Consider the following 552,918-nt stretch of genomic DNA (forward strand, 5'->3'; position numbering starts at 1 on the left):
GGGTGGGAAACATGGTGATTGCCAGTGATAGCCCACCCAGAGGATTGTGGAAGGGAAGCATGGAAGATGGTGGCCTAAACCACCATCTGACTGCCCCTGTAGGAGAGCTGGTCTTGCCCTGCTCCCAGGAGGCTGAGGACTGGTGGTGTTCTTCTGTGTTTTATACACACAGAAGGCATTTCATGGCGGGGTGGGGGTGGGGTGCTTTTGGTCTCATTTGGACTCCTGAATCCCCTTAGCTTTGACCTTTCTAGAGGAGGCACGGTGGAGTGGAAAGAGTTGAGTCAGATGAGTCAGACCTGAATCCTGACTGCAATTTACTATGAAACCATGGTCAACTTCCTGTGCCTCAGTTTCTCATTCGGTAAAATGAGAAGGTGGGATCTGCTGCTCTCTGAACTCTCTTCTGGCTCTAAATTCTACAAATTCTGAGGGTGGGAATTGATCTTGTAGCCTTTGGAGGTGGGACAGGAGCTAGCCGAACAAGGCTTATATAACCATTTATGTAACGGGCAACAGATGTCGGCCCATAAGGCTCCCAAGGACTTTGGAACTGTTCTGGGGGGGGGGGGGGTCTTGTCAGACCAGAGGAAATATTTGGGAGATAGTCTCCTCCCTCCCCTGTACTAAGGGGGAGAGAATAGATCTGACTAAGCTGTCCTTGTCCAGTGGGATTCAGAAAATGCATTTCAAATATGTTCAAGAGAAATGAAAGTACGTTTGAAAAGGAAGCTATTTCTGACAACTTTCTGCCGTGGGGGTGGGGAGGTGGTCCTATGTTGTTCCATTCTACTTGGCTGCCTCCGAAGTCGCAGGGAGGAAGTTTGGGGAAGTTGCTTCCCAGAGGACGTTCCAGTAACAAGGACAAAAGGTCACCCTTGATGGCTGGATGGAGTGAGGTGTTTTCTCTTTGCCCCTTCAGCATTTCCTTTGTCAGAAGTGCCCTTTGGGAGTCAGAGGCTTGAGTTCAGATCTCACCTCTGGTCCTTGTCAGTCATATGACTCTGAACAGTCACTTCCTCTTTGTGCCTCAGTTTCCTCATATGTAAAATGAGAAGAAGCTTGAACTAGATGATCTCTGAGTCCCTTTTAACTTGAAATGCCATGGTTCTAATTTGAACTGTACTAGGAGAAAGCAATGGTGGCGATTTGTCTTGGGGAGATAATGAGTTCCCTGTCACTGGATATCCTCAAGTGAAAATTGGACAACCAGTAGTGATACTTGCACATCTTTCTTTAGTGGTTTCCCATTTACAAAGCTCACGCTTCACAATAGCCTTATGAAATTAGGAGGGCAAGTATTGGCCCCATTTTACAGAGATAGAAACCAGGCCCTAGAAAGGGGTAATGACCTGTCCAGAATCCAGTGATTAGTATGTGTAGGAGCTGAAACTCAGAAATAGATTTTTGGATCTAAAAGGAAACTCAGCGGTCCTCTCTTCAAGCCTGGGTCCAGTGACCTTCCACCAGCCCAGCTCAGTACAGAGAGATGACCTGTCCCCTCTGCTTATCTGGGAGGTGTCAGAGGGGATTCCTGCTGTGCACAGAAGACATAAAAGTACGTAATGATCTCCCTGGCCAGAGCGCTGTAAGGCCCAGGCAGTCTCCTGGCAGATGGGACCCAGTAACCTACCTGGTTTATAGGTGAGCAGACTGAAGCTCAGAGAAGTCCTAACTTCCTTCATCAGTAAGTGTCAGATCAGTATTCAGTCGCCATTACAGTTCTTCTGACTCCAGGACCACTAGGCTGCTGTGTTTGGCCCCTCAGTTCTATGGTCTCAGAGGTTTTTACCACCCACTAGACTGGGGCAGGCTGGCATGGTGGTGAGGTGGGGCTGGGGCTGTCCTAGGGGCGGGCAGGTGGTGGATGCCCCTGCCGACTCTGCAGCAGGAGCAGATAAATTGGTTGGTTCTTGGGGACATCGTGTGGAATGCTGGCCAGCACAGTCTGAACTGATTTCTTCTTCCTTTCTCTGTCTGTTTCAGACGAGCCAAACTGCGGTTGTATTTGGAACAGCTCAAGCAGCTTGTGCCCCTGGGGCCCGACAGCACCCGCCACACGACCCTCAGCCTTTTGAAAAGAGCCAGGATGCACATCAAGGTATGGAAGCACCTTCCCCAGGTGGAGGCGCTGGCCTCTGGCTCTCTCAGGCTGCTGGGTATGTTTGTCTCTCTTGGGGCCGGGCCTTTGTGGCAGCTATCCGGAAACTTCATAGCTCTGTTAAGTGGACCTGTCTGAGCCTTGTGGCCTTCAAAGCTCAGCTGAACCTCCACCTGCAGGCATCCTTCCCTGACCTCCCTAGCTGAGCTTTCCTTTCCCAGAACTCTTATTGTACTTAGTTCCAGTTCATTCAAAACAAAACAAAACAAAAAAACCATTCAGGGCCTATTATTTACAAGTATGGGTCTGGTGACGGACTGTGTGTTGTGGCATAATGTATCATGAATAGAGTATTCACTTTGACCTGAGTTTGAATCTTAGTTCTCTGCTACTTCCTACTTCGTGACCGCAGGCAATTACTTAACCTCTCTGGGCCTCTCATGACTGTCTCTTCTAACTCTGTCTTATGCTTATTTAAGACCCAGCCTAGCTGAAAGGTTCATCATCACAAGGCTGACTACCAAGGGATGAATTGGATACTCATTGAACAGCAGGAGAGAAGTTTTTGTCTAGGCGGGTTCCTAAGAGGCTCCCTCACAGATGATTCCTTGTCATTTGAAATGGGCCATTTCCCTTCCAGAAAGACTTAACTCAGCCACATGAACCTACCTGGTGTGTCCTTGAGAGCCCAGCTCTGATCCTTCCTTTGACCTGCAGGAAGCATCTGCCCCCCACCCTAGACAGGGTCTCCTTTTCCAAAATTCCTATTGCATCCACGGCCATTTCTAATACAGCTCCAAGTATTTTTCCTCTTTTAATTTCCCTTGAGGCCTCCCATTCCCCCAGCAATGCTTCCCTTTGGTGTGGCAGTGATTCTTGGTTCCCAAAGGCTTTGGTGGGCCCTGCCAAGCTGGAGGGGCTTTGCATATGGGCCCAGCAGTGGACTGGATGTCTGCCATCCAAGTAAGAACTAGCCTAATGAAGTATGGAGAGTCTTGGCACCAAAAGGGGGCCCAGGAATCCATGACCTATTTTTTTCCTCTTAATAAATCATAGAGACATAGGCATGAAGTCTGCATTGGTAAAGGTAGCACCCTTTAACATATCCTTGAAGTATGTTCAGGGCCTTATGCTCAGCCTTCTGCCTTCAAGTGCATAGGGAGAAGCCAACAAAATAGCCTAAGAGGTTTGATGAGGGAGGGCTCCCACTGGGGACATCAGGAAAGGCTGCATGGTGGGCATGGCACCCAGTCTGCACCTTGAGGGAAGGAAGGGAGGAATTTTGGCCAACAGAGATAGAGGAGATCCCTTTCAGATGTTGGGGGAAGCCTGGGCAAAGGCAGAAGAGGCCAGGAGGAGGTCAGATGATCTCAAGGAGCCAATACAATTGGACTAAAACATAGGTTTGCCCTAAGGAGATACTGTGATCTAAGACTGGTCTGGTAAATTGGAACTAGGTCACGAGAGACCTCAAATGCCAGGCCAAGCATCTTATTTGAGAGGCACAATGGAGGAGGGAGGTTTTTGAGTAGAGAAGTGACATGATCAGAGCCATACATTAGGAAGATAATTCTGTCTAAAGTGTGAAAGATGAATTAGGGAGGCTAGAGACCAGTGTCAAGGAGACCTGGTGGGAGGGTATTCCTGTGGTCCTGACAGATGGGAGTGAGCCCTGAACCACAGTGGTGGCAGCAACAGCAGTAGAGAAGAGGAGGAATACATCGGAGAGATATTAGAATGACAGAAGAGACAGGTTTGGGCAACTGAGGGAATTGAGAGGTGAGTCAAGGGGAGGAATTGAAAGATGACTTTGTGCCTAGGAGACAGAAAGAATTGTGATGTCATTAGCAGAAATGGGAACCTTGAGAAGCAGAGCAGGTCTGGGCAGAGGGTGGGCAGGGTTGGGTTGAGGGAAAATGATGAGGTAGGATTTTTACGTGTTGACTTGTTAGTTGTACATCTAGGTGGGGATGGCTACCAGGCAGCTGGGGTCAGGGTAAATGGAAGGTCTGACCCTTGGGCTCAAGGCATATTGAGCTGGCACAAGTAGAAGCATGACCCAAGAACAGTTCATGTGAAAGAGATCTTGGAGCACTGGCCTTGGATTCAGGAGGACCTGAGTTCAAATCTGGCCTCAGACACTTGACACTAGTTGTGTGACCCTGGGCAAGTCACTTAACCCTCATTGCCCTGCAGAAAAAACAAATAAACAAAAAAAAGAACTTGGGATCTTAGTGGACTGGGAGCTCTGTATGACTGAGTGATTCCATATGGAAGCCATAGATGCTAATGTGACCCGTGGCTGCATGGAGAGAATAAGGTTGTGGCCAAAGAAGGAGAGGGGCACCTTTTGTGTGGTCCCTGTCAGCCTGAATCTACACTATCAGGCGCCATATTTCAGTAAAGATACTGACAATTTGGAGAGTGCCCCAAGAAAAGAACTAGCTAGCATGGCAGAGGGACTGGAGACCATGGAGCCAGGTGAAGATTCACAATAACTGATAACTGAAGTTTGCAAAATCCTTTGCCTAGATTCATGCTCATATGACCCTCCCAGCAGCCTCGTGGGCCAGGCCCTGCCAATATTATTTATCCCTGATTTATAGATGAGGAAACAAGCTCTGAGAAGGCCAGTGACTTGTTCAGGGCCTCCCTACTAGTGAGAGTCTTTGTGTTTCCGTGTTTGGCACTGTAGCTGCTGCACCACATGGCCCAAAGCAAGCTGAAGGTCATTTTTGGATGTGGATAAATGAAAACTCAGAGGAGAGACATGGCAGCTAGTCTGCCAGTATTTGAAAGGCTGAGTTGTGTGTGGGGAAGGGAAAGATGAGACTTGTTCTGCTTAGCCCCAGGGGAACACTGAGTGGAATTTGCTTCAAAGTAAAAACTTCCTAAAAGGTAGAACTATCCAAACCTGGGGATGTGCTGCTTTGGGAGGGAGCAGGTACCCCTTCCCGGGGTTGGTGTGGGCTCAGGATGCCCATTCAATTGGCTTTCCATCCCTGTCCACATGGAGGCGCTGGGATACAGCCACACCTGACAGTTTAGCAATTGGTTGATAGCTTGTTGTTGTTTTTTTAAAGTGTGAGTGTGAATCTTGTCTCCCCAAAGGGACTAAAAACTTCATTAGGGCAGAGCCCAGCTCTCCTCCTTTTCTCTCTCCCAGACAGCAAACAGAGCTGAGCCCTGGGGGACAGATAGGTTGATTCATATGCTTAGCTCAGGTCTGGTCAGGTTTTTGAAGCCTGTATCCTGGACCTGATCTTGAGACAAGCTGTGTGATGTGACCACAAGCAGATCCTGTCCCTTCTCTCCAACATGGTTACTTTTATGAAAAACTGGTATAAAAATACAGCAGCTGCTTCTCGGGGTCCTTGGGAACTGTGGAGGTGCAGCGATGAGGGGTATATCTGACACACACAGAGAGTGGTTTGTGGTTTGCAAAGGGCTTTACAGAGAGTATCTCATTTGAGTCATACAGGGCCGGGATGTTATTGTCAACATCAGCAGCATCACTCCTCCTCCCTGCAGCTGCTGCAGTTCAGGCTCACCTGGCAGCCGTGGGGTCCGGGAACCCCAGGACTTAAGCTTTGCCTTTCCTGGGCCAATACTGACGGGACAGGAACTCTTGGGCCTTGGTGCTCTCCAGTGTCTTAATTGCTGGATGGCTGGGCGTGGAGGGGAAGGGAGGAGGTCAAGGAAGGGAGTAGAAAAGCTGACAGGCATCTCTTTGCTTCCCAGAGTGGCGGGCTCCACCCCAAGAGTTTGTTTGTCTCTTCAGAGCCTTTGATGCCCTGGCCTGAGCCAGCCAAGGGGCCCCCAAGCTGGGGGTGGAAAGAGGAGACTGTCTCTAGGGGGCAGAGGGTTAGGGGCAGGTCACTGCCTCCCTGCCAATGGGCAGGGCCAGGGAGCTTCAGTCAGAACATGCAGAATAGCTGTCCCTGTGCCCCTGCCCCAGGGAGCCCAGGGGGAGAAGTGCTGCAGCTCAGATGTCATGGATCTGAGGCGGCCTCTCCCTGACCCTGATCCCCTGTCCCAAGGAAAGAAGGCGCTCTTTGTGCCTGGCAGGTGGGGAGAGAGGCAGAGGAAAGAGAAAGAGGAAAGAAGTGCTGACTCGGATGGCCAAAGAGGCCATTGGGCTGTCCTCTCCTCTTCTGATTGCCTGAGAAAGAGCTAACACCAAGGCAAGCCCTCTTTTCCCCAGCCTTCAATCCCAACAGGGGGTCGTCCTGCCTTCACTTGAAGACCTCTAGTGAGGGGGAGCTTACTACCTACTGAAGTAGCTCATCTCTCTTTTGGATGGCTTTAATCATTGGGAAGTTTTCTGAGAATCCTTTGGCAGTCATGAAAGCAAAGGCTGGCTACCTAACTGCTTGGCCGGTATGTTAGTTATGGTAGAATCCTCACTACGTGGGCTAGACTAAAGCCTGGCCAAAGTGCATCCCAACTCTCAAATCCTGGGATTCTGTGGTGGGAGGGATAGAGGGAGGCAGAGAAGAGAAAGGATGCTAGGTCCAGGAATGGCCTTCTCAGGGATTCAAGTCCAGTTCTCTCTTTTTATAGAAATGAGACATGGGGAGAAATGACTTTTCCAAGGCCACAGAGTATGTAATAGAGCCAGAGATGGACATCAGTCATGCTTTGGTCCAGCTCATGTAGTGAGGATTCTGTAGAGTGTTTTCTATATTGGACCAACATTGCCTCATTCCAGGGGCAGCTAGGTGGTGCAGTGGATAAAGTACTGGCCCTGGATTCAGGAGGACCTGAGTTCAAATCCGACCTTAGACACTTGACATGTGTGATCCTGGGCAAGTCACTTAACCCTCATTGCCCACCCCCAAAAAACCTATGTTATTCCAGGTAGAAAAAAGAAAAAGAAAGGAGAAGAGTGAAGGCGAGTCTGTGTGGGCTTCTGATAATATCTGTCCTCCACCCATCCCATCCCTGGTGGAACTTTTGCCCAGGTGTTGGGGGAGGAGTGCGGAGGCCTGACTACCTTTTACCCTCCAGAGCTAGCCCTGAATGCTTGGAGACGTTGGAGAATGCCATCTTAAAATGAGCATGGGGTGCGGCCTGATCCAAAATGTGACTTGGGCATTGGAAGCATCCCCATGAGATTGTGGGGCAGCTTTAGGAGAAAGTCCTTATGGGATGTTGCATGGAAGACTGCCCACCCTGACTGGCCTTGATCAGACTCTGTCTGGGGGCGGGGGTCAGGGCCCGAGGCTGGCTGGGGATAGGGATGGGGATGGGGATGGGAAGGCTGTTTGCCCTTCGAGATCTTCTTCCTAGTATTTCAGGCCAAATGGGGCCACTATGCAGTGACTCCCTAAAGGACTTGGCCCCAGTCCATCTTCAGCCAAGAGATACACCCCCGAGCTGAGGATAGTCTGTGAGTGGGCCTGCACTTTGAGATTATCTGTGCCTTCTCCCTTAGAACCACAGACTGTCTAAGTTTATAGGGAATGTGGAGGTCACCTCAAACCAACCTCTCATTTCGAAGATGAGGATGCTGAGAGGATTAGTGTCTCATGTAATGTCACACAGCAAGTTAAAGTCCAGGTCAGGACTATAATCCAGGTCTCTTGAGTTTGAGCCCCCAACTCCTGTGCTGTCCCTTGTTGTCAATTGAGATGGTCAAGCCTGTGAACAAGTGCATGCATTTACAAAAAGGCATTTATCAGTGGGTGAACACCGTGTCTGGCATATAGTGGGTGCCTAAGAAATGTTCATTGACTGACTGCTAGGCACTGGGATGCAGATACAAAAGTGAAACAGCCCTTGCCTTCAAGGAGTTTACATTCTAATGCGAGAAGTGATGGCAGGCAGAGACTGCTCTTTCCCATAGCAGAGAGAATAGTGATGTGATTATTGTTCTCAGAGCAAGAGATGAAAAGAGCAGGAGTCTGGGGAGACCCAGGAGATTCCAAGTGGCAGAGCAGGAAGCCAGTTGATTGGCCAGAACCTGGTCTCCTGTGACCTTAGATTGTTAGAGCTAGAAGGAACCTCAGGAAAGATCAACTGGTCCAACCCCTTCGTTTATCAATTGTGAAACTGAAAGATCTGGGATTAAATGCCTACTCTGGTCCTGAAAACCTTGGCCTGGGTAACTAGCTCAGGAAAGGTCATTCAGTCAGGTCATCTCCTTTATAGCTAAGCCCCAGAGAGATTCCAGTGACTTGCACAAGATCACACAGAGTGATTAGTTGAGCTAAGATTTGAACCCAAGTCCTTTGACACCAAATCTAAGGCATTTTCCATTCCCCAAGGCAGCCTTAGTCTTTATGGAAGCTCTACTGGTCTTCACTCTTTTACAGTCACATAGAGACCCTCTCAGAAACCTTGATCCTGAGGTATGATAATGGACCCTCTACCCTCGGGGAACAGGGCTTGGGTTCCTTTTTGTTCAAAACTAGGCCCCTTGCCAGTGGCTCCTGGGCACAGACATTCAAATGACCTTCTTTAATATGTACTAAAAAATCAACTCCTGAGCAGTTCTATTGAACAGCTTAGTGGGTAGAAAAGCCCCTCAATTGGATGATCTGCCTAGGATTGACAGGCCCCTTCACCTTGGCTTGACCACAACCCTCTGGGCCTCAGCCTTCTCCTCCATAAGAGGGACTCTCAGGTCCCTTTCATCACCGAAATTCTGAGATCAATATTAACTGATTCAGTGTCTAAATTATAAAATATTTTAAAAGAAATGTAGCAGCTGTAGCAAGTTTGTACAACTAAGTTAGGCTAAAATCGTTGTCTGGTAGAACTTCTTAGGAATCATCCGGTAATGAGTAGGTTGGGAAAGTTTGTGATTAATATATATCATCTGTGCTTGACTTGGGTAGAATGGTAAGAACCCTGAATATTACTGAGAAAGTACCTTGGTCCAAATCCCAGTTTCTTTTACCTTTTAGCTATATAACTTTGAACAAGCTACTTAAGCATTCTGGGCCTCAGTTTCCTGGTCTGTAAAATGAGACCATTAGCTCTCTAATGACATTTCTGGTTATAAATCCTAGGACCCTAGGCCCTGAATTATTTTCTTAAGTAGACATTTCCTTTGCAGTCTTATTTTCACTATTAATGTCTTCAGTGGAACTTAACTTTATAATAATAATAATAATAACAAATCAGATCATTTCTATTTTTCAAAACAACCTTGTGAATCAAAGCTCAAGCATATTTTCTTTTTAAAAACTTACTCATACCTTTTGTTTTTCTATCACTTTAAATTTTTTGATTAAAAAATAAATACATTTTTAAAAGAATTGATATTTTTACATTTACTTATTTTTAAAAATTAAAGCAAGGTGATGGAAAAACAAAAAATAAGCAAATTTTTACAAAGAAAGACATACTTTATTTTTTTATCAGTTCAGATGAATTTATTTTTATTTTATTTATTTTTATTTTTTTAAATTAATAAAGTATTTTATTTTTTTCCGTTACATGTAAAGATAGTTCTCAACTTTTGTTTATACAAGCTTTACAATTTGAGATTTTTCTCCCTCCCTCCCCCCTCCCCTAGACAGCAGGTAATCTGATATAGGTTTTATATATATATATATATATATATATATATATACACACACACACACACACACATAATAACATTAAACATATTTCTGTGTTAGTCATGTTATAAGAGAAAAAATCAGAGCAATGATGAAAAACCTCAAAATAGAAAAAACAACAGCATCAAAAACAAAAGAAATAGTATGGTTCATTCAGCATCTATACTCTGCAGTTCTTTTTTTTTTTTTTCCCCTTGGATTTGGAGATCCTCTTCCATCACAAGTTCCCTGGAACTCTTCTGTGCCATTGCATTGGTGAGAAGAATATAGTCCATCACAGTAGATCAACACTCAATGTTGATGATACTGTGTACAAACATACTTTATTTTTATATGCATTTACAATCTATGACTTCCTCCTCCCCTTCCTTGAATAATGGAAGGAAGAAGAAAGGAAGGAAAGATCATCATAAATATGCATAACCCAGCAAAACAACGTCCCAATTGATTATGCATGGAAATGTATTTTTTTTTAAATTTTTCCTTTTAAGTTTATCACCTCTCTGGCAGGAGGTGAATGGCATGTTTCTTGTTCCATATTCTGAGTTCATTTATTATTGCATTGATTGGAATCCTATGGTCTTTCAAAGCAGTTTTTCTTTATGATGTTTTTGTCCTTGTAGAAAGCGTTCTCCTGGTTCTGCTCCCTTTTCTCTGCATCAGTTCATAGAGTTCTTCTCAGTTTCCCTAGGAAACTGGCCATTTTGTCATTTCTTATAGCATAGTAACATTCCATTCCATTCATATACCTTTATCTGTCTGAGCTCCTGGACACCAAAGAGCTGAGCTGCAATTAATGTCCATCCCCATGATCTCCATGCCCTTTGACGGTGCCCTCACGGCCATCCTCTATTCTCTTGGCTGTGCCTGTGTCAGATGGCATGGGGCCCTATGATCTAGCAATTGCAGGATGATTACAGTGGTATCACATTAGACATCCATGGGAACTGGGGTTTGAAGTCAGGCCTCCAGACTTGGAGAGGACTGTTCAAAACAAAGCAAGGCCACAGGCTAAGAGGAACCAAGGTATGAGGCAAGGCACTGAGGCAGGAACTTGGGCCCAGAGCAATGAGACCAGGGCCTCATAGGTCTGGGGCCCTACTAAGGCTGTGACACAAGAAACTTCATGAAGTAAGAGCCTGGTTATTCAGAAGACAGAACCAGGCTGGCTGCCCCAGGCACCACCCCCTCCACTCAACATTTTTCAGTGACTAGGAAAAGGTTTGCAGACTAAATTTGCAAATGACACGAAGCAGAGAGGAAAAGGTGAGAGAGCATTCCCCATGTGACCTTTGGCAAGTCACTTCCTCTATATCTGGGCTCTCATTTCCCTATTTGTAAGGGTATTGGCCAGGTAAGGGGTATTATGTAAAATAGTCTCTAAAAGGTTCAATATTCAATCACAACAGTATCACGATTGAAGAGATCTTGACAACATGGAGTGGTGTTCTGAAGCAACTTTTCATTAGGAATATAGGATTGAGGGGGCAGCTAGGTGTTGTTTTGCTGAATTATGCATGTTTATGATTTTTTGGGGGTGGGGCAATGAGGGTTAAGTGACTTGCTCAGGGTCACACAGCTAGTAAGTGTTTATGATGATCTTTCCTTCCTTTCTTCTTCCTTCCATTATTCAAGGAAGGGGAGGAGGAATATAGGATTGAGAGCTGATGTAGGGGCTTCTTCTGGTGCCATCATTTGTCCCAAGGGCCACTCCCTGATATGTCTGTTACCCTCAATTAAACCTCAGTTCCTGGTGTTGCTGACTGCAAACTGCTATGGCCCACTGTGTGAGAGTGTTTCATTTAATTTATTTTCTATTTTTAATAGTTTCAAAAAGATTTTTCTCAATTATGTGTAAAGATATTTTTTTAGTTCCAAATTTTTCTCTCCCCCTCCCTTCCCTCTCGCTCCCAAAGCCAGCAAGCAATTTGATATAGTTTATACATTACTATCATATTAAACATATTTCCACACTAATCAGAAGAAAAGGAAAAAAATTCAAGAAAGAGTAAACAAGGACAATAACAAAAAAGCAACAACAAAAGTGAAAATAGTATGCTTCCATCTGCATTCAGACACCATAGTTCTTTTTCTGAATGTGGAGAGCATTTTCCATCATGAGTCCTTTGGAATTATCTTGGATCATTGCATTGCTGAGAAGAGCTAAGTCTATCACAGTTGATTATCACACAATGTTGTTGATACTGTGTACAGTATTCTCCTGGTCCTGCTCATCTCACTTGGCATCAATTCATGTTTCATTTAGTTGAACACACACTTATTAAGTACTTACCATGTGCCAAGGCACTGGGCTAATACACCAGAAGTCCCTGCCTTTGAGGAGTTTATGGTTCTACAGTCTTCTCTGGGAACTCACAAATGGGGCTTTATTTGAGCCCAGGATTTCTGCCTTTTCTTCATTATTTCTTCATTATTGGACCTCCTTGCTCCAATGTATTTGTTCTGTACTTAGAAGATTCTTGTCAACACCCTAACACAAATGAGAGCTGTCAGTTCTTTGTACTCAGCTTTCGTCTGGGAAATGGTCTGACTTCCATCCATCTGATCTTTGTTTCTTTGGCTGGGAATGGAGAAGGGACATAGCTAGAGGTCATTCTATAAATTCTTTTTTTTTTTTTTTTTGGGTCAGGCACTGAGGGTTAAGTGACTTCCCCAGGGTCACGCAGCTAGTAAGTATCAAGTGTCTGAGGTCAGATTTGAACTCAGGTCCTCCTGAATCCAGGGCCAGTGCTCTAGCCACTGTACCACCTAGCTGCCCTTCATTGTAAATTCTTAATGTCCAGGCTTATGGATTGCACATGGAGAAAGTGAAGGAGAATGGACTGTGTTAGGGTGGGAGATGAGGAAGAGATTGTGCCAGGCATGAATTGTCCATGTTTTTGCCCATGGGTGGGGAATAGAGAAGGTGGAGGAGACAAGTTCTTGGTGCCAGATACCAAGGGTATTAAACCAAAATCTGGTGCTGCTGCTGCTGCTGCTGATGTGTTGCAGGGTGTTCTTAGGTAGGTTTCATCTGGGAAAACCATCATTTCTTTGTGGACCTTGCCCTTTCCCCTTTTGTTTCTGACTCTGAATTGCAAGTTGGCTCTCTCTTGTCTTCATAGAAGTCATGCTTCACTGCTTGACTTGCTCTTCCTGGGCCCAGGTGAGGGCCCTGAGCCTAGATCTTGGGCTGGTCCTGGGCTTGGGAGGTGGGCTTTGAGTTTGAGGCAGAGGGAGGTGTCACAGTCCAGCCCTGTGCCCCAGCTGACCTTTATCCTTTCATTTCTTCCCTCTGCTGGTGCTCACCTCAGAAATTGGAAGAACAGGACCGGAAAGCCCTGAACGTGAAGGAACAGCTGCAGCGTGAGCACCGCTACCTCAAACGCCGCCTGGAGCAGCTCTCGGTGCAGGGAATGGAACGTGTGCGCACTGACAGCACTGGCTCGACCATCTCCACGGACTCGGAGCAAGGTCAGTGTGTGTGCATGTGCACGTACATGTGCTTAGACTGGGCATAGACTGGGACCTCACCTGGCCTGGAGGCCTGTGCTAGAATTGCAGGAGCAATTGCTGGGCCAGGCAGGAGGGTCATCTGTACACATCCCCTTCCATGTGATCATAGTCATTCCCTCCCCCCGCCCAGATCTGTGATTTCATGAGTGTAGTCAGCTAGTTTTCTCTGCAGAGACTTCCTATGCTGCAGGAGAGAGCTGCCAGAGACACCTGCCCAGAGTCACAGTTTTCAACTTGGCTCTTCCTGACTTACTCCCATTTGCCTGATACCCTGTGTACTGATAATTCTCACAGGCATTCCTGCATCTCTTCTCCCTAGTGCCTTGTCAGGAATCACATGAAGGATGACAGTCATTGGCAGGAACCAAGATGAATAATAATGATTTGTAACTTGAAGGTTTCTAAAAAACTTAGGTCCACAATGGTCCAGGGAGGGACATAGTACAGGTGTTATCCTTATTGGACAGATGCAGGAACCAAGTCTTGGGAATAAAGGATTTTGACAAAGGTTGTGCAGCTAATAAGTGGTGGGGCCTTAGATTGAACCCTTGTTTTCTAGTGCATCTTCCCCACTCCCCCTTTGGCCCAGCATGCTTCCTGTTAAGCCAGTGGTTCTCAAGCTTTTTGGTCTCAGAACCCCTTTATCCTCTTAAAGGGTTCAACCAGACAGCCTGTGAGGCCATCCACAACATAAATTCAGAGGCTACTGCCTGCCTGGTGCAGTGGTTCTCAAAGTGTGGTCAGATCCTTTCAAGGACTCCACGAGGTCAAAACTATTTTCAGAATAATCCTAAGACTTCTCGGTATCTAGGATAGTAAATATCAATCGACATAACCTACATAAACAGAGGCATTTCCAGGAGGGGAACGATCCTCTGAATTTATGTTGTGGATGGCCTCACAGGCTGTCCGGTTCTCTCAGATGACTCCCTCACCAAAGTTCCTGGTATTGTTCTCAGTCAGCTGGGATGGAGGAACTGTTCTGGGTGTGACCTAGAGTGATTCTAGGCTCCACGTTTATCAGGCCTGGCCTGGCCTCCACCGAGCAAGTAGCACCCTGGGCAGTTGTCTGGAGGATGAGTCAGGAAAGGCTGGGGCAGGCTTCTCAGCTGGGAATGCCCCTTCTTCAGACAGTGGCCTGAAAGGGGCAATAGACAAGAGTCCTGGTTTTGGAGCCAGGGGATCTGAGGCCTGTCCAGTGTGGCTACTTACTACCTGTTTGACATGTCACCTTGACCCCAGAGACCCTCCTCATCTGTAAAATGGGACTCTTAGATGACGGGGATCTCTAAAGTCACTTCTGGTTAATTCTAAATACTGTGACTTTAGGCCGGTCACTTAACTTTTATGGACCTCATTTTCTTCATCTGCAAAATGAGAAATGTAGTCTAGATGATCTCGGAAGTTTCTGCTCTAAAGCCTGCGACTATAACTTCTAAGGCCTCTTGTGCTTTCGAGACTATGAATGTGACTCTCTCTTCCCACCCCTGTCCTTCTCTGTTATTTCCTCCCCACATAGAAGTGGACATTGAAGGAATGGAGTTCACCCCCGGGGAAATGGACAGTGTTGGGAGTGCCAGTGATGCCGATGACCACTACAGTTTGGGCAGCGGCTCCAGTGACAGCAGCTACTCCCATTCCCGCAGACTGTCGGGCCGGCTCTCGTAGGGCCCAAGCGAGCACCCCCGACCCCGTCCACCTCCGGAGCATCCAACTGAAGCACTTAGACCGATGGCTGATTCCACCCGTGTCCACTGCGGCTCTCCCAGGAAACTCCAACCACTGGCCTCTGCTGAAGAAGCGGGGGCTTTGAACCCCTGGTTCCCTGCCCTGGGACCACACCAAGTAGCTCTTGTCAACCCCGGTTTTTACTGCAGAGATCCGTGGTTAGGTACAGTTGTGACTTAAAGTTAGCTTGATGTAGCTGTAACTATAATTTTTTTTAAAAAGTCATAATCATTCCATTGAAGAAGTATTAAATGTAATTGCTGGAAACATGCATGACGGTGTAAGAAGTTTAATAAGAAACAAAAGCAAACCAAAAATCAGGAGAATGAAAGAAACCAAGAGAGACCCCTTGGAAATCTTGAAAAGTGACTGGACTTGTTGATGCTGGGATTGTGGGCCAGCTCCTCCCTGGGGGAGGGGAAGATGCCCCAACAGCACCTACTAGCCTATTAGTGTTCTGGAAGCTTTGTTTGCCCTTGAGAAATGATGAACAGTGGGTCATGGCCAACTTAAGCCAATGTAGTAGAGAGAGGTAGAACCCCCTCCTCTCAATCCCACCCTACTTTGATTCACTCTCTAAAATGAGGTTTGCTCTGAGGTCTCTCCCTATTCACTAGTGACCACTGTGCTTCAGACTGGGTGGATGGAAAGCCAGGTTGAAGAATGACTTCAGGTGGGATGTTGAGTCACCTTTGGCTTTGCGCATTCAGCATCCTATTGGCAGCAAAGCTCTCTTTTTGTCTGGTTGGCGGGGGCTGGGTGGCCTCGTGTGTGAGCTCCCAAAGAGACCCCTGGGGAGCAGCCCCACTTCCTTCCTGATATGGCTCTCGGCTAATCCTCCAGAGCTCGGAGACTCCGAGTTAGTGCCAGCTCTTGGAGACAGAGGCCTGGGGAAGGTGGGTAGGTCCCTTCTCTTTTCCTCTTTTTTTTTTTTTTTTTTTTTGCGGCCACTATCTTTGGTGGGAAAGGCCCAGCTCCTATTTCCAGTATTCTGTTAGAGGATGAGTAAAATCAGTTTTCTCCTTTTGCACACCATGTAACAGCATTTTTCTCCTCTTAAAAAATGCAAAAAAAAAAAAAGTTATGCTTAAAACAACCCAACTTATATAGCATTTGTCCAGCTTTTCCAAACATATTTACTTATGTTGTAGCAATACTATGAAGATGTATTTTTAATACAAATTCTGCTTAGTGAAGTCAGTAGGGCTTGGCTTGCTGGGTAAGAAAAAAATGGACCAGTCTTTGCATTAGTATTAGCAAAGGTCTTTTCAAAAAAACAAAAACAAAAACAAAAAAACAAAAAAAGAAAGAAAATGGCTCTAAACACTTTTAGATAAGTGGTTTTAGCAAGTGTAGTCTATATTTCCTGTAAGAGATTTTGTATTATATTTTCCTAAATGTTCTCATTTCCTTGCATTGGGAGGGAGTGGTGCAGACCCAGAGTCCCAGGGACTCTTCACCGTTGTCATATCGTGCCTTGGTGACTGTGTGTGTGTGTGTCCCTCTCTTGGCATTGTTCAAAAGACAGTGAAGCCTGGCCAGGTGAGTAAGTGGTTTCCTCTGTGGGCCTCCATGTGAGCGATCAGGTCTCCCTCAATCTCCCCTCCCAGGAATTAGCCAGGGCTGGGGACCTCTTCCTCTCCTCCTGCTGCATCCCTCTGCAGTGGGGATGGCGGGATGGGAGGGAGTGGAGGGATCCCTTTCTAGCTCCTTTTCTTAAGCGCACACACAGCCCTGTTATTGGAGTGGCTTATAAAGCTGGGATCTCTGTGAGACAGAAACTCATTGGCTTCTGAAACAAGAGCACATTACTGTACTGTATCACATCCTAGAACTTGTCACGGTGCTGCCATCTTGGATTTATTTTTTTGTAGTGTTTGAGCAGTCCTTAGAATATTGACCCTTAGTCCTCAAACAAAGACCCAGCTGTTCATTCAGCACCCAACGTACGTGTCCTCCCATTGCTCTTACAGTACAGGATGTAGAAACCTGAAGACATTTTATGGCAGCTTTTTTTTTTTTTTTGGAGGGGTGGTGCCTCGTTGCACTCTTACCACAGGGGAATCTTGATAACAAGGGAAAGGTCCCCTTTGAGTTATGTAACCTGACTCATAGGCACCCCTTCCATCAGTTCGGGAGGAAGGGCTCTGGGTCATCAACTTTGGCAGCTGATTCTGAAAACCATTAACCTTTTCTGTGATGCAGGTTTTGGTATTATGTTCAATATACCTTGCAGATGACTAAAATTCTCTTTTGTCAGGGGAAAAAATACACAGCAATAGACTTATATTGTGGGTAGCTGAGAAACAGCAAAACTTTACTAGCTCCTTTGGTGCCTCTATAACTAATTTCCTAATCATGGAAACAAAATCATGAGTTTACTTCAAGTAACATGCATGACTGTTAGGCAGGTCATCCACAGTGAGGTTTGGATCAACTGTTGCTGTTCATTCGTTCTATAATGAGCATGCTCCTGAATTGTAAAGTGTTTCCTTTCCTGAGACCCTCTTGCACAGAACCTGCTAATAAATGAAAATTTTAAATTAACAGAAGGATGGGTGAGATTTTAAAAAAATGAATGTGATTGTTATTGAATGAGAATTTGAAATATTTCCTTCTCTGTGTCCCTTCCACACACATCCCCTCTGCCCCCAACAAGAATGTGTAGACACTGATGCAGAGAGATCTCGCAAACCCAATTGTCCTGGCTTTATCAATACTTCACAAATACTGCCAAGCCAGGAAGACAGAGTTGCGAGAGTGTCTCTCTCCCCTCCTACTCATTTCTCTCTTAATGCCCAGCTGGTTCCCAAAGAGAGAGAGAGAGAGAATTCCAAAGCTTCTCAATCCAAGCCCATCCTGTAGTCACCAGGTCATAGCAGGGCACAGCAAATGTGGAGCAGAAATTGTTTTTCCCCCTTTGGAAGCTGGTTATTAATTTGGGCAACCCCTTGCCCTGCCATGATTTGGCAACTGGGGTTCCCCCAACTTTTTTGTTGTTTGGATTTCTAACATTTTTGCTTAGCAATGGTATGGAGGTGGTGGGTCCAATAGACAGACAATTCAGGAGTGATTCTGTCTTGTTGGGCTTAGAATTTTCTAGAAATAATTTTAATTATAAAAGAATACATTAGTCTGGCATTTGAAAATTGAATGTAACTGATTACATACCCTCTCTCTCCCCTTTGCCCATATTTTCAAGTGTTGTTTACCACTCACTATTTGTGTGACTTTGGGAAACTCATTCCACTTCTAGGGTTTAGCTGTCTCATCTGTAAAACTGAGGACTCCATGCCCTCAAAGGTTCCTTCCAGTTTGACAACCCTCTGACCCCTTGTCTCTTTCTGCCATCTGGTCCCCAGAAGCAGGGATGGCCTGCGGGAAGTGTAGCTTGGCCTCAAATACAGCAGTTGAATTATACCAGGACACTTTCCTCCAAAGGTCTGTCAATACCTGGGTTAACCAGCACAGGAGAGGAAGCCCTGTTGGCTGTAAGGGTCTTGGGGTTCCATAGCCCAAACCATCCCTTACATAACACTCTGGAAATGAGTGGGCTCAAAAAAAATTGGTTGCCATTTGCACAAATGCTAGGAAAAGGCATGATTGCCAAGACAGTGATTGTCAGTGTAACCCCAACTTCTCTGAATAGTTTTGTGACATGGCTGCAAACTCACTTTAGTAAAATATACAGGTGCTCAGGATACAGAATTTTCAGATTTGATCATGAATCATGACTGCATTAATTTTTTTTTCTTTCTGGTCAGTTTTTACCAAATCCATTTATCTTAATCAATGAACCAAATTATAAAGCCATGTGTAAGAACACAGAGGGATTAAGATCCTCCCATGCTCACCTCTCTTACCCACATGAAAGGATGCCTGGGCACACAGTGAACAAGGAGGCTGAGCAGACAGTGCCGTAGGGCAGGTCTCACTGCCCTCAGCATAGTCTGTGCTTACTCAGAGTGTTCCATTTTTCTGGTTTCCTTAATCACCACCTACTATCGTCTTCTTCCAATATATTTTCTCTGGGTAAAATAGAAATTCCCCCAGTCACCCAAGCTGCAATCCAGAGAGAGAGAGCACTTGCCATTGCACAGACATCTAGATCTCAAACATCAGTGAAGGAAGTGCCTCAGATGTGGTCTTCTTTAGGGAACCTCTTCCCAAGGTGGATTTTGGAGTGCGTTAGTGTGATAATATAGGACTCATCCTTTCCCATCTTTTCAGAGCAGACTAGGAGAGAGGAAACAACATCTCACTTTTATGTTTTTAAAGTGGTCCCTTTTAAAAGGAGGTTCATGGTCAGTATAAAATCTAGTTTGCTCCATTATCCAATCTGGGTACCCTTTTTCTGGCTACTCTTCTTACAAAGGGGACCAGGGTCCAGGGACAAAGAAAGTTCATGGCTAGTGTGTCTCCATTAGGTTGAACTAGATTAACTCTTAGGGCCCTGTCAGCTCCAAAGTCTTGGGTTTCTATGTGAGAGATACAGAAAATCACCTCCCAGTAGAGACAAGAAGCTTGGGAATGGAAACTCTCAAGAGACCATCATTGGCTAGCTTGGTTAGCTAAAGGATATCCTTGCAGACCCCTACCCCACAGCTATGTGAAGGGTCCTGGACCAGCAGTCCTTCATCCTCCAAAACTGTACAGTCTCATATATATATATATATAAAGGAGGCCAAAAGAAATCATCACTGAGGCTTCTCAATGGAGAGAGGGGCCGTGTTGATGAAGGAGCCACACCAGAGGTGCTGTGTGGAGTGGGGGGGAAAAGGGGAATCACTTGACTGGGCATTTCTTGAGGTGCCCTGGGCAGGTTCTGTGCCAGAGATATTTTGAATATGTAACTGAGAAGGAACGCTTTGTAGGTGGCAAGATGTATTATATTGTAAAGATTCATTTGTACACACGTTCCTGGTGCTTGCTGCTGCTGGTGGCTCCACCAAAGGTATTGTGTTGTATCTGTCTTTCATTGTAATATAAATACAAATTTTTATACCTCATGTACCTGTGCTGGTTTCCAGTATTTATTTCTTTCTCCTTTGTTTTCTTTCATCTGATCTCCTCCCCTTGTTTCCCCAGTCATCTCATACCCAGGCCTGCAGGAGATATTTTCATGCCCAAGAGGTCTTAACTATTTTTATGTGTCATGGATGCCACTGGCAGTTTGGCAAAGCCTATGGACCTCTTCTCCCAGTAATGTTTTCGAATGCATAAAACAGGGTTTTAGAAAAAAATCATTAATACCAAAATAATCATCAGATTATTTTAAAAAACGAATCCACACAGCTCCAGATGAAGAGTCCCCTTGCTAAGGGCACTTAGAAAGTTCCAGGGCCTCAAAGATTGGTCCTCATTGTTCAGTAAAACCACGTGGAGGAAAATTAATTCATCTTCCAGCTTAAATCAAGTTCTCTAAGGAACCTGTCTCTGTTGGACAGTGTCATAACCAAATTCTAATTATTCCATTCCGTTCAGCCAGACAAACATTAAGCACCCACTGTCTACAAGGTGGCATCGAGGATACAAAACCAAGAATGAAAGAATCCCTGTTTTGTTTTCTTTTTTTTGTTTGTTTTGAGTGGGGCAGTGAGGGTTAAGTGACTTGCCAGGGTCACACAGCTAGTAAATGTCAATCCCTGTTTTTAAAAAACTTACATTCTATATCTGGAAATACTGAGATACTATTGGGTATAAAGTACACTAAAACTCTGACTTCTATACTTGAGAGTGGCTCACCCCACAATATGTTTGAATGCATATTGGAGATAAAGATAACACTGTCAATAAGAACAACACTTGGGGCAGCTAGATGGCGCAGTGGATAAAGCACTGGCCCTGGATTCAGGAGTACCTGAGTTCAAATCTGGCCTCAGACACTTAACACTTACTAGCTGTGTGACCCTGGGTAAGTCACTTAACCTCAATTGCCCCACCAAAAAAAAATTAATTAAAAAAAAGAACAACACTTAACATGCTGTCCTCCACATCTCTGGGATGGTGCTTTTAAGAACATACACACAAGCTCAGTTCATTCTCACAGAGCAGATACTATTGTGGCACAGTGGGATTTAGAGTCAGAGTGTAAGATACATGAACCTTCATGAAGTTGAGAGTCTAGAACAAAGATAAATATAATGCAGTTGATTTGAATGTTAGCTTGAACCCTGGACCAGATGGTTTGTTTCTAAGGGTCCTTCCTGCTTCCATCCAGTTTTGCAGAGGAAATACTTCTGCGCAGAGAGCCTGTCCTGATGACATCTGGCTGTGACTTGCCTATTACTCAAATGATGAATTAATGAGAATAAGGACTTAGATCGAATGTACTGCCTTCCGGGGGCGGGGGGGGGCCCTCCCCCTTCTTTCCACCATACTACCACTGCCTCTGCTATTCCTTCTGCTGTTTGCTATTCAAAGTGAAAACTGACATTTTCTACCCTTTGAATGAAGCAGTAATGGGTGTGTGTTGCAAGGGAAGAGGATAGAGTTTGCAAACTTTAGTTCCATGACCTTGGATTCCCAGCAAATTCTACAACATGTTATTAAAGGGCTGATGAGTGAACATTTAGAAATGGAAACAGTGATTGCAGAGAGCCAGTATACCTCTCTGGAGAGCAGGTCATGCCTTGCTTTATTTCTTTGTTTTTTGTCAGGGATACTAGACCATGTACTGAGATTTTGGTGAAGCATTTGTTAAAAGCTCTCACACTGATCTTGTGGAAAATTCTGAGAGATGTGGGCTGCAAAGGTCAAATGGTTAAAAAGATTTGAAACAGCTTGAATGGATGGACTAAAAGAGTAGCAATTACTGGCTCTATGTATAGTGCCCCAGGGATCTGTGCTACTTCACAATCTTACCAATGACTTGGAGGAAGGCATAGATGGCATGCTTGCCAGTTTTACATATGATGCACACTGGGGTAAGACAGCCAGCACACTGAAGGAGCAGTCTAAAAAAGTCCAGACTGGCTGGAACAGTGGGCCAAATCAAAGAGCATGGGAATTAATAGGGACAAATGTCAAGTCTCATACTTGAGTTCAAAGCATTATCTTCCCAGCTACAAGATGGAGGCCAACAATTCATCTGAAGAAAATCTTAAAAGTTAGAGTGGACTTCATTGTGATGCAGCAGCCAAATAGTGAATGTGATTCTTAGGCTGCTTTAAGAAGATAGAGCCCAGGACCAGCATAGCTGGAAGCAAACACCAGGTAGAGGGAGTTTTCCTCCAGATCTGGACATTCCATGAGGCCTACTTGTTCCCCCAGGGGGACATTTCCTTCCCTCAGTATTCTGCTGATGGATTAACTAAATAATTAATTTATCAACTTTATTTAATGAATTATAAACTAAATTTACTTATTATTTAACTTATTAAAAATAAATAGTATTAATTTATTTGATAATGAATATTATTTAATTTGTTAAATACAATTGTCAAATACAATTTATTATATAATAAATGATATGGATTTACTAAATGGCAATAAAAACATGCATTAAATATCTAAACAAATTCAAATTAGATATTAAGTAAAGTATTAAATAGCAGCTCTCTTACTGCCACCAGAGGATGTAAGGCAGGACTAGGAGAAGGTAACTTGGGCCTTACGGTGTAAAATTTAGAGCCAGAACTTTGTTTGTTTGTTGTAGACCTGTAAGGAAGAAGGTGTGTGGGGGCGGGGGTGGAGGTCAGTGCTAGTGGATCAGAGCTGGGTGGGGAAGGCAGAGCTGTGTCTAGTCTGAGCTGGTACCAGGATGGCCAGGAACCAGCTCCTATGAGGAAGTAACTCAAATGTAGCTCTGGCTCTGACATTGATTTCCCAGGAGAGAGGGGAGAGAGGACACAGGCCACGGTAAAATGACTTTTGGCTTAGTCTAGGACTGAGGAGGGTACTTCAGCCCTGGTCCATTCAGTGCAGGCAGCAGCAGCCCGGGATGGTAGGGGGAGGGAAGAGTGTGACCATCCCCACCTGGCTAGCCCAGGCAGTAACTCTTCCCAAAAGAGGCTGCTGGGCTGCTCTCTTTGGAGTGGGCAAAATTGGAGCCAGAGTGCACCTGGGAAGGATTGGGGGGGGGGGGCTTTCCTTCTCACCCAGCTGACCCTCCTGAATCATGAGACCAGGGGCCAGTGCTCTGAAAGGGCCTATGTCCCCTAGTAATGTACCTTTTAGCAATCTGGCTGAAAGAATGCTGCACTGGGAGCTGGGAGACCTGGGTTCTAAGTCCCTGCTTGAGCACTGACCAGAGACTTCTGTTTCCTTCCCTGTAAAATGATGGGGTCGGACAAGGTGGTCTCTAAGGTCCGTTCCAACTCTAGCAATCTGTGAGTCTTTGAGATTTGGGCTCCAGCTTGATTCCACCTCAGCTCAGCCTCAGTCAGAAACCAACGAACCTTCCTTGGTGCAATTGGGTAAATCATTTCCCATTTCTGGGTCCTTAGGTGTTTTCCTCTGTCAAAGGAAGGAGTCCAGCTGGATGGTTCTGAAGGTTCCTTTCCACTCTAGCCATTGTACTTTAATGGTGTTTTTTGTTGGGCTTGGGGGGTTATCTCTAAGCCTTTTATCAGTCCCTTCCCCCAAAACATTTTGTTTGTTATATCATTTTTCATTCTATTTCCCTATAACCTAAGCAGGCCTCTTAGATGCTGAGTGTGAAAACCTGACTGACCTTAGCACCTACTAATAATAATTAGTAAAACCCGGCCTACTTCTCTCCTTGAGGTAGCCTCTCTAGCAGTAGCCTTTTGCTGTCTCAGGATCTCTGGCCACAGGAACCACTGCCACAAGGTCTCTACCTCCCCTCCTAGGGTGGTGTCTTCCTTCTTCCCTTCCCTTTCCTCCACCCCCATGAGGGCACTTTTTATGTCAATTGCCCCAGAATGGTTTTAATACCTGCCCCAGGCACAAATATTCCAAGGTTTGTCCACATATTGCAACGGAGGGACTTGTACAGCCATGCTTCTGTTGGCAGAGCATACTCAAAAATATAATCACAAACACAGATACCCTAACAGCCATCATATGCACACATGGATAGCTACCATATACCTATGCCTACATATGCAGGTATGTGCACACACATACACACAAATGCCCAAGCAAACATATAAAGTTGGTCAAAAAAAATTATTAAGCACCTACTATGTGTCAGACACTGTGCTAAGAGCTGGGAATACAAAAAGAGGCAAAAGACAGTGCCTGTCCTTGAGGAGGTAATAGGGAAAACTGACATGTAAAAAGGTGAGAAGGAAAGGGGGTGTGATGAAGCCCAGAGGATGCAAGTCGATGGCACACAAGCACATACACAGTCTGGGTTACTGATCAGTAGCTGAGAACTTAGAACTTTCTCCCTCTTAATTAGTCACCTACAAATATGTCAAGAGCCTGTTTCCCCCCTCCTCTCTGGTGCTTTGCACTGAGCTGGGAGACAGGAAGAGGAAGTCTCCTTTGGTAGCTCAAAATCTGGTGGAATCAGAGGAGAAGCAAAGCCGGTTTCTCATCTTCAGGACATTCTCTGACCCGCCAGGGAGACCTGATTCTCCTACAGAGAACACTTAGAGTACAAGACCTGGTGGGAGGGTCAAATACAGTAATTGTCTTGTACAGGTAAATTGGGGGGCGGGGGCCTGTGGTAACTCAGAACAGGTGTGACCTGTGAGTCTGCTGCCAGAGAGGAGAAATCCTCATGGGGTGAAAGGTGGACTTGTAACCCTGCTGACAACTTTCTCTATCCAGTTTTGTGATGCCCTATGTCTGCTCTTAACATTCCTTATTAACAAACAGTGTAATAGCACTAGATTTGCATAATGTCACCTTATTTTGGGTATAAACCAAGTGATGTGCCAACAGTGATTGGGTTTATCATTATTAGCACTAACAGCACAATGCGTTTCTAAGATGCCCTTCCTACAAAGGGCTCCATGGAGAAAGCTTCATGGAGCCACTTTAATTTGAATCTTCCTCTTATTCCTCCCTATCAGTCCCTTCCCAGTCATTTCCAGACCACGTCACATATTCTCCATCCATCCATCCTATTCTGCTACTGGAACTTGGACTGGGTGTGCCCCCGGGACTAGATGGGTAAGATATTGCCTTGTCTGGCATACTTCGTTTTTGTGTTTTATCCCCATTACCTGGCACAGCGCTTGGCCTCTATTAGGCACTTAATAAATGTTTATGGAATTGCACTGAATCCATCTGGTACAAGATACTAGAGTAATAACCTTTCTGATTCTCTTTTAGCACCCTAACATGGCCCCCAGTTGGCTACTCCCAGGTCCACAAAACTCCAGGGGTAATGAGCCATCTCAATCCACTGCTTATACCTGATATGTCCTCTGGCCGTACCTGACTAAGCTGGGATTAATCATGGGACCTGAGAGTAAAGGCTCCCTCCCTTACTTTCCTATATTCAAAGGGGTATCATTTTGGTATTATATCTATGTATTAAATAGTGGATCTGCTTATGCCAGGCTGGACCCTTGACCATCCCCTCCATACACTTTGCTTATTCTCACTCCTGGTGCTTTTTTACTCATAACATTCCCCCCACCTGATATGTTTTCCCCTTTCCCTTCTAAGCACTAACCTTCTAGAACCCGATCCATTCCCCACTTCCCTGCCATGCTTTCTTTGACTTCTTTAGTCCATAATACTCTACTCATTCTCTACTATCCCACAGCATTTAGCATAATCTGCACCCAAGCTGGCACATGATTCTGCATTATCTCATAGATCCTTTGGTATTTTCCCATAGATCACAGGATTTAGATACATTCTGTTGGGAGGGACAGCATGTATACTCAAAATTGGTAGGAAATTAACATAAAATAATGCAGGGGACAGGGAACTGTCATCTGGGGAAACCCAGAAAAGCCTCATTTAGAAGGTGGTTATCTTTATGATGTCACGAGAACAAAGGAAGGCCCCAGCACATTGTGTGGCCTCGTGAAAAATTTATGGTTGGTCATAGATAAGAATTGCAAAGTTTGGGCAGGCTGCAGTCTGCATCATTGGAGCAAATAGGCACATTGAATGAGATCACTGAGCCCTTTGAGAATCCTTAGTGCCTAGCACAAAGCGGGCCCTTCATAAATTTTGTTTGTTGAATTGAATTTGGATCATACAAATATGGTACATAGTGAATTGTATGCAATAACATTTTCAGCCTTGTTATGACCACATGATTCCAGGAGATGGTGCAAAGACATCTTGTATTTTAAGTGAAAATTAGAGGAAATAATGGTATTTCAGAGCTCTGTTGAATGAAAGCCATTTATTTCGCTAAAAGGTCCTATTTCCAATCCAGTCCAATTGTACCTGTTGAACATCTGCTGTATATATGTAAATCTGTGTTAGGCACTATGGGGGAATACAGAAAAAGCTGACAACATTCATGCCCTCCATTCTATTCTATCTCATTCTCTTACATATACATTCACTGGGATTCTAAAGTATATCTACTCCTATGATAGGCACTAAGGGGGGACAAAAGAAATAGAAGACATAAATCCCTGCCCTTTGGGGGACTCACAGATTGTGTAAAAGAATTAAGGTGTAACACAACTCTAGGTAAACTCGTTAGTGGCTAGAGGTAGAGGGTTTGGATTCAGAAAGTCAGTCAATAGTCAACAAGCATTTCTTTTCTTTTTTTTTTTGGCAGGGCAATGAGGGTTAAAGTGACTTGCCCAGGGTCACATGGCTAGTAAGTGTCAAGTGTCTGAGGCAGAATTTGAACTCAGGTTTTCCTGAATCCAGGCCGATGCTTTATCCCACTAAGCCACCTAGCTGCCCCCAATAAGCATCTCTTAACCCCCTTTTAAGTGCCAGGCACTGTGCTAAGCACTGGGGATACAAAAAGAGGTAAAAGACAGTCCCTGTTCTCAATGAGCTTACAGTCTAATTCAGAAGACATTAAAAGAGTTAAGTACAAACAAGGTATCTACAGAATAAATTGGAGATAATTAAAAGAAGGATCAAATGCTGCCTGAAAACACAGGATGACAGATTAGAGCTGGAAGGGATCTTAGGGGTGTTCTAGTCCAGACCTAGGAAGGAAACTAGAAGGGAAAATACTTTCCCAGCATTACAGAGGTAGTAGCCAGGATCTGAACCCTGGTCTTCTGGCCCCAAATCCAGCCCTCTTTGCACTCACCGGGCTTCCTCACTTTCATAAAAGAAACAGCTTTTGAGACAGGCTTTGAAAGAGTGAAAGCTTTCTAAGGGAAGATTATTGTTTGTCTTCATTCTCAAAGAGGATCATGACATCAGGAAGGTGATGTCATGACTTTGAATGATTGGATTAAACTGAAGCAGGGCTGTGAGGAGGGGCTCAAGGAAGGCTAGAGTAGGGTGGCCTGAATTTGAAGGAAAGGTGTAGGGCAGAGGTCAAAGGGGAGTCTGCCTTTGTGAGTAAAGCCACGAGATGGCAGAGAGCAGGATTAAGTGTAAGGCAGAGAGTAATCCATTTTATCTGAAATGCAGACTATGTGAAGGGAAATTGTAAGAGGTAGGACTGGAACCAGTAGAGGCTGGAGTCACATTGTGTGAGGACAAACAAAAAGAGGAAATGGGGGACCACTGAAGGTTTTTGGGGTAGAGGAGAAACCTGATCAGAGTGATGTTAGGTTTATTCCAATACAAACCTCAAATTCACACATAAATGATAATTCACTCTTTCTCTTCCCCTCCCCCCCCAGATATAAAAGTTATATCTAGATTCATTTGGGAAGGAGAGGTTAAGTCAAGTTCTCAAATATCCATTGTAACTCATTATCTGACAACGAGTGTGAACTTGTCACGCTTTGGAAAGCATTCTAGAATTGGGATCAGAAAACCTAGGTCATAATTTCAGCTGGGGATTTGCGGGGATAGGTTGGGTGAGGAAGAACTAAGTGACCCCTTTTTCAAACACTTAGCTGTGTAATCCTGGTGCTGGAAGGTGACAGCTGAATCTCCTCCGACTCAGTGCGCTCCTCTAAAACGTGGCCGATAACAGGACAGAAAGCAGAGCTGCGGGAGAGAGATGGCGTTGGGAGGTACAATTCCAGGCCCCGTGAGTTTGGTGTGATTCACACACACACACACACACACACACACACACACACAAACACACACACAAACACACACACACACACACCATAGTGCTCTCATGATGGCTGGATTGGGAGGGTCTTCACTGAAGACCTCGTAGGTCTGAAGGGCCTTGCTCATCTTAAATGACCCTAATGAGGGGAAATTCTGTTCCACCCTCAGTTTTAGGAAGAGAATGAGTCAAAGTCCGAATTCATCACGGCTGGGAAGGTCGATCTTAGGTAAATATGTTGGAAACAGGACGAGGGGAGGAGAGGGTAAAAAAACCAAAAACAAACCCACGACCCTCCCTCCTTCCCGTGCACGAAATCTCTTCCAGTCTCAACCTCAACAGCACATCAGTTATTAGTCTTGAGAACACTGAGGACCTGCGCAGAAATCAGACTCTTGAATGGATTTAGTTGGGGGGGGGTGTCTATTCGTCCTCCCTATTTTCCTTAGTACGGCTGCGCGTTCAGACCCGCCCCCTTCCCGCCTATTGGTTCTTTCCCTTCTCCCCAGCTTACTTTCCTCAATATGGCTGCGCGCGGAGGTCCGACCTCTCCCTCCTACCTCCTCTTCCCTCCGGAGGCGAGGCGTGTGTGCGCGTCAGCGTGTTTCCGAGACTGCGCTTGCGCCCGCGCCTGCGCCCGTCGGCCGGTGTCGCCGCGTTCCCGTGAGGCAGTGCGGGCCAGAGGAACGACGGTTGGAGAGCCGCGGGATCTGTGAGAGGGTGAGTGACTCTTGTTGCTGAAGTGTCCCGCGCGGGACTGAGGTATATCCTCTCTGCTCCTGGGGAGCGACAAGCGCTTTCCCCTGAGGCAGGGTTGCGGTTGGAAGGGTCGGTTGAGCGGCGGGGCCTTGTTACTAGAAACCTGAATGCGTAATCACCGACGGCCCGACAGCTCGAAGAGGCTCGTAAGGTGCTTGGAGATCTGCCTTCCTGTCAGTGAACATGCATTAAGCGCCCCGCTATGCGTCAGGCTCTGTGCTAAGTGCTTCCTGCATCTGAGCTCCTTCTGTGCGCTGGAATTGAAGATTAAAAAGACAAAAACAGACAATTCTGCCCCCCAAGTAGCTTCCATTCCCCCTAATGTCCTTTGGCTCTGTGCTGTTGGATAAAGGCACAGATGACGCGCTTATTAGATAGATTGAAACGGCGCTGGCAGTGACAGTCGACGTGCTGGCTGACACGCGGCAGAGTCCCTGGGACGCGCTGGAACGGTGGAGTCGAATGTTTGGAGCCTTTCTCCGCCTGGCTCCCACCTCCCCTTCCCTGCTTGTCACCCCATCCTGTAGTCTCTGTCCCTTACAGCTAGCGGGCCCGTTGGCTGCTGGCAGCAGCATACGTGGAAAGGATGTGATTCGAAGATGTTGTGGCACCTGGAAGGCTTAGCCCAGAAAAGAGGAAGACTTAGGGATCAGGCGGTTGTCTTCAGATGGAAGGGAGGTCAAGAGGCAAAAGTATTAGACTTGCTCTGCTTGGCCCCAGATGGCTAAACAAGGAGCAGTGGGTTTAAGTTTTATAAGAGCTAGATTTATGCTTGAGATAAGGGAAAAGTTCTTTTAAAAAATATTTTATCCTTTCCCCCAGTTACACGTAAAAACAATTTTTAACATCTATTTAAAAAAAAATTTGGGGTTGCAAATTTTCTCCCTCGATCCCTCAAGGAAAAATTTCCTAAAGAGTTCTTTTTGTTTTTTGTGGGGCAATGAGGGTTAAGTAACTTGCCCAGGGTCACACAGCTAGTAAGTGTCAAGTGTCTGAGGTCGGATTTGAACTCAGGTTCTCCTGAATCCAGGGCCGGTGCTTTATCCACTGTGCCACCCTAGCTGCCCCCCCTAAAGAGTTCTTAAGTGGATCCACCCCCTTAGGAGATAATGAGCTTTTTGTTCCTAGGATTCTTTAATGAAAGATGGATGATTCTTTATGAGGATCATTGTTGAGGGAATTCCTGTCCAGATATAGGTTGGACTAGATACCACCTCCGAGGTCCTTGACAGTTTTGAGATGCTGTGATTGTTGCCAAGATAGGGCTTTGTACACCTTAAAGGTACTATCGAAAGGGGAGATATTATTGTTTGGCTAGTAAGGGTTTGGGGTGCTTTGGAGAAGCTGGCATCAACAATGAGAACTCACATTCATTCATCTAAGTTGTAAAGTAGTCTTTATAACCTCTGGGTGTCCAATGCATATTTGGTTATCAGCCCTACCCTCTTTGGGATTCTGGTGGAGGCAGGGGTTAGTAATAAGTGGGGTTTAGGCTCTGTAGGAAGAAAGGGAAGAGGGTTTTTGCTTTTCGTCTTGAGCATGTTACTTCTCAGAAATGACTGGCTAATGACAGGAAGAATAAGCCCATTGTAGGGGGAGGCTATGTCATTTTCTGTACTACACAGTTTTGCAGTTGATTACATGCCAAATTGTTTGATTCAATCAAATATTTATACTATGCCAACCAGCAGGTCAGATGTAAAGGCCCTTGGTCCTTAGGGTGCAGTGACAATGCTTCTTTATTGTAATTTCTACTGATAACTGCATCTTATTGTTGAACTATTTGATAGTGCCAAAAACTTTGTTGGCAAGAATTTCCACTCAGGTTAAGTACATGTGGTACTTAAGGAGCAATTGTCAGACTGCATCTCCACTAGGGTTGCTTTGTAGGATGATGGCTTAGGATACTGAACTAGAAGCAGTGCTACTTCCTAGGCTCTTGGATTGAGAATTCTGGGCTATCTCCATCAGGTCTGAAGGGAGATGGAGGTCAAGGTGGTACTGATATTTTAATTTGCCTGGTGCATGCTTTTTCTTGTCTCTCCTTGCTGTTTCTGCTAAGCTGGCTTGCCAGTCCTGTGAGTGGCAATTAGTTGACATTTGGTGGTGATGGCTAGTTCCTTTTCCACAGGAGCTGCTATAATATAAAACTATTCCTAATAGTTCATAACTGTTCATAAAATAGAGCATAAGTTCACAGTAATGGCTTTTAATATTTTTTATTGATTATTAAGAGATACAAAATACTGTGTAAGCCAGAGAAAAAGAACATAACTCCATGGATTCAAACCCTTCCTCTGATGTTTACTACTTGTCAGACTGGGAAAGTCACTTCACTTCCCTGGGTCCAGTTTCTTTTATCTTTAAAGTAATGGGTTTTGAACTAGATAGCCTATGAAGACCCTTCTAGCTCTTGATCTTTGAGCATCTCATGATTGGTGTTTAGGTCTTAGCTCTCCAGCCTTATCATTACTATATAATAGATACCCAGGTAAATACTTTTGTTTATTTTTTTTTTTGGTAAGGAAACAGAGTAATCGCTTTTGTGTGTGTGTGTGTGTGGGGCAATTGAGGTTAAGTGACTTGCCCAGGGTCACACAGCTAGTAAGTGTTAAGTGTCTGAGGCTGGATTTGAACTCAGGTCCTCCTGAATCCAGGACCAGTGCTCTATCCACTGTGCCACCTAGCTGTCCCTGAGAGTAATCTCTTAAAGTTGGGGTAAGGAAGATAGTTGGAAATATATCCTTAAAATACCCTCTAATTTCATATATCACTGATTTTTTTTTTTTTTGGCGGGGCAATGGGGGTTAAGTGACTTGCCTAGGGTCACACAGCTAGTAAGTGTCAAGTGTCTGAGGCCGGATTTGAACTCAGGTACTCCTGAATCCAGGGCCAGTGCTCTATCCACTGTGCCACCTAGCTGCCCCTTATTCCTGTACTAATTCTTAAGATAACCTTGTGAAGTAGGAAGGGCTGGTACCAGAGATGAGGAAACTGAGTCTCAAAGTGGCTAAGATCACAAAGTGGTAGAGCTGAACATTGATAAGACTCCTGGTTCATAATTCACTTAATTTCTTTGAGACAGTGTTCTTATCTATAAAATTGGGTGTACCAGGTGATATCTAAATTCCCTTCTAATTCTAAATCCTATGATCCTCTGAATTCTTAAAGGAACACAAATGTTCCTCCTACTGTTTGTGTGACATGGGCTGGAAAGGAATTATTATCCATTTTATAGATAAAGAAGCTGAGGCTCAGAAAGATTACCTGACTAGCTCAAGGTCATACAACTAATAAGTAACAGAAATCAGGACTTGAATTACAGGTCTGATTGAAGTTCATTATAAATTCTTTTTGTTACTTTATACTCTGTTTTACCCCCTCTCTCCAAAGAGCTTACAATCTAGTGGGAGGGACAGAATGGATATTTATTAAGCAATTAAGTTCTAAATTATGTGATATTGACTACAATTATAGTAAGAATTCTCAGATGAGAGAATGTTGTTGAGAAATACTGTAAGGTTGGGAGTTGTGTTGACACAGATTGGTGACTATTTGGAAATGGGTGGCAAAAGAAAAGTTATTCCAAGGTTTTGAGCCAGCGTTGTAAAAAGAATGAATTGTTTAGCAATAGGGACTCCTGCAGTGGGAGTTTTTTAAAAATTGAAGTGGTGGTAGGGGAAATCACAAGGACATTTTTGCAGTGGGTAGCTAGAAATAAGCTATTGGAGCTCAAAGGAAAGGTGAGTAGATTTGGGAATCATCTTTGGGTGATGATAAAGGAAATGAATTCGTAGTACAGTACATTGAACATCATAGGCCCTCAAGTATTTTGCTCAGTGATTGAACAAATTGTAGAGTACCTAGTTACTGTCTGAAATCTATTTCCAATTCTGCCATTAATTGTGTGATGTGGACAAACCAGTTTAGTCTGCTAGCCTTCAATTTCCACATCTATAGGAACAGTTAAAAGGTACAAAAAAGAAAACTACATATTGCTTAAAGGTACCGTAGATAATGAAACTATTTTTGACAATAAATATTACACCCAACAGCTAAGTATCCAAATATCTAAAGAAAAAGCTAATTGACAGGTAGAAAGAGACATAGTAGTAAGTAGCAGTTTGGTCCTTTTAATGTCAAATCTAGTGCTCTTTCTATTATACCATGATAGGAAATTTAATTACTAAAATACTAAAAGGAGTTACCTCTAAAGTATTTTCACCTATTGGTTGAAAAGCATTAGTATATTAATATTTATAATGGCTTTTAAAAATGTACACAAATGGATATGTAGGACCATCTCTCTCTCTGTATATGTATGTATGTATATATGTGTGTGTGTATAAACAGTTCTATAAAACTAGTTTCAAACAAATACAATTTGGGGGGGAGGGAAATGTTTACTGCAAAAGATTACTTTCCACAGTGACTGGAAATTTTGGCCAAAAATTGCTCCTGACAATATGTTCCATTTTATCTATGGCTTTGAGTTGCTGATCTTAATAATGATGCATCCATATAATTTGCCAAGTATTTTGGGTGCACGAAGGGCAAAATGGACGATAAAATTTTAAAATAGTAATTACAATTGTTTCAGCCCTGACATCTGTTTAGAAGTGTCTAAAATTCATGTCCTACTAAGGTTTTGGGCTCCCCAGCAGACTGAGACCGAAAATTTGCTTTTTCCTTTGAAAAACTGACTAAGATACATTTCTACATTCTAGGTTATATTTGGAAACAACGATTTTTTTTAAGTTTTGTGCCTTTTTTGGGTGGATTCATATTTTTAAGAACATTTTGGGCCCTGTAAGTTTAAGGAGTTTTAAGAAATAAGATTTGATTAGTTTCTCCTATTTCAATTCCTATATTTGATGGCTAGAGACTCTCCAAATGAGTTGATAATATGGTTACTCATTATACACTAGGAAAGGGAAATGGAGAAAGTTCATGCACTAGACTTGTTTCCAAGTGAGATTTATTGAAGAATATTCTTTACATATGGTTGGAGATGGAGGTGGGGAATGCTGCTGTCCTTCCTATCTACATCCAGATATAGGTTGTGGTGGTGGTGCTGTGACAGCTCCCAAGACAGCTTCCCATCCTTACTTTTTTGTATAGGAAAGGACCCATCTTTTTTTATTTTTTATTTTATTATATTTTTTTGGTGAGGCAATCAGGGTTAAGTGACTTGCCTAGGGTCATACAGCTAGTAAGTGTCAAGTGTCTGAGGCTGGATTTGATTTCAGGTCTTCCTGAATCAAGGGCCAGTGCTTTATCCACTGCACCACCTAGCTGCCCCAAGGACCCATCTTTTTATATATTTTTTGTTTTTGAATTAAAAAAAAATTTATTTATAGTTTTGAGTTCCAAATTTTATCCCTCCTTCCCTGAGGTGACAAGCAATCAAATATGGGTTATACCTGTGCAATTGTGTAAAACATTACCATATTCGTTATTTTGTACCAAAAAAAAAACTTGAATAAAAGAAAAAATGAAAGGAGGTGAAAAATAGTATGCTTCAGTCTGTGTTCAATCAATATCAGTTCTTTCTTTGGAGGTGGATAGTACGTTTCATCAATAGTCCTTTGGGATTGTCCTGGATCATTGTATTACTAAGAATAGTCAAGTCATTCACAGTTCTTCATCAAACAATATTGCTGTCTCTGTGTACAGTGTTCTCTTGGTTCTACTCACTTCACTATACATCAGTTCATACAAGTCTTTCCAGGCCTTTTTGAAATCATCCTGCTTGTCATTTCTAATAGCACAATCTATCACCATCATATACCATTCTCCAATTGATGTGTATTCCTTTGATTTCCAGTTCTTAGCTACCATAAAAAGAACTGCTATAAATATTTTTGTACAAATAGGTGGTTTTTTCCCCTCTTTTTGAAGGACCCATCTTTTGACGTATGTTAAGGATGCTGTTTTGAAGGGTTCTAGAATGGTGATGATTGGTGGCAAGGGAACAGTGTGTTATATGCTATATTTACTTTCACATCTGTGCTTTTGGGATATTTGAGCATAATAAATTTTTGAAGGAAATCAGAATATGGAATTTAGAATTTTTCCCAATCTACTCAAGGTTGACCAACAATATGATATTAGATGCTGTGGGATGGTTTTGCCTCAGAATGACACCTCTCTATGAAGCTGTAATTGGAGAAACCTGATATTTCAGGGAGAGTAGCAAAAACGAAGTAAGAAGCAGTTAAACTTACATAGATATTATACAGGATAGTAATGGTTAATATGGGCATGTTTTCCCAGAGAATTCTGCCTTTACATTTCCTGACCAGTGTTAGGATGGCCCTGCATTCTCATTCTCTCTTGCTCTCGCTGTCATATAAATTTTTATTGATATCTTTTGATTTTTACATCACCATAGTTTCCCCCAGTATCCTTACCTTTCCCCCTCCTAGAAAACTATTTCAGATAACAAATAGTATTTTTTTAAGATGTGAAAAGAAAAAGAAGAGGAAAGTGGGAAAAATCAGCATAACTGTTCAATACATTAAAAAAGTCAGAAAATATGTGCAGTGTGCAACACTTGGCAACCTCCCACCTCTGCAAACAGATGCATTGGGAGTATTTTTTCATATATTTTCTTTCAAGCCATGCTTGTTCTTTATAATTTTGCAATATTAACTTTTGATTTGTGTGTATGTGTCTCTTTGCACATATATTTATTTTTGTAGTCATTGTGTATGCTTTTTTCTTGGCTCATTTAAAAAATTTCATTCTGCTTCAGTTCATGCAGAACTTCGAATTCATTCCCCCCTCCCCCGGGCTATGGGGGTTAAGTGACTTGCCCAGGGTCACACAGCTAGTAAGTGTCAAGTGTCTGAGGCCGGATTTGAACTCAGATACTCCTGAATCCAACTGCACCAGCTAGCTGCCCCACATTCATCATTTTTTATAGCCCAGTAATATTCCATTACATTCACGTACTACAGTTTCTGTAGCCATTCCCCAATCACTGGGCATCTACACAAAAAGTTCTGCTGTAAATATTTTGGTGTATATAAGGACTTCTTATGACTTCCTTAGGACATAAACCTTGTAATGGAATCTTGTGTTGTTTGAAAATATGTGGGGGTGCCTATCTCTGTTTTAGGTTTTAGGGAATTTAGCTGGGGTTTCTAATATATTGCTACTTATAAATTAGAGGCTATAGCACCAGTCTTTGGCATTAAGCATTTATTAAAGCATATTAAATGTTAGTAAAGAGAGAGAGCACATTGCTCAGAATTAGAATCCCTACATACCCAGGTAGAAAAGATGGGGGGGGGGGAGGCGCATGGCTGCCTCCTCCAGCATCCCAGGCCCAGCATAAAATCCCAGGATGGGGAGAGGCTCAGCAAGAAGAGCGGGGAAGAGAAGACAGCAACAGAGGCTCAGCAAGAAGAGCGGGGAAGAGAAGACAGCAACCCCCCTCACCCTAAGGATTTTTATCCTCTCTCAAGTAGAGGTGGGTCACTGCATATTGATCCAAGCTAATTGGCCAGTCCATTGATTGACATGACTTGGGGGAATTGCCCGGCTGAGTTAAGTTCCTTTAGGTGGTCAGGAAGGTGTTCCTGACTCCAGGGCCAGTGCTCTATCCACTGTGCCACCTAGCTGCCCCTAGGAAGGTCAATCTACACTTTTGCAATTCTACTTACTCTGGGCTGGCCTTAAAAGAAGTCAGGCAGGGCTCCCTCAAGTGGGGGGGCCTCCCAAAATCCCATTATTTTCTCACAATCTCTGGGTCAAAAGGTATGAATAGTTTAGCCATTTTATTTGCATAATTCTGAATTGTTTTTTAAAATGTTTGTACAACTCTACCAACAGGGCACCCATATACCTATCTTCCAACAACCCCTTCAGCATCACTTATCACCTATTTATTTATTTATTTTTGGTCATTGCCAATTTGCAGGATGTGAAGTGAAACCTTAGGGTTGTTTTGATTTGCATTTCTCATTATTAGCAATTTGGAACCTTCTTTCATGTGGTTGTTAAAACTTTTAAAAATTCTTTTGAGAAATGTTTGTCCATATCCTTTGACCACTTATCTATTGGGAAATTGATTATATCCATATCTGTTAATTGCTTATGTATCTTAGATAATAAACCCTGATCAGAAAAATTTGGTACAAATTTTTTATTGCAATAACTGCTTCCCTTTTTATCAACTAGGTGCATTAATTTTGCTTGTGTAGAAGCTTTTCAGTTTCATGTGATCAGAGCTATCTATTTTATCTTTTGTAATTTACTCTTTTCTATATTTGGTTTAAAATACATCTCCTACTCATTGATATGAGAGTTATGTGATCTGCTTCTCTTCTAATTTAAAAAAAAATCTTTATTCATTTGGAATATATTGTGGAATATGGGGTACAATGTTAGTCTAAGCCTAATTTCTGTCAGACTGCTTTCCAGTGTTCCCAAGTGTCCCCAGAAGTTTTTTTTACCAAATAGAGAGTTCTTTCCTAAGTAATTTATGTTTTCCATTTATCACCTGGATTGAGTTCCATTGTTTCTGATTTTCCCTAGTCTGTTTCATTGATCTATTTTTTAGTCAATACTAGATGGTTTTGATAACTGCTTCTTTATAATCTAATTTGGGTTCTGGAAGTACTATTCCCTTTTCTTTCCTACCTCTTTTCATCATTTTTCTTGATATTCTAGGTGTTTTGTTTTTTCTAAATGAATTTTATTAATTTTTATTAAATGTTCTTTTGGAACTTTGACTAGTGTGACATTAAAATATAAATTCAATTTGGTAGTATTATATTGCCTCAGTCCACCTGTGAGCTCTAAATATTCTTCCAGGTATTTAGGTTTCAGGGAGTAAATTGTCTGATTAAGATACTTAACACTTTTTTCTCTAGGGCTTCTGCATCTGAATGTAATCCAGATTTGCTAGGCAAAGGAGAATAAACTTCTAAAATAATAAACTTGTAATATATCATAATCATAATGGGAAAAAGACTTTTAAGTATGCACATAGCTATACATATGTAAATGGATATATGCATGCATATTGTTGTTTGTCCTTTGTTTTCAAAAAGGACCATGACCTCTTAGGAGGTGATGTCATGACTTTCAGTGAATTGGCTTTAAGTGAGGCAGGGCTGTGCAAAATCATTAACCTCACTCCTCCAGAGCTGGCTCGGCCCTGTGGTAAGATATAGATCAAGATGATTGGAGATGGTCCTGGATGATGTAGTGGGAGGCCCTGGCCTTTTTAAGCTAAGGTCTTTCCCAGGTCTCAGTTTGTCCAAGCAACATTCATTCAGTGATTAAAAGGCTTGGCAAGAAACTAGGCAAAGAAAGGCCTCTTTCACCTACCCATAAATAAATAAATGAATGAATGAATGAATGAATGAATGAATGAATGAATGAATAAATGAATGAATTTGTAAGGGGAGGACCCTCAGGGTTTCTGGCCAAAACAGAAACACTTGCTATTTACACTCTGAGCCATCAAGACCTCAAACATGTATGAATATATTTTGTAGCAAGCAATATCAATTAATTTACATTTCCGAGAGGAAGGAAGGATTACACTTGCTTTTTGTTTTTGTTTTTGTTTTTTTTAGTGAGGCAATTGGGGTTAAGTGACTTGCCCAGGGTCACACAGCTAGTAAGTGTTAAGTGTCTGAGGCCGGATTTGAACTCAGGTCCTCCTGACTCCAGGGCCGTGCTCTATCCACTTCGACACCTAGCTGCCCCTACACTTGCAATTATAGAACTCTGAGAAGCAAACATATCCTTTGAAACAACGTAAGAAAGGTCATAGACTAAAAATAATGAAATATGAAGTGAATTAACAGTAATAGTTTAAGGGTCACTGCAGTAGGTTCTCATAGGAAGAATATTTAATAGGTGGCCAAAAAACTTAAGTGAGAAAACCTTCAAGAATAAGTAGATTAAAATTCTTTGAGTATCTGGGGGGAAAAGACACTAAATAATTTTTTTTTCTTTCTACAGGGATTTTTTTTTTCTCCTGAAGATATCTACAGTTTGGAAAAACACACATGTAAAGTATAAATTAAAATTTAAAAGTGACACTTCAAGCTGAAAGGTAACTAATTTTGGGGTATAAGTTCTGAGCCATAGTATGCATAGATTTCACATTTTGTTTTAGTTTTAAGACTGATCCACCTGTCATACAAATTTACCTTTTTGTTATATGTATTTTGCTAAGGTCCCTATGGGTTTGAGTGAGTGAACAAACAGAACTACCCAAATTCTAGAAGGAGTGGGGCATGGGTTCATCAGTGGCCTTGAGGAAAGATATGATGGGACTGCTTGTGTTTTATCTCAGTAGGGGTTGGTGATGAAGGGGTAAAAACTGGGAAAATAGGATGTGTGGGTACCTCAGAAGAGTAGAAGATAATTAAGTGTGTTATTCAAACCCAAGTTCAGCATCCCATCTCTCCTTGTGACAGCATGGCTTCTTGTCCTTTCCTGAGAGACATTTAGCTATTTACCCCTGTCTCTTAGAAACCCTGCTATTTCTAAAAGACCCATCTAGGCAGTCACCTCTTAGAGTTCTTTTCCTGAGTCATCAAGTTGCTGGTTCCATACTCCTCGCTCCCCCTCCCACTGCCCCCCTGCCCCCGGTTACATTGTATTTATTTAATTGTATATACAGTTTTATCCTTCCAGTGGAATGTGGAGTCCTTGAGGGCAGGAAGTATTGATTTGTGTCTTTTTATTCCCAGTTTTAGGCACAGTACCTTGCACATAGCAGGAACCTAGTAAGTGTTTGTTGAATCTGCTTTAACTGTACTTTATACATGTGGATGAAGAAAATGCTTTCTTCTAAGGTATCTTAGGATACATAGGCCAGTTCTTTCAGAATATAGGCCTTATGTATTTTTTCTTAAAGTAACTAGAGCTACTTCTGATCATTTGTTGAAAGTAATATACTTTAAAAATCGTTTCAATTCCTGCATGTTTTCAATTTTGAGAACTTAAAAGTTGAGGGATTTTCAAACCATTAGCCTGCTTTCCCCTATAATACGAAGCACACAGATTTTAGGGATACTGATCCTGGTCATAATTGATTTATGGACAATATGTTTAATAGTAGTATCTAAGTTTTCCAATGCCTGTTGTAACATTTAATCCAAGGGTTTTTTTGTTTTGTTGTTTTTTAAGGAACGGGTGTGGAAATGACACTTTCTGTAGTTTGAAATGATATTGTAGAGGACTGTGGTCCATACTAAGAATTTAGGAGAACTTTCAGGGGTCAAATGAGAATTCAGGCCAAGTTCAAAACTGTAATCATGTTTGTACTATAAAATGCAGGAAATTTTTTAGTAATTTTCCCCCCTAATTAAAGTGATTTTTTGGGTTGTACTTTAATAAAAAAAAGACTCTCTTTGGTAGTAAATTCAACTCAAATGTTAAGCTCCTACCACTGTGCTAGGTGCTGAAGTTACAAAGACAGAAGAGAAGCCTCCTCTGTCCTCAAGGTACTTAGGTTTCTACTAGGGAGATAAAAAATATACACAGGTAAATAAATACAAGGTGTAATTTTTTTTTTTTTGGGTGAGGCAATTGGGGTTAAGTGACTTGCCCAGGATCACACAGCTAGTAAGTGTTAAGTGTCGGATTTGAACTCAGGTCCTCCTGACTTCAGGGCCGGTGCTCTATCCACTGCACCACCTAGCTGCCCCAAGGTGTAATTTGAGGAGGGAACAACCCTAACAATTGAAATCAAGAAGGGATTCGTAGAAGTGATAGGAAACTTTAAGTGAAAATTTGCTTTATGTTTCTACTATAGTAAACCATTCAAATTATCAGAAAAAAATAATATACCTTACACCAAGATCTTAAATTTTGACTGGAGAGTGATGTAGCTATTAGGAGCTGAAATGGGTTGTGTCATCTATCATGCCCTCTCAGATCATAACATAGATTAGCTTGATATTTATAATTGTTATGAATAATACTACTATTGATATTTGTATTGAATTCTGGTCCCTATTCACAATTCCTGGGAACTGTGTTTTTATATGCATTTAATTATTCATAAATTATATCCTACTCTTATATTTGAGGAAATTTAGCTATAGCAAGATTTGGGTTATTTGGTTAATTTTTAAAGATGAACTTAACTTGGGAGAGCCACATTTGTGAGTTAATTTCCATCAAATTATTATTATTATCCACTATGTAGGTAAGTAGTTAGTAGTGTAACAACAATGTGTTATTAATGCACAAATTCATTTCGGATATTTAGCCTACTCATTTGTGATCTAATACCTGTTTTTTTTTTTTTTTTCATAGCAAATATTGTAGTTTTAAAGAAAAACCTTTTTTTGTGTGTGTGTCCATGGATTTAAATTGAAATCAGTATCCTGTGTACTTGTTGCTTGGATTAAAAAATATATATGTACATATATATATATATATACACACACATGCACACATATAAATCAGAATAATAAAAACATTCATAACGAAGTTTTGGCAATTAAGACATGAGTTGTGGAAATGAGTTTGTGGAAACTTTAAAAAAAATTGGTTATCCAAAGAGTAATAATCTTAATGGAGAAGATTTTGAGTGGTTGTTTGAAACTGTTGAAAATAAACCTTTTTTGGAGTGGTTCTGTAGAAATGTGAATGAACAGCATGTATTGACTGAAAAAGAACTGCAAGCTTTTAGCACCCTTCAAAAATCTGGCAAGCCCATCCTAGAAGAACAAGCACTGGATGAAGTTCTTAAAACTTGTAAAACTTCTGATCTGAAAACATCTAGTTTGGAAGGAATTGAGCTAGAAAAATTAGAAACTGAACTCCAAGCTCTTCAGAAGTTAAAAAACCTAAAAATTCAGCGTCGTAATAAATTTCAGTTGATAGCTTCAGCAAATAGTCATAGATCACGCCAGTTAAATGCTAAAGAAGAAGAAGTCGCTAAAAATCTGAAGGAGAGTCAAGGATTTCTAAATGCTGTAAATACCAAGATAACTAATCAACTTCAAAATCTTATCGATGGAGTTGAGAAATTGACATCATTCTTTGGTTGTTCAGAGACAAAGCAAGGGACAACTCCACCAGTGTTTTTATCTCAACTTGCCTTGGAAAAATACTTAAGCCAAGAAGGACAGAGCACGGTAGCATTAACCTTATATACCAAAAAGCATTTCTTTCAAGGTATACAGGAGCTAGTTGAAAGTTCAAATGAAGAAAATTTTCAGCTTTTTGATATACAAACACCATCCATTTGTGATGATGATAACGAAGCCCGTGAGGAGAGACGGCTTGAGATGGCTAGGCTGCAGCTGGCTTATGTTTGTGTCCAACATCAGTTAATTCAGTTGAAAGCAAATGAATGTAGCCTTCAGTCACGTATAAAATGGGCAGAGGAGACTCTTGAAACCCTGGCTAACAAGGTAAGTTGAAAAATAATCCTGTCATTTAAGGAGAAGAGTGTTGTAAATACTATCAAATTACTTAAAAGGGGAGATAGTAGATAACTGTATTTCCTTATTGACAGTTTGTCTAATGAAGAGCCACTATATGCCAAGTATTTGAAAATTTAACAGTGATCATGAACTTAACTTTAAACATCAAAACCAAATAAATATCTATTCACAGTTTAAAATGAACTTCTACATAATGTGTGTTAATAAAGGCATGTTTATTACTCATATATCTCCTATTCCATTAACTAATTTTGATATTTTTATAGACATTTTGATTTTTATATGGTCATAGTATGTATAGTCTTCTTGTTATCTATGATTTACATTATGGAATAGATTTACAAATTTTGTTAGCCTCCTCAAATTTATCATTTTTAATGGCATTGTAGTGTATTCCACTATGTTTATATACTATGGCTTGTTTAGCCATTTGCAAACTATTAAACATTTAAGTAGTTTCCAGTTCTTTGTAATCAGAAATGACAATGGTATGTGTGTGCAAGCATGCTGCCCTTTTTCTTTATAAAGTGTATTCTCAATAGAGCTTATTGGACCAAAAGGGCATGAGTATTTCTGTGCCTCTTATGTATATCAGTTTGTTCCCCAAGGAGATTCTATTAATATGCAATTCTACCAGCGGTTTATGAGAATATTTACCTCTCTGTAATCCCTGGGGCATTGAGTTTTGTCACATTATTTTTGCAAAGTGATTAACAATTGACTACCCCTATATTAATTAAAACCAGAAACATTCATGATAACTCGTCTCAGTCAAGTTTCATCAGTTTGAACTCTGCTAACTTGGAATTTGTGAACATTCAGATATGGGCAGAACTGAAATTTACCTTTTAAAAAGAGTGGTGGTGATTTTAAAAAATTGTACATTGTGGCTCAGTTCTATAGTGACCTTTGTTACATAGTAGCTAAATGTATAGGCATATTTACTAGAAGTTTTAATGTGTCACTGTTTTTAAGATAGTAACTATATCCAACAACATCTAAAAAGATTCTAATAGTGTTTTTCAAAAAAGTATTATAATCAGTTAATTGATGTAGGAGACTAGCTTTCCTGGAAGAGTTCTTTCCTTTAGAGAACAAAGTATTTTAAAATGTTTAGCTGGTTTCCATTTTGTATATCATTAATGTACTGATTACAAAGGATCATGTCTCTTAATTGAAACAGATCCTGGCAGACCTTGTTAGTTATTAGTTTGTAGTATTATTGTATCTATTAACAAAACAATTTAAAAAGTAAATATTCAGTATCAAAGTAGCCTTTTCTCCAGTTCCATATTTTTTTCTAACTAGTTTGTTTTCAGAATGCCTGACTATATATGGCAGTATATTTGCCTCCATAATCATATTTTCTTTAGTTTAATATTAAAATTAGTTTTCATTTCCTGAGCACACACTGAATGACGGCAAAGGTTGAAAGTCAAAATGGAATATGAGAAGTTTTAAAAAATGTTTGTTTTTGAAGTTCCTAAAGGTTTATAAATATATTGCTTTTCTTTGTGTAGGCTATAGGCAAAGAAGACTTTGAGGCTAAAATTTCTAGCTTCAGCAGTGAGATACTAAAACTTGAAGAACAAATCAGCCAACTGAATAATAAAACATTGCCTGCTGTGGTAAAAGAAAATGCTCAATTACTGAATATGCCAGTTGTGAAGGGAGATTTTGATTTACAGCTTGCTAGACAAGACTATTATACATCAAGACAAGAATTAGTTCTTAATCAGCTGATAAAACAGAAGGCATCTTTTGAACTTCTACAGCTGGCATATGAAATTGAATTGAGAAAGCATCGGGATACTCACCGGCAACTTGAAAGCTTAACTCAAGAACTTAGTCAAAGTAATACTATACTGCATCAACGACTAGAAATGTTAGCTGATCCATCTATATCTCAGCAGACCCATCCAAGGAATACTATTGATGCCAAGGATTGTTCTACTCATAGGTACGTGTCATGATTATGCTGTTACATTGATGTTTTAAGGGACCTTTTATAGGCAACAAACAGTGGGATCTTATAATCTCTATACCTTTCAGTTGATTGTCAGGCTATAAAGATATCTGCTCTAGTATATTATTTGTGGAAAAACTTTTTTCTCATGAGAGGCAGCATAATATAGTGGGTAGAGAACTGGTCTTGAAACCAGTCTAACCTGATTTTTAAGTTTTATCTCTTGTGTGATGCTGGGCAAGTTACAAAACTCAGGGCCTACAGTCCAGTGCAGTTGGACAGATAAAAATGTCATTGGGAAATGCTTAACAAAATAAAATAAAACATAATATAGTTAATGTTAATTTGTGGTTTTCTAAGTCAGTATGCAGCAGAACTGATCCAGGGATCCATTTCTGTTTGAGTTTGACACCACCGATCTGGAGAACTCTCAGAGTGAACTTCATTAGTAGAAAGAGTTTACTTGGGTCAGCTAGGTGGCACAGTGGATAAAGCACCGGCCCTGGATTCAGGAGGACCTGAGTTCAAATCCAGCCTCAGACACTTGACACTTACCACTGTGTGACCCTGGGCAAGTCACATAACCCTCATTGCCCTGCAAAAAGGAAAAAAAAAAAGAATATTTTATAGAGATGGAAAAGTAGGCAAGGTCTCAGATTTTTTTTCTAAGGGTTTGACATCCTGTCCTCTCTTACGGACCTTAAGAATCAGTCCCTCAATACCCTCAAAATTGTCATTTCTAGCCTGAGAAGTATGGTGTTTTTGGTCTAGTCCCACTGCTTATCATTTCTTGGTTCTCTTTAGTTTCATATCTACTTCTTCATGTTGCAAACTGAGAACTGAGAAATTAGAGTCCAAATGTAATTCCACTGTAATTGGTAGTGAAGAGTTTGTTATAAAAATCTTGCTAGCTCTTTTGCTTCATGAAAACTGGAGACAAGTTGAATTATTTAGAGCAAAGAATTGTTAATTTCTACCCTAGTCCTGGCCCATCTGCTAACTAGTTCTGTGACCATGAACAAATTACCTCTGCTTTCTGTGCCTCATCTGCCTCCTTTGACATGTTCTCTACAGTTCCTACTAGCTCTTTAAAAACTCCCAGACTTATAACAAAGTCTGTTTCTTTGAAAGAGGACAGGACAATCCTTCATGGTTATGTATCTGGAAGGTGATTGCCTTTGTTTTCTTCATCTCCCATGTCAAAGGAAGTACACTACCTTTCTTAGAAGCTTGTTGAAACCTGGGAGTGGACTTTGTGTGTGCTTCATCAAGACAATATCTTTTGTAGAGGATTGTGTTGTCGTTGTTGAGCCATACCTGACTGTCTGTGACTTCCTTTGGGGTTTTCTTGGTAAAGATACTGGGGCACACCCCCCCCCCCCAAAAAAAAAGAAAAAAGAAAAAAAAGAGGGGCAGCTAGGTGGCCCAGTGGATAAAGCACCGGCCCTGGATTCAGGAGGACCTGAGTTCAAATCTAGCCTTAGACACTTGACACTTACTTAGCTGTGTGACCCCGGGCAAGTCACTTCACCTTCATCACCCCTCAAAAAAAAACAAACGATACTGAGGCAGTTTGCTTATTTTGCAGATGAGAAAATAGGGTCACATAGCTAGTAAATGTATGAGGCTGGACGCTCAGGTCTTCCTGTCTCCAAGGCTGGCACTCTATCCACTGCATCATCCAGGACTTAGCCAAATTTTACTTGTGAAAGGACAGCTCATTTTACTGTATTTTAAGTCAGTTTATCTGGGATGGAATTAATAATAATAACTCACATAAAATTCCAGAAAAAAGAATAATAACTCACATTTATATAGTACTTGAATTTTTGCAAGATACTTTCATCATGGTCCTATGAAGTAATTAATGCAGGTATTTTATCCCCATTTTATAAATGATGAAACCAAGGCTAAGGTTAAGTGATTAGCCTATTAGCTAGTAAGTGTTTGAAGAGGGGTATAATTATATCTAAGATTTGGTAGAAAATGGAATCTGGGTATTCATATATTGCAGTTATTTAGAATAGTGTAGCTGACTAGTGTAATATTCATATTGCCTTAGCTATCTTGATTTAGTCTGATTCAGTAACAGATGAATTGATTATTTAAAAAGCCATCCTCAGGGCAGCTAGGTGGCTCAGTGGATAAAGCACTGGCCCTGGATTCAGGAGGATCTGAGTTCAAATCTGGCCTCAGACACTTGACACTTACTAGCTGTATGACCCTGGGCAAGTCACTTAGCCCTCATTGCCCCCCCCCCCAAAAGCCATCCTCAAAATAGTCTCTAATATAATGTTCTACATTTAACAAAATGTTGACTTTACAATTATGTTCCTATTAATCTGATAATTCTTTTAAAATACTGGTTTAGGCTTTATCAGCTTTTAGAAGGGGAAAATAAGAAACAAGAGTTGTTCAAAACATATGAAGGCCTGGAAAAAGTGGCTCAGAAACTAAAGCAAGATGTTTCTTCTGTACGAGATCAGCTGGCGATAGCTGCTCAAGAGCATTCTCTCTTTCTGTCCAAACTGAATAACAGCAGGGATATGCTTTGTGATACTTTGTATCGTGGAGGAAATCAGCTTTATCTTAGTGATCAGGTAGGTATTGACTTTACACAGGGCTTCTGCATGTAGGAGGCCCTTAATATTTTTTTATTATAGTCATTACGATAGTGATTTTTTTTATAATTTGCTTAAGATTCTCAGACATATCAGAAGACACATTAAGTGAAATTCCAACTTAAATTTTATATTTTCTCTGTATTCAGGTTTGTTAAAGTTGTTCTTAACAGAGACTTTTTCATACAGATTGTATTAAAATTTTAGATTTGGTACTCCTCTATCGCCTTCATTTTGCATATAGGGAAGAAGTGAAGTGACTTCCCTAAGATCACACATATAAATCAGTAGCTAAGCAGAGATTCAAATTTAGATGCTCTTCAAATCCTGAGCTGTTTCCACTATAATGTCCTACCAGTTTGCATTTAAGAATGCTGTTCTATTGTTTTGTTTTCTCACACTGAAGGAAAATATGGCAGCTTCTAAGGGGTTATATAGACCTAACCTATAGACCTCCTGAGCAACTATTTGGCAGTGGTGAAGGGTTAAGTTGGGGTCAGGGGTGGTAGAATTACAGGATTATTAGCTTGAGAATCATTGTTTTTGAGGTTAGTCACTGCATCAGAAAACTAGTTTGTATTTTAAGTTGACAGGTAGTTATGGAGTTTCCTTCTTTGTGTTTCCTTAAGTTCTGTACTAATTAGTTGGACTATATGAAAGAAACCAACATCTTGGACTTTGCCCATAAAGTTTATATTACAGTAAAGAGGATGAAGCATATGTGCTCAAGAGTATGAGATCACAATTTGCTGACATTTGAATTACAATCAATATGGGGGGGCGTGTCTAAGAATATATTGCAAAATAATTGCAAAACATCATACCAAGTCCAAAATGATAGATTGAAGTACAAGTTTAATATATAAATAATGAAGAAATATTGGGTAAAAGAATAATCACAGCATGAAGGTGGTCAATAAACAAAAATTTTCTCCAAAAGGTAAATTGAACTGAGACTAAAAATTGTTGAATATGGATTGAAAAGGTAGCAAGGATATTCTGGAATATAAAATGGAATAAATTAGAGATGTGTAATGAGCAAGAACGAACAAGTTTAGTGATGGGGAGCTGGGTGAATGAGGTATAAAGGCAGGAGAAATAAGGACTAGTCAACAGGAGACTCTTCATGTTTAAACTGAGAGGAATTTTCATTTGATGCATATAAACAGCTCCTGTTAGACTAGAATTAACAGGAAATTAGAGATGTTCAAAAATGGAATGAGATACCTTGGGAGATACCTTGGTCATCTTCAGGCATATATTAGATTACCATTTGTAGGAATGCTGTAGAAAGGACTTAGGCTTTAAGGAGAATATAGACCGTTCCATGACCTCTAAGACCCTTTCCATTTTTAAGATGCTGTGATTCTGTGTAATCCTATTGATGACAGTAAAGAGCTTAATTTAGTGCAATAGGTTACAGTATGAAATACTCTTAATAAGTATTTGAAAAGATTTACCTCGGATAACTCATCAAGTAGACAAAGCTGTGCAGGGCAAAGACCATTGAACTAGTCAAGAGACTTTGTTCTAAGCCTGGCTTTCCCACTAACTAGGAGTGATTGTGAGCAAATCATTTAACATGTGTGAGCGTCAGTATCCTTATCTTTAAAATAAAAAGATTGACACCAGATGATTTCTATCATCCCTTCCAACTCTTTGTTTCTAGTCTTTGTGCCTCAAAAGTTGATTAATCCAAATCACAGCACATTATAATCAATGAATACTTTTGACTACAGAGTGCTTGTAGTTGAAAATAGTTTATGCTGAAGAATTGTGGGACTAACAGTTGTCTTTAAAATTGCCTCCCTTTAAATTAAGTTTTGTAATACTAAACATTATGTCTAGGTTCTATGTAACTGAAGTATATGTATATCTTTCTTTTAGGAATTAAAGGAGCAGTTTCATCAAGTTGATTCTCACTTGATAAAGCTAAATCATCTACTTATGGATATTCTTGCTAATGTAAAGGCAAAGAGAAGAATTTTGGCAACTGATAAACTATTTCAAATGGAGCGAGAATTATATGTGTATTTCTTCAGAGATAAAGAACATTTACAGAATATTGTGGAGAATTTAGAGCATCAGCAACAGATTACAACTATTGGTCTTAAAGATTGAATTATTTTATTGAAAATCAGATATTCAATATTATATTCATGTTATAAAATGTGTACTATTCTGACTTATATTGGGAGGGGCAGTTTTTTTGTTTCTACTTTTGTAATTTGCTGGTCCAGAGTACCAGCAGCTTTTAGGAGAGGAACTTTTGCCTTGTGAAAGGAATACCAGGTGTCCTTTCTCTGTTTTCCCCCAAGGGGGGAAAGAAGCATTCAGTTACATTGTAATGGGGATGTTCTACTGTTCAGTTATATTTCTTTAGTTTCTTGTTTTGTCTTTTTAAATGGAAAAGTTAAACATTTAAAATTATCAAAAGGTTTTTCACGTCAGCATTATAGAGATATCCTTTGGTGTATACAATAGAACTGTTTCTTCAGTTGGTTATGTAACATTTTTCATTTATTGAATCTACTATAAACACCCCCTATAAGTATAATAATTACAGTTCCTATTTATATAGCACTTCATGGTTTACAAAGTGATTTACCTGCATTATCTCATTTGATCCTCACATTAATACTGAAGTATGTAATGCACAGCATTAATATTATTATCCCTGTTTTATAGATGAAAAAAACAAGGCCTTGAGAAGTTGTGACTTGGCCAGGGGACATAATTAGTAAAGGACTAAGCTGGGCATTGAATCCAGGTGTTCTGACACAAGGTCCACTCCTTTTTATATTCCATCATAACTGCTTCTTCTTGTAGAGTTTTGGAAGGTTGAAGAAGAGGCTGCCATGCTAGTAATTTAGCACTGGTGGTAATAAAATAATCCTCTCATTGTGTTTATAGCCTTAGGGACTAGTGACTGTCATAGGGGAAAGAACTCTGGGGCTCACACATTTTGGTTTCTTAATGTTCAATAGGCATTTTGGAACTGGTGGAGCAGTACAGATGTTGACAATATTTTAGTGCCTTAAAACAAGGCTCCTGAATAAATCTCAGAAGTCTATATAAGCAGTTCTTCAGGGAATATGTATCGAATTGTTCTCTCCTTTTATCCATTCTATTGAAGTGAAATTCAATATACAGAGTTGCTGTATATTAAAGGATACCAGTATAGCATTTTAAGTAATTTAAATAATCTAATATTTACATGGGGTCCTTTAAAACAATGGAAAGAAAATTAATCTTTATTATCACAGACAGTGAATGCTCACTTTTTATATCTATTGGGTTCCTTGTGGTTTTATAGATTTTGGAGTAGGCACAGACACAGTCACAGTGTTCAAGAACATACCTTATCTGCTTTCATAGTCTTTAAGAATATGCCTTATCTGTTTTTAATCTGGAATAATATAGTTCTTTTAGCTTTTTCCTAGACTTTATGGAACTATTGATTTCTACGCTGTAATCATGAGAAAAGAGGGTAAAATTAGGTGTGAGGTAGACTTTGGTGATAACTGTAGCTCTTTTAACCTAAGTATTTTTTTTTGTTACTATACTTGCTCATTATTAAAAAGGAAAATTGTTAACATTTTAATCAGATAAATAAGTAGATTTGTGATCCTAATCTCTTTTGAATAATTTATAACAATAAATCAATAAATGCTATCCCCAAGCTTAAAATAACTGTCCTTCTATACATCTCCAGAGATTTCCTTCTATAGTTTTTTCTAACTTTATTTCCAATCTTCTTCCCCCAAGGAATCAAATACATACACATGCAACATTCCCTATTAACAATATGGAATAATAAGAGCTGACATTTATATAGGGCTTTAAAGTTTGCAAAGCAGTTTAGTATATTCTTTAATCCTGCTAGTAAACCTGTATGGTAAATACCACAGCTGTTATTCCCATTTTTCAAAGATGAGAAAATAGGTTTAGAGACATACACATGTGTGTTTTTTTGTTTTTTTAGTGAGGCAATTGGGGTCAAGTGACTTGCCCAGGGTCACACAGTTAGTAAGTGTCAAGTGTCCAAGACCAGATTTGAACTCAGGTACTCCCGACTCCAGGGCCGGTGCTCTATCCACTGTGCCATGTAGCTGCCCCTACACGTGTTCATGTCAAATGCAGCATTCTTTCTATTATACTATGATATGAACTTTTTAGCATGCTTACATTAGTACCATCTAGAAATGTATTTTGTATAGATGGCTGATTTTTCCATGGCAACTTTAGTATCTTTCTCTATCTTTAGTTATCCATCTGGGTCAGCAATATGAGCTCAAGCAAATGAGCAGTTGGTACCTGGCATGAGGGGTGTGGAGTAGAGGGGGAGGAGACAGAGACAGAAACACAAACCCAAATATAAATGCTTTTTGTATTATCTATATTTCTACAGCTCTTGGAAGATTAGCTGTTTTGTACTTCAACTAGTAAAATTTAATGAATATAACATTAGATTAAACATAAAATTACTGAAAATTCTATTCTTTGCTGTGCAACTGACTGATGCATCATATGTTGTAATTGGGTCACTTAACCTCTACGCTAGTGTCTCAGTGACTTTATGTAATGCGGCTAATTGACACGTATGCCATGGATAGTGATATTAATAAGTATTAGTATACAACTTTATTTAGTTCAGATAATTTAGCGGTTTTGTTTATAATCCTACTGTCTCATTAATTAATGCACAGATATTGTTTTATATTTAGGATTTATGTGAAAAATATGGAAAATTATGAGGGAAATGTAGGCTTTGACCTCTCTAAAATGCCGCTATCAAATGTTGCTCAGAGGATTATGGCAGCCATGCATTCATTTGATTTAGTGGAGATTAAGAATTTCAGAGAAAATGAAAAAAGTGAGTAATTTTTTATAGTTTTAAAGTTTCTTAGTTAATTTGAATTTTAAATACTTCTAAGAATAGCTCTTAAGATGAAAATGTACAGCAAATCTATAATTTAAGAACTTTAAATTGTATTGGAGAAGCACTAGATATAGTACATTAAATTCCTTTTTAACACATTATCTTACTTGTTCCAGCTTGATGTCTGAACTTCTCTGTTGAATCTCTTGCTGCTGTATTCCTTCTGCTCTTGGGCTTTTAAAATATCATTTTCCCTGTTGTAGGTAGTTTACTCTCTGCTTATAAACTGACGTAGGTGTTCATGAACCTTTCTGGGTACCTATGGGCTCTTTTATAGCTAGCTTTTAATCCTGCTTTTCAGTCATTGAGACCCACAGGCTAAGACCCAATCACATTTAACCTTCCTCAAAATCCTGACTTTTATTTGGAAGAGATAAAAATACTTTTGTCTTATCATTTAGCAATTAGAAGACCTTGGTTTGAATTTTAGCCCTGTTTTTGAATAGCTGTCTGATTTTTCTGTAAGTCATTAACTTCTCATGAGTGCCACATGTAAAATGAGAGAGTTGGACTATATGATCTCTAGGGCCCCTTCCAGCTCTAAAATCTGTGATCCTGTGAAATGGAGCCCTTAAAGGAGATAATTAGGGGCAGCCAGGTGTTGAAGTGGATAGAGTTCTGGACCCAGAGTCAGGAAGACTCATCTTCCTGAATTCAGATCAGACCTTGGACACTTACTAGCTGTATGACCATGGGCAAGTCACTTAACTCTTTGCTTCAATTTCCTCATCTGTAAAATGAGCTGGAGAAGGAAATGCCAAACTACTCCAGTATCTTTGCCAAGAAAACCCCCAAATGGGGTCACGAAGAATCAGACATGATGGAAAAATGACTCAACAACAGCCAGGAGATAATTACCAGCATGCGTATTCTCACCCATTAAGTACTATTCCATAAATATTTTTTTTTTAAGTTTATCTATTTTCCTCTCCCCAATTCCACCACTGAAAAAAAAAAGAAAAAAAAACTTGTAACAAATGAACATCATTAAGAAAAACTAATTCCTGCTTTGGTGTCTTAACTGTCTCAGTCTATACCCCAAGTCCATGACCTTTTTGTCAGAAAGGTTCTGTTCTATATTAAAATCACCAAATATTCACATAAAGTCATAGCTGTAATACATGGGTTATCAGAGATTTTTGTTAATAAAACAATATTTTTAATTTCAGTATCACTAAAGAATGAATATAATTGAAGTGTTCTGGCTACAATTATATTACAAAGGAAATAATCAAGAACTCATGACAGAACATAAGGGCAGAAGGATATTGCAGATGTCCTGGAGAGGCAGCACGTAAAGGACAGAATTTGGGGACAAATCTTGGGTTCAAAGCTTGCCTTTCTTATAATCTAGTAGCTTGAGCAAGTTACATAACTTTTATGGGTTTCAGCTTCCTCATGTACAAAAGGAAGAAAGATACTGGAATAGATATTCTTTGTTTTTCTAGCTTTAAATCCTGTAAGTTTTTTCACCTCTTTGTCAGATATCCTTGACTTCAATTTTTTTTTTCTTGAAGCTTACTATGAAATGATTTTATTTTTGGTTACATCTATATTAAGGTTAAATGGGGGATCTGGTCATACCTTTTGAAGTGCATACATCATTGTGAAATCAGTACACTAAACTATATCTCATCCTAGAAGTAGGTTGGATTTTTCTAGAGCAGTATTGATTAGGAGAGGGTTTGAAATTATGTACCCAGGCCAAAAAACCACCAGAGAAACTAATTAACTCTCTGAAGTGAAAGGATTATGGTATTTTTCCTCTAGTGAACTTGAAAACTTATTTATGCTTTAGATGGTAGTTGTGTTACTCTACTGTCAATGTCAATGATATGCATTGTCTACAATTGTATTTGTATAACCCCAGTATCAGGATTCTTAAAATTAGCCAGTGGAGCCCAAGTTTGGGCAAGTTCTGCCAAATGAGACAAGCTTTGATTGTGGACTGTATCTTGTCTGAAGACCATCTCAGGCATGTGCAGTAATGTACAAAGACCCTGGGCTTAGAGTCAGGAAAACCTGGTTTGAAGACATACTTCAGAAACTTGGGGCAAATTACTTAACCTACTCTCTGAGCCTGTTTCTTTATTTGTAAAATGGGGATATTTGCATCCCCCTCACAGGGTTGTGGTGAGGATCAAATAAGAATATTATAAGTGTGTTTGGCATATCTTCAAGTGCCTTTTATATGGGAACTGTTTTTCCAACATGGGGCTGCCCAGAGTAGGGGTGATACTTTTGTCCCATAGCTTTTGAATGTTGTCTTCTACTGAGGCAGAAGAGGGATTAGGCCCTTCATCAGTGAGGGAAACAGCTACATTTGATAAAAGCACAGGCTCTTGCTGTATTAAAGGGTTCTAGACTTATAGTTGTATGCCATACTTCGGCCGTTTTCTGTTATTACATAGTCACAGAAGCCTAGGATATAGATCTGGGAGAGACAGATCATCAACTCTAACCCCTTCTTGTTTTATACATGACAAAATGGGGGTTCAGATAGCCAGTTGCTTAGCCACAAGAAGTAATTGTTATTTTTGTTTGTTTGTTTTTGCGGGGCAATGGGGGTTAAGTGACTTGCCCAGGGTCACACAGCAAGTAAGTGTTAAGTGTCTGAGGCTGGATTTGAACTCAGGTACTCCTGACTCCAGGGCTGGTGCTCTATCCACTGCGCCACCTAGCTGCCCCTATTATAACCTTTAAAATACATTTAGAAAATTAAAGAACCTGTTCACTGCCCAAACATTTCAGTTTTCCTACACCTCTACCCTAAAAGGCAAGTATATATTGGTCTTTTTGAGGGATCTGCTTGGGCATGGTTCTAGTACATTTGGTTGGAGTTCTTTGCATTTGAGGCTTTCTTGAAGGTTAAGTCGCTTCTAGTATATGTTACATGCCTTCTCTGCTGTCAGACCCTCAAAACTTAGCTTTTCTTAAAGCTGTTTGTCTGGATTTCTCTCCTGTTACACTCTATTTTGTATTATACTTTGTCTACATGTGATAGCCTTCAAATAGAATATAAGTTCATTGAGGGCAAAGGAATGTTATTGTTTCATTTTCATATCCCTACTATCTAGTACATTGCTTTGCACATAGTAGGCATTTAATAGATTTATTTTCTTAGAGTTTCCTAAACAATTCTAAATTCCCAATAATATACAGAACCCACTGGCCTCACACAAGTCCACACAAGTTGTAGACCCTGCATCTAGAGATTTGGAAGCCCTTCAGAATGAACTTGAAACACATTAGATTTGGATTTCTATAAGGAACTGTCACAAGAATGGGGGAAACATTTAAAATCTGATAAAGGTGAATTGTATAGGGAGATGAATTGTATGTGTTTGAGAACACTTTACCGATAGTAGAACTGGGCAGTTTTTTTACATTGGGATATTCAGGAGAAAACATAGGAACATGATTATAAACAAAACCTTGCTCAGGAGCTGCTATCATGAGATTTACCATGAGATTTGGTCTTGAAAATCTACCAAGACTGATAGATGACTGAACTAATACAGAGGGTGAAGGAAATTATTCAGTGGTTTATAGGAAGTATTGTTTCTGACCTCTGTGTTCTTTACTACATTCCGTCTGCCATTTCTGTGTCTTTGCTTTGGCTGTTCCCTATGTCTGGAATGCATCTCCCTCCCTTACCTCCACCTTATAAAATAGCTTTCATTCTTCAAGATATAGCTAAGATACCATTAAGCCTTTCTTGATTCCCCTTGCTCCATAAATGTTAATTCCTTCCCATATTTATATTTAACTACTCTGTGTGTGTATATACTATGTATATAGAAGAAAATACATAAATATAAACAATATTTATACAGTATTTAGTTTTATGTGTACTTTTCTCCCCCATAGCAAGTAGAAATTATTTCATTAACTGTGCTGTCTCCCAAGCATATAACATAGTAGGTGCTTAACAAATATTTGTTGATTGATTGATAACAGTACCATGTAACACCTCTGAATGCAAAATTGTGGGTTGATCCGCTCTCTTCTAAAGACTGAAAAAGCTGAAGCTGCCCCAGGAACACAGCTTCTTAAACTCCAAAGAAAAATGATGTGATTGTACAAGGTGCCTTAGGAGTCATCCAGTAATGGTCAGAGGAAGAAAAGACTATGGTGGTTGCTGAAGGAGTAGTCCCAAGATGGTAGTTCTAAGGAGTACCAAGAAAACTATTTGTTAGCCTTATGTAAACAATAGTAGGGGACTTATTTAATAATGTTTATTAAACATCTACTATGTGCCAGACCCTGCTAGGACTTGAAGGAAACGAGGGAAGCTAGAATGTGGAGATGAGGAGGAAAATATTCCAGGCACAGCATTCTAGGGGACAGCTGGAAAAAATGCCTAGAAGTGAGAGATGTAATATCTTGTGAAATAGGCAGAAAGCCAGTGTCACTGGTGTGAAGGGTACATGGCAGAGGGAGTGAGGTGTAAAGACTGGAAAGGTAGCGAAGGGCTAGGATATAAAAGACTTTGAACACTGGAGGCTTTTATATTTGATCCCAGAGGTGATAGGGAGCCACTGCATTTTTAGGAAAAACACTTTGGCAGATGAATGGACAGTAGAAGTGGAAAGAAACTTTGTGGCAGGCTGACCAACCAGCAGGTCTTCTGGGAGTTGACGTTCTTCATGTTTGTCTAGAAGGAACCCAGAAAATACTTCTAAGGATTAAGAATTATTGAGCAAGAAATCTAAAAAAGTTGGAGCACCAGTGGTATTTCAGTCTCTTGAAGATTAAAGGAGAGGCTTTGGGAAAGAGGTAGATAAAAGAAATAACAATTAGTTAGGAAGATGGTGTTTGAGAATAGGATTGTATTTCTGTAATCACACTTTTAATGTACAAGAAGAATGGGCTCATTGGCCAGAATCAAGTAGACCTAATGAGAGTTGGTAAGATTTTTGCTTAAGATCTTTCAAAGTTGATGAAGGAGACTGTAAATTAAAAACAGAAGGAAAAAGAGAAGATGACCCATCTATTTGCTAAGCCAGAAACCAGAGAGTAAGCAGGTACCAGGCCCGGGTCAACTCCTGGGATCTTGCAGATAGGGCTGCCCAGTCACTGATTGATCTTTGAAAGAACTTGGGTAGTAGAAGTACAGGAGGATTTGAGATAAACAGAAGTTCCAGTTCTGAAAACCAGAATAGAATAGAGGTGACAGACTCTAGACCAGGGAGCTTAACCTCTCTTCCTGGCAAAATTCTAGGACATACTAATAAAGGTAGAGTTTGTGAGTAAAATAATGAGATCATTGGACTTGGTGTAGAGAGACCCAAGATTGGTTCCTGCCCCTGACCTGGCCTTGCTCTATGTCCATGGCAATTATTCAATCCCAGCCTTTTTCTGTATCTGTACGATAGGAAGAATAATAACTGGATTTATTCCAAGAGTGTCCTGATGATTGAATAAGAGCACTTTGCAAGCCATAAGATACAGCACAAACATGAGTCATTCTTAGATGATAGTGTGCTTAGATTCAGGACTGCCTGAAAGTGATAGGGAGTACCCCCAGCAATATATCCTTGTCTGTGTGCTGTTCAGCATTTTTTTTTTTTTTATCCCACTGATACTACCTATGTAACCCTCGAATAAATCACTTAATCTCTACAGGCCTCAGTTTGTTCTTTTGTAATGAAGGATTTGGCCTAGATAACCGCTAAGGGCCTTTCTTGCTATAGAACTATTTTCCTTTAATCCTGTGACTTGGATGAAGCCATAAAAACATGTGTATATGTAGTATTTCCAAATGACACAAAGCTGGGAGAGATAGTTAACATGTTGGATGACAGAATCCCAAAAAAGGTTTTTTTTAAAACGGGTTAGAACAATGTGCCATATTAATAAGATGGAATTTAAAAGGTTATATATGAATTAAATCAACTTTACAAGTATTTTAAGGTACACCTCATATGAAAAAGATTTGGGATAGTTAATGAACTTCAGACTCAGTATATGTCAACAGTATGTATGATATGTTAGCCAAAAAAGCTAGTATTATCTAAGTCTACTTGAAGAGAAGCTTAGTGCCTAAGGGATGTGCTAGATGTTTATACTCCTTCCTGGTCAGACCACTTCTGGAATACTGTTTGCAGTTCTTAATGCTATATTGTAGAATGGGCATAGACAAACTAGAGCATTTCCTGAAGAAGGTGGCAAGGCTGAAGTTCTGGAGACCATGTCACACAAGAACTAGATGAAAGAACTAGGGATATTATCCTGTAGAGAAGATGATTTAGGGGGATTTTATGGTTGCATTCACATCTTTGAAGGGGCATTCTGGGGAAGAGAAATTAGACTTGGTTTTCCTTGGCCCTAGAGGGCAAGATTAAGAGTAAGGCATTTGTAGGTTTGATGTAATGACCTCACTGAAAGTCTTTGGGCAAAGACTGGCAACCTCTTGTCAGAGAAGCTGTAATAGGATTGTTTCGAGGGACAAGTTGGACTAAATGGCCATCCCCACATCCCACCTAGCTTATGAAGACTCACCTCCACCTCCAGATGGCATCGTCTTTTTCTTGGCATGTTTGGTTACAGCTTGTTGGGCAGCCCCAGAGTTTACTTTACCAGGTAACCTCTGTTTTAAGCAGTGAAGGATCATACTGCCATTTGGGGGGCGGGGGCGGGGGCGGGGCAATGAGGGTTAAGTGACTTGCCCAAGGTCACACAAGCTAGTAAGTGTCAAGTGACTGAGGCCGGATTTGAACTCAGGTCTTTCTGAATCCAGGGCCGGTGCTCTCTCCACTGCGCCACCTAGCTGCCCCTGCACTGCCATTTTAAAGAGATATATTTTAGTATGGAGAGGTAGTCTGATATGGGCAGGAATTGAAGAGGGGATAGAAGTAGATAAACACAGAAGGCATTGCTCATTAAAATTAATATTTTCTTAGGTGTTAGATATAGTCTAATTTTCCTGATATTGTTACATGTTAATTTAGTTCAATTCAGCAAGTATTTAATAAGGAATTTATGCCTGAAAGTAAACAATCAGTGCAGACTATGGTATAATATGTTTTGATTAAGTTACAGTCTGAAATGTATGTGCTGTGGAGAAATCAGTGGGGAGTCCAACAGCTACAACACATTTGGAATAATTTTGTCTTTAATATGTTCATCAATGAATATCAATAAAATAGAAGTTATGAATCTCATAGTAAATAAAATTATTATCATAGATCCTATGCACACATACACATATCATTGGCTTATACTATCAATTATGGACAGGTATCTACATAAAATTTTAAATTTTTTGAAATATTAAATAATTTGGAATTAACTATTTTAAAATAAATTAGTTATATTGAAGTTCACTGTTTTCTGGTATTGAGAAAAGTAGTTTATAAAGGTATAGCAAACTAAGGTGAATTTGCAACCACTTATGATGGTATTTTCAAATTTCCTTCTTTAGAAACTAAATCTCATCACTACTTTCTGCCACCTAGTGGGGGTTTTTGAGGTTTCAGGAAAACATCTATATATCTATATCTAATTCTAGATGACGAAAGTGATTACTATTTATTCAATGAATATTGGAGATGTAGGAGACCTTGGAGAAAACTCATCTAGTACCCCCCTCACTTACAGGTGAAGAAGAAAAAGGAGAATAAGGGAAGGGAATAAGCATTTATATTAGCACTTACCATATATCAGGCACTGTACTAGGTGCTTTACAAATATTATCTAATTTGATGCTCACAACAACCTTGTGAAGTAGGTGGTGTTATTATCCCCATTTTACAGTTGAGGAAACAGACAAATAGAGATTAAATGACTTGTCTAGGGTCACACAACTAGTAAGTGTCTGAGGCTGGATCTGAACTCTTCCTGATTTCACTTCTGGTACCTCTAGCCACTTCACCACCTACCTGTCTAGATGGAAGTGACATAGCTCAAAAATGTTGTGACTTGCCCAAAACCATATAGCTAATAAATAGTAGAACTTGTACTTGAATTCTTAGGACTCAAGTATAGTGACCTCATTTTATAGTTGAGGAAACTAAGGCTAAGAAAGATCCAGTGTTGTCTGTGCTTTTATAATTAGAATTATAAATAATAATAATGATAATAGCTAGCATTTATACAGTACTTTAAAGTTTACAAAGTGTTTTATATATGTCTCTGTGTGTGTATAAATCTTATTTAGTTCTTAACCATTTTGTGAGGTGTATGCTATTATCCCCAATTCAAAGATGAAGAAACTGAGGTTCAGTTCTGTTTATGAGAAATTCACTGTTAAATATCTATGTCATGGTTTTTATTTTCCACTGTTCTCTCCCATCTCTTCACACCCATTATACTTACTATGGGTAATGTGCTTTGTTACTTAATTATGTCTTAATGTACATAAAGTCTTTAGTCTAATGAAATGGTTAGCTTCTTGAGAGTAAGAATCAATGCCCTGTGCTTTGTATCTTTCCTCTACAGGTTCCTCTTGACCCCCAAATAGTGCCAGACCTAGGGGGTCTATTGATTAGGGGTGGGACAAGAAATTTTTCATAGGATTTTGTTTGTTTTTGTTATTTTTTGTTTGTTTTTTGAGGGGCAATTGGGGTTAAGTGACTTGCCCAGGGTCACACAGCTAGTAAGTGTTAAGTGTCTGAGGCCGGATTTGAACTCAGGTACTCTTGAATCCAGGGCCGGTGCTCTATCCACTGCACCATCTAGCTGCCCCTTTCATAGGATTTTAAAGTGAAAGGCACCTCTAAGATAACTTGTTCATACTCCTCATTTTGTGGATGACAAATTAAAGTCCAGAGAGGCTGAGTGTTTTGCCCAAGGTTAGCCAGAGCTAGGGTTCAAATTCAAATCCTCTGAATCTAAAATCAGGGTTCTTTCTACTATGACCCATTGCCTTTCAAATACTATAACACTGGATTCTTCATAACATTAATTTTCAAAGGCTATCATCTCTCCCCTTTTTTCCTACCACTACACACACTTAAATGCTACAGATAAAATTTTAATTCATACTAGAAATCTCTTTAACTTAGCAAAAAACCAATGCTTAGATTATTCAAACATGAACTTTAGCACAGCTTTAGACAAGTTATAACAAAGTTTGTATAAGTTTGATTTGATTAAATTTTAAATATACAATTATTTTGTTGGGCTTAAACATTTTCTTAAACTATTTGCAAGACATTTCTAAAATATAGTACCATCTGTATATTTTTGTTGTTCAGTTCTTTTTCAGTTGTGTCTGACTCTTCATGACCCCATTTGATGTTTTCTTGGCAAAGATACTGTAGTGGTTTGCCATTTCCTTCTTCAACTCATTTGCCAGATGAGGAAACCGAGGCAAATAGGGTTAAGTGACTTGCTCAGGGTCACACAGCTAATAAGTGTCTGAGGCCAGATTTGAACTCTGGAAGATGAGTCTTTCTGACTGTGTACAGTACTTAGTACTATAGTACTTAGCTGCCCTACCACACATATATGTAGGATAAAGTATTTAAATACAGATGGCAAAATAGTGATTCATAGCAAACATTTCACAACATAATCTTGATTATACATTGTCCAAAAGCAATGATGTGTGTGATAAAAACTCATTTCTGCTTTCTTAGTCATTAAGGTAAAAATCACTTAAATGCTTTATAGAAATTTTTTTTTTTTATAAACAAATTTTCATACCCTAAACTTTTTTACTCAAGCTATCTGGTATAGTAGTCATAAACATTCTAGATATGTTTCTTGGTTTATTTTCTGGGTGTTGGTGAAAATTTGTTCTTACATACTTTCCTAGTGCTTAACTATGTGCTTTCTTGTTACAAATTATAGTTTGCAATATTGGGAAATAGTTTTGATATTGATTCCGAATTTTCCTAATTGCTGAGATAATACCTTTGTGCATTGCATGAATGCTAGATTAGTGAATTATAATAGGTACTTGGGTAAGATTTACATTTTACATTTTTTGAGTGTGGATTTATTCTATTTAAAAAGTTTATTTAGAATCTTTAAGCTGGAAGGAATCTCTAGTTTTTTCATTTTATTGATGAAGAAATTGCTCTAAAGATGTAAAATGACCAGAGTTATAGAGTGACTAGTGGAAAGGGTTGGACTAGAATCTAGTCTCCTGACTTCCTAGGAAAGGCTTTTTTCTACTATGTTGGATTGCCTCCCATTCCTCAAGCTGTCAATCATTGTGCCTCTTTTTCTGTCGTCCTATCTTTGGTCTCTTAGGAGTTAGGCCTAGAATGGGAATGGGAAGGGGTAAAGGGTTCTATTATCTCTTCCTGATCCTTGACTCAGCCTTTTGGAAATCCAAGTCAAAGTACAGTGAAGAAAGAAAGGGCTAAGGACATGTTCCACTCTGTTCAAATAATTTTCTAGCGTATTTATGGTAGGGTAGATGTTTCCAAAGAGCTGCTAATTTTTCCTATAGAACTTTCTTTGTTGGGCCTTGGAAGGCATCACCTATGTGTGAGATAAAATACTTACTTCTGACTTCTTGCCATATTGGCAGGAAGAATTATACTATATTCTCTTCAGTGATGAGGGCCCTAATGACCCTTTAAAGCAGTTACTTTTTCTGCACAGTGGCCAAGCACAAGGCTTTGTCACACTGCTTGAAAGCCATCTCAAAAAAAATCATCCCTCAAAGCAAAGAATCTGAAGCCACTGTGTTGACTGTTGAATTGATAGAGCAGTAAGAACATGGATTTTTGAGGCTTTTTATTTTGAGGGATGACTATTGGAAAAAGCAAAACATAGGAACTTAGTGGTCTCTAGCTAAAAAGTTTGAAAATTGCTGTTCTGCTTCAGCCGTGATTTTGCTTCTTCTGTCAGGGCTTTTGTGTTCTTTAAGTTGTTTTAAATTTACTGTGCAACAAAAGAGAAAAAATGTGGTATGACTAATGTTAGACTGGCTGTGTGACAAAATGGACCAGCACTTAGATATCCAAATGAGAGCTGTCCTCATATCAATTACTCAAGAAGCATTTATTAAGCTCTTATTGTGTTCTAGGCCCTAGGGATACAAACAAGAGTGAAAATACAAACATTTTCCTTGCACTCAGGCTTATGTACTAACGGGGGAGGCAAGATATAAAGAGATTGGTAAACTGGAGAACAGTGTCTATAACAACGATATTATGAAGCAACCACAATTCCAGAGAACCACTGATCAAGTATGCTAGCCCCCTACTGACAAGTAGTGGATTCAAGAAGTAGAGTAAGACATAGACTTTCAGACATGGCTAGTGTGGAAATTTGTTTTACTTCACCATGAACATATTAATTACAGGGGCATTGTTTTTCTTTTTTAAGTTTGAAGGGGAGGGAGGTGAGAAGGAATGGAAGGGTAGAGATATGGCTGCCATGAAAAGAAAGAAGAGAGGCTCACTGAAGCATTGCCAAAAAAAAAAGTGTATGGAAAAGAAAAGGAAGTGAAAGGGAAGAAGTATTAAAATAGCACCTGCTATGTGCCAGCCACTGGGATAAGTGATTTGCATTTAATTTATTTGATCCTCACAACAGTCCCACAACTGCTGTTATTATTCCTCTTTTAGAATCGAAGAAGCTGAGGCAAACAGTGTAACTGACTTGCCCATGGTCACCCAACTAGTAAATGTCTGAGGCTGAATTTGAACTCATCTTCTCAACTCTAGGCCCAGAGCTCAATCTACTGTACCACCAGTGTTGTAGAGAAGAAGAGAAGAGGGGAAAAAAGCCCAATTATCAGTTATATGTTGAATTTCTTATATATTTGAAAAGCAAGCTGTACATAGTAGAGACTTGTAGTTTTGTGTTCATCCTGTTTTACACACGAGATACATAACAGAGTAGCAATAGCAAGAAGGGAACATTAGAGGACAAGTCTTACATGGTTGGGAGATCTGGGAAGGCCTTCTGCAGAAAGTAATGTTTGCGATGAATTTTGAAAAAAGTTAGGCATGTCAGAAGTCAGAGGGAAGGAGGGAATGCTTTTCCAGGCCTGGAGCACAGACAGTACAAAGCCATGGAGATGGGAGCTGGAGTACTTTAATGGTGCTATCCTAGCTTAGAATGAGTAAGGAGGACCTCTTTTGGAATTCTCAGAGCCCATTTATAAGCAGCATAAAGAAATCAACATTTTAAAAACCTGAAAAGAACAATGTTATTCAGCTTGACCACTCATCCTATTTATCAGACTGAAGCCCAAATGACTTTCTGCTAATTCTATAAGCATAAACCACCAAAAGATCTGCCCTCCATTGAGGTAGTTATTTCAAAACAAGGAATGTGGTTTGAGCCCTGAGCATAATTTCTGAAGAGGAGTTGCAGAAAGCTTTTGGCATCTTTGAAGTAAGTGTACAGCTTCTCAAGGTGACTAGTTTGAAGGGGATGGCATCCATTTGGATGTATGAATGGTGGTCTTTTTGTTAAAAAATTCATTACATTATAGTCAGGGTTCATGTCCTTTATTCAAGTAAGACTGAGACTGATGATTCAGGAGCCTGGATATTTTACATAGAACAGATTGAAGGGTAATTATTGACAGTTCTCATTCTGCATTCATTGTAGCTTACTGACCTTTTAGCATTGCTTTATGTAATTTTTCCCACCTTGGAAATAGAGCCTTCTACAATTTTCTTACAGCAATAATTCTTTAATGACTGAATGTATTTCAGGTTCAGGTCTTCTTATTTTGCATTTGATAACTTGTTATTAAATAATAAGTAGATATTTACATTCGGTTGTCAATAGACTTTGTATTGAAAGGAAAGAAGAAACCAAGCATTTATTATGTGCCTACTAAGTGCTACACTGTGCTAGGTGCTTTACAAATATCTCATTTGATCCTCATAACAGATGCTATAATCCCCATTTTACAGTTGAGGAAACTGAGGTAAATAGAGGTTAAATGACTTGCCCAGGGTCACACCAGCTAGTAATTCTCTGACATAAAATTCAAACTCAGATCTTCCTTACTCCAGGCTCTCTTTTCTGCCTACCTACTTGACTAAAGTAGAAGCATCACATTATCCTTATCTTTGCCTTGTTTCTTTTGTTGCTTACCACAAAAGTTTTCAACTTGGCTTTTGTCTGGAATACTTTCCCTAAGTATGTACCCTAATGCATTGTTACAAGGCTGTTGCTAAATTGTATCAGTTTGAATATTTTATTTTATTTCAAATATGTGAGTAGATTATTGTAAGAAAAACCTGTTAGCTTGAGTTTATTAGTGCTTTGTTAGTAATGTGATTTTTTCATCTCTTTTTTGTCTTAATATCCCACATTTGTATGTGCTTTTCTTATTTTTAAAAGATGAGAAGATGGTACATTATTCCAGTGTAAAGGATACACTTCTAGAAGATAAGGCAAGTATATCACTGGTAGATAATATAATAGTTTAAATAATTTCATTTTCCACTGAACATATGAATTATTTTAAGCATATTTTAACATTTTTATTTAGAATGAGAACGTGATGAAAATCCTTTCATACTGAGAATTTAAAGAATTTTTTTTCTTAGTTATAGTACATAAGGATAAATTTGGTCCTGTAGCTTGAAAGGGAAAAGGTGATTCACAGTAAGGTTGAGCTGTTAGAAACAGTTGTTCATTCTAGGTACCTCCTGAGCTAAGGACATGCTAAACTTGCTGTATAGAAATTCAGATTTTTTTTCTCACAGACTATTCTCTGATTTACAAAAAGATTTAGCATAATCCTCTAATTAGGGAGTTTTCTTTGACACTTAGAAAATAGGATTTGATTTAAAAAATATGATTTACATATAATTTTTCAAGAATACATCTATTATACAGAGCAAGGTACTTCTATATTATGAAACTCCTGGAACATTTTATTTCCAGCTTATTGGAACATAAGTTTTGCTCAGCTTTAGGAACTTGTATGCTCCATTTATCCTTCTTAGTGAAATGTTCTCCTCGCTAAGTTAGCTTTTAGAAATCCTACATTTTTGGTATTATCTAATCAGCTTTTGGAAGTAAAAGTGAAAACGAGCTAAGACAAGAAGTAAGTTAATTGGTAAGACGGTAAATTTTTTTTACACAATTAATTGATATATTTTGTTTTAGCAAAGCAGATTGTTCCTAAGAAATACTCAAATTTCTCTACAGAATACTTTCCTTGAAAAGTTAGTCTATTGATTTTTGCATCTTGTTTGTTTTGTTTTTTGTTTTTGGTGAGGCAATTGGGGTTAATTGACTTGCCCAGGGTCACACAACTAGTAACCATCAAGGTCTGAGGTCAAATTTGAACTCAGGTCCTCCTGAATCCAGGGCCAGTGCTCTATCAGGGTTCAGAGGACAGCAGTGGGGGATAAAGCCCAAAGTTTTTTTGGGAAAGGATGTTAACTTTTTATCCTTGTAGTTCTCAAAAATCCTTAATGACCCCTCATTACTGAAAGTCCAAAGACCTTAGTGTATCCTTCAAGGCCCTTCAGTATCTAATTTCACACTGCTTTTTCAGATTTAGATGAACCCCTTTGCATTCCTTAAACCCTAGCCAAACTGAACTATTTACCTTTTCACAAATAACACCCTATTTTTCGACCTGTTTTTGCTCACATTGTTTCCTTTCTATCAGTCCAAATTCCATTCATTCTTCTTCTTTTTTTTTTTTTGGATGAGGCAATTGGGGTTAAGTGACTTGCCCAGGGTCACACAGCTAGTAAGTGTGTCAAGTGTCTGAAGCTGTATTTGAACTCAGGTCCTCCTGAATCCAGGGCTGGTGCTCTATCCACTGCGCCACCCAGCTGCCCCTGACCATTCATTTTTTAAAGCCTAATTCAAAGGCTGCCTTTTGTAGAAAGCTTTCCCTAATCCCCCTCAGACTATTTCCCCCCTTGAATTTCAAGTGCAAAACACTTAGCTAGCATCTATCTTCTGTATTTCATCTTCCTACTTTACCTAGGTTTGTAACCTGGGAGTCATTTTTGATTCTTCACTCCTTCTTACTCTACATATGCAGTCACCTACCAAGTCCTGTCATTTATACTTTCGCAATATTTCTCTCATTTAACCCCTCTCCATTCCCACTGTAACTATGAATGAAAACTCCCCAATTTTCCTACCTAGATTATGCCAATAGTTTCTTAATTGGTCTTCCTACTTCCTCTGTCCCTCTTCTAATTCATCTACTACATGACTGCCCAAGTAATCTTTTTAATATACTGCTATTAATATCCTTCCATTGGCTTTTTCGCTGAATAAAATATAAAACCCATGATCCTGATATTCAAAGCCCTCTATAAGGTAGCTCTAATCTATCTTGTCTCTTATACTCCTCCATCTCATCTTGACTTTTCATATTGATATGATTTTATTTATTTCCTTCCCTTTCCTCAGTAGATTCCTCCCTGACCCCATCACTATCTGCTACTGTGTCTTACCCATCAAGGCCTTCTGTGAACCTTCTTTTAGTTTTGAAATTAAAAGGAGTTTCTTTATCTTAAAAATTCCCAGAGCATTCTGCCTAGATCTCTTCTTTACCTTTATCTTCCTTTCTCTTATATCACTTAGTTGTATAGTTGTCCTTCCTCCAATTAGTTTGTAAAGTCCTTGAGAACATGGTCTGTGTCATATTTTAATTTTTGTATTCCTAACACCTAGTATGGTACCTTGCACATAGTAGACATTTAATAAATGTTTGTGTAAGAAGATCAAGGTATTTCACTCGACAAATACAACACCAAATAAATCAGGCTTTGCTGCTCACAGGTATAATAAAGACAGAAATATGGGGTAGGTGGGTAGAGAATAATGACCATGCTTTCTTAGTTTACTTTTTGTTCCTTATCAAATTCATTTATGTGCTCCACCAGAGAGGATTTGAGCACTAACTCTAATGTAGGGAAAAGGTTGTTAAAGGCTAAAATTCTAGCTAGATTGTCTAAAATCTAATGAGTGGTCGCCAATAAATTATAAGCTTTAGCAAGAGTTAGACTTTTAGGCATTTATTAAGGAGAATAAGAATTTGGTAAAGAGAGAAGGAAAGGCCTAGATTCCTATCTATTAAAAGGAGAGCACATTTCTAGCTCCGCTCTCCACCAGAGTCCAGAGGAAAGAGTGAGAGCGAGCGCCAGTCTCTTCCTTCCTCCTCCCACTAGCCCGTGTCACTTCCTGACGCCAAAGAAAAGACTCCTGGTCTTGCCCTCAAAGACGTTCACTTCATGGGCGGAACTCTTCTACAGTAAGTCTCCAGCAGGTGGCGTCATTCCAATCATTACAAGGTTTAGCCACTATACTCTTAGCTCATGGGAGCTGAGATGTTTTTGATGAATCTTAACTGGTGAAACCTAGAAGCTAACAGAAGGGAGCAGTGCCCAGCGATTACAAGAACAGTCAGCGGAGACTGCTGTCACCATGAGACTAACAGAAATCAGCAGAACAGTTCTCCCAGAGAGACTCCACAATTTGAGGGAACTAGCCCAATGAAAGCAGGGTGATTACTTCATCAGAAGACATAAGGTTCTGTACCTGTTGTGTTGGAGGTGTGAATTGAAGTGGTTACATGTATTCTTCAATTCTGTGCCCTTTATTATAATTACCTGAGAGAAAATGCTGACATGTAGCTCTTCTCAAAGATAAGGAAAACTAGAACAAGAGAGGGGACGAGGTCGGTAGCTAGCTAGAACCAATTGGAACTGGTCCAAACCAGTAAGGTGGGCAAGTCTGAACTTTTGGTGAACCCAGTTGCTAGCTTAAACACTATTAATAAGTTCATGAATATTATCTTCTTCACCTCTGGGTGGGATTTGACAGCCATTTTCTGAACATACGATGTATGGAAATGTATATAACAGGAGGGGTAACATACTAAGGGGTACCATAGGTAGATTTCCAGGAAGACTGAACCTCCCATCCAATTGGGGAAAAGTGGGGAGGGACCTTAAGGGATATAAGCTTGTCTGAGACTTTGTTTCATGCACTCCTCTGAGCATAAGCATGGGTGCTCATTTTTGTGAGGCTGCAATAAAAAGCCTTCATCCATACTCTGTTGCAAGTCTGATTATTTGTAAATACTTTACTTCCAACAATTTACCCTTTATATGTTCATCCTCTGAACTAATTATAAATATGTGAGAGAACATGCTCTTGGTTTATTGGAGAAATGACCTAATGCAAATTTTCTTAAACTATATCATTCAGTGTCTGACCAGAGAAAAGTAAATATGAGTGGAAATAGTTTTGAATGAATATGGACCCACAGAGTACATTGAACCATAGGTATTCTGAGGGTCCTACATGGAAGAGGAATGTTACCTTCATGTTACAATTTGTCAAATTTAAATAAATTTCTTGAATATTTTACTACTGTAATTTGTATATGTGTACTCTTTCTTTGGTCAGCGAAGTGGCACAGTGGATAGAATGCTGGGCCTGGAGTCAAGAAGACCTGAGTTCAAATTTGGCTTCAGACCCTGGCCAAACCCTTTTTGTCTCTGTTTTCTCATCTGTAAAATGAGCTGGAGAAGGAAATGGCAAGCTACTTCAGTGTCTTTACCAAGAAAACCCCAAATGTGGTCACAAAGACAGACATGACTGAAAATGACTAAACAACAACAACTTTTTCTTTACTAGTTGTGAGCTTGTTAAGGACAGAATCTGTGACTTTTCTAAATTTAGTCTTTCCCCAGGCATCTAGAAGAGTCCTTTAAACGCAGTAGCTGATTAATATTTGTTAATTAAATTCAATTGCCTTCTACAAGTGCTCAAATGGACCTGTTATCTTGTCAGTTTGAGTGTTCCCCCTAGCAATACAAATCACAATCCATCCATGCCTGCCCATCCTGTATATCTCTTGCCTATGTTCTCTCATTAATTTACTAAAGGATGAATTAATTATTCTGGGATCTTTCTCATTTTCTACTGACATTATAAGGATATTAGTGGATTTTTTTTTTTAGTGAGGCAATTGGGGTTAAGTGACTTGCCCAGGGTCACACAGCTAGTAAGTGTTAAGTGTCTGAGGCCAGATTTGAACTCAGGTACTCTTGAATCCAGGGCCGGTGCTCTATCCACTGGTGGATTTTTGTTTTAACCACATACATTTTCCATCTTTTTTGTCCCCCCCCCCCTCGTTGAAATCCCTCAATTTTTGTTTGGTAGTATGGTTCATCTTATAAATGAGACTTTTATCAGAGTAACCTGCAGCAAAGATTTTTCCCAGTTAACTGTTTCCCTTCTAATTTTATTTGTATTCAATCTGAACCCTCATTTTAAAAGCTTAATTTTTATTTAAAGAAAATCCACCCTTTTCCCTCCCATTTCTATCCCTACCCTCATTGAAAAAGAAAGAAAAAGAAAATCCTTGTAACATAGGCATAACCAAGCAAAAAATTTCCTCTTTGACTATATCTTTATCTAAATCCATCAATATGTTATCTGTCTGACTCATGTCTCAGTCTGTTCCCTGAGTCCCTCACCTCTGTTAGAAGGTCAGTAGGTAGAGTGTAAAGCCTACACCAGTTTCACGGTGAAGCTCATCTTAGTGACCACTTCAGAATAACGTATTCAGCCCTGATTTAGGTAAGCTGGCCTTTATTTGCCAGCCTTCTTTCACTTAGGGCTTCTATTTGAATGCAGTACCTGCTGAGTTCTCTTGCAACAAGAGTGTCATTCTGCATTCTATATCCATTATCTCTCTGTTAGGAGGTTGGTATCATAGATCATCATCAGTCCTCTGGAATCATGACTGGTCATCACAGTTCTAGATTTGATTTATCAGAGTTGTTTGTCTTTATAAGGTTGTTGTTACTGTACAAATTCTGCATCAGTTTGTTGGTTTCAAATGTTTTTCCAGAGTTCTCTGAACTCATCCCTTTTGTCATTTCTTATGGTACAATAGTATTCCATTATATTCACATTCATATATCATGATTTGTTTAACTAGTCCCCAATTTATGGGCACTTCCTTAGTTTCTACTTCTTTACCACTAAAAAGAAATTGATGCTAAAAAGATTTTTGTACATATGGGCCCCTTTTCTCTTTCTCTGATCCCTTTGGAATTTAGCTGGGTCAGAGGGTATGCACAGTTTAGTGACTTTTTAGATATGGTTCCAAATTGATAACTAGAATGACTATAGCATTTCATACATAACTTCATCAACAGTACATTAATGTGCTCATTTTCCTAAAGCCCCTCCATTATTTGTCATTTTTCTTTTTTTTTGGTCATCTTTACCAATATGATAGGTGTAAGGTAGAAACTCAGAGCTTCTTCTTCTTCTTTTTTTTTTTTTTGCAGGCAATGGGGGTTAAGTGACTTGCCCAGGGTCACACAGCTAGTAAGTGTCAGGTGTCTGAGGCCGGATTTGAACTCAGGTACTCCTGAATCCAGGGCCGGTGCTTTAACCACTGCGCCATCTAGCTGCCCCCTCAGAGCTTCTTTAATGTGTTTTTCTGTAATTATTAGTGACTTGGAGAATTTTTTCATATGTTGATAGCTTGGATCTCTTCCTTTAAAAATTGCCCATTCATATCCTTTGACCATTTATCAATTGGGGAATGGTTCTTATACTTATAGATGTGAATCAGTTTCTTATATATCTTGGAAATGAGGTCTTTTTCAGAGAAACTTGCTGGAAAGGTTTAACAATTGTTTTTGTCCTTCAAAAAACCCCCTGTTTTAGAGGGTTATCTGATATTTGGGACAATATAATATTCATAAAAGCCAATGCATCTAAATAAAAGTTTAACTAATAAAAATTAAATATGAATGGTGAAAAAGTAGTAGTGCAGACTAAACCCAGCATTTTAAAAATTTATGATTGAGGGGCAGCTAGGTGGTGCAGTGGATAGAACACCAGCCCTGGAGTCAGGAGGACCTGAGTTCAAATCCGGCCTTAGCCACTTAACACTTACTAGCTATGTGACCTTAGGTAAGTCACTTAACCCCAGTTGCCTCACTAAAAAAGAAAAGAAAAGAAAAGAAAAGAAAAGAAAAGAAAAGAAAAGAAAAAAATTGTGATTGGGGGAGCTAGGTGGCACAGTGGATAAAACACTGGCCCTGGATTCAGGAGGACCTGAATTCAAACCTGGCCTCAAACACTTGACACTTACTAGCTGTGTGACCCTGGGCAAGTCACTTAACCCTCATTGCTCTGCAAACAAACAACTAAAAAAAACCCCAAACAAACAAAAACAAACAAAAATTTTATGATTGCCATAGTGTGAGTAGTTTTCTAATTTGGTAGAAGTTTCCAGGGTTTCTGCTTTATTTGTATAAACTCTAAAAGGCCAAGGTGACACCCTTATGTGATGCTAAAGTATCAAAGGAAGATTTTAGTTAAGGATGTAGACCAGCATGTTCATAAAACATTTAGTTTTAATTTCATGTATTTTTATATAAATATAGTTTATCTAGCATAAAAGGTACCATAATTGCAAGTTAGATTTTTATACTCTTTAAGGTTTACAAAGAGATTTCCTTACCATAATCCTGTGAGATATGTAGTACAAGTCTTATTATCCCCATATAAGTTAGTATAGACAAACTCTATAGGAAATACATTTGGTTTACATTTGTGACTTAAATACATAGATCGTTTTCTAATGAAGCATTTACATTTTTTTTCAATAGAGTCCTCATTATGTAACTATAACAGACCAGTCACCAAAAGTTTCCAACACCATCTCTCTTCAGTCAACTGATATTAGGTATTCTAACCAAAAGTCTAATATCAAGGACTATAATTCATCAGGGTCAATGTCCCTTACCAGTTGTGTAATTCCTCCTTTAAATTTCAAGTCCTCACATTTACAGAAAAAGGAAATTAAGAAGGAGTATTTCTTAAAGGAAAACAACAATATTGAAAATAAGGATGCTAAGAACCTTAAAAGAAAGCATACTACAGACAATCATTCGTCAAAGCAAACAAAGAATTGTTTTACAATGGAAGGGTTGGGAAATGGAATTGAAACAAAATATCAAAATTCAGGAGAGACAAAAGCTTTTGAAAGCCCAGTCTGTGATGTTAGAGCCTTGGGACCTGTGGAAAAAAGCCAACTGATGGTAATACTAAAACAAGCGGCTGCTCTGGTAGTCACAATAATCTATCAGGATGGATCATCCCAGCTAAAACATGACAAGGTCAGTAAATAGTGATATTTTTTGCCAACTGAGAAGTAAGATACCCTTTTAAAAATAGAAAATATATTAATAGAATTTTAAGCTTAAATATTTTTATTGTAGTGTATGGTCTACAATAGGAGTAATAGCTCTTGATACACTGTACAGTTAGAAATCTTTGAGACAAGGGAGGAAAAGCACTGAATATGTGATTTATAAAATATCGTTGCTGTTTAAATATTATATATAGTTCACACATTGCAATTTAAATTTCAGAAGATTTTGTGTATTTCAGTGTCAAAATTTTATAGAAAATGCTATTTAAATTATTGAAAGACATAGATATTTACAAGAACATATATGAAAGAAAGTGGGGGATTGGCACTTGGATTTAGATTATGCTTTGCCTTTAAAAAGCACCTTCCTTTTCCAAAATAATTTTATAAAATTTGACTATGTTCCATGTAGTATATATTATAGTAGCTAATTTTAGAAAATGTTATAGACTAGGGAAATTTTGACCAAGAATATTTCAATGGACAGATCTTGATTTAGTGTCTATCTACAGTTTGATCATATGGGGCTTGCAACTTCTTGGGTAGAGGAGCTTAATGTACAGCACATCACATTCAAGTAGTAAGTTAGAAATAATAATAATAATAAGTAATAATAATACTATGATGATAATGACAATGGTAAGTTACATTTCAGTAGCATCTTAAGTTTTATAAAATACTTTACTCAATTGTGTATCTGGAATCAGAGGGTCTGGGTTGGATCCTAACCCCGATACTCATTACCTGTGTTACCTTGGGCTGTCTGCTTTCTCTTTATGAGCTTCTTTTTCTTCATCTGTGAATGATGGGGGTAGATAGTCTAAACTTCTCTAAGGTAATCACTAGCTTGTTAAATTGTTGTTTTGATTGCATTTTTACAGGATCTAAATTCATTGGTAAAAGGAATCATTATTTTAATAAAGAGCCCACTGGACAACAGTAGCCATCCTTTTACTGCATCAAACACAGACCCACCTATTATGGATGAATTTACTAAAGATGATAGGTATATATACATAAAAATAGAACATGATACTCTTTGGAGACAAGAGCAAGAGATGAGTAATCAATTTGCCAGGTAAGAAAATGAAAAATAATCAAATCTGTATCAGTCCATATACATACCGTCTATGTTCCAGTTATGGTATTATTTAAAATGTCAAATTATAATAGATTACCTTTATGTGGTTTATAATGTAATTGGGAAACATTTAACAAAATAAAAAAATACAATAAAATACAAATAGCAACATGTTTTAAAATGAAGTAAATAAATATGCAGCCCTTAGGGACCCCTCTGTTATAACCCCTGTTTCTATCTTCCTTTAACACCAGTGATCTAGATATGAGCACTGATTCACACTGGGTAGAAGGGTTTTCTGTAATCTTTCTAACTAATCTACAAGAGAACCTCAGGTGATTAGGCTTCTAATGCATCTTAAAGCTGTGGATAAGTTCTGGGCAATAATGATTTTAGGAAAAATAACTTTATAGGGGATAGTCAGTGACAATGTTTTTTTTAAGCCAAAAAGCAGAGATTTTTTTTTTTTATAGTTTGGTTATGGTTTACCAAAGATTTAATTATGAAATGATATTGATTGCAGCAGTAGTATGTAGGATATGACTAGATATACATGGTTTATGGTCCATTTATAAAACTTAAATAAAGGTTAAACATGCATATCACTTCATAGTACGTAGCAGGAAATTATAATCCCTATTTCCTAGAGTTTTAAGTTAAATTTCAATCTGTATACATATGTATATATGTGTATGTCTATTTATGTATGTATATATTTAGCAAGAATCCAATTTAAATTAAAGTCTGATTTTAAAAATGTTGATTTTGATCCAACTTTTATTTAAGTGGCCTCTTTGCAATTTAAACCATTTATTCTTTCTGGACCTTTCCATTAACCAAAATGAAAAGCATGTATAGGTACTTATAATTTTTCATATACAGGCATACCTCATTTTATTGTGCTTCACCTTATTGCATTTTGCAGATATTACATTTTTTACAAATTGAAGATTTGTAGTAACCTTGTATCAAGCAAGTCTATTAGTGCCATTTTTCCACCAGCATGTGCTCACATTGTGTCTCTGTGTCACATTTTGTTAATTCTAACAGTATTTAAAACTTTTTCATTATTATTATTTCTGTGATGGTGATCTGTGGTCAGTGATCTTCGATATTATTATTGTAATTGTTTTGGGGTATCATGAACCACATCCATGTAAGATGGCAAACTTCTGACTGCTTCTGGTCATTTCCCCATCTCCCTCTCCTTGGACCTCCTTGTTCCCAGAGATATTACAATATTGAAATTAGGCCAAATAACCCTAGAACAACTTCTAAATGTTCAGTTGAAAGGAAGAGTCAATCGATGTGACAAACTTCATTGTTGTCTTATTTCAAGAAACTGTCGGGGGGCGGCTAGGTGGCGCAGTGGATAAAGCACCGGCCTTGGATTCAGGAGTACCTGAGTTCAAATCCGGCCTCAGACACTTGACTTACTAGCTGTGTGACCCTGGGCAAGTCACTTAACCCTCATTGCCCTGCCCCCCCCCAAAAGGTGTTTTCTTTAAAAATTTTATTGATTTTCTTTTTTGGGGGGCATCATAATTTTCTCCCTTTCTCCTCCCAGAGAGTCATCCCATTTAACAAATATTATTTTTTCTTTTCTTTTTTTTTTTTGAGGCAATTGGGGTTATGTGACTTGCCCAGGGTCACACAGCCAGTAAGTGTTAAGTGTCTGAGGCTGGACCTGAACTGAGATCCTCCTGAATCCAGGGCCAGCGCTCTATCCACTGTGCCACCTAGCTGCCCCCAACAAATATTATTTTTTAAAGACAAAAAAACCCAAGAAAATGTAGAGGAAAAAAATCAGCATAACCTATTAACATATTGAAAAAGTCCAAATACATTTGTAATGTGCAGTATTTGTACACCTCTTTCCTCCACAAAGGGATAGGTTAGTGGCGTCCTCATGTTTTGAATCATCCTTGATCTTTGTCATTTTGCTACATTGAGTTTTGATTGTGTGTGTGTGTTTCTTTCCATTTACATTGTTATAGTTACTGTGTGATAAGGCAGTTAGGTGGTTCAGTGGATAGAGCTCTGAGACTCATCTTCCTCAGTTCAAATCTAGTCTCAAACACTAGCTGTGTCACTCTGGGCAAATCACTAATCTTGTTTGCCTTCCTTTGTTTATCTGTAAAATGACCTGGAGAAGGAAATGGCAAACTACTTCAGTATCTTTACCAAGAAAACCCTAAATGGAGTCAGGAAGAGTTGGACACGACTGAAAATGACTTAGCAACAACAACAAAGTTACTGTGCATATTGTTTTCTTGGCATTTGGTATCTAGGAGTCTAGGAATCCAGGCCAGGTGTTAGAGCTAATTTAGTGTCAATACCTTGAAGAAGACATGGTGATCTCTGGGAACAACCTTCAGGACTTCAGACTATTAGAAGGATTCATCCAACAATTGTGCCATATGTGGACATGAATTTGGTGGAAGCATTGATATGTAGGAACTGAGCTAAGGTTCAAAGCTACTCCTGTAGAGACTGAGAGGAGACTATATCCCAGAGATGTTTGGAAGAAATGTTTGTATGTATATTCTTGCTATATCATTGAAGTAAACATTCCTATGTAAAAGCTATATGATGTTAAGTGGTTAAATGGAACTAATCACACTGACCTCTAACACACAGGGGAACACAGGGAGTGGGGCCTTGAGCCAATGTCAGAGAAAAGAATTTTTTTTCAACCTCCTCAGGGTACCAAAGGACCCTGAGGGAGAGAAATATAATAGGCCTGATTCTTGAGAGAGTGGAGCCAGAGTCAACCATGTTACATATTTCTATATATTAGAAATCTGGCTGTGAGGACAAATATTCCAAAACAGCTACTAGCAATGACCTATTTAGATAACTATTGATTAGCAGCATTGACTATTTTTGAAAGTGCCTTACATAGTACCACATGCTCTACAAGAATATGAAAGAAATTCTAATTAAATTTTATTTTTAGTAATTGAGAGTCAGGGACTATGGGTTTTAGGCCAGAATACCACAGCTGGGTCACATCTCTCTCAATAAATTTCAGTTGTTTTCTATTCCCTCTAAGATAAAATGTAAACTCCTCTATTTGGTTTCTAAAGTCTTTTACCACCTGATTTTATCTTGTCTTTCCAGTCTCATTAGATGTTACTCTCCTTCTTGGACTCTAAGGTTCTGCCAAATTGATCTTTTCTCTGTTCTGCACACATGGCCTTCCATCTCCTGTCTCTGTGGGTTTGCACTGTCCCCCATGCCTGGAATGTACTCACTCAATAAACATTTATTAAGTGCCTACTATGTGCAGTGCCCTGTGCTTAAGTGCCAGAGATACAGAAAGTGGCAAAAGATAATCTCTTTTCTCAAGGAGCTTACAATCTAATGGGGGAGACACTATTCAAGCAAATATATACGAAGCAAGATATATACAAGATAAATAGGAATAATTAACAGAGGAAAGGCACTGAGATTCAATAGGAAATGGAGAATACTTCCTATAGAAGGTTTTAGTTTGGACTTACAGGAAGCCAAAAAGGTCAGTAGTCAGAGAAAAGAGAGAGAGAGCATTCTCGGCATGGGGGACAGTCAGAGAAATCTGGAGCCAAGAGCTGGAGTATCTTGTTTGTGGAATAGCCAGGAGACCATGTTACTAGTTCAGAGAGTATGTGTCAGGGGATGAAGGTATAAGAAGATTGGAAGAGGGTTAGCTTATGAAGGACTTTGAAGTCACTGGGGTCAATAGAGGAGGTGTGTGTGTGTGTGTGTGTGTGTGTGTGTGTGTGTGTGTGTGTGTGTGTGAGTGTGAGAGAGAGAGACAGAGAGACAGAGACAGAGACAGAGACATGATTGGGCTGACGTACTTTAGGAAAATCACTTTAGTGGTTCTCTATTGCCCCTCGCTTCTGCCTTATGGAGTCCTTCACTTTAAAAACTCAGCTTACATACCAGCTTCTATAGAAAGCCATTCCTGATCTTCCCTCACAACTATCTTGTTTTTAACTTCTTTGTATTTATTTTATATGTATTTTGTAACTATTTTAATATGTACTTGTTATGTCCCCTTGAGAGCACAGATTATTTCATTTTTTTGTCCTTGTATCCCCCCCACATAGTATCTCCCTATATGTGCCTAGCACATAGTAAAATGCTTATTGATTAATTGACTGGTGCTTAGTTTCTTTATTGCTAACAGATGAGAGTAAGACTAAATGATCCTCGAGGTCTCTTCCAGATTTAAAATGATGATGATGATGATGATGATGATGATGATAAGAATAATTAACATAGTGCTAAGCACTTAACAATTATGTCATTTTATCTCACAACAACCCTGGGAGGTCAGTGATATTGTTATCCCCATTTTATAAATAAGGAAAATGAAGTAAACAGAAGCTAAGTAAAATTATAATTCTAATTAAGGTAGAATTAATAGCTCCTGGATTTTTTTTTCCTTAGGGCAGCTAAGTGATACAGCAGATAGAGCTCTGGATTTGGAGTCAGGGAGACCTGAGATCAAATCTGGCCTCAGACACTTACTAGCTGTGTGACCCTGTTTGCCTCATTTTCCTCATGCATAAAATGAGCTTGAGAAGGAAATGGCAAACCACTCCAGCATCTTTGCCAAGAAAATCCCAAATGGGGTCATGAAGAATGGAGCACAGCTGAACAGCAACAAATAACAGTTTTGTGATACAATTATGACATTTTTTTCAAATGAATAAGTATTTAAACTAATGACATAATTTTTGTCCTTACAGAACTGTACTGTTTCAAATACTGAAATGTAAATATACTGTTGTTTGCTTTAATGCTAAAGAGTTTGTGAAAACAGTCCTCCAAGTTTATGGCAGTTGTGGTCATTGGAAACATGGTAAGTGCAACTTTATACTTAGATTTCATTCTCATGAGGATGGTCCGGGAATGGAATGTTTTGGTAAATGCAGAAGTCCAGTTAGTGGAGAATTGCTGTATACATTTGTTTCAAAAGACCCTATATGAGACTGTGTGATGGACTTGTAGTCATAAGACGAGGGTTCAAATACTGGGCATCTCCGGACAGGTCACTTGACTTCTCTAAGCCTCTGTTTCCTCATCTATAAAGTAAAAAGTTTGGACTCAGTAAGGTCTGCAGTCCCTTCCAGCTCTAACTCTGTGACCCTATGTTATATAATGAAGAACTATCTACTTTGGAATATCAGCTAATAACTCATGTCTGAGCTCCTTAGAAATCATCTAGTCTCAGGTACTAAGCACCTTGCCTATGGTAATGCAGCAGGAAAGTGGCAGAGCCAGTCTCTTGAGCTAGATCATGATCATTGTCTTATCACCTAAATATTGTACTCCAGGGCTCTGCCTTGTGCCCTTTGATCTTCTGTCTACTCTTTACTGGTATTGGCATTGGTATGAGTATGGGTTTGGTTATCTTTATGCAAAGAAATCCCCAAACTGCATAACCAGCATTCATCTCTCCTGGGCTCCATATGTGCATCTTTTTTTTTTTTTAAAGTGAGGCAATTGGGGTTAAGTGACTTGCCCAGGGTCACACAGCTAGTAAGTGTTAAGTGTCTCAGGCCGGATTTGAACTCAGGTACTCCTGACTCCAGGGCTGTTGCTCTATCCACTGCGCCACCTAGCTGCCCCCATATGTGCATCTTTAACTGCTTGCTGGTCACCTTTTCCTGGACATTTCAAACATAAAATGTCCAAACTGGAACTCATTAACTTATCTTTTAAACTGTTTTCCTAATTTTCCTATTTCTATCAAAGACACAACTATCTAATCATCCAGATGCACAACTTTGACTTTCCATCATAACCTATATCCAGTCAGTTGCCATATCTTATTGATTCTTTTGTGCTCATTGTCTTCCCTCCATTTGCATGGCCACTACACTTGTTTAGGCTCTATCTGGTCTCTTTGCCTGTAGTCTTTGCCCTTTTCAACCTGTTTTTTTCATGCGGCTGCCAAAGTGATATTCCTAAAGCACATATCTGGTCATGTTGCTCCCTTGCTCAAGAAGCTTTAGTGATTCCTTGATCTTTTTAGGATAAAATATAAACTCCTCTGTTTGGCATTTAACATTCTTCAAAATGTTTCCAGCCTATCTTTCTAGACTGATTGCATGTTATTTTCCTCCTTATGTATTCTGTGTTCCAGTTAAACTAGCCTATTTGCCATTTCTCATATACATCTTGCCGTCTCCTGACATATAAGTCATAAACACACAGAATACATATTTACTTTCCTATGTGAATACCCCTAATAAAATGTAAGTTCCTTGAAGACAGGGACTGTTTAATTATTTTGTCTTTATATCTCATGCCTAGCATAGGGTCTGGTATATAGCTGGCAGTCAATAAAAGTTTGGTCAATTGAATTGAAGTGCTGTGTCCAGAGTTATACAGGTAAGAAGTGGCAGAGCCAAACTCAAACACAATGACAGTAGGCTACCTTCTTCCATACCCTGCTGCCTTTCCACAAAAGGCTTTTCAATATGAAATAGCTCTTTTGTTTATTAATCATGTAAACTTTGTATCTTGTAAAGCCATTATAATCTTATCTGTGGGCAGCCTTTGTACCCTCTATGGCTCTTGCCTATTTCTCATTCCTGAAGCACATACCAACAGCCTTAAATCTTTTGTGATTTTTTGGGAACCAAACTGCTGACACAACATGAGACCTCCTATGGTTCCTCTGAGCTCTAAGCATACAACATCTAATTGTAAACTTTTTTATTAAAAATTATATTGGTGAGAAGTTATTCAGAGATCCTGTCCTAAAAAGTGGGGATTAAAGTAAAGCCACTAATGAAACTAGGGGAAAATTAGGGAACTGTGTTCTGGATCCAACTTCAAGGCATTATTTATTATCTTTAATGCACAATACATGCCTCCATAGGACATTAGTAAACTTTTGGACTGATATGGCTTAAAGATATCAGTCAAGGATAACATCAGTGTGATAAAAAGCTTAGTGTACAGGTAATAACAAAGGCTAAATTTGGTGTCAACAACTTGTTGCCTTTGAGGTTCCCATGAGCTAAATCTCTTTTTAAAAATTTTCTAGGATATGTATCTATAGTTATTTAGCATGGAAAGTGTTTTGTAGGAAATAGGTGACTGCAAGCAGTATGCCTTTTAGGGGCTATGGGAAAGCCTTTGCCTAAAAAGTCTTCTGCAACCTGCTGTTTAAACCAGCTGCTATTTCTACCAAAACATACTGCAACTGTAGAACTAGATTATTTTATCTTGCTTTGCTCACAACTCTTTGGGACAGGTGTACAACTAATATTATCCACATTTTGCAAATGAGGGAACTCAGATTTAGAGAGGTCAAACCACTTTCCCATGTATTTATAGAGTAAGTGTAAAAGCCATGACTTGAATCCAGATTTTGTAACTTTAAATCAAACTCTCTTTCTACTGCAACTCTGCTTCAACAAAATGTTCACGTCTTACTTGATCTTCATATAACATCTACTTGAAGTAGGTAGTTAAAAATTATTATTAATTTCATTTTACAGACTAGGATACTGAATCTTGGAGAAGTGACTTGCTTTACCCAAGGGTAGATAGCTATCAAGTGACAGAACCAGAATTCAATCCTAGTTTTTTGACTTCAAATCCAAGTTCCTTTCTCTTTATCTTAGTTCATAACTCAACTAATCTGTTTCCCTTTAACATGAAAGAACCTCTCTAATATTTTAAGCTGTTATCTTTAATTTATGACTTGATGTGTTTCTGATCACTCACCAAAAAAGGCCTTTGATAGAGAAGAGAAGAAGATGATTCTTGATAATTGAAGAAGTAAGGAGATATCTCAAACAAAGGGAGAGGTTGCATGCAGTTCAGAGTTAGTTTGCATCTATAAAATTAGGTTAATAAAAACAGTCAATCACTTTTGTGGTAATAGAGGAAGTATATACAAATACACATATATCAGTTTCTATAATATACTATATAGGTACCCATGTATATGTGTGTAATATACATGTGTATGTATACACACATACATATATACATATATAAATACACAAAATTATGTTCCTCACAAGACACCAGTATTTCAGAAATGTGGCATTTCTCCCTTGTTGTTAACAAAATTTAATATCCTTTTAGAAACTTAAAAGATAGATTGATTACTTCCATGGTTTTTTGCTTCTATATTCTTTTTAAAAATTTCTGTATAACTTTTCCCCTCTTCTTTTCCTTTAGTTGCTGATTTTGTGGTTTTAGATCCTAGAATTGCAGCATGGCTTCTTGATCCTAGTGATACTATTTCTTCCTTTGAAGATTTAGTAAGAAAATATTTTGAAGAATCAGTCACAATGAAAATGAATAACACAAGTGGTAGTTCTTCACACAGTATAGTGGTGAGTCATTTTTAAAATAGTTACAGGTTTAAGAACAACTTTGCAGAAAAATACATGATTATAAAAGAGGGATAAACCACTTTTTGGAATTCTTAGCCCCAAAAGGGGGCTTAAGTAATTACTTTATAGAATTACAAAATCTTTTTTAAATTAACCTTTTTATTTAAAGTTTTGAGTTTTTCCCCTCTCTGAGGCAGTAAACAATTAGATATGTTATACACGTAAACCGTGTGAAACATTTCTATATTTGTCATTTTGTATAAGAAGACTTGAGTAAAAGAAAAACATGAAAGAAAGTGAAAAACAGCATACTTCAGTCTGCTCAATCAATATCAGTTTTCTCTGGAAGCAGTATACTTCATTATTAGTCTTTTGGAATTGTCTTGGATCATTGTATTGCTGAGAAGAGCTAAGTCTATCACAGTTGATCATCACACAATGTTGCTGTTACTGTGTACAATGTTCTCTTGGTTCTGCTCACTTCACTCAGCATTTATTCATGTAAAGTCTTTACAGGTTTTTCTGGAATTATCCTGTTTGTCATTTCTTATAGCACAATAATATTCCATTACAATTATATACCACAGCTTGTTTAGCCATTACCCACTTGATGGGCATTCCCTTGATTTCCAGTTTTTAGCCACCACAAAAAGAGCTGCTATAAATATTTTTGTAAAAAAAGGTCCTTTTCTCTTCTTTGAATGTCTTTGGGACATAGACCTAGCAGTGGTATTGCTGGATCAAAGAGTATGCACAATTTTATAGCCCTTTGGGCATAGTTCCAGATTGCTCTCCAGTATGGTTGGATCAATTCACAGCTCTACCAATAGTGGATTAGCATCCCAGTTTTCCTACGTCCCCTCCAACCTCCAACATTTTCCGTTTTTGTCATATTAGCCCTTCTGATAGAAATTGTTTTAATTTGCATTTCTCTGATCACTAGTGATTTAGAGCATTTTTTCATATGACTATGGGTAGTTTTGACTTCTTTGTCTGAAATCTGTCCATATCCTTTGAGCATTTCTCAATTGGGGAATGACTTATAGTCTTATAAATTTGAATCAATTCTCTACAAATTTGAGAAATGAGGCCTTTATCAGAGATATCTTTTATAAAAATTCTTTCCCAGTTCTCTGCTTTCCTTATAATCTTGGTTGCATTGGTTTTGTTTGTGAAAAAGCTTTTTAATTCTACATAATCATAATTATCTATTTTACATTTTGTAATACTCTGCATATCTTCTTTGGTTCTAAATCCTTTCTCTGTCCATAAGTTTGACAGATAAATGATTCCATGCTCTCTTAATTTGCTTATGGCATCACCCTTTATGTGTAAACCATGAACCCTTATTTTGGTATGTGGTATGAAATTCTGTACCTAGTTTCTGCCACATTATCTTCCAGTTTTCTCAGCTGTTTTTGTCAAGTAATGAGTTTTTCTTCCAAAAGCTTGAATAACTTTGGGTTTTTAATGTACTTGATTACTATAGTCATTTATTATTGTGCAATTTATATTCTATATTTATATTCTATTCCATGGATCCACCTTTCTTTCTTAGCCAGTAAGTACTACATTGTTTTGATAATTACCATTTTATAATATAGTTTGAGATTTGGTATTGCAAGATCACCTTTTTTCATTTTTTTCATTGTTTCCCTTGATACCCTTGAGCTTTTGTTCTTCCAGATGAATTTTGTTATTATTTTTTAGATCTATAAAATATTTTTGATAATTTGGTTGGTATGGAATTAATAAGATTATGGTATTATGGTATTAATAAGATTAATTTAGGTAGGATTGTCATTTTATTATATTGGCTCAGCCTATCCATGAGCAATTAATATTTTTCCAATTGTTTAGCTCTGTCTTTTTTGTGTGAAAAGTGTTTTATAGTTGTGTTTATTTATTTCCTGGGTTTGTGTTAGCAGGTATTTTATATTGTCTACAGTTTTATTTTATTTATTATTTTTTGGAGGTAAAAAGCATGTTTTTTATCTTACCCCTAGGAACTTTTTAAGAAAAATAAAAGTATTTTAAAAATTATTTTCCAGTTACATGTAAGAATAGTTTTCAACACTTGTTTTCATAGAATTTTTAATTCCAAATTTTTCTCCCACTCTCCCTTCCCTCCCTCCTCCCCAAGACAGAAAGCAATCTGATATCGGTTATATATGTGCAATCACATTAAACATATTTCTGCATTAGTCATATTGTGAAAGAAGAATCAGAGCACAAGGGAAAAACCTCAAAAAAGAAGGAAAAAACAGCCTAGAAGTAGAAACAGTATGGTTCAATCTGCATTCATAATCCACAGTTCTTTTTTCTGGATGTGGAGAACATTTTCCATCATGAGTTCTTTGGAATTGTCTTGGGTCATTGTACTGCTGAGAAAAGCCAAGTCTATCACCATTGTCTACAGTTATTTTAAATGGAATTTTTCTTTCTGTCTGTTGCTCCTGGACTTTCTTGGTAATATATAGAAATGCTCTTGATTTATGTGAGTTTATTTTGTATACTGCCACTTTGCTAAAGTTGTTAATAATTTCAAGTAGCTCTTTAGTTGATTCTCTAGGATTTTCTAATTATAACATCATATCATCTGCAAAGAGTTAGTTTTGTTTCCTCATTGCCTAGTCTAATTCTTTTGATTTCCTTTTCTTATTGCTTTATCTAACATTTGTAGTACAATATTAAATAACAGAGGTGATAATTGGCATCCTTGCCTCATCCCTGATTGTATTGGGAAGGTTTCTAGCTTATCCCCATTACAGATAATACTTGCTGATGGTTTTTAGATAACTAGTGCTTATCATTTTAAAGTAAGCTCCATTTATTCCTATGCTCTCTAGTGTTTTTAATAGGAATGGGTGCTGCATTTTGTTAAAGTCTTTTTCTGCATCTATTGAGATAATCATATGATTTCTGTTGGTTTTGTTATTGATATAGTCAATTATGCTGATAGTTTTCCTAATATGGAACCAGCCCTGCATTCTTGGTATAAATCCCACCTGGTCATAGTATATGATCCTTTTGATATATTTCTGTAATCTCTTTGGTTGTATTTTATTTAGAATTTTTGTTTTGATATTCATTAGGGAAATTGGTTTATAATTTTCTCTGTTTTGGCTCTTCCTGCTTTGGGTATCAGCACCATATTTGTCTCATAAAAAGAATTTGGTAGGACTCCTTTTTTACTTGTTTTCCCAAATAGTTTATATAGTACTGTGAATCCATCTGGTCCTGGGGATTTTTTTCTTAGGAAGTTCATTGATTACTTGTTCAATTTCTTTTTTCTAAGATTGAATTAAGTATATTATTTCTTCTGTTAATCTGGGTAATTTACATTTTTGTAAGTATTCATCCATTTTATATAGATTGTCAAATTTATTAGCATATAATTGTGCAAAATAGTTCCTAATAATTGTCTTAATTTCCTTTTCATTGGTGGTGAGTTCACCCCTTTGCTTTTTGATACTAGTAATTTGTTTTTCTTCTTTCCTTTTAAAAATCAAATTAACCAATGATTTATCTATTTTATTGCTTTTTTCATAAAACCAGCTTCTAGTTTTATTTATTAATTCAATGGTTTTCTTACTTTCAATTTGACTAATCTCTCCTTTGATTTTCAGGATTTCCAATTTGGTGTTTAATTGGGCATTTTAAATTTGTTTATTTTCTAGTTTTTCTAGTTGCATACCTAGTTCATTGATTTCATTTTTCTCTTTTGTGTTGATGTAAACAATTAGAGGTATACATTTCCCCTAAGTACCACTTTGTACCCATAAATATTTTGTTGTTGTTGTTTTTGTGGGGCAATGAGGGTTAAGTGACTTCCCCAGGGTCACACAGATAGTAAGTGTCAAGTGTTTGAGGCCGAATTGGAACTCAGATCCTCCTGAATCCAGGGCTGGTGTTTTATCCACTGTGCCACCTAGCTGCCTCTATCCCGTAAATTTTTATTTGTTGTCTCATTGTTGTCATTAAAATTTTTTTTTTTTACCTTTTTGTATTCCTAGTGCTTGGTACTATGCCTGGCATATAGCAAGTGTTTAATATTTATTGACTAGCTGACCACTGGGAAAACTTTGATTCTCTCCTAATCCCACCTCCCCCAAATCACCTTCTGGCTTCAGCAGGTGCCCATTTGTAGGCTCTGCACTCTGGGGCAATGACTGGCAAGAGCCCTGCCTTTCCCCTTTTTGTTACTGAACTTTCATTGTCAGTTGCTATGATGCAGATATGATAGAGAAAATTCTTAGGCTAGTATTATTTTTTGGTGGGGTGGAGGGAAATGTTTTCTTTGATAAGCCTTCTAGGTTTGAATAGCCTTTTATAGTGGGATAAGTATCACCATCGTTTACCTATTAATTTTATATTATGATTTTTTTTATCAGAACCTATGTTCAGACTTGAGGATCCTTTACAGACTTACAGTGGATCTTTGTTCTAAATTAAAGGTAAGAATTTGAATATGTTTATATTTAATTAATTTAGTTGAAAGTGAGGAAGATGCTTTTCAACTAGCTTTTTAACACAAGAAGCAGCCATATTACCTGCAGTATCTGAAAGTGAAGGATAAGATAGGAAGATATAAGATAAAGTAACTTCCCTGTCCTTTTACAAAAGAGGAGGCCGGGATGATAAGATACTAAGTTAGAGGATAAGTGTTTCTATGGAAAGAAAATAATTCCAATAATGTCTAGTGCCCTAAAATCTATTAGGATCTATTCTTTTTTTTTTTTTTTTGGTGGGGCAATGAGGTTTAAGTGACTTGCCCAGGGTCACACAGCTAGTAAGTGTCAAGTATCTGAGATTAGATTTGAACTCAGGTCCTCCTGAATCCAGGGCCAGTGCTTTATCCACTGGACATTTTTTACTAGGTTGCTTCATTTCAGATACTGCCATTGATATAAAATGTGAGAATTAACATTTCCTAATTTTGCCTTTTGAAAATGTAGATAGGGGCAGCTAGCTGGCACAGTGAATAGAGCACCAGCCCTGGAGTCAGGAGGACCTGAGTTCAAATCCGGCCTCAGACGTTTAACACTTACTAGCTGTATGACCCTGGGCAAGTCACTTAACCCTCATTGCCCCACAAAAAAAAAAAAAAAAGAAAATGTAGATAAAATCTTGGGTTTTGTTGTTGTGTCTGACTCTTCATGACCCTATTTGGTATTTCTTGGCAAAGATACTGAAGTAGTTTGCCATTTCCTTCTCTGGCTTATTTTACGGATGAGGAAACTGAGGCAAGCATGGTTAAGTTATTTGCCCAGGGTCATACAACTAGTAAGTTTCTGAGGCTAATTTAAACTTATGTCTTCCTGATTCTAGGCTTGGAGCTCTATCCACTGTGCCATCTAGCTGCCTCAAAAAGGCTGCAGTGATCTAAATTTATATCCTGGAGCCCCCAAGGAAAAGTTTCAAAAAGAGCCTGGCTTTATCCTATGGATTGAAAAATAAATAGCTCTCCTTCTATAGACCCCTTGCCTGAAGGCTCTGCTCAGATGCAGTTTCTCCTGATATCTATTAGGAAACAATGGAATAAAATAGAATTGAAGTGAATAGTTAGAAATTTTATTTTGGGAGAACTCAAGACCACTGAAATTTGATTTCCATTTTAGCTGAAACTTCTTATGTAGTATTTAGACTGTTTGCTCCAGTTATTAAAATGTGAAATTCTCTTTAGTTTGTGATTTCTCTTCATAATGATATCTGTAGTGCTCTCTCACTATCATATTTGGTGTGCTTTACTATAAAGTATATTAATAGAAAATAGTAATGTCTTTGTGAATTTTTCCTACAACACAGGTTTGTGGTCTGTGGCAATTATTTTATACTTTGGAACTTCCTCTGATACCCATTTTGGCAGGTAAGAAGATAACATTGAAAGAGAAAAGTTTTACAGTCGAGACTTCAGAAATCTCCCTTATATTGTGATTATTGCTTAACCGATCCATATTTAGCTTCTTTCCTTTCTCGTTCATCATTGTGGCAACGTTGACATTCCTAAAACACAGATTTGATTAGGTCATTTGGCTGCTCAGCAGTTTCAGTGCCTGCAGGTTAAAATACAAACTTCTGTGTTTGATATTTCAAATCTGTCATAATCTGGCTCAGCCCCTCTTTCCAGGAATAATTAATTCTACCTTATCCTTCTTTATATACTCTGTGTTCTAGCCAAACCAGACTACTTGCTGTTCCTCATACATGATATGATCTCTCCCATCCTTATGTCTGGAATGCTCTCCTTCCTCACCTCCTCCTCTTGGAACCCGTAGATTCCTCCAATGCTCAGCTCTACTGCCACCACCTTCAAGAGTCCTTTTCTGTGTTGTCCCCTCTCCAAATGCTGTGTATATATTTTGTATTTATTTTTATATGTTGTATTTACTTCTCTTTATGTTTTCTCCCATTAGGATGTAAGCTCCTTGACAGTAGATTCTGTTTCATTTTTGTCATTATATCCCTAGTGCCTAGCCACAGTACCTGACATATAGTAAGGGCTTGTTGAAATGATTGGAATCTATTGGGTCTAATTCTCTCTTTCACTAGGAATGATGATTACAATAGATTATCTTAAGTGCTGATGAAACTGAAATCAGCCTTTCTGTGTTCCTCAGTTATCCTATCTGTCAAATAATAGAGACTAGATAGTCCTTAAGTTTTCTCCCTACTTTGACATTCTGTGTTCAAAAATTTCTTCAAGTTCTGATATTCTGTGATCTATAATTCTCTCCTATAGCCTTTGATTTGTTTGGACAGCTGACAGAAATGGAAAAAAATGTGTTGATCTTGGTCTACGACTGTCCTGCTGTATTGTGAACAAGGGAAGGGCCATCTTCCTATATTTGCAATAAAGATAGTTTAATTTCTATAGTATTTTCAAGTTTACAAAATGCTTTCTTCTCAACTACCTTGTAAGGCAGTATTATTTATTCTAATTTTACTGATGAGGAAACTGAGGCTCAGAGAGGCATAATGACTTGACCAGTATTTCATATGGTATGAGTCTCAAACAAATATGGTTAACTCCAGTAGTCCAGTATATCTTTCCTTATTCCCCATCTGGTTATGCCCCTCTTTTCCACTAGGGAGCACAATGGAGCTGTCTTTGTTTCTTATAGAATTATTGCAAGGCTTCATTTTCTCTCTCTGCTTCCTTGACCTTCATTTGCTTTACTCTTGTTCACACACTATATACATATTGTGGAAATTTATTTTGATTTGGGGACCCTACCTTTAGGCTGAGATTAGAAAGCCTTAGGCCCTCAGGGTCTCTCCCCCTCCTCCTCAGCTTCAGCTGAGCCAGAAAGCCTCGTGGGCTGTACAAGACGCCAGGTCAGACAGCTGGGGGGAAAAAAGCCCCCAGCTCCCTCTGACCTGAGCGGAGTTATCTGAGAGATTGTGACTAGCCATACAATTTGTATCTCAAATACTTGACCAAATGAAGGACTTTGAGTGATGTTATTGTAAGAAGATTTTGGCCAATTCAATGTTACATGGAATGGACCTGTATAGATCCATTCCTGCCTACAAGAAGTTAAACTGATTACTTCAAAAGTTATTTGTTGGGGCAGCTAGGTGGCGCAGTGGATAAAGCACTAGCCCTGGATTCAGGAGTACCTGAGTTCAAATCCAGCCTCAGACACTTGACACTTACTAGCTGTGTGACCCTGGGCAAGTCACTTAACCCTAATTGCCTCACCAAAAAAAAAAGGTTATTTGTTAATGTATATGAATAATATCTATTTTGTTCTATGAATTTCAGTAATGGAAACCCACAAAATTCAAGTGAACAAAGAAGAAATGAAGAGAACATCAAAGCTTCTTGGGGTAAGTTAGGATTTTTGACATTACTTTCTGTGTTAGGATCATTTTTCATTTAAAATGGGTTTATCCAACTACAGGTTGTGCTTCCTTAAGTTTGAAATAAGAAGAGAAGAACTTGTATGATTTTCTCCTCTCATTTCCCCACTAACTTCAGGGTAACTTTGAACACCTTCCATTCTGGACTCTTAGAAGGTCCATGCAACACAGTGAGACAAGAGCCAGAGTTCCATCTACTTACTTGGAACAAAGCCCTTCGAGTCTAATAGGAAGGACTAGAGTAGAGACCCTGCCCAAACCACTACTGGTGTTGTTGACAGGAGAGTGATGAGACCAATGTGATACAGAATTAGGATATACCCTGCATGCCTCAAAGAAAGGTAAGGAAGAAGGCAAGAAAGTGGTGAAACGAGGAAGAAGAAAGTGGAACAAAAAATGGAGTGTATTTGAGACTGGTTTCCATCAGCTTAGAAATGGGGTTTCATGAATTAAAATAAAAGAAATGGGGTTAAAGTCTTCCCAAAAAGCCCAAACTTTTCATTTTCTCCTTCCCTCTGTTTATCAAATTTCTTCCCATCTTTAAAGGCAAAGATAAATGCCATCTCCTAAATGAAATTTTCCCTTATTCCTGCTCCTCATTCCTCTCAATAATTACCTTTCTTTCTTCAGTCAACCAATCAATATATATATGCTAGGTACTATGCCAAGTGCTTGGGATAGCAAGAAAGATGAAAATATGAAGCTACATTAGTGAGAAAGACATGATACTAGAGGGATGGGTAGAACACTTCCATGGTGTTCTTAACAGACACTCATCAATCAGTGCTGAAACCATTGATCTCAGGTTGAAGTCAATCCCTTTCTAGCCAAACTTCCAACTGAAGAAGATGTTCTGAATGCTGTTAGGCTCCTCTCATGTGACAAAGCTTAAGTTTACAAAGCTGGGGGTCTACTGCTTATACAAAAACTGATTGAAAATTTCCAGGATATATGGAAAGAAGAGATTATTCATTGTCCATATCTATAAAGGTAAAAGAAATAGATTATCCTGTGACAATCACTGGGGTGTGTGGTGTCTCTCTCTTAGTTATTGCAGGCAAGAGTCTTGCCAGAGTCTTCCTTAATAGACTGATCCTTTACCTGGAAGATGGTCATCTACCTGAGAGCCAGTGTGGCTTCAGAAAGGGCCAAGGAATGGTTGATATGGTCTTTGCTGCTTGACAACTCCAGGAGAAATGCCAGGAGCACAACAGAGATCTGTACACAATGTTTGTTGAGCTGATCAAGGCCTTTAATACTGTCAGTCATGAAGGCCTGTAGAAATTTATGGCAAAATTTGGTTGCCCTGAGAAGTTTATCAGTATTGTACACCAGTTTCATGACAGTATGCTTGCTTATAATGGACAATACTCATACTTTCCCAGTCATCAATGGAGTGAAGCAGGGCCATGTGCTTGCTTCTATGCTTTTTAGCATGATGTTTTTTAGCGGTGTTGTCAATACCTTCAATGAGGATGAAAATGGCATCGGGGCAGCTACCACACTGATGGTAAATTAATTATTTAACTTAAAAAGAATGCAAGTCAAGAATAAAGTAGAGAGAGAGCTGGTGCATGGTTTTTTGCTTGCAGATTGTGGACTCAGTGCAGCTTCTGAGTCTGAGATGCAACAAAGTATGGATTGATTCTCTCTGCTGCTTATAATAATTTAGTCTTAAGAATTAACACCAGGGGGTGGCTAGGTGGCGCAGTAGATAAGCACCGGCCCTGGATTCAGGAGTACCTGAGTTCAAATCCGGCCTCAGACACTTGACACTTATTAGCTGTGTGACCCTGGGCAAGTCACTTAACCCCCACTGCCCCGCCAAAAAAAAAAAAAAAGAATTAACACCAGAATAGAGCAGTGACCCTGGATTCAGGAGGACCTGAGTTCAAATCTGGCCTCAGACATTTGACACTTACTAGCTGTGTGACCCTGGGCAAGTCACTTAACCTCAATTGCCTCACCAAAAAAAAAAAAAAAAAGAAAGAAAGAAAGAAAGAAAAAAGAAAAAAGAATTAACCCCAGAAAACACAGATTCTCCACCAGTTAGCACCACACCATCCATACGTGGAACCATTGGTTAGAGCAAATAGAGAAATTTAGAATGCTGTGGATAAATTTACTTACTTTGGCAGTATGCTTTCCAAGGTTGTACACATAGATGATGATGTTGATACATGCATTGCTATAGCTAGCTTAGTGTTTGGGAGGCTCTGAAGGAAAGTATGGAAGGAAAAAGGCATCAGACTGACTACCAAACTGAAGGTCTACAGAGCCATTGTGCTGAACTCACTGATGTATGCCTGTGAAACCTGGACCATACAAGATGTAAGGAAACTGAATTGATTCCATTTGAATTGTCTTAGTAAGATTCTGAAGATCACCTGGAAAGATAAGGTACTGAATGTTGAGGTTCTTTCTCAAGCTGAACTGCCAAGCATTCAACCTCTACTGCAGAGAGCACAACTCTGATGGGCTGGCCATGTTGTTCAAATGCCAAATAAGACTATTTTATGGAGAACTCACACAAAACAAGTGCACACATAGAGATCAGAAGAAGAAATACAAGGACATTCTTGAGGTATCTCTGGAGGACTTTGAAATTGATTTTGTCACATGAGAGATACTGACAAGTACCACCCAACATGTCATGCCTACATCAAAGATGGTGGTGTGCACTATGAGCAAAGCAGAGTTGCAGTAGCTCAAAAGAAGCAAGATACTCAAAGTTAGAGACATCTCCCCTACAAATGTTTTTGTGAACTATTTGTGACTGACCTATGGTAGATCCTTCTAAGCTCATATTGTTCTACATTCAGACACACCGTACCTTGACTCCAACATGGTTATGTCATTTTGGTCTTCTTCAAGAATGAAGGACAACAGTCATGAATTATTTTTTTCAGATTTTCAAACAGTTGTTTGAAATTGTGTTGATAACTTTACTTTCTAACTTTATTATAGTGAGAAGTTATTTTGTTAAATTAAATTTGTAGAATTTTATAGAATATCAGAATTAGAAAAGAAGCTTAAGGATAATCTGGACCAACCTCATTTGTTAGTGGGGAAAGTAGCTTGTTTAAGGTCTCATGGACTATAAGTAGGAGAGCTAGGATTTCAACCTGGGTCTTTTGAGCAGTATGCTGACAAGAGTTCTTCATAACAGCTAAAATTTATATTGGCTCTTTATCTGTGTATTAGGTAAATGCTTCATTACGGCATTGTGAGGAGCTCTAGGTTCTTCCCCCTCCCCTTTTTCTCCTTACTTTTGGGGGGTGTCTGGCAGTGGGGGTTAAGTGACTTGCCCAAGGTCACACAGCTGGTAAATGTCAAGTGTCTGAGACCGGATTTGAATTCAGGTCCTCCTGAATCCAGGGCCAGTGCTTTATCCACTGCACCACCTAGCTGCCCCCTGGAGCTCTAGGTTCTTGACAACTATGCCAGTGGAATTCTACCTCTGGTATATTCTACTAAGCTGAAAAGCTTTGAATACTTATCTCTCATTGGACTGTGTATCTCTTTTTCAAGATCCAGGGTAGGTAAGTTCTAGGAGACTAATTATCCATAAGGTTGGTCACAAGGTGACTATTTTTGTCCCTAATAACTTACCAAACAGTCTAATAAGGCAGGAAGAGGTTGTGGTTTACTTTGGCGATGGGGGTATTTGAACCAACAAAATAATTTTTCTCTAGCCTATGTTTCTGTTTAAGAGAGAAACCCAAATTAGTAAGGAATTTTTAAAATTAAAAGATTTAAAAAATATGAATTTTGATTGAGGATTATTTTATACTATTAAGATTCTTGTCGTATGAAATCCTTTAAAATTGAGAAAGTTTATTATTGAAATTAATTTGGCACATTATTTTTGCAGGTTCATTTAAAGGAATTGGAAAAAGAAGCCCATGTTGCTGCAGGAGAGCAGTTTCTTATTACTAGTAATAATCAACTTCGAGAGGTAAATCTATATCTTGGTGCTTTATACAAAATAGTGTCCATTGGGAACTACATTTCTTATTCAAAAATTAGATCAAAGATTTTTGTCATGTTATAAACATTATCTATTTGTCATGTTAAGTATATGAAAATTATAAATGCTATTAATTATATTGAAATTTATTTCAAAGATTTTTCTTAAAAATTCAGAATTTAATTATTTTTATAATTTCTTAACTGGCATTCTCTTTTTGGTAATTTCCTTTTTAATTATTTATACCTCTTGTAAGCAGTATAAATTAGCTACTGTTGTACTAAAGCTTAGTTTATTTAATTTTGAAAGATCTTTGTCATCTGAAATATCACTTTTATGCAGGTATTATTTGACAAGTTAAAGCTGCACTTGCTGTGCAAAAGTAAGACTCTCCCCAAAACTGAGCTACAGAAATATCCATCGACGTCGGAAGCCACGGTGAGAACTGAAAAGTGCTCTTTTGTTTTTTGGCATTTCACCTTTCAGATGTTCCAAATAGACTGAATTAGGTTCAAGAAATGAATTGCACAGCCATAAAGGTGGGATATACATACATGTGTATATGTATACATATACATAGCGTAAACTAATGGGGTTTCAAACTGCATTAGTAGAAATCTAGGATCCAGAATAAGGAAGTCATAGTCTCATTCTGTTTTCTGTTAGTTGGTCCCAATCTGTAGTGTTAGTTTTTAATTCTGGGTATATTTTAGAAAGAACATTTGACAAATTTGAGTACTTTCAAAGGAGGGTAACTAGAATCATAAGGGGATTTGAAGCCAGTGAACAGTTCAGGTCATCAAATACTTATTAAACAACTCAATAGCCAATAAACATTTATTAAGCCCCTACTATGTTCTAGGCAGTGTTCTAAGTGTGAGGGATACAAATAAAAAGAAACTTAGTCTCTGATCTCAAGGACCTTATAATTTGATAAAGGAAGATAACACAGAAGGAATCTGAAGGGGGTGGGGTTGAATGGAAAAGGTACCAGGGTTGGGGCATGGTGGAGACATTCAAAAGAAATGCAGCTGATGGGAAATGGGGACATAACACACCTGTCCTATAAGGGATATCGTGTTGTTGTTCAGTCCTTTCAGTCGTATTCAAGTCTTTGTGACTCCATTTTGGAGTTTTCTTGGCAAAGATACTGGAATGGTTTGCCATTTCCTTCTTCAGCCCATTTTACAGAAGAGGAACTGAGGCAAACAGGATTAAGTGACTTTCCCAGGGTCACACAGATGGTAAGTATCTGTGGCTGGATTTGAACTTAGGAAAATGAATCTTCCTGATTTCAAGCCCAATGCTCTATTCACTGTACCACCTAGTTGCCTAGTTGTCATGTAAGAGATATAAATACAAAAACAAACAGCACCTGCCTTCAAAGAGTTGGTGTTCTACTGAGGGGATACAACATGTAATATATATATATATATATATATAATATTTTGGATAAAGACATATCATATACATATGGAAGGATTAGGAAACGTGACATCTAAGATGAACCTGTAAGGACAAATTCTGAGAGGTAGAGGTAAGGAAGAAATACCTTCCAGTCATGGTGAGAAATCTCAAGCAGATGTATGGAGGAATACAGTTAGCCCAATTCAGCTGGAACATGGAGTGGTAAAAGGGTGACGTGAATAAAGTTGTAAAGGTAAATTGATTGTGAAGGTCCTCAAATGCCAGACTGGAGACTTTGTACTTTATCCTCAAGGGAAAAAGAAGCTATTGAAGGCATTCGATCAGAGGAATAACTGATTATTTAGTAGCTGTGTGGAGGATGGAAAGGAGAGAGGAGATTCTGGTAGTATGGAGACCAATTAGAATATTATTTCCATATGTGAGATGATAAAGTTGAGAAATAGAATATTGGCTATATGAGAAGGGAGTGGATTAAAGAAATGTGAGGACAGACTTGATGATACTTGGGAACTGATTGATTGTGAGTGGTGAGGAGAATAAACTAGAGAAAATTCAGAGATTTTCATCCTGGTCCACTTATGACAAATGAGAAGAGGCCAGTGGATTTAGTAATTAAGATCGATTTAGTAATTAAATGGATTTAGTAATTAAGGGATAATTGGCACTCAACACTTACTAGCTGTGTGACCCTGGGCAAGTCACTTAACTCTCATTGCCCTGCACCAAAAAAAAAAAAAAAAAAAAGAAAGAAAGAAAGAAAGAGAGAGAGAGAGAAATAATTGGGAGAGGATTATGAGAAGATGGAAGAATAAGGCAGGAAATTACCTAACTCTCTCAAATTTCCCTACAAATAGGAGGGGAAAGGGAGAAGATAAGGGAAATACTCTTAGAAGTTTGGGTAGATTAAGGAATAGGAGGGCAAAGAGAGAGGATAAGAGGGATTCTTAGAAGAGCTGTGGGAAGCAGTGATCAGAAGTAAATTAGATGTCTAAGAAGGCTTAGGACAAAAAAAGAGTGAGGAAAAGTGAGGATAGTACTTTCTCCATAGGTGAAAGGACAGGAGGGAATGGAAGGCTGGTTGTACTAGAACCTTATTTTTATCAGAACTGGCTAAAGAGGGAATAACATATACATCTATATGGCTATAAAAGTCTTCTTATCTTACAGAGAAATAGGGCAAGGGGAGAAAGAAGGAGGGACTATTAGGAACATGGGTAGATTAAGATATAGGAGGGGAAGGGGGGGTGAATAAGGGAGGGATTCTTAGAAGGGCTATGGATTAGGGAGGCAGTCAGAAGTAAAATAGATGTCTGAGGAGGGATATGGGAAAAAGAGAGGGAGAGAAGGATAAATAATGAGGAAAAATAAAATGGAGGGAAATACACAACTAGTCATTATAACTTTGTGAATTGGATGAACTTACCCAAGAAGATCAGAATTGAAACAAGGATGCCCATTATCATCAATATTATTCAATATTGTATTAAAAAGCTAGCAATAGGGGCAGCTAGGTGGTACAGTGGATAAAGCACCGGCCCTAGATTCAGGAGGACCTGAGTTCAATTCTGGCCTCAGACACTTGACATTTACTAGCTGTGTGAGTCTGGGCAAGTCACTTAACCCTCATTGCCCTTTCCCCACCCCCCAAAGGATTATATATAAAAAGCTAGCAATAACTAGCTTTATACAATTAAAGTCAGATTTAAACAATTGGAGAAATATTAATTTTTTTATGGGTGGGCAGAGCCAATATAATAAAAATGACAATTCTACCTAAATTAATCTACTTACTCAATGCCATCACAATTAAATTTCCAAAAAAATTATTTTATTGAGCTAGAAAAAAATTAAAATTCAGAAGAACAAAAGGTCAAGAATATCAAAGGAATTAATGAAAAAATGTAAAGGAAGGCGGTTTAGCAGTATTAGATTTTTTTTTTAATATTCTTTTTTTGTATGTGTGTGAGGCAATTGGGGTTAAGTGACTTGCCCAGGGTCACACAGCTAGTAAGTGTTAAGTGTCTGAGGCCAGATTTGAACTCAGGTACTCCTGACTCTAGGGCCCGTGCTCTATCCACTGTACCATCTAGCTGCCCCCAGCAGTATTAGATTTTAAACGATATTGTAAGACAGTCATTGTCAAAACTATCTGGTGCTGGCTAATAAAAAGGTGGAACAGGATATATACATATATATATATATATATATATACATACATATATAATACACAGTAGTAAATGATTAGAGTAACCTTGTGTTTGACAAATATAAAGATTTAAGATTGTGGGATAAGAATTCTCTATTTGGTAAAAAAAAATTGTTGGAAAAACTGGAAAGCAGTCTGGCAGAAATTGGGTATAGATCAATATTTTATACCATTTAATAAGATAAAGTCAAAATGGACACATGACCTAAATATAAAGGGAGATGTCATAAGGAAATTAGAAGAATATGGAACATATTATCAAATTTATTGATAGGAGAAAAATTTATGAATAAACAAGAGATAGAGAGCATTGTGAGATGTAAAATGGATAACTGATTACATTAAATTAAAAAGGATTTGTACAAATAACATCAATGTAGCCAAGATTAGAAGGAAAGCAGAAAACTGGGGAAAATTTTTATAGACAGTTTGTCAGATAAAGGCCTCATCTCAAATATATAGAGAGCTTAGCCAAATTTATAAGAGTATGAGTAATTCTCCAAATGATAAATGATCAAAGGATATGAACAGGCAGTTTTTCTAGAAAGAAATTAAAGCTACATATAGTCATATGAAAAAATACTCCTAAGTCATTATTGATTAGAGAAATTCAAATGAAAACAACTTTGATATATCATCTTATACTTTGTCAGGTTGGCTAAAAACATAGAAGGGAAAAATGGCATATGTTGGAGGAGATGTGGAAAAATTGAGACACTAATGCCCTGTTGGTGAAGTTGTGAACACTTCTAACCATTTTGGAGAGCAATCTGGAATTATGCCCAAAGAATTATAAAATTGGGTATACCCTTTGACCCAGAAATACTACTATTAGGTCTGTTTCCTGAGGTGGTCAAGGGAAGAAGGAAAAGAATCTATGTGTTCTGAAATATTTATAGCAGCTCTTTTTGTGGTGGCAAATAACTGGAAATTGAAGGGTTGCCTATTAAGTGGGAAATGACTAAACAAGTTTTGGCATATGATTATGATGGAATACTACTCTTCTATAAGAAATGGTGAGCAGGTTCATTTTAGAAAAATATGAAAAGATTGGCATGAAATAATTAAGAGTGAAATGAACAGAACCAGGAGAACATTATATACAGTAATAGCACTATTGTTAGAAGAATCACAGTGAACAACTAAGTTATTCTGAGTATTATTACTACTCAAATCAATTATAAAGGGGAAAGAAGGTGTTATCCACCTCCAGAGAAAGAACTGATAAATAGAAGTACACATAGTATGTTTTTTTGTTTTGTTTTGCATAACATAAGTATTTTTGTTTATTAAAAGCATATTATTTCCTCTAGAAAAATCCTCATTTTGCCAATATATTCTGTATGTATGTTTAAAAATATTTTTATTTTAATTAATTATGCATTTATTTTTATTTAAAGTTTTGAGTTGCAAATTCTATCCTTGCTCCCTCCCCTGTAAACAATCAGATATAGGTTATACATATGCAATTATGTAAAACATTTCCATATCAGTAATTTTGTACAAGAAGATTGAATAAAAAAAAATGAAAGTGAAAAATAGTATGCCGTGTGTGTGTGTGTGTGTGTGTGTGTGTGTGTGAAATGGTGTTCTTTAGTGCAGGTTGAAGTCACCACCATCTTTCTAGTCTCCCATGTTTGTAACCCCAGTGCTATCTATCCTCAACTATTTATCCTTCCTCGCCCCTAATAACCAGTCAATTGTCAGATATGGATTTTCTATCTCTGCAGTATCTTTTGCATCCTTTCCCTTCTTTCTACTTACACAACCGTTCCTCTGTGAACATTCAAATATAACTGATGGCACATCAACAAACACATCAATAAACACACCCATGAATGGATTCTTCTGGGCCAGGTGACTTGTATTCATTAAAGTGCTCTCTCTTATTAGGTGCTATCTTATTTATATTATCAGTTGCCCTTGATCCTCCTCCTTTCTTCAATATAGATGAAAAAACCCCATCCTTTTTTGTTGTCTTTAACTCTTCTTGCCCAGCCTCAGCTCATGTCACCACAATAGGAAGTCTCCAGTAGGGCACCTCAGGGATCTCTGGTGGACTCCTTCCTGTTGAACAATTTTATCAGTGATGTGGACAAAAGATAGCATAGGTGCTTTGATCATCAAACTTGCTAATAACAAAGCTGAGAGGGAATTCAGTGAAGACAGTTAGAATCCAAAAGGGTTGTGATAAGTTAGTGCACTGGGGTAAACCTAATAAGATGAAATTCAATAAGGAGATATATATATATATCTCCTTATTGAATTTCATCTTATTAGGTTTACACATATATATGTGTGTGTGTGTGTGTGTGTGTGTGTGTGTGTGTGTGTGTGTCTTATACTTGGGTACAAAAATAAACTACAGAGATGAGAGAGGCTATATATATGTGTGTGTGTGTGTGTGTGTGTGTGTGTGTGTGTGTGTATGTGTGTGTGTGTTCTGAAAAACATCTTAAGGTTTCAGTGGAATACCAACTCAACAATGTGATGCGACATTCAAAAATGCTAATGTGATCTTGGGGCTACATTAAAATGGACACAGCTTCCAGTGATATGAAGTTGATAGTCCCACCATACTAAGAAGCCTGTGTAATAGGGATGCTTCATCTTTCTTCGAGTCTTCTTGTTAGCAGCCCAATATTTTCTGTCTGTATTAAGTAGTTGCAATAAGCTTTATACTACTGGATCCCTTCCTTCACAACCAGAAAGCTTCTTTCATCTTTATTTAATTTCTTAATTTCACACTGGGGAAGATCAGATTCATGAACATTAGTAGACTGAAGGGTATGAGGAGGGTTTGGTCAGAACACCAAGGACGGGAAATTTCAAGAGATTTTTGTGCCTAGGTCTGTTCTCTACCTGAGCACCATCTTCCTTTGTAGCAATCATCTTTTCTCCAGCCAGAACCTCAGGGTTGGGCCAGTTCATGAGTCTCACTTCACCCAGAGGATGAGGATCCAGCTGGAATGTTGCCAAGGGGTCCACTTCGAAATTTGATGCCTAACTCCAACAGCTCTAAGGGAGGAGGAATTCTGGGCCCTGAGTCAGCCTGGAAATGGGCTGAAGGACAAGGAACTTTGTTTTTTTGTTTGTTTTTTGGTGGGGCAATGAAGGTTAAGTGACTTGCCCAGGGTCACACAGCTAGTAAGTGTCAAGTGTCTGAGGTCAGATTTGAACTCAGGTCCTCCTGAATCGAGGGCCAGTGCTTTATCCACTGTGCCACCTAGCTGCCCTTTACAAGGAGCTCTGGAACTGCCAAGAGCAGTCTGGTAAAGTGAACTTTTATTACTTTTTTCGGTAAGAATTACCTTGTGGCAACTTCATTTCCTCCATCTTGTTCTTGCTCTTCCTATTGCATTTATTTTTGGCTTGGGATGATAAAGGGAGAGCTGATTCCTAGACTGCATCTTACCCTGCCATTTTGATCACCTTCCTTCCTCTCCCCACCCCTATTTAAAGTAAGTGAAATGACTTGCCCAAACTCAGAGCTAGAAAATGACAGAGCCGGGATCCCTGCCTCCCAGTTGAGCACCTTTCCACTGGACCATGCAGCTTTACTTTCAAAAGCCTTTCTTTTGTCCTCTTTTGGCACAACAAGCTAACGATGGTATTTGTTGTGCCAAAAGAGCTTCAACTAGGATTTTTGAGGAAACAAAGCAATCTCTTTTTCTCCCTTCTAAAGCAGTAAAGAAAAGCCTTTTCCATCCTTAAATTGCCCTCTCAGTTATTAATTAAGGAAAATGTAGATAATAAAAGGTACTCCCACAGTCATTCATTCGTTGGTGGTCTTGCTGCTGTGGATAAGTTGTCTGAACACTGAGCTCCTTTTCTTCTACAACAGAACAGCAGGCTTCTTGCCAATTACATTTATTTCTTTGTGCTGTTGTCTTAGGAAGTGACTGGGAATGGGAGGAACTTTCTATTCACTGAGCCTTTTTCATTGCCATTTGGGGATGCTTTTCTTTCTAAGGAGAAAGAAAAAGACAGAGGCTTGTGAAATTTTATTTATTTCCATTTTTTCATGGGCATAGTAGAATACAAGTAGCTTGTCAGAGGTCAGTGAATATCTCTATATAAAACAGAGTTCAAAATAGAGTGTGGCTTAATGATTGGGGAAACTCATTTCATAATAAGAGTCACACATTGAAGGTCAGACTAGTGCTTTCCTTGTCTCTGCTAATTTTTCAACTTGGGAAGATGGTTTTCATGGTTTTTGGTGTTTTTTTTTTTTTAAACTTCTTGTCACTAGGCACTCTCTGAAAACATCACAACTTTATCTGTTCTACATGTTTCCTTTTAAAATAGAGTGCTCAGAATCTCAATGTAAATCACTTTCAGGATTGATTATAATTATATTGGTGTATGTTAAGAAATGATTATCTTTGTGAACTTTAGGATTGATTTGGTGGTGAACATTTAGGCAACATGCTATTTTACATATGATCTTTGATGTCTCCATATTGGAGGACAGATATATTATTGATAGAAATCATTTTATAATATATCATAAATCTTATTTTATCCATAGACTTTATTTTGACAAAGCATATACTTTCCAGTCAACTGAATAATATTTTGCCCCTGAAAATTACATTCCATGGAAAAAAGTTTCTGAAGGAAATGTGTAATTTAACATTAATATTTGGTATCAACATTGTCCAATGTATGTGATCCAGATTTTTTGCATTTTTTTGTTGCTGTTAAGTATATGCTTTTTGGGGGCGGCAGGGCAATGAGGGTTAAGTGACTTGCCCAGGGTTACACAGCTAGTGAGTGTCAAGTGTCTCAGGCCAGATTTGAACTCAGGTCCTCCTGAATCCAGGGCCAGTGCTTTATCCACTGTACCACCTAGCTGCCTCAAGTATATGCTTTCTTAATGCTTTTCCTTTTATATCGCTGTCACTTCCCATTGGCTCTTTTTCCCACTTCACTCTTAGAACGCTCCCCTTCAAGTAAAACAAACCCATACATTAACCATACCTGACAAAGTATGCCTCATGTCACATACCTAAGTCCTCTGACTTTAAGATTGGTTACCTCATCAGAGTTTTATGTTTTTAATTGTTGTTCCAGATTTTCAAATAGTGAGTTGGAATTCTTAGGTTTTTCAATCACTATGTTACTATGTTTAGCTATTTTTGAGTATTTAAATTATATTTGAATATGAGTGGGATTAGCAATCTAAATAAATAATATTTCAAGAGGTAATAGCAACAGATACAATTTTTAACACAAAATTTAAAGGGATTATTAAAATAATATTTACAAGACCAAACAATTCTTGAACTTTTATTAAAACCAAAAAGAAAGAACAATTATTTATGAATTTCATAAAGGACTGAATGTGAAACTGATACCTGCTATTGATGATCTCATAATATACAATTTGTCCAGTAGCTGATCAACTTTTCTGTTTTAACAGGTATCCAAAAGTTTTTATTCTAACTGCTTTGTAGTATACAACGAGATTTTGTATAGCTAGGACCACTTCTTTGCTATATTTTTCATGATTTCCTTTGAGATTCTTGAACTTCTTTTCTCTAGATAAATTTTGTAATTTTTTTCTAGTCATATAAGGGAATCTTCTGGAAGTTTGATCTGTATGCCATTGAGTCTATACATTAATTTAGGTAGTATTGTCATTTTTATTACATTGTGACAAGCCAGTCTTAATCAGCAAATATCTTTTCTGATATTTATGTCTCTTTTTTTCCTTTGGAGAGTGCTTTGTAGTCAAATTCTTAAAATTCCTGTATTTGTCTTTTGTATTTTATATATACCCTAGTAATTATGAATGGAATTTTTTTCTCTCTTCTTGACAGATCTTATTTTTAATATCCAGAAAGGCTCATGATCTGGATACTTTACTAATTATTATTTCAGTTAATTTTTAGTTGACTCATCATCTTTTAAAAATCGATCATTTTATTCCCTCTTTGCCTCTGCTTTCTCCATCAATTTTTTTCTTATGTTATTGATATAGCTAGCATTTTTAGTAATATATCAAATAATAATGACAGTACATATCTTTGCTTTTATAATTTCTCTATGATATAAACTCACACTTGATTTTAGATAAATACTATTTACCATTTTTAAGGAAAAGCTCATTTATTGTTACAGATTTTAATGGGTTTTTGTTATAATGACTTTTGTAATTATATGGTCATTATGTTTACTGTTTTCATAATGAACCAAATGTGCATTCCTGTAATAAATCCAACATGGTCATAGTGTATAATTCTCTTGCCATGAAATAATGACCTCTTTGCTAGCATTTTATTCAGTTAAAAAAAGAAAACAACTCCTGATTTTACCAACTCAGTTCTTTTTATTGTTTTCAAGTTTGTTGATCTCTTCTTTAATTTTCAGAATTTTTATTTTAGTTTTGGTTGGGTTTTTTGATTTATTGCTTTTCTAATTTTAAAGTTGTATATCTAATTTATTGATATGTTTATTCTTTTTTCATTGATGAAAATGTTTATCGATATACTTTTCTCCCATGTATCCCACACACTTTAATATCTTGCTTCATTGTTACTCTTTACTTCATTGAAATTATCTATTATTTCAATAATTTGTTATTTGACTCTCCAATTTATCAGGCTTAAATTATTTTAAATCCTTTCTTCAAAGCCCATATTTTAATATAATTTTATTGTGTTGTGATCAGTAAAGCATGTATTTAATATTTCTGCTTTTCCATATTTATGGTGTTTTATGCTTTAGCATTAATCACTTTTTGTAAACATGCTATATACAGCTGAAAAATATGTTCTTTTCTATTCTTCTAGATTCATCTGAAGGCCTACTAAATATAATTGTATTACTACATAATTCAGTTCTTTAATTTTTTTCTTATTTTTGTTTTATTTATATAGGCCTAAGAGGAGCACATTGAAATCTCCAACTATTATAGTTTAATATCTATTTCTTCCTATAATTTGATTAATTTTCTCTCAGTTCCATAGATGCTATACTACTTGGTACATATATATATGTATATATATATATATACATATACATGTATATATATATACATATATATGTATATGTATTTTGTATATTCACATTATTTCATTATCTATGGTGCCCATAAGTATAATGTAATTTCTGTGCTTATTTTTATTCATGTCTATTTTTACTGTTGCCTTGCTAACTTTGCTTTTTGTGTTCACTTGAAACATAATAAATTCTGCTCCAGGCCCTCAAGTGAACTCTTTGTAAATTCTTATTTCAAATGTGTTTCTTATAAGTAACATATTGTTGGATTTCGCTTTCCTAATCTATTCTACTGCATATGTCTTCATTTTATGGGTATTTGTATCCAATTCACATTACCATTTATAGTTAATTGTGAATTTCCTTCCTTCACAACTAGTCTCTTACATGTTTTCCTTTTTTTCAGTAGCCTTACTCATTGCAAAGAATATGGGGGCATGGAGAAAGAGCAGGAATTTTATTAATCCCACAAGTTGTATGGTTTGTTCCTACTCATTTGCCCCTTCTTTCTTCACCAAGACTAGATCCCAATCTCTAGTTCTTATTCCTTCTTTCTTTGTTTTTAAGTCATCCCCTGCTTTGTGATCAGCTCTCCAGGGTTGAAATTTGCTTCCTTTCTGACTATGCCCTATTTGATTCTACTCTCATTCCCCTTTGCTTTGGCTTGTCTCTCTCTTTACTTCTTCACTTCATTACTCTTGAGAGTAATGACAAAAACATTGTTTTTGTCTCTGTGTTAAATCTTTTTTCCCCACACTCCTCTTATCTCTTCCTTCATGTTTGTGTACTCTTCTCCCATACTCCATTTATATAAAATCGTAAATTGCTCTCTTCTTCCTCCTTTTTTTTCTTTATTGCTTTTTATTTCCTCTCTTAAAACAACAACAACAACATGGAACGAAATACACAGGCCCTGTGTTTATCTTACTTTTCTGTAAAATTTACAGACATTAGGCTTAAGAAGGAACATTCCATTATAAATTATGTTGCTCAAATTTATTTACTTTTCTAGGTGTCTCTTGACATCTTTGTTCACATTTTGGACACTATTTAGTTCTTCTGGTCTTTTCATTAAAAATGCCCTAGTTTTATGTTCTATTAAAAGTCCATTTTTCCTTTGTAGTTTTATGCTCAATTTTATATGGTAAGTTAGCCTCGTTTGCAAGTCTTCATCTTTTGCCTTTTGGAATACCATATTCTAAGATTTTCTCTCCCTTGTGGTAGTTGCTATTAAGTCTTATATGATATTGCCTGTGGTTCATTGGAACTTGAATGATTTTTTTCTTACTGCTTTCACTATTTTTTCTTTGGTTTGGAACTTTTATATTTTGTGTATAACTTTACAGGATGTTTTTATTTTGGGGGTTTCATTCATGATGGGAGGGGTTAATTTTTTCCCCCTATTTTTATTGGGCCTTCTGGCTCAAATAGAGTTTTCTTTTTTATGATTTCTTGAAATATGATATTTGTTTTAGTTTGGTCATCCTTTCTAGTAATTCCTAAATGATCTCTCCTTAACCTATTTTGTAGGTCATTGGTTATGGTACTTTATATTTTCTTCTATTTTTCAACATTTTAAATTTATTTTAATATTTGTCTTATGGAGCTATTGGTTTCTGTTTGTTTCCTTCTATTTTTCAGGAAATACACTACTCCCTGAAAGTAAATGTTTTAACTTTTTTCTATGCCACTTATTTTCCTTTACATTTTCCCTCCTGAACTCCAATTTCATTTTTAATATGTTTGATATCTTAATTTCTTCCATTTATTCTCAGTGTCCTTATGGTGAACTATCTTTTTCTCTGGGGGGTTGCTTGTAGTTGCTTTAGGGTTACTTCCTTTTTATGGGTTTATCTTTGGGTCTTCTCTTAATCCATAATATTTCTTCATTGTATTTGGTGTTTTCTATTGCTTACTCATATCTTCAGTTTTAGTTCTTGGAATACAATTTTATGTTCAGGCCAGTCTATCCTGGCAGTCTTGGATGCATGGGTAGACCTTATTTGGTCCTGTCCCATCCTATAGTCTTGATTCTGCAGCTAATCTGGATTGGATGGCTGGTATTAAGCCCTACCCTCTGCTTCAATCCCTGACTTCTGTTTCAGACAGCTCTAGTGGTCCATTTCTAAGTTTAGGCCTCCATTGGACTCTTTCTCCCCTTTTAATGATCCTCATTTAGGAGTTAGTTTCAGTCCCTGCTGTGGCCTTGTCATTCTTTCCTGGGATGTTGGAGAACATGCTGGTCTTAGTCCTTCTGCTTCACTGCTCTCTTACCCCCTAACCTTCTAGTGGCCAAACTCTGAGTTGGTCTTTTCTCCCTGTACATTGACTATTGAGGATTGGTTCTGTCCATTGCTTCCATTATGATATGTTAGAGGGTCCTTGATTACTGAGTGAGTTCATAACTTTTTTCTGCCCCCTTTTCCCCCACCTCAGAGAGCTGGATGGTTTCAGGTCTATTTCTGGGAGTTTGTACTGTCTTCTATGACATAGATTTTTTTTCCTGCCTCATTTGGCTTTGTGTTTACCTGAGCCTTAACTTTCTGGTATGACTTTTCTACCATACACTGCCATTTTATGCGTATGTGTGTGATTGTGGACTGATGGAGGAGCTCAATTCTGTATTTTTTTTTCATTATTGGTCTTTTTAGAATCTGTTTCTTATATTTTCTACTGTTTATGTGGAGAACTGGGCTTCTTTAATACATTTCATGTCATTTTCTTAATTGAAAGTTGAAAATTTGCATTTTTAAGTCTTCTAATTGAGAATTGAAAAGGGGATGCAGTGAAAGCAGTACATGTCTCTAAAAGTTTACATTAATAACATAGAGAAAGAACAGATAAATAAGCTGAGCATGCAACTAAAATTATTAGAAAAAGAATCCCCAATTAAATCCCAAATTGGAAATACCAAAAATCAAAGGAGAGATTAATAAAATTGAAAGTAAGAGAACCATTGATCTAATAAATAAAAATAGGAACTGGTTTTATGAAAAAAGCAATAAAATAGATAAACCATTGGTAAATTTGATTTTTTAAAAAAAGGAAACCAAATTATCAGTATAAAAAATTAAAAGGGTGTATTATTCACCACCAGTAGAGATAAAATTAAAGCAGTTTTTAAGAGCTATTTTGCCCAATTATATGTCAATGAGTCTGATAACATAAGTGAAATGTATGTAAATTTAAAAATATGAATTGTCCAGATTAACAGAAGAGGAAGTAGAATTCTTAAATAACTCCATCTTAGAAAAAGAAACCAAACAAGCCATCAGTGAACTCTCTAAGAAAAAATCCCTGGTATAGAATTCAAGTGAATTCTACCAGAGATTTAAAGAACAATGAATTCCAATATTCTATAAACTATTTGGAGAAATAGACAAAGAAAGAATCCTACCAAATTCCTTTTGCCACACAAATATGGCGCTGATACCTAAACCAGGAAGAGCTAAAACAGAGAAAGAAAAATATAAACCATTTTCCCTAATGAATATTGATGTGAAATTTTAAAATAAAAAACTGGCAAGGAGATTATGGAAACATATCACAAAAACCATATGCTATTTATCAGGTGGGATTTATGCCAGAAATGCAGGACTGGTTCAGTATTAGGAAAAGTATCAGTATAATTGACCATATCAATAACAAAACCAATAAAACCATATAATTATCTCAATAGATACAGAAAAAGCTTTTGACAAAATACAGTACTCATTCCTATTAAAAACACTAGAAAGCATAGGAATAGATGAAACTTCCCTTAAAATGATAAATGGTATCTATTTAAAACCATTAATAAACATTATCTGTAATGGAGATAAGCTAGATGCCTTCCCAATAAGATTAGGGGTGATATAAGGATGGTCATTATCACCACTATTATTCAGTATTGCACTAGAAATGTTAGCTATAGCAATAAGAGAAGAAAACCAGTTGAAGGAAATGGCAATGAGGAAACAAAACTATCACTCTTTGCAGATGGCATATTTAAAGAATCCTACAGAACCAACTTAAAAAACTAGTTGATATAATTAACTTGAGCAAAGTTTCAGGATATAAAATAAATCCTCATAATTCATTGGCATTTCTATATATTGCCACCAAAGTCCAGCAGCACGAGATAGAATGAGAAATTCCATTTAAAATAACTGCAAATACTTGGGAGTTTACCTGACAAGACAAAATCAGGAACTATATAAACACAATTACAAAACAAATTAGGAGAGCATGGAATACCTTACCTATCAGACCTATGGATAAGGGAAAAAATAATTTTATTTTAATTTTTTTGTGGTTCATGGACTAATTCTTTAATTAGACAATATACCCTTTATCAGCTAAAGTTGTTACATTCAACAATAAGGGAATGGTGAAGTTTCTTTTTTAATAACTTCTACTCTTTTTCTCATTAATTTAATATATTTCCCCTCCAATTACATGTTAAAATAATTTTTTGACATTTGGTTGTTTTTTTTTTAAAAGGTTGAGTTCCAAATTCCAACCCTCTCTCCACTCCTCCATCCCTCAGATGGTAAGCAATCAGATATAGGTTATACATGTACAATCATGTAAAATATTTCCATATTAGTTACTTTGTATAAGAAGTGTAGAATAAAAGAAAAAGAATGAAAGTTAACAATAGCATGCTTCAGTCTGTACTCAAACAATATCAGTTCTTTCTCTGGAGGTGGATGTTATGATTTATCATTAGTCTTTTGGGATTGTCTTGGATCATTGTGTTGGAGAGGACAGTTAAGTCATTCACAGTTATTCATTGTATAATATTGCTGTTAATGTCTTCAATGTTCTCCTGGTTCTGTTCACTTCATTTTGCGTCAGTTCATGTAAGTCTTTCCAGGTTTTTCTGAAACCATCCTGCTTACCAATTCTTTTTTTTTAATAAACATTTTTATTTTAAGTTTTGAATTCCAAATTCTATCTCTCCGTTCCTTCCTCCTCTTCCCTCCCCCCTTCCTGAGGTGGTAAGCTATCAAATATAGGTTATACATGTACAATTATGTAAAACATTTTCATATTAGTGATTTTGCATAAGAAGACTCAAATAAAAGAAGAAAATTAAAGAAAATGAAAAGTAGCATGCTTCAGTCTGTGTTTAGTCAATATCACTTCTTTCTCTGGAGGTTGATAGTATGAATCATCATTAGTCTGTTAGGACTGTCTTGGACTCTTCATCCAACAATATTACTGTCACTGTGTATAATGTTCTCCTGGTTCTACTCACTTCACTATACAACAGTTCATATAAATATTTCCAGGACTTTCTGAAATTATTCTGCTTGTCATTTCTTATAGCACAATTATTTCATTACAATCATATACCATAGCTTGTTTAAGCCACTCCTCAATTGATGGATATCCCTTTGATGCCTAATTTTTAGCCACTATAAAAAGAGTTGCTATAAATTTTTTTGTACTAATAGGTCCTTTTTCCTTTTTTTGGATGTCTTTGGGATATACATCTAGCAGTGGTATTGCTAGATCAAAGGGTATGTTTTATAGCCCTTTGGTCATAGTTCCAGATTGTTTTCCAGAATGGTTGGATCAGTTCACAGCTCCACCAACAGTGGATTAGCAACCCAGTTTTCCTATGTACCCTCCAACTTCCAACATTTTTCTTTCTTTTTTTTTTTGTCATATTAGCCCTTCTAATAGGTGTGAGGTGATACATCAGAGCTATTTTAATTTGCATTTCTCTGATCACTAGTTATTTAGAGCATTTTTTCATATGACTCTATATACTTTTGACAAATATTGGAGGGGATATGGCTAAACAAGTTGAGGTATATGATTGTGCTGGAATACTATTGTACTTTAAGAAACGACAAGCAGGATTCTTTAAAAAAAAATCTGGGAAGACTTATATTGCAAAGTGAAGTGAAAAGAGCCAGGAGACTGTACACAGTAACAGCAAGATTGTACTATGATCAACTATGAATTACTTAACTATTCTCAGCAATACAACAATCCATGAGAGTTCTGATGAATTTATGTTGAAAAATACTATCCACCTCCAGAGAAGGAACTGATGGAGTCTGAATGCAGATCAATGTATACTTTTAAAACTTTCTTTATTTTTCTTGTTCTTTTGGTCTGTGTTCTCTTTTGCAACATGGCTAATATGGAAATATATTTTGCATGACTGCACATGTAAAATCTATATTAAAGTGCTTGCCTTTTCAAGATGTGGGAAGATAGGGGAGGGAGGAAATTTGGAATTAAAAATCATAAAAAAGGAATGTTAAAAATGTTTTACATGTAATTATGAAAAATAAAGTAAAACATTCTAAAAAATCAAAAAGATAATTGAAAGGGAAATGAAAAGTAAATAAGAGAAAGCCACTACCCTCAAGGAAGAAGTAGTCTTGTGATAGTGATGAGAACAATATAAGACATGCACATAAATAACTATAAAATAAAATAGAAAATGAAAAGTACTTAATAGCCTTATCTGAGATCTGAGAAGCAGGATCAGAGAAGGCTTCCTGGAAAAAAGTTCCATTTCAACCACATCCTGAAGAATCTGTAGTATTTTAACAGTTTTAATTGGGGGTGGGGTGGGCATTTTTAGTGAGAGCAATAAGGACATTCTAACCATAAGTGTAAGCAGAAACACAAAGGTAGGAAAGTGGAATATGTGTTCTCAGAACAGGGAGTAGTCCAACTTGACTGCAACATTAAAATGCTTTTAGAAAGGAGTGATTAGAAACAAGACAGGCAGGTGACTTATTACAAAACTTCAATTTTGGAAAATACTGTAAATCACATGTCTATTTTTAGGTTTTGTTCAACTATAAATTAGTAGTTTAAATGTTGAACTCATTCTCTTGTGTCTGCAGTCCCACAGGTGGTCCCCCTGCCATGCCTGCAGGGTACTCTTCCTTCATCCCCATTATTGGAAATCCTCTTCTTTTATAGCTCACAGAGTAAGTCCTCTGTGAAGCCTTCTGTGATTCTCCCAATTAACAGTGATCTCTTCCTCTCATATTTTTCTTGTGCACTTTGTCCAGACTTATTTGATCTTGGAAGGGAGGAGATGATGCTATCTTTCATTTTTATTCCAAGTATTTAACACAGTGACTCACATGTAATAGATGCTTAACAGATGTTTATTGAATTGAATGAATTGTCAATATTTATTTTTATTTTCTAGTTAAATGCTTTGCAAGATCTTCATCCTTTGCCCAAGATCATTTTAGAATATAGGCAGGTAAGTTATTTTTTTCTTAATAAGGATAGAAAGGTCTACTTTTTGGTGGTAGTAGTTTACTGTATTGCAGCCAGGATACTGGCTCTGTTGCTTTCTTATACTGAACTGTAGTGCAAAGCAGGCTTTGTATATAAAGACAATCTCCCCATTCATGAAAAGGTAGGACCCATTCCCCACTTTTCTCCCCAGCCTATTAAAGGTTATGCCTCTTCACAAAAACCTGCTTGAAAGGCTAAGACAGGGAGAATGGGTTATAATATGAATACTGTGCTTGATTCTCTGCTTTTAGCAAATCCATAGATGGATACTTTCCATGTCTTTTCATGGGGAGTAAAGAATGTCTTTCCTTGCTTACTCTTGTATTCTCACACTGGGTAGAGGTCCCATTCATGAGCCAACATATTCTGAAAGCTGTTTGTAAAAACGACTGCAAAATTCTCTTGGGAAAATACATTAGAAGAAGGTTACTAGCCTTAGGTGAGCAAATTTCTGACCTAGTAAGGCAGATGCTAGGTGAAGCTTGAGAATTAAAGAAGTTGGAAGGGAAGGTTTTTTACCCTCTGTTGTTTTGGCATAATGTCCTAGTGGGAAGAATCAGGGTGATGAGCACTTAACTGATATAGAGTGTTATTTCTTTTAAAAGATTAAAACATTTCTTGAGCTGTACCTAAGAATATATCTGGCATTAAAACATTCTTTTAAATGAGAATTTTACTATATCTATGTTTAATATAATCTCAAAACTTCTAATATAGTATGATGGGCTTTGTAGTAGAGATTTTTTGGGACAGTTTAATGTCTCAAGACACTTAGATATTGTCAGCTTGGTCCCTTGCTAATACCATGTTTATAAAATTTGACATTTTCTTGTATGTTTCATATCTGTGATAAATCCTGTTTGATATCACATAACTTTTTTATAAATAGCCAGAAAATTATTAAAGAGAACTGGACTTAGAGTTAAAGGAGCTGAATTCAAAGAGGCCTCTGATACTTAATAAACTGTGTGATTTTGGCCAAGTCACTACCCCTCTCCCTTAAAATAATAGATAATGGAGCTAGATGTGACCTTATAAGGAACCCAAGAACCAGAGAGATGAAGTGAACCCAGGTATTCATGACTTTAAGTCTAGAACTCTCTCTACTGTGCCATGATAGTGGGCCTTAGTTGTCTCATCTGTAAGGTAAACTGAAGGCTTCTTGGTTCTTTGTAAAAAATGAATAAACAACGTTTTGAGGATTTGGACTATTTAACTGTGACCCCTGAGTCCCCCCTGGTAGACAGTAGTGGTTGGTTGGTGTTCTTCATGCTCAAAGAGGACTAAAATGCCATCATTATGTTAGAGTCAAATTACAAGTCTGACCATGTCTGATAAAACCAGTAAGAGCTTGGAATGCTCTACCACAGGTCAGACACAAATAATCCATGAGAACATTTGTCATGGATTCTCCAAATCTGTGCATCTCATTTTTCTTTTGAGCTACTTCAATTCTGTTTTGCTCATAGAGCACAGTGCCTTCTTTGATGTGGGTATGCCATGTTGGGTGGTCCTTTGCCAGCATTTCCTATGTCACGTAACCAATTCCAGAGTTCTTTAGAGAGACCTTTAGAGTATCCTTATATTTCTTCTTCTGACCACCATGTAAGCACTTGCCTTTTGTGAGTTCTCTATAAAATAGTCTTTTAAGCAAGTGTTTGGCATTCAAACAATGTGGCCAGCTCATTGCAGTTGCATTCTCTGCAGTAGAGCTTGAATGCTTGGCAGTTTAGTTCAAGAAAGGACCTCCTTGTCCAGTACCTTATCCTGCCAGGTGATCTTCAGAATCTTCCTAAGATAATTCAAATGAAAGATAATAAGCTCCTTTCAAGAGAGAAGCCCAAGTCTTTTTTTTTTGAGAAGCTCAAGTCTTATATAAACTTTGTATCTTCACAATACTTGCTTAAAACATTTGTTGTGTTTTCTTGTATCTGATATATTGTCATCATGTACTTCCACTTAAGTCCTGCTTCACCTCATGCTAGTATGTAGGTGACTCAGGATTTCTTGAAGGTGATGTCAGTGGAATGTTAGCTCTGTTGTCTACTAAGCAAGAAATACTTTGTGTTAATGCCTAGTGATGTACTATAAATCTCTTGTCTAAGGACCGGTTAAATTTGGAGATAATTATCATCAGATTCATTACAGGATTATGAATTTTTCAGCCACAATAACTCTCAAAACCCACCCCCCTAGTGCTGCTGCTGCTGCTACTGCTGGTAGATATACTAAATGTTACAATCCATGACCATATAATGAGTATCCATACTGGTAGTTTGCAGGTCCTTGAATTGTAAGCCTCTGTACACTTTGATCTTAAATTGGTATCAGAATATTGTCAGTATCCAGCCCATGAGACTTTAGGGAATTTACTGACCCAATTCCTTTCACTGGTTAAATGAGCTATCCTTGCCAACATAAAAGTATATTTTGGTGTCACTTATTAGTGATTTTTGAAAAGTCCATTTTTATTCCTTTTTATTGAAAATCTGAGTTTTCTTCTGAAACTTTTTCTTGTTTAAGTTAAAGAGAAAATCACTATTAATTTTTTAATCACTTAGATTCATAAGGTCAAATCAACCTTTGTGGATGGGCTGCTGTCATGCATGAGAAGAGTAAGTAGATTGCAAGTTTAATGATGAAGAAATGAGTATTGAGATTGACAGTGTGTTTTATATACAAACAGATAAGGTTTAGGTGCCTTAAACATAGTAGACAATTTAAGAAGTATTAAATTTATGAGTTTTTAAAGGGATATGTGAAGATAGCTTGGTATTTCTTTAAAACTTAAACCATAACATTGACAATATGCAAATCTGTTTTATACATATTACCAACAAGCATTCATTGTAATATGTTCAGTTAGCCATTACCTTCCTTCTGTGTTTTAGTTGATCCTACATGCTTATAATAAGGACTTATTTGGTGGTGGAACATTGTCCTCTCTCCCCATAGATGGACCTTGCTTTAGAGATTGAATAGTTCCCAAAGAAATTACAGTTGGGGACATTTAGGCCCAGAAATCTGGGTGCATAAAAGGTCACATCTAGTATTTTCTATTGAATCAAGTGGATAAAATGGTTAGACAAGTTTTTAACTATTTGTACTGATTTTAAAGTGATTCTTTTTATTGTTAAAGGGGTTTATTACATCAACATGGAATCAGACTGGAACTGTGAGTGGCAGACTTTCAGCCAAGAAACCTGTAAGTTAATTAAAAAAAATAAATATGATTATTCTACTCTCAGACATTGGAAACTTTGTTTAGAAATGCATTTGTTCATTTCCAGTAGCATGTCCTCAGTCAAGAAAAGTAAAATGTAAATACACAGTAAATCTTATTCTTTATTCTACCTTTATGTCTAGAAAGGTACTAGTAGGAAAAGCTATTGTTGTATAGGGCTAGTCTCACTCCTCACCACTCTTTAGTTTACAGTGTAGTTAGTCTCATATCTCCACTGAAGGAATGGCAAGAAGTCCACCTTGGCTATACTGTAGTGTAGAAAGTTAGTGATATATAATAAGGCTGGAAAGTTGGGTTGGGACCAGGTTGTAAGGGGTTTTAAAAGACTAACCAGAAAAACTTATATTTGATCCTATAAGCAGTAGGGGGCTGTTAGAATTTATTAACATTAATTATATTACTTAATTAAGTGAAAAAATTTTTTTTGCTTTTAAATTTTTTATTTATTTTAAAAATTCTTTTTAAAATTTTGAGTTGCAAATTCTCTCCTTCCCTCCCATCATCTCCCTACCTGCTGAGAAGGCAAGCAATATATCAATTATATATGTGAAATCATGCAAAAAATATTTCCATACTAGACATGGTAAAAAAGCAAGAAAAAATTTAAAATGAGAAAATTATACTTCAGTTTTCAGTCAGAGTATATCAGTTCTTTCTTTGGAAGTAGATAGAATTTTTCATCAGGAGTCCTTTGGAATTGTCTTGGATTATTGCATTGATCAGAGTAGCTAAGTATTTCATAGTTGATCATCATTATAATGTTGCTGTTACTATGTGCAATGATCTCCTGGTTCTACTTACTCCACTTTGCCATAGTTCATATAGGTCTTTCCATGTTTTTCTGAAACCATGATACTTGTCATTTCTTATAGCACAATTGTATTCTATCACAATTATATGCCACAACTTGTTCAGCCATTCTGATAGGCATCTCTTCAGTTTCCAATTCTTTGCCACCACAAAAAGAGCTGCTATAAATATTTTTGTACATATAGATCCTTTCTAGTACTATAACTGAAAAACCTCACTGTTGTGCTCCCCGCAATGATTGTTGGTTGATATTAATTAGTCTAATAGATTTAATTACCTTTCAGAGAGGCATATATAGTAATGTATTAAATCAAGAACAGTGGGTATAAAACATTCACCAAAAAGTCTGAGACTCAGTCATCCACAAGTACCTATAGAATCCAGGGGAAAGAGGGCTAAAACTTAGAGCATATGTGGTAACTAGAGTAACTCAAGCCCCATTCTCCTTACTGTGGTGTAGTTTACTTCACGCTGTCACTCCTCAAAAGTGTTTTGCTTCTGATTGCCCCTTCCCTCAATCTGTCCTCCTTTCTACCACTCCCCCTCCCCATCCCTTTCCTCTCCTACTTTCCCACAGGGTAAGATAGATTACTGTACCCAATTGAATATGTATGTTATTCCCTCTTTGAGCCGATTCTGATGAGTAAGGTTCACTCACTCCCCAGAACCTCCCCCATTTTCCCCTCCACTGTATAAACTTTTTCTTGCTTCTTTTATGTGAGATACTTTACCCCATTCCATCTCTCTCTTTCCCTTTCTCTTAGTGCATTCCTCTCACCCCTTAATTTTATTTTTTTAAAGATATAATCTCTTCATATTCAACTCACGCTTCTGCCCTCTGTCTAAATATACTCCAGCCAGCTACCCTAACAATGAGAAAGTTCTTATGAGTTACAAGTATCATTTTCCCATGTAGGAATGTAAGCAGTTTAACCTTTTTAATATCCCTTATGATTTATTTTTTCCTGTTTACCTTTTATATATCTCTAGGGTCTTGTATTTGAAAGTCAAATTTTCTATTCAGTTCAGGTCTTTTCATCACAAATGCCTGAAAGTTCTCTCTTTCATTGAATTCCCGTTTTTTTCCTCCTGAAGGATTATACTCAGTTTTGCTGGGTAGGTGATTCTTGGTTGTAATCCCTGTTCCTTTGTCCTCCAGAATATCATATTCCAAGCACTCCAATCATTTAATGTAGAAACTGCTAGTTCTTGTGTTATCCTGATTGTGGCTCTACAATACTTGAATTATTTCTTTCTGGCTGCTTGCAATATTTTCTCCTTGACCTGAATTTGGCTATAATATTCCTGGAAGTTTTCCTTCTGGGGTCTCTTTCTGGAGGTGATCAGTGGATTCTTTCAATTTCTATTTTACCTTCTGGTTCTAGAATATCAGGAATATTTTCCCTAACAATTTCTTGGAAGATGATGTCTAAGTTCTTTTTTTTATCATGGCTTTCAGTTAGTCTAATAATTTTAAAATTATCTCTCCTGGATCTATTCTCCAAGTCAGTTGTTTTTCCAATGAGATATTTCACATTGCCTTCTATTTTTTAATTCTTTTGGTTTTGCTTTATTGTTTCTTGATTTCTCATAAAGTCATTAGCTTCCATTTGCTCAATCCTAATTTTTAAGGAATTATTTTATTTGGAGAGCTTTTGTACTTCTTTTTCCATTTGGCCAATTCAGTTTTTCAAGGCATTCTTTTCCTCATTGGCTTTTTGTAATTCTTTTACCATTTGACCCAGTCTGATTTTTAAAGTGTTATTTTCTTCAGTATTTTTTGTGTCTCCTTTACCAAGCTATTGACTTTTTTTTATGATTTTCTTGCATCATTCTCATTTCTCTTTCCATTTTTTCCTCTACCTCTCTTACTTTTTTTTCTTTTTTTTTTAAATTTGGTTGTTTTAGTGAGGCAGTTGGGGTTAAGTGACTTGCCCAGGGTCACACAGCTAGTGTTAAGTGTCTGAGGCTGGATTTGAACTCAGTTACTCCTGACTACAGGGCTGGTGCTCTATCCACTGCGCCACCTAGCTGCCCCTCTTACTTTATTTTCAAAGTCCTTTTTGAGCACTTCTATGGCCTGAGACCAATTCATATTTTTCTTGGAAGCTTTGGATGTAGAACCTTTGAATTTGTTATCTTCTTCTGAGGGTGTGTTTTGCTCTTCCTTGTCATAAACTTTCTAGGGTCAGCATTTTTTTCTGTTTGCTCATTTTCCCAGCCTATTTCTTGCTTGACTTTTAATTCTTTGTTAAAGTGGAGCACTGCTTCCAGTGTGGAGGGCATTGTCCCAAGCTTCAGAGGGTTTGAGCAGCTGTTCTCAGAGATACTTCTAAGAATTTTTAAGTCCTTAGTTCTTCCAAGGTGTTATGATTTAAGGAAAGGCATATTTACTACTTTCCTGGTCTGTGCTCTGGTCTGCAAGGAACCACAGGCCTGCTTTTCTGCCCTGGAACTATGAACAGAGCCCTGCTCCACTGTGGCTGCAAGCTCTTGTGTGTTTGTGCTCCTCCCCAGCCTGGGACCACCACCCAAGACTGTGACCTGGATCCCAGTATGGGCAAAACAACAGAGTCTTGCCTCAGTGCTAACAAAAGGACCCCTGTAATCTCATTCTGGATAATGGTTCTACTCCCATACCATCTGTAGGCTGAGTTCTGCCACTGATTCAGAAGCTTCTGAGACCTGCTTCTGGTTTGCTGGGGCTGGGTCTGAGTCGGGGTTGGATCTGTGCTGGCATGGCCTGCATTGGACTGAGCTCCACTCTTACCCAGGTACAACAGACCTTTCTTCTCAACCTTCTAAGCTGTCTTTGACTGGAAAATGATTTAACCCTGTCCTTTTGTGGGTTCTGCTGCTCCAGGAATTGTCTAATGGCATTATTTGAAGGTATTTGGAGGGGTCTTGGGAAGAGTTCAGGCAAATCACTGCCTTTTCTCTGCCATCTTTGTTACTGTTATTCCTTAATCTGATCCCTATATTATAGCTATAAAGTTAATCATATTGAAAGGCTGTATAAGGATGTAGATCTATATCCCTACTTAAACATTTATAGGGAGCCTAGACCTTTCTTCTCTATTAATCAATCAGAGTTATAAACTTAGTGTAAACAAGGCCTAGACATCACCATTGACTCAATTAATCAAAAGCTTTTAAACAAGATACAACAGGAAATGTAATAGGATTGGCTGAAAACAGTCATGACCTGAGGTGCCTGAATAAAAATGGGCTAGTTTGGAACTCAAGCATTCGAGTATCTGGCCACACTAGAGGAAAGAAAATAGTTCCAGGAAAGCCCCTAAAAGGGAATGGCTTTGAAAGAAGTAGAACCTCAGTCTCTTTACCCCATTCTTGTGAAAGGTCTGAAAGATATTAATTTTTCATTAGGGTCCTATCAGTGTCCCCAGAACAGCAGTGATGGCAACAGTGTATCCACTTTGAACCAAGGACAAAGAAGTCATACAGAAAAGGCCAATGAAGGATTCTACAAGAACTACAGGGACTACAAGGCCAGATTGGGGGAAGGGGCAATCAGAAGCAAAACACTTTTGAGGAGGGACAGGGTGAAAGAAGATAGAAAATAGAGTAAATGTCATGGGAAGGGAGTAGGATGGAGGGAAATGCAGTTAGCAATAGTAACTGAAAAAAATTTGAAACAAGTTTGTCTGACAGGCCTCATTTCTCAAACATATAGAGAACTGAGTCAAATTTATTAAAATAAGAGCCATTCCCCAATGATAGATGATCAAAAGATAGGAAGTTTTCAGATGAAATAATCAAAGCTACCTATAACCATATTAAAAAAAATGCTCTAACTCACTATATATGTATATATATATATATATATATATATTTTTTTTTTTTGGTGAGGCAATTGGGGTTAAGTGACTTGCGCAGGGTCACACAGCTAGTAAGTGTTAAGTGTCTGAGGTTGGATTTGAACTCAGGTTCTCCTGAATCCAGGGGCGATGCTCTATCCACTGCGCCACCTAGCTGCCCCCTAACTCACTATTGATTGGAGAGATGCAAGTCAAATCAATTCAGGGGTTCTACCTCATACCTATTGGATTGGATAATAGGACTGCAGAGGAAAATGATAAATGTTGTAGGAGATATGGGGAAAATGAGAAATTAATGCACTCTTGGCACAGTTGTAAACTCTGTAGAGCAATTTGGAACTATGGCCAAAGGGCTATAAAACCATGCATACTCTTTGACCTATTAATACCACTACTAGATCAGTATCCAAAAAGATATTAAAAAACCAAAAATTGAATTTGAAATTGAGGAGATGCCCATCAGCTGGGGAATGGATGAACAAATTGTGGGATGAGATTATGATGGAATACTATTGTGCTATGAGATATGATGAGCATGCTCTCAGAAAAACCTGGAAAGACTTATATAAGCTGATGCAAAGTGAAATGTACTGTATACAAAGTAACAGCAATATTGAAAGATGATCAGCTGTGAATGACAGCTATTTTCAGCAATATAATGATCCATCTCCAGAGAAAGAACTGATGGTGTCTGAATACAGATTAAAGCATAATTTTTTTTGTTAGGTCCTTTTTCTTAAGTTTTTTTGTCTGTTTTCTTTCACAACCTGACTAATGTGGAATTTTTTTGCATGACTAAACATGTATAACTTATATTGAATTGCTTGCGTTCTTAAGGGGGGGGTAGGAAGGGATGGAGGGAGAGAATCTGGAATACAAAATTTTTAAAATCGACATTAAAATTGTTTTTACATGTAAAAGAAGAAAACCCGAAATAACAGTAGCACAGAGGTACGTACTCTCCCTGCTATTAATTGCTGTCTTTAGGCAGTCTCAGAATTGGATGGTCTGATCCTCTTGTTAGGGCTATTGGCAATAGCTGTTACCTTCCTACTATCCCACTTCAAAGGCATACCTATGTGATTATGGCAACTACCAAGTGCTCAGGGGACATTGTATAAAATAAGTGATTTGAATTGCATAAGATGAATCAAGAAAGCCTTCCTGGGGGGAAGAAATTTTAAGTTTGAATTTGAAGAATGACAGGATCATAGAGCAGTGAAGTTGATAGATGAGGATATTCTGAATAAAGGCAATGATAACTGAAAGCACAGTTAGGAATTAGTAAGCTTTAACGAGAAATTGGAGTTGTTTACTAGGTCAAAAGATCATAGAAAAATAGAATCTTTGGAACTTTAAAGATTATGTAGTCCAACCCCTCATCTAGTATATAAATATCCTCTATTAGTAGTGGTCTCAAAAGTGGAGGAGCCAAGCTCACTCCAAGTCACCTGTGACCAACCAGTTGGAAAGTAGGGAAATAGTTTGCTTCTTACCCACACTTATATCTAGTTATGAGGGTTATATTGAATTGGATTATATCCAACACAATGACCCCCCTCTTCGATGCTACCCTCCTCTGTTTCTTCTCAATACAAGCCTCCTATATGGCTGCTTCACTGTGGGCCCCTCAAGATGGTTATAACCTAACCCTACCCAGGCAACTGTGAAGGCACAGTTCCTCATACCCTAAGTGCCATACACACACGATTTTATATTTTAGTGGAAAAGAATAAGTAGTACAGAATGAGCAGGTATGAATAGGTTGTGATTATATAATTTTTCTCCAAAAATATATCTTTTTTAAACTTTCTTATTTCTGTTAAGGATAACACCATCCTTCTAACCACCCAGTTTTGCAACCTTGGCATTGTCCTTGATTCTTTGCTTTCTACCACATATCCATTCAGTTGTCAAATCTTGTTATTTCTACCTATACATCAAGTTTTGTACCTGCCCTCTTCTCTCTGCTCCCATAGCCCCCACCCAAGTTTAAGCCCTTGTCATCTTTCATCAGGACTATTGAAATGATCTCTCTCTCTCTCTTTTTTTTTTTTTACAACTCAGAGTTTATTGTTCTAATACACCCAAGAAGATGCAAGAACTTCTGTGACAAATATACAGAAAAAAGGGAGAGCAATACAGAACAGACATTTAGCTTAAATTCTTTGCAATTTTTGGTCGGTGACCCTACAAGCATGGGTATTGGTCTTTAGTTTTTTAAATTTTTTTTTTAAATTAATAAAGTATTTTTTTTCAGTTACATGTAAAGATAGTTCTCAACCTTTGTTTATACAAGCTTTACAATTTCAGATTTTTCTCCCTCCCTCCCCTCCCTCCCCCCTCCCCTAGACAGCAGGTAATCTGATATAGGTTTTATATATATATACACACACACACACACATAATAGCATTAATCCTATTTCCGCATTAGTCATGTTATAAGAGAAAAAAATCAGAGCAATGATGGAAAACCTCAAAATAGAAAAAAAAAACAATAGCATCAAAAACAAAAGAAATAGTATGGTTCATTTAGTATCTATACTCCGCAGTTCTTTTTTTTTTTTTTTTTCCTGGATTTGGAGATCCTCTTGCATCACAAGTTCCCTGGAACTCTTCTGTACCATAGCACTGGTGAGAAGAATATAGTCCATCATAGTAGATCAACACTCAATGTTGATGTTACTGTGTACAATGTTCTTCTGGTTCTGCTCATCTCACTCATCATCAGCCCATGCAAGACCCTCCAGGTTTCTCTGAACTCATCGTTTCTTATAGCACAATACTATTCCATTGTATTCATATACCACAACTTGTCCAGCCATTCCCCAAGTGATGGGCACCCCCTCAACTTCCAATTCTTTGCCACCACGTAAAGAACACCTATAAATATTTTTGTACATGTGGGTCCCTTTCCCCCTTCCATGATCTCTTTGGGAAAAAGACCCGAAAGTGGTATTGCTGGGTCAAAGGGTATGCACAGCTTTATCGCCCTTTGGGCATAATTCCAAATTGCTCTCCAGAATGGTTGAATCAGTTCACAGCTCCACCAACAATGGATTAGTGTTCCAATTTTCCCACAGCTTCTCCAACATTTAATATTTTCCTTTTTTGTCATTTTAGCCAATCTGATAGGTGTCAGGTGGTACCTCAGAGTTGTTTTTATTTGCATCTCTCTAATCATTAGAGATTTAGAGCATTTTTTCATATAGGAACAGATAGCTTTGGATTCTTCATCAGAAAACTGCCTGTTCATATCCTTTGACCATTTCTCAATTGGGGAATGACTTGGGTTCTTATAAATTTGATTTAGTTCCCTATATATTTTAGAGATGAGGCCTTTATCAGAAGTACTGGCCTCAAAAATTGTTTCCCAGCTTTCTGCCTCCCTTCTAATTTTGGATGCATTCCTTCTGTTTGTACAAAAATTTTTTAATTTAATGTAATCAAAATCATCCACTTTGCATTTTATAATATACTCTATCTCTTGTTTGGTCAAAAACTGTTTTCCTTTCCAAAGATCTGAGAGGTAGACTATTCCTTTCTCTCCTAATTTACCTATGGTATCACCTCTTATGTCTAAATCATGTATCCATTTTGACCTTATTTTAGTATAAGGTGTAAGATGTTGGTCTATGCCTAATTTCTGCCATACTATCTTCCAGTTTTCCCAGCAGTTTTTGTCAAATACTGAGTTCCTATCCCAGAAGCTGGAGTCTTTGGGTTTATCAAACACTGCATTACTAGTGTCATTTACTACTGCATTTCCTGAGCCTAGCCTATTCCATTGATCTACCACTCTATTTTTTAGCCAGTACCAGATAGTTTTGATGACTGCCGCTTTATAGTAAAGCTCCAGGTTTGGTACCGCTAACCCACCTTCCTGTGAATTTTTTTTCATTATTTCCCTGGATATTCTTGATTTTTTTGTTTTTCCAGATGAATTTTGTTATTATTTTTTCTAGCTCTATAAAATAATTTTTAGGTAGTCTGATTGGTATGGCACTGAATAAGTAAATTAATTTAGGCAGTATTGTCATTTTTACTATATTAGCTCTGCCTATCCATGAGCAATTGATATCTTTCCAATTATTTAGATCTGATTTGATTTGTGTGAAGAGTGTTTGGTAGTTGTGTTCATAGAGTTCCTGGGTTTGTCTTGGCAAGTAGACTCCCAAGTATTTTATATTATCTACTGTTACTTTAAATGGAATTTCTCTTTCTATCTCTTGCTGCTGGACTTTGTTGGTCATGTATAGAAATGCTGATGATTTATGTGGATTTATTTTATATCCTGCTACTTTGCTAAAGTTGTTAATTGTTTCAAGTAATTTTTGAGTTGATTCTTGAGGATTCCTTAAGTATACCATCATATCATCTGCAAAGAGTGATAGTTTTGTTTCCTCCTTGCCTATTCTAATTCCTTTAATTCCTTTCTCTTCTCTGATTGCTAAAGCTAACATTTCTAGGACAATATTAAATAATAGGGGTGATAATGGACATCCCTGTTTCACCCCTGATCTTATTGGGAAGGCCTATAATTTATCTCCATTGCATATAATACTTGCTGATGGCTTTAGGTAGATACTGTTTATTATTTTAAGGAAAGCTCCCCCTATTCCTAAACTCTCCAGTGTTTTTATTAGGAATGGGTGTTGTACTTTGTCAAAAGCTTTCTCTGCATCTATTGAGATAATTCTATGATTTTGGTTGGTTTTCTTGTTGATGTGGTTGATTATGTTAATAGTTCTCCTAATATTGGACCAGCCCTGCATTCCTGGTATAAATCCCACCTGGTCATAGTGTATTATCCTGGTGATCACTTGCTGTAATCTCCTTGCTAATATCTTATTTAAGATTTTAGCATCAATATTCATTAGGGAAATTGGTCTATAATTTTCTTTCTCTGTTTTTGCTTTGCCTGGTTTTGGTATCACCACCATATTTGTGTCATAAAATGAATTTGGTAGAACTCCTTCTTCACCTATTTTTCCAAATAATTTGTACAATATTGGAATTAGTTGTTCTTTAAATGTTTGGTAAAATTCACCCGTAAACCCATCTGGCCCTGGGGATTTTTTCTTAGGGAGTTCATTAATGGCTTGTTCAATTTCTTTTTCTAATATGGGTTTATTTAGGGATTTTATTTCTTCTTCAGTTAACCTGGGCAGTTTGTATTTTTGTAAATATTCATCCATTTCATTTAGATTGTCAAATTTGTTGGCATACAGTTGGGCAAAATAATTCCTAATTATTGATTTAATTTCCACTTCATTGGTGGTAACATCCCCTTTTTCGTTTTTGATACTGGTAATTTGGTTTTCTTCTTTCTTTTTTTTAATCAAATTAACCAATATTTTATCTATTTTATTGGTTTTTTCATAAAACCAGCTCTTAGTTTTATTGATTAATTCTATAGTGTTTTTGCTTTCAATCTTATTAATTTCTCCTTTGATTTTCAGGATCTCTAATTTAGTGTCTAATTGGGGATTTCTAATTTGTTCTTTTTCTAGCTTTTTAAGTTGCATGCCCAATTCATTAATCTCCTCTTTCTCTTTTTTATTCATGTAAGCATTTAGAGCTATAAATTTTCCCCTAAGCACTGCTTTGGCTGCATCCCATAGATTTTGGTATGTTGTCTCATTACTGTCATTTTCTTGGATATAGTTATTGATTGTTTCTATGGTTTCTTGTTTGGCCCATTCATTCTTTAGAATGAAATTATTCAGTTTCCAATTGATTTTCATTCTACTTTTCCCTGGCTCTTTCTTACATGTAATTTTTATTGCATCATGATCTGAAAAGGATGCATTTACTATTTCTGCCTTTCTACATTTAACTATGATGTTTTTGTGCCCTAATACATGGTCAATTTTTGAAAATGTGCCATGTACTGCTGAGAAAAAGGTATATTCCTTTCTATCTCCATTCAATTTTCTCCAGAAATCTATCATGTCTAACTTTTCTAGTAATCTATTCACCTCTTTCACTTCTTTCTTATTTATTTTTTGGCTAAATTTATCTAATTCTGAGAGGGGGAGATTCAGATCCCCCACTAGTATAGTATTACTGTCTAATTCCTCTTGTAACTCATTTAACTTCTCCTCTAAGAACTTGGATGCTATACCACTTGGTGCATACATATTTAATATTGATATTACTTCATTATCTATAGTACCTTTAAGTAAGATGTAATTTCCTTCCTTATCTCTTTTAATGAGATCTATTTTTGCCTGCACTTTGTCTGAGATAAGGATTGCTACCCCTGCCTTTTTTACTTTAGCTGAGGCATAATATATTCTGCTCCAGCCTTTTACCTTTACTCTGTGTGTATCTCTCTGCTTGAAATGTGTTTCTTGTAAACAGCATATTGTAGGGTTCTGGTTTTTAATCCACTCTGCAATTCGCTTCCGTTTTATAGCAGAGTTCATCCCATTCACATTCACAGTTATTATTACTGACTGTCTATTCCCCTCCATTCTATTTACCCCCTTTGTACTTTTCCCCCCTTCTTTCACCCTATTCCTCCTCACCGACGTTTTACTTCTTACCCCTGCCTCCCCCAATCTGCCCTCCCTTTTTATCACCCCCCTCTCTTTTCTTTACCCTTTTCTCCCTTGCTTTTGTCCTCCCTTCTATCAGTCCCCCCTTTCCCTTCCCCTTTTGTTTCCCTAAAGAATGAGTTAAGTTTCTTTATCCCAATGAATGTATATGTTATTCCCTCTTTGAGTCAAATCTAATGAGAATAGGGTTGAAACAATGTTCCCCCCTCCTTTCTTTCCCTCTATTGTAATAGGGGTTTTTTTTCCACCTCTTCATATGATATAATTCATCCCATTCCTCCTCCCCTTTCCTCTCCTCCCCATAGACTCCCTTTTTAACCCCTTAATTCTTTTCTATCATCACATCAAAGAAAATTTATATTTATACCCTCTACGTAAAGTCCTTCTCTCTGTCCAAATACATTTACAGTTCTTAAGAGTTATGAGTATTATCTTCCTGTGTAGGGATATAAACAGTTTAACCTAATAGGGTAACATTCCCCCCCCCCTTTACCTTTTTAAACTTCTCTTGAGTCTTGTATGTTGAAATCGAATTTTCTATTCAGTTCTGGTCTTTTCACCAGGAAAGATTGAAAGTCCCCAATGTCATTAAATGTCCATCTTTTCCCCTGAAAGAAAATGCACATTTTTGCTGGGTAATAGATTCTCGGCTGCAATCCAAGCTCTTTTGCCTTCCGGAATATCATATTCCAAGCCTTGCGGTCCTTTAATGTTGAAGCTGCCAGGTCCTGAGCAATCCTGACTGTGGCTCCATGATATTTAAATTGCTTCTTTCTGGCTGCTTGGAGTATTTTCTCCTTCACCTGATAATTCTGGAATTTGGCTACAATATTCCTTGGAGTTTTCCTTTTGGGGTCTCTTTCAGGTGATCGGTGGATTCTTTCAATGATGATTTTATCCTCTGATTCTATGATATCAGGGCAGTTCTCCTTAATAATTTCCTGGAATATGGTGTCTAGATTCTTTTTCTGGTCATGGCTTTCAGGCAGTCCAATGATTCTCAAATTGTCTCTCCTCGATCTGTTTTCCAGATCAGTTGTCTTTCCAATGAGGTATTTCACATTTTCTTCTATTTTTTCATTCTTTTAATTCTGCTTGACTGATTCCTGGTGTCTCATGGATTCCTTATCTTCCAACTGTCCAATTTTAATTTTTAAAGCATTGTTTTCTTCAGTAAGATTATGCACCTTTTTTTCCATTTGGCCAAGTGAATTTTTTAAGGCACTGTTTTCTTCAATGAGATTATGCACCTTTTTTTCCATTTGGCCAGATGAATTTTTTAAGGCATTGTTTTCTTCAATGAGATTATGCACCTTTTTTTCCATTTGGCCAATTGAATTTTTTAAGGCATTGTTTTCTTCAGTGAAATTATGCACTTTTTTTTCCATTTGGCCAGTCAATCTTTGTGCTTCCTTTTCCAAGCTGCTGATTCTTTTTTCATAGTTTTCTTGTTTTGCTTTCATTTCTCTCCCCATTTTTTCTTCTACCTCTCTCAATTGATTTTTAAAATCCTTTTTGAGCTCTTCCAGGAAGGCTTTTTGTTCCTGAGACCAATTCACCTTCCCTCGTGAGGCTTCACATGTAGGCAATTTGAGGGTATTATCCTCATCTGAGTTTGCGTTGGCTTCTTCCCTATTGATACAGAAGTTCTCAATGGAGAGGGCTCTTTTTTGCTTCTTACTCATTATTGCAGCTTACTTATTTATTTTTTAAGTTGAGGTCTGCTCTCGGGGCACCAGAGTCCCTGTTTTGGGCTTCTTGTGCAGGGGTATAGGTGCTGTGTGACTGGGTTTTTACTCTGAGGCCTTTATGGTGTGTGGAGATCCCCCGCCCTGCACTTCCTGTCTGGGTGCGCTCGGCCAGCCAGGCGCCCGCTCCTGGCGCTGACCCGTTCGTCGCCCTCCCGGCCAGTGCAGGTAGGTTTTTCCACTGTCCTTCTTGGCCACCAGATTTTTGAACCAGGTTCCAGGGGCCTCAGTTGTTTGGCTGTGGCCCGCAGCTCCTGCTGACTTTCCCTGACCTCCTCGGCGCTGGGTTGCTGCCCTGCGCTGGGCCTCCCTTTTGCCCAAGTCAGACCGACCTTTTCTTGAAGTCTTCTAAATTATTTCTGGTTGGAGGACTGTGTCTCTCTGTCCCTTTGCAGGTTCTGTAGTTTCAGAATCCGTCCAGAGGCTTGATTTAATATTCTTTTTGAGGGAACAGAAGGAGAGCTCAGGCAGTTTGCTGCTTCCTCTCCACCATTTTGGCTCCGCCCCCTAAAATTTGTTTTAATAAGCTGTAAGCGGCCTGTTTCTGGGTGCTCTTAAGTTGCTCCAGGTTTAAAGGAGGAAAATATATAAAATCAGTTGGTCATGTGAGTCTAATAAAATAGGATGTTGAAACTTGCTATGCAGCTCAGAACCTATTCCTTAGATATTAAGCAATGATTTCTTAATAGGTCTCTTTGCCTCACATCTTTCCTTTCTCCAGCTTATCCTCCACCCAGCTTTCTAAGTGTTTTTTCCAAAGTTCGGGTCTAATCATGACAGTTCCTGAATTAGTAAACTCTAATGGCTCCCTATTGACTTTACGATTAAATAGCTTTTCATCTTTATCCTGTACTTTTTCATTTTCTATTTCTGTGTGTAATAATGTACATAATTATTGTTATAGTCGTGCATTGAATTTTTTATAAAGAAATAAATATAATGTATTTGGAGTCCTTCGTATAAATATTTTTACTTATAGCGTACATGATTAAAATTTTAGAGACCACTAATTTATAGCATCCAAGACAGTCATTTAATAGCACTCTTGAAGAGGCATGAGGCATGTCTTGTCCAGACAAAACTGGGGCTCATAGATGAAAGATACAGGGAGACAATTTTGTTTTTTAGTATCAGGAAGAATGTTCTATCAACTGGAGAAGTCCAAACAAAAGAATGGGCATGCCTTATGAGGTAGTGAATACTAAGAGTGTTCAAGGAGAAGCTGAATGACCATCTGTAATGTAGGCTATCAAAGAAGGAATTTATTCACTAATCAGGGAAAGAGTAGGTGATATCTAAGGTCCCTTCTCATTCTTATATTCTTTTGTTCTAGGTTTTTGGTATGTCACAATTTTGGATTGGAGCTATTACAAGCTATTTTATATAGTTGAATTCATTTTAGGAGCTCCCATGATTGTGTAAGGTTGTAGTGACAAAGGGGTGGTCAGATTTCATTTGTTACATCATGTCATATTTGATTAATCTTTTTCTTCTTCAGTTTTTACCTAAAACTTTCCTTTGGTTTATCTATTTGGACATCAAAAATCAAATTAAATATCACCAAAGTAGATTATTTCATAATGTGATAATGAGCACCTTTCATTAAATCCTCTTATTAATTCTGACTCAAATGCTGGCAGTGCTTAAGAATTGAGTGTGCCAGAAACAGAAATAACAAATTAGAACTTGGCAAACATATTTATCTCTCTATTACTGAGAATGTTACATTTGATAATTTCATTTTGAAATTCATCTAACCCAAACCTAACAACACATAGCTAACAGATTTATATAGTTTCTTCTAAATGCTTAAACAAGCTTTTATTTTTGGAGAGAATGTGGACAGTTTGGGACATTTAAAAACATATTTTCAAAATTATCACTGTTTTATATGACAGCAGTAAATATATCTGCAAAGTTAATAAATATGCAGAATATCTTACAAAAGATTAAACTACATATAATCTTGCCCCTGAACTATGATGTGTATTTAATTGAACTGCAGCATGAAATAGTTATGTCTTGGGCCACATGATGGTGCTATATACTGGCCATATAACAAAATGTAGGCTTGAGTTACATATTTTAGTTTATAAGGTTGTACAAAAAGCTGATAGCTTCATATCTTTTAAAATCAGGTTTGAACTGCCTCTTAACACTCTAGAGGCTAATTTTCACTTCAGAGAGGATGTTATGGTACCAATTAACTCTAATGAAACCTAGTGCCACTCTGTTCTGTATATTATGGGCTTCATAATTACATCTGATAAAAGGAAAATGTAGAAAATGGTGTTTATTTTTAATAGAACTCTGTGGATTTTTTTTTGGCCTTCTCCTACATATAACTTTTGAGGTAAATTTGTTCACTTTTGGTTCATTGTTTTATTATATATCCTGTTCCTTTAGTGCAGTAATTGTGTCTATGACACTTATAATTTCTTATTCTGCCTTTATTGGAGTCATTATAAATTACAAGTTAAGAAATGTGAAAATAAACCTGATATATTTTTATTTATATAACTACACAGATGTATATATTTGGAGTCAGTCTTATACATATTTACCTCTTTCATAAAGTTTTATCATGACCTAAAATTAAAACTTTTATTTTACATTTTATACTTTTCATGAATAGAAAGTAAAAAATGAAAGTTTTGATGTATTTTTCCTTATACAGTCTTTAAAAAAAAAGATTTCTGTCCTGAACCCTAGGAGAATTATTGGTAAAACTGTTTCACATTCCTCTTCCACAGGGCTATCTTGGTTGCATACTGGTAGGTCATGATAAGGTTGTTTACCCCAAAGGGATTTTCCAATACTGGTGCCACCAAGATTTTCTAACCTGATCTCATTTTACATATCTCTACATATTCTCTGTTCTTTTAAATTCCTCCCCATTTTATAAAGTCCAATTCAAACACTATCCCCTCCATGAAGCCTGATTCTAATTTGTCCTCACACTTGTGGATCCTTTACCACCCAAGGCCTTACTTTTTTTTTTCATTTCACTAATGCACTTATAATAGGTTTACAGGATCATAGATTTAGACATGGAAGGGACGGTAGATTCTTTCTAGTCCAGTCTTGTAATTTCACAAATGATGGAAGCTAAGTGAGTTTTCTAATGTTAACATAGGTAGTGTTAGAAGCTGTTGCAGTGAGGGTTAAGTGACTTCCCTAGGGTTATACAGCTTGTAAGTGTCAAGTGTCTGAGGCTGAATTTGAACTCAGGTCCTCCTGAATCCAAGGCTGGTGTTTTATCCACTGCACCACCTAGTTGCCAAGGAATAATTTCTTAGGTTGGTCCAATTAACACAGTTCTATTTTAAGATCTCACTTGATCACTATGATTACTAATTTTGTGGTTTAAAAAAAAGTAAATCCTTGATTTTAAACATTTCCATTCCTTGAGAGTCTCTTATTTCCTCCTATTTTGAGCTAATTTTGGGGGGTATATTTTATATTTTAGGGGCTCATAATTTATCCTACACACTATATGGTTTTTACTCAGGACTTTCTGGAATAGAGCTGCTCTTTCAACTTTATTGCATCTGTGAATGGGCTAATCATTGTCTTTACAGTCTCTCCCTCATTATTTGAGGGATTCTGATTCTTGTTATCAAGAAATACTCAGCTACTTGAGACAATGATTTTCTGGCCATAGAGGATCTACTTAATGGTGAGGGCAGACCATCATTTTTAGCTATTTTGAGCATGTATCTAGGGATCAAATAGTTATCAAAGGAATTCAGTACCAACAGGAATGGCAAATTGAAATGAATGAAAAAAGCCTAGAAACAGGCATTTCATTGAAGGATTTTTGGGGGATGATATTTAGCATTTTTTTTTTTTTTTAGTGAGGCAATTGGGGTTAAGTGACTTGCCCAGAGTCACACAGCTAGTAAATGTTAAGTGTCTGAGGCCGGATCTGAACTCAGGTACTCCTGACTCCAGGGCTGGTGCTCTATCTACTGCGCCACCTAGCTGCCCCGATATTTAGCATTTTTAAATAAATGTATGCTCTTTGCAAGTAGGGATGCTTCAATTATATTTATGTCCCTGAATCCCAGTGCTGTTGTGTGTAGTAAGAACTTAACTTGTTGGTTGGTTGTTGACAATGCCCTTCAGCAGTGCAGATCCCAAGTGTGCTTCAGGCTCTCCATGCTTACTCTGGACTTCATGAAGATGCCAGTGAAACAGTCTGCCAGGCTACCTGTCATCATTTGTCTATACCACTTGTGTAATTTAAAATTCTAAATGTGCGTTCTAATCTATTCCCCCAGTTTTGGGGGAAACTGACTAAAATCACTGTTAAAACGAGTTTAGATTTTTAAGGATTTATTGAAATATAGAAAGAGAAAGATTGAGAACAGAATTCCTACAACCTCGCAATCCTATCTTTCCTCAGCTCCTCTCCATCATTCTCTGCTATCACCACCAAGTCAGGAACCAAAAAGACAGTGCTCTTTGTGCAGGCTCCCCTTTCCTCCTTCCTGTTCCCTCCCAGAATGGGGAGGTTCTTCAAGCTGGTTGGTTGATTGGGCCGGAAGTTCAAAGTTTTTTTAGATTCTGAGAACCATGCTTTCTTAAGTACTCTCAAGTACCAGCCAGATGTGCTCAGAGTCTAGTCAACTACAAATCCAGTCAAGTCAGCCAGTAATCCACTCAGGTGGGCTCCTGAGTATCTGCCAAATCTCACCTATCATATTCCATTATCTTGACACACTTCACTGACCCATCCTCTTTTTCTGTAACCTTTACTTCTGCTCTTTGGTGGTTCTCCTTTCTTGTATGTTATGATCTGCTCACACCCATCAGGAACCCTTCCATTGCCTTCTGTGCAATATTAATTTTCAGTTGTTCAGAGACTGCTGTGTTCCATGTTATACAGCCACTATCCTTCTAGAATACTGGCTCTAAAAAGATGGGCCTTTGTGTTCTGGGAGATGATTAGGATTAATAAAAGAGCTTTACTGTTTCTTTTTCTTTTCTTTGCAGGGCAGTGAGGGTTAAGTGACTTGCCCAAGGTTACACAGCTAATAAGTGTCAAGTTTCTGAGGCCAGATTTGAACTCAGATCCTCCTTAATCCAGGACTGGTGCTTTATACACTGCACTATCTAACTGCCCCCCAAGAGCTTTATTATTTCTTGAAGACAATTCACCCCACTGCTCTCATCCTATTCATTCATTCATTTGTTTGTTTGTTTATTTATTTATTTAGTGGGACAATGAGGGTTAAGTGACTTGCCCGAGGTCACACAGCTAGTAAGTGTCAAATGTCTGAAGTCGTATTTGAACTCAGGTCCTCCTGAATCCAGAGCTAGTGCTTTATCCATTACACTACCTAGCTGGCCCCCTCTCATCCTATTTAGATATGGAACTAACTCATTGTTGATTTGTACTATCTGTTCCAGTTACAGATGTTGATAGATGAGCTCTGTACATTGTTCATCCAATGTCATGCCATAATCTGGGTAAAAGATATTATTCATCCACTTAGAATTTCCTGTTCATATGATCAGGTCAAACTCTTTGAGTGGTTAGAGATCTCTTCCTGAGGCTCTGCAGTGTTCCAGGGCTTCATTCAATCAGCATTATATTATTACTATTACTACTACTAGTATTATTATTATTATAATTATTAGTGAGGCAATTGGGGTTAAGTGACTTGACCAGGGTCACACAGCTAGTGTCAAATATCTGAGGCTGGATATGAACTCAGGTCCTTCTGAATCCAGGGCTGGTGCTCTATCCACTGTGCCACCTAGCTGCCCCAGCATTATATTATTCATAAATAGTAACATCTGGAAAATTTCACAGGGAATCCCTTTTCAACTTGGATTCTGTGCTAGATCTCCTTCATGACAGCAGCCTATACCTTTGTTGAGAATCCATCTCCCTGTTTTCTTACTTGACCAAATATCTACAATAAGAGGATTACTGAACAACGTTCTCTCTTTTGTACCCTATGTCAAGGACTATTGAAAAATTTTGATGTATGGATATGTAACACCTTTTGGAAGAGAGTCTTTAAGGTGGCATTTTGCGCTTCTGCATCCAATGTTTTTGCATAATAAACAATTACAGTGGAATCTTGTATTCTATATCTTTTAGTCATTTGTGTGATGGTAAAATTAAGGTCTGCTGTGGAATATTGCTTACAGAAGCTCATCTATTTACTGCTAATATCCTCTGTATATTAGCATATGGGGATGCTTCTCATAAAATTTTGTATAGATGGGAAAGTAGACATACAGGTTGATATTCAATCAGTCACTCTTTCCCAGCATTAATAAGGTTTGAGATTTTCCCCCCACAACTTTGATATTTTTCCCTGCTTCAGTCTCCTTAAGAATGTGCTCATAATTGCATTTCCTTCTGTGTGGATTTTCTCTATTTACATTTGGTACAATCTTAATGCTTTAACCATCTCTGGTTTCTTTTCTACCTATTCTATAAGTATATCTGACGCTGCTATTAAAGTCCAACTTTGGTCTTAATGATAAAAACAGTCTCTGATAAAAATCTTTTTAGACCTTTTCCATTTTCTTCATTTTTATTCTCCCTGCATTTTTATATTTATTTTAAAATTTTATTACTTATTTATTTTTAACATTCTTTTTCCTTTTTTTGAGGTAATTGGGGTTAAGTGACTTTGCCCAGGGTCACACAACTATTAACATTAGTTTAAAATTTTTAAAGTTCCAAACTCTCTCCTTCTCATATCCTTCACTACCCACAGAAAAGACAAGCAATATGATATCATGTGGAATCATGCAAACACATTTCCATTTTAGCCATATTCAAAAAAAGTAAACAAGAGTGAGAAAATTATACTTCATTTTGCACTCATTTCACCAGTTCTCTCTCTGGAGGTTGATGACGTTTTTCCATCACGAGTCCTTTGGAATTGTCTTGGATCACTGTATTGATCAGAGTAGCAAAATCTTTCACAGTTGATCATCTTTATAACATTGATGTTACTGGCACAATGATCTCCTGCTTCTTCTCACTTCACTTGACTTCAGTTCATATAGATCTTGCCTTTTTTTGTGAAACCACTCTGCCTCATCATTTCTTAGAACACAATAATACTCCATCACAATAATATGCTACAACTTGTTCAGCCATTCCCTAAATGATGGGCATCCTTTCAATTTCTACTTCTTTGTCACCACAAAAAGAGCTGCCATAAATATTTTCAATAGTATTTAATTTTCTTCCAATTATATGTAAAGACAATTTTTAGTATGCATTTTTACAAGATTTCGAGTTCCAAATTTTTCTCCTTCCCTCCCTACCCTCCCCCTTCCTAAAATGGTAAGTGATCTGATGTTATTTTTTCATAGTGTTTTGTTTTATTTTTTTCCAATTACATGTAAAGATAGTTTTCAGCATTCATTTTTCTAAGATTTTGAGTTCCAAATTTTTCTCCTTCCCTTCCATCCCTCTCCCTTCCTAAAATGGTAAGCAATTTGATATAAGTCATATATGTGCAATCATGTGACATATTTCCATATTAGGCACCATTATGAAAGAAGAAACAGACCAAAAGGAAAAAGCCAGAAAAAATAAATAGAAAAAAGTATGCATCGATCTGTGTTCAGAGTCCATCAGTTCTTTATCTGGATGTGGATAGCACTTTCCACCATGAGTCCTTTGGAATTGTCTTGGATTAGCGTATTGATCAGAGTAGCAGAGTCTTTCACAGTTGATCATCTTTATAACATTGATGTTACTGAGCACAATGATCTCCTGCTTCTTCTCACTTCACTTTGCCTCAGTTCATATAGATCTTGCCATGTTTTTTGTGAAACTTATCTGCCTCATCATTTCTTAGAACACAATAATATTCCAACACAATAATATGGCACAACTTATTCAGCCATTCTCCAATTGATGGGTGTCCCCTCAATTTCCAATCTTTTGCTACCACAAAAAGAGCTGCTATTAATATTTTTGCACATATAGGTCCTTTTCCTTTTTTATGTATCTTTGGGATACAGACTTAGTAGTGGTTAAAGGGTATGCACAATTTAGTAGCCCTTTGGACATTGTTCCATATTGCTCTCCAGAATGGTTCAACTAGTTCACAACTCCACCAACAGTGCATTAGCATCCCAATTTTCCCGCATCCTCTTCAACATTAATCATTTCCCTTTTTTTGTCATATTATCCGATCTGATAGGTGTGAGGTGGTATTTCAGAATTGTTTTAATTTGCATTTTCTAATCAAAAGCAATTTAGAACACTTATTAATATTATAGCTTTGATTTCTTCATTTGAAAACTGCCTTTTCATATCCTTAGACCATTTGTCAATCTGGGAATGGTTTGTATTCTTATAAATTTGACTCAGTTCTCTATATATTTGAGAAATGAAACCTTTATCAGAGACACTTGTTTTAAAGATTATTTCACAGCTTTCTGCTTTCCTTCTGATCTTGGTTGTATTGGTTTTGTTTGTGTAAAAGCTTTTTAATTGAATATAATCAAAATTATCTATTTTATATTTCATAAGGTTATAAATTTATTAATTGTTTGGTCATGAGTTCATAAATCTGAGAGATAGACTATTTCTTACTCTTCTAATATGTGTGTGGTTTCACTCTTTATGTCTAAAATCATGTACCCATTTTGACATTCTCTTGGTATACAGTGTGAGATGTTTGTTTATACCTAGTTTGTGTCCTATTGTTTTCGTTTCTTTTTTTTTTTTCTTTTTCCATTTTTTCCCGCAGAGCAATGAGGGTTAAGTGACTTGCCCAGGGTCCCACAGATACTAAGTGTCAGTGTTTGAGGCAAGATTTGAACTCAGGTCCTCCTGAATACAGGGCTCGTGCTTTATCCACTGTGCCACCTAGCTGCCCCTGTTTTCCAGTTTTCTTAGCAGTTTTTGTTAAATAGTGAGTTCTTATGCCAGAGGCTGGCATCTTTGGGTTTATCAAGTACTAGCTTACTATGGTCATGGACCACTGTATCTTGTGTAGCCAATCTTTTCACTGAGTTATTACTCTATTTTTTATCTAGTACCAGATAATTTTGATAATTGCTGCTTTATAATATTGTCTGAGATCTGTTATTGCTAGACTGTTTTCCCCTATGTATTTTTTCCCACTAATTCCCTTGATATTCTTGACCATTTGCTCTTTCACACAAATTTTTTGTTACTTTTTCTAGCTCCATCAACTATTTTTTGGGGGTAATTTGATAGATATAACACTGAATAACTAAATTAGTTTAGACAGAATTGTCATTTTTATTATATTGGCTCAGCCTATCTATCTATGAGCAATTGATATTTTCCCAGTTGTTTAAGTCTAACTTTATTTGCTTGAAAAGTGTTTTGTAATTGTATTCATATAATTCCTAGGTTTGTGATGGCAGGTATACTCCCAAGTATTTTGTATTGTTAATAGTTATTTTAAGTGGAATCTCTCTTTTTGTCCCTTGTTGCTGGACTTTGGTGGTCATATAAAGAAATGCTGATGATTTATATGGGTTTATTCTTATATCCTGCAACTTTGCTAAATTTGTTAATTATTTCAGGTAGTTTTTCAGTTGATTCTCTAGAATTCTCTAAGTATACCATTGTATCATCTGCAAGAGTGGTAGTTTTATTTGTTCATTGCCTCTTTAATTCCTTCAATTTCTTTTTCTTCTTTTATTGCTATAGATAATGTTTCTAATCCAATACTGAATAACAATGATGATAATAGGCATCCTTACTTCACCCCGATCTTATTGGGAAGACTTCTAGCTTATCCCCATTATAGATAATGCTTGCTGATGGTTTTAGATAGATACTGCTTATCATTTTAAAGAACACTCCCTTTATTCCTATGCTCTATATTAGGTTTTTTTAAAGATAGGAATGGGTGCTATATTTTGTCAAAAAGTTTTTTCAGCATCTATTGAAATAATATGATTTCTGTTGGTTTTGTTATTGACATAGTCAATTGTATTAATAGTTTTCCTAATATTGAAGCCACCCTGCATTCATGGTAAAAATCCTATGCGGTCATAATGTATGATCCTTGTGATACATCGCTGTAATCATTTTGCTTGCATCATATTCTAAATTTTTGCCTCAATATTCATTAGGGAAATTGGTCTATAATTTTCTTTCTCTGTTTTAGGTCTTCCTTGTTTAGGTATCAGCACCATATTTGTGTCATAAAAGGAATTTGGTAGTATTTCTTCTTTGACTGTTTTTCCAAATAGTTTATATGGTATTGGAATTAGTCTTTCTTTAAATGTTTGGTAGAAATCACTTGTGAACCCATCAAGCCCTTGGAATTCTTTCTTTTTTTTTTTTCAGCAACAAACATTTATTTTATTTTCCAGTTACATGTAAGGGTACTTTTCAACATTCATTTTCATAAGATTTAGAGTTCCAAATTTTTCTCCCTCCCTCCCTTTCCTCCCCCCTCCACAAGATTGCAATTAGGTTATATATATATATACAATCCACAAGTGTTCTTTTTATCAGTTCTTTCTATAGGGGTGCATAGTAAGCTTCCTCATTAGTTCCTTGGGATTGTCTTGGATCATTGCATTGCTGAGAGTACTTAAGTCATTCATAATTGCTCGATGAACAATACTGCTGTCAATATGCACAATGTCCTCCCAGTTCTGCTCACTTCATTATACATCGATGTTCATTAGTCTTTCCAGGTTTTTCGGGGATCATCCTGTTTGTCATTTCCTGTAGCACAAGACCATTCCACTACAATCATATAGCACAGCTTTTTTCATAATTCCTCAATTGATGGACATTCCCTTGATTCTCAATTCTTAGCCTCCACCAAGAGTTGCTATAAATATTTTTTGTACAATTTTCCTCCCTTTTCTCTTTTTCATGATTACTATTGTTAACTGTTTCCCTTCCATCCTATTCTCTTCTCCATGATATTTATAATATTATCCATCTTCTTTCATCCTATCACTCTTCAAAAGGGATTTGCTTCTGTCTGTCCCCTCCCCCACTCTGCCCTTCCTTCTTTTGCCCCTCTCTCTTTATCCCCTTCCCCTCCTATTTTCCTGCAGGGTTATAGAGATTACTCCACCCAATTGAGTGTGTACATTAGTCCCTCCTTGAGCCAATTCTAATGAGATTGAGATCTTTGAGCCAATTCTGATGAGTGTTAGGCTCATTTACTGCCCAGATTAAATAGATTACTCCACCCAGTTGGGCGTGTGTGTATGAGTCCCTCCTTGAGGCAGCTCTGATGAGTTTAAGGTCTTTGAGCCTTTTCTGATGAGTGTAAAATTGATTTACTGCCCTGCTCCTCTCCCATCTCTTCACCCACTCCATAAGCCTTTTCTTATTTCTTTCATGTAGGATTTCACCTCTGCCCTTCCCCTCCCCCAATGAATTCCCTTCACCCCTCAATTTAACCCTAAAGATGTCATCACCTAGCTAAGTGGACAAAGCATCACCCCTGGACCCAGGGGGATCCCAGCCAAAACCCGGCCTCAGACACAAGACAATCACCCACTGTATGACCCCAGGTATGTCCCCCAGCTCCATTTTTTTTTATGGTTCTCTAGGGTCTTATAATTGGAAGTTAAATTTGCCATTCAGTTCAGGTCTTTTCATCACAAATATCTGAAAGTCTTCTTTTTCATTAAAGTCCCATTTTTTCCACTGAAAGATTATGCTGAGTTTTGCTGGGTAGGTGATTCTTGGTTGTAATCCCATTTCCTTTGCCCTTTGGAATATCATATTCCGTGCCCTCCAGTCCTTTAATGTAGAAGCTGCTAGATCTTATGCTATCCTGACTGGGGCTCCACAGTACTTGAATTCTTTCTTTTTGGCAGCTTGCAATATTTTCTCCTTGACCTGAGAGCTCTGGAATTTGTCTATAATATTCCTAGGAGTTTTCCTTTTGGGATTTCTTTCTGGTGGTGATCGGTGGATTCTTTCAATTTCTATTTTAGCTTCTGCTTCAAGAATTTCAGGGCAGTTTTCCCTGAGAATATCTTGGAAGATGGTGTCTAAGCTCTTTCCTTGATCATGGTTTTCAGGTAGATTAATAATTTTCAGATTATCTCTCCTGGACATATTTTCCAGGTCAGCAGTTTTTCCCAGAAGATATTTCACATTGCCGTCTATTTTTTTTTATTCATTTGGATTTGCTTTACTGTGTCTTTGTTTCTCATAAAGTCACTGGCTTCCATTTGTTCAATCCTAATTCTTAGGTAATTATTTTCATCAGAGAGCTTTTGTACCTCCTTTTCCATTTGACTTTTCAAGCTGTTGACTTTTTTCTCATGTCTTTCCTGCATCACCCTCATTTCTCTTTCCATTTTTTCCTCTACCTCTCTAATTTTATCTTCAAAGTCCTTTTTGAGCACCTCTATGGCCTGAGACCAATTCATATTTTTCTTGGAAGCTTTAGATATAGGGGCCCTGATGTTGACATCTTCCTCTGAGGGTGCCCCTTGGTCTTCCTTGTTACTGAAGAAGCTTTCTATGGTCCTTACCTTTCTCTGTCTGCTCATCTTGCCTTTCTTTTATTTGACTTTTAGCTCCTTAAAGTGGGGCACTATTTCCAGGCTGCAGTATCCCAAGCTTAAGAAGTCCCAGGTGGTAAGATTTAAGGAGAATCAGGTTCTTCACTTGCCCAGCCTGTTCCCTGGTCCTTAGATGACCCCAGACCAACTTGATAATCAACCAGTTTTGTGTGTTGTGGTTGTTAGCTCCAACGAACCTGTGCCCCTCCCCAACCTGGGCCACTGCTACTCGAGCCTACCTCCTGGTTCTCAGCAGGGGTATAAAATCCAAATTCTGCCTTAGCACCAGCATAGACCCCTGTAGTCTCCCCCCTGCCCAGGGCTCAGCCCTCTCACCAGACTGTGAGCTTAGTTCCAGATAACACTGGTGCTTCAGCTGATTCAGAGGCTCTGGGGGTCTGCTTCTCTGGTGAGGCCTTCCTGGGACTGGATCTGTGTCAGGGTGATGGTGGGGTTGGGTGGCTGGACTCCTGTATTAGCATAGCAGCTCCTTCCTTCTGACCTTCTAAGCCGTTCTTGGTTAGATGATTTCAGCACATTCTTCTGTGAGTTTTGCTGCTCCGGGCATTTTCCTATGGTGTTATTTGGATGTTTTTTGGAGCGATCGTGTCATGAGCTCACTGCCTTTCTTCTGCCATCTTGGCTCTGCCCCGGAATTTTTTCTTAAAGAGTTCATTAAATGGCTTCTTCAATTTCTTTTTCCAATATGGCATTAATTAGGTATTCTATTTTCTCATCTATTAATCTGGGTAATTTATGTTTTTGTAAATATTCATTGATTTAATTCAGATTATCAGATTTATTGGGATATAATTGGGCAAAATATTTCCTAATGATTACTTTAATTTCCTCACTGGTAATTTCATCCTTTTCATTTGCTGGATGTTTGGTTTTCTTTTTTCTTTTTTTTAATCAAATTGACCAATGATTCATCTATCTTTTTTTCATAAAACCAGCTCCTAGTTTTATTTATTAGTTCAATGGCTTTATTACTTTCAATTTTATTTTTCTCACCTTTGCTTTTCAGGATTTCTAATTTGATACTCAATTGGGAATTTTTAATTTGTTATTTTTCTAGGGTTTTTTTCAGTTACATTTCTAATTCATCGATCTTCTCTTTCTCTATTTTGTTGATATATGAATTTGGAGAAATAAAATTTCCCCTAAGTACTTCTTTTGCTGTATCCCATAAATGTTGGTATATCACTCATTGTTGTCATTTTCTTTAATGAAATATTTTGTTTCTATGATTTGTTCTTTGACCCACTTATTCTTTAGGATTAGATTATTTGGTTTCCAAATACTTTCAGTCTATCTTTCTCTTTCCCTTTCAAATTGCCCTTTGTTGAATATAATTTTTATTGCATTATGATCGAAAAAGAATACATTTAATATTTCTGCTTTTCTGCATTTGATTCTGAGGTTTTTATGCCCTGATACTTGGTCAGTTTCATGTGCTGCTGAGAAAAAGATGTATTCCTCTATGTTCCCATTTCTCCAAAGCTCTGTCATATCTAACTCTTCTAATATTCAATTCAACCCCTTAATTTCTTTCTTGTTTGGTTTTTGTTTGGTTTTATCATAGTCTGCTGGGTACAGTTAAGGTCCCCCACTAGTATAGTTTTTTTTTTACTAGTATAGTTTTGATGACTATTTCTTCCTGTAACTCATTTAACTTCTCCTGTAAGAATTTGGATGCTGTACCACTTGGTGCAGACATGTTTAGTATCGGTAGTATTTTATTGTCTGTGGTACCTTTTAGCAAGATGTAGTTTCCTTCCATATCTCTTTAATTAGGTCAATTTTTGCTTTTGCTTTGTCTGAGATAAGGATTGCTACCCCTGCTTTTTTACTTCAGTAGAAGTGTAATTTATTCTGCTCCAGATTTTTACCTTTATTCTATGTATTTCTTTCTCTTTCAAGTCTGTTTCTTGTAATCGATATTTTGTAGGATTTTGGTTTGATCCACTCTGCTATCCAGTTCCATTTTATTGGAGAGTTCATCCCATTCACATTCACAATTATGATTACTAACTGAGTATTTCCCTCCATCCTATATTTTCCTCCTTTTTGGCCTCTCTCTGTTTTCACCTTTTCCTTCTTCATCAGTGTTGTGCTTCTGACTACCACTTCTCCCAGCCTGTCCTCCATTATAAATATTTTTGTATCTATAGGTTCTTTTCCTTTTTCTTTGTTTTCCTTTGGATATAGACCCAGGAGTGGCATCACTAGGTCAAAAACTTGGATTTCTCTAATTAGTAGTTTTTTAGAACATATTTTTTATATGACAGTAGAGAGCCTTGATTTCTCCTTCTGAAAACTGCCTGTTCACATCCTTGGACCATTTATAAATTGGGGAATAGCTCTTATTTTTATAGATTTGACCCAGTTCTCTATATTTTTGAGAAATGAGACTTTTATCAGAAATTTGCTTTAATAATTTTTCATTTTTCAATTTTTTCATTTTCTATGGTAACTTTAACAAAATATAGTTTCCCTCACTGTTACTTTTATTTATATCTATTATTGTTTCTGCTTTGTCTGCGATCATGATTGCTACTCCTGTCTTTTTTCCTTCATCTAAAGCATATTAGGTTCTGCTCTAGCCCTTTATTTTAACTCTATGTGTTTCTTTCTCTTCAAGTATGTCTTTTGCAAACAAAGTATTATTGTATTGTGGTTTCTAATCCATTCTGCTATCCAATTCCATTTTATGGGTTAGTTCATCCCATTCCCATTCACAGTTATTATCACTAACTGTATATTTTCCTTTATCCGATTTTCTTTTGTTTATTCTTCTCACTTTCTTTTTATCCTGACCCTCCTCAAGAATCTATTTTAGGGGGCGGCTAGGTGGCGCAGTGGATAAAGCACCGGCCCTGGATTCAGGAGTTCTTGAGTTCAAATCCGGCCTCAGACACTTGGCACTTACTGGCTGTGTGACCCTGGGCAAGTCACTTAACCCCCATTGCCCTGCAAAAAAAAAAATAATAATAAATAAACATATTTAAAAAAAAAAGAGTCTATTTTACTTCTAACCACTGCTTCCCTTCCTTTTATCATCTTCTCTCTCCCATCCCCTTTCCCTCCTATTTCCTATTGGGTAAGATATATTTCTGTGGACAACGAGAATGTATGTGTGTGTATACACACACACACACACACTCACACACACACATATATATATATATATATTCTTCCCTCTTTGAACCAATTCCAATGAGAATGAGGTTCAATCATTGCTCTCCCCTGACCCATTCCCCACTCTGTCATAAAAGCACTTCCTTATGTGCCTCTTTTATGTGAGAACTGTTTTCTCATTGTACCTCTCCCTTCCTCCTTTTCCCAGACCATTTCTCTTTCTCTTCCTTTCATTTTGGAAGGGAGATCATTCCAACATGATCAACTCATACTCATACTCCCTGTCTATATAAACTTCTTTTTTTTGTTTGTTTTTGGAGGTTTTTTTGGTTGTTGTTTTTTGGTGGGGCAGTGAGGGTTAAGTGACTTGCCCAAGGTCACACAGCTAGTAAGTGTCAAGTGTCTGAGGCCAGATTTGATCTAATGAGCTAATATTTACAAAGTATGTAGTATTGTGCCTGGTACATATTAGGTGCTTTAAAATGCTTGTTCCTTTCCTCTTCCCTTCTTCCTTTCCTTAAACAGTTGTCCCACCCTCAGTTTATTTCTCTTCTCCCTCCCTTTCCCTTTTTCTTTTAAGATCATTACAATATATGGGGCAACTAGGTGGCACAGTGGATAAAGCACCAGCCCTGGATTTAGGAGGACCTGAGTTCAAATTCGGCCTCAGACATTTGATGTTTAAAATCTAAATTGTGTGGTCGCCTTTAAAATCTAAATGTGTGGTCACCTTAAATTAGAAGCTTTATGTTTTGTTTCTTCGAGGAACATGGGGTATTTCCTTGACAAAACAGTGAAAAAAAAACATGATATAATACCCTATGCTAACAAACAGTATGTTAATAACAATATAGAAGAGGGAGAAAGGGAAAGTTTGTCTAGAGGGGCGGTCCCTCACAAACTGGCGCTTTGACACTGCCTGCAGAGGGAGGGCGTCTGCAGAGAATACATGTTACAAATGGTGTATATGATAACAGAAGGGAAAAAGAAAAACAACAAAATGAAACTGTTCATTTAAAGTCTTTGATATCTTGTCTTCTTGGAGTTTATACTGTTAGAGTTTGGGGTATACCACATTGTTTTAACTGGTTCCCCAATTCTCTGCGTTCCAAAGTGGCCGGTGTTTCCAAATATATGAAGTTCTCCTCTTTGCTAGCTGTGTGACCCTGGGCAAGTCACTTAACCCTCATTGCCCTGCCCCCCCATCATTATAATATAACAGAATCATTCCTAAGCCCTCTGTTTAATTAAATTCCTCCTATGACTCCTGATGATGATAGATTTCAGAGCAGATATATGTATCATCTCCTCATATTTGAATGTAAGCAGTTTATCCTAGTTGAGTCCCGTATCATTGTTCATTCACTTTTGTCTTTTTATGTTTCTCTGAACTCTGGTGTTAAGAACTTCAAAGTTTCTGCACAGCTCTAGTCTTTTTTTTTTTTTTAAATCAGGAATGCTTGGAAATCCTCTTTCATTAAAGATTTACTTTTTCTGTGTAGGATTATATTTAGCTTTTCTGGTTAAGTTATCCTTGGGTTGTAAGGCTAGATCTTTTGCCTTCTGGAATATCATATTCCAAGCTCTCCATGTCTTTATAGTGGCGGCTGTTAAAGTGTGTGTGATCCTGACTATGTCTCCTTGGCATTTAAATTCTTTCTCTTTGGCTACTTGCAGAATTTTTTGACATGAAAACTCTGGTTATAATGTTTCCAAGAATTTTCATTTGGGGTTTTCTTTTAGGAGGCGATCAATGGATAGTTTCAACTTCCACTTCTCTCTCTGGTTCTAAGAAATCTAAGCAGTTTTCTTTTATATTTTCTTGAAATATGATTTCCAAGTTCTATTTTTTCATGGATTTCTATTCTATTTGAGGTCATTTTTTCCCTGCTAGGATTATTTTCAGTTTTGCAAGTTAAATTGTTCTTGATTATAAGCATTTATCTTTTGACTTTTGAAATACTGTATTGCAAAATTTTCTCTCCTTTATAGTAGTACCTGTCAGATTTTGTTTAATCTTTACTGTGGTATTTTGGTACCTAATAATATTTATAAAGTACTTAAAATGGTTCCTGGCACTAATAAGCCTAAGTTAAATGCTTATTTCCTTCCCACTTCTTTCTAGCTGTTTTCAGTATATTTTTTCCCCTTTGATCTGGAAGCTGTGGATTTTGGCTATATCATTCCACAAAGGTTTTATTTTGGAGTTTATTTCAGTAAATTACCAGTGGATTCTTTCTACTTTCAATTTGTCCTCTGGTTGTAATAAATAAAGGAAGTTTTTGTTTATGATTTCTTGAAATATGGTATAGCAATTTTGTTGTTGTTCGTGGTTTTCTTGTAGTCTATTTATTTGTACATCATTATTTGACCTTTTCTAGGTTACTTGTTTTTCATAGTTGATGCCTATATTTTTTCTGTCTTTTGATTCTATTCTAATATTTCTTCTTATCTCAGTCAGCGTGTTCAATCTGATCTGGTCTCATTTTCAGGGAGAGTTGTTCTTGGGTAGTTTTTGACCCCCTCTTCTAAGCTATTCTCTTTTCAGATCTTTATTCCAGAGCTCTTTTTTCACTTATAATTCTATTATTTTTATCACTGCCTTAATTTCTTCCAAATATTCTTATAGTCCTTGTGGCCAAGTGATTTTACTTTTCTTAGAGATTCTACTTGTAGTTATTGTAGAATTACAGTATGTTTTTCTTCTGGGTTTATCTCTTAAGTATCTCTTAATCTATAATATTTCCACAAAGTGTCTTCTTCTGTTTACCTATATCTCGAGCCTCTGTTCCTGGCACAATTGCAGACTTCTGACCCATTTACCTGCAGTTGTTTAGGTTTTTCTTCTAGTACCATCACCTTCTTGCTCTATCTATTTTCCATTCCTGGACTGGATTAGGGATTGATATTTTTCTCTGACTTTCTTGATCATTTTTTACTCTCTGGTGCTATTTTTAGACCATTGCTAATTTGATCATTTTTTTTTTTAATTTTAGTGAGGCAATTGAGGTTAAGTGACTTGCCCAGGGTCACACAGCTAGTAAGTGTTAAGTGTCTGAGGCCAGATTTGAACTCAGGTACTCCTGACTCCAGGGCCGGTGCTCTATCCACTGCGCCACCTAGCTGCCCCGATCATATTTAAAATAAGAATAAATACAGTTAGAGCAAAGCCACAAATGATCTTATGACATCTATAATGGGAAAAAGAGGTCTTTTTTCTTTTTCTCTGGATATTAGCTGTGTGAAAAGTTTCCAGATAACTGAGTTCAAGACTGGCAAGATATTCCTGCATATAGAAACATAAACATAAAAAAACCCAACCAAACAAAAAGCAACCTAGGATATTTTTACAGTTAGATGCAGGTTTCTCTTAAATAGTGTTAAAGACAGAAAACTTTACTAAAACATTAAAACAATTTAATATATAATTTTACATGTAATGTTATGGAATTGTCTGTTGAATAAAACCATTTCACTTTTTTTCATTTAGTTTGTTCTTCCACATTTCTGTTCATGTGTTATAAGTAATTACTTTTAAAATTTTAAGCATTTTTTAATTTAAAAAAAAAATCACCATATTTGAAATTTGAGAGGTTAATTTATGACTGCTTGTGTGACTTTTGAAAAGTTGCTTTCCCCGGGGGCAGCTAGGTGGTGCACTGGGTAAAGCACTGGCCCTGGATTCAGGAAGACCTGAGTTCAAATATGACCTCAGACACTTGAGACTTACTAGCTGTGTGACCTTGGGCAAATCATTTAACCCTCATTGCCTTCCTCCCCCCAAAAAAAGAAAGAAAAGAAAAGTTACTTTCCCTCTCTGAGTCTCAGTTTCCTTCCCTATTAAATGGCACAGTTAAACTTATATGGTTGCAAAGGCACTCTCCATCCTAAGGTCCAGTGACATTTGGCCTGTATTAGTGGAAGTGGGAACTAGGGAAGAGAGGCTCTGTTATAGTAAGGTGGGTTTCATGGTGTTTTACTATTTTCACACAGCTAAGTGTTTGAATTAAGATGTTATTGCTATCAATTATCCCACAAAATTTTAGATGATCTCCACTCTAGAAATTTGTGGTGGTCTTTTTAGCTTGGTTTTTAACTTCTGCAGTGTTCTAGCGATAGCAGACCAAAGATGATGGATGTTGAGTTGTTTTTAGGTAAGAGGAACCTAGGATTAGTTGTTGAACCTAGGTTCTATTGTTAGTTTAGGTCAAAGGCTATTTTGATACTTTTATGGATGCATATGGATCACACTACTGAACATTGTTTTATTTTTTAAAATATCAGCAGTACTAGAATTGGTATATTATATTCACATTCCTTGAATTAATTCTTTGTTGAAATCATTAGTGATTCATTTAACAGAAATGAAAAAGGTAACATTGGTGATATAAATTATCTAAAAAGAAATTTAAAACTCTCTTTTTTTTTTGGTGGGGCAATAAGGGTTAAGTGACTTGCCCAGGGTCACACAGCTAGTAAGTGTCAAGTGCCTGAGGTCAGATTTGAACTCAGGTCCTCCTGAATCCAGGGCCGGTGCTTTATCCACTGCACCACCTAGCTGTCCCTAAAACTCTCTTTCTAAGGGGACAAATATCTCAGCTACTGGGGAAAAAACAAACTAAGATTTTAGGGATGGATATGAGTACCCTGCTTCCAAACTATGTTCCTAGAAGATGGTATAGCAGTGTCATCTTTTGGAAAAGGTATACATATTTTCTGCATCAATACCAAATTATACTACCATAATGCTGATCAACTGCCTTGAAATGCATGTCATTTTTCAAGGAAAATGGTTTAACAGATAGGATAGCTTAACCACATCAGTTAGAGAAAAGCAACTTAAATTCACATTTTTGAGAAGTAAAAGACATCCTTCAAATCCTATGAAACTAGATGACTAAAGCTAAAGTGCCCACATTTAATAAAATTCAGTGCCAGTCACAGGAAAAAGCCTGCGAATCAATCTATTGTTTATAATTAATAAAAAAATAAACATTATGTATCAGACACTTATTAGCTGTGTGACCCTGGACAAGTCACTTAATGCTGTTTGCTTCAGTTTCTTCATCTGTAAAATGAGCTGGAGAAGGAAATGGCAAACCACTCTAGTATCTTTGCCAAGAAAACTCCAAATGGGGGTCATGAAGAGTTAAACTGAAAAATGACTGAACAGCAAATTTACTATGTACCATGTCTTCCACCAAGGGGTTTACATTCTACTAAGGAGATACATTTCCATAAATAAGTAAACACAGGATATTTATATGTATTGAGTGTAAATGGGGGAACTTGCTCTGATCAGTTCTAGCTAGATGCCATGGGAGATTCCTGGAGCTGTGCCCTTTCCAATGACATTTTTGCTCTGGTCCTTACCAGTAGGCCCCTTTATAAAAGACCTGCAAAACCAGAGGTTTCTAGTTGGGTTTCATGTGTTCCCCACACCTGAAGAAGTAACTGTCTCAGAATTTGTCACTTATACGGGAAGAGATAACTGCTTATTTTTTGTTTGTTTTGTGGGGCAATGAGGGTTAAGTGACTTGCTCAGGGTTACACAGCTAATAAGTGTCAAGTGTCTGAGACTGGATTTGAACTCAGGTACTCCTAAATCCAGGGCCAGTGCTTTATCCACTGCACCACCTAGCTGCTCCAGAGATATCTGCTTGTTAAACTATAAAAGGAATGCCTCCACCCTCTGGAGCTCTCTCTCTTCTTCCTGTGAACTTGCAACCAATCAGGAGATGAGAGTAGAGTTAGCCATGACCTTTCTTTGAAAGATGAAAATGAAAATTTTCATTCTAGAACTGTTTTAACAATAGATCAACAAGAATAACAATAACAATAAGAAAAACTAGAGTGGGGATGGAGAGAACATGCATCCATTCTTTAGCTATAACTTTATAAATCTCCTGTACTTCCTGCTGTGAGGCAATACTGCATGTTGTGAGCAAAAAGAGCTACAACAATAGGGCCCTGAAATGAGAAAAAGGGGAAGACTAGAAAAAGGAAGAAGCAGAAGAAGATTGTAGTGGTCAATCCATAAATCTCTGTATTTGTAGGATAGTTAGGGAAAATAAAATGGAAGATAGGACAGAAAGTTCCTTCAAAATCCAGGTTGCCTCCTACTTTTGTGAACTCCCTTGACCATCCCCACCACCTTGCTCCCCTCCTCCAACCACCTCAGGTAGAAGAGAACATTTCTTCCTAAAAATTTCTGTGTAACTTCTTTTCTATACCACTCAATTGGAATTTATTTACTGCCTGGTTTTGTTCATTGTGTTGTAGTATCTCTCCAAATAGAATGTATGTTAGACTGTGCGGGTACCAACATTGGAAAACTTTTCACTTTTGTGAAACATACAAATAGAGTTTAAAAGGATGTAATTGCTAAAGTGTGGAGTGATGAATGGGGGAAGGAGGGAAAGGCATTTATATAGTACCTACTATGTGCTAGGCACTGGGCACTTTGCAAATATTATCTCTTTTGATCTTCATAATAACTACCTCTATGAGTTGGTGGTATGATTTGAGAAATGAAACTTTTATCAAAGATCTTAGGGGAAAACAACATGAAAACAACTAAGTACAAACAAAATACGTACAAGTTATGTTGTGTATAAATCAACAGAGGAAAACATTAGGGGAGAGCAGAAAGGGTTTCTTATAAAAAGTGAGATTTTAAAGCTGGGACTTGAAGGAAACCAAGGTGGCCAGGAAATTGAAGTGAGGAGGGAGAGAATTCCTGACATGGGGAACAGCCAGTGAAAATGAAGAGATGGGAGGTGGAATGTCTTGTGATGATCAGTAAGGAGGCCAGTGTCATTGTATCACAAGTTACATGGAGGGGAGTAAGATCTAAGAACACTGGAAAGGAGGGAGGAGACCAGGTCATAAAGGGTTTTAAATGCCAAATTTTATATTTTATATATGATCTTGGAGGTGATAGGCAGCCACTGGAATTTATTGAATAAGAGGGTGACATGGTTAGACCTATGTTTTAGGAAGATAACTTTGACAGCTGAATGAAGGATAGACTTTAGTGAGGAGCCTTGGGGCAGAAAGACCAATCATTGGCTCTACTGTGAGGTGATGAGGGCCTGAATCAGGTTAGTGATAGAGTCACAATAAATAAGGGGATATAATAGAAATGTTATGAAAGTGAAATCTACAGGACTTGGGAATAGATTGGATAGGGATGGTGAGAGAATAGGGAGTTGCAACCTAGTTTGCAAGTCTGGTGCTAGAAGGATGTTGGTACCCTCATCAGTGTTAGAAATGTTTGGAAGGGAGAAGGAAGGTTTGAAGGAAAGATAATGAGTTCTGTTTTGAACATGTTGAGTTTAAAATGTCTATGGGACATCCAGTTTGAGACATACAATAAACGGTTGAAAATGTGAGCTGGGAGGTCAGGAGAGAGATTAGAGCTAGATAAGAAGATTTAACAATCATCTGCTTAAAGGTGGGAGTTCACCAAGTGAAATGGTATAGAGGGAAAAAACAAGCCCAGCACAGAGCCCTGGGTAACACCTATCAGTAGTGTGATTGACTTGGACGAAGATCAAGCAAAGGAGACTAAGAAGACCTGGTCTGAAACGTGGAAGTAGAATCAGATAGAGTAGTGAGTATCACAGAAAACTAGTGAGAAGAGATTATCAAGGGAGAAGAGGGCATAACTGACAGTGTAGTCACCTACAGTTATACTTAGATCTCCATCAGTACAAATCACAACCCTTTCATATCTTTTTTGCCTCATGAGCTTCTCTGCCATGTCTTTCTTTAAGTTCTCTATAAGGGGTCCAATCGATTCTTTGGAAGGCTTTCTTTAGTTCTTTTAATATGTTGGAAGTACCAATATAGCTTTCGGTCTGCCCAGCTATTGTTTCTCATTCTCATTACATGATCATCCCACATGTTTTTCTGATCATATGTGTTTTCAGTGATGCATTTATGCTACTTTTTGTACACAAGTTAAATTTGGTAATTTGCTACAGTCCACTTAAGCCCATCATGTTTATTTTCATTGCCATTTTTGTCACTTCCAATTTTGATTCTTCCAAGAAAATTTCTTCTTCCCTCCCTGCTCCTTCCCTTCCTCCTTCCCTCCATCGTTTTCTCTCTCTCTCTCTCTCTCTCTCTCACACACACACACACACACACACACACACACAACCATGCACACACATACACATACACACACACTTCCTCCAAAGGTCATAGACTTTTCACATTTTTTACTAAATCCTATTAACAAAGTATATACAATTAATGATTTTAAGCAATGTTTCTTTTTAATAGTGAAAAAGATTCTGTAAGCTATAAGACAATGTTTTTATTATGATGCTTCTACAGATTGCAGTTAACAGAGATAAAAATATGGGTTTTGTTTTATGTTCTTACATTTTCACAGGCGTTTTAAAAACTGTGCGTAATATGTTTTCACTTCTAAGATGCTGAAGTGACATAGCAGTTTTTAAAAGCTTCAAGTGCCTGAAACCTAATTGGCTCTCTATCAGCTGAAGCATGGTTGGCCCAGGAGAGAGAAGATGTAAGGTACACAGAACAGTGCTTGCATCCAGTGAGTAGGAGGAGAATCTGTCTCATTTCACACACACAGAAAACCACAGATTCCACAAAAAGGAAAATAGCGACGGCACAAGAACAAAGTAATTATCTCAGCAACAAAAGCAGTTTTAAAAAATTAGCCTTACCTGAAAGCTTTGCAAGCAGAACACTGTATTGGTAAGTGTTCTTCATTGGTCTGAACAACCCATAGCCACTCCTAAATTACTCTCTTTTAGCTGTGTCATCCCCTCTACCTCCCACGCATGGAGTTCCTACCTGGCAGCAACATTCCTGTAATTCATGCTGTGTGGATAACTTTAAAATAAGCCAAGAACTAAGAGAAAAGAGTTTTACATGAATGCATGTGCACGTACATGCATGAAATACCCCTGTGTGAATGTATATGTGTGTGGGGGGGGGCGGGGGTTGTGTAGTGTGTTGGTGTTGGGTCCTCATATTCTATTAAAATGTAGAATGAGGCATGTTTTTGGTTGTGACTGATATGGGAATTTGCTTTGCTAGACTATGCAAATTTATTGTGAGAGTTTTTGTTTTTTATGGATAGTAAGAGGAAGAAATAATAATTGTTTGTAATAAATCAGTATTTTAAAAAATAAGTGAGACTAATGCATTGTTGGTGGAATTGTGAACTGATCCAACTATTCTGGAAAGCAATTTGGAACTATGCCCAAAGTCCTATGGGACTGTGCATACCCTCTGACCCAGTAATACCACTACTAGATCTGTATCACAAAGAGATCATAAAAAGGGGGAAAGGGCCCACATCTACAAAAATATTTATAGCAGATCTCTTTGTGGTGTCAAAGAATTGGAAATCGAGGGAACACCCATCAATTGGGGAATGGCTGAACAAGTTGTGGTATATGAATGTAATGGAATATTATTGTGCTGTAAGAAATGATGAGAAGGCAGATTTCAGAAAAACCTGGAAAGACTTAAGTGGACTGATACTGAGTGAAGTGAGCAGAACCAGGAGAAGATTGTACACAGTAACAGCAACATTGTGTGATGATCAACTGTGATAGACTTGGCTCTTCTCAGCAGTGCAATGACCCAAGACAGTTCCAAAGAACTCATGATGGAAAATGTTCTCCACATCCAGAAAAAAAGAATCGTGGATTCTGAATACAGATTTAACCATACTGTTTCTACTTTTTTTGGAGGTTTTTCCCTTTTGTTCGGATTCTTCTTTCACAACATGCAGAAATATGTTTAATGTGATTGTACATATATAACCTTTATCAGATTGCTTTCTATTTTGGGGAAGGGGGAAGGAAGGGAGAGAGGGAGAAAAATTTGGAACTAAAAATCTCATCAAAACAAATGTTGAAAACTGTCTTTACATGTAACTGGAAAATAATAGAATACTTTTATGATTAAAAAAAATAAGAGAGAAGTATCAGCTCATATCTCTTTGGTCAAGCTGAGTCATACGTTCACTGCATTTAGTTTCTTTTGTTTTTTTGTTCTTTCCATTTATATTGTTGTAGTCATTGTGTATATTGTTTTCATGGTTCTGCTTATTTCATTCTGTATTAATTCATCTGAGTCTTTCCATGCTTCTTTGTGTTCATAAGGCTCATTGTTTCTTGCAACACAGTAATCCATTATATTCACAATTTGTTTATCCATTCTCTAATCAATGAGCATATGATTTTTTTTCTTTTTTTTTCTTCCACAAAAAAGCCATGCTGGGAATATTTTGGTACATATGGGTGGGGCCTTTCTTTTTATCACTAACCTCCTTGGGGTATGTAACTAGTAGTGGGATCTTTGGGCCAAACAGTATGAACATTTCAGCCAATTGCTTGGCATAATTTCAAATTGTTTTCCAGAATAGTTGAACTAATTCCTGTTCTATAAACAATGCATTATTGTCCCTATCTTTCCACAGCCCCTCCAATGTTGAGTATTCCCATCTTTTGTAGTAACCAGTGTTCTGCTTACAAAGTGAAAACTCAAGGTGGTTTTGATGTGTGTCTCTCTTATTATTAGTGATTTGGGAAATTATTTTATATGGATGTTAATAGTTCACAATTCTTTTTTTTTTTTTTTTGATGAGGCAATTGGGGTTAAGTGACTTGCCCAGGATCACACAGCTAGTAAGTGTCAAGTGACTGAGGCCAGATTTGAACTCAGGTCCTCCTGACTCCAGGGCCAGTGCTCTATCCACTGTGCCACCTAGCTGCCCCAATAGTTTACACTTCTTTTGAGAATTATTTGTTCATATCCTGCTGCTACTTAACTATTACAGAATAGCTTTTAGTAATATATTTTTGTTAGTTACTTATATAAATGTCTTGGTTATATGCCAAATATGGTTAGGTAGGTGTCTAATACACATATAGTTGCCCTTTGTGTGGCACAGTAGATGATCCAGAATCTGGCCCACCTTATCTCTGGGGGAGGCTGTGATTTGCACCTTTGGGGAGAATATGAATATTGATACAATTCAATTGCTCCAGAAATATGTCTAATAAATTGGTCATAGGACAAAAATCTCACCTTTAAGTACTAACAGTTAATTTATTTTTATAGACAGTCCCAAAACTCATTGAGTCTTTTTTTTTTTTGGCGGGGCAATGAGGGTTAAATGACTTGCCCAGAGTCACACAGCTAGTAAGTGTTAAGTGTCTGAGGCCGAATTTGAACTCAGGTTCTCCTGAATCCAGGGCCGGTGCTTTATCCACTGCACCACCTAGCTGCCCCCTCATTGAGTCTTTTTTTTTTTTTTTTAGGGAGGCAATTGGGGTTAAGTGACTTGCCCAGGGTCACACAGCTAGTAAATGTTAAGTGTCTGAGGCCGGATTTGAACTTAGGTACTCCTGACTCCAGGGCCGGTGCTCTATACACTGCGCCAGCTAGCTGCCCCCCTCATTGAGTCTTAATATTCTCTACACTCTTTCAGCTCTGCTACTATCACAGTAAAAAGGTTGGAGGGTAGGGGACCAAGTATATAGGGCACTTTGTATTTTAATTTGTTCCATCAAATAATTTATTAGCAAATGGCTAAAGTACTGGTGATGAGCCTTTCTGTATTTATTGTCCTCGGCAAGCTTATGTTAACATACTAGAAAATGAGAGGATTAATGAGTTGAGACAGCAAGTTTAAAAACGAAACCACTAGAAAATAGTAACTACAAAAAACCCCACAAAAAAACCTCTTAAAAATCAAAGGAGAAATAAATAAAATTTAAAATGAAAATTTCATAGAACTGATAAAAACAAAAGCTTTTAACAAAATTTGACAAATTCAATAAACTATTTGCTAATTTTATTTTAAAAAGGAAAATCTAATTCCCAAAAAAACCCAAAATAACAAACAAGAGGAGTTCACAATGAATATAAGGAAAAAGATATTTATCAGATACAAATATACACAATTATATTGCAGCAAAACTGATAATATAGAAGAAATGGATGCTTTCCATCTCTTTCGGATTTGAACTCAGGTCCTCCCGAATCCAGGGCCGGTGCTTTATGCACTGTACCACCTAGATGTCCCCAGTATTCTGTTTTTGGAAAGAACTTCTGGAAAAACTGGAAAGCATTTTGGTAGAGAACAGGTTTAAGGGGGCAGCTAGGTAGTACAGTGGATAAAGCACTGGCCCTGGATTCAGGAAGGCCTGAGTTCAAATCCGGCCTCAGACACTTGACATTTACCAGCTGTGTGACCTTGGGCAAGTCACTTAACCCCCATTGCCCCACCAAAAAAACAAACAAACAAAAATAGAAAACAGGTTTAGATCAGTATCTTGCATCATGTATTACAATGAGCTCCAAATGAATAAGGGTCTTAAACACAGAAGATCACATTATAAAACTAAAGATGAATGAAAAAAAGTCCCTTCAACAGTCTCTTCACGAATTTGCGTGTCATCCTTGTGCAGGGGCCATGCTAATCTTCTCTGTATCATTCCAATTTTAGTATATGTGCTGCCTAAGCGAGCACCCTCCAACAGTCTCAAGACACACCTCCAACAGTCTCAAGTCATATTTTTCTCACATATGCTGTCTGCAGTTCTCTCACATATGCTATCTGAGGTTTCCTCATTCAATCAGGAGTTTCATCTTCCTCTGAAGTATCACAGGTCTGTCCCTCAGGAAAATTGTCCTAGGCTCTAGAAGAAGAAGGGCCTGCTATGGCGCTCACTTTCATAGCATTGATGTTCTCATCAAAATATACTGTGATAGTGGAGGAGAGATATTGTCTTCATTACAAAAAGAGGAAATGAGGAATAGAAAACTTAAGTCTTGAATCTTTACCATGAATTAGTGGCAAATTAGGAAACCCAATACAGAAAGCTTCTTCTTCATCTGTGATTTGTTTTTGTTTGTTTGTTTGTTTTTTGTTTTTTACAGAGTTCATATTTGGGCTTGTGAAATGAATGAATCTTGGCATGACCTATACATTTCATTCATCTTAATGATTGATATGATTGGTTGGCTATTGATGATTTAGTATCAGTCATGAAGCTGGCCAAAGTGAATACTGTGGCTGTAGTTCAATTTGTTTCCTACTAATAAATTCAGTCTTAGAGCTGTGTGGTATTTATTTCTTGTTTGAATAATTGCATAAAAGCATAAAGTACTAGGTGATCAGATGAAATAAATACTACTTTCTCTGAGGACTCCTTTAGCTGAATCCTAAAAATCTTGTTATATTGTTTCTTTATCATTTTCTTTCACATAATTATCAGTTTTTTCCATGATTTGTTCTTTGACTTACTCAGTATTTAGGATTTCATTGTTAAAACCTCATTTGAATTGGTATCTTTTGTTTGTGATCCTTGAACCAATTATTTTTATTGTGATATTATTTGTAAAGGATATATTTAATATTTCCATCTTTTTACATTTTTTGCAATATTTCTGTGCCTTAATACATGTTTAGTTTTCATTAAAGGTCCATATAGTGCTGAGAAATAGATATATATTTTTATGGTTACATTTAAAAGATGCCATAAGTCTTTCAACTCTTGTTTCTCCAGAATTTTCTCTGTTCTATATTTTCTTTTAAAAAAATATTTCTGTAAACTTATCCAAAACTAAGAGAGGAATGTTGAGATCTCTTATCACTATTGTGTATCACTATTACTGTCTTTGTATGCGTTTAGCTCAGTTAATATTTCCTTTATGAATTTGGATATTATATATATATATTTATATGGTTGATGTTAATATATGTTTAATACTGATATTGGATTATTGTCTACTGTTTCTTTCATCATGATGTACTTTCCTTGTTTGGTTTTTTTTATTTTTTGAATCTTTGTTTTTGCTTTGTCAGATAGCATGATTGCAAATCCTGCTTTTTGATGCAAAGTAAATTTTTTCCAGCCCCAATAAAACAAAAAATGGTGACAGATTGTGGTGTTTTGTTTTCTTATACAATCTGTCACCATTTTTTGTTTTATTGGATCATTTAATCCATTTATATTTCTTTTTTCTTTTCTTTTTGCAGGGCAATGAGGGTTAAGTGATTTGCCCAAGGTCACACAGCTAGTAAGTGTCAAGTGTCTGAGGCCGGATTTGAACTTGGGTCCTCTTGAATCCAGGGCCAGTGCTCTATCCATTGTGCTACCTAGCCACAAACAAAAGCTGCCCTTAATCCATTTATATTTAACGTTATAAGAGTTTGGTTTATGTTTTCTTCCATTTTTCTTTGAAGGTTTTCAAGTCATGATTTTCCCATCTTCCTCTGTAAACACAGTACAGTGCCTCTTCAGTTACTTTAGCTTACTCTTTTTCAACTGGACCTATTCGAGGGCAGCTAGGTGGTGCAGTGAATAAAGCACTGGCCCTGGATTCAGGAGGACCTGAGTTCAAATACAGCTTCAGACACTTGACACTAGCTGTGTGACCCTGGGCAAGTCACTTAACTCTCCCTTGCCTCTCCCCACCCCACAAATTCTGCTCTCACATTTCTCATTTCTCTTTTAAACCACTCAGTGTATTGTCATTTCATGATCTCCTTAATATCCATAGTATCCTCTATCTCATCAGATGTTCAATCATTTTCCTTTGTTTTAAATTGTTTATTCATAGGTGCCTGAATTGGTTTACTAGATCTGCAAGGTCATATTTCCTTCTGCTGGTAGTGTTTTCCCTGTTCATTTATCTGCTCCAGTGTCTTTGAGTTTTCTTCCTCTTAAGATCCTTGGTAATTTCATTCTTTCCCCCCTTAAATTCCTTTTTGCTAACTTTTGGACTCTCTCCCCTCCGGTGTTGTTTTCTCTGGGACATGGATGTCAGCACTAGAAAATTCCAAGTTCCCTAGACTCAATCTCTTCCCTAAGTGACTTTTTGGAAAATAAAACTGATTCCATTTGGATGCTGAGCTCTTTCTCTGAGGCTTAGTGTAGTGTCACACAGCACCCAGACTCCTCCCCCCCACACACACACTTGGTGTCCTTAACTGTTCTTTGGTTTGTCAGTTATTTGGCCCACAGAACACTGCCACACTGCTGCTAATTGCATCCTGGGCAAATTTCTACCATTTGGCATTTGTATCTTCATGACACTAGAAGGAAATAGGGGTCAGGGTGTGGAGTTGAGTTCTATACAAGCTCAGAAGTATCTTGCCCCCTTTTCTCTGTTCCTCTGCTCTCCTCTAGAGCTCTGTTTTAGTATGGAATAATGCTGTGATGTTGGCTATTATGGTTTCAACAAATTTCTGTATTTTGGGAGTTTTGAATCTCCTTAGCACTGGAGAGGAGGTGAAGATCAGTGTCTGATATTGCATTGTATTGCAAGTCCATGGGTTAGGTCAGCTAGTTCAGCATTACTGTCAGGAGCATGGCAGGAAGTGGAAGAAGGGTACTTAGTAAGCTTGAATTAATTATTAGTTCATGGACTTTTTACCTTCTTTGAGTTCTTGGTGTCCTAGATCATAAAAAAATGTGAAATTGTTTTATCTCTGGAATGTAATTTCTATTTTGGAGAGTTTGAGAGGTCATTGAGGATGAGAGAAAATATCTAGTCCACAATCTTATTTGTTATTTTACCCCAGAAATACTGCTTTCTAGCAGAGGTTTGGAGAAGGAGAAAGAAGAGGGCATGACTGCCACAGAAAACTCTAGAGAATATGAGGTATCTGAGCTTGGCCTTGAGGGATGGGTAAGATGTAGACATCATGGGAATTTTGAGATGGAAGAGGCCATATATATCATCTACTCCAAGCCCTTTATTTTATAGATAAAAAACCTAAAGTATACCAAAGGGAAGTGACTTCTTCAGGGTCATTCACTTGACACCACTTTTCAGTTAATAACCAGAAGCTCAGTGATTATAATCCAGGTTCTCTGTCTGGATACCCACTGTTCTTTCAGTAAACCATGATATGAGGGAGAGTCAGGAAGGGCATTTTAGACATAGATCCCAGTGCTAGCAAAGTCACACAGAGAGCCATTACTATATGGTTTTTGTCTTGATTTTAAGACAAAGTTTTCTTGGAAGAAATGAGTAAAAATATTAGAGATACTGCATAGAAATGAAATATCTCTTAGAACACAAACTACCAAAAGAAATATGGTGTCAATTTTTATAGAAGAGGCAAAAAGATATGGGAGGTGAGTCTCATCAGTTCATTTTAACTTGATGTTAAAAATTTCAATCAGATTCTGTAACATCATCTGTATGCTTTAGAGCATTTATAGGAATTCCAATGACTATTATTGACATATCTTAAAATACTTCACACAGTATGAGTGAGAGAGCCTGAAATAAAAAAGTAAACTAGTTCTTGATTTTTTCTGAGGATTGGCCCTCTTCCTGATTTATCTGAAAGTTGCAGTGGAAGGAGAACTAGACTTAAAGTAAAAAGATTTGCATTCAAATCCCAACTGTACCACTTACTATCATTATAACTTTGGGCAGATGACACTTAACCTCAGACTTAACCTGGCTGAGCTGCAGTTTCTTTCTGTGCACAATGATATAAGTATAATGATACCAACTACCTCACAAAATTCACAGGATCATATTGTAACCATATTGTAACCAGCAATAGCGTGATTAGAGTTGGAGTTCAGTGGGTCAGAATAAAATCTCTGAGATTGCTCTCTCACGCTCCCCTCTGAAAGCATGAGTCTTGAAGAGTTCTGAGTCAACTAGGGCTGGGAACCATTAATAGTTGGGTATAGTTACGCCGAACTAGGATTCAGAACGAGAATCAAAAGTCTCAGGGGCAGAGTTTTGAACTCAACCCTGTGGTAGCTGCGTCTGACCGAAATGGTGATGGCAATGATGGCAAATGTGGTGGGAGATACTGAGAGTAGAAGAGATGGGTGGTGAGCAAGTTTCGGGTAGGTCAAGATGGTTGTCTTCTTTTCTACTAAGGCAGATGGGACAGCTATGACCATAATATGGGGAATATCTCACTGCTGATTAACCTTTCTCCTTGACTAAGAATTCAGGCAGCTAGTAAAGCTCCCTTTTCCTCTTTTCTGTCTTGCCTTTTGTTCTTCAACATTGTGTGCTTTTACTGTCTTAATTCATGTTAGAGGAGACCCATTTTATTTTATTTTATTTTATTGTTTTTTATATCTTATTTCTTTTTTGCGGGGCAATGAGGGTTAAGTGACTTGCCCAGGATCACACAGCTAATAAGTATCAAGTGTCTGAGGCCAGATTTGAATTTAGATGCTCATAAATCCAGGGCTGATGCTTTATCCACTGTATCACCTAGCTGCCCTCCAAGGAGACCTATTTTATAAGAAGGATCAGTTTTAATTGCCTTTGAGCCAGTTGCTTCCTTATTTGTAAACAGAGAGAAAGTTTTTGGTATTAGTATCAGAGATACAGAAAAAAACTTAGGTTCAGGCCACAGTCTACAAGTGCAAAGTTTTCTCTTTTTTGGAGAATGATCTAAATCTAGAGAAATTAGATACTTTGTTTTTTCTTTAACTTTGGATAAAAATGAGTCAGAGTAACACTTTGCTGTCTGAGTCAAGGCTGTGCTATCATGTATTTTTTACTTAGTTACCATTTCCTTCCTTTCCACATGCCAGATAAAGCTCTTTAATAGGGGTAGAATTGAAGGCAGTGTTGTTGGGGAGTAGAAACTGCCTAATGGGAGAAGGTGTGCCTCGGCCTGGCCGGTAATTTCCATATGCTGAAGGTGGAGGCCATGAGGAGGAAGTCTTCACATTCTGATTCTAAACCTATACCAGATAGAGACAGGAGGCAACCATAGCATAACAGAGCTTGAAGACTGGAAAATACCTTTAGTTGATCATCAAGCCTGTAGCCTTCATGTTCTAGTTGAGGAAACTGAAGTCCAGAGAGGTTAAGTGACTTGCCTAAGGTCATCCAGGTAGTAAGGCAAACTTTACAACCAGCCCCTCTAACTCTAGACCTAGGATTCTTGCCATTCTACTATTTTTGTGAGGAAAGCACTTTTTAAGCAGAAAAGTACCATAGAATTGTGGTTTATTATTTTAATTTCTACTATATATTTCTAGTTGTCTTTTTATGGGTATCCATCTTGTTTCCCCCCTATGTTGTTAGCTCCTTGAAGTAAGGAAATATAGTCTAAGATATTTATATATCTTATTTCAGCTTCTAATACAGTGTATGTCTATGCACATATATGTGATTATGTGCATATATAATATCCAGTAAACACTTAATAAATATTTGTTCATTGATATATTGGTTCTTCAGCATTGTCACCTGTAGTATGAATTATACTGATCACATATTAGAATATTCAATTATTAAACAATTATTATACATTAAGTGACATGTATGTATAGAACACAGATGTTATGTAGAATATTATAGATATTGTAGTCTATATAAATGAAAATACAAAGCCTTCATGGAACTTAGAGCCTCAGAAAATATAAGATATAGATACAGATAATTTTAATACACAATATTCCATTATAAATCCTTGAGTGAACTAGAACTAGAGTGCAACATGAGGTCTAAAGGATAAGAAGATTGTTATTAGTTGGGAGAAGAGAGGAATTGAACAGGTGAAGAAGAGGAGGGTGAACACTATGAGCATTTTGAATAGCTTGAACAAAGGCACAAAAGTGGGAAGATGTAGGGTGCTGTCGGGAATAGAGTTGACTGGTTTACCTTGAGAGGTAAGGGAGGATTATGACATAATAGTAGTATGAGATTATTCCTAATAGTGTCTTTGAGATCCTTGACTCAGTTCAGAGAACAGTTTGTTTATTTTGGAGGCTAGACTTAGGTGTCCTGATACAGTATATCTCCTCTGGGAAAGGAGAAACTTAAGTGAACTCACGTGACCTAATAATATATTAGATGCTATTGCCAACAATTACTGGATCTTCCTATCCTATTATGAAGTATTCTAGACAAAAATGACATACAGTCTTAAGGGAATTTAAAGATAATAGCACAAAAGCATTTGCTTAGTAGTACTTTGTGGTTTTATAATATCCTTCTTCCCAACGATAACTGAATAGTATCACAATGTAATGGACAATTGTCCTTAGACTGCTTTCATATGACATGTTGATGTCATTACTGCTCTATTCTAGAAAGACTAAAAGCAGAGAATTATGTCTTTCAAACATACCTGTCCAGTTGTTGACCCTTTTGTTCCATGAACATGAAATGCAACTTGTGCCATTTAGGAAGGAAGATTGTTTATTCCACTTTGAATTTCTCTAAAGAAAAATTGAATTTTGTAATAGAAAAGACAGAGGCAACAGCATATTATTTGAATTCAGAAATGACACTAGCTAAAAAGATATTATATGGACAAGATGTGATACAAAGAGATGTAAAGAAGTAAGACCTAAACATACAGACAAGAAATAACAAATTGGAATTCAATCTAAACAAATACAAGATAATAATTCATCCCATGGTGGTGACAGGGACCCTGCTGAAAGACAATCAAGTTTGACAGTTTATCCAGAGGGGGCAATTAAGATGTAAAAGTCCTGGAAACCCTGCCATAGACCTACTGCTTTAACTTCCTCACCACCCATTCACTTTTTACTCCCTTGTAATATAGCATTCAACCCCATCAATTGACTGAAACTGTTCTTTCCAAGGTTCCTGGGAATCACTTTAACTAATATTCAATATATTGAACTAATGTTGAATATAAGTTAAGACTATAATTTGGGGGCAGCTAGGTGATGCAGTAGATAAAGCACCGGCCCTGGATTCAGGAGGACCTGAGTTAAAATCCAGCCTCAGACACTTGACACTTACTAGCTGTGTGACCCCGGGCAAGTCATTTAACTATCATTGCCCTGCAAAAATAATTTTAAAAAAGACCGAGGAACATTTTGTACTTCTCTTTATATTTTGTGGGTTGCCATGGCCAAAAAGTTCATTACCAAGGGCCAGCCTTCTGATGATATGCCTCTCCATGCTTAGCTAGGTTTGTTCTCAGAGGAGAAGCATACCTTCCAAGAATAAGGAATTGATAGTCTCTTTTTATTCTTCAGTTATCATTCCTCATCTGAATATTTTTCATTTCTGGGCACCACAGTTTAAGAAAAACACTGATGAGCTGAAGAGCATTCAGAGGAAGGAAAATAGAATTGAGAAGTGGGTTTGAATCTATGCCACATCATAATAAGTGAAAAGAATAAGGAATATTTAGCCTGAAAAAGACTCAGTGGGGAAAGGAGAGATTTCTTGAGATATTTGAAGGGTTGTCTTATAAGAGAAGAATTAGACTTCTTCAGTTAGTCTTATAGGAAAACTTCCTCCAAAATTACAGTTATCCAAAAGTGGAACAGGATACCTTCAAAAGTATTAGGTTCGAGCAGCTAGGTGGCACAGTGGATAAAGCACTGACCCTGGATTCAAGAGGACCTGAGTTCAAATCCGGCCTCAGACACTTGACACTTACTAGCTGTGTGACCCTGGGCAAGTCACTTAACCCTCATTGCCCTGAAAAAAAACCAAACGAACAAAAGTATTAGTTTCCCCTTCCTTGTAAAGGCTGAAGGACCACTAGTTGGAAATATGGTGGGCTTCCTTTTGGTTATGTATTAGATAATATGACTGCTGAGGTCTGTCTACTCCAACTCTCAAATTCTCTAATTCTCTTAAAACACTGGCAGCTTCTAAGGGAAAGGCCGGTACTATCAATATCACAAATCTGTTGAAATATTGAAGTTGAAAATGTCAAAATTCTTTGAAAGAAGTTATTGTGGTTGCAGGAAAACTTAATCAAAATTATATGAATTCAAATAGGTGACTACATCTTTATTTGCTTTTAAAGGACATGTAAGTTTAGGTGTGTGTTATGTGAAAAAAAAGGAATAAACCTGATTAAAGGAGTGATGAGACTATGTTTGCAATAATTTTCCAGTGTGCCTTTCTATAATATTTAAATTATGTGCTATTAAAAATATGAGTTTCTTATCTACTTTTCAGAAGTTTAAATTATTTAAGAAGGAAAGCTGAAAATTAGTAACTAATTTTATCATATGTATGCACTGGGAAAAGTAAGGATTAATAGCTTTTGTATACTAGCAGACACAAGAACAAAGAAAGCATGGTAAGAAAGCATGTTTATGTCTGGACAAGAAAAGTATTGTAGTGAAAGTGGTAGAAATCCTTGTGTTTAAATTATTTCCAAGTGACATTGGGCAAAATATTGAAATATATTCTTCATTTCCCATCTTTACCTGTTGAAATCCTACCTTCAAAAGCAGACTGAAATCACACTTCTTCTATAAAGTCTTCCTTGATTTCCCTTATATTCTCTCTTTCCTCTGAGCTCATAGCACTTTATCCAGACATCTTTTTTTTTTTTGGTGAGGCAATTAGGGTTAAGTGACTTGCCTAGGGTCACACAGCTAGTAAGTGTTAAGTGTCTAAGGCTGGATTTGAACTCAGGTACTACTGACTCCAGGGCCAGTGCTCTATCCACTGTGCCACCTAGCTGCCCTCAGACATCTTCTAAATACTTCTCTTATAATAATTTTTATATTAATTGTATCAGTGTTCTTTTTTTTCCTTCTACATACTAGAAGAATGTTGAGGGCAGAAACTGTGTATCTCCCCAGGCACTTAGAATAGTGAATTCAATATAGTAGGAATTTATTAGAAGAAATAAGTATACTTCTAAAACACTTTATTTATTGAATGAATGAACAGCTATTGAAGAAAGCAAGCTTATATTCGACCTAATGTTTTGTTTATAGTTTTTTACTTCCAATTCTTTTTTTATGATAGTTTAAATAAATCTAATATTTGGACCTCTTGAGTCACTAATGTATAACCCTGTCAGTCATTCACACTAACTTCCTGTTTATTACTGTTTGTGATCACTCCAGACAGAGCTGACACTTTAAACATAGCTTTCTGAACTGGAAAAGACTGCTACAAATGAAGACTTTCCTATAAATAGAAACTGATTGCATTTCCCACAGATGGATTCTCCTGAGTTCTGGCAAGGTTATTGTCTGGGTTTTCAGGGAAAGATAGTCTTGTTTAGATATGTAGTATAACCATTTATCTTTTGATTTTCCTTCTTTCAGCTGAGCATGCTGAGACTATATGTGTGTGTATGTATATATTATGTGTGTATACGTATGTATGTATATATGCATATATACATGTGTTCATATGTATTTATTTGTACGTATATATGTATAAGTGTGTATATGTGTGTATACACGTGTTCATATGTATTTATATGTGTGTGTGTGTATATATATATATATATATATATATATATATATATATGTAAAAAGGAGTCTATGGTTAGGCATTCCTTATTTGGGAAGCATCTTCATAGATGATGATGATGAAGAAGAAAAATTATGAGAGACAACATTATTGGCTTTCTGCTAAAACCCAGTTGACCTTCCATAGTCATCATCGAAACTGTTGAGAATTAATATATCTTGATGATTCATCCCTACAATGGGGTGAATAGCTTTGGAGAGAGTGGGAAGCCAAGAAACACGTAAGGAACAAGAACATCTTTGGGTCTTTTTCTATCACTCCAAGGCAGTGGGCTAGTGGGCAAAATGGAGGAGCAGCTTCGGTGTTCCATATTTTCCAACCAGGTAGCTATACATACTTAACAATTTTAGTCATTCAGTCATTAAGCATTTATTAAGTGCATATAATGTGCCAGGAATCATGCTAAGCTATGGAGACACAAAGAAAGGCAAAAGACAATCCCTGCCTTCCAGGAGCTTACAATCTAATGGGGGAGATAACAAGCAAACAAATACATACAAATGAGCTATATACAGATAAATAATTAATGGGAGGAAGGTGTAGTACCTTAAGAAGGATTCATGAAGAAGAAGGTGAAGTTTTACTTAGAACATGAAGGAAAACAGGAGTCAGAGATGAGGAGAGACTATTCCAGGCATGGAAGACAGAGACACCAAGAGATGGATCAAAGATTACATGAGAGGGTATAAAGTATAAGTAGACTGGAAAAGTGGGCTAGGTTATGAAAGACTTTAAATGCCAAACAGAATTTTGTATTTGATCCTGGAGATGATAGGGAACCACTGGAAGTTATTAGGTATGAAGACGACATGGTCAGATATGTGCTTTAGGAAAATCACTTTGGTGGCTGAATGGATGTTGGACTGGAGTGGGAAGAGACTTGTGGCAGATAGACCCACCAGCAGGCTATTACAGTACTTTAGGTGTGAGGTGATGAGGGCCTACACCAGAGTGGTGGCTGTGTCAGAGGAAAAAGTGGGCATATTAGAGGGATGTTGCAAAGGTCAATTGACAAGCCTTCACCATAGACTGGATATTGGGGGGTGAAAAGAGGAGTTGAGGATGACACCTAGATGGTGAGCTTGAGGAATTGGGAGGATGGTGATGTCATCTACAGTAATAGGGAAGTTTGGAAGAGGGGAAGGTTTTGGAGAAAGATAACAAATTCAGTTTTGAACATGTAGCATTTAAAATATTTACTGGACTTCTGATTTGAGATGTCTGAATGGCAGTTGGAGATACAAGACTGAAAGTAAGCAAAGAGGTTAGGACAGGTAGGTAGATTTGAGAATCATTAGCCTAGAGATGATAATTAAATCCATGATAGCTGTTAATCTCACTAAGTATAGTATAGAGGCAGAATAGGACCCAGGACACAATACTGTGGGACACATAAGATTAGGGGGTGAAACACGAATGAGGTTCCAGCAAAGGAGTCTAAGAAAGAATGGTCAGATCAATAGAAGAAGAACTGAGAGGGTCTTGGAAACATAGATGAGAGTATCAAGGAGAGGGCAATCAGCAGTGTCAAAGGCTGCAGAGAGATCAAGGAGACTGGGGATTGAGAAAAGGCAATTGGATCTGTCAATTAGGAGATCATTGGTAACTTTGGCAAGAGCAGTTTTGTTGGAATTTAAGGTCAGACGTCAGATGGTAGGGGGTTAATCTGGTGGGGGTGGATATTTCAAATGCTGTGGCTACCTACCAGCACAGAAACAGGGAGGTAGGTATAGTATGTGAATCTCTTTTTTTTTTAGATCTGTCATAACAATATAAAAGACTGAAGCTGTGCATCAACTTGAACCAGACCAGCAAGTGTAGGTAGTGGCTAGAAGGCTCCTTGATCATGGATGATCACATTTTACACATTCTGCCATTCAAATTGGGTACCTTTACTGAAAGTTCCTATGTATGAGTCCCTGTGATAGGTAGTAAAAGGAATACAGAGATAAACAAGACAGGGTCTCTGCACTCAGTAAGCTAACAGTCTAGTAAGAGGAACAAAACATAGACACAAATAACTGTAGTATGTGATGTGAACAAGATGCCAAAAGAATTGTTTGAATAAATAAGAAAAAATGAAAGCCAATTTTCGTGGGGTATTTTTCTTTTTCTTTTTTTGTGGGGCAATGAGGGTTAAGTGACTTACCCAGGGTGTGGGGTATTTTTCTGACCAGTGGTGGGGATAATGCTCTTCCCCAGGTAAGATCTCTCTAGTATCAGACTTTTGTGGCTCATTTTCCATAGTCTACTACCACATTTTAAAGCCTTCCCTGATGCTTCCATTCAGTAAACTTCTCCCTCACATAACATTTTATTTTGTACTCTTTTAATACACTTAGCATACAATATTATTAATCAAATTTATCTTTGTCTTTTCTCCTCTTCCCAATACGACAGCAGGAATCAACCATGTTTTACCTAAACTTTATATTTTCTCCAGAAGTTAACATAGCACTTTGTATACTGTAGAAATTTAATAAATGTTGAGTTAGTGTTCTTGATTTGATTTTTTGTCTTTATATCCTTCACACTTTTAAGATATTGAATGAAAATGAGGTGATAAAAATTAAGGCCCATTTAACTTAGTTTCTGGATATGAGCTTTTTTGGGGGGGGGCTGATGCAATTGGGGTTAAGTGACTTGCCCAGGGTCACACGGCTAGTAAGTGTCAAATGTCTGAGGCAGGATTTGAACTCAGGTCCTCCTGAGGCCAGGGCTGGTGCTCTATCCACTGTGCTACCTAGCTACCCCTGGATATGAGTTTTTGCAATAGGCAGTGGTGTATTTTTATATATTGGAATAGATTCCAGGTATTTGAAAGTCCATGAAACCAGAAAAAAGAGACTAATTCTTACTCAAGCTTTCATGATGACCTTAGCTTTGTGTTTTATTTCTTATGACTGATTATATAACATGCATAAACCCTGAGGTATAATTTGGTGAGACTAGCATATAAGCCAATACATTTTAAAGGATTTTGTATCATTCTCTGTATAACACAGCACTATTACAATGTAAACTTGCTTGTTTCATAATGGCTATAGTAAGAAGTCCTTAGAGAGGCCAACTTTGTTTGGAAACAGAGGGTTCTATTCAAACCATTTTTGATATTAAATCAAGAACATTGCTCCTTGTGTTACTGTTATGTGCCTACAGTGCTTAGATGTGGAAGAATCTGGGTTCTCAAAGCTTTGGGAGCCCTTTCCTCCTTAGCTAATGCAAGTCACTGGAATGTTGCTGCCGATTTGATGGAACAGGCAGGCTGTTGTTTCTCAAACCAGCAGTGATCTGCTTTGTGGTGACTGCAGCACAGATCAGCAATGAGGAGATCTTTTATGCAGCAAAAAATAGGGCATCAGGGAGCCAATCCAAACACACACCAAGCTGCCTTGGCATCTGTATCTTCTATCATCTTGTGAGAATTCTCATTGGAAAACAAAGCATCCTTAAGAAACCCTTGTTATCTTGCAACATTGAAAATATGACTAAAGTGCAGTATTAATATCATAGTTCTTTGGAGATGCTCACTCTTCAGTAAATATAAATCTGCCCTTCTGTATATTCTAGTTTAGTTCTCCCAATGATTTTGCCAGTAGTCATGTTTCAATACCTGTATCTTCAGCTCTGACCTTAAGGAAGCTTCTCGATTATGGGCGATAATGAATATTCTGTAATATTAGTGTCTGGTTAATGATGATACTATTTCACATTTCTCCCTCTCTTGACTGTGTTCTCTTTTTATAGCTGAAGTCTCTATTCACTGCAACTAGGGAGGTTCAGCATTAGCAAAAGATTGTTCATATTTTTTTTTTGGCAGGGAAATGAGGGTTAAGTGACTTGCCCAGGGTCACATAGCTAGTGTCAAGTGTCCGAGGCCGGATTTGAACTCAGGTCCTCCTGAATCCAGGGCCAGTGCTTTATCCACTCTGCCACCTAGCTGCCCCTCATATATTTTTAAACTGCAGAAACAAGGGGCGGCTAGGTGGCAGAGTGGATAGAGCACCGGCCCTGGATTCAGGAGTACCTGAGTTCAAATACGGTCTCAGACACTTAACACTTACTAGCTGTGTGACCCTGGGCAAGTCACTTAACCTGAATTGCCTCACTAAAAAAATAAATAAATTTAAACTGCAGAAACGAATGAATGAATGAAAAGGTATTTATTAATTTGCTTGCTACGTGCAAAGTACTGTGCTAAATGTGTAGGAAACAAATAGAAAAGCAAGACAGTGTTGATTCTCAAAGAACTCACAGTCTAATAGAGGGAGATAATACCTGGTGGAGGTTTTAGCCACAAGTCAGATCTAGAGGCCCTGAAGCAGATGGTAATGCATTTTCTTTAATATTATTTCCACCGACAAGATGATATCCATTGCTGATGCTGAACCATTTGACAACCTTAAGGTCTTTGGTAGTGAGAAATTTCTTTTCCTAATCTTCAGTGGCTTCAGCTGATGAGGAGACAGGAGCTGCAGTATTTGGAGAAGGAGTTTCCAGGTCTCTCCTCCCCAAGGAGAAGATGCTGGCTTTAGCCTAGAAGGAAGGTTGGTGTTTTGAAGGCAGTGCTTCTATTTCCAGGGCTCTTGGGCACAAGTCCTGAGTTTTCTTCACTGAAGTCTGAGGGGAGGTAGTATTCAAAGTGGTGGCAGTGGTTGAACTGGCCTCACACATGCCACTTCCTGTCCTTCCATTGGGGTGCCTTGCTGCTTCAGCTAGATTTGCTTGCTTGCCCTGTGGGTAGCAGTTGGTCAGTAGTTGGTAGGAATGGCTAACTCTTACTCCACAGGAATTACTTCCCTGGATAACAGCTTTGGGAGCTGAGCTAGAAGCATGGCCAGTGCTCTGGGAAGGTGGGAAGCATTACAATTCCAAGGAATTACAATTGGTCAATGGTTGTTGTTAGTGGTGGCAAGAATGTAAGGTAGATTCTCCAAAGAGGTTGCTCCTTTAAATTATAGTCATGAGGGGGCCAGGCTAGAAACAGGGCCATTGGTCTGGGAAACATTTATACTCCCAGAACTCTTGGCCTTGGTATCTTGAGATATTGCCCTTGAAATTTGTGGGGACATGAGTGTCGAATACTTCCTTAAAAAAGGGCAGAGTTGGAAGGGACTTTAGATATCCTCCATATTAACCCTTATTTATCTAGGCCAGAATATTCAGATATCAACAGTAATAAGCTGATTGCTCTTTAATAATCTTGTTCTTATAAAGTATTTTGGGAACAGCGTCTATTTGGAAATACTGTTTCTTGGGATCCTAGCCTAGGCTCATGAAATCATAAAATCTCAGAGTAGGGATGGACCTTAGAGTTGTCTCTAGGACCATTTCTTTCCCAGTGAGGAGTTCTGCTACAATATGTCTAGCAAATGGTCATCTAGCCTCTTGTGTGACTATTTTTAGTGATAGAGAATTTCCTCCTCCTTCAGACAACCCATTTCATTTTTGAAGTGTGTTAGAAAGTTATTCTTCATGTTACTTCAAATTCCAGTCTTTTAACTTGAATATCCAAAAGGATTCTCCTGTTTCCTTGAATGGAAAAAGCACAAACAGAATGGCCATATATGGGTGGCTTTCATGTGAAATTTGTATTGGAAAGCAAACATTCTCAGACTTTTAGGTCCATGGAGCACTTTGACATCTCTAAAATGAAGGAAGTTGGGTGCCTGAATATCTGACATATTGTGAAAAGACAGATAGGTGGTGCAGTGGATAGAGCTCTGCCCCTGAAGTTGGGAGGAACTGAGTTCAAATCTCACCTCATACTTTTGCTAGCTGTGTGACCCTTGGCAAATAACCTCAATTGCCTTAAATAGTTGGGGCCATCTCCAGTCGTCCTGATGAATATATTCCTATTGGATCCAGATGGCTCTGGAGGAAAGAGTGAGGTTGGTGACCTTGCACAACCCTCCCTCACTTAAATCCAATTCACTGCAAGCCATGACATCACCCCATCGTTCCTTCTTTGGGAATGAAGGACAAACAACAACAACAACATTGTGAAAAGGCTCTTTTTATGTTGAATGAATATCCTTATCCTTCTAAAGATGGTGCAGATCACTTTTCACAACAGCACAAAATGAGTTACTACTACTTTGTCCTCTATGGTGACAGTCCTTCTAGCCTTCCGTTGTTTTCTACTGCCTACAGAATTGAGATCAGGTGTCCTAGACTGACAGCTATCCAATACCTCCTTAGGCCCGGCCTTCTTTTCCAGCATTACCTCTTCCTATGCTCTTTCATGTATTCTCTGTTCTAGCCAAACTGGGTTACTCACTCACCATCCCCCAAACATATACCCTCATTTCATGTCTCTGGGTTTTATACATGCTTCCCAGCTCTAATACCACTTTTACTGTAAAATTTTTGCTGCTTCTCCCATTCAGAAATAATTTTTCTCTCAGCTGATCAAATAGGAGTTTGTACTTCTCTTAAGTACTTATCATATAACATCTTATAATCTAATATATCATGTCACTTCTGATTTTCATGATGTTATCTTATGTATTTCTTCTTTCATCAAGGGCAACAACAATGCCTTATTTATGTTTATATTTTGCTCAGTACCTTGCCCACCCAGAATATGTCCTTAATAAGTACTGAATAAACAAATGAATGATTTTAAGAAAGCTCTCATGCCCTGTCTAGGTCTCATCATTTCTAGGCTAAATAGCCACAGTTTCTTTAACTAACTCTCATATGGCATGGTTTGTTGACCCATTACCTTATTTGCCCTCTACTAGAATAACTCTAGTTTGTCAGCTTCCCTCTTAAAGTATGGTATCTAGAAATGAAGATGTTGTTCCAGATTTAGTCTGACTATTCTAGAGAACAGAAAGACTATTATTTCAATTATCTCTATACTCTATTTCAATTAATGTAGCATTAGCTTTTCAAGTAATTGTATAACATTGTTGGCTCGTATTGAATTTATGATTACCTAAAAATTCTTCAGATCTTTTTCACATGAAATGCTGCCTTGACAGATCAATAGGAATTGATACTTATCATTTCTTATCGTCAGTGAATGAATGCTGGCTTCTAGTGATTACTATATTATTTTCCAAATGCTCACCAACTATTTGTTTAGTAGTTTGTTCTAAAAATTTGCCAGGGTTTAACTCCAAACTTTCAATATGCTTTTGTTCCCAGAAATCAACCTTTTTACTTTTTGGAAATTTGAGGTAATATTTCATTATTTTACCACAATGACAAAAATGTTACAGATGCATTTAGTAATAATTTTTAAATGCTTGGTTTGCAAGGCAATCAATGAACATATTGAGTCTTGCTGATTGAGGTTTTATTTCTTTTTGATAAATTGATGATTACCTCAAATATCTGTTATTGTCATACTAGATAGAGAATTCATGTACAAGATGATGTGGTTTACTTGCTAAAAGAAGATTATGTAATAATGTCTAATATTATCAGCCATTTACATTCATTTATTATTTATATGTCATTGTGACTGTGTATACTCTGGGTATGGTTTGGAATTATTGTATATATTACAAGTATATCCTCAGTTATGCAGCACAACATGCATTTTTACCATCATATTGTCTTTAGTGAAATTAATATGAGATTTATGAATTATGGAAACTTACCATTTCAGAGACTAATTTCTCTTACAATGAGCTTGAAAGGCCCTGGAGAGAATATATGTACAACAGGAGGAGAGATAGGTACATGTAAGATGCCCTGACGAAGGCTGAGAGAACAGCCAAACACATTCAGGAAGTCCATAGTTTGCTTATGGGGGCGACTATGTGGACCACAATTGCTGGACATAGTCCAGTTTCTTCCTCTCTCCCTCCTAAAATGGCCTGGTGTCATGGAAGCTCCAACACATGCACCTGGTTTAATTTAACTTGGGTATTTTTTTTTCACTCAATCTGACGGCATGGTCAGAATCCATCCACCTAGAGCCTAGCACAATTACTGGATGTCTCAGAACCATGAGATGTGGTATGGTAACCTTTCCATAACCTTTTCAGGTGTCATAACAGACACATTACTCAATTTAGCCTTGATCCAGACACATGGTGGTAAAAAGTGTTATAGATTGCATAACTGCCTCAACTCTGTATTATATGGGTATAAATCCTCCAAAAAAGGGGAGGGGGAATGTAATATACTATATATATCAAGTTTCAATATAAATTATGTTTTAAAGAATTCTCACTGTTTAATTTGATCATTGACAATGCTATACTAAAGATTAGTGAAAATCCAGCAGTTCAACAGTTAAAGAAATAAGAGAGTCCAGAGACAACCAGAATCTGGACCAGAATCCATTTTCCCTGATGACATCCCAACACTCAAAGAAGAAAAGATTTCAAAGACTTTAAATGAACATTTTTGGTTTTTTCCCTTCTGTTATTATATATACCATCTGTAATATGTATTCTCTGCAGAGACCCTTCCTCTATAGACAGTGTCAAAGTGCCAGTTCATGAGGGACTGCCCCTCTGGACAAAATTTCCCCTTTCTCCTTTTCCTATATTGCTATTTAAATATTGTTTGTTAGCATAGGGTATTATATTCTGTTATTTTTTACTGTTTCATCATGGAGACACTCTATATGTTCCTCGAAGAAACAAAGGGGGAAATGTGGTAAAATAATGGAATTTGGCAGACACCTAGGAGTCCAACTTGATTGACTTAGTAGTGTTTTAATTGGGCGAGAATGAGGAACTACTAAACACCCACTTAGAGGTGATTAGATTTTAGCCACACCTGGCCTGCCCTGTTAGCCACCTAGTTTAAATTTAACCAACCCTGAGAAGAGTGTGTTCTCAGAGGCTATGGACTACGACATCAACAAGAGACCGCTCTCAGCCAATCAACTTGAAGAACCTCCCATTTCTGGGAAGAGGACAGGAAGTAGGAAGCTGAAGCTGGCAGATGGGATCTTCCTCTTTTGGTTCGAGACATTGGCTTGGTGGCAGGACTTCACGTGGGCTATTAGGAAGGCTAGGATTTCCATGCTATAAGGAATCTGTTCTCAATCTTTCTCTCTCTTTACTATCGTATATCTTTTAATAAACCCTTAAACGCCTAAACTCTTGGTGAATTTATCAGTGATTTTAGCCAGTTTTCCCCCAAAACTGGGGCAAGGGGATAGATTAGAAGCCACATTTAGATTTTTAAATAACACATCATCTACATTTCCTTAATAAGCTGATACTACTACTACTATTACAGTAGTACCAATATTACTACTACCACTACTACTACTACTACTGCTGCTGCTACTACAACTACTACTACTCTTGGGGGGGGTCTGAAAATTTTCTTGAAAATTTAAAAGGGGTTCTTATTTTTGAAAAGACTGGAAAACATTTACCTCCATTATATCAGGTATATTCATGAAAAAGATATGGATAAGAATTGTACAGGAAAAGAAAGTATGGATTAGTTCTGAGCTATGTTTCTGGAGACAATACCTGCCCCCTCAATGAGATCATATATTTCTTAAACTTTTAAAATGTAAACTTTAGGATTATATCTGTAAATTCTTTGAACACTCTGGGAAGTAAACTGTTGAACTGATTTAAAAGCACCTAATTTCTCTCTTAATTGCTGATTTTAATCATTTAAAATCCACTCATTTAGCTAGGTGGTGCAGTGGATAGAGCACTGGCTCTGGAGTCAGGAGTACCTGAGTTCAAATCCAGCCTCAGACACATAACACTTACTAGCTGTGTGACCCTGGGCAAGTCACTTAACCCCAATTGCCTCACTAAAAAACCCAAAAAACCAAAAAAAAAGTATAATCAATGCCTTTTATTTTAACTTCATATTCCTTTCCTGATATTATCCCTTCCCCTACCATTTTAGAAAAGTATAGAAAAAGCAGTTAAGCAAAACCAAGAGGGAGGAAGTATGATTCATCCTTTTTCCAGGGCTAAGATTGGTCATTACAGAGTTTGGTTGTCTTTCAGTGTGGTTTTCATTTACATTACTGTGGTCATTTACATATTGTTCTCTTGATTCTATTTTATTCTTCATCAACTCATACAAGTTTTCTCATACTTTTCTGAATTCCACATATTTATCATTTTCTACCATCCCCCTAATCAATTGTTTCCATTTCTTTGTTACCATAAGCTGAAATTCACTCTATGTTGTTTGTGTTGCCATTGAAGACAATTCTTATTGTTGTAGAAGACAGAAGCAAAATAGGAATTGAGTGGGTCTTCCCTTACTCAGTCATTTATTAATATTATATCATCATCCCATGCAGAGAGTCCATCCTTCTTCATTCTTCTTACTCAGAACATAGCTTAAAAAATCCTTCTTTGTCTTTATCAACATTTGTCAGCTACAACTCACTCTGAAATTTGACCTTCCTGACACTATTCTTAAAATTTCTCTCAAAGATTACAGTTTACTTGATGAGATAAGACAGAGAACACAGAATAGAATCAAATGTGTAGTACAAACAAAGATACTTATGGTCGGTTAGAAAAGCAAGGTTAGTATGGGCTAAAGTTGTTAGAGATGGCTTTGTGGAGAAAGGACTTGAAATTATTCTTGAAGGATTGGTAGAACTTGGAAAGAAAAAGAGTTAGGAGGACATTTTAAGAAAGAAGAACAACATGTTTTGTTGCTAACATTTTAATACTTTCTCAACTGCATCAGCCTTCTCTCCCCTCTAACTGTAGAACTGGAGGGTAGAACACTAAATTCTACCTAGAGCTCTCATTTATATAGAGTAGGACTTCGACTTTCTAGGTCACTCCATTTTCCATCTTGCAGCTCTTCTTGGTCTGCACTCCATGGAACAAGCTGCCCCCCCCCTACACTGGGCACCCCCTGGTGTCCTTCCCTTGCCCCTTCCTGTTTCCTTTTGTGTATTATATTCCTCTATTAGGCTGTAAGCTCCTTGAGGACAGGAAGTGTCTTTCTTTTTCTTACTTGTATCCCCAGCACTTAGCACAGTCCCTGGCACATATTAAGCCCTTAATAAATGTTTATTAAATTGAATTGAAGTCATCCTTGACTCCTGATCTTGCCCATTCTTAATCTGACCTGTCCTGCCACTAGTTATCTTAGAAAAGTACCTTGTACATGGTAGGGCCTAGATGAACATTTAATGAGTAAATGTTTGATTTCACTGGGAGGCCATTATAAATACTTATTCTGTCATTAATGGCATTCACTTATTAGGTGTCAAAAGTTAAATATCTTCATTTGAGGACTGGTAATAGATTTAGAGCTTTGAGGGAAATCCAAGGTAATCAAGTCTAACCTCCTCATTTTTCAGCTGAGGAATTGAGGTGCAGTGAGTTGAAATGACTTGCATGATGTCACATAAGTAGTGGATTCAGTACTTAAATTCCTCTGATTCCAAACCAGCAGTTTTCCCATTATATCACATGGTACCTTTCCTATTTACTTGTATTTTAGTAATTAATAAGTTCAGTGATGTCTGTGAATTGAATTAATGAAGCAAATTACTTCAGTCTTAATTTTTAGTCATCTTATTTTTGATATCTTATTTAGAATATCCTCACAGTAAATTGGATTTTGACTTTTCTTTCTTGTGGTGCATTATATGTGGAAAGGGTCAGATATCTTCCAGGATATAAACGGCTTCTAATAATAAATTGATTTTCATCATGTTGACTTTTAGGGATGTTGTTGAGATTTGAAGGAAGATTGATAGACGTGTTGATGAAAACAATGAAATGTAATTAATCAACTCTAATCATTATATGTTTACCATGCGTTTGTTCAGAAACACAGCATTTCTATGGGCTCAAAGTCCTATTTAGAGTTAAGGACAAATATTTTTCCTTGTATCATATTAATCAGTCAATAGGCATTTATTAAGCACTTGCAATATGACAGGAACTGGGGACTAAAAGAAATATTAAAAATAATCCCTGTCCACAAAGAGTTCATGTTGTAATGGAGAAGACAACAGGCAAACTATGCACATATGAGAGATATAATGGGTACATGATTTACACATAAAGGACGATAACATAAGCAAATTAAAGAGAGTATGGAATCATTTATCTGTCAGATTTATGTGCAGAGGAAGAATTTAGAATCAAAGAAGATATAGAGAGTAAAAAAATGTAAAATAGATAATTTTGATTATATAAAATTAAAAAGTTTTTGCACAAACAAAATTAATGTAACCAGGATTACAAGGGAAGCAGAAAACTGGGAAAGAAATTTAAAAACAAATATCTTTGATAAAGGCCTCATTTCAAAATTATATAGGGAAGTGAGTCAAATTTATAAAAATATACATCATTCCCCAATTGACAAATGGTCAAACGATATGAACAGGCAGTTTTCAGACAAAGAAATTAAAGCTATCTATAATCATATGAAAAAAGTCTCTAGATCACTGTTGATCAGAGAAATGCAAATTAAAACAACTGTGAGGTATCACCTCATACCTTTCAGAGTGGCAAACATACAAGAGATATACAGTATAAATGAAGGTAGTCTCAAGGGAAGGCTCTAGTAGTGAGCATTAGAAAATGATGGTGTAGATAGTGGGGAGGAGGAAGAAGATTGGGAAAGGCCTTTTGTTGTAGGTAGGATTTGATCTGAATCTTAAAGAAATTGAAGGAAGCCTGGAGGTGGAAATTAGGAGGAAGGGCTTTTCAGATATGGGGAAAAGCCAGAGAAAAGGCATGAAGGAGATGGAGTGGCAGGTGTGAGGAACAGCAAGAAGAAAGGAAGGAAGTAAACATTCATTAAGTTCCTATTATGCGCCAGGTGCTGTTCTAAGTGCTTTATAACTATTATTTCATTTTCTCTTTACAACCACCCTGGGAGATAGGTGTTAGTATTTTCATCCCCATTTTACAGTTGAGGAAATTAAGGCATATAGAGGTTGTGACTTACCAGAATCACACAGCTAGTAAATATCTGAGGCTAGATTTGAACTCAGGTCTCTTTCTGACTAGTCCCAGCACTCTATCCCAGCACCACCTTGCTGTCACATCTACACTAGTATAATAACATTGTAGAGTGTGTGGAAAGAAATAAAGAATACTGGAAATGTTAGAAAGGGCAAAATTCTTTAAATGCCAAACAAAGGATTTTATATTTGATCCTAGAGATAATAGCGAGCCAGTGGAATTTTTTGAGTAGGGGACCTACCCTTTAGGGAAAGCACTTTGTGAAATGAATCGAAGATGTATTATAGTGGAAAGACCCTTGAGGCAAATAGACTTATTGCAGTAATTCAAAGGTGGTGACTGTGAATAGAAAGAAGGAAGTATGTGAGAGATGGTTTGAAGGTAAAAATGACTTCATTTTACAACAGATTGGATATGTTGTGTAAGAGTGAGTGAGGAGTCAAGGATGGCACTGAGTCTATTAGTTGGGTTCCCAGGGGGATGGTGATGTACTTGACAATAATAGGAAAGTTCAGAAGAAGAAAGGGTTGGGGCAGAGGGGAAAGATGATTTTTTTCTGTTTTGGATGTTTTAAATTCTTCCAGGACTATAGTGTTCCATGACCCACAACCATACAACACTAGTCAAATATTGGTATTAAAAATGGATCTTTGTTTCTGGGATGAATTTGTGGTCATTAAGGGAATTTTCACCTGTCTATTGGATATCTCTATATCAAACTGGTTGTCCCAAAGATATCTTTTAACTCAACATGTCTAAAACTGAACTCATTATCTTTCTCCTCAAACCTTCTCAAAGTATATTATTATTTAATTTGAAGATTCTTTATTGACATTTGCTAGAATTTTATGTCATTCTCTTCAGTAGATGTTGATACATAATCTGAAGTGAATTTCATAATGGTATTTTTGTAATCCTTTTCAGTAAACGACCAAATGTTTCATGAATTGATGTTTCATTCTTGCCTTGCAGTGTACAATAAAACCAAATCTGCCAACTCCTTTATTGTATTAAAATAAAACCTATTTTACCACTTAATTATATCTATATCTATTACTTACACACACACACACATACACACACACACACACACACACACACACACACACAAACACACTCCTCACTGAGATGTGGAAATTAAGGTCCAGAAAGTTATCCTAGGTCATACAAGTATTAAACTTTAGAGGTAGCATTTGAACTGACTCCAAAGACAATATTCTTTCCATTGTATCATAAAGAAACTTGGGCTCACATCAGTTGAAGAATGCATGAATATATTATGGCACAAGAATATAATGGAATATTATTACTCTATAAGAAATTACAAATGGATTCAGAGAAACTTGGGAAGACATTAACTAATGCACAATAAAGTGAGCAGAACCAGGAGAACAATTTGAACAGGGACTACAACATTGTAAATAAAAACAACTTTGAAAAACCTAATAACTGATCAATACAATGGTCACGATAATTCAAGAAGAACAATGATAAAGCATGCTATCAGTCTCCTGATGAAGATTTGTTAAACTAGAGAAGCAGAATGATACATCCAACTTGTGACAAAGCTACTCTGTGGGTTTGTTTTACTTGGTCATGATTATTTGTTACAAGAAAGGGTTTTAAAAATATTTTCAAGAGGGAATTGAATGGGAGTGGGGAGGTGGTGTTGATGATATAAAAAGAATAAAAGAAATGAGTGTCATCAGAGTAGGACAGCTTTGGAACTGTTGAATTTATATATATATATATATACACGTTTATATATATACACATGCATATATTTTAAATACAAGCCATTTTAGTCCCCTTTTTTGTTCTTTTTGTATAGAAATGTTTGTATTTCTTAGTGTTGTAAAGCTCAGAATAACAAAACATAATAATTAAATGTCAGCTAGAATTGAATCCCAAGTCTTCTGACTCCAAATACAATGATCTTTCTAGTATGCCACCCTGACTTTCTGTATGATAACAAGTAATTACTAAATTTGAAATTGATATATAAAAATAACAACAGTTTACAGCAGGGTTTCTCAGTAATTTTCAACTTAAATTTTTTTAACCTTTTTGCCTTATTCTGTATTAATGAGAAACCTTTAATATAACCTCTCATGATCCTAGAGTGACTAAAGCCACATTTCTCCATCTGCCACATTGTTTTGTGTTAGGGAGGCAGTTGCCTTCTTTGTGGGTGTATTCTGATAAACGGAAAGATGAGAGTTATATATACATAGACTTTCTTGATTAGGAGAACATATTCTTCTCCCTAACTGCATTTGTTCAACTCCCTCCTTGCCTTAGGGATACAGAGAGAACGAGGAATCAACATGAGCATACATTTGGCTAAGTATATTTATTTAGCACTTCTCTAATAACTTCTGAAGGCCTCAAAAGTTTTCTAAACTGAGTTCCATTTTTCAAAGGGTATATTGTTATTCTTTCCCAAGGAAATAAAAGTTACACAGAACACATGTTTTTTAAAACTGAGATGGTCATTTTCCCACAAATGCCAATAGCAAGTTTGACCCTAAAGGAGTAACTTAAAGATTGATGGACATCTTTGAAAATAATGCTAGTGGGGAGCTAAGATGATGGAATAAAGTCAGGGACTCAGCTGAGCTCTCCCAAATTCCTCTTCAAACAATGTTAAAATAATACCTCTGGGGGCAGCTAGATGGCGCAGGGCACCAGCCCTGGATTCAGGAGTACCTGAGTTCGGATCTGACCTCAGACACTTAACACTTACTAGCTGTGTGACCCTGGGCAAGTCACTTAACCCCAATTGCCCCTCAAAATACCAAAAAACAAAAACAAACAAAAATAAAATAAAATAATACCTCCAAATGAATTCTGAAACAGCAGAACAACAAAAGGACAGAATGAAACAATTTTCCAGCCCAAGACAACTAAGAAGTTAGGCAGGAAAGGTCTGTCTCACTGGGGTGAGAGTAGAATGCAGTCCAGCACAGGCTGCACCCAGCAAGCCAGTAGCAGGCCTTGGGAGCATGTACATCAGTGGCTCAGGCTTCTAGAGCTCTCACCCCACAGATAGTAAGGAGGTCAGATATCTGGTCAGAAGGAGATTACAGGGGACCCTTTGCTGGCACTGGGAGAACTCTTTTATTTCCCATGTATGGTCTGAGTCACAGTCCCAGTGGGAAGAGGAGTACTAGCAGGAGCAGAGACCTTGGATACTGTTCCAGGGCAGAAAAGAATTGATGGACAAGGAGTTATGTTAGTTAACCTGGGAAGGATGACTGGGGGCCCTTGACAAAAAAGAGAAAACTTTGGAAGAGAGATGGGTTTAGGGGGAAGTTTGAGTTCTATTTGGATATATTGGGGTTTGAAATGCCAATGGGACATTCATCTTGAAATGTCCAACAGGCCATCAGTAAGTCAAATAGGCTTTATTACTATGACTTATACATGACATTCCATTTAATTTCTCCTAGCCTTTGCATGGACTGATTCTATTTGTAGAAAGTAATTGTCCAATAAATAAGCATTTATTAAGTATCTACTATGCTCCAGGCCCTGTGCTAAGCACTAGGAATACAAAAAGAGGCCTGTCCTCTAGGAGATTTCAATCTAATGGAGGAGAGAACAAATATATACAAACAAGCTATATATAGGAAAAATAGGAAATAGCAGAGGGAAAACACTAGAATTAAGAGGGTCTTGCAAGGGCTTCCTATAGAAGGTAGGATATTAGTTGTGATTTAAACCAGTGAAATCAATAGGAGATTAGGAGGGAGAGTATTCCAAGCTTGGGGAACAGCCAGTAAAAATGCCAGATGGAGTTTCTTGTTTGTGGAATAGCAAGGAGATGACTGTCAATCCAGTGTCACTGGATTGAAGAGCATGTGGAGGGGCAAGAAGACTGGAAAGGCAGGAGGGGGCTAGGTTATGAAGGCTTTTAAATTCCAAGTAGAGTGTTTTACATTTGATCCTGGAGGCAATAGTGAGCTACTAGAATTTATTGAATAAGATGGTGATATGGTTGGACCCTAACTTTAGAAAAATCACTTTGGTGGCTGAATGGAAGGTGAATTGGAGTGGGGAGAGACTTGAGAGAGGTAAATCCACCAGCAAGCTATTGCAATAGTAATAGTAATGAAGGCCTATACCAGAGGGGTAGCAGTGTCAGAGGAGAGAAGGGGGCATGATGCAAAGATGAAATTGACAGGCCTTAGAAACACATTGGATATAGGAGGATGAGAAATAGTGAAGAGTTGAGGATGTGAACCTAGATTGTGAACCTAAGGATCTGAGAGGATGGTGTTGCCTTCTACATTAAGAGGAAATATAGGAGGGGGAAAGAGTTTAGGGGTAAGACAATTCTCTTTTGGATAGGTTGAATTTAAGATGACTGCTGGTCATCTGAAAGTAGGTCATGCTGAGAGGTTTGGTGAGGATAAGTGGGAATGATGGATAAGTGATGATGAGAATCATGATCATAAAGATGGCAATTAAATCCATGGGAGCTAATACCTTGTATCTGTTATGTGTGTTTTACACATATGATCTCTTCCATCTAGATTATTATTTCCTTGAGGACAATTCCTTTGCCTTTGTCCTTGTCTCCTCAGAGCCCAGCATAGTGCCTGGCCTATAGTATATACTATATAGTATAACAACAACAATGGTTGTTGATTGATAGGTTAGAGGTTACTCTGGGAACTTGAAGACCTTGCCAGTAGATTCCAAGCTCTGAAAAGTCTTACCAAGCTGTAAAAGCTTTGAATATAGGTCTAGTCATGGACTAGATATTTGTGACTAGGAATTCTATGTACCTAACATATTGTTTTTTCAAGGGCTAGTCTTTTGGTGATAAGATGTTAATTGCCATGACATTTTTTTCAACAATAGCAATTCAAGGTATGGAAGGAGTAACTTTATTGGGTCAAAATCTTCTCCTTGAAATATATATTCACATCATTTTAATTTTGTAATTTTACTAGGTTACTTGACTTCTAGTAGATTTTAAGTTTTTCAAAGATTAATACTGTTTTTCATTTTTTTGTTTCCGAAGTACTAATTCCTTGAATAGACTACTACTTTGCTTCACAACTTAACAAAATATCCTATTTCATTGTTGGGCAGCTTTAGTTGTTAGAAAATTCTTTTTCCCCTTCTTCCATTTTATTAATTTCTAATTCCTTCCCATATTTCTGTGCCAGCATGGAATAGAACATATCTTTTTCCTTAGCGGAACACTTTATTAGATTTCAGAGCTGCAGAGCAATAGTATACTATGCTTCCCCCTCTGGTGCTGGAAACAATGGGGCCACAGGCAAAAGCATAGGGCCTAGAGCCAGAAAGACACTTCAAATACTAAACCGAACACTCAAAGGGCCAGTACCTCTAGACAAAAAACCCAAACCAGAGCCAAGTGCATGTCCAATTTCTGAGATATCTTTCAGGAATGCCTTAATCACAGCTATCTTGAGATATAGCTATGGAGCAGGTGCCACATATGAGTTCTCTATTTTGAAAAAAGTTTAATCTGATTATTAATATGAAAAATTCAGTTTTATTTTTAGCTCTAATTCTCTCTCCCTCCCCACTGAAAAGACAAAAAACCCCACCATTCCAATTCTATATTTATCCTTCTCTTCTTTGTTGTCTCCTCTTTAAGAGTCTGTTTTGCTTCTGACCACTGTTTCCTTAATCTATCCTCCCTCTTATTTTATCTCCCACCACCTTTCTTTTAATTCTTTTCCCTCCTATTACCCTGTAAGGTAAAATAATTGATGGTCAGTCATTTCTCTCAGTAACCAAAGACCCCAAGGGAGACCTTGAAATGTCTTAAATACCTTCTGAAAGGGAATTCCCCTGCCAAGTGAAAATTAACCTTGATTGGTGCACATTTAATGAGGCGGGCTAAAAGGCTTCAGCTCCTTCTGCTGAGAACATGGCTTCATAATGAAACTCAGCCACCTCCAGCAATCTGGGCAGGGGGATTCCATCTCCATCTGAATTTCTCTGCCTAATTTTCTCCTTCATAAACTGGGTCATCCTAATCTATCTAATGGATGGGATCAAGGACAGGGGTTCCTTCGCTCAGGATAAAGGCTAACCCAGACTGGATTCTGTTTCTACTTTAAACTCCTAGTTGAGTGGGGTCCTTCCCAAAGTTTGGTGGGGTCCTGCTCAAAACTGACCTGTGCCTTGAGGGCTAAGAGCATCAGTCAGCCATGCCCTTGAGAGACCAACTGACCTTCACGGAAGTTAGGCATTTACAGAAAATGAAGGAAAAGGGGTGGATTACAATGAACAATTATTAAAATAATAGTATAATGTTAATTTCTTTTAACATTAAGAAAGAACTCTTAAAAAGAAAGAAAATGGAATTAACTGTTTCAGTTGTGATGGGGAGATGTTTCTTTTATTTAACAAATGAAAGACATTATTGGGGATAAGATAGTTGTGCTTTTCTACAATAAAATAAACTTTGATACATATAATTAAAATACAAAACCAAGCAGGAAATAAGCATTGGCTTTATGTGCTAGGTACTATGCTAAGTGGTTGGGATAGAAATATAAGCAAAAAGTCCCTGCTCTCTAGGAGCTTACATTCTACTGGGAGGGAAGATAGCACACAAAAGGGAATGAAATGTGATGAAGCAGAGAAGCTACCTTTTAGGTATGCAAATAAAGTCTAGAGATTCAAAAGCATATAGGGGTAGGGGCTGTGAGCGGGAAGGGAACAAGCATGTATTAAATGCCTACTATGCTAGGTGCTTTCCAAATATTATCTCATTTGATCCTAAAAACAACCATGGAATATAGGTACTCTTAAGTTGAGGAAACCGAGAGACAACTAAATAGTTTGTCCAGGGTTATACGGCTATTAAATGTCTTTTATTTTACTTTATTACAATTTCTTTTTAAGCTTTGAGCTACTTTTTAAACTTTTAAACTTTTATTTTTTTCTTTGAGCTTAAACACCCAAAAAGAGCATTTTATATACAAAGTAGACCATAAAAAGGATCATGTATAAAACCATACATTTCTATTTCACACAGCTTTTTTTTTTTTTTTTGGTGAGGCAATGAGGGTTAAATGACTTGCCCAAGGTCACACAAGCTAGTAAGTGTCAAGTGACTGAGGCCGGATTTGAATTCAGGTCCTCCTGAATCCAGGGCTAGTGCTTTATCCACTGCGCCACCTAGCTGCCCCCCCACAGCTTATTTTTAAATAAGTATAAAATAAATTCTATACATTATTTTCAAAACTCCTTGTCTTTGCTTCCTTATGAATTTCCTTCTGCTTTCTTATCTGAATTTTTTCCCATTTCCTCTCTGATCCATTCTTTTTTAAATTAACATTTTTATTTATAGTTTTCTGAGCTTCAAATTCTATCCCTTCTTCCTTTCTTCCCTCCCTTCTCCTCTCCCTTAGGCAGTAAGCAGATATAGGTTATATATGTACAATTATGTATAACATTTCCATATTAGTCATTTTGTGTAAGAAGACTTGAATAAAAGGAAAAATGAAAGAGTGAAAAATAATGTTCAATCAATATCAGTTCTTTCTTTGGAGGCAGATAGTATTGCTTCATCATTAGTCCTTTGGGATTGTCTTGGATCATTGTATTGCTGAGAATCTAAGACATTCACAGTTCTTCATCAAACAATATTGCTGTCACTGTGTACAATGCTCTTCTGGTTTTGTTCACTTCATTATATATCAGTTCATGTAAGTTTTTTGTTTGTTTTTCTTTTCACAGGATTTTTAGTTCCAAATTTTTTTCTATAGGATGTATATGTTCGTGTAAGTCTTTCCAGGTTTTTCTGAAATCATCCTGCTTGTCATTTCTTATGGCACAGTAATATTCCATCAGAATCATATACCACAGCTTGGTGTGTGTGTGTGTGTGTGTTTTTGCAGGGCAATGAGAGTTAAGTGACTTGCTCAGGGTCACACAGCTAGTAAATGACAAGTGTCTGAGGCTGGATTTGAACTCAGGTCTTCCTGAATCCAGGGCTGGTGCTTTATCCACTGCATCACCTAGCTGCCCTACCACAGCTTATTTAGTCATTTTCCAGTTGATGGGCATCCCTTTGATTTCTAATTCTTAGCCACCACAAAAAGAGCTGCTATAAATATTTTTATACAAATAGGTCCTTTTCTCTTTTGGGGGGATGACTTTGGGATATAAACCTAGCAGTGGTATTGCTGGATCAAAGTTTATAAACAGTTTTATAGCCCTTTGGGCATATTTCCAAATTACCCTTGTAAAAAAATTAATTATTAATAACTATATCTAACCTGGAAAAATTATATAATTGGACTTATGAAAAGTTATAAACTTAGAGAAATTATAATTGGGCTGTAAGTCCTATCTGGGTCGCCATTCAAATGTGAAAATATTTTGACTGACTAGTTTAATTTGGTGGGGCTAAAGCTGAGGAGGACTAATCTGGGGACTTTTGACTGTTTGGCTATCTGACTGCGTTTAATTTAATCTGGGCCGTTCATAAAGTTCCACCACACTGCTCCACTCCCAAATTGATAAGCAAAATATTAAGAAGCCTCTTAACTAAATAATCAAAGCAGAGTTTATTTATGAGATACTATTGAAAATTAAGAATACAGGGAGGGCAGCTAGGTGGCGCAGTGGATAAAACACCGGCCCTGGATTCAGGAGTTCCTGAGTTCAAATCCGGCCTCAGACACTTGACACTTACTAGCTGTGTGACCCTGGGCAAGTCACTTAACCCCCATTGCCCTGCAAAAAAAAAAAAAAAAGAATACAGGGAAATAAAATGTACAACCTGACTGCATTGTGGTACATCTCTTTCCACTGCCTCTCTTTCTCTTTTTTTAATACAATAAGGGCCTTAGTCGCGCCTCGCCTCAGGGCACTCAGGTACTTTAATCTAAATCCCCTTTCACTTTGTAAATCCCCCTGCTTCTAACTTTCCTCTCCTTACTGCCACTGCTGAATCCCTGTGTTTCTCTCTCACTGACCTTCTGTCTGTCTGCTCCATCAGTCTGCCCTTTGGCCTCTCTTTTCCCTGCTCCTAGTCCTTCTTGTCTTCTCCTGCGTCCTTGTAGCCCCATCTCTAGTCCAAACTGCTCCGTCCTTGTCTGACCGAACCCCCCTGAGTCTAACCCCCAGGTCTATATATACCTTTTCTTCTCTCCATTCAAATCTTGGGGCTTCCTGCGCCCCCACAGACCAAGCTAATCCACTAGCCAGGGCTGCGGCTGGTTGGGGGGGGGGGGGTGCTCGAGCAGCTCGTGCCTCAGCACAGGCTAGCCGGGATCTTTCGGATAGCTCCTCTCTGGTTGGAGGGAGCTGGAGGCTTTTTTTTTTCCCCCAGCTGCCTGACCTAGCATCTTGTATAGCCCACGGGGCTTTTTGACTCAGCTGAAGCAGAGGGGGAGGGTAAGAGACCCTGAGGGCCTAAGGCTTTCTAATCTCAGCCTAAAGGTAGGGTCTCCAAATCAAAATAAATTTCCACACCCTCCAGAATGGTTGGATCAGTTCACAATTCCACCAACAGTGGATTAGTGTCCCAGTTTTCCTACGTCCCCTACAACATCTAACATTTTCCGTTTTTGTCATATTAGCCACTCTGAGAGGTATGAGATGGTACCTCAGAGTTGTTTTAATTTGCATTTCTCTTATCAATAGTGATTTGGAGCATTTTTTCATATGACTATTGAGAGCTTTGATTTCTTTGTCTATTCATATCCTTTGACCATTTCTCAATTTGGGAATGACTTGCATTCTTATAAATTTGACTCAGTTCTCTATATCTCAGAAATGAAGCCTTTATCAGAGATACTTGTTACAAAAAATTCTTTCCCAATTCTCTGCTTTGCTTCTTTTTTTTTTTTTTTAGTGAGGCAATTGGGGTTAAGTGACTTGCCCAGGGTCACACAGCTAGTAAGTGTTAAGTGTCTGAGGCCAGATTTGAACTCAGGTACTCCTGACTCCAGGGCCGGTGCTCTATCCACTGTTCCATCTAGCTGCCCTCTGCTTTGCTTCTAATTTTGGTTGCAATGGTTTTGTTTGCACAAAAGCTTTTTAGTTTTATATAATAATAATTATCTATTTTATATTTTACAATGTTCTCTGTATCTTCTTTGGTCCTAAATTCTTCCCCTATCCATAAATCTCACAGATAAACTATTGCATTCTCTCTTAATTTGCTTATTGTATCATACTTTATGTGAAAATCATGAACCTATTTTGACCTTATTTTGGTATATGGTGTGAAATGTTGTTCTATACCTAGTTTCTGCCATACTATCTTCCAGTTTTCCCAGCAGTTTTTGTCAAATAATGAGTTTTTCTTCCAAAAGCTTGCATCTTTGGGTTTATCATATATTGGATTACTATACTCATTGACTATAGTATAACCCATACCTATTCTATTCCACTGATATACCTCTCTGTTTCTTAGCCAGTACTAGATTATTTTTGATAATTACTGCTTTATAATACAGTTTGAGATCTAGTACTGCTAGACCACCTGCTTTCATATTTTTTTCATTGATTCCCTTGATATTCTTGAGTTTTTGTTCTTCCAGATGAATTTTGTTGTTATTTTTTCTAGATATATAAAATATTTTTGATAGTTTGATTGGTACAGCACCAAATAAATATATTAATTTAGGTAGAATTGTCATTTTTATTATATTGGCTCAGCCTATCCATGAACAATTAATATTTTTCCAGTTGTTCAGATCTGATTTTATTTGTATAAAAAGTATTTCATAGTTGTGTTCATATAATTTCTGGGTTTATGTTGGCAGATAGACTTCCAAGTATTTTATATTGTCTATAGTTATTTTATTTATTTTTTAAATTAATAAACATTTTTATTTGAAGTTTTGAGTTCCAAATTCTATCTGTCCTTCCCACTTTCCTGTCTCTCTCCCTGAGGCAGTAAGCAGATATAGGTTATGCATGTACAATTATGTAAAATTAATTATTTTGTATAAGAAAATTTGAATAAAAGAAAAAAATGAAAGAAAGTGAAAAATACCATACTTCTGTCTGTGTTCAATCAATATAAATTTTTTCTTTGGAGGTGGATAGTATGCTTCATCATTAGTCCTTTGGGATTGTTGTGGATCATTGTATTGCTGAGATTAGTTAAGCCATTCACTGTTCTTCACTGAACAATATTGCTGTCACTTCTACAGTTATTTTAAATGGAATTTCTCTTACTATCTGTTGTTGCTAGACTTTGTTGGTAATATTTTAAAATGCTGATAATTTGTATGGGTTTATTTTGTATACAACCACTTTGCTAAAATTGTTAATAATTTCAAGTAGTTTTTTAACCAAAGGAAAGGAAAAAAGAAAACCTTGCAATAAATACACACAATCAAGCAAAACATATACCCAATAGCCATGTCAAAAATCCATGTCTTTTTCTATACTTTAATGCACATTACCTCTCTGTCAAGAGGTAGGTAATATGCAGCAGTGTACTGGAGCCTGCTTGGCATCTCAACAACCCATTATTAAATTTTATGTGTGATCAGTGTCAGGTTGGATATTCAGAAATGTTCGCAAACATGACAAATCAGAGCTTGATTTGTTGTTTTGTTGATTGTCTAAGAATATTATGGAGAAAATGTTCAATAATGAAAATTAAATTTTAAAGTGTATCATTGGGGGCAGCTAGGTGACGCAGTGGGTAGAGCTCCGGCCCTGGATTCAGGAGGACCTGAGTTCAAATCTGGCCTCAGACACTTGACACTTACTAGCTGTATGACCCTGGGCAAGTCACTTAGCACTCACTGCCCTGAAAAAGAATCTGTATCATGCATATATTCTTTATTCTATAGTGCCAGTTGTTAAACATTTATCAGAACACTGTTGAAATATGTCTTATCATGCTCATTTCTTTGATCAGACTTTTTAAGTCCTTTTTTATGAACAAAAATCCATTTTATATGCCCTTATGTTAAGCTGTGACCAGTCTTCAACAAGTTGGGTATTTTTTTCATATTAGCAAATTTTAAAAATATTTCTGTTACTTCACATCTTTGATTCAAATCACAGCAATGACATTACTGGGTAGCTATGTGACACAGTGGATAGGGTGCTGGGTGTGGAGGCAAGAAGATCTGAGTTCAAATTTGGCCTTAGACACTTACTTTTTAAAAAACTTATATTTCAATCTGTATCATCAGTTCTTTCTCTGTTTATGGTTTGCATTTTTCATATGTCCTTCTGATAGCATCCTGCTCATCATTTCTTTCACAATTACTAATGCTAACTGTATTACCCTCTATCCTATTCCGTCCCCTTGATATTTACTCTATTTTTGATCTTTTTTCACCCTATCCCTCCTCAAAAGTGTTTTGCTTTTTACTGCCCCCTCCCCAAATCTGCCCTCCCTTCCTTCACTTCTCCCCCCTTATCCCCTTCCCCTCCCACTTTCCCTCAGGGCAAACTATATTACTGTACGCACTTGAGGGTACATGTTATTCCCTCTTTGAGCCAATTTTGATGAGAATAAGGTTCTCTCACTCCCCTGCTCCTTCCCCGTCTTCCCCTCCACTCCATAAGCTTTTTCTTGTTTCTTTTATGTGAGCTACTTTACCACATTCCATGTCTCCCTTTCCCTTTCTTCCAGTGCATTTCTCCTACCCCTTAATTTTATTTTAAAGATGTCATCATGGGTCAGCTAGGTGATGCAGTGGACAAAGCACCAGCCCTGGACCCAGGAGGCCCCAAGCCCAAATCTGTCCCCAGACATAAGCCACCCCACCCTTCCTGCCCCACAAAAACAAGGATAAACAAAAAACAAATGCTTTACAGATATCATCCCTTCATATTCAATTCACACCTGTGCCCTCTGTCTAAGTATATTCCTTTCAGCTGCCCTAAAACTGAGAAAGTTCTTATGAGTTAGAAGTATTATCTTCCCATGTAGGAATGTAAACAGTTTAACTTTTTAACATCCCTCTTGATTTCTTTTTCCTGTTTAATTACCTTTTTATGCTTCTCTAGGGTCTTGTATTTGAAAGTCAAATTTTCTATTCAGTACAGGTCTTTTCATCATGAATGCCTGAAAGTCCTCTTTTTCATTGAGGTCCCATTTTTTCCCCTGAAAGATTATACTCAGTTTTGCTGGGTAGGTGATTTTTGGTTGTAATCCCAGTTCCTTTGCCCTCTGGAATACAATATTCCATGCCCTCCAATCCTTTAATGTAAAAGCTACTAGATCTTGTATTATCCTAACTGTAGCTCCACGGTATTTTAATTCCTTTTTTCTAGCTGCTTGCAATATTTTCTTCTTGACCTGGGATCTCTGGAATTTGGCTATAATATTCCTGGAAGTTTTCCTTTTGGGATCTCTTTCTGGAGGTGATTGGTGGTTTCTTTCAATTTCTATTTTACCTTCTGCTTCTAGAATATCAGGGCAATTTTCCCTGACAATTTCTTGAAATATGATGTCTAAGCTCTTTTTTTTTGGTCATAGTTTTCAGGTAGTCCAGTGATTTTCAAATTATCTCCTCTGGATCTATTTTCCAGGTCAGTTGTTTTTCCAAGGAGATATTTTATATTACCCTCTATTTTTTTATTCATTTGGATTTGCTTTATTGTGTCTTGATTTCTCATAAAGTCATTAGCTTTAATTTGCTCTATTCTAATTCTATGATTCCTTTTTTTCTTTTCTTTTCTTTTTTTTTTTTTTTTGCAGGGCAATGGGGGTTAAGTGACTTGCCCAGGGTCACACAGCTAGTAAGTGTCAAGTGTCTGAGGCCGGATTTGAACTCAGGTACTCCTGAATCCAGGGCCGGTGCTTTATCCACTGCGCCACCTAGCCGCCCCTGCTCTATTCTAATTCTTAAGCAATGATTTTCTTCTTTTGGACCTCCTTTTCGATTTGGCCAATTTGGCTTTTCAAGCTGTTGACTTTTTTAATGACCCTCCTTCATCACTCTCATTTCCCTTTCCATTTTTTCTCTACCTCTCTTACTTTTCCCTCTACCTCTGACTTTAACTTCAAAGTCCTTTTTGAGTGCTTCCATGGCCTGAGACCAATTAATATTTTTCTTGGAAGCTTTGGGTGTAGGGGCTGTGACTTTGTCATCTTCTTCTGAGGGTGTATTTTGATCTACCTTGCCACTAAAGAAACTTTTGATGGTCTGCTGCTTTCTCTGCCTGCTCATCTTGCCCGCCTATTTCTTGACTTTAACTCCTTCTTAACGTGGAACACTACTTCCAGGATGCACTGTCCCAAGCTACAGGGGGTCCCATGTGATACAATTTAGGCTCATTCTCAGCCCATCTGGCCTGTAAGTTTTAAGTCTTTCAAAATTGATTTTGTTTACAGTGTTGCTTCCCTAGTATAAATCAGTCTACTGGTCTTATTCATTTCACTCTGTGTCTATTCTTACTATCCAGGATTCTCTGAAATAATGTCTTTCATAATTTGTTATAGCATGATAATATTCATCAACATTTTTATACCATAATTTGTTCAATGTACCCCGCCCCCATGGTCTAAGAAGCAATCTAAGGCACCCCCTTAGATTCCCATTCTTTTCTAGCCCTCTTTCATTTTAATCCCCTTTTCCATATCAAGATGTTTATTGTGGGGCAGCTAGGTGGCACAATGGATAAAGCACTGGCCCTGGATTCAGGAGTACCTGAGTTCAAATCCGGCCTCAGACACTTGACACTTACTAGCTGTGTGACCTTGGGCAAGTCACTTAACCCCCATAGCCCTACCCACCCAAAAAAAGATATTTGTTGTGCTTATAACTATTCCCTCTTAGTGTTTTTCTTCTTCTTAAGCTACTCCCATTTCCACCTTTTTCCCCATTGAATTAAATGTATTTTTAAACATTTTATTTCCCCCAAATTACATACAAAACTAATTTTAAAATTTATTTAAAAAAATTTTTGAGTTCTCCATTTTCTCCCTGTCACCACTGATAAGGCAAGCAATTTGATATAGATTATACATATATAGTCATGGAAAACATTCCCATTGTTGTCATATTATAAAAGAACACAGACTAAAAAAACAAGAAAAATTAAAAAGTAAAGTATGAAAGTAAAGAAAAATATGCTTGGATCTACATTCAGACTCCATCAGTTCTTTCTCTGGAGATGGGTAGCATTTTTCATCATGAGTCCTTCAGAATTGTCTTGGATCATTAAATTACTGAGAATAGATAAGTCATTCACAGTTGATCAAGAATTTGATGTATTTCTTAACCATACTTTAAGTGTGTTCAACCCTTATTTACCCATTTCAAATAAGAGCTCATGAGGCTCACCCAATGCCCACTCCCTCCACCTCTTCTTCCATGTTTGTACGTTCTTTTCATGTTCCCTAAGTATGAAAAATAGAAGTTTCCACCTCCTTCTTCCTCCTTTCCTAATGCATTCCTTCTTGTACTCTCCCTTCTCTTTCCTCTCTTAAAACCCTCAAAACAGAATCAATCCACCCCCAGTACATCTGTTTTACTTATTTAACTCCCTCAAAACTATTGAAGATATTAAGATGCTGAAGCAATACTTGCTCCTTCTCCCCCTATTAGAATGTTAGCACTGTATCATCATTCAGCATCTTTCAGTTCTTCAAATAAATTAACTTTCTAGATTTCTCTGGACTCTTGTATTTTTATTTAAGAGTTACTACTAAGCTCTATTTTCCATGTCTGTAATACATTCCCTCCTTACCTCTGCCTCTTAGGATCCTTTTTTCCCCTTTTAGGCTAAATTCAAGTGCTGCTTCCTCTATGAGGTTTTCCTTGATTTTTCTTTCCCTGTCCCACAATTGTTAGAGTTCTCTCTCACCTCATTTATCATTGTTTTGTACATACTTGTATACATGTTGCATTTCCCCTGTAGAATATAAGTTCCTTAAGGGCTGACTTGTTTTGGCATTTGTATCCATAGTACCTTATACATAGTAAGATCCTAATAAATCTTTGTTTAATTATTTGTTGAATTGTTTAGATCAAAATGCCTATTTTGTAGGAGAAGAAGGACCATATGATTTAGAACAAGAAGGTTTATTAGAGATCATATTAGAGGAAATCAAAGAACTAAAGTTATTTGTCTAAGGTTATATAATCATTAAGTTACAAAGCCAGAATTCAGATTTCGATTACAGCTCTGGTATCCTTTCCACTATATCATCTCTGCCTGAAGAGTTTTTATTTGGGGATACAAGGATTATATCTCTTTAAATTATTTCTTATGAGTGTTTTAGCATGATATGAATAGTTGCTACTAAGAAGATAACACTTTTGTCTTAAATATCATTAATACAACATCAATTAAGACAGTTCTAAGTACTAGATGAAATATAGTAGCTCTTGTTAGTTATCTCTAGTGAAGATTACATTGCCTCTTTGCAACAACATATCAGGATCACATATAAAATAAACACAGGAGTGTTCTGTCCTGAGTCCTAAACTTGGTCCTGGGGTATATTTGAAGGTTTCACAAGTTAGGTCATTTGATAGATAGATAGATAGATAGATAGATAGATAGATAGATAGATAGATAGATAGATAGATAGACAGACAGACATCTACATCAAAATATACATATGTATATATGAAGATATGTCACTGATGGTAGAGAATATTGCAGAAACTGGGAATTTTTAGAGGATGCACTCACCCTACCCCAGCCATAGTTGAAAGTAATGGAATTTCTAGAACAGAAACTTAATTATCAAAACTCATTTTATTTTCTTCAGGCCTAATTATTCCTCATCATTTTGAGCCACGAATTGAGCTTTCTATAAAAGTTCACTGTGTTGCTCAGATATTAAGCTGGGAGACTTCTATTAACCTCTTGAGATTCATGGCAAATCAATTCTTTTGCATCTGTTTCCTAATATGCCCTTTAGAACAAACCAGTATGCCCCAGCATTTCATTTTAGATTGGACAACTGGTCACTTTGGAACTTAATAGGAATATGATTTAAAAGGAAATAAAGATAAAATTAAGAGTTCTATATTAGTTGGATGTAAAAATACTATTAAAAGGGTATTGTTGTGCAGTTGTTCAGTCATGTCTGACTCTTATTAACACCATGAAACATAGCACAACAGGTCCTTCTATCCTCCACTATCTCTTGAAGTCTGTCCAAGTTTGTATTTGTTGTTTCCATGATACTATCTATCCACCTCATCTTCTCCTCTCCCCTTTTCCTTTTGCCTTCTATCTTTCCCAACATCAGCATCTTTTCCAATGAGTCCCATCTTCTCATCATATGGCCAAAGTATTTAAGTTTCAGCTTTAGTATTTGACCTTCCAGTAAATAACCTGAATTAATTTATGTAAGTATTAACTGATTTGATCTCCTTGGCATCCAAGGGACTCTCAAAAATCTTCTCTAGCACCACAATTTGAAAGCATCACTTCTGTGGTGCTTAGCTTTTTTTATACTCCAACCCTCACAGCCATCCATTGCTACTAGAAAAACCATAGCTTTGATTAAAACAGACCTTTTTTGGCAGGAGGAATCTCTGTTTTTTAGTATTCTGTCCAGATTTGCCATAGCTTTCCTAACAAGGAGCTAGCATCTTTTAATTTCATGGCTGCAGTAGCCATCTGCATGATCTTTAAGCCCAAGAATATATAATCTGACCAATTGCCAAGATTTTAGTTTTTTCATGTTAAGCTTCAAGTCAACTTTTACATTCTCCTCTTTCACCCTTAGCAACAGGCTCCTTAATTCTCTTCACTTTTTTACTTCAGAGTAATATCATCTGCATATCTGAGATTGTTGCTATTTTTCCCTGCAACCTTAATTCTAGCTTTTAATTTATCCAGCCTGATGTGCTCTGCATATAAGTTCAATAAATAAGTTGATAATATGTAGACTTGTTGTGCTCTATTTCCAATATTAAACCAATCAGTTGTTCCAAGTTCAGTTCTAACTTTTGCTGAAATAGATTCCTCGGTAGACAAGTAAGATGATCTGGTACTCCCATGTCTTTAAAGACTTGACACATTTTGTTGTTATCCACACAGTCAAAAGTTTTAGTATAGTCAATGAAGTAGAAGTAGATGTTTTTCTGGAACTCCCTTGCTTTCCCAATAATTCAGCAAATGTTGGCAATTTGGTCTCTAATTCCTCTGCCTCTTAGAAAACCAGCCAACACTTCTGGTAATTCTCCATTTGCATGTTGCTGATGCCTTACTTGCAGAATATTAAGCATAATGTTGCTGGCATGTGAAATGAACACAATTGTTCAATAATTTGAACATTTCTTGACATTACCCTTCTTTAGGATTTGGACTTAAACAGGTATTTTCCAAAGATCAGACTTTGAGTAGCCACTGTTGTGTTTTCCAAATTTGCTGACATATTGAGTACAGCACTTTAACAGCATTATCTTTTTTTTAGGGTTGTAAATAGTTCAGCTGGAATTCCATCACCTCCTTATTGTTAGCATTGCTTCCTAAGGCCCACTTGACTTCATTCTCCAGGAAGTCTGGCTCTAGAACAGTAACCACTCCATTGTATTTATTGGTGATGCTAAGATCATTCTTGTATAGTTCTTTTATGTATTCTTGCCACCTCTTCTTAATCTCTTCTGCTAATCCCTACAATTTTTGTCTTTTATCATGCATGAAACTTTTCCTTGACAACTCTAATTTTCTTGAAGAGACCTCTTGTCTTTTCCCACTTTATTGTTTTCATCTATTTCTTTGCACTGCTCATTTAAGAAAACCTTATCTCTTGTTGCTATTCTCTAGAATTCTTCAGAGTTGTATATATCTTTCCCCCTTTCCTTTACCTTTCACCTTCCTTCTTTGCTCGACTATTTGTAACCTCATCAGACAGCTATTTTTTCTTTCTTGATCTTTTTTTCCTTTGGAATATTTTTTTTGTTGCTGCCTCTTGTACAATGTGCGAACCTCTGCCCATAGTTCTTTAGGCACTCTATCTGCCAAATCTAATCCCTTAAATCTATTTATCACCTCCACTTCATATTCAAAAAGGATGTTGTTTAGGTCATACTTATGTGGTCTTGTGGTTTTTCCTCCTTTCTTTAAGTCTGAGTTTTGCAATAAGAAGTTCATAATCTGAGTTCTAGATCTTGTTTTAACTGACTGTATAGAATTTCTATACCATTGACTATAAAGTATAGAATCAGTCTGATTTCTACATTCACCATCTGGTGATGCCCATGTGTAGAGTTGCCTTTTGGATTGTTGAAAAAAAGTGTTTGCCATGACCAGCAAGCTATTTTTTTATTAATTTTATTAATTTTTATTTTTTATTTTTTTCAACATTTGTTTTTATACAATTTCTAATTTCAAATTTTTCTCCCTTCCTCCCTTCCCTCCCCCCTCCCCAAGACAGCAGGTAATCTGATATAGGTTATATATGTACAATAACCTTAAACATATTTCTGCATTAGTTATATTATAAGAGAAGAATCAGAGCAAAAAGGAAAAACCTCAAAAAAGAAAAACAACAGCACCAAAAGCAAAATCCGTATCCATATTCCACAGTTCTTTTTTTTTTCTGGATTTGGAGAGCCTTTTCCATCATGAGTCCTTTGGAACTTTCTTGTACCATTGTATCGGTGAGAAGAATCAAGTTTATCACAGTTGATCAACACATAATGTTGATGATACTGTGTATAATGTTCTTCTGGTTCTGCTCATCTTACTCATCATCAGTTCATGCAAGTCCTTCCAGGTTTCTCTGAACTCCCCCTGATCATCGTTTCTTATAGCACAATAGAATTCTATTACATTCATATACCACAACTTGTTCAGCCATTCCCCAGTTGATGAGAAGCCCCTCAGTTTCCAATTCCTTGCCAGCACAAAAAGAGCAATTATAAATATTTTCCTCCATGTGGGTCCTTTTCCCTTTTTTATGATCTCTTTGGGAAAAAGACCCAAAAGTTGTATTACCAGCAAGCTATCTGGACAAAACTTTATTAGTCTCTGGCCTACTTCATTTTGTACTCCAAGGTCAAATTTACCTGTTATTCCATTTTTCTTTTGATTTTCTACTTTAGCATTCCAATCCCTATGATGAATGTGACATCTTTTTTTAGTGTTATTTCCAGAGGATATAGAGATATAGATCTTCATAGAACCGATCAAGCGTACCGACTGTTGCAGAATTTAGTGTTAATTAGAATTGTGAGTTTCTAACTGAAGTGGAAATTAGGATAGTTTGTACAAAAATGAATAAGTTAATGGATAAAGCATTTATTAAGTGCTTACTTTCCACTGCAAAAAAAAAGAAGAAATATGGTCGGTTGTCAAAACTATTCCCTTTTCTATCACAGATCAGTGTGCTGCCATAGTTTTTCTTTCCTCCTCATGTTACATTACAGTTGTGCTGATACTTACACCCAAATGTAAAGAAAGTAGATTTTCTCCAGAAGCAACATCTTAGGAGCCATCTCTGGTACCCTGAGACCTTTCATTGCTGTATTTTCTACATTTCTAAAGAGGAGGAAACTTAATTCAGAGTTACAAAGCTGGGTTTGATTCTAGAATGTTCCAAATGGTAACTTAGACATGTGATTTAACCTTTCAGACCCTCAATTTCCTTACTATAAAGGACAGGTAATAATACCTTTAGTATGCTTGTCACTTGCACTCTTTTGATGAAACAACATAATATGGTGAAGTGCTTTGCAAACTTTAAAACACTGCTGAAATTATCAATGATTATTATCACTTGACCTCTCAGAGTAAGCCCATATAAAAAAACAAAGAGAATCTACTTTTCCTACTTTATAGGATTTGCTAGTATCAAATGAGGTAGTGGGTGTGCTATAGCTTTGTAAACTATTCAGCACCATATAAGGTAGCATTATTACTTATTATAATCTCAGTTACTCAGAAGGTATTTATTAAATTCCTACTCTATTATCATCTCTCTTTATGATATAAGAACATTCTCATAACAGAATGAAGACAATGTATGGACATATCTAATGGAAAGAACTTGACTTGGAGTCAGAAGACTTGAGTTACTTTTCTGGTTTTACCTCTCAGCAGTCATATGATCTTAGACAAGTCTTTTTACTTCTCTGAGACTCAGTTTCCCAATACTTGTCCTCTATACTCAGAGATTTATGAGAAAAGTAATTCATGAATTTAAACATTCTATGAAAATGTGAATTATTATTATTTAGCTATTACAAGAAAGTAAGGTTTTGTTGACAATGGAGACAATTATTGTTTCACTATAATCTTACTTATCTTTGTTGAAATGGTGTTATAATAGTATCTCACAATTACATAATACTTTAAGGTTTACAAAATTATCTTCATAACAACTCTGTGGAGTCAGTAGTACAGGTATTTGGAGTGACTTCTCGAGCTCTCCCCCAAATCCTTTCAAATAACGCCATAATACAATACCTGGAGTAGCAGAACCCACAGAAGGACAGGATGAAATTATTTTCCAGCCAAAGAAGTCTTAGAAGGTTGTCAGGTGGGGTCTGCTGTGCTGGGGCAGGAGTGTAACCCAAACTCAAGGTCAAGCCAACACAGACTCAGCCCCAGACAGGCTGTGCCAGAGAAAGAGACCTCCAGAGCCTCTGAATTGGCTACAGCGCCGGCATCTTCTGGAACTAAGCTCATGGTCTGGTGAAAGGGCTGAGTGGTTGGCTAGGGAGAGATTACAGGGGTCTCTGCTGGCACTGAGGTAGAACTTGGTTGTTTTACCCCTGCTAGGAACCAGGAATCAGCCTTGAGTGGTGGCAGCCCAGGTGAGAGAGGGGTGCTGGCTTGCTGGAGTTATCAACCCAGCAAAACAAAAATTTTGTTTTCTGGTTGAAGAGCAAGCAGGCCTGGAGTTATTTTCAGACCAGAGCACAGTCCAAGTGAGTACAGAACATGCCTCTCCTTAAAATGTACTACCTGGGACCCCCTGAAGCTTGGTATGGTACAGTCTGGAAGTAGTGCCCCACTTCAAGGAGTTAAAAGTCAAGTAAAAAGTGGGCAAGATGAGCAGACAGAGAAAGCTGTGGATCATAGAAAGTTTCTTTAGTGACAAGGAAGATCAAGGTGCACCCTCAGAAGAGGATAGTAATGTCAAGGCTCCTACATCCAAAGCTTCCAAGAAAAATATGAAGTGGTCTCAGGCCATAGAGGTGCTCAAAAAGGACTTTGAAGATAAAGTAAGAGAGGTAGAGGAAAAAATGAGAGTGATGCAGAAAAGTCATGAGAAAAAAGTTAACAACTTGAAAAGCCAAATGGAAAAGCTCTCTGAAGAAAATAATTGCCTAATAATTAAGATTGAACAAATGGAAGCTAATAACTTTATGAGAAACCAAGACACAATAAAGCAAATCCAAATGAATAAAAAAATAAAGGGTAATGTGAAATATCTTCTTGGAAAAACAGCTGACCTGGAAAATAGATCCACAGAAGATAATTTGAAAATTATTGGACTACCTGAAAACCACGACCAAATCAAGAGCTTAGATATCACCTTCCAAGAAATTGTCAGGGAAAATTGCCCTGATATTCTAGAAACAGAAGGTAAAATAAAAATTGAAAGAATAAACTGATCACCTCCAAAAAGAGATCCCAAAAGGAAAACTTCCAGGAATATTATAGCCAAATTCCAGGGCTCCCAGGTCTAGGAGTAAATTATAAGCAGCCAGAAAGAAACAACTCAAGTACTGCAGAGTCACAGTCAGGATGGCACAAGATCTAGCAGCTTCTACATTAAAGGATTGGAGGGCATGGAATATATTCCAGAGTGAGAAGGGATTGGGATTACAACCAAGAATCACCTACCCAGCAAAACTGAGTGTAACCTTTCAGGGCAAAAATGGGACTTCAGTGAAAAAGAGGACTTTCGGGCATTTATGATGAAAAGACCTGAACTGAATAGAAAATTTGACTTTCAAATACAAGACCCTAGAGAAACATAAAAAGGTAAACAGGACAAAGAAATCAAGAGGGATGTTAAAAGGTTAACATTCCTGCATGGGAAGATGATACATCTCACTCATAAGAATTTTCTCAGTATTAGGGCAGATGATAGAAATAAATTTAGACGAAGGGCACAGGTGCGAATTGATTATGAAGGGATGATATCTGCAAAGCATTTATTTTTTGTTTATCTTTTTTTTGTGGGGTAGTCAGGGTTGGATGGCATGCACGGGGTCAAGCAGTGAGTAAGTGTTTTGTGTCTGAGGCCGGATTTGGGCTCAGGTCCTCCTGGATCCAGGGTGGGTGCTTTGTCCACTGTGTCACCTAGCTACCCCATGATGACATCTTTAGAGTAAAATTGAGTGGTGAGAAGATTGCACTGGTGGAAGGGGAAGGGGAGAGCTAGAATGGGGTGAAATCCCACATGAAAGAAGCAGGAAAGGGCTTATGCAGTGGGGGGAGAGATGGGGGAGGAGCAGGGCAGTGAATGAGCCTTATATGATCAGAATTGGCTCAAAGACCTTAATCTCATCAGAGTTGGCTCAAGGAGGGAATAACATATACACTTAATTGGGTGTATCTAACCCTTCAGGAAGGTAGGAGGGGAAGGGGATAAAGAGGGAGGGGTGAAAGAAGGGAGAGCAGATTGGGGGAGGGGACAGTCAGAATCAAAACACTTTTGAGGAGGGATAGGGTGAAAGAAGATAGAAAATAGAGTAAATATCATGGGAGAGGGAATAAGATAGAAGGAAATAATTAACAATAGTAACTGAAAAAATTTGAAGCAGAGGCAAGAGTAATGTAAGATGATGTGGTGGTGGTGGTGGATGGATTGATGATTGGATGAAGATGAGCATTGATGATGAGGACTGCTTGGTAATTATGAGGATTAATTGATGATGATAAAACTTTGTTGGGCTACTGTGAAGAAAATTCTTTGTCAGGTATGAGATACTATATAAATGTTATCTATTACTGTTGTTGCAAGAATCAACCTCATGGGTTTATTGTAAAGAAATTTCTCTCTAACATACTATATAAATGTAGTTTAATATAAAAAAAATTATGAGCAGGATGCTATCAGAAAAACCCAGAAAGACCTACATGAGCTGATACAACATGAAATGTACTATATACAAAATAACAGCAATACTGCAAGATGATCTGATATGAATGATTTGGTTATTTTCAGTAATGCAATGATCCAAGACAATTCTGAAGGTCTTAGGAAAAATGCAGTCCATCTACAGAGAGAGAACTGATGGTGTCTGAATACAGATTGAAGGATAATTTTTTTGTTAGTTCCTTTACCTGAAGTTTTGTTTTTGTCTATTTTCTTTTACAACCTGGCTAATTTGGAAATGTTTTGCATGATTGTGCATGTATAGCTTATATTGAATTTCTTGAGTTCTTGGGGGGAGAGAGGGAGGGAGGAAGAAAATTTGGAACACAAAGCTTTAAAAAAATTGATGTCAAAATTTGTAATTACATGTAATTTAGGAAAAAGAAAATTCTAAATAAATAAAAAATATTTTTAAAAAGTAGTACAGGTATTTGGGGGCAAATCTCTTAACTTCTTTGGGTCTTATTTTTTAAATATATAAAATAAGATTGTAATAGGTGATCTCTGTGGTCCCTTCTAGCCTAAATCTTATAATCCTAAGAAAGTGGAGAAACAAAAGCACTAAAAGTCTATATAAGTTGCTCAAAGTATATATGCAAAATTGTTTAAATCATGATTTGAAAAGTGTGGCCTCCAATGTTTAATGAAGAGTGAGTTGCAAAATTTCACTGTTACCAAGGTTGTAATGATCCCTGCATATCTCACGCACATTTGTAATTAGTGAACTTAATAAAAATGTGCATGCAGTCTGCCCTCTTGCTAAAACTCTGTTAAGAAAACCATTTTCTCTATCATCTATAAATGAATAGAGTTTCACATCATTAGGTCATCTGATCTAGAGTGTTGCCCTAAGCTACCAGTTTGGGGAATGTATTTTGGTAAAGCTACAGTCAAAGTTCCCCACCCTACCACTTGGGAAAAACAAGCAAATGGGTATGAAAACTATCCTTTTTAAAATACTGTTTTCAACTTAATGCTACTTTTTTTGGTGGGGCAATGAGGGTAAAGTGATTTACCCAGGGTCACACAGCTAGTAAGTGTCAAGTATATGAGGCTGGATTTGAACTCAGGTCCCCCTGAATCCAGGGCTGGTGCTATATCCACTGTACCACTTAGCTGCCCCCTATTTTTTTTTTTTGGTGAGGCAATTGGGGTTAAGTGACTTGCCCAGGGTCACATAGTCAGTAAGTGTTAAGTGTCTGAGGCCGGATTTGAACTCAGGTACTCCTGAATCCAGGGCCAGTGCTCTATTCACTGTGCCACTTAGCTGCCCCACTGCCCCCTATTTTTTTTTTTAATTTTGGTGAGGCAATTGGGGTTAAGTGACTTGCCCAGGGTCACACAGCTAGTAAGTGTGTAAAGTGTCTGAGGCCGGATTTGAACTCAGGTCCTCCTGAATCCAGGGCTGGTGCTCTATCCACTGCGCCACCTAGCTGCCCCTGCCCCCTATTTTTAAAGGGAAATTTTTTTGGGGGAAAAAAAAACACCTCTCAATAGCTTTAGATCCTCTCATATCTGGCGAGCCCTCTTTAGCCCCAGGAATATAACTGGTGTTCTTGTCTTATAAAAGGAATAAGTATATCAACATACCTATTTGCATTTCTAGATAAGGAGGTTGATACTTTTTGACTAATAAATTTCTTAGGGAGGGGGGAGGGGAAGGAAAGAGGGAGAGAATTTGGGACTCAAAGTTTAACAAATGTTAAAAATTGTTTTTACATATAATTAGAAAAAATAAAATATTAAAAGCAAAAAAGAAAAAAGCTAGTTCAGTTTGGCTGGAATTTAGTGTGTGAAAGTGATTAGCATGAAAATGTCATGAATGATAAAAAAAGAGAGAAAGAGAATGATAGGTAAAGTCAGTTTGTGAACCACTGAAGTTTTTTGAGCTGGAAAATGACATGACCAAACTTGTGTCAGAGATCATTTTGGCAACCTTACAAACTAGTTTTTCATTGTTCGGGTTTAGAACTCTCATGCATATGTAAATACATGTATATATATGTATACGTGTCTCATAGACACATATATCTATATATGTGCATATATATTATATGCTATAAAGTATTGGCAATGAATCTTGACTCTGCCATTGAATGACTGGGCGAGTCATTTAGCTTCAGTTTCCTAAAATAAGATGGGTGAACTGGATGATCTCCAAATCAAAATCTGTATTTTACATATGAAGAAACTGAGTCCCAGAAAGGTGAAAGGGCTTGTCCAGGGTCACGAAGCTGATGTCAGAAGCAGGACTCAAACCCAGGTTCCATGACTACAAATCAAGTGCCATTTTTCTACTACAAGAAACTACCTTTGCTGATCCTTAGGTTAATACCCTGAATTTTCCCTTTTCCTCTCTCATGACTTTTCTTGATACCAAGGCAGTAGCAAAGTCTTAGGCTCAGGATATCAGATGCTCTAGTACAGCTCCTACCTGAAGCATGAATCCCCAACAAGTCAGCAAAATAAAAGAATTGGCTTATCAGGGGTCAATAACTTGGGAGTCTACAGAGCCCTCAGGGGGCTATGGATAGATTTTAGCAGTTCAGTGAACTTTTCAACATTTTTTATAACTATTTCAATATAACTGGTTTATTTTATAATTCTATGTATTTTATTTTGTGCATTTAAAAACATTATTCTGGAAAGGGCTACATATACTTTGCTGCTAAATGGGTTCAGGATGCAAAACAGATTAAACCCCCTCGCTTATATGACCTTTAAGACCCCCTTGCAACACTACACTCCTATGATTATATATTTATCAAATCAATAGAAAGTAGTGAGGTACATGTTGGGGTAATTCAAACAGAAGTTAAATGACCATCTTCCCAAAATGCACACGTAAATATAGAACAGATTAGAATGTGATAAATGTATAAGTAAAGTATAAGTCATAATGAGATCAGGTGGGGGGAAATTATTTCCCACTGAGGGGATCAAAGAGGAGGTTTCATTTGAACAGGGGGCTTGAAGGATGAGTAGGATGTCAATAGGAAGAGTAAAAGGAAGAAGGCATTCCAGGTGTAGGAAAGATGGTGAGCAAAATCACGTAAGGGAGAAAATGGGATATGTTTAGAGAACAGTATATAGTTCAATTTAACTGAAACTAAATGTGGTAGCGTGAAAAAAGGCTAGAAAGATAGGTCAGAGATAAATTTTGGAGGGGCATAAAATGCCAGGCTGAGGAGCTATGACTTTATTTGGCTAGTCAGTCAGTAAGGATATATTAAATGGCCACTATGTTCCAGGCACTGTAGTAAGTGCTAGGGATACAAAGGAAAGAGACAATCCCCATCCTCAAGGATCTCACAGTCTAATAGGTGAGATAACATGAAAATAACTCTACAAATAAGAGATAAGGAGGCTAAATTCAAGGTAAGCAAGAGAGGGAAGGCATTAATATTAAGGGGGATCAGGAAAGGCTTCCTATAGGAGATAGGATTTTAGTTGAGACTTGAAAGGGCTCCAGGAAGCTAAGAGGCAGAGACCAATTAATTAATAATTAGCCAATAAACACTTATTAAGCACCTACCATGTACCAGGCAATTTGCTAAGCACTGGGATGAGGATAGAGATCATTTTAGGCATTAGAAACAGCCTGTGAAAATGCCCAGAGTCTGGAGATGAATTGTCTTGTTCCAGGAATGGCAAGGCCAGTGTCACTGGATCACAGAGTATGTGGGAGACTATAAGATGTAAGATGGCCTGAAGGGAAAAGGAAGCGAAGTTATAAAGGGCTTTGAAATACAAACAGAGGATTTTATTTCTGATCCTGAAGGTAATAGAGAGCCACTTAAGTTTATTTGGTGGTTGGTGAGGAGGTGACAAGGCTTCTCAGCAGGGCTCTGATGTGATCAGAGATATACATTAGCAAGATGTGATGAAATGATGGCATGATGAAAAGAACACTGGAATTGGAATTAAAAGTCTCAGAAGACCTGGGTGATGTTTTGTCTCTGCCACTTACTAGCTATGTGACAAGTCATTTTACTTCTCTGGGTTATCATTTTCCTCATCTGTAAAATGACAAATTAGGTCAAAGTAGTCTCCAAAGTTCTGTCTAGCCTTAACATTCTCTCATTTAATAATAATTACTTTAGCATCAGAAGGCAGGATAGATTGAAACAATGAGGAATTGGATGCAGGGTAACTAATCCACCTGATATTCCTGTATTCCAAGCAAGATATAATGGGAACATTGTAAAGATCTGGCTGGCTAGCCACCTTACTGTCCTTTTTATCTACATGTATTTTTCCTTCTATAGAAAGCAACAGGACATTGTAATTCATAAGATGAATTTCCTTTACCCATGACTAATACTATTCTTTGCTTGACATTTTTACTTAGAACTACTGACATTTTAACTAATGCCAAAATTATTTAATCAGACACCATTTTACCTTGCCTTTTGCTCAACCAGAAATAAAGTGTGTTAATACTGAACTTTTCCAGATTAGTTTCTCCAACTTTTAAAATATGTATAAATTCATCTTTGATGCAATTTATGTGAAAAGATATTATAAATATATGCAAATTGCCTCAGTATTCTAGTTCACATACCAATACCCCACATGACACCCTATGCCTGACCATTCTTCACAATAAATGAGACCAGAGGAATGAAACACAAAACTGAACCCATTTTATTCATTTTTAAGAAGAATTTTCTAAGAATTATTTGTACCAAGATGGCATTTTGTGATGTTATTACTTTGTTATGCTGAAATTCTACCAAGGTCTATCTCCTATGTCTCTTGGTGTGATGGTGCTTCTAAGTTCTTGAAGTCTTTGTCAGTAGAGCATAACATGTTAGATCTCACTGAGTTGGGAAAGCTTCAAATACAAACTTAATGATGAACTAGACATCTGTCATCAGAAAACTGTCTTAGCTAATATGGTAAGGTTTATCACTAACTCGCAATGGCCATCTACCAAAAGGTGGTAAGATTGTGATAGAAATCGGTATAGGTAACACTGATCTCCTTGGTGTTATTCAAAGAAGACACTCCATTTCTCAGCCTTGGGCATTTTCACTTGCTTTCTGCCATTTCTGGAACTGCCTCACTCCTCATCTTCACCTTATTGCATAATCCCTCCAACATTGACAGTTTCTGGTTTTTTAATCATCTTTACCAGTTTGTTTTAATAAATGTTTGTTCCTTCCATAAATTTTCCATAAGAGATTCATCCAATGTGCTAGAGGTTTGTTTTTTTAATAGATCTTTTAATATTTTATAGCTACAGCATTTGGGACATTCATTTGTTATCCCTCACTCTTGATATAGGACAAGTCAATTTCCTTCTCTGATCACAAATAGCCTTGATGAAGTCTTACGCCATTTCTTATGTACTAATTACTGGTAGGAGAAAAATTACCTGGAAATTTTCAAAATTTGAGCTGTATTTTCCCCAATTTTTACAGTACTTTGCTTTTTATATCTCTGAAATATTTATATTTCATGATTACATGTTCCATGCCCAGTATTAGTTATTTTATTGATTTATATAATTCTTTATTTCCCTTCTCCTTATTACTATTCATCACAACAAAGCATCATGATGTTCCTTTGTAACAGTTTTAGGTTAAAGCTATTGAAGATTCATAGTTTAACAAAAGGATACAAGCATACTCAGTTTAATGTCTTGACCAAGATAATTTCAGAGTCTAGCACTCTAGGGGTACCCTAACTAAGAGGTTGGGTCCCTTGGAGCATGGTTACCTTAAGTTCAAGGTACTATGTGGGCCTGTACTACTAAAACTATGGTTTATAAGCCTCCCACCAGTGTGTTTACTCTTAATTATCAGCCAAAGGATACATTTAGCCCAAATCAAAGATCAAAGATATTTACTGAAATGCAATAGTTTTATGGTCAGCTAGGTGGTGCAGTGGATAAACCACCTGCCCTGGATTCAGGAGGACCTGAGTTCAAATCAGGTCTCAGACACTTGACACTTACTAGCTATGTGACCCTGGGCAAGTCACTTAACCCTCATTTCCCTGCAAAACAAAAGACAAAACAAAAAAACCCCAAAACAAACTGAAATGCCATAGTTTTTAAAAAGGAAAGAAAAGAAAAGGAAAGAAAAGAAAAGAAAAGAAAAGAAAAGAAGAAAGGAGCAACAAACATCTCAGTAACACCAGGGAGAGTAAATACACTTAGTTGTCATGCCTACAATGGCTTGCACTTTGGGAACATATCAGCAGGGTAGCCAAGTGGTACAGGGGATAGAGTGCTGGCCTTGGAGTCAAGAAGACCTAAATTCAAATCTGGCCTCAGGTATTTACTAGCTTCATGATCCTAGGCAAGTCACTTAACATGGTTTGCCTCAGTTTTGGAGAAGGAAATGACAAACAATTCCAGTGTCTTTGCAAAGAAAACATCAAATGGGGTTATGAAAAGTCAGACATAACTGCAACAACTGTACAACATGTGACCAGGATATACCAAAGGAAGGTACAGATGTGGAAGCATTACCAGTGTGTGTAGGAGGGATAGCTCAAGCCTCCTGTTCTTCAAGACCACAAATATCTCCATACTGTTCCTGCTGACTTTAGTCTCTAGTCCCCACTTGTCTCTAGTTTCAACTCTAGTTGCTGCCAAGCTGACTCTAGCTTCTGAAACAGCTAAAAAAAGAATCCTTGCTTGATTTTGTGCTCCAAAGAAAATACCATGCAAGAACCAAGAAACTGGATGCATGAGAAAATCACCCCTCTCTGGTGAACAATGGTCAACATTCTATAATCTCATCAGGTTGATTGAGGATAACTTCTGAAATCTGATCAGCCACTAAAAATGGCTCACTCCCTATTATGTTATTAGACTATTTGTTTTGCACAGTGCCTGGCACATTGTGTTTAATAAAGTCTAGGAAATGACTTAATTTGATCAGGGAATATATTTTTTTTGACCAGGGAATATCTTGATCAATTTCCTTTACATATATTGTAACCAAATCTCATTGTCCCACAGCAATACTACAAAGTCCCACTGTAAAGTTATTGTTCAATCTTCTAAGACACAAATAATTATTTAATGGGTACCTATTGACCTATTAAATATTTTATTTAAATTTCAAATTACTTTATTTCACATGTAATTGATTAATCACCTTAACCAACAATTTTTAGAAACATCCTCCCATTTTTCCCCTTTGATTTGATAAATATATAGTTATAGGAGTATAGGGTTGCAAGGGAGTCTTAAAGGTCATATAAGCCAGGGGGTTTAATCTGTTTTGCATCCTGAACCCATTTAGCAGCAAAGTATATGTAGCCCTTTCCAGAATAATGTTTTTAAATGCACAAAATAAAATACATAGAATTATAAAATAAACCAGTTATATTGAAATAGTTATAAAAAATGTTGAAAAGTTCACTGACCTGCTAAAATCTATCCATAGGCCCCCCGAGGGCTCTGTAGATTCCCAAGTTGTTGACCCCTGATAAGCCAATCCTTTTATTTTGCAGACAAGGAAACTGTCTCAGAGAAAAGAAGAAACTAGCAACACACTACTAGGATAACTTAAGGAGCAACTCTTATTTTTTAAGCTGATAAAATGTCATATATTACAGAAAATAATTTTAGAATATGTACATTGATTCCTTTCTATGTCATGGAACTTTAATGTCATATTTTCCATTTACAAAGTACTTGACAATCATTTTCATCAGCTAAAATGTGATTTAATTCTGATCAAATATTCTATTGGATAGGAAAAGTGGGCCCACTTCAGTCAACCCAACAAGCTCAAATTTCTCCAAGTCAGAAACATTACTTTGCATTAACAGTAAATTGTAAAATCAATAAATGTCATTTAGATTCCAGTGCCAAAGGTGACTGGCAAGCTTCTAACTGGTATCACTTAAGCCAGCATCTACCTCAGTGAGGAAAGGATGCAAGCATCATGCCTTCTTCTCTCTTTACAAACCCATACCACCAGGAGGAATAAGTAAGCACCTTCTGTAATCCTTTCACCCTTCCAGCTCATTTGTTCAAGCCAGTCAGATGTTCATTAAGTCATTTATAGCATCATAAGAATTACAGCTAGAAGGAACCAAAGAGGTCAGGGAGCCCAAGGTTTGAGGGGAGAGAAGGAACATATATACAGGGGAGAAGACAGTGAAGGAGAAGCTGGAAGATTGAGAAAACAGAAGGGACACCAGAGGATAGAGAAAGGGAGAAAGAGAGGTTGGAGAAGGGCTACGATACAGAGATGCTAGAGATGCCAGGGGGTTGGCAACAGAAGTGAGGGCGCTAAGGGGCCTTTCAGGAGGGTCGACAAAATGAAAGCGAAAGGGGCTTGGAGTTAGAAGGAGCTGAGCAGTAAAAGTGAAGCAGGGGAGCTAAAGTGAAGGAGAAAATGAGTGAAAGTTGGAGAAAGCTGGCGCATACCCTAAGGCAAGAGGCGGCAATAGCCCTTATTATATTAAAAGCAGACAGGTTGTATAATTTGCATTTCTTAACCCTTATCATTTATATTGATTTTTATAAATAAATTCTGCTTTGATTATTTAATTAAGAGGCTTCTTAATCTTTTGCTTATTAATTTGGGAGCAGAGCAGTGTGGAGAGATTTTTAAAACAGCCCATATTAAATTAATAGGAGTCAGATAGCCAGCCAGTCAAAAGTCCCCAGATTAGGCACCCCCCCATTCAAATTAGGGCCCAACTAGTTAGCTAAAATATTCTTACATTTGAATGTTGACCCAGATGGGACTTATGGCCCAATTATAATTTTTCATATAATTATAATTTTTCATATAAGTTGTTATAATTTTTTCAGGTTAGATAAGCTGTTATTATTTTTTTTTACAATAGATAGTATAATTTTGAGAATGTGGCTTTCTAGCCAGGGAAGGGAGATTTCTTCAGCAGTAGTATCCTTGGGGATTGCCAAAATCAAGGGAATGCCCATCAATTGGGGAATGGCTAAATAAACTGTGCTATATCATGGTGATGGAATGTTATTGTGCTATAAGAAATGACAAGCAAGGTGACTTCAGAAAGGCTTAGAAATACATGTGTGAACTGATGTATAGTGAAGTGAGCAGAACCAAGAGAATGTTGTGCACAGAGACAGCAATAGAAAGAGAAGAATTATGTTTACATGATGGCTCTGCCAATTATAATGTGATCTTAGGGAAATCAAACCCTCTTTCTGAGACTCCATTTGATTTTTATGAAGATCAAGTAAAGTAATGGTTGTGGAAGTGGTTTGTAAACTTATCATATTAATTCATTAAACACTATACTAGGGTCTGGGAAACCTATTAAATAAATTAGATAAATCTATTAGAATTAGATAGGACTCAGTGCCTGCCTTCATGGAGTTTGCAATCTTTTTGGGAGATTAGACACATACACAGATAATTATAAAATTAAACATAGTCAATTCATTAAAGAGATTTAATGTTATGTCCAAAGGAGAAGGTTGTTAGTTCCAGAGGAAATCAAAGAAAGTTTTGTGGAAGATTATCACATCATAGGATTTAGAGCTGAAGTTCTTCCCTTTTATTTTACAGAAGAAGAAACTGAGACCCAAGGAGGTTAAATGATTTGGCCAAGATCATAAAGATAATAATTAGCAGAGTGGGGATTCAAACTTAAGTTTTCTGAAGCCAAATTCTGTACTCTTTATACTACACTATGGTATTTGAATTTATTCCCTTGTTATCTCTCTAGGCTCTATTATAAACTCCTCCAAGCTGGAACTGTTTCACTTTTGTCTTTATATACCCAGCACTTGGCACATAGTGGGTACCTGTTGTTGTTTTTCCCTTGTTTTTGAAAAGGACCATGACATTGGGGTGATGTCATGATTTTCACTGAATTGGATTTAAGTGAGGACTGTGCAAGGTCACCAACTTTACTCTCCTCCTGAGCCATCTGGGTCCAGTGGCAAGATATATATCAGGACGACTGGATGTGGCTCTGGATGTTTTAAGGCAATTAGGGTTAAGTGACTTGCCCAGGGTCACACAGCTAGTAAGTGTCTGAGTTAAGATTTGAACTCAAGTCCTCCTCACTTCAGGGCTAGTGCTCTATCCACTTCGCCACCTAGCTGCCCCATAAGTGGGTGCTTAATAATTAATTAATTAATGATTGATTCCCAGGTAAGAATTCAACAGGAAAAGAGGTGTGAGTGAGACTCGCCCCACCCCTTAGATACAAGTGATTTAGTAGTAGTACTAAGCAGTTTATAGACTACAAACTATGATATTCTTTACTAACTTGAGTAAGTACGATAGATATTGAAAGGAACTAAGGCAAATGTTAACTTGTCTACTCTACAATCTTAAGCAAAGATTCAGCTATTTGACTTCCAGTGGTGGTTAGGTATAGCCACCAGTCAGCTTAAAGGTCAGATACCTAAAATAGTAACTTCTGAACTATAAGGGACCAATCAGAGTGGGAGAGAAGTTGGAGAGCTAAGCTTAACCAATATGGTGGAAAGTCTTGATATCTGAGAAAGAACTCAGAGAAAGACAGTACAGAGAGGCTACATCTGAGATGGCAAAGATGCAATCCAGTAAATGACATCTTATTTTATGAGCCTGTTACTTAGTAACAGGGTTGTTTTAAGTAAGATATATAGAATGGCAAGTGATTGCACTAGTGTATGACTGATGGCTTCTTTCTTCCTATTCCATACTTACTGTATTTGTACTTCTGAGATTATGTTAATTTGTGGGAGGAGTCATGTTGTATAAATATCCATGGATCCTGAGGCTCCGGGTCTTTGGTCCTAGACCTGAGACCTGCTTTATTGTGAGACAGGATCCTGTTCTCAATAAACTTTTTTTTTTTGGCTTGAAGACTTTGGTTTGTTTTTTTCCTTTGTCTAACCCTGCAACTTAGAAATTTTTGCAACAGAGGTAAGGAAAAATATTCCAAAAACAGAGTAGAAAAGCACAGGTTATACAATGAAGGAAAATAAGTAGTCCTCTTTAGTTAGGTAGAGTGCATGAGAAGGAATGCTGAACTCATTAAATCCAATTATGAGTCTTAGGAAACAAATGATGAAACACACTTCATTATTTTTAGATAGAAAGGGAGGGAACCGCATGTATAGAGTGCTGTATTTACGGTATCTACATTATCATCCAGTTTTGCTTAAATTTGTTGTTGTTGTTGTTATATCAGGAAACAACTGTGATGTTTTAAAAAAATAAATCAATAATATTTAAAAACAAGTGATATGCCTGGGGCTCAATGTGTGAAGTCACACTTTGTGTGAAGTCTGTGTTCTGAGGACCAGCTCTAGCTCAGGAAACTCAGATACAAAGACAAGGTAGCTGAAGGATAGACATTTCAAGGGATCCTTAGGGTAGCCTGGTATAGTGGAAAAAGCACTGGGTGCCAGAAGGAATCATATTTAAGACACTCTTTCACCACTTCCTAGCTTTTGAAGCCAGGACTGAGAGGAAGAAAGGGTCTTGGGGATTATAAAATCCAAAGCAGGATGTAGCAAGCCAAAAAGACCAAGAAAAGGCAGGGACTTGCTTGAGCTCTCCCCCAAACACCTTTAAATAATGCCCTAAAGGGGCAGCTAGGTGGCACAGTGGATAGAGCACCGGCCCTGGATTCAGGAGGACCTGAGTTCAAATCCGGCCTCAGACACTTAACACTTACTAGCTGTGTGACCCTAGGCAAGTCACTTAATCCCAATTGCCTCACAAAATAAATAAATAAATAAATAAATAAATAAATAAATAAATAAATAAATAAATAAATAAATAAATAAATAAATAAATAAATAAATAAATAAATAATACCCTAAAATAAATTCTGGAGAGGCAGAACCCAGAAAAGGATGGGGTGAAACAAGTTTCCAGCCCAAGACAACTTAGAAGATCTGTAGGAAAAGTGAGACTCACCAGGGTAAGAGTGGAGAGCAGTCCAGTGCAGGCTGTGCCAGCACAGGCCAAGTTGCCCCAGCAAACCAGGAGCAGGCCTTGGGAGCCATTGAATCTGCAGGGGTAGCAGCTGCTTCTAGAGCTCTCAGTCCACAGATGGTAAAGGGGTCAGACAACTGGTCAGAAGGAGATTACAGGGGGCTCTTTGGGGGCAGAACTCTGTTGTTTTGCTCATGCTTGGATCTGGGTCAGTCTTGGATGGCAGTCCCAGGATAAGGAAAAGCCCCAGCTTGCGGCTACAGGGGAATGGGGACCCTTGTCATAGTTTCAGGGCAGAAAAGAGTGTTTGTGGTTGCTCACAGACCACAGCACAGGCCTGGAGAGGAGTAGATAGCCCTTTCCTTAGATCATTCCACCTAGGAAGAACTGAAAACTAGAAGTCACTATAAGTATCTCTGAAAACAGCTGCACAAAACCCCTGAAGCTTGGGATAGCTCCCCCTCCACCCTGGAAGCAGAGCCCCACTTTAGTAAAAACCAAGCCCCCTATTTATAGATTGACACAGGTGAAACTGAGCCTTTTTGGTCCTGATCACAGAAAGTACCAGCTTGTTAAGCATTATTACCTTAAGTCCTTGGAGGACCTGAGAGATCAAAAGAAGGTTGAAGAGGTTCTTAGGTTCAGACAGGTTTTCAAAGCCCTTTCCCATTGAAGAAGGAAATTTGCCAACATGATGATAATAGGAGGGGAAAAGTGCTGGCCAGATTCTTCGTGACTGAGTTCTGAAAATCCTGAAGAGAAAGCCATTGAATGTAACCATATCCCATCTTCCACAAGGCACTGTAGAACTGTGTGACTCTCCTTGGTCTGGTGAGAATCTTTAAAGATGTCTGCTTCTATCAGGACCTTTCCAGTAACTGATTCTAGTGCTTCTTGACCACAAAATGGACAATTCAGGAGAACCAGGAGAAGCTTTGATGTATGGTTATATCAGAAAAACTGCCCCATAAATTGCTAGAAACCCTCCACAACCCAGACCCTGTGATGAACAGAAAGTATGATGATATGTCCCAAATGGCTGAGGCCACTTGAACCTTTACCTACTGCTACTGATAGGGAGAGAGAAGCCACTAGGTTGTCCTCCAGCCATCAACCCAGAACTCATTAAGCTACAGCAGTAACATCTGGAACAGGTAGCTGAGCTTATCCTGGATCAGGAAACCATCATGCAGCAAACCAAACAGTTCATCCATCCACTTCCCATTTACTTTCTCTGAATGCTCTCTATTTCAAGGCAGTTGTAACACTAAGCAGTCCACTTAGAGAAGTGCCTTAATTACCCTCCCTTCACTCTGCCTATTACTAGTTCAGTCTCTGGAATCCTATTTTCTCCAGTCTCCTTCATATCCAGAAGTCATTGCTCTTCCTCTTCCTGTGAATATGGATCTTTTTAGTTATAAGAGCCTCAAAAATGCCCGGATCTCATATGTAGTTACTCAGCTCTCCCTTGCCCATTTCCTCTGTTTGCTTTCTGTCCTGGGTTTATTCTTTTCTGCATCTGACTGTAAGATTTTTATGTCCTAATACATGGCCAGTTTTGCGTAGGTCCTGCTGAGAAAAAGGTATATTCCTTTCTATTCCCATTCAATTTTCTCCAGAGAACTATCATATCTAACTTTTCAAGAATTTTATTCATTTCCTTAACTTCTTTCTTGTTTATTTTTTGGTTAGATTTATCCAGTTGTGAGAGGGGAAGGTTAAGGTCCCCCACTAGGATAGTTTTATTATCTATTTCCTCCTATAACTCATTCAACTTCTTCAAAAATTTAGATGCTATACCATTTGCACAGATATGTTAAGTATTGGTATGACTTCATTATCCATGGTACCTTTCAGCAAGATATAGTTTCCTTCTTTATCTCTTTTAACTAGATCTATTTTTGCTTTTGTTTTAGCTGAAATCATGATTGCTAACTGGATTTATTCTGACCCTGGCAGCTAAGCTTTCCCTAAGTCTCTTGCACTAGAAAGTAATTCTCTCCTTCAACACCCTTGTCAACAAAGCTTTAGCATCTTAAGATGAACCAAATGTTTTCTTTCCTCTCCTAATAGGATTGGCATCTAATTCCTTTCCTCCTTACTTGGTCCGGGGGGGGGGGGGGAAGTACCCACCTTGTACATGCCTCAGGCTATGCCAGTTGAAAAAGACAGAGTTGACCAGTGCCATCATAGTCATGTTGTTCACTTGATATAGATGCTGTTCACTCTTCAAGACCAAAGCATTAAGATTAGTGGGGACAAAGTGGGAGCAATCTCACTGAACCCAAAGTGCATGGACTTGGCATAAGGTAGACTGGCTAGTCTTGGCCCAGGTGGGCAGTGGCTCATGAAACCCAAAGAAACCTTGTGTTATAGGCCCAGGATTGCTGTGCTATAACTTTTTTTAATCATAAAAGTATTTTATTATTTTGCTGTTACATATAAAGATAGTTTTCAACATTTGTTTTTATAAGATTTTTAGTTCCAATGTTTTCTTCCTCCCTCCCTCCCTTCCCTCCCCCTCCCCAAGAAAACAAGCAATATGTTATAGATTATATATGTACAATCACATTAAACATATTTCTGCATTAGTCATTTTGTGAAAGAAGAATCAGAACACAAGGGAAAAACCTCAAAAAAGAAGGGGGAAAAACAGCCCAGAAGTAGAAACAGTAAGGTTCAATCTGCATACAGAATCCACAATTCTTTTTTCTGAATGTGGAGAACATTTTCCATCATGAGTTCTTTGGAATTGTCTTGGGTCATTGCAATGCTGAGAAGAGCCAAGTCTATCACAGTTGATCATCACACAATGTTGCTGTTACTGTGTACAATCTTCTCCTGGTTCTGCTCACTTCACTCAGCATCAGTCCACTTAAGTCTTTCCAGGTTTTTCTGAAATCTGCCTGCTCATCATTTCTTACAGCACAATAATATTCCATTATATTCATATACCACAACTTGTTCAACCATTCCCCAATTGATGGGTGTTCCCTCAATTTCCAATTCTTTGACACCACAAAGAGATCTGCTATAAATATTTTTGTACATGTGGGCCCTTTTCCCCTTTTTATGATCTCTTTGGGATACAGATCTCGTAATGGTATTACTGGGTCAGAGGGTATGCACAGTTCCATAGGACTTTGGGCATAGTTCCAAATTGCTCTCCAGAATGGTTGGATCAGTTCACAACTCCACCAACAATGCATTAGTGTTCCAATTTTTCCATAGCTTCTCCAACATTTATTATTTTCCTTTTTTGCCATATTAGCCAATCTGATAGGTGTGAGGTGGTACCTCGGAGTTGTTTTAATTTGCATTTCTCTAATCAATAATGATTTAGAGCATTTTTTTCATATGGCAATAGATTGTACTATAACTTCTGAGAGTTATTCAGCCCATACCCCCTGGGTTGAAGAAGTAACAATAGTCAGAACCTATGGAAACTGAGCTCTGTGATTTGGATTTCTGGGATATGTTCGGTTAACTTTAGAAAGTTCTCACCATGGTCTGAACTGGGTAGTTCTTGCTGGTCTCAGTCACTCTCAGGTAGTCAAAGATGTTGCAGATGAAGGTGTAACATCAGACCCAGCCTTGTAGTGATCAGGATCAGAGTTGCTGCAACCATTTGAGGAGGCCATGTCCAAAAATGCACTGGTTGGCTTGCCTCTTCTCTGACAACCTAGGGAAAGTGGTGAGTTCAGAGATGCCTTACATGATCTAGAGGGATCTGACTGTTAGCCAGGGCTTTTGTGGAACCTTTCTCCAGGTATAAACTGTCCTCATTCCCCTTCCCAGCCCATACCTGAATGATGGTGTGGAACAGTTATTCCTAACTCTTTTTGTTTCATAAATCCCTTTCAAAAACAACAAAAATGTATTATGAACCTCCAGGGTAACTTAATATGCTATTTATAATATTCTCAGATTTATTCATTAAGTACTTACAGTTCCAACAATGATAATTTTTACCCCTACAAACTACAAATTAAAATGTATATTATATAATTATAATTATGAAGTGTAAAATTTTGTTCTACCTATAATTATGAAAATAATTATAAAATATAAAATTAATTATAAAATAATTATGAATATTTCATGTGGAATTCTCTAATAATTAAAAGCAGTTATGCAAAAAGACTTCATATACTCATATTTGTCTGTAAGACTTCATATTAATTTTTTGTTTTACAAATTTTGTTGAATATAAATAACATTTTAATTTCAGTTTAATATTTTTACTTGAATAGAACTTTGCAATATTTGACTCAACACTGATCTTAAATCTACAGAAAATTTTATTTCTGTATTTTGCCTTAAAATAACAATAAAGTGAAACTGCTTGCTCACACAAATATTTGGTGGAAAATGGCAGAATTTTACAAGCTCTCTTGCTTTGAGATGGAAATATTGTTTTTATTTTTAACCCCCCAACCAATTGGCTAAAATTAATAGCTAGTTTTAAAAAATGTAAAATATTTTTCTACTGGCTGACAAGCAGTGTATTAAATTATATTGTTCTTATTAAAGTTCTGTTGTGTTTATTGTTTTATTTTTAACATCTACATATAAACTAAACTTTGTAAGGAAAGAATCTCTTCTGACTTAACTTTCTTCCCTTCTATCATTGGCACACTAACTATACTCCCACAAAAAGTATAATGAATCACTGACCAGAACTGCCAACCACTTCATTTGAAAATCTATCAGATAGCATACTAGTTTTAAAAAATGGAAACTAAAATTCAATTGGAAAAGAGCCTTAATACTGCTATGAGAGGAAACATAAGCTTTGTTTCTACAGAATGTTCATAATGGTCCAGATAGTTTCAAGATGGCTTCAAGATGGGTCAAATGAGATAATTTTTTTTTTTTTAAGTGAGGCAATTGGGGTTAAGTGACTTGCCCAGGGTCACACAGCTAGTTAAGTGTTAAGTGTCTGAGGCCGGATTTGAACTCAGGTACTCCTGATTCCAGGGCCAGTGCTCTATCCACTGCGCCATCTAGCTGCCCCAAATGAGATAATTTTTTAAAAGCTAAGTGTCTGGTTCATAGTAAGTGCTATACAAATGTGTATTCTCTTCACCTTCCCTTCCTCTCTTGTAATGTACATGGTCAGAAATCATTGTGTATTGGGTTTTGTTGTTGTTGTTTTAGTTTTTAGTTTGGGGGGGGGCAGGGCTATGAGGGTTAAGTAACTTGCCCAGGGTCACATAGCTAGTAAGTGCCAAGTGACTGGGGTCAGATTTGAACTCAGGTCCTCCTGAATCCAGGGCCAGTGCTTTATCTACTGCACTACCTAGCTGCCCCTCAGAAATCATGGTTTTCAAAGAACATGACATTTGTACTGCAAAAATGTATTCTTTAGGGGCAGCTAGGTGGCGCAGTGGACAGAGCACTGGCCCTGGAGTAAGGAGTACCTGAGTTCAAATCTGGCCTCAGACACTTAACACATACTAGCTGTGTGACCTTGGGCAAGTCACTTAATCCCAATTGCCTCACTTAAAAAAAAATGTATTCTTTGTATCTTAATCACATCATTACACAATGATGAAGTAGGATTACAAGGTAACAGGAGAACAAGGGAGCAACTCTGGTGCAGAATACATAATGCAAATGAGGGTGTGTGCATGCATCTGACCATCCACTGGGAATTTGTTTAAACTTATACATTGAAACCTTTGTCTTTTTGGAAACAATTCAGTGACACATCACTCTCAGTCCCAAAGCTCTCCTCAGCATATTTACTTTATATTATAAGAGCAGGACCAACCAGAAATATAGTCACATATATATGTGACTTCTTTCCCTCCCTTTCCTATCCCCTCCCCAAGGCAGCAAGCAATCAGATATAGGTTATTATACATGTGCAACTATGCAAAACATTACCACATTAGTAATGTTACACAAGAAAACTTGAACAAAAGAAAACAATAAAAGAAAGTGAAAAATAGCATTCTTCAGTCTGTGTTCAATCAATATCAGTTCTTTTTTCAGAAGTAGGTAGTATGCATCATCATTAGTCCTTAGGGATTGTCTTGGATCTTTGTATTGCTGACAATAGTTGTCATTCACAGTTCTTCATCAAACAATATTTCTGTCACTGTGTACAATGTTCTCCTGGTTCTGCTCACTTCATTATACATTAGTTCACATAAGTCTTTTCAGACCTTTCTGAAATCATCCTGCTTGTTGTTTCTCATAGCACAATAATATTCCATCATAATTTATATCACAGCTTATTTATCCATTCCCCAATTGATGGGCATTCCTTTGATTTCCAATTCTTAACTACCACAAAAAGAGCTGCTATAAATATTTTTGTACAAATAGGTCTTTTTTTTCTATCTTTTTTTTGGGATGACTTTGGGATATAAACCTAGAAGTGGTATTGCTGGAGCAAAGTGTATGCACAGTTTTATAGCTCTTTGGGCATAGTTCCAAGTTGCTTTCCAGAATGGTTGGATATGTTCACAACTCCACCAACAGTGAATTAGTGTCTAGTTTTCCCACATTTCCTTCAACATCCAATATTTTCCTTTTTTGAAACATTTAAAAATACATAGAAAAGAACAGAGAGAAGCAGACAGGAAGGAATTTTTTGTACACTTAAAAAAAAGTAGATAGTATATAGGATCATCATTTTTTCTGCAAAGTGCATAAACATGATTTTTAAAATGTTTTAAGTTCAAAGTTTTTTTTTAATGTAAAATAAAGACAACAGTGGGATAGAAGGAAAGATATTTACATAAGCCACAGCTGCTGTGTTGCTTTGTTCAGTTCTAGGAGCTATGTTTTAGGAAGGACACTTATCTGATTCTGTCTAGAGGACGGTAACCAGGATGTGAAGGGAACTAAACAAAACAGGATATCTGAAAATCAGTTGTATGAACTGGAAATGTTTGTTTAGTCTGGAGTGAAGACAGGAGAGGGGGCTGGTTGGCAGTGGATATGATTTGTTCTTTAGGTCTTTGAAAGACTATCGTATTTATGGTGGGAGAAAGATGAAATGACTAAGGAAACAAAAGTTTGATCTGAGCATATCAATTTATCAAGCAATGTATGCCAGTTGTCAAACAAATCAGGTTCCAGAGGACCCCAAATACAGGGAGAGACAGACTTTTATACATTAAAAACAATTAATCGGGGCAGCTAGGTGGTGCAGTGGATAAAGCACCGGCCCTGGATTCAGGAGTACCTGAGTTCAAATTCGGCCTCAGACACTTACTAGCTGTGTGACCCTGGGCAAGTCACTTAACCCCCATTGCCCCACAAAAAAAAAAACATTTAACTAAAAAAACAAAAAAAAACCAATTAATCAGGGGGCAGCTAGGTGGCGCAGTGGATAAAGCACTGGCCTTGGATTCAGGAGGATCTGAGATCAAATCCAGCCTCAGACATTTGACAATTACTAGCTGTGTGACCCTGGGCAAGTCACTTAATCCTCATTGCCCTGCAAAAAAGCCAAAAAAAGCCCAAAACAATTAATCAAATAAGGCCAATTAGCTAAAAGGAAACAACCAGGATACATTAGATAATCTGATTTCTAATTGGAGGAAAAATTAGGGACTTTCCAAGTTGGGAGGAAGATAGTGAACAGTGCAATTTCCAAGATTCAGAAAAAGAGGTGTCACACCCCACAAATATCTGTTGACAAAGGAACATGGAAACACTGACTGATTAGTATGAGACCACTTTTTAGATAAGACATATGGATTGCTTGAGATGTATGTACAATTGTGAGAAAACTCCTTGCATTAATCTTTGGATCTGATTAGATTTCTGGCTAGCATAACCTAGGCCCTTAGTTAAGGGTCTCTAAGCAGCTGGTAGAGGTGGTCCTGCTTCCCAGCCACACAGGGCTGGGTTCAAGTAATACAATAATGTTTTCTCCCAATTCCCACAATTGAATAAAGTTTTCTCTCAAGACAGTATTTGGACTAGACCTATAATTGAAGAGAAAAGGAACCGAGCTAGCTCCCGAATTGAATCACAAGATGGGGTCGACATGGTTTAATCAATTCCCACAATTAACACTTGCTGTCCTAATCCCCACAATTCCTTCATATACACCTCTTGTACTTGGTCCCAGAGGACAAAACCTGGAATAGCTGAAGGAAGTTTCAGGGAGACTGGTTTTGGCTCAAAGTATAGGAAAAAATTCCCCACTGAGCTCTCACAGAGTAGAAAAGATTGTCTCAGGAGGCGGTAAGCTCCCCCATACATTGTAGGGCCTTGAGCAAAGTCTGAATGATTAGGCATGGCCACTTGTCAGGTATATTTTAGAGGGGACTCCTCTTCAGATATGAATTAGACTACATGACATTTAAGGTCCTTTCAATGATGTTGTGGTGAAAGATACAAATGTATTATTTAGGTTAGCCAACAATCAATAAATTAATGGTCACTGGTTTCTCTTGGTAACCAAAGACCCCAAAAGATAACCTGAAATGCCTTCAATCTCTTCTGAAAGGTAACTCCCCTGACAAGTGGAGCATAATCCTGATTGGTGGGTACTTAATGAGAAAGTAGGCTAAAATTCTTCAACTCCTCCTGCTGAGAACTTGACTTGATCATGAGACTCAACCTCAAAGCATCTGGGCAGGGGAAGCCATTTCCATCCAGAATTCTCCAGCTACTTTTCTCCTTCATGAACTGGGTTGCCCTAAACTCTAATGGAAAGGATCAAGCACAGGGGGTTCTTCCCCCAGGCAAAGGCTTACCCAAACTGGATTTTGTTTATACTCTAAATCATCTCCCAATAGGGTGGGGTCATGCCCACCTAGTTAACAAGCATGTGCCTTGGGGTCTAGAAGCAAATCTCATCACTCAGCCATACCTTTGGGAGACTAACTAATCTTTTCAGGAGTAGAGTTTTAACAGAAATGAAAGGAAAATGGAGGATCACAAATTAATAATTAGTTATTAATATAATAGCATAATATTAATTTCTCTCACTGTGATTCCATAAAACCGTTGTGATTTTTTTAAAACCTGGAGTGACATACAAAGAAGATATGAGAAATATATTATCAGGTATTTGAGGAGAGGGAGGTTATTTTTAACTGGGAAGAGAGTAAAATCAGGGGAGGCTTCATGGAGGAGGTAAGCTGGACCTTGAAGGAAGGGTATGTATTCAATGGAAATACAAATGGAGAAGTGGAGTCCTTTCCATGCATGTCAGATAGTGTAAGCAAAGTATTGAGATGGGAAATCAAGGTGAGAATATGGAATGGCAATTAATCTAAGTTGGTTACAAAGTAGCATGAGTGATGGTGGGAACTATGAGCTAGATTGTGGAGAGCCTTGAATGCAGCATCACAAATAGATAACCACTTTTGTTGGAATAGAGAAGGAATTCCTATTCAGGTATGAGGTGGGCTGATGTCCCTTCCAGTTCTGAGATCCTGTTATTCTATGATTCTATGAGTTGAAATGAACGTTGGAAAGTGGAGAAGTCTCAGGTACATGATAAGTTAAATAACAATACTATTCAGTGTTGCCAAAGCAACAAAATCTAATCTGGACAATTTGAGGTAGTGCAGTATAATGGAAAGAGCACTGCGTTAGGAGTCAGTGGACCTGAGTTCCAGTTCTGCTTCTCCAACTGCCTGCTTGATATCTCCATATCTCAAACGCCTTGTCCAAAACAAACCCATTCTCTTTTCCCCTAAATTTACCACTCTGGATTTCCCTATTTCTCTCTCTCTCTCTCTCTCTTTTTTTTTTTAGTGAGGCAATTGGGGTTAAGTGACTTGCCCAAGGTCACACAGCTAGTAAGTGTTAAGTGTCTGAGGCCAGATTTGAACTCAGGTAGTCCTAAATCCAGGGCCGGTGCTCTATCCACTGCGCCACCTAGCTGCCCCTCCCTATTTCTCTAGAAAGCACCACCATTCTTCTAATCACTCAGGTTCACAATCTCTGACTTATCCTTGACCTTTCACTCACCCCCATATCCAATCAGTTGTCAACTCTTATTGACTCTACTCCTTCAACATCTCTTATATCCATCAACTTCTCTCTGCTCCCCTCACACATACCCTAGTCCAGGCCTACTCCCTCCTGAACTGTTACCGTAGCCTCCTTAATTGGTTTTTCTTTTCTCAGGTCTCTCTGTTCTTCAATCCATTTCCCACACAGTTACCAAATATAAATTCATTCCTAAAATGATCTGACCATATGACTCTGACTCAAAAAGTTGCAGGAGGGCACCTCCTTTCCTTTAAGATAAAATGCATACATTTAAAACTCTTCACAATTTGGCCTGATATTTTCTTTCCAGAATTATCATACATTATATCCCTTCACACACTATCCAGCTGTTTCAGTCACATCTAACTCTGTGACCCCATTTGAGGTTTTCTTTACAAAGGTACTGGAGTGCTTTTACCATTTCCTTCTCCACCTCATTTTTATAAATGAAGAACTGAGGCAAAAAGGATTAAGTGGCCCTTTCCCCTGGCTGGCCGCGCGGAGCCCGCACGATGCCCGGAGTCACGGTGAAGGACGTGAACCAGCAGGAGTTCGTCCGGGCCCTGGCCGCCTTCCTGAAAAAGTCCGGGAAGCTGAAAGTCCCCGAATGGGTGGACACGGTCAAGCTGGCCAAGCACAAGGAGCTGGCGCCCTATGACAAGAACTGGTTCTACACGCGCGCTGCCTCCACCGCCCGCCACTTGTACCTCCGAGGCGGGGCGGGGGTGGGATCCATGACCAAGATCTACGGCGGCCGCCAGCGCAACGGGGTCATGCCCAGTCACTTCAGCAGAGGCTCCAAGAGCGTGGCCCGGAGGGTCCTGCAGGCCCTGGAAGGCCTCAAGATGGTGGAGAAGGACCAGGATGGGGGCCGGAAGCTGACACCTCAGGGACAGAGAGACCTGGACAGAATCGCCGGACAGGTGGCTGCTGCCAACAAGAAACATTAGGACAGACCACACCAGATTCACTAATAAATTGCCTTGTTCATAAAAAAAAAAAAAAAAAAAGGATTAAGTGACTTGCCCAGGCTCACACAGTTAAGTATCTAAGGCCATATTTGAATTAAGGTCTTTCTGACTCCAGGCCAGGCACTCTATCCACTGTGGCATCCAGCTGCCCTTTCACACACTGTATTCTTCATCAAACTGGAGTGGAAGGTACAAAACATCCCATCTCCTTGCTCCAGACTCTCTTACTTCTTATTTGCTTCAGGGTGGAAGGGAATAAGTAAATAAGCATTTATTAAATGTCTCCTATGTGCCAGGCACTGTGCTAAGCACTCTACAAATATTATCTCACCACCCTTAGGTGCTATTATTGTCCTCACCTTATAGTTGAGGAAACAGAGGCAGAGTTTAAGTGACTTGCCCAGGGTCACACAGTTAGTTTCTTAGACTGGATTTGAACTCAGGTCTTTCTCAATTCAGACTCAGCTCTATCCACTGCCCCAACTTGCTGCTTCTTGGAACCCCTCACTTCTTTCAAGGCTCTGTTCTGTGTCATCTTCAACAGGTCTTTTTTTTTTCACTTCCCTTCTATTGTCCCTCAAAAGTTCCTCACTCCTACCCCATAACCACCATATGCATATTTTGTATTTGTCCTGTGTGTACTTATCCAATAATTTGTTTCATTCCCCTACTAGAATGGAAATTCCTTAAGGGCAGAGACTGTTTTATTTCTCTAAATGTAGTGAAGCAGGATGCCTGACAGATGCTGATTGACCAATTGATTGAAATGAATTATTGCATTTACACTATTTACCTCACAAGGAAAGCTTTTTGTAAAATAGCATGTACTCAGGGGGCAGCTAGGTGGCACAGTGGATAAAGCACTGGCCCTGGATTCAGGAGGACCCGAGTTCAAATCCGGCTTCAGACACTTGACACTTACTAGCTGTGTGACCTTGGGCAAGTCACTTAACTCTCGTTGCCCCACCAAAAAAAATTATTAAGATAGCATGTACTGTACCCTTTGACCCAGTGGTACCACTGCTAGTTCTGTATCCCAAAGAGATCATAGAAGAGGGAAAAGGACCCACATGTACAAAAATATTTTTTTTTGTAGGGCAATGAGGGTTAAATGACTTGCCCAGGGTCACACAGCTAGTAAGTATCTAGTGTCCTGAGGCCGGATTTGAACTCAGGTCCTCCTGAATCCAGGGCAGGTGCTCTATCCACTGCACCACCTAACAGCCCACTACAAAAATATTTATATAAGCTCTCTTTGTGGTGGCAAAGAATTGGAAATTGAGGTAATGCCCATCAATTGGGGAATGGCTAAACAAATCGTGGCATATGAATGTAATGGAATACTATTATGTTGTAAGAAACGAGGGGCAGGAAGAATTCAGAGAAACTTGGAAGGACTTACATGAACTGATGCTGACTGAGAGGAGCAGAACTAGGAGAGCATTGTACACATTAACATCAACATTGTGTAATGAACAATGGTGATAGACTTTGCTCTTCTCAGCCAAACAATTTCAAAGAACTCATGATAGAAAATGTTCTCAAAATCCAGAAAAAAGAACTGTGGATTATGAATGCAGATTGAACCATACTGTTTTTACTTTGGGGCTGTTTTTTCCCCTTTTTAAAAAATATTGAATAGAATTTTATTTTCCAAAATATATGTAAAAACAAAATTTAACATCAATTTTTTAAAACTTTGTGTTCCAACCTCTCCTCCTCTTCCATTCCCACCCCCCATCCACTAGAACTCAAGCAATTCAAAATAAGTTATACGTGAGTAGTCATGGATAACATTCCCACATTACCTATGTTGTGAGAGAAAACAGTTAAGAAAACCCAAAACTTCAGATTAAGGAATAGTCAAAGAGGAAAAAAAATTTTTTTAAATGTGTTTCCATCTGTTTTCAGATACTATCAGTTCTTTCTCTGTAGATGGGTTGCAATTTTCATAAGTCCTTCAGGGTTATAGTGGATCATTGCCTTGCTGAAAATCTAGGTGGCGCCATGGATAAAGCACCAGCCCTGGATTCAAGAGGACCTGAGTTCAAATCCCCTTCTTTTTTTAACTTTTTCCCTTGTGCTCTGATTCTTCTTTCCCAAGATGACTAATGCAGAAATATGTTTAATATGATTGCACATATATAGCCTATATCAGATTGCTTGCTGTCTTGGGGAGGAAGGAGGGAAGGGAAGATGGGAGAAAAATTTGGAACTAAAAATTCTATGAAAACAAATATTGAAAACTATCCTTGTATGTAACGGCAAAATAATAAAATACTTATATTTATTTAAAAAGATAGCATGCACTGCAGAAACAGGAGCTATTATTGACAGAGTTATTATTATCATTGAATAACTACTAAAAGCTAGATAGTCATGTAAGACAAACTAGGTTTGGTTTTTTTGTTTTTTATTGTGGGTTTTTTTTTCCCAAAAGAAGCATTAACGTCCCCAAAGAGTCAGAAAATTTTACTTTCCAGTATATGCTATGAGGCTTTTAAAGAAGCTAAATGTTTTAATGTAATAGTAATAGATCAGATCTAATGACTACAAGGATTCCAAAGATTAAAAAAAGGGGAGGGAGGGGCACCTAGGTGGTGCAGCGGATAGAGCACTGGCCCTGGAGTCAGGAGTACCTGAGTTCAAATCTGGCCTCAGACACTTAACACTTACTAGCTGTGTGACCCTGGGCAAGTCATTTAACTCCAATTGCCTCACTTAAAAAAAAAAGGGAGGGGAATTATTATGTGAATTGATGATTAAACTTTGTTACATACTCACCAAATTTAGGCTTCGATTTAAACTACAACTTTAAATCACATTTATTAAATACGAATCTGCTTAATAATATATTATTGCATTAAAATTTAGTTTCAAATAAATTAAAATGTTCATAAAGAATAACAACTTAAATAACTATTTATGAATAGTAATTTAAGAAGTGAATTTTCAATTAATGCTAATCTATTCCTATCATTTATTGACAGAATATGCAAGGGATATCTAAGAACCCCATCCAGATCACTGTTCACCAATATGAACAAGGTAATAAATTCTCTTCTATTTTCCTCAAATTGAAAGAAACTTTTTTTTTTAATCTAAAGAAGTTGCCTATTGCTTTTCCATATTGACCTCTTTATTTTTCAAAAACTTCCTACTCTCTGTTAGGGATGTGCTAATGTAATTTTTTTTTAAAAAAAGCATTGAATTTAGAGACATAAAACCTGGATTTGAGTCTTACCTCTGCCACTTACTAGCTGTTTGTACTTAGAGAAGTCATTTCCTCTTTGGGTGTCATTTTCCTCATGTGCACAATGGACTAAGTGATGTCTTAGGTCGTTTCAGACTCTAATTTCCCATGATTCTTTTTTAATAACTAGCATTGTTAAAATGTATATAATGTTTTGTTGGTAGGTTTTAAAAATTATTATCCTAGATTTAAGCTTATCACTATGGAACTGTTTGAAGTACTATATAAAGAAAAGTTAAACAGATATGGTCTCTCCCCTTTGTTAGCTCATATTCTGAAAGCCGTGACAATGAAACAAAGCAAGCAGTCTCACTCCACTGCTTTCTCCCGCTAACTTCCTAATAAAGAAAAAAATGAAATACTATACACCAATAGAGTAAACTCTCATTAAAAGTCAGAAAATTATTTTTTTAAATGTATAGAGGGGCAGCTAGATGGCACAGTGGATAAAGCACTGGTCCTGGATTCAGGAGGACCTGAGTTCAAATCTGGCTTCAGACACTTGACACTTACTAGCTGTGTGACCCTGGGCAAGTCATTTAACCCACATTACCCCGCAAAACGAAACAAAAAAATTTTAAAGTGTATAGAAGAAAACTACCCCCTTTTTAAAAAAAGCAATTCCACTATTACAGTGATAATGGTAAAATTGCTATTGTATTATATACTCAGTTATTAAATTGTAAGTTCCCTGAGGTCAGGAACTGTCTTCTTTCATTTTTGTATCCCCACCATATACTAACATATCCCAGACTGTGTGGGCCTGGGCAGGTTACTTAACCTCTCAGTGTCTCAGACAAATGAGGCTATAAATTGTGGAAGAGGAATTTTCACAGTCTGAGGTCTTTGTACAAAATCACAGGTTTGTCAAAAAAAAAAAAATATCCCCAGTATGGAACACATGTCCTCACCACTTGAATTGAGTTTATGAAGAACATTTGGAATCTGATTTATATTTGACAGATCCAGCTTTCTTTCCATGGAAGCACAGATTCAGAGCTGGAAGGACTTGAGAGACCAGGTCCAATCCTCTCATTTTATAAATGTGGACGTTGAGGCCTAGAAAGGAACAGTATGACCTGTCCAGAACCACAGGGATGGCAAGTGGAAGAACTCAAATTTGAACTCAAGTTCTCTGACCCACGGTCCAGACACCAATGTGTCCTACTGATAAAATGGGGTATGATGTTTAGATAATTCATGATACCTTCCTTCATGGATCCTGCAACTTAACAAGAGGATCTTATACAAAACTAGAGTTCAAAATAATGCAGGATTTTGAGGTCTGAGAGAGGATCAGTCATTATTAAATGGGTGCTTCAGCGAAGGCTTCCTGGAGAAGGTGATACTTGAATTGGGCTTTAAAGGATGGTTAGGAATTAAACAAATGAACTATTGAAGGGAGGTAGGATAGTCCAATGAGAGAGAACAGAGCAAAACATAGGGAATGTTAATAGGACAGAAGGTAGCTCATTTTGGCAATGAGATCTAGTACATAGAAAATTGGATGTTGAGTCAAGGGAAACCTAGGTATTGATTTCGATTTCGAACATTCTCTCCCTTGAAAAGTTTATTATTATTCTATAAGGTTTAAGGAGATCTGCTTCAAAAAGGTGTTAAGTGGCACTAATGGAAAGTGTATAATAGAAAGTTATATTTTCTTGTAGGATTACTTAGATCACACATAAGTGTGTGTGAATTTTAGTGGTCTCTATATTTATGTTTTGAAACAGAAATTTTTCTCTCCAGTAACCTAATCAAACTTTTTAAGAAGTTGGCATCTCATGAATAATAATAATAACAATTTATATAGCTTTTTAATTTTACCAAGCCTTTTATATATCTCATCTCACTTGATTCTTATAATAGTCCTGTAAAGTAGTTGCTATTATTATTCCCATTTTACTTATGGGTGAATGAGGTTCAGAGAGGTTAAATGCCTTGCCTAGGAGCAGAACTTATTTAGTACTTTTGTACTTTTCTGAAGTGTTTATCAAATAATTTTGAGTAGTACAGTTATCTGTGTTTTCAGCTTATTCCTCTATAAACCCTGAGGGCTGAAATTCTGTCTTATCTAAACTTGGATTACTTCTGTTACCAAACACCATGCTCTGAACATAGCCATTTAATTTAATTGTTTGCATCTATTGAGCACCAGGTCCTGGAGATATACATATGGAAACAAAACAATCTCTGCCCTCCGTGAGTTTACAATCTAGTGAGAAGAAACACACACCCAGATAAGCAAGTACAGAATATACACACAGGAAATAAAATGTAATTTTGGAGATGCACTACAGCTAAAGAGAATCCAAAAAGGTCTCCTGACTGTGACACTTGGGCTGAACCTTGAACTAGGAAATCCAAGAGGTAGAGATAGAGAGTGAAAGAGAGAGGAGAGGGAAGGAAAAGAGAGGAAAGAAGAGAAGATGGGGGAGGGGAGAGGGGAGGAAAAGAAAGGAGAGCAGGGGTAGGAGATAAGATAGAAGAGGACACAGGAGGAGAGGGAAAGGAAGAGTAGGGGAAGAAAGAAGCCAGGAAAGGGGAGGAGAGAAGAAGGGAAAGGGAGGGGAGAAGAGAAGAGAGGGGAAGAAAGAAGATAGGAGAAGAGAACAGAGGGGAGAGGAAGAGAGGAGAAGGGAAAGGAAAAAATTCCAGTCTTGATGATGGCCTATTCAAAAGCATAGCCATGGAAGCTGGAACATGGAGTATGGAAGGTGGCAGGGACAGAGAAGCAAACACACACTGAATATTCTTGGATTAATTAATGTGATATCTCCCCCCTCTAAGCTTTGTATCTCCCTCAGTGAAGAATATCTATGGGGTCATTAATGAGTGCTTGTTGAATGAATGAGGAGGTAGTAACTTTAAATCATTTTGGTAACTTTCAAGGGAAATAAATGTTGGTTCTAATAGAAATTAATGAGTTGTTTTCATTTGTTGATCCTAATATAAGCAAATGTTTCTTTATCTTCCTTTGTGCCTTAGTGTATATGTGTATATGTATATGTGGGGAGATACACACATAATATATACATATATGTATATATGTATATGGAGAGAGATAGTCTTTAGAGCTTATTAAAACTCCTGGAGCCCCATGGTGACCATGCCCGGCTATGGGAAATCTTGGAATCTTTACACAAAGGAATTGGAGCAGATGATCTCCAAGGTCCCTCCCATCTCTACATTCACTCATTGTCAGCTTTTCTTAAGTAACTAGTTGTTAGACATTGACTCTATATCTGGAATAATTGAGATTATTTTGTTCACTTTCAATAAAAATGTATTAAGTGCCTAATGTATGCAAGGCACTATGGTGCCTAGGCAATGAGGATACAAAAATAATTTTTCCCTGAGAAATTTCTTATGGGTTGGAAATTTGAAGTCAGGCTATTTTGAAGAATTGATATGGGGGTCATAAGATTTAGAACTGGAAAGGGTCTTAAAGATATATAGTTCTGGGGGCAATTTGGTGGCACAGTGGATAAAGCACTGGCCCTGGATTCAGGAGGACCTAAGTTCAAATCTGGCTTCAGACACTTGACACTTACTAGCTGTGTAACCCTGGGCAAGTCACTTAACCTTCATTGCCCCGGAAAAAAAAAAAAGTATATAGTTCTCTCATTTTTGTAGATTCATTCATTTAACAAGAATTTTTTTAAAGGATATGCTATATAACAATTACTGTGCTTGATACTTATTAAGCATCTACTATCTAAAAATTACATAATAGACTTGAAGGCTATGAAGATGAAATGAAAGAATCTCTTTCTTCAAATAGTTTACATGATATTTAGAGGAAATAACATGTACACAGATAAGAAAATACAAATTATACTTTAAAAAATACAAAGTTGGGGCAGCTAGGTGGAACAGTAGATAAAGTACCAGCCCTGGATTCAGGAGGACCTGAGTTCAAATTTGGCCTTAGACACTTGACACTTACTAGCTTGGGCAAGTCACTTAACCCTCATTGCCCTACCAACAAACAAAAACAAAAACAAAAACAAAAGTGATTTCCGGTAGAAAATGCCTAGCAACTGGGAAAATTGGGATTTGTTTTGTGTAGGAGGTGGGATGTGAGCTGAATTGGGAAGGAAACTAAGGATTCTACAGAGTATTTGAGAAGGGGGCAGCCTGCGTAAAACAGTGGGGATGGGAGAGAGAAGATGTGGTATGACATACAGCAAACTGTCCAGTTTGGCTGTGGCATGCAATGTGAAAAGGGTGGTGTTGTACAATAAGCTTGGAAAGGTCGGCTACTTCTAGGTTGTGAAGGACTTTAAAGGATAGAGTTCACATTCTCTGAAAAAAAAAGTGGAAACTGAGGCTCAGGGAAATGAACCGACTTGTCTGAGGTCTCCTGAGTGGCCCCTCATCACTACTGGCAGAGGAAGGGCTCCAAAGCCAGGTTTCCTGACTCAAAGTGAAGAGTTCTTTGTCTCACTGCAGCATGCCATATAAAGGATATCCATGCTCCAGGAGCACTTAGAGGCCAAAAACGAGATTCTGTGCTCACTGTAGAATGTTAGTATCATTGTCTACCCATCAAAGATTGCTGTGATTTAACCATTCATGCACTTTCCAATTGTATATTTTCTTCAGGGAAAGAAGATGAAAAAGCAACTATTTCTCCCAGAACAATGTTTATATCTTCCAAAGGCTATTCCTTCCTAGCAGCAGGTACTTTATGATCATTTATTTTAGTAAACAATATAAAGAAAGTTTTTTTGCAGCCATTTTTATTAGATGTATTCCTAAAATGTAAAAATCAAATGCTTGTAAATATAATCATAAATGAAATAAAAGAGCTTGATTGCTTTAAAATAAACCAACAAAACAAGAGATCATGGTAAATCTTGTGAAGGGGAGATGTACTTTCTAGCCTTTCCCCTTGTAAAAGTTAGGATTACTGCCATGTTGGGGTTGAGATTTCCCCATGGAACAGGCTGACACTGCCTATATTATGTAAAAGAGAAAGTCTGTGGCCCCAAATTGTCCATTTGGTGAGAGATCAGAAGTATTAAGTTGTCTAGAGCCACACTTCAATTATGAAAAAGATATGGGATGCTCAGCTAAATTGAACTGAAGGCAGGGAGAAGGCTCTGGACAAGAGGATCAGAAGATTTAGAACTGGTAGGGGACTAAGATACCACCAACCCCTCCAACCCCCCAAAGAGTCAAAGGGGCTTGGGCTTTCCCAAGATCATGTGACCAGTCTATCCCAAAGATGATATTCCAGCTGAGGTCCTCTGACTCCAGCCCCAGGTATAAGTCAGTGCCAAAAGACCAACATCATTGAAAAGGAGGTAAAGGGATATTTTAGCCTAGAGTCGTCCAGATGTTTGAAATAGCAGGAGAACAAGGAATGTCCAAGATTAAACCATATTCATTGGGTAAGTGTGAGTTGTTAGACTCTTAAGGTCAGGTTTCTATTCTAGGTTCCCCTAAATAAGATTCAGCTAGACAACTCCCTGTTCCTCCTGGTATTGCCCTTGGGAAAGTGATGTCCCTAAGTCTTGACACACAGCAGAAGCATTCTTTTATACAACAAATAATCATCACAGAATTTTTCATTTTTGTGAATCTGGATTCTTCTATAAGTGAAACATAGATTTTCCCCACCCCCTCCTGGAATAACAGCACTTGGCTATTCAGTTCTGTACAACTATTTGACAAAAAATTCTTCAATACCACTAGAGGAGAGAGAAAGCAAGCCCTCCTCCCACTTTCAAGGGAGGTAACAACGTTTCATATGGGGAATATAAAACATATACAAGTAGCTAAAATGCAAAATAGAATGTGGTTTTTTAACTATTGGAAAGAAGTTGGGACAAACTGAAGTCAGGAGGCCTTAGTTTAAATTCCACCTGTGGGATTTAGTTGTTGTTTATGTGAGACTTCCTTGGATGAGTCTCTCGCCCTCCCAGAGCTTTAGTTTCCTTTTCTATAGATTAGGGGCCATAATTCTATTACTACCAGCTCTGTAGGGTTGTGAGAAAAATGTTTTGTAAACCTTCAAGTAATATCTATAAATATGTGCACAAAATTGTTCCAAACAAAGTCATCTGAGAAATGTTAGGAAGGAGGAATCATTTCCAATGCAAAGGAATAGGGAAAGCTTCCTGAAGAAGGTGGCACTAGAGCTAGGACTTGAAAGATAGTTAGAATTTCAACAGCCAGGAAGGATATTCCAGTCGTTGAGAACTGTGTGAGCCAAGGCATGAAGGAAAAGTGAGAGATGTGTATAGAATGGAAAGCCTGTGCTTCAGTTTGACTGGAAGGCAGATAAGACATTTCCAAGATCCTTCCACTTCTAAAAATTAAGTCAATCCATTTATTCAGTACCATTTTTGTGATTTGGGAAATACTTAAACCCTTCTAACTGCCCTATATAAACACTCAACAACAATTTTAGGGTCTAAATTTTAAAATTAAAATGGCCCAGCAGCCCAAGCTGGCCTTATAGAGAGACCTGTGAACATGAAAGAGTGCTAGACATCTGCTTGGGTGCTCAGAGCTAGAGGGACCTTAGAAGGCATATACTCCACCTGAGCAGCAATGCCACCTATAATGTCCCTGACATGTCCTACAAGTCATCATACAGACTTTGCTGGAAGAGTTCCCTTGATAAGAACCCACCTCCTCTCAAGGGAGGGAGTCCACTCCTCTTTGAGAGAATTCTAATCCTTAGGAACAGTTTGAAAAGTGTATCTTTAAAACTGCCCATTGTTTTGCCTGCTCCCAATTGCTCCTGGTTCTGCCTTCTGGGGGCAAGTAGAATAAATGTAATTCCTTTCCTACATGTTAAGTATGAAGAACTTATCTCTATCGTGTCCCAGATAACACATATTCAAAGAACAGCTCCCCTTTTCTTTCCTCAAAAGAGTTGTCTGGGTTTGTGTCATGAGAATGAGGGGAAGTAACTAGAAAATATTGTTATTGTTGTTGTTTAGTCATTCGGTAGTGTCTGATTCTTCATGCTCCCATTAACCATAGCATGCCAGGCCCTTCTTTCCTCCAACATCTCTTGAAATCTGTCCAAGCTCATGTTCGTTGTTTCCACAACACTGTCTATCCATCTCATCCTCTGCGATTCCCTTTTCCTTTTGCCTTCAATCTTTCCCAGTATGAGGGTCTTTTCCAATGAGTTCTGTCTTCAGCTTCAGGAATAGAAAATAGTCTCTCTTCAATTCTTTAAACCTCCCATCCCAGCACTAGTTCCAACTCTAAATGTTCATTTTAGTTGGGAGAACTAAAAGTTACAGTTCGGGGGAGGTGAGGGAGATACATTCAGCCTCATGAGGGCTGCCACCATTATGAAAAGCCATGAATGTTTTTGTCCTCCCTGAACCAAGAAGCCTTCCAAGATTCCCTTCCTAAAAGTGTTCTCTCCCTTCTCACATTTTCTATAGCACATTGTAGCTCTGCTTTCCTCTTATGACCTTCTACTTTGAATAATACTTTTCTGTGTATATTTCATATTCTCTGATCCCTGCACAGTAGATTATTTTCTCCTTGAGGGGAGAGACTATAACCTTTTCACACTGCTGTTGATTCTCCTCCTCTCCTCTTTATCTCCTCCCTTGGTTTTCCTTCTACTGCTCTCTCCAAGAGGTCCAATTCCCCATGGCTCTCTTTATCCTGTTTTTACATCACCTACAATGCCAGAATCTCCTTCTCCTCTTCCCTTCTCAGAGAATCGCCTATTTAACATAAAAGAAAAAGAAAACAAGTAATTGAAACTAAACAAAATACTGAAAGAGTCTGACATTACATGCAGAGTTTACACACACACACACACACACACACACACACACACACACACACACACACACACACACACAGGCTCCCATCTCTTCAGAGAAGCAGGGGAAGTACTTTTCCACGTGGATCTATTAAGCCTTTTGCTATTCTGCCACTCAGATTTTTCTTTTGTACCTGCCAATCCACTATGCTTTTTCAAAATGGCTCAAACATTCCAAGATGACCATACCCCTGTATTCTTTTTGACTCCTAGTAACAGCCAATCTTTTAGTGGCATAAAAACATCACAGGACATATTATCCCTATCCTAGTAGCTACACTCTAGATAAGGTTTGGTATCTTGAACCCTGTGCCCACTCCCCCCTTGCCCCAAGAATAAACATTCCTAGTCAATGATCTACTCAGTGTATGCTTGTTGATTGGTTGTCTTTCTTGGTGATTGGCTATAAGAAAGGAAGGTAAAGGCAAGAGAGGAAAATCATTTGGATTAAAGATTTTCTGTCTGTATTAGTTGAGAGACTGAAAAAAAGGCAAGGAAGGAGAGGAGTCTGCTGGAATCATTTGAAGCAAGAATCAGTGTGTGGGATTTAGCAGTGAGCCTAAATGGGAACAAATAGAGTTTGGAAAAGTATAAAAGAGGAAACTGTAGGTGGTAAATTGTGTTTCTCTGTTCCTTCAGCAAAGGGCATGGCCACCATCACCCTAGCCAAAGAATGTCAAGGCCAGTTGATCTTCAATTCCTTTGGTCCAACCCCCCAAAAAGGTTGACGGAAGTAGTTTCTATTTTTCTCCTCCTAATGTCTTCTCAATACTTTTTCATATTGGATTAGCCCTAGTGAAAATTGTGAGATTGATAGAGTTGGGCTTTGGTGGCCTTCCACTTTTTTTCTCTCCCAGCTCCCTTTTGGTAACCATCACCATCAATCATTTAATAATATATATTTACTAAGCACCTATAAGTACAAGTACCCTCAGCTACTTAGGCTCCCCCTGGACAATGCTTTCTGCTCTGGATCTTTCATGACCTATTTCCTGCTCCATCTTGCTCTTGCTCTCCTGTATCTAAACTTCCCTAAGTCTGTGTCTTATATGAGGCACTTTGCAGAGTATCCTATAAATAAAAGTATTACCTACCACTCTATGAGGTGACCAAAAAACCAATCTGATTAATAAATTCATGGTAAACTGTCTATGACCAATAAAAGAGCACTGGGTTTGGAGTTAGAAGATGTGGATTTAACTCTTAATACCTGAATGACCTAGACAAATTATTTATCTTCCATGGGCCTAAGTTTTGAAATGTGTAAAATGAGTAGACTGGACTAGAGAATTTCTAAGGTCCAGTTCAGCTTTAAATCCTATGACATTTTTCATATTTACATTTGATGGACTGCATATGGTTTCTTAACCCATAGACATGAGGAATGTGGGAATTTTAAAGACTACATGGTATTACAGAGGTATCTGCTACATGATGGGTGCAGAGCTGGCCTCAGAACCAGGAAGACCAGCACTGAAGTTCTGCTTCTAACACAAACTGAGAATGAGGTCACCAAGATAATGACCAGGCTTCATGCAAAGATAATGGATGTTACAACAGTTATCAAAGATGGGAAATGATGCAACAGGCAGGAGATGGGAGTCAGATACTTATTTCTTCCATCACCACTTCCTCCCTCCCTCTCCCCCCACTGCACATATTCTGATTCAGTGCTATAGGCACACTGAGTTTGCCTAGATCAAGTTACTCCATCTCCCCCGACTTCGGGCATTTTCACTAGCTAGCTGTCCACCAGGCATGGAATGTTCTCTCTCCTCATCCTCAACTCCTGACTTCTCTGGTTTACTTTAAGTCCCAACTAAAATCTCATCTTCTACAGGAAGCCTTTCCCAACCCCTCTTAATTGTATTTATCCTGCATACAAATTGTTTGTACATAGTTGTTTGCGAATTGTCTCTCCCATTAGATTGTGAGCTTCCTGAAGACAGAGATTTTGCCTTTGAATCCCTAGTGCTTAGCACAGTGCCTAGCAGCTGGTAAGCACTTAGTAAATATTTATTGACTTACTGACACTTATTCAATGAAGCAAGGATTGGGGGATGGAAGGGAAGGTGCCTTTCCACTAGTGCAGTTTGCAATTTCCCTATAAATTAGGAAAGCAACTTCATAAGTTGCCCTGACTGAAAAGAATCCATCACCTGATGGTCAGCCCCCTTATGATGGGCAAGTTTGTAGCAATAATGAATCAGCAGCTTGGAATTTTCTCTAGGCTTTTTTCTTCATTTTTTCTACTATTATTAATGCACATTTTTACTAGGCAAAAATTAGATTTAAAATCTAAATTTAAAACAATGTATATACAGAATACTCCAGATTTTCTTATGTCTTAAAATGATAAGGAATGCACAGTTTAATAAGAACTTATATTGATGTGTTGATACAGTGTGTAGTTGCTCATAATTTAATTCAAAAGCTATTGGGCTTTTACATATACTCTGTTACTTCCAAAAACAGATGATTTGCTTTTATTTTAAAAGTTAACATGGGGGCAGCTAGGTGGCACAGTGGATAGAGCTTCAGCCCTGGATTCAGGAGTACCTGAATTCAAATCTGGCCTCAGACACTTAACACTTACTAGCTGTGTGACCCTGGGCAAGTCACTTAAGCCCCAATTGCCTCACTTAAAAACTTTTTTAAAAAAGTTAACACAATATACTAGACTGCCTAATTTTAAAATATAAATACACATCTAATACTAGGAAGTAGGAAAACTTTCTGAATGAATGTAAGCAAACATTTCAAAGTATTTATTTTTCAAAACCAGTAAATAACAAGGATAATACTATTGAACAAATCCACCTCTCTACAAGTGAAAGTCCTAGAATGTTGCTCTTCACTGATTGGTCACTACCTTAACCCTGAGGAAAACACTGAGGGTCTCAAATGTCTTCCCCGGTGTCACTGTCCAGACTTTAGGTGCCCCCTGTATAATGAATGTAGGGAAAATTTGATTTCAAAGAGATCTTTCCATTGGTGTATAATTTTGAAGACTTCCTAATTGTATTATGATAATGGTCAGGGCAGCTAAGTGGCATAATAGATAGATCCCTGGCCCTGAAGTCAAGACGACATGAGTTCAAATCAAACCTCAGACACTTACTAGCTGTGTGATCCTGGGCAAGTGACTTAATTCCAATTGTCTTAAACATATGGGGCCATCTCCAGTTGTTTTGCTATATATCTTGCCACTGGACCCAGATGGTTCTGGAGGAGAAAGTGAGGCTGGTGACTTTGCACAGCCCTTCCTCACTAAAATCCAATTTACTGCAAGTCATGACATCATCCTGATGTTATGGTCCTCTTTAGTAGAGGACAAACAATGAAAAATGATAACGGATACCATTGTGCTAATTGGGATAGTTTTGGAATAAAAGGAGCAACAGAATAAATGGTAAAGGAATTATAAAAATGGAAATCATAGAATCATGTAATCTAAGAACTGGATGGGACCTCAGAAATCATCTAGTCTATTCCCTTTATGGGAATAAGCGAGACTTTGCTTCCCTTTACCTTCCATGCAATGTTGCTAATTCTGCCCTTTGGATTCACCCATATTAAGTTCAATCCTTCTTCCTCATGCTAATGATGTTTGAACACACCAATTATGTCTCCTCTAAATATTCTCTAATCTAAACATTCCCAATTCCTTCAATTTATTTTCTAGTCCTCTTGCCATCCTGGTCTTCTAGACACATTCCAATTTGTTAGTATCCTTGCTAAATGGGGTTACCCAAATTGGGGACAACTTTTCAGATGTGATGTGCCCAGAGTAGAAGACAGTCATCTCTCCAGACACTCCATTCTGTTTCTTTTAATGCAGCCTAAGATCATGTAGGCTTTTTCAGTCAATCAGTCATCAATAAGCATTTATTTAATGCCTACTCTGTGCCACTGTGCTAAGCACTGGAGACACAAAAAGAGGCAAAAGACAGTTCTTTTCCTCAAGGAGCTTACAAGCTGATGAAGGAGACAACAAGCAAACAATTATGTGCAAAAAAAGCAATATGCATGATAAATAGGAAATAATTAACAAAGGGAAGGCACCAAAACTATGTTTTTTAAAAAAACATGAATTGTAGTTATTTAATACTGTAATCATAGCAATTTAAACTATAGTAATTTGGGCAAGGGCTCAGTGCTACAGTAATGAGGGAAACAGGAGTGGAGAAGAAAACTGAAGGGGCTGGTTAAAAGACTGAAAATTAAAAGCAGGACTATGTTTGTCAGACTTTTCACAGATTGAATTGCGAATCCTTGCCCACCTCTCTTGTGATCCAGAACTTCTGAAGCTTTTCCAGGAACCTGAGAGTCTTGATGTGTTTATGAGACTGACTTCTCAGTGGTAAGAGAGATTAACTTACAACGTTACCAGATGTGTGCAATGCTAATATGATTAAAGCGGCCTTCAGTTCTTCCACATGTGCTTTAAGAAAGAATTAAATTGTCTACAGTAGTTAATCATTTTGCCAACCTGTCACCTTTTGAAGAGAAGAGTGGATAAATAATGTGTCAGAGGGATTTCATAATCATGAAAGAACTGATAACATGAAGATTTATCTTTCACTGTAGTAAAGAATGAACCACTGGAGACTACTAAGAAAATAGAAAATGTAGTAATAATGTTTGACATTACTTGCATGTTCTTACTCCTCTCTCCCCAACCTAAAAGAGGCACCAAAGAGTAAGGTTGGTCCTCAGACTTTCCTGGAAATGTAGTTTCTTTTTGATAGGAAAAAACATTGAAGCAATAGTAAACACTAAGTAAATGACAGAGAACAACACTAGAATTTGGCATTTCCTAATAATAATCTACAATTACATAGTACCTTGAGGCTAACAAATTGTTTTACACATATGAATTCATTTGCTATTATTATCCCCTTTTTACAGCTGAGGAAACTAAGACTGAGACAGGATAAGGGATTTGCCCAGGGTCTTGCAACTCCTCTGTATCTGAAGCAGTATTGAAGTCTGGGTCTTCCTAATTTAAAGGCTAGTGCTCTAAATAGTGTTTAAAGACCAGAAAAAAATAAAAATTAAGTAACCAACTTTTTTCCCACATAAATATTTTATTATTTCCATTACATTTAGAGATAGTTTTCAACATCTGTTTTTATAAGATTTCTAGTTTCAAATTTTTCTTCCTCCCTTCCCTCCCTCCCCCCTCCCCAAGACAGCAAGTAATCTGATGTAGTTTATATATGTACAATCACATTAAACATATTTCTGCATTAGTCATATTATGAGAGAAGAATCAGAGCAAAAAGGCAAAACCTCAAAAAAGAAAAACAACAGCAACAAAAACAAGAGAAATAGTATGGCTCGATCTGCATCCAGATTCAACAGTTCTTTTTTTCTAGATTTGGAGAGCATTTTCCATCATGAGTCCTTTGGAACTATCTTGGACCATTGTATTTCTGAGAAGAATCAAATCTATCACAGTTGATCAACACACAATGTTGTTGATACTGTGTACAATGTTCTTCTCCTGGTTCTGCTCCTCTCACTCATCATCAATACATGCAAGTCCTTCCAGGTTTCTCTGAAATCCACCTGCTTATCATTTCTTACAGCACAATAGTATTCCATTACATTCATATACCACAACTTGTTCAGCCATTCCCCAATTGATGAGCATAAAATATAACTTAAATTGGTTGGGGAGAATCTTATTTCTGCAGAAATATTGTCACTTATACTTGTGTTAGTTAACACTGAGCCCACCCACCTGGTCTAAAAAATTTGTGGTAAGGCTAAATCAAGTCTAGGGAGTTTTACTTAGTGCAGAGTGAAATAGAACATTGGTCATTGTACAAATAACTTACATGGACAGCTAAACCACTACAAATAAGCCTCCCCAGTTCCTTTGAGACCTGAATGATCTGGCTTGCTCTGTCTGTATCAAGTTAGATTTGAGTGCCAAATCTCCACTTCTTCTAGGCAAACCCAGTCCTGTCTTCATTGTTCCAGGTGGGAAAATTGGAGTCTTGCAGCTTTTAATATAATATATGATTGACAGGTTTTCAGAAAATAGCACCAGAAAATGCATACCACTAAACAGAAAATAACCTTTTCCAGCCTGTTTATGGAAACATAATGGGCAACTGAAATAATCATTCTTCAGGTAAAGCAAAAAGAAGACCAGAAATCAAGTAAAGGAGGTAGGCAAGACTTATAAGTATAGAAAGGATTTTTAAAAGTATTTGCTGCATTAAAGAACTCTAAGTTTTAGAACACATATTTTATTAATTATTAATTATACAGGGAAGGATTTTGATCTATTGACTAAACAGTAAGCTCCTTGAGGGGAAGCAGAATCTGTCTTACTTTTCTCTGCATCTTTGTGGAGCCCTGCTCAGGCCCTATACATAGTTGGCACTTAATTAATTTTTGTTGAAATACTTTATGATTTTTTTCTACAAATTTAACATCATCTATAAACATTAATGGAGTTGCCTCTTGGAAATTTCTCTTTACACTATGTGTATGTGTATTTTCATTCCCAGGTCTTCAAATATCTTGTTTTATTCAGCCAGTATGTGCACGGTTTTTGACAGCTATCAACCTATTATAGCTGTTGCTAATAATTTTGTCAGACAATAACAGTATCAGCAAAAGAGGCTGCTTCAGGGGCAGCTAGGTGGCGCAGTGGATAAAGCACTGGCCTTGGATTCAGGAGGACCTGAGTTCAAATCCGGCCTCAGACACTTGACACTTACTAGCCATGTGACCCTGGGCAAATCATTTAACCGTCATTGCCCTGCAAAAAAAAAAAACCAAACAACAACCCCCCCAAAAAAAAAAAAACACCAAGCAAACAAACAAAAGAGGCTGCTTCAGACTCTTGATAAGTTGCTCTCTCCTAAAAAACCATTTAGAGCATTTACACTAGAGATAGGCCCTCTTGTCTTCATTTTCCCCATTATGTAATAAGACTTGCTCAAATTTGTATAAGACCTTAAAGTTTATAAAATACATTCTTTAAAAGAACCCACTAGAGTTGGTAACGTAACTGTCACAGTGATCTGTGTGTATGTGAAATAAGAATCTTAGAGAGGTTAAGCAACTTGGCCAGGGTCACACAAGTATTAGAACTGGGATTCGAAGCCACATAGCTTGACTCTATATCTAATGCCATACTGCCTCTCAAAGAATAAAGAAGTAAGAATGGTAACATAAATCCTTATAAGTTTTAGAGCTGGAAAGAGCTTCGGTTATCTTCTAGTCTAAAACCCCCCATTTCATAGATGAAGCAACTGAGGACCTACAGGGGGTTAAATAATTTGTCCAATGTAACATAGCTAGCAGGTAGCAGAATTAGGATTGAACTCAGTTCTTCTTAATAACCCTAATAACTGGGGCAGTTAGGTGGCACAGTGGATAGATCACCAGCCCTGGAGTCAAGAGGACCTGAGTTCAAATCCAGCCTCAGACACCTGACACTTACTAGCTGTGTGACCCTGGGCAAGTCACTTAACCCCAATTGCCTCACCAAAAAAAAGAAAGAAAGGAAGGAAGGAAGGAAGGAAGGAAGGAAGGAAGGAAGGAAGGAAGGAAGGAAGGAAGGAAGGAAGGAAGGAAGGAAGGAAGGAAGGAAGGAAGGAAGGAAGGAAGGAAGGAAGAGAGAAAGAAAGAAAGAAAGAAAGAAAGAAAGAAAGAAAGAAAGAAAGAAAGAAAGAAAGGAAGGAAGGAAGGAAGGAAGGAAGGAAGGAAGGAAGAAAGGAAGGAAGAAAGGAAAAAAGGAAGGAAGAAAGAAAGGAAGAAAGAAAGGAAGAAAGAAAGGAAGAAAGAAAGGAAGAAAGAAAGGAAGAAAGAAAGAAAGAAAGAATAACCATAATAACTGTGCCACACTTTCTTTGATGAATTGCAGGGTAATTCCCTTTCATAAAGAAGGTTTCACGGTATATGATACTATGTGATAATGAGCCATTATGGAAATGATTGTTACCAATGGGGGAATAGAACAGCAGATGTGGAGTGGGGGATTTGAGGGGTAGGGAAGACCAGCTAGATCAAAAAGAATCTCTTTAAAAAGTTATTTCATGAGATGCTTCATTATTTTTTGAGAAAAAAACAATTTAATTTTTTTTGTAATGAACATTTTTATTTATAGGTTTGGGTTCCAATTTTTATCCCTCTTTCCTTTACCTCCTGCCCCCTCCGTGAGGTGGCAAACATTCATATATGGGTTATACATGTATGATTATGTAAAACAGTACCATATTTGTCATTTTGTACAAGAAAACTTGATTAAACGAAAAAAATGAAAGAAAGTGAAAAGTATCATGCTTCAGTCTGTTCCATCAATATCAGTTCTTTCTCTGGAGGTAGACAGTATGTTGTATCAATAGTCCTTTGAGATTGTCTTAGGTCATTGTATTGATAAGAATAGTCAGGTCATTAAAAAAAATTTATTAAGAAGAAAAAGAAGGAAGTACTATAACAAAGAAGTAAGTATGCAGAAAGTCCAGTCTGCCAGAGTATAGTTAGTAGTAGTCTTCAACAAGTATTTCTTAAACACTTCTTATGTACTGTGCTAATGCACTGTACTTATGCACTGTGCTAAGTACTAGGGATGCAAAAAGAGGCAAAAGACAGTTGCTGCCTTCAAAGAGCTCACAGTCTAATGCGAGAGACAGTGGGAAATCAGCTATGTGTTGCCTGCCTACTCCAGCTCATCTTCTCCTCTACTGTAAAAGCTCTTTCATGCCTCTTTTATATGAGATAATTTTCCCCATTCTATCTCTGCTTTCCCCCTTCTCCCAGTGCCTCTCTTTCTAACCCCTTAATTTTTCTTATATCATCCCATCATAGTCAACTCACAACTGTGCTCTCTGTATTTACTTCTAACTATCCTAATAATGATAAAGTTCTTGAGTTACAAGTATAATATTTTCATGTAATAATATAAACAGGGGCAGCTAGGTGACACAGTAGATAAAGCACCAGCCCTGGATTCAGGAGGAACTGAGTTCAAATCCGGCCTCAGACACTTGACACTTCCTAGCTGTGTGACCCTGGGCAAGTCTCTTAACCCCAGTTGCCTCACCAAATTTATATATATATATATATATATATATATATATATATATACAAATTAACCTTATTGAATTTATTATGATTTTCTTTCCTGTTTACCTTTTTATGCTTCTCTTGAGTCTTCTGTTAGAATGTCAGATTTTCTAAAAGTCTTCTATTTAATTAAATATCCATTTTTTCCTTTGAAAGATTATATTCAACCAAGAGAACATGGTACATAGTATCAGCAGCATTGTGTGATGATCAACTGATAGATTTAACTCTTCTCAAAAATGCAATGACCCAAGACAATGCCAAAAGACTTAAGGTGGAAAATGCTCTCCACATTCAGGAAAAGAACTATGGAGTTTGAAGGCAGATTGAAGCATCCTATTTTCACTTTTGCTGTTGCTTCTTTGTTGCTATTGTTGTTTATTCTTTCTTGCATTTTCTTCTATTTTTTTTTCATATAAAGTAGTAGCAGGGCGTATGCTGAATAACACTTGTCTAGTGAGCAAAGGGAGTACGTGTTAAAGAGTAGTGGCTCACTAGACAAGTGTTATTCAGCATATGCCCTGCTCATTCCTATTTCCATGTCTTAGCTTGCAACTATTATACCACCTGAAGTCCTGCCCCACCCCCAATTCTGTCCAAATCCTGTCCATCTTCCAAGATCCAGCTTAGATCCCATTTTCTCCATGAAGCCTTTTCTGAATAATTCCTGCCTTTATAAGTATTTTTCTTTCTCTAAATTAATATGTGGCTTAATATTCTATACCACATAACTTAGGGCTTGATTATATACTACTCTATTCTCTTAGGTAGTCTTATTGGTATGGCACTGAATACTTACTTACTTACTTAATAATTAATAATTAATTAATTTAGGCAGAAGTGTCATTTTATTATATTAGCTCAGCCTATCCATGAGCAATTGATATTTTTACAATTATTTAGATCTGATTTGATTTGTGTGAAAAGTGTTTTGTAATTGTGTTCATAAAGTTGCTGGGTTTTCTTGGCAGGTAGACTCACAAGTATTTTATATTGTCTACCATTACTTTAAATGGAATTTCTCTTTCTGTCTCTTGCTTCTGAGTTTTGTTGGTCATGTATAGAAATGCTGATGATTTATGTGGATTTAATTTATATCCTACAACTTTGCTAAAGTTGTTAATTGTTTTAAATAGTTTTTTAGTTGATTCTTTAGGATTCTCTAAGTGTACCATCATATCATCTACAAAGAAAATTTTGTTTCCTCCTTGCCTAGTCTAATTCCTTTAATTCCTTTTTCTTCTCTTATTGCTTAATCTAACATTTTTAGTACAATATTAAATAATAGAGGTGATAATGGACATCCCTGTTTCGCCCCTGATCTTATTGGGAATGCCTTTAACTTATTCCCATTACCTGTAATATTTGTTGATGATTTTATTTTAAGGAAAGCTGCCTTTTATTTTAAGGAAAGCTCCACCTATTCCTATGTTCACTAGTATTTTTAATACTAGTATTGTATTTTGTCAAACTCTGTCTGCATCTATTGAGATATTCATATTATTTTGGTTAGTTTTGTTATTGATGTGGTTGATTATGTTGATAGTTTTCCTAATGTTGAACCAGCCATGCATTCCTGGTATAAATCCCACCTGGTCATAGTGTATTATCCTGGTGATGAATTGCTATATTATCCTTGCTAATATATTATTTTAGATTTTTGCATTGATATTCATTAGGGAAATTGGTCCATAATTTTCTTTCTCTGTTTTGGCTCTGCCTGGTTTAGGTATCAATGCCATATTTGTGTCATAAAAGGAATTTGGTAGAACTCCTTCTTCACCTATTTTTCCAAATAATTTGTAGAATATTGGAATTAATTGTTCTTTAAATGTTTGGTAGAATTCACTTGTGAACACATCTGGCCCAGGAGATTTTTTTTTCTTGGGGAGTTCATAGATGACTTGTTCAATTTCTTTTTCTAAAATAGGCTTATTTAAGGATTTTATTTCCTCTTCAGTTAACCTGGGCAATTTGTATTTTTGTAAATATTCATCCATTTCATTTAAATTGTCAAATTTATTGGCATACAGTTGGGCAAAATAGCTCCAAATTATTGCTTTAATTTCCACTTCATTGGTGGTGAATTTGCCCCTTTCATTTTTGTTACTGGTAATTTGTTTTTCTTCTTTCTCTTTTTAAATCAAATTAACCAAAGGTTTATGTATTTTATTGATTTTTTCATAAAACCAGCTCTTAGTTTTATTGATTAATTCTGTAGTTTTCTTGCTTTCAATTTTATTAATTTCTCCTTTGGTTTTCAGGATTTCTAATTTAGTATTTAATTGAGAATTTTTAATTTGTTCTTTTTCTACTTTTTTTTTTTAGTAGTGAGGCAGTTGGGGTTAAGTGACTTGCCCAAAGTCACACAGCCAGTAAGTGTCAAGTGTCTGAGGCCGGACCCGAACTCAGGTACTCCTGACTCCAGGGCCGGTGCTCCATCTACTGCGCCACCTAGCTGCCCCTTTTTTCTACCTTTTTTAGTTGCATGTCAATTCATTGATCTCCTCTTTCTCTTTTTTATTCATGTAAGCATTTAGATATATAAAATTTCCCCTAAGAACTGCTTTGGCTGCATCCCATAGGTTTTGGTATGTTATCTCATTATTGTTATTCCTTGGATGAAGTTAATGTTTCTATGATTTGTTGTTTGACCCACTCATTCTTTAGGATGAGATTATTTAGTTTCCAATTAATTTTCAGTCTGCCTTTCCATGGCTCTTTATTACATGTAATTTTTATTGCATCATGATCTGAGAAGGATGCAATTACTATTTCTTCCTTTCTGCCTTTGACTATGCGGTTTTTGTGCCCTAATACATGGTCAATTTTTGAGTATATGCCATGTACCACTGAGAAAAAGGTACATTCCTTTCTATCCCTATTCAATTTTCTCCAGACATCTATCATATCTAACTTTTCTAACATTCTGTTCACCTTTTTAACTTCTTATTTATTTTGTGGTTAGACTTATCTAATTCTGAGAGGGGAAGGTTCAAATCCTCCACTAGTATAGTTTTGCTTCCATTTCCTTTTGTAACTCATTTAACTTCTCCTCTAAGAATTTGGATGCTATACCACTTGACACATACATGTTTAGGATTGATATTACTTCATTATCTATTGTACCTTTTAGCAAGATGTAGTTTTCCTTCCTTATCACTTTTAATTAGATCAATTTTTGCTTTTGCTTTATCTGAGATAAGGATTGCTATGCCTGCTTTTTTTTACTTCAACTGAAGCATAATATATTCTGCTCCAACCTTTTACCTTTACTCCGTATGTATCTCTCTGCTTCAACTATCTTTCTTGTAAACAACATACTGTAGGATTCTGATTTTTAATCCACTCTGCTATTCACTTCCATTTTATGGGAGAGTTCATCTCATCCCATTCACATTCACATTTAAGATTACTGTTTATTTCCCTTCATCTCCTTTCCCCTTTGTTGTACTTTTTTTCTTCTTTCACCCTATTCCTCCTCACCAGTGTTTTGCTTCTGACCACTGCCTCCCTCAATCTTCCCTCCCTTTTATCAACCACCCTTCCTTTTTCCCCTGCTTCTTCCCTCCCTCCTATCAGTACCACCCATTTCTCCTTACCTTTTTACTTACTTCCTTAAAGAGTAAGCTAAGTTTCTTTATACAAGTGCATGTATATGTTATTCCCTCCCTGAACCAAATCTGATGAGAGTAAGTTTGAAACAATGCTCACCCCTCCCTTCTTTCCCTCTATTGATTCTTTTTGTGCCTCTTCATATGATGTAATTAACCCCATTCCACCTCCCCCTCTCTTTCCTCCCCCATTCTCCTTTTATTCTGCCCCTTAAGTTTCTTTATATCATCACATCAAAGTTAATTTAATAACAATACTTTAATAGAGATACAGATCCCAAGAGTTAAAAGTATTATCCTCCCTCATAGGGATGTAAACAGTTTAACCTCAATGAACAACCTTTTTCCCTCCTGTTTACCTCTTTATATTTCTCTTGAGTTTTGTATTTGGAAATCAAATTTTCTGTTCAGTTCTGGTTTTTTCTTCAGGAAATCTTGGCAGTCCCCTATTTCGTTGAATGTCCATCTTTTCCTCTGAAAGATAATGCTCAATTTTGCTGGGTAGTTGATTCTTGGTTGTCATCCAAGTTCCTTTGCCTTCTGGAATATCATATTCCAAGCCTTGTGACCCTTTAATGTTGAAGCTGTCAGGTCCTGTGTAATCCTGACTGTGGCTCCAAGATATTTAAATTGTTTCTTCCTGGCTGCTTGGAGTATTTTCTCCTTCACCTGATAATTCTGGAATTTAGCTACAATATTCCTTGGAGTTTTCCTTTTGGGGTCTCTTTTAGGAGGTGATTGATGGATTCTTTCAGTGATGATTTTATCCTCTAATTCTACAATATCAGGGAAGTTCTCCTTGATAATTTCCTGGAATATGGTGTCCATACTCTTTTCTTGATTATGGCTTTCAGGTAGTCCAATAATTCTTAGATTATCTCTCCTGGATATATTTTCCATGTCAATTGTCTTTCCAATGAGGTATTTCACATTTTCTTCTATTTTTTTCAGTCTTTTGATTCTGCTTGACAGATTCTTGGTGTCTTGTGGAGTCATTAGCTTCCATCTGCCCAATTTTAATTTTAAGGCATTATTTTCCTTGGTAAGCTTTTGCATCTCCTTTTCTGTTTGACCAATTTTTTCTCCCATTTGGTCAATTGTATTTTTTAAGGAATTGTTTTCTTCAGTCAATTTTTATGCTTCTTTTGCCAGCATAACTCTCGTTTCTCTCATTTCTTTTCCCATTTTTTCTTCTACCTCTTTCATTTGATTTTTAAAAGCCTTTTTGAGCTCTTTCAAGAAGGCTTTTTGGTCTCAAGACAAGATAATCTTCTCACTTGAGTCTTCACTTGTAGGCATTTTGACAAACTCCCCTGAGTTTGTGTTTTGGTCTTCCCTTTCACCATAGAAACTGTCAATGGTACGGGGTTTTTTTTGTTTCTTACTCATATTATAGCCTATTTTTCTTTTTCTTTTCTTTTTTGTGAGGCAATTGGGGTTGTGACTTGCTCAGGGTCACACAGCTAGTAAGTGTCCAGGGTCTGAGGTTGGATTTGAACTCAGGTCCTCCTGACTCCAGGGCCGGTGCGCTATCCACTGTGCCACCTAGCTGCCCCTTATAGCCTATTTTTAAACTTATAAAGTTGAAGTCTGCTCCTGGGGCACAGGGGTCACTTTTGCAAGCTTCTTGTGCTGGGGGCCAGGTCACTGACTTTCTGTTCTGAGGCCTCTGTGGCTTTTGGATTCCTCACAACCCTGGATTTACTCTCTGTGTTGGAATGACTTGGCTAAGTTGCATCTGTCCTTTGGGTGGTTTTCTAGGTAGCAGTTTGCCTTTCTAGCCCAAGACGGCAGGTCTTACAAATGGACTGTTGTGCCACCAGCCTTCTGAGTCAGGACCAAGGGGCCTCAGAGACTTATTTATGCTGTGTCCAAGAGACTTCTACTGACCTGTCCAGACCCCCTCTGCTGTGTGCTGCTCTCAGCTGTGCCATGAATGGTGCCACACTGAGCCACCCTCTCCTTTCCTGAAGTCTTCTCAATTATCTCAAATAAGAATATTGTGTCTGTCTTTTTGGAGGTTCTGTGGTTCCAGAATCCATATAGAGGCTTGATTTAATGTTGTTTTTGAGGGAAACATGGGAGAGCTCAGGCAACTTCCTGACTTCTCTCCACCATCTTGGCTCTTAGGCATTGCAATTTCACTCAAAGTTGATCATTGATGATTTTTCACTCCTCCATTAGTAAAACTGTCTTGGTTTGTTTCTTTGGGAGTTTTCCTTATTTTGATCATTACTTTTCAAGGAAGATCTAGAATTTCAAGGACAATCCTAGAGGGCTGACCTAGAAGCAATGTATAGAAGTTGCAGGGAAACAGATATTGGCTTGAGATAATGAAAACCTTCCTCTTAATCAGATGGACCACAATGGAATGGGCTGCCTCAAGAGTGTAAGGGTTCCCTATCACCTTTAAGTGATCCTTAAGTTTAGGTCAGAGATCTCATAGAGATAATTCATATTTAGGTAGGAGATTATGATAATCATGATAGGTAGGTAAACTCTGAGGTGCCTTTCAATTCTGAGATTCTGTGATTGTGTTGTTCTGCAGCATATCATTCAGAATAAAACTTATGGTGCAAATTGCAGCATTCAGACAACCCTAAACCATTTAACTTCTTTGTAGCTATAGCAATATTTTCTTTTTAAAATTGGTCTAATGGCTTCCAAAACAAACAAACCAGTTCATAAAATGATCAATTATGATGAAAGATTCCTCTAATCTCTCATTATTAGTTTTGCTTCAAAAGTTTCCCCCCTGTGGCGATTAAAATTATATGGGGTTGCCCTATATACTGTTCCAAGTTTAGGGAAACTTAGCTGGGGTTCTAATATGTAGCTACTTAGAAATTAGAGGCTATTGTACTAGTTTGGGGCATTAAGCATTTATTAAAGCATATTAAATATTAGTAAAGAGAGCACATGGCTCAGAAAGTTAAGAAAAGATAGTGGTGTGATGAAATAATGGGATTTAGCAGATACTCAAAGACCCACCTGGAGATTAATCTAGACTGATTGAATCAAGTGACAGTGATTGGCTGCTGATTAGCCTACTTCAAGTTAACTAGATTGTAATCACACCTGGCTAGCCCTTAATCCAATGAACCAATGGATTTGGATGATGCCAACCAATCAGCTTGAAGCAGTATATAAGGACCACCTCTGTTCTAGACCTATAAAAAGCGTTCACAATCAGTTTGCTAGAGAGTTCGTGATTGAAGCAGGCTTGTGGTGGAGGACTTGAGGAAGAACCCAACCAGACTGGAACTCTAGGCTAGGTAGGCTTTTCTTAACTTTCAGAACTCCATGTGAATACCTGTATGCTTTAATAAATTCTTAATGCCCAAAGACTGGTGCTAAAGCTCCTAATTTAAGGCAACCACAATTTAGATTTTAAACATCACAGTGGGGAGCCATAGTGGGCTGTGTCTGCTCCCTCCAAGTTCCAGGGCCAAGAGAACGCATGACAGTGTAAGCTTCCTGCTGGTTGGAGGAGAGCCTGTCCTTACACATTGATCAAAGCTAATTGGCTAACATCATTAAAATCTATTGGTTTACTGGATTTGAGGGTGGTTCAGTGCAGTGCATGCTGATGTCAGAGTACAGAACCCTCCAAGAGGAAAAAGCCTTCACGTAGGTGTGGTTTTAATTCCTATTCACAGTCCAAGGTCCAACCACATTTACTTTGAAATTCTCCTGACTCTGGGCTGGCCTTAAGAAAGGTCTGGTCAGGTTCTCTGGGTCTCATAGAACCTCCTTATTTTCTCACACACTGCCCCCCCCCCCAATTCAGTCAGTTCCTTCTGGATAACATCATTTATCTTCTGGTTTCTTCTATTAACAAAATGTTCAGGTCCACAGCAAGTTTCATTTACTATACCAGTTCTTCTAGCAATAGCTAATTGAAAACTTATATTTTGGTACAATTGCAACCCTCTAAGCTTACAACTACAAAAGAACATCTAAAACAGCATGGTATTGAGACAGAACATTAATAACCAGTAGCAAAGAAGCCCTGAATTCAAGTCCCTACTCTGGTACATACTAGTATGTGACCCTAGGCAAGGCACTTAAAGTCTTAGTAACCCAGACAACTCTCTAAAACTGTTAAGTTACAGAGCAGTTGTCAACCTACATTTTTGTCATTGAAGGGAGTTCCCAAATTGGGAGATTGTTACATTAATTAAACTATTTTCTTTAATGACTAGGCAACAGTCAAAGGAGGTAAGGGACAGAGTTGTTGAAATGTAAAAGATAAGGCCTTTCAGATGCAAAGGAAACATTCTGCTGCTTAAAAAGAGTCTAAGGTTGAAATAACTCAATTGCATAAGAAGGGGGCAGTGATAGGGCACCAACTGCTTCAATAGCCTTGTCCCAAACCTCTCATCTGCATCAGGCCCAGCAGGAGTCTGGGAAATATAATCGGGCTGTGCACCATAACTAAAGGTTGTTGTTTGTCCTTCATTCTGGAAGAGGACCATGATATCAAGGTGATGAAATGACTTGCAATGAATTGGATTTAAGTGAAGGAGGACTGTGCAAGGTCACCAACCTCACTCTTTTCTCCAGAGCCATCTGGGCCCAGTGGCAAGATATATATCAGGATGACTGGAGATGACCCCGGATGTTCAATACAATTGGAGATGACTTGCCCAGGGTCACACAGCCAGTAAGTATCTGAGGTGAGATTTGAACTTAGGTTCTCCCAACTTCAGGGCCACTGCACCACCTAGCTGCTCCATAAATAATGGAGGTCCTCACTGAGAGAAGAAGGCACCCCAGTACCAAGAAGCATTTATTTTTTTAAAGACAGAAGAGTCTAGACCCCTCTTGTCCCCTCCAACCTGGTGGTGACAAACTTCAGAGCCAAGACTCCTAGGGAATCAAGGGGGAGAGGATTGCCCTTACTGAAAAGAATGTTGTCAACACCCTGCCAATTCTGAGGCCAAAGATGGCTGAGACAGCAGCTACCAATCAGTACATGAGCCCAAGGAGTACAATGGATCAACCTGTCCAGCAGCAGCTGCCCCACATCAAACAAACTGCCAGGCCAAATCTGACCACAGACAAGCTCACTGAGGGGCCAGATATACATTTGACAGACCTGCTGGACCCAGGTCAGCAGTGAATTGGCCCATACAGCTAATAGGCAGTTTTATGTGAAGAACAAGCCTGCATGAGCAACTGGGTGGTTTGTCTACCCTAAATGGGACTTTGTGAGGACCCTACAGAGAGAGAAATTACACCAAGTCCCTCGTGTGCTAGAGTGCAAATCACATTGGCCAGGGGTATCCCAAAGGCGTGGGCCTTGCTACTGTTGTAATTTTAAGTTCATGCTCATTCTTCCTCCCATAGACTCTGAGCATGCATATCGTATACAACTTTTAAGACACTTTTGAAACATATCCATATTAGTAATAAGCTACAACCTATTTATGTCTATTATACATCTCTCTCTTGACCTTTTAAGTTATGTGAAGCTGTATTTTTCTATGATTCTGATATTCTCTGGTTTCTAGGACTATAACATGACTAGAAGAATATTCTTTAAAAGATGGGTTTTTGTTTTAGACTATTCTCTGAGATTGTTGAAATTGTTGAAAGCATTGCTATTATGTAATTTCCCAAATACAATCCACTCTGCTCTCCTATTTAATTATGGGTACATCTCATTGTCTAATTGCAATGCCTGTCTAAGATATATGTACTGATAAACTAACTAACATAAATTCTTATCATAATCTGGACAACAAGTATTCTTTATCCATAGGTTTTGTCTATATGTATTGTTAGGTCGATTTTGAATGACCATGGATTTCATTAAAAAACTATACTGTAGTGTTTTGGAACTTAATGCAAACAGCATAATGTCATCAATAAATGAAAAGTATATCTCTTCCATTTGGATTCCATTGCCTATTCTATTTGACAATGGCAAAGTATTTTATTCCTCCCATTATCTTGATGAGGAAACAGAAAGATACCATAGTGGTTAGAGTGCTATGTTTGGAGTCAGTAATACCTGGGTCCAAATCCTCCTCCTGACTTCTATGTGGGAGCACAGCCCACTGCTTAATCTCTCTGGAACTTACTCAACTCTCTCTATCAGGTACAGGTGCATTCTGCAGGGCGGAAGGAGTTTCTACCATGGGAATTTCCATACTGATAAAATCACACATCTTTGACATATTAATGTATTGATACCAATAATCAAAGGATAGATGAACAGCATGATCCTTGTGGTTGCATCTGTCTGGACTCTTAGATCATATTAACATATTCATGGGAGATATCGCTTCATTTTTCAAGCTCTGTTTTTCTCAGAGTTATATGCTAAAAATAAAACATCAAACAGTTAGTGTATATTGTGTTCTTTCAGCCAATGGTATAACAGAGTGTCTAGAACATAGGCATTTAAATGCTTATTGAACTGAATTGAATTGAATTGTCAAGGTAATATAGAAATGCATCTGTGAAAACTATCTTATTCCTTTCTTACATTTTCAAGGATAGCCTCAATACACATGTGAATCATTCTCTTAGCCTTTTTTTTTTTAAATTACATATAAGGTATTTTATTTTTTCTGTTACATGTAAAGATAGTTCTCAACTTTTGTTTATACAAGCTTTACAATTTCAGATTTTTCTCCCTCCCCCCTCCCCTAGACAGCAGGTAATCTGATATAGGTTATATCTATATAGATATAGATATACACACATATATATACACATAATAACATTAATCCTATTTCTGCATTAATCCTGTTATAAGAGAAAAAAATCAGAGCAGTGATGCAAAACTTCAAAATAGAAAAAAAACAAACAATAGCACCCAAAACAAAAGAAATAGTATGGTTCAATCAGCATCTATACTCCACAGTTCTTTTTTTTTTTTTCTTGGATTTGGAGATCCTCTTCTATCATGAGTTCCCTGGAACTCTTCTGTACCATTGCATTGGTGAGAAGAATACAGTCCATCACAGTAGGTCAACACTCAATGTTGATGATACTGTGTACAATGTTCTTCTGGTTCTGCTCATCTCACTCATCATCAGCTCACGCAAGACCCTCCAGGTTTCTCTGAACTCTTCCTGCTCATCATTTCTTACAGCACAATAGTATTCCATTGTATTCATATACCACAACTTGTCCAGCCATTCCCCAATTGATGGGCACCCCCTCAACTTCCAATTCTTTGCCACCACGTAAAGAACACCTATAAATATTTTTGTACATGTGGGTCCCTTTCCCCCTTCCATGATCTCTTTGGGAAAAAGACCTGAAAGTGGTATTTCTGGGTCAAAGGGTATGCACAGCTTTATCGCCCTTTGGGCATAATTCCAAATTGCTCTCCAGAATGGTTGGATCAGTTCACAGCTCCACCAACAATGGATTAGTGTTCCAATTTTCCCACAGTTTCTCCAACATTTAATATTTTCCTTTTTTGTCATTTTAGCCAATCTGATAGGTGTCAGGTGGTACCACAGAGTTGTTTTTATTTGCATCTCTCTAATCATTAGAGATTTAGAGCATTTTTTCATATGGGAACAGATAGCTTTGGATTCTTCATCAGAAAACTGCCTGTTCATATCCTTTGACCATTTCTCAATTGGGGAATGACTTGGGTTCTTATAAATTTGATTTAGTTCCCTATATATTTTAGAGATGAGGCCTTTATCAGAAGTACTGGCCTCAAAAATTGTTTCCCAGCTTTCTGCCTCCCTTCTAATTTTGGATGCATTCCTTCTGTTTGTACAAAAATTTTTTAATTTAATGTAATCAAAATCATCCACTTTGCATTTTATAATATACTCTATCTCTTGTTTGGTCAAAAACTGTTTTCCTTTCCAAAGATCTGAGAGGTAGACTATTCCTTTCTCTCCTAATTTACCTATGGTATCACCTCTTATGTCTAAATCATGTATCCATTTTGACCTTATTTTAGTATAAGGTGTAAGATGTTGGTCTATGCCTAATTTCTGCCATACTATCTTCCAGTTTTCCCAGCAGTTTTTGTCAAATACTGAGTTCCTATCCCAGAAGCTGGAGTCTTTGGGTTTATCAAACACTGCATTACTAGTGTCATTTACTACTGCATTTCCTGAGCCTAGCCTATTCCATTGATCTACCACTCTATTTTTTAGCCAGTAGCAGATAGTTTTGATGACTGCCGCTTTATAGTAAAGCTCCAGGTTTGGTACCGCTAACCCACCTTCCTGTGAATTTTTTTTCATTATTTCCCTGGATATTCTTGATTTTTTTGTTTTTCCAGATGAATTTTGTTATTATTTTTTCTAGCTCTATAAAATAATTTTTAGGTAGTCTGATTGGTATGGCACTGAATAAGTAAATTAATTTAGGCAGTATTGTCATTTTTACTATATTAGCTCTGCCTATCCATGAGCAATTGATATCTTTCCAATTATTTAGATCTGATTTGATTTGTGTGAAGAGTGTTTGGTAGTTGTGTTCATAGAGTTCCTGGGTTTGTCTTGGCAAATAGACTCCCAAGTATTTTATATTATCTACTGTTACTTTAAATGGAATTTCTCTTTCTATCTCTTGCTGCTGGACTTTGTTGGTCATGTATAGAAATGCTGATGATTTATGTGGATTTATTTTATATTCTGCTACTTTGCTAAAGTTGTTGATTGTTTCAAGTAATTTTTGACTTGATTCTCGAGGATTCTTTAAGTATACCATCATATCATCTGCAAAGAGTGATAGTTTTGTTTCCTCCTTGCCTATTCTAATTCCTTTAATTCCTTTCTCTTCTCTGATTGCTAAAGCTAACATTTCTAGGACAATATTAAATAATAGGGGTGATAATGGACATCCCTGTTTCACCCCTGATCTTATTGGGAAGGCCTCTAATTTATCTCCATTGCATATAATACTTGCTGATGGCTTTAGGTAGATACCGTTTATTATTCTAAGGAAAGCTCCCCCTATTCCTAAACTCTCCAGTGTTTTTATTAGGAATGGGTGTTGTACTTTGTCAAAAGCTTTCTCTGCATCTATTGAGATAATCATATGATTTTGGTTGGTTTTCTTATTGATATAGTTGATTATGTTAATAGTTTTTCTAATGTTAAACCAGCCCTGCATTCCTGGTATAAATCCCACCTGGTCATAGTGTATTATCCTGGTGATCACTTGCTGTAATCTCCTTGCTAATATCTTATTTAAGATTTTAGCATCAATATTCATTAGGGAAATTGGTCTATAATTTTCTTTCTCTGTTTTTGCTTTGCCTGGTTTTGGTATCACCACCATATTTGTGTCATAAAACGAATTTGGTAGAACTCCTTCTTCACCTATTTTTCCAAATAATTTGTATAATATTGGAATTAATTGTTCTTTAAATGTTTGGTAAAATTCACCCGTAAACCCATCTGGCCCTGGGGATTTTTTCTTAGGGAGTTCATTAATGGCTTGTTCAATTTCTTTTTCTAATATGGGTTTATTTAGGGATTTTATTTCTTCTTCAGTTAACCTGGGCAGTTTGTATTTTTGTAAATATTCATCCATTTCATTTAGATTGTCAAATTTATTGGCATACAGTTGGGCAAAATATTTCCTAATTATTGCTTTAATTTCCACTTCATTGGTGGTAACATCACCCTTTTCATTTTTGATACTGGTAATTTGGTTTTCTTCTTTCTTTTTTTTAATCAAATTAACCAATATTTTATCTATTTTATTGGTTTTTTCATAAAACCAGCTCTTAGTTTTATTGATTAATTCTATAGTTTTTTTGCTTTCAATCTTATTAATTTCTCCTTTAATTTTCAGGATCTCTAATTTAGTGTCTAATTGGGGATTTCTAATTTGTTCTTTTTCTAGCTTTTTAAGTTGCATGCCCAATTCATTAATCTCCTCTTTCTCTTTTTTATTCATGTAAGCATTTAGAGCTATAAATTTTCCCCTAAGCACTGCTTTGGCTGCATCCCATAGATTTTGGTATGTTGTCTCATTATTGTCATTCTCTTGGATAAAGTTATTGATTGTTTCTATGATTTCTTGTTTGGCCCATTCATTCTTTAGAATAAAATTATTTAGTTTCCAATTGATTTTCATTCTACTTTTCCCTGGCTCTTTCTTACATGTAATTTTTATTGCATTATGATCTGAGAAGGATGCATTTACTATTTCTGCCTTTCTACATTTGACTATGATGTTTTTGTGCCCTAATACATGGTCAATTTTTGAAAATGTGCCATGTACTGCTGAGAAAAGGTATATTCTTTTTTTTCCCCATTCAATTTTCTCTAGACATCTATCATGTCTAACTTTTCTAGTAATCTATTCACCTCTTTCACTTCTTTCTTATTTATTTTTTGGCTAGATTTATCTAATTCTGAGAGGGGGAGATTCAGATCCCCCACTAGTATAGTATTACTGTCTAATTCCTCTTGTAACTCATTTAACTTCTCCTCTAAGAACTTGGATGCTATACCACTTGGTGCATACATATTTAATATTGATATTACTTCATTATCTATAGTACCTTTAAGTAAGATGTAATTTCCTTCCTTATCTCTTTTAATGAGATCTATTTTTGCCTGCACTTTGTCTGAGATAAGGATTGCTACCCCTGCCTTTTTTACTTTAGCTGAGGCATAATATATTCTGTTCCAGCCTTTTACCTTTACTCTGTGTGTATCTCTCTGCTTGAAATGTGTTTCTTGTAAACAGCATATTGTAGGGTTCTGGTTTTTAATCCACTCTGCAATTTGCTTCTGTTTTATAGCAGAGTTCATCCCATTCACATTCACAGTTATTATTACTGACTGTCTATTCCCCTCCATTCTATTTACCCCCTTTGTACTTTTCCCCCCTTCTTTCACCCTATTCCTCCTCACCGACGTTTTACTTCTTACCCCTGCCTCCCCCAATCTGCCCTCCCTTTTTATCACTCCCCTCTCTTTTCTTTACCCTTTTCTCCCTTGCTTTTGTCCTCCCTTCTATCAGTCCCCCCCTTTCCCTTCCCCTTTTGTTTCCCTAAAGAATGAATTAAGTTTCTTTATCCCAATGAATGTATATGTTATTCCCTCTTTGAGTCAAATCTAATGAGAATAGGGTTGAAACAATGTTCCCCCCTCATTTCTTTCCCTCTATTGTAATAGGTTTTTTTTCCACCTCTTCATATGATATAATTCATCCCATTCCTCCTCCCCTTTCCTCTCCTCCCCATAGACTCCCTTTTTAACCCCTTAATTCTTTTCTATCATCACATCAAAGACAATTTATATTTATACCCTCTATGTAAAGTCCTTCTCTCTGCCCAAATACATTTACAGTTCTTAAGAGTTATGAGTATTATCTTCCTGTGTAGGGATATAAACAGTTTAACCTAATAGGGTAACCTTTTTTTTTTTCCCCTCTGTTTACCGTTTTAAACTTCTCTTGAGTCTTGTATGTTGAGATTGAATTTTCTATTCAGTTCTGGTCTTTTCACCAGGAAAGATTGAAAGTCCCCAATGTCATTAAATGTCCATCTTTTCCCCTGAAAGAAAATGCACATTTTTGTTGGGTAATAGATTCTTGGCTGCAATCCAAGCTCCTTTGCCTTCCGGAATATCATATTCCAAGCCTTGCGGTCCTTTAATGTTGAAGTTGCCAGGTGCTGAGCAATCCTGACTGTGGCTCCATGATATTTAAATTGCTTCTTTCTGGCTGCTTGGAGTATTTTCTCCTTCACCTGATAATTCTGGAATTTGGCTACAATATTCCTTGGAGTTTTCCTTTTGGGGTCTCTTTCAGGTGATCGGTGGATTCTTTCAATGATGATTTTATCCTCTGATTCTATGATATCAGGGCAGTTCTCCTTAATAATTTCCTGGAATATGGTGTCTAGATTCTTTTTCTGGTCATGGCTTTCAGGCAGTCCAATGATTCTCAAATTGTCTCTCCTCGATCTGTTTTCCAGATCATTTGTCTTTCCAATGAGGTATTTCACATTTTCTTCTATTTTTTCATTTTTTTGATTCTGCTTGACCGATTCCTGGTGTCTCATGGATTCCTTATCTTCCAACTGTCCCACTTTAATTTTTAAGGCATTGTTTTCTTCAGTGAGATTATGCACCTTTTTTTCCATTTGGCCAAGTGAATTTTTTAAGGCAGTGTTTTCTTCAATGAAATTATGCACCTTTTTTTTCCATTTGGCCAGATGAAGTTTTTAAGGCATTGTTTTCTTCAGTGAGCTTATGCACCTTTTTTTCCATTTGGCCAAATGAATTTTTTAAGGCTTTGTTTTCTTCAGTAAAATTATGTGCTTCCTTTTCCAAGCTGCTGATTCTTTTTTCATAGTTTTCTTGTTTTGCTTTCATTTCTCTCCCCATTTTTTCTTCTACCTCTCTCAGTTGATTTTTTTGTTTTGTTTTGTTTTTTTAGTGAGGCAGTTGGGGTTAAGTGACTTGCCCAGGTTCACACAGCTAGTAAGTGTGTGTTAAGTGTCTGAGGCCGGATTTGAACTCAGGTACTCCTGACTCCAGGGCCGGTGCTCTATCCACTGCGCCATCTAGCTGCCCCTCAATTGATTTTTAAAATCCTTTCTAAGCTCTTCCAGGAAGGCTTTTTGTTCTTGAGACCAATTCACCTTCCCTCATGCGGCTTCAGATGTAGGCAGTTTGAGGCTATTGTCCTCATCTGAGTTTGTGTTGGCTTCTTCCCTATTGATACAGAAGCTCTCAATGGAGAGGGCTCTTTTTTGCTTCTTACTCATTATTGCAGCTTATTTATTTATTTTTTAAGTTGAGGTCTGCTCTGGGGGCACCAGGGTCCCTGTTTTGGGCTTCTTGTGCAGGGGTATAGGTGCTGTGTGACTGGGTTTTTACTCTGAGGCCTTTATGGTGTGTGGAGATCCCCTGCCCTGCACTTCCTGTCTGATTGTGCTAGGCCAGCCAGGTGCCGGACCCCGGCGTCTGATCCCGCCTGACCTGTTCGTGGCCCTCTCGGCTGGTGCAGGTAGGTTTTTCCACTGTCCTTCTTGGCCACCAGATTTTTGAACCAGGTTCCAGGGGCCTCAGTTATTCGGCTGTGGCCCACAGCTCCTGCTGACTTGCCCCGACCCCCTCGGCGCTGGGCTGCTGCCCTGCGCTGGGCCTCCCTTTTGCCCGAGTCAGACCTACCTTTTCCTGAAGTCTTCTAAATTATCTCTGGTTGGAGGACTGTGTCTCTCTGTCTCTTTGCAGGTTCTGTAGTTTCAGAATCCGTCCAGAGGCTTGATTTAATGTTCGTTTTGAGGGAACAGAAGGAGAGCTCAGGCAGCTTGCTGCTTCCTCTCCGCCATCTTGGCTCCACCCCCTTCTCTATCTCTCTTAGCCTTTTTAAAGAGATTTTAAAAAGCAAGCATATGGGCTGTAGATGTCCTCTCAATTACCTGTTCGAGCCATAATAATACATCCATGATTTTTTCCAGTTGTTCAGTATCGTTCCCTTTCAGATAGCTTGAAAATCAACCCCTTAATGTTTTCCAAATTGCATTTCCTCCATCATATATTTCTTCTTCTTTGTGTGTTTGGTTTGATCTGACTGTTCTGTTGTCTTTGTCTTCTTTAACACCAACTCCATTTTCTTGTATAGCACACCTGGGACTGTGGTGTTAGAATCTAAATATGACTGGTCCACTGTTATCAATGATAAAAATAGTTTGTTTTAGAAATGCTGATATATATCTACTCTATTTCTGTTTATTGCCTTTGTGCCAGTTTCATTTATTTAAAAAAAACAAAAAACAAAACAAAACAAAAAAACCCTGGGATAATCTGGCTTAATTAGATCCTACCCTAAACATGGCAAACTTTGTTAACCTGACAGTATTATGCAACAAATCATTTAAAGATCATAATTTTGATGAATTTATTATTGCATTTGTGTGGTACAGATCATCATTTTTCCATCCCTTTGTAATGATTGAAATGACGCCACCTACTGGAGACTTGCTGAAATTACATACCTTCTTATCTTGTATGATTCTTGTCCATGCTTTCCCATAAACTCTTTCTCTCTCTTTTTTTTTGGGGGGGGGAGGGCAATGAGAGTTAAGTGACTTGCCCAAGGTCACACAGCTAGTAAGTGTCAAGTGTCTGAGGCTGGATTTGAACTCAGGTACTCCTGAATCCAGGGCCAGTGCTTTATCCACTGCACCACCTAGCTGCCCCTCCCATAAATTCTTGATAAAGGACCTACCAAACAGGGGCTAAAATCTTTCATCTTATTCTTTAGCATCTTGGAATATCTGCCATTTTATTCCCTTTTGCAATCTGCCTGTTGTCCTTAATTTTTATTTCATGTTTGGTCTACCTCCTTCTCTGATCATAAGCATAACCAATTAGGGTTTTTGTGCTGCTTTTCCCATGTACATAAGCACTGTTAACATGATATAGCTGTTATCCTTTGTGTCTCTTTGTGTTATTTGTCATTTTAATTTCTGCCAAACCTATGATGTCCTATATAGCAGCACCCCGAGAAATGTCGGCTCTGGGGCCTGTTCATCATCCAGTTTCAGTGTTTGTCTGAGATGAACATATTGATGGCATATTTCAATGGGTGTCAGATACTGCACTGTAGCTTGAACAATATGTTTTTCATCCACTTTGGTTTTTCCTTATAAATGATTAGAACTGTAACTTTTGAATGAATGGATGAGTGAATAAATGAGTGAAGCATTCATTAAGCAATTACTGTGTGCTAAGCACTGTGCTTAGCACTGCAGATACAAATAGAAAAGTAAGACAGTCCCTACTCTCCAGGAGCTCACAGTCTAATGGGGGAGAAAACACATACAGACGACTTCAGCTTTTAGTCAGCTAGAAAAATCCCATGGTTCTTAGGGTACAATGCAGATGATAATATCACTTCTTTAATGTCATTTCCATTGATAAGATCATATCCCATTTCTGATATTGAACCATTTGACAATGCTGAGGACTTTGTTGGCAAGAACTTTGATTTCTGGGTCTTCATTAGCTGTGGCTGTAGCACCTGCAGTAGCAGTGCCAAGTTGCCTTTTTTTGTGTGTGTGTGGCAATGAGGGTTAAGTGACTTGCCCAGGGTCACACAGCTAGTAAGTGTCAAGTGTTTGAGGCCGGATTTGAACTCAGGTCCTCCTGAATCCAGGGCCAGTGCTTTATCCACTGTACCACTTTGCTGCCCCGCCAAGTTGCTTTTGCACAAGGGTTGCTCCTAGAAATAATGACTGAGAGAACTTGGCTGGAAGCATTTCTAGTCCCAAGGCTCTTGGGTTCAGGGTCCTAGGTTATTTCAGGGCCTATGGGGAGATGGTAGTGGTAGTTTGACTTGCCTGACACATTACCTCCTATCTTTCTCCCAGATTACCTTATTGTTTCAACCACGCTGGTCCTCCTGCCCCATGACTACCAGTTAACTGGCAGTTGGTGGGGAATGTCTTTTCCCTTGACACAGGAGTTTCTTCCCTAGAGGATGGCCATGAGGGCTAAGCCGGAAGCAGGGCCAGCAGTATTGGGGGAGGAGGAATATTGCCAGTCCTAGGGCTCTTGTACCCATCTGCCTGTTGATGGCAGTTGGGCAACAATTACCACTGATGGTGAGGACGATGGGTCCTTTTTCCACATTGCTTTCTCCCTTTTGCATTATTGTGGCTCTCTCAAATGATCAGTGTTATCTGCAAATATGAACATGTGAAAAACTTAACCTTTGATACAAATGTTTTTTCTTTAGTTTGAACCTTATTAAAGACATCCTCTGTGACTCTGACATATGCCTCTATTGAGCATATAACCCTCTGTTTAACAGCTTGATGGTTGTCACTAGTCAGCAGATTATTGAATAAGATTATCCAGGTAATCATTTTTAAAAAGTTTTTTATAGTTTTGATGTGCAGGTGAAAGATGCCTTTGTCTCCTCAGCAGACTTTTAAGGCTGTATTTTGTTCTGCCAAATAAAATGCTCTTTTGAAATTAATAAATAAACACTATGAGATCTCTATTATTTATTATACTTATCAGTATTCTGTGGTCATAAGGATATGATTCACTGGAGAAAATTACCTTTAAAGTATGTATGTTCCAAAAAACTAGGAACAAAATAAACGGTCAATGACTAAGTAAATTATAGTACATAAATGTAATGGAATGTTATGACATTGCAAGTAATGATAAATATAAAGAATTCAGAGAAACATGGAGATTTGTATGAACTAATATAGAATGAAGAAAATAGTGCCAAAAGAACAATATGTTCAAAGACTGTAACAATATAAATAAATTCCAAATGGTGAGTGATATGTTGTATTGGAAGAAGTGCCCTCATAGATGAGATCACTGATTCATGGACATATCAAACTTCCATTCTTCCTCAAATACAGAAGAGAGTAAATCCAAATGTGTGGTTCCATTATTGTTACCAATGAGAATAGATCACTTTGTAAAAAAAAAAAAAAGACAAGGCATGTTAGTATATATGACTATGTCTCTAAATGCCATAAACATAGTATCATGCCACTTCAGGATTCACATAAGGTATTCTATATTTGACACCAAAGTATTCCAATGGCAGACTTAATGCTTAACAGAAAAATGATTCATCAAGTCAGTCCTCCCTTACAAGCATTTAAATTATTCATGAAATTCACTCTAATCATGTTTTCAGTGGGAAGTATAACTAATAAGATAAAAAAACTAGTTTGAAAAAAAGAGTTTATTCTCCACCTCTACTGGGTGGCTAGGTGGCACAGTGGATAAAGCACCGTCCCTGGATTCAGGAGGACCTGAGTTCAAATTTGGCCTCAGACACTTGACACTTGCTAACTGTGTGACCCTGGGCAAGTCATTTAACCCTCATTGCCCCAACAAAAAAAGTCTATTCTCATAAAAAGAAACTAGTTTGAATGTCCCCCTCAATAAAAAAAGTACATGGTCACTTTTCCTAACTATATTTTAACTAATGGTTGTTATCATGAACCATATACCTTAAATGAATGCTTTAGTCTCTCCCTGTAATAAGTGCATTTTAAGGAATTTAAATCCTTTTTCCTGCCTTTAAATTGCAATTAAAGTCTTTTTATGTTCATTGAAATACCAATCACTGTGATTTAACATAGTAGCAAGTTGGTAGTCTTCTAACTCAAAGCAAAAGGTTGCTAAATAATGTGACAATACTATTTTTAAAGATGTAATTTTTTTTTCTGCGGGGCAATGGGGATTAAGTGACTTGCCCAGGGTCACATAGCTAGTAAGTGTCAAGTGTCTGAGGCTGGATTTTGAACTCGGGTCCTCCTGAATCCAGGGCCAGTGCTTTATCCACTGCTCCACCTAGTTGACCCCGATGTTGTAATTTTTAAAGTGATTAGAAGGTAGGAATCAAAATACAGTGTGGAATAGTGGAAAGAGTATGGAACTGGACATCAAGAGATCTGGATTCAAATCTCAACTCTGCCATTTACCAGATATATGACAGTAGTCAAATGTCAAGTCTCTTTCAGTGTCAATTTCCTAATCTGTAAATGAGAATAACAGCTTTTCAGTGGATCTGTGATTTCATCAATATTTTCTCCACTCATTCAGAACACATACTTCTTCTACTTTATCAATCTTGGGCAATTCTCATCCAGATCTTTCCATTTAGAAAAATCTATGAAGGATCTGCCTCCTTTCCTTTCCCCAAATTAGAAGCCTTTCTTTGGTGGTTGTTACACTGCTATTTAAGAAATGTTAAAATCAGGCTGCCCTCAATTTTATGATGTGGATAGTCCACCATATTTTCTGGTCATACAAGTCCTTGGCGATAGCTTTCAGTCTTCTTTTTATGTGCAAGGCCTGTCCTAGCCCATTGTCAGGCTCTTGCCTGTACCATATATCTTTCTACTGCCCTTTGGGCCACCTGCAGTTTTTAGTCTTCAAAGTTCATGGTGATTACTGGGGGAACATAGGTGTTACATAAAAGAAATTGTGGCAGTGAATCCTGCCTAAATAGGAACAATAACGGGCTACCTACTTATAACAAGTGTTTTATGGAAAGCACTTATCAAAGCACTACATGAATATGAGCTATTGTCATCACTAGCCTTCCAGAGTCATTGAGAGGAAAGTACTATCTGGGGGGCAGCTAGTCATGCAGTGGATAAAGCACTGGCCCTGGATTCAGGAGTACCTGAGTTCAAATCTGGCCTCAGACACTTGACACTTATTAGCTGTAAATTTTTGGCAAGTTTTGCCCCACAAAAATTTTTTTTTAAAAAAGTACTATGTGAATTGTAAGGTTCTACACAAATGTGAACTATTATGATGATTGAAGGTATTGTCGTGGCAAATGAGTACAAGGTTTTTCAGGTACTACAAAAGGCCTAGGCCCTTTTTAGATGAATGCCTAATTTTCATTGTATTGCTCAGAGGAGCCAAGTCTTACACAGTTACAGTTGTTCATCATTACAACATTTCTGTTCCTATGCTTAATGATCTCTCAGTCCTTCTCACTTCCCTTTTTTCCCAGTGCATCCCTCTTATGAAAATTTGATAAGCATGACTTCAGCCAAATCATTGATAAAAATGTTGACATACATAGATTCAGGTATTTGAAAGACTGTCAAATGGAAAAGGGATATGATTTGCTTACTTGGCTCCAGGGAGAATTAGGAACAATGAGTGTAGTTTCAGAAAGGCAGATCTGAGCTTAATATAAGGAAAAACTCCCTAACAGTGAGATCAACCAATACAGGAGTGACAGTGAATTTTCTGTTTCTGGAGATCTTATAGTGAAGCCTGGATGATCACTTGTGCTTGAAATGGGTTCCTTCTTAGGTATAGGATAGACTATGTAGTATCTGAGGACCTTCAATATCTGAGATTCTAGGATACCATGATCAGATCTTCAATAACATCAATTGAGCTTCTGATATAATGGACTCTGAGATTTAGTCATTCTGTTCATCCCCATTCTGGTGTGACCCCAGTCCTGGCAATGACAAGCTAGAACATAAACCAGTATTCCTTCACTAGAGATTAATTTAAGGTGTCTTTGCTATTTTAATTAATTGGCTTTATTGGATTCTATTATTTGTTTCTATAACATATTGTTTGGAGAGAAACAAATGTCGTGAGTTTCTCTGTAAAGTCAGAGGGCCTGGCTTCAAATCCTGGCTGCTATTTACTAGATTTGTGATGTTGGGCACATTATGTTCCCTCTCCAGTGACTCAGGTTTCTGATTTGCAATATGAAGGAGCTGGATTTGGTAATTTTTAAGATTCTTTCCAACTCCAAAACCCTGTTCTCTCATACCTCTGTGTCTTTGTTGACATGCTTTCCTATGTCTGAAATGGTCTCCTTTCCTCTATTATTGGTTGTATTCCTGCCTATCTTTTAAAACTCAACTCAAATGTCACCTCTTTCAGGAGGCTTTATTTAATCTTTCCTACCAGTAATTACTATACTGTTCAGATCTCAAGTAGCACTTAGCATAATCTATCTAATGTTCTTAGCAGGTAAATTATAGTTATCTATAACTGTATTATTTCACTCTACTCAACTGAAGGCAGGGAGTTTTTATATTTAATGTTTTATTTTTCTTCTCCTTTCCCCCATCTCTCAATGCATCTCTCTTTCTTACCCCTTAATTTTATTCTCATAATAGTCAACTCACACCTGTGCCCTCTTTCTCTATATACTCCTTCTAACTGTCTTAATAATGAGAAAGTTCTTAGGAGTTATGAGTATTGTCTTTCCATGTAGAGATATAAATAGTTTAACCTTATTGAATACTTTATAATTTCTCTTTCCTGTTTACATTTTTATGTTTCCCTTCATTCTTCTCTTTGAATGTCAAATTTTTTATTTAGCTCTGGTCTTTTCATCAGGAATTCTTGAAACTCCTCTATTCCATTGAGTATCCATTTTTTCTCTTGAAGAATTATACTCAGTTTTCCTTGGTAGGCAATTCTTGTGTAATCCTAGCTCCTTTGTCCTCCAGAATATTATATTCCAAATCTTCCTATACTTTAATGCAGAAACTGCTAAATCTTGTGTTATCCTGACTGTGGCTCCACAATATTTGAATTAAATTTTCCTGGTTATTTGAAATATTTTCCATTTGACCTAGGAAATCTGGGAGTTTTCATATAGCTGTTTTGACATTGTTATAGTCTTCTGAATGTGTGTTTTGGTATTCACTGTTTCCATTGTAACTTTCTGTGGTTCTAAGATTCTTTTTTGCTCATTTTCCCAGCTTATTTCATGACGTTTGATTTTATGTTCAAGTTGAGCTCTACTTATGGAGTGGAGGGGACACTGTCCCAAGCTTCTTGCACTGGGGTGCAGGGCCTCACCATGGGCCTGCTGCACCTAATTCTCCTTTTTAAGGAGTTTTTCTCTTCAGTAAATATTTTATATCTTTTTCCATTTGACCAATCCTGCTTTCTAAGGAGTTATCTTCAGTGGATTTTTGTGCCTTGTTTACCATTTGGCCTGTTCTCTTTTTTTAAGATGTTATTTTCTTCAATATTTTTTATGCCTCCTTTACTAAGTTGTTAACTTTTTTCATTATTTTTTGCATCACTCTAATTTCTTTTCCCAGTTCTTCCTCTGTCCCTCTTATTTGATTTTTAAAATCCTTTTTTATCTTTTCCAGGAATTCTTTTGGGGCTTGAGTCTAATTCATAGGGTCATATTTTAACTAAACTCTATGTCCTTCTCCATTGACTAGCAAAGTAAGTTTATTGTATGAATATTTATTGAGTAGCTGGATAGATGGATGGCCATACAGTATAACAAAAAGTGCCACCAAAGGGTTCTTGGTCACTAGTCCAAGAATCATTTTTTTTCAGCCACATATGCTATAGGTGTTATAGGTACATCTGTCTCTCTGAGTATTGTTCTCACTAAGGTAAATATAACTGTCATCTTCCAGTATCTGAAGAGTTATGATAGAGAAAAGGAACTATAATAATTCTGCTTGGTGTCATAGACAAAAGAATTTGGAAAAACAAGAAGTTTCAGGGAAACAAACTTCAAATCAATATAAGAAAGAGATTTCAGACATCTAGAGCTATCTGAAAATTAAATTAACTGCTTAAGGAAGTACTGACTTCCACATCAAAAGAAGTCTGAGGCAGAAGTCGGATGACCACATGTTGGGAAAATTATAGGAAGGGTTCATTATTGGGATGGGAGCTGGACCAGATGGCCTACTTCTTGGGTATCTTCCAACTCTAGAATGTTGTCTCTGAAAACCTAAAAAGGAGGAACATTTAATTTACTTCCATTCAGCAAATATTTTTAAGCATCTACATGTGCAAGGCTGTAGAGAGTTGCCTCACTGAGAGATTTGCCCCAAATCACACTGTTCTAAGTACCTAGGATGTAAAGGCAAAAATAAAATAATTTCCACCTCAAAGAATTATCTTTTTTATAACTTTTTATACTTTTATGACTTTTTTATAATTTTATAACATTTAATAATAATAATAATAACTGCCATTACCATAGCACTTTATACTTTAAAAGTTCTTTACTGATAAAAACCCTGTGAAGTTTATAATGTAAGTTATTATCTCCATTTTGCAAGTAGGTAAATTGAGAATGAATGACTTGCCCAAAGTCATAAAGCAAGTAACTGTGAAAGGCAGAAAATCATATGCTCAATAGGGTAATATGTCCAATCTGGGCTTTATAACTTAAGTAAAATTTGTATCATTTGAAGGGAGTCCTGAACAAAGTTTCAGGATTTAAAAGTTAGAAAAATCAGAATGTACTACATAGCCTAGAGAATAATAATATATGACATTTACATAGTGCTTCAAGCTTTGCAAAGTACTTTACATATATTATCTCATTTGATCCTTACAACAGCCCTGTGAGATAAGTGGTAGAAAAGATAGTACTTTGAGGAAAAGTTGGGATGAGATATCTGTAGACCGTGAGCAAGGTTAGAAAATTGTTATTATACTGCTACCCTGAGTCTTCAGATTTTTACTGTTAATACTTGACTTGATTTATCACAAAATAACTCATAATATTTAGAAGATGTGGATTTATAAATAGTTTCATTAAAAGTATCCCTTTTGATACTTTGTAGAACTAGACACAATAATAACAAAATTAATTTGGAAGAACAAGAGGTCTAGAGTCTCAAGGGAAATAATGAAAAAAGAAAAGTAGGAATGAAAAAGGAAAAATATTCCCAGACCTCAAATTATTCTATAAAGCAAAAATTATCAAAACTATTTGGCACTTTAAAAAAATTAGAAAAATAGAGCAATGGAATAGATTGGAAAATCAGAAACAAATGAACTTAAAATAGTTTCCAATACATGAAATTGAAATGCTTTTGCACTAACAAAATCAGGGCAACTAGATTAATGAGGTAAGCTGTCCAAGGGGGTGGGGAGAGAGATGGGAATCTCTGCATTAAATCTCTGATAATGGTATTCTCTCCAAAATATGTAGGGAACTAACACTTGGTTTTAGTATAGAACATAAACCAATAGTTATTCACCCAGTGGATAAGTGAGCTTCCTTTACTTCCCTACTTCACATCCCCAAATCCTTTTACATTCTCTAGTCCCCTATGTACTCTTCCTTTTCCTCTAGTTTCTTAAGAACAGGCAGCCCTTCTCCTGGTCAAGGCCAAGGCCTTTGATGTCATTTCCTGGAGTAAGCCCTTGTGAACATCCCTCCTGGCTCATTCTCTCTGTCTGTCTCTGTCTCTCTGTCATTGTCTGTCTCTGTCTCTGTGTGTGTGTGTGTGTGTGTGTGTGTGTGTGTGTGTCTCTCTCTCTCTCTCACACACACACACACACACACACACACACACACACACACGTTAAATCCCTCTTCACTTTGTAGCTAAAGAAACCAAGGCCCAGAGATGACGGAAGAATTTATTTTGTGTCACAAAAGTATTGAATAGTAGAGGTTGGATTCAAACCCAGCGCTTTTGACTCTAACTCGGATGCATTTTCCACTAAATAATAACCCCTGAGTTCAAGGAGATTACAATTTAGTAGAAGATACATAACAGAGACATCTGAATGAAGCCGTAGACATTTCCAAAGCAGCATATTAGCAAAAACTTGGTAGAGTGCTCACAGAGTACATAGAGTATGTGGTGACGTGGAATCAGTCGCTTGGACAGAACAAGCACAGGAGACAAGGGTGACCGTGTAAGGGTAATGACATGGGAGCAGCCACCCAGAAGTGTAGGCAGAGCAGATGTGGGACCAGAGCATGGGGGTGAGAGCACTGGAGCTTCTTTGGATCTCCAGTGCCTGGCACCCACCTGGAACGTGAGAGATGATTAATAAAGGCTTGTTGATTGGTTCATTTAGTTGGCAGCCTAGGACCAGATGCTTCCAGAAACTCACTGGTGGCAGTGATTGAAAGCAGGACTATATCAAACAGCATCTGAATATTCAAAGACACTGCTCATCTTTATGTGTGGTGATCTTATTCAGGTTATCGATCAGCATTCCTTAAGGATCTATTATGTGCCAGACACTGTTCTAAGTACTGGGCCTGTGAAACCAAACTAACAAAAATGAAACAACCCTTGCCCTCAAGAAGCTCCCATTCCACCAGGAGACACATGCATATATGTAAATATATGCAGAATAAATACAGCATGAATACATGGTAATGGGGAATGGAGGAAACTAGGAGCTGGAGGAGGGCTTCATGTAGAAGGTGGGCTTGAACTGCATTTAAAAAGCAGAGAGGGATTGTAGATGGTACTGGAAAGAAGGGAGGGCACCCCAAGCATGCAGAGGGATGTGGGACAGCCAGCACAAGAGCACAGAGATAGGAGTGGGAGTGCTGAGTTAAGGAACAGAAAAGGGTGTCATTTGGCTGTCCCTTAGAGTGCCTAAAGACAGGCTGGGGCCGAGTTAGGAAGCACTTCAAAAGGTAAACAGAGGAGTTTCTATTTTATCCTAGAAATAATAGATATTCTCCTATAGGTAGTAAGTAGGGGAGGGGCCTGATCAAATCTGTGCTTAAAGAAAATCACTTTAGCAGCTGTGTGAAGGATGGAATGGATTGAGGAAAGACTTGAGGCAAGGGCATCAATTAACAAATTATTACTATAGTGCAGGTGAGAGGTAATGAAAACCTGAACTGAGGTTGCAGCTCGGTGGCTAGAAAGAAGGGCAAAGATGATAGAGACCTTGTGGAGATGGAAATGATAAGATGCCACATAGCAGGCCCTGTACTAAGTACTGAGGATACAAAGAAAGGCAAAAACAGAGCTGCCTTCAAAAAGCTCACATTCTAATGAGAAGGCATGGAATTAACTAGGTGTATACAAGATAGATGTGGAGATGGAAAGCAATCTGAAGGGAAGGCACTAGCCGCTAAGGGAAGTGGGAAAGGCCTTTTGTGAAAGGTGGAACATGAGCTGTCTTACAAGAAGCCAGGGATGCTAAGAGGCAGAGGGGAGAAGGAAAAGAAGTCCAGTCATGGGGGACAACCACTGCAAAGGTACAGTATCATGTGTGAGGAGTAGTGAGTAGACCAAAGTAGCTGGGTCAATAAAGAATACTAGTACTGGAAAGGTAGGAAGGGGCAGGTTATGAGGAGGAGCTTTAAGTGCCAAACAGAAGACTACATTTTATCCTGGTGGTAATAGCAAAGGATCGCTGTTAGCATAGGGTGAAGAATCAGATATGACCCAAAAGTTATAAACATGGGAGACTGAAAAAATGATGGTGCACTTAATAGAAATAATAAATTTTGGTAGAGGGGAAAGTTTGGGGAAATGATAATAAGTTCTATTTCAGAGCAGGTCCTGGAGCTCCAAACTTTGGAGCACCAATTAGAGCCCCATTAAAGTGTACTTTGTATGCCACAGATGGGATCAAGGTCACTGTGCCAGGAAATTTGCATTCATGGTGGTTTGGATTTTCCATTCCTCTGTAAGTGCTTGTAATCTCAGTGGTTTCTGAGAGTCAGAACCTAAAGGATCGGTGCTTTTTATATATCTGTGTGTTTTCAGAGTACAAGGACCCTTAGCAGGGGATCTGTTTGTCTTTGTCCATCTATGCAGAGTAGTGGTAACTTAGGATTGCAGTCTGGACTGGTCAGATCACAATGTTAGGGCTAAAATTCTAGCTAAACTATCTAAAATCTAATGAGTGGTCGCCAATAAATTATAAGCTTTAGCAAGAGTATTTAAATGTTTAAGTATTTATTAAAGAGCATTAGGATCAGAGAGAAAGGTAAAAATCTAACTATTTCTAAGAGACCCTATCATACAACCCACCATGGCGAGGTCAGGAACCAAAAAGAGACCAAACCCCTCTGCCAGCGTCCACTTCCTACTTCATGTCCCCCTCCCAGAAATGGGAGGCTCCTCAAGTTGATTGGCTGGTATCCCTGATAGACAGTACCCATGAGCAAACATCACTTCCTGACACTAAGGACCTTGACCACATGGCTTGCCCTCAGAGACCTTCTCCTCATGGCGGAGCTTTTCTACAGTGAGTCTCCAGCAGGTGGCGTCATTCCAATTGTTACAACAATAAAGAGCAGTTTTTCTGGACTCGGGGTGTGCCTGAGAGTGTCATTTTGGAGTGTTCTCTCTCTTTAGGAATATGGGGAAATATCAGGGAAAGTATTTAATTCTTGATAGTCAGAGTACGGTTAATCATGGAAGACTTCCAGGAGGTGAATTTTCCCTCAAGTTTTGAAGGAAGCGGCATATGGATTAGCAGGAGGAATTGGGAAGGGTGTTCCAGATCGGGGTGAAGACTTGTATAGACAGGATGAAATCAGGGTCAGGAGTGTGAGCCAATCTCTTGGTAGTTACTGATAATCAGTATTTGGGAGTACACAAAGTAGAATCGGTGAAATAGAAGAGGGGGACATGTTGGTGGAGAGCTTCAAAGCAGGCAGGGCTTGGATTGCATTGTGTTGGGTGTTTAAAAAAACACAACCCACACAACATTACCTGAGTAATGTCAATGACTGCCAGCAGCATATGCGAAAATAGATCCTCCCAGTAAACACTTAGGGTGTATAATTTAACCTTCCCAAGTGATGTTAGGAACCTCCCTCCCAATATTTACAGTGTCATGATAGCAATTAACTGCAACTTTGGCTCTGCTAACAAAGATATAATATAAAGCCCCCAAACTTCTTAAGCTTAACAGATGTACCAGAAAGCAAAGACTCACATTCCATTCTAAAATGTAGCTTAATCTCAATGTTGTGTGCTGCGGACCCGAGAGAAGCATTTAAAAAACCCATGCCTAGTGTCATCTCAATGTTTAGGAACTATATGCTATCAAATTTCATAACAACCACTATGACAAAGGGACTTTTAAATCAAATTTTCAGCTGATGTGAAACTGGAAAGGACAACTAACTTCTTAGATGACAACACAAGTATTCAAAAATATCTCGACAGGCTAGCTAGAAAGATAGGCCAAATACAGTAAAATGAAATTTAAGAGAGAAATATGTAAAGTTTGTAGTATCATAAGGCAAAAATTGGAAGGAACCCTAAAGGCCGTTTGGTCTGATCCTTTATTTTATAGCTGAAGAAACTGAGGCTGAAGGAGGGTAAGTGATTTGCCTAAGGTCACAGAGGGGTCTGAGATGGGATTTGAACCCAAGTCCTATGATTGCAAAGACAGCATCCTTTCTATTGTACCACACTGCCTCCAGTTTTATATCTGGATTCCAAAAATTAATTTAACAAATATAAGATAATCACAAACTTTGATCTCTAATAGATCTGCATTTGAAAGTGCAGATTTTTAAAGATCCATCAATCTCTTTGATGGAGTAACACCTTCATTGTGATTGAAGTTTAATGCTGATTTTTCTAACATTCAGTTAAAGCCTGATTTAATCTAATTCAATAAACATCTACTAAGCACCTAACGTGATAAGTACTATGAAAGGAAGGCTACGTAAGTCATGATCCTTCTCAGAGAGTTTATAGTCTAGGGAGGATAAGACAGATCATTGTGATAAACAGCATTACCTGATACAGGCATTAAAGAGCAACAAAGAGCTTTGTGAGATTCCCAGGGAGAAAGCCATTGCTGGGGGATGAGTGCCAAGCCCACATTCATGGACCTTTCTATATTGTGACATCTGAGGACCTACAGACACATTGAAGTATGGTGAAAGCAAAGGGCAAAGCCCTCCTTTCTTTCCTGGAGCCAATGGAATTTAAGGGTAGGGATGGAGAATGTGCACAGTCCTTTCATATGAAACTATTTTAACGGTTCTGACTCTACCAGTGTCTCAAATACAAGGTAAATAAACTGGGTGTCAGTCATCAATTGTATCGAATGACTTCAGATACTTTGCCTCATGGATGACCTACAAGTTTGGATTCCGACAGACCAGGTTAGATAAGACTTTCCAAACACTGACTCTCCCATTAGGAAACACATTTCAAACCCAGCTCATCCTCATGGGGATCGGGTCCAGCCTGGAGATGGTAAAAAAAGGTCATTCCACCTGCATTGCCTGCTTGGGTTTTTCTTCTCTTTGAAATTTTAATCCTAAAGTTTTTGGTGGCTGGAGCAGATCATTCCTGAGAACACACGGCAGAATTGGATAGCTTCAGGCTCAACCTGACCCAAGTCCCAAGTACCAGAGATGAAAAAGCTTTCCCTGGAGTTGCCCAACCCAAGTGTGGAGGCAGCAAAGGCTCCTTGGGTTGAGAAGGATCTCACTGTGACTTAGGCCAATGGACCTTTTTCTGTTTGGTGTATGGAATATTAATGATTATAATCACAGTTTGCATTTGTGTGATTCAAACTGTGATTATTATTTGTGACCCTTTGAGAGCCTTTCCATATGCTTACAATCTCTTCTCAGACTGCCGATACGTAATTTCTCAAGACCTCTCTGTTCCCAAACAGTCATTCCATGAAATAAAAAAGCAGTGATTGCTTTGACTATTATCCCTGAGTAAGGAGAATATCCTCCTTTCTTCTCTTCTCCCATTGATTTCCTATCCATCCTTGAAAGACCAATTCAAGTGACACTTCCTGTGGGAATCATTCTCTGATCCTCTGTCACCTGAAATGTCTTTTATCCCTCTCTCTGGTTGGTCTGTATCACTGACCAAGTCCTTTTCTGGTCATACTTTTCTTATACTTTACAATAATCCCTATTATAGATGAGCAGGGGTATGATTATAGCAGGGCAACTGGGACTTTTTCCCAAGGTGATAAAATTTAGAGAACAATAACAGCACTTTTCTTCCTTCAGTAAGTAGAAATAATTGAGCTTCACCTTGGTTTGCAAGAATCATTAGTTAAAATGGTAACCATTTAGTAGCTTCTTTCTGTCTTCCCACCCTGTAGTAGCATACCAAATGTGCTCCTTCCCAGTCAAACTCCTCTAAGCTCCCTCCCCTGTTGGAAACTTACCTAGGAGCTTCTTCCAGTGCTCTGGAGTCTGAGTACATGAGAACCAATATCCTTATCTGTTCCCCATGGGGTATTATCCCATTTTCTCTCTCCCCATGAGGCCTGGGGTCCTAAAATCCTAGATCTCTTTCCTACCCAGCATATTTTCTTTTAAAAAGTTGGTTTTGTATCCCTTTAATCCTGGGTAAGTTTTGTGGTGCTTATCACGGGAGCCATGATCACTTGTTAGAGCTCTAAAGATGAAAATCTTTTCGGATTTGACTCATCCTTCCCCTCTGATAAATAGACCCTTCCAATCTCCACTTGTTCCTACAATGTTTCAGTTTTTGCCCTGAACTTCCTTATCACCCCTGCCAGTCCCTGCTTCTTGGCCTTATAGCTCTCTTCTAGGGATTCCTTGTACCCCATGCTGCCTCCTAGGGAATCACTTTCATCTGGGAGTCTATAAAGGCATTATTCTGGTATATTTGCACTAAATCCGTGTGTGTGTGTGTGTGTGTGTGTGTGTGTGTGTGTGTGTGTGTGTGTGTGTGTGTGTGTGTGTTTTGGTAACATTGAGGCTACTTAGTATTCTGGAGGTGAAGGTAACATGAATTTAAAGTGGGAAAGGTATTGTTTAGTGCTTTACTTAAAATCTAATGGCATTATTTCTTTTTTTCTCAGTGACACTAGAATAACTAATTATGTGATTATTTAATAATTTTAGAATTAGTTTTTTGACTTCTAGTCATTCTGTCATGTTGATAAATTTGTGGAATAAATAATTGCTTCTATAAGTTTCAATTTCAAGGATACCTTTGCTATTTCCCTTTTTACCTATTTTGCATGCGATTCACTATCTTTTTTTAATTTGCTACTTTGCTCAGAGTCTAAATTTCTATTTACACTTTTCCATAATTTTTCAATTATTTTTTGTCTAGTGTCTTATCTACATAAGGAGATGAGAAAAGGAAGAGTAGTTTGAGAGCCTTGTGAAGTTCCCTTAGTAGTAGCAGTGAGGGTGATATATTTTATACCACTCTAGCAGTCCATGCCACAGACATTCTCCTTCAATGCCCCATCATGGGAGGCATGGAGATGATGATGGGCTGTTGAGGACTCTGACAAACTCTAACAGCTGGAAAGATTCTGAGTATAGGAACAGACTCTGTATCTGTCAGCTGAGGATGTCAATGCAGAGACCAGCTAAATTCTGGAAATACATGCAGAAATTACTGTTAAAGTGAAAAAAAAAATTTAATGATTTACTTCAAGGAACTGATGTGGGCACAAGGAACTTATAAAGATATATATGGTAGAAGCCAGGACAGATAACTGAGGATAAATACAGAATAATAGCAAAATCCCACATGAACAGTTAGGAACACTCAATTCAAAACTGAGCCAAGGCTGGTAGGAAATACTACGGACAACAAAAGTGGGGATTTTTAGCTAGGTTACTGGAAAGATGACCAAAGAAGGATCAAAGACTGTTATTCAGAGTAGAGAAGATGAGGACACTATTCCCTGCTTATTTTACTTCTGTTTTCTCTGCCAAGGAGAATGATCTTTGGCCTGGAAAGTATAGAAAGAAATGGTTAACATGGAGTTGAAACTGAAGATAAGTGATATGGTAAGAGTGCTTACCTGTAGCAACTAGGTAGATGGGCACAGTGGATAGAGCTCCAGGTCAGGAATCAGGAAGACTCCGTTCTTTGAACTTTATTTATTATTATTATTATTATTATTATTATTATTATTATTATTATTATTATTATTATTATTATTATTATTTTGTGGGGCAATGAGGGTTAAGTGACCTGCCCAGGGTCACACAGCTAGTATCAAGTGTCTGAGGTCGGATTTGAACTCAGATCCTCCTGAATCCAGGGCTGGTGCTTTATCCACTGCGCCACCTAGCTGCCCTGTTCTTTGAACTTTCTGAGTTCAAACCTAGCCTCAGACACTTACTAGCTGTGTGACTCTGGGCAAGTCACTTAACCCTGTTTGCCTCAGTTTCCCCATCTGTCAAATGAGCTGGAGAAGGAACTGGTAAAGTACTCCAGTATCTTTGCCAAGAGAACCCCAAGTGGGGTCACAAAAAGTCAGATATGACTGGACGATAACAACAAAGAGAAGAGCTGCCTGCCCTCGATGAGTCTTTTAAGTCCCAAGGCTCCAGATGAACTGTCATAGGACACCAAATGAATCTGATTTGATAATAGATGGTAGATTTGATTGTTGGGTAAATGTTGATCTTTGAAAGACTATAGAAAATAGTTGAAGTGCTTCAAAGTGGGAGGACAGTTGTCCTGATTTTCCAAAAAGGGAAGAAAGTGGAGCCAACAAATAAATCAATGAGTTTGGAGTAAGGAGACATGGATTGAAATTTGGGACAAAATTTTAGAACCCATTAAAGGGATAATTTATATACTTTTTTTTTTTTTTAGTGAGGCAATTGGGGTTAAGTGACTTGCCCAGGGTCACACAGCTAGTAAGTGTTAAGTGTCTGAGGCCGGATTTGAACCCAGGTACTCCTGACTCCAGGGCCGGTGCTCTATCCACTACGCCACCTAGCTGCCCCAATTTATATACTTTTAAAAAGGAATACAGTGATCATGAAAAAGCAGAATGACTTCATCAAGAACAGGTCATGCCAAATTAACCTGCTTGCTTCTATTGACAAAATAATGACTGGTGGAGCAGAGGAATGCACCACAGTACATTTAGATTTCAGCAAAGCATTTGATGGGAAGAGGCCTAGACAGTATGCCGTAGGAGGATCAATTGAAGGAATTTAAAATGTTTATCTTAGAAAATAAAATGACAGATACATTATAGACCTTAAGAACTATCATGTGGGAGATGAATTAGATCAAATTAGATCAAATGAGATAATAATAGTTCCTGGCACATAGTATGCGATACATAAATGTTAGCTACTATTGTACCCATTCTACCCAGCTCTAGAGTCCTCTTCTTCAAGATGAAGAGAGGAGAGAGAACAAGACGCAATGGTTGAAGTTTCAGAGAGGCAGATTTTAGCCCGTTGTAAAGAGAAGATTCCTAACAATGTGAGCTATACCAAAGTAGAATGTCAGGGCTCAGAAGATAGTGGGTTTTTTTCCTAACTGCAAAACTTCATAGCAGAAACTAGGTGATCATTTCTCAAAGAATTTTAGAGAGGATTCCTGGTTATCTGTATATTGTCCTCTGAGGTTCCTTCCAACTATTGATTTCTTTGATTCTAGCATTCATATAATGTTGTGTTTATGAGATACACACAATTTAAACTTTAGACATGACTTTGACAATATTAATTGTGAAATCTGCTGGCTCATTGTTTCTCTCTCTGTAAAATGCAGAGTACAGCACCTGCCCTGTCTTTGTAATAGGATTATTGTGTGGATCAGCAGAAAATGTAGATATTTTGAGAACAGTAAAGTGCTTTCCAATTCTAAGGTAATTTCTAAGTCAAAAAGGGTCAGATTTCAATTCATTTTAAGGAAAGGCTTTCTGATAATTTGAGATATCTAATAATTGAAAGTTCTATCTCATGATAGAGGACACATCAGGGACCCTAACCCTAATTTCCAACCTAAACTTTAACACCTAAAATCTCAAATATGGTAACTCCAAATGGTGGAGAAAAGTTTGTTGATAGAGCACTGGGACTGGTCAGAATCTGTATCACTGATTACACTGGTGTGGGTAACTCCTAATATGGAAACTCCTTCCATGACTGCAGATCAGCAACTTATCTGTAACTGATACTCTTAGAGAGTCAGTGCCTAGTGGCACTGAAAAATTAGGTGAGTTATTCATAGTCACATGCATAGCTTCTATGCATAGAGATAGGTCTTGAACCCATATCCTCCTGATTCCAAAACCAGCCCTCTCTCTCTGTGTTATGTTGCCTCTTGAATAGATAAGAAGAGAAAAGAATAAGGATGCAGAGAAGAGGAACAAAGGAAAAAAGAAAGAATCAGGGACTGGATAAGGTCAAGATATGTCAGAAGGTCATTTGAGGGAGATATAGTATCCTATCCATCAAAGGTCTTCTCATAAAATGACAAATAGGAAACATTAGCATACGCCATTCAAGCTAGAATACAACAGTTGTACCTGACACAAAGAGCTCATGAGGTCTAAGAATTTTAGTACTGGGTGTGATTCTTGGCTGGACCTGTCCCCCAGTGGGACTCTTATTATTATTATTCATGTCTTCCCCTCCTTTTGGCCTCCCCATATGTCCTAGCCTTAAGAGTTAATATAGGATAAATACCTATCAAATTGAACTGAAAACAGACTTCCAATAAATATTTTGTGCACACTGAAGGACATAAATTAAACTAATTAAAAAACACAGAAATGTTTAGCTAAAGCATATAATCATAATTTACTTACCACAAATATATCCAATGCTCTACACTAATCTTTCCATACTTTTTCAATTCATTTTAGCACACCTTCCTACTACCCCTCCTGCTAGGCCCAACTCAAGTGCTATTTCTCCTAGGAAGTCTTCCCTTTTCACAGCCCTTCTCTGAACCTTACAACACTTGATACCATACACTCTAGTTTTAATTGCTTGCTACTTAAATTGTTTACTAATTGTTTCATATGTGTTTATTCTTTTTGTCATCAAAATACTGCCACTTACTAGCTGTGAGATCTTGGATAAATCATTTAATAACCCTGAGCCTGTTTCCTCATCTGCGATTTGGGAGGGAAAGCAGAAGGAGATGCTGAGACTTGTTATTTCACTGGTATAGGGCAGCTTGGTGGCACAGTGAATAGAGGGCTATGATTGGAATCAGGAGGAATTGTCTTTGTGAGTTCAAATCCAGCCTCAGACACTTACTCTATGACCCAGGGCAAGTCACTTCACCCTGTTTGCCTCAGTTTTCTTCATCTGTCAAATGAACTGGATAAGGAAATGGCAAACCACTCCAATATCTTTGCCAAAAAAAACCCCAGATAGGGTCTCAAAGAGTCAGAGACAACCAAAACACAACTGAACAAGAACAAGAGAATTCCAGGTCAGGAAAATCCCTCTACTAAAGCACATGGGCACTTGCTACCGCACCTTATTGTCTTAGAGACTGCCTGGAGCACCAAGAGGTGGAGTCAGTTGTCCAAGGTCACACAAGCCATTATGTGTTAGAGGTGGGCCTTGTCCCTAAGTCTTTCTGACTCTGAGGCAGCTTCCCACCCACTTTGCCAAGCTTCCTCTCTCATATATAAAATGGGAGGCCACAGCACTGCTGTCAGGAAAAAGTACAGTGCCTCACCTATGTATAGCAGGTACCTGGGAACTATTTGTGAGGTAACAATAATAGCTCATATTTCTATTGTATTTATAGTTTAAATCAATAATTATTTGCTAAATAACTACTATGTGCAAAGTACTTTTATTAGATTTCGGTGGGGGAATACAGAGAAGCATATATACATCCATTCATTCCTTCAAGTTTACAATTTTCCTGGGAAGATAAGACTTATACACATAAACATCAATAACAATCTATACCAGGCAAGCCAAGATAACAATATACACATAAGTATAACAATGTAAATAGAAAGAACAATGACACACCAAAATATCCAAAGTAAACATAACAAAATTAGAAAGGTCAAACAAGTTTCAAATAAAGAGGTATGACACCCCCAACCTATCCCATGGTTGAGGTGAGAGGTCCACTGGTGTTACATATTTCACATGTTTTTGGATTTTGTCAATGTATCAATCAGTTATGCTTATTTTTCCCTCTCTTAAAAAAAGCAGCACTATTTGTCATGTGGGATAGCCCTCAGGGAAGGAGCTACATGGAATACTGTGGAGATGTAAAAAATAGAAATTGTTAATAAAAATTACATATATGCAAATATACATACATGCACGTGTATACACACATACCAGACACCTTTAGAGCTGAAAAGAACCTTTAAGATCATCTACTCTAGGGGGCAGCTAGGTGGTGCAGTGGGGAAAGCACCGGCCCTGGATTCAGGAGGACCAGAGTTCAAATCCGGCCTCAGACACTTAACACTTACTAGCTGTGTGACCCTGGACAAGTCACTTAACCCCCATTGCCTCTCAAAAAACCCCCAAAAACAAAAAAACAAAAAATCCAAACAAACACAAGATCATCTACTCTACCCAAACCCTCTCACTTTAGAGATGAGCAGACTGAAGGCCTGGCAGGGTCAGTGATTTGCCCTGAGCCAGGATTCAAATCCAGGGTCTCTTATCCAACGCTCTTCCTATTAGTCCACAGCAAGACCGTAAAGATTAAGGGCCAAATGAGCAGGACAGATGATAAGTGCTGGGATATTCCAAGGAGACATAGATCACAATGGGCTGGTGTAACCAGAGAAGTATTCTGGGGGGAAAGATGCCAGCCTGATCCTCAACTACAAGTGCTTTGTGGGCCCATGTCCTAAGATAGAACCAATGTTTGGAGTCAAAAAGACAGATATGAATCCCTACTTAGCTACTTACTGTTTGATAATCTTGGGCCTGTCCCTTCTATCTGCTAAGCCTCAGTTTCCTCCTCTTTAAAAATGAAATGGTAAGACTAAATTATCTTTAATGTGCCCTTTAGCTCTAATACTTAGAACCCTAATAAATGAATATAAAACAAATAAACAAGGCAACAGAAAGAGAAAACTGAGCATTCGTTCTGTGAAATGCACTAAGCCCTTATTCTCTTCAGGGTCTTCTGCTGGGCTCTGAGAGGGAGACAAGATGAGCAAGACTTGGGCCCTGACCTGAAGGGCCTCACAGTCTAGTCGAGAATCCATATGATCGATCACCCTCCCTCCTTTTCTGGTCATATATGTATTTGATAATATTTCCTCTGCTTTTCCTATTAAATTCAACTTAGTAATATGTGGTCCCCTATGAACTCCATTGTTCTGTAGGTGACATGCATTCTGAATTCTTCCAAGTCTACCATATTCATGGCTTTGCTACCATGTAATATCCTCAGAGGAATAGTGGTTAAAAAAAATGGGCCTGGGGCAGCTAGGTGGTGCAGTGCATAGAGCACCGGCCCTGGATTCAGGAGTACCTGAGTTCAAATCCAGTCTCAGACACTTAACACTTACTAGCTGTGTGACCCTGGGCAAGTCACTTAACCCCAATTGCCTCACCAAAAAAAAAAAAAAATGGGCCTTCTTCAAGAAAAAGCATGAGGTCATTAAAAGCACTTGGAGCTTTCCAAATGCAGTCCATCCTTCTCCCCATTTCCTATCCAATTCTGAACCCAGATTGTTGTGAATCTGCTGTGTCAATGTAATATATATACCAATGGACTCGTTTTCTGAGTTGTCTAGCCATATCACTGTCTGGAAACTGAGCCTTCTCCATCCATTTGGTTTTCCTGTGTGGTCACTAAGCCTAATACTGAGGCAATTATGGTTCTCGTTTTAGAGGTTTTGTGATGTTTGGGGGTTTGATGCAATCAGTACAATGCCATATGCACACAGGAGCAGATGCTATCTATACTATCTATACTTACTATCTATACTATATCTATACTATCTATACTTACTATCTATACCTTGGGGTCAGTAACTTCTCTGGCTGTGTGACCTTGGATAAATCACTAAACCTTTCTGGGCCCCTATTTTCCCATCAGAATAATGCATTTGCCTGAAAGCAGAATGGGAATGTTTATCTTTTTGAGCTTTAATATCTACAGTAGCACCTAATACAGTACCAGATACATAATAGGCCCTTAGCAAGCACTTGAGGATTGGGCAATTGAGTGTATATAAGAAAACTTACTTGTACACCTGTGCTTTCCAGGGCTTCTGCTCTGGAAATCTAGAATCTCAGAGTTGGAAAGGACCTCAGAAGGTACTAATACAATCTGTGCCTGAGCAAGAATGCCCTCAGTGGTCTCCCAGACAAATAGTCATTAGCCTTTCTGCTTAGATACTTTCTACTGATGAGAAACTCGTTGTCTCCAATGGCTATCCATACCATTACTAGTCAGTTCCAATCTTGGAAATTTTTCCCTAGTCAGACTAAAAGCTCCTCAGCATCTTCTAACCATTGTTCTATCCTCTGAATCCAAGAAAAGCAAGCCTAAGCCTTGTTCCCTAGCAGTCCCTCCAGTAATACCTAAGAACAGAAATAATACATCTCTCTCCCCTGCACCATACCCACCATCTCTAGTCTAATTACCTCTTATTCATAGGATTTAGGGTTGCAAGGGATCTTAGATATCATCCTATCCAGTCCTCTCATTTTATAGAGAAGGAAACTGAGAGTCAGAGAGGTGAAGTTATCTACCCAAGGTGAAATGAATAGTAAAGAGCAGCGCTGTCATGGAAATTCAGATTTTTTTTTACTTTAATTTTTTTCTAATTACATGTAAAGATAGTTTTCAATGTTCATTTTTGTAAGATTTTGAGTTCCAAATTTTTCTCTTCTTCCTTTCCCTCTCCCCTCCCCAAGACAGCAAGCAATTTGATATAGGTTATACATTACAATCATGTTAAACATATTTCCACATTAGTCATGTTGTAAAGAATCAGAGCAAAAGGAAAAAAACCACAAGAAAGAAGAAACAGGGGCAGCTAGGTGGTGCAGTGGATAGAGCACCTACCCTGGAGTCGGGAGTACCTGAGTTCAAATCCGACCTCAGACATTTAACATTTACTAGCTGTGTGACCCTGGGCAAGTCACTTAACCTCAATTGCTTCACCAAAAAAAAAATGGAAGGGAGGAAGGGAGGGGAGGGAGGGAAGGGAGGAAGGGGGGAAGGGGGGAAGGAAGGAGAAAAAAGAAAAGGAAAGAAAGAAGAAACAAAAAAAAGTAAAATAGTATGCTTCAATCTGCATTCAGACTCCATAGTTCTTTTTCTGAATGTGGAGAGCATTTTCTATCATGAATCTTTTGGCATTGTCTTGGATCATTGTATTGCTGAGAAGATCTAAGTATACCACAGTTGATCATCACACAATGTTGTTGATACTGTGTACAATGTTCTCTTGGCTCTACTTACTTCACTCAGCATCAATTCATATAAGTCTTTCCAGGCTTTTCTGAAATCTGCCTGCTCATCATTTCTTATAGCACAATCGTATTCCATTACATTCATATACTACAACTTGTTCAGCCATTCCTCAATTGATGAGCATCCACTCAATTTTCTAATTCTTCGTCACCCCAAAAAGAGCAGTTATAAATATTTTTGTACATGTGGGTCCTGTTCACTTTCTTATGATCTCTTTAGGATATAGACCTAGTAGTGATATTGCTGGGTCAAAGGGTATGCACAGTTTTATAACCTTTTGAGCATGACTCCAAATTGCTCTCCAGGACAGCTGGATCAGTTCACAACTCCACCAACAATGCATTGGAGTTCCAATTTTCCCACATCTTCTCCAATGTTCATCATTTACTTTTTTGGTTATATTAGTCAATTGTTTAGGTGTGAGGTGGTACCTCAGAGTACAACTCAGATCTTCTGACTACAAAAGCCAAGGTTCTTCCCACTCTGCATCACTGATTTTGTTCAGTAACATTCTTCAGAAGAATACTTTAAAATACCATAAGAAAATTAAAGGAGTATGGAATTGTCTATCTGTCAGATTTATGGACAGGGGAAGAATTTAGGACCAAAGAATATATAGATAATAAAATTAAATGTAAAATAGATCATTTTATTATATAAAATTTAAAAGCTTTTGCAAAAATTAAACTAATGCAACCAAGGTTACAAGGCAAGTAGAAAATTGGGGAAGAATTTTAAAAACAAACATCTCTGATTATGGCCTCACTTCTCAAATATATAAAGAACTGAATCAAATTTTTAAAAATACAAATCATTCTCCAATTGGTAAATGGTCAAAGGATTTGAACAGGCAGTTTTCAGACAAAGAAATCAAAGTTATCAATAATCATATGAAAAAATACTCTAGATCATTATTGATCAGAGAAATGCAAATTAAAACAATTCCGAAATATCACCTTACACCTATTAGAATGGTAAATATATATATATGTATATATATATATATATATATATATATATATATATATATATATATATATATAACCTATATCAGATTACCTGCTGTCTAGGGGAGAGGGAGGGAGAAAAGTTTGAAATTGGAAATATTATCTAAACAAATGTTGAAAACTAAAATTAATTAATTAATTTTTAAAAAGAATGGAAAATATAACAAGAATGGAAAATATTAGTTGTTGAAGGGATTGTGGGAAAACTGAGACACTAATGCACTGTTGGTGGAGTTGTGAGAAGATTCAACCATTCTGGAGAGCAATTTGGAACTATGTCCTAAGGGCTATAGAATTGTGCATACCCTTTGATCCATCAATACCACTACTTAATTTATATCCCAAAGACATCCCCCAAAAGAAAAAAAGACCTATTTGTATAAAAATATTTATAGCAGCTCTTTTTGTGATGACTGAAAATTGGAAATCAAAGGTATGACCATCAATTGGGGAATGACTAAACAAGCTGGTATATGATGGTAAAATGACAAACAGGATGACTTCAAAAAAAGCTTGGGAAGACATGTGTGAAATGATGTATTGGGAAGTGAGCAGAACCAAGAGGACAATGTACACAGAGACAACAATGAAGAACTGTGAATGACCTGATTATTTTCAACAATACAGTAATTCAAAACAATCCCAAAAGAATATTGATGAAACATACTATCCACCTCCAAAAAAAGAACTGATATTGATGTAACAGACTAAAGCATGCTATTTTTCATGTTCTTTCATTAATTGAAAAATATGGTGATGTTTTGCATGATAATATATGTATAACCTATATCAGACTGTTTGCCGCCTCGGGAAGGGATAGAGATTGGAACAGAAAAATATAAATAAAAATGTTTAACCTGAAAAAAAATAAAAATATTTTAAATAAATTTTAAATGACCATATTAAGGGAGTTGGTGTAGAGGGGTTGGTAGGAGTCAGAAAAATGATTAAGGGGTTAGAAATAAACCTCTGACACTCATCAATATATTTCAAGTGTTTATGTTGTGTTTTAATGAAGTGAAATTTTATACGGAAGAGAAATGATTTTAGGATGATGTGTAGAATAGACCCAGGGGCTTCTGACTAGAATTTTAATTGATTTTTTAAACAACGTTTATATGAGTTTCTTACAAAATAAAGGGTTCCTATAGCCAGACATTTGGGAGATGGAAGTAGAAAATACTTGTGATGTATTTAAGATTATATATGCTGTAACTTTCATTCTTTACTTTTAAACAAAAATGCCAAGAACATCAAGTTCAAATATATCATACTTATCATGGACAAAATGTCTTAGTATAGTTTTCAACAAGGAAAATAGATTGGAATGTAGAAATCAGATAGTAAAACAAGTAGAAATTGTAATAAGAGTAAAATTTCAAAAATATTGGACAAAGATCATGAGAACAGGTGTTTCTGTAAGCAGATCTATTTAAGATGCATAAAATGTAGATTAAGTATATTCAAGAAGTGGATAAGTTTCAGGAAGGGGAAAGAGAGCTTCCTGTTAAAGTGGCTTGCCAAGTTTCTAAAGGATTTGATTTTAGAATATGGGGCACAGATTTAAAAAGAGATAGCATAGTATAATGGAGGGGGTACTCAGCATAGAATCGGAAAGAGCTTGATAAAAAGACTGACATGTTTTAACTATGTAACTCTGGGCAAGTCACTTAACTTCTGTATGCCTGGAGTTACTCCCCAAGACTCATCTACAAAGTCATAAATTGATATAGGTTGATTTCAGCCTACATACACGGAGGGAGTTCACATGGCATGAGATCCTTACGGTGTAAAAAAATCACAAATATTTTATATATTTGCATGTATTTATGAAGAAGACCATCTTCCAATATGAATGAACAAATAAAAGAGTTTTAAAAATGCTTACTATGTCAGTCAAACACTGCATTAAGCTCTGGAGATATAGATAAAAAGGAAAGCCAGTCTCTGTCTTCAAGGAGCTTACATTCTAATGGAGGAGACAACACAGAAGGGGTAACAATGATTAGGGATGGGTATGTTAGTCCTGAAAGTTACAGAGATGGTGACACAAAGACCAATGGAAAGACATACCTATGTCTAATGATGACATATATACAAGAAGGAACACAAGGGAAACATTGAGAAAATACATGATCTGAAAAGGAGTTGGACCAATCATGCAGCAGGAACAAAGATTAACAGTTGGAGTGGTCTGCTATCAACCACACAAATGTAAAATACTTAGAGATGAAATGGATCCTAGGGGAAGAATATATGAGAAAGCGCCAATAAAAATCACATGCAATAAAAATGAATGGACAGATTGCAATCTGCACTGATGGAGGAAATACCCACATCAGTGACATCACAAATTCCTTGAAGTATTGTGTTAGAGGCATCTAGCTAGTGCAATGGGTAAAAGTAGTGGATTTAGTGTCAGGAAGACTTGAGTTCAAATGCCACCTCTGACACTTACTAGCTATCTGATCCTGGGCAAGTCACTTAATCTGTATCAACCTCAGTTTCCTCATCTATAAAATGGAGATAATAGCACCTACCTCACAGAGTTGTTGTGAGAATCAGGTGCAATAATATATATACAGTGCTTTGTAAACCTTTAATTGCTTTAAATGCTATAATAATAATAATTATTATTATTACATTCTCCCATTGATGCCATGTCATTGTGATTCTTTGAACACTATAATTTACAAAGAGTCAAAATTACAGAGGACAGCGGAGAGCTGTACAGTGTGGCTGAAACATTGTCCATTATAATCTGCATGCAAGATGTTGTAGAAGATATCATTAAATACATTTGTGATCAGAAAAGCATGCTTAATGCCTCAGTTAGACTCACATTTCTTCTGGGAAAATGTTCATTTACAGATAAAATCATATTGGTTAAAAATTTCAAAAATTAATGGTTTTAAATACTTCAGTATTTGTATTTTCTTTTTTCCACAATATTTGTATTTTCATGGATTGTTCATGCTTCAAGTGCAGATTGCCATCCATCCACGTCTTTATCCTATGTGATTTTTGTCTGGGTTTTCCAACACAATGTGCTGGAGGCCTTGGTCCAGCTTTTGAGATGTTATGGATATCATTGCAGAAATCAGGCTAGCCATCTCTTATCCTTTGCTCTTGCTATAGGATTGGTTCTTTTGCTTTCAGGGGTTTTTTAGTCTCTTTTTTATTCAGGATATCTATTTTTATGTTTAATTTGGGGACTTTTTAATTTATGCTTTTTTAGGGTTTTTTAAAGTTGCATGCCCAATTGGTTGATAGGTTCTTTATTTCTTTAACTGATGAAAGTGTCTAGAATTTTAAGTTTTCCCCTAAGAGCTGCTTTTCCTGCATCCAGAAGTTTTGGTATATTGATTCTTTGTCATTATCATTATTGAAATTATAGATTGTTTCTATCATTTGTTCTTTTTTTGGCACAACTTTATTTCCCCTCCCCCATAGAATCTTAGTTGCATTTACATATATAATCCCAAAGGAGAAAGCCATAAACACATTCATAAAGTTGTTGATGCTTATTCACTGCTTTTGACATGTATAAATGTAATTGCTATAGAAAAATGAAGTATTACAAAGAACTTGGGGAGTAACTAATAACTTATCCTATTTGTTCATGTCAGCTTTTGTTATTTTAATTGGTCCTTTATTAAATATTTTTAACAATTCCTTTGGGAAAAAAATATGCAATTCTCTATTTTCGGGCACAATTGTCATTTATGCATATATCAATACACTAATACAAACAAATGTGTTTACAATCCCATCCAGCATTATGTAAAATTACCAATAAAATATTTTTATGACTACACATTTTTCATTTTTGTTTATAAGAAATGTGTGTTTGATTCACACGTACACACAAAACTCAAATCCAGAACCACATGATGGCTCTAAAGTTTTCATAACATCTCCTAATTCCTCTTTTGTTAAATATGTTTGCTTGCTATCTGACTTATCATGAGTTCCTTGAAAGCAGGGCCTGTCTTTTACCTATTTTTTTGTGTCTCCAATGCTTAGCAGCATGCTTGGCACAGAGTAGACATCTTTTAAAAAAACACCATTAAAAAAAACACTATTTACTTATTTTTAACATTCTTTTCTTTTTAAATTTTGAGTAGCAAATTGTCTCCCTCCCTCTCATCCCTTCCCCTAGCCACTAAAAAAGCAAGCAATATATCATTTATACATGTGGAATTATGCAAAACAGTTCCATATTAACCGTATTGTAAAAAGAAAGGAAGAGAGAGGGGCGGGGAGAGAGAGAGAAAACGAACTGTATACTTCATTTTGCGCTCAGAGTTTATCAGTTTTCTCTCTGGAGGTAAAAAGCATTTTTCATTTAGAGTCCTTTGAAACTGTCTTGGGTCCTTGTATTGATCAGAGAAGCCAAGTCTTTCACAGTTGATCATCACAACAACATTGTTGTTACCGTGCGCCATGATCTCCTGGTTCTTCTCACTTCATTTTGCATCAGTTCATATAGGTCTTGCTATGTTTTTCTGAAACTGCCCCACCCTCATCATTTCTTATAGCACAATAGTACACATAGCACAATCAGATGCCACAATTCATTTAGCCATTGCCCAATTGATAGATTCCCTGCCAATTTCCAATACATTGTCACCACAGAAAGAGCTGCTATAATTGCTCCTAATCTGCCATCTTGGCTTCACCCCCATCATTTGTTCTTTGATCCGGCCATTCTTTTATTTATTTATTTATTTTTAATTTTTAGTGAGGTGATTGGGGTTAAGTGACTTGCCCAGGGTCACACAGCTAGTAAGTTTTAAGTGTCTGAGGCCGGATTTGAACTCAGGTACTCCTGACTCCAGGGCCGGTGCTCTATCCACTGTGCCACCTAGCTGCCCCTCCACCCATTCTTCATATTAAGTAATTTAGTTTCTAAATAATTTTAATCATTTCTTCAGTAGTCTTTTATGGTATATAATTTTAATTGCATTGTGGTAAGTAAACTGTGTGTTTAATATTTTTGCTTTTCTACATTTATTTGTTAGGTTTTTATGTCCTAATACATAGTCAGTTTTTCTAAAGGTACCATGCACAGCTGATTTGTATACATATATACATATATGTATACACAATTAAAATACACACTTACATTATTGAATTCTTGCCTAAATAGAATTTTAGAAAAGTTAGCTATAATAGACATCTGGTAAGGCCTATCATATCTAACTTTTCTAAAATTCTATTCAGACCTTTAACTTCTTTGTTGGTTACTTTAGATTTGTCTAAGTCTAAAAGACATACATTGAGTTTTGCTGCCTATGTGTCATAACTCATTTTATATTTAGACATGCGATTGAAACATATGTTTAATATTAATATTATTCTTTGTCTATACCTTTCAGCAATATGTAGTTTCCCTGTCTCTTTAAATCAAGAATTTTTTGCTTTTAAATTATTTAAATCATTATTTCTTCTCCTTCCTTTTGTACTTCAGCTGTGAAGTGTAATAGATTTTGTACCATCTTCTCATTTCAACTCTCTGTAAATCTTTGTTTCACGTGTGATTCATGTAAGCAACATATTGTGAGATTCTGCTTTCTGATGTAGTCTGCACCCCATTTCTATTTCATGGGTTATTTCATTCCATTCATATTCATAGTTATGATTAATAATTGGAGATTTTCCTCCATCCTATTCTCTTTTACTTTTTTCTTCTCTTTTTCCCCCATACCCTTTTTATAAAGGAGAGCTCAGAACTAGTGCTCTAAGTATGTGTGTGTGTGTGTGTGTGTGTGTGTGTGTGTACACATATATTTTTTTCCTTTCTTCTTTTAAGATATCACAACTTAACAAAACCACTTCCATGATCTTTATCTTATTTGACTCCCTCTGTGACCCTTGATAATATTAGTTTTCTGAAGGGACATATATCATTTCCCCTCATTAGAATGTAAACACTTCATCCTTGTTTAGTCCCTCTGATTGTTGGCTTGTATTTACCTTTTTTTGTTGTTTTTTTTTTTGTTTTTGCAGGGCAATGGAGGTTAAGTGACTTGCCCGGGGTCACACAGCTAGTAAGTGTCAAGTGTCTGAGGCCAGATTTGAACTCAGGTACTCCTGAATCCAGGGCCGATGCCTTATCCACTGTGCCACCTAGCTGCCCCCTGTATTTACCTTTTTTATGTTTCTATTTACTCTTTTTGTATTTCTAAGTTTCTGCTCAACTCTTATGTTTTCATCAAGAATGTTTGAAAGTCCTCTATTTCATTAAAGATCCATTTTTCCATTACATAATTATACTGTTTTGCTGAATAAGTTATTCTTAGTTATGATCCTGTATCTTTTGCCTTTTGGAATATCATATTCCAAGATCCCTTTATAATTGTAGCTACTAAACCTTGTATGATCCTGACTGTGGCCCCTTAATAATTGAATGCTTTCTTTTTGGCTGCTTGCAGTATTTTTTTCCCTTTAACCTGGAAACCCTGGATATTTCCTATAATGTTCCAGAGAGTTTTCATTGGAAATTTTCTTTCAGAAGGTGACTGGTGGATTCTTTCTACTTTCACTTTGCCCTATAGTTCTAAAAGATCTAAGAAGTTTTCTTTTATGATTTCTTAAAATGTAATGGGACAGTTAGGTGACTTAGTGGATAGAGTTCCAAGCCTGGAGTCAGGAACACTTATCTTCCTAAGTTCAAATCTGGCCCCAGACATTAGATAGCTGTGTGACACTGGGCAAGTCACTTAACCCTGTTTGCCTCAGTTCCTTGTCTGTAAAATGATCTGGAGAAGGAAATGGTAAACCACTCATTATCTTTGCAAATGGAGTCATGAAGAGTTGGATATGACTGAAACAACTGAACAACAAAGAAAAGAACTATAGTGATTAGACTCTTTGTCATGATTTTCAGGTAATCTACATTCTTAAACTATCTTTCCTTGACTTGTTTTTTAAGTCAGTTGTTTTTTGCTAGGGGATACTATGTTTTTTCTATTAAAAAAAAAAACATTGTGGGGCAGCTAGGTGGCACAGTTGATAGAGCATTGGCCCTGGATTCAAGAGGACCTGAATTCAAATCCGGAATCAGACACTTAATACTTACTAGCTGTGTGACCCTGGGCAAGTCACTTAACCCCAATTGTAATATAGCTTGTTGTCTCATGGAGTTATTAACTTCTATTTGGTCCATTCTCATTTTCAGAACCTATTGCTTGGATAAGACTTTGTACCTCTTGTTTTCAGCTGTCAATTCTCTTCCCAAATCTCTCCATAACTCTCATTTCTTTTCTAGTTATTTCCTCTAGCACTTTCATTTCATTTATAAAACCTTATTAATCTTTTTTTAAAAAAACTCTTGCCCCATTTCTTCCATTTTGGAGTTGTTCTATTGTTCTGCTGCTGTTCTTTGCCCAGTACATAACCCCATTCTTTCCCTGAACCATCTGTTTCTTGGATTTCATTGTCATCATAACAGCTCTTTATAATGTTATTCTTTTTTTCATTTACTCATTCTTTCTGCCTTTCTTCCAAACATCAGGCTTTGTTTTAGGTCCAGGATCTGCATATTTCTGGAGGAAATTTGATCTATGCTTGGTTCTATTTTGTGTTCTCTTGCATCCTGTTTCTGCTTTCTTGAGGTATAGAAAATGTTATTCTTCAAGGATCTCAGATATAGCTTAGGCATTCAGTGTGCCCAAAGTAGTTTTCCAGGGAGAAGTCTGATCCCTGACTTCCTGGTCTGAGTTTTGCAAGCTCCTGACCCAGGTTTGGGTCTGAACAACATAACTGAGGGCTTACCCCTTATTGAAGTTCTAGTAGACTGTTCCTGAACCCAAGCACCATCAGATAGGCTCTGTAAGTTTAGCAAGAGAATTGCAGGCTCCCCTTTAGTCTGGGATCCCTGCCCTGTTTACTCAGCTACAGGCTACTTGCAATTAGAAATGACAAATATGAGGAATTCATTATTATACAAGAAGATATATAAACTAATTCAGAGTAAAGAAAGACTCAAGAGAAGAATATACAAAGGCTACAGTAATGTAAATTAAAATAATAAAAGGCAGCTGTACTGTTGATTTCAGAAGATGCATGATAAAACACACCTTCCTCTTCCCAGTAGAGAAGTGGAAGGAGATGTAGACATTGTGTGAGAAACAGGTGCTGACCACCTTGTCAAAATGAGTTCTTTCAGAAGCAGCTTTGGTATGACAAAAGCTTTTTATTGCATTCTCATGACAATGGACACCCACAGTAAAAACAATCAGTGAGTGCCAGTGCTGAGAGTGTGCAGCCCATATCTATTCTAAGCCCTGACTCAATAAGTCCCTCCCCTGAGTCACTATAAGTTGCTAGGCTTAGGTTCACAATCTTCCCAGAAGAGCTCTAACTAAATTCTCCTTGATATCTTACCCCTCCCATCCACATACACCATCATGCAATCCATGATTGAAAATGGTGTGGAGATGTTAGGCATGGGAGGAAAAGTTAATATTAATAAGTCTATTAAACAAACACAATAGTGACTAGGGTTGACCTTTTACCTACTTTTACTAGAGCACTGGTGAGAGTCAGCTCAAGCTGGTTTTTACCAGTTCTCCTTCTAACCCTGAAAAACTTACTTTTCTCACAGTCTTGAGTTGACATAATTTACTAAATAATATTGCCTTGCTGTTCCTTATATGGGCATGCTTTTTTCTAACTGAGAAGAGTACACTACTTTAACAGGTTGTTACTGTATCTTACATATTGTATATTTCATATACTGACAGATGCAGTTGCTGCAATTGTCATTTTGGTTGGGCATCACTTAATTGTTTTTCTTTGGGGAAAGTTCTCTTGGAGCCAGGAGCAATATATCAAACAATGATTGTTGCACTAATAAAACAATAAGGACACCTATAAAACTTTTAAAAGCCCCTGTTGGAAGGGTTTAAATGTCAAGTAAAAGAATTTGAGCTCAACAGACAATTTTAAAAATGTATCAGTCCCAGAATGCTCCATAAGATTACTCTGTCATTGGTAGGAAAGATGGATGGGAGGGGAGGTAGAGAAGAGGTAAGAAGACCAGTAAGGAAACTGCCGAGGTTATCAAGAAAGTGTTCATGGGGCAGTTAGGTGGCACAGTGGATATAGAGCACCGGCCCTGGACTCAGGAGGACCTGAGTTCAAATCCGGCCTCAGACACTTAAAACTTACTAGCTGTGTGACCCTGGGCAAGTCACTTAACCCCAATTGTCTCACCAAAAAAAAAAAAGTGTTCATGAGGACCTGTAGTAGGCAGTTACAGTGAGAATAAAGAAAAAGAGATGATAAGCAAGTAAGCAACAAGCAGTTATGAAATGCTTACTGTGTGCCAACCACTGTGCTAAACACTGGGGTACAAATAAAAGAAAAAAAAGAAAGTCTCTGCCCTCAAGGAGTTTACATTCTAATGGGGGAAGTTAACATATAAAAGAGGGCTGCACGTAAGGGGTGGGAGGGCAGGCCAGAGAAGGTGCCTGAGTCAGGGCATGGTGGCAAAGTCTGAAGAATCTGAAGCACAGCCTGGAGAGGAAGGCAACATTAGCCAGCTTGGGCCCAGCCCTGAAATAGAAGCTCCCTGAAGGAACTCACCAGGAGAGGAGGAGGTGGAGGGATGATCCAGAGTGAGAAGGCAGCTGAGTCAATGGTGAAAACTGAGATGGATCCAAAAGGTTTTACAGATAGGACAGTGATGAAAATGAGTGGTATGGGAAAAGAAAGAGTCAAACTCTATAAAATAAACAATGCAAATATTATTCTCATTCTACATAGGGAGAAACTGAGGCTCGGAAATTGAGACAAAGGATAGGGTATAACCTGGACTCAAACCTTAGGACTCTCTGTTTAGTAATTTTTCTATGATGCCACTCCACCTCACACTTAAAAATTCTACCATTAGCTGTCTAAGTTAAGACCTCCTTTTTTCATTTTAAATTCTTTATTGAATGTGTGATCTGCACATTTCCTTTCAGAAATTGAAATGGCCTCACAGGAATTTGCTTAGATAAATGAAGAGAACAAAATGCTTTCATGGGGACATTTTCATAACTTCAATACCTGCCAGTGACAGGATTAATCTTACAGTTATTAAAAAAAAATCCCCAGGCCACTGAGTTATTTTTTGTTCATCCATACCATTCAAGTTGCAAACAATGAAACTTTCCTGCCTAGCTGCATGGGATCCATAGCACTTGATGTCTCACTGGGTCCTCATAGGAGTGTGGTAGACGTCTGTTTCCTATGAAAAAGACACTTTACTAATTCTTTGAAAACTGCTTCATTTTTCAAGTATCCAACAAAAATAATATATTTGTGATGAAACTTTTTTGTAACTTTTTTCCAGGGAGTTTGGAAGATGACAAATGGTAAACAGTGATAAATACCAAACCAGTATTAGACCATTGTTTTCTGCTTCTCACTAAATGCCAATTAACAGACTGATGATAGGTCAATAAGCAATTATTAAGTGGCTTCTATGTGCCAGGCACTTACAATCTAATAGAGGAGACAACATGCAACACCAAATAATATTGCTCAAGTACAGACTACTACTACTACCACCACCATCTCCACTACTACCACTACTACCACCACTACCACCACCACCACTACTACTACAACAATGACATCATATGAACTATTATTTAGATTAAGAATGATAGCTCTTATACATATATCTGTGTGTGTGGGTTTGTGTGTGTGTGTATAAATATCTACATATATAAATACATATAAAATGTTTGGAGGATTATAATCTAAGACTTAATTTGAGACTTGGCTTCATCACTTTAGCCATGTTCACATGAAATAAGTTATTTCATTCTAAGCCTAGTTTCTTCATCTGTAAAAATGGCTATGGCAGTATTTATATATACTACCTCATAGTACTATTACGAGAAAAGCAATTTGTAACTGTAAAGTGATATAGAAATGGAAGCTATTATGCAATCGTAAATTTTTTGAGGGGAGGGACTATTTATCTTTTGTTTATTAGTACCTAGCATAGTGCTTTATCTTCTGAATGGGGAAATGTAAAAAAACCAAAAAGGCCAAGCTGACCTGTCTTTTCACTTTTATAGATCTCTGAGAGGATTGCCTCCTTCCACAGGAATCCATCTTCCTGAGGCCCAGGCAGCCAATCATCTTGGAGGCAACCCCAATCACAGAAAGCCCATCAGAACTTGTCTGAGACCCCTAAATAATAATGACAACAACAACAACAACTATGTTAACAACAACTAACATTTATATAGTGCTTACTGTGTGCCAGGCACTGCTAAGCACTTTACTATTATTATTTCATTTTATCCTCACAACAACCCTGAGAGGTAGGTGCTAGTAAGGTACCAATTCATATGTCGAAACTCTAAGGGAAAGAAATGCTCAAAATGATAAAGGAAGCCCTCTGACCAACCTTCTCCCTTACCTAATAAACATTTCTTCATTGCATTTTGAATAAGTGTTTCTGAATTAGTCTTCATTGGCCAAATTAAGTTTGTTTTGTGTTAAGTCCTTATCTCTCCCTCTTATTAGGTCTGCTTAGTAAATAAAAATTTTGATTTGTTAACTACTTTATTATGATGCCATCTATCGTATGGTTTATAATTCCAAGTCACTTGTTTAATCATACAAATCACAATTAAAATATATTTGCATAATCTAAATCTAGAACATCAAAGATTTATCTAGAATGAGATAAAGTGGCAAAATTAGCCATCTTGGGAGGTGACCAGTAAAAATATTTGGTCACTTTCCCTTCTCTTTCTTTTTTCTAAAGATTAAAATAGTTATCCTTCAAGAAACATTTTTTCCTTTTCAATTATTGTATACCTCATAAAAGTAAATGAATAAGAGTCACAGTTGCAAGAGGGTCTAATATAATTTTGTTTTCCACTGAGATGGAGACAATTAAATGGCAGAGTAGATAGAACTCTGGACTTGGCATCAGAAATATCTGTGTTCTAATCCTGCCTCAGACACTTAATTAATTAGCTGTGTGACCTTGGGTAAGTCACTGGATCACTGTTTGTTTCAGTTTCCTCATTTGTATGAAAGCAATAATAATAGCAACTTCCTCCCAGGGTTGTTGTAAGTATAAAATCATATTTGTAAAGCACTTTGTAAACCTTAGTTTTCTCATTTGTAAAACGAGGGGTTGGAATAGATGGACTCCAAGGTCCTTTTTAGCTCAAAATCTATGATCCTAGATGCTAATTCTTTTGCCACTCCTTCTAGTAAGCCATATTTTGCAGTAAGTAATATATTGGCAATATATTTCACCTGCTTACATCCACCTTTTGTCTTCCCATTGTCCTTTGAATCACAATTTGGATTCTTCAAAGATAATGGCTTTCCACAATTGGCAGCCACAAAGCATTACTGTGTGTGTGTGGGGGGGTGTCAACTGGGATTAAGTGACTTGCCTAGGGTCACACAACTAGTAAGTGTTAAGTGTCTGAGGTCGTATTTGAACTCAGGTCCTCCTGAATCCAGGGCCAGTACTCTATCCACTGCGCCACCTAGCTACCCCCAGCATTACTTTTTTTTTGGGGGGGGGGGCAATTGGGGTTAAGCGACTTGCCCAGGGTCACACAGCCAATAAGTGTCAAGGGTCTGAGGCTGGATTTGAACTCAGGTCCTCCTGAATCCAGGGCTGGTTCTTTACTGTGTCACCTAGCTGCCCCAGCATTACTTTTTTTAAAGATGAATTTTTGTGCTAGGGAGAAGCCTGGGATTGATATTTTCAAACTTTAAAGATTTCAAATTGGGGGCAGCTAGGTGGCACAGTAGATAAAGAACCAGCCCTGGATTCAGGAGGACCTGAGTTCAAATCGGGCCTCAGACACTTGACACTTACTAGCTGTGTGACCTTGGGCAAGTCATTTAACCCTCATTGCCCCATTCAGGGGGTGATGTTCAGCAGGTAGCTGAAAAATCTGGACTGAACCTCTGAGGAGGTGGACATATGCACAGATGTAATGTCCCTAGCAGATAACCATGGTCTGTTTCTCCCTGGATGTTCCACCACAGATATTGTCAGTCACTCTCCAGAACTATTCCTTCCTTGGTTGTATGTTTTGTTTATACCCATGTATAAACAAAACATTTTGTCCCTATTTTGTCCCTCCCCATCCTATAAGAGTACAAGCTCCTTGAGAGCAGGTTTCATTTCTCTTGCATACCCAGTGCCGAGCATAGTGCCTGATACATGTAGATGTTGGATAAACACTTCTGAATTTACTGATTGACCTCTCTTCCAAGGTGGTAGGATTGTAACAGTTTAATAGTTTGTTGCTGGCACTTATATAGAGTTAGCTATGCGATGAACTATTTGCTACTAAAAAGAAAACTGAGGAAATCAATTCATATCTTTCAGCTTTTGTCATGCAAGTGTTTCCTACTAAATAGCATAATTTGGCCTAAACCATTGTTTTTTTTTCCCTTCTACTTGTCTACTCAGTAAGTACCAAAATGAAGGAGGAAGGATTGGGAGCCAAAGAATACAATATTTAATCAAGATGGCCCCAACCCAGAAAGTGACTCTCAGAGGACTTATATTGGGGCCTCAGGGAGCGTGGGAAGGCCTACACTTACCGGTGCTGTGCATTCCTGATACAGTGAGGGTCTGGTGATGTCCATGAAGAGGCAGGTATATCCAGGCTGCCGAAAACTCTGCAAATAGATGCCCATGGCTAGCACCCAGATAGCCCCTGCAAAGCTTATATATAGGTCCAGGTATCGTAGAAAGGTCCTAAAAGGCTGATCAGGAAGTCACAATAGCAGCGGGATACACTCATGGGCAACCCTCCCCCAACTCATTCATTCTGTTCACTTAGAAGAGAGAGAGAGACTGAATGATTAGAATCCCTGAGGCTCCACAACCCCCAGCCATTCTTTGTGTAGCAACCGTCCTCCATAAGAAACATCCACTTTGGCCAAGCACTCAGAGCTTGTAACAGGTACCCACTTATTTTTGAAGACCAGTGCCTTAGCCTGGTGAAGGTTATTTTCTTATGCTACTCTGGGAAAGTAGTGGAAGGTAATAGAGAGTCAGAATAAGCCTTGCCCTCCACATTTCAGTTCATTTGAATTCAATATATATATATATATATATATATATATATATATATATATATATATATATATATATATATATATATATATATATATATATATATATATATATATAAAGCAATCCCTATTCTCAAGGAGCTTAAATCCAAAAGCATGGGAAAAGATAAGAACACAATTGTGATAAAAAGAAAGTGTGATAAGTATGTAGGAAGGTGTCTAGGCAAAGTGCTAGGAGATATTTAAGGACAGAGAGATCACTGGGTTGCAGAGAAGCAGGAATCATCTTTGTTTTTGCCTGCCACAAAAGACAAGTGGGCTCATCTGCCTATTCTGGTTGATGCCTTGGAGGCAGAGAATTTAAATGATGCCTCTGGGAATGTTCCTGGGATTCCTCCTTCTTCAGCTGGAAATATCCCCTCCAACAGTACAGAGCTGCTGTTAATAGAACAAAAACATTCATACCAAGTTTCATTTCCTGTTATCTAGACCAGCAGAACACAGCAGAGAATAATAATAATAATTACAACAACAACAATAGCTTACTTTCCTAGGACTTTAAAATTTGCAGAGTATTTTCCTCATACCATTCTTTGAAGTAGGTGGCACAAGATTTATTATCCCCATTTTACATATGAGCAAACTAAGGTTCAAAGAGAAGTAACTTGGGCATGGTTACACAGCTCCTCTATGTCAGAATCAGATCATAGTTACTGATCTCAGGTCCATTAGATCTGTTTCCACTATGTGTTCAGCACCAAGGAGCAGAGAAAGGTTCCCATGGCTCTGACTCAAGAAAAAAGGGGCAAGGAAGCTTTTGTGTAGAGTGCAACGGGTCATTGAATTACAGATTTGGAACCAGAAGAGACCTTATAGGTCATAGAGTTCGACTCCTTCATTGTACATAAGAGGAAACTGAGACCCAGAGAGGTTAAGTGGCTTCTCAGCCCAAAGGGTATGGCCACATTCCCTCCCCACTTTCCTTCACCTTTAATACCTTCAACTGAACTATGAACTGGATTTAACAGGGATTTTCCCATTAAAAATGTCACTGTGCCAAAATCACCTTCAAAAACCAAGCAAGAGCCAGCTCAGACCACTAGCAGTGTGCATAAGCTTGAATTAGCAACCCTGATCATGGGCTTCCTTGGATTCTACTCAGGGCAATGACTGTTATCCCTATGAAGTTGTCATTACCCTTTTCCTCTTCCTCTTCTTCCTCCTCTGCTTATATTTCACTATTGCTTTAAAGTTGAGAAATCATTTTCCTCACAACAACCCTTGTAAGATGATGGGTGGTACCACTGTTATTAACCCCCTCTGACATGAAGAAACTGAGGCTCAAAGAGGTTTATAATAATAATAATAATAGTGCACACTTCCCTAGACATTTATAGTTTATGAAGCATTTGCCTCTCCACCAAGTAAAGGAGGTAGTACAAGTATAATTAGCACCACTTTAGAGATGAAGAAATTTAAGCTTCATGGGGGGAAGCTAGGTGGCTCAGTGGATAAAGCACTGGCCTTGGATTCAGGAAGACCAGAGTTCAAATCCAGCCTCAGACACTTGACACTTAATAGCTGTGTGACCCTGGGCAAGTCACTTAACCCTCACTTCCCTGTAAAAAAAAAAAAGACAAAAAAAAATCATATGGCTGGTAACGGTCAGAGCTGGAATTGAAACCCAAGAAATCTGACTCTAAGACCTCAGTGTTGTTTCCATTATGTCCCAGGTCCATATGGGTTATCCTATCTCAGTGACCTTCAGCAGGCCTGAGGTCATCACTAAGGGGTCTCTCAAGCTGAGCCCTGAAACCCTAATAATGGTTACCTTCCAAGGGTACTTAGATCACGTGAGATGACTAGAAGAAGAAAGGAGGCATTGACACAATCCCCATCTTTGGGCAGTTTTGTTCCTATCTCATCAGAAGGAAACAAACATTTTGACAAGGTCATGGTCTGCCAAACCCCTATCTTCCCCAGCTAGGCAAAGAGCCCCTGGGGTTATAGCTACAGATGCCCTCCCCTCCACCCCATGCCCCAGAGTTTACCTGTTGTTATACAGACAGCCTAAAAGCATCACTACACTTTCTTAGACCATTTGCTTTCTCTTGGGTATTCTGCTCTGGCTAATTCCAGATCATTATCTGAGAAGAGAGAGCTTTATTTATGCCATCTGCTGCCACTTAGAGATTACCATGAGTCAGCTCTCTTCAAAAGTGGAGCAAAAAGCTGTGGGGAGGATATCTGTTAAATCAGGAAAAATGCCTTCCCTTGGTTACTAGATAGGTGTTGGAAGTGGCAAAACTCTGCCATAGGCTCCATGGTCAGCCTATTCCTGTCATTCCCCCCTGCACTTTCTTGAAAATCTATGCATAAATACTCTCCTTGATGCTGGTAAAGTCACACAACCTTTGGTTCTTTCTTCTTGCTCTACTTGATTCTTAGCTCTTTTCCCTCTGGATGTGGAGACCATAGTGGTCATAGCTTCCTCAATCTAAGCTCTACCAGATCTGAAAGCCATCCAAGACATCCCTTTTCAAAGGACAAGTGTCATTTTTTAATCAAGGAGGTCATGCCTTGTTAAAAACAGAAAGCTGCCACTTCAGTCCAGTCACATGACTTATTTTGGTATCCACCTTCCTGAGACCTATATAGTTCTGGCTGGAGAAGTGAGTTATTATGCTGTTCTTCCTCTCACCCCTCCTCTATAAATTCCAAGTAATTATAAGATAACTTGATGTCAAGTTATCCTGCCAAGGCCCTACTATCAAAATTGCTGTGAGGATCAAATGATATAATATTTATAACAATTATGTAACAGTGCCTGGCAGATAGTAGGCTCTATGTAAATGCTCGTTCCCTTCTCTTTCCTTCCATGAGCTCTAATACATGTTCTATTTGCTTTGTTGACCTAAATAAAACTTTGAACTTAATAAAAAAAAAAAAATCCTGCCAAGAGATTTCCAAGCAGGTGGGCTCCAAACAGAACAGAAACTCCACATAGGGCAGTGAAGTTGGAAAGGTCAGTAGGAGCTAGATTGAGGAGGGCCTTGCCAAAAGAAAAGACCAAACGGGAAACTGAGTTTATTAGCCAGTTGGAGGGCACAGAAGGAGATGATGATTATATTTGAAAGGAAATGAGTCTTAAAGTTACCTGGAACAAAAGCTTATCTATGTGCATTCTGCCAGGGCTATGGAGTAAGCATACAGGAAGGACTTCTTTGTATAAAAGATGTTTTCAAGTATCTTTTAATGATCTTATACAAGGTGGGCCAAACATCACAATGTTTCAATAACTTTTTTTTGTTTGTTTTTGTGGGGCAATGGGGGTTAAGTGACTTGCCCAGGGTCACACAGCTAGTAAGTGTCAAGTGTCTGAGGTCGGATTTGAACTCAGGTCCTCCTGAATCCAGGGCCGGTTCTTTATCCACTGAGCCACCTAGCTGCCCCTCAATAACTTTTTTTTTTTACAATATGAAACTTTTTATTGAATGTATACACACATGTTTTCTAAAGAATGTGACACAAAGATTTGAGTGAATATCAGTGTGCTTATACAAAGTTCATCATTCCTACCTTATGATTTTTTTTTTGTTCAACAAACATTTATTTTATTTAATTTTCCATTTACATGTAAGGGTAGTTTTCAACATTCATTTTCATAAGATTTAGAGTTCCAAATTTTTCTCCCTCCCTCCCCGCCTTTCCTTCCCCCTCCACAAGATCGAAGTCAGGTTATATATGTACAATCCACAACTGTTATTTTTATCAGTTCTTTCTATAGGGGTGCATAGTATGCTTCCTCATTAGTTCCTTGGGATTGTCTTGGATCATTGCACTGCTGAGAGTAGTTAAATCATTCACAATTACTCATTGAACAATACTACTGTCACTACACACAATGTCCTCTCAGCTCTGCTCACTTCACTATACATCGATATTCATTAGTCTTTCCAGGTTTTTCAGGGATCATCCTGTTTGTCATTTCCTGTAGCACAAATCTATTCCATTACAATCATATAACACAGCTTTTTCCATCATTCCTCAATTGATGGACATTCCCTTGATTCTCAATTCTTAGCCTCCACCAAGAGTTGCTATAAATATTTTTTGTACAATTTTCCCCCCTTTTCTCTTTTTCATGATTACTATTGTTAACTGTTTCCCTTCCATCCTATTCCCTTCCCCATGATATTTATTCTATTATCCATCTTCTTTCATCCTATCACTCTTCAAAAGGGATTTGCTTCTGTCTGTCCCCTCCCCCACTCTGCCCTTCCTTCTTTTGCCCCTCTCTCTTTATCCCCTTCCCCTCCTATTTTCCTGCAGGGTTATAGAGATTACTCCACCCAATTGAGTGTGTACATTATTCCCTCCTTGAGCCAATTCTAATGAGATTGGGGTCTTTCAGCCAATTCTGATGAGTGTTAGGCTCATTTACTGCCCAGATTAAATAGATTACTTCCCCCCAGTTGGGTGTGTCTGTTAGTCCCTCCTTGAGGCAGCTCTGATGAGTTTAAGATCTTTGAGCCTTTTCTGATGAGTGTAAAATTTATTTACTGCCCTGCTCCTCTCCCATCTCTTCCCCCACTCCATAAGCCTTTTCCTGTTACTTTCATGTAGGATTTCGCTTCTGCCCTTCCCCATCCCTCAATGAATTCCCTTCACCCCTCAATTTAACCCTAAAGATGTTATCATCTAGCTAAGTGACACAGTGGACAAATCATCACCCCTGGACCCAGGGGGATCCCAGCCAAAACCTAGCCTCAGACACAAGACAGTCACCCACTGTACGACCCCAGGTATGTCCCCCCAGCTCCAATTTTTTTTTTTATGGTTCTCTAGGGTCTTGTATTTGAAAGTCAAATTTGCCATTCAGTTCAGGTCTTTTCATCACAAATATCTGAAAGTCTTCTTTTTCATTAAAGTCCCATTTTTTCTGCTGAAAGATAATGCTGAGTTTTGCTGGGTAGGTGATTATTGGTTGTAATCCCATTTCCTTTGCCCTTTGGAATATGATATTCCATGCCCTCCAGTCCTTTAATGTAGAAGCTGCTAGATCTTGTGCTATTCTGACTGGGGCTCCACAGTACTTGAATTCTTTCTTTTTGGCAGCTTGCAATATTTTCTCCTTAACCTGAGAGATCTGGAATTTGGCCATAATATTCCTAGGAGTTTTCCTTTTGGGATCTCTTTCTGGAGGTGATCGGTGGATTCTTTCAATTTCTATTTTAGCTGCTTCTTCTAGAATTTCAGGGCAATTTTCCCTGAGAATATCTTGGAAGACTGTGTCTAAGCTCTTTCCTTGATCATGGTTTTCAGGTAGACCAATAATTTTCAAATTATCTCTCCTGGACCTATTTTCCAGGTCAGCAGTTTTTCCCCAGAAGATATTTCACATTGCCCTCTATTTTTTTATTCAATTGGATTTGCTTTATTGTGTCTTGGTTTCTCATAAAGTCACTGGCTTCCATTTGTTCAATCCTAATTCTTAGGCAATTATTTTCATCAGAGAGCTTTTATACCTCCTTTTCCATTTGACTTTTCAAGCTGTTGACTTTTTTCTCATGTCTTTCCTGCATCACCCTCATTTCTCTTTCCATTTTTTCCTCTACCTCTCTAATTTTATCTTCAAAGTCCCTTTTGAGCACCTCTATGGCCTGAGACCAATTCGTATTTTTCTTGGAAGCTTTAGATATAGGGGCCCTGATGTTGACATCTTCCTCTGAGGGTGCCCGTTGGTCCTCCTTGTTACTGAAGAAACTTTCTATGGTCCTCACCTTTCTCTGTCAGCTCATCTTGCTTTTCTTTTACTTGACTTTTAGCTCCTTAAAGTGGAGCACTGTTTCCAGACTGCAGTATCCCAAGCTTAAGGGGTCCCAGGTGGTATGATTTAAGGAGAATCAGGTTCTTCACTTGCCTGGCCTGTTTCCTGGTCCTAGATGACCCCAGACCAACTTGCCAATCACCCAGCTTTGTGTGTTGTGGTTGTTAGCTCCGTCGAGCCTGTGCCCCCCCCCCACCTGGGCCACTTCTACTCGAGCCTACCACCTGGTTCTCAGTAGGGGTATAAAATCCAAGTTCTGCCTGTAGTCTTTCCCTTGCCCAGGGCTCAGCCCTCTCACCAGACTGTGAGCTTAGTTCCAGATGACACTGGTGCTTCAACTGATTCAGAAGCTTTGGGGGGGTCTCCTTCTCTGGTGAGGACTTCCTGAGACTGGATCTGTGTCAGGGTGACTGTGGGGTTGGGCCCCACTCCTGTATCAGCACAGCAGCTCTGTCCTTCTGACCTTCCAAGCCGTTCTTAGTTAGAAGATGATTTCAGCACATTCTTCTGTGAGTTTTGCTGCTTCGGGTATTTTCCTATGACCTTATTTGGATGTTTTTTGGAGCGATCATGTCATGAGTTGGGGAGCTCACTGCCTTTCCTCCGCCATCTTGGCTCCACCCCCTCAAAAACTTTTTGAAAATTTTTTTCTTTATTTTTCACCATTTATGAGATTTTATTTTTCACACATAATGTAAACTCATGTCCTATATATTGTATATTATGATAGGGTATTATAAATTAAAAACAAAACAATAAAGGAGTTATTAATTATTAAAACCCTTTTGTGAGTTTTGGTCCACCCTATAGAATCATCATTGGGTAAAAGTGAAGAGAGGTAGAGGGTAGAACCAGTGATTTGGCATGTTCTGTTCCCTTATCTGTAGGGACCATGTGGTGTACTAGAAAGAGCATTGGGCTCAGAATCTGAAGTCTTAGATTCAAATCCCCCCTCTGCCTCATACTAACCATCTTTCTCCTACAGTACTTTAACAATATTTTGCCTGTAAGGAAGCCTCAAAATGTATTTGCTGATTGATCTCAGAAGGTGCAGGGCTGGGCAGGCCAAAGGCCTGTATTAATGTGGAGGACCTTAGTTCTAATCTGGCCCTCTGTGCCCTGTCAGGTCATGGACAGTTACTCTCTAGGACTCAATTTATCATCTGCAGTATTGTCTAGCTCCAGATTCTTTATGTAGTATCAGACAAAAAGAGGTCATGTATGTATGGATTTTACATTACACCCAGTCCTATGTGGACTATATTTTTCAAACTTTTATGTCTGACAAATCAGTTGGTTCAAATGCTAGTCAAGGGGTTAGATTAATTCTTATTTTATCTTATACACTGAGCTCATCCCTAATTGTGAATTTATGCTGTTAGACAAGGAGTCTTTCCATCAAAGCGTGTGGTCTAGCAGATATGAAAGGCAGATCCAAATCCCCTTGGTTGGGACAGAGAAAAGCCTGCATCAGTGATGTTTACAACATCAAAGCTTTCCCAGAGTCTGAGATCTGGGTAGCAAATATTATATCTTGTCTCTCCTACTAACTTTGAAAGAACAGGGTGCCATGAACTATTTGAACCTTCACTTTTTGAATCCTCCACACTTAGCTTATGTACTGTAGCTCAACCAGGAACTTTCCTGTATGAAATCATGAATGTAGGTGTCTAGGCTGATTTTTTTAATGCAGTTAACTGTATTCAGTATCATCAGAACAGCAGTATTTTTTTTTTATTTTCACAAACATACCTGGAAATGCTATTTCTTTGTGTTTGGAAAACTGATAAAAGATTTTCTGTTCTTAGGAAGGGAATTCCTCTTGAACAAGTCACACATGTGGAGAGGGAGAAGACCAAGAGAGTTGTATACTCAGTGGTGTACGGAGCAGGTAGGAATTGTTTTTAAATATATCATATCCTCTAACTACTCCCAGATTCAGCTGGCTATTTGGGAATAATAATGATTCATCTCATGGCCTGAGTCCCTATCCAATGTATGACTCTATTGCAGAACCATGCCAGAGATGTGTAAATCCAATAACAAAAGCATTTAATTAAGATATGAAGAGACATAATAAATAAGGTAATCTAATAACAGAACATTCTCTGCCCTCATACATATAGAACTACACACTCCAAAACTACAGAGGAGTTGCCATCGAATTCCCCTTTAATCCTTCCAGCCTCCCAGCAATGAGGGGCAGGGGCACATTGCTTCTGAACTTGGCCCCAGGGTTGGATGCCTGTAGTATGATGTCATCTGTCTCTAGGGGTATTTCGCCAGTCCTTTCTTGGTGGAGGTTAGTGACTGACTGAATTACCTAACCTCTGAAACTTAGCTTCCTCATATACAAAATGCATCAATGATGCCAATACTGTCAACTGCAACTCAAATGAGATACCATATGTATGCATGTCATCTCTCACCACCATCATCATCCCAACCCAGATGTGACACGGTAGCTCAGGAGCACCCTGATTATACTGCTCCACATGGTTGCCTTCTCTCTGGGCAACCAGAGCTCCAGCTTGCCTCTCTTGGCCGTGAAACCAGCCCTTCCCCTTTTTTTACTCTCCTTTTAAAAAATCTCTCCCATCTTGTAGAACATTCCTTACCATCTAAAGCCCTCAGCTGGTGATGTCATCACATTGCAGGCTCATGTATAGATTAAACATCATGGGAGGCATGGTCTCAAGTATTACAGGAAATAAAGCTATTGTTCTTAATGGTTCATTTTATAAGGACAGATAAAAATTGATATTAATCAATTGGTATTAATACAGTGTATTAATGTTTTGTGCCATCTACCCTAATGACCTCTAAAAGCAAGCACAGTAAAGGTGACCCTTAATTTATATACAAATTGTTCCACAAATTCCTGACTTATATTGGCTCAATACAAGGATAAACTTCCTAAAAGTGGGAGCTGTCCAACAACAGCCTGGCTTTCTTTGGGTACCAGTGAATTCCCTCCTACAGGCACTGGAGCAGAAGTTATATGGCCACTTGAGCCAGAGGAACTAGACAAACAGCTACTACATTGGGAGGAACGACTAGATTCCTTCTAGCTCTCTTCCACACTAGCATCCTATAATTCCGGAAGTTATTAGGAACTCAGAACGCCCTAGAAACAAGGTCCCACTGAAGCGGTTGTATTCTTAAGTTAGCCCACTAAATCTTTGCAATTCAGAGTCCAGGAGTACTGTGGTACTGAGGAGAGTCAGGAAGGCCTGGGTTCAAGTCCTTTTCCACCCTTTCCTGGCTGTGTCACCCTGGCTAAATCACTTGGCCTCTCTGTACTCTGGACAACCTGAACACTTTTGGTTGCATAAAAGGTCCCAACCTGTATTGGTAGAACTCATGTAGGGTGTTCCTTATACCAATGAAATCAAAGTTCTAGTACCTACATTACGAATAATCAGCAACGTAAGTATTCCAGAATATAATTGTATTCCAGTATTAATCACACTCTTCCCACGTTCTCCTTCATTGCCTCATGGCATAGTGATGACACTGGGTCCTCAGAGGTGGTACTAGGGAAGTGCACACACTGGTAGAGCTTATCAGCCTAGGAAGACTTGGAATACTGGCCTCTCAATAGACCGTGTGCCCTCTGAGAGCCAGCCTAGCCAAGAGAAGTCATCACCCAAAATTTGGCCACCGGGGGAGAAACTTTTCCAACCATAGCAATTCACCAAGATTAGGTGGGGACTCGACCTCTCTCACCCCAACATGGAACAGGCACAGTTTCCTCATATGTCGAGTGGATAGATTGAACTATGTAGTGATCTCTGAAATTGCTTCTGGCTCTAGCAGGCTATGATTTTATGTAGCTATGAATAATTATCACTTGGTGACATGCAGTCTTCTGAGTCTGACATTGTTACCTTTTGAGCAAAAATTCTTCAGCATTTTTGTCCCCTTATTCTTAACAGATGAATTTCTAATTCTGTACCCAGTTCTACAAAATATCCTGCAAGGACTTCAATTAATATTGTGGTAAATCTGTGTATTTAACAAGGCAATATTTTCATGCTTTTTGTATTTAGACTTCCTAGCCAAATACAAGTTATAATTCTCTGTTTGTGTCTTTCTTCTATTAGGGTTTCATTGAGGTGCAAATTTTCTTTTATTTTCTATAAGAGGGATCAGGGGAAAGGAGGTGTCACTTGAGCCAACCTTTGAAGTATATTATAGTTCTACTAAGTTAAGGAGAGGAGGGTGAGAGAGGGCAGCAGCATTACCTAGCCTGTTACCTAGCAGAATGGCTCTGGTTCTTCTCTATGAAATACGTTGATTTTTGATTTGACTTTTATTATATCTCTTCATCCTCTATGCTGAATTTTTAAAATTTTGCATTGAGAAAGTGTGTAAAATTTAGTGAACGTCCTGCTGGCATCAGAGGAAACAATTACATGATTTTTACAACTTGCTAACATAATATCAACTGTTTTCTTTGTATTATATTAGCTTTATATTCCAAGGACAATTCCTGCTTGGTCATGTTGGATAATTCTCTTTGTTGTCATATTCTTTTTGTTAATATTCCTCAATTTAGCATTTAAAACCCTCTATAATCTGTTTTTTGCACCTATCTGTGCAGCCTTATTTCACTTCACACACTCTACCTTTTAAGCTGTTCCCTTAACTAGACATTTTCATCTACTGCCTCCATTCCTTTGCAAAGCTGTGCCTCATGCCAGACATGCATCTCTTCTTCATCTCTGTCTTTCAGAATGCTTAACTTCCTTGAAGTAAGGTATTAATTTGATTCACCTATTCACTCTTGTAGAAATCTTTGAAGCTGGTGGGGAGGGGTTGTTGACAAAATCCTCTAGATTTTGCAGTATTCTCCTTCTGCCTTTATAATGGCTGCTTAACTCTAAGCATAATGATAGTTCTATCACTATAAGCATAGTGATAGCTCTTGGCTTTGTGTATTTTTTTTTCCTAAAAGGCATCCTATTCTCCAAAGTCTAAAGGGCAAGTTTAAGTAATTTCATCTTTTAGTGTTTCTCTCCTTTTTTCTTTGGCAGCCTTCAAAATCCTGTCTTGTCATTAAAATTTCAAAGCTTGACACATGCATAAGGGTGTATTCCTTTAAAAATTGATCCTGAGGTGGATTTCATTTGCCCCATTAATAACCATACTAAAGCTAAACTCAAGCCATCCTCCTCATCTTTTCCATCTCTTTCTCAGTGGAACGTCCTACTCTGCTCCTGGGATGCGGAGCTCTGATAAGTTAACTTTTTCCTTATTTCATTAGGAAACAGGTCCATCCATTGCAACACTATGCTGAAGCCTTCATACCCCCTTCCCTCTCTGGCTAGCTTTTATATGTTGACTTCCCCATTATATTGTTAGCTGCTTGAGGCTAGAGGTTGTCTACTTTGCCTTATCAGCATCAACACTGTAGAGATTCAATTGGCACTACATGGAAACTGAGTGGTCATGGGGATGAGACAAAAGAAAAAGGTCCAGGATGACTCTTAGGTTGTGAACTCGGGTGACTGGAAGGATAGTGTCGCTCTCAAAACGAAGAAGAGAGTTCAGAAGCGGGAGAAAGATGATACGCTTTGACTTTGACACGTTGAGTTTGAGATACTTGCAGGACATCCAGGGGGAGATGTCCATAAGGCAGCTGGTAGGAAAGGACTAGAATTTTGGGAAGAAGTTAAGGCTGGTGTCATCCATGTACAGATGGTAACTGCACCTGTGATAGCTGATGAAATCTCTAAGGGAGAGAATGGAGAGACAAACGAGAAGAGCTAATGGAGTATTTGAGAGACACATATGCTCAGGGAGCAGAGGACATATGATGATCTATCAAGAGAGACTAGGAAAGAGCAGTCAGACAGGTAGGAAGAGAACTGGGAGAGAGGAATGTTCTCAAAACCAAAGGAAAGAGGATATATTCTGAAGGATGGGGTGATAATCAGTGTGAGGAGCTACAGAAAGATCAAGAAGGATGAGAAAAGGCCATTGGATTTAGGAGCTAAAAGATAATTTGTCAGCTTTGAGAGAGCAATTTCAGTAGAATAGTGGGATCAGAAGTCAAATTATAACTGTTTGAGACATTAGTGGTTAATGAAGACAAGGAAGCAGAAAGTGCATATGACCCTTTGTAGGAGTTTAACAAAGGAGGGAAGCTATAGAAGATAACTATAGGGTCAGATGAAGGTTTATTAAGGAGAGGCCAGACTTGATTATTGTGCAGGTAGAGGGGAAGGAGCCAGTAGAAAGGTAGTAAGTAAAGTTGAAAAGACAGAGAAATTATCAAACAGAAATGCAACCAGAGAACATAAGGGAATGAGATCCATAGCACAAGTAGAAGGATGACCTCCTTCTCTGAGATTAAAGCAAAGAAGGAGAGGACAACTATTTTGAGGATTAAAATTTAGAGTAGGAATGATGAGGAAGTTCCTTGGTTTCCCCAGGAAATAATTTCATTCTCTAAAAGATAAGGAGTAACTTTGAAGAGAGAATATTTGAAAGAACCCCCACAGAGAGCCATAAGGAGCCATTCATGGAAGAATACAAGTACTTTTGTGCAACAGTGAGGTTTTATACACACATTTGTAGTGGATCCAGTTGGCACCATGATGTGACTGGTGGTCTAAAGTTCAGGAATAGGAGTAGAGAAGGTGGGTTCTTGGGGTAACCCCAAGTCTAGAAGAAGGAGAAAGTAAACAGTGATAAGACAGGAGGGCAATGATTTCAAATGTGAGGACAGTATACAGTTGGTATGGTTGTGTGGAGTCATGACGTGACCTCCACCACCCAGTGACAGCCTGGGAGGATAGGGATGGATGTGGAGGGTCCGAAATCATAGAATGGAAGAAAAATGGACTGAGGAGGACTGGGACAGAGAGACTAGAGGACCCAGTACACCATAGGATTGTAGAAAGAGTGTATTCCTTGGAGTCACAAGACTTAAGTTTAGATCTTGGTAACCACCTGGGTTACCTTGAGAAACCAGATGAAGGATGAGAATGGATGGCAGCCAACCTTCCCGCTAGCTCGAAATCTAGATCCTGTGATTGGGAATTTCAAAAGTTCAACATCATGGAGACAGTAGAGTTTTTAGATGATGGTGACTAAAATGTAATCTTCTGGGGGCAGCTAGGTAGCACAATGGATAAAGCACCGGCCCTGGATTCAGGAGGACCTGAGTTCAAATGTGGCTTCAGACACTTGACACTTACTAGCTGTGTGACCCTGGGCAAGTCACTTAATCCTCATTGCCCTGGGGGGGGGGGGGAGAGAGAGAGAGAGAGAGAGAGAGAGAGAGAGAGAGAGAGAGAGAGAGAGAGAGAGAATGACCCAGGGGCTATAGATGACAGTAGCAAAAATGGACACCACCATCCTTCCAGCCACTCAGGTTTACAATTTTCAAGTTATCCTCAACTCTTTGCTTATCTTCACTCCTTATATACAATCAGTTACCAACTCTTGTTATTTCTATACTTAAAATATCTATCACATCTACTTCTTCTCTTTACTCCTATTCACATTCAATTCCTTTTCACTTCCTACCTGTACTATTACAATAACCTTCTCATTGGTCTCCCTGCTTCAAGATCCTTCCCTTTATAGTCCATTCTTCATACAACTACCAAACTAATATTCTTACAGTGCAGTTCTAGCCGTGTCATTCCCCTGCTAAGAAGAGCTCATGGGTGAAAGCTGTGGTTTCTGATCTTCATTCTCCTGTACTCAGTTACTCCTTCAGAAGCTTTTATATGGTTTTGTTTCTAAAATTTTATATTTAGTTTTTTAATTAACAAGCCTTTGCTTTCTCTTCCCCACCTCCCCACATAAAAAAGAAAAGCAAAACTCTCTTAACAAACTCACATGTTTTAGTTTCTGTGTTTCTCTTTTTCTCTTGCCTATACACTTACCATGCTTATTGAATACCAAAGGTATTGGGTTGACCAGTAACAACCCTAAAGTCATTTAGCTTTTTTTTTTTTTTTGGTGAGGCAATTGGGGTTAAGTGACTTGCCCAGGGTCACACAGCTAATAAGTGTTAAGTGTCTGAGGCCAGATTTGAACTCAGGTCCCCCTGAATCCAGGGCCAGTGCTCTAGCCACTGCACCACCTAGCTGCCCCCCCCCCCAAAGTAATTTAAATGGTAGAAGGTATTCTAGAACAGAAATGTCAGCACAAAACTCCTGCACAGGGAAACCCAGCAAAACCAGATTAAAATGTAATTGGGAAATGTTTAACAAAAATAAAGAAAAATACAGTACACATAGATACTGTTAATTTGTGGTTTTCTAAGTCAATGTGCAGCAATAAGATCCATTTCTATTTGGGTTTGACATTATTGCTCTAGAAGACTGTAACGATTCTGCCAAGAGAAGGATTGTGGTGTTAGTAATATTCTAATTCCTTTTGCCTATTCAAGTTGATCTAGGTTTTTCCCCCCTAAAAGGTATTTTAAAAAAGAAAAACTTCAAGACTTGATTAGCTTGAAACTAAAGGCTGCTGCTACTGACATTTTTTCCTGGACGTTTGAATACAAAGTTGCTACCAGGAGCTCCAAGCACTCTTTGATGCTTGGCTAGTGCATCTTGAAGAACAACTGAAGCACAGGAGTTTTGCTTAGCTGAATCAGCTCAAGATATCCTCAGTACATATCCTCATTGAATATCTTCCCGCTATAAGTAAATCTCTTTTTGTTAACTGTTAAAAAAAAAAAGATCCTATTGCTCCTAATTCACATATTCTACATTCAAGCCAAACTAGATGCTCCCCATACATGTCATTCCATCTACTATTTCTGTACCCCATGACCAAAATATATTCTCTCCCACTTCCTTCTCCTGACTCCTTAGCTTTCTTTAAGGCTCACCTCAAGTATAACCTAATTTACAAGGCCTTTTCTAATCTGTCCCATCCCACCCACCCAGTAGTGAGGACACTTCCACCCATATTATTTTGTATCTATCTTGTATCTACTTACCTGTGTTTATGTATATTTTTCCCAGTAGAATGTAAGGGACTGTTTTTGTTTTTGTCTTTGTCCCCAGCACTTATATTGTGCCTTGCTCTTGATGCTTGTTGAATTGGACTGAATTGAATTGAATTGAATCTGAGCTAGGTGATACAGATAGATGGAGCTAACCTAAAAATAAGTCCAGTTGTTGAGAGATTTCTCCAAAGGAAGGAGCTGAAAGAGCTAATGGGAAACAAGGAATGTATCAGCTTCTCTTTCTCACCCAGTGTGTTGGGCACATGAGAAAAAGAGCAGCTAGCACTGGAGTGAGTGAGGGGGTGAGTTATTGTGTGGAGAAAGCCAGGTTTCTGTGGACATAATTTGGAAAAATTGTGGGGCAAAGAGCTCTAGGATGGAGTGGAACATGTAACAAGAAAAAAGGATAATAGAAACAATAGCATGAGGGAAAAACCAAAAGGGATGGGAGTGGGGAGTTTGGGAGGATGCGGATGGAAGTGTTGGGAGAAGTGGCAAGGAAAAGGGGTTATCACCTCTGTGAAATAATGGGAATTAGGGGATTCAGTGTATGAGGATGCGTCTATATCCATATAGGACAAACAGAAGAGTTTGTATCTTATCTTAGAGGCAATAGAGAGTCCCTGAGTTTTTTGAGCAGGGGAATGACAGTCAGATATGCTCCCTAGGGAGATTATTTGGGAGGATAAGTGGAGGAGAGATTAGAAAGAGAGAGACCAAAATCAGGGAATCAAATTAGAAGGCTATTATCATAGTTCAGGCAAGAGGTGATGAAGGCCAGTAGTCAAAGTGTCAAGGAGGGAATAGGTGCAAAAGATATTGTGTAATGGAATATTATTGTGCTGTAAGAAACAATAAGCAGGAGGATTTCAGAAAAACCTGGAAAGACTTATGTGGACTGATGCTGAATGAAGTGAGCAGAACCAGGAGAACAATGTACACAGTATCAACAACATCATGTGATGATCAACTGTGATAGACTTGGCTCTTCTCAGCAATACAATGGTTCAAGATAATTTCAAAGGACTCATGATGGAAAATGCTCTCCACATCTAGAAAAAAAGAACTGTGGAATCAGAATGCAGATTGAACCATACTGTTTCTACTTTTTGTTTTTTTTTTTCTTTTTTGAGGTTTTTCCCTTATGTTCTGATTCTTCTTTCACAACATGACTAATTCAGAAATATATTTAACATGATTGTACATATATATATATAACCTGTATTAGATTGCTTTCTGTCTTGGGGAGCAGGGAGGGAAGGGAGGGAGGGAAAAAATTTGGAACTAGAAATCTTACAGAGACAAATGTTGAAAACTATCTTTACATGTAGCTGAAAAATAATAAAATACTTTTATGATTAAAAAAAAAGATTGTGGAAGGGAATCAATAAGATGACCCTTGGAATTTCCTATCCCTTAAGCTTTCATTTTAATAGGTTCCAACTTTTATAACTACTCAATGTCAGTTTCATATGAATAAGTTATTTCATCATATCAACAGCTCATAGGTTAAAAAAAAAGTCCTAAGGGCATTTCAGAAAAGCCTAGATGAATCTCAGAACAGAGTTCCATTTGAGCTGCTTGGCGCAATGCCTTATCTTACTGTCAAGTGACCCTATGATATGGTTCTTTGTGGAGCAACTTCCAACAGAAGACACAGATACCCACCCCCCCTGAGCAAACAACAGCAGACACACAGTAATTCCAGCTGTCAGGGATGTGGGACAATGAGAAAATTAGACATTAAGGCTTGGGGTGGAAACTTTCGTGTCACCAACTGCCTTAGCTAAAAGCAACAAAATCACCCTTTTCATGAACCTCATGCTAATGACTCACCGTTTGTTTACACATGGCCTCCACTCCCCTCTAGAAACACTCTGCCAAGGTGCCAGACTGACAGATATGAAAACTTTCTTTACCTGTACTAAAATAGGAGTAAGAAAGCATAGGGGTGATCACAGGCTCCAGAGAAGTCTGTGGACAATAGAGTTTGGATTCCAGAGTCTCCTGGAATGTACCAGGAAAAACGAGAAGTGAGCTAAAGTGGGGCTAGGAAGGCAGGAGGAGAAATGAGAAGAGTATTGACAGTTCAAAAGGTGATATTTGCATATGCTACTTTCGACTAATGCAATGAGACAAAATGCCCAAGGATTAGATTGAAAAGTAGAAGTGTCATACTAGACCATGCTGCCTCAGCAAAATGAAGCTGATAGAAGCTTTGCAGAGTTTGAAATAGAATTTAGAGCCATAGTGGTGTTTGGAAAGTGGGCTACCATGAAATGTCTCCTCCAGGTATGCTGCAGTACCTTGACTACAAGAACAGGGCCTCGGCTTTCTGTGCTCCAGGCTTCAGGCAGGGGAGAGGTGAAAGATGGGCTGCTGGAAGGATGTGTGACAATCCAAGGGTCTTCTCCAAGAATGTCTCCACTCTAATTAAGGGAGTCATCATTAATAGGCTATGTCAAATTGAAGCATAATCTCTTTTTTCCCCTTGGCCCTGTGCTTTAGTATTTGTGACTAGGGTGCGTGCTTTAGGATTTCAGCTCAGTTTTGATCTTGGTTCCCAAATTATGAAATCACCTCTTCTATCCATTCTGATTTTTTTTTAATACATACATTTCTGCTTGGCCATTTTCAGATCGAAGAATGAAGTAAATTATCTGCCATAAAAGAGGTGCAAAAGAGCTTTTATAGTGGAGGGGAAGAAGGGAGTGGTAGAGGGAGTAACATGCATACTTAGATGGGTATAAAATTCTATCCCACTCTACAGGAAAGTAGGAGGGAAAGAGGATTAGAGAAGGGGGTGGGGCTGATAAAAGGGAATGCAGATTGGGAGAGGTAAAAGTCAGAAACAAAACACTTTGAGAAGGACAGTGTGAAAGGGGGCTGAGGGGAAAGAGAGAGAGCATGTGCTCGGGATAAATGGGGAAAATTAGGAAGGAGGGAAATACCTAGTAATCATAACTATGAAAAAATTTACAGCAGGTTTCTCTGATTAAAGACCTCATTTCTCAAATATATAGAGAACTGAGTCAAAGTTATAGAAATCAATCATTCCTCAATTGATAAATGGCCAAAGGATATGAACATGCAGTTTTCAGACAAAGTAATCAAAGCCATCTATAGTCATAGGAAAAAATGCCCTAAATCACTATTGATTAGATAAATGAAAATTAAACAACTCTGAGCAACCATCCAATACCTATCAGATTGGCTAATGTGACAGAAAAGGAAAATGACAGATGTTGGAGGGGATGTGGGAAAATTGAAACATTAATACCCTGTTGGTGAAGTTGTGTACTGATTCAACTGTAGAGCAATTTGGAACTATGCCCAAAGGGCTATAAAACGCATGCATACCCTTTGATCAAGCAATACCACTCCTGGATCTGTATCCCAAAGAGATGAAAAACAAAAAAGAAAAGCACCTACAGGTGCTTTTTAAAAACTCTTTTTAAAAGAATGTTAACGGAACAGCTAGGTGGCGCAGTGGATAGAGCACTGGCCCTGGAGTCAGGAGTACCTGGGTTCAAATCCGGCCTCAGACACTTAACACTTACTAGCTGTGTGACCCTGGGCAAGTCATTTAACCCCAATTGCCTCACTAAAAAAAAAAAAAAAGAATGTTAAAATAATTTTTTACATGTAATTGGGAGAAAATAGAATGTTAAATTGGTGGAGGGAGTTCAAAATTGAAGAATTCTGAAGTCAGACCTTCTAGAGCAATGTGGATTTCCTCAAGGATCATGATTCTGGAGGAAGGGGGGAAGGATCATCTGTGTCATTTTTGTACAGTGTCCTACTTAGAGAACAAAGCTAGTAAGATGTCCAGTGATGACATCTGATGGGAAGGAAATTGCATATTAAACATCCCTCAGAGTATATTTACTACCTAGAGGAAGTCTAAGCCACAATATCCTACTACAAGTTTTATGACCCTTTAGGAGAAAGAAATTTCCTCAGAATGTCAGGCTTATAAGGCCCCAATAGCAACCCCAAGTTCAGTTCTTTTCTAGGACTAAACTGATGGGCTATTTAAATGTTTTCATAGATTTAGAGCTAGAAGAGGTCATTTGACCTGACCCCCTCATTTTATAGATAGGGAAACTGAGAACTAATTAAGTGACTTGCTTAAGGCCACATAATTAATAATTAGCAGATCTGGGATTTGAACCAAAGCCCTCTTGATTTAAGTCCATTACTCTTTTCACTACACAATTCATATTCCCTTTATTTGTTATTGTATCTGTACTGAGAGTTCTATGAATCTTATGCATATTTTTGTAGGTTGACAGACTGTCCAATATGTGGTATTTATTTAAAAGTAGCCTGAGTGAGCAATTTGGAATTATGCCCAAAGGGCGATAAAGCTGTGCATACCCTTTGACCCAGAAATACCACTTTTAGGTCTTTTGCCCAAAGAAATCATGGAAGGGGGAAAGGGACCCACATGTACAAAAATATTTATAGCTGCTCTTTACGTGGTAGCAAGGAATTGGAAGTTGAGGGGGTGCCCATCAATTGGGGAATGGCTGGACAAGTTGTGGTATATGAATACAATGGAATACTATTGTGCTGTAAGAAATGATGAGCAGGAAGAGTTCAGAGAAACCTGGAGGGTCTTACGTGAGCTGATGATGAGTGAGATGAGCAGAACCAGAAGAACATTGTACACAGTATCATCAACATTGAGTGTTGACCTACTGTGATGGACTATATTCTTCTCACCAATGCAATGGTACAGAAGAGTTCCAGGGAACTCATGATAGAAGAGGATCTCCAAATCCAAGAAAAAAAAAGAAAGAAAGAACTGTGGAGTATAGATGCTGATTGAACCATATTATTTCTTTTGTTTTGGGTGCTGTTGGTTTTTTTTTTTTCTATTTTGAAGTTTTGCATCACTGCTCTGATTCTTTCTCTTGTAATAGGATTAATGCAGAAATAGGATTAATGTTATTATGTGTATATATATATGTGTGTGTGTATATATATATATCTATATGTATATGTATAGAGATATATAGATATAGCCTATATCAGATTACCTGCTGTCTAGGGGAGGGGGGAGAAAAATCTGAAATTGTAAACCATGTATAAACAAAAGTTGAGAACTATCTTTACATGTAACGGAAAAAATAAAATACCTCATACATTAAAAAAAAAAGGAGTACATAATCTTAATGAAGACTAAAAGTATAGAAGGATATGAAGAGAGAATGGGTTTTTGATAATCAAAGCTGAAACTAGAAATTGAAACTTCTTACATTAATTTTTTTGCATTTTCCATATGCCTTGTCTTTATAAAACTCTCACTCCTAAAACAATTCTCATATTTACATGTATATTAATAGATAGTATCACCTAATAAAATGAAACTTCCTGAGGGAAAAAAAAAGTAGCCTGAGTGCCTATTTAAGAGATAGAGACCTTATTACCTGTATTCAGTAAAACTAGATGTGAGCTAGACCATGAGTATATTTAAAGATTTTTCTAGTAGTACTCCAGATGGAGGTAGCAAACCAAAGAGAGAAACTAATAGATCAGGCTCCAAGGATAGGACTCAATCTAAGTGAACCTAGTATCTTAGAGGACCAACCCTGTGCCATGAGTGATAGTACATTGTGATCAAAGACTGAATTTTCCTTCAAAGTACCCAGATATCACTAGAAGTAATGGACATGAAATAGGAAGAAACATTAGTAGGCATAAGAAATGGAATCTCGGGGACAGCTAGGTGGTGCAGTGGATAAAGCATAGACCCTGAATTCAGGAGAACCTGAGTTCAAACCAGACCTCAGACACTTGACACTTACTAGCAGTGTAACCCTGGGCAAGTCACTTAACCCCCATTGCCCCACCAAAAAAAAAAAAAAGAAAAAAGAAAGAAATGGAATCTCAAATATGTAGCAAAATAAATTATAACTTTTTCATGAAGATTTCAAATGGTCTTAATTAGGTCCAAAAGCCTTGAAAGATGAAATTGGATTTTGTTCATTCTCAGTTATATGTCTATGAAGCAGGTCATTTGGCCTGATATTGAAGAGATCTCTGTTTTAACCCTAACTCCATCCATTAGTTATTTCATAACATATGGAATAAGTCATACAATCAGTTTTGGCCTTAATCCTCCTTTGAAAGGAACTACCCTTTTATGACTTCCTAAAACCCCTTTAAGAACAACATTTTGGGGGGCAGCTAGGTGGGGCAGTGGATAAAGCGCTGGCCCTGGATTCAGGAGGACCTGAGTTCAAATACGGTCTCAGACACTTGAAACATACTAGCTGTGTGACCTTGAGCAAGTCACTTAACCCTCATTGCCCCACAAAAAAACAAAAACAAACAAACAAACAAAAGAACAACATTTTTATCAGTGTGTATGAGAAGGCACTGTAGTTCAATGTTAGTCATTTTTTTCCATTTGAATTCCTATAAGATCATGGAGGATCATAGTGTCTAGAACTGGAAGAGACCTGAGAGATTATCTATTATTTTAGGCTTCTATAATTTTTTAGAGTAAGGTGAGCCTAAAGTAATTTGTAGTAATCAAATGATCTGCTTCTTGACACACAACTAAGAATGAACAAAATGCAATTTCTAAATAAATAGAATGGTTCTTCCTCTGACCTGTGAACAGATTCGTCTTCTTTGCGTGTGAGATGCCATTTAAGGTCTTTCCTTTTTTGTTCTTTATCAATAATTAAGGCAAAGAACGACTTGCTGCTTGCCTTGGAGTAACTGCTCTTCAAGCCAGACAGTTTATAGAGAGTTTTCTCCAGAAATACAAGAAAATCCATGACTTTACCCAGGAAACAATCATGCAGTGCCACCACAAAGGTAATTAAATCTCTCCATTTCCCTGTCTTCCTACTTTTCCTCAATGGTAACAAATTTTCTATTGCTGTTTCTCTGCTCTGTTGAGAGTCAACAAATGGATGTGAACCAAACTTGGCATACTTCTTCCTACTTCTCCACTTTCCTATGCTTATGATGTCCCTCTCTTTCTTTACCCATTAAATTCCTACAAATTCTTTGAAGTCCAATTCAAATGACACTTCCTTCAGGAAATCTTCCCCCTCCAACCTCACACAGCCCTTTGTTTTCACCTTTCTAATATGCTTATTATTATTGTATATTATAATTGTGTTTATGTCTTATCCCTTTATTATGTGATAAGTTCTTGGAAAACAGGGACTCTGTCTTTCCTGGTTTTTATCAAAATACCTTGTACCCAATATGCGTTTAATATATTTTTGTTGAATGAATACATGAATGAGCTCACAGGCTTAAGTCAGGAAAGGGACTGATAGATCTCCCCTAGAACTATACCAATATGTCAGTACATGGCAGAAGTAGGGAACACATACATTAAAAGCTGAAGCTTTAGGAGTACAGGATAAACCTATTGTCAGTTCCCTGGCATGCCTCATATCTTGCCTCCATATCCTAAATCATCCTTCTGCAACCACTTTCTCACTTTTGTCTCAACCCCTTAAATTTTGCTGCTCTAAAGAAACCCAGCTACCAACCCAGGCTGGCATTTTTGTTTGTTAGCTCTCACTTGGATCTTGATTCAGAATCATCAATTGATATCTCCAGTGATAAGGAACACCTACCTCACAGAGTAGTTAATTCCACTGTTGGACAGCTTTTATTGTTAGAAATGTTTTTTCTTACCTTGACCTGATATTTGTTTCTCTATGACTCTCAACCCTGCAGTGCTCCTAGCTCTATTTTGTAAGAGCAAACAGGGTATCTCTTTGCCCAACGAATGAGTCCTTTCCACAGAATCCTTTTCAGATCACTGTCCAGCTTCTTCTTGAATATCTCCATCAATGGGAAGATAATTGCCTACCGATGTAAGGAATTCCATTTTAAGATAGCTTTGGATGTTAGGACATTCTTATTTATATTATCTCCAAAATGTCTTCCTGAAATTTACACCTATGGAGAAGTAGTCATAGTATATTGGAAAGAGCCTTGGACTTGACAGTCAGAAGACTGAGGTTTGAGTATATTTTATATCTATGGCCTTTGTTTCCTTCATTCATAAAATGAGGTCACTAGACTACAGAGATGCCTTTAAGATGACTTCCAGCTCCAAAGCTGAGATGCTCTGAATGAATAGGCAGTTAGACCATTCTCCATGAGAGAGAAGACTTGAAGGAATCACAGGCAAGCAGGACAGCTTTGAATGCTGCATATTTAAAACTCTATATAATTGGGGGTGGAGCCAAGATGGCAGAGGAAAGGCAGTGACTTCCCTGACCTCTCCCCCAAGTCCCTCTAAATGCCTTCAAATAATGCCATAGGACAATTATTGGAGCAGCAGAACCCCAAAAAGGATCCAGCCAAAGATAGCATAGAGTCTGTTGTACCGGGGTGGCGCTGAGCAGACCCAGCCCCAGCTCCAGAGAACCAGGCCTTGGGAACCTCTGACTCAACTGTGGCAGCAGCTGCTTCTGGAACTCAGCCCACAGTTGGAGAGAGGAGCTGGACACGCATTGCATACCCAGCCTGGAACAGACAGCACTGACAGGGCCTCAGAGTCTTCAGCACCAGCAGCTTCTTCTGGGGCTCAGCTCACAGACAGTTGCGGGGGTTCAGCAGTTTGCCAGGGTGAAGTGGCTGCGCCCTCTGCTTGAGTTGGGGCAAAGCACCCAGGTTCTGATCCAGTGGGCAGATTCTAGTGGTGGTGGCCCAGTGAGGGGGGGGCACAGGCATGCCAAGCTTCTGACCATAGAGAATCAGATTTCAATCAGACATCTGCTTCCGGGTTGAGATGAGTAGGAAAAGAAAGAAGTGGACTATAGAAAGCTTTTTGGGGGGCAAAGTGGACCAGAATAGACCCTCAGAAGAAAATAATAACAAAGTCAAAGCTCCAACATCCAAAACTTCCAAGAAAAATATGAATTGGTCTGAGGCCATGGAAGCACTCAAAAGGGACTTTGAAGAGAAAGTAAGAGAGATAGAAGGAAGATTTAGAGAGATGGAGGAAAGAATGGAAAGAGAAATGAGAACAATACAGGAGAGTCATGAGAAAAAAGTCAACAGCTTGGAAAGCCAAATGGGAAAGGAGTTCTCTGAAGAAAATAATTGCCTAAGAATTAGGATTGAACAAATGTAAGCTAGTGACTTTATGAGAAACCAAGACACAATAAAGCAAATCCAAGTGAATAAAAAAATAGAGGGCAATGTAAAATATCTCCTTGGAAAAACAGCTGAGCTGGAAAATAGATCCAGGAGAGATCATTTGAAAATCATTGAACTACTTGAAAACCATGATCAAAATAAGAGTTTAGACATCATCTTCCAAGAAATTGTCAGGGAAAATTGCCCTGATATTCTAGAAGCAGAAGGTAAAATAGAATTTGAAAGAAACCACCAATCACCTCCAGAAAGAGATCCCAAAAGGAAAACTTCCAGGAATATTATAGCCAAATTCTAGAGATCCCAGGTCAAGGTGAAAATATTGCAAGCAGCTAGAAAAAAGGAATTCATATACTGTGGAGCTACAGTCAGGATAACACAAGATCTAGCAGCATCTACATTAAATGACCAGAGGGCATGGAATATGATATTCCAGAGGGCAAAGGAACTGGGACTACAGTCAAGAATCACCTACCCAGAAAAACTGATTATAATCTTTCAGAGGAAAAAATGGGACTTCAATGAAAAAGAGAACTTTCAGGTATCTGTGATGAAAAGATCTGAACTGAATAGAAAATTTGACTTTCAAATACAAGACCCTAGAGAAGCATAAATAAGTAAACAGGAAAAACAAATCATGAGGAATATTAAAAGATTAAACTGTTTACATTCCTACATGGGAAGATAATACTTCTAAATCATAAGAACTTTATCAGTTTTAGGGCAGCTGAAATGAATATACTTAGACAAAGGGCACAGGTGTGAATTGAATATAAAGGGATGATATCTGTAAAGCATTTATTTTTTGTTTATCTTTGTTTTTTGTGGGGCAGGCAGGGTGGGGTGGCTTATGTCTGGGGCCAGAGTTGGGCTTGGGGCCTCCTGGGTCCAGGGCTGATGCTTGTCTACTGCATCACCTAGCAGACCCATGATGACATCTTTAAAATAAAATTATGGGGTAGGAGAAATGCACTGGAAGAAAGGGAAAGGGAGACATGGAATGTGGTAAAGTAGCTCACATAAAAGAAACAAGAAAAAGCTTATGGAATGGAGGGGAAGATGGGAAAGGAGTCAGGGAGTGAGTGAACATTACTCTCATCAAAATTGGTTCAAAGAGAGAATAATATGCACACTCAAGTGCATACAGTAATATATTTTGCCCTGAGGGAAAGTGGGAGGGGAAGGAAATGGGGTGGGGGAGAGACAAAGGAAGGGACGGCAGATTGGGGAAGGGGACAGTAAAAAGCAAAACACTTTGGGGAGGGATAGAGTGTAGGAAGATAGAAAATAGAGTAAATAACAAGGAGAGGGAATGAGATGGAGGGTAATACGGTTAGCAATAGTAACTGAAAGAAATGATGAGCAGGACAATATCAGAAGGACGTATGAAAAATATAAACCATCAACAGAAGAACTGATGGTATCTGAATACAGACTGAAGTATAGCTTTATTTATTATCTTATCTTTCTAAAGTTATTTTGTGCATTTTCTTTCACAACTTGACCATGTGAAGATGTTTTGCATAACTGCACATGTATGACTTATATTGAATTGCTTGATTTCATAGGGAGAGTTGAGGAGGGAGGGAGAAAGAAAATTTAGAACACAAAGTTTTAAAAAATCAATGTGAATAGGGGGAGCTTTCCTTAGAATAATAAACAGTATCTACCTAAAGCCATCAGCAAGTATTATATGCAATGGAGATAAATTAGAGTCCTTCCCAATAAGATCAGGGGTGAAACAGGGATGTCCATTATCACCCCTATTATTTAATATTGTTCTAGAAATGTTAGCTTTAGCAATCAGAGAAGAGAAAGGAATTAAAGGAATTAGAATAGGCAAGGAGGAAACAAAACTATCACTCTTTGCAGATGATATGATGGTATACTTAAGGAATCCTCGAGAATCAAGCCAAAAATTACTTGAAACAATTAACAACTTTAGCAAAGTAGCAGGATATAAAATAAATCCACATAAATCATCAGCATTTCTATACATGACCAACAAAGTCCAGCAGCAAGAGATAGAAAGAGAAATTCCATTTAAAGTAACGGTAGGTAATATAAAATACTTGGGAGTCTACTTGCCAAGACAAACCCAGGAACTCTATGAACACAACTACCAAACACTCTTCACACAAATCAAATCAGATCTAAATAATTGGAAAGATATCAATTGCTCATGGATAGGCAGAGCTAATATAGTAAAAATGACAATACTGCCTAAATTAATTTACTTATTCAGTGCCATACCAATCAGGCTACCTAAAAATTATTTTATACAGCTAGAAAAAATAATAACAAAATTCATCTGGAAAAACAAAAAATCAAGAATATCCAGGGAAATAATGAAAAAAAATTCACAGGAAGGTGGATTAGCGGTACCAAACCTGGAGCTTTACTATAAAGCGGCAGTCATCAAAACTATCTGGTACTGGCTAAAAAATAGAATGGTAGATCAATGGAATAGGCTAGGCTCAGGAAATGCAGTAGTAAGTGACACTAGTAATGTAGTGTTTGATAAACCCAAAGACTCCAGCTTCTGGGATAGGAACTCAGTATTTGACAAAAACTGCTGGGAAAACTGGAAGATAGTATGGCAGAAATTAGGCTTAGACCAACATCTTACACCTTATACTAAAATAAGGTCAAAATGGATACATGATTTAGACATAAGAGGTGATACCATAGGTAAATTAGGAGAGAAAGGAATAGTGTACCTATCAGATCTTTGGAAAGGAGAACAGTTTTTGACCAAACATGAGATAGAGTATATTATAAAATGCAAAGTGGATGATTTTGATTATATTAAATTAAAAAATTTTTGTACAAACAGAAGCAATGCATCCAAAATTGGAAGGGAGGCAGAAAGCTGGGAAACAATTTTTGAGGCCAGTGCTTCTGATAAAGGCCTCATCTCTAAAATATATAGGGAATTAAATCAAATTTATAAGAATCCAAGTCATTCCCCAATTGAGAAATGGTCAAAGGATATGAACAGGCAGTTTTCTGATGAAGAAACCAAAGCTATCTATTCCCATATGAAAAAATGCTCTAAATCTCTAATGATTAGAGAGATGCAAATTAAAACAACTCTGAGGTACCACCTGACACCTATCAGATTGGCTAAAATGACAAAAAAGGAAGATAATAAATGTTGGAGAGGCTGTGGGAAAATTGGAACATTAATGCATTGTTGGTGGAGCTGTGAGCTGATCCAACCATTCTGGAGAGCAATTTGGAATTATGCCCAAAGGGCGATAAAGCTGTGCATACCCTTTGACCCAGAAATACCACTTTTAGGTCTTTTGCCCAAAGAAATCATGGAAGGGGGAAAGGGACCCACATGTACAAAAATATTTATAGCTGCTCTTTACGTGGTAGCAAGGAATTGGAAGTTGAGGGGGTGCCCATCAATTGGGGAATGGCTGGACAAGTTGTGGTATATGAATACAATGGAATACTATTGTGCTGTAAGAAATGATGAGCAGGAAGAGTTCAGAGAAACCTGGAGGGTCTTACGTGAGCTGATGATGAGTGAGATGAGCAGAACCAGAAGAACATTGTACACAGTATCATCAACATTGAGTGTTGACCTACTGTGATGGACTATATTCTTCTCACCAATGCAATGGTACAGAAGAGTTCCAGGGAACTCATGATAGAAGAGGATCTCCAAATCCAAGAAAAAAAAAGAAAGAAAGAACTGTGGAGTATAGATGCTGATTGAACCATATTATTTCTTTTGTTTTGGGTGCTGTTTTTTTTTTTCTATTTTGAGGTTTTGCATCACTGCTCTGATTCTTTCTCTTGTAACAGGATTAATGCAGAAATAGGATTAATGTTATTATGTGTGTATATATATATATGTATATGTATAGAGATATATAGATATAACCTATATCAGATTACCTGCTGTCTAGGGGAGGGGGGAGGGAGGGGAGGGAGGGAGAAAAATCTGAAATTGTAAAGCATGTATAAACAAAAGTTGAGAACTATCTTTACATGTAACGGAAAAAATAAAATATCTCATAAAAAAAAGAAAAGGAATAAAAGAAAAAATGAAAGAAATTGAAAAAAAAATCAATGTGAAAAAAAATTTGGTAATTTTTTTTTACAATGGAACTTGGGGGAAATTCTAAATAAAATGAAAAATGTTAAAAACTCTGATTGAGATTTGCAATTTCATGTATAAATCTGTTCTGTAATATATATGGAAATGCTCATTTTGTTTGGAGTTTGTCAGGTTCAGAATTTCTAAAATGTTTTTAGAAAAAGAAAGTCAGCACATGATAATGGAAAGGATGCTGGATTTGGAGATAAGAGTCCTGGGTTTGAATCCCTGCTCTACCTTGGGTGACCTTTAGTAACTCACAAAACTTTCTGGGCCTTACTTTTCTCATCTTTAAAAGGGAGAGTTTAGAATAGTTGGTCTCCCTTCCAGCTCTAAAGCCAATGGTCAAAAGTACAAAAATTACTCTTTACCACAAATCATAGGGGAAATTAATTTTCAGATTTGCAGTTGCTATTATCACGCATAGTGAAGAACAGTTCAGTGTTATAAAATTGGTTTCCTGAGGAAATGCAACAGTAACCGTTTCTCAGGAAACGTTTTTTGATTTTTGAAGAGCATTTCCAACATCTTCCTGTGATTGTTTATAATTGGCTTCTATGGATCCCAGGGGAATGCTGTTACTGGTTACTTTTTTGCAGTACAAGGAAAAACTTTCTATCTGTAGGTCAGGAAAATGGGTCAGGGGCCAGACCAAAATTCCAATTAACTAAGGGATCATTCATGTTGCCTCGGACAATTTCCTTGTTTTCCTTGTTCTTTTTCCAAAGACCTCCAAGTCAATAAAAGGACAACAATTTATGCATCCACTTTGCAAAAGTCCTATGAGGCAAAAAGTCCACAAAGGCTAAACCAAAGAGGTTCCGATCCTTTAGTAGAGGAGAAGAACATAACATAGACAAGTGTAATAGAGCCAATGCATCTGAAGTAGGGGGTTCTCAAGGGTAAAATGATTTTCATAACGATACAAAGATGCCATTTCTAACTTAAGTATTGATAGATATCACCTACACAAAAGTTCTTTGGAGTGTCCTCAATAATTTTTAATCATTTTGGTCCTGAGACCAAAAAGTTTGAGAAGTGATCCTTTTTTAAAAAAAAAAAATCACCTTGGCAGTAAGTGGAGGATGGATTCGATTGGGAAGAGACTTAAAACTAAATGACACACCCAAAGGCTATTGCAACAGTCGAAGTGTGAGGTGATGCAGGTTTGAACTGGTAGGGTAGCTACATGAGTGGAAGAGGACATATCTGAGAGATGTTGTGAAGGGAGAAATGACAGCAATTTACAATGGGTTAGATATGTGGAGGTGAGTGTAAGTAGGGCGTTGAAGATGCCACCAAGGTTGTTGGGAGGGTGGTAGTGCTCTCACAAGTAATAGGAAAGTTCAGTAAAAGGGAGAGTTTCAGGGGAAAGATAACAAGTTCTGTTTTGATCATGTGGAGTTTGAGATGCCCACAGGATAGTCAGTTTGAGATATCCAAAAGGCAGATGGTGACCTAACTGAAGAAGTTGAGGTGAGAGACTAATGTTTATGTGTGTGTGTGTGTGTGTGTGTGTGTGTGTGTGTGTGTGTGTATGCACCTATGGGAGCTTATGAACATTCAGAAAAGGGTAACCAGTATGGTAAAGGGCCTTGAGATCATGCCATATAAGGAATGGTTAAAATACTGGGAATATTTTGCCTAGAGAAGGGAAGATTTAAAGGGGACTGATAAATGCCTACACGTATTTGAGGGACTAGCATGTAAGTGAGGGTTATACTTGTTCTACAGGCATACCAAAAGCAGTGGGTAGGAAGTGCAAAGAGTTGAATGTAGATGTGATGTAAGGACAGACTTCCTAACAATTAAAAAAAACTAACAAAGTGTAACAGGCTATCCCAGGAGGGGAGGATAGAAGTGATTAAGTCCATTCTTTCCCTTCTTCAGACCTTAGTTTCCACACTTGTAAAATGATGAGGTTGACTAAATAAATGATTGCTAAGGTCCCTTCTGGCCCCCCACCCTAATGTGTCTGTGCTCCACGTACTCCACTTCCAAAGTACCTATTCAATTGTACCTGTTTCTCTTTCATACAACCAAAGGATATGTGGTTTCCATCATGGGACGCAGAAGACCCCTACCAAATATCAATGCAAAGGATTACAGACTGAGAACTCAGGCGGAAAGACAGGCAGTAAACTTTGTAGTCCAAGGTAAAATGATAACCTTTTATTCCTAGTCCTTGAATTTGCCAGATCTGATATAGTATAACACAGTTAAATGAATTTCTCTGTGGGTGTATTTGTCAATATATGCTACTTCTCTAATAGTGCTTTCTAGTATATGTGTGACTTCTCTTATAAAGGTCTGTCAATTTCTAGAATGTGACTTTTTAAATATATTACAAAAATATTCAAGCTAACTGCAGCAGTCAATAACAGCTGAGTAATTTTCAGCTCCTCTAGCAAGTAGTCTCTAGTTATTCCATCTCACTACTATCAAACTTGGGCAACTTAGTGAACTAATCTCTATAGCCTGAGATCATGACACTTAGGACCAATTGCCTAAGTGCTGCATCAGTGAGAATTGGTAGCATAGAACAGGTGTCAGGAAAGCCAGTTGACTGTGGAATATTTCTTTTTTTTTTTTTTTTTTTTGTGGGGCAATTGAGGTTAAGTGACTTGCCCAGGGTCACACAGCTAGTAAGTGTTAAATGTCTGAGGCCGGATTTGAACTCAGGTACTCCTGAATCCAGGGCCGGTGCTCTATCCACTGCGCTATCTAGCTGCCCTGACTGTGGAATATTTCAAGGGTAGCCGCAAAGGATTATGGCTAACTAACTAACTATAATTCTTGAGGACCCTTGATGAAACATGTTGCCAAATTCCTGACAGAGAGGTAATGGACTGAGACATATATTTTTTAGACTTGGCCAACATGAAAAGTTATTTTGTTTTGCTCTAAGGGTTTGTAGAAAGGGTTTTGTGTTTTCTTAATAGGGAATGAGATTGCCCTGCAAAAAAAATAGGGAATGAGAGAAGGAAGTGGGAGTAAGAGAAGACTGATCTTTGTTGGAAATGAGATAAAATTTTAATTAAAAAAAAAAAGCATCATGAGTCAGTAATTTCCAGCACCAAGGTAATGGCCCAATAGCAATAAACCCTTGTAGAACAATTAAACATTAAGGTTGACCAATCATAAAAGTGCAGGCACTCTAATACCTGGAATATACAATCCTAGTGATAGAAGATGGGACAAGGCACAAGAACAGTTCAAAGTCATGAAACAAAGATGTCTATTACAAATACATCTCATAGGCCTCCATAGCCAGTGCTACATTGTCTGGGCCTCTAAAAATGGGAATAGTTGGCATGACTATTATGATATATACACTTTTTAGATGCAAATTGGTCTTCTTACTTGATGAGATGAAAGGCCTTGCAGAATTCCCCTCTCTACTGACATGTTAGGAAAGATGAAGACTTCCTAGGATAGGAAAAATAATATAAGAAAGCTAGAAATAAAAGTGTTATAAGAAAAAGGGAGTTGAGGGGGAAGCTGGGTGGTGCAGTGGATAAAGCACCGGCCCTGGATTCAGGAGGACCTGAGTTCAAATCCGACCTCAGACACTTAACCCTTACTAGCTGTGTGACCCTGGGCAAGTCATTTAACCCTCATTGCCCTGCAAAAATAAAAGAAAAAAGAAGAAAAAGGGAGTTGAAATGGGGTCATGACTTTTACTAACCAGATTCATGACATCTGGTTAGTAAAAATTGTAAAGGAGAGAAGAAGAAGAAGAAAAACTTGGGAGCTATAAAACAGGAGTGAAAGTATTCCCACAAAGGGTCACAAAATTGGGGGGGGGCAATGAGGGTTAAGTGACTTGTCCAGGGTCACACAGCTATTAAGTGTCAAGTGTCTAAGGACAGATTTGAACTCAGGTCCTCCTGAATCCAGGGCCAGTGTTTTATTCACTGCACCACCTAGATACGCTGGATTGAAGACTTCTTGAGGAAGAAGCAGTTTCCTATTTTCCATAGAATAACAAGGAACATCCACAAATGCCAGCAGTTATTGCCCAAAGGAGTGGTTGGTGACAAAGGGGCGTGTAGCTGATGGGTCATCTTCCCAGAAAGGATGTATCTAGGACACAACAGAGAACTGGTCAGGTCTTACCAAATCTGTGAAATGCCACCCATTATAGGTGATTCATTAGAGGACAATTGCTACCACCAGAAGAAAGCATTTCCAGGGAGTAGGAAACCCTGGACAAGAAACTAAAGGACTTGGTTGCACAAGTTACACTCACACGCATCTTCCAATTAAAGGTTATGACTTGAAAAGAATAACTCCCATTTATGTAATACTTTAAGGTTTACAAAATACTTTTCCTAAAACATCCTTGCAAGGTAAGTATAATTATTTGTTCTTATCTCCATTTTATAGCTAAGGAGACTGAGGCTTTGAAGGGTTCTGTGACACATTCATTGTCCCAAGTATCAGTGGGAAGATTCAGAGACTTCCTGACTGCAAGGTCAGGGCTCTTTCCACTGTATCACACTGCCTCTCAAAGAACAAGATGAAAAGCCAGCTCTGTGAAAGATACTTTACAAAGTAACTGAAGATCCATGATAGTTTGTGAAACAATGTGGTGTAGTGGTGAGAGCACTGGTGGGCTTAGGAGTCTGAAGACCTGGCTCTTCTGCTTGCTACCTGTGTGACTTTGGACAAACTCTTCCTCTCTCTGAACTTCCATTCTGTCCTATGAGGATCATCAGCCTGACATGTGACCAAGCTGCCCAGGTTGCCATGAGGAAAGCACTTTGTAAAGTGCCACCTTGTGCGATCTGGTCTGGTGATGAGAGAGGTCTTTAAATAGCTAAAGGCCATCATGTGCAAAAGAAATAATAATCACAAGTGTCTTGTGTAGCCCCAGAGGCATAAATAGAAAGCAGGCGTGGCAGTGGCAGTGACAGGGAGAGAGATTTCTACTCAGTAAAAGGGAACAGGCTCTGACAAGGAAAGCTGTCCTCCATCACCAGAGGTGGTCTTGTGAATGTGGGATGTGAGAGAGCATGCCTGGACTGTTAAAGTTGTACTATGTAACCTCAGAAATCCCTTCCAACTCTGCAATTCTCTGATTCTCTGAAGAGTAGAATGGGGAAGGAACAGGTTTCTCCATCACTAGAGAGTTTCTAGCAGAAGTCAGATGACTTCTCATCAGAGATAAGTCCTGTGATGTTATGGACTCTGGATTCTGAGATTCCTTCCAGCTCTGAAATTCTATTATATCTTGAAAGGGGCAATGTTCATTTGGATAGATAAGTCTTGGTATTAAAAAAAAAATAGGCACATTATAGTCTCTCCTCCTATGAATGAATTAATGGAATGTAGTTATTAAACACTGTGTGCCAGACACTGAGATACAAATACAAAAGCAAGGTAGCCCTTCCCCTCAAGAAGTTTACATTCTAATATGAGGAGATAGCACGTAAGATAGTGGTGATCAGAGAAGAATGTTTGGGGCTGGGAAGCCACAGGGATGGTAAGTGAAATAAACCATAAAGCAATTGATTGGCATGATTTTTCTGGAAGTAAGCTAATATTGATGCAATGGCATACAAAAAAAACAACTTATCTGGAGCCCGATTTCCTCCTCTTTCTCCTTTGCCTGTGAGGTTAAGGAGAATAAGTTGTTACAAAGTGGAGGTGATATGATATTGTAGAAATAGCACAGTATTTCATGGATATCTCCTAGCACTAGACCTTGAGCACTTAATTTCTCTGGGCCTAAGTTTCCTTTCCTGTAATTTAAAGGAATTGAACCAAAATATCTTTAAGATGTCTTCCAGTAGCTAGCTAAGGTATTACTTTGCTTAAGCCATAAGGGCTGGCATCTTCTGCCAGTCTCTGTCTTTTACCTGCCATCCAGATTTGCTCAGAGTTCATTGCTCTGAAGTTGCCTGACTCTTCAACAGGTTTCCCAATTCTCACATTCTTTCGCTTATCATCTCTACACAGCTACTTCAGGGACAACACTATCTGGGGCTGTAGTAAAAAGCAAAAGAGGTCCCCAATTGACATCATATGAATCAGGTATGAGACTGGTCATTTTATTACCCAACAGAAAGCAATGATAAGCATAAGGGAACCACAGCATGCCATTGTAGAACAGTTTAGACAGGACTCAGAAACTCAACTTAGAGCCAAGTTAAAATCTAAGTTCATTAAGACATAGTATTACTTGGCAGTTCTGTTAACTAACCACTTCATGTTTCACCTCTACTGAGCACCATCCTATCAAAATTCAAATGTGAGCCATGAACTTTTCTGGTGAACCCACACTCTCCAATGCTTGCTCTACCCTTGGCACTGGCACGTTCCTTCTCCTGCTGCTGCTGCTATAACATCAATTTGCCACTCTTGTGGGCACTGAAGCTGCTGCCTCACTGGCTATTCAGGACCTCATGACCTTCTGAAATTCACACGGTCATATGGATTCTGTGATGCTCAGTAACTTCATTTGGAAAGGAAATACAAGAAAAGAAAGGCAGCCCTACTGCAGGTATAGGCTTGCCAAAATTTCTGGCTCTATATGGCTAGGTGTGGGGTAAAGCTTGCACCATTCCCCTACCTGACTCTCCTCTGTGCAACTTAGAATAGTTCTCAGAGGGGCAGCTAGGTGGCGCAGTGGATAAAGCACCGGCCCTAGAGTCAGGAGTACCTGAGTTCAAATCCCGCCTCAGACACTTAACACTTACTAGCTGTGTGACCCTAGGCAAGTCACTTAATCCCAATTGCCTCACTAAAAAAAAAAAAAAAAAAAAAACAAAAAACCAGAATAGTTCTCAGGCTATGGAACAAGAAAGAGAAAGACCTGAGAGGTAAATTGCCTCTCTGAGCAATAAAATATTCCTACAGAGTTCTGGCTCAGCAACCATTTAGAAAGACTCAACCCAACACTGAGTTGCCAGAAGCAAGTAGAATGTACATGCTCCAATTTCCACATCAGCATCAGGACTGGTGTGGTCACCGGGACTGATGACTTAGACCACTTCAAAAAGCATCATTGCATCAGAAAACAATAGACCTTTGGCTCAAGATAGCATGCACCAGCCAGTGTGTACATCCCACTAGAATTTTTTTTTTTTTTGCAGGGCAATGAGGGTTAAGTGACTTGCCCAGGGTCACACAGCTAGTAAGTGTCAAGTGTCTGAGGCCGGATTTGAACTCATGAACTCCTGAATTCAGGGCCGGTGTTTATCCACTGCGCCACCTAGCTGCCCCCATCCCACTAGAATTAAGGTTTCAGGAAAAGCTTCAGCAAGGCCTTCCAGAGGAGATTCCCAGGATAATAAGGGCTTTCCACTGTCATAGAGAGGGATCCGCTATCCTTTTCTCAGCTAACATAAAGCAGCTATTACTAAGAAAAATGGGCCTGCAGCACTTGCAGAAAGCAACACAGAGCAGATTGTCTGTGAGAATCTGATGAGGAAAGGGCTATGGTTGGGGAAAGGTACATGCAAAATCTATGTTCTTAGTCTAGGAAAGGTGCTTAGGAGATGGGAGTGGAGCATATTTTCCAACCTATTATAGACTACAAGAGTCCAGGGATAAATGGCCTGGCCTAGTTGAGGAATCATGTTGGAGTCAGCCGTGAGGGTGAGGGCGAGGGCGAGGAAGTAGCTAAAAGAGACTGATGGCCAGGGAGGTAGACTTCCTGTCTCTGATAAAAAACATGATGCTTTTCCTTTTTTTCAGGCTCTGCTGCTGATCTCTGCAAAATGGCCATGATCAAGATATTTACTTCAATAGCCACTTCTCCAAAGCTGACAGCCAGGTTAGTGAATGACCCAAACATTTCTTTAGCTATTTCTGTGTGACCTTGGATAAATCCCTTAAGCTCTCTGGACCTTCCATTTAATATGAGAAGATTGGACTGGATCAACTCCAACGTCTCTCCGAGGTATAGATCTGTGATTCTATAGTCCTGTGTCTTCTTTGAGCATCAGTGTCCTCATTGTGAAATAGGGATAATAATACTTGTACTATCTGCTTCAGGAGGCAAATTGTGATCTTATTTGATAATGAACGAAAAGTACTTTGCATTCATTCATTCTTTCCACAAACAAATTAAATATGCAAAGCACTCTGCTTTGTAAACTTTGAAGAAGCACTGCATAAATCTCAACTATTTTATCATTGCTTTAACTTCCCAAATATTGTTTTAGCCTTTTCTTTAACTGGATTTTGTGTGACCGACTATATAAATGTACAATCTGTAATCTGTGAACCATACAGCTTTTGGAAGCAGAAGCTTAAAACCGCTATCCTCTGTATTTTTAAATGTCTTCGTTGTGCCTAGTTTTGAAATCTCAACTTTAAAATCATTATAATCATCACTGACACAAGCTTAAATGCTAGTTCCTAAGGCAAAGTTAGGCATAGTGTAATAGGCATCATAGATTTAGGGAAAGCATATTTTTAAAGGGTTCAAAGGAATTAAGATCCCATGGACTAAATTCTATAGAGAAAATCAGCCTAAGTGCAAAAACTTTCAAGAATGAAATTCTGAAGACACGAAGTGAAACAGTACTTTTGAGGTGTAAAAAAGGAAGCTCCTTGAAGATTGATGTAGAGGCACCAAGAATTCACCAGCCAACTGAAATTTCTTTTTCTTTTTTCTTACTTTCTTTTTATTTATTTCATTAAATATTTCCCAATTACATGTAAAAAAAATTTTTAATCATTTAAAAAATTTTAGTTCCACATGCCTTCCCTTCCCCCTGCCCTTACCCCTTCCTTGAAAAAGGAAGCAATTTGATTTTGATTATACATATGAAGTCATGCAAAACATATTTCCATATTAGCCATGTTGCAAAAAAAAACCCAAAGTAAAACAATAAAAGTAAAGAAAGTTTTTTTAAAAAAAAACTGTGCTATGTTTTGTATTCAGAGATCAGTTCTCTCTTTGAGGTAGATAGCATTTTTCATCATGGTTCTTTGGAATTGTCTTGGATCATATCATTATCTTGATCAGAGTAGCTAAATCTTTCATAACTGATCATAGCACAATATTGCTGTTACTATGTACAATGTTCCCCTAATTCTGTTCATTTGCATAAGTTCATATGTCTTCCCAGGTTTTTCTGAAACTATCTTGCTTTTCATTTCTTGTAGCACAATAGTATTCCATCACAATCATACCATAATTTGTTCAGCCATTCCCCAATTGATGAGTAATCCCTCAATTTCTAATTCTTTGCCTCTATAAAAAGAGCTGCCATAAAATGTTTTTGTACAAATAGATCCTTTTCTCTTATCTTTGGTCTCTTGGGGATACAGATCTCACAGTGATATTGCTGGATCAAAGTGTATGCACAGTTTTATAGCCCTTTGGGTGTAATTCCAAATTGTTCTCCAGAATGATTGACCTAGTTTACAACTTAACCAGCAGTGCATTAATGTCTCAATTTTTCCATATCATCTCCAGCATTTGTCTTTTTCTTTTCTGTCATGTTAGCCAATCTGGTGTGAGATGGTACCTCAGACTTGTTTTTTTTTTCTTTTTTTCTTTTTTTGTGGGGCAATGAGGGTTAAGTGACTTGCCCAGGGTCACACAACTAGTAAGTGTCAAGTGTCTGAGGCCAGATTTGAACTCAGGTCCTCCTGAATCCAGGGCCAGTGCTTTATCCACTGCACCACCTAGCTGTCCCTCTTAGAGTTGTTTTAATTTCATTAATAATCATTAGTGAGTTCAAGCATTTTTTTCATGTGACTATTGATAGCTTTGATTTATTCTCCTGAAAATTGCCTGTTCATATCTTTTGATGATATATCAATTGGGTAATGACTCATCTCCTTAAAAATTTGACTCAATTCCCTATATATTTGAGAAAGGAGATCTTTATCAGAGAAACTTGCTACATTTTCCCAGTTTCTTGTTTTCCTTCTAATTTTGTCTGCATTAATTTTGTTTGTGCAAAAGCTTTTTAATTTCGTGTAAGTGAAATTATCTATTTTATTTCCCATAATCCCTTCCATCTCCTTTTTGTTAAGAAACTCTTCCCTTATCCACAGACCTGATAGGTAAATTTTTCTACACTCCCCTAATTTGCTTATGATATCACCCTAATTTATGTCTAAATCATTTATCCATTTTAATCTTATCTTGTTATATGATGTGAGATGTTGGTCAACGCTTAGTTTCTGTCAAACTGCTTTCTAGTTTTCCCAGCAATTTTTGTTAAATAGTGAGTTCTTGTCCCAAAAGCTTGGATCTTTCTATTTATCAAACAGTGGATTACCATATCACTATGTTCATTTACTACTGTGTATTGTGTACTTAATCTATTTCATTGATCCATCACAATTGCTTAGCCAGTATCAGATGGTTTTCATGATTACTGCTTTGTAATATAGTTTAAAATCTTGTTAGGCCACCTTCCTTAGCATTTTTTTTCATTGATTCCCTTGATATTCTTGACTTTTTATTCTTCCAAATAAATTTTTTTACTATTTTATCTAGCATTATACAATAAATTCTTTGGTAGTTTGATTGGTTTGGCACTGAATAAGTAAATTGACTTAGGTAGAATTGTCATTTTTATTATATTGACTTGGCTACCCAATTGTTTAAATCTGACTTTATTTGTGTAAAAAGTGCCTTGTAATTATATTCATATAGATCCTGGGTTTGTCTTGGCAGGAAGACTCCCAAGTATTTTATATTGTCTGCAGTTATTTTAAATGGAATTTCTCTTTCTGTCTGCTCCTGATGGAGTTTATTGGTAATATATAGAAATGCTGATGATTTATGTGGCCTTATTTTGTATCCTGCAACTTTGCTGAAATTGTTCATTGTTTCACCTAGTTTTTTAGTTGATTCTCTAGGATTCTCTGAGCATAACATTATATCATCTGCAAAGAATGATAGTTTTGTTTCCTCGTTGCCTATTCTAATGCCTTCAATTTATTTTTCTTCTCTTATTGCTACAGCTAACATTCCTTTTACTAGTTAAGAACTTATATGACTTGTCCAAGGTCATATAGTTGTAAGTAGAAGACATAAAATTCAAACCTAAACCCTCTGGCAGAAGTGGGCATCAGCCATCAGGTACAAGTCTTGGAAGGTTCTCTAATATATACATGCCTTAGAAAGACAGTAGATAACCTACCTTGTCACAGAAACACTTAAGGAACACAGTGGGATAAATATAAATATAGATTTCTTGGACATTGCCAATGGGGGGATTTGTTTTGCTTGACTGTGCATATTTCTTGTTTTGAATTTTTTTTTTCTTCCAATGGTAGGTGGGAGAGGGAAGGGAGAAAAAATAGATTTTCATTCATTGAAAAACATAACATTAAGGGGGCAGCTAGGTGGCGCAGTGGATAGAGCACCGGCCCTGGATTCAGGAGGACCTGAGTTCAAATCCGGCTTCAGACACTTGACACTTACTAGCTGTGTGACCCTGGGCAAGTCACTTAACCCCCATTGCCCCACAAAACACACACACACACACACACACACACACACACACACACACACACACGAAAAAAAAAAACCATACCATTAAATTCTTTAAAAACAATGATCTTTCTAATGTTAATGTCAGGTTGACAAATAGTATATTGGGCTGAGTACCCTTCAGCAAGTAGACCAAAGACCATAGACACTTGTTTTTTAGTATTAACTACTTGAGTTGTATGTATGATAGAAGTGATTTGGAAAAGGCATTTACAAACCAATTAAGTTTTCTCCCCATGTGAGGGGGCCTTTAGCTGTTTGGTCCTGGGACAGTTTCCTTCCTTATCTGTAGCAGCTATCTTTTATTTGTCTGAGACTCTAAAATAAAAATTCTAAAAATAGTATATAAAAATGTATAATCTTATTGCTATAAACTTGAATTAAGCTGTTTTGTATCTGGAATCAAAGGATCTGAGCTCAAATCTTACCTTTATTAAAAGTAAAAAGAGGATTCTGGGAGATGGCCAAATAAAGCAGGAAATTACTTGACTCTCCCAGCAAACTTTAAAGTAAACTTTAAAGCAGCAAAAATAATTAAAGGCTGGGGAAGCTAGGTGGCGCAGTGGATAGAGCACCGGCCCTGGATTCAGGAGGACCTGAGTTCAAATCTGGCCTCAGACACTTGACACTTACTAGCTGTGTGAACCTGGGCAAGTCACTTAACCCCAATTGCCCTGCAAAAAAAAAAATAATAATAATAATAATAATTAAAGGCTGGTAAAGCAGTTGTCCTGCCTGACTCAACTTGGGAGGACATTAAGAAAGACCTGACCTCCAATGGTGGTGGCCTGGCCCAAATGAAGGGCAGATACCACCAAATTAAGCCCTGGGAGCAAGCTGTATAGGTGGCAAGCTCAGGTTCAGAAAATTTTTCCCATGTGGGGGTATGGCAGCTGATCAGGGGAAGATTGCATGGCCTTCTGTTAGCTGATGTTAGACATGCTAGTCCCAGGTGTGTTGACCAGACATGGTCCCAGGCTGTGGCTAGGGCTATGGCTGTGTGAGAGCATGAAGTATAGTTACAGAGGGGTAGGAGCCCTGCTGGTTGTGGTGATGTGCAGGAGAGTGGAGTCCTTAGTTTTCTTTTTAGGGCAGAGGGATGAGCTGAATCTTGCAGCTACCAGAGAGACTTCAGGGAGTAAGAGTATTTGCAGTGACCATGGTGACAACTTGCTGGGGGCCCTGGTCATGGCCCCCTTCAGCAAATATTGTTTGGGACAAGCCCAAGGGAACAAAAAGTTCAGTGAACTGATAGGATTAAACCACACGTTTGTCTTTGCCATTCAATGAGAGTCTGGTCCCCATTAGGTCATCTGTATAGTTCATTTTAATTTGGACCACCCTCAGGTCATGTCAACCAATGGAATTGAATGATGCTAACCAATTAGTTGAAAGCATAGATATAAATGAATTTTTCCTTTAAAATAATAAAAAGCATCTACCTAAAACCATCAACAGGCATTATTTGTAATGGGGATAAGCTTAGGAGCCTTCTCAGTAAGATCAGGAGTGAAACAAAGATATCCATTATCACCAATATTACTCATTATTGCATTAGAAATTCTGGCAATAGCAATAAGAGAAAAAAAAAGAAATTGAAGGAATCAGCATGGACAATGAGATAATAAAACTATCTCTTTTTGAAGATAATATAATATATATTTGGAAAATCCTAGAGGTTCAACTAAAACACTAGTAGAAACAATAATTTCAGCAAAGTAGCAGGATATAAAAGAAACCCACATAAATCATCAGTATTTCTATATATCACCAATAAAATCCTGTAAGAAGAGATAGTAAGAAATACCTCATTTAAAATAGCTATAGATAGCATTAAGTACCCAGATACTTACCCAAAATAACTGGGCAAATAACTTGCCAAGACAAACCCAGAAACTCCATGAATATAATTATAAAACACTTTTAATCCAAATAAAAGTCAAATTTAAATAATTGGAGAAATATGAATTGTTTATGGGTAAGCAGAGCAAAGATAATAAAAATGACAATTTTGCCTAAACTAATCATTTATTCAATGCTGTCCCAGTTACATTACCAAAAAAATTATTTTATTGAGCTAGAAAAAATAATAACAAAATTCATTTGGAAAAATAAAAGGTCAGGAATATCAAAGAAATTAATGAAAAAAACATAAAGGAAGGAGGGTTAGTAGTACCAGATGTTAAACTGTATTATAAGGCAGTAATTATCAAAACTGTCTTATACTGGGTAAGAAATAGAAAAGTAGATTAGTGGAACAGACAAAACATATAATACATAGTAGTAAATTATTATAATAACCTTGTGTTTGACAAATATAGAGATTTATGTTTATGAGATAGGAATTAACTATTTGGCAAAAATTATTGGGGACACTGGAAAGCAGTGTGGCAGAAATTGGGTTTAGACCAATATCTTAAAATCATTTACCAAGGTATAGTCAAAATGATACATAGCCTAGACATAAAGGAAAATATAAGTAAATTAGAAGAACATGGAATTTATTATGTATCAGACATGAATAAGAGAAGAATTAATGAATAAAGAGGTAGAGAGCACTGTGAGATGTAAAATAAATAATTTAAATTACATTAAATTTAAAAGCTTTTGTATAAATAAAATCAATGTAGCCCAGATTGGAAAGAAAACAGAAAATTGGAGGGGGGGCGAATTTTATAGACAATAGCTTGTATAAAAGTCTCATGTCTCAAATATATAAAGAACTTTGTTCAGATTTTTAAGACTATGAGTTATCCCCCCAATTGATAAATGGCCAAAGGACATGAACAAGCAGTTTTTCTAGGAAGAAACAAAGCTACATATAGTCATATAAAAAATGCTCTGTCATTATTGATTAGATAAATGCAAATTAAAACAACTTTGAGATCATCTCACATTTATCAGATTGACTAAAATGATAGAAGGGGGAAATAACAATTGTTGGAAGGGATGTGAAAACCTGGGACACTAATACACCATTGGTGGAACTGTGAACTGATCCAACCATTTTGGAGAACAATCTGGAATTATGCCCAAAAAATTATAAAACTGTGTATACTCTTTGACCCGGCAATACCACTATTAGGTCTATATCCCATGGTGACCAGGGAAAAGAAAAAGAATGTATATGTCCTATATTATTTATAGCAATTCTCTTTGTGGTGTCAAAGAACTGAAAATTGAAGGGATGCCCATCAGTTGAGGAATGGCTAAACAAGTTGTGGTATATGATTGTGATGGAAAACTACTGTGCTGTAAGAAATGATGAGCAGGTTGATTTTAGAAAAACATTAAAAGATATGCAATGAAATAATGAAGAGTGAAATGAGCAGAACCAAGACATATACAGTAACAACAATATTGTTAGAAGAATAACTGGGAATGACTGTTATCCTAAGTATCGTAAATACTCAAATCATTTATAAAGGACCTATTAAAGGAAAATGCTATCTACCTCCAGAGAAAGAACTGATAAATGGAAGTAAACATAGTAGGACTTTACATATATGTGTGTGTTTATATGTGTGTATGCATTTACATATATACATATACATACACATATATTTGTGTATATATACGCATGTGTATATACATGTATGTATATATGCGTGTGCGTGTGTGTGTATATGAGATCTGTGTCAAATGATGCCCTTTTCTAGTGTGGGTTGGGCGAGAAGGAATAAGGGAAAGAGACAGTTTGAAACTTAAAATGTAGCCAAACAGGGCAGCTAGATGGTGCAGTGGATAGAGTACTGGCCCTGGATTCAGGAGGACCTGAGTTCAAATCCAGCCTCAGACACTTATCACTTACTAGTTGTGTGACCCTGGGCAAGTCACTTAACCCCAACTGCCCTGCCCCCCCCAAATGTAGCCAAACAATAAAATTTTTTTAAAAGTAAGCACTTTAGAATCACGTGATCCTCATAATAACCCTGGGAGGTGGATGCTATTATTTCATTTTCCCCTTTACAGATAAGAAAACTGAGGTAAACAGAGGTAAAGTCATACAGCTAATAAATTTCCAAGACCTGAGTTTATGACTCAGGTCTTTCTGATCCATGCATTTCCTAGCATTTCTTTCTGCCTTAGTGCCAAATAACAATTTTTTATTGCAAGTTCTGCTCCACCACTGAATGTGGTACTGAACCATATATCTTTTTTGTTTTGTTTTTCAGTAATTTCCATATATATGATTAGCACTAAATGGGTGAATTTTTGAGAGTTATGTTGACTCAGTGACCTATTGTTCCCAGCCCTGCTTGTTGAAGAGGCTTTGTTGGGGAAGATGTCACCTAGTCTGCAGCTTTTGTATTACCTGCATTCAGCACATATCCCTATCTGTTAAATATAATGTATCTGCTGCCTTGGGGAGAAAGTGAGATGCAATGATATTCAGTCATTTCAGTCATATCCTACTCTTTGTGACCTCACTTGGGGTTTTCTTGGAAAAGATCCTAGAGTGGTTTGTCATTTCCTTCTCTAGCTCATTTTACAGATGAGCAAACTGAGGCAAACAGGGTTAGTTGACTGCTCCGGGGTCACACAGCTAGTATCTGAGGCCACATTTGAACTCAGGTCTCCCTGATTTCAGTTCTGATGCCCTATCCTCTGTGCCATTTAGCTGCTCCTGAGATGCAATGACCCATCCCCTTTTGCTGACATAGACCTATCTGAACTGTCTTTATCTCATTACAAAAGTTATCAATAAAATCTGGCTCCATCTTGAATCCCTTACCAATATCCAGTGATCAGCCCAAATATTTGTTATTAATTTTTTATATTTTAATAAACTCCTTTTAATTATCTTTTTCCTGAGTTTTCTTCATTAATCAGGGCAAAAGTCCAAAAAAAAGAATTTTCCTTTTAACACCTCATAATTACTAGCTACATGATTCCTTTCTGAGCCTCAGTTTCTTTATCTATAAAATGAGACCATTAGATAAGATGCTCTTTAAGTTCTCTTATGGCAGAGGTATCTAGTATGAACCAGATTAAAATACAATTGGGAAATGGTTAACAAAAATTTAAAAGTGACATAGATAATAATCTTCATTTAACTCGATGATAGTCATTCAATCATTAATCATCCAGTGATAATGTTCATTTAATTTATGGTTTTCTAAGTCAATAGGCAGCCCTCAAGAATTCATTTCTCTTTGAGTTTAACACTACTGCCTTACAGATCTGAATCCTCTGGTGTTCTAAGCATGCCTGCACCCTAAGTTATTAACCTGAACAGTGCATAAGGCCATAGTGAAGAATGCCTCTAACAGCATCTGTGGCAAGTGACCAAAGATAGAAGCTGACCCATCATTAAATGCCAACTTTCGAGAATCACCAAATGTACAAGCTGCAAGAGAAATTGATGATCTTCTAGTCATGGGATCTTAAGATCATCAATTTGGAACTGGAAGGGACCTTCAGGGCCTTCTCTTTGAATCTACTAATTTTACAGATGAGAAAACTAAGGCCCAAAGAGGGGCAGTGACTTGTCCAGCTCACAAACCCCAAGGAAGTGGCTGAACTGAGATTCCTATGTTGGCCTTTTGATTCCAGCATCAGTCAAGATGCTTTCTACACCAACTCACTACCTCCCCAGTCTCTGCCCCATATTCCCAAATGGTCATCACTATGAAACTCTCTAGATGTTTAGCTGTGTTTCTTATGACCTAGTTGCAATGAGTGATGTTTCTGGAATCAAGCTGAAATGAAATCTTAGCAAGTTGTATTGGAGGCTTAGACTTTACTTAAGCTGAAAATCTTGGTCCTGAGGCTGGTAAGGTACCGGGGATCACTTTCACTTTAACAGATATGATTCACTGGGAACCTCAGACTTATTGGAAATTTCATTCTACATTCAGATGATTCTAATTTTATGACTGGAAATTTTCCATCCATGAAGACAAGTCTCTAATTAGTGTCGACTTTGCTAGGGTACTTTAGACAAATCCTCAGCCTATGGCTTAAATCTTTTCATGACTTGCTTCATCTGGAAGTGCTCGATAGCTGTCTTGACCTATAAAACTAATGATAAACAGACTAATCTCTCTGTGAGAGAGCTGGCTGAGGTGTGCCCATGAGATCCTCATGTCTGGAGCAGGACAGGATCCTAGAAATCACCTAGCCCAAGTCCTGATTGTCCAGAGGAGGATACAGAGGCCTGAAAGAGGGAAAGGGACTTGCTTGCCCAGCCTCTTACAGGGGTACAAACAGTACCAGAACTCAAACCATGGTCATGTGACTCCAAGCTCAGGGCCCTTTCCACTGCACTGCCCATGTTTGTTAAGGACCAGAGATGTGGAATGGGATTAAACAGTACTAAGTGTGAGCTCTTGGAAATCCACAACCATGTGATAAGGAGATGGAAGATTTCCAAAGCCTTCATTTTCCTTTGCAGAGAGGGAAAAATGCTTTAACGTTATATACTCAAACACTCTAACCTGATCTCCTGTTTGAACAGAGATTGGAAAATTAGATTTAACCACCAGAGAATGACACAGCCAATATCACAAGCAATTTGTGACATTCAGCTCTGGTGCTTCCCCTTACCTCCATTTTTAGAAAATATAGACTGTAATGATGAGAGAAACTTACTAAATGGATATTTTTCAATTCATTTCAATTCATGTTTATATACATTTGAGCTTCTTTTCCAAATAATTATTGTTGTACCTTTAAAAATTCTGCCATATTTCAGAGTTTCCTAGCATCTCATAGGATTTAAAGCTACAGGGGACCCTAGAGATAATCTAGTCTTTTATTTTACAGTTGAGGAAACTGAGACCCAGAGAGTTTAAGCAACAAAGGACTTACCCAAGGTCACACAGGTAGTAAGTTGTAGATCTGGGATTCAAACCCAGGTCATCCAATTTCAAACCCAGTGCTCTTGCTGCTGGAAGGCACCCTAGAGTCAGATTATTTCCAACAAGTATTATCTGCATTAAATTCCCTTCTCTAATTGTGAATACTTGAGACTCAGCTATACTTTACGTTAAAAATAAAATGTCTTTTTCTAATCAGTCATCACTGAAAGAACAGAATGTAAAAGAAATCTTTTTTTAAACCCTGGGAATAGAATTTTCCTTTTCTCATAAAAAAAAACAAATTAGTTCACTCATTAAAAGATGAGAATGAAAATCAACTTGATAAAATCTTCATAAAACTAAAAATATAACAGTTTTTACTTCCCTATGAGAATTACCTATGCTTGAGTTCAGTAACTGCTGTACCTCCAGTGCTTGGCTGCATGCCATAGTGGAAAGAGCAATTAGCCTGAGTCCAAGGTGATGGATTCTGATTCCGCCAGGTTCTGCTGCTTCCTATCTATGTCCTAGAATCCTAGATCTTAGAATTAGAAGGGGCCTTAGAAGTACAGCCCCGGGGCAGCTAGGTGGCACAGTGGATAAAGCACCGGCCCTGGATCCAGGGGTACCTGAGTTCAAATCCGGCCTCAGACACTTGACACTTACTAGCTGTGTGACCCTGGGCAAGTCACTTAACCCCCATTGCCCCTCAAAAAAAAAGAAGTGCAGCCCCTCATTGATAGTTGAAGGGACCTAGACAAAGTTATATGGCTAACAAGTGTCAGGACTGAGATTTGAACCAAGGTTTTCTAACTCCAAATCCAACATCTTTCCACTATATTATGCTGTCTGATAAATGACTCAACTTCTCTCTAGGCCTCCATTGCCCCATTTGCAAAATAAGATAGTTGGACTAGATAATTTCTGAGGTCCCTTCTAACGCTAAGTATTATGACCCAATATAACTGGAAAAATAATGGCTTATATGTAAAATGGATTGTAGTTTGATACAGATTGGCTTGTCATATGACATGGTCCTGAAGTAGTTCACATGCAGTTTGGGAAATTTCTGCAGCATTCTGCATTGTCCAGGGCTTCCAGGAGAAATGGCAAAACTGGTCCCTATGTGCAGAGAGGATGCAGGCACTCAAAAGTTCTGAGAATCTTGCAAATAAATCTGTTTTAGATATCTTTATCACTCCTAACCACATGATCATCTTAGCTGGAAGCCTTCCCTTGTGAACTACAGACCTTTGTGGGGAAACAAGGCAGCCACAGCAGAGACAACACACAGCAGCTGTAGTTCTGGGAAATGTTTGGAACCATAACAGGAACATCTAGGATTTAGATATGCCTCAGACTGCAATTCACAGAAGTTGGAACAGACCTCTGGGGTAACCTGGTCTAATTCATACCTGCAAAGCAATTGATCTACTTCATCTCCCATCTGTGGTCATCTCCTGTAGCAGCTTGTTCCATTCCTGGAGAGCTCCAATTATTAGGAAGTCTTTCCCTTACATCGAGACAAAATCTGCCTCTTCAACACTTCTCTGCATTTCTCCTAGTTCTGTCCTCTGGGACCAAACAGAAAAGTCGTCTTCCCTATGATAGATCTTAAATGCTGAAGAGAACTATCATGTTGCCACAAAGTCTTGTCTTCTTCAAGCTGAACAACCCAGTTCAGACAAACACCACATGGAGAAAGTAATTCAAGAAAATGGCATCTTCATAGTGAAGTGAGAAGAACCAGAACACTGTACATAGTAACAGCAATATTGTACAGTGATCAACTGTGAAAGATTTAGCTATTCTGATCAATACAATGATCCAAGACAATTCCAAAGGACTTATTATGAAAAATGCTACCTCCAGAGAAGGAACTGAGTACTGATTAAACAGATTAAAGCATAGTTTTTTTATTTTCTTTTTTAAATTGCTTTATGGAAATAGTTAATATGGAAATATTTTGCATAATTTCAAATGTATAATTGATATTACATATCTTGCTTCCTCAATGAGTGAGGGAGGAAAGAGGGAGAATTCAGAACTCAAATTTTTAAAATTAATGTTAAAAATAAATGAATCATAAATTTTTAATTGAGAGGGGAGAAAATGGCATCTCTCAAGATGAGTTATCTCTCACAAATATTTATCACAAAACTGTGATAAGGAAACCTTAAAGATGGGGTGAAAACCATCTTGCAAAAGTTTCCACCAAATTCACTATATAGTCATGGTTGACATACACATTAAAATCCTGGCCAACCCCGATTACAACAGAAAGCATAATAGCCTAGAGATTTACCTAATGCAAGTCCCAGCTCATTTATTCTGTGGGCCACCTCCCCCCATTCTTTATCTGTCTTCAGACCCTTAACCAATAATAGGAAACTGAGTATCAGAAAAGTAAATTGGTCACTGGTCACCCAAGCTAAGTGTCAGAACCAGGACTAATATAACAGTTCAACTGATGGAGAGTTAACAGAGGTCACAGCGTCTAGTCAAAAGTATACTGGACTTGGTGTCAGAAGATCTGGTTGGAGGGGTAGGCTCTGCTACTTAGAAACTGTGATGGGGGGGGGGCAAGTCATTTCTACCTCTGGGCCTGAGTTTCCTCCGCTGTCAAATGAAAGAATTAAAAGGAAACATGAGAGGATTTGTATGAAGTGATGCAGAGCCAAGAAAGCAGAAACCAAGAGAACAACATGCAAAATTGCTATCCAGCTCTTTAAGGTTTACAAAGTACTTCACATGCATTATCCCATGTAATCATCACAACCCTTTAAGGTCAGTGCTATTAATAATCTTAATTTTACAGATGAAGGAAAGGAAGCTAAGGGAGGTCAGGGGACTTGCTAAGAAAGTGTCTGGGGCAGGATTTGAACTCAGTTCTTCTTGACTCCAAGTATAGCTCTCCATCCACTGTGTCATCTAGCCACCTAACAAAAGTGACTACAATACTAAAAAAACAACAACTCAGATTATTTGCAGTTGAATAATCTTGGTTCCAAAGAAACAAATGAATGATATGCATCCTTCTTCTCAACCAACTTAGTTGCTTTATTGGTCAGTTTTGTTTTGACTTTTTTTTCTTTATTATAAGGAAGGATTTGAGGAAGGGGTAGAGAGGCAGTGAGAAAATTGAGAAATGACCTTAAGTTCAAAACAAATATGCATGATTGTTTTTTTGGTGAGGCAATTGGGGTTAAGTGACTTGCCTAGGGTCACACAGCTAGTAAGTGTTAAGTGTCTGAGGCAGGATTTGAACTCAGGTACTCCTGAATCCAGAGCTGGTGCACTTTCTACTGCACCACCTACCTGCCCCAAAATATGCATGATTTTAATAGGGAAAAATAATAAAATGAAAAAAGTAGACTATATGGTCCCTGGACTCCCCTTTAGCCCTGACAGTCTGTGTTCTAGTGGTTCTAACCCATGCCCTGACTCTTGCAAACACCTGCTTTTTGTCACAGGAAAACCTGGCTGAGAGTGTGGCTTTTTTGTTGTTGTTGTTGAGTCGTTTCAGTCATGACCAACTCTCTGTGACCCCACTTGGAGTTTTCTTGTGCAAACCATCCCCACTCCCACCAGAGACAGAGTTCAGACTACACATTCTGTTAAATGGTAATGAACTAAAAAAAGTTAAAAAGAAAAATGGTAATGAACTGACCTCAGCTCAAGTCCCAGCTCTGATAAGTACCTGCTGTGAGGCCCTGGGCATGTGGCTTAGGCTCTCAGGTTCCCCTTCTTTAAAATAAATAGAATCTGTATACTATCTATCTCAGGGGGAAGTTGTAGGAAAAAACCAAGCAATTTTTAAAGTAGTATTGGGTTGTAAAAAAGACCAAAAAAATAATAAAAGAATGAGATGCTCTATAATAAGCACAGGTAACTGTGTCAGGACTGTCCAGGAGGGAAAATACAGCTAAGCAAGAGGCTTAAATATGTACTGCAGAGGTAGGTAGGCAGGGTCAAAACCAGGAAGCTGTCACAGAATTAATCAACAAAAATTTATTAAGTGCTTACTATGAACCAGGCACTCTGCTAAGCACAGGGGTTAAAAAGAAAAGCAAAAACATCCTTACCCTCCAGGAGTAAATAACTAGATACAAAATAAATACAGAGTAGATGGAAGATTGCCTTAGAGAGGAAGGCTTTAACAGCTAGAGGGACCTCAAAAGGCCAGGTGCTGGAAAGCAAAAGCTGAGGCTTAAAGGAAGTCAGGGATTGTAAGAGGCATTGTTATTGTTTGTCCTTCCTTCTGGAAGAGGAGCATGACATTGAGAGGTGATGTCATGACTTGCACTGAATTGGATTTAAGTGAGGGAAGGCAGTGCAAGGTCACCAACCTTACTCTCCTCCAGAGCCATCTGGGTCTAGTGGTAAGATATATATCAGGAAGACTGGAGATGGCCCTGAATGTTTAGGACAATTGGAGTTAAGTGACTTGCCCAGGGTCACACAGCTAGTAAGTGTCTGAGGTGAGATTTGAACTCAGGTTCTCTTGACTCCAGGGCCAGCATTCTATCCACTAGCTGCCCCTTGTAAGAGGCATACTTAAAAGAGGAGTGCATTCCTGTCATGATGCAAAGGCAAGGGGAAGAGAGCATTGTGTGGTCCAATTTAGATGGACCTTCAAATGCATGAGGGAAGCTAATGTGTAAGAAGACTCTTGGTCGTGAAGAACTTTAAAGGTCAAAACAAAGGACTTTATATTTTATCCTATCAGTGATAGGAAGCCACTAGTCTTTATTGAGTGGGGAGGTTGGGAAAGGGTTGGCATGATCAAACCAATGCTTGGGGAAATTCACTTTGGTAATTGAGTGGAAGATGGATTAGAGTGGGGAGGGAGGAGTCCAATTAGAACATTGTTGTAATTGTCTGAACAAGAAATGATGATTTGCCTGAATTAGGATGGTGGTTGTGTAAGTAGAATAAGGGGGTTGAATTCCAGAAATGTTATGGAAATAAAATTGACAAGATTTGGAAAGTGATTGGGACATTTGAGGTGAGAGTAAATAAATTAAGTAACATTGTCATCTTTATTAGATTGAATCACCTATCCATAAGCATTTTTTTTTTGGTGAGGCAACTGGAGTTAAGTGACTTGCCCAGGGTCACACAGCTAGTAAGTGTTAAGTGTCTGAGTCTGGATTTGAACTCGGGTCCTCCTGACTCCAGGGCCTGTGCTCTATCCACTGTGCCACCTAGCTGCCCCTATATCCATAAGCATTTAATATTTCTCCAATTACTTAGATTTGTGTCCATATAGTTTGTGTGTGTCTTGCAGGTAGACTTTCCAATTATTTTATGTTATCTGAAGTTATTTTAAATAGAATTTCTCTTTATCTTTCTGATGGATTTTGTTGGTAACATACAGAATGCTGGTTATTTGAGTGGATTTATTTTATATCCTACAACTTTGCTGAAATTGTTGTTTCAATTCATTTTTTAGTTGACTCTGTAGGGTACTTTAAGTAATTCCCCTTATCATCTAGAAAAAGTGATAATTCTGTATCCTCCTTGCCTATGCTTATTTCTTCAATTTCTTTTTCTTGTCATTGCTATAGCTAACATTCTAGCTCTATACTGAATAGTAATGATGATAATGGAAATCCTTGCTTTACCCCTTGGTTTTAATGAAAAAGCCTCTAGCTTATGCCCATTATAGATAATGCTGGCTCTTGGTTTTAGATAGATACTACTTATCATTTTAAGGAAAGCTCTGTTTATTCTTATTATGTCAGAAACTTTTTTCTACATCTATTAGTATATTATTATTTTTCTTGTTTTGTTATTAATATGGTCAGTTATGTATATAGTTTTCCTAGTATCAAATAAATTCTGTATTTCTTGTATAAATCCAGCTTGGTCATAATGAATAATCTTTGTGATATGTGACTATGATCTCCTTGATAATATTTTATTTTAAAATTTTACATTAATATTCATTAGGAATATGGTCTAATACCTTACTATGTTGTAAACTGTATGAAAGCAGGGACTGTTTAGCTCAGTTTTATGTCACTGGAGTACCTAACACATTGCTCTATATACAACAAATGCTAGATCATTTTTAAAAAGGAATATCGGTCTATGGTTTTCTTTCTCTATTTTGATTTGCCCTGGTTTGGCTTTCAAGGCTATTATTTCTGTCGCAGTAGAAGTTTGGTAGGACTACTTTTCCTATCTTTTCAAACAGATTAGACAGTATTAGAACTAATATTTTAAGTGTTTGGTAGGATTCACCAGTAAATCTATCTGATTCTGGGGGGATTTTCCCCCTTTGGAAATTCATTTTTTGGCTTCTTCAATTTCTTTTTTGTAAGATAACATTATTTAAGAACTCTATTTCCTGTTTTCTTAATCTAGGTAATTGATATTTTTATAAATATTTATCCATTTTATTTAGCTTATCAATTTTATTGATATATAGTTGAAAGAAATAGTTCCCAGTAATTTCTTTTATTTCACCTTCATTACTTGTGAATTTCTTTTTGATTGTTGACATTCAATATGGTTTTCTTGTCTTTTATTTAATCACATTAGCTAATGGCTTCTCTATGTAATTGAGTTGGTTCCCCCCCCCCCCAAAAAAAAGCCGTTTCTACTTTTATTTTTAGTTCAGTTTTAAAATTTAATTTGGTTCATCTATCCTTTGATTTGTAGGATTCCTGTTTTGGGTAATAATTTTTTTTTAATTTGTTGATTTTTCTAGAGTTTTTGTTCCATGTCCATTTTGTTAATCTGCTATTTCTCTTTTATTGATACAAGTGTTTAGAGTTTGACTTCATCTCATAAAGTTTTCTATGTTGGCTCATTATTGTCATTATAAGTGACTTGCCCAAGGTCACACAGCCAGTGTCAAGTGTCTGAATCCAGATTTGAACTCAGGTCCTCCTGAATCCAGGGCCAGTGCTTTATCCACTGCACCACCTAGCTGCCCCTCACTCCTTTATAATTATGAATGGCAAACTATATGTGATAATTATTTTGGCTTCTCAGTGTTTTAATTCCTTCTTTCTGACTTTCTTTTATTTGACCTGGGAGCTCCAGATTTTGTTTATACTAGTCCTTGGTATTTTCATTTTGGTGCTTATTTCAGGAGGTGACTAATGGATTCTTTCGATTTCTGCTACTGTGGGTTTCAACTCTACCATTATCATTATCATCATTCCTTTCCCCCTATGCAGTTTTCTTTTAAGATTTTTTCAAATATGATATCTAGGCTCTTTTCTGGTAATGGCTTTTAATAGTTTAATAATTCTTAAATTCTCTCTCCTCAATCTGTTTCCTAGGTCAGTTGTTTTAGCTATGAGATATCACCTCATATTTTCTTCTGTTTTTTCACTCTTGACTTTTTTGATATTTCATGGAGACATTAGCTTCTATTTGGTCAATTCTAATTTTCAGGAAATTATTCCAAACTATTCTCTTTTCATGTTTATGGAAAACATTCCAGAGCTCTCATTTCCCATTTTTTCCTCTTGGTTTTTAAAATAATTTTTAGCTCTTTTAAAAAAAAACACTCTTGCTTTATCTCTGCCTTGAATTCTGGTTGGAATTATGCCTCAGATGCATTTTCCTTTTAGTCTAGGCTTGGCACGAAGGGCCACCTTTTCCTCAGAAAGAGGGGTAAAGGAGAAGATTGATAAAAATGTAAAAGTATTGTTAGGTTTGGAGTGAGGGGAAAGGACACTCATGGTGGATTCTTCTGTTTTCCCAGTAAAGTTTAAAGTGAGGACATCTGCTCACAGGTAGATGTTAGAGGTAGTCTTTTCGGTTGGAGGAAAGAAAAGCAATGGCTGAGGGGAATAGGGCAGATTTGCTCAAGAAAGAATAACAGTTTTGTTCTGTAGCAGTGAGCGCTCTTTTGAGATTAGATAACATGAATCTGTACCAGACTCAGCAGAGTTCTGTGGCTTCCTTCAACATGCTCAGATCTGTAATATTAGTAGGAAAAGAAGAGTAATAATACAGGGCTGGGGATTATCAAACCATGAATACATATAGGACAAGGGAGGAAGGCTATTAAGAGTGTATAACTGTCTAGTTGAAGTGGTCAACTAAAAGGTCGAGACTGAAGAGAAGAAAATTAGTTCAGAGCAGAAATGATGAACCCCAGAGAAAAGGGAAGGATAGAGAGACTTCAGCCAGTAATGGGGAGGAAGAATAAATTTAAGAGTCATAAGGCAGGGGGAAAGGTTAATCAGTCAATAAACGGTTATTAAGTACTTAACTATGTTCTAGGCACTATGCTAAGCGCTAGGGATGCAAAGAAAGTCAAAAGACAGTCCCTGCTCTCTCACAGTCTAATTGTCAAAACAATGTGTAAAAAACTATATACAGGCAAACCCTATACAGGATAAATTTGAGATACTTAACAGAGGGAAGGCACTGGTATTAAGGGGAATTGGCTTCTTATAGAAGGTGGGATTTTAGCTGGGATTTGAAGGAAGCCAGGAGGCAGAGATAAGAAGGGAGAGAAATACAGGCATGGGGAACAGCTAGTGAAAATGCAGATGAGGGACATGAGTCCTGTTCTTGTTCGAGGAAAAGCAAGGAGGCAGAGAAAAAGGAATAACCTAGAGACCAGTAGATCACAGCAACAAGAATCTAAACTGAATCATATAGATAGATGGAGCGAGCCTCAAATAAGGAAACATTGTGACTAATGGTGGCATAACATTTAGAAATGTCAGACGGGGAACTCTCACTCACTGTGTTTAGGGTCATGAGAGAAGAATCACTCTCTACTATGAAGGGTGGCAAATGAAGCAATGTCTTCTAGAAAGAACCAGGTTTCCATGAGTTAAAGCAGATAGAAACAGTATGAAAAGAACAGGTCATGGATGAGGTAATAATTAAGCGAGGGTTTAAGGGTTCACAATGGAAAAGAAGGTCAGAGAAGGAAAGGGCCTAGGAAGTTATAGAATTGATCTAGGTAGTGACAAAAGTATGGGGAAAGGTAGCCAAAGTGGGGAGGGCTTCCATTCCCTGGAAACATAGATTCTGAATCACTGGGATTGGGGGAGCAGATGGTAGAAATGTGCTAGCCACAAGTACCAGTTGGTTAGAGACTAAATGATGGAGGACAGCCAAGGTGGTGTAGTGGATAGAGTGCCAGGATTGAAGATTTATCTTCCTGAGTTCAAATCTGGTCTCAGACACTTACTAGCTGTGTGACCCTGGAAAAGTCACTTAACCCTGTTTGCCTCAGTTTCCTCATCTATAAAATGAACTAGAGAAGGAAATCGCAAACCATTCCAGTATCTTTGCCAAGAAACCCCCAAATGGGGTCAAAAGTGAGTTGGACATGACTGAAAAACGACTGAACAACAAAATTCAGTTATGGGAGTTAGATTTTAGGAAGGACTTTAACAAATATGAAAGCAACCAAGGAGAGTGACCAGGAGACTATACTATACATGGCAAAGGACCACATGAAGGAATGGGGAATGTTCAGCCTGGAAGAGAGTAGAAGAGACTAGCAACAGGCACATTTAAGCCTGATATAAGGCAAATCTTCCCAACAATTAGAGCCGTCCAAAAGTGAAATAGGATGCCTTGTAAACTAGTGAGCTTCCCATTGCTGGCGATCTGCAAGTAGAGAATAGTTTGCCACTTGCCAGAATACTTGTCCAGTGGATACATGTTGGACTAAATGCTAGGTGGTCCCTTCCCACTTGAGATTCTGTGATTCTGTGCATGCTAAGTGGAGTAAAAGCAAGAGCTTGCAGCTCTGGGATTTGCAGGCTTCTCTCAAGCAGTGGAGAGGAAACTAATTCAGTGATTAATTTCCTTCCAGTGAAAATGATTAGTTTTTCTCCATCTGTTTTCAGCTTCTACAAACTGCTCTGATCTTTCTTCCATTTCTCCTTATTTCCTGTGCCCCAATTTTCAATTAGAAATATGCTAATCTGTTTCACTGGGCCTCTGGTTGTGATGTGTAAGTGACTAACAATTTGAACTCTATTCTTAGATCCTAGTCACAACAGCAGTTCTGAATTTCACAATGTAATTTCAAGAAGTGTGAAAGTCTCCTCCCCCAGCTATTTTTCCCAAATCTGTAAAAAGTCACAAGTCCCTATTCTGTTTGAACTGTTTGAAAAATAATTCACCTGGGAAGGCTGTGACATTATACAGAGATCACACCATAGGTTTTGAATGGGAAGTAAAAGAGTGAAGAACAGTCTGTTTCAGGCTTTTAAGAAGGAGATGACCACATAGATGGGCATGTGCTTTCGTTAGGGTTACAAGAGCCAAGCATTTGGCCATCATAGTACACAATCACAAGTTCTACAAGTCTGAACATGCTGACTAACTATAACTGTAACAAAAAAATGATAGATTTAAAATCACATGCATATTTCATTTTTCATATGTTATAACTGATTAACTATAGCAGGTAGTTAATAATAACTAAATAAAGCAATCAGAGCATAGATGATTTATTGGATAGGCATTGAAAAGAATGGGTCAGTGGACTCCCCGGTTAGTCCAAAGACCCTGAATACAGAATAAAGTTGATTTTTATACCCAAAAAACAATCAAATAAGATCAAAAAGTCTAATTAATTATGACAAAAACAATTAACCAGGAAATAAACTAGGGATACAAACTTAAGTCATCTAATTTCTAATTGGAGGAAAGTTTAGGGGCTTTCCAAGTTTGGAGGGGGAAAGAGTAAATTTCAGTCCTGTTGGGAGGGGGACAAGTAAGTTTCAGGGTACTCTCTTCATAAAATGAAAATATGTTGATTAATTACATCCACCTGCATGTATGAAACAATAGATGCCTTATGTAATTGAGTTTCCCATGGATGAATACCAGAAAAACAGCAAGATGGAGGAGAATACGTGTGGCAGCACAAGATGGGGTCAGTATTCAAAGATGGAATCTGATTGGTCCTTCTGGTTTTCATGCTAAACTAACTGCATTTTATACATGGTCTCATACTTGGTCCTCATTATCATAACCATGAAAGAGATCAGGAGGAGCAGATTTGAGTCTCAATATTAAGTCTACTTAGTAGCAGTATGATCTTGGGACAGTCACAATACCTCTCAGCCCAGTTTCCTCCTTTTTACAAAATGGTAATAGTATAAAAATATCACTCTCTCTCTCTCTCATGAAAATCAGCATAGAGATAGCAGACTCCCTTGAAATTGGGAAGACCTGAGTTCAAGTCCTGGCTCTTACTTGTAACAATATGACCATGGTCAAGTCACTTAATACCTTAGTGTGCCCCAAGCATTGATCTGCATTACTAGAAGGAATTTTCACATGGAAGGAGCCCCTTTGTTGAGGAAATAAGCAATCTGGATATCTCTTCCTACCTCAAAACAAAACAAAACTTAAACCTATCTTACAGAGTTGCTGTGGGGAAAGTGATTTGTAAACTGTAAAGTACTATATAATTCTATAACTCAATCAACAGGTACCTGTGATATGTCAGGCAATGTGCTTGGACTTAAGGATACAAAGCCAGAAATTAAATAGTCCCTGCCCTCAAGGAGCTTACATTCTATGGGAGGTAACAGCATGTTCACATGTAAGTTAATAATGGATTTATAGGGGGCAGCTAGATGGCGCAGTGGATAAAGCACCAGCCCTGGATTCAGGAGGACCTGAGTTCAAATCCGGACTCAGACACTTGCTAGCTGTGTGACCCTGGGCAAGTCACTTAACCCTCATTGCCCTGTAAAAAAAAAAACAAAACAGAAACAATAAGGGATTTATAAACAAAAATAAATACATTATGATCTGAGAGAAGAGTATTAACAACTGAGAGAATCAAGAAAAGCTTCCCATTGTGTCTTTCTCTGCCCCCTTCTGATGAAGAGTATAATCTAATTCAAAGCTAAACTGGGTTGCATGGGGGTCACAAAAAAGAAGACAACAGTAAAAGGTTATGTATACCTATTTTATATAGCTATATAACTGGTGTTAAGTAAAAATTTCTCAGATGAAAAGGAGTCACGAGTGGGAAAAGTTTAAGAAACCCTGATCTATTCACCAACTGATCTGTTTTTTGAAGATGAAGATCTTGCTTGAATGACCTATTCTAGCCTTTCTCATTCCCAAACTAGATTTTGACTACATTCTTGCTTAATGTCCCCACAACACTATGTGCAATGCTATCCCCTAAAGTCCTTCTCTGTTGCCTTGTTGTAAAATGGAGGTGACCTTGAAGTCTCTTCTAAGGGAATATAAGCTCTGTAGATCCCACCAAGTGGGGAAGACTTTTAGTACAGGCCTGGTAATCCACTATATGTCAAAGGAGAACTAGCCTGACTCAAAACAAAAGCTCATCACCAAAAGGAAGTATAAGTCTGACCACAGCAGCTCATGAAGACTTTCCCCTAAGGTGTAGTGGGGCTACATGCAGCCTGCATCAGTGGAGAAAGTGTCCATACTCATGAAAAAGACATCACTCCTGGAAGTACTGAAATGTCTGCTAGGCCAGAAGAATACATGTATGTGATTGTGAGTTGTTGTTATGATTAGTAACAATAGTTTCCTAAGATCTTAGGATTTATGAGAAAGACTTTAAAGATCATTTAGTTCAGCTGCCTAATTTTACAGAGGAAGGAACTACCATGTGATGATGTGTTCGAGCTTAGAAAACCTGTTCTAACATTATGTCCTATAAACCATATGATACCGATTTTAAATCCCAAACTCTCACTTATTACTGAAGGATTCAATGGCAACAAAAATATTAACTCTCACTTATATAACAAGCTAATAGTGCCTTCCTTACAAAAGGGATGTGAAATAGGCAAGTATTATTACCCCATGTACCTGTAAGATGAAATGGCAATCTGGGGTTACCTACAATGTAAAAAGTATAAAAAAGGGAGTGCGAAAAATTTTTACAAGTATGCAAAATCAAGCAACCTTGATTCTGATGATCATTAGGACCCTAGACTATTAGTCAGCTAATTCTACCATCTTTGTTATATCCTAGATTCTTATTGAGGAGTATAGTTCATTTAGTGTCTAGCTTGGCCCTCATACTTATTTCTTCCTCTGTCTTCTCTTTGTTTGGCTTCATTTTTCAATCTTCTCTCAATATCATAATTTAAACTTGTAGTTTAAATTAGATGAATAAATAGTAAACATTATTGACATGTAATATAGGCTACACGGTCCATTTGATCTCCATATTCAGCCATTCTGAACCAGAAAACCCTTTTATACTGGAAAACCCTTTCATAAATAAATAAATAAGTGTGTATGCATATATATATATATATACGTATATGTGTTTGTGTATATGTATCAATGTATGTGTGTATGTGTGTGCATATCCCTGCTTTTCAGTGTCCCAGTCCTATAATGGAATCAGAATTAAAAGCTACGCTAAAGTTCAATGTCTTTTAAGAGACCTCACATTTTGTGAAATGTTAGCTGGGCAAAGTCAATTAACAGAGATTAAAGTCCTTTGAAAAAGCTTCAATGATCACACCTATATGAGCAGTTAGGACCTACAGACCCCTTAAGACTTAGCATCTTTGTTCTCCTAGAGTCTCAGAACATCACTCTAGGGCCTACTCAAGCTCCTTCCTGTCTATGGAAACCTCAGCAATGAAATGGGGCATCAGACAAAATGCCCCCCAAACCAACGCCATAACAGCACAACTCCTGACTGTTCTGAATTGAACCTCTATAGCAGCACAGAAACAGATTCTCTCAGCTACAATCATTCCTCTCACTCTCTCAGCTCCTATCTTTCTCTTGACCTTTCAAAAATTCTATTCATAGTGCTGCATCTGAAATCATCCCCCTTTTTCCATTGTCCACATTTGCTCAAGGGCAGATGAAATTATGTCAGGAGGGGCAGAGGGGCTAGAATTCCCCCATTGCCTCCATTTTTAATACATACAAATTAATACACAACTTGTGATAGAATCAGGGACTTTGAGGCCTGGAAGTGACTTTAAAGGGCACCTAGTCCAATCCTTCAGTGACTTGGAGATGTTAAGTACCAGGCCTAAGGTCACATATAGGTCAGACAGCAGGACATAGACTCATTCCCAGGTCTCCCAATTCCAAGTCCAATGTTTTTTCCTTGTATCAAAAGACTCTATGCTTGTCTGCTTCCTTGTGTTCTTTTAAAAAAAGATTTTAAATCAATCATGGTTATTTTTTATGGGATAGAATAGTGTAGTGGAAAGAGGACTGGACAAAACTATTTGATACTGCTTTAAAAAATAGAAAAGTTGATCAGGAAAATAGCTTAGAAACATAGCATACAGAAGCAAATGAACGTAGCAGGATAATATTCAAGAAACCCAAAGACCCCAACTGCTGGGGTAAGGATTCACTGTTTGATAAAACCTGCTGGGAAAATGTGAAAGCAGTCTAACAAAATTAGGTTTAGACCAAGATCTCACATTATAAAACACAATAAGCTCCAATGGATACATGGCCTAGATATAAAAAGTCATTTAAATTAGAGAAGCAGGGGAGAAATGCTTTTTGTAACTATGGACAGAGTAAGATTTCAACTCTAGACAAGGAATAGAGAGGATCATAGAAGATAAAAATGGACAATTTTGATTGCATAAAATTTAAAATGTTTTGCACAAACAAAATCAATGCAGTTAAAATTAGAATGGAAATAAGTAACTAGAAAAAAGTCTTTGCTGCAGGTTTCTATGATAAAAGTCTCATTTCCAAGATGTATAAGGAACTGATTTAAATATATAAGAATGAGAGAGGTTCCCCAATAGATAAATATCAAAGGATATAAACAGGCAATTCTCAAAGGAAGAGATTCAAATGATTAACAGTCATATGAAAAAATGCTCCAAATCACTAATAATTAGAGAGATGCAAATTAAAACAACTCTGAAGTTTTACCTCTCATCTATCAGATTGGAAAAGATGGCAAAAAGGAAAATGACAATTGTAGTGGCTACAGGAAAACAGCTGTGAATTGGTGGGGCTGTGAATAGGTCCATCCATTCCTGAAAGCATGGCCCAAAAGGCACTATATTTTTCATACACTTTAACCATCTGTACACTGTTAGGCCTATACCCCAAACAGATCTAAGAGAAGGGAAAAGGGGAAATGACCTCTTTGTACAAAAATATTTTATAGCAGTTCTTTTTAGAGTGGCAGAGAAAAAGTTGTGTCATATTATTGTGATAGAATACTATTGTGCTAGGAGAAGCAAGGTGGCACAGTGGATAAAGCACAGGCCCTGGATTCAGGAGCACCTGAGTTCAAATCCATCTTCAGACACTTGACACTTACTAGCTGCGTGACCCTGGGCAGGTCTCTTAACCCTCATTGCACCACCAAAAAAAAAAAAAAAAGAATACGATTGTGCTATACGAAATAATGAGGTGGATGGTTTCAAAAAAACCTGGGAAGACTCATACAAAGTGAAGTAAACAGAACCAGGAAAATATTGCATACAGTAACAGCAGTATTATAAGGGTGATCAACTCTGAAAAACTTAACTACTCTGATCAAGACAATTCCAAAGGACTCATGATGAAAACAGCTATTCACCTCCAGAGTGAGAACTGATGAACTCTCAATGAAAATTAAAGCATACTTTTTAAACTTTATTTTTCCTGTGCATGTGTGTGTGTTCCTTTGCAACATGGCTAATATAGAAATATGTTTTTATGACTTCATGTGCATAATTGATATTATATTGCTTGTCTTCTCAAGGGATGAGGAAGAGGGAGGGAGAGGAAGATAATTTGGAACTCAGAATTTTAAAAAATGAATGTTAAAAATGTTCATGTAATTAAGAAACAAAAATATTTTTAAAAGAAAGAGGAAAAAGATTCACATATACAAAAATATTTACAGCAGCTTTTTTGTTTATTTTATCAAAAAACTAGAAGCAAAGGAGATGCCCATCAATTGGGAATAGCTAAACAAATAATGTTCTATGAATATAATATAATGGAATAATATTGTATCATTAGAAATTACAAAAGGTATAGTTTCAGAGAAACCTGAGAATATTTGTATGAGCCTGGTGTACACTGAAGTGAATAGAAACCAGACAACAGTTTATATTGTAACAACAACATTGTTAATAAAAACAACTTTGAAAGATTTAAGATTTCTGATCAATCCAATGACCAACCATAGCTCCAGTAGTTCAATAAAACATGGTACCCATCTCCTGATAGAGTGGTGATGGATTCAAGGAGAAAAAAAGAGATACATTTTTTGGGCATAGAAAACATGAATTTTGCTTAACTATGTTTGTTTATTACAAGGATTGTATTTTCCCCTTTTTATTGGTAAAGGGGGATTTGTAGTAAAGGAAATCATGGTATTGTTGCTAGAAAGAAAAGATGGGGGAAAGGTCAATGAAGTACTTTTTAAAGTGTGCAGAATACAGAAGGAAGTTCATAGGGAAACACAGATTTCATGACAACTTCAAAATTAATGTGTTTATATGTGTTATTATATATTTTTAAGAACAAGCTATACATCACAAAAATGGTTAAGAACCCCTTGACAGACACAATCACTCCAAAAAACATCCAAATAATGCCATAGGAAAATGCCCGGAGCAGCAAAACTCACAGAAGAACGTGCTGAAATCATCTTCTAACCAAGAACGGCTTGGAAGATCAGAAGGAAGGAGCTGCTGTGCTGATACAGGAGTGGGGCCCAACCCCACAGTCACCCTGACACAGATCCAGTCCCAGGAAGGCCTCACCAGAGAAGGAGATCCCCAGAGCCTCTGAATCAGCTGAAGCACCAGTGTTGTCTGGAACTAAGCTCACAGTCTGGTGAGTGGGCTGAGCCCTGGGCAGGGGAGAGACTACAGGGGTCTATGCTGGTGCTAAGGCAGAACTTGGATGTTTTCACCCCTGCTGAGAACCAGGAGGTAGGCTTGAGTAGCCGTGGCTCAGGTGGAGGAGGGGCACAGGCTCATCAGAACTAACAACCACAACACACAAAGCTGGTTGGTCTGGGGTCATCTAGGACCAGGAAACAGGCCAGGCAAGTGAAGAACCTGATTCTCCTTAAATCATACCACCTGGGACTTCGTTAGTTTGGGATACTGCAGCCTGGAAACAGTGCCCCACTTTAAGGAGCTAAAAGTCAAGTAAAAGAAAGGCAAGATGAGCAGACAGAGAAAGGTGAGGACCATAGAAAGTTTCTTCAGTAACAAGGAAGACCTAGGTGAACCCTCAGAGGAAGATGTCAACATCAGGGCCCCTATATCTAAAGCTTCCAAGAAAAATACGAATTGGTCTCAGGTCATAGAGGCACTCAAAAAGAACTTTGAAGATAAAGTTAGAGAGGTAGAGGAAAAAATGGAAAGAGAAATGAGGGTGATGCAGGAAAGACATGAGAAAAAAGTCAACAGCTTGAAAAGCCAAATGGAAAAGCTCTCTGATGAAAATAATTACCTGAGAATTAGGATTGAACAAATGGAAGCCAGTGACTTTATGAGAAACCAAGACACAATAAATCAAATCCAAATGAATAAAAAAAATAGAGGGCAATGTGAAATATCTTCTGGGAAAAACTGTTGACCTGGAAAATATGTCCAGGAGAGATAATTTGAAAATTATTGGTCTACCTGAAAACCATGATCAAGGAAAGAGCTTAGACACCATCTTCCAAGATATTCTCAGGGAAAACTGCCCTGAAATTCTTGAAGCAGAAGCTAAAATAGAAATTGAAAGAATTCACTGATCACCTCCAGAAAGAGATCCCAAAAGGAAAACTCCTAGAAATATTATAGCCAAATTCCAGAGCTCTCAGGTCAAGGAGGAAATATTGCAAGCTGCCAAAAAGAAAGAATTCAAGTACTGTGGAGCCCCAGTCAGAATAGCACAAGATCGGGGCAGCTAGTTGGCACAGTGGATAGAGCACTGGCCCTGGAGGCAGGAGGACCTGAGTTCAAACCTGGCCTCAAACACTTGACACTTACTAGCTGTGTGACCCTGGGAAAGTCACTTAACCCCAATTGCCTCACAAAAAAAAAAAAACAGAATAGCACAAGATCTAGCAGTTTCTACATTAAAGGACCTGAGGACATGGAATATGATATTCCAAAGAGCAAAGGAATTAGGATTACAACCAAGAATCACATATCAAGCAAAACTCAGCATAATCTTTCAAAGGAAACAATGGGACTTCAATGAAAAAGAGGACTTTCAGGTATTTGTGATGAATGGAAAATTTGACTTTCTTTTTTTGTTTTTTGGGTTTTTTTGCGGGGCAATGGGGGCAAGTCACTTAACCCTCACTGCCCCTCAAAAAAAAAAGAATAGGTAGGTAGAGAATGTAAATATCATTATTCTCACTTAACAGATAAGAAAACTGGGCTCAAAGTAGCTAAAAAGCTTCACAGCTACCGAGTCCCTATCCTCAAGGAGTTTCTAATATGGGGAGAAGGGGGACTGAAGCAGAGTTAATCAAATACATAAAGAACTAGAATACAAATTACAAAGTGGATGAAGTAGATTGTCCAAACTATGTCATAATGGAAACCAGAAAATAGGATGGAGATCAGGTAAGAAACATTTCATGGCCCCTTCCGGTTCCTGTTGTGGCTCCAGACCCAGCCTTGGCTTGGGCGTCTGCTTGCAATAAGGAGGAGGACATGGCGCTGTTCGAGCAGATGTGCGCCAACGTGGCCAAGTTGCTCAAGGACATCGACAGGTACAATCCTGAGAACCTAACCACCCTGGAGCGCTATGTGGACACCCAGGCCAAGGAAAACGCCTATGACCTAGAAGCCAACCTGGCCGTGCTCAAGCTATACCAGTTCAACCTGACCTTCTTCCAGACCACAGTGACAGCCCAAATTCTGCTGAAGGCCCTCACTAACTTCCCCCACACAGACTTCACCTTGTGCAAGTGCATGATCAACCAGGCTCATCAAAAAGAGCAGCCCATCAAGCAGATCCTGTACTTGGGGGACTTGCTGGAGACTTGTCACTTCCAGGCTTTCTGGCATGCCCTGGATGAGAACATGGATCTCCTTCTCCTCAATGGCATCACAGGCTTTGAAGACTCCATCCGAAAATTTATCTGCCATGTTGTGGGCATCACGTATCAACACATTGATCGCTGGCTGCTGGCTGAGATGCCGGGAGATCTTTCAGACAGCCAGCTGAAAGTATGGATGAGCAAATACGGCTGGAGTTCCAATGAAGCAGGACAGGTGTTCATCTGCAGCCAGGAGGAGAGCATTAAGCCCAAAAACATCGTGGAAAAGATTGACTTTGAGAGTGTTTCCAGCATCATGGCCTCCTCCCAGTAACTCCTGCCTAATGTGTCCTTTTTTCTGTGTCTCCTTTTCCCTTATGTACTCCCAGCTTCTTAAATAAAAGCCCTTTACTTCCTGAAAAAAAAAAAGAAAGAAATGTTTCATGTTAGCAGTGGAAGGAACCAGTAGGGAGAGAATTGATCTTGACATCAAGAACTGAATTTCTAGTCCTAGCCCTGAAACTTCCCAGCTGTGGGACCTTGGAAGGTCCCTTTTTTTTTTTTTTCTCTGAGCCTCAGTTAGTGTTCTATAAACTGTGGATGACCTTTCTGCCAGGACTGCTATATAAAATAGAAAATCCTACATAAATAAGTTACTATTATTATTAATCCAATTCCATCATTTTGCTCCATAGCCAAAGAAATGTTAATAGAAATAATTTATTGGAGAACCAGGCATGAAGAGCCCTCAAGTGTTCAAATAATTGCCAGGAAATTAGAAATAGTTTGCCTCATTATCTTCCTCCGCTATTTCCTGAATCTCTCTGGAATAAAGAAGTGGCCCTTCTCCTTACCAAGGCAAATCGTTCTACCTGTACTCTTAATCCTATCCCGTGTTCTAGCAGCAGCTTGTCCCACTACCATCCCTATCTTCAGTCTCTCTCTATCTAATGACTGCTTCCCTATGGCTTCCAGACATGCCTAGATCTCTTTCATCCATGAAGTACATTCATTTCATCTGACTGTTCCCACTAGTTATCATCCTATATCTCTCCTCCATATCCTGACTAAACTCCTTGAGGACACTGTCCATAACTGGTGTTTCCACTGCTACTCTTCTAACTCTCTTCTAAACCCTGTGCAGTCTGACTTTCTATATCATTATTCAACTAAAACTGCTCTCTCCAGAATTACCAATGATTTCTAATTGCCAATATAAATTACCTTTTCTCAGTCCTCATCCTTCTTGACTTCTCTGAAACTTCTAATACTTTCAATTTTCCTATCTCTTGGATGCTTTCTTTTCTAGTTTTTGTGGTGCTGCTCTCCCCTAGTTTTCCTCCCCCCACCCCAATCCCCATCTGATGGCTCTTCCTCAGTCTCCTTTGCTGGATCTTCATCCAGGTCACATCCATTAACCATTGATATCCCCCAAGGCTCTGTCTTGGGCCTTCTTTTCTTCCTCTATACTAAATTGCTTGGTGATCTCATTAGCTCCCAAGGGTCATACTATCATCTCCATGCAATGACTATCTATATATCCAACCCAGACCTCTCTGCTGAATTCTAGTCTTATATCATCAACTGCCTTTTGAACATCTCAAACTGGATATCATAGACATCTCAAATTCAATATGTGCAAAAAAGAACTCAATATCTCTCCTTTACACCCCCCCAAATAAAATTCTTTTCCTCTTCAGAGTTTTTCTATTACTATCCAGGGTAAGTACCATTCTCTTAGTCATCTAAGCTCACAACCCCAGTGTCATACTTGATTCCTCATTTGTACTCACCCCACATAACTGTTATGTCATCAAGTTCTGTCATTTCTGCCTTTACAACATCTCTAGTAAACTTTCTCCTCTTTCCACCCACGTAACCTCTACCCTGTGTGGGCCATTACCACATCTCTGATAGACCACTGCAATAGCCTTTTAGTTCATCCCCTTACTTCAAATCCCTAACCACTCCAATCCTTCCTCCATGTAGCTGCCAAGGTGATTTTTCCAAAGTATTGATGTAACTATGTTATCCTCCTCAGTTAGCTCCAGTGGATACTTGTTATCTTCAGGATCAAATATTAAATCCTCTGTTTGACTTTTAAAGCTCTTCATGAAGTAACCTCTTCCTAAATTTTTCATTCAAACACTTTATTATCTTCCATGAGACCTTCAGTCAAGCAATATTGACTTTCTATGTTATTCAAGTTAAGTTCACAAGCATTTATTAAGTGCCTACTATGTAGGTTTTTTTAATATATCATATCATAAACACATATAAATTCTTTGCTTATGACTGCCAAATTAGAGGCACTATGGAGTAGATAATATAGGGTTTAATTTGGAGTCAGGGGGATCTGGGTTCAAATCCTGTCCAACATTTAATAGTTGTGCAGTCCTGGATAAGTTATTTAATTCCTTTGTGCCCTAGGCAACTCCCTAAAATAGATCTATAAATCAATATGGTTGTGATCTGCTATGGTATAAGGTGTATAAATTACAGATTTTTCCCATTTGCTTGCCAAGAGAATGCAGTGAATAAGACATCAAGCATATTTCTTCCTTCCTTTTTTAGATTACTCGCCCAAATTCATGATGAACTGCTGTTTGAAGTGGAGGACTCACAAATTCCTGAATTTGCAGGTGACCTTAAATGTTACAGTAAAGCATAAGATATTTTAAGATATTTTATTTTTTCCCAATTGCATGTAAAAATGGTTTTTAGCATTCATTTCTTTTTAATTTTGAGTTCCAAATTCTCTCTCTTCCTCTCTCCCCTAGCCTCTCCCTGAGATAGTAAGCAATTTGATATTGGTTATACATGTGCAATCATGCAAAATATATTTGCATATTCATTATATTGCAAAAGAAAACACAAAAACCAAAGAAAGTGAAAAAGAACATTTTTCATCATGAGTCCTATGGAATTGTCTTGGATCATGTATTGCTGAGAATAATAGCTAAGTCATTCATAGTTGACCATCATACAATATTGCTGTTACTATGTACAATGTTCTCTTGGTTCTGCTTCACTCTGTACCCATTCATGTAAGTCTTCCCAGGTTTTTCTGAAATCAGCCTGCTCATAGCACAATAATAGTTCATTATAATCATATACCACAACCTGTTCTAGCTACTTTTATGAAAAAGTTCAATATGACTTATGGGTAAATAAAACCCTATAGTCTTCCACTACTAGAGGTAGAAGGAAACTTACAGTTCATTTAGGCCAACTTTGTTATTTTACTTATGAGGAAATGAAGCATGACAAGAAAGCTCTGACAATAGAACCCCCAAGTCATTGGATCAGAGATCTGGGTAGAACCTTTGAATAGATGATCTCAAAATAAACCTGGAAGGGACCTCCAGGACCATCTAGTCCAACCCCTTCATTTTACAGTGAGGAAACTAAGGCTCATGGAGAAGGGATTATGTCTAAGGCCACATAGCAAACCAGTAAGTGGCAGATGAGGTCTTCTAATTCCCAAGCGAGTGTTCTTTGTCTGATATGATGAAACTTGGATGAGAGATCAGATCTTGCTGAGTTTCTCTTCAGTGCCTGCTCTCCACTCTTACCACCTCTTGCCTCAGGCTTGCAGTCCAATTGTCCCCATACTCTCACTTCTCCCAGGCTTGTAGTGATTAATGTGTCTCCACTGAGTCATCATGTCTAAGCCCCAATAAACTAATGCCAGGAATGGTGTTAGGAATTGAATATGTTCCCCTCTTCACACACCCCAAAAGAGAAGCCACAATATTTAACTCCAAAGAAATAATCACTAATAGAAAAATGTTATACATCAGTGATAAGGGAAACATTTTAGGGAAGGGAAGCCTTCCTGACACTCCTCAGTCATTCCACATAATATAGCTTCCTACTCCACCTACAAATGAGACAGACCACATCTTACATTTAACCAAGAAAATCATTGCATAGCTCTTCTATGGAGGATTTATGGGCAAACATGGTTAGCAGATACATAGGCTTAGAAGACCAACATGGATCGCTTGGAGATTTTTTCAAAGTATCCAAGTTAACATCTAAATCACAGCCAGAAACAGCATTTTTTTCCAACCTGTCCCAGCACAAGGTAAAAACATAACCACAGACAGGATGTCCAACATTCAGGTAGGTCAAATGGGTTTTAGCCAGCTCTGTTGTATCTGTCCCCACAGATCTTCCCCTCCTAAGAACAGATCACTCAGCATGTGAGAGACAAGGCTTCATTTCCCCCTTGACATTTCCTCTTCTATAAAATGAAGGGGTTGATTGGAGGATCTCTGAAGGTCCCTTTCAAATTTAATAGTCTACAAATCTAAATCATGTTTCCTTTATGAACCTGAGTTCCCTCAACTGTAAAATGAGATAATAATAATACCTACTTCTCTCCCAGGGCTGTTGTGAGGAAAGCAGTTTGCAGATATGAGAGTGCTATCAAAATGTGAGTTTTTGCCATTATAAATGTGAATTATGAGAAAAACAGACCCTAGGCCTGATGATAGAAGGTCAGAGGGCACATGAGCACACTGCCCTAAACATAGGGGATGATGGGCTTAGGGTTATACATGCCCATTCCGACTAGGTGCAGCATTAATGGTGTTCTCTAGTGCCAATCACTAGCATTTAACTCCAAGGCTTTCTATGTGAATGTTCCATTAGGTACCACTTTTCAGGAATGTGGTAGAGAGATTAATGTTCAGATAGAAGTTGAATTATATGCCTTCTGTGGTCCCACCTACCTCTGATTCCAAATTGGAGAGAGCCCTGACCTGGGAGGCCAGAAGGCCTGGTTTTGAGCACCAGCTTTTACACTAACTTGCTGTGTAAACCCAGGGAAGTTCCTTCCATTCTCAGGTCTTCCTCTGTCCATTGCAAGTGTTGAACTAGACAATTCTAACTTGAGTGCTCCTCATCTTAGTTATCTTGTACTCCTCCCAACTCCAAAAAGCTGTCAGATCCTGTTGGTTCTATTGCCCAATCTCACTTGCATCTGATTTATCTTGTCCACTCCTTCTGCCATCACCCTAATTCAGGCCCTTATCACTTTCCCCTTGGATTACTTTAATAGTTTTTTATTTTAGGGGGGGACGGAACCAAGATGGCAGAGAAAAGTCAGCAAGCTGCCTGAGCTCTCCTTCAGTTCCCTCAAAAAGAACATTAAATCAAGCCTCTAAACAGATTCTGAAACTACAGAACCTACAAAAAGACAGAGACACGATCTTCCAACATGAGATAATTTAGAAGACTTCAGGAAAGGTTGGTCTCACTAAGGCAAAAGGGAGGTGCAGAGCACCAGAGCACAGTGTGGAGGGGGTGGGGCAAGTCAGCAGGAAGTTCTAGTCCACAGCTGAGCAACTGAGGCCCCTTGATCCTGGCTCAGCAAGCTGGTGGTGCAGCAAGCCAGTGGTGAGATCCACTAGCACCAGCTGAGAGGACAGGCTGCCAGCTAGAGGGCCACCCACAGGACAGGCATGACCAGGCCTGGCCATCCCAGCACGCCGGGAGCAAGCGCAGGGAGCAAGCCCAGGGCAGTGAGAAATCTACAAGCTATAGAAGCCTCAGAGTAGAAAGCCAGTGACACAGCCCCTATACCCCAGCACAAGAAGCTTGAAACAGGGATCCTGGTGCCCCTGGAGCAGACCTCAACTTTAAAAAGAAAAATAAGTACAATATGAGTAAGAAACAAAAAAGAGCTCTTACCATTGAGAGCTTCTGTGTCGACAGGGAAAAGCTAAACACAAACTCAGATGAGGACAATACTCTCAAATAGCCTATATGTGAAGCCCCAAGAGGGAAGACGAATTGGTCTCGAGACCAAAAACCCTTCTTGGAAGAGCTTAAAAAGGATTTTTAAAATCCATTGAGTTGAGAGAAGTAGAAGAAAAAATGGGGAGAGAAATGAAAGCAACACAAGAAAATTATGAAAAAAGAATCATCAGCTTGGAAAAGGAAGCACAAAGATTGAATGAAGAAAACAGTTCCTTAAAAATTTCATTTGGCCAAATGCAAAAGGAGGCGCATAATCTAACTGAAGGAAACAATGCCTTAAAAATTTGAATTGGACAGTTGGAAGCTAATGACTCCATGAGACACCAGGAATCAGTCAAACAGAATCAAAAGAATGAAAAAAATAGAAGAAAATGTCATTGGAAAGACAACTGACGGGGCAGCTAGGTGGCGCAGGGGCAGCTAGGTGGCGCAGTGGATAGAGCACTGGCCTTGGAGTCAGGAGTACCTGAGTTCAAATCCAGCCTCAGACACTTAACACTTACTAGCTGTGTGACCTTGGGCAAGTCACTTAACCCTAATTGCCTCACTAAAAAAAAAAAAAAGAAAGAAAGGAAAGACAACTGACCTGGAAAATAGATCCAGGAGAGACAATTTGAGAATTATTGGACTGCCTGAAAGCCATGATCAGAAAAAGAGTCTAGACACCATATTCCAGGAAATTATCAAGGAGAACTGCCCTGATATTATAGAATTAGAGGATAAAATCATCATTGAAAGAATCCACAGATCACCTCCTGAAAGAGTTTTTTATTTTAATTTTTATTCTCATTTCCACATTCTTACCATTTTTCTACCTCCTCCTCCACCTATTAAGAAAGCAAGAAATATGATGCCCATTATACATATACAATCATATAAAATATATCTGCACATTAGCCATGTTCCCCCCCCCAAAAAAAAAAGGAAAAAAATATGTTTAATTGACAGTCTGAGTCCATCAGTTTTCTATCTTGAGGTGGATAGCATTTTACATCATGAGTCCTTTGGAACTGTGGTTGGTCATTCACTGTGTTGATCAGAATTACTAAGTCTTTCCCCATTGATTATCTTCACAATATTACTATTGCTATGTAGATTGTTCTCCTGATTCTGCTTACTTCACTTTGCACCAGTTCATAAAGGTCTTCCCAGGTTTTTCTGAAACCATCCCCTTTGTCATTTGTTATAGCATAATAGTATTTCTTCACATTTATAATAGTTTCCTAATTAGACTCCCCGATGCCAGTATTTCCTGTCTTCTGATCTATCCTTGATACTGTGAGAAAATAATAAGATTGGTCTCCCTGGCACACAGATATGGTCAGATCACTTCATTTTAAAACCTTCAATATCTACCAAATAAGGATCAGACTCCTAAGCCCGGAGGAGATGCCATATGGGGATGCTCCTTCCAGCCTCTCATACATAAACTATTCAATAGGCAACCTAGACTCCTTGCCCTCTCCCACACAGGGTCCACACCTTCCTGCCTTAGCACCTTTGCTTCCTGCAACATTCCACATCTCTATGGTACAGTAGAGTGAAAAAGAGGCCTAGATTTGGAACCCAAAACCCAGCTTTAAATTCCATATCAACTACTTAAATGAGTGGGTGACCTGGGGCAAATTGCTCAACCTCTCTAGGACTCATCTAATAATAGCTAATACCTAACATTTATAAACTGCTGTGAAGGTTTGCAAAGTGCTTTACAAATATCTCTTTAGCCTCACTACCCTCATAGGTGCTATTATTACTATTCCCATGTTACAGATGAGGAAACAGGCAAACAGAGGTAAGTGACTTGCCCAACGTCACACAGCTAGTAAGTGTCTGAGGCCAGATTTGAACACAGGAAGAAGAGTCTTCCTGATTCCAAGACCAGCGTTCTATCCACTGTATCACCTAGCTGCCTCATATTCCTCATCTATTCAATGAGAAGGTTGAATTCAGTGTTCTTTAAGGTCCCTCCTAGTGCTAACACATTTGATTCTAAATACTACCTCTTCTGTGAAATTATTACTAATCCTCACAGTTGGAAGTGATTTTTCCTCACCCAATCTCTCATCCTTCATTATATTTTTCTTGTGTACATACTCTATATTATAGTTATCTGCATGTATCTTATTTGCATAAGTTACATTCCTGTTCTTTACCTTAAATATCCATTGTGTCAGGGACTATGTCTTTCTCTATCATACCTTGTCCAGCATCAAACAAAGGGCCTTACACATAGTAGGTTCTGAAAAAAAAAAGTTTATTGAATAAATGAAGCAAAGAATGAACAAATGCAATCTTCTGACTCAGTGAGTTCTTCCCCCTAATTAAGAGGTCATGGGGTCATGAATTCCTTTGGAGGCTGACCTTCACCTTCTAAGTGCAGAGCCTCCCATACTTAGGGAGTTTGATCCTTGCACAGAAGACACACCTCCCTGAACCATCCAACAAGAACTAGCTTCACATATGCATACTTGGCCCCACATCTCACTAGTGTAAAACCTGAGTATGTTTGGTAACTTGGTAACCTTTTTTTTAACATATACTGCTTTATTGTTCTTCTTTACAAAGAATCTCCTTTTAGGAGTCCAGCCTAAATTCATGGCCAGCCTATATCTGACCCTGCATAATCTGTATGGAAAAATGGTTGTTCCCAGAAACCCCCTAGCACCTGAGCGCAAGCACAGTAGAACAGGCTGTCCTCTGTTTGTGTTCTTGGAGAGAACCTCAGGGTGGACCATTCTGGAGCAAGCCAGCAGCCAGCCCATTTGCAAACATTGTTACTTAATCTGGAAATTGTGCCTGCATCTGGTATCCATTTCTGTGGCCCTAAAAGGCTTTTTCCTTCAGCAGGCCATGATGTTATCTCCCAAGGAACTAAGCCCATATTTATAAACCAGAATCGAGCTGGCAGTCAAATGCTACTGTTCACTGGCTCATGAAGTTCTCCTAAACATTAGGGGCAGCCGTTCTGTTTTGGGTTTTTTTCTCAATAGCTTAAACCCCTGAAATACAAATAAAATTAACCTCTTTCCTACATGGCCATTCCCCATAATCTAATTTATTTTATCAGTCTCATTTCAATGCTGCTGTGATAATGAGGACATTAAATCCCCACCTATTCAAAATTGAAAACCTGGGCTTGCTTCTGAACCCCTGTAGAATAGGTTTATTGAAGCCATCCATGCATTCATCTACAGAATGAGAGTCCATCACAAGGAATTCAAGTCTGATTTCACTTAGGAGGGAAACACACCACATTTAAGCCGGTTGATTTTTATATGGACTTATAAAGGCTTAGCTGATGGCTGCTACCCCAGCAGGGCTGCTTTGAACCAAGGCCAGAGGTCCTAGAAAATCAGGGCCAGAAAGATGAGAACCTAGGACAGTTCAGGATACATTATGCTGCTTCTCCCCTTGGGCCCATCCGGAGATCCAGTCATAAAAAGCAAATACAGCAGAACTGGAAAAGGCCTTAGAACATAGAAACTCGAGGCTGGAAAGGACCTTGCACAAAGAATGTCAGACCTAAAAGGGGCCTTAGATCACAAACCTCCAGAGATGAGAGGGGCCTTAGAAACCACCTTACCTAATTACCTGATTCTACCAATTAAAAACACCAAGACCCACAGTGGAGATGTCTAGTCCTGGAAGCCCATTCTCCGGACTCCAATCCCAATGTTCTTTCCACTACATCAAATAGATTTCATTTATTCTCAGGAGTCAAGGCAACCTGGGGGCAGAGGGAATGATTACTTTAGAGATAAGCAAGCTTTCCAACATCTTTGACATTATAAGTGGACTGTGGCCATGGCCACTCCTGTATCCACTGGGCTGCCTCTCCTTGCCTGTTTATGAGCCTCAGAAGGATGGAGGGCAGAGCTGTCTGGAGCCCGAGTCTAGGTCCTGCCTTCAGCACTTCCCAGCTATGCAACCTTCTCTTCTCTGGGGCTCAGTTTCCTCCTCTTTAAAATAGAGACAATCAGGGGCACCTAGGTGGCACAGTGGATAGAGCACGGGTCTTGGATTTGGGAGGACCTGAGTTCAAATCCAACCTTGGACACTTGACACTTACTAGCTGTGTGACCCTGGGCAAGTCACTTAACCCCAATTGCCTCACCAAAAAAAAAAAAAAATAGAGACAATCAGCTCGCAGGATACTTTGCCAACAGTAGGGTGTATTAGAAAGAGTTTTGGATTTGGAATTAGGGGACCTGGGTTCAAATCCCAGCTCAGCTACTTACTGCCTAGGTAAGCCACTACCCTTTTCTGGACCCATTTCCTCATCTGTCAGATGAAAAAATTAAATTCCATGGACTTAATAACCTTAGAGAAGCTTTCCAGCTCTAAATCTATGTGTGCTTTAACATGATAAAAATGTGAGCCAAGATCCTCTCGAAGAGTGCTGGCCATGTTTGGGTGAATCGATTGCTCTAAAGGAGTAAACAGCAACAGTTCATGCAGAGAAATTAAGTTCCTTGGCCTCTTGGGCAACTTAACAAAGGGAGATGCATCTGATTTCCCCAGGAGGGGCCTGATCCTTAAGGAGATATACCAGAATTCCACTCAGCCTCGAGAAAAGTGTCTTATGAGCTCACTTCTTCTCCCTCTATTCTGTATCAACCCTTCTTATCCAGTCTGCAATCCTGTCATTTCTGCCTTCACAGCATCCCTCGTATGTGCCCCTTTTGGTCCTCTAATACTGCCAGCCCCTGGGCCAGGCCCCCATCACCTCACACCTGGACTATTGCCAGAGCCTGCTCCTTGTCATCTCCCTACCTCACCTCTCCCTGCTTCAGTCTATCCTCCACTCAGCTGTGAAACTGCCAGTTCACGCCCCTGACTCCATAAACCCCCATGGCTCCTGATCAATGATCAGATCCTCTGTTTGGCTTTTAAAGACCCCTTCCTACCTTTCCAGTCCTCCTACTCCTTATTCCCCCTCACTTCCTTCATGGATTCTGCCTCAGTGACACCAGCTGTTCCCCACTTAAGACAGTTGATCTCCTGACTCCAGACACTGTGGCTGGCTGTCCCCCTGCTAGCTGGGGGGGGCTCTTCTTCCTCTTCCCTGGCTCCTCTGACCTCCTTCAAGCCTCAGCATGGTCTTAACCCTTGACAAGAAGCCTCTTCCAATATTCTGTAATCTCAGTTTCCAGCCTCTGAGGTGATCTCGTTTATCCCGTCTGTCCCTTATGTGGACATAGTTTGGTGGGTTGTCTCCCCCATTAGACTGAGAGCTCCCTGACAGCAGGGACTATTTTTTGCCTTTTTTGTATCCCTCTGGCACAGCACTTGTCACATGGTTGTTGTTTGTCCTTCGTTTCTTGAAGAGGACCATGACATCAGGGTGATGTCATGATTTGCAGTGAATTGGATTTAAGTGAGGGAGGGCTGTGTAAAGTCACCAACCTCACTCTCCTCCAGAGCTATCTTGGTCCAGTGGCAAGATATACATCAGGATGACTGGAGATGGCCCTGGATGTTTAAGCCAACTGGGGTTAAGTGCCTTGCCCAGAGTCACAGAGCTAGTAAGTGTCTGAGGTGAGATTTGAACTCAGGTAGGCACTTGATAAATACAGGTCAATGTCTTGAATTTGGGTTCACTAGAATTTCACTTATGGCCTGATAATGGAAGCACCTGATTTCATAATAATAATATAATATTAACATGGTTTATCAGGAAGGTCAGTGGCTATGGAATCAAAACTCTGCCAGTATTTCACTTACTGTGGGACCTTTAACAAATAAAGTACCCTTCCTGATGTAAAATGGGGTAAGAGTAGAGAGAGGCTGAACTAAATGATGTCTAAATCCTAGGAACCCTAAGAACATTGGAATTAAAGAACCTCAGAGGATATCTATTCCAACCCATACCTAAAAAAGAGTTTTCTTTACAATAGCAGTTCTTGGGATCCCCAGGACTCTTTCAGAGTGGAGTCAAGGTCACAGCATTCCCGTAAGTTATCTGTTTATTAAAAGACTCTTCCCTTTTCTAAGCATGACATATCTGTCCTAGTTCAGATTTTCTTCATGTACTTCAACCAAAATAACACATCACAACAGACTGAATACAGAAACAGACAGGAGAATACAGCTGTCTTCTGTTAAGCCAGACAATAAAGAGATTTGCAAAAATAAGTTAAACAATGGCTAACATGATCGAAGGGGAAAGCAAAAAATGTTGGGGGATGTGGAAAAATTGGGACACTAATTTACTGTTGGTGGAACTGTGAACTGCTCTGAACATTTTGGAGAGCAATCTGGAATTATGCCCAAAGAGTTATTAAACTGGCTATATCCTTTGACCCAGAATTACCACTACTAGGTCTGTTTCCAAAGATGATTAGGGAAAAGGAAAAGAACCGGGGCGGCTAGGTGGCGCAGTGGATAGAGCACCGGCCCTGGAATCAGGAGTACCTGGGTTCAAATCAGGCCTCAGACACTTAACACTTACTAGCTGTGTGACCCTGGGCAAGTCACTTAACCCCAATTGCCTCACTAAAAAAAAAAAAGGAAAAGAACCTATGTGTTCTAAAATATTTATAGCAGTTCTCTTTGTGGTGGCAAAGAACTAGAAATTGGAGGGATACCTGTCAATTGGGGAGTGGCTGAAGAAGTTATGGTGTACAATCATGCTATAAGAAATGATGAGCTCAATTATCTTAGAAAAACATGGATAGACTTGCACAAAATGAGCAGAATCATGAAACAGTACATCAAGTAACAATATTGTTTTAAGAAAAACTTTGTGTGACTAAGTCATTTTGACCATTATAAATACCCAAACTAACTATAAAGAACATATGAAGAAAGTAGCTAACTGTATCCAGAAAAAGAAAAGATAAATAAAAGTACATGTAGAATGGTTTTCATATATATACATATTGGTGTCTAATGGTAGCCATGGAGGGGAGAAAAAAAGGAGGGAAAAGTTATATAATATTAATATATTTTAAAGGAATAGCAAGTTGTACCTAACAGATTTGCAGCTTCATGTGCAATCATCTTTTTCCCCTACTTCCCTGTTATAGAAATGCTTGTTTTAGTTCTTAAATTCAGAATAAAATAAATTTTAAAATTTTAAAATAAGTAAAACAATGCCAGTCTTCTCACTAATTTTTTGTTTTGAAAAATATGGATATTTTCCATAAGTAATGTTACTTATGTTAATATTTAATGGGCTTATTCTTGTTATTTTAATTAATTAATACGTATTTTAAAATTTTATCAGTTCTAATTTCTAATACAGCAAATAATTGAAGTCCTTAGTAATTTTTAAGAGTTTAAAGATATACTGAAACCAAAAGTGACTATCTCAACTTCAGACTCTCCCGTGATGGGGAATTTATTCCACTTCTGGACAGCTCTGGTTGTTAGGAAGTATTTCCTTATATAGCAGTAAAAAAAAAAAAATATGTCTCTTTGCAACTTCCACTTACCACTCCTAAGTCTGCCCTCTGTAGCCAAACAAAACAAGTCTAACCCCACTTCCCTGCATCTGCCCTTCACATACTTGAAAACAGTGATCATGTCCCCCATAAGACTTGTTTTCTCCAGACTAAACATCTCTTCTTCCTCCCCATGATCCTCCTACGTCAGAGTTTACCATCCACCACCTCCTCATCCCCAGGCCTTGTACTTATCGCAGCCAACAGGGAAATATTGCCAAGACAAGAAAAGGTTAGAGGCAGTGGGAGGGAGGAACCTTGTCAAATCACAGGCCTAACACCATGAAAACTCTGTACCAGTGCTCCCCAACAACTTCTAAAATAAAACAAGCAATCTTTACGGATTATTTCAGGGATGCTTTTAAAAGCCATCAATGTCAATTCACACCAATTTTCTTCCTGCTGTAGAACCTTCCCAAAACAAGCAATGTGGGCTAGTAAACTAGGCAGGGGCTTGAGAGTGAGGTCTACATTCACACCCTCTCAAACGCTTATTAGCTGTATGACCCAAGGCAGGTCACTTAACCTCTCCCTCCCTCCTCTGTAAAAGGAGAGGGTTGCAAAGAGACCATAGAAGAGGGAAAAGGACCCACATGTACAAGAATATTTATAGCAGCTCTCTTTGTGGTAGCAAAGAACTGGAAATTGAGGAGATGCCTATCAATTGGAGAATGGCTGAACAAGTTATGGTATATGAATGTCATGGAATACTATTGTGCTGTAAGAAATGATGATTTCAGAGAAACCTGGAAAAACTTAAGTGGACTGATGCTGAGTGAAGTGAGCAGAACCAGGAGAACATTGTACACAGTAACAGCAACATTGTGTGATGATCCACTGTGATAGACTAGACTTGGCTCCTCTCAGCAGTGCAATGATCCAAGATAATTCCAAAGGACTCACGATGGAAAATGTTTTCCATATCCAGAAAAAAGAACTGTGGATTCTGAATGCAGATTGAACCATACTGTTTCTACTTTTTGGTTGTTTTTTTTTCTTTTTTGAGGTTTTCCCTTGTGTTATGATTATTCTTTCACAACATGACTAATACAGAAATATGCTTAATGTGATTGTACATATATAGCCTATATCAGATTGCTTTCTCTCTTGGGGAGGGGAGAGGGAAGGGAAGGAGGGAGAAAAATTGGAACTAGAAATCTTATGAAAACAAATGGTGAAAACCATCTTTACATGTAACTGGAAAATAATAAAATACTTATATGACAAAAAGGAGATTGTTGGACTTGATGCCCCATGGGCCCGTCCACATCTAAATCTAAGACCCCATGATTCTCTGACCACGTCTAACAATGTCAGCCTCATTCCTCAGTGGAAATACCAATGGCTCTGGAGTTAGAGGATTTGAGTGAGCTTGTACAAGTCATTTAATCTCCTTGAGCCATCTGGATCGGATTGCCAATGAGCCTCCTCCTTTCCTTCCTTCCTCATCCTGTTATCTCTCCACTGACATGGAAGGTGGCAGGCATACTTCACCTTCAATCCTCTGAAGCCACTTTAGAGTACTAAAGTCTTTTTTAAAAGATATATTGATATCTTCTGTTTTTATATTCCTCCTCTTCCCCATGCCTACTAGCTAGCCCTTCTAACAAAAAAATAGAGGAAATGCAGTAGATAGAGCACTGGCCCTGGATTCAGAAGGACCTGAGTTCAAATCCGGCCTCAGACACTTAACACTTACTAGCTGTGTGACCCTGTGCAAGTCACTTAACCCCAATTGCCTCACCAAAAAAAAAAAAAAATAGAGGAAGAAAAAAGAACAGTTTAGCAAAATTAACCAACACATTGACTACGTCTGACAACATATGCAATGAAACAGAGCCTAGTCTCCTGCTTCTGCAAAAAGAAGGGAGTGAGATGCATTTTCTCATCTCTTCTCTTGGGCTCAACTTGGTTATTACAATTACAGCGGTCAGTTGTGTTTTTTTCTATTTACATTGTTATAGGCATTGTGCCTAGTGCTTATACTGATTCTTCTCACTTCATTGTGTGTATTAGTTCATATAAGTCTCCCCAAGTTTCTCCGAATTCTTAGTTATTTCTTGTGGTACAGTAATCTATGACATCTACATTACATAGTTTGTTCGGCCATTTCCCAATTATTATTGTACTGACATTCTTTCTGCTGCAACTACAAAAAACATGCTATAAATCTCATCTCATATTTGGGACCTTTTGCTGTCTTTGACCTCTTTGGAGTATATGCCTCATAATGGTATCCCTGGGTCAAAGGATTTGAGCAGTTTAGGTATTTTTTAGTATAATTCCAAACTGTTTTGTAGAACGGTTAAACCAATTTGCAACTCAACCAACATTTACATTTTACTTTTGTTTTTTTTGCTAATCAAAAAGGTATGAGATGAAAACTCATCATCGTTTTGTGTGTCTTTTATTAGTGATTTGGAGCATTCTTTCAAAAGGATCCACATAGCTTATAGCTTTTTTATACTATCTGTTCATATTATTTGGCCACTTATTTATTGGGGAACAATTGTTGGTCATGTATTTGCATTAATTACTTGTATATTTTGGATATCAAACCTTTATCAGACGTATTCATTTTTTCTAATTAATTGTTTCTCTTGGAACTCTAGCAACATAAGTTTTGTTCATATAAAAGCTTTTCAATTTTATGTTATCAAAGTTGTCCATTTACCTTCTGTGATCACCTACTTCCCTTGTTTAATTAAGAATTCTTTCCCCTTTCCATAGTTGTATGCAAAGCAGCTCCTTTCATCCTCCACTAATTTTTTTGGAGGTCATATGTAGATTCTTTCACTTGGTATTATATTTTCAGAAGTTTATATTATATTATTATATTATGTTATATTATATATTCAGAAGTGCTGAATAGTTTTTATTATTACTTCCTAGATTATGGCTTCAGGATTTTTTTACTAGTCATGTTCTGGGAAACCCACGGTCTTTAAATTGTTTCTATATATTCTGTCTTCAAGATCAATGATTTTTGCTTCTATAAAGACCATGTGTTCTTTTAATTTTATTTTCTTTTGATTATACATTCCATTATTTGTATTCCAAATGTGTTGTTCTTTCTCTCCTTTGAAGAAATTTGTTATTATGGATCCAAGTTTTTCTGCTCTGCTAATTATTTCTGTTTTGCATACCATAAATTCATTTGTTTCCTTCTTAAGATGTTTATTTCTCTTTTAAACCCCTGGAATATCCTGCTGTGGTTCCTTGCTCTCTTGAAAACTCACAGGATTCTGTGTTTCATCAAATGTTGGTTCAATTTCCTTTGTCTTAAAGTATTTATTTAGAGAGGTTTGTGTTCTGATGTTTTGGTATTTACCTCCATTTCAGGTTTTGTGCTGATTTATGTACTTGTGCTCTAGATTTTTAATTTATTTTTTCCTCTTGAAATCCTTGGTATTAGCCTTTCCCCCTTACAGTCCTCTGTCATTCACTTTCTGATTCTTCTCTTTGATGGAGAGTGTTTTTCTGCAGCAAGATCACAATACTGTCTCAACTCCTTCTACAATGGGAAATTTAGTTTCCAACAACCGTCATCCCTGCCCCAAGTAGCTTTTGGGGTCAGGACTGGCCCTAACTGTAATCCAATCCCTTTTCTTTCAGACCAGGTACAGCTCTGTGCCCCAGTTTATTCTGTTCTTTAATTCTCTGGCTGAGTTGAATTAGCAATCAACACTTTTTGCAGGGTTGGAGTAGAAGAGGGTGAGTGTTACAGGCATTTTCTACTGCCTTGAGGCTCCCTAAGTTAAGGGCTGCCCCAGGCAGAGAGGGCAGCACGGTTTCTCACTCCTCGTGCTAACATCTCCCTCCTCCTAATGTGACTGTGCTACTTATATTAGAACAGGATGATGGGGAAAGGGTAAGGATGCTCACCATCAAAGTCAATACAGTACCAGGGAATTTCCAGAGCACAAACTCATGAGTCTGTTTATGTGCTTTGCAAGAACATGTAGGGGAAGATGCTGAATGAGCAACTCAGAATGCTCTCCCTTCTCACCTTGGCTTCCTTCAAGACCCTGTGCCCTGCCTGGCCCACCCCCAACTGCTAATGACGTTCTTCTGTATGGATATTTGTACCGTATGTATCTTATATATACCTCATTGTCTGCATGTTCTCCCTACCTTTGGAATGGGAGCCCCTTGCAGGCAGGGGCCAGGTTTTTGCTTTTCTTTGTATCCCCAGCACTTAGCACAGTGCTGGGATTGGCACAAAGTAAACATTTAAATACTTGTTTTACTTTTCAACATGAAAAACATTTCTTCAACCCCACATATTAATAGTTGTACCATTAGTACCATTATTATTGATTGAGGAAAAGTCATTATGACTACATTAACACTTTTAAAATAAATCTATATTTTATTCATTATAATAGTATTTGCATAAATTTAAAAAATTTTGCTATATATACACATATGTGTATGACATATTTTCAAGCCCCTTATAATAACTCCATGACTTCCACCCACCCCAAACACATTTTCTTGCTTAATAAATGTTCATTGAATTAAACCCTAACTCTAACATGCCATATTCTATGGTCCCTTCCATCCCTAAAATTGTCTGAATTCTATTAATAATAGCGGTTTGGGTGAAGGAGATTTAGGGGCTGGGATGTTAAATTGTGAGGCCCATTCAGGAGATGGCAGGCCTAGAAGCACCCCCCAAGTGGGCAGCGTGAGGGCACAGGGTTCCTTAAAGGGCACCATTCCATGGATGGGGAGATGAAGGAAAGTGAATGACACAAAAGGAAACCTCCTAGTAGTTCTGTGGGCTGAGCCTAGTCACTATTTTTCATTAGAGAGATCGCCAGCTACTTGCCAGTTAATGTTTTGTGACTGATTTTGAGTCTTAATGTTATCTAATCAATTAATTTCTTTAAAAATCTCTGAGTTTAAAAGATTTGTAGCATTAATACAAATGATATTATTATGACTTGGTTCCAAAATGCTTAGAAATGCTTCACTGGTAAAGTGGAAGGAGCTCTAGACTTCAATGGCTTCCTGTTGCCTCTCAAATCAAATAGAAACTTCTCTTTCCAGCTTTTAAAGGCCTTTGCATCCTGACCTCAGCCTCTCTTTTCCAATCTCATTGTACATCACTTACCATCATGCATTTTGTGATGTGGCCAAACCTGCCTTCTTGCTCTTCCAGAAAGATGAGATGCTCTGTCTCCCATCTCTGTGTTTTTCATTGGCTGGAATGAGCTCTCTGTTTCTGCCTCAGGTCTCTCTCTCCCTTCAACACAGAGCTCAGGTACCACCTTCTATGTGAAGCACTTCCTGATCTCTCCCAAATGCTAGTAGTTACAAACTACTTTGTATTGAATTGTATTTATTCTCTCCCTATTTGTTCTGAATATACATATATATATATATGCATATATATATATATATATATATATATATATCACTTGTCGTCTCCCCCATTTGAATATGAATTCCTTTTGAGTAAGCATTGTTTCTTTCTGCAGAGTCACCAATGATCCCCTTATTGTCAAATCTAATGGCCTTTTCTTAGTCCTTATCCCTTTCTACAAGCTTTGACACTGTTGCTCACTCTCTTCTCCTTAATACTGTATTCTCTTCTCTCTTTGATTTTTGTGACCTTGCTTTCTCTTCCTCCAACCCATCTTAACTGATCCTTCTCATTCTCCTTTGCTGGATTTTCATCTGTCTCACATCCACCAACTCTGAGTGTCTCCCAAGATTCTTCTACCAGAGTCAAACAGAAATTCATTTCTGGCACTTAATATAACCTTCACAATCAGACCCCTCCCGACCTCTCCAGCATTTTCACACTTTACTCTCTTCCATACACCCTAAGATCCAGCATCTTTGGCTTTCTGCCCTTGCTCAGGAGTCTCCATCTCCCAACTCCATTGCCTTTTTACTGGCTATATCCCCATTTCTGGGGTGCTTTCCTTCATCATCTCTACCTCTTGGCTTCTCTGGCTTCTTTCAAGTCTTCACTATAAAATCCTACCTTTTTTAAGAAACCTTTCTTGGTCCCCTTCAATGCCTTAATTCTGAGATGACCTCCAATTTTACATATACATACATATATACACACATATGCATATATATGTATGCATACATACATATTGTCTGCATTTTGTCTCGTCTTAGAATGCTAGCTCCTTGAGAGCAGAGATTGTCTTTGCCATTCTTTTTTATCCGAAGAGATTTGCACAGTGCCAGTCACAAGTAGGTGATTAATACTTGATTGGATGATTGTCCTAAGACTCAGAAGATGCAATTTACTGACTAACCATGTGAGTATAGTCAAATCCCTTGGCCATTCTGAGCTTCAGTGTCTATCTGTGAAACACGAAATAGTAATATTTGTATTACCTACCTCACAGAACTATTGGGAGAAAAGCATTTCAAGTGAAAGGATTGCTAGACCTGAAGTCAGAAGATGTTGGGTCAAATCTGAGATAGGGGTCCAGTAACTTCAGTTCTCTGAGGCTGTTTCCTTATCTGTAAAATGAAATTATAATATATGCCAGTGTTTGCCTCATGGGAACTTTTGTGACGAAAGCTCTAATTCTAAAGCTTAAAGCTTTATAGAAATGTGAGTTGTTGTTGTGGTGGTGGTGGTGGTGATGGTTGTGAGTATAAGGTGAGGTTTTGTTCATCATGCTGCAGTAGATAAAGAGTTGACCTCAGAGCCAGAAAGACCTTGGTTTCATCTCTCCTTAGACACATACTAGATGTATGAACTTAGGCAGGTCATTTAATTTCTCAATGTTCTGGAATCTAGGCAACTCAGCCTTTAACTTTCAGAGAAGGTACTGACCTGCATCCTTAGAAGGAGTTTACTCATCTCTGAGTTTCCTTTGCCAATAAAATTCCAGATCAAGTCCCTCTCCCTGTTCATCTTAAATCACTATATAAAATAGAAGTTGTTATCATCATGCAGGTAAAATCCCCAAAGTGAGACTGCCTAACATGGCTAAATCTGTGTCCAGCAAATGATCCCAACAAACACATTCCCTGCCCAAAACACCCTTGTGCTATCTTCCCTCCCCTTTTATGTTGTGATAAGTCATTGGATCGAACAATGTCAGTTACCTTCCGATATCGATATTGAGATGCTGTGTGATGGACACCAGTCTCTTTTTGTTTGTTGTACTTGTCATTTTCTCTTTAAATCTTCTTAGCTTTATCGAGTCTCTTGGCCAGGTTTTTGTGGACTTGTTTTCCTCCCACAAACTCTTCAGAATTTTATGAAGCAATACTGCTCACAATCTTCTTTCATCCTCCACAAGATTTTGCAAGCAAATTTATGCTCAAAACTAGGGTTATCCTTGACTGCTACATTTCTCCACTAAGCAAGGAGATAGTGTTTGCTGCCTGAGGTTTTGGCCTCCTCATTGTGGCGTCCTTTGCATCTGTTAATTTTCTGTAGGAAATCATGTTGATCCATGTCATCAATTTCCTATTTTCCAATGTATGTAGTTTTAAAAGAAAAAAAAAAGATCAGGTCCATACTGTTGTAATTATATACCATATCTTCTGGTCCTTACCCTTTCCTTTAGTTTTGATTTCAATCTTTGCTCTAACAAGTTGATGATATGACTGCACACAGCTGATTCTGAAATAGCTCCCACATTACTAGTGGTTTCCTGTCACTGTGCTATTGTTTGATGCTAGCCCAGCACCTTCCAACTCTCTTCTTGAAGGAAGTATTCATGGTATATAGACAGAAAGCTTCTGAATAGTCTATGCACTTTTGCCCTCTTTTAATTTCTTAATCCTGAACCAGTTTTTCTAATATGTTTTTCGTCATCTTCCCTTAGACCCACCTTTGCACTGAAGTAATTGAGAAGATATATATTGACTTAGTTTGAAAGATTTTATCGTTTTTCATAGAATTTCTTTACCACCTCATCCTCTGCAACGGATGTTGGTAGATAAGCTGCAATTATCTTTATGGTGATCTTTTTGTTTATGTTCATATGACTACAAATCAAGATGACCAGAGGTCCCATGAAATTATGCTTCTTGTCTTTGGTCACACTGATAGCAACCCTCCAAACTCCTTTATTTGTCTCTCCATGAAAAGCCTAAGAGCTGTCCTTACATAGATCTGCAATCTCCTTAATGTCTTTTGGTTCATTTATAGCAAGAATGTTGTTGATATGGTTCAGTTCCTCTGGCATTGAGTCTACTCACTGGTCAATGAGAGAGGACCAGCAGTTAAATGAATACTTATTAAAAACTATGGTATGGTGCTTAACCCCTTCTGGGCCCTTTTCTGACCCTTTGCCAAAGCAAAAAGTGGCCACACAGGAGGAAAAGAAGTGGTGAAAAGAGAAATGGATTAGGGGTTATAGGCCTGGGTTTGAATCCTAGCTGGGCTACTTACTCGCTATGTGAGACCCTGTGGAAAACACTTTGCCTTTTTTCAACTTCAGTTTTAATTCCGTATGGTACCTTCTAGCTCTAAAATCTAAGTCTATCTCTCTATGTTACATGAGTTACCATGGCCAAAGAATTCATTCCCTAGTACCCAACTTACTGATGATAGAATTCTGTGAACCAAGCTAAGCTGATCCTCAGACAGGTGATCCAAACTTTTGCTGGCAGAAGCCTCTCCATCTGGGGAGAACCAAGCAGGGCCATCACTCTATTGGCATGACCTTCAAAAATCCAGGATCAATCACCTTCATACCACTCTAAGGCACCAGATTAGAATCGTGTGTATGTGTGTGAAGCCAAACAAAAGCCCACCTACATTCCCTAAATGCCTACCAAAATATCTAAAATAGCAGCCAAAGTGATCCGTGGGTTCAGAATGGGCTGGGTGCTTGACTCCTCCCTCTATCCCCTGCTAGGTTCAGATCATTTCCTTTTCACTTGCTAACCTAGATCTATTTCCATCTATATCCTCCAGTCTGAGAATGTGATTGCACAGAATCATTGAATCTGGGAATTGGAAGGAGCCTCCAAGACCATCCAGTCCAAAAAGTACCTGAACAAGAATTCCCTCCACAATATAAGAGATGCAATAAAAAGTGTCCTTCAGCCTTTGCTTAAAGACCTCAAGGGAGGGGAAACCTCCACCTGCGGGAGAGAATTCTACTTCTGGAGCCGAAATTCTTTCTTACAATAAAACCTCCATTTGTTTCTGCAATTTCCATTCATCCCCCCTGATTTTGCTCTCTAGGGCCAAACAGAACCAATCTAATCCCTTTTCCAGGTGACAGTCCTAAAAATACTTAAAGACAGTTATGTCACCGTGTCTGTCTTTAAGTCTTCTCTTCCTCAGTTTCACCAACTGATCCTCTCATGGCACACCCTCTACCTTGTTGGGTAGTGCCGTAACATCAACAAAAGCACCAACAATAAGGGGCAGCTAGGTGGCACAGTGGCCTTGGATTCAGGAGGACCTGAGTTCAAATCCAGCCTCAGACACTTAACACTTACTAGCTGTGTGACCCTGGGCAAGTCACTTAACCCCAATTGCCTCACCAAAAAAAAGAAAAAGCACCAACAATAGCAGTTTACCAGGTGCTTCCCTCAAAACAGCCCTGCAAGAGTAGGAATACTCACTTTATTGTGTGCTACTTTACAGACTGGAAAACCAAGGTTCAAAATGGCAAAGTGACTAGATCATATTTAAAGAGCTAAGGCTCAAACCCAAGATTCAGACTCTCCTCATTCATTCATTCATTCATTCAGCAAACATTTATTAAGCACCTACTGTGTGCAGAGCCCTGTGTTCAGTCACTTGGGGAGATAAAATGTTTGATAAGACATATTGCTTACCATTATGGAATCTGAAGTCTACAGAGGGGATAAGACATTCATACCCATACCTATGATAGATATGTGATAAGTGCATTAGAGTTGCAAAACAAAGAGCTTACTGAAGTTCAAAGTTCAGCCATTCTTTCCATATATCTACTATAACTAAAAAAATCTGAAAGTCTCACAGAGTGAGTTAGAATAGGATCTTACCTTTGTTAAGGGCTAAAATTCTAGCTAGTCTGTCTAAAATATCTAATGAGTGGTTGCCAATAAATTATAAGCTTCAGCAAGAGTTAGACTTTTAAGCATTTATTAAGGAGAATAATAATTTGGTAAAGAGAGAGAGAAAGGCCTAGATTCCTATCTATTAAAGGGAGAGCACATTTCTAGCTCCGCTCTCCACCAGCGTCCTCAGGAAAAAGCCCCAGAGTCAGCGCCAGTCTCTTCCTTCCTCCTCCCACTAGTCCGCGTCACTTCCTCCCGCCAAAGGAAAGACTCCTGGTCTTGCCCTCAAAGACCTTCGCTTCATGGGCAGAACTCTTCTACAGTAAGAATCCAGCAGGTGGCGTCATTCCAATCGTTACACCTTTAACCTCAAATTTTCACTGGAAGCCAGGGTAAAAATAGTATTTTTTGTACATAAATGCATTTTGTAGATAATTTTTCAAGAATTGAATTTAGTTCAATACCCATTCATTAAGCACTAAATGCACAAAGGCACTGTCCCAAGTAAAAAATGAAGTTGTTCCTGCCCTCAAGAAATGCACATTCTAATAAAGGGTTAAAAGAATGTACACAGAGGTGGCAAAGAGTTAGAAACTGAGGGAATGCCCATCATTTGTGGGATGACTGAACAAGTTGCAGTATATGAATGTAATGGAATACTATTGTGCTGTAAGAAATGATGAGCACGCAGATTTCAGAAAGACCTGGAAAGACTTACATGAACTGATGCTGAGTGAAGTGAGCAGAACCAGGAAAACATTGTACACAGTAACAGCAACATTGTGTGATGATCAACTGTGATAGAATTAACTCTTCCCAGTAATACAGCAATCGAAGATAATCCCAAAAGATTCATGATAGATAATACCATCCACATCCAGAGAAAGAACTATAAAGTCTGAATGCAGATTGAAGTATACCATATTCACTCCTTTTTTTCTTGTTTTTCTGATTCTTCTCTCACAACATGACTAATGTGGAAACAGGGGCAGCTAGGTGGCACAGTGGATAGAGCACCGGTTCTGGAGTTAGGAGGACCTGAGTTCAAATCCAGCCTCAGACACTTAACACTTACTAGCTGTGTGACCCTGGGCAAGCCACTTAACCCCAATTGCCTCACCCCCCCAAAAAATAAAAGAGTACCTGAATTCAAATCTCATCTTAGATACTTACTAGCTGTGTGACCCTGGGCAAGTCACTTAACCCCAACTGCCTTAAACATCCAGGGCCATCTCCAATTGTCCTGATATATATCTTGCCACTAGACCCAAATGGCTCTGGAGGAGAGAGGGAGGTTGGTGACCTTGCACAGCCTTCCCTCACTTAAAGCCAATTCAGTGCAAGTCATGACATCACCCTGATGACATGGTCCTCTTCAAGAATGAAAAGACAAACAACAACAATGTAGAAATATGTTTTAACAGGATTGCACATGAATAACCTCTATCAGATTCCTCACCGTCTTGGGGAGAGGGGCTGGGAGGGAGGAAGAAAAATTCAAAATTCAAAATCTTATAAAAATGAATGCTTAAAACTATCTTTGGGGGGCAGCTAGGTGGTGCAGTGGTAAAGCACCAGCCCTAGACTCAGGAGTACCTGAGTTCAAATCCGGCCTCAGACACTTGACACTTACTAGCTGTGTGACCCTGGGCAAATCACTTAATCCCCGTTGCCCCGCAAAAAACAAAAAACAAAAAACAAACTATCTTTGCATGTAAGTGGAAAAAATAAAATATTATTTACTAGGAAAGAAGGAAGGAAGGAAGGAAGGGAGGGAGGGAGGGAGGGAGGGAGGGAAACAAAGAGAAACAAAGAACGAAAGATGTATAGAAGCAAACCCAAAGTAATTTCAGGGGTTGAAGAGAGGCCTCCTATAGGAACTGATACCTCAGCTGAGCCTTGAAGGTAAAAACCCTAAGAGGCAGAGGTGAAGGGGGTGAGGATCGTAGGCCAGAGCCAGACAGGGAAAGGCTCTAATGCCAGACACTAAGTAGGGAAGCAATGAGAAAATGCACTTCTCCTACAGAGTAAAGTGCTTCCAGACTAGCAATGGAAGCCGAAGCATGATGTTTATTTGCCACACTACAAAATGTCCAGACACCTTGGGAGCCATTGGATTTCTAAATGGCTGCACAACTTCATGTGTTTGTTTTCTGTCTTGATCACAGTGCTTGTCAAAGAGACCATGGAATCCCTGCAGAACATCCAGGCCCTAGCGCTACACCTGAAGGTAGGAGGCTCATCTGACCCAAGTCAGATTTAATGAATCACACATGCAGCGAATATGCACAGGAACCCTCCAGGGCAAACCTCATTAAGGACTAACCCTCTTGGGGCCTACTGCCATGCAGAAGCTGTTGGGAGTGGAGGAAATGAGGAATCGATTACAGGTACACTCTAGAAGATTTTCTCCTTTCTTTTGACTCATCCCCTCCAAGAACCATGGGGGGAAAAGGGGGTGGGGGAGTGGGGGGGAGTGTGGGTATGGGGGGGGGGGGTGTATGCTTCCCTGATACACTGAGAAGAAATCCTCTGTCTTGCAAGTGCACAGTTCATAGTATTACCAAAGACATTTTTATTAAAACAAAACAAAGATTCTCCAATACAAATACACAGTCCAAATATGAGAATTCCATTGGTAGAGGTCTAGAACAAGTACCACCCCCCCCAACCCCCCCCCTCCTCCTCTTTCTCTCTGCCAGTCACAGGTGGGAATGGGGCCAATTGTCTTCTCTCTTCACCATCATGCCATGTCTCCTGATTCTTCTCACCTCTACATCCTAGTTTCCCAAGCAAAGTAAGCTTGAGTTGCCAGAGTTGTCCCTGTTAGGTGTCATCTCCCTCTTGCAAGTTGGGGACGAAACTTCTAGAATTGTCCTTAGGTCCCCAAGTGCCATCACTTCCCAGCAATTTTCCTTTTTTTTTTTCTTTTTCCAACCAGTCCCATACTCCTTCATGCATGTTTTCAAATAGGCACTAGTTTTTGTCTCAAGTCACTCGGAGGTAGCTAGGTGGCACCTTGTATAAAGGAGGACCTGAGTTCAAATCCTGACTCAGACACTTGACACTTACTAGCTGTGTTACCCTGGGCAAATCACTTAACCCGAACTGCCCCGCAAAACAAATCAAGTCACTCAAATGAGAGGATGGGAGAAGAGGAAAAAATTCCCCTTCCCTCCATAGTTAATTCTCAATTGCCAGTGAGGACTAGGAAGAATCTAGGTAAAGGAAGTTCCCAGAGACTTAAAAATCTAGTTGTGACCATTAGCGTCAACCTCATTAACAAGCCACAGCGAGGGGCGGCTAGGTGGCGCAGTGGATAAAGAACCGGCCTTGGATTCAGGAGTACCTGAGTTCAAATTCGGCCTCAGACACTTGACTTACTAGCTGTGTGACCCTGGGCAAGTCACTTAACCCCCATTGCCCAGTCAAAAAAAAAAAACTAAAAAAAAAAAAAACAAGCCACAGCGAACATTAGAGTTTGCAGGGGTGCTATTTAAGTTGACCAATTTGAAGTTGACTGATTTTCTCTGCCTTTCCCCACCAACCTCCTCATAGGGCAATTTACAGGTACAAAACATTTGATTTCCATAATCACCTTTGATCTTTACAACAACCCCAAGATAGAAATAGAACAAGCATTATTCTTCCCATTTTACAAGTAAAGAAGCTGAGGCTCAGAGAGAAAAGGTGATTTACCCCCCAGTTACATGTGAAGATCACTTGGCTTGGAGTCAGAAGGTCTGAGTTGAAATACCAGCTAGACTCCTGATCAAATTCTGACTGTGGCAGTAAAGTGACCTCTCTAGACTTTAGTTCCCCCTCCATGAAAAAAAAGCGGTTGGATTAGATGACCTCTAAGGTTCCATTCAACTCTAAATTTGATAATCCTCACAACATCTCCAGTGAAATAGCTAGGGTAGGTATTATTGTCCCATTTCACAAGAAGAGGAAAGTGAGGCCCAAGACCAAGTGGCAAAGCCAGGACTCAAATCCAGGTCTTGGGCCCTTCCACTACACTGTGCTCTTCCCATATTGCCTTTTTGGTTTGCCTGAGAAAACAACCCCAGGCCTGTTCCCAGACACACCGTGGTGTGGATTTCAGCTCCCTGAATCATTCCTGGTCTTCTCAGCATGGTCACCTGGGGTGGGCGCTCTAAGGCCTTCCTCTGGAAAGAAGCATCTTTTGGCATCTAACCCTTCCCTAAAATGGCATGACTCACACTCATGATGTGGCTGTTAACCTGGAAAAAAGTCAGTGAAGGTTAAAGAATCTTTTAAGAGCAGAGAGATGTGTTTCCAATACCATAGGCCACAACCATGTGTTAACCTTGTCTCTGATGAAGCTTTCGGAGGTATGTGATGGCATGCTGTGTTTGGGCTCAGAAGACTAGAGGTCAGATCTTAATCCTGCTTCTTATTTTCCTTGTGACCTCAAACAAGTCATTTAACCACTCTGAACCTCACTTTCTTCATTGGTAGAATTAGGGATCTTTTCTAGGTCTAAATCCTATAAAAATGATTGAGCCTTATTAGATGCCTACGAAATCAAAGGTCTAGACACCCCCCACCCCCCACCCCTGCTGCCACCACCACTAAATACACACACAGGTGAATATAGGCATGTAGTATATGTATACATATGTATGTGTGTATATATATGCATGTAGATGGACAGACAGATATAGTGGTTGCTTAGCACTGTGCTCACCTTCAGCTAAAATTAAAGTCTCAGCTTGGAAGCAAGAGTCTATCTCCTTTTGACTCTCCAATGCTAAAAAGTGTAAGATCGTGGTGAGATTGCTGCACCAAGAGGCCAGAGGCCTAGGCAAGGGCTGAACCAGATTCTTTGAGGTCTCCTCCAGTTAGTAAAATGCATAAAGGTAGAAGGAGGGAAACAAACAACTGCCAAAACAGAAACAAGTTTTGGCCAAGCACACCTTTAGTTAGCACCTCTCCAAGGGGCCTAAGGACAGCGTGCTCCAATGGACAGAGCCCTCCAGTTCAAGGGAGGAGATCCGAGTTTAAATGTGTCTCTGCCATGTTCTAACTAAGGCATGATCCTGAGCAGGTCACTTTCCCTCTGTGGGCTTGAGTTTCCTCATCTGTAAATAAGATCAGATGGTCTCTGAAGTCCCTTCCAGCTTTTTTTTTTTTAAGTGAGGCAATTGGGGTTAAGTGACTTGCCCAGGGTCACACAGCTAGTAAGTGTTAAGTGTCTGAGGCCTAATTTGAACTCAGGTACTCCTGACTCCAGGGCCGGTGTTCTATCCACTGCACCACCTAACCCTAACCTTAACCCTTCCAGCTTTAAATCCTACAATTGTGAATCCTGGCTATTCCCCATAGGGGAGAGCACCAGCCTGGTGGGGCTGCCTAGGTTTGAGAGCTGGCTGTGTGCCCCCTTCCAGGCAGTCAGTCCATTTGTTCAGTGGTAATGTGGGGCTAGTAATTCCTGCCTTGCCTGCTCCCCTGGAGGTGTAACAGGGTGCCTTGTCCATAGTATATGCATAAATGTTTAATTCCATCTGAATGGAGAACTGTGCCTGGGAGGAGCCTAGTTAAAGTACAAACCTTGTAGAAGACCTCAGTGTCTCCTTAATGAAGTGGCCGGGCCGTGGGGCTCCGTCTAGATAGGGGCCTGAAGGAAGTCGCTAGACCACCGAGCCTCTGCTGACTGGAGGCAGGCACGCCTGCAGCATCGTATCTTTACTTGAAGACATTGATAGTCGGAGCCCACGAGGCCGCGGGGACATCGCTCCATTTCCCTGGGCCTCAGTTTCCTCCGCTGTAGATAAGAGGAAGAGGCCACCCCAACCCCCAACCCCCACACCAGCCATAGCTCAGCCTCTCGCCAGGTCCTCGGCGGCGACCTCGTCCTGGGCCCGCATCCACCCGCTGCCATTTCTCCCGCAGGTCCCCCTGAAAGTGAACCTCTCCACGGGGCGATCGTGGGGGTGCCTGAGCCCCTTCCCGGAGGCGGCGCCCGGTGCTGCCTGGCCCGGCCCGGCCGGCCACAGTCACTAGGGCAACGGCGGCCCCTGCGGAGCCCCAGCAGCACCTGCGCTCTGCAGGGGCATTTCTCGGCTTCATTTAGTCTGGAGCCCCAGGCAACCGCGGCGGCCCGAGACCGGTTTGTACTGGAGCATTGTCCTGGGCGGGGGGGGGGGGGGGGGGGAGAGAAAGCCTGAGAAGAGCGGCTTTGGTTTCCGGCCAGCCCCAGCCGCCAAGATGCCGAGCGAGCAGCCCTTAACCTATGAGGGCCAGCCTCCTGCCTCCCTCCCCCGACCCCAGGACGCGCATGTGGACATCCCCAGGATGACCGTGGCTGGCCGGCTCACGGAACCTCTGGTAGCATCCGTTTCCTAGTCTGAAAAATGAGGACAATAATCCCCGCCCCACCTCCCTCAGTGGGCTGCTGTGAGGAAAGCGCTTTGCAAACCTTCAAAGCACTACGGAAGAGGGAGTGGGTAGACTTCCTTGTTGGTTTCAGTTTGGCACGCGGGAGGGTTGCAGAGATGTTCGGCCATTGTCCCTCAAGTGGTCTAGAGGATCGGACCGCGGGCATCCAGCAGGCGTGGGGCCGGGTGCGGAGCCGATAACCCCACCTCCCTCCTGCCACCTCCCTCCCCCAAGCTGGAAAAATCCCAAAACCTTCCCAGCAAAATTCTCTTGGCTCCGTAAAGCCATGGGGACGCGGATAATAGTGACTAGCATTTATTTGCACAGCACTCTGGGTTTGCTAAAGCGTTTGCCTGCGTCATCTCACTGGATCTTAACAGTCTGGTGAGGCGGGCACTGCGGAGATTCTTAGCTCCATTTTGCAGATGAGGAAACTGAGGCTGAAAGAGGTTAAACGACTTGCCCGCAGGCATCCAGAGCTTTTCCCACCCCATTTTCGGCACTATCTACAATGCACCAACCATGTTAGTATGGAGGGTGGGGGTGACAATCTGCCTTTGAGCATAGCAGGGACAACCACTGGAAAAACTACATGTGTGTGGCTGCGTGTATCCCGCGCGGCTGCCAGCAGTTTTCAGGGCAGAACCGCCCAGCTTGGGTTTCAGAGCATGGCGCCACAGAGTAGTCTGGGGCAGAAGGTTTGGCTTTCACTTGACTTTTGTGTTTTGCTGAGTGTGTGTTCGTAGGTGTATCCTTGGCCTTGGTTTTTGCTCCCCTTTTTCCTGTGAACCAGAGAGCCTGTTTACCCTCGGCCCTGCTATAAACCTCACGTGGGCTTCTCCTGCCCATATTTCCCAGCATTCTTCCCCAGGCTGCCCAGAGGGCCACCGCCCAGCCTTGTGTGTTCACTAGCCCCCATTTTCACCCACTGTTCTTTGTGACCAACAACAACAACAACAAAAAGAATAAACCCTTTGACGTGAGCACTTTCGTTTCTTGAGTATTTATTGTTAGTTTGTCTTTTTAGTGTAAAATACATGCAATACACCTTGTCAATAATTTATGACTACCGAGGTCTCTTCCAGCTCTCAAATTCTAATATTCTGTTTCCAATACACTATGCTAGACTGCCAGTAAATTAGCTAAGGTGTAAAATCAGTATTCAAACACAGCTCTCCAGAGTGAGGCATTCCTGAGTTTTAGAAGTTTTGTATAGGCAGAAGTCCACATATAACGATTATACATCCTGGTAGCATAACTCTGTTCAACAAACTTTAACAAGGACTTACTATGTGCAGGACTCAGGACTGAGGCTTAAGGAAGAGACATGAAGGCTGTGTGACCTGGGGCAAGTCACTTAACCTCTTAATGTCCCTGGCAATTTTATGATATTATAGGATGCCAATCTCCATTAGAGAATTGATGAAATAAAAATGATTGGACCAAAAATTAAAAAAACAAAACCTTGGGTGCATCCCTGCCCTTTTCCTGGTCTCACTTTTATCGTCCTGTAAAATAAGGGAGTTTAACTCCATTATCTCTAAGAATCCTTCCAACCCTACTTGGCCTGACTCAGTTTTGCCATTGTCAGGAAATGGGATGTGGTGAGTCTTACTGTCCTCCTGCTTCCAGTCTCTGCTCTTCCAGTGCTTCTTCCCCATCATACATTATGTTCCTGTGTACATGGCCTGCATCTCTCAACCCGTGTAGGCTGTTCCCCCCTCAGGTCCTCTCTCCCAGCTCCTTCCAGACTGCTAGCTCCCTGCAAGGCCAGCTCAGGTGCTGCCCCATACTTGTTAGGGCCTACATTCCCCCAATCAACTTGTATTTATTTTGTATGGGCCCTATATTTCCTTATTTGTGAACATTATATCCCAACTCCTGAAGTAGAATGTTACCTCCTTGAAGGTAGAAATTGTCTCATTTTTGTATCCCTAGTGCCTAGCACGTATGGGGCCTGATAAATGCTTGTTGATTTACTGAACTTATCACCAGACTCATCTTCCTCACATACAGCTCTGATCACATAATCCCCCTGCTCAAGAACCTTCAGTGACTCCCTATTGCCTACAAGATCAAACCCAGCCTCCTCTACCTGGCATTTAGAAAGGCCAGGCTTCTCCCACTATGTTCCCTTCACCCTGTATTCCAACTGGAGTAGTCTCATTTCTGCCCACACACTCCTCTGCCGATGACCACCGTAAAGTAGGCAGTCTGATAGTGGAGTCAGAAGGCCTGGGTTCAAATCCTGCTCATTACTCCTTACCTGATCTTGGTTGAGTCCCTTCTGTTGGACCAGGTTGGGCTTTTTTAGCTTGGGATGCACAGACAGATTTCAAGGGGTCCATGAACTTGGATGAGAAAAAAATACATCTTCATTTTCACTAACCTCTTAATTGAAATTTAGTATTCCTTTCAGTTATGAAACAAAACATAACTCTGAGGAGTCATCAGTTTATAGGCTTTGCCAGAGGCCCAAATAGGCCCATGACACATAAAAGGTCAAGAATCCCTGCTGGATGATATTGAGGGTCTTTGTATTGTTGTTGTTTGTCCTTCATTCTCCAAGAGGACCAATGACATCAGGAGGAAGATATTTTGACTTGCAGGTGAATTGGGTTTAATTGAGGCAGAGCTGTGCAAAGTCATCAGCCTCACTCTCTTCTCCTGGGTTGTCTGAGTCCAGTGGTAAGACATAGGTCGAGACAACTAGACGTGATCCTAGATGCAGTGTGGTCCTGGTATTAAATCCTCTCAAATAGTAGTATTAGCCTGGGCTAAGACAGTGCCACTCTCAGAGCTTGGGTGAGTTAGTGGGGCCTTATACCCCTGCCTTAAATGGCTCCAGACCAAAAGGCTTTGGTCATTCTTCTGTCTGCTGTTTGGACCATAGGACCCTAGATCTAGAATCAGAGGGGAACACAGAGGCCCTTCATGCAAATCCTAATGTTTATAGATGAAGCAGCTGACATCCAGAGAGGGACTTGCTCAAGTGACCCATCCCACATCCTCCAGCCCCTTTCCACTTTTCATTGCAGTCTGTGGCAAGTCAGCCAGTGCTTATTAGGCACCTATTGGTGCTGGGGAAACCTTGGCCTGCTGCTTCGAATCTGCCTTAACCAAAGAAGAATTGGAGGTTGCTAAGGGAAACCTCAGGCTTGTGAAATTGGGAACTAATTGTGCTCACTTTGCATCGGTCAGCTTTGGGTGAAGGTCTGAGGATGACTCCCTGCCTCTTCTGTGGAGTAAGTGACATCCCCAACTCCAAACCTGGCTGTTTCCACCAGATGTTCCCAACTGTGCCTTGAGTGGTTGGAGTTGTCAGGAAGCTGGATAAACATGTGTTATCATCTTTGGGAAAATGTCCCAGCATTGATAGGGCAACTTCACTGCCTGCCTGGTGCCCTCCACTGAGCTCCCTCTTACCACCCCCCACCCCCCACTTCTCTGGACTCTGGTTTTGCGGACTTCAACAGCATTGGGTGAACTCTGACCACAGAGTCATCACTGCTTGCCTCCCCAAGGCAGGTGCAGGCCCAGTGTGGGTTCTAGAGCTACACTGGCCACAACCATCAAGCAACTAGTAATACCAACCTGATGGGGGGAGGGGGTGGTGCTTGATCCAATGTGGGTGGTGCTCATATCCACATACATAACGCTGACATGCAGAAGCCTAGGATTCCATACTCTGGGATAAAGAGTGCCAAACTTGGAGTCAGGAAGACCTGAGTTCAAATGCTGTCTCAGGCACTTACTCAGCTGTGTAACCGTGGGTAAATCACTTAAACCTCTCTCAGCCTCAGTTTGTTCATCTGTAAAACGGAGGTAATAAGAGCACCTATATAACAGGATCACAAGGATCAAATAAAATGAGGTAATACTTGTAAAGCACATTGCAAACCTTAAAACAGTATAAAAATAGTGGCTATTATCTAGTTAATCTTAAGACTAGAAGTATAAACAAGACCCCAACCAGTGCATTTTCTAATTGTTCTCCCCTGATGTGTGTGTGCATGTGCGCGCGTGCGCACATTGTATGGTAGGTGCTCATTCTTCTGGTGTCAATAGCCCTTAAAGAAAAGGTTACAAAACAGATTGCAGAGGGTGCCAGCTGCCAGCTCAGATTCAGTCTCCTCTGTTCTACCATTACCTGTGTTTTCTGTATAAATATTTCATGAATCATTGGGGGAAAGAGGGGAGCGCTGTTACCTGAGCACACTGTAAACCTAAACTGTCCCTCTGCTCCCGGATTTCAGTCAGGTGCACTTGGCACCCCGCTCCAGGCCCTGCCTCTGTCAGACTCCATCTGGACTTCACTGAGTCTAGGTCTGGCACACAACATTTTAGGAAGAGAAATTGACGTGCAGTACATCTAGATGACAAGGGTCTCCAAGGGCTGGAAACTTGAAACTCTGCTCCCTAAGAACTGGCCCAAAGACCACGGAATATAAGAGAAGAGTGAGCAGGGACATGACATCTGCCCTCAGGTATTTGGAGGACTCTCAGATAAAAATGCCAGAACTAGGCACCAATGGGCAGGAAGGTAAACAGAGGTAGACTTTTGGCTCTGTGTAAGGGAAAACTTCCTGGCCATCAGAGGGGTCCAAAAGCGGCCTGGGCTATCTTGCAAAGCAGAAAGCTCCCCATTGCTGGGGGGGGGTTCAAGCAGGAGCTGGGCAACACAGCCTACCCCTGCTGCCCAGGACGATATGACCAGTTACAGACCTCATGCCCTTACCTACAGAGGCACAGTGGGAGACCAGAAAGAGCCCTGGACTTGAGGACAGGAGGCCTCTGTTTTTGAGTTCTGGTGGTGACACTTGCTAGCTGTGTGACTGTAGATAAGTCACTTCCCTCTCTGAGCCCATTCGCTCCTCTATAAAAGAGGGATCACAGATATGTTATAAGGAAAGTACTTTTTAAACTAAAAATAGAAAAGGACGTTGTGATTATTGTTCCTACTATTATGTTATTATTATTACTATTTGGAGCCAGCTCTGAGGGGAGGAAAGGAGGAAGCAGGACTATACCCTTTGGACCATTTCCCTGTGGGACGGCAGCTAGAGAGGGACAGGGACATTTCCAGAACAGAACAAACCATCCTCAGGGCACTACCTGTAGATAATAGCCCACTCTCTGCCTTCAGGGATCCGTACAAAGCATTCCTTGTCCAGAGGTCTTCCTTTCTTCCCAGAACACAAGGTGATTTAGAAACTCTTGTGTTCGGTCTCTGATTGCAGTCTGTTCGGGCAGACAAGTGAGGTATTGGAGACATGTCATTAGGTCGTGGCAAAAGCACTTCATTTGGAGTCCCGAGACCAAGGGTTCAAATCCTGCTACTCACTCACCACATGACTTTGGCCAGCACGTTTATTTCTTTTCTGTAAAGTGGGGACAATAATCGTTGTGCTACTTGCCTCACAAGGTTATTGGGAAGGGAGCTTTTTATAAACCTTAAAGCTCTATAGAAAATAGATTTTTTGAAATTATCCAGGTCAATAAAATCATGAATTTATCGAAATAGCAAAGTAATCCCTTGCAATAATTAGATCAAGAATGATAAATGTTATTTGAGTTCTTGTGGGTAGGGGGTGCGAATGGAAGGGGGGAAGAAAAGTTGGAACACAAAGCTTTTAAAAAATTGATGTTAGAATTTTGTTTTTACATATATTTTGGAAAATAAAATTCTATCAAAACAAAAAAAAACAAGAGTGTATCTGTTCACATATATTTATATTTGTCACCACCTTCATGGCCCTAGAACTAGTTCATAAGATCATAGTTCTAGGGGTGGAAGGACCTAGAGGTCATCTAGTCCAACCCACTTTTTTTTTACAGATGAGAAAAATGAAGCCTAAAGAGATGATGTAACTTGTGCCCAAAGTCACAAAATAAAGTAACAGAGCCAGGTTCTAAGACTGCACTCCAGGGCTCCTCCCACTGCACCACACTACCTTCTTGTGGTTTAATACGCTGTGATATCAGGATGATCTGACTCAATTGGATCTGATGCCAAAACCCTTGCAGGTTTATTGTCTCTGCACCCTCCTCTGTATGGAAAGATAGGCTGGAGCTGGGTTAAAGAACTTTTAATGCCAGACAGAGGTTTTTAAAAAGCTGGATACTAAGGCAGCTAGGTGGCACAGTGGATAAAGCACCAGCCCTGGATTCAGGAGGACCTGAGTTCAAATCTGGCCTCAGACACTTGACACTTACTAGCTGTGTGACCCTGGGCAAGTCACTTAACCCCCAATAAATAAATAAATAAATTGATTGCTTGATTAATTAATTAATTGATTGATTAATAATAATAATAATAACTGGATACTAGAGGCACAAGGGATGCATGGAACCTTCCTGAGCAGAATGACCTGGTCAGACCTGTGCTTTAGGAAAACCACTTTGTCAGCTGTATGGAGGAGGGACTGAAGAATGGAGACACTGGAGGCAGGGAGGCCAATTAAGAGGCTATTGCAATCAATAGTCTAGGAACCTGTAATGAAGGTCTGAATTAGAACAGTGGAGACAAAGGGATGATTCAAGAGACAATATATATTCTACACTTGGCAAAATTTGGCACCTTATTAGACATGGGGATGGGGGCAGGAGGAAGAGTCAAGGATGATTCTGTGTCTGCAAACCTGAATGACCAGAATGACTGTGGTGGACAGAAAGAAGAAAGTTGGAACAACAAAGTGGGTGGAAAAGGCCCCTTCCCAAGACTGTGATGTAAAGCTAGGTGGGCAGCCCATCGAGGAAGTCTAGTGACAAGCCTCTTGCAGGTGCTGCTTGTGGATGGTAGGTTGGGCCCACAATTGAACAGGAGGAAGCAATCAGGCCTGTATCATATTTAGGAAAACTCATAGCACTTATTGGGCTGCTAGGTGGCGCCATAGTGCCCAGAGAAATGATCCTGGAGTCAGGAAGACTCATCATCCTTAGTTCAAATCTGGCCCCAGACTCTTACTAGCTGTGTGACCCTGGGCAAGTCACTTCACCCTGTTTGCCTCAGTTTCCTTATCTGCAAAATTGAGATAATAATAGCACCTACCTTACAGAGCTGTGAAAATCAAATGAGTTAACAAATGCAAAGTGTTTTGCAAACCTCAAAGTGCTATGTAAATGCCATTATAGTGTATATAATACATAACATATATAACGTATTCTGATAGCTAGATGTTATTATTAGATGGCCTCTGAGGCCATTTCAGCTCTGAGATTCAGCTCTGGCAATGAGGTCGTTGCCCTAGAAGAAAGCATGCTGCCCTCTGACCTCAAAGCTTTGGACCCTCTAAAGGCCCAGAAAGGGGCACTTGCCTAAAGTCACAACACCAACAAAGGGCAGAGCCCGGACTCCAACCCAAATAACCAACAACAAGGTCTCGGTGGCATTACTTCTTGACACCATCCTGGCAGTAAGGTGAACTTGCACCCCAGCTTCCACTGAAAAGAGGCCTGGCCTACAATGAGAGCAGGGCCTGGGTTCTTGCCTTTCTTTGGATCCCCAGCACAAAGCATGAAGCACACACTTCATAAATGCTTGGTGACTTGATTCGACTCTGTCCACAGTAGTTCCTAGAGTCTGTGGGATTTGGGTGCTGGGGCCTTTGTCCATCTACAGGCAAGGGAAATTTGGGACTCTCCCCTCTGGGACCCAGGGTGTGTAAGGACAGTCTTGTTGCCATGGTGCCCTCAAAGACCCTATCCCCAACTCTGGGAACCAGCTATGGCATAGCCTCAGCTCGGGTCCTAAAAGTGTGGCAGCTAGGATGGAGTCCTGCCTCGAATTTCCTCCTCATGGGACCTAAAGCAAGCTGCTTCCCATTTCTGCCCCTCAGTCTCCTCATCTGTAAATTGGGGGTGCACTATTTTCCAGACCTACCTTACAGTTGTGAGTTTCGTATTGAATAAGTATTGAATAAGGCAGTGTGGTGCTTTGGGAGGAGCCCTGAGCTTGTAGTGGGGAGACCTAGATTTGAATTCTGCCTCTAAGACTTACTAGCTGTGTGGCTTTGGGGAAGTCTCTTGACCTCTCTTAGCCCTGGTTTCTTCCTCTGAAAATTGGGTAGAAAAAAAAATACCTAAACTACTTAGCACATAACTGTCCTAGGAGGAAAACATTTTGTGAACCTTGAAGTGCTTCCACAGTAGGAGCTGGGATTCTTATTTATCAGGGTCCTCCTGCCTCAGCATGGGCTAATTGATTTTCACATCTCAGCTGGAGGGAAGGAATTGATTTCCTCCCACCCTTCAACCCTATCCTGATGTCTTGAACAGGGCTGGGGAACCTCCCCAGCCCCAGCCCCAGCCCCTTTCCAGCCTGAAGGCAGAGCCCAGTAAAACAAGAATGAAATCCTTTGAAAAGTAGGAGCTTGATAACCGCTCACATTTCTATAGACCCAAAGGTTCACAGAACATTTTCCTCACCAGAGTCCAGTAAGGTGGAAAATGAAAGTGTGCTCACTTGCATTTCAAAGGTAGGGAAGCTAAGGCTGCACCTGACCCAAGGTCACACAGCTAAGCAAGTGTTGGGTCCTGGTGAGATTCCAGTCTTGCCTTGCTGCCTTCAGACCTAATGTTCTTACCCCGACACCTCGACACCTCATCATTTCTGGCAGGAGCCACTGTCCAGCAGGCAGGAAGAGTTCTGGATCTGGGTCCTGGCAACTTCGCTACTCACTACCTGTGTGACTAGCATCTTGACCTGAGTTTCCTCTTCTGTAAAATGAGAGGGTTGGATCAGCTGGCATCTGAGGTGCCTCTGATCCCTCCTCACCACCTAGGCAAAGCTGATGCAGGTACAGAACTCGTTCAGGGTCACTAATCTATGTGCCACCCATGAGACTGAGGGAGATGCTGGCAGGTGATAGGCTCCTACCCCTCAAACCCCTTCTGTCCTGGCCCTCAGAGGAGTCAGTCACCAAGGATATGTCATTAGAAATCTAATCAATAGTCCTTGGAAAAGTCACTGTCCTGTGGTCCTCTGGGGTGGAGAAGATCAAGGTTTTGTAGCCAGAGGTTATGTGAGTTACCTAAAAATCTGGAGCCTTCGTGGGGTATTTCTGAGGCAGGCGTAAGGCACAGAGCCAGAGGACTGGGGTTCATAGTCTCTGGGACCCTAGGCAAGTCTAAGAATTTCATGGAATGATTGGGCTGGTAGCCAGCACTACTTCAGCGTTCTATGTTCTGAGATCCCCCAAGCTCCCACGTTCTGGTGTTCCACGATTCTGTGAGGATCCTGTCCAGTCCCACACTGGCCCTTAATAGAAGGATCAGTTTCAGGATTCACTTTCTCTTTTTTTTTAAATTAAAAAAAATTTTTTTGGCAGGGCAATGGGGGTTAAGTGACTTGCCCAGGGTCACACGGCTAGTGTCAAGTGTCTGAGGCCAGATTTGAACTCAGGTCCTCCTGAATCCAGGGCCAGTGCTCTATCCACTGTGCCACCTAGCTGCCCCTCACTTTCTCTTAATAGGTGCTTGGGGAGGAGTGAGGATGACAGCTCCCAATGAGGTCAGGCAAGACACTGGCAGAGACACCCCTGAAATTAGACAGTCTCTGTGATCACATCAGGGGGGAAGAGTCACTGATCACATTTGGGCCCTGCTCTGCCTCCCTCAGAGTGCCTGCTACCCCTTTCTGGGGCTGTGGGGGAGAAAATTATGGGATCTGAAATTCAGAACAAGAAGGCGCACATGAGTGAGTAGCCATCAGGCTCAGACGGTCTCAGATTGTGCCTCATGAGTTAAGATCTCAATAGGATTTAGGGCCGAGACTTCATAGATCATCTAGTGAAACTCCCTACTTTAACAGGTAGTGAAACTGAAGTCTGTGGAAGGCAGGGAAAGGATTTGTTCAAGAGAATATAGATGGCATAGCCACTTGTGTTCTGTGTGACCTTGGACAAGTCACTGACCTGTCTTTGCCTCATTTTTTTCCTCTTTAACATAAGAAAGTTGGACTAAGCCTGTAGGATCCCTTCCAGCCCCTCTCCTAAGACCTATCCCCTCCCCTCCCCTCCTCAGTGAATGTCAGGAAGTTCACTGGGTGAGCTGGGGGCAGGGGGAGGGGGACAGAGGAGCAGAGTTGCTCTAAAAGCATTAGGGTGGGGGGTGTGTGTGTGTGTGTGTTTCTATGTGTCTGAGTGTATACAACAGACAAGATACCTCATTGAGAGTTTACAGTGAAATGACTTATTGGGGACAGAAAAATTTGTGATCACTCTAATTTTAGAACAATGATACTGTAAACTCTTGAGATGGGTTTGAGGGCCATAGAAAGTTTTGGGAGAGAGGCCAGAGTAACCTCCTTATCAACTTTTGGGTCATTTTTGGAGAGGAGGAACCCTAACTTAAGTAAATACCTCTGAGGCCTAGCCCCGTGCTTGGCACGTAGCATTACAAAATGCCAGGCTCTCACCTCAGAGGCCGTCTAGCCTAGTGAAGTGGAAGACTACTTCCAACCCTTCCACACCTTCTGGCCCCGTTAACATAAACTACAGACCCTTCATGCTTTCATAAGTCTTCTATGGCGGCTCTAGTGAAAAATTCATCATCCTGCCCCAACCCAGTGCAGAGCCTAGGGACACTGTTCCTTTGGGGCCCCCGGACACAGTCAGCCCATCACTAGGTCTGGACTTGATCAAAGCTGCTCCAACTTGAAAGGACTCATCAGAGTTTGTGCTCTGCTGGCCTGGCTTTTGAGAGTCTGGATAGTCTCCCCTGCACCAGAAGAAGACATCTTATATGGACCTTTAGTCATTGGTTGGATAGGTGGATGGACAGATGGACATGGGGCGGGGAGAGATTGTAATCTATCCTACCTACTGGTCATACTCAGTCTTACCCCAACTCTTGCCCTTTCTTTCTCTCTCTCCCCTTCCCAAAGATTCCCTGTTTGTCATGCACAAAGAGTTGTGTAACTGGGAAAAATTTCTCCAATTATATGTTTAGATTAGATACCTTAATAGAAAGTCAACCATAGAAATTATTTAACAAGGCCCACCATCTGAGGCTCTCTGGAGCATGTGAGGACTGGGCCAGCCAGTCATTCCTTTCTTCCTCATCAGTGAGGCCTGGGCAACTAGAAGCAACAAACCGAAGCCTTTAGACACCACAAACAAGGGTTTTTGCAAAATCCAGGTGAGGATGGGTGGTAGTGGGCAGAAGGACTACCCCCTCCCACCTCAAACAGATGAGAGTCATGGTCTTTTTTAATAAGAGGGGACAGAGGGAGAATACTAGGGCATAGGCACAAGATCCGGAGGGGGAAAGATTAAAGGGTGTCAGTCTTTACCACACCTCCAGTTGGAAATGGAGCATTGGGCCAGAAGTCACAGGATCATAGATTTTAGTGGGTAAGGGCCATCTCATTTAATTATGAGGCCCAGAAAGATCAAGTGACTTCACCCAGGATCACAACAGTAAGGGGCAGAAGGGCAATTTGAACCCAATACCTCTAAAATTTAATCCAAGGCTCTTCCCCAACTGACTTGCCTCATCAGAACATGCCCAGGGTCCTTGGATGAAGTATACTTTGCTTCAAACCTGAAGTCACTTTCCCTCTACAAGACTTCATTTCCTGCTCTGCAAAATAAAGTTGGACTGGGTGGTTTTGAATGTTCCTTCTGGCTCATGGCATTTTGATTTTAAGCCAGGCATGCAGATCTCTCTGGGCCTCAGTTAACTAACTCAACTGTCAAATAAAAGGTTTGTACTCAATGACTTCTAAGATCCCTTATAGTTCTAAATCTATAAGCTGACAAGATAGTTCCCCCTCTCCCACCCCATGGAGAGTGAATCACACATGTGGCACCTGGCATCCCAATACGCATAGTGACTAGATGTGCCCAACGGCAATGGAAAGCAGTCCTGGTAAAGTAGAATCCAAAGCATGCCCCCTTCACAGATGCCCACAATAATGAGCAGATACTGCAAAACAATGGAGAAAACTGAGGTGGACTTCAGGACCTTGGCCAGAGCTCTTGGAACCCAACTGCATGAGCCCAGAGGCACCTGGGAGAAATCTTAGGAACAGACACCATCAATGTTGAATCTCTGTGCTAACACGTAGCCCATAACAGGTTACCATGGTATTTAGTACTTTATTTCATACCTAATGAACGTAACTTGTAACATGGAGAATCCTGGTTATCTACAATTTTGGCTTATCCTTCTATTAGACTTTGTAAACTTCATGAGGACAGGGACTGTTGGATTTAAACTTTGCACCTCCCACCTCCCCCAATAGCAGATGTTTAATAGATTGAATGAACGAATGTTCCTTCCCACAGAGAGGAGGACATTGGTCCCTAGAAGATCCCCAGAGAAAACAATGAGAAGAGAGTTTATTCCTTTAATTCTGATTTTATTGAAAAAACAGCAGCATCGGGACGTGCTGGCAGGGAGAGAGGCCATTCAAACACTCTCCCTGATTACACATCGTACATGGGCCAGGCAGCAAACCCCCCCACCCCTTCCATTGCCAGGAACCCCCACCCATCACCTGGGTGCAAGCACTTGGCCCTATTCCTGACACTTAACAGGTCCTCCCAAACTCACAGAGGTCCTGCCACTTGGGGCTGGTTCAATCTACAATTTCCTTCTATCTCCCATCATCAGTCAGCAAATCTTGGGTGACTAGAAATAGCAGACTGAAACCCAAGAAGCCCATGGGCCAAGGCCTGTCCAGTAAGGACCACAGATACTTTCCATTTGCCAGCAGAAAGAAAAGTAAATGACCTAGCCCACTATATCTCCTGAAGTGCTTTTCTCCCTCCTTCCCCACCCCCAACCCTGACCTTTCCATGGGGTCTTTTTGGCACCTCCTGGGGTCTGAGGAAAGAGTCACTAGTCATTTCATCACAATGCAATTTTAGGAACAAACAAAAAAAACAGCAACATAAGCAAACATCAAATAAAACAAACCCAGAAAAGGTCTATGTTTTTAATTCATTCATACTTATTTACATCAGTCACTTGCTTTCATATCACAATTCTCTTGACTCTTTTTAGTATTTGTTTTATTTTTTTTAAGTTAACCACATTATAACCTTATTTCACCAAACATATCACAGCAAGTCTGGTTAATTTTCACAGTTACAGCGGCCATCAGTAACACAACTTTTGAGGACCAACAAACCATTCATTCCTGTCCCCCTATACAACTTCCCCCAAACACACCAATTTTCAGTCAGACTCATCCGATGTAAGACTGAGCACTAGACATAGTGCTTGATCCAGGGGACCCACCACCTGAAGACTCTGGGTCCAGTGAAGGCTAATTTGCATATAACATGGGCTGTGGTGAAGTCCTTCCAGATGTCTAGCTCAGACTTTTCACCAGCATGTGGACATCCTCCAACTGCCCTGTTGGGTTTCACCCTCTGTAATAAAGCTACATTCATTGATCCCAAATGGAATTACTGTTTGCCAAGGAATGTTAGCATACAATCAGATGGCAGATGTTAGCAGAAATGGCCAAAGCCCAACGTAACATCTGAAGAGAGTGACTGCTTCTGTTTGTGGCCGATGCCAGTGTGGGAACAGCTAGTCAACCAGATCCTGAAAGAGTTGCACCCTCAGAAAACTCAAGAATGACCTGGAGCTTTAGACCTTCTTACTTATAGATTTCATCATCAAAGTGATTCATCTAGGCAATCTATGCAGCATGTTGTCCAAGGAAATCTAAGAGGGCTCAGATGCAGTCATCTTGAATCACCAAGCTCATTCTCTGTTGAACTCTGCAAGGACACCACCAATGAACGGCAAGAGCAGGGAGCCCGTGGCTGCCACTGCTTTCAGAATTTCCACTTCCTTTGCCACCAGTACTCCCTGCATGCACACATACACATACTCACACACATTCAAATACACACACACACACACACACACAAACACACACACACACAACATACCACGCAAACCAGTTTTCTCTAAAATGGCTAATTATTGCTGTTTAAAAAAAAAAAAAGACGTTCAGCCAAGAGAACGTGACTTGGATAATTATCCTGGAACCCCATTCTTTTTTCAAAGTACAGTACATACTATGTTGATCGTAGAAAATGCAAGGATGTTGAACATCTCTCTCGGTGGAGCTGAGTCCGGGAGATGCCCAGAGTGAATCAGAATGGCTGAGGGATGAGATTGTCCCCTTCCAGAAAGTGCTCATCTCAGATCACTGGCTCAACCTCACGGAGAATTCTGCCCTCAGGTCATATCAGCTTGGCTTTTCAGCTGATGTCAACTCCATGTAAAGCACTTCACAAGTTAGCAAAAAATAGTCTATTCAGTCCGAAATATGCCAAACAAGGAGATTTCCCCCCTTCCCTAAAATTCATCTTAAAAGGGCCTTAGCCCAAGTACACACCATATCACCGCTACCTAACAGGTCAGCCCAATGCCAAAAAACAATTTGCTAAAAAAGTGTGCTTCGGTTAAGACCTACTTAAATAATAAAATGAATAATAAATACAACACAGATGATTAAATACGTCCTTGGACTACAGAATGCTGGGAAAATCATTCTAGCAGAGGCTCAGTTTGCTTTCAGATCAGCTGCTACTTGGTGTAGGCTGCCCTGGGTATTTGTTAGGGAGATGTACTGACTCCTAATTTCAGATCCTGTCATTTTCACTTCCTTTATCTGGCAATAGGTTTTTTCCTTATGCCCCAACTCCAAACTCTAGTTAGTTAGAAGACTAACTGCTTGTCATGTGAACAAGAATTTTCTCAAAGCCCATGCCAATAATTTGCTGTTATTCTTGAGATCCACCATCTCTCAAGTTCCCATGACTGGGTTTCTTTTGTCATGTTGCATATTTCAATGGAGATATATTAGGGAAAGAAATTGGATAACAGTAGTGCAGTCCCCTAACACAGTTATGATACAAGCACTTTCCTACATGCCTATACTCAGGTTTTTAACAGAGGCCAGTCCCTCATTCCCAGGTTATTGAGTGTATTGACTAGAAAAATGGGAGGATGGGAGGGGAAAGTTCAATAGAATCACTCTTTTCCAATTTCACTATCCCTTTATATGTCATGCTATCCATATTGGAATTCCAGTCCCCTTTGCATGCCTCTGCTCCATTTCAGAGTTGAGTGCCCATCCATGAAGAGTCAGCTTCATGCTGCTTATTTAGGTGGCAAATGAAGTGGTTCCTGAAGGGCAACGAGAGCTGCCCTTGTGAGCCTGAATGTCTCCTAAAGAACTAGACTAATAGGATGATCAGTTGGCAGGCTGGGTATATTTAACCTGGAAGAGAAAACTTTGAGGGAGAAGAGGGGACAGAATGATCAGTGTCTTCAAATATTTGAAGGGCTATTGTAGGGAAGAAGGGTTAGATTTGGCCCCAGAGGACAGAACTAGGACCAGTGAGTATATATCAGGGGGATATTTCAACCCAAAATGAGGAAACACTTCCTTAAATGATCAGATCTGTCCAAGACCAAAATGAGTTGCCTTTGGATGGTGTTCTCAATTACTAGAGGTCTTCAGGAAAAACCTGGGGGTGTTAGGGGTGCTTCCTGGGGAGGTACTGGCAGGACCAGGTGCACTCTGAAGTCCCTTCCAACTTAACTTCTGGGATCCTCCTCCAGGTGACGTGTGCAAAGTCATCCTATAGCCGGAGAAGTCTAGAAGGTGACAAGGATATGTCCCCCACTCTTTAACATTCTCAAAGCCTGCAGATGACTGGGGCCAAAGGGAACCTAAGAAAATCAGCACTAAAACATATCCCCAAGCATCAATTCTAAACAGATACCACTGGAGAACTCAGGAATCATAAAAACATTCTCAGTCAGGCCTAAGCATGTGATCAGGAACATAGACTAGATCCCTTGGTAAGGAGTTGAATGTCCCAATCCTCTTTCCAAATGATTACTGTGGTATGAGTGGCTGTATGTCTTTTTTAAACATTAATAAAGAACTACATTGCATATTGGGAAGGGCAAGTGTTAGAAGCAAAAACTCGATGTCTATTGACCTTTCCTGGGAAAGCAGAATTTGGAAATATGCAGATACCATCTGCTCACAGGTTCTCCCAACAGCTGGCACCCATCAGCCATGGCTCTCATGAACAGATTAACTCAAGTTGACTCTAAATTACATTCGCCATTGAACTAACCTGCTGAGTCATTTGTGGGGACATCTTTCTGGATATAAAGTTGGGCTAGGCCTGTTTTAACTGCATCTTTGGGGTAAAAATTCATGGGTTTGGGTTTCTTGCTACTATCCTGTCCTGAAAAGGCCCCTAAGGACATAAATGTCCCCTGATGAGAGAGAATTGTGGCCAACCCCGTGATCATCTGAAAAGATGATGGCTCCCCAGGACAGTGGTATTTTAGACACAAAAGCCCCGTTCTAGTCCTCCTTGTGCTGAGGGAAGGGAAGAAGGCACAGCCAAAAAGCTGGCTTCTTCTGTGCTGTTCCACCCTCCCCTGACAACTGCTCCATCTGCATTCTAGAAAGAAGGGCAAAAACCCACTGGCTCCACATGCAGCTATAGTGGAAAAGGGCTACAGCTCTGGCTTGTGCTGATGGCTTGAGAAAAGGAAGCTGGGAGGTATATATACCAGACTCCAAGAGAGGCTGCCCTCCTTCCTCTCCATGGAAGTACTGAACTACTTCAGCTAAAGGCCTCTCTCAGCGCCCTAACCAGGAGAGCCTTGTGGCCAGCATGACCATGCCTGTCCTTCCTGCTAGGGGGAGAAGATTTATCCCAATGGGGCATCATAATAGGTTTGCAGCACACTCCATGGCACCAACTACAGGTCACTTTGAACCAGATGAACCCTGGAACAGAATAAAAAGGAAATGAACATCTGATTTCACATCCTTGCTCTACCGCGTACTAACCATGTGACTGCTCTAACCACTCCCCATCTTTGAACCTCAGTAAAGTGAAGGGCTTAGACTCAAAAGGTCTCTAAGCACTGTCCCTCCCCTCAACTCTGACCCTCTACTGTGATCCTAGACCAGGAGCAACAAATTACATGTGTATGCCACCCTCCAACTCAAAACACTGAGGCCAGCCATACATCACAAGCTGTGTGAACTATTGTCAGAGGAGATACCCCAATCTGGGAAAAATAACCATGTCCTGAGAAACCCAAAACGCAAAGCAGGGCCAGACTTCAGATCAGGGCATGGACGTTTGGCCCTGGGAGGATACAGAGCTCATGCTGAAACACACACTAATCACCCAGGGTCATTTCACCGAGCCCTCCAGACAAATATTTTTGATCTGCCTACCAAGGAACAAATACAACTAGTGGCAATTTGGTTGGACTGGACAGAAAGTTTTAGGCTCTCCAGAAAGCCTGGTTTCACAAAGCCATTCAAGGGACCACCTCCAAATCAAGGTACCTGCCTAGGAGGCCACAGGAACCCACTTGCCCTTTGAGGGATGGGGTGGAATTCTCAAATCAGCCACAGTGCTCATAGTAGGGGTTGAGGGAGGGGAGGGGAGGTGTCCTCCCTCAGACTCTTGCCAAGGGGCAAATCCTGAAGGCTTCACAAGCTTTTGCCTTTCAGCTACATCACCAAATTATTGAAAACCAAAGAGAAAGTGGGCTTTAGCCTTGCAATGGGAAAGCTAGAACAGAAAAGTCTGTCTACCGATTCAGGCCAAGGGCCCCACTGGGGAGTATCAAGGGACTTCAAGACTCCAGGGTCTGAGAGCTGCATATTTCTCCTTCCTTTAATCCCACATGATTCAAGAGGAACTCCACCTGAACAGCCTTACAGAGGTAGTAGAAGTAACATCAGAAGTTTTCTACAAACTTTAAAAAAGTCGTTTCTCAGTGCACATTTGCTCAACAAGGGGCTCTGGGTACTGGGGAATGACGGATGCCCTAGAAACACACATCAGCAGAGTCTGTCCTAGAAGGCTCCTGCCCCCAGGCTTCTTCTCAGGGGTCACCAGGGCGGACACTGTAACGCACTCAGAGAATCAGAAAATATTTACACTGTTGTAATTCTGTACAGGCTTAGAGAAGCTTGGACACCATCGGGAAAGGATTTCGCCAACCAGAGTTGAATAGCAGCCAGTGAGGGATGGTCAGGAGCTGGGACGAGAGGAAGCAAAAAGTTTCCAGAGTTCACAGTTCTAATGTGGCAGGCGCTCTGGCTATGCCCATTCAGTGCAAGTGACAGACACCTGCCCTGCGTATTGGCAGCAATGGAAGGGCAGCGATTAAGGAGGTGGGAAGGTCCTCAAGGTCTCCAGCCATCCAACCCAGTGGGTCGTGAGCCCTTCCAGGGGAGGAAGATACCACCCCGGGCTCAGGAAAAAGGAGGCAAAATTGGCCACTTGTCTCTATAAGACCGAGTGCTTCTAGATACTGGACCGACTTCCAACAATCATGGCATGGTTCCCAACGGCCTGTACAGAGAATGGGGGAGAACAGGGATCTTTCTGAGGCAGCAGCCTGCTTCCTGAAATTACAGGGACTGGCTTTGCAGTTCGGTGTCTGTATCGTTTATGGGCTCAAAGGTCACCCCTTTAAAGTCATCCCTTTGTCGAGCACATCTGTCCTAAAAGCAACTAAATAACAAACACAAAAGTGCTTTGGTCAATCCCAATGAGAAGCTGCACTGTCACCAGTTGGCGGGAGGTTGGCAGCGGAGCTGTCCCTTTAGCCCTCAGGCGGGGTAGGACCCTCGGCTCCAGTTTTGGCTTAGCACAGCTACAGGTGAGGCAGGTTACAAAGGCACAGGAATCAAAGAAAACCAGCGACATTCTTTCGCTAAATAACCCCGGTTTAAAAAAAAAAAAATCGCCCAAGTCAGACTCTCTATCTCCCCCCTCCCCCCCATCATGAAAATACTTGTCATTTTCCTTTTCTGGAAATGTCTTAGTGCAGTGACGCGCCAGCAACAGCCAAAAGAAATCCCAAACAAGAGAACACAGAACGCACCCCCACCCCCAAAAAGCCCCCACTGAAAACCAAACGACCGGAGGGAGGAAAAAAAGGCACAAACTGTTCTGTTTTCTTCTATTTTGCTAACACTTCACAACTGTCTATTGAGTGCAGGATAACAAAATCACTGAAAATGGCAAGAAAATACTGCGCCCATTTCTGTACAATCTACAAAATGCCAATTCCTACCCAGAGGACATACTTCCTTCCGTGGGAGGAGAAACGTACAGCGTACAAAGGTTGTTGCGTTTGGTTTTTGTTTTTGTGTATTTTTTAAAAACTTGAAATATATAATATATCATACCCCTTTAATAAGCTGCTTTAAACAAACTCGCTTGCTTTCAAAATATGGCCCCTCCGTGGTCGATGTTTGACCCTCACCGGCCAGGTCCATTGCAGCTCAGCCTTGGCTTTTCACTGCGTGTGAGGCAGGTGAGGGAAGACAGAATTAACCTTCTCCCTCCCCAGCCCCACCCAGAGAACATCCCCTGCCTGTGTGGGTCAGCACTTGGTGCCATGGCTTCAATCCCCTCTACCCACTGCCAGCAGCACTAGGTACAGAGACTGTACAAGGTACCCTAGCTTGTCCTCTCCCACCTACACCCCCCCTTCTTTCTGTGCCCCAAGGACTGCTGAGGACAAGCCTAAAGGAGGGCTTTCCCTTCACTGCTCAACTCAAAGGCCAGCAGTTTGAGTGGAATCACTATCAAATGTCACATCTGACATCAGTTAGCCTTCCTCTTCCTCATACCCCAGAGGAGTCACTTCTGCTCTGATCCCACACCCATCCCCCCCCATTCCCCCCTCAGTAGATCCCTCCAGTAGCAGTTTGAAGGACACACCAGAGAATCTCTGGCCCCTCCAGAGAATCCCCTCCCCTCTGTGCTAGGCACCCAAATGACCTTGGAATGGAAAGGTTTGTTCTTCCAAGCAACGCAGGGAAGTTCCCACTACTGACATGATTCTCTCCATCAACCTTCCCAATACCCAGAACACATCCTCAGTAACCGTGGCTCCCACTGGCTGGGCATTTCCTGGGTCAAGTGCCACCTTTGCACCTTTCCTCCACCAGTCTGAGTGGTTCACACCAAACTACTTCCTAGATTAAAGTCCAAGCAAAAGCGACATTTGTGCTGTCCCTTGTCAATTTCATTGTAGTGATTTTTCTTTAAAAGAAAACAAAGGACAAGCAGAATAATAATACATTGTAGACCAGGAGCACTTCTCTTTCCCTGGTTGTTAGAACTAAGCTAAATTGGGGTTTCCCTTTAAATTTATAAACCTGCATCCCTCTTCCACCCCCACCCTCCCAATCCCCACCCTCCCACCCACTGCCCAGCCAAGCAGGACCAGAAATAGAGGCTATTTCTGGCACTGCTGTGGTGGCGTTTTTTGTTTTGTTTTGTTTTTTCTTTTTTTGGTGTGGTTTTTCTGTATGTTTTTGTGGTTTTTTTTTTTTTAAAGTATAACCCAACAGTTTTTCCCAAGACATTAAAGTCATGCAAAGTTGCTATTCTGTTAAATAAGTTACAAAAAAAGGTACAATTTCAGGCGAGAAGAAGCTGTCGTCTGGGCTGCTCCCCGGGGACAGGCACTGTACATCCATCCTTCATACAGACACATGCCCAGTGTGCCTTGCACACACTGGACGATGTTAAAGCAGCGCATTCCCTTTGTGGCGGCTGGCGGCTGCTGCCAGGAGGCCAGGCCGGACCAGGCCTGCTCTGCTTATCTAACAAGCAGCTGCTTAGGATAATAGGGATGCTAGCTTTCCCCAGCCAAGGCTCTGCTGAAGGGGCTGGATTGGGTGGGCACATTAATGTGCAAATGTGTTGCCATAGGAACCCGCCCTCCCCTAGGCTTCAATGACACCGTTCAGCCACAGCCAAAATAAAATAAACTCATAAAGTAAAATAAGGAGGGGGAAGGGGAGAATGAGAAGAGAAACATAGGGTTGGGAAGGGAAGACGATATGAGCACAAATAAATAGGAGAAAACTTAATGAAATGAAATAATAAAGCCGGGATGGAGTAAAAGAGGCAAGGTGATAGTCCCGCCAGAGACTGGCTCAGGGCTCTAGGTTGGGGTGGGCTGTGGGCTATGGGCTGAAGGGAGGGCTGGGGAGGAGAGCAATCAGAGGCTGCTATTTTACACTATATTACACTGGATCTCCACAGGTCCAATGGGTTAAGTCTGTTTGCTGGCTTAGGTCGAGAGAGAAAAAAGGGTCGCTGGGGACTTGGGGGGAGGAGGAGGGAGAGAGTCTTAGTCATCGGATGCACCAAGGGTTCCCTCAGACGATTTTGGCAGAATGAGGCACATCCAGAAAAAAAGTGCAAGGTAGTTGCCCAGGTGGTAGTGCTACGAGTGAGCCACTGCAAGCACAAGCAGGCACATCCTCTTCATGCATTACGGCAAAGCAGCTTCCCATGCTGGTCTCCCGGCGGACCGCTGACCACTGACCACCAGGCCCGGGACAAAGAGCGCGTGTCCTCCTTACAGGCCGGGATAATGCTGGGAAATGCACGCAAGTGGAGGGTCGGAGAGGGGAGGGTATTAGAAATCCACAGGAAGGGGTGGCTTCTGGAGCCCGTGTGTGGACAATGAGGCCGCTTTATGTACACCAGGCCAGGGAAGCAGGAGGACTGGGAGCGCTAGGGACAGGGCGGTTTTCTCTAGTGTTTCTGCTTTCAGTCTCTGTGCTTAATTAAATCTCTGTGTTACCTGGGGGGGAGATGGAAAAGAGTATTGGGGGGTGGGCAGGCTCAGAGAGTGCCACTCTCGGGATGAACAGCAGGTCTAGTGACCCGAGAGATGTGGGATGTGGCTCCTGGGGCTCCCAGCATGAGGGAGCCTCCCGTGGTGAGCAGCCCCCTCCGCTGGCCCAGACAGACTGCCTGGCTGCTCATTTTGTCATTATTTCTGTTGTCTTCATCTTGATTGGAGATGGGATAGGACAGGGGTACAGGGGTGGGGATTGGGCAGCAATCAACTCAAAACCAAACTACCACAAAAAAGGAGTTCTTAAATAATGAAATAAGCAGATCTTCTTCCCCGCCCCACCCCCACCTCCCCCCAAATCAGCCAAACAAACCACAATCCATGAAAGTGCTGGGTTAAGCGTTTGGAAAAACAGGAAGGAGAATCATCGGGTTGGGCTGAGCGATAACGGTTGGGCGGTTGGGTTGGGTTGGGTTTGGTGTTTCAGGCGTCATCGTTATTCCTCACGTAATTGCAGGCGATAGCGGTGGTAGCGAAGCTGAAAGAACATCTTCTCTACCAGGGAGTGCGTCATTCCCGGGAGGACATAGTGCTCCACCACGCCCATGTGCTTGAAGCCCAGGGACTCGTACAGCTTGTGGGCGGCCACTTTGACCGCGGTAGTGCCCAGCACCACGGAGGAATAATTGTTGAGCACGGCAAACTCGAGCACCTTGCGGCCCAAGGCCTTGGCGATGCCCTTGCCCCGGTACCTCGAGTCCACCGACATGCGGCGCAGCTCCACCGAGTTATCGTCCTCGCTGCCCCGCGCCGCCACGATCCCCACCACGTTGCCATCCAGGACGGCCACCCAAAAGCAGGAACCTGCAGGGAAGACAGGCATTAGCGGCCACAGAAAAAGGCTGTCCCACGTCTCAGCAGGGAATGGCAGGCCTGCAGAGCCCTGCCCTGGGAGCCAAGAGACCTTCTGGGTGAGGAGCGATCAGACATTAGAGGTCTCTAAGGCCCCTCCCTCTCCCGCTCTAAAATGCTATGGAGAGGGGTCTGTTTTCGCATTTCAAAGACTCATTTCCAAAGGCAGGCCAGTCCCTCAGGCACAACAACCCCAGCCCTATATAACAGTTGGCTGATAACCTTCTTGGTACTTAACCAAGCTGCTCCCTGGAGAGTTACATGGTCCAGTTTCGAGCCTGTACTCAAACCCTCTCCAGCACGAAAGGCAGGTGGGCCGAGGGGAGACAGTGCTAGACTTGGAGTCTGGAAAGGCTGCACTGGAATTCTGTCCCGTACAATTAGCAGTTTTGCAACCCAGAGCAAGTCCCTCAGCCTCTGTTTCCTCATCTATAAAATGGGTCTATTAACGGCTGGAGCACCTACCTTATAGGGGTTTTCTGAAGCTCAAATGAGGTAATCTGTGGAAAGCAATCTGCCAACTTTTGAGTGCTACAGAAACACCAGCCATTATTATTTGTACCTGCTGGGCTCGGCATTCCGCCAACATCAGCTGGGAGAACTCCAGGCTTCCTCCATGCACTAGCGAAGCAGGAGGCTTTTCACGGAGAGTTTTCTTGTGTTGTCCTTGTTAAGTCTTCCAGCTCAGCGATCGAGCTGCTGTCTCTCCCTCGAGTCCCCCCCCTTAGGGGAAAAAACTGCCCCCATGCCCATTCGTCTTCCTCAACTACCCTCTTCCTGGAATATCAGGGCTTCTGCCAGGGGTCAAGGTGAATCCCAAGCAAACCAAAGTGAATAAATACCTCAGGCCTCTGCCAAAGAAGCAAAACGATAACGCCCCGGAATACCAAAAAGAGCGGCAGAGAGAGGAATGTGAAGGGCGGCAGAGGCCAGGGTCCAGGTCCCAGCTTGGCCACTAACTCAGGCGAGGACATTTCTCCTCTCCTGGTCTCAGTTTCTCTGGCTATCAAATGAAAGAACTGAAGGGGTGGAGTCTCTAAGGCCCTCCCTACCTCTTACTTTCCAGGTTCTAAGGCCCCTCCGGCTCCGACATCTTATGTTCTATGTTCTAAGGTCTCAGCAATTCTAAAAGCAGCTCCCAAGCTAAGAACCAGCTCATAAATGCAGAGCATCAGCATATCCTCTTCCTCCTTTCAGAAGGGGGCTTCATGACTCCACCTGTGCCCTCCTCGTGACCATAAGCCTTTATCATCAGCCTCACCAGCCAGGTGAGGGTAACCCAATCCAAATGGGAAAGAACACTGCAGACAGTCAGAGAAGCAGAGTGTGCCCAGGGGCTGCACTGAGCTGGTCCAGCCTCGGGAGGATCTGCCATCCTTTTGTCTGCTTTGCCTTGCCTCAGCCAATCCCCTGAAGCCAGAGCCCGCAGGTGTTCTCCTTCCAGGTCTGGAGGACAGAAAGACTTCCTGCCACTCTACTCCCTTCCTTCTGGGGGGGGGGGTCAGGCTGTGCAGTGAACACTAGGATTAGATCTATAGCACCTACAGACCCCCGAAGCCCTCCTGATCTCTTCTCCCCTCCCCCCAGAATACACCCGTGGCTTCATGCTTTGAGCACCATATTATGCATTCAGCCAGCCAACATCTGGTTTCGTGGGAAGGGTCAAAGGGGTCCCACGGAGCAAGGGCTATCCTATCCAGTCGGAGGCCAGCGAGCAGCCTGGCACAGGGCAAATCCACTGGTCTTGGAGTCATTGTACTTGGATTCCGATCTGCCCTCTACAAACTAATGAGCTGTATTCATCTGGGGAAGCCATCTACTTTTCCCAACCTATAAAATGAATGAGAAGGTGGCTCACACCTTAGACTTGGGGTCAGAAAGACCTGAGTTCAAATGCTGCCTCAAATACTTACTAGCTGTGTGACTCTAAGCAAGTGACTTTAACTTTCTCAGCCTCGGTGTCCTCTGTAAAATGAGAATAAACGCACCTGCCTCACAGGGCAAGGATAAAATAAGGTGACATCTATAAAGTGCCTTGCAAACCTTAAAACATTGTAGGAATTCTGGTATTGTTATTATCCTCCTCATTATGCTATCCCATGATTCCATGATCACAGGCATGATCCAGCTACTTACCCAAAGTCCCAAATTACTGACAGCTACTCTGCTTGAGAAGAAGATGGCATACACAACAGGCGTGCTGTGGCAGCAGAGGAAAAATGGGTAAAAAAAACCCCAGATAATCCGTTAAATTGCTTCCATTTCTAAATCCTTCAGTTCTATCTTTGTTGTGGAGACACTTCAAATGGGCCCAACTCTTCATGACCCCGTTTGGGTTTTCCTGGTGGAAATATATCCAGCTCATATTACATATGAGGAAACTGAAGCAAATGGGGTTAAGTGACTTGCTCCAGGTCACACAGGACGGATCCAAGGCCAGATTTGAACTCAGGAAGGTGAGTCTTCCTGATTCCAAGCCCAGTGCTCTATCCACTGTGCCCTCTCCAGTCATATGTACTCATACTCTGGATGTTGAATAAGACACAGATATGGGCCAAATGCTCCCCTGGACAGCTGCCTAAATAATGGCAGATTGCCCCTCTCCCACACACCTACTCCTGCAAAACCCTCCCATCGGCAGCAGACCACATAATGCTCAAGAAATCCAATGAGAAACTATAGTTCGGAACCTCTTCCAACCCCAAACAGTACAAAAGTCAGTGAGCAGCCTGAAGGCTATCAGAGAAGGGGACCCCTCCCACTAAAACCAGAGTTAGCCCAGGGAAACCTACTACTACTACTACTACAAGGGATCCAAGATGGCCAATAATCTACCAGCTCTGTGTCCTGGGGCTGCAGGAGCAGAAAGCTCCCCTGCAAAAGGCCTGGGGTGGTCAGAAAGCCCCAGGAAGAGGCCCTTGGAAACAGCAGCAAGCAGCAAGCAAAAGGGTGCCATCGGCTTCAGAAACTAAAGCTGGAGAAACGAGTAAATCTGAGAAAACACCACCTAGCATCAAAATTTATTGCAAATCTAAAACTCCTCCAAAAGGAGAGGTTGACACCTACAAGAGATAACACCTACAAGTATTTTTAAAAAATATATCACCGCCATTCCACAAGGCCTACAATGACTAATTGGAAGAAATTAAGAAGTGGTGCAAGAGATGTTTAAAATTAAATTAAAGGTCTGGAAGATGGCGGAGGAAAGGCAGTGAGCTCCTGAACTCATGACACGATCACTCCAAAAAACATCCAAATAACGCCCTAGGCAGGCACCCGCAGAGACCCCCATCCTAGAAGGAAGGGAGCCGTTCTGCATATATGAGGTACCTGGAACTTTTCAGGGCACAGAACCCCAAGCACTAGTACTGGAAGGGACCTGAGAGGGCAGCTGGTCTAACCTGTACTCGAGCATAAGGCTCCTCTTGAATACCTTCAGTGACAGGGAACTCACTACTTTTAAAGGCTGTCTATTCCCTTGTTTGGATCGCTCTACCTGTTAGAAAGTTCTTCATTGCATCAAGCTAAAATCTGACTTGGGCAGCTAGGTGTACAGTGGATAGAGCACCAGGTCTAAAGTCAGGAAGACTCATCTTCATGAGTTTAAATCCAGCCTCCACTGCTTCCTAGCTGTGTGACCCTGGGCAAGTCACTTAATCCAATTTGCCTCAGTTTCCTCACCTGTAAAATGAACTGGAAAAGGAAGCAGCAAACCTCTCCAGCATCTTTACCAAGGAAACCCCAAATGGGGTCAAGGAGAGTCGGACACAACTAAGCAACAACATCTGATTCCTTCCCGCTCACTTCCATACATACCTTCAAAAACCTTTGGCTCTACCCTGTTGCCAAGTCTTTTCTTCCTTACAAAGGACAGCTCTTTGAGTCACTGGATTTTTTTTTAAACTGAAAGGTACATCCATGGCCATCTAGGTCTAACGTCACCATCCCCAAAAAATCTCTACTACACCAAACTCATCAAGTGACTGGATGAGCTTATTGAATGCTTACTGTGGGCAAATGCCCAAATGAGACAATACGGGTAAATACTGACCCTGCACAGCAGTGGGGATTACAGAGTCAGACAGACACTGTCCTTGAGAAGGTCTCAGCTGCCAGTCAGGTGGAAAGGGCCCATGGTCTTCAGGGTACGGGAGATGGGAATGCATCTTCTTTGACGTCACTGCCTACCAAGAAAATCCTATCAGCTCCTGGTGTTGAACCATTTGCCAGCGTGAAGGGCTTTGCTTTCTGAGTCGTCAGTGGCTGTGGCTGTGGGAACAGTAGCCAGGCCACATTTCTGTGGGGGTCGCTCCCAAGATAATGGTGCGGGCAGGGCTAGAAATAAGACCAGTGACCCGATGGCACTTGGGCTTCCCTGTCATCAGGTAACAGCCGGCCAAGAGTTGATGTTGGGGGTGGTCAAGAAGGTGAGGACCTCCTCCAAAGTGACTGCTTCCCTCAGTAATGGCTACAGGGTGGCGACTGAAAACAGGGCAGCTGGAGGGGAAGGACGGGATTTCCCAAGGCTCTTTGGGTCAGTGTCTTGGACTGTGTCCTCCTGGGTCTGAGGGGAGGTGTTGGGGATAGTTTGACTTGCCTGGAGTGTGCTGCCTCCCCCTTTCCCTCAGAGTGTCCTGCTAGGAAAGATTGCCTACCTGTGGGTGGCAACTGATCCACATCTGGTGGGGAATGGCCCGCCACCTCTCCATGGGGTTGTCCCCCCATATGTCAGCTACACAGCTGGTGGTTACCAAGCCTCTGGGCAAGACCTCCAGTGAAGAAGGACCCCATTCTACTGTGGGCCAGTTCTAATGATCAGAAAGTTTTTCTGACCACATGACCACATTTACCTTTGAAACTTCCAGCCCCAGATGCTGACGTCAAGCAGAACAAGTATAATCTCTCTTCTGTCTGACAACTTTTCAAATATTTGAAGCCAGCCACCATATCCCAGCTGGGTCTTCTCTGCTCCCCATTCCTTCAACAATACCTCACTCTTTTTTTAAGACTACGTCTCCCCATATTGCCCAATTGGGAAGTACATTGAACCCTGATCCCACTGCTGATCAGCCGGGGAGTTTTGAAGGAAGGAAACAAGCATTTATCAAGTGCCTACCGTATGCTAGGCTCTGTGCTAAGCACTTTACAAACATTACCTCATTGGGTCCTCATAACAACCCTGGGAGGTAGGTGCTATTATAATATAATTATTATATATTATGATTTAATTTATCAAGATTTATTATTTTGTAACTGAGGAAACTGAGGCAGCGAAAACTTAAGTGACTTGTCCAGCATTACATGATTAAGTGACTAAGGCCAGATTTGAACTTGGGTCTTCCTGACTCCAAACCCAATGCTCTATCCACTGGGCTACCCAGTTTCAACTCACTCTATTTCCAAGTTCAACCCGTTAACCTCTCCTTAGGCACATTTGTTACCCCCTTCTCCATACTCCTTGGATGATTTTCCAAGGGCTCACCGTATGGACACTGACCATAGTGTAGATGCCCACTGCCATGCAGAACTCCTGAGCCCAAAAGATTCACCAGCCTCAGCCTCCCTGGTGGCCAGGATTACAGGCCACCTAGCCTCCTCAGGACAAGAATGCCATCCTTGGCTGCCCTCCTGTGGGTACTCTCCCATTTATCAGGACTCCAGATATGCCCTGGCATGGTCAGCCATGCCTCTCTTTCAGTAAGATCTTCAAGATCCCAATAACTTTTTCAACAGCTGCATCCCCTTGCTGACTCACAGAGCTTGCAGTCCATTAAGACCCCCACATCTTCTTCAGAACAACTGCATGCATGCCTTTGTACTTCTGAAGTTGTTTTTTTCAAACCCAAGTCCAAGAATTTACATTTATTCCTAGAGAATTTCATCTAATTAATAAGCACTTGCATGTTTCTCTATACAGGGCACGGTGCTAGGCACTGAGGAGACAAATTAAGTGAAAAAAACAACCCCTACTTCCCAGGAGTTTGCATCTTCTTTGATTCAGCCCAAAGTGGATCCCATCGGCATGCCTGTGTGTAGGCTATCCCTCTGGGCTTTTATCAGTCGATGCAAAGCCAATGAGCATGCCTCCCACGTCTGGATCCAGGTCATTAATAACAATGTTAACTAGTCCAGGGCTAAAGCCCTCCACTAGAGAGCCACTCCTGAGGCTGCCTGCCAAGCCCACACAGAACAATTAACAGCTACTCTTTCAGCCTGCCCATTCACCCAATTTCAAATCCATCTTAAAGCATTATTGCCCAGTCCACAAAAATCCATCTTTCCCACAAGAATAAAATGAGATTCCTTGTCAAACTTTTAGCTTTGTGGCAGTGTGACTGAACCACACCTACTAAGTTCCTCTGACACGCCAGTTTAAGCAGCCACGTCTTAAAAAAGGGAATGAAATTTAAAGATGGTCATCATGTCGCCCTTCATCTTCAGGCTAATCAGCTGTTCCTCCCTCCATTCTTTGGCATTATCTCGGGTCCCCCTCCCACCCTCCTCAAGCTCCTGTGGACAAGTTTATTTATGCTTCAGTGCTCGGATGTGCTTCCATGATCTTAAGGCTGTATGGAATCCCTTCCTGTATGTGGTTGGCAGCCCATCTACACCTTCTTCCATGTCCTTCGATGACTCATTCAGAGACTCTCCAGAACATGGGCAAGGGAGGCATTAGTATTTCATGGTTATCAATGACACTCTCAATCAGTCCCTTTGGTTATCCCTCAGTCCCATATCTATGACTGGCCCATCCCCTTTCCTGGTCATACATGTGCTTGATGCTCTCTTTTACCCCAATTCTTTCATAAAAATCAAAACTGATCAAGGCTGCAGCTGACTCATGCCTACCACGTACTTCTCCATCACTCCACAGTCACCGGCAATCTTGGTTTTCCTGAAATCCCAACGTTCCCAGATTTGACAATATCTAGAAGCTACTTATACTCAAAGGATGGGCTTTGGCAGCAGGAGCCTGAGCTCCCCGGAAGCACTGTGAGGCTTTCCTCAAGACAATCTTGCCCCCTCTGTTCCTCCTATTCAGTTCTGGGCCCCAATTATTGTTTACCCTCAAGACCTGTCCAAAAGCTATGTTCTGATGGATTAGCTCAATGGTCTACTTGCCCCACTCTCCCAACTGCCCATACTTCTTTGGACAATCTACTTGCTTTTTGGGCTTGATTCATTCATTCATATATTCAATAAGCATGTATTAAGCACCTACTATGTGCCAGACACTGTGCTAAGGGGTGGGGATACAAAAAGAGGTAATTCCTGTCCCTCAAAGAGCTAAAATCTAACAGGGGAGCCAATCGGTAAGCAAATATACACAAAGAAAGCTAGATATGAATAAGAAATAATTAACCGAGGGAAGGCATTAGAATTAAGAGAAGTAGGATTTTACTTGGGACTTAGAGGAAACCAGGGAGGAAGTAGTTGGAGCAGAGGAGCAAGAGCATCCCAGGGAAGGGGGACGGCTGGAGAAAATGCCCGGAGCTGCGAGGGAACAACCTGGAGGCCGGTGTCACTATACTGAAAAGTACGTGGGGAGTAAGAAGCCTAGGAAGGTAAGAGAGCCTTTTGTGCCTGCTCCTGGAGGCAACAGGAAGCCACTGGCGTTTACCGAGTCTTGGGGTAATAGGATCATACCCGTGTTTTAAGAAAATCACTAGTGGCTGAATGAAGAAAGCAGTGGAGTAGAGAACAGCTTGAGGCAGAAAGAAGCACTAGCAGGCTGCTGCAGCAGGCCAGGTATGAGGGGCTAAGAGCCGCAGGAAATCTCCCGACATCACCTTTGGTGTCTCAGGGCTCTGAGGAATCCACACAAAGCTGACTGTGCACAGGAATACATGGAGAATCCCATCTCTAGAGCAGCTGGGGTCCACAAACCAAAGGGACCATGAATAGACTTCACAGGGAAATGTGAATGTAGAACTAATATTCCAGTGACTATATAACCGGTTTCCTTTGTAAACCTGTGTGTTTCTTTCTTCCTTTTTTTGGTGAGGCGATGGGGGTTAAGTGACTTGCCCAGGGTCACACAGCCAGTAAGTGTTAAGTGTCTGAGGCCGAATTTGAACTCAGGTCCTCCTGACTCCAAGGTCAGTGCTCTATCCACTGCACCACCTAGCTGCCCCCTGTGTGTTTCATTTTAAAGACGTTATTCTGAGAAGAGATCGTGGGCTGGATCAGAATACCAGAGGGGTCCATGACATAAAGAAGGTTAAGGAGCCCCAGAAAGAACCCTCTTCCATCTGGGCTTCGGATAAGACATTGGGTCACAGATCTGGAGCTAGAAGGGACCCCAAGAACCATCTAGTCCAACTCCTTTGTCTTACAGATCAGAAAAATGAAGCCCAGCATGACCCGACCAAGGCCACGCAGCTGCTAAGGGACCAAGTCAGGATATGAACCGAGGTCCCATGATTCCACGTCTCACACCCTTCTCAACGTACCACACGATGCCCCTCTAAGACACCCTGGGCCTGTCTCCTTGTCCTGTACTTCACTTGACGTGAATGACCAGAAGATCCCTGAACCATCTCTATAGTCACATCTATGGAGGCATCTCCGATAATCCTGACAGAGGCAGGGCAGAGCGTTCCCCCTTGGAAGGAGAGGCTTTCAGGCATGGTTCTGCTCTGCTGGGGCCAGCGAACAGCAGATGCTCTAGACCTTTCGATCAGTTGTGTGTGGTTATAAAGACAGGGCCTGCTGCAGAAAAACCTGCAAAAAGTCTCATCACGTTTTCGTTAGGGACGCCCTCAATAGGCAGGGCCCTCTCAAAGATGTTATTGAGATGACAAAGTAAGCCCTCAGGTCAGCAAGCCCCGATATCTTCTCAGCTGCCCTTTTCCTCCCTCTTGTAAGAATACCATCAATGAGCCCCTCTGTTCTTCTGTACCCTTCCCCTCTTGGAGCTAATCTGAAGAACTGATCCCACAACAACTTCAAAATGGGACCGCCTCCCTCACTGATTTCCCCTGTGTGTCTTTACTTGGGCCCATCTGCTTTTCTTCTCTTTATTTTCCTCTCTTTATTTTCCTGACCACTGTTTCCACATCCTCTTGTCTGTTGGTCAGTGCCCCAACTTGGCTCCCGGAATTGACCACAATGCTCCAGGTTGGGTCTGACCAGGCTGGAGGGTGAGCTCAGGGGATGATTGAGGAAGTGTTAGCAGAAGAGATGGTACCTTCAAGGGCCTTAGAGGATGGAGGAGAGATGCCAAGGAGAGCATCCCAGGCCAGCACAGAAGTATGTCCTTTCCCCTATTTGGTTACCTTAATGCCAGGGACTGGGCTATGCTGAGCCTTGCTTCCCCAGCTAAGCAAAGGGCCTTGCATATAGTAGGTGCTTAATAAGTGTTCTGGAAATCAAAGTGAAAAATAAAAGGGTCCTCAAAGACTACCTACCTAGAGCAGGGGTTCTTAACCTGAGTGTCTTAAGAACTATTTCAAAATAATTGGTTTTCTTTGTGATCCTAGGTATTTTATTTTGCGCACTAACCTTAAACAAGTCACTTGACCTATTTGCCTCAGTTTCCTTATCTATAAAACGAAGATAATAATAGCACCTACCTGCTAGGCTTATAAGAATCAAATGATCAAATGACATACTTATAAAGTGAAGCACAGTCCCTGGCCCATAGTAGGTGCTGTATAAATGCTAGCTATTATTTTTACCACTAAAATCATTCATCTGTGGAGTCCATAGGCTTCATCAGAATGCCAAAGGAGTCTCTCCCCCACCTCTCTCTCTCTCTGTCTCTCTCTGTCTCTCTCTCTCTCTCTCACCCCCCCCCCCACACACTCACTCACACATAAATACTCAAAATTAAGAATTTCATCTCAGTACAAAACCCTCATCTTATAGATTGGGAAACTGAGGCCTGTGAGAAAGAAATTACTTTTTTGAAGTCAAAAAGTGAGTGTGAGACTCAGAAACAGAACCCAGGTTTCCCAACTCCCAACCCTGGGCTCTTTGTAGCACATCACACCACCTGCTCCTGGCCAGCCCATCTAGCCAGGCCTGATTCCTGCTATCAATGCACAGCTTAGGCTGCGCTGTGTCCATATAGCCTGGGCTTCACAGTTCATGAATTTACTTCTCTGGGCATCTCAAAACTGCAAAGGACCTCAAGGAGCACCAACTCTATCCTATCTGAACCAGAATCCCTAAACAAGTAGCCATCCAGCATCTTCATAAAGATCTCCGATGATGGGGACCTCACTACCTCCTGAGGCAGCCCCTTCCCCTTCTGTTAGCAATCCTTCCCTTCAATGAAGCTAAAATCTGTCTCATTTAGGCCCCACCATTATGCCTCATTCTCCCTCTGGGCCCAAGAAGAATAAAGCAAGTCCTTCTTCTGTACAACAGGACAACGGTAATAAAGCCACCCCTGTGACTTCTTTGGGGTGTCTAGTCTTTGGGGCCTCCAGTCCCCCCCAGTGCCCCAGAGGTTCTTCTCTGGATGGCCTCCAGCAGGTCAATGTCCTTCTTAAAATATGATGCCAGAAATGAACACAGGGACCCAAAAAGGCGTCCCACCCTATTGGCCAGGGCAGGAGATGAAGAGACACCGTCTACTTCTATCCTCTCTCTGCATACAAGACTTCTATTCGTGGGAGCCCAACACCTCACTAGCCCTTTTGGTTTCAGCTACATTCCATACTTGGCCCAGGCCTAACTGAAAAAAATGGCCTCTTGACATTTTGTTTCAGCACAGCAGACTGGCCCATAATTGGTAAATAAGGAACAATGTGGAGCCTTCAAAAATGCTTCACATTATGACAAAAAATAAGGTCCAAAATGCACTGAGTTATTCAGAGCAGCACTTCTTATGGGAGTGAAAAGCTGGGGGGAAACCCCCAGCCCAGTGATTAGGGCATAGTTGAACAAAGTATGGTACGTGAATGTCGAGGAATATCATTGTGCTGTTAGAAATAGGAACAATAGGGCAGCTAGGTAGCACAGTGGATAGAGCACTGGCCCTGGATTCAGGAAGACCTGAGTTCAAATTCGGCCTCAGACCCTTGACACTTACTAGCTGTGTGACCCTGGGCAAGTCACTTAACCCCAACTGCTTCACCAGAAAGAAAGAAAGAAAGAAAGAAAGAAAGAAAGAAAGAAAGAAAGAAAGAAAGAAAGAAAGAAAGAAAGAAAGAAAGAAAGAAAGAAAGAAAGAAAGAAAGAAAGAAAGAAAGAAAGAAAGAAAGAAAGAAAGAAAGAAAGAAAGAAAGAAAGAAAGAAAGAAAGAGGAACAATACCTGTGAGTAGTATAAGGGCAAGTATCATCATTCTCATTTTACAGATGTGGAAACAGAAGCCCAGAAAGGTGGGGAGATTTATCTAACACCAACACAGCAAGTTAGTGGCAGTCAGCCCTGGAATCTTAGGGTTGGAAGGCACCCTGGTCATTATCTAACCCAACCCTCTTTATTTTATGGAGAAGGAAACTGGGACCCAGAGAAATGAAGTAGTATGACAGGCCTGGAATCCAAGCTCTCCAAATTCAGTGAGGTTTTCTTTGTAGTCCTTATTGTCATGAACAACAATATTCCCATCAACGCAGAAGAGAAAAGGGTGCTCAGATGCACTTTCTGCTAGACCCTATAAGCTCGGTGCAATGGAAAGAGCTCCCTCCCTGTCCAGAACCTGAGGACCTGGGCCCATTTCTCACCTCCACGGTTCATGACCTGAGTGACTTCAGCCAGATCCCTTCACCTCCTGGGCCTCAGTCACCTCCCTATAAAGAAGGAGGGCTGGGGCAGCTAGATGGTGCAGTGGATAGAGCACCAGCCCTGGATTCAGGAGGACCTGAGTTCAAATCCGGCCTCAGACACTTAACACTTACTAGCTGTGTGGCCCTGGGCAGGTCACTTAACCCCAATTGCCCCACAAAAAAAAAGAAGGAGGAGAAGGAGGGCTGGGCCGTTAAATGGCTTCTAGAGCCCTTTCCAGATCTAAACCTGACACACTCTGGTCATTAGAGAGTGAAAGGACCTCACTTAACTGACCCCCTCACTTTATGGCGGAGGCCTAAATAGAGGGGATGAGACTTACCCAAGGTCATACAGGTAGTAAGTGTCAGAGAAGAGACCCTCACTGAAGGCTTAGGATCACAGACCTAGAGTGGGAAGGACCCAGAAGCCCTTGAACCCAACTCCCTCATTTTACAGGTAAGGAAATTACCTGGCTTCCCCAGGGTCACACAGCTAGGAAGTTGATTGAGGAAGGATTTGAACCCAGGTCCTTTCTCCTAACAGGCTGCTGATCCAACATCTCTTCTGCTACATCTCACCACCACTCACCTCCTTTTGCCTACTCTTCCCTCAAACCACACCAGTGTGTTCTCAGCAGACCTCCTCCACTCGGGCACATGCCAATGCCAGCAGAGTTGCTTGGCCAGCCCCATAAAGAAACAGCCATCCATCGGCACCAGACCAACCCTGCCTATCCCCCAGCTCATCCTGCTGAATGTGTACGGCATACGGGCACCATGGGCCGGAGGACAAGGCTGGGCCAGAGGACAAGGCTGGGCCAGAGGACAAGGCCGGGCCAGAGGACAAGGCTGGGCCAGAGGACAAGGCCGGGCCAGAGGACAAGGCTGGGCCAGAGGACAAGGCCGGGCCAGAGGACAAGGCCAGGCCAGAGGACAAGGCCAGGCCAGAGGACAAGGCCACACAAAGGCAAGGGGTGTCCATGGATGAGGGAAGCAGGGAAGCTGCTGCCTGGCTCTGGCCTCTCTCCCAAGGTCACAGCATCCCCATCGTTTCCAGCCAACAATGAACACCTCAGAAGAGACTCAGTGCATGAGTCAGCAGCCTGGAAACCACGGAGGATCTTCTTCCCTCTCTGCCACCCCAGCCCCAAGAATAACCCATTGGCTGCCTAAGTAGAGTCAACTGTCTGGTGGGTCTCTACCCATACTGCAGCCTAAACAGCCGCTAAGGCCCTCATGACATCATCAGGCCTACTATATGAACTCTGGTCCTAACTACCTCCCCCACCCCCTCCATCCTCACATAGCCACCAAAATAGTCTTCCTGACACACAGAGCTCATCACGAACTTCTCAGGAACCTTCGAGGGCTCCCTATTGCTTCTAGGATAAACACATGTGCTTTAGCCTGGGATTCAAGGCCGTCTACAATCTGACTCTCTTGTCAAGCATTTGGCCACATAATAATTACCCTCAAAGAGGCAGAGCTTCTACATCTTACAGGGGGCTTTCCTACTACTGCCCCATCTTCTCCTCAGAATCTCAGGGAAGGAGGCTCAGCCCAGATCATTAACTCCATCTTACAGTTGAGGAAAGGGAGGTTTGGAGAAAGGAAATGATTTGGCATATTTAGAAAATAGGGGCATAGCTAGGTGGCATAGTGGATAATGCACCAGTCCTGGATTCAGGACCTGAGTTCAAAGATGGCCTCAGACACTTAACACTTACCAGCTGTGTGACCCTGGGCAAGTCACTTAACCCTCATTGCCCTGCAAAAAAAAAAAAAAGAAAGAAAAAGAAAAGAAAGAAAATAGGGATGATCTCTCTCACTCATGGAGATATTCATGTGTGTGCGCGCGCACACACACACACACACACACACAGAAAGCTAAAACAAGCCACAGAAGCCACTTAATCCAGCTTTCTCCCTGATCTGACAGATGAGGGCACCAAGTCCCAGAAACGGGAAGTGACTTGTCCCAAATCAGCTCATGAGTAGCAGAAATTAAGCAAGAACTCAAGTCTTCAAACTCCAAGTACGGGACACATGCCACTAACAACAACAACAAAAGCAGCAGCATTTATTTATATAGCACAGGGCTAAGTACTTTACAAATATTTTCTCATTTGATCCTCAAAACAACCCTGGAGGTAGGCATTATTATTATTTATAGACGAGGAAAATGGGGCAGGCAGAAGTTAAGTGACTTGCCCAAGATCATATAATAGGTATCTGAGGTCACATTTGAACTCAGGTCTTCCTGACTCCGGACCCAGGGCTCTCCCCACTACATCATCTAGCTAGGACCCCCTGATGAAGCTGGGGAGGGGGACGGGTTCCTACAAGAGTGAGATAAGCCTTGGAAGAAGACTTACCCTCCCCAAACACAATACAGCCCTGAGGACTGCTAGTCTCTAACCCTAACCTCCCACCTTATCAGGCCAAGCTCTGACCTCCTCCAGCCAAATGAGGCAAAGATGGAGGGGCAAAGTTGGAAGTGCCTCCTTTCAGGCTCAGCCTGCAGGGAAAGTGAGCGTACCCAGAAGAGTTTACACACTGACCCCAGTAACGTGAAGGAAAACAATACCACAAATTCCTGAATCCTGATCAGTGCAGTGCCCAGTGGTGACCTCAGAGGGCTTATAGTAGAAGCAGGCCTCTCCATTCTAAGCAGACATGGGATTGACTATAGGTAGAAAATGAGGCAAACATTTCACACATGGACAATGGGCTGATTTAGATTTGTTAAGAGGGAGAGGTGAAGTCCTTGGAAAATGACAAATTATGAAAAAAATCAATAAAACATTTTTAAAGTAAATAAAAAGGGTTTGATGTGCGTAGTCTGGATTAGACTCTAACCCGGTTGGTTCCCAAGAATGGGCCGTACCCACTCTAGGGTCCCCTCATCCAAAACAACTGCCTCTGAATGTGGCCATCAGACCAAAGGGGGGTGGGGGGATTCTGTCCCTGGTCTCTTTGACAGGTGCTTGAGATGAAGGAGGCTGTAAGCCCACTGGCATCTAAGATCCCCAAAACAGTGACTGAGAAAATGGTTAGAGGTAGCAGGAACCTGAGAGACCCTGTGGGCCCAGAAACGTGGAGTCATGTCATCTCTTGACCCTCCACAAACACCTCCAATGAAGAAGAATTCACCCTCCTTCAGGCGGCTCAGTCCACATTTGGACAATCCTGACCATCAGAAACTTCCTTCTTACAGGGACACCAACATCCACGACTCCTACCCTCCTAGGCCCTCCCTTCTGGGACCAGGCAGAACAAAGCTAATTTCCCTTTCTTGTTCCAGCCCTTCAAATACCCATCATCCGTGAAGTTTTCCACTGTTCACCCTAACTCAGAGAAAGTCCCTTAGTCTCTCTAGATTTTAGTCTTCCCATCTGGACAATGGAGGCTGCCATAAAAGCCTCACATTACAGGGTTTGCCCAGGGCATGTCAGGTTTTATGAGGGTCCCGCAGGAGAGACAGCGCAAACACACTGGGATATGGTTTAGATACGACAGACAAGAACACACACAACCCATTCGTTGATAGGGGCTCATGCGCTGCTCTGTCCTTCATATTACAGAATTGGCTTCTAAGGAAAGGAGCTGAAATCTTGCTGCCTGTCTACAATTGCCCCCATTGCTTCTAGTCCTGGCCCATGGTGCCAAATGGAATGTGACTTAGTCTCTCTTCCAATAACACAAGCTTTCAAATGTGTGAAGACCCCTTAGCAGGCCCCTCCCCCTCAAAAGGTCTTTTCTTCCACAAGGTAAACATTTCCAGTCCTTTCAATCAACTCCATTTCCTCCTGACCCCTGTCCTATGGACACTTTCTATCTTATCAATATCCCTTCTAAATTTGTTGTCATTCATTCATTTCAGTCATATATATTTGTGACCCCAGCTGGGGTTTTCTTAGCAAAGATACTGGAGTGGTTTGCTATTTCCTTCTCCAGCTCATTTTACAGATAAGGAAGCTGAGGCAAACAGGGTGAAGTGAGTTGCCTAGGATTACAACGCTAGTAAATTGCCTGAGGCTTGATTTGAACTTGGATTCTCCAGACTCCTAGCTCAGTGTTCTATCCACTGCATCACCCAGCTGCCCCATCCCTTCAAAAACTTGCCCCACAAAGAAGCAAAATGTTCCACATAAGTGAAAGGTTCTATTCCAACCTCTTCGGATTGGGAAGGCACCTTGGAACAAGGCAGGACACTGGACTTCAGCACCAAGTCACTCACTTCCCTGGGGCTCAGCTTCCATGTCTATTTGATAAGCTTATATCATACAGGTGGAGCAAAAAACTTTACCACCTAGAAAGGGCTCTCACAACATGAGCGTATATACGTGAATGCTTCCAAAGATTCATGCTTTATCAGTGTGGGAGCCCCCACTACCAACACAGAGTCCAACCTTTCCCAGCCTTAGTCCACAGTTTCCCGAATTGCCATGGCTTCTGTCTCCCTTCAATCTCATCAGTCCTCCACACATTTACCAAATTATATTCCTAAAGTACAGGTCTGATCGTGATACTCCCTTACTCAACTTCCTTCAATGGCTCCCTATTGACTCAAGGATCAACTACAAACTCCCCTGGCTGGCACTGAAGGCCCTCCACAATCTGGCCCCAACTTACCTTTCTAGACTTATGTCAAGCCACTCCTAGTCACCATTCTACATTCCAGCCAAGCTAGACTGCCAGCTGTCCCCATAACTTGATGTTTTATCTCCCACCTCTCCACCTTCATACAAGATGCCCCCAGAGCTTGGAATGAATGTACTCCCTCCTCACTTCCACCCCTTTATATTCCTAGCCTCCTTCGAGACTCAGCCCAAGTGTCACCTCCTCCATGAAGTGTTCCCTCATTCTCCTGCTCCCCCGCATCTGTCAGTGTTTTCTCCTTCTAACTAATAGCATCTGCCTGGAGCCCTCTATAGCACCAAGCTCCTCCTTTGTATCGGTTACTACCCTACTGTCTTCCCCTTTAAGCAGTTAGGTGGCACAGTGGCTGAAGCACCTCACCTAGGAGGAAGGAAAAATCTCAGTTCATGCTGTGCCTCAGACACTGTGTGACCCCCATCAACTCACTTAACCTCCCTCAGCCTCACTTGCCTCATTTATAAAATGGGAATAATAATAATGCCTACCTCATGGAGCTTTTGTGAGGACCACAGAAGAAAACCTAGGTGAAATGCAGCTGTTAATCTTAAAGTGCCAGATAAATGCTCATTGTTGTCATTTCAATGTAAATCCCTTAAGAATAGAACCTGCTTGGGGGCAGCTAGGTGGTATAGTGGATAAAGCACTGGGCCTGGATTCAGGAGGCCCTGAGTTCGAATCCAGACTTAGACACTTGACACTTACTAGTTGTGTGACCCTGGGCAAGTCACTTAACCCCAATTGCCTTACTAAAAAAAAAAATAATAATAATAAATGTACATTTGTTCTCTGGAATAGGGTAACCCTTCCCTAAAAAAAAAAAGAAAAGAAAAAAGAAAAAAAAAGGTTTACAAAGCACTTTACAAATCTTATCTCATCTGATCCTAGTAACAATCCTGGGAGGTAGGTGTTATTATTATTATCCTCCCCATTTTATAGATGAGGAAACTGAGACAGGCAGATATCAAGTGACTTGCCCAGGGTTACTCAGCAAATATCTGGCGCCAGATTTGAACTCAGGTCTTCCTGACTCCAGGTCCAGCACCCTATCCACTGTGCCATCTACCAACCCAAGTCTTTCTCATAGTGGCTACTTCATAAATGTCTGTGGCCAAATCCTATTACAAAAACATCTGCCATTTCTATAACACTTGAAGGTTCCCAAAGTGCTTTCTTTCCTCACACCATCATTTTGTATAAACCACAAGATAGCTCTAGGCATTTGAGTGTTAATCTGGCCAGGGAGTGGGCAAACACTATTAATGGGGGATTGACTGATTGATTGATTGACTGCAAATCCAATTCTTTGTACAATGCACCTAATCATCACCTCCCCCACCCCAAAGGGATTGGGGAGAAAGGGGGGTGAATAACTCATAGAAATGAGGATGAGGAGAGGGGTTGTACTTCTGCTTTCATTGCTACAGGGGACTCCTGAATGAAGAAACTCTCTGCCACAGCAGGTCTGCAGTTTTGCTTAGAAGACTTCTGGTCAAAATGGCTGCCTACATGGAGGCAGGCCAGATACCCCCATAATTATTCCAGCAAAACCCTGAAATTTACCTTAAACTAAGTAATAATCAAGAAATCCAATGGCAAAAACCATAGTAAATGACTTTTCCCACCCCAGACAGAACTGAGCAAAAAGCCATCTTGAAGCAAAAATTTGAAAAAGACCACCAACCAAACCAGCGCCAGGGCACAGCAGACTCCTAGCAGGACCAGCATGGGACGCACACAGGCTGCAAGGCTCTGTGTCCAGAGGCAGCCAGAGGGCTTCCCTGGAAAAGTTCCAGGTGGGTCAGAAAGCCTCAGGGTAGGAACTGTGGAAACCTGGGGAGAACAGCAGCAAGAAACAATTAACTCGGTTGGACATCTCGGACTTTGAAGCACCCAAAGAGAATTCTGGATGGCCCTAACACATGGCCCAGAGATGTGAGAGAGGACCCTAAAGATCCAGTGCTCTAAACCTCAGAGATCAGGGTGGGCTGAGGCCTGGAAGGTAGAAAGAACTTTGAAGAAAGAATGCTAAACCTTAACCAAGTAATAGACTCCCTGAAAACTACAGACCAAAGAAAAATCAATGCCTCCATGAGATGGCAAAAAATATTAGAACACAATCAAAATTTAAAAATAGAAGAAAATTATATCCAAAACAACTGACCTGGAAAACACGTCAAACAAGTTAAAAATCACTAGATTAGGGGGCAGCTAGGTGACGCAGTGGATAAAGCACTGGCCCTGGATTCAGGAGGACCTGAGTTCAAATCCGGCCTCAGACACGTGACACTTACTAGCTATGTGACCCTGAACAAGTCACTTAACCCTCATTGCCCCCCCCCAAAAAAATCACTAGATTAGCTGAAAATAACGTTCTTTTTGAAAATCCTGGACATTATATTTCAAGAAATTATAAATGAAAAGTGCCCATATCAGAACTGGAGGGTAAAGTAAAGACAGAATCCAGTAATCAGTAGATTGGTGAACCCCCTGAAATAAAGCCCAAACTGAAAAATTTTAGGAATGTCTTAGACAAAATCCATCAAAGAAACAATACCCCAAGCTTATAGAAAAAAGCAGCTAAAAGACCAAGGAACCAAAGTTAGCATCCCATAAAACCCAGTGTTATTCAGTTGGTTTTTTTAGTCATGTCCCATTCTTTGTGACCCCATTTAGAGTTTTCTTGGCAAAGATACTAGTGTGTTTTACCATTTCCTTTTCCAGCTCATTTTACAGAAGAGGAAATTGAGGTAAAGTTAAGTGACTTGTCCAGGGTCACACAGCTGGCAAGTTTCTGAGGCCAGATTTGAACTCAGGTCTTCTTGACTCCAAGCCCAGCATTCTACCCACTGTGCCATCTACCAACTTAAATATTTCTCACAGCAGCTACTTCATAAATGCCTGTGTCCAAATCTTGTTATTAAAAAAACTGCCATTTGGGGGCAGCTAGGTGGCGCAGTGGGTAAAGCACTGGCCCTGGATTCAGGAGTACCTGAGTTCAAATCCGGCCTCAGACACTTGACACTTACTAGCTGTGTGACCCTGGGCAAGTCACTTAACCCCCATTGCCCCACAAAAACAAAAACAAAAACAAAAAAAACCCCTGCCATTTCTGAAGTACTTAGAGGTCCCCAAAGTGCTTTCTTTCCTTATACCATCATATTTTTGTATAAAACCACAAGTTAGCTCTAGGCATTTGAGTGTGGATCTGGCCAGGGTGTAGGCAAACATTATTAATTCAGTGCTTTTGATTGATAAATTGACTGACTCTAAATCCAATTTTTTGTAACAATGTTATAATCACCAAAGATAGTAAGACAGTTTGATATTTCCTTCTCCTGTTCATTTTACAGATGAAGAAACTGAGGTAAACATGGTTAATTGACTTGCCTAGGGTCACACAACTGTGTTTCTGAGGACAGATTTGAACTCAGGTCTTCATGACTCTAGGCCTGGTGCTCCATCCATTGTGCCACCTAGCAGCCCCCTTAAAATTCAGTAACTTCTACTATAAACAAGAAGAGATTTTGGAATAGGATATTCCAAAAGTTTAAAAAACTGATGGGCTTACAGCCCAAAATAACAACATACAAAGTTGAAAATAATCTAGACCTGTCCAACATTTCAAAAGACCAGAGCTAAAGGGGGAGTCTGAAATGCAAACACAAGAGTCAAGAGAAACCTAGAGAGGTAAAAATCAGTGTAAGTAAATGCAAAAAGTCATAAGATGATGGAATTTGAATATTCTAGAATCCTATGTATTCTCTATTCTATAGAATATAGGGCCTAGAGTCAGGAAGGCCTGAGTTCAAATCTGACCTCAGACACTAGCTAGGAAAGTTATTTAATCTGTTTGTCTCAGTTTCCTCAACTGTAAAATGGAAATAATAATAGTACCTACCTGACAGGGTTATAGTGAGGATCAAATGAAGTCATATTTGTAAAGCACTTAGCACAAGGCCCGGCACATAGTAGATGCTATATACATGCTAGCTCCTATTGTTTTTAGCTATTATATTCCAAGGTGGGAAGAAAAAAGAATTTCAATGTCTTCATAAAATTCAGAATTTCAGTGTCTTAAAAAAGGGTACCAAGAGAGTTAAATAAGAAAACCAGACTGACAGAGAGCATGGATTGACCCTGTTCTGAGGAATGGAATATCAGTTCACCATAAGAAAGGATGAGAAAGGGGTGGCTAGGTGGCACAGTGGATAAAGCACCGGCCCTGGATTCAGGAGTACCTGAGTTCAAATCCGGCCTCAGACACTTGACACTTACTAGCTGTGTGACCCTGGGCAAGTCACTTAACCCCCATTGCCCTGCAAAAAAAAAAAAAGAAAAGAAAAAAAGAAAGGATGAGAAAGATGATCTCAGAGGATCCTAGAGAGTATGAACCAATACAGAATAAAGTAAGCAGAACCAGAAAAATGCATAGTATAAGAATAAAATTGTAAACAACAGTTCTGAACCATTTTAACACTCGGGCCAAACCAACAATCATAAAGGGCCTATTTTGAAACAAGTTAACCACCTCCTGAGAGGGAAGTGATGGAGTCTATCCAGAAAAAGAACTATGGAATCTGAATGCAGATCGAAGCATACTAGTTTCACTTTTTGTTGTTTTTTATTTGTTTGTTCTTTCTTGTGGTTTTTCCCCTTTGTCCCAATTCTTCTCTCACAACATGACTAATGTGGAAATATGTTTAACATGATTGTAATGCATAACCTATATCAGATTGCTCACTGGCTTTGGGAGGGAGGGGAAGGGAGGGAGAAAAATTTGGAACTCAAAATCTTACAAAAATGAATGTTGAAAACAATATTTCCATATAATTGGAAAAAAGTAAAATAAAATACTATTTTTAAAAATAAAGAGAAGTGGTGGAGTCAAGAAGGGCAGCTAGGTGGCATAATGGATACTGCTGGGCCTGGAATCAGGAAGACTCCCCTTCTTAAGTTCAAATCTGTCCTCAGACACTTACTAGCTATGTGACCATAGGCAAGTCACTTTACCCTGTTTACCTCAGTTTCCTCATCTGTAAAATGAGCTGGAGAAGGAAATGGCAAACCACTCCATTATCTCTGTCAAGAAACCCCCAAATGGGGGTCATAGAGAGTCAGACACAACTAAACAAGTCACAAGAACTCAAGATGCAGAGATATATATTTTTAGACTTGGTCACAATGAGGATTCATATAACTAACATATGCTCATTTGCTACAAGGTGTTTTTTTTTCTTTCCCTTGATTTTTTTTTGGGGGGGGGCGGGGCAATGGGGGTTAAGTGACTTGCCCAGGGTCACACAGCTAGCAAGTGTCAAGTGTCTGAAGCCAAATTTGAACTCAGGTACTCCTGAATCCAGGGCCAGTGCTTTATCCACTGTGCCACCTAGCTGCCCCTCCTTTGCCTTGATTTGTTTTGTTTTGTTTTGTTTTGTTTAAGTGAGGCAATTGGGTTAAGTGACTTGCCCAGGGTCACACAGCTAGTAAGTGTTATGTGTCTGAGGCCAGATTTGAACTCAGGTACTCCTGACTCCAGGGCCAGTGCTCTATCCACTGCACCACCTAACTGCCCCCTTTCCCTTGATTTTTTTTTTTTTAGTAAGGCAATTGGGGTTAAGTGACTTGCCCAGGGTCACACAGCTAGTAAGTGTTAAGTGTCTGAGGCCGGATTTGAACTCAGGTACTCCTGAATCCAGGGCCGGTGCTCTATCCACTGCGCCATCTAGCTGCCCTTCCCTTGATTTTTAACAGGGTAGAAGGAGAGTTGGGGAGGGGTAGAAAGCATAGGGCAGTAATAATGATGTCCCTGCCAAAAGGTCTACTGAAACATTTTTTAAACAGAAGTTAGTTTAGAAAGAAGTACAGATGAGCATAACAGTTTTGAAAGTAACATGTGGAATTTACTTTTTAAAAAGTAAGTGGTAGGAAATAGAGATTCACAGGTTCACATATAATCCTATTTTTTTCCTGTCATATAGTGTATATGGAAATGGGTTTTTTAGATTCAGAATTTAACATGTTTTAAAGAGTTGCCTAGAACAGAGATGTCAGACTCACAGCCAGAAAACTCCCCCAACCAGATGAAAATGTAATTGTCAAATGTTTAACAAAATAAAAATATAATACAACATAGATAATGTTAATTTGTGGTTTTCTAGGTCAACATAGGGTTACAATGAGCCATTTCTATTTGAGTTTGACACCATAGAGCTCTAAGAGGTTAAGTAACTTTCCCCAGGGCCACAAAGAGGTGGAAATTGAACTCGGGTCTTCCTGAGCTCCAAGGTGAACTCTCTTATCCATAACACCATGCTGCTTCTCCATTCAAATCACCCATTTTAAGAGTTACAACGTGATTTCCTCACACCATCCCTGTGAAGTAGGTAGTAAAAGGAAAATTCTTTCCATTTTACAGGTAAGAGCACTGAGGCTCTTCAAGAGAAAGTGACTTGCTAGAAGTTTTACACACTTAAGAGATGAAGAGTTTAGGAGTATCTGAATTATAGACTGATCTCTTCCACTCACCCAACATGGCTCCTGCTTTGCTGCCTCAGCTTTTACTCATATCCTACCTCTGATGAAATGCCCTCTCCCATTCTGAAGTTCCCCTTATCACAGCCCTGCATTACATATCAGTAGCTAACTCAAGTCTCACCCCTTCAGTTGTTCAGTCACTTCAGTCATGCCTTGTAGGGTGGAGAGCAGGTCTGTCTTACTCCTCTCTGCCTCCCCCACCTCATCAATACAAAATTGATCTCATCTTCTTGTACAAAATGACTAATATGGAAATGTTTTACGAGATTGCACATGTATAACCTACATCAGACTATTTACCATCTCAGGGAGGTGGGGAGAGGGGAAAGAGGGAAAGAATTTAGAATTCAAAACTTTTTTTAGCATTTAAAAATTGTTTTAACATGTAATTGGGGGAGAAATAAAATATAATAGTAAAGAAATAAATAAAATTGATCTCATCTGTAAAATAAGGATGAGAATAATAGCACCTCCCTCCCAGGGTAGTTGGAAGGATCAAAAAAGATAATACTGCATGCATTCATTCATTCATTCATTTATTCATTTATTTTGGTGAGGCAATTGGGGTTAAGTGACTTGCCCAGGGTCATACAGCTAGTAAGTGTCAAGTGTCTGAGGCCATATTTGAACTCAGGTCCTCCTGACTCCAGGGCCAGTACTCTATCCACTGCACTACCCAGCTGCCCTGATAATACTGTATTTATAAAGCATTTTGCAAACCTTAAAGCACTATGTAAATGCTAGCTATTATCATTAGAAGGGTGAATCACTTGGATAACTGCAGATAAGGGAAATGCCATGGTCTGGTTTACCTGGATCTCAACAAGACCTTTAACCAACTCCCTCCTGCTGTCTTTGGGGATAGCTAGATTCAGGCAGATCAGATGAAATATCATGAAATTCTATACAAACATCAATTAAGACTATGATTATAGAAGAGCTAGGCAGATTCGGACCTGGCTGGATGACCCAAAAGTAAGAGCAGTCTCTCAAGGGCTGATGTTGTCTTATGGGGACATCTCTAATGGAGAGCCACAGGGAGGAAAACTCCTTCCCAGGACTCTGAGTATATTTGTCAGTGGCTTGGATGAAATTATTGTGGGATTGCTTATCACCAGGCTGGATGGATGGGCTGAATGTAAAAGGATGGAATTCAGTAGAGAAATCCATAAAGTCCCAAGTCACACCCTTGGTACCACTGTGAACTCACAGGGATGCTCCAAGTTATTTTAAATTTTTGAGGGGAACACAGTGGCTGTATCTGCTACTAAGTGCATTTATTATGTGATATCTTTGCAAAGTAGGTTTTCAGCATCTGCTGTGATAAAAGGCAAGTACTTGGAGAAAATCAATGGGTAACAGGAAATGAAGGTAGCAACAGCCAATCTGATTTAAGGTTTGAGAAGTTGTGCAGGCCCAACAGATGCACACATCCCATTAGTGAGTAAGTGTGGTTGTTTTCAAATGAAATCTAAATGTTTTCTTTCACTTTATGTAAATTATTTTTTTAAATGGCAACTATGTTGTTAGGTCATAAATACTTATTAAAGTTGTTCAGATCTTACTGCTTAATATACAGAACTGTTAGGTATTTCTTTAGGCCTAGGGGTACCATGCAAAAAGTTACTAAGAAACAAAGGGTGCCATGAACAGAGAAAGTTTGGGAACTTCTACTGTGCTCTATGATACAAAGAATGGGGCGGGCGGGGGGGTGGGGGGGGATCTCCAATTGTCCTAATCTATATCTCACCACTGGACCCAGATGCTCTGGAGGAGAGAATGAGGTTGGTGACCTTGCTCAGCCTACCCTCACTTAAATCCAATTCACTGCAAGTCATGACATCACCTCCTGATATCATGGTCCTCATCGAGAAGGAAGGACAAATAACAATGATACAAAGACAAGCTAGGGAAGGTGTGGCTATGGTCACTTTTAGGAAAAAGAACTGGGATTATAAGTGGATGGTCAGCTCTATATCCCATCAGTATGATGTGTTAGCTGAAAAAAAGAATATGGTCCTGTGCTTCAAAGATTGAAGGTGAGATGATAATATGTGATATGTATAATGATATATATGATCATGTAATAATAAGAAATGAAAGACATTCCCTTGAGGCCAACTGCGATTCCTCCAAATCTTGGTAAATGGCATATAAAGGTCACTGTGGTTAAAAAAAATGACCCATTAAAGGCTAACGTACAACTATATCTCTACCAACTTGGCTAGCCTGGTCCTGGACCTAGAAATCTAGACTCCAAGCCTCTTCAGTTTGGTAGACCGTACCTATCAGGGCTTATACGCCAGTGACCAAGACTTCGAGGGTATCGCATCCAGAACTAGGGAGATCACAGTCATAGTGTTCTCTACCACGATCAGACAACATTCAGAAATGCTGGGCTCTTGCCCAGGAATGGAATGTACCTTAACAAAGGCAGGTGAAAATCTATTCCTCTGAGGTGTCCCAGATCTGATCAAGAGGAGTTTACACCGAAAAAAAGAGGTAAATGAGAGGAGAAAGCTGCCAAACTACATCCACCAAAATGGACACCAAAGACAACAGTACCTACAACACTGGGAGAATAGCAGTAGAAAAGAGCAATAATTCACAGAAGAAAAAAATTTTAAACAACAAAAACAGCAATAAACCCCACAGCATCAGGTATTTAAACACAAATGCACAATGTATGGAGAATAGACATTCTAACACAAGTAGACAAATCTGACTTAATAGTTCTGTGATAGGACTAATAAGTACCAATACTTAATATCAATAGTACCAATGATAGTACCAATGATACTTGGTAGGATGATACTTATCCTTGGAATATGACTCAGAATGGGTATACCTTATTCAAAAAGAGGAAAAAATAGATTCAAAGGGAACAACATTGAACATCAGAAATATATGCTTACAGGGCAGCTAGGTGGCGCAATGGATAAAGCACCAGCCCTGGATTCAGAAGGACCTGAGTTCAAATCTGGATTCAGACACTTGACACTTACTAGCTGTGTGACCCTGGGCAAGTCACTTAACCCTCATTGCCCCGCCCCCCCAAAAATTTAAATTACACACACACACACACACACATGCTTACAATACCACAAAGGTCTATAGCACAAAGAAATCAAAGAGAAAAAGGGCTCATGTACAAAAATATTTATAGAAAGCTTTTTTTAGTGCTGGCAAAGAATAGAAAACTATGGGAAGGAATCTAGTTCAAGAAAACAAATTCCCACATTAGCCATGTCCAAAAATTGTCTCACTCTAGAAGGTGGGTATCGATCAATTAATGAATAGTTAAACAAGTTATGGTTTATGAATGTAATTTAATGCTGTTGTTCTATAAGAAATTATTAAGAAACTTAAGAAGACTTGTATGAACTGATATAGGGCAAAATGAGCAGAACCAGGGAAACAATTCAATAATAACAATTTTGTCAAGACAAACAACTTTGAAATATTTAATAGCTCTGATCATTGCAATGACCAACCATGATTCAGGAGATTCATGATGAAGCATGCTACCCAGCTTTCTGTGAGGAGTGAGATAGACTCTTTGGGCATGGCCAAGGTGGGAATTTTTCCCCTCATCTATGTATATCTGTTACAATGGTTTTGTCTTTATTTCCTTTTCAACAGTGAGGGAGGAGATGGAAAGAAAAGAAAGGTCTAGTTTTGTTCACTAAAAATACTAATTTTAAAATTTAAATTTAAAACAAGATATACGAGGAAATTTAGAAATTCCAAGCAGGAAACATGATTGTTGTGTGTTGGTTTTTTTTAGCATCTGGGCAAGGATCAATAGAGGGAGACTTAGAAACAAAATTGTCATGGGAATAAACTATAGACCACCCAGGCAGAGGGAAAAATCAGACAAGGAATTCAGGAAACAGATATCAAACCAGGCACAGAATTATGCTACTGAAGCAATGAGTAACATTTGAATGTCCAGATGCCAGCAGAAATTCTCTGAGAAAAACAAAGCAGCTAATAAATTCTTGGCCTACTTTAATGATAATTTTATCCTTCAAAAGGCAAAGGAATCAATAGGGAGAATGGCTATTATGGCTCTGATACACATGGAGAAGGAAGCCTAAGACTGATCACTAAAGTAGAAATAAACAATCAGGAAATCTGGGGGGAAGCAACCATTGCATCCCAGAATATGGGCGGAGAAGAAAACTAGGTAGAGTGGACATGAACCCCAGATTCTGAGGTGGTAGGTGCCAAAAGATTCAGAGAAAGGCTGAGGAGGACCCCATAACCTAAGGCTCTTGAGAAGGAAAGTCTAAAGACACAAACAGAAGTAATTCCAATAAGAAGAAAAGGAGGAGCTGTGTAAAGAGATCCACATGGATAGAAGGGGAATTCAATGATATTTTTAAAGGGAAATATAAAAGTCCAGCACAAGCCTGTAAGGCAAGTTGGGAACAAAAAACTCAGAATGACATAAGAATTAAGTTATGCACAATCAAAAGGTCATCTTTAGCTAGAAGCAGCTCCAAAGAGATAGGATTGGGAGTGAATGTATGACAACAGGTAATGGAAAGATGGGCAGTTACTCAATTCTTGGTTTGCCTTTGTCTTCTCTTTCAAGGAAATTGATCTTTGGCCTAGAAAGAATGGGATAAAAATGGTTGATAAGGAGGTGGAACCCAAGATAAGTAATAAGACATTAAGGGGAACACCTTGAAATCCTTGATGAATTGCTTCAGCTGAGAATTCTACAAGAAGGCTGAGAACTTTGCAGGAGGACATGATGTTTATTTAGTTCTTGTATATTCTTCCCGGACATTTAAAGATGGGTTGATGGGGCAGCTAGGTGGCACAGTGGATAGAGCACCAGTCTTGGATTCAGGAGGACCTGAGTTCAAATCCAGCCTCAGACACTTGACACTTACTAGCTGTGTGACCCTGGGCAAGTCACTTAACCCCAATTGCTTCACCGAAAAAAAAAATGGGTTGAAGCTAAGAAGAAAAAATGGAATAGAGATAAAAGTAAATTTCTACCTGCGTGTTCAAATATTCAAGTGCAAGCTAGACAATGGTTAAACAGTGTGTAAATAAACACTAGTCTGGAGGGTCTGGCAGATGACAAGCTCAACACAAGTCAATCAATTGACAAGCATTTATTAAATTCCAACTATGTGCCAAGCACTATACAGCAACACTGCAACATGGCAGTAAGATGGGCTTAGCATCCAGAAAGATGTTCTGCCCTGTCCCAACCACATCTGGACAATTCTGTTCAATTTGGGGCACCCCATTTTAGGAAAGATGTTGACAAGCTAGAGAGTGGCCAGGATGATATAGGCAGGATCTATTGAAGGAAGTAGGGATTTGTAGCCTGGATAAAAGGAGTGAGAAGGGAAACAGAGCAGAGCCAGCTAGTCCAACCCCCTCATCTTACAGAGGAGGAAACTGAGGCCCCAGGAGGCCAGCTTCAAATAGTAAATTCTAGGCATGGCCAAAAATTTTAACTCTGACTCTCTTTCCAGGGTTCTTTCAATTCCACTTAAGCAAGACAGTGAACTTATTGAGCCTCAGTTTCTTCCCTTGCAAAATGGTAGTAATTCTTGAGAGCCTTGGGGAAGGGACACTATCTTCAAACAGCTAAAGGGCCGTGACATGCATGAGAATAGTGTATGTTCTGCATTCCAACTTCCCTTCCATTCTTCTGACACTCCACGTCCTGTGTCCTAACATCCGTTCTAGCTCTACCATCTTATATTCGAGGCCTGTGTTCAAATACTCAGACACTCACTAACCATGTGACCCCAGAATAAATTGCTTAATCTTTCCCAGCTGCAGTTTCTTCATCTATAAAATGAGAATAATTGCACCTCCCTCCCAAGTTTGTTGTGGGGATCAAATGAGATAATACATGATTTGCAAACTTTAAAGCACCATGTAAATGTTAGCCATTATCATTATTATCATGATATTCCATATTTCCCTAGAAGGGCAAAGACAGAGGGGAAAGCCTACACTGATGGAATGGAAGGCAGCTGGCCCATTCCTCACCATCTCATGTAGGCAGCCCCTTCATTCATTCATCCAGCCCCTCCCCCTCATTAAACCCAAGTCCTTCAGACTTTGAGGAACACAACCACCCCCAATCTCAGAAAGAACCTAAGGACAGGGGGCAGCTAGGTGGAACAGTGAATAAAGCACTGACCCTAGATTCAGGAGGACCTGAGTTCAAATCCAACCTTGACACTTACTAGCTGTGTGACCCTGGGCAAGTCACTTAACCCTCACTGCCCTGCCAAAAAAAAAAAAAAAAGAAGAACCCAAGGACAGTAAAGTCAAATAACAAAACTCCCATTTCCAGATTGCTTTTGATTTTACAAAGGCCCTTCCTCCTACCATCCCTGTCAAAAAAGAAGTGCAAATTATTTTTCCCATTTTGCCAAGGAGAAAACTGAGGCTCAGATGGACTGTGAATTGTCTAGTATAACAGAAAAAAAAAAGCAATGGATCTGGAGTAAGGGATCTCAAATTCAAATTCTGGCTCTGTTACTGACTTTGACATGACTGACATGACTTTGGGTAAGTCCATTTACCCCCTACAAAATGGAGGATAATGTCATCCTGCTGACTTCAGAGTTGTGGGAAGAAATAAATGTAAATGATAGGGTGGACATAAAGTGACTTGTAATCATCTTCTCAGCTATTATATTCATGCCCAAACTTTTTCTAGGGCTTTAAGATTTACAATGCCCCTTCCCCACAACTCTCAAGAATTACTACCATTGGGGGCAGCTAGGTGGAGTCACTTAACCCTCATTGCCACCCCCCCAAATAAAAGAATTACTACCATTTTGCAGGGGAAGAAACTGAGGCTCAATAAGTTCACTGTCTTGCTTAAGTAGAATTGAAAAAATCCTGGAAGGAGAGTCAGAGTTAAAATTTTTTGGCCATGCCTAGAACTTACTGTGTGAAGCTGGCCTCCTGGGGTCTCAGTTTCCTCCTCTATAAGATGAGGGGGTTAGACTAGCTGGCTCTGCTCTGTTAACTTGTTTTGCTTTGTTGCCAATAATTGATTCCTATAGATAGAGACGTGCATCCTCTTGAGCTGTTGTCGTTGTTGTCGCACCTGACTCTTTGTGACCCTATGGACCATGATATACCAGGTCCTTCTATTCTCCACAATCAAAGCCTGTCCAAGCTCGTGTTCATTGTTTCCATGATGCTGTTTATTCATCTCATCCTCTGCCGTCCCCTTTTCCTTTTGCCTTCAATCTTTCCCAACATCAGGATCTTTTCCATTAAGTCCCGTCTTCTCCTTATGTGGCCAAAGTATTTAAGCTTCAGCTTCAGTATTTGACCTTCCAGTGAGTAGCCTGAATTTCTTGAATAATTGACTGATTTGGGGGCCACCAGGTGGCACAGTGGATAAAGTACCAGCCCTAGATTTAGGAGGACCTGAATTGAGTCCTTACTAGCTGTGTGACCCTGGGCAAGTCACTTAACCCCAATTGCCTCACCAAAAAAAAAAAAAGAGAGAATTGACTGATTTGGGGGCCACTAGGTGGTACAGGGGACAAAGTAGCAGCCCTAGATTCAGGAGGACCTGAGTTCAACTGGAGTCACTTACTAGCTATGTGACCCTGGGCAAGTCACTTAACCCTCATTGCCCCACCCAAAAAAAAAATTGACTGATTTGATCTCTGCTAACCAAGGGACTCTCAAAGATCTTCTCCAGCACCACCATTTGAAAGTGTTGCTTCTGTGGTGCTCAGCTTATAGTCCAACTCTCACAGCCCTACGTTGCTACTAGAAAAGCTGCAGCTTTGAATAAAGACCTTTGTCAGCAAGGTGACATTTTCGCTTTTTAGCATGCTGTCCAGATTTGCCATAGCCTTCCTTCCAAGGAGCAAGTGTCTTTAGTGTCTTGAGCTGTGTAACTGCTGTCTTACATGTAATTAGGCATGTTACCACTGCCTGACAAGTGGTACTCTATAGAGTGCCAGGTCTATTACACATTCTGTTACCGTCCATTTGTTTTTCATTTTTTTCCCCAAAGTTATCATAGGTTGGATAGCTGGGATATCTGGGAAAATCACCCTTGTTGTTTTAAAACGTTTGTATTTATGCTGCAAAGTTGTATGGTTCAAGCTTACTCTGGTTGATTGGGGGGCCGGAGGGCAGCAAGGGGAGAACTTCCAAAAAATTCTGCCTGGAAGAACATAACCAGGCTTGCAACCAAGCCTGAGGCATTTTGCAGGCTCCTGTGTTGGCAGGAGATGTGACTTCTAATTGGTGGACAGAACGCTGTCGGTAAAACACCATGGACCTGCACCAAGGGCAGAATTGGTGTGAGAACTTCTTCTGGAAGAGATTATGATTCCTTACACTCAGGGAAGAAAGACACATAACAAGACTTTAGAAGCTGCAAATGTAAGAAGAGCTGGCTCCCCAACCTGTCCCTGATTTTCAGCCTGCCTCCCTCCTGAGATACTTTAGAGGCTTTCCCCTTGGGAAAATCGAGACCTCACTCTTGCTTTGAGCTGAGATCTCATTTCACTCATAGCAAAGAGCTGATTCACTCTTGTTCTAATCTGTGTAATTTCTCTGATTTCTGTTTGCTGCTTGCTTAGATAAATGGGCTTACTTGCTACTCGTTATTTGTAATGGTATTTTGGATAACCAGTATTTGGCAGGAAGGGGCCAAGTCAGCAGGTTTAAGATTAGGGCTACCCTCCCCTAAAGAGCAAACGGAAATGACTTTTGTTTTGAACAACAAAAATTGACAAACTATGCCCTTCTATGAGACATTTGAGGAGGCATATAGATATAATTCCAGCCCAATGTCCCTCTTAGATAGATAGGCAAGAGAATGAAGGAGAAAATGCCCAGCTATGGCCCTTCTAGTTCCTTAGTGGACATGAATATTGTGTTTCCAAGAAGGGACTGGGCCAATTCTCCAATAATTATCAATCTTTGCTCCCTTCAAGGTGTGTCTACAGGTTTAGATAACTCATATGAATGTACATTCCTTATACGAATCAACATATCTTACAGGTAGTCTTTTGAAATCTCCAACCTCAGTTCCTCTGATCCTAAGCGTCGATGCTGGGGTTTGAACTCAGTTCTCCTGACTCCAAGGCATGCTGTCCAGTCCAACACAACTGCCTTCAAGACACCCAAAGATAGGGAGTCACAGCCTCGGGTGTTGACGGCAGCTTTGGGCCGTGGCTGGACAGACAGCTGGAGGCACTGGGGGTGGACTGGGCCATGTACGGCGCCTACATCAGAGGAGTCCTGCAGGATGAGGAGGAGAAGCTGGACATGCTACAAGGCATCCTGGCCACCTTCCTGGAAGAAGACTCGCTCCTTGATATCAGCAGGGAGATTGTCGAGCGGTGATTGGAAACCCAGAATGTTGTCACCAAAGAGAAAAAAGAAGATGAGGTGCAAGCTATTGCCACACTTATTGAGCAGCAGGCACAGATTGTGGTGAAGCCCAAGATGGCATCAGAGGAGGAGGAGAAGCAACGGAAAGCTGCCCTATTGGCCCAGTATGCCAATGTGATGGATGAGGAGAATGGAGTGGATGAGAAGGATGGTTCAGTTGCCACGACAATAAACATTGGGTCAGAAAAATCTCTCTTCCAAAACACCAATGTGGAAGATGTCCTGAATGCTCCAAAATTGGAGCGAGATTCACTAAGGGATGAGTCTCAGAGGAAGAAGGAACAGGATAAATGACAAAGGGAGAAAGATAAGCTGGCCAAGCAGAAGCAAAAGGAGAAGGAAAAGAAAAGGACACAGAAAGGGGAGCGCAAATGGTAACGTCTGGATGCTTTCTTCCTCCCCAAGGACTTGATCAAAGGAAGAACTGGGTCTTGCATATGGTGTGTCTTTCAGAGAAATAAGAGAAGTCCTGGTGGTTTTCTAATGCATTTCCTCCCTTGTTTACACAGCCAAAAGAAAAATCACAAATGTTTAATTACAAAATGTGTCATGTGATTTGTGGCGTGAGTAATGTTGGACTGATGTAGCCAATGTCTGTACCAAAGATCTGAGAAGGCGGAACTTATTTTCAGCAAATCAATTCCCGCGATCCTTTTATTAACCACTTAAAAATTTTGGTCTTCCTCTTCTTGGCCAGAAAACTAGATTTGTAACTTTTAAACCTGGAGTATGTAGGGTTGGAATGGATACTACTCTCCCTGACAGAATGTAGAATATAAGTTTGCTTTGAGACAGCATTTAGTTCTAAAATGTGGCGTTCTTTATTTCTATCAGATAGGATAGAAAGCTGAATCCAGATTTTATTTTTTAATAATGTATAGGAACAGAAGCCTAAGCCTAGGGAAGTGGAGGTAGTTAATGGATGTTAAAAACAACAACAACAACAGTATGACTATCGTGTTCGTGCAAGGCTATTGAAATATGTAGCTCTAAATTTATAGTGCTAACCATGACTTTTTTCCCAACGTGATAGAAGAAAGTTTGGTATCATTCCTACCTTAAGACTCATCTAAGTAAAAACTTCTAGTGATTCCTAGTTTAAAGAATTAGGGTGGATAGGGTAGAACGGATAGAAAGGTCATCTCCCTAAAGAAAAAGACAACATTAGGGATCTCTAACAGTACTAGGTATCCAAAAAAGAGGTCAGCATCTCCTGGTCCACCGTGTCATTCTTCAAGTAACATTAGGAGAAAGAAGCCACTGGCTACTCATTCAAATTTGGGTTCTGGGAAGGTACTGATACCTTCTTTATTATCAAGTTCATTTGGATGGGGCAGATGTCAGCAGGAGTTCTCCATCTCTGCTTTCTTCACTGGCTAAACTTAGTTGCAAGTAACTACACTTTGACTGTAAACAACTACTGACCATAAAATAACCCAGAGAAGGCACTTTCACCAAATAACAGACTGAAAGTAGATTAGTTTCATGTGATTAATTATATGGGAGTAACAGACCTTTTACTTGTGTGCAGATGATTAAAATGATGCCTGGCTAAGGAAAGGTTTTTCTCCTCCGTCCTTCACACACTCCTGAGCCATAGCATTTCAGAAATGTAAATGTTCACATTTTCCACTTTTTTTTTTCAAATAAACTTCTGATATTTAAATCACAAAAAAAAGAGACCCAAGATAAATATCTCAAACCTCCTGGAGAAAGAAGGAGGCAGCTAGGAGGGGAATGGAGGGGATGGGAGGGAAGACAGCAAGGATTTTTTTAAAAGGCTAGAACAATTGGATACAAAGAATGAGTATTTGGCTGCCTTGAAGTGACTTCTTAAATCAAGACCCCAATACATGTCCTTCAGAGACCCAGCCTTATTAGACTCACTGACTAACATACAGAAGCAAACCAACGTGGGGCAGGTAGGTGACGAAGTGGATAAAGCACTGGCCCCGGATTCAGGAGGACCTGAGTTCAAATGCAGTCTTAGACACTTGACACTTACTAGCTGTGTGACCCTGGGCAAGTCACTTAATGGAGGAAGAAGAGGAGCAGCAGCAGCAGTAGCAAACCAATGGGGACACAGTGTTCACAGGATTCCCTGAAAGATGCCTGGGACCTTTGTAGCCCTGGCAGAAGAAAGAGATCTCTGCTACGGAATGACTTAGTTATTTTCAGCAATGCAATGATCCAAGACAACTCTGAAAGACTTATGAAAAGTGCAATCCATCTACAGAGAAAGAACTGATGGTACCTGAATACAGAGGGAAGTATATTTTGTTGTTGTTGTTAGTTCCTTTTTCTAAAGTTTTTTTGTCTGCTATATTTTGCACAACTGCACATGTATAACTTATATTGAATTGCTTGAGTTCTTAAGTGGGGATAGGGAGGAAGGATGAGAATTTGGAACACAAAGTTTTGGGGGTTTTTTTGGTTTTTTTTAGTGAGGCAATTGGGGTTAAGTGACTTGCCCAGGGTCACACAGCTACTAAGTGTCAAGTGTCTGAGGGCGGATTTGAACTCAGGTACTCCTGAATCCAGGGCCGGTGCTTTATCCACTGTGCCACCTAGCCGCCCCTGAACACAAAGTTTTAAAAATCCATGTTACCATTTGTTTTTACATGTAAGGTGAGGGAAATTCTAAATAAATAAATGAAATGAAAGGGGGAAAAAAGAAAAAAAAAAGAAAAGACTTAACAGCAACGTGTGCCAGGCACTATGTTAGATGCTGGGGATACCATGCCAAAAATAAAATTGTTTTCCAGTTACATGTAAAGATAGTTTTCTACATTTGTTTTCATAAGATTTTTAGTTCCACATTTTTCTCCCTCCTTCCCTCTTCCCCAAGACAGAAGGCAATCTGATGTAGGTTATATATGTACAATCACATTAAACATATTTCTACATTAGTCATGATATAAAAGAAGAATCAGAATAGGGGAAAGAGATCTTGGTGTCAGGTCAGATCGCCACTCTCTTAACAAAGACATCTGATGGGGAGCAGAGGAGAGGGAGGGAACAAAGCACAGACCCACTCAAGAAAGGGAGGAAAGTGCCAGCCATTGCCGCTTCATCCGAAAGGAACTCTAACATTGGACAAGTTAATTCTTCTCACCAGGATTCCATTTTCCAGTGAAGGGGTTGGAAGAGCCAACCTTCCATCTGTGAACCTACTAGAAGAATCACAAAGGTGAGCTGCCCACTGCTGCAGGGATCCCCATCATATAAACTGTAAGCTGTCCTCTACTCACTCAAGGTGGGGAGCTGTCCACAAAGTAGTGCTTAAGTGCCAAAGTGTTCAAGCAGTACACAAAGCTTCCTAGAGATTTTTCATTTGGAGTCTCCTGTTTGAAGACCTCCAGTGATGGTGAGCTCACTACCTCTTCCCAAGGAAATAGGATCTATTCTTGGGAAACTCTAATTGCTGAAAAGTTTGGGGTTTTTTCCCCTTAGCAGCATCCCTGTGAGCTTAGCTGCTAAATGTTCCCATTTGAAAGGTGGACTCTTGAATGATTAAATATTTGTAAAAAGCACTTAGCATAATACCTGGGTACACAGTAGGTGCTTTAAGTGCTTATTCCTTTCCCTTCCCCATATTGTGATTCCTCTTTCTCAGCACCGTCTTCCAAGATATTTTTGTCACCATCTCCAGCAGTAACAGAAGCCAGGGGCTCAAGGAGCTGCCTGAACCCAAGGCCTGTATCTCTCTTCTTGTCCCTGGGCTGGGAACACATGGGAGGAATCCCACAAAAGCCTGAGCTATCTTCTTTTGGAAAACCCTATATACCCACAAGGTAGAAAACAGTAATTTTGAAATTATCTTTCAGGAAATAACATCTTGGATTGTGAGCGAGAGCTTTTTAGCACATCCCAGCTGCGATTATCTGAAGCCTATGTCTGTGATTGACACGGACAGAAAAATGGATTGGGGGGAGCTGGGAGTGAGAAGAAAGTGACAGTTTGGGATTTTCTTTTATCAGAAGCTTTAAAATATTAATGTTATCTCACCATCAGTCCTTGATGAAATGAGACCTGGGAGCAAATCTCCTTTCAAGACCCATCCTTTCCCCCTTCCATATGTCCACTTCTACCTGGAAAAATCTTCCTTTTTCATCAGTTCAGGTGCCCCTTCTTCCAGGAAGCCTCCCTTGATTCCCCTATCCAAAAGTGGTCTAGAGATGGCAGTAGTTAGAGATCACATTTTCTAATGGAGAAGCAGCATTTGGAAGGAATCAGTTTTCAAATCTGGCCTCAACTTGTATGTCAAATTACTTAACTGAGCCTCAGTTTCTTCATTTGAAACTGAGGGGGTTGGACTGGATTACTTTGATTGTTTGAATAGTTGGTCGATTCCAGCTCCGAACAAAAGAAATAACATTTATAATACTATGTCCTAAGCACTAGGGCTACAAATAGAAATGTAAGGCAGTCCCTGTTTTCAAGGAGCTCATATTCCAATGATGGAGACAACACAGAGGAGGTTTCAACTGCAAGTCAGATGGGTTGCTCTCCTTGACAAGGTCTGTAGGGGCAGAGATAGAAGCAGTGCTTGTGGTCGGGGGTAGGTGGGGAGGGTAGGGGAGAGTTGCATGGCATTGCTATTCCCAGTTGGAAAAAAGATCCTTAGGAGCAGCTAGGGGGCACAGTGGATAGAGCACCGACCCTGGATTCAGAAGGACCCGAGTTCAAATCCGGCCTTAGACACGTGACACTTACTAGCTGTGTGACCCTGGGCAAGTCACTTAACTCCAATTGCCTCACCAAAAAAAAAAAGAAAGAAAGACAAAGGAGAAAAGATCCTTGGCTGCATCTACTTGGGTCTGAAGGGAGGTGACAGTCAAAGTGGTCACTGTGGTTTGACCTTCTTGGCACATGCCACGCACTGCTGCTCTGCCTAAGCTGGCTCGATTGCTCATCTTTGGCAATTAGTCATCTCTAGCAACTGGCCTGCAGTTGGTAGTCATGGTGAGCCTGACAGTGCTCCTTCCCACCCAGACTACTGCAATGACCTCAAGCCTATCCCCATGATTTTCCTAAAGTGCAGAACCGATTCTATGACTCGTCTGCTCAAGAAGATGCCATGAGTGCCTCCCCTCCCTAAATGCTTTGTATTTACTTTGTACTTGGCCTATATATACTTGTATTCCAATATGTTGTCTTTCCCAATAGAAGGCAAATCCCTTGAGAACAGGAATTGTTTCATTTTTTATCTTTGGAACCTCAGTGCCTTGCACATGGTAGGCATTTAATAAATGCTTGCTAATTTGACTGATGTAAGATCCCAAGATTTAAAGCTTGAAGTAACCTAAGACATATATAGTCCAACTCCCTCCAGTTAAAAACACATTTTTATCTTCACTAATTAGGTGACTTGCTTGCAGTCTTGCACATGTTAAGGCCTGACCTGTGATTTCATTACTATAGAAACTCCTGCTGTGGAAATTCTCTCTACCAAATACAGATCACAAACCATCCTTATCTTAGACCTAAGCTTCGGAGAGGTTAAATGACTTGTCACACAGATACTGAATGTCAGAAGCAGGATCTGAATCCATCCAAAATGGCCAGGCACCCGGGAGGAGGCAGAGGTACTCTACCCCCTTCTTCTTTCCTCCCTGATCCTGCTCCCAGCCAGTCCTGGGTCTATCTGGAACTGCTACCAGTGGAAAGAGCTGTAAGGAACACTCTACCCCTTCACCTTCCCCTTTCTCCCAGCCTGGGCTGTCCCAGAACTTACTCACAGTGGCCATCCACCAGTGGAGACACCCTACCCCCATGCCTGGGCTTGAAGAGCCGGAAAGAGTTGAAGTCAACCATGCCCTTCCTTGTGATGAAATGGAGGCCCACCAGGTTGCTGTTTACTTCCTTGCCACTGCCGCCTAAAATCCTTCAGGCCTTCCCATCAGTCTGTTTCTATATCCAGAAGTCACCCAGATTGTCACCTTAAGTCCTTAAGTAACCTATGGCCTTTGGACCTTGCCATCTGTCCCACCCACCACAGCAAACTGCCCTAGATAAACTTTCTCTTCTGTAACATGACTAGAGGTTGAATTGACAAAAGCATAGTCCTGGGTACCACAGTTTAGGAAGGACATTGATGAGTTAGTTCAATCTGCATGGCAAAGGACCTTGAGTCCAGGTTACATAAGGATCATCTGAAAGCACTAGGGATGTCTAGCCTGAAGAATAAAAAAGAGGGGGCAGCTAGGTGGTGCAGTGGATAAAGTGCTGGCCCTGGATTCAGGAGGACCTGAGTTCAAATCCGGCCTCAGACACTTGACACTTACTAGCTGGGTGACCAGCAAGTCACTTAACCCTCATTGCCCTGCAGAAAGAAAGAGAGGGAGGGAGGGAGGAAAGAAGGAAGGAAGGAAGAGAGGGAGGGAGGGAAGGAGGGAGGAAGGAAGGAAGGAAGGAAAGAAAGAAGGAAGGGAGAGAGAAAGGAAGGAAGGGAGAGAGAAAGGAAGGAAGGGAGAGAGAGAAGAAGGAAGGGGGGAGAAAGAGAGAGAGGGAGAGGGAGGGAAGAAGGAAGGAAGGAAGGAAAAAAGAAAGAAAAGCTCCAGGGAACATAATAGTTGTCTTGGAGTATCTGAAGAGGCTTCCATCCTGTGGAAGTTACAATGAGGCCATTTTAGGCTCTGTGTCAAAAGTAATCAGGCTTGCCAAGCATGAGTGGCAGGGGCTGCCTTGAGTGGGAGTCACTGCGATTTCCCTTCAGGAAAAGGCTGAATGAGCACTTTTCGGGGCTGTTGGTGCCTTGTGGAGCTTTGGGATGAGATAACCTCCAGGTCCCCCCCTCCAACTCTGTGCCTCTATGAATTCTGAATCCGTTGGCCATGCCTGCCTCTGGGGCTCAGTGCCTCCAAAGCTGCAGAAGAAGGTAGGATGGCCCACCACCATCATCCTCATCCTCCTCATGGGAAGTCAAAGGTCTGTTCACTTCAGGGCTCACCAGGCACCTTCCTAACAAAAGTCTCCCAAAATAATCGAGGGCAATCATTGCCTGTTTGTTCAGGTGGGTTCAGAGAAGTGATAGTCATCTGTGGGTCACAGAGCCCACCAATGGCAGAGCCAAGACCGAATCCCTGGCCTCCTACTTTCCAGTCCACTCTATCTAGCCCCAGAAAGAAGCAGGCGGGCAGTGAATGGAGTCCAGGCTCTGGCACTAAGGTGCTGTTTCTCTCAATCTAAATCATCAAAAAGGTCCCACTCTCAGTACCTCCCTCCCAACTGAATCTCATGTCAAGCAGACACTCAAGCCACTCAACTGATGTTGTGTGAGGGCCTGAGGGAAGGGAGTGTAAACCCACAGGACAGAGAAACCTCATGTGACATGCACATGACCAGGGTAGTCTCATACGACCTGCTCACCTGCTTCTCTCTCAATAGCCCTCCGTCCCCCAGGAGCTCAGAGCCAGAAGGACCCCCCCAGTAAAGCTGGCCTGAGCCTTTATAGGCTCAGGCACCTCCTCTCCAGCATTCCTGGAAGTTGGACATTTAGGCTCCCTTCAATGCTGACAAAAGAATATCAACTCCTCGAGAGCAGGTAAAATAGGGCACAGTGGGGAAAAGATCAGTTGGATGAGAGGATGTGGATTCAGGACCACGGCCGGCCCTACCGCTCATTACCTCCAGAGACCCTGAACGAGGCATCTCCCCTCTCGGGGCCTCAGGTCCCTCATCTGTAAAATAAAGAGGTTGGACCAGACAATCTTCCAAGCTCTAAACCTAGAATCCTATTATAAGACAGGTCCAATTGCACCCCAGTGACCTCCTACTTCCACATCTGCGGAAGCCCTCTGTCAGGCATGATTCACCAAAGACAAAGGCACAGGTGGCCCTAAGCTAGGCAGGTACAGAACTTTAATGTCTCTGTTCCCTTGAGGCACAGCTTCGATATCTTGACTCAGACAGAATTTGTCATTCAAAGACCAGGATCATAGGATCACAGGTTTAGAGCTGAAAGGGGCCTTAGGTCCAGTCCAACCCCCTCATTTTACAAATGAGAAAACTGAGGCCCAGAAAAATTAAGTGACTTAGTCCAAGGTCACTCAGGAAGCATTTAATGCCAAATTCAATTTATATTGAGGTTTTTTCGATTCCTTACCTGGGGCTCTTTCTACCACACCAACCTCAAAAATTCAAAAGTACTCTAGGCCAACCCCACCCCCATACATAGGAGTCCAGAGGCTGGTTTATCAATGGCTTCCTCAGCCTTCACCTGCTTAAATTTACTACCTGGGAGTGCCCTCCAGTTATTGTGTGCCCTCCTTACATAATGGTTATTACTATTGTATAGTAATTATAATACAATTTTATACTACAAATATAACTTTAAATTTAGTAGGACTATAGATTTACTTCAAAATCTGGCTCATATTGCTTCTAATCATTGTTAGTCTTCCTCTTATATCTACATATTTTTCCCTCAAACACAATTTTGCAGCATTTTAAGGCTTACTAGGGTTCTGTTGATGACAATCCTAGGAGGTAGGTCATTGGCCCCATTTTAAAGATGAGTAAATGGAGGTCAGCCAGAGGCAATGATTTGTTTATGGCTGCAAAGAAGTATCAAGTCAGGATATTAACACATTTCCTGTCTCAAGGTTCTTTTCCTATCCTAAGGTGCTACCTCTTGTAGTTAGTGCTGCAGCCTGTATTTAAAAATATGTGTAGGGCAGCTAGGTGGTGCAGTGGATAGAGCACCGGCCCTGGATTCAGGAGGACCTGAGTTCAAATCCAGCCTCAGACACTCAACACTTACTGGCTGTGTGACACTGGGCAAGTCACTTAACCCCAATTGCCTCACCAAAAAAAAAAAAAAGAATATGTGTGTGTGTGTGTGTGTGTGCGCGCGTGTGCATGTACATGTGTTCCTATGCATGTGTGTGTGTTTCCAAAGTTATTTCCTATCTTTTTGTATGGTAGAGAAAGGAATCCTGTATGTGTGTATATGTATGTTTATGTATATATTACTGTGTGTATACATATATGTGTATGTGTGTATATAGATGTAGATATATAGATATAAATATAGTGTTATAGTTTCCCAAAGTTTCCTATCTAATTCTTTTGTATGGTAGAGAATGGAAGCCTAGGCTGGTTTCTGGATCCAGCATTGCTACCAATCAATCAGTCAATATGGCTGACACAAGTACAAAGAATGAAACAATCCCTATTCGTAATGAGCTTACATTATTACAAGGATATATTTAAATTTATAAAGATAAGTACAAAGTTAATAAAGACAAAGGGGTTTGGAAAAGAGGGCCCTAGAAATTGAGGGGATCAGGAAAGAAAGGCTTCATGCAGAAGATAGTATCTGAGCCATGTCTTAAAGGAAGAGAAGGGCTCTTTGAGGCAAAGAAGAATGGTGCACATATTCCCAGCAAGGAAGATGGGGCCAACAAAACGGCACAGAAATAGGAGCTAGAGTGTTACCAGGGAGGACCAGAGAGAAGGCCATTTTGTCTGGCTCCCAAAGTGTGGAGGAGTGATATCCAACAAAGCCACAAAGAGGTTGGGGCCAAGTTGTGGAGCCATTTAAAAGCTAAACAGAGAAGTTTATTTTTTATGCTGGAGGCAATAGGAAGCCAATGGAGTCTGCAGAGCAGGGGAGTCATGTGGTCCTATTTGTGTTAAAGGAAAACTACTTTGGCAGCAGAGCATGGGACCAACTGGAGGGGTGAGGGAGAGAGAGACCTCAGGCAAGGAGAGCATTCAGGAGACCGTGAAATAATCTAGGTGAAAGGTAATGAGAGGCTGGCATAAGTAGTGAGTGGAGAGAAGGGGTAGGATGCAAGAACTGTTGGGAAGGTGGAAAGGTTGAGAGAGATTTGGCAACTGATCACATTGGGTGAGGAAGAGTGAGAAGTCCAGGAAAGCCAGGTTACAGACCTGAGACACTGGAAAGACAGGGCTGCCTTTGAAAGAAATAGAGAAGTTTAGAAAAGAGAAAGATTTAAGGAAGGGTTCGTGAATGTGATGGGCTTTTAACAATATTTGTATATCTAATTTAATCGAGTTGATTTCCTGTGTAGTCTTGTTTTAGTTTATACATTTAGAAAACATTATTCTGAGAAGGGGTCCTTAAAAGTTCATAACAACAACAACAACAACAACAACAACAACAACAACAAAGGATAATGAGTTCAGTTTGAGGGATGTTTAGCTGAAAATGTCTCCTCAACACTCGATTTGAAAAGTCCAATAGACAGCTGGTGATATGGCACTTGAAGCTCAGGGGAGAGACTGGAGCTGGATATGTAGGACTCTGATTCATCTATAGAATTTTGTTGTTAAGTTGTTTCAGTCATGTCTGACTCTTGGTGACTCCATTTAGGGTTTTCTTGACAGAGATACTGGAGTAATTTGGAGAGACAGAGGTAGGGGGGGACAGAACGAGAGAGAGGGGGGGGGAGGGGGCGCGGGGTGGAAGGAGAGACTCCACGGGTGAGGAACGCCACAGGAGAGAGAGAGATGGAAGGGGGGGAAGAGACAGACAGACAGACATGGAGAGGGAGAGAAAAGAAAGGTCAAGAAAGAGAGAGACCGAACTGGAGGGAGGGAGAGGGAGGGAGGAGAGAGTGACGGAGCAGGATCCGGAGAGAGACGCGGCGGGAGAGAGTGAGATAGAGAGAGACGCGGCGGGAGAGAGTGAGATAGAGAGAGCGAGAGAGAGAGCGAGAGCGAGAGCGAGAGCGAGAGCGAGAGCGAGAGCGAGAGAGGCAGCGGGAGAGAGAGAGAGAGGCAGCGGGAGAGAGTAAGAGAGAGACGCGGCGGGAGAGAGTGAGAGAGAGCGATAGAGCGAGAGAGCGAGAGAGCGAGAGAGAGAGAGCGGCAGTGGGAGAGAGTGAGATAGAAAGACGCGGCGGGAGAGAGAACGAGAGAGAGAGAGAGAGAGAGAGAGAGAGAGAGAGAGACGCGGCGGGAGAGAGAGAGAGACAGAGAGAGACGCGGCAGGAGAGAGAGCGAGATAGAGAGAGAGAGACGCGGCGGGAGAGAGAGAGAGAGAGACGCGGCAGGAGAGAGAACGAGATAGAGAGAGACACGCGGCGGGGGAGAGAGAGAGAGAGAGAGAGAGAGAGAGAGAGAGAGAGAGAGAGAGAGAGAGAGAGACGCGGCGGGAGAGAGACAGAGACAGAGACACGCGGCAGGAGAGAGAGCGAGATAGAAAGAGACGCGGCGGGAGAGAGAGCGAGATAGAGAGAGACACGCGGCGGGAGAGAGAGAGAGAGACGCGGCAGGAGAGAGAACGAAATAGAGAGAGACACGCGGCGGGGGAGAGAGAGAGAGAGAGAGAGAGAGAGAGAGAGAGAGAGAGAGAGACACGCGGCGGGAGAGAGAGAGAGACACGCGGCGGGAGAGAGAGCGAGAGAGAGAGCGAGAGCGAGAGCGAGAACGAGAGAGAGAGAGAGAGAGAGAGAGAGAGAGAGAGAGAGAAACGCGGCGGGAGAGCGAGAGCGAGACAGAGACAGAGACGGAGCAGGAGAGAGAGAGAGAGAGAGAGAAACACTGAGAAAGAAGGAGAGAGACCAAGCAGGAGAGATGAAACAAGAGATAGAGAGACAACGAGCGGGAGAGACACCGAGTGGGAGCGAGACGCAGCAGGAGAGAGACTACGCGCAAGAGACAGAACAGGAGAGAAAGACACTGTGGGAAAGAGAGATGCTGCTGGGGAGAGAGAGAGAAACACCGAGTGGGAGAGAAAAAAAAAACCACTGAGCGGGAGAGAAAGAGAGAAACACCGAGTGGCAGAGAGAGAGAAACACTGAGTGGCAGAGAGAGAGAAACCCCGAGTGGCAGAGAGAGAGAAACACCAAGCGAGTGGCAGAGAGAGAGAGAGAGACCAAGAGGGAGAGACAGAATAGTAAAGAAAGAGACACGGAGCGGGAGAAAGACACCGAGCGGGAGAAAGACACTAAGCGGGAGCGGGAGAGACGCCGTAGGAGAGAGAGATGGAGCAGGAGAGAGACGGAGCAGGAGAGAAAGACGCCACGGGAGAAAAGAGAAACACCGAGAGGGAAAGAGAGAGAGAGGAAAACACCAAGTGGGAGAGAGAGAGAAAAAAAAAACACCAAGCAGGAGAAAGACACCGAGTGGGAGCGGGGAGAGAGACACCAAGCGAGTAATGAACGGTACAGGAGACTATGTGGGAGAGAGAGACGGAACGGGAGAGAAAGACGGAACGAAAGAAAAGAGAAACATGGAGCGGGAGAGATAGAGAAACACCAAGGAGGAGAGAGAGAAAAAAACAAAGCACCAAGCGGGAGAGAGACACTGAGAGGGAGTGGGGAGAAAGAGACACGGAACGAGTAATGGTACAGGAGAGTAAGTGGGAGAGAGAGAGACGGAGTGGGAGAGGGAGACTGAGCGGGAGAAAGAGAAGGAGCGGGAGAGATGGGGGGTGGGGAGACAAATGCGGGAGCGGGCGGTGTGGGGGAGGGTGACTGAGCAGGAGCAGGATAGAGAGACAGAGGCAGAGGAGAACATAGGGAGGGAGAGGGAGAGGAGGAAAGGAGAGAGGAGAGAAGCGGGGCAGCAGAGGGATCTTCAACCTGCAGATGCCCCACTCCTTCACCTTACTGTCTGGGTGTGTTTCTAATCCTAATGACAGCAGCCCCACCCTTACAGTGTTGTGAAGAATATCCCTAAATGGACTGACAAGCTTCAAGTGGATACTCCGTTAATAGTTGCTAGTCTCTTTCCCCATCTGTAAAACGGGCATTGAGATGACTGCCGCACAGAGCTGTGGTGACGGGTAAGGTGGCGCCAGGCCCCTCCAAGCTCTGTATTGAGAAAAGCCACATTTCTGTGGCGCTTCCAGGTTTAAAAAGCCCTCCCTCAGTGCCTTATTATTATTATTATTATTATTATTATTATTATTATTAAAGGCTCCAGGTCATTCTCTACCAAGTTCTTCCTTGAGCTCTCTCTCCTGATGCCTCCCCGACTGTCCAGAGGCTTTGCCAGCAGAATGAGCCCTGCCCTCCAGAGCCTACTGCTGACCCACACACCGCATTAGTGAAACCAACAAAAATACACCAAGGTCTTGTTTGGTTCCATTTCAAAGGAACAGTGGTAGAGAGGGGGGAATGGATTGCCTGGAGGGTGCTACGAATCAGTTTGAAGGCAAGTTGCTAACATCTGTTCACACTGACTTAACTGTGGGTTCACAACACCCTCCTAAAGGCACTGAGCTCTCTATCAAAAAGGAAGGCAGGGGCAGCTAGGTGGTACAGTGGATCAGGAGGACCTCAGTTCAAATTTGGCCTCAGACACTTAACACTTACTAGCTGTGTGACCCTGGGCAAGTCACTTAACCCCAATTGCCTCGCTTAAAAAAAAAAAAAAAGGAAGGCCTAGAATCCTCTGGATGGACCCTCAGTGCAAGCAATATTTACCAATATATTGATGCCTACTGTGTGCTGGGCCTTTAGCTAGACACTGAAGACAGACACAAAGACCAAACAAAACACAGCCCCTGCCCACAGCTAATGGAAGGATGTGGCTAAGCAGAAAGCTAAGTAAAGCAATAGAGTGAAGTTGGGGATACCCCAGTTCAAATCCTACACTTATGACCTCCCCTATTCTCTGAGGCAGCTTGATGGCATAGTGGATAGCCTACGGGACTTGGAATCAACAAGACTGCAATTCAAATCCTGCCTCAGACACTTACTAGCTGTGTGATCCTGGGCAAGATTCTTAACCTCTCTTAGCCTCTGTTACCTCATCTATAAAATGGGCATAATAATAATACCCAACTCCCAGGGCTGTTGTGAGGATCATATAAAGTCATATTTGTGAAGCATTTGGCACAGTGCCTGACACACAACAAGTGCTATATTAATGTTAGCTATTATTATCATCATCATTATTATTTTGCAGCACTTTGCCAGCCTTCAAGTGCTATATGAATATTACTAGTATGCAAGATTGTACACAAGCAAGCATAATTCAAGGCAGAATGTGATGAAAACAGAAACTCAGGAAAAAGCATACTTAGAAATGTGAGGGGAGGAAGGGGGAAATCATGTTTTGCTGTGGGAGGAGGGGTTGGTCCCTAAGCTGAGCCCTGCTGCAAGAAAGCTTTTGAAGATTCCAAGACTTCAAGAAAATCCAAGAAAAAGGATTCCAAGAAGTGGCAAAGAAAAGGTAAAAGGACATTCCTGAGGATGGGAGAGCAGAAGATGAGATCACCAAACAACTCAGTTTGGATAGAAGGTGGAGTATATGAAGGGAAGAAATAAGGCAAGAAAGATAGATTAGAAACCTCCCTGGAATATTCCCCAAAGGGCAGCTACTACCTCAAGGTCCTAAAACTATAACTCACCAGCCCCTACCAGTATGCTTCCCGTTAACATTCAGCCAATAGTCACAATTAGCTTAAAGCAAAGGCATTTACTATGATGGTAGAGTCAGAAAGACCAATAGCTACAAAATAATTCCAATTCAATCCCATGAACCCAGGGTACCCTCTCCCCAAAATATACACATAGCACTGGTGGAAGAGTAGGCACGAACTTGGAGTACAATTAAAGTGAGGCACGAATGAGGACAGGGCCCCAATGTCTCTCCTCTCCTCTCTTCTCAGAGTCCTTCCACTATTCCTTCACCCTGGGTGGAAGTAACTTAGGTGGGTTCCCTGGGTCCATTCCTCTCAATACATCAGTTCCCATCTACTGGAGATAATTCTCCCTTGGATACATGGTCAGCTCTCTTCTTTGCTGCCAGGGGTCACAATCCTGAAACTGCTCTCTCACTTAAAGCAGCTCTAATTGTTAGGAAGTTTTCCACACATTGTTCCTTGTTCTGCCTTCTGGTGCCAAACAAAATAAGGTTGACCCCTCTTCAGCAGATCTCTTCATAGTGCAAAACAGGAATTATGGGGGAGAGGATGGGTGTCATCTACATAGAGGTGATAACTAAAGCCAGAAGACAGACGTATAAAACAAGGTACTAGACTTACAAAACTCCTAAGGTTATAAGGCTCTTCCCATTTTACAGATGGACATTCTGAGGCCCAGAAAAGGGAATAATCGTGTCCACAGTCACACTGCTAATTAAATGTCAAACCCCAGGGATTCAAACCCAGCTCTTATTACTACCAAGCAGAGCTTAACTTTTCATTCTAGCAGATTGCCTTTCCTTTATTATTCCTGCCTTCTCTCCTGCCAGTAATCGGCCAACAAATCAAGATATCCATAAGCCTCCCACTTCATTAATTTGCTCCATTCTGATTCTCTCCCTGCTCTCCAGGGCTAACGTGCCCTCTGCCTATAAAGGAAAAACAGTCCAGGTATAGTGGAAATGCAATGTGACATGGAGCTATGGGGCCCGTGGGTATGCTTGTGCTTAGGGTCAACGCCATCCTCCCTATGATCCTAGGAGTAGCCTTCAGCAAGCACATTCTGATAGAACAACTTGGCTTGCATGTTTATAACATTTCAAGCCTGAGGTACTGTTCTTAGAAGACCCAAGTTCAAGTCCTGGGGGACCTTGAACAAGTACTTCATCTTCTCATCTCAGAGAGATGCCCATCTGACAGATGAGGAAATTCATGCTCAAAGAGTTAAGGTGACTTGCCTAAGGTGACACAGCTGGCAGTACTTGAAATCTAAGCCTTCCGACCATTATCCAATACCATAACTGCCTCCACTAAAAGGGAGATCCGGCTAAGTAGAACCCTCAAATAAATGGAAATTGTAGGAATTCCAACTTTTAAAAGAAAAAGATGAAAACCATACATGAAACACACACACAAAAAAGCACACATAAGGGATTTAGCAAAAGTAAACAAACTCACCATGAGTATCCTAAGCCTCAAGGAATTCATGGCGCTCAGTCTCCTACACCTTCTCCATCTCCATCCATAAGCCTGGGCACTAAGAATTCACATTCAGCCAAGTCTCCTCCAACATTTCCATTCCCTACCCACAGGCCTGGGCAGTGAGAATTTCCGTTCAGCCCAGTTTCCTCTACTTTCCCCATTTCCAACTTCATCTTCAACAAACGTTAATTAACCATGTACTATGTGCAGGACCTGGAGAAGGGGCACTGCAAAGGACACAAAAGAGGAACATGACACGGTCCTCCCCTCAGGGGGCTCACAGTCTAGGAGGGGGCAATCACACACACACACAGAAACATAATACACAATGAGTGTGAGAGATGTACAAGCAGTGTTCTTTGAGTTCTGTGGAGAGGAAAAGGGAAAGCGTCTTGGAAGAGATGGCCTTGTTAAAGACTCCTCTCTACTCAAGAGCCAAGAAGTAAGAGCTAGCACAAAGGACCGTGCCCCTGAGGATCTGCCAATGACTTTAACTTACTCTGGCTAATAAATACATACCTAGGGACTGGACCTAGGATTTCACCAGTATAGGGAATTCCTAGATGCACTAATGCAGGGCCACACCTACTCTACAACTTTCAGGCTGGAGGGGGCATGTCTAGAGCACTAAGGGGTTAAGTTACTTGCCCAGGGACCTACAGCCAGTATGTGTCAGAGGCAAGCCTTGAAGCCTTTGTGGCTTCAAGACCATACCTCTATCTCTTATGTTCTTTGAAAAAAAAGTCCTTTTCAATCTGTTACATCATTGGGTCATCACAACCCTCAAGGTTGTGGTCCAAGTAGTATTACCCCCTTGTAACAGAAGTGGAAACCGAGGCCCATTGAGAAAAGGATTTCCACCACGTCACACAGCAAGGACTTGAACACAGATTTCTTGACTTCTTATCCAATGCCCTTTCTATAATTCTGTGTTACTACTGTTTGGAATTGGGCATTTGAGAAAAATTTTCAGATAATGAGTGAGAAGGAAGACTGGGCTTGGATTCAGGAGATGTAGGTTCAAATCCTGGCTCTAACATTCACTTTGTGAACCTGGGTTTCTCCTAAGACTCCATTTCCTCATCTACAAAATGGGTACAATGAGGCTCACCCTACTAACTTAATAGGGTTGTGTAATGAGGAAAGTTTTGTAAATAGTACAGAAATGTGAGTTACTTTTTAAATCATAGTAACAATATTAATAGTAATGAAAGATTTGGGGGAGTTATGCCACTGTTAACAGGAAGATAATTAACCAGAAGTCCCCATGCCCCAAACATCCTTGTTACTCATAGTTTCATCAAATATGTATTTTAAAAGTTTATACATTACCCACCAATAAAGATGAGGGTACCGCCAAAAGAAAGCTTATATATATATATATATATACATATATATATATATATATATGATTGGAAACCAGTGGGGGTGGGAAAACTGAACATCAGCAAAACTGGAGTACCAAGAAGGAACAACAAAACCCCCTTCTCCACAAAGACAGAACCAGAAGCATAACTAGAAATTCCAGCCCCCCCCCCCCCCCGGGGGAAACTTGATCCAGCTGGGATGGAAAGGTATCTAAGGCATGATCACTCCTGTTCAAGGTTAAGGCAGATTAGAAACAGGTTAGGAGAGGTGGGAGGCTGAAGAATTGAGAGGCCAATGTGTTTGAAGAGGGTAGTGATGAGGTCAATGGTCAATAAAACATTAAGTGCCCACACTGTACTAAATGCTGGGCATACAAATACAAAAAGGAAGACAGTCCCTGTCCTCAAGGAGCTTACATTCAAATGAGGATGACAACACATAAAAGAAATCTGAAGAGTTAGGAGGGAAGGACAGGAGGCACTCATGAGGTGGAAGGAAGAGACAATTGAGAAGTAAAAGAAGTCTAGATTGAATGCAGCCAGATAGGAAATGAGAGATCTGAGGACGTGTCTGTCCTGGCCGCTCTCCTTAAACAGAGTTATGGCTCTACCCTCCAATTAGCAGGCACTGATGAGCAACAAAGCATCGTGTATTTTGCAAGATGATGAGATTTCCCAAAAGTGAGTTTACTAACCAAGGTGGAGAGTCCCAAGGAGTGCTGCTGGAGAAGTCAGAACAGCAGGGGGGATGGAGAAGCTAAGAACTAAACTGAGGGGTGGAGGGAGGGAGAGAGAGGGGGCGGAGAGGGAGAGAGGGCAGAGTCCGAAGACCACAGCAACAAATATCTAGACAGGCTGGAGTCAACTTCCAAAGGGAGATGGCCACTTGCTGAGCAATGCTAAGTGAGAGGGGATGGGGGGATGGGAAATCACCAGTAGGAGCAAGGAACTAGCAGCTCTTCTTGCTGGCCCTTTATGGCCTGAGAGGCCTGAAAAAAAGCAGCCAGCCTTGCTGAGCTGCCAAGAGAGCTAGTGTCTTCAGAAGAAAGCTAGTCAGAGTGAGAACCAAGAAGATGGAAAGAATGTGAGAAGAGATCGGGGGATAAAGAGCCATTTGTCAACAATAGATGAGGTTTCCAGAGGGCATAGTGGAAACCCAGGTCAGAGAAGGCTAGGAACTAGCAAAGGCAAGGGCTGAGCTGGCTAGGGATGAGAGGCTCTTGGCACTCAGAGGTCCCACATGAGCCCCATCATTCAAGGAGAGAACACAGCCCTAGTTCCCTTCTCCAAACTCCATTGTCAAATATCCCATTCCCTCACCCTCTCCCTGAGCTGCCTTCTCCCCACCAACTCCTAAGGGGGTATGGGTTGGCAGCAGACTAAGGACAGTGTCTGGACCACAGAAGAGAAAAAGTAGCACCCCCAAAAATGTTGGGGCCTGAGGTAAAGTTACAGGTGTTCTGCATGCATTATGGCTCTACCTCAAGTTCACAGCATTTGTGGGAAACAAAAAATATCAAAAATATAAGAGGAGCCAACTGTCCTGCCTACAGGCCTTGAAGAAAACTTACCATTCTGTCTAGCCTATGATCTACTACATTTCCCCCAGTGTCAAACTCATAGGTGCATAAGTCTGTAAATTTGGAGGTATAAAGGCCAAAGACTCGGTGTATAACTGTACCACTCTTGCAGTCTCCTATGGCCTCATGTAGTCCTTTCCACAAAACCGACAAACATCCAAGCAGTAAGGCCTGAAGAGGAAGCCTTGCAATCGCTTTCTACCCAGGCCTCAGTGCTGGCCTTTGGCAAAGACCTCGCCAAGAGACAGAGACAGTGACAGTCAAAACCAACTATGGTTCATGGAACCTGGTGCCCCAGAGAAGAATGGACGTGTCAGGGGCACTCTCCTGCTTCTGCCTGCCCTGGTTCTCCTGCCCAGCTCTGACCTATCACAATAAGGGATGTATAGGAACTCACTGCTGACTCACACAGCAACTGTCCAGAGGCTTTGCCCCCTTACAATTTCCTCCCTCTTTTAACTAGGAGGAACAACAGGGACCATCTACATCAACACTCTCATTATGCTGATAGAAAAACTGAGGCCCTGAGCTAAGTGACTTATAGGATAATGGGATGTAGGTCAGGAATAGGCCTTAAAGATCATCTGGATTCAAGCACCCATTTTACAGACTAGGAAACTGAGGCCAAGAGAGCAGAAGTGGTTCACCTAAGGCCACTAATAGGGAGCAGAGCCAAGCTTCAATCCTAGGTTTTCTCATGCTGAATACAGAACTCTGTCTATACCTCCATGGTTCTCACACACGAGGCCCAAGCCAAGACCAGAGCATTGGGCTCTGACTTCAAAGAGCATATTCTAGAAAGCCCAAGAGAGCTCCAAGCTCTGTGTTTGTCCCATTTTTCCTGCCCCATCCCCTAGGAAGTTCCTCCTGAGAACCCAATAACAAAGGCTAAAACATCTATAACACTTTAAAGTTTACAAAGCACTTTCCTCAAATCAACCCAGTGAGGCAGGGGACACAAGTATCACCCCCATTTTACATATGACCAAATCAAAGCTCAGAGCTAGGGAGTAGCAGAAGTAGGCCTCAGAGCCAGGCCTCCTGCTCCCAAAGCCATTATGATCCCTCCACTACATCTCATCACCTCAAGAAAGCCTAAACCATTTGTATGTGGTTACAGCGCTCCATCTTTATCTTTTCAAGGAGCAGCACTGGGGTTCAGGTGAATGGTCCCACTTTGTACCAGCCTCAGAAGCTGTGGCCATAGCTGTAGCTGCAGCATCCCCATACTCACCTGGAGGCTTCATGTAGTACTGCTCGATGTCAGCCATGTCCGTGTGCAATGCACAGTCCAGGTAGGTGAGGATCACCTTCCGGCTGTAGTAATACCTCATGGCCAGAAGAAAGACAGGCACGAAGCAGGTGAGCAACAGACATCTGGTCAGTACAAAGCAGAGCACTGCGGAAGAGAAGGGAGGAAAAGGAAAGAGAGACTGCAAACCCGTCACCTGGGGTGGACAGCCCAGCGGGCTGCTGCAGGACAGGGTCCGTTCCCTCCCTCCCTCCCTTTCCCCATGCCATCACCCAGCAACGAATAATTCACCAGGACAGCCACAAGCAACCACTCCATGGCAAAAGTCCAGTTTCTGGACATCTCAAAAGATATTTGGAGGGAGAAGAAATATTTACTTCATCTCTTAGGGACATAAAAAATAATAACAGTTCATGATTCTACCATGATACTGATGGGGAAACAGAAGCTCTGGACTGTGATGGCACTTACATGATAATGGAACTTAGAGCTGGAAGATCATCTAGGTCCAACCACTCATCTTACAGATGAGGACACTAAGGCTCTACATGTAAAAGGGCTTTCTTCGTAGCAGCATGGTCAGGTGGGTAGTGAAAGTATCAATATTCCCATTTTGCAGCTTAGGAAACTGAGGCAAAGAGGTTGAAATGACTGACCCAGAGCCATGGAATTTCAAACCTAGAAAAAAAGGACCTAATTGAAGGTCCATCATTTTCATAGATGAGGTAACTGAGAACCTCTGCAAGGAAATGTCATGGCTCCAACTTGTTAATGCCAGGATTCCAATCTAGTTTTCCTGACTGCCTCCTGATAAGGGGAAGAGGGATTAAGAGATGGCAAAGCAGACAGTAATGGCTATGCTGAGGGAGAATCAGGCAGGAGCCCAAGCTTGGGGAGCAAGAGGCCTTGGTTCCTTGGCTGTACCAAGCCTAGATCCCTGTTCTGGGGTGTGTCGAGACTGACGCATATTTCCTAAATCCCACATACAGAAGGAAACTGCAATCAGTCCAGCCCTGAGGCTGAACACAGCAGGGTTACACAGAACCTTCTTTCCCCAGCTAAGGTGTTTGGTGGGTGGGTTGGTATGGAGGAGAGGTAGAGGCAAGGTACAGAGGGTCTCTCCGTGAGGAGATACCCAAGCCTCTGTTGAGGAAGAAAATTTGTTCATTCTAGAGAAATGTGAAGAAGGGGAGAAAAACCCATATCACTAACCGTCAAAGCCAAGGGTCCTTCCCAGGGTCTCTAGTGAAACCACTGGAAACTTGCCTTGTATACTTCCTACCCCAGACTTAAGCAGCCTTTCTGTGTTGCAGCATTTCTACATGCTAACTAGATGTACCCAATGGGATGGATGAGGGCACTAAAAATCGAGAATGGTTAAATGTTCCTCCCAAGTCCTGCTGCTAGTCTCCTTCTCCTAGTCTGTTCTGAACATAGAAGGAAAGGATACTCTCCCTCTGACTTCCTCTCTCTCTCTCTCTCTCTCTCTCTCTCTCTCTCTCTCTCTCTCTCTCTCTCTCTCTCTCTCTCTCTCTCTCTCTCTCTCTCTCCCCCCATGTGTGTATGTCTGTGTGTATCTCTCTCTGTGCCTCTGTCTCTGTCTCTCTCTGTGTGTCTCTCTCTCCTAGAGCTGGAGATCTTCCCCTCATAAATTAACACTTAGGGGCTGTGCTGAGCCAGCCTCCCCCGTCTTGATAAATTATATATAGTCACACTTCCTGGGCAGAGCATCAATTGCCCTTATCAACCGTCCTTAGCATCTCCTGCAACCTTTGCTAACCACCCCCATCTCATGCCAAGACAAGTGTACCATGGGCTCTGACCTCTCCTTGTCCCAAAATGTATTGTCCAAGCTCAACCAAAGTCAGAAGAGAATGAAAGCAGGACAACAGAGGAGGAAGAAGGGAGGTGAGGATGAGAGAGGGAGAGGGAGGGAAGGGTGGGTGGTTAAAGGAGAGAGAAAATGAGAAAGCAAAACCCAAAAGGGGAAAGGAAGGCTGTGTGGGGAGGAAAGGGTGCGAGAGGTGAGAGAAGATGAGTGAAGGAAGTAGCAGAAGTGATGGAGGAGATGGAGAAAGAAGAGAGACCGAAAGGGGAAAGGAGTCATACTATGAAAAAGAAAAATGGAGACACAGGACCCAGTAGAGATCGGGAGCTAACAGAGTCGGGAACACTGCAGAGGCAAAGAGACGAGCAGGATTTCCCTTGACTAGAAGCTGATACCTAACACGCTTTGGAGAGTGCTCAGAGCGGGGCAGTCAGGAGACCCTCCCAGGAGCTTCAAGTGCCGCTGGACTCAACAGAAAATGACAAACCGACATCCCCCCCTCCCTTTACTGTCCGTCCCACCCCACCCCCACCCCACAAACCCAATCGAAGGGGGGGGGATAACAACAACTAAGCTTCTCCCACGCAGCAGAGGGCACTGGTAGGGAAGGGGGAGAGCGGGCATGTATTCTGCCCCAGGGCAGCCGCAAGTTCGCCTCCCTCGGGCCACGGGGCCGGCGAATGAGGGCGGAAGGGAGGCCTGCCTTTTGACCTGGGCAGTATCGCGCTCTGCCAGTCGGAGCTGAGCAGCCCAGGAGGCTGCGGAGAGGATTCCATCAGCTCTCTCTCCCGCCCGCCCGCCCCACTCGCAACCCGACCCGCACCTTGGTCTCTAGGTTACGGTGGAATCCTGATTCCCCGGGGAGGAGGGGCTCTAGGACTGGGAAGGAGAGCTCGGACGTCCGGCTCCCCTGAAGAAGGGGAAAATGGGACGGGGAAGGACGGCGGGAGGGGGGAAGAACGCCAAGGAGCAGCTCCATTCATGCCACCCGGGCCCTGGGTGCCCCGCTGCTCCCGCGGCTGCCCCCTCCCCTCCATCAGCCGCCGGGCTGAGAGGCCTCCCACGGTCAAGAGGAAATGCGTCCACAACCCCCGCCCTCCAAACCCACCGAGAGACCCGACATAGAAAAGACTCCCGTGGGCTTATTTTTAACTCCTCTGCCCGAGTCTGAGCGTGTACAAATTGTGCATCCTCTCCTAGAACTGGGAAGATGCATGTGTCGGTTTATAGACTAGCTGCATTGTGCGTGTGTGGTGTGCGCGTGAATGTGTGTGTGAGTGTGAACGAGTGTGAGTGTGTGTGTGTCTGGGGATTCTGAATGCATTCGGGGAGTGCTGCGCTCCAGCTGGTTGCGGAGGGAGTTTTTTGCACACTGCGGGATCTCTGGCCGCTTCTGCGGCGGGAGAGGCGAGGAAAGGGAGGCGTAGCGCGTGGGGCTCTGGAAGTATCTGCGCCAAAGACAGTCCCGGGAAGCGAGAGGATGGGAAGGAGGGAGGCCAGATCCTTTAAGTGAGGCCACCAGCGGCCTGTGTGTCCCACGCTCGAGTCCTAGGACCCCACACCGCGGAGGTGGCGCGAACAAATTGACTACTTACACGCCAGGAGCACATACATCAGCTGCGTGAGGGGCTGCTGCTTCAGGCCCCGGAACGCCGTGTTGGGGATTCTCTCCATGATGCCGTCATAAAAGATGCGGCGCACGGTGTCTTGCTCTGCAGGGTGGAACTCGCGGATGCAAACGTGCTCCTTTTTCCCATCCTCACCCGCCACCTCACCGGCCGCCGCGCTGGGGGGCGGCATCGGCGGCGCCGGGGAGGGCGCGGAGCCGCCGGAGAGCGAGGGCCACATCTGGGAGGAGGACACGATCACTGTGTCTTTCTTGGAGCCGGGGATGGTGTCATGATCTTCTGCCACGATTTTCGTCTCGCAAACCATTTTGGGAGACAGACAATGCATGCAAACTGGCCGGGAAAGAGACTAGGTGTGCAAAAAATAATAAAGAAATATTCACTTAAATCCTAGAATATCTTTTAAAAGGAATGCCGTGAGTGGGCTCTTCTTTCCCCCCCTCCCCCCAAGTCTGTGGTTGGTCGTTTATGAGCCCGAAACGGATGGAACCAGCTGGAAAGATAGAAAGGAACAGCGGTGCATTTTGGAGAAGTATTTATAATGCGGCAGAGCCGGTGCAATCTCGGATCCTGGGGTCCCGCAGGGTCCTAGCGTCCATTGCATTGGCTGAGAAGGGTCACCATGTGATCTCGAGGGGTGGGGAAGAGAAACACCTCCCCCGCTTTGGCGTTTGATTGCAAATTACTACAGCAGTGCCTTTCTCCGGTTTTGCGTGTGTCATTCTCCCTCCCCCTCCACCCCCTCCTCTCTCCTCCTCCCCTCCCCTCCCCTCCCTTCCCTTCCCGGTTCGAGGCCTGCAGAGGGGCGCTAGAACACTCACTAAGCTGTCGAGGGTGGTCCCGGCTTACGCGGGGCTGAGGCGGGCAGGGGGGCGAGAAAGACCGAGTTTGATGGCGTGCTAGGGTTTCGCTGTGTGCGTCTTGGGTAAGGTAGCGGTGGTGGCAGCGGCGACAACCCTGAGCGAGCGCTGGACGCGTTGCGCTTAGCGCAAGTTAAATAAGGCGGCGTGCCCCAGCCTGCCAAATCGCGGTCTCCCCCCACACACACACACACCCCCCGCCGCCCCCCCCCCCCCGCCCCAGCTTTGGGTGGCGGCGCTTCCCTGACAGAAAAGTTGATGGATCTGAAGGTCGTGTCCCGAGCACTCCATCGCCTAGCCCGGGGAGCCCCCTTTAAGGAATTGACTGGGGGTCAGATCACTCGATGCACTTGGGCGTTCGCACCCTATTTTTGGATGTTCGTTTTAAGGAAGGTCTCCAGAGAACTTGTAATCCGCCGGGTGGGGGGATGGGACAGGTGGAGAGGGCTGCAGCGACTCATTCTGGTTTTGAGAATCTTTCCTGGGCTCTTCCTTCGGCCTTTGTCAAGCCGAGAGCTTCCCATGTCTTCGGTCCGCTCTCCACTGTGGGGGTGGGGGAACTGGGGGAGGGGACCTCCTGGGGTCTTAGTTCTCGGGCAGTACTTGGGCGGTTTAGGAAGGCTGGACTTAAGCTCAACCCAACCACAAACATATACCTCGACTACAGCGGGTGAACAATAGCGAATGGAATCCCCAAGATCAGACGTTCTTATGACAAAAAAGAGGTCGAGATTGGGGTCCTAAGGGTTCCGGGAGATGGAGTCCCAGCCCAAGAAGGGAGGGTCCTGCTCTGGCGTGTAAAGCAGAGCTCGATCTTCCCAGAAGCATGTTCTCCCGTGGGAGAGGCTCGGAAAGTCCGCTTGGGCTGGACCAGGTGGAGAAAGATTGAGCTGGCTCAGCGCAGCGGCCAGTCCTGCCGGGCCGAGCGCCCTCGAGGGTAAGTCTGTAGGCAGCGCCGGACAGCCGAATACATTAAATACAGCGGGCTGGGGCGTTCCAAGGGCGCGCATCGGGAGAGGGGCTGGAAGGGGTCTTCAGAGCGCCGGGCACCCTTGTTAATAAGCCCACCCTCCCAACTGAAGACTCCTGCTGCTCCAACAGAACCGTGCCGCCCCCCCCGCCCCATTTCTCCTAGGGATGGAAGGTAGACTCAGCCAACACCCTAGCCTTTTATTTTAACCACCCAAGCCTCAGATGCAGGGAGGCGGAATGAGGGAGATGATGACTCCCCGAACAGTAGACAGGGCGCCCCAGGCCCTAACGGCAACCTGTCAGTCGCCTCAGAGCCCACAGACCCGAACATCAGGTCCCGGGCACAACTCCGGGTCGCGGCCCTACGGGCTGAATTCAAGTTCACCCCCGGTCCTGGGACCCTCCAGGTACAACGTCCGGGCCAGTCCCCTCCCTCTTGTGCGCCATGCGCCTCCCTTGCTTCTTATAGACCAAACTCAACCTTCTCCCGGTTTGAACCGGCCAGCCTCCCGCTCCGGCTCCCGCTCCCGCTCCCGCTCCCCCTCTCCTTTCTCCTCCTCCTTCTCCCACCGCCCCGCATAGCAGCCGAGCCCCCGGCCCCGCCTCCGCCCACTGCCTCCCGCCTCCGCGCCCCTCCCCACCCCTCCAGGAACGCATGCGCTTTGCTGCCTCGGTGCAGGTACCGGATGAGGTGGCCCATTCTCCGGGCTGGGGCATTGCCGCTGGAGTTGGGGGAGGAGGAGGAGGAGGGAGGGCTGCTGACTGGAGAGGGATGAGGGGGCGGTTTCCTCCCCCTCCTCCCAGCCCCCTCTCTAGGCTGGGAGCAGCGGCTCCCGCCCGCTGTCCCGCTATGCCTGCCCCGCCCCCGGCGCTTCCTGAGAGCCCGGGCGGGAGGAGGGGAGGAGAGATGTGGGGGTCGGGCCCACCGCGCCTGCGCCAGCCCTGCTCCAAGCCGGGGAAAGAGAGAGGGCTCCATCCTTGACCCCCGGCTCCTACATGGGTTGGGACCGGCTCGGCGGGACTGGGGGACTACGGGGCCAGAGCCCCAGGGTCGTGCTCCCTGCCTTCGGAGGTTCAAGGAAAAGAGCTGGAGATCCCAGTCTTCCAGGGAGAGTCAGTTCCCTGCCTTCCTCCAGCCTGAGGGTGGTCCCTGAGCAGGAAGGAGATCAAATAATGAGAGGATACCGGGAGCCAGAGACTTGGGACCAAGAGAATTATCCAAGATCACACTGGTAGGAAGGAGCTGTCAGAATTCAAACCCAAGTTCTCCAATTCCCGGTGGCTCTTTGCCAATGTATCACAGAAGGGGGAGGATGGTGGGAGTTGGTTGTTTTGTTGGGGGGGGGGGCCAGTGAAAGAGGACGAGTAAATTGAGTGTCCCCTTCTGGGGTTTTGAGTGACCCCTTGAAGGTTCTTTTTTCCCCCCTCGGTTTTTTGATTTTGCAGAAACCATAGAAAGCTAGGTTAAATTTTCTGGGATGATGTTTGCATCTCCTGCATATACCTCTCAATAAAAACCCCAGGCTTCCTGGAACAGAAATAGGAACTGCCTTGTGTTTGAGCTTTCAAGGCTGAGAGCTGTGTTCTAGTCTTGGTTCTGTCGTTGATGAGTGGCAAGAAAAGTTATTCTCATTGTATTGGATGTGCCTTGTCCTAGGTCCTTGTTGCATCATGGACCAACCCTTTGCTCTGGACTTTCTTACCAGGATCTAAAGTCCTCCTTACCCCAGAAATGAGGCCTTGTTCGGCACATGTCCCCTTGACACATTTGAAGTCCTTTCCTTTTCCAGAGTGCTCATTGCTTTGTGGGTACCATGTTTATGATTAGATTGACAAGAAATTCTTCAATGTGGGCGTGGCCTTCAAAGGGGCCAAAAGACTGGACACCTAGAGAGAGACCCTGGCAAAGAAGAGACAGACTCATTCAGTTCCTCCGGAGAGGCCTATGTGCCCCTCCCCCACCCCATAGCTGTGAAGAAACAAGGAGTTCGTAGACCAGTCCCTCTAGATTAACGCTATAGCTCTTAGACCAAAGGGGAACCCAAGTTATGGGGAAAGGGAGGGATAATAGAGCCCTGATGTGTTTGGGCAAATCTGGATCTTACCTTTCACTGCTAATAGGAGTTCTGTACCTTAGGGGTGAGGGGCAGCATGCAGGCAGAAGGGGTTATCTGCTGTTTTGACTGAGTAATTGTCCCTTGGAAGTGGGAGATCCAGGATAGTATTTTAAGTCTAGAGAGCATATAGGATTCTTGGAGGTAGAAGCCCACAAGAGAGAATAAGGGAGTTATTTCATGTTCTGGTACCCCGAGTGCCATCATAGAAGCTGAGAACGAACCCATTTCCCTTTCTGGAGGGATCTATGAGATAGGGACTTCCCAGATGAGGAAAATTCCTCTACCGGTGCAGGTTGGTACCTCCTCTGTAACTTAAAGACTTAGAGAATTACCTACTGGTTGAGAGGGTAAACATGATCTGTCTAGGTCACATGACACAAATACATATATGTATGTGTGTATATTTACATATATGTGTATTATATAAATGTGTATTTAATATTTACATGCATTTATTGTGTGAGGCAGAACTCAAATACATACTGGCTCTGAGGCCAATTTTCTACTATACTACAGTGGCCAACATGCAGCCCTGCCCTCTAACTGCCCTGGGCAGTAACACTTGTGAGTGCTTCTGAACTAGATTAAAATGTAATTGGGCTGGGGCAGCTAGGTGGTGCAGTGGATAAAGCACCAGACCTGGATTCAGGAGTACCTGAGTTCAAATCCGGCCTCAGACACTTAACACTTACTAGCTGTATGACCCTGGGCAAGTCACTTAACCCTAATTGCCTCACTAAAAAAAATTTTTTTTAAATTAAAATGTAATTGCGAAATATTTAACAACATAAAGAAAAATACAATGGCATATAGATAATGTTAATATGTAGTTTTCTAGGTCAGTGTCCTGCCTGCAGGGATCCTTACATAAACCCTTATTTCTGAGTTTGACACATTCTTAGAGGGGAACCTGGGTAAGGGTACAAACTAAAAAATGAATTCATTGTTGTGAGAAGACCCCAGTATTAAACCTAGCCCATGAAAATCTAGAAGTTGGGCCACAGGTTAGATAATAAAGGAAGAAGGAACCAGGAATTTGGAGTCAGGGCTCAAATCCCAACTCTATTAACTAGCTGTTTGACCTTTGGCACATCATTGGCTCCTCATCTGGGCTGTAAGTTTCCCTCTCTCTAAAATGAACCCACTGGATTAGGTGTTTGGTGAGATCTTTCCTAACTCTTAGAGTCTGTCTCCCAGGGTTTGAGAATGTCTCCAAGCTCTGATATTCTATGGCCTTGGGTTCCTTTCAGCTCTAACACCCTGTTCAACTCTACAAACTTTTATTGCAGAGAAATTTAACCCATCCCAAGACAGACAAAAATCACTCTCCCCACCCAGCAAAGAGCCAGTTCTGAGCAAAACTGTCTCAGCTCTGTAGCTTTTCTTTTAAACGGGCAAAGGCAGACATACAGTGCCCATCTTCGATATTCAAACTGGTTTTTCTCTGCAACAACCTTGGCGGGCAAGTTCAACATATTAGCCAAGAAGGTGAGGCACAGAGATAGGTTAAACCCAAGCTTGGCCCAGGGTGACACAGCCTGGACTTCACACACACACACACACACACTTTTTCTCAGTTTGTGGTTGTTAATGCTTACTTCCTACCACCATGTCAAGGTAAGAAGCTAGCATCTTCTTGACCATTTATTTACCTGCATTGTGATGAGGATTTTTTTTCCCTCAGGAGATCCTCGGGCCAGGTGCAAAAATAAACAAGCCTTTCCCTTTAAAGACCTGCTCCTTGGCCAATACAGGGAAAGAACAGCTCTCTGGCTGCATCTAGGAGAGCTGAGAGCAACTTTCTGGAGAGGTCATTGGCTTACAGCATCTGCATTGGGAGCAAAGACAGAGCCTGCCCCGTGGCATAGCGTGACGCTGCACAGTGAGCTTGGAAATTTCTGATCCTCTATTAACCAAGGAAGGCCAACTCCAGAAAATGAACCGATGGTTCATGGGGAGAGTTGCTTGGGATAGAAGAGGAGACAGAGAAAGGCCTTGGGTGAGATCAAGTCCTAGGAGAGTGATCACAATTCTAGCAGCATAAATGTGGGCCTAGAAAGTACTTAGAGGTCATCTAATCTCAGCTCCTCATTTTAAACATAAGGAAACCAAGGCCTTTAGTGGCTGTGACTTACCACCCCCAGGATGACAGAGCTATTAAGCATAGGAAGTAGGACCCCATTGTACTGATTGGGAATAGTGCGAACAAAAAATGGAGACTGGGGTGAAATTAGAATATACAAAGAGGCAGTAGGGTAAGATAAAGTCTAAAAGATACGTTGGAGGGGGCAGCTAGGTGGCACAGTGAATAGAGCACCAGCCCTGGAGTCAGGAGGACCTGAGTTCAAATCCGACCTCAGACACTTGACGTTTACTAGCTGTGTGACCTTGGGCAAGTCACTTAACCCTCATTGCCCAACCAAAAACAACAACAACAACAACAACAACAACATTGGAGCCTGGAGGCCTTGAATGTCAGAATCAGTAGCTTTTATTTATTCACTGAATTTGAGTCCACAAATAAGTGTTAAGATTTCCCAGCTTGTTGCTGGTAGATACAGTGTTTGCTCTACAAGTGCTCACATTCCACTGAAGATTTCTGAATAGGGAGTGAGGTGTGTTGTCTCCCCAGGCAGACTGTAAGTCCCTTGAGGACAGGTACCCTACCTCTAGGAATTTCATGACTTTTTCCCCCCCACATTTATTAAGCCTCACAGCCCCCTCCTTCTGGGCCCTCCACAAGCAGCACCTAGAAATTTCCATGGATACTTTTTATAAATCTCTAATAATAACAACAACAACGTTGCCATTTTTGTTACTCCTTATGATTTACAAAACATTTCCCTTGAAACAGCCCTGGGAGTAAGGTTATAGAAGTATTATCAAACTCCATTTTGCAGATGAAGAAACTGAGGCCCAGAAGTGATTTGACATGTCCAGGGTCACTCTGCCGGTAAGTGTTGAAGTAGGTCTCCAGACCTAGGTTTCCTGACACAAATTACCTTTTTTCTCCTATGTCTTGCAACAGCCCAGCTCAACTATTGACAATGTCTCAAAAATTTAAGCACAGTGTGTTAGGTACATTGAGCTGACTGTCAGTTTGGGAAGTAAAGGAAGTGGCAGGTGGTTTAGTGAATAGAGAGCTGGACCTGGAGTCAGGAAGCTGAGTTCAAATCCAGCCTTAGACATTTGCTAGCTGCATGGCCTTGAGCTAGTCACTTAACCTCTTTTTGCCTCAGTTTCCTCATCTGTGATATAGGGATAGTCATAGTGCCTACCTCCCAAGGTTGAATGAGTTCATAATTAGAAAGCACTGGGCAGCTAGGTGGCACAGTGGATAAATCACCAGCCCTGGATTCAGGAGGACCTGAGTTCAAATATGGCCTCAGACACTTGACACTTACTAGCTGTGTGACCTTGGGCAAGTCACTTAACCCTCATTGCCCCGCTCCCCCCCAAAAAATTAGAAAGCACTTATCACAGTGCCTGGCACATAGGAGGAGTTTAATAAATGTTTAATGACTATTGACAACCACCCTACCAGGTGGGGTCTGTTACTATCCTCATTTTAGAGATAAGGAAACTGAAACTTAGGTTAAATGACTCTCTCCAGGGTCCCCTAGCTAGTGAGTACCTGAATCAAGATTCAAACTCAGTTCTTTCAGACTCCACTATCTACTATGACTACTGGAAAAAGAATTGAATACAATTTCTTTTTTTATTATTTAGCTGCTCTCTGCTTCTGATCCATCCCACACAGGCCCCATCTCCCTCTGCTTCCCACAGTCATCATCTGGCCCTACCATAGATGAGCTCTTCAATGTCCACCCACTGGTTACCTCAGAGTCTCTTTCTTTCCCTACAGGACAGTGCCTTGGGGTCCTCTAACTCACACAGGAAAGCTGAATTGTCTTGAAAAATTGTCTAATGGGTGTCCTTTCTGTTACTTCCCTCAAGCACAAAAATTGCTGGTTACTACTTCATGTGATATTGGATTTTAGAGTTACCTGTGTTTGTGTCAGCCTAACAGACTGTGAGCTCCACGAGGAGAGCATCTGGGGGTTCTCTCTACTTTGTATCTCTGGAGAACCCAGGTAAGGACCATGGACCCAGCAGGACCTAAAAAATGTGGGGTTGACCTTTTTTTAATAATGCACAAGGCGGGGGGGGGGGGGGCGGGGGGGCAGGGGCGGGGCCGCGAGGTGGCACAGCAGATAAAGCACCAGCCCTGGATTCAGGAGGACCTGAGTTCAAATCCGACCTCAGACACTTGACACTAGCTGTGTGACCCTGGGCAAATCACTTAACCCTTATTGCCTTGAAGAAAAACACACACACACACACACACACACACACACACACACACACACGGCAGTAACCTTCTGCTCTAGGCTCCAGGGTAACTGCAGCCATGTTAGCCCCAGTTCCTTATGCAGAAACGGGCTCAGGAAGGGAGGAATAGACAAGTCATGAGATGCTAATTCTCCCATGCTTGGGCAGGTAAGTGGTGCAGTAGATAGAGCACTAAACCTGGAGTCAGGAGAACCTGAGTTCAAATCCAGCCTCAGATACTTCCTAGCTGTGTGACCCTGAGCAAGTCACTTAATCCTTTTTGCCTCAGTTTATTCATCTGTAAAATGAGCTGGAGAAGGAAATGGCAAACTGCTCCAGGATCTTGGCCAAGAAAGCCCCAAATGGGGTCATGAAGTGACTGACCAACAATTCTCCATATGGTGAGGGGCTCAGGACCCACCTAGTGAGGTGTCCTCCCCTGTCAACCCCTCTTTCCTTCCTTGACTCCTCTGCCCTATCCCCAGCTTGATACTTTGGATGCCATCAGGGATGTCTAGGAGAAATTACAGAAGAAGATAGAAGGCAGACCATGTAACCTTATCTCAGTTGTTCTTGGCCTGAAGGCTTCAGCCCCAACTTTCTCCTTCCTAAAATCATTTGCTCCCTGACCCCTCACCTCACCCCTACAAAACCTTAATAGAAAAAAAAACCCTCAATAGAATCATGGGCTCAGGGGTAGAATGGGCATCAGAATATAAAGCAGAGGTAAGGAACCTTAGAACATCAAATGTCTGAGCTAGAACACAAAATATACAGAATGTCAGAGCTTAGAATAGAAAATATAGAATGTCAGAGCTTAGAACATAATATATAGAGTGATCTTAGAACACAATATATAGAATGTCTGAGCTTAGAACGCAAAATATAGAGTGTCTGATCTTAGAACACAAAATATAAAATGTCTGAGCTTAGAATGCAAAATATAGAGTGTCTGAGCTTAGAACGCAAAATATAGAGTGTCTGAGCTTAGAACACAAAATATAGAGTCTGAGCTTAGAATGCAAAATATAGAGTGTCTGAGCTTAGAACGCAAAATATAGAGTGTCTGAGCTTAGAACACAAAATATAGAGTCTGAGCTTAGAATGCAAAATATAGAGTGTCTGAGCTTAATACACAAAATATAGAGTGTCTGAGCTTAGAACACAAAATATAAAATGTCTGAGCTTAGAACGCAAAATATAAAGTGTCCGAGCTTAGAACACAAAATATAGAATGTCTGAGCTAAGAACACAAAATACAGAGTGTCAGACTGAAAAGGCTCCTTCCTGGGGCAATTATAAATGGCTCTCCCAGCCATTATTTCATTTGATCCTCACAAAGAGATGGGAGGAGCAGGGCAAGGATTATTATTCCCATTTTACAAAGGAGGAAGCTGAGGCATGACTGAGCTCCTCCTCCATAAAATGAGGGGGTTGGCTTGACTCCAGAGGAAGGATGGTGAAGAATGCCACTCTCTCCTGACAGGGATTGATGGACTCAGGATACAGATAAGACCTACTACATTTGTAACCCATGTGAGAATTTGTTTTGCCTGACTGTATATATTTTAGAGGATTTTGTTTTTCCTTCCCCCAGGCCCTTGTTTTTGGTTGGGAGAGATGGAAGGAAGACAAAATAAATGCTAGTTAATTGAAAAATAATCTAATTTAATAAATAATCATAAAATGAAGAGACTGGGCTAGAATGCTGGATAATCACCGAGGTCCTCTCTGGTGCTGGGTCCTATGAACCCTTTGAGTCTCACAGAACCAGGGCTGTTGTGATAAGTAAATCCTAATGACCCTGTCCTTTAGGGGAGATGGGGGTAAGGGGAGCAGTAGGAGTTCCTAGCTAGGCAACCAACCAGCCTTTCCAGAGAACTTCTGGGTCTTAAGTCCCTTATTCAGCCATGTGGGGGAGACAGAGGAAGGGCAGACCTGTTCCCTGTCCTCAGGGAGCTTACAGTCTAGGCAGATACAAGAGTTGCCAAGCTAGACCCAGGGGCTCACAGTCTGGATCAGAGAGGTTTTAACCTGGTTAAACTCAGATTTTAATCTGGAATCCATAGACCCTATCAATTTTAAAGGTGTCTATGAGGGGCAGCTAGGTGGTGCAGTGGATAAAGCACCAGCCCTGGATTCAGGAGGACCTGAGTTCAAATCTGACCTCAGACACTTGACACTTACTAGCTGTGTGACCTTGGGCAAGTCACTTAACCCTCATTGCCCTGCAAAAAAATTAATAATAAATTAAATAAATAAATAAAGGTGTCTATGAATTTGCATGATGGGGTGGAGGGAATAACATCTTTATTTTCACTCTAATTGCTTTCCTTTGTACTCCTATGTATTTTATTTTATGCATTTACAAGCATGATTCTGAGAGGAGGCTATGGGCTTCACTAGGTTGCCCAGGGGATCCATGACACAAAACTGGGTCTGGAAGAAGACTAATATATGACTTTTTTTTTTCTTTTTGCGGACAATGAGGGCTAAATGACTTGCCCAGGGTCACACGGCTTAGTAAGTGTCAAGCGTCTGAGGCCAGATTTAAACTCAGGTCCTCCTGAATCCAGGGCCTGTGCTTTATCCACTGTGCCACCTAGCTGCCCTGACGAATATATGATTTACCCAAGACTGAGAGTTGGAAATGACCTCAGAAGCCATCTGGTCCAAATTCTTCATTTTACAGCTAAGGAAACCTGGGACTGAGGACATTAAGTGGCTTGTCAGTGATCACATCAGTAGTGGTAAACATCAGAGAGGGGATTGGAATCCATAATCTCCAAGTTGACTCCACTGTTCTATGCTCCCCCTGCCTCATGCAGTAAACCTTCCCATTGTGAGCTCCTGAAAGTTCACCTGCTCCATGGAGCCCACCTAGGCTAAGTTCTTCTGGATTCTCTATATTGCTAGTGACCCTAAAGATCATCTAACCTACTCACTTTACAAATGTAGAAGTTGGGGCAGCTAGGTGGCACAGTGGACAGAGCACTGGCCCTGGACTCAGGAGGACCTGAGTTCAAATCCAACCTCAGATACTTAATAGCTGGCTAAAACAGGACTACCTCAAAAACAAACAAAACAAAAAGCAAATGTAGAAGCTGATACTTACCTGGATATCACATCTAGTATTAAAGCCCAGGGTTTCTGGCCCCCTTCTCCCAGTCCATTGTCTGTATTGTGCTGCCACATCTATTTCCTCCACGAAGCCCCCTTGGTCTAACAGGAGTCAGGAGTCTAGGTCTGAAGGGTTCGGAGCTAAACACCATCTTGTTCCACCCCCCACAATGCACTTACCTCAGAAACAACAAATTAGCTCCACAGAAACAGGACCATGGAAGCAAATGCTCTATGCAGTTCCCGGACTCGGTGTCTCCAAAAAAAAAAATCCACACACGGTCAACATTTCCTGATCTCACACTGTGATAAACGATCAGAGTCAAAGGGGACTTTGGGCATAGTAGAAAGATGATTAAAGCCAGAAGAGCCCTTGGCACAGGACACAGAAAAAAATCCAACAGATGGGGAAGCGACCTTAGCACTTAGACTTGTTAGAGCTAGAAGGGGCCTTAGAACAAAGAACATCCTGAGGAGGAGAACCTTGGCAAGAATTATTTAACTTGTGTCTTTTTATCACTAGCACTGACTTAGCACAGTGTCTGACCACATGGAAGACACAGAATAAATGATCATTGATTTAGAAGATACAGCATTAGACTTAGAAAGGCCTCCAGCCAGTCAAATTTGAGAAGGGGCAGCTAGGTGGCGAAGTGGATAGAGCACCGGCCCTGGAGTCAGAAGTATCTGAGTTCAAATCCGGCCTCAGACACTTAACACTTACTAGCTGTGTGACCCTGGGCAAGTCACTTAACGCCAATTGCCTCACTAAAAAAAAAGAAGAAAAAAAACAAATTTGAGAAGGGCCTTAAACCAGAATTCCAAGACTGAGAAGGACATTAGAACAGAGAATGTCAAAAGGGACCTCTGAAATTACTGAGTCCAGCACCCTCCCTTGACAGATGAAGACAAGGAGACTCAGAAAGAAGTGACTTCCAAAGTCACATGGCCGGTAAGGAATTCAGCTGGACCCATGAGCTCTGAGATGCTGGGGGCCTGGGTCTCTTCCAGCTTTTAGGGTGGAGAACATGTGCCCAGGAGAAGCTTTTGTTTTGTTTTGTTTTTATGTTTATTTTTATTTTTTTTACATATAAGGTTTTTTATTTTTTCTGTTACATGTAAAGATAGTTCTCAACTTTTGTTTATACAAGCTTTACAATTTCAGATTTTTCTCCCTCCCTCCCCTCCCTCCCCCCTCCCCTAGACAGCAGGTAATCTGATATAGGTTATATCTATATATCTATATACATATACATATAGATACATATAGATACACGTAATAACATTAATCCTATTTCTGCATTAGTCCTGTTATAAGAGAAAAAATCAGCAATGATGAAAAACCTCAAAATAGAAAAAAAAAGACCAGCACCAAAAACAAAAGAAATAGTATGGTTCATTCAGCATCTATACTCCACAGTTCTTTTTTTTTTCCCTTGGATTTGGAGATCCTCTTCTATCATGAGTTCCCTGGAACTCTTCTGTACCATTGCATTGGTGAGAAGAATATAGTCCATCACAGTAGATCAACACTCAATGTTGGTGATACTGTGTACGATGTTCTTCTGGTTCTGCTCATCTCACTCATCATCAGCTCACACAAGACCTTCCAGGTTTCTCTGAACTCCTCCTGCTCATCATTTCTTACAGCACAATAGTATTCCATTGTATTCATATACCACAACTTGTCCAGCCATTCCCCAATTGATGGGCACCCCCTCAACTTCCAATTCCTTGCCACCATGTAAAGAGCAGCTATAAATATTTTTGTACATGTGGGTCCCTTTCCCCTTTCCATGATTTCTTTGGGAAAAAGACCTAAAAGTGGTATTGCTGGGTCAAAGGGTATGCACGGCTTTATCGCCCTTTGGGCATAATTCCAAATTGCTCTCCAGAATGGTTGGGTCAGTTCACAGCTCCACCAACAATGAATTAGTGTTCCAATTTTCCCACAGCTTCTCCAACATTTAATATTTTCCTTTTTTGTCATTTTAGCCAATCTGATAGGTGTCAGGTGGTACCTCAGAGTTGTTTTAATTTGCATCTCTCTAATCATTAGAGATTTAGAGCATTTTTTCATATGGGAATAGATAGCTTTGGTTTCTTCATCAGAAAACTGCCTGTTCATATCCTTTGGCCATTTCTCAATTGGGGAATGACTTGGATTCTTATAAATTTGATTTAGTTCCCTATATATTTTAGAGATGAGGCCTTTATCAGAAGTACTGGCCACAAAAATTGTTTCCCAGCTTTCTGCCTCCCTTCTAATTTTGGATGCATTGCTTCTGTTTGTACAAAAATTTTTTAATTTAATATAATCAAAATCATCCATTTTGCATTTTATAATATACTCTATCTCTTGTTTGGTCATAAACTGTTTTCCTTTCCAAAGATCTGATAGGTAGACTATTCCTTTCTCTCCTAATTTACCTATGGTATCACTTCTTATGTCTAAATCGTGTATCCATTTTGACCTTATTTTAGTATAAGGTGTAAGATGTTGGTCTATCCAGGAGAAGCTTGTTTTTTTTTTTAGCGAGGCAATTGGGGTTACGTGACTTGCCCAGGGTCACACAGCTGGTAAGTGTTAAGTGTCTGAGGTCAGATTTGAACTCAGGTACTCCTGACTCCAGGGCTGGTGCTTTATCCACTGTGCCACCTAGCTGCCCCCAGGAGAAGCTTTTGATGAAGTTTTTGAATTCTTTTCTTTTTTATTTCTGCATTAGTCACCTTGTGAAAGAAGAATCAGAACAAAAGGGGAAAACCTCAAAAAAGAAAAAAAATAGAAACAAAAAAACCTCAAAAAAGAAAAAAAAAGTAGAAACAATATGGCTCAATCTGCATCCTGATTCCACAGTTCTTTTTTTTTTCTGGATGTGGAGAGCATTTTCCATCATGAGTCCTTTGGAATTTATCTTGGATCATTGCATTGTTGAGAAGAGCCAAGTCCATCACTGTTGATCATCACACAATGTTATTAATAGTATGCAGTGTTCTTCTGGTTCTGCTCACTTCACTCAGCATCAGTCCACTTAAGTCTTTCCAGGTTTTTCTGAAATCTGCCCACTCATCATTTCTTACAGCACAATAATATTCCATTACATTCATATACCACCGAAGTAATTGGATTCTGTTTGGTACCCCCTGAAGTCTTGCAAGCCCTGACATCCCTCTCCTATCACCAGCAAAAGAGTTAGATGTAGGAGTTCAAATGTCAAGTGTTTCACAAGGATGGCCTAAGGACAGCCAAATTGTGCAGACGTGGCCAGCACAAAGCGTAAGAGGAAAAAGAGACCTCAGGAATCCTCCTTTTTTTTAATAGATGAGGGAAGCCCAGGGAGGGAAAGTTACATGGTCAACCAATGTCCAAGTTACATGTTGTATTAATTTCCTAGTCAATAGTATCCCCTGTCAACAAAGGGGGCATTTTGCTATTCATGAATAAAAAGCTGGTCCCACCATTGAATGTCTTCAGCCTAGCAAATGCTCTCTTTTCTAGAGTGCTTCTCTCCCAACAACCTTGTTTATATATATATATATATATATATATATATATGGAGAGAGAGAGAGATGGAGGGAGAGAGGGAGAGAGTTATCATCCATGCAGGTGAGACTGGGTGTGAGAGGCATTAAATGGTTTGCCCAGGATTATAGAGCTAATAACGGTCATGGTGGAGAAGATTGGGCTAAACTCGGATTTGGAATGGACAGACCAATGCTCAGTTCCAGAAGCCTCCTTTTTCTCTTCATGATGGGGGAGGAGAGAAACAGCAGAGGGACTGATGGATAAAAGTGAAAGGGGGAAAAAAAATCAGAGCAAGGTCAGAGCTCTGCTGTGGGATGCCCTCTAGTGGCCAAAATAGGGGAACTTGAGAGTTGGAAAGACCCCCAAAAGTCACAGAGTGCAACCCATATGACGATCCGAATCACCACTGCAGGACCTGTCAAACAAATGGTCATACAGCCTCTGCTTGAAGATTTCCAAGAAGGGGGAGCCTGTTGCTTCCCAAGGCAGCCCATCCCACTTGTGAATAGCTCTCATAATACCTTCTCAAACTCTCTCCTCCATTTCCACTTCAAATGAAGAAATGGCCTTATACTTGACCAAGGCTAACCCCTCTACCCGCACAAACAACCCTCTCCATCAGATCTCCTCCAACAGATTGCTGCCTCCGCCATCCCCACTCTATCACTTATCTTCAATCTCTCTGTCTATTGGCTCCTTCCCACTGCCTCAGACACGCCCATGATTCTTCCATCCTCAAAAATCCCTCACTTGATCTTTCCATCCCATATGCTACAATCCTATATCTTTTCTGCCCTTTTGTGGCTGGTGGTGTTTGTCCTTCGTTCACAAAGAGGATCATGACATCAGGGAGGTGGTGTCATGACTTGCAATGCATTGGATTTAAGGCAAGGCTTTGCAAAGTCACCACCTTCACTCTCTCCTCCAAAGCGATCTGGGTCCAGTGGCAAGATATGTATCAGGGGGCAGCTAGGTGGCACAATGGATAAAGCACCAGCCCTGGATTCAGGAGGACCCGAGTTCAAATCCGGCCTCAGACACTTGACACTTACTAGCTGTGTGACCCTGGGCAAGTCACTTAACCCCCATTGCCCCGCCAAAGAAAAAAAAACAGAAACAAAAAAAACCCCACCATTGGATTGTAAAGGAAACCAGTTATCTTGAAATAGTTGTCAAAATATTTTTTAAAACCCAAGTTCATGGACTCTAAGTTAAGATTGTTAGGATTAAACTAATTCTGTCTGGATTGAAGTTGAGCTCTTTCTTCAGCACTGCTGCTTGTCCCCTCCCTCCCTAGTCTTCGCTTTTCCAAACTAAGCATCCCCAGAAGGACCTGAGTTCAAATCTCAGACACTTGCTACTAGCTGTGTGACCCTGGGTAAGTCACTTAACCCCCATTGCCCTGCAAAAAAAAAAACAAAAACTAAGCATCCCAAGCTCCTTCAATGAATCCTCACAAGATATGGACTCCAGACTCTTCACCATCCTGGTTACTCTGCTCTGAATTGTTGTTTTCAGAAGTTTTTTTCAGTCACATCCTATTCTTCATGACCCCATTTGGGGTTTTCTTGGCAAAGATACTGGAGTGGTTTGTCATTTCCTTCTCCAGTTTATTTTACAGAGGAGAAAACTGGGGCAAACAAGGTAAAGTGACTTGCCCAGGGTCACTCAGCTAGTAAATTTCAGATTTGAACTAAGGAAGAGGAGTCTTTCTGATGCAGGTCCACTGCACCATATAGCTGCCCTATATCTAAGACTTTACATTTACCCCTATTGAATTTCATCTTATATTCAGTCCAGTGCTCTAACCTGCTAAGATCTTTCCTTATCCTGACACTGGCACGGTGTGTTAGCTGTCCCCACCAGCTTTGTGCCAAGCGGGGGTCCGCCCTGAATTGGAATCATCATTTTAGGATATAAAGCATTTGATCTGTGATTCCCAGTCTGTGGGATGCAAAGTTATTGCATGGAGCCCATGAATCCATATGGGAATCCCAAAATAAGAAAAGGGGCCTGCAGACTGAATAATGTCTGTATAAATGAGAGAATACATGTAACAAACCTTAAAGAGCCTTATAAATGTGAGCCATTGTGAATTCTAGATGCATCACTCTTTCCCAAGCGCCTATTGATAGATGCTACTATGATTAATAAAATAGAAATTAAATCAGTTAAAAAGTATTTGTTAAGTGCTTGCTGGGTGCCAAGCACTGGACTGAATTTCATTTTAAAACATTACCACATTCTTAGGAGCTTTTTGTCACGTGGAAGCTGATTTCATTTTTTAAAAAACAATAGGGGGGCAGCTAGGTGGTGCAGTGGATAGAGCACTGGATTCAGGAGGACCTGAGTTCAAATCCAGCCTCAGACACTTAACACTTACTAGCTGTGTGACCCTGGGCAAGTCACTTAACCCCAATTGCCTCACCAAAAAACAAACAAGCAAAAACAATAGGGGGCAGCTAGGTGGTGTAGTGGATAAAGCACCAGCCCTGGAGTCAGGAGGACCTGTGTTCAAATCCAGCCTCAGACACTTGACACTTACTAGCTGTGTGACCGTGGGCAAGTCACTTAACTCTCATTGCCCCCACACACACACACACACACAAAAACCCCCAACATTACCACATTCTTAGAAGCTTTTTGTCACATGGAAGCTGATTTCATTTTAAAAAAAAACAATAGGGGGCAGCTAGGTGGTACAGTGGATAAAGCACCAGCCCAGGATTCAGGAGGACCTGAGTTCAAATCTGACCTCAAACACTTGACACTTACTAGCTATGTGACCCTGGGCAAGTCACTTAACCCTCATTTCCCTGCAAAAAAAAAAACCCCAAAAACAAACAAAAACAATAAACATTTTTATTTAAAGTTTTGAGTTCCAAATTTTATCCCTCCTTGCCTCCCTCCCTTCCCCCTCCCTGAGGTGGTAAGCAATCAGATATAGATTATACATGTGCAATTATGTAAAACATGACCATTTTGACCATATTACTCATTTTGTATAAGAAAACTTGAATAAAAGAAAAAAATGAAAGGAAGTAAAAAATAGCCTGTTTCAGTCTGGGTTCAATCAATATCAGTTCTTTTCTTAGAGGTGGATAGTTTGTGGTAACGCAATAGATAGAGCTGCCCTGAAATCAGGAGGACCTGAGTTCAAATCCAGCCTCAGATACTTACAAATTATGTGACCCTGGGCAAGTCACTTAACACGATTGCCTCAGACACAACTAAAAAACAATGGATTTGATCTGAGGATAGAGGAGAAGGAAGAAGCATTTATTAAGGACTTCCTATGGGCTAGGCACTATGCTAAGTGCTTTACAAGAATTATCTCATTTTATCCCTACAACAACCCTGGGCGATAAGTGCTATTTATTATCATCCCAGTTTTACAGTTGAAGAAGCTGAGGCAGATAGTGGTCAAGTGACTTGGTCTGGGTCATACAGCTAGTAAGTATATGAGGCAAGATTTGAACTCAAGTCTTCCTGACTCGACATCTGGCACTCTATCCACTGAGCCTCTTTGGATCCAGTGTCCTAAGAAGGGTACAAATTGAATGGTATGAGGGGTTCAGAAAGAATGGAAAGCTCACTAATGGCTGGAGGTGGGGAAAAATCAGAGAAAACTTCCTAGAGGAGGGGGTATTTGAGCTAGTCCTTCAGGGATGTACCATTTGGAAAGGGAAGGCATTCTAGATATGGAGTGTGCAAATATTTTTAACTGAGTGTCTCTTTTTCAGAAAGCCCATTGAGACTAATGGGGGGTCCCCTCTGTCATTTGTGAGCAGGAAGGCTCTTAGCCTGCTTCTCAACTATAAAGTAATCTTGGGGTGGATATTACTGCATGGTCACTGATTCTTTGCCAAGAACCCCCCAGAAGGTCAGAGGGGGTTTGGAGTGAAGAACTTTCCCCAAAGGACCTTCATGAAGGAGAACTGGACGAAAACAGAGGCTCCTGGGAGCCCAGAAGCCCAGCCTGGGCTCAGAGGAAGGATTGTTGAGAACCTGAAGACATCATCAGTAGGCACCTATTCTTGGGTGGGCGCTAGTGAACCACAAGTTCTTTGCCCACCTTGGAACTTGAGAGAACCTCGATGGGATTCCTCCTTCCTCCTTCCCCTAGCAGGAATAATGACAACCCCTATTTGTGAGCACTTTTGAGCTCACAAAGCTAAGCTTCTCCCTCTAGTGAAGGCTTCCCCATCCTTCAAGGACAAATTCCAAAAGCCACCCCAAGCCAACCTCCCCCCATCTCTCTCTGTTTCTGTCTCTGTCTCTCTTACTGCTCCCCGCCCCTTTGTCTCTCTCTGTCTCTCTGTTTCTGTCTCTGTTTCTGTGTCTTTCCCTGTGTGTCTTTCTGTGTCTCTGTCTCTCTTACTGCTCTCTCTCTCCCCCCTGTCTCTGTCTCTCTCTGTGTCTCTTTGTTTCTGTCTCTGTGTCTCTGCATGTCTGTGTCTCTGTGTCTGTGTGTGTGTCTGTCTCTCTGTCTCTCTCTGTCCCTCTCTGTGTCTCTGTGTGTCTCTCTCAGTCTCTCAGTTTCTCTCTGTTTCTGTGTCTGTGTCTCTGTATGTGTCTGCATCTCTGTCTCTGTCTGTCTCTATCTCTCTTATTGCTCTCTCTCCCCCCTTTGTCTCTCTTTGTCTCTCTCCGTGTCTGTGTCTGTGTCTCTGTGTGTCTGTCTCTGTTTCTGTCTCTCTGTCTCTATTTCTGTCTCTGTCTCCGTTTCTGTCTCTCTCTGTGTCTCTGTGTGTCTCTCTCAGTCTCTCTGTTTCTCTGTCTCTGTCTCTCTATCTTTCTGTCTCTCTGTTACTGCTCTCTCTGTCTCTCTCTGTTTCTGTCTCTGTCTCTGTGTCTGCGTCTCTGTCTCTGTGTGTGTCTCTGTCTGTCTCTTCTCTGTCTCTCTATCTGTCTCTTTCTTTGTCTCTCTCTGACTCTGTCTCTGTCCCTCTCTGTTTCTGTGTCTGTGTCTCTGTATGTGTTTGCATCTCTTTCTCTGTGTCTGTCTCTTCCTGTCTCTGTCTCTTACTGCTCTCTCTCCCCCCTTGTCTGTCTGTCTCTGTCTCTGTGTCTGTGTCTCTCTTTCTGTCTCTCTGTATCTATTTCTGTCTCTCTCTGTCTCTGTGTCTCTGTCTATCTTTCTCTCCGTCTCTCTGTTACTGCTTTCTCTGATTCTCTGTCTCTCTCTTTCTGTCTCTGTGTCTCTGTATGTGTCTGCGTCTGTTTCTGTGTGTGTGTCTGTCTCTTTCTCTGTCTCTGTTTCTCTGTCTGTCTTCCTGTCTCTGTCTCTCTCTGACTCTGTCTCTGTCCCTCTCTGTTTCTGTGTCTCTGTCTCTGTGTTTGTGTCTCTGTCTCTGTGTGTCTCTGTCTCTGTCTCTTTCTCTGTGTGTGTCTGTCTCTTTCTCTGTCTCTGTTTCTCTGTCTATCTCCCTGTCTCTGTCTCTCTCTGACTCTGTCTCTGTCCCTCTCTGTTTCTTTGTCTGTGTCTCTGTGTTTACGTCTCTGTCTCTGTGTGTCTCTGTCTCTGTCTCTTTCTCTCTTTCTGTGTGTGTGTGTGTGTGTGTGTGTGTGTGTGTGTGTGTGTGTATGTGAGACGAGTCTGAATCATACACTTGGCTCTCTTGTTCCCTCACGGTTCCAGGTGGGTCCTGCCCATCTCCCCACCCAGGCTGAACTTCCTAAAGACAAGAACCAGGTCTTGTTGGCCCCTCTCCTGGCTTCACACTTTGGACTCCCCAAGAATTTCTTAAGTTTGGATTCTGTTGGACCATAGAACGTCAAAGCCAGAAGGGCCCTTAGAGACCATCTGGTCAAACCCTTTCGTTGTACAAGAAAAGAAATTGACATCCTAAGAGGGGAAATGATGTGCCAGGGTCAGATGGCATCAGCTGCCAGAAGCCAGGCCAGAAGCCAGGCTTTCTGGCTCCAAATCTCAGGCTATTTTCACAGCATGAACTTTTGCTTATCCAGGATCAATGCTCCAAGGAGAAGCCATGGAAAAATTCTTATCCATAGTTGATGGAACTGGCCACATTTTAAGCTGGAAAAGCCAGGAGTCTAACAGAAATTCCACTTTCTAGGGCTGGGGACAGAAGGGTAAGAGTGGGCTGTGATGTTGGGGGGAGAAGAACTAGGAGAGGAATATGGCCTTGGGCTTGAAACTAATATAACCTTCAGGGTGAGTTGAGAAGTCCATCTCTTACTAGCCAGGCACCCTTGGATAAGACATTCCAAATGGAGTTCCTTCATATGAGAAGGTTAGAGAGGCAGCAAGGCGGTGCAGTGAATAGAGCATGGGCTATGGAGTCAAGAAGATCTAAGTTCCAATTCGGCCTCAGACACTTACTAGTTGTGTGACCCTGGGCAAGTCACTTAACCCCCAATTGCCTACACATACACACACAAATGAGAGAGAAAGAGAAGGTTAAGGTCCTGCCAGTTCTAGATAAATGAGCTAGCTACCTGCCTACCCTAAACTGATGTCATGGAAACCAGAAAAGAGGTAACCCCAATTCCCATCCTTGATCCATCAGTGGCCCCTTGTGTGTTGAGCTGAGCAGGAGACTTTCCTTCCCTGGGCTCATTTCTCGAGCTCAGTTAGGCTCCAAGATCCCTCAGAGTTAATATCCTATTTTCTAAGAACCCTGATGTTTCATAATAGGTAACATTTGTGAAGCACTTTATAAATGCTAACTAATTTGATTTGATTTTCTAAGGCCCCTCCCAGTACTAATAGTATTTGTTCTGAAACGGAAATCCTGGATCTGCCATTTGCAACCTGCATGATGTTGGGCAAGAACTTAAATGATCTGGGCCTCAGTTTCCATATTTGTTAAAATAAAAGGGCTGGATTAGATCAAAGCTTCTTTTTTGGGGGGGGGTGAGGCAATTGGGGTTAAGTGACTTGCCCAGGGTCACACAGCGAGTAAGTGCCAAGTGTCTGAGGCCGGATTTGAACCCAGGTCCTCCTGACTCCAGGGCCGGTGCTCTATCCACTGCCAAAGCTTCTTAAAGTGTGGGTTGCAACCCCTATGGGGTCACAGAACTGGATGTGGGGGTCAAAAAATTGGCAGTAAATGTTTGATTTGTAAACCTATTTTATATACCTATATACCCAGGGTCCAATAAAAATTTCTCCTTTGAAAAAAGGCTGTGGGGCAGCTAGGTGGTGCAGTGGATAGAGCACCGGCCCTGGAGTCAGGAGTGCCTGAGTTCAAATCCGGCCTCAGACACTTAACACTTACTAGCTGTGTGACCCTGAGCAAGTCATTTAACCCCAATTGCCTCACTAAAAAAAAAAAAAAAAGAAAAGAAAAGAGGTTGTGAGTGGGAAAAGTTTAAGAAGCCCTGAATTTGATAATCTCCTGGCTCAAAAGACCCTTCCAGCTCTAACATCCTCTTGCTCTGGGCTGTAAGCATAGAATGTCAGCTCTGATAGCCCATTTCTCCGGATCTCTCTCTCCTAGCCTGATGAAGTGCCCAAAACAGCTGATCTTTCATCATAATAACTAGCATTTCTCTGAGGCCAAGCGCCTTGCATGTGTTATCTCACTTGATCCTCACAACAACCCTGAGAAAGAGGTGCTATTATTATCCCCATTTCACAGATAAGGAAACCAAAGGTGAGCAAGATTCAAAGATCCCACAGCTAGAATGTGTTTGAGGCAGGATCTCAATTCAAGTCTTTGTGTGTTCCAGCCTGATGGGATGACCTCTCAACATTAGAAGCATGGTTCCTTTGGGTTTAAGGCCCTGTGTCTCCTTTTAAAACTCAGGCACCTAGGGGGCAGCTAGGTGACACAGTGGATAAAGCACCAGCCCTGGATTCAGGAGGACCTGAGTTCAACTCTGGCCTCAGACACTTGACACTTACTAGCTGTGTGACCCTGGGCAAGTCACTTAACCCTCACTGTCCTGCAAAGAAACAAACAAATAAAATTCAGGCACCTTTGGGAGAGGTCACACCCAAAGCCTTGGTCAGCCATTAACACACTCAGTTCCATTCAATTCAACAAACATTTATTGTGAAGTACTTACTATGTTCCAGGCCCTGTGCTCAGAGCTAGGGCTACAAAGATGACAAAGGACCCAGCCCCTGCCCTCAAGGGGCTTACAGTCGACTAGGGGGTGATAAGGCGTACACACAGATAAGTCTTTTACAAGGTAGGGTGAGATAGAAGCAAAGGAGAGAGCCAAAGGAGTATGGGAAAGGACAAGGAGCAAAAAATTGGCATATAGGATCTGAAGGGGCTTCGTGGAGGAAGTGGTGCCTGAGCTGAGCCTCAAACTTTACCTGGCAGAAATAAAGAAGAAATAGGTTCCAGGTGCTCCCAAGGACAACCTGCAAGAATTCATGGGGGTGGGGCAGGATGGGACAAGACCAGCATGGGCAGAGCAATACATAGTCCAGTTTGATTCCAGTGCACAGTGCATTTAGGGGCACAGAATAAATGAAATACCGCAAAGAGAAGTTGGAACCAAATCGTGGATAGCATTGAATCTGCAAAATCCGGAGTTTACATTTTATCCTGAAGATAATAGGGAGCCATTGATGGTTTTTTCAGCAAAGGAGCATCCTGATCAGAATGATACTGAAGAAGATTGATTTGGCAGTTATCTGATGGATGGTTTGGAGAGGGGAGCGACTAGAGGCAGGGAACCCAATTAAGAGGCTGTCACAGCAGTCCTGGTCAAGTTAATAAGGGTTGCACTAGGGCAAAGGCCAGGGTGAGGAGAGAGAAGAGAATGGATTCAAGGAGCAAGAATAGTTGGGCAAGTAGAATTAACAGGACTTGACAACTGATTGGATGGGAGAAGGGGAATGGGGAGGGAGAGGGGAGAATCTAGGATGGCTCCAAGGTTGCAAACCTGGATGGCAATGGTACCATTACTGGGAAAAGGGAAGTCGGGAAGCAGGGAAGACTTGGGAGAAATAATAACACATACAGAGCAACTCATGATTCTTCAGTGCTTTTAGGTTTTTCAAAGCACTTTCCTTAGGACAGGGCTGTGAGGTAGGTAGTGCAAGTATTACTCTTCCCCGCTTTTCAGAGGATGAGTTCAGTTTGGGACACATTGAGCTTGAGATGGTAGAAAAGCCAAATGCATGTGCCCAGCAGGCCTAGCAAGAGCTCAGGGCAGAGAGCCGGGAGTCTCCTGCCTCTCTGTGGGGGTGACTCCAAAAGATGCTGTGGAAGCAGATGAGATGAGAGAGACAGAAAGATATCGAAGTAGGAGAGAGAAAAAGAAGAGAGAGGGGAGGGAAAGAAAAGAGAGGAAGAGAAAAAGAGTGAAGAGAGGGGAAAGAAAGAAAGAGGGAAGGAAAGGAGAGAGGAAGAAAGAGAAGAAAGTAAAAAGAGGGGAGAGAAAGGAGATGGGGTGAGCGAGAAGAAAGGGGGAGAGAGAAGAGGAGAAAAAGAAAGAGGGAGAGGAGTGAAGAAAGAGGAGAAAGAATAGAGAGAAGGGAGAACAAGGGGAGGGAAAGAATGTAGAGAAAAAGGAGGGAGAGAGAAGAAAGAGTGAGGAGGGGGAAATGGAAAACAGAAAAGAGGAGAGAGAGAAGAGAGAGGGAGAGAGAAGAAAGAGGAAAAAGAAAGAAAAGGAAGAGAGACAGAGATAGGGAAAGTAAGAAGAGAGGGGAAAAGAGGAGAGAGAAAGAAGAAAGAGGGGGCCAAAGACAGTTAAACCAGGGAGCAGGAAGATGAAAGGTCAAACATTTATTAAATTGAACTGAAGCACCCCTGGTGCTCACAGCTTTGGGGAGCTCTTCTTGTCAACAATACCTTAGCACCTTAGTATGGATGGGAGGCAGGGTCCAGGTGGGGAGTAAGGGGTCCTGAAAGGGAGGTGGGAGGGACCGAGGACAAACAGGCTTTGTGTCAGGAGCTCAGTGGGCCGACAGACACAAGTGTTCACAGTGTGGGGGCCAGAGCTGAGGTGATGCAGGCAGAAGCAGGGGAGATGCGCTCTGGTGGGGGTGGGGAACAACCCCTCTCCTTCTGGGGATGTTCAGATGCTAACATCTTGGGCCAAAGTTTCCTGCAGTTTTTTTTTAACTGCAGGGAAGAAATGGGAATTGGCCTAGGACACCGCCGGCCAGCATTCACACAGGGCTCTTCTTTCGGCCTGTAGGAGGAGGGTCTCTGTCTGCAAAAGAAGCAGAGAATTGAGCATTTTAATGCCTGTCTGGGAAACCAAAGAAAAAGGGAGTCACTTCAGACTCATTATAATAACGTGATTCATCCTTTACAAAGTCTCTCCTAATATATCTCAGCTGAACTTCATAACCAGCCTTCTCTCCCTCTCCCCTTGTCCCCCACCCCCACCAGACTGGAAGATCCCCGAGAGCAGGGACCATGGAATCACAGAATATTATAGCTCTTTGAGATCATCTGGCCCAATGCCTTCATTTTTCAGATCAGGAAGCCTGCACCCAAAGATAGGGGGTGACTTGCCCACAGTCATGCATCCAGGAACTGGAAAAGCCAGGATTGAAACTCAGGTCTTTTGACTCCAGAACCCATATACCCAGTGCAAGAACCCTTAAGATCTAGACCCCTGTAGAGTCTTCTTCAGGAAACATGTGAATAGCCAATTCATAAAAATTCAGTAAAAATGTATTCATGTCTAGGGTCCTGGGCTAGGTATTAAGAATACTAAGAGAGGGGCAGTTAGGTGGTACAGTGGATATAGAGCACTGGCCCTGAAGTCAGGAAGACCTGAGTTCAAATTCGGCCTCAGACACTTGACACTTATTAGCTGTGTGACCCTGGGCAAGTCACTTAACCCCAATTGCCTCACCCCTCCCCACCAAAAAAAGAATACTAAGAGGAGACAGCTAGGTGGCGCAATAGATAAAGCACCAGCCCTGGATTCAGGAGGACCTGAGTTCAAATCTGACCTCAGGCACTTGACACTTACTAGCTGTGTGACCCTGGGCAAGTCACTTAACCCTCATTGCCCTGCAATGAATGAATGAATGAACAAGTGAGTGAAAGAATACTAAGGCATAACAGTCCCTGCCCTCAAGGATCTTACATCTCAAAGTATATAACTAGGCACAAACAATACATTGCTCTCTTTTGCCCATGTATCTGTCTGTCTGTCTCCCTCTCTCTCACTATCTGTGTGTATATATATACACACACATATGTGTATATGCATATATAAATATATGCATGTGTGTATGAATACACGTACATATATGTATATATACACATACACAAACACATACACATATGCATATGAGAGAAAGAGAGTAAATGAGGAGAAGACACCAGCAACTAAAGGGAATGGAAAAGGTCACCTGCAGAAGATGAGAATCTGGAATTTGCAGGAAGTCAAGGACTCCACAAAATAGAAGAGAGGAGAGAGAGCATTCCAGCAGCAATGGGGAACAATTTGGAGGGGGATGGGGACTGTACTTGTGATTTCATTGGTCTAGGGAACTCTCTCCACAAATACCTGTCAGCATCTTTCTGCACCTTATTATTTTAGAGCAGAGCTGTCAAACATTCCCAGAACACTCCCAAATGGACCCAAAACAGATTAAATCTAACTGGGAAATATTTAACAAAAAAAGAAATAAAATACGGTATTACATTTTAACACTAAGTCAATATATGCCTGGATTATTGGCCCCCATTTCTATTTGAGTTTGCCCCCATTGGCCTGGAACACCAAGTGGTGAAGCAACAGAGAGAAATTATTATTTTTCTGTTATATTAATAACCAATTATTAATACCAGGATTCAGGGTTTTATCTCTTTTTTATTTCCTCATTCAAAGCCCAGCCCCTGTGGGTCAATCTCTGAAGAATACATTGGATAGGGCAGCTAGGTGGCGCACCAGCCCTGGAGTCAGGAGTACCTGAGTTCAAATCTGGCCTCAGACACTTAACACTTACTAGCTGTGTGACCCTGGGCAAGTCACTTAACCCCAATTGCCCAATTTTCACCTGTCAGGGCAACCCACATCTTTGGTTATCTTATGCCCTTAAAAATCAATTAGAGGGGCAGCTAGGTGGCGCAGTGGATAGAGAACTGGCCCTGGAGTCAGGAGTACCTGAGTTCAAATCCGGCCTCAGACACTTAACACTTACTAGCTGGGTGACCATGGGCAAGTCACTTAACTTAATTTGCTTCGATTCCTTATCTATCAAATGAGCTGGAGAAGGAAATGGCAAACCACTATCTTAGCCAAGAAAACTGCAAATGGGGTCATGAAGAGTCAGACATGACTGAACAACTTTGAATTCAGTATCTTTGTCAAGTGACAACTAAGATGATGCATTACTGGGGAAAATGGATCATATACACCTTGACATTCCTGCCATAAATGAAACCAGAAGACAAAAGGAATGGAAGAATCACTCATGGGTCCTCCTTGGAGGGGCAAAGAAGGGAAATGGAAGAGTTGACAATCAAGTATCCATAGCCAACAAGAAACATTTGCCATTTCATGGGAAACTCAAATGTCTCATGTTACAATGCTCGTGATAAGTATTTGCAAAAAGACCACCCTGAAGGTAATTGTAGTTTGCATGCCAAAATTTGGGGTAGAGGATAAGGGACAAAGGAATCTTATGAAGAACTGGATTCAAGAGGGCAGTTGGGTGGCGCAATGAATAGAGCACTGGCCCTGGAGTCAGGAGGACCTGAGTTCAAATCCAGCCTCAGACACTTGACACTTACTAGCTGTGTGACCCTGGGCAAGTCACTTAACCCCAATTGCCTCACACACAAAAAAGAAGAACTGGATGATACCCTTGAAATTAAATCAACATAGACTTGAATATACAGTAGCTTTGAAGGTAAGATGGACAAAGGGGAAGACAGTGAAAAATATATCGGAACCATGGCTCAGAAGTAAGAAAGAAGAGAGACTAAAGGCTTATAGAAGCCTCTTACTTATATAATATCAGGAATATGTCTTCAAGAAGAGAGTTGGAAGGTACTAGACATGATGAGTTGAGGAAACTGATCTCTTAAAAGACAGAAAATGGCTATCATTGTGGGAATCGTTTTAGCTGTCTACATTCAGTCAGACCCTCAACTTGTTAAAACAAAAATTAAAATCAATAAAAAATTAGAAGGAAGAATAAAAATGAGAGGATATGGCATCTAATAGAGACAATTCCAACCAGACATACTTCAACAAGTCATTTAAGTGCTGATATAAAAAGATGGGAAATGAATAAAAGAACACAGACTACCACCACATACTAGGGGATTTTAACCAATGCAAATCAATTGCCACAATGAAGAGACCAAAAGGCCCTGGAAACCACCTCAGTCAACAAATCTGCCAACTAATTAGATTTGATGGCCAAGGACAACACTGTTTATAACTCACTTGTAAAAAAGAATGGTCAAAGATTATGCACAGTATTGCTTCATAAAACACTCATGAGCAGTGGAAGCCTACAGAAAACTGAGCAGACCCAACTAAGCCAGATCATTTCAAGGGTATTTAAGAATTAATCTGGAAGGACAACAAACTGATGAAAAATGAAAAAGATCTATAAAGATTTCTATAATCGGGGGCAGCTAGGTGGCACAATGGATAAATCGCTGGCCCTGGATTCAAGAGGACCTGAGTTCAAATCCGGCCTCAGACACTTGACACTTACTAGCTGTGTGACGCGGGGCAAGTCACTTAACCCTCACAGCCCTGGGGGGGACAAAAAGATTTCTATCATAAGCTCTTTTTTCTTTCAGTGACAACAGAACTCCCAAATTTGGACTCTCACATCAGGGTTCTTGGTTGTGAAAGTGTGAAAGTGCAAAAGGTACTAAAGAAAACAAATATCATAAAAGCAGCTGAACTAAACCAAGTATAAATAAGAGATCCACACTAGAGAGAAGATAATTTAGAAGCTGTTATTGATCACTTTTTTTAAAAAGGAATTTATTTATTTTTACATGCATTTATAATCTGTCTCTCTTTGACAACAATAAAACAAACAAAAACCGGCTTCATCATAAACATGCATTTGTTCAGCCATTTCAGTCCTCTCCAACTCTTTGTGACCCCAATCAGAGTTTTCTTGGCAAAGATCCTGGAGGGGTTTGCCATTTCCTTCTCTGGCTCATTTTACAGATGAGGAAACTGGGGCAACCAGGGTTAAGTGACTTGCCCAGGGTCACACAACTAGTATCTGAGACCAGATTCCTGACTCCATCGGACCATCTAGCTGCCTAAACATGCATAATACAGCAAAAAAAATCCTATATTGGCTATGTCCAAAAATGTCTATCTCCCTCTGCGTTTTAACTTCATCACCTTTCTGGCAGAAAGTGAATGGCCTATTTTATCTTCAGTCCTCTGATCTTGTGGTTTATAATTGCATCGACCAGAGTCCTAAAGTCTTTGAAAGCTGTTTTCCTCTACAATGTTGTTGTCATTGTCCTCTTGGCTCTGCTCACTTTGTTTTTTATCCATCAACAGAGGTCTTTCCAATTTCCTCTGAAACTATCCATTTCATAATTTCTTACAGCACAATAATATGCCATTATATTCATATGCCACAATTTGTTTAGTCATTCCCCAATAAGAAGATACCCCCAAATCTCCAATTTTGGGTTAATATGAAAAGAAGCTGTTATAAATATTTCTGTATATGGAAATCCTTTTCCTCTTTCATTTGATCTTTTTAGGGTATAAGCCTAGTAGAAGGGTCAAAAGGTATACACAGTTTACTAGCTTTCTGAGCATAGTTCCAAATTCCTTTCCAAAATATCTGGATCAATTCACAACTCCCCCAACAGAAAATTAATGTACCTGCTTCCTAGTTTCCTCTAACATGTCATTTTCTTCTTTTGTCATCTTTTTCCAAAGTAGGACTTCAGAGTTGCTTTAATTTGCATTTCTCTCTTATTAGTGATCTAGAACACTTCTCTATGGTTGTTGACAGATTGATTTCTTCCTTTGAAAACTGCCTGCTCATATCCTTTGAACATTTATCTGTTGGGAAATGGCTCAGTCTCATCATTTTTTAATCAATTTCTTATATATTTAGGAAATAAAACCTTTATCAGAGAAGCTTGCAAATATTTTTTCCCATTTACTAGTTGCCTTTCTAACTTTAATTACATCAGATTTATTTGTGCAAAACCTTTTTAGTTTTACATAACCAGAATTTATCCAATGTATTCTGTATGATCGATCCTCTCCATCACTTATTTAGTTATAAACTCTCCCTTATCCAAAGATCAGAAAGTTTCTTTCTTCCTTGCTCCTCTAATCTGTTTATGATGTGGCCTTTTATTATCTAGGTCATGTATTCATTTGGAGCTTATTTTGGCTATTTACTAGCTATGTGACCCTGGACAAGTCACTTAACCCCCATTGCCCTGAAAAAAAAATTAATTAATTAAAAATTAAACAAAAATATATTATTACCATTGTATCACTTCTCAAGATAACTGAAAGAGGGGAGGCTATCTAATCCATAGGGGGAAAAATCACAGACATCATTACTATCCAAAAAACCCTCCACAACCAAGAAAAGATCAGTCCCTACTCATCCATGCCTACTTTCCTATCTCTACAAAATCATCTACACACATATTCTCAACTCGGTAAAGAGTTGAGAAGGAAATATGCAGGCTTTCCACAAACAATATCCTGCAGTATTCTGCCATATCTTTACAGCCACAAAACTTACTGAACGATGAGAGAATACCAGATCTCACTGCACTTATCGACGATAAACTATAATAATACATTTGATGCTGCAGAACAAAATTTGGCCAAAAAGGCTCCACTCGGATGTCAAAATCCAACTAGATTCCTTGACAGGTAAACCAACCAATAGGAATTACTTTGATGGCCCTCTGATTATAAATATCAAAGGAAGCATGACACAGGGAATTATACTCTCCAGAGGTATTTATTAGTGAGAAGGAAGATGTCTGCCAGAGTCTGTATTGAAGAGAGATCCCCAGTATACTTATGTTTATGGATAACATTGGGCTGATTTCATCAAATTCCAAAACACTGCAGAGCTTTCTAAATGAGATACATAATCTCTCAAGTGTCCTGCCTTATTAACCTAATGGATGAAGGGTGCCTATTGTCCTATTGGATAGATATTCTGTAGAACTAGCTCATCAGTAAATATATTGTGAATAGATACTGTGGATGGACAATGAACTAGTCCCAGAATTGAAGAAGAAGAAGAAGAAGAAGAAGAAGAAGAAGAAGAAGAAGAAGAAGAAGAAGAAGAAGAAGAAGAAGAAGAAGAAGAAGAAGAAGAAGAAGAAGAAGAAGAAGAAGAAGAAGAAGAAGAAGAAAACAGGAAGGAATGCACTTGGAAACCTAAGCAGTATTTTTTTTTAAGTGAGGCAATTGGGGTTAAGTGACTTGCCCAGGGTCACACAGCTAGTAAGTGTTAAGTGTCTGAGGCTGGATTTGAACTCAGGTACTCCTGACTCCAGGGCTGGTGGTCTATCCACTGCGCCACCTAGCTGCTCCCTAAGCAGTATTTTTAATGGCAACAAAAATTCTCCCTGACACAAAGGTCCACATTTCTAACATTGGAACTCTGTCACTGGTGGAGGTATGATGATGTATGATTACACCATGTAAGAATTAAAGTTGCAGCCCAACCAAAGGGCAATGAAGACACCCTGAGTGTGGGGGAACCTAACATACCACCAAGGAAAACGCTGTCCAAGAGCAGCATCATGAGCGACATTATCAGAGAAACACATAACAAGAAAAGGAGATGAACTGGTCACATAGTGAGGGCAATTAAAACCCAATGGGCAATCCATGTGGTCTGCTCATGCCCAGACAACATCATGAGCTCTAGATGAAGACCTGGCCCAACCTATTGGGTGGCTACCCTGTTACGGATTCATGGGAGCAAACAAAGCTGGACAGATTGTAATCTGCACCGTTAAAGGGAGTACCCCGTCAGTGAGTTCACAGATCTATCAAAGTATTGAAGAAATAAATCACATTTCTTTATTGCTTTCAGATTCATAAGGTGCCTTCCTCAAGACAACCCTAAGAAGTGGACAATATTATTCTTGTTTTATGAATGAGAAATCAGTCCCAGAGAATGGAAGTGATTTGCCCAAGGTCATACAGCTAATTAGTGACAGGGTCAGATTTTTAAAACCAGCCTCCACCACTCTAGGTATAGGGCTTTGCCTATCATACTGCCTGTCTATAATATGATGGCTTACATTTATGGGCCATTCTGTCATAGTAGATGGTCATCTGGCCTTGGAGCAAAGAAGAGCTCCGTTCAAATCCATCCTCTGAAACACGCTGGCTATGTGGCCACAAGCAAGTGCCATAGTCTCTTGGCCTCTCTTTGTTGTTATTATTGTTGTTCAGTCATTTTCAGTCATGAAATCCCATTTGGGGTTTTCTTGCCAAAGATACTGGAGTGGTTTGGCCATTTCCTTCTCCAGCTCATTTGACAGATGAGGAACTGAGACAAACAGGGCTACGTGACTTGCCCTGGGTCACACAGCTAGTGCTGGAGGCCAGATTTGAACTTGGGTCTTCCTGACTCCAGGCCCAGAACTCTATCCCCTGCACCGTCTTGGGGCTCTCAGCAACTCTCTAAGACTATGAGTAACAGAAATTGCCAAAATGCATTTGGTAGAGGGAATTTCTTCATTTGGGGGCTCCCTATACCAATAAAATCACAAACCCAGTCCTTAAACTATCCCTTCCTTTAAAATTAACCAGCATTTGGGGGGGGCGGGGCAATGAGGGTTAAATGACTTGCCCAGGGTCACACAGCTAGTACATGTCAAGTGTCTAAAGCTGGATTTGTACTCAGGTCCTCCTAAATCCAGGGCCAGTGCTTCATCCACTGCGCCACCTAGCTACCCCCAATTAACCAGCCTTTTACATGCAATCATAAAATCACCAGATCTAAGAGCCAAAAGACCTGGATTCAAATCCAAGCTCCAACACTAACTTGCTGTTTGACCTTAGGCAAGTCACTTAACTTGTGCTAAGACCCTCTTCTCATCTGTAAAATGGGACTAATTATACTTACCTCCCAGAGTTATTATGAGGAAAATGCAATGCTCTGTACACCATAAGGTGTCATGTGAGTTCTGCTGATGATTTTTCTTTCTCTCTCAACTCCTACAGTCCAATAGCCTAAGTCACTCTAGTAGCTCAGTAGAGGCAGCACAGCAAAACAGAAGGGGCCCAGAGAGATCTCTGGGAGCCAGGAGATCTGGTTTCTAATCCCATTTTTTACACCAATTCTTTGCAGCCCCTACTCCAACTCCTTACTAGAACCTTCTCTCTGAGATTACCACCCATTTATATTGGATATATCTTGAAAGGGCATAGTTGTGTGCATGGTGCTTCCCCCACCAGACTGTAAGCTTCTTATTTATTTTCCAGTTTTGTAAAGAGTTTTCAACATTTGTTTTCGGGGTTTTTTGTTTGTTTGTTTGGGGTTTTTTGTGGAGCAATGAGTGTTAAGTGACTTGCCCAGGGTCACACAGCTAATAAGTGTCAAGTGTCTGAGGCCAAATTTGAACTCAGGTCCTCCTGAATCCAGGGCCAGTGCTTTATCCGCTGTGCCACCTAGCCACCCCTCCAGACTGTAAGCTTCTTAAGGTCAGGGATCATGCTTTTGCCTCATATCCTCAGTGCTTATCACAGTGCTTGGCACATAACAGATGCTTAATAAATGTTTGTCGGGCTTCTTCCTCTGTAAGACGAGATGCTTGGATCCCATTTCTGGGGTCCTTTTTTAGCTCTGACTCTCTAAGATGCCCCCAGGCTCCAGTGTTACAACCTTCCTTTTATTTTTAGTGAATTCTTACATTGTTCCCCTTTGGTGTTGATCATATCTACTCTCTCCCTTAGAGAGACAGGAAGGTAGATAGTACAGAACGGAGTTACATTTGGAGTCAGGAAGACCTGGCTTTGAATACTCAGTTATGTCTCTAGCTGTGAAGCTCTGCACAAGTCCCAGGATCACACAGCTAGTAAGTGTCAAGTGTCTGAGGCTGAATTTGAACTCTGGTCCTCCTGAATCCAAGGCGGGTGCTTTGTCTACTCTGCCACTTAGCTGCCCCCCCTTCACTTCTCTAAGCCTCAGTTTTCTCATCTGTAAAATGAGCTTAATAGCACCTACCTCTCAGGGCTGTTGTGAGGATCAAATGAGATCACATACATAAAGCCCTTGCAAACCTTAAAACCCTGATACAAACACCAGCTATTAGTATTATTAACAACAAAAATAATAATGTTAATAAAAGGCAGTCTTGTCATAGGATCTTTTTTTTTTTTTTTAGTGAGGCAATTGGGGTTAAGTGACTTGCCCAGGGTCACACAGCTAGTAAGTGTTAAGTGTCTGAGGCCGGATTTGAACTCAGGTCCTCCTGACTCCAGGGCCCTGGCTGCCCCTTGTCATAGGATCTTAGATAGAGCTGGAAGGAACCTTAGAGATCATCTAGCCCAGGGCTTCTTCAACTTTTTCCATTCACCACCCCTTTTCACCCAATAAATTTTTACGGGGGCAGGGGGGTGCAGCTAGGTGGCATCGTGGATAAAGCACTGGCCCTGGATTCAGGAGGACCTGAGTTCAGGTTTGGCCTCAGACACTTGACACTTACTGGCTGTGTGACCCTGGGCAAGTCACTTTACCCTCATTGCCCTGCCTCCCCCCCAAAAATTTTACACAACCCCGGGTATATAGATATGTAAAATAGGTATACAGAACCTTTTGCTTTTGCTACATTTTTTGCGACCCCCACATTCAGATACTCAGACTCATATGGGGTTGAGACCTACAGTTTAAGAAGCTTTGATCTAGCCCAACTCTTTGTTTTATGGATGAGGAAACTGAGTCCCAAAGAGGTGAAGTGACTTGCCTAAGGTCACCTAGGTAGTGGCAGAGGCAGCATTTGAACCCAACTTCTCCCATCCTAAATCCAGTGCTCTCCCCACTGTACCTTTCAATCTCCTGGAGGGGAAGGTATAAAAGTGCTTTCAGTGCCCTCCCTCAAGGCAAGCCCTGATTTCATTCTGCAGATACTCACCCTTGTGTCCAGGTTGTAGGCAGTCTTCTTCAGGTCCTGCAGGGCTCGCTGCATGAACTCAAAAGCATGGCAATCTACACAAGGTCGGCCTGGAGGGAAGAGAGAACCTTCAGGTGTCAGAGCTAAGAAGAGCATCCCCGTGGGAAAGCGGCCCTAGGGATCGGCCAGTCCCAACAGCTCCATTGACAGGAGAGAGAAGGGATTTATTTCCCCAACATCCCTAACAAGGAGTTAGTTGGTGTCAGAGTTTGGAAGAAGACCCCAGGTGAGATTGAAAACATGATCCCAGAGCACACCCGCCACACCCTAGAGCAGTGGAATCATGGGAAGTAAGGAAGAAAACTTTGGTTTGGCTTGGAAATGAGAGACAACCAAAGGACCTCAGACATCACCTAGTTCAAACCGTACCTGAGCAAGGATGGAGCAGCATCCCTAATGAGGAGGAGCACAGGATTGCAGGTTTGCAGATAGAAGGGTTCTCCATTATCCAAGCATCACCTCAAGACCTCCAATAATGGGGAGCTCACTGCATACGATAGTCTCTTGTACTTCTGCTTAAGCTTGAACAGTTGGGAACTTTTCCCTTATAACAACCTAAAATCTCCCTCCCTGTAATTTACCCATGTTGTTCCTAGTTCTTCCCCCTGGGACCAAGCAGGATATCCAGTATGAAGTTTAGGATTTCAAGTCAGAGGACCTGGGTTCAAATCCTGACTCTTCTACTTACTTTCTCAATGACTTTGAACAAGTCACACTTCCCTTTTCCAATGGTTAGCACAGTGCTTGACACATAGTAGGCCCGTGATAAATGTTTATTGACTGACTGACTCACCTTTCTGGGACTCAATTTAATCATTTCTAAAATGAAAGGATTGGACTAAATGACCTTGGAAGTTCCTCTCAGCTCTGAATTTATGAAGTTGAAACTCTCTAAAATTGAGTCCTAGAGAAGTGAACCTAAGGTCACTCGGGTAGTAAGTATCAGAGGCAGAATTTGAACCCACATCTTCATATTCTAAAGCCAGCGTTCTTCCCACCACACCTTTTGGCCTCTCCAAGGGAAAGATATAAAAATGTTTTCCAAACCCTCATTCAATGTAGGCAACCATTTCATTCTTGATCCTAAGTCAAATTATTCTTTCCTCATAATAGCTCTTTCAGATATTAAGAAAAACCATCTCTTTCTGATGTCTAAACTAATGATTCCTTGAGACACATGCCAGTTTGTCAACATGGTTGTGTTGATCATCCAGGTTGAATTTTAATTTTTTTAAATAATATTTTATTTTTTCCCAATTCATGTTAAGGCAATTTCTAACATTCATTTTTTTTAAATTTTGAGTTCCAAATATTCTTCCTCCCTACTTCATCTCCCCCCTCCCTGAGATGGTAAGCAATTTTATATAGGTTATATATGTACAATCATGCAGAACATATTTCCATATTAATAATGTTGTGAAAGGACACACACACACACACACACACACACAGAAACTAAAAAACTGCAGGCTATATTCAGACTCCATCAGTTCTTTATCTAGATGATACCTTTGGAATTATTTTGGATCATTGTATTGCTGAGAATTGCTAAGTCATTCATACTTGATCATCATACAATGTTGCTGTTACTATGCACAATGTTCTCCTCATTCTGCTTACTTCACTTTGTATCAGTTCGTGTAAGTCTTTCTAGGTTTTTCTGAAGTCAGCTTGCTCATCATTTCTTATACCATAATAGTGTTCCATCACAATCATCCACCACAACTTGTTCAGCCATTTGCCAATTGATGGGCATCCCCACAATTTCCAATTCTTTGCCACCACAAAAATAGCTGCTATATATATTTTTGTACAAATAGGCTCTCCTGCCCCCTTTTTAAATCTCTTTGCAATACAGACTTAGTAGTAGTATCTCTGGGCCAAAGAGTATGAGCAATTTTATAGCCCTTTGTCAATATCCTTCTTAAAAGGTGCCCTGAGCCAACTTTATACTATCTAGACACCTCTTTTCTTTGACCTCTTTCTTATTTTTTTAAGTATTTGATAAGAATTGAGTCTATCAAGTATGTGTGCTTTAAGTGTGAGACATGTTTGAGGAAGTGTAGGCAAGAGAGTAGAAAACGAGAATAGCAAGCCGGTGGGGGGTGAGGGAGAGTAGACAATCTGCATTTGGAAAAGGAATTATAAATGTCAGAGCTGGAAGGGACCTTAGACTATAGAATGTCAGAGTTGGAAGGCAGCTGAGAAGAGAGATTAACATCTGGGAAGGGTCTCAGAGCATAGGATGTCAGGAGTTGTTGAGGACCTTAGAGCATAGGACATTGAATGCCAGAGATAGAAGGGACCTTAGAATAGAGAATGTCAGAGCTGGAGGGGCCTTGAGAATGCAGAATATTACAGATGGGTGCAATCTCATTTTAAAGATGGGAATACTGGGAGAGATGGTCGACAGTTTGGGAAACATCCAGTCTGGCTGGAAAATACAGTGTGGGAAGCTGAGTACATGAAATCAGAATAGAAAGCTCTCTTTGATCCAGACTGTTGACCTTAAACGCCAGACTGAATAGTCAGAACTTTATCCTGAGAGCACGATGAGCTTTTGTAAGGTTTTGAGGGACGGGACAGGGTCAGACCTATGCACTTGGAAGATTATCCTGGCAATCTGGGAAGGATGGATTGGTGAAGAGGGGCTAGAAAAGAGGGTTCTGAATCTGGAGTCTACAGATAGATTTTAAAACATCTGTGAAGTTGGATGAGGGGGAAAATAACATCTTCATTTCAACTAGTCTCTAACTGAAATTTAGCACTTCCTTCAATTATTTGAAAACAGGATTCCAAAAAGGAGTCTGTCTAAAGGCTTCACCAGACTGTCAAAGGAGTCCATGACACACACAAAAATAGGTTTAAAAGCCCTAGATCAGAGGCCAGGAGACTGGTTTGGAGACTATCATAATACTCCAGGCAAAAGGTGATGAGAGCCTGAGCTAGAGCAATAGCCCTCTGAGTAGAGACAGAAGCAATGGAATTGAGACTCATTAGATCTTAGACCCAGAGCTGAAAGGACCCTCTGAGGTCATCTAGTCCAACTCTCTCCTTCATGGAAGAGGAAATTGGAGCACCAAGGAAGGCAAGTGACTTGCCCAAGATCATACAGGCAACTACATATCTGAGTGGGATTTGAAGAGACTTTGGAGTCAGTGTGCAGTACCACACTGTCTGCATAGTACCCTCAGAAGGTCTTTTGTGAGTAGAATGAACAATACTTATCGATTGGCTGGCTGGAGGAATAAGATAGAGGGAAGGGCCAAGGAGAACTCCAACATCTATAGTCTTGTTGATTAAGAAGCCTGTGCTTTCAGCAGAATTAGGGAAGTTGGGAGAAGGGACAAATTGAGGTAGGGAAGGGGATTAGCTCCATTTTAGGCAGGGAGATTGAAATGCCAGCAAAGCATTCAAGTATGGATTCCAGCAAATAACTGTCGATGTGGGGCAGGGATTCAAGATTGAGATTGGGGCTAGATATGAATAGATTTGAGAGTCATCAGCATAGAGGTAGTAACTGAACCCATGGGAATGAATGATCTCAACAAGAGAGTGTAGAAAAAGAACAGAAGTGGGGCAATGATGAACTTTTGGAGGAGTATGTTTAGAGATCAGAAGATAATGAACTGGCAGGTGATGCTGAAGCAGACTGGGGGTGAACTAGAGAAACACAATATCATGGCAGCCATGGGAAAAAAGCATATCCAGCAGAAAGAAGAGGTCAATAGGACCCTCGCCAACATTACCACCTCAATTTACAGGGTTGCTACTGTGTACAGGGGCAGCTAGGTGGTACAGTGGATAGAGCATTAGGCTTGGAACCGGGAAGATTCATATTGATGAGTTCAAATCCAGCCTCAGACACTTATTAGCTGTGTGACCTTGAGCAAGTCATTTAAGTGTTTGCCTCAGTTTCTCATCTGTACAATGAGCTGGAGAAGGAAATGGCAAACCATGCCAGAAGAGTTGTACCTGACTAAAACAACTCAACAACAGCACTGTGTACAACAGCATGAGGTACCACCAAAGAAAGCCAGGTAAAGAAGCCGTGGCCCCTGCTCTTCAAGAGCTTGTTGTTATCTAACTCTTCATGATGCCATTTGGGGTTTTCTTGGCAAAGACACTGGAGTGGTTTGTCAAGTCCAGCACTCTATCCACTGTACCCACCTAGCTGCCCCTCTTTAAACAGAGCCCTCTGGGCAGTGGGCATTGCTATCATCCAACTGGTATCAGCCACCCCCTCATCTTGTAGTTGAGAAGACTGAGGCCCAAGTACAGGATGAGCCGCTTTGGAATCATTGTGTATGTTATAAAGGACTTTAAATAAAATTTCGAGTAGACTCATTTTTAGCTGTAAAGGATGTGAAGCTTGGTGTAGCTCATTTGCATATGAAAAAGGCCAAGAAAAGAGTTGAGCTGCCAACAGAGAGGATAAACTCACCCCAGGACATCACATGCCTCTGTACCTTTTCCTTGTCCACAGGAACAATGAGTTTAAAGAAGTGGGAAGCCCTGAACCCCAAAACTGTTTGATGATTCTTAAGTAAATAGCCATTGCATAGTTATGGCAAGACTGGTAATGAAATATGCTTCCTAGCTTTTGGTGGGCAGGTGATATACTACAGGTGCAAGATGAGACATACACTTTCAGACATGACCAATACAACACAGATTTGTTTTGCTTGAGTATGCTTACTTACTACATTGAGGACTTTTATTGGAGGAGGAAAAAATGGAAGTGGCGAGAGTGATGTAAAAAAAAAAAGAAAAGAAAAAAGCTTTGATTAAACATTTTAAGAGACACAGAAAAGAGCAGAAGGGAATTCTTCAAAAGGAAGAGATACAGATAATCAGGGACATATTGGTACTATCATGTGAAATTTTATATATACATATATATATATATACACCTTTTTTAAGTTGCATATAATTGATTCATAGTTTCATATGCAACATTCTGGTTTTCTGCCCTTCTTTGAATATGGAAATATTCATTTTTGTTGATGACTGTCAAGTTCATAATAATAATTATACATGTATTTTTAAAGAAATGTATTAGGGGCAGCTGGGTGTCGCAGTGGATAGAGCAATAGATTCAGGAGAACCTGAGTTCAAATCCGGCCTCAGACACTTAACACTTATTAGCTGTGTGACCCTGGGCAAGTCACTTAACCCCAATTGCCCCACACACACACACATACACACACACACAAAAGGAATGTATTGAACTGTGAATATTCACCATGAATTAGGGTTAGTTCTCTCACAAAAATGATCCAGCTACCAAAAGGTACCTAGAAAAAAGTTCTCAAAACCCTACAATGCCAAATTATTGATAAGGAGGCCTGTGCTATCAATATGCATTGCTTTGGTCACATGTGTTGCTTTGGCCACATGTATTCTCTAAGTGTGTGCCTCACTACCACTGTACTCTATGCATGGGCTAGTCTTCTAAACAAAGTTGGGTATTTTTGTGAGAGAGCACACCCTTAAATAAGGAATATTTTTGTAGTAATTATTCTTATGCCATTTCAGTAAATGCCTTTGCTTTGAGCTACTACATGTCTACTGGCTGACTATTAAAGGCAAACACAAAGGCAGGGGCTCATGAGAAGTGCAAATCAATGGAGTACCTTTAAACCTCAACAGGAGTTGCCATTTTGGGGGCATTTACCAAGTTGAGGGGTTACCCCACAAGGGATTCTACATAATCCTTAAATAAAGGCCTACAGAATTGGGTCTCATATATCCTTATCTGTAAAATGAGTGATTTGAACTAGATGAAGTTCAAAGGAAGTCATCTAGTCTAACCTCTTTTTGACCAAGAATCCTCTCTGCTCCCCAAATAGTGTTCATCCAGCCTTTGCCTGAAGACCTCTAGTGAGAAAGAACCCCCTGCCTCCAGAAGTGGGTCCATTCCACTTTCACACTAACTCATTTTCCCTTTTGTTTACTACTTCTTTGTAGATTCCACCTATTCCTTGTTCCTAGTCTTGTCCTCCAGAGCCAAGCAAAATAATTCTAATCCATCTTTTGAATGAGAGTCCCTAAAATATTTGCTATCATGTCCCTGCTAAGTGCTGTTGTTGTTGTTTGTCTTTTGTTCCCAGACAACCATGGCATCAAGAAGGTGATGTCATGACTTTTAGTGAATTGGATTTAAGTGAGGGAAGGCTGTGCACAGTCGCCAGCCTTACTCTGTCCTCCAGAGCCATCTGGGTCCAGTGGCAAGATATATGCCAGGACAACTGGAGATGGCCCCAGATGTAGTGGGAGACCTTGTTTTCTTCAGCTAAGGCCTTTCACAGATCACAGTTTGTCTGAGGCAACACCCATTCAATGATTAAGGCTAGGCAAGAAGAAATGAGGCATTGGGGGCAGCTAGGTGGCACAGTGGATAAAGCACTGGCCCTGGATTCAGGAGCACCTGAGTTCAAATCCACTTGTCACTTACTAGTTGTGTGATCCTGGGCAAGTCACTTAACCCTTATTGCCCTGCAAAAAAAGAAAGAAAGAAGAAATGAGGCAAAAAATAACCTCTTTTGATCATAAAAAAGGGAAAAGGACCCACATGTACAAAAATATTTATAGCTGCTCTTTTGTGGTGGCAAGGAATTGGAAATTGAGGGGATGCCCATCAATTGGGGAATGGCTGAACAAGTTGTGGTATATGAATGTAATGGAATTCTATTGTGCTGTAAGGAATGATAAGCAAATGGGTTTCAGAAAAACCTGGACTTACATGAATTGATGCTGAGTGAAATGAGCAGAACCAAGAGAACATTGTACACACAATGTTGTTGATACTGTGTACATGGTTCTTCTGGTTCTGCTGTAAAAACAAAAACAAAAACAAAAAAACAACGATGAGCAGGTGGATTTCAGAGAAACCTGGAAGGACTTACATGGACTAATGCTGAGTGAGATGAGCAGAACCAGAAGAACCTTGTACACAGTATCAACAACATTGTGTGTTGATCAACTGTGAAGGACTTGACTCTTCTCAGCAATACAATGGTCCAAGATAGTTCTTTTTTTATGATCTTTTGTTTTGTTTTGTTTTTATTTTTTAGTGAGGCAATTGGGGTTAAGTGACTTGCCCAGGGTCACACAGCTAATAAGTGTTAAATGCCTGGGGCCAGATTTGAACTCAGGTACTCCTGACTCCAGGGCCAGTACTCTATCCACTGCACCACCTAGCTGCCCCCTTTTTTGTTTTTTTTTGTTTTGTTTTTATTTTTTAGTGAGGCATTTTTAAAAAATTTACTTCTTTTTTTTTGTTTTTGTTTTTTTGTTGTTTTTTTTGGTGAAGCAATTGGGGTTAAGTGACTTGCCCAGGGTCACACAGCTAGTAAGTGTTAAGTGTCTGAGGCCGGATTTGAACTCAGGTACTCCTGAATCCAGGGCCAGTGCTTTTATCCACTGCACCATCTAGCTGCCCCCAAGATAGTTCTAAAGGACTCATGATGGAAAATGCTCTCCAAATCCAGAAAAAAAGAACTGTGGCATCTAGATGCAGATTGAACCATACTATTTATATATTTTTTTTGTTTTTCTTTTTTGAGGTTTTTCCCTTTTGCTCTAATCCTTCTTTCACAGCATGACTAATGCAGAAATATGTTTAATGTGATTGTACATATATAACCTATATCAGATTACTAGCTGTCTTGGGGAGGAGGGGGGGAGGGGAGGGAGAAAAATTTGAAACTAGAAATCTTATAAAAAACAAATGTTGAAAACTATCTCTACATGTAACTAGAAAGTAATAAAATACTTCTGTGATTAAAAAAAATAACCTCTTTCACCTAGTTTTAAAAAAATCAATCTGGGAGGGAAAGACCCTCAGAGTTTCTGCCCAAAACAGAAACATTTATTATTTACACCCTCTCTGAGCCATCAGAACCCAAACAATGACCTAAGTGTACCCTGATATTCAAGACCGTTGCAAATTTGAATCCAAATTGCCTTTTCCAATTTTTTTCCTGTTACTTCCTAGAACACATATGGGTCCATTAAAATATCAAGGTAAGTACTCCACAGCATGAAACTTTCATGCTAAGGAATGAAGTTCATTGTTTCAGCCAAACTGGTCTGGTCAACTCATGACTGTTCAAACCAAAAAAGATAAAAACCAAAGAACTATACACACAACATGCCTTCCATTTTCCCACCTTTCTTCTACCTCCACACCTTTGAAATGCATCCTCCTTCTCCACCAATACAAATCCTACCCACCTTCAAGCATGGTACTACTAGTAGCAAGAGCAAAGAATTGAGAGGTCAGTGGGCCCTAATTTGAACCCAAGGACCTACCGCTAACTATTGTTATAGGAAAAAAAAAAACACCACTGTATGGGGACATACAAAACTTGGGTTTGGATCCTGGTTCTGACCCCTGCTAGACTTGTGATCGACCTCTGGGCTGATCGTCTCACCCCACCAAATCTCATTTTTCCCAATTGTAAAAAGAAGAGAGTAATTTCTGCCCCACCTGCCTCACAAGGCTGGAATTTAAAAGCATATAAGGGAGCTATTATCAAATAAAGCTGGGACTGCAGGTTGAAGCCAGATGGTGGCGGCCCTTAAATACCATTAGGAGAAGTTTATGAAAGGGGAAAGGGCACTGACTGTTTTTGATCAGGTGAGTGGCTTGGCAAAAAGAGGGAATTGGTCTAGATTAGAGATTCGAGTGAACTGTTAAAAAAATAATTCGATAATTGTATTTCAATGTAATTGGCTTCTTTTGTTGTCTTATGTGTTTTTATTTTATGCATTTAAAACATCATGCTGGAGTCTACAAGGGGTGAAAGGTGAAGAAGCAATCCCTGAACTAAACCCTTACAGATCTGACATCATTCCATCAGACCTTGGGGGTCTGACCCAGGATAGGACCAAAGCCTCCACCTGCTGCGGTACAAAGGGGCAGCAGCCGAGTATCCGCAGTGAATCTCACTCCCTACCCACTCCAACCCATACCCATACCAAAATAAAATGATGCCCAACAACAGCCCCGCGGAAGGAGGTACGGGATATCCTGGTTCCTTCTTCCCTGCCCCACCTTCCCAACCCCCTAAGCAGTTTCCAGGGACTTTGTGGGCTGTTCCCGGGTGGGGGTCTTGAACAACACCCCCACTCCGCCCCCAATCCGATAGGGGGCGCCCCGAGCCTAGGGAGAGAGGTTGTGGATGAGCTGTGTGGACTGGGCACGGCGCACAAGGGAGGGACGCTGGATACGTGGATGGAGCGGTTCGTGCGCCGCGGGGCGGGGCGCCACGGAGCCGCAAGGCGTGGGAAGGGAGGGTGGTGATGGGCCGGGTCGTGGGGAGGGAGGCTTCTGGCGCGACTAGGCGAACGGAAAGGGCACGTCGCGCGGGCCGAGGCCAAGGAGCCCGGCCCACGCAAGGTGGGGCGGGAAGCCCTTGCAATCGGGGCCAAGGACAGGTAGGCGCCGGGCTGCGCAGGGCGCAGTGGGCGCGGGGAGGGAGACGCTGACCCGGAGCTGGCCGGGCTGTGCTGGGTTCACGGAAGAAGAAAAGGAGGGGGTGGGGGTGCCTTATACGCGGGGAGGGTAGCTCCGAGCTGGGCTGGGCGCACCTGTCCTGAAGAAGGAGGCTTGGGGAGGCGCTGGCTCATGGACAGGCCGCGGCGATGAATGTGCCGAGCCACACCGGGCTGGGCGCAACGGGGAGGGGGGCGCGGGGCTGGGCTGGACACGCCGGCCCCAGGGAGGTAGGCGCCTAGCTAGACAGGGCTGGGCGCACAATAGAGAGGGGCAAAGATGGACCCACTGGCTTCGGGCGGCAGGCACCAGCCTGGGTACACAGTGGATAGGAAGCTCCCGCTGGGCAGAAATGGGCCCACTGGACCGGGGCTGGAAGCGCGGAGCAGGGCGCACAGGGGAGGTGAAGAGGGCACCGGGCAGAGATGAGTCCATTGGCCAAGGGAGGGAGGGGCAGCAGAACACCTACTTTCAGCTGGGATGACACTTCCTGAAGAGGGCTCGGCCGTCAGAAGCCCTGGTGCGACGAGCAGCAGCAGCAGGAGCGGGAGCAGCATCGAGCCCCGGGCCCCGGCGGCAGGCCGAGCGGCCATAGCGAGTGTCCGGCCCGCAGGTTGTGCGCTTGGCTGCGCGCGGCCCAGCAACCCCAGGAAAGGATCGGAGAGAGATGGATGGGGGTGCGACTGTGCCGCGGCCGCCTTTCCTGCAGATGTGTCTAAGCTCCGTGCCCGACAATGCCCACGCAGCCTCGCCCTTCCAGCACCTTTGTTTGGGGACCCCCAGCTCGGGGCGGAATCCCTCCAGCCGGCACAGAGCATGCGTCCCCGGGTCTCTCCCCCCCCCCCCCGTTAGGGTCATTGCCAAGGAGATTCACTATAGCAACATCCCAACTGGGGAGGGGGGAGCCTCTGTGAAGAAAGGAGATTTAAAGGGACTGTAGCTCAGAACGTCATAAGCGGAGGCCTTTGAGCTTTGAACCGAGAATGTTCTGTGAGCATCATCTAGCACCAGCTTATCATCTTACAGATGAGAAAACCAAGGGCTAGAGAGCAAAGGGGATGCCAATTCAAGGCCGCAACAACCTATTACCTTCCCCCCACCCCACCCCAGCTTCCTAGATTGAAGGCTGTAGGAGGCTAGTGCCTTATCACCGGAAGGTTTAAAATAATTTAGCAAGGAAGAAAGGAGACAGGCTGTAAGAACAGTGCTCCTAGCTAGGAACCAGGGCTGCTAAGGAAGCCTGACAGGTCCTCCGGATATCAAGACCCAGAAAGAGGAAGTGATGGGCCCAAAGCTAGATCCTTCACCTGGAGTGTAGAAATGGGAGATGGGGTAGAGGCCACCTAGCCTAGCACAGTGCCTTTCTGTTAAAGATGTAACAGACATTCTGAAGGGGAAAGTCGTTCAAGGTCTTAGAGCAAGTCTAGTGGGAAGTAGGACTCCTGCTGCTGCTCAATGCAGGGCTGATTTGTAAGAATAAGGAGGCCTAGGCTTTTTTTTCACTAGGACTGAAGGGGGGAGGTGTCCATGGGTCCCATTGAGGAACTGCAGGGTCATACAATGCCAGAAATAGAAAACACTTTAGAAAAGAGAATTTTGGCATTTGAAAGGTTCTTGGAACTTAGAATGTCAGAGCTGGGGCAGCTAGGTGGTACAGTGGGTAGAGCACCGGCCCTGGAGTCAGGAGGACCTGAGTTCAAATTCGGCCTCAGACACTTAACACTAGCTGTGTGACCCTGGGCAAGTCACTTAACCCCAATTGCCTCCCCCCCCCCAAAAAAAGCATGTCAAAGCTGAGTGATCCCCTTATAATTTTTCAGATGAGGAAACCAAACCCAGAGGGATGTGACTTGTTCAGCATCTCACAGAAGCTAATAGAATGGGGGAGTCATAAATAAAACCCAGGACTCCACTCCCCATTAAATGGTGGCCAGTTATGAGGAATTTGGGAGGAGGTCAATGGTATCGTGTTCCCCTGGAAAGAAGCCTGGCCTTGGAGTCAGGAGAGCTGGGCCCCCTTCCCTAACAGATTGTGCTGACCTTTGGGCAATTGGCCTTCCTTCTTGGGGCCTCAGTTTCTGTCACCTGTAAAATCAGAGTTAGGCGAGATGATTTCTTAGGTGGCTTAAAGAGCTAGGATTCAGTGTTACGCATCTGGCTTTGACCCCAGATCTGGCAAGAGAGGATCTGCCCTATGTCTCACTATCTATCTATGCCTTAATGCCCATTTCAGGGGACAGAAAGAGCAATTCATAATTATAGGGTTGGAGAGTTGGGCATGATTGGCAAAGGTTGATGGTGGGAAAAGCCCTGGAGAGTTCTTGGGGTTAAGTCCCAGCTCTGCTACTTCCCACCTGGGGAAAAATGACTTCTTTAGATCTCGGTTTCCCCATCAATAAAATGAAGGGGTTGGAATGAATGACCTTTAAGATCCCTTTCCAGGTCTCAAGCTATGATCTTATGCTTAAAGGAACAGCAGTAACTCTAGGAATGGGAGCTTCATTCATTCAACACTTGGAACAATTTAGTCTGGGTTTGTACTAAAATTTCATTTTGTATCACAGGGGAGGAGGGAAGCATCTGTGAGCCACTTAGACTTTTTCAAATATAGACATTTCAGAGACACCCATTTGTGTGCAGTCCAATTCCCGGTGGTCCTTGTAGACTCATGAAGGCAGCTCACGTTAGGGACTAAACTAGGCATTTCTTAGCTGAGTTTGAGATACTAGATATCGGAGTAACAGAACTTCCTGAAAAGGGGGCCTTTCATTGTTTCAGAAAACACTTAGGGGCGGCTAGGTGACGCAGTGGATAAAGCACCGGCCCTGGATTCAGGAGTACCTGAGTTCAAATCCGGCCTCAGACACTTGACACTTACTAGCTGTGTGACCCTGGGCAAGTCACTTAACCCCCATTGCCCCGCAAAAAAGAAAAAAGAAAACACTTAACAAGTGCCTACTCTGTGCAGTCACGTGCATAATAAGGGGGGGATAGAAATTTAACAAACATTGAGCAGGCCTCTGTTTGCCAAGCATTATGGGAGAAGCAAAATGTAGCTAATAATAGCCAGCCTTTCTAGAGTGTTAAGGTTTGCAGAGTGCTTTATATGTATTAACTCATTTGATCCTTAGAACAACCCTGTAAGGTAGGTACTGCTCTCAACCCCCTCTGAGGTAGATTTTAACTCTGGTCTAAAGGACTCCAAGTCCTGAAGCACTTACCTGCCTTTATGAGGCATCTGTGTTCTTGTGGAACTCATGGAAAACCCTAACCCTGCCACTTTTACTAGCTGTATGACCTTGGGTAGGTAACTTGGACTCCCTGGGCCTCTGAGTTTTCATCTCTAAAATGAGGGTGTTGGATTCTGATTAGAAACCCTTCCATTTCTGTCCATGAGCCTGCCAGCAGAGCTAAGATATCTTGATAACTAACTAGGACACAGTAATACAAAAGTGTATTAGAGGGGCGGCTAGGTGGTGCAGTGGATAAAGCACCGGCCCTGAAGTCAGGAGTACCTGAGTTCAAATCCAGCCTCAGACACTTAACACTTACTAGCTGTGTGACCCTGGGCAAGTCACTTAACCCCAATTGCCTCACTAAAAAAAAAAAAGTGCATTAGAGAGGGGGTAAAATACCAGGTTGTGGGGGAGGGGAGAAACAGAAGAGGTAAGTGTCTAGGAGAGGCTTCCTGGGGGAAAATGATCACTAACATTTATATAGCACTAGAAGGATTGTAAGATGCTTTACATCTATTTTCTTATTTGACTCATAACCCATGAAGTAGGTGTTGTTATCCTCATTTTCCAAATGAGGAAACTGAGGCAGATGGGTGTGACTTGCCTGGGGTCAATAAACGGCTGAGGTAGGATTCAAACCTTGGTCTTCCCTACTCCAGGTCTACTACTCTATCCATTTTGCCAAGTGGGGCTTTGCTGGTAGTACTAGAATTGGAGAGCAGCTAGGTGGCACAGTGGATAAAGCACCAGCCCTAGATTTAGGAGGACCTGAGTTCAAATTCAGCCTCAAACATTTTACACTTACTAGCTATGTGACCCTGGGCAAGTCACTTAACCCTCATTGCCCCCCCCCAAAAAAAGAGATGTGTAGAGATTCAAAGGGAGCCTTCCATGTTTAAGGAATATCATGAGCAGCAGAATCATAAAGGCAAGAAAGTGTGTGGGAAATATGGGGGATGGTAAGTAGTCCAGTTCCATGGGGGATAATATGAGATAGAAAAGGTCAGGTACTGAAGTAAGCATGCTGGTGTTGGGAGGCAAGAGAGCTGGGTGGGAGCCCCAGCTGAAATTCTACTGTGACCTTGGAGAAATCACTTTACCTCTCTGAACTTTAACTTTCTCATCTGTAAAATGGATATCATAATGCTTACCCTATCTATCCAATAGGATTATTGTAAGAAAAGTGCTGTGTAAGTCTTAAACATTTCAAATCCCACTGCCCAAACCACATGTGGGTCAACTGGCCAAGCTTGGTGTCATCCTAATGGGGATGACCAAGGATGAGATTTTGCTGGTAGTTTAATAAAGAATGCTATTTTTGTAGCTAAAGCACAATTATTTACCTAATCTCTAATTACTAAAAAAAAATTAAGTTACACAATTTAGAGGAAAATGTGAAGAAATAGAAATACCTAGGTACAGTATGGTACCTACCCTTCAAATAACTCCTTTTCCTTGAAACTGTAGGACAGCTCTGATTGACTTCTACACACTTACCAGACACCATGATACAATGGAAGTGGTGTTAGACCTGGGTTCAAATCCTTACCTGTAATTTGCCAGTTGTGTGATCATTTATAGGTTACTTAATCTTTCTAAATGTCAGTTTTCCTAGTCTCTAATTTGCAAATAATTTTTAAGATGGCCGTGAAGATCAAATGAGATAACAGATGTAAAGCATTTTGCAGGCCTCAAAAGTACCATAGAAATATCAGCTATTATTAAAGTACTGTATAAATGAGTTGTTAATTAAGGTAGGAATTCTAGCTCTGCCACTTCCTAGCATCCTGACTCTGGACAAAGTGACCTCCCTTCTCTTTAATCAAATGGGATTACATGTGCAAAGCTCTTTACAAACCTTAAAGTGGTTATATAAATGCTCTTGGTTATTATTATGTTTGCCTCAGTTTCCTCTTCTGCCAAATGGGGATGATAATCACCCTAGCAAGCTCAAAGGGCTATGGAAATATAATTTGTCATTAAGGTAGCTTTCCTTTGTGAAGATAATTTAGAGAGGAGTAATCAATTCCACACATGGTGTAGGACCTTGCTCACAGTAGGCATTCAGTAAATGTTGATTGAATTGAATTAACTCTTCCCCCATACTCTCACCGGGGAAGTCACTTCAGGCCTCTATCTCTTCTCAAAGGCACCATCACAAATTTCTTAATGGGTATCTTTGTTTCCAATCTCAGCCCTCTGTGAGCCATCCCATGCTCATATGCCTCTGCCTGGGTCCTACCACAGCATTCTCCTGCTCAGAAACTTTTAATGATTTCCTTTTGCTTCTAGGATAAAACTATAGACTCCTCTGCCTGTCACAGAAGCCCCTCTTCAAGCAGGCTTCACCCAACTTTTTCAGCCATATTTCATGTGCCTCCCCTGCACATACTACTTTTCAATCAGGAAACCTTAGCCCTGGAAGTGTTTTCTCCTTCCTTTGCCCCTTGTATCATACTTGTACACGTATTGTACTCCAGTGTTAGATTGTAAACCCCCTGAGGGCAGGTTTGGGGTTTTGTTTTTTATCTTTATATGCCCAGTACAGAGCACAGAATATAGTAGCTGCTTAATATGTTGAATTGAATTGAATGTGGGTTGTCTTTGGCTACCATTAAATGTAAAAAAAAGTGGGAGACAATATTTTTAAAACTATCAACCATTTGAATCTTAGTGTAAGTAAGTTTATAAGCATTTCTAAATCTGAGCCTTGGGAAAGTTAGGTGGAAATAGCTAAAGCACCAGCCCTGGAGTCAGGAGGATCTGAGTTCAAATATGACCCCAGGCACTTAGTAACTTCGTGACCCTGGGAAAGTCACTTAACCCCATTGCCTCCAAAAACAAAAAAACAAAAAACAAAAATCTCCCCCAAACAAAACAAATCTGAGCCCTCTCCGAGAGAAATTTCACAAATGGAAGGGGGGTTAGACCTGAGCCTCTAGTGGGCACGTGGGGGAAGGATGCATATGCCCCTGGAGAGTCTCTATGTACGTTCCTGTGCCCAGACCTCATCACACCCTCCCTCTTCCTCCTCTCTCTCCCTCCCTCCCCCTCCTCTCTCCCTCTCTTCCCCTCCCCCTCCCTCTCTCCCGCTCCTCCCTCCCTCTCACTCTCTCTCACACACATTCGCACAAATTGGCTGCTTTCAGGAGTGAGGAACTTCCCATCACTCAAGCTAACAGAATGATCCCTTACTGAAGATGTAGAGACACACACACAGCTCATGAGAAATCATCCCTAATTAGTCTAAATAATGGCTGCGGGAAGGTTAATGCCCAAAGGTGAGAGACAGTCAGAACTTAGCCTAAAAAACACCGTGATGTGAGCCAGAACCCTTCCAAGGATCCTGCCCCAAGCCCTTGGCCCTTCTGCTCTTCCCTGTTCCTTTACTGCCTCATTCTCCTCCTATTTGACATCATGGGGGCAGAGCCTAGGTCCTCTCTAACCCATGGCCATCCCAATGGTATCGAACACTGAGCTGAGCAAACAGTTGCTTGATGAATTATTGGCAATAGTGGTGTTCTCTCCGCTTCCTTTCCCTGACCCTCCCCCACCCCTACATGTGCCTAAGCTAGGTTTGTCTGTAAGTAGGTCACAGGAGAAACTCGGGGATTGCAGACATCAACAACCAGGCTGGTGAGGCAGGTTTTTGCACAGCAGAGATGCCCAACCCCGACACGTCTTCCGGGCCATCTTGGGTGTGAGTCAGCAGAGGGGGTCAGCACAGGTCTGGTCAGCATTCCTCCCAACGTGAAGTTGAATATCACCTCTTCCACAGGAAGCTGTGTTACTCTCTGGGATGGAGGGAAGAAAAACATAAGTATGTCAGCAGGGCACCCATCCCCTCAGCCCAGGACCACCTCTGGTGTCTTCCTTACGTTTCCATTTCCCCCCTGTCATCCTGTTTTTTCTTTCTCTCTGCTCTCTTCTGTTTCCCTCCTGGTTTCTCCTGTCCTTTACCAAATGAATCACCAAGTCCTCACCCCACAGGATGCACTGGGCCAGGCATAGACAAACAATGGATCTAGGATCAGAGATGTAGACCCAGAAGGGACTTTTCGGGTCAACTAGTCCAACCCCTTCATATCACGCATAAGGAGACAGGCCTAAGAGTACCGAGGACCTGCCACCTACTACTGGTGCCCTTAAACAGGGCAGCTCATGTCTGAGCCTCAGCCTTCTCCCCTGTGAAGTGCTGGGTTTGACAAGATGAACTCCAAGGGCCTTTCCAGCTCCAAGTCTGGGGTCCTGCCAAGAGAAAGGAAGGGGCTTGCCTGAAGTGGAATAGGTAGTAAGTGGAAGAGGCAGGACCTGCAGCTCATTGCCCACTGCACCTCTTATTGCTGCCCAAGGATTTACTTCTGCCCTTGAGGAGACCAGGATCCTCATTCTTCCCCCTTTCTGTCTCTGTCTCTGTCCTCTGTTTGTCTCTCTGTCTCTGTCTGTCTCCCCCCGACCCTGCCTCCTCCAGACATTGCATGTCCCATGGTCCCTCACAGCTCTGACATTTCAACCCCCAGACCCTGCAGGGGTGGCCCATGATCCTCAAGAAGACAGGACTTCCAGCAGCATCCTTGTTCTACTTGCTCACAGAGCTATTTCTCTGACATCAATCACCAGCAAGGCTGTGAACTGGAAGATAAGGTGAGAAGACCTGTCATCCCCATCACTGAAAAGTGCCTGGCTGCTACTTGATATAATCGTTCAGGGCTCCTGACCAGCCAGACAGTGATTGTTCTGTGGACAGGGCTCTCATGAGCTTTGTGGGAGCTAAGTTACAACAAGCCACATATTTTGTGCTTAGCACAGTGCCTGACACATAGTAGGTACTTTTTGAACTGCTTCTTGAATGAATGAACACTGTCAGCTGCTGACAACTTTATCCTTACACACCCAAGAATTCCTCCCCCTCCCTTTGCTTCTTTGTACAGTCCACTGGTTTCTTCCCCATTAACCTCCTGGAACCTATCTAATTACCTAGAGGAGCGAAGTGTGATACTAATACCATTCTGATGAAGTCATGGGACTGTGAGTCAGGAAATAACAATAATAATAGCTAGCATTTACATAGCACTTTGAAATGTCAAGGTTTGCAGCATGCTTTACAGATATTAACTCATTTTGTCCTCATAACAAACCTAGGAGGTAGGGATTTTTATGATCCTCATTTTACAGGTGAGGAAACTGAAGCAGACAAGTTTAGTGGCTTGTCCAGGATTATAAAACTAATAAGTTATCTGAGACTCCAGGCCCAGCACTCTGTCCACTGTACCATCTAGGTACCAATGGCACAGTGTCCAAAAGAATTAAAATGGAGTTATCCAAAGGCCAATGACAGGGCACATTGAGTATGAGAATGGCTCTAATAAATAAATGTACACCAGAAGTAGCATAAAGGATATCATCAAAGGGCTCCAGATCATGGGATAACTGAGAGCCTGGGTGTCAAGAGATCTAGAAGTCACGTAGCATTTAGGGCACATCCCTGTGGAAAATTCATAAAACTACGTGGCTGAGACTTATACAGGATCAGGCAGCTGTGTGAGCCTGGGCAAGTCTCTCTGCCTCAGTTTCCCCAACTGCAAAATGGGGATAATAATAGCAGGTGCCTCCCAGGATCATCGTGAGGATCAAATAAGATTGTTTGTAAATGGCACATTTGCCTAACACATAGTAGTCACTATATAATTTCTAGCTATCTTCATTATCATTCAGATAAGAAGGTGTGGGTAAGTTGCAATCTGCATCTTTTGGAAGAAATGCCTACATGAATAGGGTTACAGACCTACTGAAGGAAGAAAGTATAAATAAAGGAATGAACAAAAGACTAGATGAATGGAGCGATGAATGAAAGAGAGCCTCTTTAGAACAATCTGAGCAGCACAGTTGATGGGGGAGGGGTGTGGAGAAGCTGAGCTCCTGGCCCACTCTTTGGGCTCTCTGAACCCCATTATCAAACACTCAGTTGCTTTATCCACTGCACCACCTAGCCGCCCCCTCCCCTGTATATTCTTACAAATTAACTAATATGTTTGTTGTTGCTTAGTCAGTCGGTCCAACTCTTTGTGACCCCATTTGGGGTTTTCTTGGCAAAGATACTAGAGTGGTTTGCCATTTCCTTCTCCAGCTCATTTTACATATTACTCTGTATTATTAATAAATTATAAACAACATATAATCAAGTGCTTTATTAACTACAGATTATACTGTTATAATAATTTGTAGTTAACAGAATATCAATTATATTTTGTTAATTATTAATATCATTATTTTTTAATTATCGGTAATAAATATTGATGCATCATCATAGACTTTTAAAAATTCTGGACCACCAAATAAAACATGTATTTTCATATACAAAGTAGAATGGGATAAAGGATTGCACAGGAAGCTCTGAATCTCTATTATGTACAGCTTGTTTAATAATGAATTCAACATGTAAAGCTGTCCTTGTCCATGATGCTTTCTGGCTTTTGTTCTCTTCTATGCATTTTTTTTTTGCAGGGCAATGGGGGTTAAGTGACTTGCCCAGGGTCACACAGCTAGTAAATGTCAAGTGTCTGAGGCCAGATTTGAACTAAGGTACTCCTGAATCCAGGGCCCGTGCTTTATCCACTGCGCCACCTAGCCACCCCCTCTTCTATGCATTTTAAAAAATGCTTTATTGATCCTCTTTTCATTCCTTTTCTTTTGGATAACCTTATCCCTAGATCTCCTCCTTTACATCAGAACCCTCCATTGAAAAAAGAAAAATAAAGTCCTTGTAATACTTAAGCACAGTTGAACAAATCAAATTCCCAAGTTGGTCAAATCCAAAAATGTAAAGACACAAGATTGCTCACCTGTCTTCAAAATAGCTTTTTAAAGCTACAGACAAGAAAATGGGCCAGAAGAGAGGCTTCTGCAATGCTCTAGTTCAACATTTGAAGGGAAGACAAATACAAAAGGACAAACTTCTAAATAACCTAAAACCACAGGCCTGCTGTATCCTAACAATCGAACTAATATTTCTTTCCTTGCTTATATAGAACAGTCTGCAAACTACAGGCCAGTGAGCTTGACTTTGATCCTAGGAAGAGTCTCAAATAGATCATATGTCTCTATTGAATTTCACCTTATCCCATGAACCATTAAAGAGATGGTTAGTGAACATCTAGAAAAAGAAGCAGTGGTCACAAAGAGCCAGCATAGGTTCATCAAGCGCAGGTCATACCAGACTAACCTCATTTCCTTTTTTGACAAGATTACTAAACAAGTCAAAATTAGGGGAATGCTGCAGATATAGTTTACTTAGATTTGAGCAAATCATTTGATAAAGCATCTCCATATTATTCTTAAGGAAAAGATAGATATGAAGTAGAGTATAATTTAACCAGATGGATTAGAATTGGTTGGATGGCCAGAGAGTAGTTGTTAATGGTCCAATGACACCTTGGCAGGCTGTCTCCAGTGGAATGTTCTGGGTTTCTATGCTCCCTCCTGTGCTGTTTGCAGTTTTTATTGGTAAATTTAGATAAAGACAGAGAGGGTATGCTCATCAAGTCTGCAAATGACATAAAACTGAGGAAGATAGCTTAATATGCTAGAAAACAGGATGCAAAAAGATCTTAAGAGGCTATATAAAATATGGGACTGAGTCAAAGATGAAAATCAGTAGTGATAAATGTAATTGTTATGGGCCTAAGGTACCTCAGAACTTTTTTGGGGGAAATCAAGGAACCTTCTCCTTGAGAAACTAAACCAAAGGACACATACACCTAAAGAGATGAGCAGCACTGGATCTGAACTGAGATAACTCCAGGACCATCACCCTTCATTCCAGTCTGCCCCACCCCTCTGGGAGATAAGATTATGTGTGGCTGCTGCCTTTGTAGGATATGGGGGGCAGAGATGGCTTGAGAGAGCGGATCCACCTCTCAACCCAACTTCCCCCAGCCACCACCAGTGGGGGATGGTCCTCCCCCAATAAGGGAACTTTCCACAGTCAGATGATCACCCCATAGGTCCTCTATAAAAGTATTTGCCTATCTCCTGCTCGAAGAGAAAGGTATCCCAGAGAGCCACGCCTCTGTGCTATGCCTTCTCCCCAAGAGAAGTCCAATAACTTCTCTCTTGGTTTCCTTTCCCTAACTTCAGCAAAAGCAGGTCTACAGGAATTCAAAGAACAGATAAGAGAATGTGTAATGGGAAAAGCTGTTAAATGCAAAAGAGGCATTGCTTATTCAAGAGAGTGTTGGAGGCCCTAAATCTTAGCTGCATATGAAGAGGTCATAAAGATAATAACTTGGGATTCGTACCTTTATACTTAGCCACTCATCTACATAAGACTGCCAAAAGAATATGGGGGCAGAAAGGACTGAATGGAAACTAATCAGCCAAAGGCAACATGGAGTGGCTTACTGAATGAAGAGGTTTCTGAGCCAGGAAGAATGTATAGAATGGGAAAGAAAAGACTTCTATTCCCCTTAGAGGAAGTTTGAGGGAGTCAAAAAGAAGCTTCTTCAGATGCTAAGCAAGGGTTGGTACTGTATTGGAAAGAGTTCGATGACATTACATTTTAAAGCAATGCAGCACCACCCAGCCAAGCCAGAGTCTGAAAATGGAAAAAATACTGCAGCTGCCTATCCAACCAGCAGGAAGAGATGCCACTTACTAAGAAGAGGCCAGCCTTGGAACAACCTGCCTGGTCCAGCCTGGAAACAGTGACTCCTGACAAGGAAAGTGGCCAACCCTGTATTTAGTTCAATTAAATTCAACAAACATGATATATTAACCACCACTGTGGTTAATCTAGGTACAAGGTAGGGACAGAAAAAAATTAGATAATCCTTGCCTTCAGAAAGCTTACATTATATGGAGGAAATGATGGAGGAGGCAAAAAGATAAGCTGAGGCTTGAGTCTTTATCTATAGTACCTAAAAGGGTTAACAGAGAAACTAAAGGTTTGTGTTCTTACAGTAACCAAGAGGATTTGTCCCTACCAACCCTCACCATCAACAGAGACAGTAACCAGGGACCATTAACCGTTAATAGCCATTAATATTCCTAGATGACAGGACACCTAGAAACCAGATCCTAAGTAAAGAGATACCATCAACACAGAGACCCTCTGGGTCTGACTAGTTTAAACATTTCTTTAAGAACATGCGCAGAAAGGGCCCTCACTCCTCACCTCCCACTTTTGGCAGTCATTCCCATCTCTTTTCAAGGCTCATCTCAAAAGCCATTTCTTACCTGATGCCTTTCCTGACCATTCCCCAAATTGCTAGTACTCTGCCCACCAAAAAATCACTTTGTATTTATTGGGTGCATATTGTTTCTGATGTAGTAGGGGTGGCTTTAATTAATCAAATTGATAGCGAAACATCCCAAAGAATTACAAGACTCAGTGACTCAGTTCCCTAAGTTTTACTATCAGACTGTGTTCACCACAGGGAGACACCAAGGAGAAAAAAATGTCTCTAATGAGGGGTGAAAATGGTTATATTTATAGTGAGAAAAAGTTGGTTATCTCCTCATTATCTTAATCTTCTTGTGGGAGGTTCATGGGAGGTCTTATCCTAATTTGGACTTCCTGGGGTCCTAAAACCACCCCCACCCCAGGCAGGTACCTTTTCTCTTTGAAGTGCATTTTTTGGGGTTTACCCATCATAAGGTGAACCTAAGGATACATTTGGTCATTCAGCTAGTATCTTAGGAAGGACTTGAATTCGGTGTCATAGCTTTAGAACCAGAAGGGACCTGAGAGGCCATCTAATCTTGACAACCATAATTGACTGAGAACTGAACTCCATCTAGTTTCATTCCCAGGGGCTGACCCAACATTGTATTCTGGCTTCTGATTGAATTATAACCACCACCAGCTCTCCACTGCCCCCCAAAAAAACTCTCCTCTTCCTGAGACTCCCATGGTTTCTTCATGATCTTTAGCTTGTTCTGCAAATGAACCTGTTTGGAACTTCAGGAACTTTACTTTTCCCAAAGGCAATCTTGGTCTCTCTGTTCTGTTACTCCATATGAACCCTGTCCCCAGTTCTTATCTTTGGGTACTCCTAGCGCTTGTTATGGTTCTATCACGAGTTATAACTCCTCCGTCATGATTAAAGACCTTAATTTTGTTATGTTGATTATTTTTATTAATTTTCAGGTTGACATATTCAACCACCTTATTTTACAGATGAGGAAACAGACCCAGGAAGGTTAGTAACTTCTACAAGATAACACAGGTGGTAAATGCCAGAGCCAGGCTTATTTTAACTCAAGTCCCATGAGACTCCAAGTTCAGCATTCCAGCCTCAATACTATCTATTCAACCCCATGGCTGAAAGGAATCATCTATCTTCATAACTTCAGCAATCATTCTGAGGCCCCAGTCAGACAATAAATATGGAAGTGCTTTCTAACAGGGATTATGCCTTAAAACTCAGTTCTCTGAACATGCCTCAGACACAGAGCTTTCCATATGTGGAATCCCAGAACCTAAACTGAGACCTCGGAAATCATGAATCCAAACCAATCTTCACTCCCTGGTACAATTACATTAACAGATAGCCACCCAGTCTCTGCAAGTACAAATGCAGAGACTTTAAGGTGATGTGATATTGTATCAAAGGCGGCAAAGTGGACAAAGTACCCCCCTTGGATTCAGGAGGACCTGAGTTCAAATGCGATCTCAGACACTTCACACTAGCTGTGTGACCCTGGGCAAGTCACTTAACCTTCATTGTCCCGCCAAAAAAAAAAATCTGCTAACAATCTTGTACTTCCTGTACTCAGCCAATTGTGTGATTGTAAAGGTGTGACCTGCATTGTTTAAAAAAAATTTTTTTTTCAATTAACAGTTTATTTTGTCTCTCTCCCACCTCCACCTCCCCCAACAGCAGTGTTCTTTTAGCCAGAAGTTTGGTGATTTAGAAATCTGTTGCATTTGGGGGCAGCTAGATGGCGCAGTGGTAGAGCACCGGCCCTGGATTCAGGAGGACCTGAGTTCCAATCCAGCCTCAGACACTTGGCACTTACTAGCTGTGTGACCCTGGGCAAGTCACTTAACCCTCATTGCCCTGCAAAAAAAACCCAAACAAACAAACAAACAAAAACAGAAATCTGTTGCATTTTAAATAGATTCAGTGGATTAGATTCAACAAATATCCATTATCTGAATAAAAGATAACCGGTAGCTTTCCTCCCCCTTTTCATGACTTATGACCAAGGGGAGCTGTATGGCCCTCTCTCATTCATTTATCCAATAAGCATTTATTAAGCTCCAACTATGTACAAGGCACAATGCTAGAGAAGTTTAAAAAAAACACACCCCAACCTCTTGCCCTCAAGGACCTTACATTTCTACTGGAATGTAACCTGCTCACTTCACCTGTGGGCCTCAGTTTCCTTATTTGTAACAGGAGGGGGTTGGACTGTATGGCCTCCAAGATCTCCTCTAGTTCTGACATTTCCATGCTTTATGTTATTAGAATCTGTCCAGCTTATCACAGAATAGACCTGGAGTCAAACCCCAGCTCTTGCCACTTAGTAACTGTGTGTGACCTTGGGCAAGTCCCTGCCCTTCTCTGGGCTTTTAGTCTTCCCTTCTAGGGCCCCTTCCACTTCTATGGCCCCCCGGGGAAGCAGCGGGGACGGAAAGTAACGCGCCCGTACGCAGCAGCAAATGCTCCACTCAACTTTTCCAGGGCATCCTTCCATCTGTGCACTTTGAACTCGTCCCTGGCCTGGCCCAGCCACTCATTTCCCTGCTGGGGTCCGGAGAGTTCCCGACACCCTCCCGGACCTGCTCATTGCTTCTGGGATACACACATTTGGCATCCCCGTCGTCGTCTCCCTCCCCCCGCCCCAAACCCCCCCGCAGCTGGGAGACACCCTTTCCCATAAGCCAAGGACAAAGACAAATGTCCTACCTGGGTCCTCAGAGAGAGGGTGGCCCCTGGGCCCTTTCCCTGCCCCCGGCCCTACGGGGACTGCGGAGAGACGGTGCCTACCTGGCTCTCTCTCGATTTCTCGGTTCTCGCGCAGCGCCTGCCGGGCAAGGCTGTCTTTGAAATGGCCCCTGGCAGCCAGCCGCTCCCTGAGCAGCCCCGGCATCTGTGAGCATGTGCGCTGGCTGCCTTAGCCTGCCAGGGAGGGAAGAAGAGGGGATGAGGGGTGGGGAGAAGGGGGAAGGGAGAGAGAGAGATCTCCCAGTCGGGACAGCGGGGAACGTTGGGAGCACCCAGGGCTTTGAATAGATCACCGAGGATGGGAGATTTAGATGGGAAAGGGAGATTAAAGACACTTTACAGGTGGGAAAATGGGGGACCAAAGGGAACAGGAGATGCATTTAAGGGGAAAGCACCTGGGGAGACAGGGAAGCGTCCCGCATAGAGCCAAAGACCAAGAGGCGGGAGTCCTGGGTTCAGACTTGGACTCCAGCATTTGTGACCTTGGGAAGTCACCTCCCTTCCCTAAACCCTCCTGGTGTCCATGCAGACCTGAAAGAGGCTTTCCTTCCCCCTCCCCCAACCCCCAATCTCCGTATAAAGTGGGTATTAATTTTTTTGGGGGGGGTATTAATCTTTGTGAGAGGAGGCATGACTCTGGTGGATGCAGAAGAAGTGGAGTTAAAAAGACCTGGGTTCAAGTTCTGTCTCTTAGCATTGCTAACTGTGTGACTTTGAGCAAGTCATTTAACCTCCCTGTCCCCATGCCTCTCTGTCTCTGTTTCTGTCCCTTTCTCTGTCTTTGTCTCTCTGTCTCTCTGTCTCTCTCTCCTCCCTCTCTCTCCACTAGACTGCTGATCTGCACTGGAAGTGTTTCCTCTCCAGGGGAGGTCCTGTACTGGTATTAAATCATAGTTCCTAATAAATAACTGAATAGGGGGCAGCTAGGTGGTGCAGTGGATAAAGCACTGGCCTTGGATTCAGGAGGACCTGAGTTCAAATCCAGCCTCAAACACTTGACAATTACTAGCTGTGTGACCCTGGACAAGTCACTTAACCCTCATTGCCCTGCAAACACACACACATACACACACAAATAAATAAATAACTGAATAAATAAAATTAATATGTGAACAGATACATAAATGAATGAGTCAAAACTATCTCCTACCTGCCTCACAGGGCTGTTATTGGCCAAACACTTCATAAACCTTAGAGCAGATAGAAAAGGTCCTGAACTTGAAGACCAAGTGATGTAACATGTTCGTCTCCTCCCTATGGAAAAGTAGCCAAGCTACATTACAAAATGTTGCATATACTGTCTTGAAGCATTGGTCTTAACTGTCTTTTCCTTGTTATAAGTATGTATAGGGAAATGATTGTAGTGCTTTTAAAAAATGGATTAGTTAAAAATTTAAAGTGGAAAACTTTTTTAAAGTGAGTTGGTTTATTATTGTGGACTTATGAAAAGGGCCCTCCCATAATCCCTAGTTCATGAATTTCAGGTTAAGAATCCCTATCATTTTACAGATGGGGCAACTGAGGCCAAGAAAGGAGAAGAGACTCAACCAAGACTACATGGACAGCATGTGGCAGAACCAAGATTATAGCCTGATGTCCAGTTTAGGATTCTTTCCACTGAACTACCCAGCCTCTTTTCTATCAGCCTGAGAGGGAGGATGCAGGAATAAGGGCTGAGGAAGAGAGGGGAGCAAACCATAACAACCCCCACTCAATAGCAGTATAAAATACCCAGAGGGCTCTCCCAACCACAGTCCTGTGTGGTGGGTAGCACCACCCAGTATTTTCATCTTTTGAAGCATTTTTTTTTTTTAGTGAGGCAATTGGGGCAAAGTGACTTGCCCAGGGTCACACAGCTAGTAAGTGTCAAGTGTCCGAGGTCGGGATTTGAATTCAGGTACTCCTGAATCCAGAGCCGGTGCTCTATCCACTGCTCCACCTAGCTGCCCCCAGTATTTTCATCTTAAGAAAAGCAAACTGAGGGACCACAAAGTAGGGAAGTGATTTGCCCAGGATCTCGCTGCTGGGAAATGTCCCAGCACTTTATTCAGCACTTACCAGGTGTAAGACTAAATCCTAGGGATTCAAAAACAAAAAAAGAAGTGGTGGTGCCTGCCCTCAAGGAAGTTGTATTTTACTGGAGGGTGGGACTGCCTCTTCATGATGGTCTGACAAAATAGCTTTGCCTTTGGACCAGCACTAGGGAGGCAGCCCCCAAAAGTGGGAAGAGAGCTAGATTTGAAGTCAGGGACAATCCTGTCTCAAACACTGGTTGAACTGAATTGAATTGAATTAAAATATGAAACCTGACCTCACTATCTTGGGGGATAAAATACTAATGGAAATTACTAATACTTAAGACATCATGAAGAATACATAAAACAGGTACAGACTAGGTGCTATGAGAATGCCAAGGAGCCCAAGAGACTTTCAACCTAGACCAGGGAAGGCTTTCTGAAGGACAGGGCTTCTTAAACTTTTTCCACTAGCAACTCCTTTTCGGCTGGAAACATTTTTACTCAACCCCAGGTATATAGGTATGTTGGGGGAACCTGTGACCTGGATGGGGGGCTAGCTCACCCAAAGAATTGGAGGCTTATCACGAATCTTGTAAAATAAAAAGATTTTTTAGGAGAGAAGATATATGGCAGGGAAACAGACTCACTGTGGAAAATCTGTCTCACTGGAGTAAGAAAAGACCTGGTCTTTTTGTATCTTTACAAAACAAAGGGGAGGGAATTACAAAACAAGAAGAAATGAAAAAACTGGGGCCAGATAACTAAGAGGGGATCTTTGATAATGAAGTATCAGTAGAATATGCAGCATCCATCCATGCCCTGCATATGATCTTGCAGACCTTAGTATTGCTTATAATCACACAAGGGTCATGTTCAGCTACACCTTATTCCTGAGGTGGAAGACAGGGCTGTTTTTCCCTTGGGAAAGTTTTAAGGATTCCTTTGGGGGTTGGGATCTTTAGGTTTCTTGGGGTCCCACTGCATTCCCACAACAGGTATATAAAATAGATATACATAACCTTTTACTGTTACCAAATTTTTCACAACATTCAGTTACATGACCCTATATGGGGTCCATAACCCACAATTTAAGAAGCTTTGCTGTAGGAGATGGTATTTAAACAGAATATTGGGGCATGAGTAAGATTTCATTGCTCTAAGAAAAGCTAAGGTGAGGTCATGTCAGGGGCATTCTAGGCATAGCAAAAAAGTCCTGCAGCTTACCACACACAGCAGGGTTTGAATCTCTGTCCCCACCCACCACCCTTCTTCACACCACCTAAAGCCTTGGAAGTATGCCCTCTCCATCCTTCAAGGCTCAGGTCAAATAATAAGTCCCTTTCCTATGGCATATTAAGGTTTATAAAGCAAGTTTCTTATAGCAACAATGTGAGGAGGGGTGTACAAGGAATATCTTCCTTGTTTAAAAGAGGAGGAACTTGGGGGCAGCTAGGTGGCACAGTGGATAGAGCACCAGCCCTGGAGTCAGGAGTACCTGAGTTCAAATCCGGCCTCAGACATTTAACACACACTTACTAGCTGTGTGACGCTGGGCAAGTCACTTAACCCCAATTGTCTCACTAAAAAAAAAAAAAAAAAAAAAAAAAGAGGAGGAACTTGACCAAGAACACATGGCTAGGCAGCATCTGGCTATTTCTCAAATACAATCTGTGTGGCACACAGTTTGGCCCTTATCTCACACACACACTGACTGCTTTGTGCTGCTTGCCATGCTTCAGTGAGCAGAAACTGAGTTGATAATTGTGAGGAGGGGCACCTAGGTGGCGCAGTGGATAGAACACCAGCCCTGGAGTCAGGAGGACCTGAGTTCAAATCCGACCTCAAACACTTAACACTTACTAGCTGTGTGACCCTGGGCAAGTCACTTAACCCCAATTGTCTCACCAAAAAAAATTTTTTTTAAAAGATAATTGTGAGGAAATGGGGATTGGCCTCCTGTCAATCCGGACCTGTTTGAGGGAAAAGGTCTCCTCCTCTCCTCCCCTAATGCAAACAAAATCACATGGTTCAGGGAAACCCTGAGGTGGTCACAATTAGGTCCCCTCCTGAGCTGTGTCCATATAAGGGAGGAATTGACGATCATCTCCCCCATTGACTAAGGATGGAAATTAAGACCGACTAGTTCAGTTGTGGTCAGGCACCCTCCCCTCTGCTGTTCTTATTACTACCTGGAGGCTTTTTTGGGCATGGGGCAATTTTCAGGGGACTTGCTGGTCCTGAGTGGTATGATGGGAGTCGGAAAGACAAACAGAACACTGGAGGGGTGTGTAGCCCACATTGTCAGCACTCAGGTCTTCTTGAGGGAAGGGGAAAATACACACTCCTTTCTATCTGCTTTTCCAACTGTCCACCAACTATATGATTTATTAATAAATAGCACACAAACCACGAGTGGAAAAAAAGATACAAGGAGATATGTGCTTTTACCTCACTGCTGCCCCCAGCCCTTGGGTCCCAGTCTTCTAGTCCTGAGAAATGAAACCACACATTAATCACAGCACAGGAAATCGGCTTTGTAAAGCAAGCAGGCAAGCAAACAATTCAATAAGCATTTACTAAGCCTATTTCTATGTGCCAGGTGCTGTTCTGAGTGCTGAAAAACAAAACATGAACCGATCCCCAATCTCAAAGAGCTTACGTTCTATTGGGAGAGACAACAGGTAGATCCAGAATAAATCATGGTAGTCTGTCCCAGAACAATAGTGTGAAGTAAAACGTCCCACAGAGGAAAAGGTCTGAGTGTTTTTATACTTAGGTAGACAAAGGAGGGCTATAAGAATCTTAGAAGTGCACGGAGCTGGGATAAAAGAGGAGTATGAATGCACAGATCAGGAATAGGATTAATGCAAAAGGGCCTGTACAATTCTTCTGGGGCAAAAGTTACATCTATGGATTGCTCAGTCATTCTCTCTATTTCCATCTACCTGTCCATTGCTTCTCCCGACCACCATGGGAGAGAGGGGGCTAGTCTGCCTGCGCTGCATCATTTAATTGTCTCCTAAAATTCCACCTTGGATTCTGATCTTGTTTAATTACTATCCAGTATCTGAATCAAAATTGACATTCCGTATGTTAAAAATGCCATGTAGGGGGCAGCTAGGTGGCACAATGGATAGAGCACCGGCCCTGTATCAGGAGGACCTGAGTTCAAAGCTGGCCTCAGACACTTAACACTTACTAGCTCTGTGACCTTGGGCAAGTCACTTAACCCCAATTACCTCACCAAAAAAAAAATGCTACGTAATGGGAGCAGCTAAGTGGCACAGTGGATAAAGCACTGGCCCTGGATTCAGGAGGACCTGAGTTCAAATCCGACCTCAGACACTTGACACTTACCAGCTGGGCAAGTTACTTAACCCTCATTGCCCGACAACAACAACAACAAAAATTCTATGTAAAAAGGATATCTACATGGTGTGTGTAAGATTTGTCAAATAAAACATGAAGCATGATGAGAGGTAATGGATTAAAAAGCTGCTAGCAAATGAAATACCAACTGTGTGCATAGCACTGTACCAAGTGCATGCACTGGTTGGAGACAGGCAACCACAGAATTTAGAAAAGAAAACCATCCTGGCCCTTGTGAAACACATCTATGAAAAAAAAAACAACATTTACAGCCTGAGGTCCAGCAGATGGAGCTCTCAGATTACCAGGGTTCCAGGAGATACCTGTCAGTGCAGAAATTGAGGATTTCTAGCTCCAAGAGACTTCGTAGTGATCTTTCTAGTCTAACCTCCTTATTGTAGAGATGAGGGATCCAAAGCCCTGAGAGGGAAAGGCTCTTGCCTGAAATAACCCAGCTAGTCAGGATTCCAACCCAGGGACCTTGATTCCAAATTGCCATTCTTTCCCATTTCACAGCTGCTGCCCCTACAAATCTCATGGATTCCCTGATCCAGTGGTTCTCAAATTATTTGCAGGGCCCGTGTCTCTCACTTAAAACAAAATTTGAGAATGATTTTGTGGTAAAGTTCTCAAATATTCTAATGAATCTCACTGATTCATAGAGTCTCTCCAATAATTCAGATCTCAACCCATCCATGCCCAGGATGACTTTTGTCTGTGCCTTCCCATAGGTTTACCACAAGTGTCTATCCACCATTCTGGGTATCATCCTCTATTTCTCCTGGCATCAAGAGAGTACCAGTAAGTCAGCTGACCTATCCACCTGTCATTCCTTGCCCTTGCCCCATGACCAACCCATCCTCTCTTCCACGCATACATTTCTCTGAAGGCATCATTTACTCCTGATCTTCATCATTCCTCACTAGATACTTCTCATGCCCACCATATCCATCTCCATTTCCCTGTGCACATAATAATATTCAGTTCTTGGGAGGCTATTGTGTTCAATGTCTCTCAACCCTACCACAGTACCTGTAGAATTTTGTGCTTTATAAGATAGGTCATGGGGGCAGCTAGGTGGCAAAGTGGATAGAGCACTGGGCCTGGAGTCAGGAGTACCTGAGTTCAAATCCGGCCTCAGACACTTAACACTTACTAGCTGTGTGACCCTGGGCAAGTCACTTAACCCCAATTGCCCCACACACACAAAAAAAAGATAGGTCATATGAGAAGGGATCCATAAACTGCATCAGATTGCTAAAGGGGCCTATGACACACACAGCTATGGTTAAGAAACCCTTCCTTGGATTTGTAAGATTCTTAGGGAGGATAGTTTACATATTTTATTTTTTATAATAGGTAACTATACAAAAGAATTTCTGAATTCAGAAGCTAATGTACCAAAGCTCCATATACCTGAGAATGATGAATTTGGGTTCTGGTGGCAGACCCACATCAAGACATACCTTTAAGGAAATACATTTTTCATATTATACAGAGCTCTCCAATCCAGCAGTGCAATTGATCAACAGAAACCTGGCAATATTGGTTAGTTGTTCTAATTATGCTGCTGGATGCCTAGGCTCTGTGAATAAATTTCATTGAAGTTTAAGGTTAAACATTTCTCATGTGTATGTTGCTATTCAGAAGCCAAAAAAAGAGGCTGAATCTACTGCTAAAGAAATATTGTTACCCACAGAATATGGAAAATAATAAAATTTGCAATAAAATTCTTTGCCAAAGCAAAAAAAAGATAGGTCATAGAAGCAGTATGACATAGTATGTAGATATCTGGGCTTGAAGTTGTTATGGGGAAATTGGTGGGTGTTTGGAGTAGGGGTCCTTAGGAATTCCTCTTTAAAGAATTACACCCTCTTGCACACACATCCAATTAGAATAAAATAATAGTTTATTTCGGTACTAGGGAAAGGAAAACAAGAGAGAAGTCCTTGGAATTCTCATGGGGAGAAGTCGTGGCACAGAGTGTGGCTCTCTGAGATACCTTTTTCCTCAAGCAGGAGACAGGCAGATACTTTTATAGAGGACTGATGGTGGTCCGATGAGGTGATCATCTGACTGTGGAATGTTCTCTTATTGGGTGATGGGTTGGAAGCAGTCTGGTGAGGGGTGATTGTTCTGTCCCCTCCATGCCTGATGGGACTATCTCCTCAAGGGGTGGGGGAGACTGGAATGAAGGGTGGTGGTCGTGGAGTTAACTCAGTCCCGAATCTCTTTAGGTGTTTCTGTCCTTTGGTTTAGTTTCTCAAGGAGAAGGTTCTTTGATTTACCCCAGAAAACTTCGGAGGTACCCGAGGCCCATAACAAAGTGATGATGAACTGGACTCTAACCCTGGCTCTGTCATTATCTATGTTACTCTGGACAAATCACTTGACTTCTCAGTGCCTCATAACTCTCTAAGACTATAAATTGCTAAGTAGATGATGGTACTGATGAAGGTAGAGAAGGAGTTTCCTCACCAGCACTTCTCTATACCAACAGATCATAGATCCAGTACAAAAACAAACCAAACCAAAACTCAAAAAGATGGGTCTTCTTGTCAAGTAGAAACTTGGGGATATTAAAGGAACTTTGCAATTTCCTGAAGGCAGTCTAGCCTATGCCTGTCCTGCTGTTCAATTCTGAGCCCAATCAGGGTTTTCAAGGGGTAAAGTCTGTCACAGATCAAATGATATAACATGTTATTTGCAAACCTTAACAAGCTATAAAATGCCCGTTATTGTTATTATATGGAAATTGATGGGTGAACGCTATAGCTCATTGCACTGGGTTCTTTAATAATGGTGCAAACCCAGCATCAGAATCAATATGACTCTGGGATATTTACCACATCTATATCTCTTTCAGGAAGATCCAAAGCCTGGGTGCCTCTCAGTAACTGAAAAGGTTTTTGAAACCTGGGAAGACTTACATGAACTAATTGCACATTGTATAACCAACATCTGATTGCTTACCACCTCAGGAAGGGGTCAGGGGAGGGAGGGAAGGAGGGATAAAATTTGGAACTCAAAACTTTAAATAATTTTTTTAACACTTAAATTTTTACTTAAATTTTACTTTTTAACACTTAAATTTTAACACTTAAATAATTTTTTTTAACACTTAAATGAACTGATGCTGAGTGAAGTGAGCAGAACTAGGAGACTCCGGAACTGGACAAAATAATCCAGTAGGGGCCAGACCCCAGCAAAATACAGAGTGATTATCATCTTTTTAAATGGATAGTATTAGCCATTGTGGCCACAATGTCTCTGTCTCTGTCTTACTGTCTCTCCTCTTCCCCGACACCCCCCCCCTTCTCTCTCTCTCTCTCTCTCTCTCTCTCTCTCTCTCTCTCTCTCACACACACACACACACACACACTCTGAGTCCACTAAAAGTCCCAGGTCTTTCTCTAATCCAGACTCTCCTCTGCCCACGTCTCACCTCATTTTATGTTTGTGTCTTTGATTTTTTTACTTGAAGTATAGGAGTTCACACTTATCCCCATTACTGGAGATTCCTCCTGCCTGTTCAGACACAGTTGTATTCAAATGCTATCATTCAACTTGTTAGTTGTGCCTCCTGGATTAAAAACCGCGCAACATCTGCAGTGAGATGAGTAGGTCTTCTCTACCTTTGTCCAAGTCATTGATAAAATAATGTTGACTAGAAAAAGACAAAGAACAGATTCTCTGGATCCATCACTTGAGGCCTCCCTCCAGGGAAATGTCTACTTACAACATATTTCGGTAGACTTTTTATCTTGTCCTAATGAGGCAGCTGAAATTGGCTCCTGACAGCTGATTTGTTAATTTTTCAGTTTGAACATTTCCACCTCAGAAATCAGCAAATGCAACAAATCAGGGCTTGATTGATTGTTTTAATTATTTTTGGTACTTAAGAAAGTGATGGAGAAAATGTTAATAATGCAAATTAAATTTTAAAGTATGACACAAGCACATTTTTGGATAGCTGATTAGTAAACATTTGACAACACAACTTTGATCTTAGGTCATCTTTGGGGTACCTGTCAGCTCTCAATCACAAGATCCAATATTTCAAGACCTTTCCGACTCTGACATCCTGTGATACATTATTCTCTCTCTCTCTCTCTCTCTCTCTCTCTCTCTCTCTCTCTCTCTCTCACTCTCTCTCTCTCTCTCTCTCTCTCTCTCTCTCTCTCTCTCTCTCTCTCTCTCTCTCATCCCCTCACACTCACACACACAACCCTCCTCAACACCCTTGTCCTCCCCTCCCCCCACACCAGCCAGCCAGTTTCCTACTCAGCCTGCCTATGTATTAGGCCATTCAAGTCTTTCATGCACAGTGAATGCCACAGCGGAAGCCACCAAGACATGATGTACCTGCTGCCATAAAAGCAGCTGTGGTCCATCGCTTGTACCAGTCAGGAAATCAGCTCTGTCAGTGAGCTACGACTACCTGGGGGAAGAAAGGAGGTGGTCAGAAAAGGGAAAAGTGAACCCAGCATCTGTTCCAGGCAGAACTGCAATGAAATTAGGAGTGTCCAGCAAGCCACCCACATGCTCCTCAGGGCTGGATGTGGATGTAGGTCATTGGCAAAAAGAAGCAGATGGAAGCCAGCATGTAGCATAATGACAAAAAAAGGAGCTGGGCTCAGTGTCAAAAGACCTGGCTTTGGGGCAGCTAGGTGGCACAGTGGATAGAGCACCAGCCCTGGAGTCAAGAGTACCTGGGTTCAAATCCAGCCTCAGACACTTAACACTTACTAGCTGTGTGACCCTGGGCAAGTCACTTAACCCCAATTGCCTCACGAAAAAAAAAAAAGGCCTGGCTTTGCCACTTGATAGCTGTATGACCTTGGACATGTCACATCCCCTCTCTGGACCTTAACTGCCCAATTTATAAAATGTGGGAATGGGACTAAGATCCCTTTAAACTCTGCCATCTTGTAATTCCTCTGAACTTCGGAAGGCAAGCTATCCTTTTACTTCCCTTCTCTCTGTGGGCTAATAATAGTGCAGCCTATTGCTATAAAACTTTAGAGTTTATAAAGCAAATTTTCTCACAACAGCTCTATGAGGTTTAAGTATAATTATCACCATTTTACAGATGAGCAAGATGAGGCCCAGTGTAGGATCACACAGCCAGTTAGTGACAGAGTTGAACCTGTGACCCTGGTCTCCTGACTTCATAGCCTGACTCTTTCTATAATATCTCTCACATCAACCAGATATGGTTCTTTGTACTTAATTCCCATTTAGCTTGAACTACCAACTAACTAGTTCTGATGACTCTCGAAGTCCATCTTTCTTAAGTCAAGAGACTTAGGAGATAGGGACACATCCTACAATTTCATTTATATAGAAAACTCACAGAGAAGGAAAACCCCTCTCTCCATAAAGGCTGGCACCTCCAATCCATTTGAGAGAGGATGCTAAATAGAGCCAAAGGCCCGATTCTCACCTTGCTGAGAAAAAGAAAAAACAAAAGGGAAGATTTTAAAAAGAAAAAAAATATGCCAAGTTTTATTCTTCCTTGGGATTATAACCAATTTGGGGCATTTGGAGATGCCTGGGCCCTCCTTGGAATCTGATGCCACAGCATGAGTTCTTAATGCTTACATATCCCATATCTATTTCTGGGGCTATCAGGATGAGCTCCATTGAACATTGTACACAGTGAGAGCAATATTGTTTGATGAAGAACTATGAATGACTTTTTTCTCAGCAATACAATGATCCAAGACAATCCCAAAGGACTAATGAATGATGAAGCATACTATCCACCTCCAGAGAAAGAACTGATATTGATTGAACAGACTGAAGCATGCTATTTTTCCCTTTTTTTCTTTTATTCAAGTTTTCTTCTACAAAATGACTAATAGGGTAATGTTGCACATAACTGCACATGCATAACCCACATCTGATTGCTTACCGCCTCAGGGTAGGGGGAGGGGAGGTAGGGAAGGAGGGACAGAATTTGGAACGCAAAACTTTAAATTAAAATGTTTATTTTTTAAAATTTATTAAAAATTTTTTTAATGTTCATTTATTTATTTATCTATCTATCTATCTATCTATTTATTTATTTTAGTGAGGCAATTGGGGTTGACTTGCCCAGGGTCACACAGGTAGTAAGTGTTAAGTGTTTGAGGCCAGATTTGAACTCAGGTACTCCTGACTCCAGGGCCAGCACTCTATCAAAAAATGTTTATTTAAAAAAAAAACGAATGAGTTCTACTGTACACAGTCCCTTTCCTGTCTCAGCCAGGGAAAGCAGTCTTCCCACCAGCAATGATTTAATAGAACAGCTGCACTAAGGTCTCAAATTATCCAGATCCCCAGAGTCTCCAGGAATGTTCACTCCAGGGAGGCCCCTCGGGAACATGGCTGGCTCCCTTCCTTTCATGGCTACTCCCTGAGTCTTGGGGGAACTTCTTGAAATTATAGTCATGGGAGGGGGCAGCTCAAGCTTCCATCTTAGAACTTCTAGGTTCTCTAAAGTCAGTCACATTAGGGTTGGAGTGGAGCAGAGGACAGTGAACTAAGGACTTAAATCATCGAAGAAGGAAGCCGAATGACCTGGAGGTCTACAGGGGGCAGCATCAAACACTGGGACTATTTCTCACAGCAACCCTATGAGGTTGGTAGAACACATATCATTACTGTCATTTTACATATGAAGAAACTAAGGCACTGAGCAGTCAGGTGACTTTCCCTGGATTAAGCATCTGAGGCTGGAATTGAACCCAGACCCTACAAACTCTCAGTCCAGAATTTTATCCCCTCTATATACCAAACCGCTTCTCAACATAAGTGCTAGAAGAAGAGGTCTGTGATAGAAATGGAATTTGTCAGAAATAAAATGAGACTTCTAAAAAGTGTAGTGGAGGGGCAGCTAGGTGGCACAGTGGATAGAGCACCGGCCCTGGATTCAGGAGGACCTGAGTTCAAGTTCGGCCTCAGACACTTGACACTTACTAGCTGTGTGACCCTGGGCAAGTCACTTAACCCTCGTTACCCCGCTCCCCCCCAAAAAAAGTGTAGTGGAAGGAAAGAGTGGAGAAAGATACCAGAGAAGAGTTGAGCTATGTTGGGTAGGGATGAGAGTTAAATGATAGGTACATGGGTAAGATTGTTTTATTTTGTTGTTTAACCTGGGTAGACTGTTTCTGAATTACAAAGGCTTTTAGGAGCAGAAGGTGGGAATTCACTAGCCAAAGAAACTGGCAAGTATGAAAAGAATCTGTACACTATTCACATCATTAGAATTTTTCTTAAAAAAAAAAAAGGGGGCAGCTAGGTGGCGCAGTGGATAGAGCACTGGTCCTGGATTCAGGAGGACCTGAGTTCAAATCCAGCCTCAGACGCTTAACACTTACTAGCTGTGTGACCCTGGGCAAGTCACTTAGCCCCCATTGCCTCACCAAAAAAAAAAAAAAAAAAAAGAGAAAGAGAGAGAGAGAATTCTTTCGACTTTTGTATCTCCTGGTAGGGGAGGGAGGGGTTGGTTTCCTCAGTTGATTCCAGGAGACAGTAATGTCTAGTGTGGCTGTAAGAGTGTTTGGCTGGGGGCAGCTAGGTGGTGCAGTGGATAGAGCACCAGCCCTGGATTCAGGAGGACCTGAGTTCAAATCCAACCTCAGACACTTTACACATTTACTAGCTGTGTGACCCTGGGCAAGTCACTTAACCCCAATTGCCTCACAAAAAAAAACAAAAACAACAACAAAAAAAAGTGCTTGGCTGAAGAGGGATGGAAGAGAAGAATCATGGGCTTAGGTAGCTATAGGAGTGGTCAACACGAATGCGGATGTCCCTGAAAATGGTGGCAAATGCTGGGGTTGGGGGGAGGCAGATGGTGAAGTAGACATGTCTGTCATCTAGAAAGTTAGGTGAATGACCTGAATATTTTTCAATAGCAGCAACATGGATCAGGGGAAGATGGTGAAGGTATACAAACTGGGCCTTGACAGAGGAGAGGTCATTAAGGGGGGTGATAGGAGAGGAATGATTTGGAAGGGGCAATGGGGAGCAAGGGGTATGCCAATTCCACCAGGCCCAGGAATCCAAAGGGAGTGGGAGAAGAGGCCTCTGGGAAGATGGTTTCAAGCCTAAGGGTGAGCTCAAAAACCTTTTACCTGCCATGAATGGGATGTAGCTAGGGGAACAGGAGAGATGATAGTCTTTCCCCCTGAGTTTAGCTTTGTCCCTGTGCTTTCCACTTTCCCCTCCTCCCATTCATCCAGCTGTTGGCTGGGTAGCTCCTATATGGAGCATGACTAGATATAGGGTAGCCTTCAGAAATCAAAATCAGGAGAACAGAGAATGGTCACCATAAACCAGAACGAGATCGCTGAGAGGGCAAGGAAATCCAGCTCAAAAAAAAAAAAAAAAGCTGGAAGGACCCTCCTATTCTAAATCTAGGCCTTTACTTAATTCTGCTGTGTCCCAGCAAGCTTGACACATGGGTCAAAGAATGCTGTAGATGGAAATCCTTCAAGGTCAAATTCTAGAAAGAAATCAATTATTCCAAATTTTTAAAAGAGCTAAAAAGGTGGATTTATTTACTTTTGTCCTAAAGAGAGATTTCGATTGGTTCTGTATTTGAGGCAAAGGCTGCTGCTTTTCTAAAAGCGGTATAAAAACAGCTTCAGAGTTTGGGCTAAAAGATCATGACAGAGTCCACTTTCCCCATGTTAGAGCAGATCTAGCTTGGCCAAAGCCTTCAGCTAAGGTCAGAAGCTAGAAGCAGAGGGAGATAGACAGCAGTGTCTAACAAGGACATGTGGAGAAACTAAGGCATTGAGCATTGCATCCGGTGGAGTGGCAGCCAGCAGAGACAACACAGAAGTGCAATGGCTACAGAACCATAAATTGCTCATCTACAAGTATACTTAGTACATGTTCTCTTTGTTTGCTCTTACCGTGTGTCCCCTACATGTGTGCTATAGTAAGCACCCTCATAGAAAACTAAATGGAGAGACAATTTTTAGAGTTAATCCTCCCCCAGAGAACCAGACAGAATTTTGAGCCCCAATACTTTGGAGTGTGTGAGTACATTTGATGTGAAGCCAGGTCTCTCCTCCAGGGGTGCCGAGGCTCCTTGGCTGAGGGAGCAAGGACTTGGGTTTCTGTGCTCTAAGTCAGAAATTGAGGACCCCCAAAGAGCATTTGTTTGTAGGAGTTATATCTGGGAGTGTGTTAGAACCAGCTTGAACTGGCTAATGAGATCAAATTGTTAAATTTTGAACTTGAGCATTTACATCTTGGAAATCTCAAAAACCAAAACCTACATATTGGAGCTTGATTTATTGTTTCTTTGATTGCTTATACCAGAGGTGTCAAATGCACAGTGGCTGAACCAGATTAAAATCTAAATGGGAAATATTTAACAAAATAAATAAAAATACAACATATGTAATGTTAATCTGTGGTTTTCTAAGTTCATATGCAGCTCACAGTGATCCTTGTGTAAGATCTGGGGAGCCTTGTTTCTATTTGAGCTTGATGCCATTGGGTGAGACTTTAAAAAATGATGGAGAAAGCATCAGAGGACCTGGAATTGACCCTTGACTTTGCTGCTTCCTCCTTGTGTGACCCTGGGCAAATCAGGGCCTCTCGATGTCTGTTCACACTGTTTCCTTATGAGGTTCCCTCCAACTGGAATGCCATTGACTTATCTGCCCCATCTGGCTCTGCTGGCAAAAACTCCTACCCCATCTATTCTTGGTCTGGCCCCTGCTTCATAGGGACTCCAGATAATAGATAGTGGCAGTAATATCATCCTCAGTTTACAGAGACTTTGAGGTTCCCAGTGGTGAAGCAACTTGCCCAAAGCTACCTAACCAGAGTCAAGAGTTGGGTCTCCAAACCCAAGTAACTTGTGATTCCAGATTCAAGACTCTTTTTGCCACAAGGCATTTTTTTTTGCCTTTTAATTTAATTTTTAATTTTTTTCCTATTACATATAGAGATATTTCTCTCCCCCCTCCCAAGGTCAGCAAGCAATCTGATATAGCCTAACATTACAATTATGTTAAATGTATTTCCACATTAGTCATGCTGTAAGAGAAGGATCAGAACAAAAAGGAAAAAAATGCAAGAAAGAATAAACAAGAATAACAAAAAAAGCAACAACAAAATTGAAAATAGTATGCTTCAATCTGCATTCAGATTCTATAGTTCTTTTTCTGAATGTGGAGAGCATTTCCCACCATGAGTCTTTTGGCATTGTCTTGGATGATTGTATTGCTGAGAAGAGTTAAATCTATCACAGTTGATCATCAATGTTGTTGATACTGTGTACAATGTTCTCTTGGTTCTGCTCATTTCACTCAGCATCAATTCAGGTAAATCTTCCCAGGTATTTCTGAAATCCATCTGCTTGTCATTTCTTACAGCACAATAGTGGTATTGCTGTGCACAGTTTTAAAGCCTTTTGTTCATGGTTCCAAATTGCTCTCCAGAATGGTTGGATCAGTTCACAGCTCCACCAACAATGCATTAGTGTTCCAATTTTCCCAAATCTTCTCCAACATTGATCATTTCCCTTTTTTGTCATATTAGCCAATTAGATAGGTGTCGTTTTAATTTGCATTTCTCTAATCAGTAGTGATTGAGAACATTTTTTTCATATGGCTGGAGAGAGCTTTAACACATGGCACTTTTACTTTGCATAAAAATTTCAAACGTTAAATGCACAGAAAATGGAGAAGTAGGGTGGCAGGGTGATAAAAGCACTAGCTCCTGGTATGAAATCCTGGCTCTATGATTTGATTACCCAGGTGAGTCTGGGCAAATGATTTCCCCTCTCCTAGAAAGGTTTTCTACTCTGTGTAAGGAAGGAGAGGGTTGGTCCAGATCTCTCTAAAGTCCCTTGTAGCTTTAAATCCTATGATGCTGATATCAAGAGAAGAGAAAAATGCATGACCTGTCCAATGGTTAACCTCTAGTAGATTTCCCAAATGAAGATCAAAGTAAAATTGGCCTCTTTTCTGGGAGACATCTGAAAGAATGGGGAAGGGCAAAGGGCCATTTCCACTAAGAGCTGCCTGCAGGAAAAGAAGGCAGCCTCCTGGGAAGCCTCCATCTGTTTATGTGAAACACACCCTTGCACCCAGATTTCATCACATTCATGGCTGGCTCTGGGAGTAGTTTTTTGCATGCACCCCCTTCCCCTTTTAAGAAAGGAAGGGGCTGGGTAGATGGGAGGCAGTAGAGAGGACACGGAGGAGGAGCATAAGGGATTTGGAAGCAGACTACAAGGAAATAGCTAAACGAAAGGAAGAAAACACAGAAGTGACGGGAAGCCCAAGAAAAAGTGGTGTGTATGAGAGGATGCTATAGAGGAGTGGGTAAGAGAGGACCAGAAAGGAAGGCAGGCAAAGTGAAGGAGGGGAGAGGGGGAAGGAGAGTCAGGGGAATGTGGGGAAACAGAGGAGATGAGTCGGAAGGGACTAAGTGTAAGAGGAATGAACTAATAAAGAAAAATGGGGAAGGGCAGCCAAGAATAGTGGGAGGGAGGGGAAGAGAATTGGGAGTAGAAGAGGAGGGAGCAAGGGGGCCAGATTAAGGAGATAACCATTTTAGCTGGCCTTTCCAACAGCCAATGGGGGTGGGGTTGAAGTTGCAGATTTTTTTCTATGGGTTGTTATTCCTACCTTTTACTATGAATATGGGTGTGTGCACAAACATGCATAGTTCTCTATGTATAGTTTGCCAGTGTAATGCATATATATGTGAGCATGCATCTCTTATGTGTATATTTCAGTTTATATCATATGCTAATGTCTTTACATACATTGTATAGCATATTTAAGAATATATGTATGTATATATAAAACATAAGAAGCAGGTGGCCCAGTAGAGAGAAAGATGAGTTTGCATCCCAGCTTGAGACACTTATGTGTCCCCGGGCAAATCATTTGGCTTTGCCCTCAGTTTCCCTATCTGTAAAATGGGAATAACCATCGCCCTTACCTCCCCAGGGTTGTCACGAGGATCAAATGAGATAATATTTATAAAACACTTTGCAAACCTTAAAGGGCTTTACGAACGCAATTTTTGTTTTGTTACTATGTGCACACACCTACATGATTTGTGTTTGTGTTTGAGAGGCAATGTGGAATAGTAGAGACTAGGACGCAAAGTCAGCAAGACCCGGGTTCGAATTCCCCCACTCCCACCCCACTCTCGGGGTTGTGTGACTCTCAGTACCCCTTTTCTAGGTGACCCTTGGGGACCGTGAGTGGCTGAGTCGCTGTAGTGGGATCTGCACTGGGGGAGGAGGTTTTCTCATTTGGTAAGTCGCAGTGCCTGTGAAATCCAAGGTCTGGTTCCACTCCACACGTGCGTGTGTAAACTAGCGTGTCTGTCCACATGGGGAGCCGCATCTACCCGGCTGGATGCGTGGGTGGGCCTGGGGGCCGCTCCCCTCTCAGAGATCCGTTAACCTCCAG

General features: G+C 40.1%; 7 protein-coding genes and 2 pseudogenes across 9 annotated transcripts in view; 6 read left to right on the plus strand and 3 right to left on the minus strand.

Moving 5' to 3' along the window:
- The window catches only part of MXD4 (MAX dimerization protein 4), a 55,506-nt gene extending 35,581 nt beyond the window's left edge, over window positions 1-19,925 (plus strand). Inside the window, exons 4-6 of the mRNA XM_043969769.1 lie at window positions 1,987-2,101; window positions 12,987-13,146; window positions 14,708-19,925. Coding sequence (XP_043825704.1) covers window positions 1,987-2,101; window positions 12,987-13,146; window positions 14,708-14,856 — 424 coding nt within the window. The 3' untranslated portion in view covers window positions 14,857-19,925. The remainder of the gene's footprint in view (window positions 1-1,986; window positions 2,102-12,986; window positions 13,147-14,707) is intronic.
- An 8,700-nt stretch (window positions 19,926-28,625) lies between these two features.
- On the plus strand, window positions 28,626-52,306 carry HAUS3 (HAUS augmin like complex subunit 3). 3 transcript variants are annotated; one of them, XM_043970268.1, is made up of 7 exons: window positions 28,626-28,726; window positions 38,750-38,843; window positions 39,487-39,591; window positions 41,060-42,165; window positions 43,719-44,158; window positions 46,536-46,764; window positions 48,673-52,306. In XM_043970268.1, the coding sequence occupies exons 4-7, from the start codon at window positions 41,254-41,256 to the stop codon at window positions 48,904-48,906; spliced, it is 1,815 nt and encodes a 604-aa protein (XP_043826203.1). In that variant the 5' UTR covers window positions 28,626-28,726; window positions 38,750-38,843; window positions 39,487-39,591; window positions 41,060-41,253; the 3' UTR covers window positions 48,907-52,306. The 3 variants fall into 3 exon arrangements, with proteins under 3 accessions (XP_043826203.1, XP_043826202.1, XP_043826204.1); XM_043970267.1 differs by having other exon boundaries at window positions 39,487-39,522; window positions 48,673-52,164; XM_043970269.1 differs by lacking the exon at window positions 39,487-39,591.
- On the plus strand, window positions 51,487-396,751 carry POLN (DNA polymerase nu). The gene is made up of 24 exons (XM_043972229.1): window positions 51,487-51,661; window positions 64,997-65,049; window positions 72,280-72,789; window positions 73,706-73,902; window positions 78,648-78,760; window positions 82,105-82,262; window positions 86,657-86,719; window positions 88,071-88,131; window positions 90,031-90,095; window positions 94,003-94,086; window positions 94,441-94,536; window positions 111,909-111,965; window positions 114,565-114,618; window positions 115,143-115,208; window positions 228,897-228,954; window positions 233,768-233,845; window positions 241,218-241,332; window positions 309,767-309,849; window positions 323,641-323,772; window positions 332,245-332,355; window positions 337,904-337,982; window positions 369,987-370,054; window positions 392,791-392,852; window positions 396,539-396,751. Exons 1-24 carry the CDS (start codon window positions 51,487-51,489, stop codon window positions 396,647-396,649), a joined length of 2,649 nt encoding a protein of 882 aa, XP_043828164.1. The 3' UTR covers window positions 396,650-396,751.
- Window positions 156,285-156,399, minus strand: LOC122733057 (annotated as a pseudogene).
- LOC122730819 (40S ribosomal protein S19-like) lies at window positions 225,417-225,915 on the plus strand. Its single transcript, XM_043970271.1, has one exon. It carries the CDS (start codon window positions 225,448-225,450, stop codon window positions 225,883-225,885), a length of 438 nt encoding a protein of 145 aa, XP_043826206.1. The 5' UTR covers window positions 225,417-225,447; the 3' UTR covers window positions 225,886-225,915.
- Window positions 367,084-367,775, plus strand: LOC122730818 (eukaryotic translation initiation factor 3 subunit K-like). The gene has a single exon (XM_043970270.1). It carries the CDS (start codon window positions 367,084-367,086, stop codon window positions 367,744-367,746), a length of 663 nt encoding a protein of 220 aa, XP_043826205.1. The 3' UTR covers window positions 367,747-367,775.
- A 21,921-nt stretch (window positions 396,752-418,672) lies between the features above and the next one.
- Window positions 418,673-476,107, minus strand: NAT8L (N-acetyltransferase 8 like). Its single transcript, XM_043973325.1, has 3 exons — window positions 475,368-476,107; window positions 471,927-472,091; window positions 418,673-419,530 (listed from the first exon to the last, which is right to left on the minus strand). Exons 1-3 carry the CDS (start codon window positions 475,726-475,728, stop codon window positions 419,163-419,165), a joined length of 894 nt encoding a protein of 297 aa, XP_043829260.1. The 5' UTR covers window positions 475,729-476,107; the 3' UTR covers window positions 418,673-419,162.
- On the plus strand, window positions 432,053-452,476 carry LOC122730885 (annotated as a pseudogene).
- A 23,769-nt stretch (window positions 476,108-499,876) lies between the features above and the next one.
- On the minus strand, window positions 499,877-526,060 carry C6H4orf48 (chromosome 6 C4orf48 homolog). Its single transcript, XM_043972974.1, has 3 exons — window positions 520,371-526,060; window positions 510,361-510,449; window positions 499,877-500,473 (listed from the first exon to the last, which is right to left on the minus strand). The coding sequence occupies exons 1-3, from the start codon at window positions 520,717-520,719 to the stop codon at window positions 500,408-500,410; spliced, it is 504 nt and encodes a 167-aa protein (XP_043828909.1). The 5' UTR covers window positions 520,720-526,060; the 3' UTR covers window positions 499,877-500,407.
- Window positions 526,061-552,918: the final 26,858 nt, after the last annotated feature.

Source organism: Dromiciops gliroides, chromosome 6 (genome assembly GCF_019393635.1).
Source record: "Dromiciops gliroides isolate mDroGli1 chromosome 6, mDroGli1.pri, whole genome shotgun sequence".
NCBI lineage: Eukaryota > Metazoa > Chordata > Mammalia > Microbiotheria > Microbiotheriidae > Dromiciops > Dromiciops gliroides.

What these genes read in the sequence shown, in the direction of transcription:
- C6H4orf48 (XM_043972974.1), bottom strand. Translation starts at nt 520,719, where the DNA reads ATGCTCTGTGCCGGCTGGAGGGATTCCGCCCCGAGCTGGGGGTCCCCA. An exon ending in AAGTGTCATCCCAGCTGAAA is followed by an intron (nt 510,450 to 520,370) that starts GTAGGTGTTCTG and finishes TCTTCCCTCCAG; the next exon opens with GCCGACCTTGTGTAGATTGC. An exon ending in CCTACAACCTGGACACAAGG is followed by an intron (nt 500,474 to 510,360) that starts GTGAGTATCTGC and finishes CTTCTTTTGCAG; the next exon opens with ACAGAGACCCTCCTCCTACA.
- POLN (XM_043972229.1), top strand. Translation starts at nt 51,487, where the DNA reads ATGCACAGATATTGTTTTATATTTAGGATTTATGTGAAAAATATGGAA. An exon ending in CCCAGCTAAAACATGACAAG is followed by an intron (nt 72,790 to 73,705) that starts GTCAGTAAATAG and finishes GCATTTTTACAG; the next exon opens with GATCTAAATTCATTGGTAAA. An exon ending in CCCTAGCGCTACACCTGAAG is followed by an intron (nt 392,853 to 396,538) that starts GTAGGAGGCTCA and finishes TTTCTCCCGCAG; the next exon opens with GTCCCCCTGAAAGTGAACCT.
- LOC122730818 (XM_043970270.1), top strand. Translation starts at nt 367,084, where the DNA reads ATGGCGCTGTTCGAGCAGATGTGCGCCAACGTGGCCAAGTTGCTCAAG.
- LOC122730819 (XM_043970271.1), top strand. Translation starts at nt 225,448, where the DNA reads ATGCCCGGAGTCACGGTGAAGGACGTGAACCAGCAGGAGTTCGTCCGG.
- NAT8L (XM_043973325.1), bottom strand. Translation starts at nt 475,728, where the DNA reads ATGCATTGTCTGTCTCCCAAAATGGTTTGCGAGACGAAAATCGTGGCA. An exon ending in GATGTATGTGCTCCTGGCGT is followed by an intron (nt 472,092 to 475,367) that starts GTAAGTAGTCAA and finishes TCTCTTCCGCAG; the next exon opens with TGCTCTGCTTTGTACTGACC. An exon ending in GTACTACATGAAGCCTCCAG is followed by an intron (nt 419,531 to 471,926) that starts GTGAGTATGGGG and finishes TCTTCCCTGCAG; the next exon opens with GTTCCTGCTTTTGGGTGGCC.
- HAUS3 (XM_043970268.1), top strand. Translation starts at nt 41,254, where the DNA reads ATGAGTTGTGGAAATGAGTTTGTGGAAACTTTAAAAAAAATTGGTTAT. An exon ending in AAGGATTGTTCTACTCATAG is followed by an intron (nt 44,159 to 46,535) that starts GTACGTGTCATG and finishes ATACTGGTTTAG; the next exon opens with GCTTTATCAGCTTTTAGAAG. An exon ending in AGCTTTATCTTAGTGATCAG is followed by an intron (nt 46,765 to 48,672) that starts GTAGGTATTGAC and finishes TCTTTCTTTTAG; the next exon opens with GAATTAAAGGAGCAGTTTCA.